Below are 551,265 nucleotides of genomic sequence, written 5' to 3'. Positions count from 1 at the left end.
CTATTTTGACGTGGGCAGGCCAGTCTTCATTTCCTGTTTGTGTGATGCGAGTGCGGACTTGATTTAGGAGGGAGCGATGGCTTCTTTCACAAATGCTGTTGCCTTGTGGCCAGTAGGGGGATGAGTGGGAGATGTGGAATCCGAATATTTTAGCTAATTCCTGCCAGACTTTTCCGGTGAATTCTGGTGCATTGTCGGAATGCAATGCCTGGGGAATGCCAAAATATGGGAACACGTGGCGAGTCAAAGCATCAGCGACAGATACTGCACTGTGATCTTTAGCAGGACAAGCTATGATGAATTTTGAGTAGATGTCGACGAAGGTGATAATATATTTATATCCTGCCTTGGGGGTGAGTGGTCCGACGACGTCAAGGGATAGCAGTTGCCAAGGTTTAGTGGCCATAAGTTTTCCGGATGGGCCTGGTGTGCGGGTGATATCTTTTCCTAGCGCACAGGCTCGGCAGGATTGCACGATGGTTTTGGCGATGGTGGTGGGGTTCGGTGTCCAGTATATGTCGTTGAACACTTGGGTGAGTTTCTTGGTGCCCAAGTGGATTCCGTTGTTGGCATGGAGGTGGAGCATGGTGTCATGGGCGGCTGTGGGGCTTAGGACTATGTGGCCGTTAGGGTCAAACAAGTGTTCGCCATGCAGGTGGAGCTTGCTGAAAATATGAGGCGGAATCCAGGTAGGGCGTTGGTTGTCTTGCCACATCTTAATCAGGTCGGGTTCTGGTGTGATGGCATTAATGGGTAGTCTTGATAGGGCGTCGGCGTTCGTGTGGAGCTTGCCTGGACGGTACGATATTTCAAAATCGTATTCTTCTAAGGTTTCGCACCACCTAGTGAGCTGGGCGTTCGTGGTGTTGGACTGGCGCAACCATTGTAGGGACTGGTGGTCCGTGATGATGATCACATGGGTGCCTGAGATGTATGAGCGGAAGTACTCCAGTGACCATATTATCCCTAGGCATTCACGTTTGGTGGCCGCGTAATTTTTTTCCGCCGAGTTGAGGGTGCGGCTGGCACAGGCGATGATGTGTTCGTGGCCGTCCTGTACTTGTGCAAGGACTGCCCCTATTGCGTGGAGGGAGACGTCCGTGTACAGGCGGAATGGTAGGTTGTAGTCCGGAAAGGCGACGACTGGGGCGGAGGTGAGTTTGGCTTTGAGAGTGGTGAATGCGATGTGTCGGGGTTCAGTCCAGGCGAAAGGTTCTCCCTTCTTTGTCAGATCGTGCAAGGGTTTTGCAATGTTCGCGAAGCCTTTCACGAATCGCCGATAATAGGATGTTAGTCCTAGGAAGGCCCTGGTTTCGTGCACGTCTCGGGGTGGTGGAATGTTGGCGATTGCACGCAGCTTGTCGGGGTCGGGGGAGATGCCTTCTGCGTTGATCAGGTGTCCGAGAAAGGAGACTGATCTTTCAGCTAACACACATTTGCTGGGTTTTAGCTTCAATCCGGCCTGTCGTATGCGGTGGAAAACCTGTTTGAGGCGGTGGAGATGGTCGGCCCAGGTATGGCTGAAGACAATTACGTCATCCAGGTAGGCTAAACAGGTTTCCCAGGTGAGTCCGCTCAGCACTGATTCCATTAGGCGGGAGAAGGTCGCAGGGGCGTTGCAGAGTCCAAAAGGGAGGACGTTGAATTCGTAGTGCTTCCCGTTTGATGTAGAAAAAGCGGTTTTGTGCTTGTCGTCGTGGTGAACTGGAACCTGCCAATAGCCTGACTGGAGGTCTAAGGTAGAGAACCAGGTGCATCCATGTAGTGAATCTAGGGAGTCGTCGATCCTGGGTAGTGGCGTAGCGTCTTTGATGGTAACGTCATTTAATTTTCGGTAATCGACGCAGAACCGCATGGTTCCGTCTTTTTTCCGCACGAGTACTACAGGTGATGACCATGGGCTGGTGGAATTTGATATGACACCGGCATCTAGCATTTCTTGAACCTGCCGGTCTTCTTCAGCCTGTTGTTTAGGATTTTTTCTGCGAGATGGTTGGCGAATGGGAGGTCCTGTAGTGTGAATTTCGTGGCTGAGGTAGGTGGTATGGCCGAGATCAGTGGGGCCGACGGAGAATAAGTCCTGGAAGTCCAGGAGTAGTTGGTGGAGGTTGTTTGACTGGGCAGGGGAGAGATGTGGTGGTATGTTGGGGAGGGTGGGGTGATTGGGGGGTGGTGTTGGGCATGGTTCTGCCTCTTCTGTGTCGCCGATTATGAGGCCTCGGGGCAGGGTTAAAGGTGTTGTGGCGAGATTAGCAATACGTATCTGGTGGGCGTTGGGAGGGAGGAAAGTGGGGGAGACTAGGCAGGATGATAAGGGCCCGTTGGGGATGGATGGTGAAAAAAGGACTGATGTACTTGAGGGTCTGGTGAGTGTCACCCATGCTTCGTGGTGGGGTGGAATGGTAATGGTGGAGGCAATAGTGGCAGGGAATGAGGGGTTTTGTGATGGCAAGGGTGGAGTGGGGGGTGGTGGTGGGAGGGAAGTTACTGAGGTCCTTGGGGAGTGTAAGCTTGGGTTACAGGAACAGGTGGGCTGGAGGTGGAGCGTGTGGTGGTGTGTTGTGTGGGTGGGAGGTGTGGGGGTGGTGATGGTGTTTTTTTCTCTCTTTTTTTTTCTTGTCGGTGAATGCTTGGTTGGGTTGGGCTGGACCGAAGTGGAGGCGACGTTGATAGCAATCAATGGTCGCGTGGAGTTTCTGCAGCAGGTCCAGGCCAAGGTAACCATCATATTGGCTGCAGGAGGAGTCAAAAATGATGAATGGGTGGTTGGTGGAGACTCGTTGGTGGGTGGTAGTTTGTAAGGCCCTGGTTTCCCCACGGATGGGTAGGGGGCCATCCCCGGCGTCTACGAGGTTGGCTGAAGTGGGGAGAAGTGGGCCGAATGCTGCGATGTGGCGGGAGTAGAAGTGGGAGTAGAGACAAGATCTGGCTGCTCCCGTGTCCACCAGTAATCTTGTCTTGACCCCATTCAGCCATATCTTGTTGTAGACTGGGGGTTTGTAGGTATTTGAGGTGGCCCCCGCCACCGTGAGGAGGTGCGGGGGCGGGCCTAAAAATCCATCTGCTGAGGATGGGGGTAGTCGTCGTGCTCGTCTTCTTCCGGTCCTCGGAAGAGCAGTGGTGGTATGTCGTCCTCCTGGGCGTCGTCTTCAAGGGAGGAAACTTTTCTACGGTTTTGTTGAGGGTTCTTTCGCCGATTCGCCTTGAGTTGTTCCCTTATGTCATGAAGGGGGCAGGTGCGGCTGCAAGCCGTGAACTCCCAAGGGTTTATACTGATTAAGTTCCCTTGTTCCCTGGGGTTGTGGCGCTTCCTGTGCGGGTAAGCCCGGGGTACTGTGGGGGGCGGGTCTGCAGGCGTCTGGTGGGGCGTCGGCTTGGCTTTTGGTGGGAGGTTGTGGTTTGTGGGGAACTTTGTCACTGCGTGAAGCGGTTGTGGTGTGGGACGGGCGGCGAGAAGGCGCCTGACGAGCTGCAGGTCTTGGTCCATATTTCCTGAGGGATCATATATGGAGAAATGTTCCCTGACTATGTTCGGGAGGATCCTCAGCAGGGCGTTGAAGGTATGAGTGTCCCGAGTATGTACTTCAGCTTCGGGATAAGCGGCGGTGACGAGGCGCCGAGCCTGGGTGAAAGTATCATCCAGGTTACCGTCATAGGTGAGGGCGTCGAGTTGTGAGAGTGCGACAACTCTGCCCATGGAAGGCATGAAAGCCTGTTTCACTATCTGAGTGAACTGGTCCCATGACAGTTCTGGGACTATTTTGGGTGCGACATTTGTGATGATTTTTCCCAGATTCGGTAGTGTGACTGCAATTTTCTCCTTATCTGATTCAAATCCTATGTCTAAAAGGGGTTTGATCATGTCCAAATAAAAATCTATGTCACATTGGTCCGGGTTGAATTTTGGTAATTGAATGTGCGGTTTAGCTGCCATTGTGCAAGGTTTCCTTTAACGTTCCCCCGTGCGTTACTCGGATCCAGAACCACCGCTTGCCACCAGTGTTATGCTGAGTGTTTTTAGGCCGACTCCTCGTACTAAAGACACTAGCTACTGAACGGGGTCCTTTTTCCGGACCGGAAGTAATGCACTAACAAGGGAACAGGACATAAAAACTAGGCAGTCCACCTTTAACACATCTATTACCTTAATTACAACACCTTAACAATATCACATAGGATGGTATTATAAACAGAGGATACAGACATACAGAGTTACGTTAATGTAATATGGGATATTCACACACTCCTTAATTATGCTTTATAATAGGTTAAGAGTCCGTAAGTGGATGGGATTCACTTGTATCAAAGTCCAAAAGGTCTTAGCGTGTCGGGGCAATGGAGATGTCTGGGCTTGATGAGCCGAGGAGGGATTATTACTATAAGTTAGCAAGGGAGGTAGAGCACTAGAGTTCACTGTTTAGGCTCGGCGCGGCAACTCTCGCCCGTGCGTACACTGACATTGGGGGTTTTACTACTCTAGATTGGACTTTGGGATAGCACTGTTCGGATGAACCCAGAACTTATAGTCTTTGTTAGGGGAAGGTATTTACGGACACTTTTTGGTGTATTCCCGCTGGTTCACTCTGTCACTGGATCAGTACAGGGAAGGGGAAGTCACTATTCTTGCCCGAGTTTCTGGGGCGATATCACTTTGTCACTGTAAGGTGTAGGTCCCCACTCTGGTCACGGTGCAGGGAGACCCTCTTGCCTGGGGTCTCGACCTGTTGTAGGTCCTCCTCTGGTCACGGTGCAGGGAGACCCTCTTGCCTGGGGTCTCGACCTGTTGTAGGCCCTCCTCTGGTCACTGTGAAGGGAGGCCTGTCTGTGTTGGCCCTAGGGACTGGGGCCAAACAGGTGTAGCAGACGGGCCTGACGTCGTAGGGTCTGCGGCAGGGGGAGGTTGGCGTTGACGGGTTGCCGGGCTCGCCTAGGGGTCCGAGGACTGCGGAAGTCTACCGGGGAACGCGCCGTCAGGTGTGGGCTGCGGCCTCGTCTCCCGCTGGTACCTGGGGAAGACAAGAATTTCCCGGGGTAGGAGGTAGGTCCCGACTGGGACCAGGCCTCTGTTCAGGTGACACTTTAGGGGTAACTCCCCCGGGTGGTGTCCGGCTACTCCTGCAGGAGTTAGCTGGCTCTAGAGGACACACGGAGGCCGTGGTCTGTCTTACACTTATGGAGGGTAGCACAGAGGCGACTCTCTCTCTTGTCTTTATAATTGCCGTGGCACCAGGTTGATCGGTACTGGGACCCACTTGTGGCGGTGTGTGAGGGTCTCTTACCCTTAGAGTGGCTAGGGGCGTGAGCCCCGTACAATCCACTATTGGGCGTCCTGCCCTATTTGTTATAGAGGGCTCTCTTCCCTCGTCAAAGGACCTCCTGTCCTGATAGTGGCAGAGGGTATTACGCCCTCATGGCTCACTGTGGCAGAGGAGACAAGCCCCTCGTGGCTCACGTGGGTTACTGCGGCAGAGGAAGGGACTTCCTCGTGGCTCGCGGTGGCAGTAGGTGGAAACACCCCGTGGCTCACCTAGGGACCTCCTGTCCCGTTGGGGTGAAGTTGTGGTCGTCACCACACGACTACGAGGGACTGACGTATCAGTCCCACCCCACTGCTGTCGAGGGTTAACCCGCCGTATAACTTGTTGCGGGTCTGGGCTCACCTGGTGTTGAGGTAGTTGCGGGGAGAAGGGGCCCAAGTCAGAGGTGGTCGGATGACCCTCTTGTCCCGGGTCACTAATCTGACCGTTATCTCCTCCTCGGGTGGTGGGGTGGTGGTGGCCCGGTGGTGGTGTGGGGGGTGGCGGGGCGGAAGGTCCGGTCGCGGGCATTTTAATGGGTATGGAAAAAGTAAAATGCCCGCCGTGCCCGCCGCAGGACCTACCACCAAACCACCCCCCACACCACCACCGAGCCGCCACCCCACCACCACCCCAGGAGGACACACTGGTGAAGTTAGCGACCCCGGGCAAGAGGGTCATCAGGGCATCACGGCCCTGAGCCCCTATTCCCCGCAAGTGCCCCAACCCCAGGTGATCAGGGGAACTGAACTACTGTGCGGGCGGAGCAGTGATCGACAGAATAGGGGTGGGACTGAAATTAAATCAGTCCCAGGTAACACCGTATTGACGGCTTTGTTACACCCTCTAGGGCAGGAGGCCCAAGGCTACGGCCTAACCAAAAGTAAAAAGAGACAGACAAACCTAGGCTACGGCCTAATAGAGTGTGAAAAGGGGAAGGCGACCCCAGGCTCCGGCCTTAACACACCAGGGAGAGAGAGTTGCCTTAGTGCATCCCTCTCCTGCTGTTCTTCGGCTACGGCCAGAATGCGGACCAGGGTAAGGAGCCCCTGCTGCCGTACGTGTAGTACTTCCCTATTACGGAAGCAACACCCCGTGGACGGTACCCAGCCGCAGCGTGCGGGCGAACCAGTTCGCCCGGTAGTTGTCTTCCGTACGGGCAGACACTCGGCTCTGGCCGGGGCACGTACCAGGGTAGAGAATTCCCTGAAGGTAGGATCAGTCCGTATTGGAGAGAGTGCGGCCTCTGTGTCCCTCCCTCCGGCTTGTCTCCTACTACGGGAGGAACACCATGCCGGCGGTACCCTGCCGCGGCGAAAGGGCAACACCGATCACCCTATAGGTGTACCCCGTACGCCGGGCAAGTTCACGGCTGCAGCCAAGGTGTGCAATAGGGGAAAGAGATCCCCGACTCCGGCCTCCAGACACACTCGAGAGACCACGGGCAACGTGAGTCCTCCTCTAGCCTCTTTCCCTTCGGGGAGCCCTTCATCGCCATTCGGGAATATAGCCCCGGATGAGACATTAGAGTGGTGGCAAGGCCCGATATCGGACCTACCGCCCACAACCGGGAGTTCCTTGTTCCTGCCGGAGCCCCGTAGGAGACGCTGCCGCAGTCCAGTCCTGACGGCGCCTCTCCCTCCTGGTACCCGCAGTCCCGGGACGCCCAGGCTCGACTCCACAACCCACGACGAAGGCGATCCAGGCTCCCTCACTCCCCGGAGTCGGAGGAAACAGGCCCGACTGTTCCGGTTGTTCGGCCCCAGTCCTGAGGGCCACCTATCAGGTCGAGGCCCCCAGACCACAGGGCCTCCCTGCACCCCACCGGCGCGGCCCTAAGACGAGGGCCGCCTCTCAGGTCGAGGCCCCAATACGGGAGAGCCTCCCTGTATCCTAAAGTGCAACAGTGATAGTGACTATGTATACCCAGGAAACAAGGGGAAACAGTGACAGTGACAGTAACCAGAAAAACAGTGACAGTGACTACCCAAGAGAATATAGTAAACAGTGGCCCACTAGAATCTAGTGCTATCAGGGCAGAAAGTGCATTTTGTGAATTGTCTTAGTCCCTCCCCATATTAAGGAACCAGGGAGTTTTCTGTGAGTCTAGAGGTAGGAGCGCGGGCGAGTCGAAAGATAAGTGTACGTGTCTCCGTGACCAGGTGACAGTGTCGAGTGTCGCTATCCGCACCCTACCTCTTTTATAGTAATATCCCTAAACCAGACTCTCAATCTCGTGTATTCTTAAAGTGAACAACCCCATTTATATATTACCTCCAAGTGACATAAGAACCCTATTAAAGAATACTCGCAATCTCCCTGTGTGATAATGGTAGTGCATACGATTATTCTGTGAAAGCCAAGTGTTAATTCTGTATCTCTGTGTCTCTGTATCCTAAATATCATTCTATGTGTACTGTTATGAGTAGGACCTATACACTGTATATACACTGTATATGGCTAGTGAGGGAGTGATCGCCCTCTACCTACACAGATCAAAAGCCCTCGGGAGCAGGGGGGTGGCTGCTTTCTCAGGCAGAGGAACTCCTTGAGAGTGAAATGGCTGGGAAGCATGCCGGCACGTGACTGGCTACAGCATAGCTGGGTCTTTTGGGTGTGGGCAATCAGGCAAGTTAGCTGCCTACTGCGACTGCAACACATTGGCGAGGTGTTCAGGAAGTTAGCCAAAGAAACCTTGATGGACTCTGAAAGAACAATAATGGCCCCCAGTCCCGTGCAGCCCTTAAATGGGCAGGGGGTGCTAAGAATCTCACGGTTGCCTCAATTACAATCTAATTCATTTGTTAATGCAAAAAATACAATTAAAATTGGTAACTGGAATGTGAGAACGCTAAATCATGACGGTAAAATCGATGAGTTAGTGAAGGTTTTTCAAAATTACGGACTTGATGTTTGTGCTCTGACAGAAACTAGATTAATTGGAGTTGATAAGTTGGATTTGGAGGATGGTATACGTTTATTGATATCTGGCCGACAGGACGGAATGCATTATCAGGGAGTAGGATTGTTGCTGGGTTGTAAGGCAAATAAGGCTTTATGTGAGTGGGATCCTATAGATGAGCGATTATTATACGCACGGTTTAAATCAAATCATGGCAACATCAGCCTGTTTGTGTGTTATGCACCTACTAATGATGCACTCGATGAAAGGAAAGACACATTTTATGAAAAGTTGCAAGAAGGAGTAGGAAGGGTACCTAGACATGATGTTTTGATCTGCGTTGGAGACTTTAATGCAGTAATGGGCTGTTCAAATGAGGGATTTGAGGCATGTATGGGTAAGATGGGAGTTGGTAGTAGGATGAGTGAAAACGGAGTGAGGTTTGGAAGCTTCTGTCTAGCAAATGACTTAGTCATCGGGGGCACACTCTTTCAGCATTGCAATATACACAAGACAACTTGGGTGTCGCCGTGTGGAAAATATAAAAATCAGATTGATCACATCGCTATCAGTAGGAGGCATAGAAGTTCTCTGCTAGATGTTCATGTTAAACGGGGAGCGGATATTGGTAGTGACCATCAACTCAGCATTGCAAAACTAAGGTTTAAACTTAAAAATCAGAAGAAGGAAAAATCTGGTGTTGGTAGATACGATATTGTTAAGCTTAGAAGGGAAGGAGAAGAAAAGGAGGAATTCAGATTAGAATGCAGAAATAGGTTTTTGGTGTTGGAAACGTTGGAAGAGGGGGAGAGAAGTGTAGATGAGATGTGGGAGGATGTGAACAAAGTTTTGCATGAGACTGCTGAATGTACGATTGGAAGGAGACATAGATTCAGGAGAAAGAAATGGATGTCAGAGGAAACGTGGGATATGATAAAAAAGAGAGGTAAGGCTAAATTGAGGAGTGAGATGCAATGCGTTGATGAACAAGAGATTGAATTAGCAAGAGCTGCGTACTGGAGTTTGAATTCAGAAGTAAGAAGGTTAGCTAGGAGAGATAAAAGAAGATGTGTGGATGAAAAGGTTGCAGAGACTGAAATCTTAATAAACAAAAATGATGGACAGAGTCAAAGAATAGCATATGAATCGATTAGAGAACTGGGGGGTAATGCAGGTAAACGCAAGGAAATACCAGTTAGAGACAGGGAAGGAAATTTATTGACCAAAGATGGAGATATTAAAAATAGATGGAAAGAGCATTTTGAGACAGTTCTTAATAGACCAATACCACCAGAAGAGGATATACCGTCTGCTCAGGAAGATTTAAATATAGAAACAGGAGAGTTGAGGCTTGCAGAAGTGGAGAAAGCAGTAAAACAGTTAAAGAATAATAAGGCACCAGGGGAGGATGGTTTATTTCCGGAAATGTTTAAAGTGGAGGGGGATAGATTAATAATGATCTTGACCAAGCTATTCAATAAGATATGGGTGACGGGGTTACTACCATCAGTTTGGAAGAATGGTGTACTTGTTAAAGTTCCGAAGAAGGGAGACCTAAGTGAATGTGGTAATTGGAGGGGAATCTCTTTGTCACCGATAGCTTTGAAAGTTTTCAGTAGAGTGTTGTTAAATAGGTTGGAGCCGGTGGTTGAGGGTATTCTGAGGGATGAACAGGCTGGTTTTAGAAAGGGACGTGGTTGCAATGATCATATCTTTATAGTTAGGCATTTGATGCAGCAAATTAATGAAATGAGAGTACCGTTAAGTCTTTGTTTTGTTGATTTTGAAAAGGCTTTTGATAGTGTTTCGAGAGAGACTATGGGGAAGATCATGAGACATTATGGAATACCAGAGGAGTTTGTGAGGGTCATTATGAACATGCATGAGGACACATTTTGTAAAGTGATGGTTGATGGTTGTCTGAGTGATTCGTTTGAAGTCAAGTCCGGAGTAATTCAAGGTGGTGTTCTATCGCCTTTACTATTTATATTGGTCATTGATTACATTATGAAACGCGTTGGAACAGAAACCGGTGCAGGTATACTTTGGGGAGAGAACAGGAAACTTTTGGATTTAGATTATGCAGATGATATAGTTTTGATTTGTGATGGGCCAGAAGAGATGCAGAGAGTGTTGGACTGTTTGGTGAGTGAAGGTCGTAAGGTGGGTTTGGTTATTAATTGTGGAAAAACTGAAATAATCAATATGAATATGGAAAATGCGCAGGAATGTGTAATTGGAGGTATGGTTGTAAAGCAAGTTGATAGGTTTAAATATTTAGGTACTTATTTAGCCAAGGATGGTTCTTTGAACTTTGAATTCGAGGAAAGGTTAAAGAAGGCTAATCAGGCAATGGGAATGCTTAAAAATATTTGGAATAATAACAATTTCTCTGTGCATACAAAAATCAAACTTTATAAGGTAATGGTTAGGAGTATCTTAATTTATGGACACGAGTCTTGGTACAGCACAGTGACTATGGAAAATAAATTCTTGGTGTTTGAAAATAAAGCACTTAGAAGAATATTAGGAGTTAAGTGGTGGGAAAGGATACCAAATAGTAGAATTAGAGAAATAACGGGAGTGCAGCCGATCGATGAATATGTTAGATTCTCACGATGGAAGTGGCTAGGACATGTGTATAGGAGACAGGGAATAGTACGAGGTACACCAGGGTGGGTGGCACTTGGTAGGAGAGGTAGAGGAAGGCCAAAAGAGACGTGGGTGAGGACAATGAGACGGGAAGCTGGAGATGAGTGTTGGGGAGATCTTGAGGAGTTAGCACAAGATAGGATGTGGTGGTGTGAGTTCATCGAGGCCCTATGCATCCCCGAGGGTGCCACAGGAAATGATTGAATAGATGTGATACGGTATACTGCCTGGTTTTTATGTCCTGTTCCTTTGTTAGTGCTTTACTTCCGGTCTAGAAAGAGGACCCCGCTTCAGTAGCTAGTGTTTCTACGACGAGAAGTCGCCTTAAAAACACAGCATTACACTGGTGGCAAGCGGTGGTTCTGGATCCGAGTAAAAGCACGGAGGAACGAAGAAAGGAAACTTACACAATGGCAGCCAAACCACACATCCAATTGCCGAGGTTCAACCCGGACCAGTGCGACATAGAGGTATATTTAGACATGGTCAAACCCCTCCTAGACATAGGGTTCGACTCAGACAGAGAAAAGATCGCAGTCACACTACCTAACCTGGGTAAAATAATCACTACTGTCGCACCAAAAATCGTCCCAGAACTGTCATGGGACCAATTCTCGCAAATAGTGAGACAGGCTTTTACGCCATCAATAGGCCGAGTTGTCGCTCTCTCTCAACTCGACGCCCTTACCTACGACGGAAACCTGGATGATACATTCACCCAGGCTCGGCGCCTCGTCAGCGCTGCCTATCCCGAGGCACCTACAAATGCCCGGGATATACATACATTCAATGCTCTATTGAGGATCCTCCCCAGCATAGTCAGGGAGCACTTCACAATCTACGACCCCTCAGGGGACATGGAAAATGACCTGCAACTCGTCCGACGTCTACTCGCCGCCCGCCCCACACCACAGCCACTCCATGCGGTGACACGTTTTCCAACAAAGCAACACCCTCCATCCAAACCTAAGCTGCCGCCTTACCAGCCAACTACTGAGCCGTCTCCCACAGTCCCTAGAGCTTACCCGCAGAAGAAACGCCCAAACCCCAGGGAGCAAGGAAACCTCATCACAATTAATCCCTGGGAATTCACAGCTTGCAGTCGCACCTGCCCTTTGCACGACATTAGGGAACAGCTTAAAGCTAGCAGGCGCAGAACCTTTCACCAATGGCGCAAGAAAGTCTCCTCCTTAGACGACGACGCCCCGGAAGACGACGCACCGCCACAACACTACTCGGGAACGGACGACGACGACCAAGACGACACCACTCCACAACAGATGGATTTTTAGGCCCGCTCCCGCACCTCCCCACGGTGGCGGGGGCCACCTCACAGAACTACAGACCCCCAGTTTACAACAAGATTTGGCTAAACGGGGTCAAGGCACGACTACTAGTGGATACGGGAGCAGCCAGATCGTGCCTCTACTCCCACTTCTACTCCCGCCACATTGCTGCATTCGGCCCTCTTTTCCCCACCTCAGCCAACCTCGTCGACGTGGGGGACAGCCCCCTGCCTATCCGTGGGGAAACACGGGCCCTTCAAACCCACACCCACCAACAAATATCCACTAGCCACCCATTCATCATATTCGACTCGACATGCAATCAGTATGATGGATATCTAGAGCTGGACCTCCTCCAGAAACTACACGCCACCATTGACTGCCATCAACGCCACCTCCACTTCAGTCCAGCCCATCCCAACCAAGCATCAATCAACAAGAAAGAAGAAGAAAAAAAAAAACTCGAAGAAAAATCAGGAACACCACCCCTCACACACTACACAAACACACACTACCATCAAACACTCACCTGTCCCAAATCACCCATACACCTAACCCCAACCCAACCCCTCACACTACCTTACCCCCATCACCACCACCCACCACACATCATCTGCACCCCTCCCCATCTTTTCCTGCCACTATCGCCTCCTCAATCACTATTCCACCCCACCATGAAGCTTGGGTAAAACTAAACAAACCTTCTCATACCTCCGTCCTCTTCTCACCATCCATCCTCACCGGGCCACTCTCTTCCTGTTTAGTAAGTCCCACCTTCCTCCCCCCACATGCCCACGAAATCCGTATCGCCAACCTCGCCACTACCCCACTAACCCTACCAAGAGGACTCATCATCGGCGACACAGAAGAAGCCGAACTATGCCAAACACCACCAAGAGGACTCATCATCGGCGACACAGAAGAAGCCGAACTATGCCAAACACCACCTCCAGACCATCCCACTCTCCCCGACCTACCATCACACCTATCCCCTGCCCAAACCAACAGCCTACGACAACTCCTCCTGGATTTTCAGGACCTATTCTCCTCCAGCCCAACCGACCTTGGCCATACCACCTATCTCAGCCATGAGATACACACGACCGGACCTCCAATTCGCCAACCATCACGACGAAAGAATCCAAAGCAACGGGCAGAAGAAGACCGGCAGGTCCAGGACATGCTAGATGCCGGCGTGATCTCCAACTCTACTAGCCCATGGTCCTTAAGAAAAAAAGATGGGACAATGCGTTTTTGTGTTGACTACCGCTGAGTCAACGACGTCACAGTCAAAGATGCAACTCCCCTACACCGGATTGACGACTCACTGGACTCCTTACATGGCTCGACATGGTTCTCCACCCTAGACCTGCAGTCGGGCTATTGGCAAGTCCCTGTACACCCCGATGACAAACACAAAACCGCCTTCTCCACATCGAATGGCAAACACTATGAATTCAACGTCCTTCCTTTTGGACTCTGTAACGCCCCTGCCACATTCTCCCGTTTGATGGAGTCAGTCCTCAGTGGACTAACCTGGGAGACTTGCTTGGCGTATCTCGACGACGTCATCGTTTTCGTCGTACCTGGACCGACCACCTTCACCGCCTCAAGCAAGTGTTTCACCGCATACGCCAAGCAGGGCTAAAATTGAAACCAACAAAGTGCGTCTTGGCAGAGAGATCAGTGTCTTCCCTGGGACACCTAATTAACGCCGAAGGCATCTCACCAGACCCAGATAAACTTTGAGCCATCGCAGACATCCCCCTGCCCCACAACGTACATGAGACCAGAGCCTTCCTGGGGTTAACATCATACTATAGGCGGTTCGTCAAAGGGTTCGCTGATATCGCCAAACCCCTACACGATCTAACAAAAAAGAGTGAGCCTTTCGTGTGGACCGAAACAAGGAAAACAGCATTTACCACCCTCAAATCCAAGTTAACCACCGCCCCAGTAGTCGCGTTCCCAGACTACAACCTCCCATTCCGCCTGTATACTGACGTGTCGCTCATCGCCATAGGGGCTGTCCTTGCACAAGTACAAAATGGGAGAGAACACATCATCACCTGTGCCAGTCGCACCCTGAATGCGGCAGAACGCAACTACGCGGCCACCAAACGTGAGTGCCTAGGGATCATCTGGTCCCTAGAATACTTTCGGTCCTACATCTCAGGCACCCATGTAATAGTCATTACAGATCACCAATCCCTACAATGGCCACGGCAATCAAACACCACCAATGCCCAACTGATACGCTGGCGAGAGACACTCGAAGAGTATGACTTCGAAATTGCATACCGACCAGGCAAACTCCACACAAACGCCGATGCTCTATCCCGTCTCCCAATCAACGCCATCACGACAGAACCAGACCTGGTCCAAATGTGGCACAACAAACAACGCCCCACCTGGATTCCACCGACCACGTTCACTAAACTCCATCCACACGGCGAACATCTCTTTGACCCAAATGGACACATCGTCCTTAGCCCCGCCACTGCCCACGACACCATGCTCCACCTCCATGCCCACAACGGCATCCACCTGGGAACGAAGAAACTGCTACAAGTCTTTAACGACATGTACTGGACCCCAAACCCATCCACCATCGCAAAGAAGATCATACAATCATGCCGAGCATGCGCCCTTGGAAAGGACATCACCCGAACACCAGGCCCTACAGGAAAGTTAACAGCACAAAAACCGTGGCACCTACTCTCCTTAGACGTCGTCGGCCCTCTCACACCAAAAGCAGGCTACAAGTACATAATTACCTTCGTGGATGTATATTCTAAGTTTATCATCGCCTGCCCCGCCAAGGATCACACCGTACTATCAGTTGCCGATGCCCTCACCCGACATGTCTTCCCTTATTTTGGGATCCCACAGGCTCTACATTCGGATAATGCTCCAGAATTTACGGGAAAAATCTGGGAAGAACTAGCTAGCATATTCGGATACAACATCTCTCACTCATCCCCCTACTGGCCCCAGGGCAACAGCATCTGCGAGAGAAGCCATCGCTCCCTTATGAATCAGGTCCGCACACGCATTATGCAAACGGGGAACGAAGACTGGCCTGCACACGTCAAGATCATACAATGGGGATTAAATACGTGCCCAAGAGAAGATGGAATAACTCTGCATGAAAGAGTCTTCGGAGAATCGCCCCTACTCCTACCACTCCGCCACCACCTACAACCGCCCACCCCACCCTCCACCACCTCAAACGCTGCCTCCACCATCTGCATTCACAACAAGACTTAGCACCTGACGCAACCCACTCCAACCCATACACACCTGGCCAGTCTGTTGTCGTCGCAAACCTGCCTACCCCACCCAAGACCTCCCCCCGATTCAACGGACCTTACAAAATTGTGCGAGTACCCAACCCATACCAAGTCACTGTAGATCAACAAGGACAACACCGGACATACAGAAATCGCCACGTGCGCCCCTTCCACCCACCCGACACCGCCTACCCCCGCACTAAGCCTACCCGCACCCCGGCCCGCACACCTGGCCACCCCGACCTTTCTCAGAATCACCCCCCAGACTCCTACTCCTACTCCTTCTCACCCCCTTCCTCAAACTCACCAGCAACCAGCCCACCCCCCGACACCACCACCACCACAGGCTGAAACCACCACTACCTCACAACCTGAAATTCACCCACCTAACACCCATCCACCCACCACCTCCCAACCCACTTCACCCATGCCACCCACATCACCACAATCGCCCCCCCCCCCGAAAACCACACCACTCGCCACCCCACCACCACCCTTCCTCATGACCACTCCCATTATACACGCCACACCGCACCCCCAACCACTCCCCCCCCTAACCCCTGCACACCCTCACCACCACCACGCACACAACCAGCCTCGCCACCCACACCCACCATAACCACTACCACCACCAGATCAGGACGCCTCTCACGCCCACCCGCAAGATACACACCGACACCTCCACCCATCGCACACCCACCCCAAAACCCACCCTCCCCACATACCCCCCCAAACACCTCCCCCATAACCCTACCCCTCCACCAAGCACGTTGGAACTTTCCCAATTCCCAATTCCCCAAAGGACGACGCTCCTCCCACCAAATTAGCCTCAATAAAACCACCAACCTCCCGTCACTCTCCAGCATTCAAATTTCATCTCTCCACCAGGCACCATTCCCCGAGATGAAGGTGACGAAAGTCCGCTGGCACCCATACAACCGCCCACCAGCCAGAATCAAGGGCACCTACCACCTGCTACGCCTCCTACGCCGGACCAACCATCCATCCTCCCTCCACTTCACGCTCAACCCCCATCAGGAGCCCAACGCGTTCACCACTCACTGGGTCAGCCTCACCCAACACCTGACCCCGGCCTACCAGCCAGCCACCTCCACCACCTACCACCTCCAGTCACGGGGCCGTGACTTCAACAACGCAGAGGGTGGTAAAATGCCCGTCGTGCCCGCCGCAGGACCTCCCACCTCACCACCCCCCACACCACCACCGAGCCGCCACCCCACCACCACCCCAGGAGGACACACTGGTGAGGTTAGTGACCCCGGGCAAGAGGGTCATCAGGGCATCACGGCCCTGAGCCCCTATTCCCCGCAAGTGCCCCAACCCCAGGTGATCAGGGGAACTGAACTACTGTGCGGGCGGAGCAGTGATCGACAGAATAGAGGTGGGACTGAAATTAAATCAGTCCCAGGTAACACCGTATTGACGGCTTTGTTACACCCTCTAGGGCAGGAGGCCCAAGGGCAGGAGGCCCAAGGCTACGGCCTAACCAAAAGTAAAAAGAGACAGACAAACCTAGGCTACGGCCTAATAGAGTGTGAAAAGGGGAAGGCGACCCCAGGCTCCGGCCTTAACACACCAGGGAGAGAGAGTTGGCCTAGTGCATCCCTCTCCTGCTGTTCTTCGGCTACGGCCAGAATGCGGACCAGGGTAAGGAGCCCCTGCTCCGTACGTGTAGTACTTCCCTATTACGGAAGCGACACCCCGTGGATGGTACCCAGCCACAGCGTGCGGGCGAACCAGTTCACCCGGTAGTTGTCTTCCGTACGGGCAGACACTCGGCTCCGGCCGGGGCACGTACCAGGGTAGAGAATTCCCTGAAGGTAGGATCAATCCGTATTGGAGAGAGTGTGGCCTCTGTGTCCCTCCCTCCGGCTTGTCTCCTACTACGGGAGGAACACCATGCTGGCGGTACCCTGCCGCAGCGAAAAGGCGACACTGATCACCCTATAGGTGTACCCCGTACGCCGGGCAAGTTCACAGCTGCAGCCAAGGTGTGCAATAGGGGAAAGAGATCCCCGACTCCGGCCTCCAGACACACTCGAGAGACCACGGGCAACGTGAGTCCTTCTCTAGCCTCTTTCCCTTCGGGGAGCCCTTCGTCGCCATTCGGGAATATAGCCCCGGATGAGACATTAGAGTGGTGGCAAGGCCCGATATCGGACCTACCGCCCACACCCGGGAGTTCCTTGTTCCTGCCGGAGCCCTGTAGGAGACGCTGCCGCAGTCCAGTCCTGACGGCGCCTCTCCCTCCTGGTACCCGCAGTCCCGGGATGCCCAGGCTCGACTCCACAACCCACGACGAAGGCGATCCAGGCTCCCTCACTCCCCAGAGTCGGAGGAAACAGGCCCGACTGTTCCGGTTGTTCGGCCCCAGTCCTGAGGGCCACCTATCAGGTCGAGGCCCCCAGACCACAGGGCCTCCCTGCACCCCACCGGCGCGGCCCTAAGACGAGGGCCGCCTCTCAGGTCGAGGCCCCAATACGGGAGAGCCTCCCTGTATCCTAAAGTGCAACAGTGATAGTGACTATACCCAGGAAACAAGGGGAAACAGTGACAGTGACAGTAACCAGAAAAACAGTGACAGTGACTACCCAAGAGAATATAGTAAACAGTGGCCCACTAGAATCTAGTGCTATCAGGGCAGAAAGTGCATTTTGTGAATTGTCTTAGTCCCTCCCCATATTAAGGAACCAGGGAGTTTTCTGTGAGTCTAGAGGTAGGAGCGCGGGCGAGTCGAAAGATAAGTGTACGTGTCTCCGTGACCAGGTGAGTGTTGAGTGTCGCTATCCGCACCCTACCTCTTTTATAGTAATATCCCTAAACCAGACTCTCAATCTCATGTATTCTTAAAGTGAACAACCCCATTTATATATTACCTCCAAGTGACATAAGAACCCTATTAAAGAATACTCGCAATCTCCCTGTGTGATAATGGTAGTGCATACGATTATTCTGTGAAAGCCAAGTGTTAATTCTGTATCTCTATGTCTCTGTATCCTAAATATCATTCTATGTGTACTGTTATGAGTAGGACCTAGGTAATAGATGTGATACGGTATACTGCCTGGTTTTTATGTCCTGTTCCTTTGTTAGTGCTTTACTTCCGGTCTAGAAAGAGGATCCCGCTTCAGTAGCTAGTGTTTTTACGACGAGAAGTCGCCTTAAAAACACAGCATTGCAAAAAGCATACGACAAAGTAAACAGAGAAGGATTGTGAAAGGTTTTGCTCATGTACCCTGTAGATGGTAAGCTGCTAGGTGTCGTCAAGAGTTTCAGTGGCGGTAATGAGGCATGTATAAGGGTAAATGGGCATCTAAGTGATTGGTTCATGATCAATGTGTGCATGCGACAAGGTTGAGTGATGTCTCTATGGTTGTTCAATATATATATTGTAATGCTAGGTGAAAAAGGCCCGACTTCTCGGTCCTAAAACACCTAACGTGTAGCGGAGTTCCCTTTCAAGACCGGGGCGTGGTGCAATAAAGAGAGGTAGGGCACAAAAACTCCAGGCAATAACCTTTATACATATATAACCACAGACACAGGACAAATTCAGCAGATAGTACAACACAGTATGTGACAAAATAATACCTTAACTAGGATATTAGTATCTCGCAGGATACTGGCTTAACAATATCAGTGCCAACACAATAAGTAATGATCCCGATGTACAAGGGAATACAGGACTGGGGCGCGCGGAGGAGGCAAGTATTGCGGGGGAGAGAGAGAGAGCGGGGGGGGGGGATGACGCGCGTAGAGCTATGATGATAATATCGAGAGGGGGGAGGGTATGATAATATCGAGAGGGGGAGGGTATTGCTGTTGCAGATTTACTACTTTCTGATAGTACAAGGGTTTTGGCGATTGACTATATTTCTTATTCAAGTTATTATATTCACACAGGCTGTCGGGGAGGAGATTCCTGAAGGGAGGCCCGGACAAGGAAGGGGGGTGGGAGTTTACACTCGTTATAGTAATATTTGTACAGGAGTATTCTAAACACTTCCTCTTCACTGTTCCCTCACAATAAATGATATTTACCAGTTTCTCAATGGGACGATTGTAAGGTAACACTCTGGCTGTTTTCTATAAGGGCGTCACTCGTGATTCTACTCTGTATCCGCCCGTAAGTATTTGCCCGTGATCTCACTCGTCCGACATCACTTATTCCCAAGCACTATATCACTTGTCTGAGGGCACTGTCTACTTACCCTAAGTCACTTCACTTATACTGAGGGCAACACATTACACAGTTCACTTATCTGTGGTGGGTGACAAGGCGGTACGCCGGCATGAATTAGGCCGGCGAGAGGGCACCGTCAAGAGAGGGGGTGCCGAGAGGTCATGGGACTGTGCGCAGGGGTGTCCTATCACATCCAGGGCTGCAGGGGGCGGAAGAGTCGGCGGTCTCCGGACTGGGCTCAGGAGTATGGCCCTCAGGACGGGGGCCGAATAACTCCCGGAACCTCTGGTGTAGGTCCCGGCCCGAGGTGGAGGCCTTAGACCGTCTAGGGGGAGTGGAGAGGTCGCGCCCGGGCATCCTGGGGAGGACCTGGAGGGACAGGGGGCTGCGGTCCCTAGTGTCGAAGGGCGCTGTCAGGGGAGGGCTGCGGCACCGGTCCGGACTAGGGTCCGTCAGGTGCGTCTGCTCCAGGGCCAGGACTCTCCATTACCTTCATTATCTGGTCCAGAAGTTTTATGCCTCTATAATTTCCTCTTTCCAGGCCATCATCCTCCCCCATATACACATTTACAATCACACTCTTCAGCCAGCTGCCTGAGACAACACATTCATATATAATGGAATTGATCAAATCAGTGACTAAAATCACTCCCATATCTCCGGAGGCCCTCAGCATCTCATGAGTCAATCCAGACACACCTGCTGCCTTCCCCAATGCATCCTATGTATTGCCCAACTCACAGTAGCATCATCAGTCAAAGGCCAAGCATATTATTACATATGATATAACGAGTAATACATCTGATATTGTTACAGTAAATTAAGGCACTCCAATTGGATTGAGCCAGTGCAGGTTTATATCCAAGGAATGGTTGAGGTTTATCGCTCATGTAATGCCAATAAGGGATGAGAGAGGCTGGTCACTCTCATCTTTAATGTCAGGATCAGCTTGCTTAGCCCCAGGCCCCAATGCTCCTCATGGGGCAACACAGGAATAGATGATGGATGGATTATGCTCTTCATTTCGTATGCATAAATGTCATTGATTTTTCTGGATATGAGGTCTTATATTTAACACTTACAGTGATGTGGTAGTCCAAGATGAAGATCACATATCATCATCATCATGGCCTGTACTTTCACTTTAAGATGAGTTGGTGTGAGGTGAATGGGTGGTTTTAATGAATGGAGACAAAGTGAGGTATTGACAAAGATGGTTGGATGAAGTATGTACTTGACAGGGAAGCACATAAAAAAGGGATTTGGGGCACGTAAGTCAACAAAAGTGTATTCTGATGTGTCTGTGAAACACAAATGTAAAGAAAAAAATTGTGCAAATGATTATGCCTGGTGAGGTGGAGCCTGAAACCCAAGGATTAGAATGATGTGGGAGTGACAATGTGTCCCATTCCACATGTTTATGTTAATGGCTGGTCTCCCACTTTAATGCTTTCTTTGTTTATGTATTCCCCTGTCACACTTGAATGTGCATGCAGGGAGATCAAAAATAGGGCTTTGTGCTGTGAATTGGTGTAGTGCATTAACCCAGTTGCCATCACAGATTCTTAGACACCTGGTATTCTGGTGAGTCAAGATGCTCCAAGTGGATGTGGCCCATGAGGGTCTACTTCTATGAAGTAGTTGGAGTTAATCGCCCACACAGTCCAGATAAAGAGTGAGCAACTGGTTTGTCTCACTTTCTGAGTCTGGAATGAATAGCTTAGCTCTAGGCCCCTTTGTTTCAAGTGGGGCATTAAAGGTTTGGGTGATGAATGAATGTATGTTTCTGCATTGTACCACACACTATCTGTGCATGGGAAAAAGGGTTGGGATGATGATAAAGATAACATGTTTCCCTGCATGCATTTCACTATTTAAGCTTTCTCATCACACACATCTGCAAGAATCTTGAGAAAGGTTTAAATCAACACAGTTTTCAGTGCTGTTCTGCAGACTGCAGCCTCTTTATTGATACAGTAAAGTACAAAGCCCAGCAGCTACTAATATGTACAGCAATGATTATTACTTACTCTTCAGTACATATCTTAATTGTTGACTTCTATATGATGAAACAACTTTTCTAATACATGTTGTGTAGTGTCTTCATATACAAATATCACACATTAAAATGCAGTGACAACTCTGCCAAACACATCCCCCACATTAATTGTAGCTATTTTGGCAATTATATTCATATAACCACAGCCTCAGAAGAAGGAAATTGGATGATGTTCCCATCCTAGTTTTGTAATTTTTATTTTTTGTCTGCAGTGGATCATACTAATTTCACTGAAAATCATGGCAACTTTCACTATGTTTTTGTTGCTGTGGTTCCTGGCTCACCTGCATGTGAACCTGGTGGGCTGCAGGCTGAAGCTGCCTTCTCCTGCAGCTCACCATTCTATTTGCAGGGTATATGGAGATGAATCTTTTTTTTAACTGAGCAGGAGAGTGATCATTCACATCAGTTGTTATTGTGGAAAGGCATCCCCCTCTAGTACTACTGTATGTGACACTTGTTAACTGCTGTACTTTTTTTTTGTGAAGATTCTATTTCCCCCTTGTCCCAGCTCATTTCCCACATTATAAAGCCCTGGTAGAAAATGTAACACAATCTTTTACCTGTATATTCACCACACTCTGGTGACTGGAACTGTATTTTTATCTGAAGGACAGACATCTGACATAACAGCAATTCATTTGAAGTTTAAAGGTTCATACTATCTGCCTCTTTTATTATGTGCCTCCAAGAAATTCAAAAACAATATTAAGGACAGAAGTAGATGAAAATTGGCAATTATATCACTGTCTTCACAAGGACAACTTACACACTAATTTTTGGTGTGTCTGGGTTGACTGCTGAAATGTTGAAAGCCTCAGGAGATGTAGGAGTGAAGTTAGTCACTGACCTGATAAATACAATACTCAATGTAGTGCTGCTTTGGGTGTCTGCCCTTTCCTCTCTTCCTTCTTTCCTCTTCTGTTTTTCTTTCCTTCATTCTTTCCTCATCCTTCTGCCTACAGGTGACTTAACACTTCCTCTCCTGTCTTTCTTTCCTTCACTTTTTCCTCTTCCTTCTGCGTATGGGTGACTCTACACTGAGTGATAGGCCAAATGGTTTCCTGTCTTTCCTTCCTTCGTTCTTTCCTCATCCTTCTGCCTACAGGTGACTTTACACTCCCTCTTCTGTCTTTCCTTCACTCATTCCTCATCCTTCTGCCTACAGGTGACTTTACACTCCCTCTCCTGTCTTTCTTTCCTTCACTCTTTCCTCTTCCTTCTGCCTATGGGTGACTCTACACTGAGTGACAAGCCAATTGGTTTCCTGTACATCAGGAAACCATTTACTATGCTGGGTGGTAACCATAGAACCAAATTATGGCAACAGGTGGTTTAGTGGGTAATTAAGGTGCTCGAATTGGATTGAGCCTGTGTAGGTTTTTATCCATGGGGTGGTTGGGGTTTATTGCCCACATAATGCCACTCAGGGAGGCTGGTCACTCTCATCTTCAATGTCAAGGCCAACTTGCCTAGCCCCAGGCTTCTACACTCCTAATGGGGCAGCATAGGACTGGATGATGGATGGGTGGATATATGTGTTTTGTCCCAGATAACTGGCTGAAGAGTGTATTTGTAAATTTCATAAGGGGAAGGGTGATGCCCTGGAAAGAGGAAATTATAGAGGCATAAAGCTTTTACACAGGATAAAGAAGGTAATGGAGTGAGTTCTACAAAGTATGATTAAAGAAAGAGTGAATATTGATAGCTGAAGTTTGAGTTTATGCCAGGCAAAGGGACCAGTAATGCCATATTCATTGTTTGACAGCTTCAGGAAGGATATATAGGAAAGAAAAGGGAACCGTACTTTGTCTTTGTTGATTTGGAGAAGGCCTTTGACAAAGCCCCTTGAGAGGTGGTGAAGTGGACAATGAGAAAACTTGGGATCAAGGAGTGGCTGGTTAGGGTGGTTATGGCCATGTATGTGGGTGCTAGTACCCAGGTAAGAATGATTGGAGATTTGAGTGATGAGTTTTCCGTGAATGTCAGAGTGCACCAGGGGTCAGTTTTGAACCCCTTGTTGTTTATCGTGGTACTTGAAGCTCTCTCATGTGACTTCAGAAATGGACTCCCGTGGGAGACGTTGTATGCTGATGATTTGGTGTTGATTGCAGAGAATAAAAGGGAGGTGAAGGAAAGATTTAGGTAGTGGAGAGATGGTATGAGGCACAAGGGCTTAAGAGTAAATGCAGAGAAAAAAGTGATGGTATCTAAGGCTGGTGGTGGTACTGTCGAAGAAGAGGGAGAGTGATCATGTGCGATTTTCCACAAGGGCTTGGGGAGCAATTCCATCTCGTGCAGCGTCTGTGATAAGCGGGTGCATAAGAAATGTAGTGGTGTTAATGGCAGACTGCAAAATTATGCTGATTTCATGTGTGCAGTGTGTTGGGGAGGGCAGATGAAGACTGTCAGATGTGAAAGGACTGAACTTACTGGTAAGTCTCTTGAGTGTGTGGAAGAGTTTTGTTATTTGGGAAATGCACTGAAGGTAGATCTGGAGCTTGCTCTGTGGATTGAGTGAGGAGCGGTTGGAGTAAGTTCATGGAGCTGTCGCCTCTCCTGACATAAGAGGGCTCTCCCTCCATCCTAAGGGATCTTTGTATGCAGCATGTGTTAGGAGCATAATGCTGATGATAGTGAGACTTGGGCAGTAGAGGAAGAGGATATTCACAGGCTCAAATGTACAGAAATGACAGTGCTTGGGTGGATGTGCAGTACATCCCTGAGTGTGAGGCCTGGGGGGACAAGGTTTATGATGGAAGAGTTGAGGGATAGGATGGGATTGGAGCGTATTGGTTTTATGATGAGGAAAGGTAGATTGAGATGGTCTGGGCATGTGGTGAGGATGGGGGATGATAACTGGGTACAAAAAGTGAGAAGTGTTAATGTTAGTGGTGGGGTTGCAAGAGGTAGACCAAAAAAGACCTGGGACGAGGTTATTTAGTTTGACCTCAGGGATGAGGGACTGAATATGGAAGCAGCCAGAGATCAAGCAGCATGGAGAGTCGCCATTAGGTGACCAAGGCTGACTCATGCAAGCATATTGGAGCCTTCAAAAACAAACAAACAAACTAACCCCATGACCCTACTGCCCGTTGCATTCCCTTTTACCTCTTGAGCCCATGGATTTAATTTATTTTTATACTTGCTGCCATCAGACAAGTTTCTTCAGTCTGTGAAACTTTAAACAGGAAAGGTCAAATACAAGTAATGCCTTCAGCACGAGAGACGTTTCCAAGTTTAGTAAAATTATATAGAAGTACTGTAAGGGGGGGGGGGGGGATGGAATCATGGAATCAACAACTTACATGGTTTTCTAGCCCACAGCCACTCTAATGTAGACACAGCATTTTCATATACAGTACTCTAACAATGTTCATTTTGATACCATAAGCCATCTGCACTAGGTATAAGCTTTTGTACAAGTGTATTCATGACAGACTGCTCCTTGTAAAGCTTTGGTTATTAATGAATGGGAGTTAGTTTCATGGGGAAATTTGACAAAAAGTATGACTGTGATTTATATGACTGCATGCTACATGAGCACTCCTTGTTTCATGGAGATTACTACAGGCAGTTTCTGTACTAAACTTCTTGTGAGATTCAAAGATACATACAGTACTGTATTTTTTATAACCCATTTGGCAGATATTTGTGTCCCACAGTTGTTTGCAGTTTACATGTAGAGATGCCGAGTGACTAGTGATATAGTGCACAGAGATCTGAACCTGTTAGAATGGGTTCAATGCTTAGTGATGACTAAGCAATTTTCTATCATGTAATGATATCTGAGGATGTACATTAGTCCACACCCTTACATGCTCTGAACTTCTGGCAGCCTAACTTTACATCCTGACACCTCAGAGGGGGTAATATGGGGATGGCCTTTTAGCTGTCCCCGCCCCGGAGGGGTTTGGGGACAGGGGGAGGCGGTGGCTGAATCGGTAGAGAGGTGGCCTGCAGTCCTGATGGACCCAGGTTCGAATCCCGGCTGGGGCAGGGAACACTTTAAGGATTTGAATTTCATAGAAGCTGACTTTCCTGATCTACCAGATGACCCGCCAACATGTCGTAAAAGTACCCCTGCTAATACCAATATACCAGTCCTGTAAGAGACAGCCCTAGCATGTATTCAATACGGACGGTGGGTGTTAGCGCCGAAGTGGTGACATGTGGAGGTGCAGGAGGACTACTGGGCCTTGGGATAGGTTACTGCCCCCGAGATATAGGCCCTGAAGCCTTTGCCCAGAGTCGGACACATTAAAAAAAAAAAAAAAAAAAAAGTATTGTTTTCACTCAGTTTGTCTGTCTGTCTGTCTATTAACAACTTCAAGCGAAAATTACTTGTGCGATTTTGACTAAAACTACAGGGACAATGGGCTATGACCTTTTGATCACCTGATTAAATTTTGGGCCAAGGCCTAGGCTGTAGGCCCAAAAAATGTAAGAAAAAAAATATTTTTTTCGCCAAAACTCCTTTCAATTTCGTCATATCGACATGAAACCAAAATCTAAAGATGCATCTTTAAAATATGCATCCTATAACATGCCTCATTACATCAGGGGGGTCACCCCCCAGTTAGCAGTAGGGGGTCAATGTCAGGTGGGTCGGGCCTAAAATTTCAAATGGGCATAAAATCTTCAATTTTCACCCGATTTACTCAAAATTACACGCGACATCTTTGACTAGATATCCTGTTGTGTTTATATGTCAGCACTAAAATGACTGGAGATGAGTTTACTGTGCACTGGCACTGCTTCTTCTTGTTTATTTATTTTATATTGTGTGCAACAGATGGAAGGAGCATATAAGAGAGTATGGATCTGTTGTCTACAGGATTGTGTGGATAAGACTGAAAGCATGACAGCAAATATGGGCAACTGTGTGTGTGTATGCACCAATGCAAGATGGTGCAAGTGAAGTGAAAGAAGAGTTCTGGGCAAATGTGGAAACGTGCATGAAAATATTTGAAAGGAATGAGTGCTTTTGATTGGAGATATGAATAGAAAAGTAGGGAATGTGAAGGTGGATAGAGTGAGTGGGGTGTGCCTGCAGAAATGGATGAGAATGGCAGTGCTCTGGTGGACATTTATGTAGGGAGGAGGTTGGTAATAGCCAATACCCTCTTCAGACACAAAATGATCCATAGGTATATGTGGTGAGTGATAAGGGTGGATGGTGAACTGCATGAATGGAAGGCAATGATTTTGTATGTGAAAGACAGAATGAGAAGGTGTGTAATGGAAGCATGAGCATACAGAGGTTGAGGAAGTAGACTTTCTGACCACCATGTGGTGGTGGTGAAAGTCAAGGCTCAAATGCAATAGAGGAATAGAAGGAGGAAAGGACAGAAAGAAGCAGTCCATACAAGGTGGGCAGAAAGGTTGCAAAAGGATAGAAAAATGGCAATATGCAAGAGAGAAGTGGAGGAGCAATTGGGTAAATATGATTTTGAGCAGATGTTGGAAGTGGAAGGTGTGTGCAAGATACTGTATTTTTACAGAAGAAATCTGTGCAGTATGTGAGGTGGTGTGTCAGGTAATTAGAAGATGAAAGGGGGTACAAGGAACAGCATGGTGGAATGAAGAGGTGAGACAGGCTATGGCACAAAAGAAGTAAACATATATTGTAGTGAGTGGATGGGAAGCAGGGGTGTGGCAGATGGAAGAGAGAGTTATATGTAGAGAGGAAGAGAGAGGTGAAATGATTAGTAAGAGAGAGTAAGAAGAGAGTGGATGAGGAATTTGGAAAGAACCTTAGTATAAAGTGGAGGGAATGGAAGATGTCAGTCGGGGAGTGAATGATAAAAATGGCAGACTGCTAGTGGCGAAGGGAGAAGTGAGCAGATGGAGAGAACACTTTCAAGAACTGTAAACCCCTTAACCGCGGGGCGTCACTTTCGTGACGCTTGGGAACAAAGGATCATACAGCAGGGCGTCACTTTTGTGATTCTGTGTTATTTTGAATTTGCCCGGGCTTTCAAATGGTGGCTTGTATCATCTATCAGTACTGCCAATGTCCAACACTAGTCAGCACTCCTAATCTCATCTGTACTCCCATCCATTGTTGACAATTTAGCCATTTCTCCCTGTTCTTGACTCCCCTCCCTACCTCCCCTCCATTACCCTCTCCTCTCGCCTGCCCGGCTGTGCTATGCTAAGTAAATTTTCCCTGGAATTTTCCACTGATTTCATGCATTGAAATAAACCCTATGCCCTATTCTTATACCAAATAATATATACAAGAAAGAAATAAGGTAAGTGATAATGCCATACACCTGGAATTGGCTAATTATCACCTGACAACACCTCACGTGCACTCAATCGCTAATTTTCGCTGTTTATTTCCCCTTGAAATATGCCGTATAATCTATTTTTGTAATAAAAATACATATAAGAAAGGAAGGGAGAAGCCTAAGTGGTATTTACATTAACCTGGAACTACCTAATTTATTATGTACAGTATTGTCTAGATTTCCTGCCAATCATTTCATAGCATATATATATTAGCAGCTTTCACCCCGCTGACATTGGCAGCACTGCCTAGGCAGGCCACCATACTGTATTCAGTTTACTGTCATCTTTCAAGGTGAAAGCACGTTGGATTCGTGCCTGCCCAATTCCGCGGCTTTTTAGCCCCATGCAAAGGGTCCTGTGACCTCTACCCCTTACTAAACCTCGTGTGGAAAGAGGTAAAGGGCTAAGTGACTGCTTTAGAACGTGAACTGGCTAATTTGTCAATGAAAATTATAGACAGTGACTACGCTCTATATGGTGAGTAAAACAGTGCAAGTGGAAATGTAAATACAGTAATGTGTAATGTGAAATAATGTGTAAACAGCAAGTGAAAGCAATGAATGTAAATATAAGTGAACACTGGAAAATAATTTTATAAGTTACTGCAAGTGACTGCATAACACAGTGTAAATAAAACAGAAATGTAAATAATGTAAATAAAATAGAGAATGTAAATAGAAACGTAAATGAGTAGTAATATAATAATACGAGTATATATACTAGGAGTAATGAAAGTGAAAGTTTCACTCTAGCATGTATGAATACTATGAGTTATGAAAGTGAAAATGAAAGTGACAGATTCACTCTCAACACTAGTATACAGGACGAGAAAGTGAATGCTATGTATTTTACTGAAAGAGAAATTGAATGCCTACAGTGACAATAAACTACTATTACTGAAGGAAACTTATGGATAAAGACTGTAAATATATATAAGTGTTATATAGTAAATAGAAATATAAACTGTGAGTGTTTTTATGAATAATAAACGACAGAACACTAGCAGCGAATGATCACAAGTGGGAAGGTCATACGCGCTCGTAATTTTCATTGCTTTCACAGTTTTTTTTTTTTTTGGAGTATGGATTCCAAACTATCTGAGAATCATAGAATAGTGTTTCTAGTGATAATATCAGGCTGTGGTAATCATATTACGGGTTGTCGGGAAGTGTAAAGTGGAGACTTCGTTACCCAACTTCAGAGGTCTCCACAAGTCCTACGGTACTCGACGAAGGCTCAACAAACATCCCAGAAGAAAGCTGAAGGTATGTGCCATATGCATATGTAATTATAATATTCTAGGACTAATAACTGATTTTTGGTAAATATTTTTAGAGAGTCTGTCAGAGAGCGAATATGCCCGCGAGACACGCAAGTCAGGCAATAACAACCCCGTGGTTTAGGGGTTAAACATAGAGAATGAAAGTGATGTGAGGAAAAGTTGCTGAGGAATGACTGGGAAAAAGATTGTGGTGAGAAGAGACGAAGAAGTCAGTAAGATGAAAGTAGTGGAAGCAATGAAGAAAGTCAAAATGGGGAAAGCCCCAGGAATTGATGAAGTGTGTGGTGAAATGTTGAAGCATGGGGGAAAGATAGTAGTAGAATGGATATGGAAGATATGCAGATTGGCCTGAGAGGAAGGTAGAATCCCAGAGGATTGGAAGTCGGGGTATAATTATTCCATTGTACAAAGGAAAAGGAGAAAAAGAGGTGTGTGGTAATCATAGGGGCATTTGTCTTCTTAGTGTATTAGGAAATGCGTATGGTTTGACACTTATTAACAGACAGAGTTAGGGAAATAAGAGAGGAATGATTGGTAAAGAATAGGGAGGTTTTAGTAAGGGAAGAGGTTGTGTTGATCAGATATTCACTCTTAGGTCTTTAATGGAAAAGTTTCTAGAGAAGGGAAAGAAGTTGTATGTGGCCTTCATGGATTTGAAGAAAGCATATGACAGGGTGAATAGACAAGGAATGTGGAAAATATTAAGAACATACGGAGTACATGGGAAGTTGTTGAATGCTGTGAAGTGTATGTATGAGGGGGCTAAGGCTGCAGTGCATGTGGATATTGAATTGAGTGAATATTTCTATTTGAATGTTGGATTGAAACAGAGATGTGTCATCTCCCCATGGTTGTTCAGTCTGTATATGGATGGGGTTATAAAAGAGATAGAAGATAGGTCAGTGGATGTTGAAGTGGCTTTAATGAGAGAGGACAATATTTGGAAACTCCCTGTGCTGTTGTTTGCAGATGATACTGTATTGTTAAGTGAAGATGGAAAGGAACTACAAGGCTTGATGAATGAGTTTGGAAGAGCGTGTAAGAAACGGAATCTAAAGATGAATGTACGGAAGAGTAAAGCTATGATCTTCAAGAGATATGAAGTCACTGGATCTACAGGGATACTGGATGATAAGGAAATGGAAAATGTAAGTGCATTTAAGTACTTGGGTAGTGTGATGAGTAAGGGTGGATATTTGGGGGGTGAAGTGTCTGAAAGGATACAAAATGAAAGAAAGGTTGCCGGTTCTTTGAAAGCAGTGATAAGAAACAGGGAAGTAAGCATGGAAGTAAAAAACTCGCTGCATGACAGGATTGTGATACCACCTCTAACGCATGGAAGTGAAGCTTGGACCTTGTTGAAAGGACACAAGTCAAAAGCGAAAGCAGTAGAAATGAGTTATTTGAGTGGAGCATGTGGAGTTACATGAGAGACCGAATGACAAATAAGGAATTGGTGGAGCATTGTGGTGTGGATGTGGATGTGACAGGAAGCGTTAAGAGAAATATTTGAGGTGGTTTGGCCATGCAGAGAGGATGGAGAGTGAGAGACTAACAAGAAGGGTGTATGTGAGTGGGGTGGAGGGAAGGAAGAGGGAGGCCAAGGATGACATGGAGGGATGGAGTGGATATGAGAGAGGGGGGAGTGAGGTGGGAGCAGGAAAGTGAGATGGCGGGGGATCGGGTGACATGGAGGCAATGTTTTTGTGGCCACCCCTTATGGGATTACAGCATCTGGAAATAGACAGATAGATAAACAGATTAACTCGTGGATTGCGAACCACAGCTCAGGCTGGGTAGCATCGTATTGCAAGCCACAGCTCAGGCTGGGTAGCATCGTGTTGCAAGCCACAGCTCAGGCTGTGCTGGTCGTGCATCACTGCTAACTACTCCACTCCTACGCAAACTTACGCGTGGCACTATGCAAAGACGGAGTGAGAGAGATTTTTTCTCTTCACCAGATGATGCCCTGGATGTTTATCTTCAAGTTTATAATAAACAAAAGCAATTTTTTTTCTTTTTTCATTTTTTACTACTCGCCCTTGTAACATTACAAATGGCCCTAGGCGAAGATGGAGAGAGATTTTTTTTTTTTTTCACCAGATGATGCCCTGGATGTTTATCTTCAAGTTAAAAAAAAAAAAAAAAAAATCCGTTCATTTTTTGCACACCACGGGGTGCGTTAAAAATAGGTAATTGCACAATCCACGGATTAATATCTCTGTTAATCACAGTATATATTACTGATGTTATTAACCAGTTATATTAACACCATTCAGTTACTACATAAATTATGTGCTTTAGGTGGATTCACATACCAAACACAGGTATACTACCAAAATGCTGTCAAATTTCCATGGCTGTGTACAGCATTCATGGAACAAATTTGCCATCACGAGCATTCTGTGTCATGGTGAGGAGGGCAATGAAGGGTTGGACTGTGTTAACATCAACGGACAGGGAACGGATCTGTAATGAAGGAAATCAGACATAAGCTGACAGCTTTACAAAATGGATGTAGTGACAGTATTGCTATAGGCTTACTTGTACTGTGTTGTAATTATTGTGACTGTTATTAGTGCTTTTAAAATACTGATGTACTGATGTGCTTTTACAGTTTCAGCCTGGATGGGACACAAAAAATAGGAATACTGTACTAAACCCATACTGTCATAAAAATAACAGGCTTCATATACAAGTACACTATATTACAATAATTAATACAAATACTGTAACTATGAAGACTGAAATTACACTGGATAGCCTATTATATTATGAACTGATATTGATTTTAAGAGATTCTTCCCTTTTTTAGTCTCATCATGTACAGTATTTTCATTTTAGTTTTGTTACCACCAGACAATTTTAACCAACTCAGGAGAGACCTCTAGTAGTGAATGCATTAATGGAGGCTTTATCTAACTCCTCTATTCTGGAATTTCTCCAAAGGTATGTAAAGTGATCTGAAGGTAACAACAATATTATGCAAAATATGTCATCAAAATAAAGTGCTGTAGTTAAAGTGTGTAATTTTTAGTTACTGCTGCAGCTTTACAAATACCCAATTAACAGCAGATACCAAATATAAGGTACCTGGCTAGCACTGATCCTAAGAGGTACCGTAAGAACAATGTGTGGCTACAAGCTTGGTACTGTAGCTAGTTACAAGGACACTAACTCAGAGTCCATGTTGAAACTCTTACTACCACATGTTAATACAGAACTCAGATTTCTTCTGTATGTTTTACAGCAGACTGACACAAGTGGCTGTTAAATGGTCATACAAACTGCTGATGTTGCTTGACACTGACTCAGCCAATCACTAGTAAGGGGTCTGAATCCTAAAGCAGTGACCAAGGGAAGCTCCCCTAACAAGTGTACAGAGCTGTCTTTAGTTAGCAAGGCGGATCCATGCACAGCATGGTTTAATATAACATGCATGCATGAGTATCATGTATAGAGACTGGCTGCTGCTGTTGTTAATCAACCCCAATCTGTCTGGCTTAGCAGAACCACCAACTACAGGCAAGCAATTGTCCCTACAGGGTTGTCCCGTGCAGTGAACCAATGTTCCTCGTAGCTGACAGCACCTTACCACAGTGAGGCATGGGGAACAGTGTGGAGGCTTGGTTTCTGAATGGATGCCGCATTTGCATCTCTTCACCCAGTTAACAGGAGCACCACATTAGGCTCTACTTCACCGATTAATTTGATTATGTGGTTACCATCCAGCACTGTAAATTGTTTCCTGGGAGGTTTGGTTCCTAGAAGGATGCTGCATTTACATCTATCCACCTAGTTAACAGGGGCACCATAGCAGGCTCCATGCCACCCCATTATCTGGCTATATGGTTACTGCCCAGTATTGTAAATGGTTTCTGGAGGTGCAGGAAACCATTTGGCTTGTCACTCAGTGTAGAGCCACCTGAAGTGAAAAGAAGAGTGGTAAACAGTGAATGGAAGTCTGAAAAAAAAAAAAAAAAAAAAGAACATGATGGAAGAAGCAGGCAGCACTACATCAAGTGAGTGGATGGTGGGTGTCCTCACCATCCACCATGTTAGACTGGTAAATATGACTAACAAAAACTGACCTACCTGTTCCCCAAAGTATTCCACATCAAGACTGATCTGGATGCGGATCTTGTCATCATCTGAGAGTCCCCCGCTTGCCTCGCCCCCACCCTGTGTCCCTCGATCTCTTGCACGCTTTAGTCGCTTCAAGCTTTCCTCCATTTTGTGAACTGAACTCAGTACATCATAGGTCAAGGTTTGATATCTGAGGGAAGAATAATACAGTGCAATACCAAAATCCAAATACCAAATCTCCAAAAATACCAGTTTTCCAAAAGAATTTTTAAGTATACACTACTGATTAAAGATAAGAGACCTTTTTTCCATCTCTCTGCATACAGCCAGATCGTGGCCACAGACAAATCATCCCAATGTTGTCTTTTCCCCAATTTACACCCCCGTTTCTCATATACAGTACTGTACCTCTCTACTCTATGTCTCCATCTCATCCCTGGTCTCCCCTCTCACGCACATACACTCTCATAGTTAGTCTCTCTCTCTCTCTCTCTCTCTCTCTCTCTCTCTCTTCATCCTTTCCACAAGGCCAAACCACCTCAATGTATTTTTTCTAACATTAGTCAGTCTGTCTCCAATGAACTCCACATGCTCCTCTCAAATAACTCATTTCCATTGCTCTCACTCTTGACTTGCATCCTTCCAACAAGGTCCAAGCTTTGATACAATAGAGTGGGGATCACAATACTGTGATGCAGTGACTTTTACTTCCATGCTCCATTCCCTATTTCTTATCACTGCTTTCAATGAACCAGCAACCTATCTTCCCTGCTGTACCCTTGTAGGCATTTCATTCACCAAATTTCCATCCATACTCATCATACTATCCAGGTACTTTATTGCACTCATGTTTTCCATTTCCTTACTATCCAGCCTCACTGCGCATTCAGTGGCTTCATTTCTTTCGAAGACCACAACTTTACTCTTCCCTACATTCACCTTTAGATTCCATTTCTTAAAAACTCTTCTAAACTCATTAAACAAGCTGTCTTTAAAAAATCATGTTCTTAATTTCTGCAGTTACTGCCATGTTTATAATGTGTTGTGGTAGTCACAATGACTCACTGTTTAGTGAGGCTTGTGAGCTAGCTTCGGGCAAGCGTGACTTATTCTTTAGAAAAACTCATGAGCTAGCATGTACAGTTGCTTGCCTAAGCCAGTTTAAGAGCTAAAGAATGAGTTACATATGTCCCAAAGCTAGCTCACAAACTTGGCTAGGCTTGCCTTACTTGATCCATGTCACCCACACAGGTGACTTCTTCATTCTTGCTCTGCTACTGGGGACAAAATTGCCATATTTCCATGCTAAACCTGCACTCTGAAATTGTCTTCAAGGAAAAGCGGTAGTGAAGTTGGTGAGTGTGGTAATAAGAACGGAAAACATAAAGTGCTAAATATCAAAGAAGAAATGGAAATTCTAAAGAAGCTGGACATTGGTGTTGCTGCAAGCAAGCTATAAGATGAGTATGGAACTGGAACTACAGTGTGAAAAAATACTGAAATTTTATGCTGCAAGGGAAAATAGTGAATCTGTCCAAACAGAAAAATTCTAAGTGAACCTAAATGTTTCACCGATGATCAAGTGTTATATGAAGTAAGAGCAAAGGAACTGCTATTTTTGGACCTTTACTGATTGAGAAAATCAAGGAATTTTCATAAACAACTTAACCCAACATTACTCAGCCTTGTAAATATTCCACTGGCTGACTAAACAGATTTAAATGTCTTGAAATAAAGTGTGTGAAGACTGTGGGGAAAAAAAAAATGTCTGCTGACAAGGATGCTGCCAAAAAATCTGTGCACCAATTTGCAAAAATCAGTTTCCGGCAAAAATTTCAGCCCTGAAATGCTGAATGGAAAATATCACCTCAACCTTTAACATATCAAGGGGAAAAATATCTTGAAATCTTATTACTTAAAATAACTAAACACAATCTCTGCATGTCCAGTAGTCCTCAAATTGGCTCAGCTGATCCTGGCTACAGCAGGTAGCTGTACAACACAATGGCAACCAGTACATTACCGGCAAGCTCTTTCATAATTTGACAATACTGTACAGCATAATATAGTCGAGAGAACTGCTTTTATTATTACTGTTCACAATTAAGATAAGTTATACATTTCCATCTGGACAAGGGGATGCTGGACATGAAGTGATAAGTTAGCCCTACAGTTTATTTATATCTATCTATCTATCTATCTATCTGTCTATATACAGTACTCGTCAGAAGTATCTAGCGCCCTGCATTCCTCCTACGAAACAAACCTTTCAACATTGAAAAAACATATAAATAATGCATTTTATTTAACTTTAAGTGCTTGAAAGGGTACAGCAGGGAAGAAAGGTTGCTGGTTCTTTGAAAGCAGTGATAAGAAACAGGGAAGTGAGCATGGAAGTGAAAAAGTTACTACATGACAGTATTGTGATACCAACTCTAACGTACGGAAGTGAAGCTTGGACGTTGTTGGAAGGACACAAGTCAAGAGTGAGAGCCATGGAAATGAGTTATTTAAGAGGAGCCTGTGGAGTCACATGGAGAGACAGGCTGACGAATGAGGATATAAAGGAGCATTGTGGTGCTGATGTGGATGTGATAGGAAGCGTTACGAGGAACACACTGAGGTGGTTTGGCCATGTGGAGAGGATGGAGGGTGAAAGACTGACGAAGAGAGTGTATGTGAGTGAGGTGGAGGGGGAAAGAGGGAGGGGGAGGCCGAGGATGAGATGGAGAGGGAAAGAGGGAGGGGGAGGCCGAGGATGAGATGGAGAGATGGGGTGGAGAGGTATATGAGAGAGGGGGGTGTGAGTTGGGAGCAGGGGAGTGAAATGGCGGGGGACAGGGCGACTTGGAGGCGATTTGTTTGTGGCCACCCCAAACGGGATTGAGGCGTCTGGCAATAGATAGATAGATAGACAGATTTACCTTTAGTGCTTCGTAGGGTATCCTTTACGCTTCTTCACGGGCCTGAGACGTCTTGGAAGTGAAAGGGCGAGGCTCCTGAGATGCTGGAGGGGTATTTTCTCCCAAGAGTCACGAATGCCGGCTTCCAGCTCAGGCAGAGAGCTCACGTCCTTCCCTTGGAGACTCTTCTTTACGAGGTACCAGAGGTTTTCAATCGGGCTGAGCTCTGGGCTATTTCCTGGCCAGTCTTTCATGAATGATACTTCGCATTTCACGAAGCCAATTGGTGACCGATTTGGCCTTGTGAGCAGGTGCACCGTCCTGCTGAAACACTCGTGCACCTGTTAGCTCAAAGGAGTCCGGTAAATGATCACACAGAAGCTCCAGGTAAACATCCTGATTCACTCTGATGTTCTTGGGAAGCACAACAAGCTTCCCCAAACCTTGACCAGAAAAACAAGCTCATACCATGAGTGAATCAGGATGTTTAACTGTGCTTTCTACATACCATGGGTCAAGTGGGTCACTACCTTTGCGTCGGTACACATGTGCTCCTCTGTTACAGGTGACACTGAACGTTGCCCCATCAGACCACAACACTGACAACCATTGCTCCTCACCCCAGTTAAGATATTTATTAGCAAAGGCAAGCCTACGAAGTTGCTGGTTTTTTGTGAGAAGAGGCTTCTTCACTGGCCTGTGACTTGTGTAACCAAGTTCATGGACTCAACGAGACACTGTTCTCACAGACACCTCACCAAACACTACCGGGTTGCTCTCCTTTATTTTCCTTGCACTCACACGAGGATTAAACTCCACTGCATGTTTTAAAACATTAACAGACCTTGGGGAAGTTTTCCTAGGCCTACCAGACCACGGTTTCTTTGTGGGAACTTCACCGCTGTTTTCCACTCAAAACCGCACGCACCAACGACGCACTGTCGATCGTGCCACACCAACCAATTCACTAATTTCCTTTGTCTGGTGGCCTGCCTCCTTTAGAGCAATGATCTGGGATATGATTTCACTCGATAATTCACGGGTAGGTGCCATAACAAACTGGTGAAAGCCAAAACACTGCGGGACACTTGGTAAAAAATGGCGCAATAGGAGAGGGAGACGCGGCGAAGTTCCTCTCTCTCAGGCAGCCCGTGGGCAACTGAGACGGGAACCAACCAGCGCGTCGGAAGGCCTCAGGGTAATGTGACGTCATGCTAGCGCTGCAAACTTGTGGCTCAATTTTTACCCCCAGAAATGGGTGATTCTTTTTTGGCCATAAGTATTGCGCGCCTGGCGGTAGGCACTCGATAATTTTGACGAGCACTGTATATATAGATATAGATATAGATATGTATGTATGTATGTGGGTATATATATATACACGAGGTGCTACTCAAAAGTTCCAATAATTTGAACCGAGGAAGCCAACCGTTCGCAGTTTTGCCTTTTGCCGCTAGGCAGAGTCAGCAGCACCCCTTGAGTGTCAGTGTGGCCCCGGACTTGTCTGTGAGCGGATGTGTTGTTGAGCTAAGCTTACTACTGTAACGTGGTGTTTAGGTGGTTTGGCAGTTCTGCAATGACGGACCTAACGAAAAAAAAACCTTTGTCAAGTTCTGCTTCAAGATCAACAAGACGGCTTCAGAAACTCACCGGTTGCTTCAGCAAGCCTTTGGTGACAATGCCATGTCCCAAACCTGAACATTTTTCTGGTACAAGCGGTTCAAGGAAGGACAAACATCCGTCGAAGACAATGACCGTTCTGGACAACCGTCAATGGCAACAACACCAGAAAACATCAGAAATGTTCATCAAGCTATCCTTGCAGATCGCAGATGAACAATCCATGATGTTTGTGATATCGTTGGACTGTTGCGTGGAAGCATGCAAGGCATTTTGTCTGACATGTTAGGCATGAGATGCATCGCTGCAAAATTTGTGCCAAGACTGCTAAGTGATGAGCAGAAGGCACAGCGCGCTGCAGTTTGCAGGGAGCTCAAGAATCAGGTCAGAGATGATGCCACTTTCATCTCCAAGGTCATAACTGGTGATGAATCATGGGTTTATGGTTAAGACCCGGAGACACAGCAGCAGCCATCGCAATGGAAGTCTCCCAATTCACCATGGCCAAAAAAAAGCGCATCAAGTTCGCAACAGTGTCATCAATGTTGATTGTTTTCTTCGATATCCAAGGAACAATTCATCCCACGCGGTCAATCTGTCAGAAAGAAAGTTTTACTGAGAAGTTTTCCAGCTTCTGAGGGAGAACATCCGCCGCAAACGTCCAGAAGTGGAAAAACAAGGACTAGGTCCTGCATCGTAACAACGCCCCCCGCCCACACATCAATTGTTGTCCGGGAGTTCCTGGCTTCCATTAATACGGTAGTCATTCCCCACCCACCCTATTCGCCTGACCCTGCCCCCTGCAACTTTTTCCTCTTTCCCAAGCTGAAATTATGACTGAAAGGGCATCGATTTGACTCAATTGAGGAGATCCAGACAGAACTGCAGGAGGTGCTCAAGATCATCACGCCTGAAGCCTTCTAGCGATGCATGGACTCGTGGAAAAAAACGCTGGGACCACTATATACATGCCCAAGGGGACTACTTCGAAGGCGACAGTGAGAACTAGAGGTAAGGTAACTTATTTTCCTACATCATCATCATCATCATCATCATCCAATCCTACATTGCCCCATGAGGAGCGTACGAGCCTGGGGCTAGGCAGTTGGTCTCGACATTTAAGATGAAAGTGACCAGCCTCACTCATCCCTGAGTGGCATTACATGAGCAATCAACCCCAACCACCCCTTGGATATAAACCTGCACCGGCTCAATCCGACTGGAGCGCAATAATTACCCACCAAACCACCAGGTGCCAAAATTTGGTTATATGGTTACCACCCAGCATAGCAAATGGTTACCTTGTGTACAGGAAACCACTTGGCTTGTCACTCAGTGTAGAGTTACCCACAGGCAGAAGGAAAAGGAAAGAATGAAGGAAATAAAGACAGAAGAGGGAGTGTAAAGTCACCCGTAGGCAGAGGAACAAGGAAAGAAAGACAGAAGAGGATGGACGGAAAGAAGGATGAAGAGAGGAAAGGGCAGACACCCGAAAGCAGTACTACTACAATATTCAAATTACTGGAAATTTTGGTAGCATCTCGTGTGTGTATATGTGTGTGTGTGTGTATATATACCATATTTCGTGGCATGTTAGACGCTGCAGGGTGAAAGACGCACCCTAATTCTGGAAGGGAAGTTCTGAGAATAAAAGTATGTTTTGACCAAGACTACAGAAAGGTTGCTTGATATGAGTATTTTTCACTAAAATACACACTCACCTTTCAGAATCTCTATTCAGTACTGTATATCTGTCTTTGGTTTCTTTATTTTTATTTAAAAGAAGGGTACATGACATGAAAACAAACAACCCCTTCCTTACATAATGTTACTGAATTTCATGATACTATCTTAACACATTAGTCTCTCTTCAGTACTGTATATATATGTTTGGTGTCTTTATTTTTATGTAAAAGAAGGGTACAAGACAAGAAAACAAACAAACAACTTCCCCATAAAATGTTACTCCATACCACGACACCTTCTTAACACTACCGGTTTGTTTATGAAAAATGAAGTCTGAAGTGTCCGATTCCTTTCGTACAATAATCTGAGATGTGATGTTCATCTCTATTAAAGTACACTACATATGTATCAGTATATAGAGATAAGTATTATTTTTCGTGAAATGAACTTAAAAAAACAGAACTCAATAAAACCCTTTCTTTAATTCACTGAAGAAAATACAAAGGCCATTAAGTGAAGGAATACACTCTATCTCCAAAACAAATGCCTGCATGTACTGAATTTTAGAATCACAGACAACACAACCAAGTTTTCAAAAATCAGTTACAAGGAACATTTACACCATTTTATGTACCCTAAAAGTAGCAGAAGTCATCCTAACATGGGGTGATTGAATTTCCATAGAGCTAGGTGCTAAATTGCTAAATTGGTAAACCGCTAATAATGCTGTAATTTCGGGAAGTATTATTTATGGTGCAACTGTTTTCCCATTTTTCACTAACAGTAATATAAGACTGCTTCCTTCTATGATGCTCTTGTATCGAAGGAAACAAAATATCAGTAAGAGATGCCAGCCTAACAAGGGTTTCTGAATTTATATATGAGACAGAAATCTGTTACAATGACTCAACAAAAGTCATGCTAGCCAACATCTCCAATATGATTCCCTTGCTAGTCAGTGATTGGATAGCAAGTGAAGTGATCATTATTGCCTTCCTGAAGGTTAGCAAGGGGTTCAGAAGTGATCATGTTTTGAGAGTTGGGGGAATTCATTCATTCATTCATTGCCAGACGCCATGTATCCCAGACGGGGTGGCCAAGGGCTTAGAGTTAATTGTTTTACGGGGAGAGGCACTAATCCTCCACCAACCCCACTTGACATGTAGGGATGCCAACAGCATCTGGTGTTCCCAGGCAGTCACCCATCCAAATACTAACCAGAATGCTAGGTGCTAAACTGCTAAATTGTTAAACTGCTTAACCCCTACACTGCAGGCATGTTTACCGATGTTTTGCGTGTGCCGCGGGGTTATTCGGGCTCCGACAGACTCTCAAAAAATATTTGCCAAAAATCAGTTATTAGTCCTAGAATATTAAAATTATATATGCTTATGGCACATACCTTCAGCTTTCTCCTGGAATGTTTGTTGAGCCTTCGTCAGTTACCGTAGGACTTGTGGAGACCTCTGAAGTTGGGTAACGAAGTCTCCACTTTACACTTCCCGACAACCCGTAATATGATTACCACAGCCAGATATTAACACTATAAACACTACTCTATGATTTTCAAGTAGTTTGGGATCCATACTCCAAAAAAAAAAAAAAACACTGTGAAAGCAATGAAAATTATGAGCGCGTCTGACCGCCGCACTTGCGCTAGTTCGCTCTTGGTACTCTGTCATTTATTATTCATAAAACCCCTCACACTTTATATTTCTATTACTATATAACACTTATATATATCTACAGTCTTTATCCATAAGTTTCCTTCAGTAGTATTAGTTTATTGTCACTGTAGGGATTCAATTTCTTTCAGTAAAATACGTAGCATTCACTTTCTCGTCCTGTATACTGGCATTGAGAGTGAATGTCACTTTCATCTTCACTCTCATAACTCATAGTATTCAGACATGCTATAGTGAAACTTTCACTTTCATTACTCCTAGGGTATATACTCGTATTCTTATAATACTACTCATTTACATTTCTATTTACGTTCTCTATTTTATTTACGTTATTTACATTTCTATTTTATTTACACTGTGTTATGCACTGTCACTTGAAGTAACTTATAAAACTATTTTCCATTGTTCAAGTATATTTACATTCATTACTTTCACTTGCTGTTTACACATTATTTACACATTATTTACAATTCCACTTGCACTATTTTACTCAATAGAAAGATCGTAGTCACTCTTTTATCAATTGTCAGCCCTTTACCTCTTTCCACACGAGGTTTAGTAAGGGGTAAAGGTCACAGGGCCCTTTGCATGGGGGTGAAAAAAGGCCCTGAAGTCAGCAAGAGGATGAGCCGTACCTCCTCTTTGGAAGATGAGAGAGAACTGATAAAGGAAGGCCGGCCCGGGTTGAGGCCTACTTGGGGGTTATTCAGTGCTACCAACGTAGCTCTTGAAACAGCTATGTATTTCACTGAAATGACTAGCAGGAAATCTAGACAATACATTATAAATTAGGTAGTTCCAGGTGAATGTAAATATCACTTAGGCTTCTCCCTTCCCTCCTTATATGTATATTTATTACGAAAATAGATTATATGGCATATTTCAAGGGGAAAAAAACAGCGAAAATTAGCGAACGAGTGCACTTGAGGTGTTGTCAGGTGATAATTAGCCAATTCCAGGTGTATGGCACTCTCACTTACCTTATTTCTTTCTTGTATATATTATTTGGTATAAGAATAGGGCATAGGGCTTATTTCAATGGATGAAATCAGTGAAAAATTCCAGGGAAGATTTACTTAGCCGTAGCACGGCCGGGCAGGCAAGAGGATAGTGTAATGAAGGGAGGGTAGGAAGGGGAGTCAAGAACGGGGAGAAATGGCTAAATTGTCAACAATGGATGGGAGTACAGATGAGATTAGGAGTGCTGACTAGTGTTGGACATTGGCAGTACTGATAGATGATACAAGCCCCCACTTGGAAGCCCGGGTGAATTCAAAATAACACAGAATCACAAAAGCGACGCCCCGCGGTATGATCCCTTGCTCCCAAGCGTCACGAAAGTGATGCCCCGCGGTTAAGGGGTTAAAAGCTGTAATTTCAGAGAGTACTGTTTAATGTGCCAACGGCCATACCACGCTGAGTACACGGCTTCCCGTCCGATCAGCGAAGTTAAGCAACGTTGGGTCTGGTTAGTACTTGGATGGGTGACCGCCTGGGAACACCAGATGCTGTTGGCATCCCTATGTGTCAAGTGGGGTTGGTGGAGGATTAGTGCCCCTCCCTGTAAAACAATTAACTCTAAGCCCTTGGCCACCCCATTTGGGATACATGGCATCTGGCAATGAATGGATGAATGAATGAACTGTTTAATGTTGCAGTTGTTTTTCCCATTTTTCAGTATTTGTAATATAAAACTGTTTCCCTCTATTATATTATTGTCTCGAATGAAACAAAATATCAGTAAGAGAAGCCAGCCAAACAAGGGTTATTGAATTTCCATATGAGACAGATGTCTGTTACAATGACTCAAATGTCATGCTAGCCATCATCCCTTACTAGTTACTGAGTGGATGGCAAGCAAGTGATCATGACTGCATTTCAGAAGGTTAGCAGGGAGTTCACCATTGATCATGTTAGCCTGCGAAAGCAGGGTGTATGCTAGATGCTAAATTGCTAAACTGCTATGCTGCTAAACCCCCAGACTGTCACATGGCCAGTTGTAAACAAACCCTAAATTTTTTCTTGAGCCCAGGTGTTTCTAATCGTAAAATCTCAATATATACACAAGTGAATGTAACTTTTTACAATAAATCAAAGGTGTTTATACTCAAAAAAATACTTGACTGCCAAACAGTGAGATGATCCTCTGTATAAGTGATTCTTCTGAATGGAATCAAGGTCTTGGTCTCGCCTCCAAGACGCATGGGGATATTTGAAGGTGATTTTGAGACAAAAAAGTGCGTCTTCCACCCCACAAAATACGGCATATATATATATATATATATATATATATATATATATTTTTTATATTTAGAACTGCACTAAACCCCTGGTAGCATTACAGTGATCCCTTAGTTACTGCACATAATTGGTAATAAACCTAGTGCTTGATAAAGAATTTGTGCGATAACAAAAGCAATAAACCTATGGGATTTATTCTAATTCATACTAGGCGCCCCACTCATTAAATAAAATTTTCCCGTTTACAACAATTTAGATCCATTAAATGCACAGCTACATACTGTTATGGTTAAATATCAGAAACACACATAGCCACAGGCATAGTTGACAGAAAACTATGAAATGGGCATAATAAGTAAGAAACACGTACCATATAACGTGGGGACGTGAGATTACCTTGAGGTAAGGGGTTCCGAGGCTAGGGGGCAAAGAGTTAATGGTCTCCACCCTTTCATTTCATTTAGTTTTAAAGGCTCTAACATGCTTGCATGCGTCGGCCTTGGTCACTTAATGGTGGCTCTCCATCCTGCTCAGTCTCTGGCAGCTTTCCTATTCAGTCCCTTATCCCCGAGGTCACGTTCAATGGCTTCATCCCAGGACTTTTTCGGCCTACCTCTCAAGACCCTATCTCTAACATTAACACTTCTCACTTTCTGCACCCAATTATCATCCCCCATCCTCTCCACATTCCCAAACCATCTTAGTCTACCTCTCCTCATTACAACACCAATAAACTCCAGTCCCATCGTACCTCTCCAATCTTCCATCGTAAACCTAGCCCCACAAGGCCTCACACTGCGCATCCACCTAATCACTGTCATTTCTGTACGTCTGAGCCTGCAAATATCTTCTCCCTTTACTGCCCAGATCTCATTACCATATAGCATCACACTCCTAACACATGCTGCATACAAAGACCCCTGGGATTAAATCCTCAAGTAGGTCCTCATCTTTGAATACCTCAAAGTCATCAGAAGCCAAAGATGTTGCACCATCATTTTCAGCAGAAACCAGCTCAGGTGCGCAATAAAGATGGATCTTCGCCAAAAAATGCACAATAATGACAGGAGTGCAGATTTTTATCTAGCAGTAATGATGAAAATGCTATAACCAAGGGATCACTGTATATGATAAAAGAAAAAAAAGTCATGATATGGACATTTCAACTGATGCTTAGACCACTAGGTCACTATGCCACTAGACCAAGTTCATAACAAAAACTTACTGTTCTGAAACTTCAGTGCAAACACGAGTGAGCCACTGGACCATCAACTGTGGGTCAACTCTGCTTCTGTTGTGAGTGGTGAATGTGGTGAGTGTGGCGGCCGCAGTAGCAATGTATGGCTGGTGTGTGGAGGGTGGAGTGCGGTTGGTGCGGCGGTATAGGCGTGGTGTGTCAGCCACCTGCCGTAGTGGCCCACTGGCTCCATTGATAAGAGTTTCCACAATGACATCACCAATGCTCCCCACTTTCTCCAATAACCTCTGGCTCTGCTCACCAAGCTCCTCTGAAGTGATAAGGATGAGCAGTATGATCAATGTTGTTCACTCTCTCCAACAACCTTTGGCTCTTTTCATCATGCTCCTCTGAAGTCATACAGGTAGGCTGCATGTTGTGTTGAAGTGCCTGCCTTGATCTTAGAGAAATTAGATTAAGATCACATGATATGTCTTACTGTATACTATTATTTACTTGTATATAAGTTTGGTCCATAATTCTCCATGGTGATCTTGCAAACAATATTCAAAAGTAGGCTTAGACTACTATAAACATTTTCCTAGAAAGTTCTGGATCCATTTTTTTTTTTTTTTTTTTTTTTTTTTTTTAATGATAATGCTGGATCAAGAAGATCTCTTAGTCAGGCACAAAACTTTACTTGTACAGCAGTGGCTTGAGAAATATAAGATGCACTTAATTAATGACAGTACTAAACATGTATTCTGGTTAATATCAGATGATTTAATTCATCTGGGGGAAATCACTGGTGCAAGAATTTGAAGGAATTCTTAAAAAGTGTGGAAGTTATAAAGTTCATCTTATGATTACTGTATAACATGAAACAAAAGCATTCAGGGGCTGAATGCTAATCGCCTGCCAAGATATGCTGTTGGCTAAGGTACGTACTATCTACAAACCACATGTGAAGAAAATTCGTTAAACTCAACGAAATTCAGACCATGTTTCACAGAAAGCGAATGGACATTAAAAAATGTATGATGGCTGGAATTTGATCATCTTTGATCAACTCCTCACCAAAAGTAATAGACTCCTGCACATCCACACAGTTGCTATTTCCTAAAGTTTGGTGAAAATGAGAACTTTTTTTTTGGGTATTCTGGCACCAGAACACACACAGACACACACTGAAAAACTACTGCTTCGCCTTGCTAAAAGCGGTTGATCTATCCATCCATCCATCCATTATCTGATCCAGTGTACTCAACGAGGAGCACAGGAGCCCAGGGCTGGGCAAGTTGGTCGTGACATTTAAGATGAGAGTGACTAGCGTCACTCATCCCTACGTGGCGTTACATGAGCAACAAACCTCAACCATCCCTTGGACATAAACCTGCACTGGCTTAATTCAACTGGAATGCCTTAATTACCCATTAAACCACCAGGCACCATAATTTGGTTATATGGTTAACACCCAGCATAGTAAATGGTTTCCTGGTGTACAAGAAACCATTTGGCTTGTCACTCTGAGCACAGTCACCTGTAGACAGAAGGAAGAGGAAAGAATGAAGGAAAGAAACACAGAAAGAGGAAAGGGAGAGAAGAAACTGCAGGCATCTGAGAACAGCACTACACTGAGTGAGTAGATGGTGAGCGCCCCCACCTACCACTAAAGGCGGGTGATAAAATTATGTAAAGGTATATATCTTTATGAGTATCATGACAAATGGTTCATATTATTTGATTATTTGGGATTACATTAAGTATACCATTCTATACCTCATACCTATCACATACAGTACATAACTCATTCAAGATTCAAACCAGACAATGATCAAATAACCTGACTCCACTCACCTTCAATAAGTAACAACTTGTCATGTGGCAAATGTGAAACCAGAGGCTGTACCGAATGCGTGTAGAGTGAAGGCAGCTTGTGTGCCATCAGCCTGACATCATGAACAAGACCCACGGCAACATCCCTCTTGTAATTGGAGGTCTGGCTATGTGACTTCTCTCCATGCTTGCTGACTGGTTTATCACCATTCTGGGAACTTGATTCACGTGGTTTAGAGGTAATGAGGCTGTCCTTGCTGACTGGCTGTGTCTCAGGCATCTGCTGAGTGAATTATTCCTTTACACTGACAGCTATTTTAGTGTTACCTTGAAGAGAGGCATCAATTTATATGAAACAAATGCAAAACACTAATATACTTTACATTCAAATGAGTTCAGTATGGGAGATTGAAACCTGGGAATAAATATATTGGTAATATGGCCGTAATCATTACCAAACACTGTCTTCCAATGTCCAGTAAGATCAGAATATCTAGAGCAATGCTTTTTAATCTCTTCATCATCATCATCCAGACCTTGTTTCCCACCCTAGAGCAGGGTGAGTAGCAACATCCAGACTGCCAAAGTTTGCCCAGTTCAATGGGCCATGCTTCCATTCACTCATCATTCAAGTCCTTGAAATCCTGGCTCAATCAGATTGTCCACAAAAAATTTTGCCACGTTCTGTAGCTTTACATATACCTATCTGACAAAGCCAATCCGAACACCGTCACGTTAAAAAAGGGTGCCAAGTCTCTGGTCATGCACTTCTCCGCACAAAATTCATCCAGCCAGCTCTATCTCTTGTCAGTCCCTTAGCCTCCAACTTCCATACTTCTCTTCCTCACACACTCATCCACTACATCCCTCCACCTTCTTCTTGGCCTACCTCACCTCCTCCCTCCTTCAAATTCATTTAGATATACCTTTTTCACCACTCTATTGTCAACCATTCTCTCCACATGACCATACCATCTCAGTACACTCTCTTCAATACTGGTGTCCACAAACTTCCTCACTCTGCATCTTTCACTAATCACATTACTCCGTATCCTATCCATACTCTGTGTTCCACATACGTTCCTCAGCCGCCCCATTTCCATTGCTCTTACTCATGACTTTTCATTTTCATGCCACACCATAGTCTCACATATGCATGTTAAAGTTGGCACTAACACTCCTTCATGTAAGCCTGGCACAGCTGCAACACTCAAGCCTCTGTTTCTTATCAAGACCTTCATAGCACCAGCTACTTTCCTTCCTTGTGTCACTCTATTTTCCACTTCTTTTCCACATTTTCCTCTCTTTTCCATCACTGTACCAGGTATTTGAACTCTCTCACCAATTCCAGTCTCTCTCCATTCACTGTACCATCACACTGGGAGTCACCTTCTCTCTCAAGAACAATTACTTTACTCTTCTCTACACTTACTCTCAAGGCACGACGCTCACTAACATCTACAATACAAAACTCAGCACTAGTCTACCAAGCTCTTGTCCGGTATTTGCAAGTAGCACTGCATCATCAGCATACAACAAATTTGAGATATTCCATCCATCACTATTCATTACTGATGCCATCCTTCTCTCTATTACTCGTGTTTTTACTTCTCTCATCACCCCATCCACATATATATTGAACAACCATGGGAATATCACACAACCTTGTTGCAGGCCCACATTGATTGTGAACCATTCACTTAGATAACCATTTACCCTTTACACATGCTAACTACCATCATAACAACTCTTGACAGCACCTAGCAGCTTACCATCTACATCGTACATTCGCAAAACCTTCCACAATCCTTTGCTATCTACTTTGTCACATGCTTTTTCCAGATCCATAAATGCCATAAACACTCTCCACTATCTGTCTCAATGCAAATATTTGATCCACACATCCTCTGCCACTCCTAAAGCCACTCTGTTCATCACTCACTAGGCCTCCTGATATCTCTCTTACTTTCTCTATAATAATTCTTTCATATACCTTCCCTACAACACTGTATACACTTATGCCACGATAATTCTTGCACTCACTTCGCTGACCTTTATTTTTGTACAGGGGTACAAGCACTGCCTTTTTCCACTCTACTGGCATAGTTTCACTCATCCATGCCTTCGTACATATCTCCAACAAGCACTTCATTCCACTCTCTCCTTTACACTAAATCATCTCTGCATACACCTCATCAGCCCCAGATTCTTTCCCATTTTTCAGCTTCTTCACAGCGTTCTTCACCTCTGTGAGTGTCATGTTTCCTGACACTGTATTCCTTCTCTATTCAACCCCAAAACCAAACATGTTAACAGTCGCTTTGTTCTCTCTGTTCTCATTCATCAGACTTTCAAAATATTGTTACCATCTGGTCCTCACTTCATCCCCATGGATTAATAATCTACCACTTACATCCTTCACACTTTCCCATATCTTTCCATTGTCACTTCTGCATTTCCACACCTCTTTCCAGAATAACTTCCAATTTTGGGAGTAATTTGCATTCATTTTTCTTCCAAGATCATCATTTACCTCCTCCTTTTTCCTCTTCACTAGTCATTTTATGTGCTTCTTCCTCTCAATATATTCAGTTGTTATTTCAACTGAATCCCTGTCCTGTATCCAGTCTAGCCACTTCTTCCGCCTTTCCTCGACTGTTCTTTAACCTCTTCATCCCACCATGCCATACCTTTCTTCTTTGTTGTTACTCTTGCCACAACACTCACCACTTTGGCATTCCTAACTAAGCAATCCTTATATGCATTCCACAAGCTATCCAGATTCATTTAATTCTGATTCACTGATTCTAACTCCTCCCCTACTTTGGCCCTGTATTCATCTGCCATTTCTTTGATCCTCAGCTTCTCAATTTCCCTGACTGCTCCTCTATCTCCTGGTCCACCTCACTCCTCTCATACCACAATCATATGATCTGACAAGCCTCCAAACTGTCCTCTCAATGCCTTCGTATAGGCAACACTTCCCAGCATTGATTTCTCTGTGAGCACGTAATGTATTTGGCCCCTTTCAACACGATATCTTACTGGATATTAATATGTAGAAAAGGAAGTCCTCACTCCACCTCCCCTTCTCACGTAAAAGTAACTAGTAATGATGGGCTGTGGAGCCACCTCATCCCATGCACAAAAACAAGTGGGTTTAGAGAATGTTGCTTTTGCCCCTTTCAGCTGCATTTTACATATTCATGGAATACAGATGCAGAACTGTATCTTTCTCCCCTAGCTCCATGAATGTGCAATAATTGCATAATCATCATTTATACCCATTTCACAAGATGGGTTTGATCCAGGTATAGAAAATTACAAAACCAGGAGACTCATCAGTAGCACTCCCACTGAAATGTGCCCTACATCCAGTCATTCATAGTTCACACTTTCACAATATTCAGCTTCACCCCATAAGCATATGTCATACCTTCATGCCTCGCTCATTAAGTTTCATCTGATTAAGTTGCTCTTGTAACACCTGTGAGATACAGATACAGTAAGACATTAAAACCAAACAGTTACTTTTCTTACCTTAAGAGCATTGCTGGTGGTGGTGACCCAGGTGCGGTAGCGAGACAGAACTAACAAAGTTAATTTCCAGAAGCGGTGAAGGAGGGGCAGCAGGAAAACATCAGGGAAGTAGCAGCGACAAAGACTGTCCCAAACAGTCCTAGAGCATGAGAAGATGAAGTCTGCCTCCACCTGCCCACCATCTCCACCTCCTGCAACCTCACTTTCCAAACTTGCTAGGTCTTGCACCATGCTCCTTTCCACCATCTGACCAATTTCCTGGTATCTGGAAGGACAAACTTTTGTTTACATACCATACAACTGGTAGTGTTCCATGCTCGGATGAGTCTGCCATTTTTAGATGTGGGAGCATCTCTTGGAGTGGCCCTATCTGTCTGTCTTTTACTAATGAAATCTGGGTGCATGGGGTTTGATTTCCACTGAATTTAGCAACTTAGGGAAGTGAAACCACATCACACCACACAATATCATCCTCTCACATCTCACTATTTTACAAAAAAACACCCTTCCACACCACATCACACTAAGGGCATTAACTGAAGGACCCTGAAGCCCCTGTACCTATAGTCACAGCGCGGGACTCTGAGATTGTTATTATCATGCCCTGGCAACCTATCATTCAAAAGTGCATCTGATTTCATGTATGAGTCACATGTTATTCTTGGGGGAGTATTCTTGAAACCCCCCTACCCCCCTGGGGGTAGGGGGGTTTCAAGAATACTCCTCCAGTATCCTTGCTTGTCGTACGAGGCGACTGAAAGGGTTGGTGGTGGGTTAGTGCCCCACCCCGTAAAAAGAACCAACTAAACAAGCAAATAAAGCGCCTCGGACCAGGACAGACCATACATTGACGACTAAGGAACGGACAAAGGACATTCTGAGGGTGGGAACTTGGAATGTGAGAGGAGTGAATGATGAAGTGAAAGAGAGAAATTGTTCAGGTGCTTTGAGGATGCAAAAGTGGATATATGTGGATTGACTGATACTAAAAGGAAAGGTGAAAGGGTGAAAGAATGGGAATATGGTTTAGGTATATGTGTGGGAGTCAATGAGAATGAGAGGGCATGAGAGGGAGTATGTCTGATGATATAAGCAAGAAGTGGAAGGAGAATATAAGAGAGTATGGAACAATGGGTGCAAGGATTGTATGGGTGAGGATGAAAGTAGGTATACAAGCATGGGCAATTGTATGTGTGTATGCTCCGACAGAGGACCGAATGGCAAGAGTGAAAGATGAGTTTTGGGCGAGAGTAGGAGCATGTATGGACAAATATGAGAGGAGCGAGAGAGTGCTTTTGACTGGAGACATGAATGGCAAAGTTGGGAATGTGCGAGTGGATGGAGTGGTTGGTCAGTGGGGTGTGTCAGCTGAAGTAGATGGGAATGGTAGTGCTTTGGTGGACATCTGTGCTGGTAAGGGGTTGGCCATAGCCAACACCTACTTTTGGCATAAGATGATCCACCGGTATACATGGAGAGTAATGAGAAGGATGGATGGTGAACTTGTTGAACGAAAGGCAATGATAGACTATGTGTGTGTGGATGAGCAAATGAGAAGACGAGTGTTGGATGCAAGAGTTTGGAGAGGGTGGGGGAATGGAGTCTCGGACCATCACTAAGTAAAGCTGCAAAGGAAATGACTGAGGAGACGAAGGGGAAGACAGGAGGAAACAGCTCCTGTGAGAAGAGTGGAGAATTTGCAAGATAGTGAGAGAATGGCAGAGTATAAGAGCATAGTGGAAGAAAGATTGGGAAGGTATGAGCTAGAGCAGATGGAAGGGGTGGAAGATGTATGTAAGATATTCACGGAAGAGATAGGCGCAGCGTGTGAGGTGGTTTGTGGAGTGAGGAGGAGATGCAAGGGTGTGCAAGGGACAGCATGGTGGAATGATGAGGTGAAACGAGCTGTAGAACAAAAGAAGAAGGCATATAGAAAGTGGTTAGCAAGTAGATGTAGGGGAGAAGATGAGAGAGAGAAGAGAGAGGTATACGTTAGCAGGAGAAGGGAGGTGAAGAGACTGGTGAAGGGGTGTAAGAAGAAAATGGATGAAGAGCTTGGGAGGAATCTGAGTGTGAAATAGAGGGAGAGTAAGAAATTGGTTTGGAAGGAGGTAAAGAATGTAAGGCAGTGTGAAAGGGGAAATAGTAGGGGAGTGAAAGATAGGAATAATAGATTGTTGGTGGAGAAGAGAGAGAAATTGAGGAAATGGAAGGAACACTTTGAGATTTGTTGAATGTAGTGAGTGAGAGCAGTGCGAGTATAAGTGGTTGGGGAATGGCTGGGAGAAGAAGAGATGAGAGGAGGGAGGAAGAGATCAGTAGGGCAGAAGTAGTGGAAGCAATAAAGAAGATCAAGTTGTGAAAGGCCCCAGGAATTGATGGAGTGTGTGGTGAAATGCTGAGGTATGGGGGTGAGATTGTTGTGGAGTGGATATGGAAGTTGTGTAGATTGGCTTGGGAAGAGAGAAGGGTTCCACGGGACTGGAAATCAGGTATAATTGTTCTATTATACAAAGGAAAGGGGGAGAGAGAAGTATGTGGTAACCATAGGGGTATTTGCCTTCTTAGTGTGACTGGTAAAATATATAGCAGAATACTCATTGATAGGGTTATGCATATGACAGAGGAGCTAGTTGGAGAAGAACAAGGGGGATTTAGGAAGGGAAAAGGGTGTGTAGATCAGATGTTTGTTCTAAGATGTTTAGTGGAGAAGTATCTAGAGAAGGGAAAGAAAGTGTATGCTGCCTTCATGGACTTGGAGAAAGCTTATGACAGAATAGATAGGCAAGGTATGTGGAAGGTATTAAGAATATATGGAGTGGAGGAGAAATTGTTGAGTGCAGTGAAGAGTATGTACGAAGGAGCTAGGGCTACGGTGCGAGTGGATGGCGAGCTGAGTGAGTTCTTTGATCTCAATGTGGGACTGAAACAGGGTTGTGTGATGTCTTCATGGCTGTTTAATATATACATGGATGGGGTTGTAAAGGAGGTGCAAGGTAGGGCAGTGGATGTGGGGGTGGCTCTGATGAATGAGGGTGAGATTTGGAAGATTCCGGTGTTGCTGTTTGCTGATGATACAGTATTGTTGAGTGAAGATGAATGGGAGTTGCAAGGTTTGGTGAATGAATTTGGGGCAGTGTGTAGGAGGAGGAAGCTGAAAGTTAATGTAAATAAAAATAAAGTTATGGTGTTTGAGAGGAATGAAGTCACAGAATGTACAGTGAGGTTGGATGGTGAGGATATGGAGACTGTGAGTGCATTCAAGTACTTGGGTAGTGTGATGAGTAGGGATGGAACTTTGGGGGATGAAGTGTGTGAAAGGGTACAGCAGGGAAGGAAGGTTGTTGGTTCACTGAAAGCAGTGATGAGGAATAGGGAGGTGAGTATGGAAGTTAAGAAGTCACTGCATGATAGTATTGTGATCCTTACCCTGACGTATGGAAGCGAGGCATGGACCCTGCAAGAGGAGAACAAGTCAAGAGTGAGAGCAATGGAAATGAGTTACTTGAGAGGAGCATGTGGAGTGACATGGAGGGACAGGTTGATGAATGAAGAAGTGAAGGAATGTTGTGGGGTGGATGTGGATGTGGTTGAGAAGATTAGGAGAAATACACTGAGGTGGTTTGGACATATGGAGAGAATGGAGAATGAAAGACTGACTAAGAGGGTGTCTGTAGGTGAGGTGGAGGGAGGAAGGGGTAGACCAAGGATGAGGTGGAGGGATGGAGTTGAGAGGTATATGAGGGAGGGGGGGGTGAGTTGGGGGGAGGGTAGTCAAATGGTGGGTGACAGAGCGACTTGGAGGCGTTTTGTCTGCGGCCACCCTTTGCGGGATTAGGGCATCGGGCTATAGATAGATATTATGATACAAAATCAGAAGAACTTTTTTTGCAATGAGTAGACTGTAGCACCAGTCGAGCAGGGCAGTACTCCCAAGGTGGGTGGAAAGCTGATGACTGGGAGAGCTGGAGCTCCCGTTTCATCAGCCCTCGGGGTTAGTTCCTGACCATCCCCCTTTGCTGAACTTTTCCAGTGTTTCAGTAACACAGAGAGTAGACCAGCATGCTCTCTAATACAAGTTTCTCTAACTGTCTACACCAAACTACATGCACAGTACGCACTACACTTTCTTTTCTAAATTAAAACAAAAATGGCGCATTTAGACCTTGCCTCGGAGTCCCCGGGGTAGAAGGGGGACCACAAATGCCCCCACCGTCTGCCCCTCTCCCGGTGACGACTCTATGAGTTGCCTGGAACCACTGTCTGACTCACTTTTTCTTCGTTTCTGCAACATTTGAGTCCTTTCCTCTAACTTTCTCTCTGTTGAACATCAACTCTCCTCTTCTTAACCTCACCTTCTCTTTCTAACCGAGACTCAGCTGTCTGAAGCAACTCACAGCAAACCCTTTTCTGTATCCTGCTACTTTCTCTATACTCATTTCAAAGCCAAAGGTGGCTGTTGTGTATATGTATGCAATGACTTATCTTGCTCTCGTGTTCCTGAACTCGATTCTTCTGAATTCTCTACTCTTTGGCTTCGGCTTTCCTGTCATTCTCTGACTAAATATATCTGTGCTGTTTACTTATCCCCCAATTCTACTGACTATCAAAAATTCTTCGACTATCTTACTTCTACGATGGAACACATTCTATCCATTTCTCCTTTCTCTGAAGTCTCCATTCTAGGAGATTTCAATGTTCACCACCACCTTTGGCTCTCCTCTCCTTTCGCTGATCCACCTGGTGAACAAGCCTACATCTTGTCTATCCTTAATGACCTAGAGCTGCTTGTACAGCACCCTACCCATATCCCTGACCACCTTGGAGAGAGCTCCAACATACATGACCTCTTCCTTACAACTAATCCTTCTGCTTACACTGTTAATTTTTTCTCTCCGTTGGGCTCCGCCGATCACAACCTCATTACCTTAACCTGTCCTATCGCTCCGGTACAGCCTGTGGACCCTCCAAAGAAACGGCGACTGTGGCACTTTGGAGCTGCAGATTGGGAGGCCCTCAGGCAGTACTTCTTTGATTTTCCCTGGAATGATTATTGCTTCCATGGCCGGGAGCCATCAGGGTGTGCCTTGCGCATTACAGAGGTTATTCTCTCAGGCATGGATGCATACATTCCTTTCTCATATCCTTTGACTAATGCAAGAAAGCCTTGGTTTAATCACGCTTGTTCTAATGCTGTCCACAACAAGGAGAGGGCCTATAAAAGGTACCAGCACCAACCCACCCCTGAATCACATCTTTTTTATGTTTCTGCCCGGAATCATGCTAAGTCTGTTCTTTGCTCTGCTAAAAATAATTTCATCCGCACTAAATGCTCTCAACTCTCCCACTCAAATTCTTCCTGTTCCTTTGGGCACCTTCCAAAAACCTTTCTAACAACTTTACCTCATCATCCTTCCCTCCTCTTTTCTATTCTGATGGCTCTGTAGCTATTTCTTCTACTGATAAAGCAGATCTCTTCACTCAGACCTTCTCTTTCAATTCCACCTTAGACGATTCCGGTGCTGTTCCTCCATCACTTCCCCCCTCTGACTTCCTCAAGGCTGACATTATAATTTCTTCAGCTGATGTATTTTCTGCCATCACTGGTCTCAGTACTAACAAGGCATATGGGCCTGATGGAGTCCCTCCTGTTGTCCTCAAGAACTGTGCTTCTGTGCTTACACCCTGCCTAGGTAAACACTTTCGCCTTTGTCTTTCAACTTGTACCTTTCCTTCTTGCTGGAAGTTTGCTCTCATTCAGCCTGTCGCAAAGAAGGGTGACCATTCCCAACCCTCTAAGTATCATCCAACTGCTTTAACATCCTGTGTCTCAAAAGTTTTTGAGTCTATTCTTAACAGAAAAATTTTAAAGCATCTTTCCCATCACAACCTTCTTTCTGATCGTCAGTATAGGTTCCGTCAGGGACGCTCAACTGGCGATCTTCTCACCTACCATTCAGACTCTTGGGCATCCTCCTTTTGGGACTTTGGCGAAAGCTTTGCCATTGCACTTGACATCTCAAAGGCTTTCGATCGAGTCTGACACAAATCTTAATTTCCAAACTGCCCTGTTATGTTTCTATCCTTCCATCTGTGCCTTCATCTACAGCTTCCTTTCTGGTTGTACTATAGCTGCTGTAGTAGATGGCCATTGTTTTTCTCTTAGATCTATTAATAGTGGTGTTCCTCAGGGCTCTGTCCTATCACCAACTCTCTTCTATTTATTCATCAATGCTCTTCTAAGCTGTACATCTAACCCTATCCACTCGTATGCTGATGATTCCACCCTTCACCTTTCCATTCGGTTCCTGCAACGTCCATCCCAGCAGTTACTTCAACAAACAAGGGATGAGGCTATGGCACTCCTAATGTCTGACCTGGCTTGTATCTCTGACTGGGATAAAAATAATCTTATTGTTTTTAATGCATCTAAGACTCAGCTTTTACACCTATCAACCCAACAGAAACTTCCACAGGAGTACCCATTAAAAGTTACTAATATCCAGCTCAATCCAGCATCATCCTTGAACATGCTTGGGGTTTCATTCACTCAGGATTTATCTTGGAAAGATCATATTACATCTGTGGTAAAATCTGCTTCCAAGAGATTAGGTGTGCTAAGCAGACTCATACCTTCTTTACCCCTGCACAGTTGTTGACTTTATACACGGGATTTATTCGTCCCTGTATGGAGTACAACTCTCATGCGTGGGGAGGCTCCCCACATACAGCTCTTCTCAATAGGGTGGAGTCAAAGGCATTTCATCTCATTAACTCTGCTCCTCTTACTGGCTCCCTTCAACCTCTGTCTCATCGTCGCACTGTTGCCTCCTTATCTCTTTTCTATCACTACTTCCATGGTCACTGCTCCTCTGACCTGTCTGCTTGCATTCCTCCACCTCTACGACGGGTGCATAGCATCCATCTAGCAAATAAACTCTCATCCTTTTTCTGTCCAACTCTCTAAGGCAAGAGTTAACCGTTACTTCATTTATGCAACAGACCTACTCTGGAACTGTCTCCCTCTGTCTGTATTTCCTACTTCCTATGATCTCCAGTCTTTCAAACGCAGTGTGTCCAGGCATCTTGAAATGAACAGATCTTGAATTTGGCTCTCTTTTATATTGTTTTTGTTTTTTTTCTTAGAGGGAACTGTTTTGTGGGCTCGTAGCCTTTGGGTTTCTTCCTCGCATTAAAAAAAAAAAAAAAAAAAAAAAAAAAAAAAAAAAAACTTTTGAATGGTAGGTTGCCAGGGTACAATAATGACAACCTCAGAGTTGTGTGCTACAACTATAGTACAGTACTTCTATACTTGTTCACCTATGGCTGCTTCCAGGCTGCATAATCTCCAGCATTCTGGTCAAACCTCCCAGCTCAGACCTTCATCTCATTTTTTACCCTTGATCTGCCATCAGACACTGTCCTTCTATGTCCAGGCCTGTACAGTGCTTCATCTTGTAACTGTCCCACATTGCATGACAATATGAACCCATAAATTATGGCTTAGAGATAATCTGTAATGCCCTGTCATGAATATGGAAAAATATTTCTCAAAACTGTTTTTGGCCACACTGGCTCATAAAGAATGTGGTTTAGTTTATATGTATCAATTTACAGGGTTATTATGTGCAACTGTTTAGCAAATAGTGTCCTAATATTACAAAATTTTCAGGAAAAAAGTATAATATAAAATCTATATACCATAGAGTATATAAAAGGGCCCAAACCAAGGGCCAGAGACCCCCAGACCCATATATATTCTGAATCAGGGTGACCCATGGATGGTTTTAGGGAGGGTTAACATTCAGATCTGGGTCATCTGAGGTCACTGGTACAGTGTTCGCCTTTTCGGCCCAGGCAACGCTGGGTACCCCTGGAGCCCAATTTTTGGAATGGAGACTCACAAGACCCCCAATTTGGACACAGGTTATGTGAGGTTGACCTCTGAGGTCATTTGAGATCACTGGTTACAGGTCATTTGAGGTCACATGTAATACATACTCGAACAAAAGCAACACAATTTTTGGCATGGGGACTCACATGACCTCCAGTTCAGACACAGGCTATGTCAAGTTGACCTCTGAGGTCATTTGAGGTGACTGGTAATAGTAAGCAAGTGTGCAGAAATACTGTGCATTAGTCTGCAAAAGCTGAAATAGAAAGTTTCTTGCCCTCTTATAATCCCTCTTCAGTAGCATAACATGTACATGGTCTTTCTGGAGTAGAAAGAAAGCTTGAACTACAACAAATAGAATCAGAGTGTTCGCCTTTTTGGCCTGGGCAACGCCAGGTACCCCGGCTAATGTGTGTGTGTGTCTGTATTTACCTATTTGTAGTATACAGGAATTGAGCAATGCTCATGTTGTCCTGTCTCCATATCCACATTTATCAAGTCTACCTTTACACACATGAATGTTTTTCTCGTGCACCACCATTTCGTCTAAGTCGTTCCAAATACTTATGTATTTACCTAATATACCTAATTGTGATATACACAGACTGTGCTATGCTCGTGGGTTTCCGTCGCTGTTTCTCAATAAGTCAAATTTAGCTTTAAACTCGTTTAAGTTTTTAGACTGGACGATCTCATTGTCCAGGCTATTCCATAAGTCTATACTTCTGTAAGGAAAGCTATATTTCTTGATATCCTTCAAGCAGCTTGACTTTTTCAATTTCATTCCATGTCCTCTTGTTGCTCTCTTATCCCATACAAACAGATCTTCTTTATCAATTTTATCTACTCCCACCATGGTCCTGAACACTGCAATCATGTCTCCCCTCTTTCTCCTTTCCTCTAAGGAAGGCTAATCCAGCTTTTCCAACCTCTCTCTGTATGACAGGTCTGCCAGACTGGGGACCATCTTGGTTGCTGTTCTTTGTATTCTCTCAATCTTGTTTATATCTTTTTGTGTGGAGACCACACTACCGCTGCATATTCTAACCTGGGGCGGATCATGGCCACTATCAATTTTTTCATCATCTCCTCATCCATATAAGGAAATGCTACTCTTATGTTAGTCAAGAGTTTATAAGTCTCTCCAACTATCTTGTTAATGTGCTTTTCTGGTGACAAACTGTCTTGGACCAGCACTCCCAAATCTTTCTCTTCTCTCATTTTTGTGATTAATTCATTACCCAACAAATAATTCAGTGATGGCCTCCTGGTACTTCTACCCATTTCCAATATTTTACATTTCTTTACATTAAATTTCATTTCCCACGTTCGGCTCCAATCATGTATCCTATCCAGATCCTCCTGCAGCATTTTACAATCCTCCTCAACCTCTACCTTCCTCAAGATCTTTACATCATCAGCAAACAGACTTGGATAACTGTTCACTCCATCCACCATATCATTTACGTAAATCAAGAACATTACTGGTGCCAACACCGAGCCTTGAGGGACTCCACTTGTTACTTCCCTCCATCCAGACATCCTATCCTTTATTACTGTCCTCATTTGTCTGTCTCTCAAAAAGTCTCTCATCCATTCCAGAAGTTTCACCTTCAGTCCTCCTATATATTCTAGTTTCCATATTAGTCTCTTATGAGGTACCTTGTCAAAGGCCTTCTCTAAGTCTAAGTATACACAATCCACCCAACCATCTCTCTCCTGTACCACGTCAATCGCTCTTGAGTAAAAGCCCAACAGGTTAGAAACACATGACCTTCCACTTCTGAATCCAAACTGACATTCAGTCAAAATATTCATCTCTTCTAGATATTTTATCCATCTGTCTTTCAAGATTCTCTCGCACAATTTTGTGACCATGCTGGTTAGAGACACTGGTCTATAATTCAGGGGTTCTTCCCTGTTTCCTCCCTTATAAATTGGTACCACATTTGCCCTCTTCCATTCTTGTGGCACTTTCCCCTCTTCCAGAGAACACACGATTAAACTGTGAATTTTATCCGCCAGTTGTTCTCTGCATTCCTTCAGTACCCAATTAGAAATTCTATTCCATCAGGTCCTGGGGCTTTCCTTACATCTTGAGTTTCCAGTAATTTATACACTTCCTGTACCTCCACTTTTATATCTTTTATCACTGGTACATTTCTAATCATTCCCTCCCCTTCCACAAACTCTTTTTTCATTAGTGAAAACCGATTTTTTTTTTTTTTTTTTTTTTTTTTTTTTAATGTGTCCGACTCTGGGCATAGGCTTCACAGCCTGCTATCAAGGCCCAGCAGTTCTCCTACATACCATACACCTCTACATGTCACCACTTCGGCGCTAACACCCACCGTCCATATTGAATACATGCTAGGGCTGTCTCATACAGGACTGGTGTATTGGTATTAGCAGGGGTATTTTTACAACATGACGGCGGGTCTTCTGGTAGATCAGTAAAGCTTGATTTAATGAAATTCAAATCCTTAAACTGTTCCCTGCCACAGCGGGGATTTGAACCTGGGTCCATTAGAACGGCAGGCCACCTCTCTACTGATTGAGCTTGCATTGCTGCATCTTTATAGACCTCTCCTTTTACTTTCAGTTTGGTGATTCCTTCCTTTTGTTTCAGTTTGCCATTAACAAATCTATAAAACAGTTTGGGTTCATCCTTGCATTTGTCTATTATACCTTTTTCAAAACTCCTTTCTTCTTCTCTAAGTATTCTTGTGTATTTATTTCTAATTCTTTTATATTCTTCCTTTGTTCTGTTGTTACCTCTCTTTCTCCAATTGTTCCACGCCTTATCTCTCTCTTTTTTTGCTATCATACACCTTCTATTAAACCACTCCTTTTTCCTGTTTTCTTTCCCTCTTACTCTTGGTGTGTGTGTGTGTGTGTGTGTGTGTGTGTATAGATAGATAGATAGATATAATATTCGTTTTCGTTTTTGAACGCTGCAACATGCTTGCGTGCGTCAGCCTTGGTCACTTAATGGCAGCTCTCCATGCTGCATGATCTATTCCAGCCTCCCTATTCAGTCCCTTAACCTTGAGGTCGCACTTAATGACCTCGTCCCATGTCTTTCTCGGTCTACCCTTCAAAACCCCACCCCCAATATTAACACTTCTCACCTTCTGCACCCAATTATCATCTCCCATCCTCTCCACATGCCCAAACCATCTCAATCTACCTCTCCTCATCACAACACCAATACACTCCAGTCCCATCCTGCCTCTCAACTCTTCCATCATAAACCCAGCCCCCCCAGACCTTGCACACAGGGATGCACTGCACATCCACCTAATCATTGTCATTTCTGTGCATCCCTCCACTATCTGATGTACAGAGCCAAAGGCATGTCCGGAAAGTGGGTCCATCCGGATAGTAGGCCCCTGCCTCCTGGATTGGTACTTATTGACCCTAACCCAGCCTAACTCAGAAAACCACCTACATAACTCTCTAGCAGACATGCATAGCACCTATTTAAGACCCTATTCACACAGGCAAGGGACAGAAAGTATGAAATAAATGAAATGGAACCAGAGAATGAGGAATTAGAAGTATGGAAAATTTTTAGCAGTGTACACGGTACTTGCAACACGTCCATGGCCGTTTGTTACAAAGGTTAACCCACCTCCTCTAAGGTTCTGGCAGTGGTGAAAATTGCTCTTGAAGCATGTACAGTAATCCAAATCCAATGTTGTGATGCACTTAATCCTTTGCACTATGAGTTATAATTGTTTAACACTTCACATATTGTTCTTGATTGCACCACGCCAGTTAGCACTCTGAATTCTAATTTCTTAACACTGCACAACACTGTAAATTCCCATGTGGTCTAGTGGTGAAGTATTGCAATTTATTCACTGTTTATTCACAAAAAAACAAGCATGTGCAGCATCTACTGAATGAGTGTCTAGTCAGGACGGTAGTTAGGTGGTAACTGAGGAGGGATGGGGGAAGCATGCAGCGAGTGAAAACACAGCTGTTCGGCACTGCGTGCCAATTTCAAAGTGTGATTGAAAAAAATGTTGGATTTTTAATTATTTATTTATTTATTGTTTTTTAAGTTTTTTGGCCATTTTGAGGTTCCAAAGGCCCGGGCCCAAAATGTCCGGTAAATGGGGAGTCTGGATAGTGGGCGTCTGGATAGTACAGGGATTACTATACTGTATACAGTATATATGAAAAAACGAAAGGAAATGAAAGTAAAAACAAAGAAAGATGACATAGTACGAGCAGAATTAAATAAGCTTATCAACAAAAGACAAAGAGATGAAAAAAGAAAGAGAAACATGGATCAGATCAAAGAAACCATCAAAAATGGAAAAAGTCTAAAACAGGTCCGAAGTAAAATGGCACTAGGAAAACAACAAATGATATCACTGAAAGAAAAAAACGGTGAAATCATTAAACGCAGAGATAAGATGGTGACAACAGTTGAAAAATTTTACAAAGAACTGTAAGCATCAAAGACAGCAGTACCAATAGCTAACTTTTTGGTTGACACAAGTGATATACCAGAGGTAACACCAGACAAAGTAAATATTTGTCTTAAAATATGAAAAGAGGGAAGGCTCCAGGACAATATGGAATAGTAACAGATTTACTGTTGGACGCAGGAGCAGAAGTACAAAATAAGCTTGCTCACTTATTTACCCACTGTATAAAACAGAAGAAAATTCCCAAAACATGGTGTAATGCAATAGTTATTTTACTCTACAAAAAAGGTGACTCAAAAGATCTTAGTAACTATTGACCCATTAGCTTATTATCAGTCATTTACAAATTCTTCATTGTGGTAGGTGGGAGGCCTCACCATCCACTCAATCGATGTAGTGCTGCTCTCGGGTGTCTGCCCTTTCCTCTCCTCCATCCCTCTTTCCTTCCATCCTCTTCTGTCTTCCTTTCGTTCATTCTTTCCTTGTCCTTCTGCCTATGGGCAACTTTACACTCCCTCTTCTGTCTTTCTTTCCTTCATTCTTTTCTCTTCCTTCTGCCTGTGGGTGACTCTACACTGAGTGACAAGCCAAATAGTTTCCTGTACACCAGGAAACCATTTACTATGCTGGGTGGTAACCATATAATCAAATTTTGGCACCTGGTGGTTTAGTGGGTAATTATTACACTCCAATTGGATTGGGCCAGTGAAGGTTTATATCCAAGGGATGGTTGGGCTTGATTGCTCATGTAATGCCACTCAGGGATGAGTGAGGCTGGTCACTCTCATCTTAAATGTCAGGACCAACTGCCTAGCCCCGGGCTCCTACGCTCCTCATGAGGCAATGTAGGATTGGATGATAGATAGATAGAAAGATACAAACTCTTCACTAAAGTCCTTACAAACAGAATAACAACTTTGGAGCAAAACCATTCTCGTGAACACGCAGGATTCCGAAGCGGGTATTTGACCACTGATCATCTACATACAATGAATCAACTAATTGAGAAAACAACAGACTATAAGAAACCACTGTGCTTAGGTTTTGTTGATTATGAAAAGGCTTTTGATTCAGTGGAGCGCATAGCAATTATAAATTCATTGTGAGAACAAGGAGTGAATGAGAACATTGTAAAACTGCTCGAAAACACATACAAAGAGGGAACTGCTACGGTTAAATTACATAAGGACTCGGAAAAAATTAGGACTGAGAAGGGCATGCGTCCGGGAGATACAATTTCACCAAAATTATTTACAGCATGCCTAGAAAGTATTTTCAGAAAACAAGACTGGGAAAACAAAGGAGTGAACACAGATGGAGAAAAGTTAAACCATTTAAGATTTGCAGATGACACTGTCCTAATCTCAGAAACAGTGGAGGCATTGCAAGAAATGTTAAATGACCTGAACACAGAAAGTCTGAAAGTAGGACTGAAGATGAACCAAAGTAAAACTAAAGTAAGGTATAATCCACAAACACCAAAGAGCGTCATCAGAATAAGCAAATTCTTGAAGAAGTTGAGGAGTACAACTACTTGGGACAAATACTAAAATTAATGAGAGATCATGATAGCAAAATAAAAAGACGCATTACAATTGGATAGAAAGCTTTTGGTAAACATAGAGACATTATGAAAAGTAGCTTGCCAGTTTGTATGAAACGAAAAGTATATAACAAATGTATAATTCCAGCTATGACATAAAGTTGTAAGACCTGGAAACTGACAAAATCAATGGAAAATAAATTAATCCGTTCTCAGAGAGCAATGGAAAGGTCAATGTTGGGAATATCTTTGAGAGACAGGAAAAGATCAACTTGGGTGAGAGAGCAGACTAAAGTCAAAGATATTATAGAAGTTATAAAAGAACAGAAATGGAGGTGGGGAGGCCATATAGCAAGAATAAGGGATAACCGATGGAGCAAGAGGCTGACTGACTGGACACCAAGAGATTGTAAGCATAGCAGAAGAAGGCCAGACAGGAAATGATGAGATGAGATAGAGAACTTTGCAGGGAAACATGGCAGTATACTGTATATATATATAAGTATACACACACACACACACACACACACACACACATACATAATGTATATATACTGTACCTGTCATCATCATCATCGTTTTTGTTTTCGTTTTTGAAGGCTCCAACATGCTTGCATGAGTCAGCCTTGGTCACCTAATGGCGGCCCTCCATGCTGCTCGATCTCTGGCAGCTTCCCTATTCAGTCCCGTAACCTTGAGGTCACATTCAAAGACCTCGTCCCAGGTCTTTTTCAGTCTACCTGTCACTACCCTACCCCCAACATTAACACTTCTCACTCTCTGCGCCCAGTTATCATCCCCCATCCTCTCAACATTAACTGCTGAAAGACGGAAGAACACTGCCAAAATTAGGAGGGGTACTGTATATTATAGGTACGATATTTGTGGATTACTGATATTTATGCATTGTTTTCTTAATGTCTAGCACTACCCTGGATATTCCCATGTGTGTTTTGACGTCTAAATACAGCAGAAAGATCAGAAAACACTGCCAAAATTAGGAGGGGTACTGTACGTATAAGTTGGGTATAAGTAGCAGGTTGGGTATTGGCAGGGTATGGGTACACGAGAGAATATTGCTCCGTATCTGGATTTTGCCCATGTCTGGACTGCCATTGGCTCTATTACATTCGGTAATCGAGGGATTACTGTATACCACAGTGATAATGACAATGATAATGCCAACGATGATAACAAAAATGATGATAATAACAATAACAAAGACCTTAAACCACCACCTCGACACACCTGATCTGAAAGTACACAGGCAGGTTCCAGTGGTGTATGAATGCCTTGTACTGCTCCATGTCCCTGAACGCCTCCACCCGAGCCTGTGTCCCAAGCAGCTTCTCAAATGAATCCAGGAACTCTAGAGTTTCTAGGTACCGCTGTGGACGAGGGTAGGGTAATGAGGCATGGGGAGCAGAGAGGAGAGAAAGGAACAGCTACAAGAGGAAAAGACGTGGGAAAAAGAGCTGGAAGAGAGAAGAGGAGAATCAAGTGAGAGAGGAGGAAATTGAGAAGGAGAAAGGAAGAGTACAAAAACAAGAGGAGAAAGAGCTGGAAAAAAGAAGAGAACACGAAAAGAAGGTGGTAATGAGAGGAAGAGTTGAAATGTGGGGAAAAGCGAGACTGGAATTGTGGAAGAAATGGATGAAAGAGAAGAATAATGGAAGATAATGAAGAGTAAGGGGGAGGTGGGAAACAGAGGGAAAGTGAGAGAGAGAGAGAGAGAGAGAGAGAGAGAGAGAGAGAGGTGGGGGGAGGATTGTGAAGGAAGAAGAGGTCAAAAGAAGGCGTGGAGGACAGCGTGAGAGGTGGAAGAATGCAGAATAAATTTACAGTACTATTTTGTAGGAAAATTTTTTTTGGAACACTAGATTTGTCTAAATTTTGCTCATGTTACTGCCGGAATATAAGGATTAAGATCAAACCCCTTGTAGTGACTGGGTCAAGATTATCACATCCTCTCACCTGGTGGAATGTTGCTGGGTTGCCTGGGTTGAAGATATGTTGAGTGTTGGTCTCCAATGCCATCACAATCTCTGGCCAGGCAGCCTCCTCCAGGAAACTGTATCCTTTCACTGTGTCGCACCTAATGGCAGTAGAAAGATGGTAGGTGTTTACAAAATTATGGCAGGCAACAGGGCGCCTACAGAGGGTGCAAGATAAGTCTGTTAGGGGTACGAGAATGCTGTCCTCAAATGTGGTTCATTTTGGGGGAGTATAGAATAAAATGAGGTTGGGATGGTTGGGGTTTATTGCTCACGTAATGCCACTCAGGGATGAGTGAGGCTGGTCACTCTCATCTTAAATGCCAGGACCAACTTTCCTAGCCCCGGGCTCCTACGCTCCTCATGGGGCAATGTAGGATTAGATGATGGATGGTTGGATTAATCTTTTATAACCACAGCAGTGCAGCAGACCATAATGATGAATTTTCTGTTCTGAGAGCTCATTTTAATATAATGGACAATACTGTATTCGTTATATATCTGTTGCCAGATGCCTTAATCTCGTAAGGGGTGGCCACAAACAAATCGCCTCCATGTCACCCTGTCCCCTGCCATTTTACTGCCCTCCCCCCAGCTCACACACCCCTCTCTGATACACCTCTCCACTCCACTTCTCCATCTCATCCTCAGTCTCCCCCTCCCTCCACCTCACTCACATAGATTCTTCTTATAGTCTCTCACTCTCCGTCCTCTCCACATGGTCAAACCACCTCAAGGTATTTCTTGTAATGCTTTCTGTCACATCCACATCCACACCATAATGCTCCTTTACTTCCTCATTTGTCAATTTATCTTTCCATTAACTCCACATGCTCCTCTCAATTAACTCATTTTCACTGCTCTCACTCTTGACTTGTGTTATTCCAACAAGGTCCTAGCTTCACTTCCATACATTAGGGGTGGTATCACAATACTGTACTGTACTGTACTGTACTATCATGCAGTGATATTTTTACTTCCATGCTCACTTCCCCAAAGAACCAGCAACCTTTCTTCTATGTTATACACTTTCATGCACTTCATCCTCCAAACTTACATCCTTACTCACCACACTGCCCAAGTACAGCACTTAAATGCAATCGCATTTTCCATTTCCACATCATCCAGATTCACTGAACATTCAGTGACTTCATTTCTCTCAAAGACCATAACTTTACTCTTCCCTATATTCATCTTTAGATTCTGATTCTTACAAACTCTCCCAAACTCATTTGCCAAGCCTTGCAGTTCCCATTTGTCTTCACTTAAGCAATGACAAATTGGAGAAAGAAACACCGATGTGGGACTTAGTGTGTTTTGATGTTTCGCCTCATGGATTCCTCAGAATTGGTGTGTACAGGACAAAGAAGTAGAAGGAAATTTTCTCTTCCATCAGTCATTGAAGAGAATTACACAAGCTATAGATGTGTTCAATAAAGAAATTCTTCACAAAACACCAACTCCATTTCAACATGATTGGCTTGATATGTACTGATGGGGCACCAGCCATGCTGGGCAACCATCCAGGGTTCACTATATTAATCCATCCATCCATCATCCAATCCTGTGTTGCCCCATGAGGAGCTTTGAAGCCCTGGGCTAGGCATGTTGGTGCTGACATTTAAGATGAGAGTGACCAGCCTCATTCATTCCTGATTGGCATTATGTGAGCAATAAGTGAATAAACCCCGACCACCCCTTGAATATAAACCTATACAAGAAGAAATTCCAGACATGAAGACCACCCACTGTTTTTTTCACCAGCAAATGCTTGCAGCAAGATCATTGCCTCCAAACCTGAGGGATTTTGGATGTTTATGTGAAAATTGTCAACATGATTTGTGATTGTGCTTTCAGCCAACTGTTTTAGTTGTTTTGTGAGGAAATAGGTCATGAATACACTGTGCTTTTGTAGCACACAGAGGTGAGGCAGCTGTTGTGTGGTTGTGTGCTATCTTAAGTGTTTGAATTGCAAGATGAACTTCAGCAGTTTCTCCATGGACAGGGACAATACCTGGCTGAATATTCTGATGCCCTTGAGTCTGTTCAAATGCCTGCATATTTGCCTGATTTATTCACATGAGCTCAATTGCATTCTGCAAGGAAGGGGACTCACTACTGCAACTGCATGTGAGAAGCTGGGTGCATTTGAAAACTTGCTTAATTGATTAGATGTGTAGGAGAGGGAAATTTAGTAAATTTTCCATCTCTTGAAGGAATGGTCATGGCAGATGCTTCCTTGGAACCTGGCATTCTTTCAAATACTGCTGACCATCTGCAGATACTGCAAACTTCAATTGCTGGCTGCTTTTCATGTGGAGCTGCAAGTCTATGATAACTGGATCAGGCACCTTTCTGGATAAATTTGCAAGACACTGATCATGATAGTGACATCAAAGGTCACCCCACTGATTGGAGAAGCAACTGTGCAATCCAAAGTTTACTGAGAGCCATCTGGAGCAGTTTTGGGCTTCTCAGCTGGAAACATATCCTGTACAAGCAAGAAAGGCTCTCATTGTGCAGGTGCCATTTGCGACCACTTATCTTTGTGCAAGTGGATTCTTATGCCTGCTTCATATAAAAACTATGTGCAGAAAGCAGTTGGATGGTCAGCACATCATGCGAATCAATGTCAATGCCATAACAGAAAATAAAAAAAGCAACATAATAACTGATTTTGCAGGGCAAGCATTATCTCATGAATAAATAAATGAATGAATCATTGTCTGTAATGAACCATTTAGTTCTCAATTATGCACAGTTATAAAGAAAAATTAAAAACCAGGATGGGTCTGTTAGTGGATACCCATGAAAAGAGTACTGTTCTTTCAGGAAACTGGAGGAGGAGTGCTTGGGGATGCAAACAAGAAAAAATGGTTAAGACCCACTGCTATAGTGCTAAAGATGCACAGACAACCCTAATCTGGCTCTAGTTGTTGAAAAAGTATGATAATATGTTTCCTATTCTTAAATGCCAAATCTTTATTCCTGGCAGTGATACCCCTCCAATCTTTTGTTTTGGCAGGGTGATGTGGTGGCTACAACTCCTTGAATTTGTGTTGCAAGTAATATGCCTTATACCTTTTGTAAGAATAGGAAGAAGACTGCACCCCAAGTTAAGCATTCTTTCTCCTGTGATTCACTGCCCCAAAGGTAATCTGAAAACTTAGCTCCTGATCTTTCCCCACAATCCGAGATTGAGAAACAAGGTTTGGATGTCGATGATGATGATGATTATATGACAGTAAAGTTTACCCTTTACTTCCCCCCCCCCCCATGCATGCCCCAAGTAAAGGAAAGATTAAGAGCAAACGTATGAATCAACAGACGGTAGCAGTTAATGTGTTAGAAAAGACTGTAAGTACAGTACATGTACACATGTACAGATATCAGTGAGGATTTCATTGAGTGTTGAGTGTTGATGGAGGAAACTGACCCCGAGCCTGTGGTGACGGCGAGGAGTGGTTGACAGATGGTGTTGATGGCTGCCAGTGTGTTGGTGTACATGCCAGGCAGGCCTCGGGGGTCACAACGCAGCCCAGAGTCACTGATTACCTGACATTAAAACTGTTAACATCACTGTACTTCTTTGCTAAAATGCCATATCTTCTTATTTGAAAAGATAATATAATATACTACCCGGTGCACAAATAGCATAAAGGTAACAATTAAAATAGTGTATTGTCATCTTAATACACAACTATAGTAGGACTCGTCCACGTTTGCGGCTATGGTGTGGCCCGCACCTGTGTACAGTGTTGCCACGTTTTCTATACCGTTATCTCTCTCTCTCTCTCTCTCTCCTGGCGGGAGATGTGAGCCACCCTGAGTACTTTTGATTCTTTTATAAGTTGTTTATAATTGTGCTTTCATTTGTTATTTTGGTTTTGTTATATTTAGTGATATTTATCATTTTTTGTATACGGCGACAGATGACCCGTTATTGCAGTACCATGATTGATATTCATTCATTCATTCTCTTTCCCCTTCCTCCATCTCTCTCTCCACACCACCCCTGAGGTCAAGGCCACCGACTGGGTGTGGAAGTGTTGCCCCTCGCGAGTGAATAATGTTTTTTTTTTTTTTTTTTTTTTTTACTTCAGTATTGGCATATGCTTACTAGTTTGTCCTACATATTAGCTTATGATTATAAATGTGATTATTCCTCGCCCTTAAAATTACGGTAAAAGCCAGTATATGTGAGCATTTTTCCCTAGCAACACCTGTACAAGCTATGCTTGGGTCTATGGAGGTACGTACTGTACTCTACCTTAGGCCAGACATGGGTGTGTCAGTGCTGCCACTCACAAGAATTATATGAATTATTTCTTTTACTTTGGATATTGGCATATTTCTTCTTTTTTCAGGCTCATTCTCTTATATCCATAACTGTAATATTATTACCCACCCTAAAACTACGCTAAAAAACATTAAAAGTGACTACAATTTCTTTTAGCAACACAGTACAATATGTATGCTATGTTTCTGTGTTACTGTATAAATATTTTAGGCATAATAAGATTACTGTTGATTCATCCATCAAAATACACAAGTGTAAGTTTTATTCATCTGAACTTATCGTATTTGTGTTGCCTTGTACATAAATAGCTTCCGTTTCACATTGCAAGTTGGGGAAACGTGGCACTATTGTACACAGGTGCGGGCCACACCACAGCCGCAAACGTGCGTGAGTCCTACTATAGCTGCATACTAAAAAAATGATAATTATTCAGCAAGTTACATCCATGCCTACTTACTGCACAAATCAGTAAATAAAATATTCCTGCCCTTTCTGCGAATTCTTTATAAGCATTGGGATGGAAAAAAGTTAAAATGAAATATTATTGGCCATTAAAAGGAGTGAAGACCAGATCACCTCAGTTAACTCCTTTCTGATGAGTTGCCTGACAAGGGTGTGGGCATGAGCAGGACTGCCTAGGCTACCATATGTGCGCAATGTCCGTCGCAGCAGATCTAGGTCCTTGTTCAAAACACCCTCCCTCAGTCCTCGCTCCAGCCCCCGCTCCACATACTGACACACTTCTGCCACACGCTGGGTTGAAAAATTAGTTTCTGAGAAATCCAAGCAAAAAATTTAAATCTAAAACTACTGTAGTTATTTATCTTTGAACCTGCATCAACATTACTAAATGCTGTTCATGCTTTACAAATTGCTGTCTCCATATCATCCACTGACTTTGTATACTAATTACTGGTACAGTAGAGTATTACCAAAAAACAATACAAAAATGTGCATTGCTTATAGCTTATAAACTATACTAAGTAAAACTTTTATCTATTTATCTATCTATCGCCAGATGTCTTACTCCCATTAGGGGTGGCCTCAAACAAATCGCCTCCCTGTCACCCTGTCTCCCGAAATTTCACTGCCCTGGTCCCAGCTCATATCTCCCTTTCTCATATATACCTCTCCACTCCATCCCTCCACATCCTTGGCCTTCTCGTCCCTCTTCCCCCACTCCACCTCACTCACATACACTCTCCTCGTTAGTCTCTCGCTCTCCATCCTCTCATGACCAAACCACATCAGTGTGTTTCTCCCAATGCTTTCAATTACATCCACATCCACACCACAATGCTCCTTCACTTCCTCATTTGTCAATCTGTCTCTCCATGCTGTAACTCCACATGTTCCTCTCAAATAACTCATTACATTGCTCTCATTCTTGATTTGTGTCCTTCCAACAGGGTCCAAACTTCACTTCTCTAAGTTAGAGTTGGTATCACAATACTATCATGCAGCAACTTTTTTACATCCATGCTCACTTCCCTGTTTCTTATCAATGCTTTCAAAAAAAATAGTAACCTTTCTTCCTTGTTGTACCCCTTCAAGCACTGCACCCTCCAAACTTTCATCCTTGCTCATCACACTATCTAAGTACTTAAATGTACTCACATTTTCCATTTCCTCATCACCCAACCTCAGTGAACATCCATTGACTTCATTTCTCTCGAAGACCATGACTTTACTCTTCCCTACATTTACCTCTAGATTCCGTTTCTTACATACTCTCCCAAACTCATTCACCAAGCCTTGCAGCTCCACTTCATCTTCACTTAACAATACAGTATCACCTACAACTAACAGTAAAGGAAGTTTCCAAACATTGCCCTCTCTCATTAAAGCCGCTCCAACATCCACTGCCCTACCTTGTATTTCTTTTCTAACCCCATCCGTATACAGACTGAACAACCATGGAGACATGACACATCCCTGTTTCAATCCAACATTCAAATAGAAATATTCGCTCAATACACCATCCACACGCACTGCAACCTTAGGCCCCTCATACACACTCTTCACGGCATTAAACAACTTCCCATTTTCCATATATTCGTAATGTTTTCCACATTCTTTGTCTATCCACCCTCTCATATGCTTTTTCCAAAACAGTGGCAGTTTGCCACAAGGGCGTGGGAAGTAATTCCATCTTATGCGGTGTGTGTGATAAGTGGGTGCATAAGAGATGTAGTGGTATCAGAGGTAGACTGCGAGATAATGCTGATTTTATGTGTACGGCGTGCCGGGGTGAGCAGGTGGAGATCGTCAGACGTGAAAGGATTGAACTTGCTGGTGAATCTCTTGAGTGTGTGGAAGAGTTTTGTTATTTGGGAGACATGTGTGCTGGAGGTGGGGCTGGAGCTAGCTCTGTGGCTAGGGTGAGAAGTGGTTGGAAGAAGTTTAGGGAGCTCTTGCCTCTCCTAACATTGAGAGGGCTCTCCCTACGTGCTAAGGGGTCTTTGTATGCAGCATGTGTTAGGAGTGTAATGCTGTATGGCAGTGAGACCTGGGCAGTGAAGGAGGAAGACATTCGCCGGCTCAGACGTACAGAAATGACAATGATTAGGTGGATGTGCAGTGCGTCCCTGTGTCCAAGGCCTGGAGGGGCTGGGTTTACAATGGAAGAGTTGAGAGGTAGGATGGGACTGGAGTGTATTGGTGTTGTGATGAGGAGAGGTAGATTGAGGTGGTTTGGACATGTGGAGAGGATGGGGGATGATAATTGGGTGAGGAAGGTGAGAAGTGTTAAGATTGGGGGTGGGGCTATGAGGGGTAGACCGAGAAAGACATGGGACGAGGTCATTAAGTGTGACCTTAGGGTTAAGGGACTGAACAGGGAGGTTGCAATGGATCGTGCAGCGTGGAGAGCCGCCATTAGGTGACCAAGGCCGACACATGCAAGCATGTTGGAGCCTTTAAAAACGAAACGAAAACGAAACGAAGGCCACATACAACTTTTTTCCCTTCTCTTGAAACTTTTCCACTAAAGACCTAAGAATGAATGTCTGATCTATGCAACCTCTTCCCTTCCTAAAACCTCCCTGATCTTCACCAGCTAATTCCTCTGTTATTTCCCTAGCTCTGTCAACAAGTATCCTACCATACACTTTTCCTATTACACTAAGAAGACAAATGCCCTTATGTTTACCACACACTTCTTTTTCCCTTTTTCCTTTGTACAGGGGAACAATTATACCTGACTTTCAATCCTCCAGGACTCTACTTTCCTCCCAGACCAATCTGCACATCTTTCATATCCATTCTACTACTGTCTCTCCCCCATGCTTCAGCATTTCACCATACACTCCATCAATTCCTGGGGCTTTCCCTATTACAACTTTCTTCATTGCTTCCATCACTTCCATCCTACTGATTTCTTCCTCTCTTTTCACCTCCCTCCTCCTCCCATCCATTCCCCAGCCACTAATCCTCACATCACTTTTGTTCTCTATATGCAGCAGTTCCTGAAAGTTTTCCCTCCATCTGCTCACTTTTTCTCCCTTCTCCAGTAGCAATCTACCATTTTCATCTTTCACTCCCAGTTTAGTTCTTTATCACCCTGTCTAACTCTCTTTACCTCTTTCCAGAACATTTTCTTACATTCCCTCCACTTTACACTCCAATTCCTTCCAAATTCCTCATCCACTCTCTTCGTACACTCTCTTACTAATCTTTTCACCGCCCTCTTCCTCTCTACACATAACTTTCTCTTCCATTCCTCAACTTCTCCCAGACTCTTGCTTCCCATCCACTCACTACTGTATATGCTTTCTTCTTTTGTGCCACAGCTTGTCTCACCTCTTCATTCCACCATGCTGTTCCTTGCACCCCTTTTCATCTTCATTTCACCTCACACACCACCTCACATGCTGCAAAGTTTCTTCTGTGAATATCTTGCACACACTTTCCACCTCCCCCATCTGCTCAAAATCATATTTACCCAATCACTCCTCCACTTCTCTCTTATATTCTGTCTTTTTTCCATCCTCTTGCAACCCTTCTACCCTCCTTGTATGGACTATTTCTTCCTGTCCTTCCCTCCTCCTATTGCTCCACTGCATTTGAACCTTCACTTTCACCACCACCACATGGTGGTCAGAAAGTACATTCCCCCAACCTCTGCATGCTCTTGCATCCATTAAACACCTTCTCATTCTGTCATCCAAACACATATAATCAATCATTGCCTTCCTTTCATTCAGTTCACCACCTGCCCTTCTCATCATTTGCCACATATACCTGTGGATCATTTTGTGTCTATAGAGGGTATTGACTATCACCAACCCCCTCCCCTCACAAACATCCATTAGAGGACTGCAATTCTCATCCACTTGTGCAGGCACACCCCACTCACGAACTACATCCACCTAAACATTCCCTACTTTTCCATTTATATCTCCAGTTAAAAACACTATCTCATTCCTTTCAAACTTTTCCAGGCATGCTTCCAAATTTGCCCAGAACTCTTCTTTCACTCTACTTGCATGATCTTGCATTGGCACATAAACACGTACAATTGCCCATATTTGTGGTCCTACTTTCAATCTTACCCACACAATCATGATCCATGCTCTCTTATATTTTCCTTCCGTCTCTTGCACACAGCAATACATATTCCTTCTTTTGCTCTCTCATTCTCACCTACTCCCATGCATATACCCCATCCATAGTCCCACTCTCTCACACTCACACCTTTCTATTTATTCTTAGTTATTCCACATATGTCCATTTTTTCACCCTGATGCACCAAGACGATCCCTCCCTCTTTCACCTCATCATTCACAATCCGTGCCACAATCCGTAACATGTCCTTTGTTCGGTCCTTAGTCGTCACCTCTTGGTCAGTCCTGCTCCGAGGCTTCTTGTTTGTATTTTCAGTTCCGGGTAGTTGTTTTCCGGGAAGGAGCACTAACCCTCCGCCAACCCACTTGTTGTCAGGCAGGGAACAAGTGTTGTTTGTAAATGATTTCCTGGTTTACATGAAATCATTTGGCTTGCCACTCAATGTGGAGCAATCTTAAAACAGAGTAGCACCACACTAAGTGGGTGGATGATGGGTGCCCCTATCTGCCAGTAAACTTTTATAAAGTACAGTAATATGTTCCATTTTCATGCACCATCAAGAGGGTGGTTCAGTATTTGAAATAAAAGGTATCCTATGTATGAGACATGCAGAGTAACCAGGACTTGTGTGCGATTCCTCAGGTCTACATTGCAGACTGAAGACCTCCACTCATGAATTGTTTTAGTTATCACAGAAACAGTGCATATGGTACTGAATGCTTAACCCCTTAACTGCGGGGCGTCACTTTCGTGACGCTTGGGAGCAAGGGATCATACCGCGGGGCGTCGCTTTTGTGATTCTGTGTTATTTTGAATTCACCCGGGCTTCCAAGTGGGGGCTTGTATCATCTATCGGTACTGCCAATGTCCAACACTAGTCAGCACTCCTAATCTCATCTGTACTCCCATCCATTGTTGACAATTTAGCCATTTCTCCCCGTTCTTGACTCCCCTCCCTACCCCCCCTCCATTACCCTATCCTCTCGCCTGCCCGGCCGTGCTACGCTAAGTAAATCTTCCCTGGAATTTTTCACTGATTTCATCCATTGAAATAAGCCCTATGTCGTATTCTTATACCAAATAATATATACAAGAAAGAAATAAGGTAAGTGAGAGTGCCATACACCTGGAATTGGCTAATTATCACCTGACAACACCTCACGTGCACTCGTTCGCTAATTTTCGCTGTTTTTTTCCCCTTGAAATATGCCCTATAATCTATTTTCGTAATAAATATACATGTAAGGAGGGAAGGGAGAAGCCTAAGTGATATTTACATTCACCTGGAACTACCTAATTTATAATGTATTGTCTAGATTTCCTGCCAATCATATCAGTGCTAGACAAAGCTGTTTCAAGATATAACATTGGTAGCTCTGAATATATATATCTCCTAAGTAGGCCTCTAATCTATTTTCGTAATAAATATACATGTAAGGAGGGAAGGGAGCAACCTAAGTGATATTTACATTCACCTAGAACTACCAAATTTATAATGTATTGTCTAGATTTCCTGCCAATCATATCAGTGCTAGACTTAGCTGTTTCAATAAGTAATATTGGTAACTCTGAATAACCCCTAGCAGGCCTCTACGCTGGTGGTCCTCCGTTATCACTCAGTTCTCTCTCAACTTCCGAAGCGAGAGTACGTATGTTTCTTCTTGCCGACTTCAAGGCCTTTTTTCACCCCCATGCAAATGGCCCTGTGACCTTTACCCCCTACTAAACCTCGTGTGGAAAGAGGTAAAGGGCTGACAATTGATAAAAGAGTGACTACGATCTTTCTATTGAGTAAAACAGTGCAAGTGGAATTGTAAGTAATATGTAAATAATGTGTAAACAGCAAGTGAAAGTAATGAATGTAAATATACGTGAACAATGGAAAATAGTTTTATAAGTTATTTCAAGTGACAGTGCACAACACAGTGTAAATAAAATAGAAATGTAAATAACGTAAATAAAATAGAGAACGTAAATAGAAATGTAAATGAGTAGTATTATAAGAATACGAGTATATACCCTAGGAGTAATGAAAGTGAAAGTTTCACTCTAGCATGTCTGAATGCTATGAGTTATGAGAGTGAAGATGAAAGTGACATTCACTCTCAATGCCAGTATACAGGACGAGAAAGTGAATGCTACGTATTTTACTGAAAGAAATTGAATCCCTACAGTGACAATAAACTAATACTACTGAAGGAAACTTATGGATAAAGACTATAGATATATATAAGTGTTATATAGTAATAGAAATATAAAGTGTGAGGGGTTTTATGAATAATAAATGACAGACTACCAAGAGCGAACTAGTGCCAGTGCGACGATCAGACGCGCTCGTAATTTCCATTGCTTTCACAGTGGTGTTTTTTTTAGTATGGATCCCAAACTACTTGAAAATTGTAGAATAGTGTTTATAGTGTTTGTATCTGGCTGTGGTAATCATATTACGGGTTGTCGGGAAGTGTAAAGTGGAGACTTCGTTACCCTACTTCAGAGGTCTCCACAAGTCCTACGGTAACCGACGAAGGCTCAACAATCATTCCAGGAGAAAGCTGAAGGTATGTGCCATAAGCATATATAATTTTATTATTCTAGGACTAATAACTGATTTTTGGCAAATATTTTTTGAGAGTCTGTCGGAGCCCAAATAACCCCGCGGCACACGCAAGTTATTGGTAAACAAGCCCGCGGTGTAGGGGTTAAACTGACATTTATTATACAGTAGTGTAATGGATACACAATAACTACTTCTATAACTAATTTATATCACTTCTGTGATGCAGACTGCATATAGTCTTTAAAGAAAATAATTTCCTCTAACTGCTAAGATTCAAAAACTATTTAACCCGCCCCGTCCCAACCGATTTTCCACCACTGACACCCTCCAATCCCGACCAATTTTGGAAAAAAATTTTTTTGGCTCAAACCTCCGCTCTTGGTGAGAAACATCAAAAATTCATAGAGAAAACACTCACCTGAGGTTTAAAATACTGGATACAGGTAGCAGTATCCCTTATCTTATTGGGTTTTCTATCAGGCTGGCTCCAAAGAAAATGAGTTCTATGGGATGGTAACTATTCCACACCACTCATAAACGGTATTTATTTATTTATTTAGTATGAATTTATATGTAGTACGAGAGTATATTGGTTTTCACACAGTAATACAGGCAATATAAGCATTGTTTCACTCACCAAACACATCAACATACCTGACCTTCTTTGGCGACATTACCTGATCATCATTTCTGACTGTTTCTTCCTCTAATGCTATGTAAACTTTGTCCTCCACATTGTCATCGACTGAGGAATCACTCTGGCCCTGAATTTCATATCGTGGTTTACTGGCCAGGTCACTGGTAACAGGTGAATTGCCGAGACAATGGCATCCGAGGGGAGGAGGTCATGCGGGGTAAGGCACTGTCCCTGCCTGGCATCGTGTAGAGGAAGGTGTCCCGTGTATACGTACCAAAAATCACGTGCGAAATTTGAAAAATGTGCAAATGACAGACCTTGCAATTGCAGTGCATTTATATATGCCAACAGGAGTCACAGTGACAAAACGTTCGGACGTATATATACGTCAACAGGACACAGCGGGTTAAACTGATTGAAACACAACTACTGTATACAGTATATATATATATATATATATATATATATATATATATATACAGTAGAACCTCTTTGGTCCCCCTTTAATCCGGATTTCTGTTAATCCGGACAAAATTTAAAAATAATAAGCTCCAAAAATATGTTGAAAGTAATTCTACAGTCATTTTCAGTATTGGCACGGAAAGCGATCGTCATTCGTTTAGTCTCGGATCACGCTAGGTCGCTACATGGGCACCTGTTTAAACACACGCTAGCATTCGTTCCATCAACTAGTTCACCAACCATTTATATTTTTACGCTGTATTTCAAAAGTTAATCCTCCTTACCATTCCCCTTAATGCAAGTGTAGCTTCTGTAATGAATAAAGGTGTTAAAAGGAGGAGTTTGCTCACTGGGTCAGAATATTCTGCAGTGTTTAGCGATTACTGTAGGTTATTTTTTGTACTTAAATGTGCTTTACTTGTACATCAAACATTATCTTCTTGCCCATATGGGTGTTATCAGTATGCCAAAGATGACAATGTATTTTTTGCCTACATAAGTTTTATTTTTACTCCAAATATTACAGTTAATTAATTAATTTATTTTTTTGCCTACACGGGCCTTAGTCACTTACTACAATTTAAAATGTAGACTAGTTTCTTGTCATGGCCTTACCTGTAAATTATGCAATACAAAACTATCTTACATGATTAGTTTTGTTATTTTAGTACTGGTATCCTTTCATCTTTTGCAGTTACGTAGGGTTGACATATGCCACATATGTTAATAATTAACAAACATACCATATGTGGATAGATTTTGGTACGAACTGGAGATTACCCTGATGGTCCGGACAATCTGCTAATTCGGACAACCCTTTCCCCCATATAGTCCGTATATATATATATATATATATATATATATATATATATATATATTTTGTGGTAGGTCGGGGTGCTCACTATCCACTCACTTGATGTAGTGCTGCTCTCGGGTTTCTGCCCTTTCCTCTCCTCCATCCTTCTTTCCATCCATCCTCTTCTGTCTTTCTTGCCTTCATTCTTTCCTCATTCTTCTGCCTGCAGGTGACTTTACACTCCCTTTTGTGTCTTTCTTTTCTTCATTCTGCCTGTGGGTGACTCTCCACTGGGTGACAAGCCAAATGGTTTCCTGTACACCAGGAAACCATTTACTAAGCTGGGTGGTAACCATATAACCAAATTTTGGCTCCTGGTGGTTTAGTGGGTAATAAAGGTACTCCAGTCAGATTCAGCCAGTGAAGGTTTACATCCAAGGGGTGGTTGGGGTTTATTGCTCACGTAATGCCACTCAGGGATGAGTGAGGCTGGTCACTGTCATCTTAAATGCCAGGACCAACTTCCCTAGCCCCGGGCTCCTACGCTCCTCATGGGGCAACGTAGGATTAGATGATGGATGGATGGATGGATATACTGTATATATATCGTTTCGTTTCGTTTCGTTTTTAAAGGCTCCAACATGCTTGCATGTGTCGGCCTTGGTCACCTAATGGCGGCTCTCCACGCTGCACGATCCATTGCAGCCTCCCTGTTCAGTCCCTTAATCCTGAGGTCACACTTAATGACCTCGTCCCATGTCTTTCTCAGTCTACTCCTCATAACCCCACCCCCAGTATTAACACTTCTCACCTTCCTCACCCAATTATCATCCCCCATCCTCTCCACATGTCCAAACCATCTCAATCAACCTCTCCTCATCACAACACCAATACACTCCAGTCCCATCCTACCTCTCAACTCTTCCATTGTAAACCCAGCCCCTCCAAGCCTTGGACGCAGGGACGCACTGCACATCCACCTAATCATTGTCATTTCTGTACGTCTGAGCCGGCGAATATCTTCCTCCTTCACTGCCCAGGTCTCACTACCATACAGCATTACACTCCAAACACATGCTGCATACAAAGACCCCTTAGCATGTAGGGAGAGTCCTCTCAATGTCAGGAGAGGCAAGAGCTCCCTGAACTTCTTCCAACCACTTCTCACCCTAGCCACAGAGCTAGCTCCAGCCCCACCTCCAGCACACATGTCTCCCAAATAACAAAACTCTTCCACACACTCCAGAGATTCACCAGCAAGTTCAATCCTTTCACATCTGTCAATCTCCACCCGCTCACCCCAACACACTGTACACATAAAATCAGCATTATCTCGCAGTCTACCTCTGATACCACTACATCTCTAATGCACGCATTTATCACACACACCGCACAAGATGGAATTACTTCCCACGCCCTTGTGGCAAACTGCACATGGCCAGTCTCCTTCGTCTTTGACAGTACCGCCACCAACCCTAGATATCATCACTCTTGTTTTATCTGCATTTACCCTTAAGCCCTTGTACCCCATACCATCTCTCCACTTCCTAAACCTTTCCTTCACCTCCCTTTCGCTCTCTGCAATCAACACCAAATCATCAGCATACAACAACTCCCACGGGAGTCCATTTCTAAAGTCAAGTGAAAGGGCTTCAAGTACCATTATAAACAACATGGGACTCAACACTGACCCCCGATGCACACCAACATTCATGGAAAACTCATCACTCAAATCTCCATTCACTCTTACCTGGGTGTGAACACCCATATACACAGCCATAACTACCCTAACCAGCCACTCCTCCAAGCCAAGCTTTCTCATTGCCCACTTCACCACCTCTCTAGGGACTCTGTCAAAGGCCTTTTCCAAATCAACAAAAACAAAATAAAGATCCCTTCTCCTACCAATATATTTTTCCTGAAACTGTCGAACAATGAATATGGCATCAGTGGTCCCCCTACCTGGCATAAACCCAAACTGCATCTCATCAATATTCATTCTTTCTTTAATTATACCTTCTAAAACTCTCTCCATTACCTTCATTATCTGATCTAAAAGCTTGGGAGCAAGGGATCATACCGCGGGGTGACACTTTTGTGATTCTGTGTTATTTTGAATTCGCCCGGGCTTTGAAGTGGTGGCTTGTACCATCTATCAGTACTGCCAATTCCAACACTAGTAAGCACTCCTAATCTCATCTGTACTCCCATCCATTGTTGACAATTTAGCCATTTCTCCCCGTTCTCGACTCCCCTCCCTACCTCCCCTCCATTACCTTATCCTCTCGCCTGCCCGGCCATGCTACGCTAAGTAAATCTTCCCTGGAATTTTTCACTGATTTCATCCATTGAAATAAGCCCTATGCCCTATTCTTATACCAAATAATATATACAAGAAAGAAATAAGGTAAGTGAGAGCACCATACACCTAGAATTGGCTAATTATCACCTGACAACACCTCACGTGCACTCATTTGCTAATTTTCGCTGTTTATTTCCCCTTGAAATATGCCGTATAATCTATTTTCGTAATAAAAATATATATAAGAAAGGAAGGGAGAAGCCTAAGTGATATTTACATTCACCTGGAACTACCTAATTATTGCAGGCCACCCACTGTATTCTGTGCTAAGTAAATCTTCCCTGGAATTTTCCACTGATTTCATCCATTGAAATAAGCCCTATGCCTTATTCTTAAACCAAATAATATATACAAAAAAGAAACAAGGTAAGTGATAGTGCCATACACCTGGAATTGGCTAATTATCACTTGACAACACCTCACATGCACTTGTTCGCCAATTTTCGCTGTTTATTTCCCCTTGAAATATGCCGTATAATTTATTTTCGTAATAAATATACATATAAGGAGGGAAGGGAGAAGCCTAAGTGATATTTACATTCACCTGGAACTACCTAATTTATTATGTATTGTCTTGGTTTCCTGCCAATCATTTCATTGCTATATATTAGCAGGTCTCACAGGGTTGAAGTTGGTAGTATTGCACTCACCCTAGCCAGGCGGCAGGAGGCCACTACTATCAGTTCACTGTCGTCTTTGAAAGTGGGAGTATGTCTGATTCGCTCCTGTTAACTTCTGCCGCTTTTTAGCCCCATGCAAAGGGCCCTGTGACCTTTACCCCCTACTAAACCTCGTGTGGAAAGAGGTAAAGGGCTGACAATTGATAAAGAGTGACTATGATCTTTTTATTGAGTAAAACAGTGCAAGTGGAATTGTAAATAAAGTGTAAATAATGTGTAAACAGCAAGTGAAAGCAATGAATAAATATAAGTGAACAGTGGAAAATAGTTTTATAAGTTACTTCAAGTGACAGTGCATAACACAGTGTAAACAAAATAGAAATGTAAATAATGTAAATAAAATAGAGAACGTAAATAGAAATGTAAATGAGTGGTATTATAAGAATACGAGTATATATACTAGGAGTAATGAAAGTGAAAGTTTCACTCTAGCATGTATGAATACTATGAGTTATGAGAGTGAAGGTGAAAGTGACATTCACTCTCAATGCTAGTATACAGGACGAGAAAGTGAATGCTACGTATTTTACTGAAAGAAATTGAATCCCTACAGTGACAATAAACTACTATTACTGAAGGAAACTTATGGATAAAGACTGTAAATATATATAAGTGTTATATAGTAAAAGAAATATAAACTGTGAGTGTTTTTATGAATAACAGACCACACTAGCGGCGAATGATCGGAAGTGGGATGGTCATATGCCCTCGTAATTTTCATTGCTTTCACAGTGTTTTTTTTTGGGAAGTATGGATTCCAAACTATTTGAGAATCACAGATTAGTGTTTCTAGTGATAATATCAGGCTGTGGTAATCATATTACGAGTTGTCGGGAAGTGTAAAGTGGAGACTTCGTTACCCAACTTCAGAGGTCTCCACAAGTCCTATGGTACTCGACGAAGGTTCAACAAACACCCAAGGAGAAAGCTGAAGGTATGTGCCATAAGTATATGTGATTTTAATATTCTAGGACTAATAACTGATTTTTGGCAAATATTTTTAAAGAGTCTATCGGAGCGCGAATATGCCCGCAGGAGCCGCAAGTCAAAGCAAAACAAGCCCGCGGTTTAAGGATTAAGCACCATATCACAAATCAATCGTTTGTGCTGCTGCACACACTCCTCACTTCCTAAAACTTTAAACATCCCTCACTAACCTTCTATTGGCTCTCCTAACCAGAAAATAATCCATCTGACTGCTATTTCCCCCAGACTCATATGAAATTAACCTACTGTCTCTTTTCCTAAAATATGTGTTGCACACAATCATGTCCATTGCCTCCCCAAACTCGAGTATCCTTTCCCCTTCTGCATTCCTTATACCATACGCACATCCCCCATGCACTCCTTCTTAACCCCTTAAACGCGGTTGTGTACTCGTACAGTCGTTCCCCCCCGAGTGGCGGGGTTGTATCGCGGTCTGAGTACCTGTAGGAAAATATTCACCAAAAATCAGAGATTAACCCTAGAACATTATACTTGGTATGGCAGATAGTACTTACATTCAGCTTTCTCCAGAGACAGGTGTTGAGCCTTCGTGGACTACCCAAGGACTTGTGGAGACTTGCAAAGTTGGGTAACCAAATCTTCACTTTCACACCTCCAGCAACTTGGTTTCCCCTCTACCACAGCCTCATTCTGTCACAGTAAACTTTATACTACAACGTAAAGGTAGTTAGGAATCCATATTTGTACAATAAGCACTGAAAATACGGCTAAAATCAATGGAGCGTACGGCCGACATGCACTGTGGCGGCGGTCTTCCTGTCACTCAACAAACATTTCCATTTTCACAGCTAAAAACATGTATACTACATTATTTTCAATCATATTACTTCCCAAAAGATCACCACGGCGAGCTTTTTATTCTGCCTTACGCCCGCCACTTTATTCTCGTTCCTGTCGGCCACTTGCACTGACTGGGAAGAGCTAGAACTCGCCATAATGTCACTTTGAAAGCCTGCAGTAAACTGACGCTAAACAGGGGCAAACCGTGAGAAAAAAAGCTAGTGTTACAACTGGGGAAACAAGCGTTTCCTAGTAGCATAAACTGCTTGTGAGAGGAGAGTCCAGATTTACAGTTCTGAGCGCTCAGAGCGCTGCCATGTATCACAGCCAGGCTGGCCGGGCCGTGGTGGAGGGGGGACGGGGGGAAAACGCGATACTTGGCAACAACTGAGGTCAGTAGTACAAAGGTAAAGTATGCTAGGTGTAGCTAGAGGGTGGTGGTACTGATAGACAATACCAGCTGGAGCCTGCTTGCCCGCGGTTATTCAAAATTTACTAGAATCGCAAACGCGACGACCCGCCATTATGTCCTTTTCGCCGAGCGTCGCAAACGCGACGATCCGCATTTAAGGGGTTAACCTTGTGCTGCTTCACCTACATGACCATTTAAGTCCCCTCCCAAAACCACTATCTCATCATCCCGCATACCACCCACTACACGTATTAACTCATCCCAAACTCTCTCTCTCTCTATATATATATATACATGACTCTCAATTTCCCAGATTAAAAGGGGGGGAGACCAGTCTGGGAATCACAAAAGTCCGGCCCCATATCCCATTCCCTGGACTATTATCATCCTTTGTCCGAATTCTCCAATATTGTCCAGCAATTATTCCGATATTCTAGAGTATTCTGGCATGCAGGCTACATATACCAACATAACTAACATACACAGTACATAAAATAATAACACTGACACAATAACACTGATAATAACTGACACAATAGCAATATTTTGCTGGCTACAACCCTAAGAATGGCTGTTTAGACAGTTGTTGACGAGAATGTGGAGGGTATGATAGAGGAAGATCAGAAAGCTGAGAAAAAAAAAAAAAGAGGAAAATGAACAAGGAATAGAACACCACAAGATGAGCCAACCACTCATCAGCTGACTGAGATACAAACACGCAGTCATCGAATGTGATCTCGATCTTGGACCGAATCGGAAATTTTAATTTGGAAAATATTTTAATCTTTATCAACATAAAGATTTGCACACCTAATTATTTGAAATTCAGTCAAAAGTTTGTGCTTAATGTAATTATTAATAGAAAATCAGGATTCAGAGCAAAAATTGCTTGAAGTTAGCAGAAGTGTTTTGCCTCTAGCCTAACAACTCGCCTTGACGGACTTTTGCTTTGTTTACATATCGATTTACAATGCAGATACATTTTTTTGTACTCAAAATAAATACTTATGCAAAATAGAAGTCTGTCAAGGCATGCTGACGATCTGAAGGGGAAATATCTGCTAACACTGGCCAACCATTCATCAGGTGACTGAGATACAAACACTGACGATCTGAAGGGGAAATATCTGCTAACATTGGCGCATTTTAGCTCTGAAACCTAATTTATTAATTAGGTTATAACCCTCTCAGGCACAGTCACGCGAATCGTGTTGCATGTGGTTTGGTAGAAAGAAGCACAGTCACACAAATTGCATTCCAAAGCAAAAAAAAACGCTGTCATAAGAAAAGTTTTCGGCCGATTTGCGTCAAATTTTGGTGCATTCTAGTGTGTGCAACTCTGTTCCAAGGTAAGCATTTGGCAACAATGTGACTGCTCTGATGATACAGTGCGTAGCAGAAATATCTCAGTATCTCACGACCAGCCGGGCAGGAGAGTAGCACTGGTGTCAGTTGTCCCTTTAAACCCACCATTTTCCCCCTCCCACCCGAGACAGAAGCCATTATTGAAATATTGTGATTATACAATGTTTTTGACAATAATGTGAAGTCATTGTGTCCATGGAACACAGATACAGTATATTGTCTGTAAATCATTGGGGCCTGTTATCAGCTGTTAAGCCTACAGGCAGGAATCTGGTTTGTTATAACGGGGTTTCAACTGTGCTTCACCCTGTCCGTAAATGAGGAGTATTTTACCTTTATATAGTGAAGCCAATACTTATATTTGTGAAACATATAGTGACTGAATTGGTGAAATAACTGACCTACCATAGCAGGCATTATGCACGCCATAGAGATATGCAACAGTCGCTAAGGAAACAGGCGGTCATGTACACCATGGAGTCGGGAATAACAGAGGAGGTTGGGATGGAATCATGTGATAGTGTTTTATATTGCGTATGGTTTAGTGTGAAATATACATATAAAATAGTGCAGCGTGTGTTCACAGAGAAATATTTCATGCACTGACTGACTTAGCTAAAACATAGAGCAAGTGTCAGAGACAAGAAATATGCCACAACCACATATACATATGTATGTCGTGCAGCGAATGTTCATGGAGAAATCTATTGTGTGCATCGCATGTGCTTTAGGCAAATGTATCGCAAGGAGAGAAGAAAATACGTCACAGCCAAACACACATACACACACACACGAACACGCTCACACACTACACAACTCCTCATCTTCAAGCTACTGCCAGCATCTAAACACCTCTGGAGGAAGTGCGTTATCCTTATTTTGTTGCTTTGTATATTGACCTATTTCTATAGTTCAATATTTTTTACACAAATAAGTAATGTTTTTTACATACACACACAGCTTCAGTATCAGTACCTAGCAAAAAGACTAGTGGTCATGTCGAGTTTCTGAGAGCACTATCAAAAACCTTATGATATTTTCCGTGTATACTTTGAGTAAAAAAAGAAAATAATAAAACATAACAAGCAAAAATATGTAGGCATGGGTGAGGTAGGGAAAGAATGTTTTTTATCTCGCGTGCGGGTGAGGAGGAGTATTCTATGTTTGTCGTCCAATTTCTCCAAAACCATTGGACATATCAATTTCCTGTAAGAACCATGATAAAGAGCAGCAAATTCTACTTATGTTTAAAATCAGAATATAAGCCTTTGGGAGCATTTTTTTTGTAGGAAAAGGCAGGGGAACAGACTGTTTTTTTTTCCTCGCTTGAGGTAAAAGTTGAAAGCGTGCCGTGGAATAATCTCACTTGGTCGGCCAATTACTCAAAAACTATTGGATGTATCAATTTCCTGTAAGAACCATGATAAAGAGCAGTAAATTTTACACATGTTTATTACCAGAATATATGTCTTTGGGAGGATTTTTTTGCAGGAAAAGGCAGGGGAACAGACTATGTTTTTTTTTTTCTCGCTTGAGGTAAAAGTTGAAAGCGCTCTGTGGAATAATCTCACTTGGTCGGCCAATTACTCGAAAACTATTGGATGTATCAATTTCCTGTAAGAACCACAATAAAGAGCAGTAAATTCTACCTATATACAAGACATAACAATGTAATATCTATGATAAAAATTTGTTGTTACGAGGCGGGAATATTGCATATGCTGTGCACACATCACGAAAGTGACACACGGACGTGAGTTCCCAGTCGTTTTTGTCGAAAACTATGAGGAGTATCGAAACCATCTGTACTCATTAGAAAGCTCATGAAATTCTGCATAATATTATGCAATAAAAACATAAGGTGTGCAAGAAAAGTTCAGAATGAGAGCTCCTTGAATTTTTTTCAAAAATGGCTTTCAATTTTTGGCTATTTTCTCAAAAACTACGAATCGAATCACAACTGGACTTGTCTTTTTAGAAAGCTGATGACATTCTTTATCAAAACTTCTAATAACATTTTCCTGTATGATGGAAAGCATTCGAATGGTGATGTTGGGAAGTGAAAGAGTCATAGCGAAATGTTTATTCACGGCTGCCTAATGTTGCTTTATTCATGTTTTCCTGTTATTTTGTGGTGCTTATCAGGTAGAACAAACATCGACGAATAAGATGATATAGGTTTCATGGCAGTATATTGATGTTTGGGTGGCGAAAATAAGGAGAGAATACGTGTTATTTGCCGTGTGTGGGCAGACGGGCCGGGCGGCCAGGCGGTTAAAATCGTGTGCCAGAAAACTTACCAAAACTTATCGTGCGCGAGAGGGTTAAGTACATTGTTTTAAAGCAGATTTCAGATAATTAGGTGTGTATGAGCCACTGTGGTGAAAAAAATATATATATATTTTCCAGTGACAAGTGACGATTCGGTATTTAGTAGCACCAAGTCAGATGAGCCAAGTGAGGAGGAATGGATCCCACTGGCTTTGTCCGTAAGAAAATATGTATACTGTATTTTTTATTACTTATGAATTTTATTGTGTCCAAGCCTCCCTTAAATTTTACTGTGTTATACACTGAACTATTTATAGTGGCATTTGAGAAGGGTAAGAGGCAAATGGGATATTGCCACGAGTTAGGAACTGGTGGCGTGAAGCAGGTTGGTGGCCAAGATGCGTTTCATGTAAGAAAATATCTTCTTGTGTGTGTTACAGATTGCCTTTATCAAGTCAAAACCTTGCTAAAATTATACTATGTTGTGAAGCAGACTGTTTATAGTTTTATATAAGAGAATAATGGCCGGATTCTTATGAGAATCCCAGACTTGTACTGGCATTTGCCCGGGATTTGATAATATTGACCAGCCTCAGCCAGTGTTCAGGAAATCCGAAATCTGGGAAAAAGGGGTCCGCCAAATCGAGGGCTTATATATATAAGGGTTGAGTTATATACATATATATATAGATAGACAGACAGACAGATAGATAGACAGATATAGATATATATACCAGGTACATATGTAAAGATAAAGTACCAGTACTCTGATTACATCGTATTTCACACTGCCATGAATACCCACTCGATGACTTATAGCCACATACAAGTTCAGTTAGTGAGTACAGTATACAGCATTTTAATTTCTACTGTATAAACTGACTATCTGGATAAGCTCTATTCCTATTAGGTTCATACAGAGTCACTATGCATGTGCTGCTTATTTCCTTCAGCCAAAGGACATCTTTATTATTTAATTCTTACTGTGTATGAACAATTTTATTCACCTCAAGAAGGAATTATCTGACACCAGGAACTAAAAACAATCTCTAGCTCTTAACCCTTTTACCACTTAATGACTTTCTACATTAAAACAAAGATTGACTTTCTACATTAAAACAGAGATTGCAACTCCGTACTATTTTGTTTAGCTTGGAGAAAACATACAGAGGGTCAAGAAGCTAAAGACAGGGCAAGAATCACAGTACAGTATACCGGTGTGAAGACTTTAAGGAGTGGTGCACCCTCACAATGAGAAACCAGGAAGTTCAGGTGGTTGACTTCAGAGGCAAGACGGTCCACCAGGTCAGTTTCACCCGAGCTGCCATCATCATCAGCCTCAACACCAGTTCCACTGCCATCAACACCACTCTTCAGTAGGGCTTCCAACCTCTCCAGTCTGAAAACATCCATCCATCCATCATCCAATCCTATGATGCCCCAAAAGAAGCGTAGAAGCCCGAGGCTAGGCAAGCTGGTCCTGACATTTAAGATGAGAGTGACCAGTCTCACTCATCCCTGAGTGGTGTTACATGAGCAATAAACCCCAACCAACCCTTGGATATAAACCTACACAGGCTCAGTCAGATTGAAGCACCTTAATTACCCACTAAACAACCAGGTGGCATACTTTGGTTATATGATTACCATCCAGCATAGTAAATGGTTTCCTGGTGTACAGGAAACCATTTGGCTTGTCACTCACTGTAGAGTCACCCATAGGCAGAAGGAAGGGGAAAGAGTGAAAGAAAGACAGAAGAGGGAGTGTAAAGTCATCCATAGGCAGATGGATGAGGAAAGAATGAAGGAAAGAAAGACAGAAGAGGATGGCTGGAAGAGAGGAAAGGGCAGACACCTAAAAGCAGCACTACAGCGAGTGAGTGGATAGTGAGCACCCCCATCTACCACTAAGTCTGAAAACAAAGTATAAAAATTAGTTACTTGTATATGTATTTACCCATCCTATTATTAGTGAGGAAACAGAGATGATGATGATGAGGATGATGGCATGTACAGTACAGTAATCCCTCATTTTTTGTAGCTGTTAAGGAACAGACACACCTGCATATAGCACACAATGAAAATACATGTAACATGACCCTCTCCGCTATAATTCAGCTATGAAATCCCTGAGAGATTAATGAGAAGAGTGTATGAGAGTGAGGTGGAGGGGGGTAGAGGGAGGGGAGAGACTGAGAATGAGATGGAGGAATGGAGTGGAGAGGTATATGAGAGAAGGGGGTGTAAACTGGGGGGAGGGCATCAAAATGGCAGGGGTCAGGGTCAAATGGAGGCCATTTGTTTGTGGTTACCCCTTACAGGATTAGGGCATCTGGCTATAGATAGATAGATAGATAGATAGATAGAAAGATTTCCTAAAAATCTTTTTAGCACCGTAATACACTACTATACATTATAAACTACTTGTTTAAAGAGTATTTCAAGATGTTTTAAAAACAAACCTTTAGAACAACCCAGAATACACCTACAGTAATACTGTACTGTACTCACTTGATGCTGTGCTGCCTACTTCTTCCTTCACTCTTATCATTCTTTTTCTGTGTTTGCCCTCATCTCTTCCTATTTCTCTCATCTTTCCTGTCATTTTTATTACTCTTTACTTGAGTGACAAGTTTAATGGTTTCAAGTAAGCCAGGAAATCATTTACAACACTGGGTGGTAACCACATGACCAACTTATACGTGTTCCCTATACGTCAACAAATGGGTTGGTGGAGGGTTAGTATCCCTCCCTGTAAAACACCCAACTCAGAGTCAAACAGCCACTCCTCATGGGATTATGGCATCTGGCTATAGAGAGATAGACATATAGACTTTGTGAAGATTTACCCATCCATGAATACCTGAAACTGGCAAAGTCAAAACTATGCAAAATGAGGGATGACTGCACTGTATTTATAACTGTGGAGCTAAGTAAATTACGTACTCAGTAAATTTGAAGTTTAGCACAAATCTGTACTTCATGTATTGTACCTACCTAAAAATAATAGTATATATCACCACTATCACCATCATACCTAATTTCCCATTTCAGTATTTCAAAGAGTGGAACAGATCCCCAAAACAGGATATTTCCATGCTAAAGGCTACTTATTATTTACAGCAGTAACTTACCATGAAATAAGATACATATAAATGAAACTGAGTAGCTATGGTTCATTCACTTTAACCTGGCAGAGATTTTCATCCTTTTGAAGCCTACTGGGTATTTCCCATGGCTCATTTTTTAAAATACGAAAATACTAAAGCCCTGCATCTCTTACAGGGCACTTCCTCATGATCATTATCATATTCTGATGTTTATCACTTGTTATAGCTGAGCACTGAAGATAAAGAGATGGCAATTTTATGCCTAGTTAAAGTGAACAGAGAGTATAGTAATGCCTGAATATACAAATGATTTACCTTGTTGATATCTGTCCAAGTCTGTGCAGAAGAGCCTTTTGTTTTGTTAAATTTCTCCTCCGGTCTAAGTCTGTTGATATGGTGGCTATGGCATCATCAAGAAGCTTCTCAACACTCTGGTATATAGATAATGTTTAGAATTACTCTAATAGTAAACTACCAAATTCATTTTGATATGGCTGAAAACTGAACATAATTTGATCTGACCGAAAATTCTTAAGACTGAATGCAATATACCTGTACAGTATGTACTCTGAAAGAACTTCAAGTTACCATATTATTAAGTTGCCTGACTGTATCAAGCTTGCCTCCTGCTCTGCAATGCCTTGGGCATGGGTTCAAAACCCAGTCATGGTGAACACTTTGAGTGAGTACTGTAGTGGTAGTCTGTTCTTATACAACTGAACTTTCCATCAGTGGAGAACACCTTCATGAAAGTAGCACTGAATTCAGAAATGCATGTTTTTTATGTTCATATACAACTTCTCAAGTCTGAACCCATAAGAGCTGCATCGCTAATATTTGTTTCACTTAAAAGTAGTGTTCAATAGGCATACATCCTCAATGTTACATGATGACTGCCTGTAATATGTTACACATTTTCATCTTCGTTACCCTAAACCATACACTTTCCCTACCCTATATCAGTAACTACAGTTTCAGTACATACCATCTTCCTCATCCTGAGCCATTAAACCGATATTCCATATTCATATACAGTGGGCAGATCTGAAGTTCAGTCCTCCTGCTTCAAAAATCAAAGTAAAGAGTACAGCTCCCACTCATAGCACATCATGACACTGAAGTTATCTATTAAAATGAACCCAGTTAACTACTTTAACTACCGGTACTACTTTATCACTGAAGTATGAACATGGACATCATGTCATGAACTCCTGACACCCAATGGAAGAATCATTCTATTAGAGTCAGCTTCAGTTTTCATTATACAATGATCACTTGAGTATCCAGATGCCCCACATCCGATGTGCTCCATATCTAAACGTTAGGCCCTGGCTCTGTTATATCTGTATCCTGAATTTTTTGTCTGTGTCGAACATAAAATTTACGACATTGCCAGTTGGACGGCCTATGAATTCCAAAAATCGGTTTGGCAGCCAGCCAGCTTCTCTGGCCAAGCACAGGTAATAGACCCTAACCCACAAGCTGAGCAAATATGGCCATCCGGCTCCTCATTGAAAAGTCAAAGTCCCCCGTCCCCTCAGATCACTGGGACGCTACTGATCACGTGCAAGTGATACAGACCATAGCCCACAAGCTCAGCAAATATAGCTGTCCAGCTCCTCACTGAACAATCAAAGTCCCTGGCCACCCGGATCATTTGGATGTTACCAGCCACATGCAAATAATACAGACCCTAACCCACAAGCTCAACAAATATGGCTGTCTGGCTCCTCACCAATTGGGCAAAGTACCCCGGGCCTCCCGAATCACTGGACGCTACCAGCAGCACGACAGTAATCCAGACCCTAACTGACATGCCAAGCAAAAATGCCTGTCCATCTCTTTATCGAACAGTCAAAGTCCCCCAGCCGCCCGGATTGCTGGGAACATACCAGCTGCGAGTGAGTAATAGACACTAATCCACCAGCAAAGCAAAAACGCCCATCCACCTCCTCAATGAATGGTCAAAGTCCCCTGGCTGTCCTCGCTTCTCCTCTCCCCCGTCCCTCCTCCATCCCCTCCATGCTCAGCGTCACAAGGCGTGTCTCCCTCTTTGTCCCCTGCCCCCCCTACCCCTGTTAGTGCGTTGCCTGCCCTGCATTGCCATGAGTGACTTTTTTAGTTTTTTTGTGATTTAATCGAATACTGTTGGTCGTATCAGATTCCGAAAACACCACGAGAAACCTTATGAAAGTCTGCATCTAGACAAATGCTTAGCAAGGGCAAAATTTTGTGCTAGGATGATGGGAAGTTATTTGAAGCTACTTTTACTCTAGAACAAATTTATTCTCACTGCATTTCTGTACTTTCACTCATCAGTTTTTTGTGTTTTTATTAGCTTAAGTGGGCCATACACGCATAGCCGAGCCCGTCCGGTGGCCTGAACAGGTCGGTCTCAACGAACAATGCTGTGCCCACACACGATTCAGTCGGCCTGACGTCTCGAGCTCAATTGCAAGCAAAACGTCGTGGCATGAGGGTGGCCATGGATGCTCCGCTGCCCACAAATGACCTGGAGCTGTATGCTATTGGGGCTGTTGTCGCGGCCTATATGGCAAATAATAGAAAGAGGAGGAAAAAACGGACCAAATGGGCAAAAGGTTGGTTGATAAGAAGGAGTAAATTGTCCCATCTGACTGCTGAAAGAACTGCAGTGCGGTCTTTGCTCCCGCACAACTGACACAAGACTGACGCCTGACGGCCTGCAGTACCCCACACATTCTCAGGTTGCCTGAACCTGACCGAAGCCTGACCACGAAAATCTGTCCACAACAGATCCCAGGACGATCGTTGAGGCCACCTACCCAAACGCCCAGGTTTGCCTGAAAGGGCCAGCCTCTTCAGGCCACCAGACTGGCTCGCCTGTGCGTGTATGGCCTGCTTTATCTTATAGTATGAACACCAGCAAAGATGATGGTATATAATTTATACCAATAAAACCAATTTCCGGGAGCAAATTTGGCCATGGAAATGTTTTTTTTGTGAGTGCTATGCAGCCATAGCTGGATTCTTGGCTCTGTTGGTGTCCCAGAAATTTATTGAAAATTTAAGGTTGCCAAGAGGATTAAAATTCTTTTTGCAACCATGATCATCATCATTTTTTTTTTTTTTTTTCTAGCATTATACTGGAAATTCCCATGTGTGTTTTGATGTCTACATAGCTGAAAGACTGAAGAAGACTGCCACAATCAGGAAGGGTACAGGCAGACTCCAAGATACAATACTCCTAGATGCGATACCCCAGCATAGCAATGGGGGTAGAAATACCACCCTACCTCGCTGAACGATGGCCAAACCCCGATATAACGATTTTTTTTTTTAAACCATATTTGACGATATTTTATAATTAAATTCTGTGTTTAGGTTGATTTATAAACTGTTTTTAGACTGAGATTAATGTGTTTTAGTCACAGGTGGAGTGAACATTGTCATTTTGGGGTACAGTTTACAATGTTAGATTTTTTTCCTGATATATATGATGATTTTCAAATTTTATTTTTGGGTTATGGCGAGTTATAAACTGCTTTTAGGCATAGTTTAGCTTGTTTTAAAGCTGTTTAGGGATTTAGATTAACTAGAAACTTGTTTTCGAACTCATTTGGGTGAGTTTAGGACTTGGCTGGGGGAAAACCAAGGCTCAAAAACGCATCCCTATACATTAAACATTAAATCTACCCCAAGATATGATACCCCGCCTAGCGATGGGTTTTTACTTAACCAACTGCATCATTAAACCAAAGTGTGCCTGTACTGTACATATAGGTAGGGTATTTGTGGATTTTTTTTTTTTTATGCACTGTTTTCTTAGTGTTTAGCATTCCGGATATTCCCAATTGTGTTTTGATGTCTAAATACAGCTGGAAGACTAGAGAACACTGCTACAATTAGAAGGGGTACTGTACATATCGGTTGGGTATATGTAGGGCATGGGTACAGTAGAGAATACTGCTCCGAATCCAGATTTCGTCAAATCCAGACATGCCTACACTGGATAATCGAGGAATGACTATATCATACATGTACAGTCGCCCCAAGAAGTGATGGCAGAGTTTCAGATTGGTTTGATCACTCTGCACTGCCATACGTTCAGTGAAAAGTGAGTAAATATAAGATAAAAATTCTGTGCTTCTTCACGTCATATATAAGAAAATATATACTATATCACACTAACAATTATGTCAAATGAATAACATGAGGCAATGATATATTAGAAGTTAACACTTAGATACATTTCCCGTTTTTAATGAATGAGTAATGTATTACTCCGCACGTGGCATGTAGTATAAACTCCATGTTCCTGATGTATTTGCTTCCTAGGATTTCAAATACACTCAATCCTCGTAAATTGCGGCAATTTGGGTCTGGACCACTGCCGCAATTTACAAATTCCGTGGTTTATAAATAATAACTCTTATGTGAATAATGAATTTGGGTCTGGACTTTGGCCAACCACCCCCCACAGCACCCTACCTACACCTATCTAGGCACCATCAAACACAAACATACAAATTTAAGAATATTCAGTGCATGTATTTAATAGAAATAAGCAATGTTAAGGGATCTCCTTAATCCTATGACAAAATTGCTTAAGCGAATGAAGTGGGGTGGTGTTGGGAAGAACTTAGAACCTCTCAGCACTTGTTCTTCCCAAACTCTTTCGCCAGCTTTGAAAACTTCTCTTCCCTCTCAACACGACAAATGAGCTCCAAACGTTGACTGTACAATAACTGCGGCAGCTTCTTGATGCCATACTGCTTAGAGCGCTTCATTGGGGGGTCGAAAGGGGCCATGGGAGGTAGGAGGCAGGGGGAAGTTGCACAAAAAAGGCAGTTAGCTCTCGTACTCCACGGCGACGGTCTGTAGTGTGCGGACTGGCGGGACAAGAACAACAACAACATGGCGGCATTAATATGCACATATGCCACCAGGGACGCTCGATGACTGGTTGTTGGCTCGTGATTTTCAATCTGAATGCCACGGTTTATGATTCTCCACGGAAAAGGCCCACTTCGGTGCCTAGGTCCGCGATTTTCGTGACTTAACAGCGATTTAAGGGTGCTGGCAGTCTGATAGCCACTTAGCCATGATTTACGAATCCGTGTTTTATAAACACGCGATTTATGAGGATTGAGTGCACAAATGCTTTAGTTCTGAAGACCAGTTAAGTAAAATTCTTGTGACTGCAATACACTACCTTATTTTCAAATGCGATGGTGATGATATAGTATCAATAAGGATGTCATCCATCCATCCATCATCCAATCCTACGTTGCCCCATGAGGGGCGTAGGAACCTGGGAATGACTGTATCATTTAACAGATCATTAAACAATGAAATTGAGGAGAGGATTAGACTGGCTTGGTAAGCTGTTGGAATGTTGAAATCTGTTTGGAATAATAATATGCTTTCGGTACATACCAAAGTAAAAATTTACAAGTCCATGGTTAAACCAATTTTAATTTATTGGCATGAGTCATGGTACAGTTCAATTGCAACAGATCAGAAAGTACTAGGATTTGAGAATAAAATACTGAGAAGGATTCTTGGGGTAAAGTGGCAAGACAGAGTTACGGTACAAATGAAAGAGTAAGGGATATTACGAGAGTGGAACCAATTGATGAATATGTGAGACTGTCTTGCTGGAAGTGGCTGGGGCACATATTTAGAAAAGAAAACAGTTTAATACAGGATGTGTCAGAATGGACTGCTAGAGGAAGTAGAGGTAGAGCTAGGCCAAAGGAAGCCTAGTTGAGAACAATGAAAAGAGAAGCAGGAGAGAAGTGTTGGTGGGACATGAAGGAGATGGCACAAGACAAATATTGGAGGAGAGAGTTCATTGAGGCCTTATGCATCCCATGGGGTGCCCAGGAAATGATATATCTATCTATCTATTGCTAGACACCTCAATCCCGTTTGGGGTGGCCACAAACAAATCGCCTCCAAGTCGCCCTGTCCCCCGCCATTTCACTGCCCTGCTCCCAACTCACACCCCCCTCTCTCATATACCTCTCCACCCCATCCCTCCATCTCATCCTTGGCCTCCCCCTCCCTCTTCCCCCCTCCACCTCACTCACATACACTCTCTTCGTCAGTCTTTCACCCTCCATCCTCTCCACATGGCCAAACCACCTCAGTGTGTTCCTCATAACGCTTCCTATCACATCCACATCAACACCACAACGCTCCTTTATATCCTCATTCGTCAGCCTGTCTCTCCATGTGACTCCACAGGCTCCTCTTAAATGACTTATTTCCACTGCTCTCACTCTTGACTTGTGTCCTTCCAACAACGTCCAAGCTTCACTTCCATACGTTAGAGTTGGTATCACAATACTGTCATGTAGTAACTTTTTCACTTCCATGCTCACTTCCCTGTTTCTTATCACTGCTTTCAAAGAACCAGCAACCTTTCTTCCCTGCTGTACCCTTTCAAGCACTTCACCCTCCAAACCTCCATCCTTACTCATCACACTACCCAAGTACAACTTAAACGTACTCACATTTTCCAATTCCTCACCATCCAACCTCGCTGTACATTCACTGACTTCACCTCTCTCAAAGACCATCACTTTACTCTTCCCTACATTCACCTTTAGATTCCGTTTCTTACACACTCTCTCAAATTATATATATATATATATATATATATATATATATATATCTTCATGTACAGTAAATCCTTGTTTTCGCAGCTTGGATGTTCTGCCAAAACCTCGCGAACTGTGAAACGTCGAATTGTGAAGTTAAGAATCAATGGGAAAAACAAAGGAACGTTCCGGTGGGACATGTACCTACCCTATCAGAAAGTACTATAACACCAAACAGGCCCTACCCAAAATTAAATGAAGAGTGTTTGCTACTGCTAAAACAGCATAACACAATAAATTTGTGCCTGAAAAGACATTAAAACTGCTATAAAGAGCTGCAACACCAAAAATCCTTACCAGAAATAAAGTGAAGACTGGCTTGAGTGGCAAGTGAAGTTGTGCTGAGAGTGGATGGGCTAGTTCTCAATGTCACTAACCAAGGAAAAGCTGCCACTTTTCACCAGATTATTTAATTTTCGACATCAAAGTAGGTCAACTAAACCCCAGTCATTTAATGTGCCCTCTCTAGTCACTAAAAGGAAGGGAGAAATTATAACATTATTTTACTCACTGCTACAAGGAAGAAAGGCTGTAATATAGTCAAACAGAATAAAAAATTGGTGGGCTGAGTCTACCATCTCTGTATTGGGACGGTTATTATTCTTTCCCTCCTTAAATATCGAGAAGTTTTATTTTACATCCATTTCAGGTATTTGTCCATCAAAATAAAAAGAAATAGTGTTACAAGAAACATGTAACAAATCTTTGTTAAGAAATAGTAGCACGACACAGCTGAAGATCGTACGTTACGATCACAAACAATTACAAACTCACGTGTGTCTACTGCCCAACTGGTTCTGCTGTGTATTCATGACACAGCTAAAGATCATACGTTACGATCATAATAACAAATTCACATGTGTCTACTGCCCCTCTGGACCTGTTGTATAAAGATCATGGAAAACTGTTACATATCAGGAAATCAACTCACTAAAACCTCCTCTCTCAGCTGCCCCAGTGGTGTCCTCAGTGCCTCAATCAGCCGGTCCAAGCCTGTTAAGTTGGTGGAAAGATTGACAAAGTCTGCATAGTCCCGGTTGATGAGCTCAATCATAGCACTGCGCAGAATTTTAAGGTAAACACCCAAATCATCTCGCAAGCTCTCCAGACCTCCACTCCCAGCTGCCTGGTGGACACGCACAAAATTGTCCACAGAAAAGCCATCCTGTAAACACCAAAATAAGACATGACATGTACAATGCAAAATAAGGTACTATTACAAGATGTATACAGTATATACCATAATACAGTAGACAACTGAGTTCCTCTGTTAATGATGACATCTACATGTTAGGCTTGTGTAATATCAATAAATATGGTTGTGCATATAAAACTTAATACGCACAAAATGTAAGACATCTCTGTCATGATACCAGGACTGGAAACAGCTAAATAAAGAAAAGAAAGAATAATGAATGGATTAGTGAAGAAAAAGAAGGTAAAATTATCATTTCAGCCAAAAACAGAATTAAAACCTGCTATCTGTGAGTGGGAGTAATTTTGTAAAGTCATGCATTAAATTTTAAGCTTTGTCTCTGTAATGTTTTATTTATGTGATTATTATATTGTTGTTTGTATGCTAAATAATTTAGAGTGTTACATAGTGTAAGAAAACTGTGGGGTATTTTGAATGTCTCCAAGTAGTAACAGTTGCTCCTTCGAGAATGTACTAGAACTCTGGAGAAGTAGGGAAGGCTATGCAAGGAGGTGGAAGAGCCTAGGGGAGTCAGTTTCGTTTCAGTTTTAGTTTTAGTGCCAGTACAGCCTAGTGAAGACTGTATAGCTCCGGTACTTGTGAAAACAGTGAAATGTAGTTGGCAAGCATTAAGTGTAATTATCTGGTGAATAAAGACCACGAGCTTGAGAAGCCAGTGTTTATTTACCATGTCTGATCCAATCTTGTTGCACATCAAAAGGCTGATCATAGAAAGAACAATTCACTCGGCAACGTCCTTCCTTTTACTGACCTACTGCTGTTGATGCCTGTGGCAGTGTGGGATGGGGATGTAACACATGTGTCAGGAGTGTGGATCATTAGAAGAGTACTGCAGTGAGTCTAATCTTCGACAAGGAGCAAGGGAATTTGCAGACAAGGAGCCGAACTGGGCAGGAGGAGGAGATGTTCCTGGCTGCAATCATGACACTATTACAAGCACAAGATGAAGAACAGAAAGAGCTCAAGAACAAAATTAAAGAACAGCTAGAGGCACAAAGTGAGCAAATACAGGCACAAAATGATGAACGGAAAGAATGACATGAACGACTTCAGGAGGCATTACAGGTCCAACAGACGGAGTTGCAACTAAGGTTGCCGGGACAGCTTGACGCTTTCATGGGGGAAATGAAAGAAGACCAGCAATAGCTGAAGAGTGAAGTACAGTATACACTGAGCTACAGCAGCAGAAGTGCGAGATAAGCAATAATGTGATGGAGTGCAGACAGCGTGTAGACAACCAGCTGAGGATTAGTGAGGGAATAGTGATGGAGTGCAGACAGCACGTAGATGACCAGCTGAAGCAAGCAGTCGACCATGTAAAGATAAATACTGAGACAATTGAGGCCGTAGAGATATACCAATACTGCAGTGCTAAGCCTCAGGTTAGTGTACAAGGAGCATATAAAAAAATGGACAGTTTATGTTGAATCTTGACAAATCCCAAGCATCTAAAGATAGCATTGCAGGGTTGAGTAATCAGAACGGTGGTTGGTGGGGGCTCTCACCATCCACTTACTCGATGTAGTGCTGCTTTGGGAGTCTGCCCTCTGCCCTTTCCTCTCTTCCTTCCTTCCTCTTCTGTCCTTGTTTCCTTCATTCTTTTCTCTTCCTTCTGCTTACGGGTGACTTTACACTTCCTCTGCTGTCTTTCTTTTCTTCATTCTTTCCTCTTCCTTCTGTCTATGGGTGACTCTACACTGAGTGACAAGCCAAGTGCTTTCCTGTACACTAAGAAGCCATTTACTATGCTGGGTGGTAACCTTATAACAAAATTATGGTGTCTGGTGGTTTAGTGGGTAATTAAGGTGCTCCAATCAGATTAAGCCTGTGTAGGTTTATATTCAAGGGGTGGTTGGGGTTTATTCACTTATTAATCACATAATGCCACTCAGGAATGAGTGAGGCTGGTCACTCTCAGCTTAAATTTCAGGACCAACTTGCCTAGCCCCGAGTTCCTACGCTCCTCATGGGGCAACACAGGATTGGATGATGGATGGATGGATGGTAATCAGAAAGCAGAAGTTTTGAGTCCGGGACTAAATTATGATGCCCCAGTTTTTAGGCCCCAAACCAGTGAAGTGCATGGATATAATGGGGGTCCAGTTAAAAAGAAACCTTAGGAATTTGATGGCAAAGTATCTTGGGAAGCTTACTGTGTGCAGTTTGAGTTACCTGCTGATCAAAATGGTTGGAATGATAGGCAGAGGGCAGTGCAGCTTGCAACTAGCCTTGAGAGTGCCACAATGGAGATTCTCAGACAGATGTTAGTGGAAGAGAGGAACAGTTATCAGTCCCTAGTAGTAGTGCTGGAATTCAGATATGGGACCATGAACCAGACTGAGGTTTACAGGGCAAGATTCCGGACCTGTGTACAGGCTCAAGGTGAATTCCTCCAGCAGCTTGGTCATGACCTAGAGAGTATGGCACACAAGGTGTACCCCGGAGCAGCATCTAACTTGTTGGCTATTCTTCTAAGGGACCAGTCCATCGATGCTCTTGATAGTGCAGAGTTTAAAGTGCAAGTGAGGTAAGCACAACCCAGAAATATACAAGAAGAACTAGCCAGAGCTCTGGAATTTGAGTCCTACGTCAGGTCCAGTATGTCCACTTTTTAGCCAGGTCGTAGTGCAAGATGCAAGGCAAGAAAGGGGCAGGTATGTGAAGCAGAAAAATTTGAATGAAGTTGCTGGTATTGTAAAACGCAAGGACATAAGAAAGGGGACTGCTACAAGTGGAAGAGGGAACATGAGAAGACTGGAAAAGGTTGCTGGTTCTGCGGGAAGCTGGGACACAAGAAGGAGGATTGTTACAAATGGAAGAAGGAGCAAGAACAGAGCAGTGCATGGAAATCTACAATTGTAGCAAAAGCGTGTTAGGCATGCAGTGAAGTGGGACACTTCAGTTCTTAGTGTCCAAAGAAGAAAAAAGAGGATAAAACTGCGACCAACAGCGTGCAGGTAGATGGAAGAATTGACAGCATAAAGTGTTCCCTGGTGATTGATTGAACCTCACAGCAGACTTTTGTGAGGCCTGATGTGTTACATCATCAGTACCTGATTGAGTCATCAGAACAACTGTGTGGTGTAACTGCGCACCACACAAAACTGAGAGGACCCTTGGAAGTCCGGACTGAAGTGGCACGGCAAGAGGCTATGCCTCCAGTCTATGTAACCGAGATGGAAGATCCCTACCTTTTTGGTCTGGACTATCTATGTCCATGGGATGTAAGCCGGACTTCTGCTCCATGAAGCTGAAGGTTCGAGGAAAGTCAGTTCCCATCACGGCAGTGAGAAGTACGAGTTCTGGTGGTGGGGTGAGGGTGCTCTGCACTACTGTGATACCCTCAAGAACAGAACTCTTCCTCCATTCCAAGGTGAGTGACTCTTTTGACAGCTATCTAGGGGGTATTGGAGACTGATGTATGATGCAAGATGAAGGCTGGAGTGATGGTGGGGATAACTTTGGTGGAAACAGGTGCAGGTGAAGTGCCTGTTATAGTGGCCAATTTCTCCCGTGAGCCACAGAAGATCAATGAGGGAGAAATTGTAGGACTGTGCCAGGCGGTGGACCCAGAGTGGCATCAGTGGAAGGCCTGTAAAATGGAATGTAGTCAAAGATGTGGGAATCTGCCAGACCACTTACAAGACCTGTTTTAAAGGAGTTGCCAGTGCCTGGATGACTCACAAGTGTTGCAGTTAAGGCAACTGCTAGTGAAGTTTGCTGACATCTATTCCACCGGAGACCTAGACCTGGGATGCACAGATCTGGTAGAGTGTTGTATCGACATCGCACATCACTAGCCAATTAAACAGCCAGATCAGAGGATGGTGCCAGATCAATGGCAAGAAATGGAGAAGGTGATGGAGAATCTTCAAAGTCAGAGAGTGACAGAAAAGTCCAGCAGTCCCTGGGCATCAGCAGTTGTTCTGGTAAGGAAGAAGAACAGCTCCGTAACATGCTGTGTGGATTATCAGGCATTGACTGAAGTGACAGTGAAGGATGTGTACCCCTTGCCAAGAATTGATGACATGCTGGATGCTCTGACAGGAACCAAGTGGTTCTTCACCCTAGACATGAAAGCAGGATAGCACCGGGTCAAGGCTGCAGAAAAGGACAAGGAGAAAACAGCCTTTTCACAAGTACGGGGTTTATGGTAGTTGAGAGTGATGCCATGTGGCCTATGTGATGCTCTGGCTGCTTTTGAGTGCCTCATGGATTAGGTACTGGAAGGCCTGCACTGGTAGACAGCGCTCATCTATCTTGATGATGTAATCGTGTTTGGACAGACTTTTGACCAGGAACTGGAGAGGCTGTCATATGTGTTCAACAGGATCTGAGCAGCACACCTCAAGCTGAACCCCAAGAAGTGCTACTTGTTGCTGAAGGAAGTGAAGCATGTGGGACATATTGCAGGCAAGGGTGGCATCCATACTGATCCGAAGAAGGTGGCAGCTGTGAAAAACTGGCCGGTTCCAACTTGTGTGAAGGAATACTGCGTTTCCTGAGCTTGTGTACCTACTATTGGCATTCTGTCAAGGTTTTTGCAATGATAACTGCAGCTCTGCACAAGTTGTTATGGAAGTGGCAGAAGTTTATGTGGACTGCAGTGACTCAGAAGGCCTTCAATGAACTCAATCATGCGTTGGCAAGCTCTCCAATGTTGCCGTACCCAGATCAGAGTCAGCCATTCATCCTGGACTGTGACATTAGTGACCCAGGTATTTGGTAGAGTCCTGTCGCAGAAGAAGGATGATAGAGTATGTGGTGGATATTACAGCAAGAAGCTCAGCCCACCAGAGTGGAACTACTGTGTGACCCATAAAGAGCTCTTGGCAGTGATGAGAAGCCTTGACTTCTTCCATCCCTACTTGTATGGGTCCTACCTCATTATCAGTACAGACCATGTGGCACTGAAGTGGCTGAAGACATTTAAAATCCAGAAGGGCAACTAGCACACTGGCTTGAGATGGTGGACCAGCACAACTGTGAGGTACAGCACCGACCTGGGCGGGTCCATGACAATACTGACAGCCTGAGTCATTGGCCTTGTGACCCAGAGTGCAAACAGTGTAGTATGAAAGAAGATCGTAGCAAGAAATGTGGCCATACTGAAGTGACAGGGCCAACATCAGATGAAGAGGACCTGAAAAGGATGAAGATTTACAACCAGTACCAGAGTGGCTGAGGCAGAGTAAGGTGTGACCATCTTGGGAAGAGATTTCCAGGTTCATTCCTGCGACTGAGAGCTACTAGAGTCAATGGGACCTTCTTCGTTTGAACCACAGACTACTGGAGCATCAGTGGGAGACACCTGATGACCTCAGCAGTACTGTAATGGCAACTGGTGGTTCCGAAGAAAATGAGGTCCAAGATCTTGGATGGGTCCCATAACCTGATCAATAGTGGGCACCTGGGAGTGAAGGGAACTCTATGTCGGCTACAAGAGAGGTTCTACTGGACTGGCATGCAACAGGATGTCGAAGAGTAGTGTTGGGCCTGTGATGTATGCTGTGCCAAGAAGGGACCCAAGAAATGTGGTTGCACCCCTCTTCAGCTGTACCAATGGGTTCACTAATGGAAAGAGTTGCACTGGACGCTGTTGGACTTCTGCCACTCACTGAAAGAGGAAACCAGTATATATGCGTCACCATGGATTACTTCACAAAGTGGCCAGAAGCCTATGCCACCCTCAACCAAGAGGCTGCTACTGTTGCTCAGGTGTTGGTTGACCAGTTTTCTGTAATTTTGCGATGCAACAAGAGCTACATTCAGACCAGGGTAATGAGTCTCCTGTGTTTCGTGAGTGCTGCAAGTTTCTGGGGATCAAGAAAGAAGACCAGGAGACTCCACTAAGGCCACAATTGGATGGGATGGTGGAGAAATTCAACTGGACACTGGGACAAGCACTGGCCAAATACTATGTAGAGGGACAGACAAAAGGGGACCAGATATTACCTGTGTTGCTAATGGCATATTGGTCTGCCTCCCCCAAGTATACCAGCCACATCCCTGCAAACTGATGTTGGGTCACAAGTTAAGCTTATCAGTCGACCTGTTAATGGGAAGACCACCTAGTGAGGAGCTGCCTACAGACACCTCCAGCTATGCAAAGCATCTTCAGGAAAGGCTGGCTGAGGTACATCATCAAGTGAAAGGAGCCCTTAAGTTTCAAGGAGAAGTGATGAAGCACAAGTATGATGCCAAGGCAAGTGAGGTGAGCTTCAAGAATGGTGACAAAGTTTGGCTATACAAACCTCAGTGGAAGAAGGGGACAGTCACCAAAGCTGCAGGGCACATGGGATGCACCCTACACTGTGGTGGACTGCCTGTCAGATGTAACGTACTGGATTCAGGGAGGCTGGAAGTCTCGGACAAAAGTGGTGCACATAAATCATCTGTAGCAGTACCTTCACACAAAAGTGGCGCACATAAATCATCTGTAGCAGTACCATGGGCCAGGACAATACAGCTGGGATGTGTCCAAGGAAGCGTGCTCACCCACAGCAGATGATGTTGAGGAGAACCAAGGAGCTGAAGCACAAGAGGATGGTGACAGTTTCCTGAGCGAAGAAGTGGATCTGGAAGCGGACCATGTCATTCCAACAGGAGTGGACTATGAGGAGGAGCATGGACATCGTTGAAAGCGGCACAGGAGAAGATCTGATAAGCTGAAGGATTATTTTATGTATTGTAGTAGGTGAGGACACTCACCATCCACTCACTCGATGTAGTGCTGCTCTCGGGTGTCTGCCCTTCCCTTTCCTCCATCCTCTTCTGTCTTTCCTTCAGTCTTTCCTTGTCCTTCTGCCTACGGGTGACTTTACACTCCCTCTTCTGTCTTTCTTTCATTCATTCTTTCCTCTTCCTTCTGCCTGTGGGTGAATCTACGCTGAGTGACAAGCCAAATGGTTTCCTGTACACCAGGAAACCATTTACTACGCTGGGTGGTAACCATATAACTAAATTTTGGCGCCTGGTGGTTTAGTGGGTAATCATTGAACTCCAATCGGATTGAGCCGATGAAAGTTTATATCCAAGGGATGGTTGGGGTTTATTGCTCACGTAATGCCACTCAGGGATGAGCGAGGCTGGTCACTCTCATCTTAAATGTCAGGACCAACTGCCTAGCCCCAGGCTCCTACACTCCTCATGGGGCAACGTAGGATTGGATGATGGATGGATGGATACAGTAATTAGATGTTTCATTAGGATTAATGATTATGTTTGTAAGCACTGTGTAGTTTTGTTGGGACGACAATATGACTAGGGAGTGGGTATCGTTGAGAAGCTAGATATGAAGTACCGTACTGAAAGCTTCTCAGTACTTCTCGTAGTTTTCAGTTACGAGTCACAGTTGCCAGTTAGCCTGTTATTCGTGAGTGGAGGTATTTTGTAAAGTTATGCATTAGACTTTATGCTCTTTTTCTCTATAATGCTTTATTTATGTGATTTTTAAATTCTGTAATTTTATTTCAGTCTGTATGCTAAATAATTTGGAGTGTTACGTAGTGCATGAAAACTCTGGGATACAGTATTTTGAAAGTCTCTGAGTGGTAACCGTTGCTCCTTGAAGAACGTACTGTACAGTAAAACCTCAATATAACAGACTTCAGTAGACCGGAGTTTGCTTTTATCGGAATCTAGGAGCTACTGAACTGAATTCCTATATATCGGAAAAAGTCCAATAAAGCCAGAAGCAGTCCAGACTACTTTGTTCACCACAATAAGGTAAATAAAAGACATGTTTATCAGTGTCCAGTAGAGTATAATTATATATATTATGCCATTTGGTTAATATAGTGAAGTTATAACACAGTACAGTGCCGCAGTGGTAGTCAAAACAGTTTAAAAACCATTTGTGCGATCCGGACTAATGTCTGATGTATTGGAAAAAGTCCAGGTTACCAGGTGGAAGTCCGGATGTTGTTTTATTGGAATTTCGCATTTTTCGGAATGGCTTGGACCCCAATTAGTCCGTTATAGTGAGGTCGTACTGTACTAGAACTTTGGAGATGTAGGGAAGGCTATGTATGGAGGTGGAAGAGCCTAGGGGAGTCAGCTTCATTTCAGTGCAGCCTAATGAAGATTGTATGGGACCAGTACTTGTGAAAACAGTGACATGTAGTTGGCAATCATTAGTGTAATTATTTGGTGAATAAAGACTGCAAACCTGACAAGCCAGTGTTATTTCCATACATGAACTGATCTTGTTGTTGCACACCAAAATGCTGACCATAGGAAGAACAACCAACTACTATCCATTTCAGAGGCGGAGTTGCGCTGTTTATCGCAAATATCTCCTAAACGAATCGTTGGATCAGTATGGTATTTCAACACACTACTTTTGACATCCGGGCCTAATTTATGACCCTTAAACCATATTGCTATTTATGTTATGTGAGGAGTTTACTCGTGAAAAATAACAGAAAGTCGACTAGTCATGTTGACGCATTCGAAGGAAAGTGTTGCCCCCCCAACACCCTCCCAAACTATTCCTTAACTACCCCTACTTCTCCCCCTTCTCGTCCTCGTTATCTCTCCTATTCTCCCCGAGCTCCTCGCCTCCTTCATCACTCTTGTGTCCCTCCCTCATTATCCCAGCACTGTATTATAATGTAAGAATGTTATGTAGTTGTAGACGTATTGATATGATTATTTGCAATAGATGCAAGTCGTATTTCGCGTAGAAAGTACTGTACATCAGGATGATTACGTACATGTAATAGAAGCTATGCCTATATGTTTGCAGTGTTTATGGTCAACCATTGAAATTCACGAACTACAAATTGTATCACTTGTTGCCTGAACCTTCTCGGAGAAGTTATTACTATTATTACAATACTGTGTATTCATCCTAAAGCATAAATTGCTTATTAAAAATAAAAGATGAACAAATAAAGCAACGATGAACGATTTTATTTGGTTGCCCAAAAACAAAACTGACTTCATATTTTTGGTAACCGTAGATACATCGTTAATGATACGGCCATAACAACATAATTAGCCAATGATTTTATGGTTGTTTGACCCACTCTGGTTTTCATGGCCACACACAACAGTAGGTAACTGTGTTAAATAATATTACTAATATATGATAAGTATATACATACTGTCATATTCAAATATTATGTATGCAATTAGAATGAAAAAAGAAAACGGAAGTGCAAAGATGGGAGAGGGATGGTGTGACTGGGATTGAAGAGGGAAGCGGGGAGAGAGTGAACGCGATATTGGGGGGTAGGGAAGGAATGGTCAGAGGGTTGTTCAGGGTGTTAGTGGAGGAGCTACCCCACACAGTCGCACTCGTCCGATTTTGTATAACACCTTAGATTTGATGACTGGATTAGGCTTAATATCCTTCAGTAAACTCCTAACGTAACATATGTAGCAGTATGGTTTAAGGGTCATAAATTAGGCCCGAATGTCAAAAGTACTGTGTTGAAATATCATACTGATCCAACGATTCGCTTAGGAGATATTTGCGAAAAACAGCGCAACTCCGCCTCTGAAATGGATAGTAGGCAATGTCCTTCCTATACTGAGCTACTGCTGTTGGAGCTTGTGGGAGTGTGAAATGGGGACGTAACAGTATTTTAGAAAATTTTAGGACTTTTTTCGTTCTACTATTGTTCGAACCCCAAATGAAATTCATCATTTTTCTGTTTGCCAATGGATAGTTCTCTCAATGACAAGAATTTTGAGTACCAACACTTACCACTGCAACTCGGTAATAATTGCAATACAGATTTTTTAATTTTCTGAAATTTTGGTCGGAAGATGGTCTTGTTGCGGCCAGATCTGGTGAGTTATGGGTGCATGTGTACATTGGTTTCCACCGAGCTTTACCGGCCCTGAGCGGCAGCCAATAAGCAACCTGAGAATCTGAACTTAATCTGGCTATAGTGGCCAACCAGTGTAGCTGTCAAAGTTGTGACTATAGGTCAGACGAACTGAGTGTAAATTTTTTTTGTGAATGACCATGCTTCTACTAAATTTCTGAATGAAAACATCCACGCATGAGATGGAAAACTTCCATCAGTATTTCTCAAGATATTTATTCCTAAAGGAACATACGACCGCTACACTCCTCCACTTCTTTGTCGCTGCAGCACATCTCTACATGCCACATGGGCAAGCCAACAGCCAGTGACTTAAGGTTAGTTCAGTTAATACAGCAAAGCCTTATACAAGGTTAGGATTGGTTGGCTAGGTTAGGTTAGATTAATGAAAAAAAAAAAAAAAAGCTTTGAAGTTACTTCAGCCTTATGTAAGGTTAGGTTTGACTGGTTAGATTAGGTTAGGTTAGGGTATTGTAAAAAAAAAAAGGAATCAAATATATAATTTTTTTTACCAGTTTTAGTGATTTCTGTACGATTTTTATTGCCGATTATATTGCAAAGTGCCTGTTTGGGGGGGGGTTGAAGTGGGGAAGAGGGGGGAATCAACACTTGAGTATGGGTAATTTGTGGTAAAATCGACAATCAAAATTCTACAGAAAAAACTAAAATCAGTAAGTTTCTGAAAAAATACAGTATAATTAAAACAGGGTTGGGGGCTTAAATGATAATTTTACCTTTTTTTTTTTTTTTTTTTCTTCTATGGCATTTTCATTGAATATTTTTGTTTTACACTTAATGGTAACTTACCTAACCAAATTCAACCTTCAGGAGTACAATAAAAATAATTTGCAACGAAAATGCCATGTAGGAAAAGTGTCTCAGAATTGTCTTAAACACCGAAAAAAACGGGTCAAAATCTCGTAATTTTGTTTTTGGCTGAAACAATAATAGAACCGAAAATATGAGATCAATCTTCCTCTGACCTTCATAAAATCATCCTTGTCGAAGCATAGTGACGATGTTCCATATAAATGAACTGGTAAGGCTTCCTCCGTTTCCATTTCCATGTCCGTAAACAACTATCACATTAATAATTACATACACAATGAGTTTCAGCCCTTTCTGTCAAAAAACTCACAAGGAAGCCACAAAATGAATGGTCTCTGGATGTTGGAAACCCTTTTTGTTATGATTATGAAGTTACTAAAAGGCAAAAGTAAACATAAAATTTAAAAAAATGTTTAAAATTGAATTCTGAATCCAAATACACCTTGATATTAAAAGATCATCTCCAGGCATCAATACAAATGAAAGTCCCTCATCCAAGATTGGATAATTAAAGAATTTTGCCACGGACGCAAAGGGAAACAGGCTTATGAATATTTACATGCTTTTATTGATAACTATGAGGATTTGTAACATTTTCATGACATAAAAATGATATAATATATAACCGTGCTTCCCAGTTGTACTATTCGCTATATAACATTTTGTAAGTATTAAATTTCCTTTTAAGATCGATTGCATATATGTGAAGGTCCTGAAGGATCTCTTTTAGCATTTTAATTGTTTAGAATGAATTTCTTAGTCGATTAAAACCTTTACAATTTTTCTACACCACGTGAAGGTTGTGTTTACATGTTCGGGGTCGGGGGATCTGTCTGGACTGTCTGTTTCAGCGATAATGTAACGAAGGAAGGCAGATACGATAGTATGTTTGAAGGTTTTGTGCAAAGAACAAAGCTATCAACCAATCCAAATAACTCTTTTGGTAAGGCATTCTGTATATTTAAAAGTATGTTATGACTAGTTTCTTCAGCTTTGGAGACTGGAGTGGCTTGGTAGGATTGTAACACGAGGCTACACAGTCCTTCAGCCGACGGCTCTGTGTATTTCCTTATATCCAACTTCCCGTGTTTTTTTCTTTATTTTATAACTGTCTTCTTGTATTTGATTTGCCCTGGTTTTGAAATTCGAAGGCGATTCCCTTATCAATTCATACATCCTCATGGATGATCTCGTACTCTTCTATCATATTCTTGCACTTTACGTGATAATGCAACGAATGTGTTAATGATTTTATTATTCCTGAAAGTTCAGTTTATGTATGTTTTGCCAGACACCTTAATCCCCTAAGGGGTGGCCACAAACAAATTGCCTCTGTGTTGCCTGGTCCCCTGCCATTTCACAACCCTGCTCCAGGCTCATACCCCCTTCTGTCATATGCCTCTCCACTCCGTTGTGTCAGTGTCAACTATTTGGATTGTGAGAAGGCCTTCAACTGCATTCCCCACGTGAGATTGCTGGCCAGGCTTGAAGCACTAGGTATAGGAGGGAGCGTTCTGGATTGGATCAGCAGCTTTCTGTCGGAGAGGTACCATCGAGTGACCATTTGTAGTTCTATGTCGGACTGGTTACCTGTACTGAGTGGGGTTCCTCAGGGGTTGGTGTTGAGGCCAGTGTTATTCCTTGTGCATGTTAACGACCTAGTGATCAACCTTGAGTCGACGGCGAGCTTGTTTGCCGATGATGCCAAGATTTATACCACGATCAAGACAGATGCAGACGTTCGAGCCCTTCAGAGAGATTTGGAGTGACTAAACGAGTGGAGCAACAACTGGCTTCTAAAGTTTAATGTTGACAAATGTGAATCAATGCACATTGGTCATAACAAACCCCAAGCGTACTACCAGCTGAATGGGACAACGTTAAGGAAATCAGCACAGGAATAGGACCTGGGTATCTTGGTGTCAAACAGCTTGAAACTGTCAGCCCAAGTGGCAGCAAAGACTAACAGCTGCCTGGGAATTATCAAGAGGAATTTCACTGTATTAAGCAAGGAAGTACTGGTGCCACTGTACCTCTCCCTTGTGTGTCCAGTCCTGGACTGTGGGGCTGTGTTGGTCCCCATACCTGACGAGGGACATCCAGACTCTCGAAAAGATCAGGAGAAGGGCGAGAAGACTAGTGACAAAGATAAAACACCTGCCCTATGAGTATAGATGCAAGGAACTAGGTTTCCAGACACTCCAAGGAAGAAGAGTCAGGGGGGACATGATAGAGACGTAACAACTGCTGCACGGCTTTTAGGATGTCCCCTACTCCAGATTCTTTAAGAACACCAACAGTCTGCGAGGACACTCCATGAAATTAGCAAAACCAGACCATTGGCGGACGTCCCTGAAAGGAAACTGGTTCGCCATCTGGGTTATAGACAATTGGAATGCACTCCCAGAGAGTGTGGCAAGCGCGCCTACAATAGCTACATTCAAAAGTCGTTATGATAAACATGTCAGTAGTTAGAGATATAGTACTGGCTGACAAGTCTTAAGAGGTGGGGATCAACACAAGAAGTCATCATCTTAATTCCCCACTGTCTGTTCATAGGTAAGCTTCCTTGGCCTTCCCCTCCTTCTCCTCCCCTCCACCTCATTCACACTTTCCTCATTAGTCTCTCACTCTCCATCCTCTCCTCGTGGCCAAACCACCTAAATGTATTTCTCCTAATGCTTTCCATCACATCCACATCCATGCCACAATGCCCCTTCATCTCCACATTTGTCAGTCTGTCTTTCCATGCAACTCCACTTGCTCCTCTCAGATAACTCATTTCCACAGCTCTCACACTTTGTGTCCTTTCAAGAGGGTGACCTTAGAGTTGGTATCACATTGCTGTCATGCAGTGATTTTTTACTTCCATGCTTACTTCCCTGTTTTTTATCACTGCTTTCAATGAACCAGCCACCTTTCTTCCTTGTTGTATCCTTTCAAGCACTTCACCCTCCAAACTTCCTTCCTTATTCATCACATTACCCAAGTAATTAAATGCACTCATTTTCCATTTCCTCCTCATCCAACCTCATTGTACATAGAGTGACTTCATTTCTCTCAAAGACCATAACTTTACTCTTCCCTACATTCACCTCCTCATTCCGTGTCTTACACACTCTTTCAGACTCATTCACCAAGCCCTCTAGTTCCCCTTCATCTCACATAATAATACAGTGTCATATGCAAACAACAGTACAGGGAGTTTCCAAACGTTGCCCTCTCGCATCTCAATTTGGGACTGAAACAGAGATGTGTGATGTCTCCATGGCTGTTTAATATATACACAGATAGTACACTCACTCTTCTGTCTTTCATTCCTTCATTCTTTCCTCTTCCTTCTGCCTGTGGGTGACTCTACACTGAGTGACAAGCCAAGTGGTTTCCTGTACACAGGAAACCATTTACTATGCTGGGTGGTAACCATATAACCAAATTTTGGTGCCTGGTGGTTTAGTGGGTAATTATTGTGCTCCAATCGGATTGAGCCGGTGAAGGTTTATATCCAAGGGGTGATTGGAGTTTATTGCTCATGTAATGCCACACAGGGATGAGTGAGGTTGGTCACTCTCATCTTAAATGTCAGGACCAACTGCCTAGCCCCGGGCTCCTACGCTCCTCATGGGGCAACGTAGGATTGGATGATGAATGGATGGATGGATGGATTGTAAAGGAGGTGCAAGGTAGGGCAGTGGATGAGGGGGTGGCTCTAATGAATGAGGGTGAGATGTGGAAGATTCTGGTGTTGCTGTTTGCTGATGATTCAGTATTGTTGAGTGAAGATGAATGGGAGTTGCAAGGTTTGGTGAATGAATTTGAAACAGTGTGTAGGAAAAGGAATCTGAAAGGGAATGTAAACAAGAGTAAAGTTATGGTGTTTGAGAGGAATGAAATCACAGAATGCACAGGGAGGTTGGATGGTGAGGATATGGCGAATGTGAGTGCATTCAAGTACTTGGGTAGTGTGATGAGTAAGGATGGAACTTTTGGGGATGAAGTGCATAAAAGGGTACAGCAGGGAAGGAAGGTTGTTAGTTCACTGAAAACAGTGATGAGAAATAGGGAGGTGAGTATGGAAGTTAAGAAGTCACTGCATAATAGTATTGTGATCCCTACCCTGACGTATGGAAGCGAGGCATGGGCCTTGCTAGAGGGGAACAAATCAAGAGTGAGAGCAGTGGAAATGAGTTACTTGAGAGGAGCATGTGGAGTGACATGGAGGGACAGGTTGACTAATGAAGTGAAGGAATGTTGTGGGGTGGATGTGGATGTGATTGAGAAAATTAGGAGAAATACAGTGAGGTGGTTTGGAGATATGGAGATAATGGAGAATGAAAGACTGACTAAGAGAGTGTATGTGCATGAAGTGGAGGGAGGGGAAGACTGAGGATGAGGTGGAGGGATGGAGTTGAGAGGTATTTGAGGGAGGGGGGAGTGAGCTGGGGGGAGGGCAGTCAAATGGTGGGTGACAGAGCCACTTGGAGGCGTTTTGTCTGCGGCCACCCTTTGCGGGATTAGGGCGTTGTGCTATAGATAGATAGATAGATTTAAGTACTGTGCTTGGGTAGTGTGATGAGTAAGGATGAAAATTTAGAGAGTGAAGTGCTTGAAAGGGTACAACAAGGAAGAAAATTTGCTGGTTCCTTGAAAGCAGTGATAAGAAACAGGGAAGTGAGCATGGAAGTGAAAAAGCTACTACATGACAGTATTGTGATACCAACTCGAACATATGAAAGTAAAGCTTGTACGTTGTTGGAGGGACAGAAGTCAAGAGTGAGAGCAGTGGAAATGAGTTTTTTGAGAGGAGCCTGTGGAGTCACTTAGAGAGACAGACTGACAAATGAGGAAGTGAAGGAGTGTTGTGGTGTGGATGTGGATGTGATAGGAAGCGTTAGGAGAAACACACTGAGGTGGTTTGGCCATGTGGAGAGGATGGAGAGTGAGAGACTGATGAGGAGAGTGTATGTGAGTGAGGTGGAGGGGGAAAGAGGGAGGGGGACACCAAGGATATTGAGTGATGGAGTGGAGAGGTATATGAGAGAGGGGTGTGTGAGCTGGGAGCAGGACAACGAAATCGCCTGGGACTGGGTAACGTGGAGGCAGTTTGTTTGTGGCCACCCCTTAAGGGATTAAGGTGTCTGGCAATAGATAGATAGAGTTAGGTTAAGCCTGTTTTGATTAAGAAAGTTTAGGTTTGGTTAAGAGAGACAAAGAGAGAGGGGGGTTGGGGAGATTTATTTTGTGTATGATTTTGGGGGTTTATTAAAAAATTTTTGAAATGTTTTTACATATTTTGCCGTGTTTTATGTAAGTTATTGCATAATTCATAATTTTATACAGTATTCAGGTATGGCTAAGCTCAATCCTGAAGCAAAGGTAAAGGATGAGGGGAATATGGACTGGTCACAACTCTGGATAACCTACAAGCCTCGTTCAACTCCGCTCATCCGCACTGGAACTTCTTGGCTGTCACAGGTGAGCTTGGTACAGCTCATAGTAGAATGGGATTGCAAACCTCCTTTGATAATTTCAGTGAAATGTACAGATTTGGTTTACTCTTGCTACCTCCAGATGATTTGACATAAAAAAGACATCTTATATGGAATGAGTTGGTGATGTCATTATGGAACTCGCCCAGTTTGAAAGGTCTTTCCTGAGTGGAATAAAATTGCCCAGTGATAGGAAGAATGCAATAAAACCCCTCTAACTCAGTTGGGAGGGAATGCTGTTCAAGTTATAAGGGTGTCTGCTACAGCAATTGAGTTATATATAGCCTCAAAACATGTTTTACTCACTGTGAATTACAATTCACAGTTATAATTTTTTTTCTAAATCTAAATAGCCACTTGGGTCTTGCCTTGAAACCCTCATATTTCATATGTTTTGCCAGACATTCAGCAGCTGCTTAAATTTCATAGCTTTTAGCTTTGATACCAGCTGAACGATGTTGTAGGTGCACCTTTTATAAACAGCCTCATCTAAATTTTCATATCTTGGTTTTCTGAATTGTTTCACTGTTGATTGTTCACAGCTAACATCAGACTTGGCTACACTACTCAGAAGTTTGTTATTAGCTTTCATTTTATCAGAGACATACTGTTCTGCCACAGTTTAGGATGGATTTGCCCTTTCGTTTAGCTTTTCAAGGATTTTCAGTATTTCTTGGTTAGGCAGACACTTTTGTAAACGTCTGGGGGCAGACTTAGGCCAGAGGCCAAAAGTCTTTGGATGACAATTTTCCTGTTGATCTTTATTGTGCCTGTAAAAAAAAAAATAACAATAATATGCTTTCAACATGTATCTGGAGTCACTAAAGAGAAAATGTAGTTTGAGGAGGTAAAATCACGAGACAAACTTTAACAGGAGCATTATCATCTTGGTCATGCGTTGGTTATTTCATATAGCTTGTACTTGTCCAAGTTGCATTGAATTTGTCTGCCCAGATTTTTTTTGTCTAAGAAGTATGGAGCCCAAGTTAGATAGGGTCTGGTGTATCTAAAAAATATGTCATTGGACAGAAGGGATTAGCTCTTTCAATCTTGTGATGTATTTTCTGTTTTGTTTTTGCTGCCACCAAATCATTTTTTATTATTTTAAGAAAGATTTCAAATGCTGCACTGAAAAGGTTAATTAAAACTACAGTAGTTTAGTGGGTAATTATTGTGCTTGAATCGAATTGAGCCAGTGAAGGTTTATATCCAAGGGGTGGTTGGGGTTTATTGCTCACGTAATGCCACTCAGGGATGAGTAAGGTTGGTCACTCTCATCTTAAATGTCAGGACCAACTGCCTAGCCCCGGGCTCCTGTGCTCCTCATTGGGCAACGTAGGATTGGATGATGGATGGATGGATATCTGATCTCTTCAGTTTTATAAATTACTTGTAATCTAAAGCAAATTTTGCAGAAGTATCGAGTAAAAAGAAAAAAATCAGAAAGTGAAAAATGTTAACATTAGGGGTAGGGTTGTGAGAGGTAGACCTTAAAAGAACAGAGACGAGGTCATTGACTTTGTCCTCAGGAATAAGGGACTGAATAGGGAAGCTGCCAGAGATCATGCAGCATGGAGAGCCACTATTAGGTGACACATGCAAGCATGTTGGAGCCTTTAAAAATGAAAAAAGGAAAGAAACATCACTGTATTGAAGACATTAGAATGGGTAATGTGTGGAATAATATCCATAGAAGTTTGCCCTTGATGGGAATGTTTGATGTAACCTGAAAATTTACTGACATTAAGCTGTAGCAAATTGGCTTTAACAGTTTATAGAAAAGTAGTTGAATTTCAGTGAGTAAGTTTTAGTGCATGTAAACATTCAGTTAAATGGCATGCATCATATTGACCCTTATTATGTACAGTACAGACCCAAAGAAGCTATACTTGTAACAGCAAGAGGTGGTGGAGAAGCCCAGTCCACTCTCTTCAATCTTGAATCCATGTCAATGCTTGGGGGTGGGGTGAGATGTGGCTACATGAGGTTGAGAGTCCATTTGGTGACTAGTGCAGGGGTACTCTCAAAACTTGAAAGACTTCTTCACCTGTCTGCCCCCTCCCCCCCCTCTCTCTCTGTCTCTGTCTGTCAGTCTGTCTGTCTGTCTCTCTCTCTTTCTCTCTCTCTCTTTCTCTTTCACACACACACACACACACACACACACACACACACACACAGGTCATTGACAGAGACGGAGCTCTTCCTGGATCGTGGGGAAATAATCGCTGAATCAGCGACGAAAGAAGACCAGCCTATTTGTGATTATGTTAGTGAGTGCGTGAATGGTGGTCCCATCGGACGGTAGTTAAAAAATCGCAGATTCGGTCATAAAAACAAGATATAGTGAAAATAGAAAGTCTCCATATGGTTGATTCATGGCGGAAAAGGATGGCGCAATGTTTACAAGTGGCGAGAGAGAGTTCGAAGGCTTCTCTGAAGAGGACATGGGAAATGGAAGTACACTGTATTAAGTTGAACCAAACAAAAATAGCAGGTGTAGAGAAAACAGCGGAGAGGAATGTCCAGGAGATAAAAAAGGTATGGGCAGTAATTAAATGGTTACAGGAACAGACCATAGAGCAGGAAAACGACATCAAAAGTCTGCGAAATAAACTGGAAAAAAATTTGTACACATAGTGACGAACAAGAAAGAGAAGTTACTGAATTAATAGTGAGCAATAAATCAGCCTCAAATGAAATAAAACAGCTTAAGAGAGAGAATAAGAGGTTGGAAGAAGAAAGAGACAGGATGAAAAGCAAACTAGATGAGTTTGAATCCAAATCAAGAATACAGGATGAGAACATTAAAGAAATCAAGGAGCAACATAAGGGGTGGAAGAAAATTCAGGAAGAGGGAAATTTAAATTTGAAAGAGATTATAGAACAACAAAACAAGGAAAAGGTGGATAGAGAAGTGGTTAGGGTGCTGAGAAGTAGAGAATTTATAGTTAGGGATGTAGCAGATAAGAAAAAATGTGTAATGATTTCAGGAGTTAAACAAAAACGTATGACAATAAGATCAGAAAGAGAAAGAGAAGAAATGAGTAAGGTTAAAGAAATAATATCAGTAGTCATGGAGGAAAACAACGAAGCTCAAGAAGAGATTGAAGAGGTGTTTAGGTTAGGAAAGTATGAGGAAGGAGGGGCAAGGCCATTGAAGGTAAAGTTTAAGTCTCAGGCAACAGTAAATGAAATTATCAGTAGAACATGGAAATTATCAGACTAGGAAGGGTTCAAAGATGTTTGGATAAGGAGAGATGCAAGTGAGGAAGAACGAGCTAAAATAAAGGAGTTAGTAAAGGAAGCAAAGGTAAAAAATGAACAGAGAACGGAGGAAGAGAAGACAGTGTTTTATTGGAGAGTCATGGATCAGAAATTAAGGAAGTGGTACCGGCGGAGAGAAGGAGAAAAGAGGGTGTAAAAAACATCAAAAATAATTGGAAGGTGGCATATACTAATGTTGATGGTTTAATATCGGCAAGGCTAGATATCAACGATTTTTTGAGGGTACATGAACCTGATGTTATGTGCTTTGTAGAGACCAAATTAAGAGAAAATGTTGATGTCCATTTGGGAGATGGTAAATACAAACTGGAAAAGAGACAGAAAAGAAAAAATGGAAGGAGGAATGATGATAGCAGTAAAGAACAACATAATTGTAGTTACCATGCAAATGGGAGAAGGCAGAGCCAAAGTGATAAATATGAAATTAGAAACTGGAGAGAATAGCAATAGAGATATGGCAGTAGTGTATGTTCTCCCTAAGACAAGAGCATGGAGTGATGATGAATACCAAAAAATGTTGTCAGACATGGCTAGTTATTTACAGAAAATGATTGAGAAAAGCAACAGCACAATTTTAATGGGTGACTTCAGTTGTAAAGAGGTGAACTAGGAGGAATGGGACTCAGGAGGCAGCGAAGATTCGTGGGGCACTATATTCTTAAATACAACAATGAACAGTGTGATGACGCAATGGGTCAAAGAAGAGACACGGTTCCGAGGTGAGGACACACCAGCAAGACTAGACATACTGTTTACCAAAGAACCCAGTGTAATAGAATCATAGGAATATCTGTGTCCTATTGGAAAAAGTGATCATGTGGTCATTGAGTTCCAGATGATAACAGGGAACATTGAGCCACGAGACGAGCTTTATAGGCAGGGAAGATGCAACTTTGGGAAATCAGACTTTACAGGTTTGAGAAAATTTTTTGAAAATGCAGATTGGAGAAAATTAAGAGAATCAAGAGAGATACAGAAGAAGTGGGATATTTTTCTAGGCTTCTATAATTCAGGAGTGGAAAAATTTGTGCCAAGAGTAAGGGGGAAAGAAAACAGGAAAAAGGAGTGGTTTAATAGAAGGTGTATGATAGCAAAAAAAAGAGAGAGATATGGCATGGAACAATTGGAGAAAGAGAGGTAACAACAGAACAAAGGAGAAATATAAAAGAACTAGAAATGAATACACAAGAATACATAGAGAGGAAGAAAGGAATTTTGAAAAAGGTATAATAGACAAATGTAAGGATGAACCCAAACTTTTATAGATTTGTCAATGGCAGATTGAAACAAAAGGAAGGAATCACCAAACTGAAAGTAAAAGGAGAGGCCTATAAAGATGCAGCAATGCAAGCAGAAATAATGAACAAATGTTTCCAATCAGTTTTCACAAATGAAAAGGAGTTTGTGGAAGGGACAGGAGTGTCTAGAAATGTAATGATAAAAGATATAAAAGTGGACGTACAGGAAGTGTATAAATTACTGGAAACTCAAGATGTAAGGAAAACCCCAAGACCAGATGGAATCTCTAATTGGGTACTGAAGGAATGCAGAAAACAACTGGCGGATAAGATTCACAGTTTAATTGTGTGTTCTCTGGAAGAGGGGAAAGTGCCTCAAGAATGGAAGAGGGCAAATGTGGTACCAGTTTATAAGGGAGGAAACAGGGAAGAACCCCTGAATTATAGACCAGTGTCCCTAACCAGCATGGTTGCAAAATTGTGCAAAAGAATTCTGAAAGATAGATGGATAAAATATCTGGAAGAGATGAATATTTTGGCTGATAGTCAATTTGGATTTAGAAGTGGAAGGTCATGTGTTTCCAACTTGTTGAGTTTTTACTCAAGAGCGATTGACGTGCTACAGGAGAGAGATGGTTGGGTGGATTGTGTGTATTTAGATTTGGAGAAGGCATTCGACAAGGTACCTCATAGGAGACTAATGTGGAAACTAGAGCATATAGGAGGACTGAAGGGGAACCTCCTGGAATGGGTGAGAGATTTTTTGAGAGACAGACAAATGAGGACAGTAATAAAGGATAGGATGTCTGGATGGAGGAAAGTAACAAGTGGAGTCCCACAGGGCTCGGTGTTGGTGCCAGTAATGCTCCTGATTTATGTAAATGATATGGTAGATGGAGTGAACAGTTATGCAAGTCTGTTTGCTGATGATGCAAAGATCTTGAGGAAGGTAGAGGTTGAGGAGGATTGTAAAATACTGCAGAAGGATCTGGATAAGATACACGATTGGAGCCGGATGTGGGAAATGAAATTTAATGCAAAGAAAGGTAAAGTATTGGAAATGGGTAAAAGTACCAAGAGGCCATCATTGAATTATTTGATGGGTGATGAACCAGTCACGAAAGTGAGAGAAGAGAAAGATTTGGGAGTGCTGGTCCTGGACAGTTTGTCACCTGAAAAACACATTAACAAGGCAGTTAGAGAGACGTATAAACTCCTGACTAATATAAGAGTAGCCTTTCATTATATGGATGAGGAGATGATGAAAAAATTTATCGTGGCCATGATTCGCCCCAGGTTAGAATATGCAGCAGTAGTGTGGTCCCCACACAAAAAGAAAGATATAAACAAGATTGAGAGAATACAAAGAACAGCAACCAAAATGGTCCCCAGTCTGGCAGACCTGTCATACAGAGAGAGGTTGGAAAAGCCTTCCTTAGAAGAAAGGAGAAAGAGAGGAGACATGATTGCAGTGTTCAGGACCATGGTGGGAGTAGATAAAATTGACAAAGAAGATCTGTTTTTATGGGATAAGAGAGTAACAAGAGGACACGGAATGAAACTGAAGACACCAAGCTGCTTGAAGGATATCAAGAAATATAGTTTTCCTTATAGATGTATAGACCTGTGGAATAGCCTGGACAAAGAGATCGTCCATTGTAAAAACTTAAACGAGTTTAAAGCAAAATTTGACTTATTGAGAAACAGATACGGGACCCCACGAGTGTAGCTCATTTCCTGTATATCACAATTAGGTAAATACACACACACACACACACACACACACACACACACACACACACACACACACACACACAGGTCGCCAACAGTGACGGAGCTCTTTGTGGATCGCTCGGAAATAATAGCACAATCAACGTCAAAAAGGACACCAGCCTAATGTGATTATGTGAATGAATATGGGAGTGGTGGTCCTGTCAGATATTAGTAGAAAACCACAGGTTTCAGTCATAAAAAGAGTACAAGACACAGTGGAAGTACAAAGTATGTTTGCATCATGGTGGAAAGGGATAGTTCATTGTTTACATCTGGTGCCGGTGAATTTGCAGGCTTCTTCGATGAAGATAAGGGTAAAGGAAGTACTGAACTGAACCAAACAAGAGTAGCAGGAGTGGAGAGAATGGTGGGGAGGAATGTCCAGGAGTTAAAAAAGGTACTGGCATGGTCAATAATTCAAGAGTTGTGGGAACGGACCTCAGAATAGGAGAAATAGATCAAAGTAATGCAGAATAAGTTGGAAAACGTCCGTGCACACAGTGCTGAACAAGAAAGAGAAGTTACAGAATTAAAAGTGAGTAACAAATCAGCCTCAGATGAAATAAAACAGCTCGAGAGAAAATAAACGTTTGGAAGAAGAAACAGACAGGATGAAAAGTAAACTAGATGAGCATAAATCAGAATCAAGGATGCAAGATGAATACATTATGGAAATCAAGGAGCAGCACAAGGGGTGGATGAAAATTCAAGAGGAAGGAAATATAAATTTGAAAGAGATTATAGAACAACAGAGCAAGGAAAAGGTGGAGTAGGAAATTATTAGGGTACTAATAAGTAGAGAATCTTTAGTCAGGGACGTAGCAGACAAGAAAAAGTGCATGATAATTTCAGGAGTAAAAGAAAAACTGAGGAGTACAAGAGAAGAACTGAGTAAGGTTAAAGAGATAGTCTCAGTAGTTATGGAGGATAACAATGAAGTGACAAAGAGATTGAAGAAGTGTTTAGGTTAGGAAAGTGCGAGGAAGGAGGGGCGAGGCCAATTGAAGTTTAAGTCTCAGGTAGTGGTAAATGAAATCATCAACAGAACTTGGAATTTAGCAGACAAAGTGGAGTTCCAGCATGTTTGGATATGGAGAGATGCTAATGAGGAAAAAATAGCTAAAATAAAGGAGCCAGTAAAGGAAAAAAGGAAAAAAAAGAGAATGGAGGAAGAGAATACGGTGTTCTATTGGAGTTTTATGGATCAGAAATTGAGGAAGTGGTACTGATGGAGAGAGGGAGAGAAGAGGGAATAAAAAAGAATGAAAAAAGTTTGAAAGTGGCATATACTAATGTTGATGGTTTAATATCGGCAAGGTTAGAAATCAACGATTTCTTGAAGGTACATGAACCAGATGTTATGATTTGTAGAGACCAAGTTAAGAGAGGATATTGATGTCCAGATATGGGAGATGGTAAATACAAACTGTGGAGAAGAGACAGAAAAGAAAAACCAGGAGGAGGAGTGATGATAGCAGTGAAGAACAACATAAGTGTGGATACTGTGGACCTGGGAGAGGTTAGGACTGGTGACAAATATGAAATTAGAAACTGGAGAGAATGGCAAGTGCGACCTGGCAGTAGTATATGTTTCACCTAAGATGAGGGCATGGAATGATGATGAATACCAGATGTTGTCAGACATGGTTAGTTATCTACAGAAAGTGATTGAGAAAAAGAACATAATTCTGATGGGTGATTTTAATTGTAAAGAGGTGAACTGGGAGGAATGGGACTCAGGAGGCAGTGAAGATTCGTGGAGCGCTGTATTATTATATATGGCAATGAATAATGTGATGACCCAGTAGGTCAAAGAAGAGATAAGATTCAGAGGTGATGACACACCAGCAAGACTAGATTTCCTGCTAACCAAAGAACCTGATATAATTGATTCTTTGAAATATCTGTGTTCTATAGGAAAAAGTGATCATGTGGTCATTGAGTTCCAGATGATAAAGGGAACTTAGTGCCAAGAGATGAGCTTTATAGGCAGGGAAGATACAACTTTGGGAAAACAGATTTTACAAGATTGAGGAAATTTTTCAAAAATGCAGATTGGAGAAAATTCAGAGAGACAAAAGATACAGAGGAAGTGGGATATCTTTCTAGACCTCTATAATTCGGGACTGGAAAAATATGTGCCAAAAGTAAGTGGGAAAGAAAACAGGAAAAAGGTTTGGTTTAATAGGTGGTGTATGATAGCAGAAAAAAAAAGTAGAGGGACATTAGGCTACATGGAACAACTGGAGAAAGAGATGTAATAATAGAACAAAGGAAGAATATAGATGAACTACAAATGAATATACAAGAATACGTAGAGAGGAAGAAAGGAACTTTGAAAAAGGTATAATTGATAAATGTAAGGAAGAACCCAAATTGTTTTATAGATTTGTCAATGGGAAATTGAAACAAAAGAGGGGAATCACCAGACTGTAAGTAGAGGGAGAGGTCTATAAAGATGCAGCAATGCAAGCAGAAATAATGAACAAATGTTTCCAATCGGTTTTCACTAAAGAAAGGGATTTTGAGGAGGGGGAGGGAGTGACTAGAAATGTAGTGATAAGAGATTTAAAAGTGGAAGTGCAGGAAGTATATAAATTACTGGAAACTCAAGATGTAACGAGAGCCCCAGGACTGGGTGGAATCTCTAATTGGGTACTGAAGGAATGCAGTGAACAACTGGTGGATAAGATTCACAGTTTAATTGTGTGTTCTCTGGAAAAAGGGAAAGTGCTTCAGGAGTAGAAGAGGGCCAGTGTGATACCAGTTTGTAAGGGAGGAAACAAGGAAGAACCGCATAATTATAGACCAGTGTCCCTGGCCAGCATAGTCGCAAAATTGTGTGAGAGAATCCTGAAAGACAGACGGATAAAATATCTGGGAGATGAACATTTTGGCTGAAAGTCAGTTTGGATTCAGAAGTGGAAGATCATGTGTTTCCAACTTGTTGTGGATTTACTCAAGAGTGATTGACATGCTACAGGAGAGAGATGGTTGGGTGGATTATGTGTATTTAGATTTGGAGAAAGCCTTTGACGACGTACCGCACAAACGACTAATGTGGAAATTGGGGCACATGGGAGGACTGAAAGGAAATGTCCTGGAGTGAATGAGAGACTGTTTGAAAGACAGACAAGTGAGGACAGTAATAAAGGACAGAAAGTATGGATGGAGGGAAGTAAAAATTTGGGTCCCATAGGGCTCGGTGTTAGTGCCAGTATTGTTCCTGGGGGTAGGGGAGTTTCAAGAACACTCCCCCAGTATCCCTGCTTGTTGTACGAGGCGACTAAAAGGGTTGGTGGTGGGTTAGTGCCCCACCCCGTAAAAAGAACTAATTAAACAAGCGAATGAAGCGCCTCGGACCAGGACGGACCATACGTTGACGACTAAGGAACGGACAAAGGACATTCTGAGGGTGGGAACTTGGAATGTGAGAGGAGTGAATGATGAAGTGAAAGAGAGAGAGATTGTTCAGGTGCTTGAGAATGCAAAAGTGGATATATGTGGATTGACTGAAACTAAATGGAAAGGTGAAAGGGTGAGAGAATGGGAATATGGTTTAGGTATATGTGCGGGAGTCATTTAGAATGAGAGGGCAAGAGAGGGAGTATGTCTGATGATAAGCAAGAAGTGGAAGGAGAATATAAGAGAGTATGGAACAGTGGGCGCAAGGATTGTATGGGTGAGGATGAAAGTAGGTATACAAGCATGGGCGATTGTATGTGTGTATGCTTCAACAGAGGACCGAGTGGCAAGAGTGAAAGATGAGTTTTGGGCGAGAGTAAAAGCATATATGGACAAATTTGAGAGGAGCGAGAGAGTGCTTTTGATTGGAGAGATGAATGGCAAAGTTGGGAATGTGCGAGTGGATGGAGTGGTTGGTCAGTGAGGTGTGCCAGCTGAAGTAGATGGGAATGGTAGTGCGTTGGTGGACATTGTGCTGGTAAGGGGTTGGCCATAGCCAGCACCTACTTTCGGCATAAGATGATCCACCGGTATTCATGGAGAGTAATGAGAAGGATGGATGGTGAACTTGTTGAATGAAAGGCAATGATAGACTATGTGTGTGTGGATGAGCGAATGAGAAGAGAAGTGTTGGATGCAAGAGTTTGGAGAGGGTGGGGGAATGGAGTCTCGGACCATCACTTAGTGATGGCCAAGGTAAAGCTGCAAAGGAAATGGTTGAGGAGACGAAGGGGAAGACAGGAGGAAACAGCTCCTGTGAGAAGAGTGGAGAATTTGCAAGATAGTGAGAGAATGGCAGAGTATAAGAGCATAGTGGAAGAAAGATTGGGAAGGTATGAGCTAGAGCAGATGGAAGGGGTGGAAGACGTATGTAAGATATTTACGGAAGAGATAGGCACAGCGTGTGAGGTGGTTTGTGGAGTGAGGAGGAGATGCAAGGGTGTGCAAGGGACAGCATGGTGGAATGATGAGGTGAAACGAGCTGTAGAACAAAAGAAGAAGGCATATAGTGAATGGTTAGCGAGTTGGTGTAGGGGAGAAGATGAGAGAGAGAAGAGAGAGGTATATGTGAGCAGGAGAAGGGAGGTGAAGAGACTGGTGAAGGAGTGTAAGAAGAAAGTGGATGAAGAGTTTGGGAGGAATCTGAGTGTGAAATGGAGGGAGAGTAAGAAATTGTTTTGGAAGGAGGTAAAGAAAGTAAGGCAGTGTGAAAGGGGAAATAGTAGGGGAGTGAAAGATAGGAATAATAGATTGTTGGTGGAGAAGAGAGAGAAATTGAGGAGATGGAAGGAGCACTTTGAGGATTTGTTGAATGTAGAGAGTGACAGCAGTGCGAGTATAAGTGGTTGGGGAATGGCTGGGAGAAGAAGAGATGAGAGGAGGGAGGAAGAGATCAGTAGGACGGAAGAAATTAAATGCTTGTGTTATTGGAAGATTGTTACTTTCCATTGTGGTAAATTATTACTCAAATTGTACAGTATTAAGTATGAGCATTGTCCCAGCTCACTGTGTTGGACTGCCCGTATGTCACTGCACCACTGCTTGGGCTGGCTCAGTGTCATATCAGGGCCTGAGACAATGTGTAGGTGAAAGTTACAGGGGTGCTTTTTTAATTTTCCATACATATGCTTTGTAGCTGATGCTTGGAGTCATGACTGATGCTCATAACATCAGATTTTTGGTACTTGTAAGATTGAAAAGTGTCCTGTATATGTCAACCTCCCAACACTGAAGTCTCATATGATGGATGCTCGTATAATGGGACCTTACTGTACTGCTCTTATTACAGTATCAAGTAGCAGTGTATCCTTCAGGTAGTGTTATGTGTGGATGTGCGTGCTCTTTCTTTTTCGTATTTATGTACAGTCCATTGTTGCAGGACCCCACCTAGGTTAGTGTGTTCAGAGCATCAAGCATACCTATTTGTGGTTCATGTATTAATTTCTGTTTATTGAAATGTGGCCACTGGTATGTGTATATCCAGCATGAATACTTCTTTCAAAGGGTAGTGAAAGTTTTTCAGAAATATTGATGAGGTTGTGTTTGAGATCCATGTATGTAAGATAGGAAGAATGATGATTGATTTTTTGAAGCAGTCTTTCAGTTCCATATAACCTGTTGTTCCAATGAGTGCATGTGTGACTGGAATTGCATTTCTGCGTGATGTATTCTGAAGTACAGTTCAGTCTTGTGTATCTGTTTCTGAGTCATCAGCTTAGAATCATAGGATAGGAATTACTGGTAGCTCCAGAAAGAAAGATGGGTGGGCAAGTCTTGGAGAAAGTTTCAGATTTGTGGGAGAAAGGACAGAACCTTGTAGGATGCCATTGGATTAATGATTTGAATATTTGGTTTTGGTGTATGGGCTTGTGTACCTGAGAAGATATTAACCAGCCAGCTTTTCAAAACAATATTATGTTCAGATTTTTCTTAATGTAGATGTTTCTTGCTACAGTTTCTAGTCATTCATCCATCCTCCCATCCATTATTGCCCCATTAGGGGTGTAGGGACTTTGGGGGCTAGGCTGTCATGTCCAGACATTTAAGAGGAGAGTGTTAAAACTTTATTCATACGGTATCTGTTAGTGGTTTGTGGGAATTTATTCTAGTATCCACGTAGAATAAGTTTTGGTAATTTGATGAATATTTGAAGTGGTTGAAAGCTTTGGGGTAAAACACATTTTAAGGCTGTATCTGTGGTATTTACAGCTGGCAGCAGAGGATGGTAAAGGATGTATCATAGATTACAACACCAAACACAGACTCAAGGAGCTTGCTGAACAGATCCTTAAGAATGATGCTGCCTGTTACAGCAAAAGTAAGTTATGTATTAACTTTGTAACTCATAGATTTTTCATAATAATATTGACAATACAGTACCCTCGCATCCAGTACGCATTTGTCCAGTACTATTTTCGTCCAGTACGGTCGGCAAACAAATGAAATAATTTATTACTCTAGTACAGATTTGTTGGGCTAGCACGGATTGACCACACAAAGTGAGCCAAGTCCGAGGAGCTCTTCTCTAGTATTGAAGTGCTGCGTCCAGTACTACTACTCGCGCACACGCGAGAAGATGGCCAACACCGAGGAATGTTTCCCCAGTAGTGCTGTGCCAGTCCAGTATGCCTTCTTGGTGACTCGTGACGTGTGTCAGTCAAATTGCAGTATTGCACTTCCCGCTGATGACGAAGACGATAATGTGTCAGTGTGTGACTATGAGGGAAGTTGAGGCAGAGAGGCCTCCTCAGGATCCTCCAGAGGGTCAGTAGGACCTCCTACAGCCTCAGAAACCCCTCCCCCTTCCCCCCCAAGCCCATCACGACTCACCTTGAAGGTTGGTAAAATCTTAGTTTGTCAAAATGCAGTTAAGTTGAATTTTGCGGGGATTTTTTCAAGGCTTGTCTGACATTATTCATTTTTCCCATAAGGTTTATCGTTTGTCCATTACGGATTTAGTCCAGTATGGTAGTATTGTCTGACAAAAATACCGTACTGGATGCGAGGGTACTGTATTATGTTCCTCCGACTACCATATATACCACAGTAGAATATTCAGTGTTGATCATTTTGACTTTCAGATTGTAGGTTTTGTATTCAGTAAATAATGGATGAAAAACTATACTGTACTGCAGTAATATTGCCAAACCTCAGACGATGTTTGTTATGTGATCTAACATTAACATCTCATCATCATTCTGATTATCATCATTTTTATCCTGATCCTGATCATCATCTTGGTTTTAATTTCCCATCTAAGGATAGGGTGAGCTAGGATCCAAAAATAAGAAACAGAAAGTATAGAAGTGGGAAAGGTATTGACAGTACAGTATACCCAGTGAAATGGACCAGACAGTCATTCATACATCATTCATGCCCCAAGAATTGTGGTCACACCTCACAGGCCTAACCATCTGCACTTGCGTTAATGTGTGTGTGTGTGTGTGTGTGTGTTTTCCCCATAACTTGTCTGCCTTCCAAACTTAATTTATGGTGTTGAAGAAATAAAAAAGAGCTAATCTTGTGAAATTATTTATAAAGTTTATCTTTACTGTTGTAGATTAATAACAATAATTAAATAGTGAGTGATATCTGGCACATTTCCAGTCATGCCCAAACAGCCCAAGCCCCAAGGAGGCCTTATGTTACCCCCTGGGGGTAGGGGGGTCTGTCAAGAATACTCCCCCAGTATCCCTGCTTGTCGTAAAAGGCGACTAAAAGGGTTGGCGGAGGGTTAGTGCCCCTCCCCGGAAAACAACTAACTAAAAAAAACAAACAATAAGCCTCGGACAAGGACTGACCAAACGTTGACGACCAAGGACCGGACAAAGGACATTGCAATTGGAACGTGGAATGTAAGAGGAGCAGATGATGAGGTGAAAGAGAGAGAGATTGTCCAGGTGCTTGAGGATGCGAAAGTGGATGTATGTGGAATAACTGAAACAAAATGGAGAGGAGAAAGTGTGAGAGAATGGGAGTACGGATGGGGTATATGTGCAGGAGTAGGTGGGAATGAGAGGGCAAAGGAAGGAGTGTGTATAGTTGTGAGTAAAAGATGGAAGAGGAGCATAAGACAGTATGGATCAGTTGGATCAAGGATTGTGTGGGTAAAGTTGAAAGTTGGAATACAAATGTGGGCAATTGTGTGTGTGTATGCGCCAACGCAAGATCGTGCTAGAAGAGTGAGAGAAGAGTTCTGGACAAATGTAGAAGTATGCATGGAAAAGTTTGGAAGGAATGATGGAGTGTTTTTGATTGGTGATATGAATGGTAAAGTTGGGAATGTGAAGGTTGGTGAGTGGGGTGTGCCTGCTGAGATAGATGAGAATGGCAGTGCGTTAGTGGACATTTGTGCTGGGAGGGGGTTGGTGATAGCCAGTACCCTCTTCAGGCATAAAATGATCCACAGGTATACATGGCGAGTGATGAGAAGGATGGGTGGTGAATTGAGTGAAAGGAAGGCAATGATTGATTGTGTGTGTGTGTGGATGAAAGGATGCGAAGATGTATATTGGATGCAAGAGTTTATAGAGGTTGGGGGAGTGGACTTTCTGACCACTACTTGGTGGTGGCCAGAGTTAAAGTTCAAGTAAGATGGAGGAATAGAAGAAGGGAAAGACGAGAGGAAGGAGTAGTTGCAAGGAGAGTGGAAAGGTTACAAGAGGATGAGAAAAAGGCAGAGTATAAGAGAGAAGTGGAGGAACGATTGGGCAAATATGAGTTGGAGCAGATGGGGGACGTGGAAGGTGTGTGTAGAATATTTACAGAAGAAATATGTGCAGCATGTGATGTGGTGTGTGGAAGGAAGAGAAGACGGAGGGGGGTGCAAGGAACAGTGTGGTTGACTGAAGAGGTGAAACGGGCTGTGGCACAAAAGAAGAAAGCATACAATGAATGGATGAGAAATAGGGACGTGGAAGAAGTTGAGAGGCGGAAGAGAGAGTTATATGTAGAAAGGAAGAGAGAGGTGAAAAGATTAGTAAGAGAGAGTAAGAAGAGAGTGGATGAGGAGTTTGGAAGGAATTTGAGTGTAAAGTGGAGGGACTGTAAGAAAATGTTCTGGAAAGAGGTGAAAAGAGTAAGACAGGGTGGAAGTGAAGTTAGCAGGGGAGTGAAAGATAAAAATGGTAGATTACTAGTGGAGAAGGGAGAAAAAGTGAGCAGATGGAGAGAACACTTTAAGGAATTGTTGAACATAGAGGATGGAAGTAATGCGAGTATAAGTGGCTGGGGAATGGCTGGGAGAAGGAGGGAGGTGAGAGGACAGGAAGAAATCAGTAGGATAGAAGTTGTGGAAGCAATGAAGAAAGTTAAATCAGGGAAAGCCCCAAGAATTGATGGAGTGTGTGGTGAAATGTTGAAGCATGGGGGAGAGATAGTAGTAGAATGGATGTGGAAGATGTGCAGATTGGCCTGGGAGGAAGGTAGAGTCCCGGAGGATTGGAAGTCAGGTATAATTATTCCCTTGTACAAAGGAAAAGGGGAAAAAGAAGTGTGTGGTAATCATAGGGGCATTTGTCTTCTTAGTATAATAGGAAAAGTGTATGGTAGGATACTTATTGACAGAGTTAGAGAAAGAACAGAGAAATTAGTTGGAGAAGAACAGGGAGGCTTTAGGAAGGGAAGAGGTTGTGTAGATCAGATATTCATTCTCAGATCTTTAGTGGAAAAGTTTCTAGAGAAGGGAAAGATGTTGTATGTGGCTTTCATGGATTTGGAGAAAGCATATGACAGGGTGGATAGACTAGGATTGTGGAAAGTGTTAAGAATATATGGAATAGATGGGAAGTTGTTGAATGCTGTGAAGAGTATGTACGATGGTGCGAAGGCTGCAGTGCGTGTGGATGGTGAACTAAGTGAATTTTTCTCTTTGAAAGTTGGGTTGAAACAGGGATGTGTCATGTCTCCATGGTTGTTCAATCTGTACATGGATGGGGTAATAAAAGAGGTACAAGGTAGGGTAGTGGATGTTGGAGTGGCCCTGGTGAGAGAGGATAGTGTTTGGAAACTCCCTGTACTGTTGTTTGCAGATGATACCGTGTTGTTGAGTGAAGACGAAGGAGAGCTGCAAGGCTAGGTGGATGAGTTTGAGAGAGTGTGTAGGAAACGGAATCTAAAGGTGAATGTAGGGAAGAGTAAAGTGATGGTCTTTGAGAGAGGTGAAGTCAGTGAATGTACAGCGAGGTTGGATGGTGAGGAATTGGAAAATGTGAGTACTTTTAAGTACTTGGGTAGTGTGATGAGTAAGGATGGAGGTTTGGAGGGTGAAGTGCTTGAAAGGGTACAGCAGGGAAGAAAGGTTGCTGGTTCTTTGAAAGCAGTGATAAGAAACAGGGAAGTGAGCATGGAAATGAAAAAGTTACTACATGACAGTATTGTGATACCAACTCTAACGTACGGAAGTGAAGCGTGGACGTTGTTGGAAGGACACAAGTCAAGAGTGAGAGCTGTGGAAATGAGTTATTTAAGAGGAGCCTGTGGAGTCACATGGAGAGACAGGCTGACGAATGAGGATATAAAGGAGCGTTGTGGTGTTGATGTGGATGTGATAGGAAGCGTTATGAGGAACACACTGAGGTGGTTTGGCCATGTGGAGAGGATGGAGGGTGAAAGACTGACGAAGAGAGTGTATGTGAGTGAGGTGGAGGGGGAAAGAGGGAGGGGGAGGCCGAGGATGAGATGGAGAGATGGGGTGGAGAGGTATATGAGAGAGGGGGGTGTGAGTTGGGAGCAGGGGAGTGAAATGGCGGGGGACAGGGTGACTTGGAGGCGATTTGTTTGTGGCCACCCCAAACGGGATTGAGGCGTCTGGCAATAGATAGATAGATAGATAGACACTGTGAGTGGGGCTGCATCTCTTCTGACCTTCATTGTGACACATACTTTATTTATTACAAATGTAATATTTTGGTTAACCACAAGCTTATTCGTCTTTTGTTCTCATCATTGTCATTCTTGCTTTTGACCATCACCATTCCATCTTTACCTCTGCCTAGGAGGTTATGTTTTACCCGACATTGATTTGTTTGTCTGCTAGTCTGTTTGTGTATCAGTTAGCAGGATTACTCAAAAAGTTATGAATGGATTTTGATGAAATTTTGTGGAAGGATGGGCCATGGCCCAAGGAAGAAATGATTATATTTTGGGCCGAATCCGGAGTATCCCAGACAATATCTCCAAAAGTTCTCAGTGACTTTCAATGACATTTTGTGGAAAGGTGTGCCATGGACCAAGAAAGAATTTATAAAATTTTGAGGGAGATCTGGTTCCTATTTCCACAGATCTGGTTCCAGGCTTACTCAAAAAGATATAAACAGATTTTGATGAAATTTTGAGGAAGGGTGGGCCATGGGCCAAGGAAGAAAAGGTTAAATTTTGGTGCGGATCCAGATCTGGAGTATCCCGCACAATATCTCCAAAAGTTCTCAATGAATTTCAATGGAATTTAGTGGAAAGATGGGCCATGGGCCAAGAATGAATGGATTATATTTTGGGGTGGATCCGGATCCTATATCCATGGATCTGGATCCAGATCCTTTTTAATGGCATTCGCTTTGGCGGAGGTATACACTTTCCGAGCGCATCCTAGTTTCTTTAATATGACTGACTTTTAGATTTTATTACAAATTGAAATTTCATCATTTGTCATTCAAAATGACTACTCTTTTTACCCTGACTTGATCCAAAATTGCCATCCCTCCATCTTGAATGCTGAGTTGTAAAAACAGTTGAACATTAACCTATGATGCTAGTCAGAAAGAAATGCCATGGAAATACTGTGCAGCCGTAGTATTGTTTTTCCCCCCATTGAACTACATAAATTAAGCTGCAAAAAAAGGATGAAAATCTGGGCCAGGTTAAGGTGAGAATGTAGTTGTTCCCCAGTAATTTTACTTTTTCCCTAAATTCAGTGGATAGTCTTCCTTGCTTCCTTTTAGTACTCCATTGCATGCTCACTGCATTCATGACTTTGTTTTCCCATCTGATTATCATCCCGCATAGTGATTTAAATGTGGGTAGAAATATACTTTTAGATGTTTATTTTCATGAAGAAGTAAGAGAGTTTCTCTGCATTTTACCCTTGAAACTGATGAGCAATAGACTGTACCTTTTACATTCTTTCGTACAGCTAAGCTTCCTCTTACATAATTTGAGATATGAACAGTAACAACACACACACACACACACACACACACACACACACAATGTGTGGCATGGTTGATAGAGCACTCGACTCCCAGTCCAAGTGACCCGAGTTCAAGCCCTGCTCAGACTGCGGTAAAATGTGTGGGTGAGGTGAGCTCTCACCTGTCGGGTGTAGCTCAGTGCACACTGTGGCAGAAGACCTTCAAGGATTTGAAACAGCGGGGTAAAGATTAGGCGGTCTGTCTTCTTGTGCCTTTGCTTCACTCCATCCTTGATGATGCTTGGTAGTGTGTCAGCGCTCCTCAGGAGAAGCCAGGGTCAGCATGTTGACCCTTTTAGGTTAGGAAACTAGACTAAGGACCTGTGTATTTTTGACCACTGGCTGCCATGAGTTAATAAACCAGAAATTATTATTAATCCATCCTTCCATCATCCAATCATATTTTGCCCCATGAGGAGTGTAAGAGCCCAGGGCTAGGCAAATTGGTGACATTTAAGATGAGGGTGACCAGCCTCACTCATCCCAGAGTTGCATTATGTGAGCAATAAACCCCAATCACCCCTTGGATATAAACCTGCACAGGCTTAATCCGATTGGAGCGCCTTAAGTACCCACCAAACCATCAGGCGCCTTAACCCTTTCATACACAGGGGCCCGGTGAAGAATCCAACCGCTCACACTCTTTTGATGCAGGATTCGTCCAAGTGAAATCCAACCGCTCGCACTCTTTTGACTCAGGATTCGTCCAAGTGAAATGAACCGCTTGCACTCTTTCGATGTAGGTTGAGTCCAACCATATAATTTGCTGTATTTTTTCCCAGCAAAAAAATATAGTGTGTGAGTACTTTATATATGTCAGTGTGTAAATGAATACATTACTGAATGATAAAGTATGGTGTTTTATATCCTAAATTTTTTCTTCATTCATTACGAAGATCATTTATTCATTTGTAACATATGTCAGTTTCATAACAATACACTTAAAAATCAGGGCAGGGGAATGAAATGATTGTAATCATTTTACGATGCTGCACAAATCACTGAGTGAGGAATGTGTGGTATTGTTATTCTGTATTCCATAAAAAATTTTCTAGTATAGCTAGAAATGTCATTTTTTAATGAAATAGATCGCAGATAAATGTTCTACAATATTCTTCCACACACTTTTGAGTTTGTGGAAAAGTTTTGTTATTTGGGAGACGTTGTGTGCTGGAGGTGGGGCTGGAGCTAGCTCTGTGGCTAGGGTGAGAAGTGGTTGGAAGAAGTTCAGGGAGGTCTTGCCTCTCTTGACATTGAGAGGACTCTCCCTACGTGCTAAGGAGTCTTTGTATGCAGCATGTTTTAGGAGTGTAATGCTGTATGGTAGTGAGACCTGGGCAGTGAAGGAGGAGGATATCCGCCAGCTCAGACGTACAGAAATGACAATGATTAGGTGGATGTGTAGTGCGTCCCTGCGTCCAAGGTCTGGGGGGGCTGGGTTCACGATAGAAGAGTTGAGAGGTAGGATGGGACTGGAGTGTATTGATGTGATGAGGAGAGGTTGATTGAGATGGTTTGGACATGTGGAGAGGATGGGGGATGATAATAGGGTGAGAAGTGTTAATATAGGGGGTGGAGTTGTGAGGGGTAGACCGAGAAAGACATGGGACGAGGTCATTAAGTGTGACCTTAGAGTTAAGGGACTGAATAGGGAGGCTGCAATGGATCGTGCAGCATGGAGAGCCGCCATTAGGCGGCCAGGGCCGACACATGCAAGCATGCTGGAGCCTTTAAAAACGAAACAAAATGATTCTATTATCATTGCCGAAATATAACCAAATTTTGGCGCCTGGTGGTTTAGTTTGTAATTATTGCATTCCAATTGGATTGAGCTGCTGAAGGTTTATATCCATGGGATGGTTGGGGTTGATTGCTCATGTAATGCCACTCAGGGATGAGTGAGGCTGGTCACTCTCATCTTAAATGTCGGGACCAGCTGCCTAGACCCGGGCTCCTACACCCCTTATGGGGCAATATAGGAATGGATGATGGATGGATGGATGGATTGCCAAAATGTTTATATGTCTGTGAGTAAATGAGCATTGAATAAATAAGTGAATGATACAATATGGTAATTTTTTTTTTTTTTAATAATTTTTTTTCATTCATTAGGAAGATTATTAAATTATAACATAAACTAGTGTCAAAGCAATACAGTTATAATAAGGGCGGGAGAATGAAATGATCGAAATCAGTTTCTGATACCGCATGAATCGCTGAGTGAGGAGTTTGAGGTCTGGGCTGGCAAGAGACTGTCACTCAGTAATTGGAACTGGTTGGACTCAGGTGGCATCGGAAGAGTGCAAGAGAGTTAATTACCCATTAAGCCACCAGGTGCCAAAATTTGGTTGTATGATTACCATCCAGCATAGTAGATGGTTTCCTGGTATACAGGAAACCATTTGACTTGTCACCCAGTGTAGCGTCACCCATAGACAGAAGGAAGAGGAAAGAATGAAGGAAAGAGAGACAGAAGATGGAGTGTAAAGTCACCCATAGGCAGAAGGAAGAGGAATGAATGAAGGAAAGAAAGATAGAAGAGGAAGGAAGGAAGAGAGGAATGGACAGACACCCAAAGCAATGCTACATCAAGTGAGTGGATGATTACACACACACACACACACACACACACACACACACACACACACACATATACACATATATATATATATATATATATATATATATATATATATATATATATATATATACAGTACCCTCACGTCCAACACGGTAATATTGTCATGCTTGGGTCCCGTGTTGGACCAAAAACGTGTTGGACAAACAACAGAGCTTATGGGGAAAAATGAATTATGTCATCAACCCTAGGAAAAGTCACCCTAAATACCTACCATATACCTATACATTTATTGGTACTACTGTGATTATAATAAATGATACTGTACTATGAATGATAACTAAACTTTTACGATAATGTTGGTGGGCTTGCTGGGAATGGAAGGTGATATCTGAGACTAGGTAGTCCTAATGGGTCCCTGGAGGATGGCTGCTGGCATCACTAGCAGGTAATGGCTGCTGCTCCTCCTCAACCTCCCTCATAAATCCTTTGAAATTCCTCTCCCCTTTCTTCTGCCTCTCGATGAATTCTAGCTTGGTCGCCTGAGGGAGGTGCCACCGCTTCTTGGGGTTCTTAGAAGGTTTCCTAGGCATCGTGAGCAGGGTAAAATGCAGCAGCAAGGGCAGAAAATGCAGTGAGAAAAAAGCACCGTTCAATGCGAATTATGCAACTGAGTGGCGCTGTGGCGGGAGAAATTTAAACAAAACATCACGTGAGAGCAGAAACGTTTTTCATTGGGCGACATTACAATCTCGTCATGATAGCGGGCGGGGGAGGCTACTTGATCGGAAGTTTTGATTGGCTGTCAGCGTCACGGAAACGTCCAGTATGACCGTGTTGGACCAGGGGTGATCGTGCTAGAGGCGAACTCTGCGGATTTCGCCCACTTCTCGGAACTCCGTCAGTGTTATGCTTACGCACCCGTTTTACAGCACTTAAATCATATTAAATCGTACTCATTTTTTGCTCTCTGTGCTGGACGCGAATCGTGCTGGACAAATGCGTGTTGGATGCGAGGGTACTGTATATGTATATATATATATATACAGTACAGTATATATATATATATATATATATATATATATATATATATATATATATATATATATATATATAAAGTTTATGTGTGTGTATATATATATATATATACAGTATATGTATATATATATATCTATATTTATATCTATCCATCTATCTCTATCTATCCATCTATCTATATATATACATAATAATTATTTAAATATTGTTCTCCCCAGTGTGTAATAAAGGAAATATAACTGTGCCATGACAGCTGCCAGATACCACTTTCTGAGGGAAAGGCACTGAGAATCAGGTCTTCATTTTTTTTTTAGGTACTTATGCATACATTCTCCCCATGTGATCATACCATCTAAGCACACACTCTTGTTCTCTGCTTTACTTACCAGTAATATTGTATTTGAATTACAGAAGAAGAGGCTGGATCAAAAAAGCAAGATGCCATTTTCCGAAAAGCAGTGTTCAGCCATGGAACCTCTCGTGACAAGGTTGCTGCTCATGTATTGCGATGTATGGAGGCACCTGCACACTCTCTCTCCAACCTTAATGCTCTCATATCTATGGTCACTCCTAAGGCTAAGGGAGGTTACCAAGAAGTATTTGGTAAGTATATATATACCATATACAAAATGTATTTATGTATATACTGTATCATCACCATCATCATCATCGTCATCATCCGGACCTCCTTTCCCACCTTAGGGCAGGGTGAGGAGTAGCAATGTCCAGACAGCCCAAATTTGCCCAGTCCAATGGGCTACGCTTCCATTCGCTCACCATTCATGTCCCCGTTATCCTAGCTCTATCTGTCTATCTATCTATCTATTGCCAGACGCCTCAATCCCGTACAGGGTGGCCTCAAACAAATCGCCTCCACGTTGTCCTGTCCCCCGCCATTTCACTGCCCTGCTCCCAATTCACACCCCCCTCTTTCATATACCTCTCCACCCCATCCCTCCATCTCATCCTCAGCCTCCCCCTCCCTTTCCTCCCCTCCACCTCACTCACATACACTCCTTGTCAGTCTCTCACTCTCCATCCTCTCCACATGGCCAAACCACCTCAGTGTGTTCCTCCTAATGCTTTTTATCACATCCACATCCACACCACAATGCACCTTTATATCCTCATTTGTCAGCCTGTCTCTCCATGTGACTCCACAGGCTCTATCTGATATGCCAAAAACATTCACTAGGTTCTGTAGCTTCACATAAACATATCCAATAGAGTCAGTCTGGTCGCTGTTGCATTAAAAAGGGTGCCAAATCCCTGATCATGAACTTCTTCTTACAATACAGTATAGTTGCAAGCCTTTATCATTCTTTTTCTGTGCCTGCCCTCCTCACTTCCTATTTCTCCCATCTTACCTGTCACTAGTGGTGTGCGGTACGTAGGAGGACTACTGGGCCTTGAAAGCAGGCTGTGAAGCCTATGCCCAGAGTCGGACGCATTAAAAAAAAAAAAAAAAAACTAATGATTTTCTTTCCTTTACAGGTGGCTTTACATTGAGTGACAAGCCAAATGGTTTCCTGTAAGCCAAGAAACCATTTACAGTGCTGGGTGGCAACCATATAACCAAACCATACGTGCTCCCTACGTGTCAGCAAGTGGGTTGGTGGAGGGTTAGTGCCCCTCCATGTAAAACAAATAACTCAGAGTCAAATGCCACCCCTTATGGGATTATGGCATCTGGCAATAGATAGATAGATAGAGATGAAACTAGGATCTTACAGTAACAATCAATCAATCAATCATTTCCTGTGGCACCCTCGGGGATGCATAGGGCCTCGATGAACTCACACCACCACATCCTATCTTGTGCTAACTCCTCAAGATCTCCCCAACACTCATCTCCAGCTTCCCGTCTCATTGTCCTCACCCACGTCTCTTTTGGCCTTCCTCTACCTCTCCTACCAAGTGCCACCCACCCTGGTGTACCTCGTACTATTCCCTGTCTCCTATACACATGTCCTAGCCACTTCCATCGTGAGAACCTAACATATTCATCGACCGGCTGCACTCCCGTTATTTCTCTAATTCTACTATTTGGTATCCTTTCCCACCACTTAACTCCTAATATTCTTCTAAGTGCTTTGTTTTCAAACACCAAGAATTTATTTTCCATAGTCACTGTGCTGTACCAAGACTCGTGTCCATAAATTAAGATACTCCTAACCATTACCTTATAAAGTTTGATTTTTGTATGCACAGAAAAATTTTTATTATTCCAAATATTTTTAAGCATTCCCATTGCCTGATTAGCCTTCTTTAACCTTTCCTCGAATTCAAAGTTCAAAGAACCATCCTTGGCTAAATAAGTACCTAAATATTTAAACCTATCAACTTGCTTTATAACCATACCTCCAATTACACATTCCTGCGCATTTTCCATATTCATATTGATTATTTCAGTTTTTCCACAATTAATAACCAAACCCACCTTGCGACCTTCACTCACCAAACAGTCCAACACTCTCTGCATCTCTTCTGGCCCATCACAAATCAAAACTATATCATCTGCATAATCTAAATCCAAAAGTTTCCTGTTCTCTCCCCAAAGTATACCTGCACCGGTTTCTGTTCCAACGCGTTTCATAATGTAATCAATGACCAATATAAATAGCAAAGGCGATAGAACACCACCTTGAATTACTCCAGACTTGACTTCAAACAAATCATTCAGACAACCATCAACCATCACTTTACAAAATGTGTCCTCATGCATGTTCATAATTACCCTCACAAACTCCTCTGGTATTCCATAATGTCTCATGATCTTCCCCATAGTCTCTCTCGAAACACTATCAAAAGCCTTTTCAAAATCAACAAAACAAAGACTTAACGGTACTCTCATTTCATTAACTTGCTGCATCAAATGCCTAACTATAAAGATCTGATCATTGCAACCACGTCCCTTTCTAAAACCAGCCTGTTCATCCCTCAGAATACCCTCAACCACCGGCTCCAACCTATTTAACAACACTCTACTGAAACCTTTCAAAGCTATTGGTGACAAAGAGATTCCCCTCCAATTACCACATTCACTCAGGTCTCCCTTCTTCGGAACTTTAACAATTACACCATTCTTCCAAACTGATGGTAGTAACCCCATCACCCATATCTTATTGAATAGCTTGGTCAAGATCATTATTAATCTATCCCCCTCCACTTTAAACATTTCTGGAAATAAACCATCCTCCCCTGGTGCCTTATTATTCTTTAACTGTTTTACTGCTTTCTCCACTTCTGCAAGCCTCAACTCTCCTGTTTCTATATTTAAATCTTCCTGAGCAGACGGTATATCCTCTTCTGGTGGTATTGGTCTATTAAGAACTGTCTCAAAATGCTCTTTCCATCTATTTTTAATATCTCCATCTTTGGTCAATAAATTTCCTTCCCTGTCTCTAACTGGTATTTCCTTGCGTTTACCTGCATTACCACTCAGTTCTCTAATCGATTCATATGCTATTCTTTGACTCTGTCCATCATTTTTGTTTATTAAGATTTCAGTCTCTGCAACCTTTTCATCCACACATCTTCTTTTATCTCTCCTAGCTAACCTTCTTACTTCTGAATTCAAACTCCAGTACGCAGCTCTTGCTAATTCAATCTCTCGTTCATCAACGCATTGCATCTCACTCCTCAATTTAGCCTCACCTCTCTTTTTTATCATATCCCACGTTTCCTCTGATATCCATTTCTTTCTCCTGAATCTATGTCTCCTTCCAATTGTACATTCAGCAGTCTCATGCAAAACTTTGTTCACATCCTCCCACATCTCATCTACACTTCTCTCCCCCTCTTCCAACGTTTCCACCACCAAAAACCTATTTCTGCATTCTAATCTGAATTCCTCCTTTTCTTCTCCTTCCCTTCTAAGCTTAACAATATCGTATCTACCAACACCAGATTTTTCCTTCTTCTGATTTTTAAGTTTAAACCTTATTTTTGCAATGCTGAGTTGATGGTCACTACCAATATCCACTCCCCGTTTAACATGAACATCTAGCAGAGAACTTCTATGCCTCCTACTGATAGCGATGTGATCAATCTGATTTTTATATTTTCCACACGGCGACACCCAAGTTGTCTTGTGTATATTGCAATGCTGAAAGAGTGTGCCCCCAATGACTAAGTTATTTGCTAGACAGAAGCTTCCAAACCTCACTCCGTTTTCACTCATCCTACTACCAACTCCCATCTTACCCATACATGCCTCAAATCCCTCATTTGAACAGCCCATTACTGCATTAAAGTCTCCAACGCAGATCAAAACATCATGTCTAGGTACCCTTCCTACTCCTTCTTGCAACTTTTCATAAAATGTGTCTTTCCTTTCATCGAGTGCATCATTAGTAGGTGCATAACACACAAACAGACTGATGTTGCCATGATTTGATTTAAACCGTGCGTATAACAATCGCTCATCTATAGGATCCCACTCACATAAAGCCTTATTTGCCTTACAACCCAGCAACAATCCTACTCCCTGATAATGCATTCCGTCCTGTCGGCCAGATATCAATAAACGTACACCATCCTCCAAATCCAACTTATCGACTCCAGTTAATCTAGTTTCTGTCAGAGCACAAATATCAAGTCCGTAATTTTGAAAAACCTTCACTAACTCATCGATTTTACCGTCATGATTTAGCGTTCTCACATTCCAGTTACCAATTTTAATTGTATTTTTTGCATTAACAAAGGAATTAGATTGTAATTGAGGCAACCGTGAGATTCTTAGCACCCCCTGCCCATTTAAGGGCTGCACGGGACTGGGGGCCATTATTGTTCTTTCAGAGTCCATCAAGGTTTCTTTGGCTAACTTCCTGAACACCTCGCCATTGTGTTGCAGTCGCAGTAGGCAGCTAACTTGCCTGATTGCCCACACCCAAAAGACCCAGCTATGCCGTAGCCAGTCACGTGCCGGCATGCTTCCCAGCCATTTCACTCTCAAGGAGTTCCTCTGGCTGAGAAAGCAACCACCCCCCTGCTCCCGAGGGCTTTTGATCTGTGTAGGTAGAGGGCGATCACTCCCTCACTAGCCATATACAGTGTATGTACAGTGTATAGGCAACACTTACAGTAACATGGAGATTTAATTTCCCCCATTATTACTTAATAGCATGGTAATACCACTGAATTGCACGAGGAAAACTGTGGGAAATGGGTGTGTTTAGGTATTGGATTTCCAGATACAACTCGTGTGTTATGCTTTTGTTGGTCACTGATTGGCTTCCTTAACCTGACCCGACCCATGTGACCATGTCTCACACCATCTGTCACAGCCTGCCTCAGTTTTGTGTAGACAGTCGCTGTGATGAGAAGTTTATTTGCTTATTTCCTTACTCCACATTTCCTCTGAGAACTCTGAGCATGCGGTTCCAAAGTAACTTTAATTGTGCCTAAACACCCTGAATGTGCTATGAACACAGGAAAAGCCATCCATTCATCCATCAGCCAATTCTATGTTGCCCCATGAGGAGCGTTGAACTGTTTATTTTGAATGAAAATGTAAAATTGTTGAATGAAGTGGCGTGTGGTGCTGGAGCTTAAATGCAAACAATCAGACAGATATGAGTCAGGTGTGTTTACAGTGTGGATAGTTTTCTTTGTTGGAAAAAGAAGCTAATGATGAAGGAGCAGCAAAATTCATGTTTTTGCCTTTAGTGCAACGAGTGTGAAAAAAAAAAAAAAAAGAGGCTTTGTGCCTTATGTTTATTATGAACCAATGGTCTTTGGTCAAGAAAATTTGGATCTTACAATATGGGAAGACACTACGTGATGACACACACAGTTAGGTAGGAGGTTGTGTAGATCAGATATTCATTCTTAGATCTTTAGTGGAAAAGTTTCTAGAGAAGGGAAAGAAGTTGTATGCGGCTTTTATGGATTTGGAGAAAGCATATGACAGGGTGGATAGACAAGGATTGTGGAAAGTATTAAGAATATATGGAGTAGATGGGAAGTTGCTGATTGCTGTGAAGAGTATGTATGATGGTGCTAAGGCTGCAGTGGTGTGGATGGTGAACTGAGTGAAATTTTCTCTTTGAAGGTTGGGTTGAAAAAGGGATGTGTCATGTCTCCATGGTTATTCGGTCTGTACATGGATGGGGTAATAAAAGAGGTACAAGGTAGGGTAGTGGAAGTTGGAGTGGCCCTGGTGAGAGAGGGTAGTGTTTGGAAACTCCCTGTACTGTTGTTTGCAGATGATACTGTGTTGTTGAGTGAAGACGAAGGAGAGCTGCAAGGCTTGGTGGATGGGTTTGGGAGAGTGTGTAAGAAACGGATTCTAAAGGTGAATGTAGGGAAGAGTAAAGTGATGGTCTTTGAGAGAAGTGAAGTCAGTGAATGTACAGGGAGGTGGATGGTGAGGAATTGGAAAATGTGAGTACGTTTAAGTACTTGGGTAGTGTTGTCATGCTCATGAGGGAATTGTAATGATGATATTAATATTCTGGGTCTTATGACTTACTCTCAGCCATATAATGCATTGTTACCTGGAATGAAATATTGTACCAGAGTTGTCCTGATCATGAGAGAGTTCACTGTACTGTGATACCACTCCCTCAGATGCCCTCAGAGAACTTCTGGAGTCAGCATTCCTGCCTGGAGGCCATGTTGCACGCAGCTTTGAAGCCCACAACTTCCACTGCCTCCACCGCCTCTTGGTGTCAGGCCGGGAGCATTCAGAGAGGCAGTTGGCACTTTGGTATTTTGAGGATCAGCTGGTCTGTGCATATCAGCGATTAATTAGGCAGTTAACACAGGTTAGTTTTCACTCAGTTTTTACCTTTTACCCATCTGTGCTTTTCATCTTAGACTCGCTCCTTTTCCCATAGATTCTTTCAGAGAATTCTATATATGTCTCCATTTTAGTTGTCCTTGTCATGTCAGGCATATTTGGCATCACTATTTTAACCCTGGAACTCAAATTTCACATGGGGTGAAGAAATCCAGAGCAAGGCTGTCTAAATTCTTTTAAGGACATGAATCAAAGGAGAAAGGAAGTTTTCCTTTCCCACTCCCCTCCCCCTCTCATCCTCCATATTCTTTCCTTTAACTGCGGGCATTGTTTTGCCCCGACTGGCCTCTCCCGCGGGGGTTTCAGCCAAAATGTAAACAAACTTTAAACCTTTATAACTCTGCACAGAATAAATCTAGAGCAAAAAATTAGGTACCATTAGAAAGTACTAACCTTCGGCTTTGCAATGATGTAGGTTTCATGATTTCGTTGACTATCACTGGATGGACAGTGCCGTTAAAAGTGAGCGATCTAAAATCACTATTTTTCGCTCACACACCATTACCTTCTCTCACACACCATTACCAAATGCCAACCTCATTCTGATAATAATACTATAAACATATATGAACACTGCACATACAATAAACACCCACTCTGTGTTCACTGAGGCAGGTAAAAGGCACTGTAATTGCCCGCACTTCACTGCCACATCAGCGGTGTTGTAATCACTATTTTTCGTTCACACACCATTACCAAATGCCAACCTCATTCTGATAATAATACTATAAACATATATGAACACTGCACATACGATAAACACCCACTCTGTGTTCACTGAGGCAGGTAAAAGGCACTGTAATTGCCCGCACTTCACTGCCACATCAGCGGTGTTGTAATCACTATTTTTCGCTCACACACCATTACCAAATGCCAACCTCATTCTGATAATAATACTATAAACATATATGAACACTGCACATACCATAAACACCCACTCTGTGTTCACTGAGGCAGGTAAAAGGCACTGTAATTGCCCGCACTTCACTGCCACATCAGCGGTGTTGTCACTCACACAGCTGGACAGATACTGATGCGTGTTGGTCAGGGGTGGGGTGGGGGGCCCGGGAGGTGGGAGATGGGGGCCCGGGGGGTGGGAGGAGGGAGGTGGGGGTCGGCTGGAGTGAAAGAACTTAATAGCTACTCTCCCTTGAAACAATTGGCGCACGGAAAAAACCCTGGGTATTCAAAATATTCACAAACATTCGAGAATGACACCCGCGGTTTGGTCCAGTTTTTGCAATGTCATTCTGAGATGACACCCGCAGTTAAAGGGTTAAGATGTATGGAATTACTTTTGACACAAAGTACTGGCCATTGGGGTTGCCACATTGGGATTTACTTGCAATATCCAAGACTCGGCACCCCTACATATGGTGCAGTTTAAGACTTAGAGTTTTCACCTTTTGTACACACTTTTAATTTACTTTGCTGCTTTTGTTTCAGAAGAGTCTTGGAAACCAGTGTCTGGCTGGTAATGTCATAGATCGTTCCACTTCATTTTCTAATATACTATAGCAGTAGCCGTGTGTGTGTGTGTGTGTGTGTGTGTGTGTGTATGTATTTTGGGCAGCCGAAACTACATGTTCAAATCTCACCAAAATTGGCACAAAAATCGCAAAAAAATCGCTGATGTGAAAAAACTTGGTCCCATCACGATTGAAAAACTTTTTTCTGTATTTAATGAGTGATCACATTTTGACCCCAAAATGCTGCTCCCAGAGCCTGGCATAGGATCTCTGTAGAATTTTTTGCCTAGAAGTAGAACTAAAATAAACTGTAGCAGTAGCCGTGTGTCTGTGTGTCTACTTCGGACCTGTATTCGGACAACTTGGGTTCCACTCCTGAAGCTGCAAATAACACAATCAGTTGGTTAGCTGCAAAAAATCCAAGTGACAACATTACACTAGAACAGCACATAAATGCAAGAGCCCTCCGCAGGAGCAAGTGCAAGGGTCCCGAAGGGCCCACGAGCACTTGTTATCTCAAAAATATTTTTCCATTGTCTTCCATACCAAACATGGTCATCCATTTTCAACCTGACTAATCTTTCCGTCATTCATCATCATCTAATCCAGTATTGCCCGAAGAGTGTAGGGTCCCTGAACTAGGCTGCTTAGTCCAGACACTAAAGCTGTGAGTGACCATTTGCTCTTTCGCAAGCATCATTGCCTGAGTAGTGAGCCCCAGCTGCTTCTCAGAAGTAGACCGTAATGAACCATATTCAGTTGGAGTGCCTTAATTCACTAGATCACCAGGTATCTAAAAATTTTATGAGAGAAACAGGTCTAATATACTTCAGCAGCACACTGCATGACGACCCACCATTGATCTCCCTGCAGCCTTAGAGAATTGTGGAGTCTGCGATTATATCCATACCATCTCAAAATATTTCTATATCAGTTACTTAACACTGATTTATCTCACTCATATACAACACTTTCTTCATTATCTTGGTCCTCATAGGAAATTTTATTGCTTATGCTTGTACAGTGCACCCTCGATATAATGAACTAATTGGTACCAGACCCTTGACATTAAAGCCAAACACCATGCCATTTGATAATTTCCCAGGTGTTGTGGCTTTACCAAGCAAAGATGGTTAAATATGGAGTATTGTTCTGCCATGCAGCCATATACAGTAACATACAGCTAGGTCTAAATGGCTCTTTTTCTCAATAAATGCTCTATTAATGGCTCCTCTCACGATGCTTGTCACCCAGAGACTGATGCAGCATTGTTCAGGATGTGGAGGAGTGTGTGTGTATGTACTTTAGAAGGAATGAGTCAAGCTTGTACTGTCCCTTGTTTTGAACCATTTTTATCGTACATGTCCTGAAATTTATGAATAGTTTTGGCACACACTATTTCATTCAGTAGTGCTTTCCACTGATTAGTTGCTCTATTTGGGAAACTGAATTTATTTACGTGTGTATCACCTCTTTTTTTTTACATTTTTTTGCAGTGTCCTCTTGATGTTGTTTCCCCATAGGTTATATACTCATATATGTCTATGTTCTCTTTTCCTGTGATGCATCTACAGTATATAACATAATCATACCTCGTCTTTGCATTGTCTCGTGTAACGTTGGTAGGTTTAATTTTTTGAGTGTTTCTCCATAGCCTACATCTCTTAAGCTTGTTGCCCATCTTCCTGTGGCCCTTTGTACCTTTTCAGTCATATCTATGTGCTCTTTGAGATGTGAATTCCCGACTGCTGATGCATACTCCTGAGTTGGTCTGATGAATGATGTTATTACCTTTCTCAGCATCTCTTCATTTATATATGTGAATGCTACCCTCATGTTAGCAAACAGTGTGTACTTGTTCCTTACTTTTTCATTTATGTGGTCAGCCAGTGATAGTCTGTTATCGCCAATCACTCTTATCCTCCTCCTTTTCTGATGTGTGTAGTGTTGAACTAACTAACTTATAGTCCCAGTCTGATCTTTTTTCACTTTTACCAAATTAGATTACATGACATTTGTCCTCATTGAATTCCATTTGCCATCTATTGCTCCATTCATGAAGCTTAGGTAATTCCTCGTGTAGCCCTATGCAAGTGTCTGTGTTCGTAATTTTCCCTTGTATTTTTGCATTCGAATAGGATGGATGGACAGTGTGAAGAGAGCGCTGGATGCGAGAGGGATGTCTGTTGAGCAAGGAAGAGTGGCTGTGCGTGACAGAAATAAATGGAGAGAAATTGTGAATGAATATGTGATGACGCAGCCCTGAGGGGATATTCTCCTGCATTTGGTCTGATCAGCTAGTCAGGTCAGGTGCGGTTAAGGGGATGGGTCTATTATGATGTGGCAGGGGTAAACCAGTTCTGCTGTCGGGCCCTGCTGCGGATGTCACTGATTGCATTGCGCAGTTGACCCTTGTGCGGTGTGGTGCAGTGAGGATCTGTCCGTTCTCCCCTTTGGGGCTAAGATGCGAATGAATGTGTTTGAATGGATGAGTAAATGGAGAGTGAGTCGTCCTCTCGGCTACCTCCCTTTCCTTGGGGGAAGCAGCCTAGGTATATAGATAGATAGATAGATTTTTGCATCATCAGCAAACATATTTAGATAGCTTCCATTTCCAGTGTTGTTGTCTGTGTCATTTATATTTACAAAAAACATAAATGCTGCCAGCACAGAGCCCTTTGGAACTCCACTCGTCACTTTTCTACGTGATGAGTAATTTCCCCTTAGCACTGTTTTCATTTCCCTTTTATTGAGTGTGTGTGTGTGTGTTTTTATGCAAGGAAGAAGGAACCAAAGGCCAGGAGCCTGTAAATTATTCCCTCCATGGGAAAAAAAAAAAGGCTAAATTCAAGAACTGTTCATTTCAAGATGGGTGGACACACTGCATTTGAAAGACTGGAGATCATAGGCAGTAGGAAGTATGGACAGAGGGAGACAGTTCCAGAGTTGACTTGTTGCATACATGTAGGACTGGGAGTAATGGATAACTCTTGCATTAGAGCTGGACAGAAAAGGGATTAGAGTTTGTTGTGTGACGGGTGCAACGCACCTGCCGTAGTAAAGGAGGGATGCAAGAAGACAGTTCAGAGGAGTAGTGCCCATTGAAGCAGCGATAGAAAAGAGATAAAGATGCAACAGTACAGTGAAGATACAGAGGTTGAAGAGAGCTAGTAAGAGGAGGAGAGTTGATGAGACGAAAAGCCTTTGACTCCTTGTTGAGAAGAGCTGTATGTAGGGAGCCTCCCCACGCACGAGTTGTACTCTACCCAGGGGCAAATAAAACCCATGTATGAAGTCAACAACTGTACAGAGGTAAAGAAGGCACGGAATCGGCTTAACACACCTAATCTCTTGGAAGCAGATTTTACAAGGCGCTCACCATCCACTCACTCAGTGTGTAGCTCTTGAGTGTGTGTCTTTTCCTCTCCTCCATCCTTCTTTCTTTCCATCTTCTTTTGTCTTTCTTTCATTCATTCTTTCCTCGTCCTTCTGCATACAGGTGACTTTACACTCCCTCTTCTGTCTTTCTTTCCTTCATTCTCTCCTCTTCCTTCTGCCTGAGGATAACTCATCACTGAATGACAAGCCAAATGGTTTCCTGCACACCAGGGAACCATTTACTATGCTGGGTGGTAACCATATAACCAAATTATGGCGCTTGGTGGTTTAGTGGGTAATTACGGTGCTCTGATCGAATTTAGCCGATGAAAGTTTATATCCAAGGGATGGTTGAGGTTTGTTGCTCACGTAATGTCACTCAGGGATGAGTGAGACTGGTCACTCTCATCTTAAATGTCAGGCCCAACATGCCTAGCCCCAGGCTTCTATGCCCCTCATGGGGCAACATTGGATTGGATGATGGGTGGATGGATGGTAATATGTTATTTCCAAGATAAATCCCGAGAGAATGAAGTCCCAAGCATGTTTAACCCCTTAACCGCAGGTGTCATTCCAGAATGACATTGCAAAAACTGGACCAAACCACAGGTGTCATTCTGGAATGTTTGTGAATATTTTGAATACCGCACTTTTTTTCTGCACGACAATTGTTTCAAGGAAGAGTAGCTATTGAGTTCTTTCACTCCAGCCGACCCCCCACCTCCCTTCTCCCACCCCCCCAGGCCCCCCCCACCCCCACCCCTGCCCAAACACGCATGAGTATCTGTCCAGTTTTGTGAGTGACAATGGCGCTGATGTGGCAGTGAAGTGCGGGCAATTACAGTACCTTTTACCTGCCACAGAGTGGGCGTTTATCGTATGTGCAGTGTTCATTTATGTTTATAGTATTATTATCAGAGTGTGGTTGGCATTTGGTAATGGTGTGTGGGACTAAAAATAGTGATTTTAGATTGCTCACTTCTAATGGCACTGCCCATCCAGTGAAAGTCCACAAAGTCATGAAACCTACATCATTGCAAAGCTGAAGGTTAGTACTTTCTAATGGTACCCTATTTTTCGCTCTAGCTTTATTCTGTGCAGAGTTATAAAAGTTTAAAGTTTGTTTACATTTTGGCTGGAACCCCCATGGGGGGGGGGGGCAGTCAGGTCAAAACAATGCCTGCAGTTAAAGGGTTAAAGGTGATGCAGGATTAAGCTGGACATTGTTAAAAAAAAAAATGGAAGATTTTGTTGGGTTGATAGATGTAAGAACTGAGTTTTTGATGCATTAAAAACAACAAGATTACTTTTACCCCAATCAGAGATATGTGCCAAGTCAGACATTAGGTGTGCCATAGCCTCATCCCTTGTTTGTTGAAGTAACTGCTGAGATGGACGCTGTTGGTAGTGAATGTAAAGGTGAGGGGTGGAGTCATCAATGTATGAGTGGATAGGGACAGATGTACAGCTTAGAAGGTCATTGATGAACAAAAGAGAAATGGTGATAGGATAGAAGCCTGAGGAACACCACAATTGATAGCTCTAGGAGAAGAATGGGGCCATCTACAGCAGCAGCTATAGAATGACCAGAAAGGAAGCTAGAGATAAAGGCACAGATAGAAGGGTAGAAAGCATAAGAAGGCAATTTGGAAATTAAAGATTTATGCCAGACTCGATCGAAAGCCTTCGAGTTGTCTAGTGCAGTGGCAAAGCTTTCTCCAGTGTCCCGAAAGGAGGATGACCAGGAGTCTGAAAGGTAGATTAGAAGATCACCAGTAGAGCGTCACTGATGGAGCCAATACTGATGATCGGAAAGAAGGTTGTGATAGGAAAGATGCTTTAAATTTTTTTTTAACCCCTCCCATCCAGGTGGCATGTATACATGATGACTTGGGGACATCCGGGTGACATGTATACATGATCTAGTGTTTTGTAGTAGTAGTGTTATTGTATTATTATTATAATTATTGCATCATATTATAATAGCATTTTATACTATAATTTTATATTAAAGGTTTAGCTGAGAAATTATGGTTTAAATAATGGTGATTTTTAAGAAAACCACCTGCAGGTGGTTTGGGTGGTGAAAACAACCCCCGGACGTGATGGGTTAAAGAATAAACTGAAAAACTTTTGAAATACAGGATGTTAAAGCAGTAGGATGATAGTTAGAAGGTTGTGAATGGTCACCGTTCTTTGGGATAGGCTGAGTGAGAGCTAGCTTCCAGCTAGAAGGAGAGGTGCAAGTTGACAGTCAAATGTGAAATTGTTTACCTAGGCAGGGTGTAAGCACAGAAGCACAGTTCTTGAGGACAACAGGAGGGACCCCATCAGGCCCATATGCCTTCGTAGTATTGAGGCCAGCAATAGTAGAGAATACATCAATTTAAGAAATTTTAATGTCAGCCATGAGGAAGTCAGAGGGGGGAAGTGATGGAGCGACAGGACTGGAATCGTCTAAGGTGGAATTGGAGGAGAAAGTCTGAGCGACTTTTCTTTGGAGGATCCATTGGCCATACTGGAGCAATTGGACAGGTCAAGGTAATAAGGTTGTGATCGAAGGAGCCTAACGGAGAGAAAAGAATAACAACATAAGCAGAAGGATTAGTTGTGAGGAAAAGGTCAAGTGTTTTGGAACTCTCCATGGCAGTCAGGGATACAGTTAGGGTGCTGTACAAGTTGCCCTAAGCCATTAAAGATAGAAAAGATGTAGGCTTGTTCTCCAGGTGGATTGTAGAAACTTTGTAGCTTCTTGTAGTGTGTTTTGTAGATCAGTTGTACATATATTAGACTTGTGGACAAGCGGTTTTTATATGTGAGTAGTTTTGTAAGTAGATAATCTTTGTTCCTTTTGTCACGCAATGACAGGAGAGGTAAAGATTAGTATGAGACTATTTTTATTTGTCTTGGAAATATTAACAGTCTCTCAGACACGAGTGAAGTATAGAGTCCCGCTGCGCTGTTACCTCCCCACTGTCTCACTTTATCTCTTTCTGCCACCCTCTCGCCCCTGTTGCTTGTTGGTTCTGTGGCTAGCCCCTTTCTGATCTCTGATTCCTACATTCTCGTTTAGCAGGGGTCGTGTCATGTGGGCTATACTGTCGTGGAAATGTTCTAGAAGCCTGTGTGTGTGTGTATGGTCACGAGGCACTGTTTGTGGGCTATTGTGCTGGTGTGAGACATTCTGGAGAGGTGTTAACATCACTTCCTTTGGCCCCTAGATTTGACATTGACCTAACCTCTAGACTGTATTATGTATGTTGCTGGTTATTATGTATTAAGATATTTCACAGTCCTGACATCGCTCGGTCATGCCAGCTGGCGGTCCTGTGACAGCAATCATCATTGACATATGCTAATCTATTAATACATAATATTGATTATAATATTGTATAGACATAATATTTGTGATAATATTGTACTGGCCTAATAATATTCTAGAAACAATACATTTTAAATTGTATACATAATTGAACAAATGCACTATACTTATATTGATTATAGAATATTGTATAACATTGTAAAATGTGTATGTAACAGACATACGCATATAATTGTGCAATGGTAATACTGCTAGGTTGTTACATTACATATGGAGTTATCCCTTTAGTAATGTCTAATGTTTCACCTAACTTGTGTGATGATTCTGGTAATACAGAATTGTAGTAACATTGTATGAATTGTTACACAATAATTGTATGGTACATAATTGTATTGTAATTGTTACATATTGTTTGTAGTTACATAACTGTAGCAAGTGTAACACAGTTCTAGTAACACTGCAGTAATATTGTAGTGACATTGTAGTAATACATAACTGTAACATTGTATGAATTGTTACATAATTGTATTGTAATTGTTACATATCGTTTGTAGTTACATAACTGTAGCATGTTTAACATAATTCTAGTAATACTGTAGTAATACATAACTGTAACATTGTATGAATTGTTACATAATTGTATTGTAATTGTTACATATAATTTGTAGTTACATAATTGTAGCAAGTTAACATAATTCTAGTAACATTGCAGTAATATTGTAGTAATACATAAATGTAACATTGTATGAATTGTTACATATCGTTTGTAGTTTCTTAACTGTAGCATGTGTAACATAATTCTAGTAACACTGCAATAATATTGTAGTAACATTGTAGTAATATATAACTGTAACATTGTATGAATTGTTACATAATTGTATTGTAATTGTTATATCATTTGTAGTTATATAATTGTAACAACTGTAATGTAATTGTAGTAATTGCAGTCCTGACATCGCTAATCTGGTCATGCTGCAGTCGATGATAGTGATGATGTGCTTTGCCACTGGCTCGTGGAGAACAATAATTTGCTTTTTGTTTCACTTATAGAAGGAGTTTATGTGGTATTTTGGCATTTGTAGTAACGACTATTTTCATTTGTTTGTTATGGAATCTTACTGTTCTTTTTTTATTTACTTTCTATAGTTTGTTTTTCTTCGTTTGTCTACGCTTTTTTGGTGTTGTCCGAGGTTGCATAATTGCTGGCTAATTCCCTTGGAACCTTTTTTAAGGCCTAGTTTATATTGCACAGATATTATTGAAATTGGTGTTATATAGCCCCATATTTTGTTTTTTATATAAAAAATAGACTGTATATACACTATACACGGTATTAACTATATAAACTGAGTTGTTGTTCATTTGTACCTGTCGTGGGTAATGTATGTGTGAGCACTGTGTGGAAATCTTTGTCTTCATAATTGTGTGGAAGATGTTGTTCATTCTTGCTATAGTCTCACCAATCTAAAACCAAGGTTTGGGTGGGGTCTGGCGCTGGGTGCAGCCATGCCATACTTCCTAAACGAGCGATGAGTAGATTCTATTATATATGTAATAGGCATCACAGATAGGTACACACATACTAATACAATATAAACGTAAGTATTCTAGCATATCAAAGGAAGGTAAACTTGTAATGCAATATGGCTCTTGTACATCAATAAAGAAACGTGGCATACATATTTTACAGTGGTGCTGATAAAAATGTAGTTACTTTTACCGACTTTCACGGTAGTTCTAAGTTGGGTAAGTAATGTAACAATTACGTTTATAATATAATTTGAAGGAATCAGTAGAACATACGCTATTTTCTTAAGAGAAATAAATAGGTTAAAACACTCACGAGCGGCAACATCCAGATCCATTGGAGGGAGATTTAAGCTTCTGTCACGTGCTTCCACTGTTCACTTTCTGTTATATATATAACTTAAATTATATTTATAACTTAAATTAGTTTGTCTTTACACACACACACACACACACACACACACACACACACACAGAAGTGGGTGAAGTCATGTCAGGCCAGGTGGCGAGGTGTGAGCGGACGAACTCTAACAGTGTCAGGTCAGCCACTACCCAATCAGAGTATAGGCAACGCTGTACGCTGGGAAATCCCCGGCTGGACTCCACCCAAACCTTGGTTTTAGATTGGTGAGACTATAACATCATTTGTGTTGGCCATTTTTTTTTTTTTTTTTCTGGTTTTCCATGTAACTTAATTTGTCTGTTTCCAGTAGGTAGCTTTAATTAATAAATGTTTAATACAGTTATTTTAATCACTCACTGAGTAACTGTGATAGTATATTTTCTTTATTGCTTTGTAGATGTAATAATGTATAGCTGTATGTATGAAACACGTATTATTATGTAGGTATAAATGGTAACACTCGTTGGTAGTAAATATATGCTATAATAAATGTATGAATATATATACAGTGTAGAATATTTATTGTTGGTGCAAATATTTAGTGACTGAATTATGTAGATAATTGAAGTAGGTATATGTATGTAGTTGTAACAATAAGGCACATTTTATATGTTTGTGCAAATGGTGTTGTCTATCACTGTGTCTGTTACTATGAATTGTATAAATGAAGTAACTATGTAACTCACTTATTTTTACCATGGTGGGAAAGGTGTGAGTGATGTTGCATGTGGTGATAGCATAGTCCTTCACGGATTGATTGACGAGTTGTGGGGTGCCAGACGCACGTTGATAGGTGTGGCATCGTCTCAGCAAACACATATGGTGACGTTGACTTCCCACGCTGGTAGCTGTGGTGAGTAAATGAGTAGCGATGAGTAACTTGAGTGAAGATGAGTGAGTAAGATGAGTTGTGAATATGGGCTTGGTATTTGCTGTCATCGTTTTGACCTCACACTCCTGCATCAGGGGTGGAGGTTGGGGGGTGATTGGAGAGAGAGGAGAGTGAGGTCAGGTGGTTTTGAGTTGTGAGTCGTGTCTCGCTCTTCGTTTGTTTTTGTTTTTCTTTCTCGATGTATTCTCGGTCCTATTTTTGTGTGTGTGTGATTAACTGAGTGACAAGCCAAATGGTTTCCTGTACATTTGGCTTGTCACTCAGATTGCTTGTGTAATGCCACTCAGGGATGAGTGAGGCTGGTCACACTCATCTTAAATGTCGGGACCAACTGCCTAGCCCCGGACTCCTACGCTCCTCATGGAGCAATGTAGGATTGGATGATAGATAGATAGAATAGATATAGATAGTGATTAACTCATTGTGGGATGAAGAATGTTGTTACTTGTAGATGCATGTAGAAGAAAAATATAGAGACAACCCGTAGACTTGTTACTTATAGTTGATCATAGATGGTTGTAGTTCGTTGGTTCGTCGTAGAAATTGGAAGATTGTTTGTATCAATATTTTGTTAAACTACTGGCAAAGCGTCGTGTGACCTCTTCACCTCCGCATCAGTGTGATGATCGGTGACACGGAGGGGGGGGGTTGGAGAGAATACTGTTAGGAGCTGGTTGTGAGTTGTTGGTTGTAAGAGGTATTGTTTGTTTTCTATCTTGATAATGTAGACTCAACTGTAGACTCGTAGGCTCGTTGACTGATAGGCTTGTAGACTCTTAGACTCGCAGACTTGTAGCTTAAACTCGTAAACTTGTAAACTCCTTCTTCTTGCTGTATACTCACTTGTGGTTACTTGATCGTAGAATTGTAATTTCCTGATAGTGTATAATCAGCTGTAGAACTGAAGCTGATATTGGCTACAGTCTTGCCTGCTTTTGTAGAAATTCACCGTAAACTGATGCTAAGCTTGTTTTGAGTCTCGTCTGCTTTTGTAGAAATTCACTGTTGTTTCGTAGATGAGGTTCGTACTGTTGCTGCCACCATCTTTTGTAGAAACTTCGTAGCTTCTTGTAGTGTGTTTTGTAGATCAGTTATACATATATTAGACCCGTGGACGAGCGATTGTCATACGTGAGTAGTTTTGTAAGTAGATAATCTTCGTTCCCATTGTCATGCAATAACAGGTGAGGTAAAGATTAGTATGAGACTATTTTTATTTGTCTTGGAAATATTAACAAAGTCTCTCACACATGAGTGAAGTATAGAGTCCTGCTGTTACCTCCCCACTGTCTCACTTTATCTCTCTCTGCCACCGTCTCGCCCCTGTTGCTAGCCTCCTTCTCTCCACTACCTGTCGGTTCTATGGCTAGCCCCTTTCTGATCTCTGATTCCTACATTCTCGTTTAGCTGGGGTCGTGTCATGTGGGCTATACTGTCGTAGAAATGTTCTAGAGGCCTGTGTGTGTGTATGGTCATGAGGCGCTGTTTGTGGGCTATTGTGCTGGTGTGAGACATTCGGGAGAGGTGTTAACGTCACTTTCTTTGGCCCCTAGGTTTGACATTGACTTAACCTCTAGACTATATTATGTATGTTGCTGGTTATTATGTATTAAGATATTTTACAGTCCTGACAGGATCACTGAAAGGAGAGGAGAGCCAAAGGTGGTGATGAACATTGAAATCTCCTAGAATCGAAATTTCAGAGAAAGGAGAAATGAATAGAATGTGTTCCATCTTAGAAGTAAGATAGTCGAAGAATTTTTCATGGTCAGTAGAATTAGGGTGATAAGCAGTCAGCACAGATATGTTTTGATAAGTAAACAGCACAGATATATTTAGTCAGAGAATGACAGGAAACTCGAAGCCAGAGAGTAGAGAAATCAGAAGATTCAAGTTCACGATTATGAGAGGATGATATATCATTGTGTACATATGCACAACAGCCACCTTTGGATTTGAAATGGGTATAGAGAAAGTAGGAGGATACAGAGAAGGGTTTGCTATCAGTCACCTCAGACAGCTAAGTCTCATGAAGAGAAGATGAGGTTTAGAGGAGGAGAGGTGGTCCTTAACAGAAAGAAAGTTAGTGGAAAGGCCGCGAATGTTGCAGAAATGAAGTGAGTCAGACAGTGGTTCCAGGCATCTCGCTGTGTTGTCACAGGAGAGGGGCAGATGGTGAGGGCATTTTTGTGTGTGTGTGTGTGTGTGTGTGTGTGTGGACACCATGCTGGTCGGTGTTTCCTACGTGTCATTTACCAAATAAAATTTGTTCATTCAATCATCATCTAATCCATTGTTACCTCATGAGGCGCGTAGGAGCCAGGGGTTAGGTAAGTTGGTCCTGACATTTAAGATGAGAGTGACCAGCCTCACTCATCCCTGAGTGGCATTTCGTGAGCTATAAACTCCAACCATCCCTTGGATATAAACCTGCACGGGCTCGGTCTGATTGGAGTGCCTTACTTGCCCACTAAACCACTAGGCATCATGATTTGGTTATATGGTTGCCACCCAGTGTAGTAAATGGTTTCCTGATATACAGGAAACCATTTGGCATGTCACTCATTGTTGAGTCACCTGTAGACAGATGGAAGAGGAAAGAATGAAGGAGGGAAAGATAGAAAAAGAAGGATGGAAGGAAGAAAGGAAGAGAGTGAAAGACAGGCACCTGAGAGCAGCACTACATTGAGTGAGTGGATGGTGAGCACCCCCACCAACAACTGTCTTTAAATGAACATAATGTTTGACCAGCTCATGGTGGTCGTTGAAACCAAAACTTGTTAAAAGAGGGCTTGATGTATTGAGAGTTTACTGTACCTGTTCAAGCAATGGTTATATTATTGACCATTAACTGTAAAGACTCTCTGTCAATCATTCATGGATGTAAAGTAAAACAGTTAAGGGTTTTAGGTGTTATTCATTTGGCATTAATATGGGTAGCAAGCATGGTAAAAGTATCAATCAGGGCCGTGGCTCACTTTTTTTTTTTCCCCCTACTTTAATTTCTTCGCTGATTGATGTAGAGTGGTAGTAGGAGACATGAACAAATAATAAAGATGGCCTCAAGAGGTGTAATGAATATATTTTTTAACCATTTTTCTGTGGGAGCTTTGTTCTCTTTGGAATAGAATGGAGATATTTTCTAATCCATTTACTACAAGCTTTTTCCTTTGTGCAGTGTACTCCTGTGGAAGGTTGCTAAAACACTTAAACAGATCGTGATACTGAAGTGTTTAATCATGATTTTTATTACAGGTGTGCCAAGATGCAGTGGACAAAACAAAAGTACAGGGTGTACGATGCTTGGTAGAACTTGTGGCCAGCAACCCCAACCAAGACAGTGAAGGCAAAGCACTGGCTGCGGTAGTAAACAAACTTGGTGACCCAAGTCGAAGAGTAGCTGCCATCACTATGTTCCATCTTCGTACACTGCTGCAGAGGCGACCTGTACTCAAACACCAAGTAGTGGAGCAAATTGAAGACTTGTTGTATAGGTGAGGAATGGAAAGAAGAAGAGAGAAGGTAAAAGATGGAGGAAACAGAAAGAGAAATGGGGGCAAAGGATAAAACGGGAGAATCATATAAATCTGAAGGAAGAAGCTTTATGATGGTTGATCTGCTGTAGATAAGATAACAAAGGTAACCATGAAAGATAGATATGGAACAAGAGGGAAGGAATAAGAATGATAAGGAAGAAGATGGAGGAGAAAAAAGGATAAAGAGTTTATTGATGAGAAGGAATATGATGGATAATTTACTGTTGGTGACAAAATAGTTAAGGTAAACTGAGAAAAAAACAGAAATAAGTAATAGTGAGAAGATGGGGGATGATATAGAAGAAGGGAAGGAGGGTGATTAATGTTCATTTTTTTCATTCATTGCCAGACGCCATGTATCCCAAACGGGGTGGCCAAGGGCTTAGAGTTAATTATTTTACAGGGAGGGGCACTAATCCTCCACCAACCCCACTTGACATGTAGGGATGCCAACAGCATCTGGTGTTCCCAGGCGGTCACCCATCCAAGTACTAACCAGACCCAACGTTGCTTAACTTTGCTGATCGGACGGGATTAATGTAATGGAGAAAATATAGTATGGTATATGAATGTAGAAAGAGAAAACAAATGCAAGAAAAGTACTGAGATGTTGAGAATGATGCTGAAGAAGGGAAAGAGAGTAAAGAATAAAAAGATTAATATCAGGTTGCATAGAAAGGGATGAAAAAGTCATACTCATATATGAATGTAGGCATACACCATATGATTTTCCTCAGCTGAAAGAATTTCAATAAGTCAGAGATGTAAGTGAGAATGAAAGATGTACATGGAAGGGAAAGATAAGGAGGTATGGGGCAGAGTTTAGAAGGAATAATTGCATGCATAGTATATGCAGGTAATGCTTTCAGTACTGGGATGTCAGTGTTTCTTCATGCTATTGCCTGTTGATTTTGTGCAGTTCAAGTGAAACCCTTGGCTATGATGGGGTTAGAAATATTTTCCATTAATAAAGCAGGATGTCTTTTAATTTTTTATTTATGCTATTCATATACAGTTTTATTCACTTGAGGAGAAACCTTTGACAGTGCTGGGGTTTCAGTCTGTTGCTATTAACCCCACCAATACGTGAATGTATTTAAGGCATGTTCATGCTTCTGCCAGACATGCAGTATTTAATTAGCATAGGAGAGGCCCTTTTTAGTAAAGGAGAAAGGTAAATGAGAAAGCTTAGATTAGAATTAGCATAGGAGAGGCCTTTTCTAGTGAAGGAGAAAGGTAAATGAGAAAACATAGATTAGAATAATGGCAATGGAGTGGGAGATATATGGTAAGTGAGGCAAAACCAGTAGCACTGTACTTTACAACATAGAGAAAGAAGATGTGGGATGGTAATTGGAATTCATTTAAATAATTTAAAGTTTCTTATATAGCTTGTTTGTTATGAGAGAATTGATGTGTAGCCCATTGTACAGTAAACTCCATTGTTTCTCCTATATAAATTCTTTTTATTTTTTGTTTCTGGGTCCACCCCCACTCCCCCTGGCCCATTTGGTTGTAAACTCTGTGGACTGCTGGTCTAAGCTGCCCTAGTACTGTTCACCATCCTTCCTTCAGGGACTAGAGTGGTGGTTGAGGGCTGTTTGTATAACTGAGCAGCAGAACCACCCAGTTATCTCGACACTACCCAAGGAAAGTGTCCCTCTTCACCTTTCTGGATCTTACCCACACCATGTCTGTGTGTTTTTAGTTAGGATGATAATGATGATGACAATTTTGTTATGCTGTTTTGTTCCTCTTTCAGATCTAATGTGAGTAGTAAGGCTCAGTATTACAGCTTGTGTTTCCTAAAGGACATGATTTTCCGTCGTGATGATCAGAAACTTGCTACCAAACTCCTCAAGCTTTACTTTGGGTTCTTCAAGGCCTGCACCAAAAAGGTATTGTTAACCCTTTGGCTGCAAGTTGGATATCTTTCATTTTATTTTGGTTAACGTTGTTCAAGAGAACTGTAGAGCATTTCATCTACATGTATTTCATTCATTATCTAATCCAGTGTTGCCTCATGAGGAGTGTAGGAGCCCAGGGCTAGGCAAGTTGGTCCTGACATTTAAGATGAGAGTGATCAGTCTCACTCATCCCTGAGTGGCATTATCCATCCATCCATCTTCCAATCCTACATTGCCCCATGAGGAGCGTAGGAGCCCGGGGCTAGGCACTTGGTCCTGACATTTAAGATGAGAGTGACCAGCCTCACTGATCCCTGAGTGGCATTGCGTGAGCAATCAACCCCAACCACCCCTTGGATATAAACCCTCACTGGCTCAATCCGATTGGAGCGCAATAATTACCTACTAAACCACCAGGCGCCAAAATTTGGTTATATGCATTCCACAGGCTGTCCAGATCCATTTCATTCCAATTCACTGACTCTAACTCCTTCCCTTCTTTGGTCCTGTATTTATCTGCCATTTCTTTGATCCTCAGCTTCTCAGCTTTCAGTCTTTCTCCCTGACTACTCTCTCTCTCCTGGTCCACCTCACTCCTCTCAGCTTGATCTTGCATACCTCAATCATATGATCTGACAGACCTCCTCCACATTGTCCTCTCATGGCCCTCATATCAGCAACCATTCCCATCATCGACCTCTCTACGAGCACGTAATCAGTTAGGCTCCTTTCAACACGATCCCTGTTCTCTCTATACAATGTATACTTGTGCATATCTTTGTGCTTGAAATATGAGTTACAAATGCACAGCCTCAAGTCTGGCATAAATCTTTAATTTCCAAACTGCCCTCTTAAGGTTTCTTTCCTATTATCAGTGCCTTTATGTCTAGCTTCCTTTCTGGTTATTCTATAGCTGCTGTTGTAGACAGCCACCATTCTTCTCCTAGAGCTATCAATTGTGGTGTTCCTCAGGGCTGTCTCCTATCACCAACTCTCTTTCTTTTGTTCATCAGTGAGCTAAGCTATGCATCTAACCTTATTCACTCATGCGCTAATGACTCCACCCTTCACCTTTCCATTCGCTTCCCATAGCATCCATCTCAGCAGTTACTTTGACAAACAAGGGATGAGGCTATGGTACATCTAATGTCTGACTTGGCACATATCTCTGATTGGGGTAAAAGTAATCTTGTTGTTTTTAATGCATCGTAAACTCAGTTCTTACATCTAATCAACCAGACAAAATCTCCCACAGGAGTACCCTCTATTTTTTAACAATATCCAGCTTAATCCTGGATCATCTTTAAACATACTTGGTGTTTCATTCTCTCTCGATTTATCTTGGAAAGAACATACAGGTATTACATATCTTGTAAATTCTGCTTCCAAGAAATTAGGTGTGCTAAGCCGACTCCATGCCTTTTTTACCACTTTACAGTCGGTAACTTTATACATGGGTTTTATTCACCCGTGGGTAGCGTACAAATACCGGACAAGAACGTGGTAGACTAGTGCAGAGTTTTGCTGATGTCTGTGAGCATCGTGCCTTGAGAGTAAATGTAGAAAAGAGTAATGTGATGATAATCAAGAGAGAAGGTGACTTCCAGTGTGATGTTACAGTGAATGGAGAGAGACTGGAATCGGTGAGAGTTCATATACCTGGTACAGTGTTAGAAAAGAGTGGAAAATGTGCAAAAGAAGTGGAAAGTAGTGAGACAAGGAAGATAAGTAGCTGGTGCAATGAAGGCCTTGATAAGAAACAGAGGCTTCAGTGTTGCAGCTACACAAGGATTACATGAAGGAGCCTTAGTGCCAACTTTAGCAAATGGATGAGACAATGGTGTGACATGAAAATGAAAAGTCAAGAGTGAGAGCAGTGGAGATAGGACTGCTGAGGAATGTATGTGGAGTACAGAGAGTGGATAGGATACAAAATAATTTGATTCGTGAAAGATGCTGAGTGAGGAAGTCTGTGGACACCAGAATTGAAGATAATGTACTGAGATGGTATGGTCATGTGGAGAGAGGATAACAATAGAGTGGTGAAAAAGGTATATCTGAGCAAATTTGGAGGAGGAAGGAGGCAAGGTAGGCCAAGGAGAAGGTGGAGGGATATGGTGGATGAGTGTGTGAGGAAGAGAGATATGGAAGTCGGTGAGGTTAGGGGACTGACGAGATCGAGCTGGCTGGATGATTATTGTGAGGAGGTGTGCATGATCAGGGACTTGGCACTCCTTTTTAACATGGCAGCGTTTAGATTGACTCTATCGGATACGTTTACGTGAAGCTGCATAATGTGGTGAAAGTTTTTTGGCTTATAAAGCCAGGATTCCAGGGGCTTGAATGATGAATGAATGGAAGCATGGCCCAGTAGATTGGGCAAACTTGGGCTGTCTGGACATGCTACTCCTCACCCTGCCATGCCATGGGAAAGGAGGTCCGGGTGATGATGAATATTCTAGTATACAACAGATTATTTTATTCGGCTCTTTTGTTCCTTGACTGGTCCGGGTGATGATGAATATTCTATTACACAACAGATTATTTTATTCTGCTCATATAAACTTACTGCCACAGAGGATTAAGTCTTTTGTTCCTTGACTGGCCCAAATGTTAATACTGTAGTTATTTTGCAACACACCCAAGGTTCTCCATCAAAAATTGTTTTGACATCTCCCATTGAAGGTGTTAAACTAGTTTCAATTTGTGTGGATCATCCAACCTCGTAATCAAATGAATGTGTTCAGAGGGTCAGTGGCAACTTCATGAAATAGTAAATTATTGTGCAGAGAAGGAAATCCTCTCAGTAACTGCCACCCCAGTATTTCTTGGTGATGGTACCTTCTATCAAATAATATTTGTTTTCATTTTTAAAGGCTCCAACTTGCTTCCATGTGCTGGACTCGGTCAATTAATGGTGGCTTTCCATGCTGTTCAATTTCTAGCAGCCTCCTTATTCAGTCCCTTATCCTTAAGGTCATGCTCAATGACTTTGTCCTAGATCTTTTTCGGTATGCCTCTTGCAATAATTCCCCTAACGTTAACACTTCTCACTTTCTGCACCCAGTTGTCATCCCCCGTCCTCTCCACATGCCCAAACCACCTCAATATACCCCTCCTCATCACAGCACTAATACACTCCAGTCCCATCCTACCTCTTAATTTTTCCATCGTAAACCCAGCCCCCCCAGGCCTCGCACTCAAGGATGCACAGCGCATCCACCTAATCGTAGTCATTTCAGTTTGATTGAACCTTTGAATATCTCCTTCCTTTACTGCCCAGGTCTCACTACCATACAACATTACCCTCATAGCACATGCCGCATACAAAGATCCTGTAGCATGGAGGGAGAGCCCTCGCAGTGTCAGGAGAGGTAACAGGTCGCTGAACTTTTCCAACCATTCCTCACTCTAGCCACAGAGCCAGCTCCAACCCCACCTTCAGCACATAACATGTCTCCCAATTAACAAAATTGTTCCACACACTCAAGAGACTCACCAGCAAGACCTTTCACACCAGACAATCTCCACATTCTCTCCTCAACACACAGCACACATGAAATGAGCATTATCTCGCAGTCTACCTCCAACACCACTACATCTCTTATGCATCCACCTATCACAAACTGCACGAGATGGAATTACTTCCCACACCCTCGTGGCAAACCACACATGGCCATTCTCCCTCTTCTTTGACAGCACCACCAGCAGCCTGCGATACCATCACCTTTGTTTTCTCTGCCATTACTTGCAAGCCCTTGTGTCCCATACCATCTCTCCACTTCCTAAATCTTCCTTTGCCTCCTTTTCATTTTCTGCAGTCACCATCACTGCACTGCAGATCAAATGAAAAGACTTAAATAGGCAAGTATGGTCACTGATCTCTTAACCCTTTAACCGCAGGTGTCATTCCAGAATGACATTGACAAAACTGGACCAAACCGCGGGTGTCATTCTGGAATGATCGTGAATATTTTGAACACCGCGCGTTTTCCCGGCGCTCAAAGTGTCTCACGCAAGAGTAGCTGTCGAGTTCTTTCACGCCAGCCATCCCACACCTCCCTCCTCCAACCCCGAGGGGGCCCCCCCCACCCCTGCCCTGACCCGCATCAGTCAGTATCTGTCCAGCTCTGTGCGTGATAATGGCGCTCCGTCCCGACTCATCGTCGCTCGCTTCCTCCTCTACAATGATTAGTGCTAGTGTTCCCTCTGCCTCTACACCGGTAAAGGAACTGCCGACGGCGAGACAGAAGGGGTTGAGCACTCCTGAAATTAGAACTGTGCTGGACAAAACTGTAAGTACTACTCTTGATTGTGGCAGTGAAAGTGACACACTCACAGCAAGCAGTGATGATTTGGCAGTAATTGGTGGTGAACCATTTTCTATTGATAGTGACAGTGATGAAAGTGATCGTGTTGTTTCCCCCCCACCACCCCCAACTTACTCTGGGAAAGGAAAGGCTCCTATGGGCAAATCTGGTATTGCACGTGGGAAGGGAGTGAAGCGCAGGCTCACGTCTCCCACACCAGGCCCTAGTAAGCATTTCCCATCAATTTCCCGTTCCCCTAGCCCTATTGCCCTCACATCATCATCATCATCTGCCGTGCCCTCTCCTCAGTCTACATCATCTGGGGAGTACGAATTCCCAAAGCCTGCAAAGCGAGGGAAGGCAGGCTGTGCAGGCAGGGCAGGCAGGCCTAGAACAAAGGGGATGCGTGGCAGTTGGAGGGCAAAGCTGGGCGATAAGCGAGGAGATAAGCGAGGTGATAAGTGGGGTAGAAAGGGTCAAGTTTCACCACGCACCAGGTCAGAAACCCCCCCGCCTGCCCCCCGCTCAGCTCCCTCACCCTCGCCACCCCCCCACTCACCGCCCCCGCACTCACCCCCCTCCCCGTTGCCTCCTGCCTCACCCCCCTCCCGCTCGCCTCCTGCCTCACCCATTGCCTCCACCTCAGCTCCTTCTCACGGGGAAACGTATGCAATGCAACCTGCCACTGCCACTGAACCACGCACAGGGAAAGTGGATACATTTGTTTGGTCTGACGGTGCAGATTTTCAGCCACACAATCCACCGTTTGATATGACAAATGCTGGAATACAGCCTGCCTTCCCATGCAACGCAGGAGATGACTTTGTTGACTACTTCCTGGCCTTCATGGATGATGAAATCGTGCAGCATGTCAGCGATGAGACCAATAGGTATGCAGCTCAGTGTGCAGCAGAAGGGCTGGGACCTATTGGCTCACCAAAGCAAGTGTCGTGGTTGCCTGTCGGAATCAGAGAGCTGTATGTTTTTTTTGCCCTAATGTTTCTGATGCCCCATATAAAGAGACATGAGTTGGAGGAGTACTGGCTCGTGGATGACATTACTACTATCCCAATATTCGGGAAGTATATGTCACGGGATCGGTTCCGACAGCTGCTTGGATACCTGCACTTCGCTGACAATGCAAACCCGTCCCAAACTGACCCTTTGTGGAAAGTGAGGGATTTTCTCAACAGGATTAGGGATCGATTTATGCGATTTTTCCGGCCTATGCAGAAAGTCGTCATAGACGAATCCCTGGTATTGTTCAGAGGACGTCTCAAATTCATGCAGTACATCCCCAGCAAATGCCACCGCTTTGGGATAAAGTTCTTTGTGCTGTGTGACTGTGAGACGGGGTATATCCCTGATTTTGTCATCTACTCTGCTAGCACAATGGATGTGAACAGAAAAGACCCCCTTGGCTTCTCTGGCTCCGTTGTAAAAGTGCTGATGGAGAGGTATTTTGGTGGTAATCATGTGCTGTACACAGACAATTACTACACAGCACCGAAACTCTCCAAATACCTTGCTGAACACGGCATTGGCACTGTTGGCACTGTACGGAGCTATAGGAAAGAGTGGCCAAGTTTCCCCGAAGCATCATCATCATCCAAGGGAGATGTTCACCTGAAGAAGTCAGACAAGCTTCTTGCGATCAGGTGGCATGACAAGAAGGTCGTGAATATGATCAGCACCATCCACAAGGGGGAATTGCAGAGAACTGGGAAGGTCAGCTACAGGACGGGAGAGCCAATCATGAAGCCTGATGCCGTCATTGATTACAATGTCAATATGAGACTTGTTGATAAGTCTGATATGATGATTGGCGAAATCGACTGTCTCAGGAGAAACACCCAATGGTACAGGAAGGCTTGCCTGCACATGCTCGATATGTGCATGCTCAACGCCTTCATTCTCTACAAGACACAAGTCGGGGGCTTAAGGCAACCATCACTGAGACAGTTTTCCAAGACTGTCGTGCAGCAGCTACTTGCACGATTTGGTCAGGTGACGGCATTGATCCCGAGGCGACACTCTGACACACAACCTGACCGTCTTGAGTGCCGCAATTACATGAGCCGGCACCAGCTTGTGAAATTGCCTCTTACAGCAGGCGGCAGGTTGTCACAGGGCCGCTGCAGAGTATGTTCTAACACCACACGGAGGCCTAGGACAAGAAAAATGAGCACACACCAGTGCCTGGAATGCCAAGTCGCTCTATGTGTAACTCAGTGCTTTGCTGAGTACCACTCTCTGAGTAAATACTGAAAGTGACAGTGATATATAGTGATGCGACAGTGACGTGCTTTGCCAATAATTGTATAATGGATAATGTAGTAATAAGGGATATTTTGCCTAGAAAAAAATGTAAATATTGGCCAGTATAATAAGTGATATTGTAATAAGAGAATCTGCGGCACTTGTGTAATTCTGCGGCACTTGTGTAATTCTGTGATGCGCCAGTGACGCAATATAGTAATAAGTGCAGTGTAAATATAATGTATATTGCCCAGATTATATGTAAAATAATATTAGAAGTTAGAAAGAATGAAAAGATCGCATGAAACGTCAGTGAGCGGGTGCCGCCGCAGTGAAGTGAGGCGCAGCCGCAGTGAAGAGCGGGCGCAGCCGCAGGGAAGTGCCTTTTACCTACCTCAGTGAACACAGAGTGGGTGTTTATCGTATGTACAGTGTTCATATATGTTTATATTACTATTATGAGAGAGTGGTTGGCATTTGGTACTGGTGTGTGGGGCGTAAAATAGTTATTTCACACCCCTCACTTCTAACGGCTCTCCCCGTCCTGTGAAAGTCAACAAAGTCATGAAACCTACATCAATGGAAAGCTGAAGGTTAGTACTTTCTAATGGTACCTTATTTTTTCTCTAGCTTTATTCTGTGCAGAGTTATTAAGGTTTAAAGGTTTGTTTACATTTGGCTGAAACCCCCGCGGGAGAGGACAGTCAGACCAAAACAATACCCGCGGTTAAAGGGTTAACATAAACCAACAGAATGCTGCCTGCAAGTGATATATCTTGACCTTTATGTCATTTGCAAAGGGAATGTAAGTCAGAAAGATCTGATTCAGAGAGTACAGTACTGGATATTGTTACTCTGTCTCATTGTAATAATATAGTATACAATATTTTTGAGTTACTAAAAGCACTGAGGCTCTGCTGTGTATGTTAGCATAAAATAGTACTGCATATTCTGTACGTTTTTGGCTCTCTGTCGTACTTGATTACTCTCCCCTTTGTAGGACAGTTCTCTGAAGGATGGAGGGAGACAAGAGGTGAGCCCATATTCTATGTACTGATGTTCATTAGCACTGTTGCTCTTGTATAATTTTTTAGATACTTGGTGGTCTAGTGAGTTAAGGTGCTTCAGCCAGTTGTGGCTCATTAGGGTCAAGTTCTGAGAGATATTTAGGTTTATTGCTCACATACTACTTCCGTGGAGTAAGCTAGTGATCACTCTTCCCTTAAATGTTTGGACTGCATAGCCTAGCCCCAGGCTTATGATCCTGCTGAGGCAATACTGAATTGGATGAGGCATGGGTGGTTTAAGATAGTTAAGAATTTTAATTGTGGAACTAAATTTATCTTCAACATGTAGTACTTCAACCAAGTTGGTAATTGTTTTGCTTCTTAGTTTACTACTGTTGTATAATTTCTTCTTCAGCATCACAACATTAAAAATTGTCTGTAGGGTGAGGTGGACACAAGAATGATGGGCGCCTTACTTCGTGGGATTAATCGAGCCTATCCGTACACCAAGCTGACCATGACAGCACTGGAACAAGAGCTCAACACACTCTACAAGCTGTGTCACTTTGTCAACTTTGCCATTGCCACACAAGCTCTGCAGCTCATATATCAAGTTACTGGATCCTCTGACCAAGTTTCTGATAGGTAAGTTTCTTAGCCCCTATGTGGCGGCATTGTTTGAGGCCGGCAGGCTTTCACTTTGGGAAATTTCCCAAAAGTAGCCTGTTTTCAAACCTTCATATCTGGAAAAGTATAGTGGTAAGGGATACAAATTAAAAACCATATTATCCAACAACTCTTCTTCATGCAAATGAAAGCATCTCCAGGTCTGCAAGTGGTCGTGTCAATGTGTAAGGACTTAAGAAGATGATCAACTTAGGGGCTTGAGGTGGGATTTCTCCATGTGTGTGCGTATGGACCCAACTTGTGATAGCACTAAATTTTTAATACTTATGTTCTATAGCTCTTATTCTGTTTGTATTTGATGTCACATTTACAGTTTAAATCACATATTTTTCATACTAATTTCATGGCTGAGAAAAGTACAGAAGTTCAACCCAATACATTTTTTACAGTGCGACTTAGGTTTACTTTTATTGTTGCTAGGGTGACTCAGATATTTACGAACTCAACTTCACTTAACAGCTTTGAACTTTCATTGTCACTTGTGAAATACAGACAAATAAACACATCACTTGCACATCAGTTAGCCTGTCCTTGGATAGAGGCATGGGAGGGGTGATGAAGTAAGTAGCCGCAGGCAGCAAGGACGGAATCAGATGAGGAGGAAGCTGAAGACATTGTCTTACACCTGGCAAAGGTGTGGGACAAACTGACTCATGCTCATGTACAGTTGAGGGAGTCTCATGTGCACCTTTGGTGATGAGATCAAATGGCGGCCAGTTCAAATGATGGGGGAAATACATTTGCGGCTTCTCCCATCACCTGGTGGTCCTCGGCCACCCATTTTGCCGCGGCATATGCCACTTCCCAGCGTGTGGGGGTTAATTCATGAATATTACCAGTAATCTTTCATTTATTACATCCACCAACATTTAGGCTGTATGAGGTTCCAAGCAGATACAGGGTATGGCAGAAACACATGATGGTTTTTAAATATACAATATTATTAATCCAGTTTGTTAGAATACAAAAATATTATAGGCCCAAAAAAATTCAGAATTGTCTGTAATTTTTGATGTGTTAGTTTTAAATCACAACACAGGATCTGATGTAGGCTTGGAGGACTAATCCTAAGTACCAGGGAATGGTGTCGAGCCGAACTTGCTGGGCTTCTGTGATGACGTCTTGGACACGGATCACATTCTCATGTGCACGGACTGATCGACAGTGGCCAGGATGATTTGATTCTCGCACAGAACCATCCTCATGCCATTTCCTTACCCACAATAACAGAGTGTTCCAAGAAGGTGAGATTTTCGTGTGTTGAAATGCCTCCAAAACGCCTGCTGTGTAGCTGTGATTGAGTTTGTTTTGGTGGACGTTTACTGCTACAACACGATTCTGTACAGACCAATGATCCATGATGACTAAATTCCAAGTAGTGAACTGTGAGATTGTCAACATGCCACCAGGAAACCAAACCTGTAATGAAAGCAACAACCTATTAAAAATCATCAGTTGTTTCTGCCCCACCCTGTATAGAACATGTACTGTAGCTTAATAAAACCATTACTTGTTGTCATTTTGGCCTTAGGCTCATATAGACCTCAATCCTGTTGACTGCAGTGTGAAGTTTCCCTTCTGCAATCCACCATCTTCCTTTCAGTAGAGAGGAAAAGAACCGAGAGACATGCAATGATCCCTCGATTATCCATCATAATGACCAGATACGGGCAATGTCCAGATAAGAAGCAATATCCTCTACTGTACCCATACCCAACCTATATGTACAGTACAGTACCCCTCCTAATTTTGACAGTGTTCTGCAGTCTTTTGGCTCTTTTTAGACATCAAAGCACACATTGGAATGTGCAACAGAATCCTAAACACTAAGAAAACAATACATAAATGACAACAACAACAAAAACTATACAAAACCCTACCAGTATGTATAGTACCCCTCCTAATTTTGGCAGTGTTCTGCGGTCATTTGACTGTTTTTAGACATCAAAGCACACATTGCAATATACAGTACTGTACAGGCAGACCTCGAGATACGATACCCCTTGATGTGATACCCCGGCATAGCGATGGGGGTAGAAATACCACCCAACCCCGCCGAATGATGACTAGACCCTGGTATAACGATGGGTTTAGTTTTTTTTTTTAACCAATTTTGATTATATTTTAGACTGAAATTTTGTGTTTAGGTTAATATATAAACTGTTTTCAGACTTAGAGTAATGTGTTTTAGTCATAGGTGGGGTAAACATTGTCATTTAGTCATAGGTGGGGTAAAAATTGTCAGTTTACTAAGTTTGATTTTTTTCAGACTTATTTTTGATGATTTTCAGATTTTGGGTTTAGGTGAGTTATAAACTTTTTTGGCATAGTTTAGCTTGTTTTAACCCGCCCCATCCCGACCACTTTTCCACCACTGACTCCCCCCAATCCCGACCATTTTTGGAAAATTTTTTTTTTTGGCCCAAACCACCTCTTTTGGTGAGAAACATCGAAAAATCATAGAGAAATCGCTTACTTGAGGTTTAAAATACTCGATACAGGTAGTAGTACCTCCTCACCTTACTGTGTTTTCTATCAGGCTGTCTCCAAAGAAAACGAGTTCTATGGGAGTGTGACCATTCCACACCTCTCATAAACGGTATTTATTTATTTATTTGGTACAAATTTATATATAGTACGAGAGAATATTGGTTTTCACACAGTAATATAGGCAATATAAGCATTGTTTCACTCATGAAACACATCAACATTTCTGACCTTTTTTGGCAACATTATATACCTGATTATCATTTCTGACTGTTTCTTCTTCTAATGCTATGTAAAGTTTGTCCTCCACATTGTCATCGATTGGGGAATCACTCTGGCCCTGAATTTTGTACCGTGGCATGACCTGGCTTTACTGGCCAAGTCACTGGTAACAGGTAAATTGCTGAGACAATGGCATGCAGGGTTGGGGGAGGTCATGCTGGGTAAGACATTGTCCTTGCCTGGCATCTTGTAGAGGAAGGTGTCCCGTGTATACGTACCAAAAATCACTCGCGAAAATTGAAAATTGTGCAAATTAGGGACCTTGCAAATTGATTCGTGTTTATGAACGTCAACGGGATTGGCAGTGACAAAATGTGTGGACGTTAATTCACGTCGACAGGTTGCTGCGGGTTAAAGCTATTGGTGGTTTAGGTTAGCTAGAAATTTGTTTTTGGACTCATTTGGGTGGGTTTAGGATTTGACTGGGGGGGAAGAACCAAGGCTCAAAAGCGCATCCCCACACTTTGCAGGTTAAATCTGCCCCGAGATACGATACCTCGCCCAGCGATGGGGTTTTACTTAACGAATTGCATTATTAAACTGGGGTATGCCTATATAATCCTAAACACTAGGAAAACAATGCATAAACAATTAGAAAAAAAAAAAAAACTACCAATATGCACAGTACCCCTTCTAATTTTGGCAGTGTTCTGCGGTCTTTCAGCAGTATTTAGACATCAAAACACACATGGGAATATCCATTGTAATGCTAGACACTAAGACAACAATGCATTAACAACAAAAATCCACAAATATCCTACCGATATTGTACAGTACCCCTCCTAATTTTGGTAGTTCTCTGCTCTTTCAGCTGTATTTAGATGTCAAAACACACATGGGAATATCCAGTGTAATGCTAGACATTAAGAAAGCAATGCATAAACAACAAAAGTCAAAAAAAAAAAATCAATGAAGATGACGGTTGCAGTATTTTTAACCCTCTTGGGAATTCAAAAAATTTCTGAGACAGCAAGAGTAATGGCCAACTCCATGGCACAAAGAAAAACATTTACTGTATTTCAGTTTCAATATACCCCCTGGAAATTGGTTATATTGGTATAAATTGTATACCAACATCTTCGCTGTTGTTTATCCTATAAGATAAGCTATTAAAAACACACAAAACTGATGAGAAAAAGTACAAAAAAACAGTGAGAATGAACTTGTTGGGGAGTAAATAATATCTTCAAAAAACTTCCCAACATCCTAGTGCAAAATTTTGCTCACACCGTAGAAGGGCTAAGCAAATGTCTAGATGCAGAATTTCATGAGCTTTCTCATGGTCATTTCAGAATTTCGATATGACCAATATTATTGGAATAAATCGCAAAAAAATAAAAAAACTCATGCAGGGTATGCGACACACGGATAGGGGAGGATTGAGGGAGAGAGAAGGAGAAAGGCGGGCAGTGGTGAGCATGGGGAGGGATGGAGAAGGGACAGGGGGAAGGGGAGAAGCGTGGGATGCCACGGGACTTTCACTGTTCAGTAAGGAGGCAGACAGGTGCTTTTGCTCTGGTGGTGGGTTAGGCTCTGTTACTCCTCTGAGGGCAGTATGTTCCCATTGATCTGGCCGGCTGGGGAACTTTCACCATTCAGTAAGGACTCGTACAACCATTTTAGCTCAGCTTGTTGGTTATGTTCTGTTTTCCTCGCGCGCTGCTGGAACTTTACTGGTGATCAGGGTGGCAGGGGGATTCCAACCATTTGATAGAGATCCGTACAGCCATTCTTGCTTAACTTGTGGGTTACACTCGGCCTTCCCCACGCGCGGCTGGTATGTTACCAGTGATCAGGGTGGCCAGGTGATTTTGACCATATGGTAGGGATCCGTGAAGCCATTCTCGCTCTGCTTGTGGGTTACGGTCTGTTACCTACATGTGGACGGAGAGACTGGTGAGCCACGGAACGGACTTTTTTTTTATTTTGTAGGCTGGCCAGCCGCCAAAGCTGGAACTTTTATGTTCGGTTATGGACAGATAAATCCGGATACGATTGTAATAGAGCCAAGACCTAATGAACAGATACGGAGCATGACCGGATATGGACCGTCCGGATAATCAAGAGATTACTGTACAAGTATACAGTGCGCCTCGTTATACAACGCTTCATTGTGAGATAAATCACTACAACGATAATTGAAAATTTATATCCCATCTTGGTACAGTATTAAAAAATAAATTGTGATTTTGCAACAGTGATATTTTTGACGGCTGCCTCCAAGAATTTTGTGCAGATGTGGTGACGTTCGTAAGCCAGAATGGCTACCTAATGTTTATATTAGCTGAGGTCATTGCCTTTCATTCTGTTTTGTGCTGGAAAGGCCACTGAAACACCATTGTTTTTGCCAAATGACTCAGCAAGTACTTAACAAGTAGTGCAGTGAAATGATAGCATATCTTTATGTGCGGAGTGGTCGTCCAGACTCTCCAACTGTCCGCCATCCTAGGGGGGTAGGGTCCCTGGTGACAACTCGTACCGACATAGGACAGACTTCAGGTGGGTGGCAGAGGCTTGTTAGGTCATTTTAGGTTTCACGGTCAAGGCCACCCTCTCTTACCCCATTGAACCCATGTTATACTGACCTCATTATACAATAATTTATTACGCAGCAGGTCTTCACTTGATGCAACCCAGTCACATAACAAGACTGCACTTAACACAGAGCTGCCCAGTTATGGTACATGTATATCAGTGCCACGATGTGAAGTCCTCCAACCAACACTGATGTGGCTGGTCATGACTGAATGTGATAATTACCTCTGTCAGTGAAGTTGGGCATAGTTTATGTGATCACCTATATCTGTCGGTATGTCTGTCCACAAAATATCTAAAATAATTACAGTTGAATTTTGATGAAATTTTCTGGAGAGGTAGCCCATTGCCCCCCCCCCCTTTTTTTTTTTATAGGAAAGTCCAGATGCAGATGTGAATTCATGTGAATCCAGGATTTTTTTTTTTTTTTTTTTTTTTTTTTTTTTTCTCTCCTGACTAGTGTTGGCAGAGGTATGCACTATCTGAGTGATTTTTAGTTATGATGGTAGTGATAATGATGAGGGTGTTGCTTATAGTCATACTTACTTTAACCCTGATTATCATTCTTGTATGCAGTTGGACTATGTACAGGAAGGCTGTTTCACAGATGTTACATTTATTAGCAAAAGAGAGTGGGTGCTTAGATTTTATGTACAGTACTTTAGGGAAGGATAGATTTTATACTATGAATGGTACATGAGGGAAGAAGAGTGTATGCATAGCTTTTATATATGGTACATTAGGGAAGGAGAGTGTGTGCAAAGTTTATATATGATTCATTATGAAAGTCATAAGTTGGGAAGATAATGGAGGAGACAGACCACAGAGGTAGACCAAAAAAAGAATTTGGACAAGCTTATAGAGTGTGACCTCAGGTATAAGGGACTGAATAGAAAGGCTGCCAGAGATCAAGCAACATGAGAGCTGCTCTTAGGTGACCAAGGCCGATGCATGCAGGCATGTTGGAGCCTTGATATTTGATACGATGACAGAGAAGGAGAGTGTGTGCTTAGATTTTATGTGCTACATTAAGGAGGAGAGTGTTTTTAGATGGATAGTCAAGCAGTGAAAAGGGACATAGATAGTTGATGACACAGGTACTAGTGGGTAAAGTTGAAGGTTGGAGGAAGCATCATGGACCAGGAAGGTGAATGGATATGGTAAATGAATATCCCATCATCCAGTCCTACATTGCCCCATGAGGAGCGCAGAAGCCCGGGGCTAGGCAGTTGGTCTCGACATTTAAGATGAGAGTAACCAGCCTCACTCATCCCTGAGTGGCATTACATAAACAATCAACCCCAACCATCCCTTGGATATAAACCTTCACCGGCAACAGTATGTGAAAAAGCAAGGTGTGGGTATTCCCAAGGAATTGTCACAGAATCAAAATAGTTGGATGAATTATATACAGAGTACATTACAAAAGATTGGCATCCCTTTTTTTCTAATGTAGTAGTTTACTAAGGTGGTAAATGGGGGCCCTCACCATCCACTCGCTCAATGTAGTGCTGCTTTGGGTGACTGCCCTTTCCTCTCTTCATTCCTTCCTCTTCTGTCTTTCTTTTCTTCATTCTTTCCTCTTCCCTCTGCCTTTGGGTGGCTTTACATTCTCTCTTATATCTTTGTTTCCTTCACTTTTTCCTCTTCCTTCTGTCTATGGGTGACTCTACAGTGAGTAATAAGCCAAATGGTTTCCTGTACACCAGGAAACCATTTACAACACACGGTAGTAACCATATAACCTTATTATGGTGCCTGGTGGTTTAGTGGGTAATTAAGGCACTCCAGTTGGATTGAGCTGGTGCAGGTTTATATCCAAGGGATGGTTGGGTTTATTGCCCACATTATGCCTCTCAGGGATGAGTAAGGCTGGTCACTCTCATCTTAAATGTCAGGACCAACTTGCCTATCTCCAGGCTCCTATGCTGCTCATGGGGCAACATAGGATTGGATGGTGGATGGATGGATGAGCAGTTTACTATGATTGAATGACTACAAAGTAGATTTATATGAAGTGCGTGCATAAAATACCATGTTTGTTTAATATAGCTGATCCCAAATGCTGATATTCAGCTTAGATCTTGGTGACTGAAGGCACATGTCAAAAATTAATCCCCATCCTACAGGTTCTACCAGATAGTGTACCAACAGCTCAATGATTCAGCCTTTGGTGTGTCGTCAGCCACTAGCGCGTTCCTTAACCTGGTGTTTAAGGCTTTGGTGCGGGACACATCAGTTGAGAGGATACAGGCATTTGTCAAGCGCCTCCTTCAGGTAACACTGATTATCTGAGTTAGTCTCTCAGTATCCGTATGTCTACATCTATTTGCATACCTCTTTGTTTGTGTCTGTGTCAGTCTGTCTAGTTACTGTATTTGCTTTTGTTTTTCTGTAGTATATACAGTACTCATATATGTGTGCATGCATGCATATGTGCATATGTACATGTGTGTGTGTGTGTGTGTGTGTGTGTGCAAATAAATCACTGGGTTTTTTAGTCTTATAATCCAGCATCTCTGCCAATGACTACTATTAGATTATATCATAATCATCATCGTCACTTGGTAACACTATCAGTGGGATGGGAAGAATCTAGAGGTGGGATGATGATTAGAATCCAGAAATATGAGGAGAAAACAATAATTTGAAAAACTGAACACATACCAGCAAAAATTTTTCATACATCAGTTGTTGTTGCAGTTGTGACCCCAGGCCTATTTGGATGTGAACCTGGTGAACTGCAGGCTGAAGATGTCTTTCATCTGCAGTAACCATCTTCCTTTTAGTGGAATAGGAAAGAGGTTAAGGGACATTTGCATAACTGGACAGTGGAGCAACTTGGTTGTACTGTACCAGTTCTACCATGAGGAGGTGTCCCTCTCCAACATCTCTTACATTATTCCACTCATCATTCAAACCATTGAAAATCTGCTTGTCATTATCATCATCATCATCAGTCTATACCAGTCAGCTGAGCTTTCAGCCAGTTGATCACCCATTATCCTTCATGTCTTAATATTCAAAAGTTTTGATATTTTACCCACCTTGCTGTTCATGTTCTAGCATTCCTTTCAGAATCCTCATATTATACTAACTCTTCCTCTTGTTTACTATCTTTCTTCTTAAAATTTTTGCCTTTATCTCACTACCAATTCTGTTCTAATTTTCTCCTCAAACATTTTCCCAAAGGTGAGCCTGTACACAGGTCCCAATGTAATGGCAGGCATTGTGTATCTGGTGTCTGAAGTGACCAAAGAGAAGCCTGCAATTGCCACTATGACCCGGCTCCTGATGAACACCAACACTGGGGAAAATGACGATGACAGTGATGGCCTTGAAGTATTCCCTGATGTGGATGATGAGAGCAGTGCGGCACCTAACGAAGATAATGACATTGTTGTTGCCAAGAAGGTGGCTGAAGGAATGGCGCAGAATGTAAATAGTACAACACAAAGGTCTATGATGGAAACAAAAATGCCTTTTTCCAAAGGGCACCCAATCACTTTCTCTAACATATCCTCCACTGATACTTTCCCCTCTCTCACCACCATGACTGACAACACCCTCACTGATACCAAGCCACCACCTGACCTTAAGCCACCAACAACTGCCTCGTCCTGGATGCATCAACTGACTACTGGCAAATGTCGTGTAACCTCATATGACCCTTATCATCGTAATCCTCTTTATGCAGGGGCACAGTATAGTCCACTATGGGAGCTACAGCACTTGAAGGTGAGTCTGTAAAAATGTCACTATCCATTAACAAACAGTTGATTAATTAGTTTGTTGGGTAAGTCTGTGATACTGTGCCTGTCGGAAGAGGACTCAGTAGCAATGATGGATTTTGTTATTGTTGATCAACCCCTGTCTGTCAGGCTGAGCAGACCCATGGCATGAACCACAGACAAGCAGCTGCTTGCAGGGGGTTGTTCCCTGCAGTGAACCAATGTTCCCTTGTGGTTGATAGTGCCCTGCAACTGCAAGACACAGAAAAACTTGTGGAGGTTTGGTTCCTGGATTGATGCCACATTTGCATCTTTCCACCCAGTTAGCAGGGGCACTATACCAGGCTTCACATCACTCTGTTATGTCATTATAATATTACCACCTTGTATTGTAAATGAAGTGATGATGGAAGCTGCAGGTAACCATATATGTTAAAAAGTAGGCAATTATGAAATGTTAAAAATATCAACAGGATGAGAGAAATGATTAGGCTGAAGGTGAATCACATTGTAAATTGATAGTGTATACTTTTGTGTAAACTTAAGCTTTTTTCCAACAGTAGATGATCAATAGTTTCAGCTTAATGGAGGTTACTTTGAAACATTTTAGTGGACTGAAAAATATATATACAGTAACAGCCAGCATGAAGTGGTGGTTGTTTTCCTCCTTTTTCTGAATGTCCTTATTATGTTGACAGGCCCACTACCACCCTTCTGTGGCACTGTTTGCCAGGTGTGTTCTGGCAGAGCAGGATGTGCATTATTCAGGAGACCCTTTGGAAGACTTTACCCTCTCACGCTTCCTTGACAGATTCGTCTACAGGAATCCTAAGAAGATGACTGACAAGCCCAACAGTAAGTCAGTAATGTGGAGATTTAAAGGCTGCTCTTAGGCATAATTTTATGGACTGAGGAGGACTGCTAGCACCTTTTCCTTTCACACATAATACACTGAATTTCTGTGTTATGTTGTTATGCAAATTATATCAGTATTAAAAAAATATGGATTTTATACAAGAGAATATAATTGTGTAATATGCAGAATTCTTCACCAAAGAAGAGGTGTCCTCACCTCATTAGACGTGGGCAAAAGAAGAGAGTTATGAAGAAGAGATGCCAGGGAACTTATGAAACTCATGAAGACAAGATGCTTTGTGTATGTTTTAATAAAAATTCCCAGGTCTGTTGACAGCATTCAAGCAAACACTTTAAAGTAGTGGGAAGGTTGGTTTGATGACAGTATTGCAGTGTATTGTTCATCATCATCATCATCATGTGGACCTCCTTTCCCACCCAAGGGCGGGGTGAGAAGTAGCAGTGTCCAGACAGCCAAAGTTTGCCCAATGCAATGGGCCATGCTTCAATTCACTCATCATTCAAGCCCTCAACTAGGGAAGAAGGTGGTCATTGCTTTCCCTTTCAAAGTGCATTGTATTACCATTATCATTGCTGTTATAGTGCTCAGGTACATATTAAAAAAAAAAAAAAAAAAAAAAGTGTACCCCTAACAGTTGCTGAAATATTGCATTGAAGATCCCATAACCTCATGGCTGTACAGTATATATCCTCTCTCTCTCTCTCTCTCTCTCTCTCATGTGTGTATATACATATATATACTGTATACATATATATATTTATTTATTTATTTATATTTATATATATATATATATATTTATATTTACATATATATATATATATATATATATATATATATATATATATATATATATATATATATATATATATATTAATATATATACTGTGTATAGGAGCCTCTGTGGTACAGTGGTAGAGTGTGCATATCGTACATGAGTGAGCCAGGGTTTGCGCCCTGCCAGGGTAAAAAACTTTGGGAGTGTTCACCCGGGCACGTACACACACACATACACACACAGTGTCCTATAGGAAAAACTGATCATGTGGTCATTGAGTTCCAAATGATTAAAGGGAATTTGGTGCCAAGAGATGAGTTGTATAGACAGGGAAGATACAACTATGGGACAGCAAACTTTACAGGATTGAGGAAATTTTTCGAAAATGTGGATTGGAGAAAATTCAGAGAAACAAGAGAGACGCAGAGGAAGTGGGATATCTTTCTAGATCTCTATAATTCGGGAGTGGAGAAACATGTTCCAAGAGTAAGTGGGAAAGAAAACAGGAAAAAGGATTGGTTTAACAGAAGATGCATGATAGCAAAAAAAAAGACAGGGACATGGCATAGAACAAATGGAGAAAGAGAGGTAATAATAAATCAGAGGAAGAATATAAAAGTACCGTACTAGAAATGAATATACTGTACAAGAATACGCAGAGAGGAAGAAACTTTGAAAAAGGTGTAATTGACAAATGTAAGGAAGAACCCAAATTGTTTTATAGATTTGTTAATGGCAAATTGAAACCAAAGGAAGGAATCACCCATCTGAAAGTAGAAGGAGAGGTCTACAAAGATGCGGCAATGCAAGCTAAAATATTGAACAAATGTTTCCAATAGGTTTTCACTAAAGAAAGGGACTTTGTGGAGGGAGAGGGGGTGACAGGAAACGTACTGATAAAAGACATAAAAGTGGAAGTGCATGAAGTGTATAAATTACTGGAAACTCAGGAAGTAAGGAAAGCCCCGAGACCTGATGGAATCTCTACTTGGGTACTGAAATAATGCAGAGAACAAGTGGCAGATAAGATTCACGATTTAATTGTATGTTCTCTGGAAGAAGGGAAAGTGCCTCGGGAATGGAAGAAGGCCAAAGTGGTACCAATTTATAAGGGAGGAAACAAGGAGGAACACCTGAATTATAGACCAGTGTCCCTGACCAGTGTAGTTGCAAAATTGTGTGAGAGAATCCTGAAAGACATGGATAAAATATCTGGAGGAGACAAACATATTAGCAGAGAGCCAGTTTGGATTCAGAAGTGGAAGATCATGTGTTTCCAACTCGTTGAGCTTTTACTTAAGAATGATTGACGTGTTACAGGAGAGAGATAGCTGGGTGGATTGTGTGTATCTAGATCTGGAGAAATCCTTTGACAAGGTACCCCACAAGCACACATAGGAGGACTGAAGGGAAACGTCCTGGAGTGGATGTGTGACTTCTTGAGAGACAGACAAATGAGGACAGTAATAAAGGACAAGATATCCGGATGGAGGGAAGTAACAAATGGAGTCCCACAGGGCTCCAGTAATGTTCCTGATTTACATAAATGATATGGTAGATGGAGTGAACAGGTACACAAGTCTGTTTGCTGATGATGCAAAGATCTTGAGGAGAGTAGAAGTTGAGGAAGACTGTAAAATGCTGCAGGAAGACCTGAATAGGATCCAAGATTGGAGCCAGATGTGGGAAATGAAATTTAATGAAAAAAAATGTAAGATACTGGAAATGGGTAAGAGTATCAAGAGGCCATCGCTGAATTACATGATGGGTAATGAACCAATAAAAAAAAGTGAGAGAAGAGAAAGATTTGGGAGTGCTGGTCCAGGATAGTTTGTCACCGGAAAAACTCATTAACAAGATAGTTAGAGAGACGTACAATCTCTTGACTAACATACAAGTGGCATTCCATTACATGGATGAGGAAATGATGAAAAAATTGATAGTGGCCATGATCCGCCTCAGGTTGGAATATGCAGCAGTAGTGTGGTCCCCACACAAGAAGAAAGACATAAATAAGATCGAGAGAATACAAAGAACAGCAACCAAGATGGTCCCCAGCCTGGCAGATCTGTCTTACCAAGAGAGGCTGGAAAAGCTGGACCTGCCTACACTAAAAGAAAGGAGAGAGAGGGGCGATATGATTGCAGTGTTCAGGGCCATGATGGGACTAGATAAAATTGATAAAAATGATCTGTTTGTATGGCATGGGAGAGTAACAAGAGGACATGGAATGAAACTGAAAAAGCCAAGTTGTTTGAAGGATATCAAGAAATATGGCTTTCCATATAGATGCATAGACCTGTGGAACAGCCTGGACAATGAGACTGTCCAGTCTAAATTATTAAACAAGTTCAAAACAAAATTTGACTCAAAGAGAAAAAGAGATGGGACCCCATGAGCGTAGCTCATTTTTTGTATATCACAACTAGGTAAATACACACACACACACACACACACACACACACACACACACACACACACACACACACACACACACACACACACACACACACACACACACACACACACAGTGTTTCACACCATACTGTATATATAATGAGCTCTCCCCATTATGCTTGTTTTCTTCTTGCTACAAAAATCATCCTGTGTATTGTATCACAAATTTCATGGTTTGAGGTAGAGCTACAGGTTGAGATGACTGGTACCTACACACCTGTGTTTGCCTGAATGACCTCTAGGTGACCCCAGAATGAAATATATGTAGTAAACCCTCGATATAGTGATTGCTCTTTTAACTAATTTCAGTTTTAACGACCTTGAGTTTGCTGAATGTTATGTTCATTTAACAAATTATGTTTGGTTAAAGAGCAAACACGTGGGAAACACTGACCAGCCTGGCGTCCGTACACGCACACCGACACACCCACACTCCTCCTCATCCCACAGAATGCCATATCAGTCTCTGGGTGACTAGGATCATGAGAGGACCTTCTTCCATTACTCCTCAAATATTAAAGTACAGTATGAGTTTTCTTTTCCCACACTTTCCTTGTAAATACCGAATGATGATTGAACATAGATTTATCCAAGGCTGCCTAGTCTTTATTTGCAGTGCAGTTACTTCCTGAAAGGTAAGAATAAGCACATAAGTTAATAAATAGAGCATTTATCAAAAAAAATGGCCATTTATACCTAGCTGTATGTTATTATATATGAGTGTATGCCCGAATGATGCTTTGTATTTAACAACCATTGTTTGGTAGAAGCCATGATGCCTGGGAAATTATTAACATCAAGAGTCTGGTGCCAATTAGTTCATTATATCAAGCAATTATTGTATGTCCATACAATAAATGATTACATAACAATACCAGGTGAGAAAAACAGTGGAATATGGAAGCCAAGGTCACCAGCAGTCAGAAGCAAATCACTTGGCCTTACTTTGTTTGTTTTTCTATACTGTATCGGTATCTTGCACCAGTAACATTTTCTCCCATACTTCTCGGTATATGTGGGAGGAGTACATTCTCACCTTGCTATAAGGTGAGGTTACCTCAAGTGAAACCCCATCCCATAGCGATTTATCATAGAGCAAGGTCAATATAATGTGGGTTCACTGGGGACAGGAAAGGGGCCTATGATCATGTAACCTAAAAGGTGGAGAGGGGAGCATCCCCTCAGCAGCACCACGCTTTCCACTGGGGTAGCATCCTTACAAATATTAATATTTCTCACACACACACAAAATTCTTTTCTCATAATATTACACACTGCACAATTTGTTTGCCAGAAATTCTACTTTAGATGAAGTCAGTCAGAACATTACTGTACTAGTACTTGACTCTCCTGAAATTGCTCCAGTAATGATACAGACTAGATACATGAAGCCAATCCTAGACAATTTAACAGTCAATAAAGCTCCAAATGGAATTCCTCCAATAGTTTTGAATAAATGTTCCCCCAAACTTGCCCTTGTTCTGACTAAATTATTCAGACTATACTTGTGTAGTTTTTCATTCCCTAATTATTGGAAAGAAGACAACATCCACACAATTCCAAAAAAAGGAAGTTACTCATATCCCTCTGCTTACAGACCAATAGCTACCACATCATTTCTTAGTAAAGTATTTGAGATTCCCATTATTAAGCATGTTGTTAAACTTCTTGTGGCAGTATTATTAAGTGATCTAACATGACAGGTCCAGCTGAAGGTATTATTGAGTAAAATGCTGAGAATTTCAATAGAGACAGGAATATTGATTGGATTGAAGGTAATACCGGAAGCAGGCAATATCTGTCTGTTAATAAATTGGATATACAGTAGACCCTTGTAAAATAGACCCTGGTATAGTGGATATCAGATTTAATGAACACTCTGAAAGCCACTGAATTTCTGTAGGCTGTGATGAACATATGAAGGCCACTGAACTTCTGTCAACTGTAATGAACACACGAAGGCCACTGAGCTTCTGTTGGCTATAATGAATAGTGTCCATGAAATGGGGCACAGTGGGTCACATTGCATGTATTTTCTACCCATTTTACTCCAGCCTGGCCTGAAACTGCCCCCTCTCCATCATGATTGCTGAGTTTTAATAACTGATTGTAGTAATACTGTACTAGTCATGAAGGAATGCTATGACAAAGATGTGAAATAAGTTGCATAATGGCAAAATTATGAGCGAGGTTTGTATAAAATGGGTATAATTTTCATTTTTAGTACTAGGATATGCTATTGTACTCATTTATTTTCAGTAATCCGTTGTGGGGAGGGACCATCGGATATAACAGACTGTTAGCTTTATCAGATCAGGCTTCCCCCCAATTAATCTGTTATAGTGAGGATTTACTGTATTCATAAATGAATGAAGCCCCCTTGGATGATAGGAAATGTTGCTCTGAATAAGAAACACCCCAATATTGTTGGTCTGTCCCCTCATTTGGCGTTGTTGTGGGCATTTATATGACACGCTGAGCTGGCCTACTGTTGTGCCACCTGGCCAGAGGGGATGCCAGATGTATTGACCAGCCATATTTATATTCTGCTTTCTTTTAGTTTTTATGTTGTTCCTTTGCGTATCTGTCAACTCTAACCTCACTGGATGTAATTATTCTATCTCTGCCTGTGTATCTATGTCTCTCTACCTGTCTGTCTGTCTGCCTACCTATCTATCTTTAAAGTAGTTCATTTGACAATGTTTCAGCTTGAGCTGCCCTGAATAAGTATGCAGAAAAAAAAAAAAGCTTTGCTTACATTTACATTGCCAACTGCAGCCTACAATCACATAAGGTTACATCACTTGCTGCGGAGGGATTAATGAATGTTGAAGGCTGGAGTATTTCAAATCTAATGTATGGAGATGATGCTGTGTTGTTTGCCAATAGTTTTACGGACGTGTATGAACATCAGGCTATGAAAATACGGATAAGAGCAAAGAGATGGTTGTTGAGTGTGATGTGATGGTGAATGGAGACTCAGATTGGTGAAGGAGTTTAAGTAGCTGGATGGAATATGATGGAGCAGAGAGGTAAATGTGCAAATGAAATAGAAAGTAGAGTAGTATAGGGAGGGAAAGTGGCAGGTGCAGTGAAGGTCTTATTCAAAACGGAGGGCTGTAGCTACCATTAAAGGCATACGTGAAGGAGTTTTAGTGCCATCATTAATGTGGATGTGAGACTTTAGTGGGGGGGAGGGGAAGGTGACGTAAGAGCAGTGGAAATGGGATTGTTGAGGAATAGGTGTGAAGCACAGAGAGTGTGTAGGATAAGTAATAATGTGATTTGTGAAAGATGTGGAGTAAAAAAGGACAGTACAGTATGTATGTATGTAAGTGAACACTGGGATCAGAGAGAGAGTGCTTAAATGATTTGGACATAAGGAGAAAATGCTTGTGAAAGGGTGTATCTGAGTGAGTTTGAAGGTGGGAGGAGGAACGGTAGGACAAGGTAATGAATAGATTTTGTGTGTGTGTGTGTGTATGTGTGTGTGTGTGTGTGACTGACTGTGGGGAAAGGCTTTAGGGCCTATATATCGATGGCAGTGGTATATCCCAAGGCCCAATAGTCTTCAGCTCCACATGTCATCACTTTGGTGCTAACACCCACTGTCCACATTGAATACATGCTAAGGCAGTCTCTTACAGGACTGGTGTATTGGTATTAGCAAGGGTATTTTTACGACGTGTCGGCGGGTCTTCTGGTAGATCAGTAAAGTCTGCATTATGAAATTCAAGTCTTTAAACTCATCCCTGCCTCTGCTGGAATTTGAACCTGGGTCCGTTAGGACTGCAGGCCACCTCTCTGCTGATTCAGCCACTGCCTCTCCCAAGTGAGTGTGTGGGAAAGTGAGGTATGGAGGTTGATGAGACAAGGGAACCGACAGTGGATCGAGCTGGTTAGAAGAGTTTTGTATGGAGGTGTTTATGACAAGGATTTGGTAACCATGTTTTTTTCCAGTAATGTGATAGCTATCAGATTGACTAGTTGATAGGTAATGCAAAGCCCTCAATGCAGATGTTCGTACATGTAAAATGGAGCCAGGATTCTGGGAACTTAAATGATGAGTGAATATTGTGAATGACTTACACAAGTCAAGAGTGAGAGCAGTGGAAATGAGTTATTTAAGAGGAGCCTGTGGAGTCACATGGAGAGACAGGCTGACAAATGAGGATATAAAGGAGCGTTGTGGTGTGGATGTGGATGTGATAGGAAGTGTTATGAGGAACACACTGAGGTGGTTTGGCCATGTGGAGAGGATGGAGGGTGAAAGACTGACGAAGAGAGTGTATGTGAGTGAGGTGGAGGGGAGAAGAGAGAGGGGGAGGCCGAGGATGAGATGGAGGGATGGGGTAGAGAGGTATATGAGAGAGGGGGGTATGAGTTGGGAGCAGGGCAGTGAAATGGCAGGGGACAGGACGACGTGGAAGCAATTTGTTTGTGGCCACCTCAAATGGGATTGAGGTGTCTGGCAATAGACTTACTTTGCTGACTTTCGTTAACTTTCCTTCCATCAGTTTTTTTCCTTACTCTGTGGACTCTGCTTCACCTCATCCTTAGAGTGGAATAAAAATCATGATGATGATGATGACGACAACAGCGACTGCACTTCTGTATTCATGTCGCCTATATCTCTTTCTGTATGTTGACACACCTTGTGGTTTGCTCATACTGCCTTCAAGTGATTTTATCTGCAGCTCAGGGGAAAGCTTTTGTAGTGAATGGGTTGATGAATGCTGTATCCAATCCCTTCTGTTCAGTTTAGTCTCTCTGTGTGTTGCATTAACCCTTGTAAGGTAATCTTGATTTTGTTACTATATTAGGTAACATGGGGTCTGACAGACCCCACGGAAAACAAATAATAAAAAAAACATCCGTTTGAGATATTTCAAAATGCTTCAATACACAAATAATTCAACCCCTTATCTGTAAATAGGGCCAGAAAAAATAAAGTTTAATTGAAAAAATATATTTTTTTTAAGTTTATACAAAAATGGTTAAATTTTAGGTATAAAAATTTTAAAATTAAATCTTGCAAAATTGAAAAGTAATATCATGATTCCTTGGGTGGTCTGCAGTAGACCGATGTTGGGACCTTCTGTATACAAAAGGAGAAAGACAGCAAATTGAAATAAAAAAATCACAAGAGGGCTCAACTGAGGTTACATTATAGGTAATCTGGGGTCTAACAGACCCCAATGGCTCTATAGAGCAAAATCAGAGCCAGGTACAGCTATGACCCCATCATCCCCATGAAGAGCATCACTAGGCAGGAAGGTAATGAGACGGACAGATCTGTAGACCTTATGCTCATATTTTTTAAAATTAAATTTTGGGGACTGGGGTTTCTGAGACCCCACATTACCTATCTAGGGTTAAAGCATGTGGCAGTAGCAAGAATAATAAAAATGAAATTGTCACAGAGAAGAGGCTGATGACACTGCCTTGTGTAAATTTCAGATGCAGGAAATAATGTGTTTGGCTGCAAGTCACAGTACACACCCCATGGAGTACGAGGCATCCCTGTTAACTCTGCTGAATTTTCTGCCCTCAAGCCAGAGGACGTACCAGAGGACGATGTTTTCTTCCACAGGTGAAGCAGTGTGTTGTCGCTTTTGTGGTCTGTTTCCTAGAGCATAGTGTTGATAGTTCCCTCAATTTCATATTTTTTCTTTCCTTGTTTCTGTATCCTACCTCACCCCATGTTGAGAGTGGAAAAGGTTATGATGATGATGATATTGTTTTGTTGGTGGTGGTGGAAGTGTGATTATTGATTTATTTTTTATGTTGATAAATGAATGTTATTGAATATTATTCATACCAGCATCAAAAAATGCAAATATAAGATGGTGTGCTACCTTTGCTACAGGCTTGAGAACTAGCCACACAATCATCTTTCCTAGAGAGGAAACTCAGTCACAAATAAAGTTAAAATCTAAGCTCAAACCTTGCTTGGTTACAAATCTTGGTACACATTTGAAATTTTTTAATTTTACCAACAGTTTTAAGCACCTGTTTGGATGCAGTTAGCTGGTTTAGGCTCTTGGTTAATCTGACCTCCTCTGTATTGGAATGATGATGATGATGATAATGTTAAACTTCCAGTACATTTAAAGTATCATATATATCTTGGCTAAATCCAGTGTGGGGATTCCCTAACCCTTTCAGTACAGTAATGTCTCAAGACAGTTTATTCTAGTTGCCTCTAGACTCTTATTCAACCTAGGAAAGATCTTTTACTGAACAGATAATTAAGGCTTCAGTCAACCTCTCCAGTTCGAATAATCTTTCCTAATTTGTATAAAATTTTTTAAGGTAGCAAGAATGAAATTAAATTTTTATCATCAGAGTGAAGTTGTTAAGAAGGAGCATGACATCAGTTATTTTCTTTAATAATAATAATAATAATGATGATGGTTGGCTCTATCAGATGGGTATATGTGACACTACAGAATATGGTGACATTTATTGGCCTATCCGATGGAGCCAGGATTTCAAAGGCTTGAATGATGAGTGAATGGAAGCATGAACCATTGAACAGGGCAAACTTTGGTTGTCTGGACGTTGCTACTCCTCACCCTGCCCTGGGGTGGGAAAGGAGATCTGGGTGATGGTGATGATGATGTTAAAAGCTATGATAATTAGATGATGAGGATGATAGAGTAGTGATGCTAATGTTTACTCTTGTTTCAGGTACTTCACTGAGCACATAAAGAAAGTAAAGAAAGAAGAAGATGAAGATGAAGTTGGTAGTGTGAATGATGATGAGTTTGATGCATACTTGCGACAGATGAGTGGCAGTAACGTTGATGATGAGGAGGAGGAGAAGGAGGAGGATTTAGACTTTGCCTCAGGTGCCAAGGCTACCAAACTGGATAAAGATGATGATATGGATGAAGATGATGATTTTAGTGGTGATGATGATGATGATGGTGGTAATGATGAAGATTACTGGGGTGGAGACAACAACAGTGATGGTGACTTTGATGGTGAAGATGACCTCAATTTTGTTGAGGAAGCAGTATCATTCTCAGGTAAGGTTTTTATTTATTTACCTTTTTACCTTTTTATTGTTTCAGGCTTTGGGCATAGATAGTCCATTCTCTGAAGTCCAACAACCCTAGGTGATATATACCGTCATGCATCACCACTGGAGTACAAGTACCAGTTGCCTATACTGAATGCATCCTAAAGCTGTTTCATTCAGAACTAGTGTAATGGTATTGGTCTGGGTATTTTTGACATGTCATTGTATCTTGTGGAAGATCAGTAAAGCCCGTTTTAATGTAATTCAAAATCACAAATTTTTATCTACCCTTGCCTTAGCCTGGGATTGATGTGGAATCCATTCAGTTGGCAGCCCCTTGTTCTCTCTACTTAACTAGCACCTCTCTCAGTTTATTCACTGTGTATTTTAGTATGGTATAGTAAACCCTGTGTATGTAATAAATTCATTGAGGGAAATGGTGGGACATTTAATCTGAAAGTTCATTAAATTCAGTCTTCAGTACCCATTCTTGAACCTAGGTTCCTTATATACATCATTATCATCATCATCCGGACCTCCTTTCCCACCCTAGGGCGGGGTGAGGAGTAGGAACGTCCAGACAGCCCAAGTTTGCCCAGTCCAATAGGCCATTCTTCCATTCACTCATCATTTGAGTCCCTAGAATTGTGGCTCTGTCTGATATGCCAAAAACATTCACCATGTTCTGTAGCTTCACATAAATGTATCTGATGGAGTCAGTCCAGAAGCTATCACATTAAAAAGGGGTGCCAAATCCCTGATCATGCACTTCTTCTCACAACATTCATCCAGCCAGCTCGATCTCTTGTGAGTCCCCTAGCCTCACCAATATCCATACCTTTCTTCCTCACACACTCATCCACCATATCCCTCCACCTTCTCCTTGGCCTACCTCGCCTCCTCCCTCCGTCAGATTTGCACAGATATACCTTTTTCACCACTCTGTTGTTATCCATTCTCTCCACATGACCATACCATCCCAGTACACTCTCTTCGATTCTGGTGTCCACACACTTCCTTATTCCATATCTTTCATGAATCACATTATTTCATATCCTATCCATTCTCTGTACAACACATACATTCATCAGCAGTCCCATCTCCATTGCTCTCACCCTTGACTTTTCATTTTCATGCCACAACGTAGTCTCATATTCATTTGTTAAAGTTGGCACTAACTCCTTCATGTAAGCCTCGTACAGCTGCAATACTTTAGCCTTTGTTTCTCATCAAGGCCTCCATAGCACCAGCAACTTTTCTTCCTTGTGTCACTCTACTTTCCACTTCTTTTGCACATTTTCTTCTCTTTTCTGTCATTGTACCCATGTATTTGAACTCTCTCACCAATTCCAGTCTCTCTCCATTCACTGTAACATCACACTGGGAGTCACCTTCTCTCTCAGAAATAGCACTTTACTCTTTTCTACATTTACTCTCAAGGCACAATGCTCACAGTATTTGCAAGTAGCACTGCCTCATCACCATACAACAAATTTGAGATATTCCATCCATCACCATTCCTTACCAATGCCACCCCTCTCTCCATTACTCGTGTTTTTACTTCTCTCATCTACCCATCCATGTATGGAACAACCAAGGGGACATCACACAACCTTGTCACACACCCGCATTGATCATGAACCATTCACTTAGATGCCCATTTACCCATACAAATGCTTCACTACCATCATAAAAACTCTTGATGGCACGTGGCAGCTTACCATCTACAACGTACATGCGCAAAACCTTCCACAGTCCTTCTCTGTCTGCTTTGTTGTTTGCTTTTCCAGATTCATGAATGCCATAAACACTTACAGTCCTCACAAGCCCTCTCCACTATCTGTCTTACTGCAAATATTTGATCCACACATCCTCTGCCACACCTGAAGCCACCCTGTTCATCACTCACCAGGACTTCTGGCATCTCTCTTACTTTCTCTGCAATTATTCTTCCATATACCTTCCCTACCACGCTCTATAAACTTACTCGTGTGCCATGATAATTCTTGCACTCTCTTCGCTCACCTTTATTTTTGTGCAGGGGTACAATCACTGCCTTTTTTCACTCTGCTGGCACAGTTTCACTCATCCATTGCTTACATATCTCTAACAAGCACTTCATTCTGCTCTCTCCATTACAAAGAATCATCTCTGCATAAACCTCATCATCTCCAGCCACTTTCCCATTTTTCAGCCACTTCACAGTGTTCTTCATTTGTGCTAGTGTCATGTTTCGTGGCACTGCATTCCTTCTCTGCACACCCCCAAAACCAATCAAGTTTATATTGGTTCTGTTTTCTCTATTCCCATTCATCAGGCTTTCAAACTATTCTTTCCGTCTGGTCCTCACTTCATCCCCATGGGTAAATAATCTACCACCTACATCCTTCTCACTTGCACATTTCTTTCCGCTGTACAGCGAGGTTGGATGGTGAGGAATTGGAAAATGTGAGTACATTTAAGTACTTGGGTACTGTGATGAGTAAGGATGGAGGTTTGGAGGGTGAAGTGCTTGAAAGGGTACAGCAGGGAAGAAAGGTTGCTGGTTCCTTGAAAGCAGTGATAAGAAGCAGGGAAGTGAAAAAGTTACTGCATGACATTATTGTGATACCAACTCTAACGTATGGAAGTGAAGCTTGGACATTGCTGGAAGGACACAAGTCAAGAGTGAGAGCAGTGGAAATGAGTTATTTAAAAGGAGCCTGTGGAGTCAAATGGAGAGACAGGCTGACAAATGAGGATATAAAGGAACGTTGTGGTGTGGATGTGGATGTGATAGGAAGTGTTAGGAGGAATACACTGAGGTGGTTTGGCCATGTGGAGAGGATGGAAGGTGAAAGACCGACGAAGAGAGTGTATGTGAGTGAGGTGGAGGGGGGGAAGAGGGAAGGGGAGGCCGAGGATGATGGAGGGATGGGGTGGAGAGGTATATGAGGGAGGGCGGTGTGAGTTGGGAGCAGGGTAGTGAAATGGCAGGGGACAGGGCAACATGGAGGCGATTTGTTTGTGGCCACCCCAAACAGGATTGAGGCGTCTGGCAATAGATAGATAGATAGATAGAAGATTTATGTGGTACGTCTGTGTGAAGCAGCAGAATGTGGTGAATGTTTTTGGCATATCAGATAGAGCCAGGATTCCAGGGGCTTGAATGATGAGTGAATAAAAGTGTGGACCACTGAATTGAGCAAAGTTAGGCTCTCTGGACTTTGCTACTCCTCACCCTGTCCTAGGGTGGGAAAGGAGGTCTGGGTGATGATGATTATGATGTGATGAGTAACAATGCAGTTATTCCTGAGGGGAGGAAGAAAGATTGCAGCTCATTTATTCCTTAAGTGTCAATAGAAGTAACTTGTACAGTGATGCCATTTTTTCACATTATTTAAGCAACCTCAGTATGATTTTACTATGTTTAGTCCAGAAATGAACTCATGGTTAAAGGGTAAGAAACAGTTTATTTAAATTCCATCAGCCTGAGGATATCTTTTTAAAGGTAGGCAAATTTATCAGGTGTTAGAGAAAAGAAAAAAAAGAAAAAAAAAAGCCCTGAAGAGTGTACATAGCTGTCTGTGGCAAGGTTATCTAGTTTGTCATGAAAATGTTATAGGAGACATCTCATCTATACAGGTATACCCAGGTTTAACAATGCAGTTGGTTAAGTAAAAACCCATTGTTAGGCGGGGTATCGCATAGGTAGAATTAACATGTAATAGGGATGCGTTTTTGAGCCTCGGATTTCCCCCCCAACCAAGTCCAGAACCTACCCAATTGAGTCCAAAAACAAGTTTCTACATAACCTAACTGTCCAGATAGCTTTAAAACAAGCTAAACTAAAGCTGAAAGCAGTTTATAACCCACCTAAACCCAAAAATAAAATCTGAAAATCGTCCAATATACAGTAACTCTGGAAAAGATCAAACTAAGGAAGGAAACTGTACCCCAAAATGACAATATTCACCCCACGTATCAGACATGGGGTAATCATAATCCGTAATTGTAATTGATTACAGTCTTTTGTGTAATTGTAATAATAATCGATTACTTAGGCATTTTTTTCATATTAATTGCAATCGTAATCAATTACTATCATATTGCAATTGTAATCATGGTTACTTTTATGATTATAAGGCCCCAGATAAGTTATTCTTCCTCAAATACTCGTCAAGAATAAAATACTGTAGTACAGTGTTAAACAGTCAGATATACACCATAAAAGTCCATAAGTAATATGAAAACAGAAGTGAATTGTAAGTTATCACATAGAAGCTTCCATATAATATCGTATCTAAGCTAGAATAATATCCCCTGGGAAGATCTCAGTTGGTAGAAAAGTTAATAGAATGTAAGGGTCAGGACAAAGTGAAGAAAAGTTTCAATGCTTGAATTATTAAAACATTTGTATTGCAAATTGGCAAAAAAATAAAGGAACAACTTACTGGACATAGTACTGTACTGTACAGTATAATTTTATCCAGAGTAACAGTCGCCATAGGTTCTGTAGAGCTTAACCGTATGTTCTTCCTTATGCAGGCAGTTCTTATTAAAATGATTTGCATATAAGATATATATCCCTAGAAAAAATCATTTTTCTATTACTGGACGATGTTTTTGCTTTTAAAAACTAACTTCAGCTATTTACTTAATCAGTGTCAAGTATAAAAGAAATGTGCTCATAATTATATAGTGCATAACAGTACATGTAATCATGATAGTAATCATGATTACTTCTTACGTAATCGTAATCGATTACTCTTACTTTTACTGGAATCATAATCGTAATCTGAAGTTTGCAAAGTAATCGTAATCATAATCGATTACAATACCCCTGTAATCGCCCCATGCCTGCCACCTATGACTAAAATGCATTAATCAGAGTCTAAAAACAATTTATAAATCAATCTAAATACAAAATTTAAGTCTAAAATATAATCAAAATCAGTAAAAAAAAAAAAAAAAAAATGGTATAACAGGGTTTGGCCATCGTGAGGTGGGGTATGGTGTTTTTTCTACCCCCATCACTAAGTTGGGGTATCGCATCTAGGGGTATCATATCTCGGGGTATACTTTTATAATGATCCGATTTCTGTATGTTTGTTAGCTTTTTACCATAACACAGCAAAAACGGCACATATAGCGCAGATTTTTGTTAGAGCAAAGTACCATAAACCCCTAAAACGCGGGTGTTTACAGTCGATCCCCTCATAGTGGCGGGGTTGTATCGCGGTCTGAGTACCTGTAGGAAAATATTCGCCAAAAATCAGAGATTAACCCTAGAACATTATACTTGGTATGGCAGATAGTACTTACATTCAGCTTTCTCCAGAGACAGGTGTTGAGCCTTCGTGGACTACCCAAGGACTTGTGGAGACTTGCAAAGTTGGGTAACCAAATTTTCACTTTCACACCTCCAGCAACCCGGTTTCCCCTCTACCACAGCCTCATTCTGTCACAGTAAACTTTATCCTACAACGTAAAGGTAGTTAGGAATCCGTATTTGTACAATAAGCACTGAAAATAAGGCTAAAATCAACGGAGCGTACGGCCGACATGCACTGTGGCGGCGGTCTTCCCGTCACTCAACAAACATTTCCATTTTCACAGCTAAAAACATGTATACTACATTATTTTCAATCATATTACTTCCCAAAAGATCACCACGGCGCGCTTTTTATTCTGCCTTACGTCCGCCACTTTATTCTCGTTCCTGTCGGCCGCTTGCACTGACTGGGAAGAGCTAGAACTCGCCATAATCTCACTTTGAAAGCCTGCAGTAAACTGACGCTAAACAGAGGCAAAAGCTAGTGTTACAACTGGGGAAACAAGCGTTTCCTAGTAGCATAAACTGCTTGTGAGAGGAGATCGCAGATTTACAGTTCTGAGCGCTCAGAGCGCTGCCATGTATCACAGCCAGGCTGGCCGGGCCGTGGTGGGGGGGGTACGGGGGAAAAACGCGATATTTGGCAACAACTGAGGTCAGTAGTACAAAGGTAAAGTATGCTAGTTGTAGCTAGAGGGTGGTGGTACTGATAGACAATACCAGCTGGAGCCTGCTTGCCCGCGGTTATTCAAAATTTACTAAAATCGCAAACGCGACGACCCGCCGTCCTGCCCTTATGGCCGAGCGTCGCAAATGCGACGATCCGCGTTTTAGGGGTTAAAATGCTGTAACTTGAAAAATAAAACAATATCCAGTCCAATCGGGCCTCCGGTTCCAGAGTCATGACCCATTTCTGAAGATAGGAAGTGATGACATCGAGTGGAGACTGCCAGAGGTGGTTTTTATGCAAGTTAGATATAGCAAAAATATTCCTGAACTAACTCCTAAAGAAGAATATACAGTAATACCTTGATATATGATACCTCTCGATGTGATATCCCAGCTTAACGATGGGGGTAGAAATACCACCATACCCTGCCCAATGATGGCCGTACCTCAGTTTGACGATGGGTTTTATTTTTTTTTACCAATTTTGATGATAGTTTAGACTAAAATTGTGTGCTTAGGTTGATTTAGACTTAAATTATGTGTTTAACCATAGATGGGATGAACATTGTCATTTTGGGGTACAGGTTACTAAGCTTCATTTTTTTCCAGACTTATATTTGATGATTTTCAGATATTATTAGCTTGTTTTAGGTAGTTATATACAGGCGTTAGGCTTAGTTAGAGTCCTCGACAGCTATTAGGCCATTTAGATTGGCATTAAACTTGTTTTGGGGCTCATTTGGGTGGGTTTCTGGCTTGGTTTGGGAGGAAACTCAAGGCTGGTAACGCTCCATATTACATGTTAAAGATATCCTGATATACGATACCCTGCCTAACAATTGGGTTTTACCTAACCAATTATGTCATTAAACCGGGGTATGCCTGTAGTTATTTCCTAGATTTCTTCTGTCGGAAGAATGTGCATGAAAAAAGAATTTGCATCAACCTTATGGGAGCATTATATGAGGTGAGGTAAAGTTAAAATCCATATGAGACAGAGCATCAGGTGCCGTTGCAAGAGGTGTCAAAGTTCCTTGGCATAGTTGTACTGTTACTGTCCTGTATTTGGTAATGAATACTTAACTTCCCAACACCCCCCAGATAATGATGACTTCAACATGGAGAAGCCAAAGAAGAAGGGAAAAGGCTCATCTGTTTCTGTAAGTGAATTTCATGTTTGTACCTCTTCATGTTTGTACCTCTTCTGTAGGTAGAGTCCCGGAGGATTGGAAGTCAGGTATAATTATTCCCTTGTACAAAGGAAAAGGGGAAAAAGAAGTGTGTGGTAATCATAGGGGCATTTGTCTTCTTAGTATAATAGGAAAAGTCTATGGTAGGATACTTATTGACAGAGTTAGAGAAAGAACAGAGAAAGTAGTTGGAGAAGAACAGGGAGGCTTTAGGAAGGGAAGAGGTTGTGTAGATCAGATATTCATTCTTAAATCTTTAGTGGAAAAGTTTCTAGAGAAGGGACAAAAGTTGTATGCGGCTTTCATGGATTTGGAGAAAGCATATGACAGGGTGGATAGACAAGGATTGTGGAAAGTGTTAAGAATATATGGAGTAGATGGGACGTTGTTGAATGCTGTGAAGAGTATGTACGATGGTGCGAAGGCTGCAGTGCGTGTGGATGGTGAACTAAGTGAATTTTTCTCTTTGAAGGTTGGGTTGAAACAGGGATGTGTCATGTCTCCATGGTTGTTCAATCTGTACATGGATGAGGTAATAAAAGAGGTACAAGGTAGGGTAGTGGATGTTGGAGTGGCCCTGGTGAGAGAGGATAGTGTTTGGAAACTCCCTGTACTGTTGTTTGCAGATGATACTGTACTGTGTTGTTGAGTGAAGACGAAGGGGAGCTGCAAGGCTTGGTGGATGAGTTTGAGAGAGTGTGTAAGAAACGGAATCTAAAGGTGAATGTAGGGAAGAGTAAAGTGATGGTCTTTGAGAGAGGTGAAGTCAGTGAATGTACAGCAAGGTTGGATGGTGAGGAATCGGAAAATGTGAGTACGTTTAAGTACTTGGGTAGTGTGATGAGTGAGGATGGAAGTTTGGAGGGTGAAGTGCTTGAAAGGATACAGCAGGGAAGAAAGGTTGCTGGTTCTTTGAAAGCAGTGATAAGAAACAGGGAAGTGAGCATGGAAGTGAAAAAGTTACTACATGACAGTATTGTGATACCAACTCTAACGTACGGAAGTGAAGCGTGGACGTTGTTGGAAGGACACAAGTCAAGAGTAAGAGCAGTGGAAATGAGTTATTTAAGAGGAGCCTGTGAAGTCACATGGAGAGACAGGCTGACGAATGAGGATATAAAGGAGCGTTGTGGTGTTGATATGGATGTGATAGGAAGCATTATGAGGAACACACTGACGTGGTTTGGCCATGTGGAGAGGATGGAGGGTGAAAGACTGACGAAGAGAGTGTATGTGAGTGAGGTGGAGGGGGAAAGAGGGAGGGGGAGGCTGAGGATGAGATGGAGGAATGGGTGGAGAGATATATGAGAGAGGGGGGTGTGAGTTGGGAGCAGGGCAGTGAAATGGCGGGGGAGAGGGCGACTTGGAGGCGATTTGTTTGTGGCCACCCCAAACGGGATTGAGGCGTCTGGCAATAGATAGATAGATAGACCTCTTCTGTCTTTCTTTCCTTCATTCATTCCTCTTCCTCCTGCCTATGGGTGACTCTACACTGAGTAACAAGCCAAATGGTTTCTTGTACACCAGGAAGCCATTTACTATGCTGGGTGGTAACCATATAACCAGATTATGGCTCTTGGTGGTTTAGTGGGTAATTAAGGCGCTCCAATCGGATTGAGCCTGTATAGGTTTTTATGCAAGGGGTGGTTGGGGTTTATTGCTCACTTAATGCCACCCAGGGATGAGTGAGGCTGGCCACTCTCATCTTAAACATCAGGACCAACTTGCCTAGCCCCAGGTTCCTACGCTCCTTATGGGGCGACATACAGTAGGATTGGATGATGGATGGATGGATTATTGCTGCCATATACTTTGTTTTTCTCATTAACTGCGATACAGTGATTCCTTGGTTATCACACACAGTCTGTACTGAAAATGGTGTGTGATAATGGAATTGCGTGATAACGAATACACAAAACTTTTGGGATTTATCCTAATTGGTACCAGGCACCTCAAGTGCAAGTCCTCATTTTCCCGTTTACAACAATTTAGACCCACTAAATACTTTCATACTGTTATGATAAATACCAGAAACACACCTAGGTATGGTTAGGTTAATAGAAAGTGATGGAAAGGGCACAATAAGGAATAAACATATACCCTAGAGAGACCTGAGATGGGCTTGAATTAAGGGGTTTTGAGGCTATGGGGGTCGAGATTTAGTGGTCTTCAGCACCCGGGATTAACTCCTCGAATAACACCTTTGAATCCCTCAAAGCCATCAGAGACCACAGACTCTGCATCATCATTGCTGGCAGAAATCAACTGAGGTGTGGAACTACAATGTTTTTTAGCCAAAAAATGTGCTACAATGGTAGGAGTACAGATTTTCATCTCGCAGTGATAGTTATAACCACCCTAACCAAGTAGTGTACCCAATAACCGAACAATCATTGTACATAGGCTCAGATTTTCAGACAGAAAAAGTGGTTTCTGTAATATATACACAGATTGATCCCCAAGAGGTACAGTACTGGGGACATTCAACATAATGCTGCTATACTGTGAGTTGTATCATTACAAGCTGTGCAGTAACAGTGAATGTCAAAATAAAGTACAGTAGGCTAGCACAGTGCGCGAGAGATTGGGCAGTCCACGACCTCGCGCACTGGGAATTTGCGTACAAGGAATACATAATCTTGTGGGAATAATTACATATGGGCGGTACACACTCATACCTGGACATTTTTTGGCCCTTAGAGACATAATAAAGGTCATATTTTTCAGACATTGTACTAAAGCTATAGCTACAATAACAAATATATGGGTAGTCACCTTAACAACAGTAGACAACAGGCCTGATGACCATAAATAACGGGTTCCGAGGCGCGGCAACACTTACAGCGCCGCACTCCCCACCGCACCTCCCACCGCACCAACACTTCCCTCCACAGACTCCTCTTGAGCACCATCCCCAGGAGCATCAAAGTCACTCACTTCGGCCATAAACCCTTCAAAGTCCAATGCTGACACTTCTGACATTGCATCCTCTTCATCCTCAACAGGAATAGGAGCTGCGCAGTAGAATGCCTGGGAATTTCTGCACATCAACATGATGACACGTGACGCGCTGTGTGAGGGGTGGTCGCGCACTAATAGAAAATGGCATTTTTGAGCCACTCCTTGCCTCTGCCTCGCATTCTGTGCGGTAAACTCGCGCATTCAAGGGTTTTTGGTTATGATTTTTGGTCACTCGCACACAGTACGAATCGCGCACTGTGTTGACGCGCACTGTGCGAACCTACTGTATATGTATAATTCCAACTGTCCATGAGCCATATATCCCAACCACAAGAGCTCTCCCCTAAAACTAAATATAATCATTAGGTAGCAGAAGGAATGTAATAAAAGTTATGTCCTCATGCTGAAGCTTTTAACCCGACAATTGCTGCATTAGGTTTCCTGGTCTACTTCCCCATGCACCAAAAAAGGTGAAAAAATTGATCAAAAATAAATTTTGCCCATATGAAATGAAACAAGCTAAACAAAGCCTAAAAGCAGTTTATAACTCACCTACACCCAAAAATAAAATCTGAAATTCATCAAATACAAGTCTGGAAAAAATCAAACTTAGTAAACTGTACCCTAAAACGACAGTGTTCACCCCACCTGTGACTAAAACACATTAATATAAGCCTAAAAACAGCTTATAAATCAGCCTGACAAAATTTAAGTCTTAACCCCTCCATGGCCGAGGGTCCGGAATTTTATGTGCACCCCAGGCTGATGCCAGTACCATATTCTGAAGTTTCGAAAATTTATTATTTTTTTTCTTACCATATTGAAAAGAACGTTCAGACACACCTAACAGTGCAAATCCCAGCTTCCTAGACCCATTCAGTGGCTTGCAATGGAGTGCGAAAGTTGCAGTAATATCGGCAACAGATATTCGCTGCCAAGAGGTACTGCCGCATTGCGTCATTGCACGTGTTATTTTTTTTTTTTTACCCCCCCCCCTAAACAATGTGAATGGTGCTGAAATGTTGTGCATATATTAGATATGATGATATCGAATGATTTCAGTACATATTATGTTAGGATTACCCCTTTCAGGTCTCAAATAGGTCCCAATGTCACATTTGAGAGATGCATTTTTTGGAAAAAAGTCAAGGTTTGCAAATAAAGAAAAAATAGCATATTCATGCATAGGGAAGAAATACACATCTGCCTATAAATCATTAGAGCCTTACTCACCATACAAGTGCTGCAAAAATGATGGGAAGTTGCGTAGCAAGTGGTGTGTGGTAGCGTCGTGAGTATTGATGCCTCGGTGGGTAGGTGATTTCTTGGTGCATAGGTGACATGATTGCATTGTTTGTTTCCATGTTTTTCCATAAAAAACAGTGCACTAATATATGTACATTATATCTCACGTGATTTGTGAATGATTCTTGAGATGTTTTCCTTACAAACAACAAACTAAATAGTTACAAGATCCTTATAGAACTATCACTTACTTACTAGTTACTACTAATTTATTTTAATTTGCCTTTATTTTGCTTTAGTACTGTCCAAGGCTGTGGAAGTCCCTCATACAGGCACCAACACACAGAGCAACATCACATTCGGCACACTTCCACTTGCTTCTGACCTGTTTCTTGGCATGTCAAATTGTATTTGCACACACAACACACTGCTGGATTCCCTTTTTACCTGTTCTAGTTGGAGGGATTTCTACAAGGTAATGCCTAGACATATATTCTCGGCATTCCAACCTGTCTGGCCGGTGACCGTTATCAGCAGCAGGGCGGCCACGATATGCAGAAGTAGTTGAACCATACTTTGTCAGCATTTCATACACCAGGTCATGTACAAAATCTTTGAGGGTCGGCTTCTCACCTGTCTTGATGAGATAGAAGTTGTATACATTCATGACACACAGATCTACTAAGTGGAAGAAAAGCTTGCGGTACCACTTCAGTGACTTCCTCAGACATTCCACGTTTCCAATTTGCATGTCTGCTTTGTCTATCAACCGCATGTTTTCGGTGTAGTCCATAACAGTGTCAGGCTTCATGATATGGTTTTGAATCCTGGAGTCCACCTTGCCACTATCAGCCATTTCACCTTTATGGAAAGTGGTAAGGAGATAGACATCCCGCTTATCAGTCCACTTCACTGCAAGCATTTCTTCACTCTTTTTTCTGTCAACTTGGCCACGGACAAGGCGAGGAAACTGTGGCATCCCCTTCCTCTTCTGCCCCACAGTGCCACAAGAGCCAGTCTTATTGTCGTAAAGAAATTTAGAGAGAGCTGGGCTGGTATACCACCTGCCTGTATATAACAAATGGTTCTTACCCAGGTACTTATTCATCATTGTCTTGACAACTGCACCTGACACTCCTAGTGGGTCTCTTGCTGGTATATCTGTTGTTGCTCCAGTATACACTATAAAGTCCAGCACAATACCTGTTTCGCAGTCACACAAGACAAACAATTTTATTCCAAAGTGATGGGCCTTACTAGGAATAAACTGACAAAAGCTCAAACGACCCTTGAAGAGTATCAGGCTTTCATCTATGACCAGCTTTTGGAATGGATGGAAGTATTTCGTGATATTGCTCTTTACTGCCTCCAAAACTGGACAAATCTTGCAGAGTGAATCATTTTGATCTTGTGATGTATTGTCTGCAAAATGAAGGTATTGCAGAAGCAGCATGTATCTGTCTCGTGACAAGTACCTGCCAAAAACAGGTAGATACGTAAGAGAATCCTTCTTCCAATAATCCTTTATTGCATGTTTTCTGACCAGAGGCATAAGCATAGTCAGTGCCAGGAAGACATACAACTCATCTACAGATGTGTCCTTCCATCTATGTGCATGTGAGAATTGGGAGAGCCATGTGAATCCACCTGTGAATGTGAAGTACTTGTTGGTTTCACTAACTATGAGGTCCATTATCGCTGCATCAAAGAACAGTTGGAAATAATCCAGGAATGTAGAATCCTCAGTAATGTTGCATGTGTCATCTAGACCACTTCACTCATGAAAATCATACATATGTGGTAGGAAGTTATCCCCGTCAGTCCAATTATACACAGGTGCAGGATGGCGTGCACGCTGCCTACGTGCACCACGTTGGAATTGAACAGGTGTTGCCTGGCCATCTTCACTGCTACTGGAATCACTACTAGAAGTTTGTCCAAGTGCTTCAATGGCAGACAGACTTCCTGCAAGTCCTACCTCCTCAGTTTCATCTTCCTCTTCTTCCTCTTCTGCCGAATATTCATCAGACGATGCAGTAACCAGTGCTACAGCCTCAGGCATGCTTATTATTCTTGGTGGCTTTCTTTGGGGGGGGGGGCAACTGGTATACTAGGAGGCTTAGGTAACCCCTGTGATGTTGAAGGATGTGCTGGGTCATCAGGGGGCTCTTGTGATTCACGTGAAGTTGAAGAGCGTGCAGCGTCAGGTATCTTTGACCCAGGCGGACAGTGTGACCTCTTCATTACAATAGTAACACAAAGGAACTGACCTAGTGGGCCTAGTGTACTTACCTTGAGGTCTAGTGACAAAGGAGGGGAAACGGGGGATTAAAAGGGGGGTAAGCCTACGAGCTTGTCTTTTCCAAGTACAAGGGATTGTGAGGGGGGGTGAGGACATGGGGGTAAGCCTTCGAGCTTGCCTTTTGTATATACGTATGTTTATTTAATTGTTATGCTCTTTTGTCATGTCGTGTTGCGCGCTTATTGGACACTCAGCTGCCCTTTTGGAGGATTGGAGGGATGGAGAGATTGGAGGGAGAGATGGAGGAGGAGGATTGAATGTGAGGAAAAAATAGAGATTAGAGAAGAGAGGGAGAGGAAAATGTTTCGGAAGAACTGAGGAAGAAAGAGGAGAGAATAGAGATGAGAAAAGAGATGAAGAGAAGAATACTCCTTGAAAAACAGAGAGAGGATGAAAGGTAACAAAAGCAAGGAGAACAGAGAGAGAAAAGGTAACTATATCATCCTGTGTACTTACAGGCAGCAGTAGAGACAGTGATCAAATATTTATTATTTCTCAATATTGACGGTGTTATAAGTATAACCAGGAAATGTGAGAAACTTATGAAATATAAATCAGAAAAAAGTAAGGAGACACTAACAATCATTTGTCAATGAAAAAGGCAACACTTGCAGCACGCGTATGTCCACCTGATAACAAATAAATGAATGGTACATGTATAAAAGGTTACAGAAACAACCTTAGAAACCTAAATCATAAATCTGTATTTATTTTCCCTCAGTCAGACACTCTAACACCCAGGAAATGAATAACTATTGAGACATACAACGCGGAAATCTCTTGCTTGTCTGCGACGCAACAGCTATGTGCGTTGGCGGGAGGCAGGGGTGGGGGATTGGAGGGAGAGTGGAGGGTGGAGGGTGGGAGGTAGAGGGGTGGGGGATCGGTGGGCGGTAGGAGGGTGGAGAAAGTAGGGGTGGAGGATTGGAGGGAGAGTGGAGGGTGGAAGGGTGGATGGTAGAGGGGTGGGGAATCGATGGGAGATAGGAGGGTGGAGGAAGGGGGTTATGAAAGGGAGGAGGGAGGTGAGAGAGAGGGAGGGGGGGGAATTGGGGGTGTGCTATGTATCCTCCAGAGCAGTAAAGATATATTGCAAACAATATTATATAGCTAAATGAACTGTCTGATACCAAAATAGTAAAAAACATTGCCAGATCAACAGTATAATAAAACCAATACGTGCAACCCAACCCCTCACCATGATTAGCTCTTCCCAGACCGTGTAAACTAAAACACTGTAATCTGCGAATGTCTGGTAGAAGCAAAGGGGTCTGGGGAGCAGCTTGTATCCTTATTTCATTCACCAGCCTCATGCAACAGTTTTCATTCATGCCTAAATATGCTGCCACGGGAGTGGCTAGGAGACCCCTGCTGAGAAAGCCATGATAGTGGTCAGGAGACCTGAAAGGGGTAAAAAAATATAAACAGTATATATATTATGAATATTTTTTCACCTTTTTGATATAAAATATGTTTATGGTAGTGTCGAGTTATTTTTTCCATTATCGTTGTGCCCATGCTTGGAAAAGGGAGGGAAAGGGTTGAATTTTCAGTCCTAAATGCAAAAATTGTCCGTCCCCCGAGACTAGGCTTTCCCACGGGAGATGAAAGTGGAGGGTCAGATCCGATTAGCAGTAGGAAGTTGAATCGCAACTTGCCGCTCAAACTCCATGTGAATGGCTAAAAACAGAATCGTAATGCAGTTTCAAAACTACAAATAAGTCTAATTATTATGAATACAGAGTCAAAGCAGAAATAAATGTTTACAGACGGGGGAAAACGTATTTTTTCCATAATAACACGTTCACCTTTCTCTATCATTTTACCTTGTTATTCTCGCCATATATGTTGCTACCTGTCTGTCGTGAGTGTGGGAAAGTATGATATTTTCTGCTTGGGTAAGGAAAAAGGGTACAGCTGGATGTTTCCTAACACTTTACACCGTCAGAATTGCGAGACGACCTGCCATTCGCACCTCGCATGAGCTGATTAGCAGGAAGGGAAGGAAACGAAAGCATCACGTGAACACAGAAAACTATCCAGTTACGCTTGTAAAAGGCAAAGAATATGCAAAATGATCCAAAACAGTGTAACAAAGCTGAGCAAATAGGTAAAGATACCAAACAAAAATGAATTTTTCTTTTATTTTCATGTTTTTTTTTTTTTTATGCCTGTTTATTTATAATCGTAAACAGGGTGGTTGTCTGTGTTTTGCAAAGGAGGAAAAAGATGATAATTTCTGTCTGGGTTGAGATAATGGGTGTAACTATGTATGTTTAGGCATGGCCACGAGCTAAAAAATCGTACATCCACTCGCCACAGCAGCGGGTGGTGAACTGACAGTGACAGATGAGATGTGAGAGTGTGAAGGTCAGTCTCGTGTCTCAGATGTTCGTTCGCTTCCCAGAAGTTTTCACAGTTTTCTACAAGTCACACTGCATCGAACGATCCAAACTAGTACAACAAACCTGAGCAAATAGGTAAAGATACCAAGACAAAAATGTATTTTTCACTTATCATGTCTCTTTTGTTTATGCCTGTATTAATTCATAATAGTAAACAGGTAGTTGTGTGTGTTTTGCAAGAGAGGACAAAGATGGTATTTTGTGCCTGTTTTGAGATAATAGGTGTAGTTGTGCTTGTTTAGGCATGGCCGGGAGCGAAAAAATTGAAAATCCACTCATCACAGCAGCAGGCTCTGAACTGCTGGACGAGGTGTATGGGAGTGTAGTGTAGGTCAGTCTGAAGACATTCTGAACGTTCGTTTACTTCCCAAAAATTTTTGCAGTTTTTTTTATAGGCCGCGCTCAAACAATGCCTGCGGCCATTTATCGGGTAAACGTCATTCGATGCCGCGGACATTGAGGGGTTAAATATCATCAAAATCAGTAAAAAAAATCCAAACTCATCATTAAACTGGGGTTTGGCCATCGTTAGGCAGGGTATGGTGGTATTTCTACCCCCATCGCCAAGCCGGGGTATCACATCTAGGGGCACCACATATCAGGGTACACTAGTATAGGAAAAACATATATGAGTTCAGTATTTACCTTAGTTTAGCTGTGGTGAAGTAATGAAGTTCCGCATCTCCATACTAGTGATAGAGAAATACTGTACTGAGGATGCGTGGGTGGTGGCAGGACACATAGGTGGTGACAGAAATAGCTCATTTGAGATGCCAAATGGCATTAGAATTGTGATCATTTAAAAAATAAACAACTTGCTTATATGATGTATGTAGCAGCTACACATTTTCCATCATATAAAGTACATAACAGCTGTCGGGTTAATGGCGTAATTGACCTGGGAATGGTTATGTGACCATTAGCATTTGACATTCTCTTTCTAGGATCAGCTTTTATGTTTTCATACTTCTGGATTCTGTTCACTCCTTTGGGATAATGGGAAACTGAATTATATTGATAAATATTCCTTTTTTCCCCCCCCAAAGAAGAATTTAATGTATGGTTTATTAGTGGGGGAGTTTAGGTACTTAGATGCAATTATAAAAGAGAGGAAATGGAAGGTAGAGTAGCACAGGGGAAGAATGTTCTGGCTGGTACAATGAAGGCCTTGATATGAAACTGAAGTTGGAGTGTGACAGCTGCAAGAGGATTGCATGAAGGCATTTTAGTACTTATATCAACACTATTCCAGACTGACGATGCACCAACGCGCCATTTGTTGGCCAACCGATTCCAGGGCAATGACGCGCCCATGCATCATTTGTTGGAACAACTTTTCATGGCTCAGATACAAGGCACAACAATTTGGTGAACACGGGCAACAGTCTTCATTTCATTGCAATGGGGTAGAAAAGTTACACAAGGCTGGCCTGGAATAGTGTTAATACTGCATATGGTTGTTAGACTTTGGTATGGAATGAAAATGAAAGTTGAGAGTTAGACCAGTGGAGATGGGTTTTAAGAAAATTGTGTGAATGCAGAGAGTGAAGTGGATAAGAAATAGTGTGATTCCTAATACATGTGGAGTAAGGTCTGTGGAGAGTTGAGTTGATAAGAGTGTTCTTAGTTTGTGTGATCATATGGAAAGACAGGACATAAACAAGGGAGAGAATAGGTTATTTGAGAGTGAATATGAAGGTGGTTAATAAGGTATATGTGAATGAATTTGAAGACGGAAGGAGATGTGGTAGGCCAAGGTAGATAGATACGCTAAACGAGTGTGTGATAAAACAGGATTTGGAGGTTGTTAAGGTAACAAAGAGGAATACTTGGTTGCCAAGCGTAGGACTAGAAAAGAGGTTTACAGAGCTAGAGTGTCTGGGGTGGTATGACGTGATTGGCCCCCTAAGGTGGGGGAGAAGGAACCCCCACCACCACCACCACTGTCACTTTACCTCCCTCAACCCCACTGCATCATCTCCACATTGTCCCCTCCCAACCAACCATACTCCAGCATACCCCCTACAGTGGTGTATGTGCATAGCAACCCTTCTTCCCTCCCCCTGCTCCCCCTCCCTCCCTCTCCTATCCCTCCATCCTCCTCCCCCCTCCAGCTATTCACACTCCACCTCCACTTTTCGCCTGGCTTGTTTTGTTACTGTGGGTGTATGCCACACTGACAGCTTGTCCTGCCAACTCTAGGGAACACTTCACATTGACATTAGTTATGTATATATAATGATTTACCGTAACCAATGCATTTTCTGTACATTTTCTATTTTTGCCCATGGGGATTGGTAACTTTTTTGCATCTTTGATGGGTGATTGTGCAGTAACTACTGTATTTGGTCAATCTGGCTGGAACATACATTTTCAGGTGTGTAAATTCAGTCTCTTGAAATGTGGAAGAAAATTTTTACCTTGGTGAAAGTCAAAAAATCAACCCTGTTTTGCGGCTGGAGAGACAGACCTGCTGAGCAAATTGCATATTTTAGAGGTTAAGATGAGAGTGAATTATTATTATTATTATTATTGTTATCATTATCATTTTGTGGTAGGTGGGGGCACTCACCATCCACTCGCTGAATGTGGTGCTGCTTTGGGTGTCTGCCTTTTCCCCTCTTCCTTCCCCTTCTGTCTTTCTTTCCTTCATGCTTTCCTCTTCCTTCTGCCTACAGGTGACTTTACACTCCCTCTTTTGTCTTTCTTTCCTTCATTCTTTCCTGTTCTTTCTGCCTATGGGTGACTCTGCACGGAGTGACAAGCCGAATGGTTTCCTGTACACCAGGAAATCATTTACTATGCTGGATGGTAACCATATAACCAAATTATTGCGCCTGGTGATTTAGTGGGTAATTGCGGCGCTCCAGTCAGATTGAGCCAGTGAAGGTTTATATCCAAGGGGTAATTGGGGTTATTGCTCATGTAATGCCACTCAGGGATGACTGAGGCTGGTCACTCTCATCTTAAATGTCAGTACCAACTTGCCTATCCCTGGGCTGCTCCTCATGGGGCAACATAGGAATGGATGATGAATGGATGGATGAATATTGTATGGAAGAGCACATGGCAAGAGTTTGGTACCTCCTTTTCAAGTTGTTAGTAATTTGATTGACAGTGTGATAGGCATTTCAAAGAGCATATGTAAGGAAGGTTATGCCTGTTAGGTGGGGTTGGGGCTCCAAGGGCTTGAACGGTGAGTGTATGGCCCTTTTCACTTTGCATACTGTCAGTTAGTTCTTAGTCATGTTTTCTTGTTTTCTTTCCATCTGGACACTATCTTACCCCATCTTTGAGTGGGAAAAGTGGTCAGGATGATGATGGTAATGCATATGTAATTGAATAATAATTTCTGATACTGATATAGTTGTTTAACACAGTATTCCAGGATATCCTCAGTTAGATTTATTTTTGAACATTCACCTGGATATATGTTTGTAATGCCAGTGTATTAGTAATGCTATACTGTACTGGATTTTTTTTTTTTTTTTTTTTTTTTTTTTGTTCTGGGGGAGGGGGGGATTGTTTGCTTTGCTCATGTTTTGTCTTGTGACTAAATATTTCAAGTAGTATACATTTTTTTTTTTTTTTTTATCCCTCACACTCAGAAAGAGGCATAGGATGATTATATAACTGTTTTATAATACTTTCACAGACAAAAAATACCAAGAAGGCAGGAGAGTCATTGAGGTCCATGTTTGCTGATGCTGAGGACTTTGACCACCTTCTTGAGGAGAATGCTGAGGAAGGCATGAACCCAGTCACCATGCAGTCTATGGCTAACAAGGACCAAGCAAGTGAGTTTTTGGTGGGGTCTGGATTGGCACAACTTGAATCATATTTTCATTGGCTAACTCTCTGAATATGGGTAACATCCTTTTAATTTACTCTTCCTGCCGCCAGATGATTATATTCATCTTAAAAAAGGTCTCTTCCACTGAAGGGGTTAATTATAGCTATAATCTAACTCCTCCAGAATGGAGGCCCTTCCTAAGATGAATAAAATCACCTGAAAATAACAAGAATAAATAGAAAATACATCACCAGAATGAATGGGCCTTGGATACATTATAGTACCTCATCCTTTGCAATTTATTTTGTTGTAAGCCTTATTATCTTTTTGTTATTTATGCAATTTTACATTTGACTTGGATTGCATAAATAACATTCTTTATTAACCCTATCAGGTTTTTGGGCAGGGCAGACTACGTCTGTGCTAGAGTCAGCCACTCACGCTGACCCACGTCTTCACGGCCTGATATTTTACTTTCATCGGTCTGTGTAAATACACTCTTCATGACAGAATGTTGGTTGTGGTGTAATTTTAAAGCTGAATAGTTGTACTTTATCGTAGTACAGTGGAGTCTCTTTTATCCGAAATTCTTTTAACCGTAATCTTCCATCAACTGTAAGTTTTACTAGAATGTTCTCATTTCAATTAACCGCAAAAATCTTAAATCTGTCCGAAAATTAAAACATGGCGGGCATGTTTCACGCCACAAGTGTTAGTTTACGGTTGCTCCACTAGTCACTAGAGCGAGCGTTGGTTGTGCCAGCCCCCATCCACCACCTCGGAAGATTTGGATGATGTGGGAGATGATGTGGAAATGATTGAATAAGGGAACAGAAAATATGAAAGAACAATTAGGTTTAAGACTTTATTTGTTCAAATTGCTTACAGTGAATTACGTAATTGTTTTGGTGAAAGTTTGTTTAAGTTTATTTGAGTGAAGATTTATTTAAGTTGATAGTTTCTATTACAAGTTACTACAGTGTATTAAGTGTTTCGGTGATGGTTGAGTGGCTTTTGGGGTGCTGGTGGTGGTGGTGGGCTAGACGTTACCAGGAATGGGTGATGGGTGAGTACAATACTGTTCCCTTGTATCCTACGTATTATTACAGTATCTTTTATCCAAAAAAATCGATTAAACAAAATTTTGAAAGTCCAATTATTTTCGGATAAAAGAGACTTCACTATTTGTTCAAAAAAGGAGAGCAAAGAAAATCAAATGTCAAAATGACGAGTTGAGGTTAGGTTAAAAGCAAAAATTTTATACCTTGACATAAAAAAATATTTGGCAAAAAATAACGAGTAAAGATATGTAAATTTGGTTTAAACCATGCAAAAATACAATAAATTACCTTTACAGTGATATATAGATTATGGTAATACTGTATTTGCATTCCATTGTGCAGTAAAGCAAAAGCAAAGAGATGCACAATTTTATTTTGGTCTCAGCCCCATATTTGCTTCGCAATGTTTTTCTTTTATTGATCATTGTAAATACATTTTTTATGATAGGATACTGGTTGTGGTGTTATTTTGAAGCTGAATAGTTGTACTTTATCGTAGTATGTTCATAAAAGGAAAACAAGGAAAATGAAAAGTCAAACTGATGAGTTGAAGTTAGGCAAAAACCAAAAATTTTATACCTTGCTGTAGAAAAATATTCACCAAGAATAAAGTTATAAAGAAACAAAGCCATGAGTCAGTCCAGCTGTGCAGTACTGCTACACATAGAGCAACCATTCCGTGACATCATGTTCAAGTCTCTTTGTTATGAGGAGCAAACGCGATTTATGGTGAATATATTACAAAAGTTTTGTAAAATGACGATGAAAACCGTCATCGGAATCTCTGAGGTTGGATTTGAAATGATGATCGAAATAGTCATAAGAATCTCAAAGGGTTAATTTGCCAAATACACTAATAAACTGGTTAGGATGAATTTACAGGGCCTCTTTAAGCAACAAGAAAACGGGCATCCTATCTTTCTATCTATTGCCAGACGCCCCAATCCTGCAAGAGGTGGCCACAAACAAATTGCCTCCATGTCGCTTTGTCCCCTGTCATTTCACTGCCTTGCTCCCAGCTCCCAGCTCTCTCATATACCTCTCCACTCTATCCCTCCACCTCATCCTCTCCCTCCCCCCCCTTCACCTCACTCACATACACCCTCCTCGGCAGTCTCTGTCTCTCCATCCACTCTACATGGCCAAACCACCTCAGTGTGTTTCTCCTAACGCTTCCTATCACATCCACATCCACACCACAGCGCTTCTTCACTTCCTCATTTGTCAGTCTGTCTCTCCATGTGACTCCACATTCTCCTCTCGTATAACTCATTTCCACTGCTCTCACTCTTGACGTGTGCCCCTCCAACAAAGCCCAAGCTTCAGTTCCATATTCATTATTTTCAGCTGTGGGTAATTAATCCTTTTACTACTAGAGGTCATCAGTAAGCTGAGTAAATCATCTCACAATATCTGAATTTAATACAATAGGATGCCATCTTACTGAAATGGTTAACAGAGATTGTTTTTAACCAGTCAGTACGAGAAATATCCTCTAAGACTGAATGAAGATAAGAGCAATATTAACTCATTTGCCAAGATGACGCTTGTATGTCATCATAACCCTCCTGAGCGCGTGTTCTCTAATGCCCCTATGTCCCTCCAGAGCACATGTACTCTAATGCCCCTATGTCGTCATATATCAGTGTAACCAAAGAAGATAGCAGAGGGGTTCATTTGTTGTGCAAGGGCCTTTCATATTGGCTAGTAAATGTTACTGAGGATAAAATAAGCTCCATCCACTTTTTTTTTTTTTTTTTTTTTTTTTTTTTTTTTTTTTTTAATGGGAGGTCACTGGGTAGGAACACTGCATGCCCCCATGATCAGACCTAGCAGTGAATCATAGGAGAGTTTTTTGTTGCTCCCACCACAGTGAATTATGGCTGAATCACAGACTATTCTTGAGGAATCAAGCAATTCCTTGAGTGATGAGGAGTATCAGCTGTCAGTGCAAGACTCAGATATCAATGACTCGTCCAGTGAAAAACAAGAGAGTGATGAATTTGATGATATTGGAGAAAAAGAAGTCGATGGTGGCTGGCACCTGATCCATCCATCCATCCATCCATCATTCAGTACATTGCCCTATGAGGAGCATAGGAGCCCAGGGCTAGACAGTTGGTCCTGACATTTAAGATGAGAGTGACCAGCCTCAATTATCCCTGAGTGGCATTACATGAGCAATCAACCCCAACCACCCCTTGGATTTTTTTTTTTTTTTTTTTTTTTTTTTTTTTTATGTGTCCAACTCTGGGAAAAGGCTTCAGGGCCTATATCTTGGGGTCAGTAGCCTATCCCAAGGCCCAGTAGTCCTCCTACACCTCCACATGTCACCACTTCAGCTCTAACACCCACCGTCCATATTGAGTACATGATAGGGCTGTCTCATACAGGACTAGTGTATTGGTACTAGCGGGGGTGTTTTTACGACATGTCGGCGGGTCATCTGGTAGATCAGAAAAGTCTGCATTTTATGAAATTCAAATCCTTAAACTGTTCCCTGCCCCAGCCTGGATTTGAACCTGGGTCCATCAGGACTGCAGGCCGCCTCTCTACCGATTCAGCAGATATGAACCTTCACCGGCTCAATCTGATTGGAGCACAATAATTACCCACTAAACTACCAGGCGCCAAAATTTGGTTATATGGTTACCATCTAGCATAGTAAATGGTTTCCTGGTGTACAGGAAACCATTTGGCCTGTCACTCAGTGTATAGTCACCCACAGGCAGAAGGATGAGGAAAGAATGAAGGAAAGAAAGAAAAAGAGGGAGTGTAAAGTCATCCTCCCTCTTCTGACTTTACAAGTGATTTTTTTCGGGCTGAACCCAGCAATTAGTGAATCTGAAATTGTGTCACCTTGACTCTTTCAAATTAATTTTTGATGATGATGTGGTGAAGAAAATGTCAGTGGCTCAGCCAAGATATACCACAGCCTGGGTCAAGCAGGGGTCAGAAGACCAAGAAAATGTAGGCCAGGATGTAAGTACATTGAATTAATTTGTATTTATATAATCGTTCACTTCACTGTATTATTTATGATAAACCTACTCAGATGTCTTTTTATTTACTGTTATATTATTTTTATTGCAAACACAAGTAGTGGCAGATTCAGCCTTACACACTTACACACATAGGCCTACTGTATACTGTACTCACATACACACATATACAAATGCAACACCATAGCTTTTTTTTTTTTTTTTTTTTTTTCTTTATAAATACAAGAAAGCAGCATTTCCCTGGAAAGGCGGTGTAGGGAAACAAACAGGGGAAGACTCATACAGGGGACTGTGTGAGATCAGTCACCCTTGTGGTGAAGGGGTTAAAGAAATATAATGTTTGCATACTGAAAGAGTTAATGGAGGTTGTTCATAACTCCTTCAGTGTGAGGTATGCCCAAGCCTGAATAAAACTGCCACAAAAGAAGTTTTAATTCATTTACAAAAAAGGCTCCAACAAGCTCACATGCATCGGCCTTGGTCATCTAATGGTGGCTCTCCACATTGTTAGATTTCCAGCAGCATCCCGATTCACTCCCTTATCCCTGGAGTCACACTCTACGATCTCATCCTAGGTCCTTTTTGGTCTGCCTCATGCAACCCTACCCTGGACATTCATACCTCTCACATTCCTCACCCAGTTGTTGTCATCTTCCATCCTGTCATCATTCCCAGACCATCTTAGTCTATCCCTCCACATTATAACACTATTATAATAAATTCAAGTCTGATCCTTATTGTCAACTCTTCGATTGCAGTCCTAACCCCCCCATTTGGCGTGGAAGAAGTTGAGAGGCGAAAGAGAGAGTTATATGTAGAAAGAAAGAGAGAGGTGAAAAGATTAGTAAGAGAGAGTAAGAAGAGAGTGGATGAGGAATTTGGAAGGAATTTGAGTGTAAAGTGGAGGGACTGTAAGAAAATGTTCTGGAAAGAGGTGAAGAGAGTAAGACAGGGTGGATGTGAGGTTAGCAGGGGAGTGAGAGATAAAAATGGTAGATTATTTGTGGAGAAGGGAGAAGAAGTGAGCAGATGGAGAGAACACTTTAAGGAATTGTTGAACATACAGGATGGAAGTAATGAGAGTATAAGTGGCTGGGGAATGGCTGGGAGAAGGAGGGAGGTGAGAAAACAGGAAGAAATCAGTAGGATAGAAGTTGTGGAAGCAATGAAGAAAGTTAAATTGGGGAAAGCCCCAGGAATTGATGGAGTGTGTGGTGAAATGCTGAAGCATGGGGGAGAGATAGTAGTAGAATGGATGTGGAAGATGTGCAGATTGGCCTGGGAGGAAGGTAGAGTCCCGGAGGATTGGAAGTCAGGTGTAGTTATTCCTTTGTACAAAGGAAAAGGGGAAAAAGAAGTGTATGGTAATCATAGGGGCATTTGTCTTCTTAGTATAATAGGAAAAGTGTATGGTAGGATACTTATTGACAGAGTTAGAGAAAGAACAGAGGAATTAGCTGGAGAAGAACAGGGAGGCTTTAGGAAGGGAAGAGGTTGTGTAGATCAGATATTCATTCTTAGATCATTAGTGGAAAAGTTTCTAGAGAAGGGACAAAAGTTGTATGCGGCTTTCATGGATTTGGAGAAAGCATATGACAGGGTGGATGGACAAGGATTGTGGAAAGTATTAAGAATATATGGAGTAGATGGGAAGTTGTTGAATGCTGTGAAGAGTATGTACGATGGTGCAAAGGCTGCAGTGCGTGTGGATGGTGAACTAAGTGAATTTTTCTCTTTGGAGGTTGGGTTGAAACAGGGATGTGTCATGTCTCCATGGTTGTTCAATCTCTTCATGGATGGGGTAATAAAAGAGGTACAAGGTAGGGTAGTGGATGTTGGAGTGGCCCTGGTGAGAGAGGATAGTGTTTGGAAACTCCGTGTGCTGTTGTTTGCAGATGATACTGTGTTGTTGAGTGAAGACGAAGGGAAGCTGCAAGGCTTGGTGGATGAGTTTGGGAGAGTGTGTAAGAAACGGAATCTAAAGGTGAATGTAGGGAAGAGTAAAGTGATGGTCTTTGAGAGAGGTGAAGTAAGTGAATGTACAGCGAGGTTGGATGGTGAGGAATCGGAAAATGTGAGTACGTTTAAGTACTTGGGTAGTGTGATGAGTAAGGATGGAAGTTTGGAGGGTGAAGTGCTTGAAAGGGTACAGCAGGGAAGAAAGGTTGCTGGTTCTTTGATTACTACATGACAGTATTGTGATATCAACTCTAACGTATGGAAGTGAAGCTTGGACGTTGTTGGAAGGACACAAGTCAAGAGTGAGAGCAGTGGAAATGAGTTATCTAAGAGGAGCCTGTGGAATCACATGGAGAGACAGGCTGATGAATGAGGATATAAAGGAGCATTGTGGTGTGGATGTGGATGTGATAGGAAGTGTTATGAGAAACACACTGAGGTGGTTTGGCCATGTGGAGAGGATGGAGGGTGAAAGACTGACGAAGAGAGTGTATGTGAGTGAGGTGGAGGGGGGAAGAGGGAGGGGGAGGCCGAGGATGAGATGGAGGGATGGGGTGGAGAGGTATATGAGAGAGGGGGGTGTGAGTTGTGAGCAGGGCAGTGAAATGGCGGGGGACAGGACGACGTGGAGGCGATTTGTTTGTGGCCACCCCAAACGGGATTGAGGCGTCTGGCAATAGATAGAATAGACATCTGAATAATACTGTTTATGCACTACATACACCTTATATCTAGCATAAAGTATGAAAAAACAACAAAAATGTAAGAAATTTAACACTAAAAGCTGACAAGCACAGGTATAGGTGGAGACACTTTAGCAGTCTGGTGTACTAGCCCTCACTGCCTCCCATATGCTACATTCTGCCTTCTTTATTGTATGAACAGTTGACTCATTCACCCCAAACATACGGCTTCGAGCAACAAATAACAATTCGTGAGTCACGCATGGTTCGACCATCGGATTAAAACTGACTGTGCGGTGCGTGTTAGACTGACCACACACACACACACACACACACACACACACGGCGTGGAACAGCTGGAGAAAGAGAGGTAACAACAGAACAAAGGAAGAACATAAAAGAACTAGAAATGAATACACAAGAATACGTAGAGAAGAAGAAAGGAATTTTGAAAAAGGTATAATAGACAAATGCAAGGATGAACCCAAACTGTTTTATATATTTCTTAATGGCAAACTGAAACAAAAGGAAGGAATCACCAAACTGAAAGTAAAAGAAGAGGTCTATAAAGATGCAGCACTGCAAGCTGAAATACCGAACAAATGTTTCCAATCGGTTTTCAATAATGAAAAAGTTTTTGGAAAGAGAGAGAGTGAGAAATGTACCGGTGATAAAAGATATAAAAGTGGAGGTACAGAAAGTGTATAAATTACTGGAAATTCAAGATGTAAGGAAAGCCCAAGGACCTGATGGAATTTCTAATTGGCTGAAGGAATGCAGAGAACAACTAGCGGATAAAATTCACAGTTTAATTGTGTGTTCTCTGGAAGAGGGGAAAGTGCCACAAGAATGGAAGAGGGCAAATGTGGTACCAATTTATAAGGGAGGAAACAGGGAAGAACCCCTGAATTATAGACCAGTGTCTCTAACCAGCATGGTCGCAAAATTGTGCGAGAGAATCCTGAAAGACAGATGGATAAAATATCTAGAAGAGATGAATATTTTGGCTGATTGTCAGTTTGGATTCAGAAGGGGAAGGTCACGTGTTTCCAACTTGTTGAGCTTTTACTCAAGAGCGATTGACGTGGTACAAGAGAGAAAGATGGTTGGGTAGATCGTGTGTACTTAGACTTAGAGAAGGCCTTTGACAAAGTACCTCATAAGAGACTAATGTGGAAACTAGAATATATAGGAGGACTGAAGGGAAACTCCTGGAATGGATGAGAGACTTATTGAGAGACAGACAAATGAGGACAGTAATAAAGGATAGGATGCCTGGATGGAGGAAAGTAACAAGTGGAGTCCCTCAAGGCTCGGTGTTGGCGCCAGTAATGTTCCTGATTTACGTAAATGATATGGTAAATGCCAACGGCCATACCACGTTGAGTACACCGCTTCCCGTCCGATCAGCGAAGTTAACCCCTACACCGCGGGCTTGTTTACCAATGACTTGCATGTGCCGCAGGGTTATTTGGGCTCCGACAGACTCTCAAAAAATATTTGCCAAAAATCAGTTATTAGTCCTAGAATAATAAAATTACATATGCTTATGGCACATACCTTCAGCTTTCTCCTGGAATGATTGTTGAGCCTTCGTCGGTTACCGTAGGACTTGTGGAGACCTCTGAAGTAGGGTAACGAAGTCTCCACTTTACACTTCCCGACAACCCGTAATATGATTACCACAGCCAGATACAAACACTATAAACACTATTCTACAATTTTCAAGTAGTTTGGGATCCATACTCAAAAAAAAAACACTGTGAAAGCAATGGAAATTACGAGCGCGTCTGATCGTCGCACTGGCACTAGTTCGCTCTTGGTAGTCTGTCATTTATTATTCATAAAACCCCTCACACTTTATATTTCTATTACTATATAACACTTATATATATCTACAGTCTTTATCCATAAGTTTCCTTCAGTAGTATTAGTTTATTGTCACTGTAGGGATTCAATTTCTTTCAGTAAAATACGTAGCATTCACTTTCTCGTCCTGTATACTGGCATTGAGAGTGAATGTCACTTTCATCTTCACTCTCATAACTCATAGCATTCAGACATGCTAGAGTGAAACTTTCACTTTCATTACTCCTAGGGTATATACTCGTATTCTTATAATACTACTCATTTACATTTCTATTTACGTTCTCTATTTTATTTACGTTATTTACATTTCTATTTTATTTACACTGTGTTGTGCACTGTCACTTGAAATAACTTATAAAACTATTTTCCATTGTTCACGTATATTTACATTCATTACTTTCACTTGCTGTTTACACATTATTTACACATTATTTACAATTCCACTTGCACTGTTTTACTCAATAGAAAGATCGTAGTCACTCTTTTATCAATTGTCAGCCCTTTACCTCTTTCCACACGAGGTTTAGTAGGGGGTAAAGGTCACAGAGCCATTTGCATGGGGGTGAAAAAAGGCCTTGAAGTCAGCAAGATGAAACATATGTCCTCTCACTTCGGAAGATGAGAGTACACTGATAACGCAGGGCCAGCCAGCCTGGAGGCCTTTTTAGGGGTTATTCAGAGTTACCAATATTACTTCTTGAAACAGCTAAGTCTAGCACTGATATGATTGGCAGGAAATCTAGACAATACATTATAAATTTGGTAGTTCCAGGTGAATGTAAATATCACTTAGGCTTCTCCCTTCCCTCCTTACATGTATATTTATTACGAAAATAGATTAGAGGCCTACTTAGGAGATATATAATCAGAGCTACCAATGTTAAATCTTGAAACAGCTTTGTGTAGCACTGATATGATTGGCAGGAAATCTAGACAATACATTATAAATTAGGTAGTTCCAGGTGAATGTAAATATCACTTAGGCTTCTCCCTTCCCTCCTTACATGTATATTTATTACGAAAATAGATTATACGGCATATTTCAAGGGGAAAAAAAACAGCGAAAATTAGCGAATGAGTGCACATGAGGTGTTGTCAGGTGATAATTAGCCAATTCCAGGTGTATGGCACTCTCACTTACCTGATTTCTTTCTTGTATATATTATTTGGTATAAGAATACGACATAGGGCTTATTTCAATGGATGAAATCAGTGAAAAATTCCAGGGAAGATTTACTTAGCGTAGCATGGCCGGGCAGGCGAGAGGATAGGGTAATGGAGGGGGGGTAGGGAGGGGAGTCAAGAACGGGGAGAAATGGCTAAATTGTCAACAATGGATGGGAGTACAGATGAGATTAGGAGTGCTGACTAGTGTTGGACATTGTCAGTACTGATAGATGATACAAGCCCCCACTTGGAAGCCCGGGTGAATTCAAAATAACACAGAATCACAAAAGCGACGCCCCGCGGTATGATCCCTTGCTCCCAAGCTTCACGAAAGTGACGCCCCGCGGTTAAGGGGTTAAGCAACGTTGGGTCTGGTTAGTACTTGGATGGGTGACCGCCTGGGAACACCAGATGCTGTTGGCATCCCTACGTGTCAAGTGGGGTTGGTGGAGGATTAGTGCCCCTCCCTGTAAAACAATTAACTCTAAGCCGTTGGCCACCCCGTTTGGGATACATGGCGTCTGGCAGTGAAAGATGATGAAGAATATGGTAAATGGAGTGAACAGTTATGCAAGTCTGTTTGCTGATGATGGAAAGATCTTGAGGAAGGTAGAGGTTGAGGAGGATTGTAAAATACTGCAGGAGGATCTGGATAGGATACATGATTGGAGCCGGACGTGGGAAATGAAATTTAATGTAAAGAAATGTAAAATACTGGAAATGGGGAAAAGTACCAGGAGGCCTTCACTGAATTATTTGTTGGGTAATGAATTAATCACAAAAATGAGAGAAGAAAAAGATTTGGGAGTGCTGGTCCAAGATAGTTTGTCACCTGAAAAACACTTTAACAAGATACTGTAGTTAGAGAGACGTATAAACTCTTGACTAACATAAGAGTAGCATTTCATTATATGGATGAGGAGATGATGAAAAAATTGATAGTGGCCATGATCTGCCCCAGGTTAGAATACGCGGCGGTAGTGTGGTCCCCGCACAAAAAGAAAGTTATAAACAAGATTGAGAGAATACAAAGAACAGCAACCAAGATGGTCCCCAGTCTGGCAGATCTGTCATACAGAGAGAGGCTGGAAAAGTTGGATTTGCCTTCCTTAGAGGAAAGGAGAAAGAGGGGCGACATGATTGCAGTGTTCAGGACTATGGTGGGAGTAGATAAAATTGACAAATAAGATCTGTTTTTATGGGATAAGAGAGCAAGAAGAGGACACAGAATGAAATTGAAAAAGTCAAGCTGCTTGAAGGATATCAAGAAATATAACTTTCCTTACAGAAGTATAGACTTATGGAATAGCCTGGACAGAGAGATCGTCCAGTCTAAAAACTTAAAACGAGTTTAAAGTTAAATTTGACTTACTGAGAAACAGCGACGGGAACCCACGAGCATAGCACATTTCGTGTATATCACAATTAGGTACAAAGTACTAGGTAAATACATAAATATTTGGAATGACTTAGACGAAAGGTGGTGCAGGAGAAATACATTCATGTGTGTAAAAGTGGACTAGATAAATATGGATATGGAGACAGGAGAACACGAGCATTGCTCATTTCCTGTATACTACAAATAGGTAAATACACACACACACACACACACACACACACACAGGCAGCAGGTAGGCACTTTTATATTTTATTTATTTCTCTTGTATATTAAAATTATTTATTTGAATACTATAATTTTATGTTTTAATTATTGTATGAAAAATTCGTGGATAACCGAAATCACGTGAAAAAAGTTTGCGTAAATTAAGGGGTTACCTGTAGTCACTTTATTTGACATGGAGGGCATTGTTCACACGGAATTTGTTCCTCAAGGACAGACCGTCAATGCAAAGTTCCACTGTGACGTTTTGAGATGGCTCAGGGAGGATGTGAGGCGAAAACATCTGGACAGGTGATGCACAAACCAATGGGTGCTGCACCATGACAATACACCCATGCAAACAGCCGTTGTTTTTCAGGATTTTTTGGCATAAAAATATATGCTGGTTGTCCCCATCCCTCCGTATTCACCAGATATGACCTCCCTGTGATTCTTTCCTCTTTCCAAAAATGAAAATCCAACTGAAAAGACTAAGATTTGACACTGTTGAGGAGATCCAGGAGGAATCACAGATCGTCAACAAGCTGATGCCCAAGGACATCCAGAATGCATTCCAATCATGGGAGAAGTGCTAGAATTGATATCTGCACACCCAAGGAGACAACTTTGAAGGTGATGGTGGTGATTAGGATGTGATGTAAGTTTTCTTTCTTCTTTAGTCCAATTTTGGGAACTTTTGGGCAGCACCTCATAGCCTGCACAAACTCCTGTGATTCCAGAGAATTTTCTTATGTTGAATATTATCTTGAATATAATACTGTAATAATGATAGTATATAATCTGTTCTTTTCATTCTCAAAAGTGACAGCTCATCCTAAGGAATTCATTAGTGTTTAACACTCATTTACACTTTTATAATTACAATAATTGTGATGTCAGTTATATACAATACAGATTAAAAAAAAAAAAAAGCAGTTAAATCCTATAATTGCCCATCACAATACCCCTCCACAAATTGTAGCTTTTTGAAAAAAAAAGACTTTGAGCTGTCCATCAAAAGACTCAGCAGAAGTCAGTTGCCTTATGAATAATGGCAATTTATTATATAACCTAGGGGTTGTATAAGAGAAACTCCATCAGAGAAAGATGACTGAAGAACAGCTGCAGGCTCGTTGATGTGCAGGGAGTCATAAGGAACAATGAACTAAAAGTATGTCACTGTTTTTTGCAGATGTTAAGCAAATCAACTGGGAAGTGGATCGTGACCGCAGAATAAAGGGTCAGATGTGGTGCAGCAAGCAGAAGAAAGGCAGACCAGGAACCAGGGTAGATCCAGTGAAGAAGATTAAGAAGAACACTAAATTCAAAGCCAGTAAAAATCCCATAAAGGACAGTAAATTCAAAGTCAGGAAAAGTTCCAAGAAATTCAGAAAAGGAAAGAGCGGTTTCTAGCATATTTTTAGTAGCTAAATATAATGTTTGAGGAATTTTATTGGTGTTTTATTGGATTAAGATTACCACTTAACAGTACTTTAGCTTACAAAGAATATTTTGGGACTGTTCCTTTCACCTGGTCTGTTCATCGCAGTGTTGTATATCTTATTTCTTTGCATTGACACATTAGTAGCCTTTGTTCTTCTGAACTCAACATTTATCTCTCCACCATTACAGTAGGCAAGCACTGCCTTTCTAGGCACAGACATATTGTAAGAGGCCCTTCCTGACTTGGATAAAACCATCTTATGATAGTCTAATTAAAGTGATAAATAATTATCTAAAATGGTAAAGGTGGGGGAAGACATCTTGAAGGACTGAATGGATCTGGGACCCTTAGCCCACCAACCATAACCAGTGGCTGTGGTAGTGGTCTTGGGGCACTCTGCCAGGACAGCTACAGGGACACCCTCCACGTGCACCTTGGCACTGTAACTGCCTCGCCATTATACGCCCATTAATAGGGCAGCCTCCTGGGACGCCACTCCCAGGTCCAAGCCCCTCTCTATTAGGCGAAAGCGGCAGACTGGGAAGTGCAATGGCCTGTACCCTCTCAGGGCACCCTGACAGGTTCGAGCCCCATCTCACCCCGGCCCCATGTTCTCTGTTGGCAGAGCCCTTGTCACACCTACCCTCAAAAGGTCCACCACTAGATATTAGGGACAAAGTTTTCTGGCCACATGCCATCGCTGGCAACAAACCGTGACGTAGTGGGATACGTTGTGTGATATGTAAAGCGCATGTGCTGTAGTGTATGAGACACTTAGAGGAAGTGTTTGGGAAAGTACACTGATCTACTCTTCATGTTGGTGTCACACTGAAAAGGTCAGCAAAGGAGGATGATTAGGTAGCTAGTGAAGCAGCAGCTCCAGCTCTCCCTGTCACCAGCATTCCCATTCCCCGTGGGAGTACCACCCTCATCAGCTGGTGCTACAGCCTCCTCCTCCTCCAAACTGGTTGAAAAATAATAAAGAAAATATTTGTCATTTAATTTCAGTGAAAGGGTTGCTGAAGGATGGCAGGACATACACTGTGTTCCTGTTACTAATGTACTGTACAATATCCTATACTTCACTGGATGATTTATAGTAAAAAAATATTAGGTCATTATATTTTTATATTTTATTTGATACTAGGTCATTCCTGGGAAACTTGATCTCAGGCAGGAAATGTAAAAACAAAGTCGTGACAAACATAACTGTGATATTTAATTCCAAATGTTTCAACATTTCCTTGATGTCATCTACAGTGTTCTAAAATCATCATCATCATCTGGACTTCCTTTCCCACCCTAGGGCAGGGTGAGGAGTAGCAACATCCAGACAGTCTAAGTTTGCCCAATCCAATGGGCCACGCTTCCATTCACTCATCATTCGAGCGCCCGGAATCCTGGCTCTATCTGATACACCAAAAACTTTCACCAAATTCTGTAGCTTCATATAAACATATCTGATAAAGTCAGTTAGGACACTGTCATGTTAAAAAGGGATGCCAGATTTCTGATCATGCACTTCTTCTCACAACATTCGTCCAGCCAGCTCGATCTCTTGTTAGTACTCTAGCCTCACCGACTTCCATACCTCTCTTCTTCACACACTCATTCACCATATTCCTTCACCTTCTCCTTGGCCTACCTCACCTCCTTTCTCCTTCAAATTCGCTCAGATTTACTTTATTCACTACTCTATTGTTATCCATTCTCTCCACATGACCATACCATCTCAGTACATTATCTTCGATTCTGGTGTCCACAGACTTCCTCACTCCACCTTTCATGAATCACATTATTTTGTATCCTCTCCACTCTCTGTACTCCACATACATTCCTCAGCAGTCCCATCTCCACTGCTCTCACTCTTAACTTTTCATTTTCATGCCACACCATAGTCTCATCCATATACTAAAGTCAGCAATAACACTCCTTCATGTAAGCCTTGTGCAGCTGCAACACTCAAGCCTCTGTTTCTTATCAAGGCCTTCATTTCACCAGCTACTTTGCTTCCTTGTGCCACCCTACTTTTCACTTCTTTTACACATTTTCCTCTCTTTTCTATCACTGTATCCAGGTATTTGAACTCTCTCACCAATTCCAGTCTCTCTCTATTCACTGTAACATCACACTGGGAGTCACCTTCTCTCTCAGTAACCATCACTTTACTCTTTTCTCCATTCACTCTCAAGGCATGACGCTCACAGACATCAGCAAAACTCTGCACTAGTCTACCAATTTCTTGTCCAGTAAAGTATTTGCAAGTTGTACTGCATTATCAGCATAGAACAAATTTGAGATATTCCATCCATCACCATTCATTACAAACTCCCTCCCTCCCTCCATTACTCGTGTTTTTACTTCTCTCATCACCCCATCCATATATGTATTGAACAACCACGGGGACATCACACAACCTCGTCGCACACCCACACCGACGCATTCTTCATTATGATAATAAAAACTCTTGACGGTACCTATCAGCTTACCATCTACATCATACATGCGCAAAACCTTCCACAATCCTTCTCTGTCTACTTTGTTGTATGCTTTTTCCAGATCCATGAATGCCATAATCACCTTATGGTCCTTCTCACAAGCCTTCTCCACTATCTGTCTTGCTGCAAATATTTGATCCACACATCCTCTGCCACTCCTAAAGCCACCCTATTCATCATTCACTAGGACTTCTGATATCTCTCTTACTTGCTCCATTTAGCCTCCCTATCACACTCAGTGAGCTTAAGCCATGATAATTCTTGCACACACTTCACTCACCTTTATTTATGTACAGGGGTACAATCACAGCCTTTTTCCATTCTGCTGGCACAGTTTCACTCATCTGAAATTATAGGAATTATTAAAATTACAGTACTAACAAGAAAATATTAAAGTGCATTAAAGATCAAAATAATGAGCATAGCTTAACTCTTACACACCATTAATTTTATCTTTAGTGCACATTAATATTTTCATTTTAGTAATTTTAAAAATTTCTATAATTCAGACCACTGAAGGTGACTTTAAGAAAATGATGAAATGACTGGAATTATCACCATCACGTTTGTCATGACTTTATGTTTTCTTTTTCTATTATATTTCAGTTTAAAAATAATCTTTATTTATAACATGCTGGCCGGTGAGGGGTAAAAAATTATAAAGGTTTGAATGATGATTAAAAGGTGTTGCTCACCTCAAAGGGCACTCTGTTGACAGTTCTGTTTTTATGCTTTCTTACTTATATTTCAGGGCCCTATCTATTCCATGTTTTAGTGGGAAAAAGGGGTGTACGGTGATGGTGATGAAGGATTTATAAAATGAGACAGTAACATATATACTGTGGGGTTATGACAGGAATCTGGATATTTTTATTATCAGCACTGTACTCTAGTGAATGTCATCAACTTATACTGTTGGCTGAAATATGTGCAGGTTATGCTGAAGATTTATTTTCTTTTCTGCTGTGCTTATCTACATATTTATAAAATTGAGACCAGCATCAGGTGGATGTGTCAAGCGATTTAATATATACGGGTCGAGATGTTTGCTGCCGCTTCAAGTTTGCCTTGCCCCAGGCTCGGGTGATGGTGTGAGGAGGCATGTTGACAGGCCGGGGATACGGGGTCTTGTAGTGCAGTGCTGCCAAAGACATGTTTTTGTTAAGAATTGGGAATAAGTGGTTTGAATCACATTGTACAATATGTAACAGCTGGTGATATTTAAACACTTCAGTTAGAGTTGTTAAGAATTCACTGCATGATAGTATTGTGATCCCTACCCTGACGTATGGAAGTGAGGCATGGACCTTGCTTGAGGGGAACAAGTAAAGAGTGACAGCAGTGGAAATGAGTTACTTGAGAGGAGCATGTGGAGTGACATGGAGGGACAGGTTGACAAATGAAGCAGTGAAGGAACGTTGTGGGGTGGATGTGGATGTGGTTGAGAAAATTAGGAGAAATACACTGAGATGGTTTGGACATGTGGAGAGAATGAAGAATGAATGACTGACTAAGAGAGTGTATGTAGGTGAAGTGGAGGGAGGGAGAGGGATGGGGAAGACCGAGGATGAGGTGGAGGGATGGAGCTGAGAGGTATATGAAGGAGGTGGGAGTGAGCTGGGGGGAGGGCAGTCAAATGGTAGGTGACAGAGAGACATGGAGGCATATTGTCTGCGGCCACCCTTTGCGGGATTAGGGTGTCGGGCTATAGATAGATAGACAGACAGTTAGAGTTGTTCAATCTGTATATGGATTGAGTTATAAAAGAGATACAAGGTAGGGCAGTGGATATTGGAGAGGCCCTAGTGAGAGAGGGCAGCATTTGGAAACTTCCTGTACTGTTGTTTGCAGATGATATTGTACTGTTAAGTGACGACAAAGGGGAACCGCAAGGCTTGATGAATGAGTTTGGGAGAGAGTGTATGAAACGGAATCTAAAGGTGAATGCAGGAAGGAGTAAAGTTATGGTCTTTGAGAGAAATGAAGTCAGTGAATGTACAGTGAGGTTGGATAATGGGGAAATGGAAAATGTGAGTGCATTTAAGTACTGTACTTGGGTAGTGTGATGAGTGAGGATGAAGTTTGGAGGGTGAAGTGCTGGAAAGTGCACAGCAAGGAAGAATGGTTGCTGGTTCTTTGAAAGCAGTGATGTGACTGCTTAGTTAGGAATGCTAAAGTGGTGTGTGGTGTGGCGAGAATAACAACAAAGATGAAAGGTACAGCGTGGTGGGATGAAGAGGTTAACAGAGCAATGGAGGAAAAGAGGAAGAAGTGGCTAGAATGGTTACAGGACAGGGGTTCAGTTGAAATAAGAACTGAATATTTTGAGAGCAAGAAGCACATAAAGAGACTAGTGAAGAGGAAAATGAAGGAGGTAAATGATGATCTAGGAAGAAAAATGAATGCAAACTACTGTACTCTGAAAATGGAAAGTTATTCTGGAAAGAGGTGAGGAAATGTAGAAGTGACAGCAGAAAGAAATGTGAAAGTGTGAAGGAAGTAAGTGGTAGTTATTAACCCATGGAGAAGAAGTAAGGACCAGATGGAAAGAATATTTTGAAAGCCTGATGATTGGGAATAAAGAGAGCAGAGCTGCTGTAAATATGACTGGTTTTGGGGGTATGCAGAGAATGAATGCAGTGCCAGGAAACATGACACTAGCACAGATGAAGAAAGCTGTGAAGTGGCTGAAAAATGGGAAAGCAGTTGGGGTTGATGAGGTGTATGCAGAGATGATTAAGTGAAGTGGAGAGAGCGGAATGAAGTGCTTGTTGGAGATATGTAAGAGGGGATGGATGAGTGAAACTTTGCCAGCAGAGTGGAAAAAGGCTGTGATGGTACCCTTTACAAAAATAAAGGTGAGTGAAGTGAGTGCAAGAATTATCATGTCATAAGTTTATTGAGAGTTGCAGGGAAGGTATATGGATGAATGATTATAAAGAAAGCAAGAAAGATATCAGAAGTCCTAGTGAGTGATGAAGAAGGTGGCTTTAGGAGTGGCAGAGGATGTGTGGATCAAATATTTACAGTGAGACAGATAGTAGACAATACATGTGATAAGGGCTATAAGATGTTTATGGCATTTATGGATCTGGAAAAAGCAAATGACAAAGTGGACAGAGAAGGATTGTGGAAGGTTTTGCGCATGTACAGTGTAGATGTTGGGCTGCTAGGTGTCATCAAGAGATTTTATTTATTTTATTTATTTATTTATTTATTTATTTTATTTTTTTTTTAATGCAAAGGAAGAAGGAACCAAAGGCCAGGGGTCTGCAAACTGTTCCTTCCAAGAAAAAAACAAAAACATTACAAAAGTGAGGCATGTGTAAGGGTAAATCGGCATCTAAGCAAATAGTTCACAGACAATGTGGGCGTGCGACATGGTTGTTGATTGTTCAATATATATATCGATGAGGTGATGAGAGGAGTAAAAACACGAGTAATGGAGAGAGGGATGGTGTTGGTAATGAATGGTAATGGATGGAATATCTCAAATATGTTGTATGTTGATGATGCAGTACTACTTGCAAATACCAGACAAGAACTTGGCAGGCTAGTGCAGAGTTTTGCTGATGTCCATGAGTGTCATGCCTTGAGAGTAAAATGTAGAAAAGAGTAAAGTGGTGGTTACTGAGAGAGAAGGTAATTCCTAGTGTGATGTTACAGTGAATGAAGAGAGACTGGAATTCGCGAGAGAGTTCAAATACTGGGGTACAGTGACAGAAAAGAGAGGAAAATGTGCAAAGAAGTGGAAAGTAGGGTGACACAAGGAAGGAAAGTAGCTGGTGCTATGAAGGTCTTGATAAGAAACAGAGGCTTGAGTGTTGCAGCTGCACAAGGCTTACATGATGGAAAGTTAGTGCCAACTTTAACATATGGATGAAAGACTATGGTGTGGCATAAAAAAAAGTCAAGAATGAGAGCAGTGGGGATGAGACTGCTGAGGAATGTATGTGGAGTACAAAGAGTGGACAGGATATGAAATAATGTGATTCGTGAAAGATGCAGAGTGAGGAAGTCTGTGGACACCAGAATCAAAGAGAGTGTACTGAGATGGTATGGTCATGTGGAGAGAATGGATAACAACAGAGTGGTGAAAAAAGTATATCTGAGCGAATCTGAAGGAAGGAAAGGGTAAGGTAGGCCAAGGAGAAGGTAGAGGGATATGGTGGATGAGTGAATGAGGAAGAAAGGTATGGAAGTTGGTGACGCTAGGGTCAAGCTGGCTGGATGAATGTTGTGAAAAGAAGTGCACAATCAGGGATTTAGCAACCCTCTTTAACGTGACAGCATCCGGACTGACTCTATTGGATATGTTTATGTGAAGTTACAGAGTGTCTCGAAAGTTTTTGGCGTATCAGATAGAGCCAGGATTCTGGCGACTTGAATGAGTGAATGGAAGCGTGGCCCATTGGACTGGGCAAACTTGGGCTGTCTGGATGTTGCTACTCCTCACCCTACCTTAGGGTGGGAAAAGGAGGTCCGGATGATGATGATAATAGTGAAATTAGCATGGAAGTAAAAAAGTTGCTGCATGATGCTATTGTGATACCAACTCTTATGTACATATCGAGTTTAAACTTGGACCTTGTTGGAAGGATACAAGTCAAGAGTGGGAGCAATGGAAATAAGTTATCTGTGAGGAGCGTGTGGAGTTAGCCAACCATCCTGACGGAAGAACCAGAAACAACGAGCAGAGGAAGCCCGGCAGGTCCAGGAAATGCTTGATGCCAGCGTTGTTTCACCCTCCACCAGCCCCTGGTCCTCTCAGTTGTCCTTGTTAAGAAGAAAGACAACACCATGCGATCTCTTGTGTTGCCGGAACGGCTCAGTTGGCGTTTTCAGTGTCTATTCTGCCTCGTATATTATATCCCACTCCCATTGTCACTCCCACAGCCACACTAAGAGATCGAGCCGTCCCAGCAACACACATGACGTGGAGGGACAGACTGTCAAATGAGGAAGTGAAGGAGTATTGTGGTGTGGATGTGACAGAAAGTGTAAGGAGGAATACACTGAGGTGGTTCGGCCAAGTGGAGGGGATGGAAAGCTACAGACTAACGAGGAAAGTGTATGTGAGTGAGGTGATGGGGGGGGAGAGGGAGGGGGAGGCCGAGGATGATGTGGAGGGATGGAGTGGAGAGGTATGCGAGAGAGAGGGGGTGTGAGCTCGGAGCAGGGCAGTGAAAGGGCTGCGAACAGGGTGACGTGGAGGCAATTTATTTGGAGTTACCCTTTATGGGATTAAGGGGAGACTTCATTTTTTTGGTTGAAAATGAAATTATGCATCAATTTCATGAAATTTTACTGGATAAAAGCTATATTTGGCAAAACTAATCCCTGAGCTTTATTTGTAAATGATTAACTTAATCACTGATATTTTAAAAATGATTATATGTTTACTCACTTAGGCGCAGTAGTCAGTGAAAGTTAGGTTAAATATATTACGATTTTACTGAATATTTTTTTTTCTTCATGTATCGTCCTGAAACTTCCTACACGCTTAAGTAGGTATCATAGCTATTATCCAGTAAAGTTTCATGTAGATTGATGCATAATTTCATTTTCAACCCAAAAAATGAACTGTCATCCCTTAAAGCATCTGGCAATTGACAGATAGATAGTTAGAAAGGAGTCTCTCAAATGGGTGGGGGGTAAGGGGGTGTCAGTAGTTAGAAAAAATGGGAAACATATCATATTACTGCAAGTATTAATAGGGCGAACATTTTTTATTTTTCAAAGCATCTATCTATCTGTGTCTGTATTTACCTATTTGTAGTATACAGGAATTGAGCAATACTCGTGTTGTCCTGTCTCCATATCCACATTTATCAAGTCTACCTTTACACACATGAATGTTTTTCTCATGCACCACCTCTGTCTAAGTCGTTCCAAATATTTAAGTATTTACCTAATATACCTAATTGTGATATACACGGGATGTGCTGTGCTCGTGGGTTTCTGTCGCTGTTTCTCAATAAGCCAAATTTAGCTTTAAACTCGTTTAAGTTTTTAGACTAGACGATCTCTCTGTCCAGGCTATTCCATAAGTTTATACTTCTATAAGGAAAACTATATTTCTTGATATCCTTCAAGCAGCTTGACTTTTTCAATTTCATTCCGTGTCCTCTTGTTGCTCTCGTATCTCATATAAACAGATTTTCTTTGTCAATTTTATCTACTCCCACCGTGGTCTTGAACACTGCAATCATGTCTCCCCTCTTTCTCCTTTCCTCTAAGGAAGGCAAATCCAGCTTTTCCAACCTCTCTCTGTATGACAGGTCTGCCAGACTGGGGACCATCTTGGTTGCTGTTCTTTGTATTCTCTCAATCTTGTTTATATCTTTCTTTTTGTGTGGGGACCACACTACCGCTGCATATTCTAACCTGGGGCGGATCATGGCCACTATCAATTTCATCATCTCCTCATCCATGTAATGAAATGCTACTCTTATGTTAGTCAAGAGTTTATAAGTCTCTCCAACTATCTTGTTAATGTACTTTTCTGGTGACAAACTATCTTGGACCAGCACTCCCAAATCTTTCTCTTCTCTCATTTTTGTGATTAATTCATTACCCAACAAATAATTCAGTGATGGCCTCCTGGTACTTTTACCCATTTCCAATATTTAACATTTCTTTATATTAAATTTCATTTCTCACGTCCGGCTCCAACCATGTATCCTATCCAAATCCTCCTGCAGCATTTTACAATCCTCCTCAACCTCTACCTTCCTCAAGATCTTTACATCATCAGCAAACAGACTTACATAACTGTTCACTCCATCTACCATATCATTTACGTAAATCAGGAACATTACTGGCGCCAACACCGAGCCTTGAGGAACTCCACTTGTTACTTCCCTCCATTCAGACATCCTATCCTTTATTACTGTCCTCATTTGTCTGTCTCTCAAAAAGTCTCTCATCCATTCCAGAAGTTTCCCCTTCAGTCCTCCTATATATTCTATTTTCCACATTAGTCTCTTATGAGGTACCTTGTCAAAGGCCTTCTCTAAGTCTAAGTACACACAATCCACCCAACCATCTCTCTCCTGTACCACGTCAATTGCTCTTGAGTAAAAGCTCAACAAGTTAGAAACACATGACCTTCCACTTCTGAATCCAAACTGACATTCAGCCAAAATATTCATCTCTTCCAGATATTTTATCCATCTGTCTTTCAGAATTCTCTCGCACAATTTTGCGACCATGCTGGTTAGAGACACTGATCTATAATTCAGGGGTTCTTCCCTGTTTCCTCCCTTATAAATTGGTACCACATTTGCCCTCTTCCATTCTTGTGGCACTTTCCCCTCTTCCAGAGAACACACGATTAAACTGTGAATTTTATCCGCCAGTTGTTCTCTGCATTCCTTCAGTACCCAATTAGAAATTCCATCAGGTCCCGTGGCTTTCCTTACATCTTGAGTTTCCAGTAATTTATACACTTCCTGTACCTCCACTTTTATATCTTTTATCACCGATACATTTCTAATCACTCCCTCCCCTTCCACAAGCTCCTTTTCATTAGTGAAAAGTGACTGGAAACGTTTGTTCATTATTTCTGCTTGCATTGCCGCATCCTTATAGACCTCTCCTTCTACTTTCAATTTGGTGATTCCTTCCTTTTGTTTCAGTTTGCCATTACCAAATCTTTAAAACAGTTTGGGTTCATCCTTGCATTTGTCTATTATACCTTTTTCAAAATTCCTTTCTTCTTCTCTACGTATTCTTGTACATTCATTTCTTGTTCTTTTATATTCTTCCTTTGTTCTGTTGTTACCTCTCTTTTTCCATTTGTTCCACGTCTTATCTCTCTCTTTTTTTGTTATCATACACCTTCTATTAAACCACTCCTTTTTCCTGTTTTCTTTCCCTCTTACTCTTGGTACAAATTTTTTCACTCCCAAATTATAGAGGTCTAGAAAGATATCCCACTTCCTCTGTGTCTCTCGTTTCTCTGAATTTTCTCCAATCCGCATTTTCAAAAAAATTTGAAAAAATGTAAAATGTAAATTTTGCTTTCCCAAAGTTGTATCTTCCCTGTCTATGAAGCTCGTTTCTTGGCTCGACATTCCCTATGAACATCTGGAACTCAGTGACCACATGATCACTTTTTCCTAAAGGACAGCGATATTTCAATGATTCTGTTACATCGGGGTCTTTGGTAAACAGTAAATCTAACCTTGCTGGTGTGTCCTCACCTCGAAACCGTGTCCCTTCTTTGACCCATTGCGTCATCACATTATTCATTATTATATTTAAATACATAGTGCCCCACAAATCCTCGCCGCCTCCCGAGTACCATTCCTCCCAGTTCACCTCTTTACAGTTAAAGTCACCCACTAAAATTATATTATTGCTTTCTCAATTATTTTTTGTAAATAGCTAGTCATATCTGACAACATCTCCTGGTATTCGTCATCCTTCCATGCTCTCGTCTTAGGGGGAACATACACTACCGCCATATCTCTCTTAACATTCTCTCCAGTTTCTAATTTCATATATATCACTTCAGCCCTGCCTTCTCCCATTTCCACGGTATCTACATTTATGTTGTTCTTCACTGCTATTATCACTCCTCCTCCCGTTTTTTCTTTTCTGTCTTTTCTCCACAGTTTGTATTTACCATCTCCCAAATGAACATCAATATCTTCTCTTAATCTGGACTCTACAAAGCACATGACATCAGGTTCATGTTCTGTCATGAAATCGTGAATTTCGAGCCTTGTCGATATGAAACCATCAGCATTAGTATACAGTATATCACCTTCAAATTATTTTTGACGTTTTTTTTTTATACCCTCTTCTCTCCTACTCTCCGTCCGTACCACTTCCTCAACTTCTGATCTTTCACAGCCATCCCCCTTAGTTTCCTTCACTTCTATTTCCTTAACCCGCCCCATCCCTACGTTTTCTGGGCAGTGGTACGCCCCAATCCCGACATTTTTGGACCCTTTTTTTTTTTTTTTTTTTTTTTTTTTTTTTCCCCTCAAACATCCGCTTTTGGTGAGAAACATCGAAAATTCATAGAGAAATTGCTTACCTGAGGTTTAAAATACTCGATTTAGGTACGAGTACTTCCTTACCTGACTGGGTTTTCTAACAGGCTGGCACCAAAGAAAACGAGTTCTTTGGAAGGGTAACTGTTTTATCCACTCATAAACAGTATTTATTTATTTACTTGGTACGAATTTATATGTAGTACAAGAGCATATTGGTTTTCAAACAGTAATATAGGCATTATAAGCATTGTTTCACTCACTAACTCATCACCATTCATGACCTTTTTTTCCCACATTACCTGATCATCATTTCTGACTGTTTCTTCCTCTGATGCTATGTAAACCTTGTCCTCCACATTGTCATCGATTGGGGAATCACTCTGGCTCTGAATGTCTTTATTGGCCAGGGCACTGGTAACAGGTGAATTGCCGAGACAATGGCGTGCAGGGGGGGGGGAGGTTATGCGGTGTAAGGCATTGTCCCTGCTTGGCATCTTGTAGAGGAATAGAGGAAGGTGTCCTGTGTATATGTGCCAAAAATCCCTCGCGAAAATTGAAAATTGTGCAAATTAGGGACCTTGCAATGTTGCCGCGTTAATTCACGTCGCCGGGACGGCACGGGTTAAATACCACTTCCTTACTTTCATATCCATTACTCTCCAAAAAAAAGTATTACATTCTTCCTCTGTCCTCTTATCATTTTTTTCTTTTACTTCTTCCTTCAATGATTTTAAAACTTCTCTTTCTTCTTCATTCAAATCTTTTCTTATTATAATATTTTCCATCCCTGCCTCTTTGCTTAATTTCCAGGTCACTCTAAGTATATCATTTACTACACCTTCTGATGTAAACTTGACTCTCATTGGTCTTGTTTCCCGTTTCTTGTAAGGCCCTATCCTCATTACTTCCTCAATTTCTTTTACCCACTTGTCTCCTTCGGGGTCAGTCTTGCCTAATATTCTTCTCATCAGGCTCGTGTCTCTCTCGAGTCTCACAAACCAAACCTTTTCTTCCTCTTCCCTGTTTCCAAATATTACCACACATCTGTTCCTTTCTACAGTTTCTCTCACTATTTTCTCTTTTTTCTTCAGTATTTTCACTACATTTTCTTCCATTTTTTTCTTGTTCATTTGCCTTTCTTCCTGGATGATTTCTCTTAAGCTGACCACTTCTTTCTGTTCTTCTTCTACGTGTGCCCATTTTGTCTTATGCTCTTCTAATACACTACTCACCTTCTCCGTTTTATTAGTACTCTCTTCTAGTTTCCTCCTCAGTTCGACATTTTCACGCTTCAAATTTCTAATCTCTTCATTCGCTGTCTTATTGGACTGGATCACACTCTGTATGGTAGTCTCCGTATTTTCAGACACATCCTTTATCACTAGATTCTCTACTTTCTTTTCAAGTTCACTAATCCTCATAATCAATGTTTTAACCAGGTCCATGACATTGGTATTTCTATCAAATCCTGGAAATTCGACTCCCTCAGTGTTTACATTTTCAGCCATGTTTGATGTTGGTTAAAGTAGCAAAACAGCTGTTACCGAAAAATACTAAAACATTCATGTATACTCTAGCCAATAAATCTTTACATTTTTGGTAGTCTATTAACTTTCATTATTTTCAATTTAAAACAAGACCTTAGGAGACAGGACAGACAAAATTCCTGAAAACTACTTAAGGTTCGCAGCGATGGCTGGGACGTCTGCTCTCTCTGGTTGTTCGTGTGTGTGTGTGTATGTATACACACACACACACACACACACACACACACACACTATATAGAATAAAATCCTAGTCTTTTGTCATGCTAAGAAAACACAGAAACCAACACCACTAATTCAGGTAACAAAATACCTATACTCAAAATATTTCAGGTACACCATATTGTGTTTACTGGTGACATAACCGCTTACAGATCTTTTCTAGCACCTGTCTATCACCTACAACATATGTCCTTTGGGTATAACTGAAACACCACTATTCTGTACCCAACTTCTAGGAGCTTCTGGTAGTTGGATTGACAGCACATCATTATACTTGTCACTTAGACCTGCATCCAGGTCCTCTCAGGGTGAACACGTGTACCTGAATGAACTTTTGTAATAAGCTCTGTCCCCCAAACAACGGACAATGACTACAGGAAATGGGGAATTTCAGCCTGCAGTCACTGAGTTCACATATAGATGAGCCTTGGACAGTTCACATATAGATGAGCCTTGGACCAAACCAACACCCTGTCTAGATTTATTCCATGATTCTGTATGTACAGTCTCACTCATAAACACTCCCTCAAACAGACCAGCCTTCCTCTTGTACTTCTCATTGTACACTAAATGCTCCGTGTATATATTACACGTGTGAGGTATTGGCCCCAAGTGTGCCACCCCTCCAGTGAGAGTGGTATTCCTTTGTCTTATGGATCAAATGATCTTTAGGACCTTTAAAACATGGCTTGAGCATGTCTAGTACACTGCCCACCCATGTCAGATATGAGAATGGCAGTTGCTATAATGTATTAATTATTTACTCAACTCCCAGCCTTGTCTTAAGATGAACACTATATTTGCCAAGTTATGGAATCCACTAAACTGTATTTAAACAAAAAAAATGTCTACATGAAATTTTATGGCACATAAATAAAAATGTTAACACAGATACACTGTACTGTGATATGAAAATCTTACCTATATGGTACTAGCACATGAAAGGCAAATGTACATGATATATGACAGGCAGACTCTATAGTGTGCAGCGTACATATATAGGCTGTACTGGTTCCTAATTCCTTACCAATTTCTAATCTTGACTCTCCCTCAGTTAGATGTTCTTTTATACTTTTGTCATCAGAAATGCTTCTGTTAGCTCTAAACAGGTATCGAGCTTCACTAATGATGTATTCTTGCTCAGTTCTTGTTTGAGTAGGATCAGTGGCTTCCCAAGTTTGGGCAGCACGTATAATTCTCTTGTATAGGGACAAGACTTGTTGCCTTAAGGTGCCGGCCATCAAGTGAGCTGAACCTGTTGGAAAAAATCATAATTATATAAAAATTACCAACTTCACCAAATATATGACATGAAAAATTGAGTTACTGAGGAATGTGTGTGGAGTGCAGAGTGGATAGGATAAGGAATACCCTAATGCACTTTGTGAGAAATGTATAGAAATCTGATGCCATCAGGGATGAAAAGTGCTTAAGTGGTAGGGTCATTTGGAGAGAATGGATGTGAATTGAGTAGCAAAAAGGGTATAACTGGGCAATCTGGAAGGGGGGAGGAGGTGTGGTAGACCCAGAAGACAGTGAACAGATATGGTAATTGAGTTTGTGAGAAAATGGGGTATAGAGGTTGATAAGACTGGGGAACTTGGTGAACTGAGCTGCCTGAAGAATCATCTCGGTCAGATATGTAGTTATGAAGCACATATCCACAAAGCACATGTCTATGAGATGAAGCCAAGATTCTAGCGGTTTGAATGATGAGTGAATGACAGTGTGGCCCATTTAGGCTAAACAAGCCGACGCAAATGCAATTGCAGATGTGCACACGCACACACTCTCTCTCTCACTGGACCCTGCCTAAACTCATCTAAAGAGTGACTAAAAGAATAAGAGAAACTTTTAACAACAAAGCAGCCTAGAGGCATTTCTGGCTGCCATCCCTTGACAAGGTGCGGAGAAAAACTCTATGTGGTATTACCAGCAAAACTAGCAGTTAATGTTCCTCAGTCCTTCCATATCTCCCAAAAGGAGGATAGTCAACTACAAGAGAAGGTCAGAGTCAGCATGCTGCCCACTAAGTTCACATCAGCATCATCAGCATCATCATCCGGACCTTCTTTCCCACCCTAGGGCAGGGTGAGGAGTAGCAATGACAAAACAGCCCAAATTTGCCCAATCCAATGGGTCACACTTCCATTCACTCATCATTCAAGCCCCTGGAATCCAGGCTCCATAGGATATGCGAAAAACATTCATCACGTTCTGTAACTTCACATAATGTATCTGATGGAGTCAGTCCACACGCTGCCACGTTAAAAAAGGAGTGCCAAATCCCTGATCATGCACTTCTCCCAGCATTCATCCAGCCAGCTCGATCTCTTGTCAGTTCCCTAGCCTAACCGACTTCCAAACCTCTTCCTCATACACTCATCTTCTATATCTCTCCATCCCCTCCCTGGCCCACCTTGCCTCCTCCCTCCTCCAAATTTGCTCAGATATACTTTTTTCACCACTCTGTTGTTATCCATTCTCTCCACATTACCATACCACTTCAGTACACTGTCTTCGATTCTGGTGTCCACAGACTTCCTCACTCTATATCTTTTGTGAATCACATTATTTCGTATCCTGTCCACCCTCTGCACTCCAAATACATTCCACAGCAGTCCCATCTCCACTGCTCTTACTTTTGACTTTTCATGTTCATGCCACACCATAGTCTCACATCCATATACTAAAGTCGGCAATAACACTCCTTCATGTAAGCCTTGTGCAGCTGCAACACTCAAGCCTCTGTTTCTTATCAAGGCCTTCATTGCACCAGCTACTTTTCTTCCTTGTCACTCTACTTTCAACGTCTTTTGCAGATTTTCTTATCTTTTCTATCACTGTACCCAGGTATTTGAACTCTCCCACCAAGTCCGGTCTCTCTTCATTCACTGTAGCATTGCACTGGGAGTCACTTTCAATAACCAACACTTTACTCTTTCCACCATTTACTCTCAAAGCATGACGCTCACAGACATTAGCAAAGCTCTGCACTAGCCTACCAAGTTCTTGTCCCGTATTTGCATGCAGTACTGCATCATCAGCATACAACAAATTTGAGATATTCCATCCATCACCATTCATTACCAACGCCACCCCTCTCTCCATTATTCGTGTTTTGACTTCTCTCATCACCTCATCCATATATATACTGAACAACCATGGGAACGTCACACAACCTTGTCACACACCCACACCAATCGTGAACCATTCACTTAGATTCCCATTAACCCTACACATGCTTCACTACCATCATAAAAGCTCTTGACGGCACCTAGCAGCTTATCATCTACACCGTACATGTGCAAAACTTTCCACAATCCTTCATTCCACTTTGTCATATGCTTTTTCCAGATCCATGAATGCCATAAACACCTAATGGTCCTTCTCACAAGCCTTCTTAGCTATGTGTCTCACTGTAAATATTTGACCCACACATCCCCTGCCACACCTAAAGCCACCCTGTTCATCACTCACTAGGACTTCTGATATCTCTCTTACTTTCTCAATAATGATTCTTCCATATACCATCCCTACCACACTCAGCACTAATTTATGCCATGATAATTCTTGCACTCACTTCGCTCACCTTTATTTTTGTACAAGGATACAATCACAGCCTTTTCCACTCTGCTGGCATAGTTTCACTCATCCACATTTCAGATAAACCTGGGGCCACTGTAACAACCACCTCCTGGTGAGGTCTGTAAGAAGCACTAAGCCACTGATGAGGGTTATAATTACATCTAGTTTACATTTGTTAGGATCTGATGATAAACCCTGCCTTCCATGGGACATCTCCCAAGTTGCATAAAATTACATGCATTACCTACAACAGGATCAGAGAGAGAGAGATTCAGGATAAAGGAGATAACTGGGATTGCTTCTAATGGCTTGGGTCAAACCTGGCCTAGCAATACAAACACTGGTGCTTGAACACTTTATGATCCTCAGAGACCTAAGTGGGAGTGATAAAGATGTGTGGTGCAGCAGGGCAGCAGGGATATGTGGTGGGTGGTACGGGCAGTAGGGATAAGTGGTGGGTGGCAGGGGCAGGGGGATGTGTGGTGGTGGGAGAGTAGTGATGTCTTGTGGGGGGAGAAGGACTCGATGGTGGGGACAGTAAGGATATGTGGTTGGGGAAGTGGGGATGTGTGGTGAGAAAGGAATCGGGATGTGTGATGGGGACAATAACGGTGTCTGCAGGCCCACAGCTGAGGGTGGGGATCTTGTTACCCCACAGTAAACCTCTGAGTTCCACCTGGCTGAAGTAATTAATATTATTTCAAAGGAACTGTTTCAATTAACTTGGAGGTGTGTGGAAGTAGGAGGACTACTGGGTCTTGATAATGGGCTGTGAAGCCTGTGCCCAGAGTTGGAAACACACACAAAAGCAAATTTTTAGACCTTTTTTTCTCTTGGAAGTAATTTACCCTCCAGTTCGTGAATAATTTAGCTTAATAAATGTACATTTAATTTGAGAGCGTGAAAAAATCATCTACAGATTTCATTATTTTTTCTTTTTTTGTCATCCTATTACAGATTTTTTAAAGTTAAGTGGTAACACTGTTTTAAAGTTGTATATTGTATTCAGATTAATGCTTACACAATAACAGAATATTTTTCACACATAACTCTTAATAACAACTATAATTTAGAGAAACAGTTGTATATGGTACTTTACAATACTGCTGCAGATTCTAAGTGAACAAAGAATTTTTACAGGTTTTCATAGAAAGATCTTCATTACATTTCTATCTATCTGTCTATCGCCAGATGCCCTAATCCTGCAAGGGGTGGCCACAAACAAATCGCCTCCACGTCGTCCTGTCCTCTGCCATTTCACTGCCCTGCTCCTGGCTCACATCCCTCTCTCTCATATACCTCTCTACTCCATCCCTCCATCTCATCTTTGGCCTCCCCCTCCCTCTCCCCCCCTCCACCTTGTTCACATACACTCCCCTCATCAGTCTCTCACTCTCCATTCTCTCCATGTAGCCAAACCACCTCAGTGTGTTTCTCCTAATGCTTCCTATCACATCCACATACACACCACAACATCCTCATTTGTCAGTCTGTCTCTCCATGTGACTCCACATGCTCCTCTCAAATAACTCATTTCCATTACACTCACTCTTGACTTCTGTCTCTCTAACAAGGTCCAAGCTTCACTTCCATACGTCAGAGGTGGTATCACAATACTCTCATGTAGTAATTTTTTCACTTCCGTGCTCACTTCCCTGTTTCTTATCACTGCTTTCAAGAAACCAGCATCCTTTCTTCCTTGTTGTACCCTTTCAAGCACTTCACAATCCAAACTTCCATCCTTCCTCATCACACAACCCAAGTACTTAAACGCATTCACATTTCCCATTTCCTCCTCATCCAACCTCACTGTACATTCACTGACTTCACTTCTCACGAAGACCATAACTTTACTCTTCCCTACATTCACCATTAGATTCCATTTCTTACACACTCTCCCAAACTTAAACACCAAGCCTTGCAGCTCTCTTTCATCTTCACTTAACAACACAGTATCATCTGCAAACAACAGTGCAGGGAGTTTCCAAACATTGCCCTCTCGCATTAGGGCCACTCCAACATCCACTGCCCTACCTTGTATCTCTTTTATAACCCCATCCATATACAGATTGAGCAACCATGGATACATAACACATCCCTGTTTCAATCCAACCTTCATGTAGAAAAATTCACTTAGTTCACTATCCACAGGCACTGCAGCTTTAGCACCTTCATACATACTCTTCACAGCATTCAACAACTATCCATGTACTCCATATATTCTTAACTCTGTCAGTAAGTATCCTACCATATACTTTTCCTATTAAACTAAAAAGACAAATGCCCCTATGATTACCATACAATTCTTTTTTCCCTTTGTACAAGGGAATAATTATACCTGACTTGCGACCCTCCGGGACTCTACCTTCCTCCCAGGCCAATCTGCACATCTTCCACATCCATTCTACTACTATCTCTTCCCCATGCTTCAGCATTTCACCACACACTCCATCAATTCCTGGGGCTTTCCCCGTTTTGACTTTCTTCATTGCTTCCACAACTTCCATCATACTGATTTCTTCCTCTCTTTTCACATCTCTCCTTCTACCAGCCATTCCTCAGCCACTTATACTAACATTACTTTCATCTTCTATGTTCAACAATTCCTTAAAGTGTTCTCTTCATCTGCTCACTTTTTCTCCCTTCTCCACAAATAATCTACCATTTTTAACTTTCACTCCCTGCCTAACTTCATTGCCACCCTGTCTAACTCTCTTTACCTCATTCCAGAACATTTTCTTACATTCCCTCCACTTTACACTCAAATTCCTTCCAAATTCCTCATCCACTATCTTCTTACTCTCTCTTACTAATCTTTTCACCTCTCTCTTCCTCTCTGCATATAACACTCTCTTCCGTCTTCCAACTTCTTCCACGCCCGTTTCTCATCCACTCACTATAGATTTTCTTCTTTTGTGCCACAGCCTGTCTCACCTCTTCATTCCACCATGCTGTTCCTTCCACCCCCTTTCATCTTCTCTTCACCCCACACACCACCTCACATGCTGCACATATTTCTTCTGTGAATATCTTGCACACACCTTCCACATCCCCCATCTGCTTCAGTCCATATTTACCCAATTGCTCCTCTTCCATTTTCTCATCCTCTTGTAATCTTTCCACTCTCCTTGCATATACTACTTCCTCTCGTCCTTCACTTCTATTTCTCCATTTCACTTGGACCTTGATTCTCACCACCACCAAGTGATGGTGAGAAAGTCCACTCCTCCAACCTCTGTATGCTCTTGCAACCATTACACACCTTTGCATCCTTTCATCCACACGCACATAATCAGTCATTGCCTTCCATTCATTCAGGTCACCCCCAACCCTTCTCAACACTTGCCATGTATACCTATGGATTATTTTGTGCCTGAAGAGGGTATTGGCTATCACCAACCCCCTCCCGGCACAAATATCCATTAAAGCACTACCATTCTCATCTATCTCAGCAGGCACACCCCACTCACCAACTGCCCCATCCATCTTCACATTCACTACTTTACCATTTATATCTCCAACCAAAAACATTCTCTTATTCCTTTCAGACTTTTCCATGCACGCTTCCACATTTGTCCAGAACTCTTCTCTCACTCTGCCTCCACAATCTTGCGTTGGTGCATACACGCACATAGTCGCCCACTTTTGTAGTCTAACTTTCAATCTTACCCACACAATCCTTGAGCCAACTGATATATACTCTCTTATATTCTCCTTCCATCTGTTACTCACCACAATACACAGTCCTTCTTTTGCCATCTCATCCCCTATAGAAACAACAACACTTTAGTCATCATCAACATCAACACAGACACCGAACTCATCATGGTCTCCAAGAGACGAGACACTGTCACTTTCGCAAGTGAGTCAACGATTGAGCGAAAGTGCCGCACATCCTTACATGCTGTTCATCTTTGTCCTGCGTACATTTTCACGTTTCAGCCTACTGATACGGTCCCTTGTGAAATGGCTATCATCAGCAATAACAATATTCATCATCATTGCAACTTCACTTTTGCTCCAGATAAACTTGTACACCATCAACGCATTGGACACTCGCAGTTTTTTTATTTCCCTCATAACACATCAGTTTACATAGTCTGTCCAGATATACCACCATCTCATACATCAGCCTCAGGATTATACATAGCACCAGACTACTGTGCGGTATTTACACCATCCATGTCTACTTTTTCCACCATCAATCACTACGCCATTATCAACCATACACACAAACATTTCCACCCACTGCCTGATATGGACTTAAACATGAGCACAAGTATTAAGCTGACTTCACCTAAGTTTGTAACTATGCAGCTGATCAATGAAACAATGAAGCCCTGGGAAGATTTGAGTTTGAGTATGTTCAACCCATATTATGTGTATAGCCAAGCACCTTCTGTCTTTATAATTATCTGCATTGTGGTTGCAGTATTGCTGTTGGCCATGCACAGAATGCATGCAAGAATTGCTAATTTGGAGTCATTGTTTAGTGGGGGGAGAGTTAACATCACAGTTAACCACCCTGAATGAAGTGTATATATTTTGTATATAGTATTAATTATATATAAAAAAAAAAAAAAAAATAATAATAATAATAATAATAATAATAATAACACAAAGAAGAATGACCCATATATGACAAACCAGTACCATTATCTTTGAATGAAATATTAATAACTCTTACAATAATCTTAATTTTAAACTATTTTTATTCTTGCATGTATGCAATTCACTATAATAACCCAAGTACATACTGTATTACAGTTAAATAATTTACTTTAATGCATTTATTCCAATATGTATTCAACTTATTTAAAATGTAATATTACTGAATAATCACTATTTACTATGAATAATATATGTATACAATATTCATACAATTATGTTACTTTACAATATTATGTATTTCACTTAATTAGCTTATAAGTTCATTATAATGTGTATGTAGTATGTATTAATATATTATAACTATTAAATGTCGATGGTACGCCATTTTCGCGCGGCCGAGCAAATATAGGACTACATAATAGATAGATAAATAAATAGATAGATAGAGAGACAGATAGAAGCAGGAAGTCAAATGATGAGAAGGTGTTGTGTTTGCGAGAAGCGAGCAGCGCTAAACGCTTACACGGAGGAAAGCTGACGACAGCGGCCAGTAAGGAGATGATGCAGTTAGCTGTCAGCAGTCCTCTCGTGAGAAAGTTCTGTTGCCATGAGGAACATACGTGACACACACACCCTACTACACCAGATTTTAGGAAAGAGAGTTTAGAAGGAGACAAGCGACCCTAGAGAGAGGTCGAGACGGAGATTAGCCTTAGAACAGAGAGAGAGAGAGAGATAGCGAGACAGGGAGGTAGCTACCCAGGACTTATACTATTATACCTGTTTAATATTTCCAAGACAAATAAAAATAGTCCCATACTATTCTTTACCTCTCCCGTCACTACATGACATCTGGTGGGGAAACTACTACAAGATATAAAAGCCGCTCGACCACAAGTCTAAAATATACTTCTCTACAAGTAACTACAAAGTCTTTATGACACAAGTACCATGATAAACAACATGGGACTCAAGACTGACCCCTGATGCACACCAACATTCACGGAAAACTCATCACTCAAATCTCCATTCACTCTTACCTGGGTGTGAGCACCCACATACATAGCCATAACCACCCTAACCAGAAACTCCTCCAAGCCAAGCTTTCTCATTGCCCACTTCACCACCTCTCTAGGGACTCTGTCAAAAGCCTTTTCCAAATCAACAAAAACAAAATAAAGATCCCTTCTCCTACCAATATATTTTTCCTGAAGCTGACGAACAATGAATATAGCATCAGTGGTCCCCCTACCTGGCATAAACCCAAACTGCATCTCATCAATATTCACTTTTTCTCTAATCATACCTTCTAAAACTCTCTCCATTACCTTCATTATCTGATCTAAAAGCTTTATACTATAATTTCCTCTTTCCAGGGCATCACCCTTCCCTTTATACACATTTACAATTACACTCTTCAGCCAATCATCTGGGACAACACACTCATAAATAATCCTATTTATCAGGTCAGTGACTAAACTCACCCCTATATCGCCTGAGGCCTTCAACATTTCGGCAGTCAACCCAGACACACCTGCTGCCTTCCCCACCCTCATCCTGCCTATTGCCTCACTCACAGTAGCAGTATCAATCAAAGGCCATGGGGCAGACACTGGATCTGCTGGCTCCAAACCTTCCCTGTCCCAGTCAAACTCCTCATTCAACAACCGGTTATAATGCTCTCTCCATGGATCTTTAATATCCTCACTGTTCACCACTACCCTTCCTTCATCATTCTTCACACACTGCTCACCTATAATATCTCGATTATCCCTCTTCACTTGACCTGCCACCCTAAATATCATATTTTTCCTTTCCCCATGATTTAGGTTATCAAGTAAAAGTCTCTGTGACTCAGACTTTGCCCTCTATACCTCTCTTCTAGACCTACGCTTGGCAGCCAAATATTCCTCTTTGCTACCACCCTTCTTCCATTCCCGGAAAAGCCTTCTTTTTTCCTTAACTGCAGCTTCTACACCCTCATCCCACCACCAAGTTACTTTATGTCTTGGTGGTCCTCTTGTCCAACTGCATGTTACATCAGAACTCTCAAGAAATTGTTCTTGAGGGCTCTGTACTGTTCATTAACGCCTCTGTCTACAGCTCCCTGTTCAGCCATCACTCTCCTCAACTCGCCATAGAAGGCATCTCTTACTACTTGGTTTTTCAGCCTCCATATTTTCCTCCTAGGTACATAAGTCCTCTTTTTCATCACTTGTTCTTTAAGCACCATATCACAAATCAATAGTTTGTGCTGCTGCACACACTCCTCACTTCCTATAACTTTAACATCCCTCACTAACCTCCTATCGGCCCTCCTAACCAGAAAATAATCTACCTGACTGCTATTTCCCCCAGACTCATATGTAATTAACCTACTGTCTCTTTTCCTAAAATATGTGTTGCACACAATCATGTCCGTTGCCTCCTCAAACTCGAGTATCCTTTCCCCTTCTGCATTCCTTAGACCATACACACATCCCCCATGCACTCCTTCAAAACCTTGTGCTGCTTCACCTACATGACCATTTAAGTCCCCTCCCAAAATCATTCTCTCATCATCCCGCATACCACCCACTACATGTATTAAATCATCCCAAAATCTATCTTTCTCTGCTTCATCCAATCCTGCCTGTGGAGCATATGCCGATATACTTGCAGCTATCTTTCTACCCAACAGAATTTTCACTACCAATATCCTATCGCTTACTCTCAAAACATTCATAACATATTCCACCATTTCTCCGCAACCATCACACCAACACCTCCATTTCCGTCTGTCCCCCCCTGCCAAAACAACTTATAGCAACAGTCCTTCCCAACAATCTTTCTGGCTGATCCACCCCTGTACTGGACTTCCTGCAAACACGCTACATCCACCCACCTCCTACTGAATGCCTCAATGACTTCCCCTGCTGTTCCCCTCAAACTTCCCACATTCCATGAAGCCACCTTCATCACGAGGAAAGAATGAAGGAAAGAAAGACAGAGGAGGATGGAAGGAAAGAAGGATGGAGGAGAGGAAAGGGCAGACACCCGAGAGCAGCACAACCTTGAGTGAGTGGATGGTGAGCGCCCCCATCTACCACATATTTTTTTTCATTATGGATTACATCAAAGCTGTCAAGGATGAAAATCTGTTTAGAATTATTAACCTAAATGCTTAATAGTGCAGAGAGTGAGATAGCTGTAAAGTTAGTACAATTCTGAACAAACAGCTAACAGAAATGCAATGTAAAGGCATTTACAAAGAACAGGTTTGAGCACAGTTTCAGCTCCATGTAGGCTACTGAAGACTGGGCTTCAAAATTTAAATTATGAAAATACCTATCTATCTAATGCCAAATGCCATAATCCCGCAAAGGGTGGCCATTTGACTTTGAGTTTGTAAGATAAAATACTGTACATGCACACACAAAAAAAAATCACAGGATTAATGAAAGAAAAACTTACATGAAAAATTTAAAAAAATGGCAAAAGCAATAGTCTCACCTGGTTTACTCACCTGGTTGGCTACCCCATTACAATTTAACAGTATGGCTTGGTAGGAATCTGCTTTTCAAGAAACAGGTCAGCCCATACCTGCTGGCATGCCAGTCCCATTTCCTATACGCATCATCATCAGAATAGACAATTGAGTAGGGGCTGAATTTTGTGCCATATTGAGGATAGTTACACTGCTAGAAGGACTTCAAATAATGAATCATAGTTATTCAATTTAATCGTACAAGATGTTACCTAGTTGCAAGTGGAGGGACTTTTTAAATGATACAACTGAGTCAGTGCTAACAGCAGCATCTGACAGAGACTACTGGTACTCTATAAATCGGATAAACTTGGAGTGAAAGGAAACGTCTACAGTTGGATAGAAGGATATTTGACTGACAGAAGACAGTGTATCTGTAAATGGAGTGATATCAAAATGGACAAATGTGATAAGTGGAGTTCCACAGGGGTCAGTCCTAGGTCCTATACTTTTTGTTACAGGTATATTTATTAATGATTTGCCAAGTAAAGTGAAGTCTGTTTGTAAAATGAATACTGATGATAATAAAATCTACAGCAGAACATCAAATGAGGAAAACGTAATACATTCAGATCTAAAAAATTTAGAAAAATGGTCGAAAACATGGCACGTGGACTTCAGTGCAGAAGAATGTAAAGTTATGCACTGTGGCCATGGAAATACTAACATGTTATATAGAATGCTAGACAACAAGTTGGAAGTAGTAAATAAGGAAAAGGACCTTGGAATAATAATTGCAAATAATTTTAAAACTGAACATCATATGGCCAGCATTACCACAAAAGCAAATAAAATGGTGGAACTAATAAAATCTTCTTTTGATTACTTATGTCCAGAAACATTTTTAATTTTATATAATGGCTGTGTAAGACCACATTTGGAATTTGCTGTACAAGCATGGTCACTGTATTTGAGAAGAGATATAGACAATGTAGAAAAAATTCAGTGAAGAGCAACAAAACTAGTACCAGCTTTACAGGACATGACATATGAAGATAGAAAATTTAACAATACTGGAAGTAAGAAGGACAAGAGGGGTTCTCATTGAAACTTTCAAGACTCTTAAAGAATTCGAGGGCATTGACAGTCCATATTCTTTCAAAGAAAATATAATGACTTAAGAGGAAATACTCAGAAAATCTTCAAGAAACAAGTCAGAACAATTAGAAGAAAAAACTCTCTCAAACAGTGGTAGACCTGTGGCATAAACTGCCAAATTATGTTGTTAACTCGACCACAGTAAATCAATTTAGGAAAAATTATAAGTTTAGGAAAACCCAATCGGATTAGAAAATAGGTAGATAAGAGACAAGCTTGTGAGGAGAGCATTAAAGCACCAATAGGTGCATACACAGTCTCGCTTATTATACTGGTGAGTTGTACTGATGACGATGTTAAAACTCCGTTGAGTAAACCAGGTGAGCAATAGTCATTAACTTCCCAAATAAACGAACTGCAAAATATTTTACTATCATTAATAAACATTCATCTTCTCACAGAGACTAAATGAAACTTCATGTATATACTATTCAGTAGTTCTTTACCAAACAGGCACTAAGATACAATACTTTCTCGCTCTTCATGCAACTCTTCTTCTTCTTCTTTACAACAGGTATTTATTATTCTCGAAATAAGCATAACAAGTGTAAAAGAATAAGTTAGGAAGTTTAATTTTTTCGTAATGATATGTTCTAATGAAAAGTCGTTAAGGTTTGTAATTTTTGGAAAATTCTCATACAGGCATTGTAATCCAAACATTACTTATAAACATAATCCTTTAAATGACATAAACATGGGTGCTGTTGTGACTTGTGTTTAGTTTTAACTCCCGCTTTGGACTCTTTCATGTTATTTTTGGTGGATTATCGAGTTTGTGAGTGAGCATAGGGAGTTTTGTTGTTGCCTTGGTCCTTGTCCATCTCGTGAGTCGTGATAACTTTGATCAGACTTACAATCACTTGCCGTGAGACGGTGAGCGCCTCGGAGCATTCGCCACCACATATTCAGGTTGGTATCTTATTGCAGCAAACATGAATATATATATATATATATATATATATATATATATATATATATATATATATATATATATATGGTATAACTTTAGAAGTAACCAACGTTACCAATTTTCATTATATTACGTCCCTGAACTATTCTAACTAAGACTTAGCTTTTAAGTCTAGTGTGAGTGGTTTTGGGACAATTCGCCGTCAAGTCAATTCGTAGTCACAACAATAACAAGACAATTCGCCGTCAGGACGATTCCCCGTCATTTATTTACATACTATAATAGTCTTTTAAATATACGAGTTTTAAAAGTGGTGGTGGAGTCAATTCGCAGTCACAACAATAACAAGACAATTCGCCGTCAGGACTTTTCGCTGTCAGGACGATTTCCCATCATTTATTTACATACTATAATGGTCTTTTAAATATACGAGTTTTTAAAAGTGGTGGTGGTTTATTGTTTTTATAATAAATGTAGTGACATCTGTTGAGGCTCAGCCATATCTTTCCCCACGGTTTGCGTCCATTATGGCAGGTCAGAATAACACGTTGGATATTGTCATTTGAGATGAATATATACTTGTACCTCTTCAGAGCCGTTTTAAAATATATCCAGGATGTTGTAGTACCAATGAAAATTAATGAAGACAGCTATGGGTGACGCTAGAATATAATTCAAAGTCGACTACAGCGAAGTAGAAACACGTTAATTATTGGCTAAAAGTGCAACTTATAAATGATATCCAAAGCCTACGCTATTGAATGAACATAGACTTTGATAGATCCCCCGGAAAATTAGTTATTAAAGTATTAATTATTCAGAAATAAGTATATTTATAGAATGACGGGGAATCATCCAGGGTGCGAATTGTCCTGACGGGGAATCGTCCATGTTTTGACGGTGAATTGTCTGACGGTGAATTGACTTGACGGCGAATTATCTCGGAACCATTTGAGTTTGGGGAGCAAATTCTTTACGGGTAGTCATATAGTAACTTAGGCTATCGCTCAGTAGTGGATGAATGTCGCGCCATATTGGCTGGTGCAGGCGTGTGCACTCGGTCTTATGTCAGGCCCTAGGTTAGGTTAGGTTGTTAGTTTGGGTTCGTTTAATGCAAAATAGTGTGTTTTTAATTAATTTTTGATCTTGATTTTGGGGGATAAACCCTCTTTTGGAAATCTTACTCAAAATTCCAAAAGGGGGATTTTCCCCCCAAAATGAAGGTCAAAACTACTGTAATTAAAACACAGTATTTTGCATTGGAAAATATAAAGATAATAATAAAAGAAAACGTTAGTTACCGGTACTTCTAAAAATTTACCATATATATATACAGTATCTATATCTGTATCTGTATCTATCTATCTATCTGTCTATCTATATATTATATATATATATATATATATATGTCATTCATTCATTCATTGCCAGACGCCATGTATCCCAGACGGGGTGGCCAAGGGCTTAGAGTTAATTGTTTTACAGGGAGGGGCACTAATCCTCCACCAACCCCACTTGACGTTGGGATGCCAACAGCATCTGGTGTTCCCAGGCGGTCACCCATCCAAGTACTAACCAGACCCAACGTTGCTTATATATATATATATATATATATATATATATATAAAGTTACAACTTATATTGAAATGAAGAGACATTATTTGTATTTTGTGTCCCTAGTTGTTATCAAGTTCTTTATTATTTTCCAGAAGTGGATACGGAATATATCTATCTGTCTATTGCCAGACACCATAATCCTGTACGGGGTGGCCATTTGACTCTGAGTTATAACTGATAATAAGGTGAGAAAGGAAATAAGGAAAGAGATAAAAAACAAGGAACCCGTTATTGCACGTAACTTGAAAGAGAATCCGAAGGTATTTTGGAGATATGTCCAACAAAAATTAATGAGAAGAGCAGGCATACCAGATCTCTGTAGGAATGATGACAACACATCCATGACAGACACAAAGTGAGGGCATATGTACTAGCAAAATATTTCAGTGACGTATTTATGCTACTGAGGAACCGGCTCAGAGGTACCCAGTCTCCCAGCAAAACAAGTACCTGCATTGTCCGTTGTTGAGTTTTCACTCACAAAGATAAAGGTCATCAAAGCAGTGAAACATAATAAGTTACCAGGACCGGATGGAATGCATCCAAGGATCATCAAGGAAGGAAGGAAACAGCTTGGAGAACCTCTCAAAATATTATTTGAACAATCCTTCGGTAACGGGCAGCTCCCAATGGACTGGAAAATAGCGAACATAACTGCCATTTTCAAGCAAGGAAGGTGCTTTGACCCTGGGAATTACAGACCAGTAAGCCTTACAAGTGTAGTGTGCAGACTGATGGAGTCAGGATTCAGGGAAGGAATTATGGAGCACATGAAATCAAACCTGCTATTTAGCAAGAAACAATATGGATTTTCATCAGGTCATTCAGCAGTGCTTCAGCTTATAAAGGTAATGGATAAATGGACTCGGATACTAGAGGAAGGGGATGCAGAGGATGTGATGTACAGTAATACCTTGATATACGATACCCTTAGATGGGATACCCTGGCTTAACGATGGGGTAGTTATACCACCATACCCCGCCTAACGATGGCTAAACCCTGGCATAATGATGGGTTTGATTTCTTTTTAATTTACGAATTTTGATATTTTAGTCTAAAATTGTGTGTTTAGGTTGATTTATAAGCTGTTTTTAGACTAAGATTAATGTGTGTTAGCCTTACATTGGGTGAACATTGTCATTTTGGGGTACAGTTTACTAAACTTGACTTTTTCCAGACTTATATTTGAAGATTTTCAGATTTTATTTATTGGTTTTAGTGTGTTATTTTATTTTATAATTTTTTTTATGTGTCCAACTCTGGGCATAGGCATCACAGCCTGCTCCCAAGGCCCAGTAGCTAGTCTTCCTACTTACCATACACCTCTACATGTCACCGCTACGGCGCTAACACCCACTGTCCATATTGAATACATGTTAGGGCTGTCTCATACAGGACTGGTGTCTTGATATTAGCGTGGGTATTTTTACGACATGTTGGCGGGTCTTCTGGTAGATCAGTAAATTCTGTTTTTACTAAATTCAAATCCTTAACCCCTACACCGCTGGCTTGTTTACCAATGACTTGCGTGTGCCGCGGGGTTATTTGGGCTCCGACAGACTCTCAAAAAATATTTGCCAAAAATCAGTTATTAGTCCTAGAATAATAAAATTACATATGCTTATGGCACATACCTTCAGCTTTCTCCTGGAATGATTGTTGAGCCTTCGTCGGTTACCGTAGGACTTGTGAAGACCTCTGAAGTAGGGTAACGAAGTCTCCACTTTACACTTCCCGACAACCCGTAATATGATTACCACAGCCAGATACAAACACTATAAACACTATTCTACAATTTTCAAGTAGTTTGGGATCCATACTCAAAAAAAAAAACACTGTGAAAGCAATGGAAATTACGAGCGCGTCTGATCGTCGCACTGGCACTAGTTTGCTCTTGGTAGTCTGTCATTTATTATTCATAAAACCCCTCACACTTTATATTTCTATTACTATATAACACTTATATATATCTACAGTCTTTATCCATAAGTTTCCTTCAGTAGTATTAGTTTATTGTCACTGTAGGGATTCAATTTCTTTCAGTAAAATACGTAGCATTCACTTTCTCGTCCTGTATACTGGCATTGAGAGTGAATGTCACTTTCATCTTCACTCTCATAACTCATAGCATTCAGACATGCTAGAGTGAAACTTTCACTTTCATTACTCCTAGGGTATATACTCGTATTCTTATAATACTACTCATTTACATTTCTATTTACGTTCTCTATTTTATTTACGTTATTTACATTTCTATTTTATTTACACTGTGTTGTGCACTGTCACTTGAAATAACTTATAAAACTATTTTCCATTGTTCACTTATATTTACATTCATTACTTTCACTTGCTGTTTACACATTTTTTACACATTATTTACAATTCCACTTGCACTGTTTTACTCAATAGAAAGATCGTAGTCACTCTTTTATCAATTGTCAGCCCTTTACCTCTTTCCACACGAGGTTTAGTAGGGGGTAAAGGTCACAGGGCCATTTGCATGGGGGTGAAAAAAGGCCTTGAAGTCAGCAAGAAGAAACATACGTACTCTCACTTTGGAAGTTGAGAGTAACCTGATAACGGAGGGCTAGCGTGGAGGCCTGCTAAGGGGTTATTCAGGGTTACCAATATTACTTCTTGAAACAGCTAAGTCTAGCACTGATATGATTGGCAGGAAATCTAGACAATACATTATAAATTTGGTAGTTCCAGGTGAATGTAAATATCACTTAGGCTTCTCCCTTCCATCCTTACATGTATATTTATTTCGAAAATAGATTAGAGGCCTACTTAGGAGATATATTTTCAGAGCTACCAATGTTAGATCTTGAAACATCTTTGTTTAGCACTGATATGATTGGCAGGAAATCTAGACAATACATTATAAATTAGGTAGTTCCAGGTGAATGTAAATATCACTTAGGCTTCTCCCTTCCCTCCTTACATGTATATTTATTACGAAAATAGATTATAGGGCATATTTCAAGGGGAAAAAAACAGCGAAAATTAGCGAACGAGTGCACGTGAGGTGTTGTCAGGTGATAATTAGCCAATTCCAGGTGTTTGGCACTCTCACTTATGGTACCTTATTTCTTTCTTGTATATATTATTTGGTATAAGAATAGGACATAGGGCTTATTTCAATGGATGAAATCAGTGAAAAATTCCAGGGAAGATTTACTTAGCGTAGCACGGCCGGGCAGGCGAGAGGATAGGGTAATGGAGGGGGGATAGGGAGGGGAGTCAAGAACGGGGAGAAATGGCTAAATTGTCAACAATGGATGGAAGTACAGATGAGATTAGGAGTGCTGACTAGTGTTGGACATTGGCAGTACTGATAGATGATACAAGCCCCCACTTGGAAGCCCGGGTGAATTCAAAATAACACAGAATCACAAAAGCGACGCCCCGCGGTATGATCCCTTGCTCCCAAGCGTCACGAAAGTGACGCCTCGCGGTTAAGGGGTTAAACTGTTCCCTGCCCCAGTGGGGATTTGAACCTAGGTCCATTAGGACTGCAGGCCACCTCCCTTCTGACTGAGCTGTTAGGCTTAAGTTAGCTTCCTTGACAGCTTTTAGGCCATTGAGATTGGCTTTAAACTTGTTTTGGGGCTCATTTGGGTGGATTTTGGGCCTGGTTTGGGGGGAAACCCAAGGCTGGTAGACACTCCACATTGCATTACATGTTAAAAGTACCCTGATATATGATACTCTGCCTAATGATGGGGCTTTACCTTAGCAATTACATGGTTAAACCGGGGTATGCCTGTTTTGTGACTTTATGAAGGCCTTTGATAAAGTGCCACATAAAAGTTTGCTAGGAAAAATTAAGAATAATAATATTGGAGAGAAGTGTCTGAAGTGGATAGAGGCCTTTCCAGGCCTCAGAAAGCAATGTGTTATTGTGAATGGCCAGAAGTCTGAGTGATGAGATGTGTAAAGCGAAGTTCCTGAGGGGTCAATGTTGGGACCATTATTGCTTGTCTTAAATACAGTATTAATGATCTTCCTGAAGTCTTAAGAAATGAGAGTGAAGTGAGCCTGTGTGCAGACAACACCAAAGTGTACAGGCAGATCAAGAGCCAGAATGACATGAAATGGCTTTAGGAGGACATTGATCTTGTGAAGGAATGGTCAGAGAAGTGACTGGTGTTATTTCATCTAAAGAATATATGCGAATTGGAAAATGTGATACGGGAAACGTAGGATATAACATGAGTGAAAAAATGGCAGAAATAAACCGAGAAAGATTTAGGCGTTGTAATTGACAATAAGTTAGATTTTCAGACCACCTAGCAGCAAAGATAATTACCGGTAAGGCAAATAGAATGGTGGGACTGATAAGGAGGACATTTTTATCTTTGGATGTGGAATCTTCAGGTCTTTCTGTGTGGCACTAGTCATGCCACATTTGGAGTATGCTAACCAAGTTTGGGCTCCATATTTGATAAAAGATATAGATGCCATAGAAAATGTACAGAGGAGAATGAGCAAGTTGATACCAGCATGGAGGAACTTGAGTTACAAAGAGCAATCAAAGAAGCTAGGACTGCCAACTCTAGCATACAAGAGGGCAAGGGGGGGCATGATAGATGCGTATAAGATACTGGAAGGAGTGTATGATAGGATGTTTGCCAAGATGTTTTTGTGCTACAAGAAGGCAGGAGAGTGAAGGGGCACAACAAGAAAATCTTTAAGGAAAGGTCAAGACTAGACAAGAGGAAGAACTCATTCTGTAATAGAGTGGTAAATCATTGGAATGCACTACCCCAGTATGTACCGTAATTGAGTCAGCGCCTCTGCTGAAGTTTGAGATTAATCTAGACAAGGCATGGAGTAGACAAGATTTATTTTACAATCATATAGCCACAATTCAGTATGATAAAATTATTCAAGCTGGGCCCCCCCCCCCCCAAATACCTCCACCACCGGCAGAACCACATATTCAGGTGAAAGTCCAGAGCTGGATGTACATACAGGCCTAGTGGCCTCTTCCAGAACGTGTACTGTAAGATACAAACTTCAGGAGAACCCCCATTAACAAATGATGAAAATTTTATGACAGGGATTATCTTTCATAATTGTACATTCATTTATGACACCCAGATTCTGTATCATTTATGTTACTGAAGATTGTATAATTCATTCAAGACACCCAGATTATGCAAAAATAGCATGTTACTGAAGAACACAGAATTAGGTTTGTTGCTGTCAGCAGCAATATCGTACAGAGGGCAGTGGGTCAGTTTGAACCCAAAACTCATTAGTCCCCGGATTATTCAGCTTAGGTTAGATCAAATTAAGCTTGTTGGCCGCTTGCCAAAGTTTGCGTGTAAAACTGTTTTGTTAAATAGTTGTTATCATCAAATTTTTCCATTTCCTCAACCTCTTAAAGCTATTACAATGACAGATACATTTTTGTTTATTGAGGAAAAAATACAGTTGTAAATTTTATGCACCGGGGCTTTCCTGTAGTTTCACTGATTATTTTATATATCTTTTATTTATATTATTTTCTCCTGATTACTATGTTCCTGAAAGACAATAATCCCATCATGTTGAGTGAATGTGCCTACGATCTACAACTTTATGTCCTATTATATCTGTTTTTCAGTGCGTTTCACTTGTTGGTGCAGAGGTGTGGGAGTGTTTTCTGAGTCTGGTATAGACCACTGAAGCTCTCAAAAGCTTCACCCACTAACCATTTATGCACGTCTAGGCATGAAGGGGTTAATGAGGAAGAACTGTCTGTTAATCCGCATAGAATTTGTAATTGTTATTTTTCTCAATAAACTAATAATTATCACTGTGATAGCTTTTAAAGTTTGCATAAATGCATAATTTTGAAGATATCAGGAATATAACCTTGAGTTTTACATGCAAACTGTGACAAGCAGCCATCTGCTATGTCAAACTTTTGGATTGATTTGGGTCCAAAGTCAGTCCATCACTTTTCATTTGTCCCTACTAATCTAACCTAATATGACCTGACCAACCCTAACATAACCTAACTTAATTTAGCCTAACCTGCTTCAGCCTAACCTTACTAACTGAAACAATTTTGAGATGTGTGAGTTTTGGGTCCGATTCAATCCATTACCCTCTAGAGGACACCACTGCTGACATCAACACACCTTAATGATCTTGAGTAACATAAATGCTATTTTCATAGAATTTGGATGTCATAAATGAATTTCATAATCTTTAGCAACATAAATGTTTCTTTTCCGTGGAATGTAGGTGCCATAAATACAATTGTGAAAGATAATCCCTATCATAAAATTTTCATCATTTCTTACTGGAAGCTCTCTTGCAGATTGTCTGAACTGTCTTCTGAGATTGTTGTCTTTTATTTGTATTGAAATATATTACCATTTGCCGTGTTTACAACAGAATTTCTGGTGTCATATGCACAAAGTTCTACCATGCAGAAGGTTCTTGTCCATAATGCACGTGTGCAAGACTGTTTCCAGAGCTTTGTTGGCCCCCATGACAGTAGTTCCCACATGTTATTGGCTGTGGCTGTTCAGGCATTCAGAATGGCTGGTATATGCATCAGAAAAATAGTTTAATACCATTTCTTTTGCTGGGTTAGGAATTAAGTACCGGTAGGTTGAAAAAGAGATGCCAATACTGTGCTTGTGCACAGGCCACCTCTTTGTGCCAGCCATAATGTTATACCAAGTGCGTGCACTCATGTTTATGCTACTTAAATTATTTTCAGTACAGTAATATTTTTTTATGGATATTTGGAGGCCACCACTCAGAGATGTTAATTTTTGCTGCAAACTCCTATGTGCAAACATTCTGTGTGTGGGAACTTTATGCATACAACACCAGAGGGATGCTTTTTTTTTTTTTTGCAGTGCCACCAATATACCTGGGTAGCTCTGCTGCCTGGTTGTGCAAGCATCCCTCAGTTTCTCCCTATCCTCTGAAAGAAAGATGAACTGTCAGAGGAAAACGGCTGCTGCTTGTAATCCACAATTACTGCTGTACTGCACTGTAACATTGCTGGAGAGGGATGCCTTCATGCAGTGACAATGACACTGATATAGCTGGACATCACATCTGCATGGTTAGGCTATACAAGTGTCCTTCAGCTCCCTCCCTCTCCACCAAAGAAGGATGGTGACCTGCAGTAAAAGGACAGTTTCAGCCTGTGAAGCACTGGCTACATCTACTAGGCTATTTTAACAATGTTTCTTCCTACCTACAAAATGATGTGCTGTGACCTGTTGTTTCCTCTATATACTTTCAGATTTTAAGTATGTTCTGAGAGTCAAAAAGTGCCTAGGATATTATTTAATTGATGCCTTTGAGAAAAATCCTGTTATTTCCTAAAAATAAATAACGATAAAACTTTAAGTAAATACAGTAAACTCAGTTACTTACCAGCACATTACCCAGCATGCATCACTATCTATCACAGCACATGGCTAAATTTAATAAAATTCCCATGTAAGCCCCCAAATTGAAATCCATGCCATTCACCTCATCACCCAGACACAATTTCCTTTCAGCATTACTGGTAACTTAGAATTCTAGTATACAACAGATGGCTTCATTTTGTTCATGTAACCATATGAACAGAATCAGACAGATGCAAGCAGAATATGTTAGATTGCACATGATTGATTTTACTTCTTTTTTTTTTATGGGTATTCATGTTAATGAGTTCAGCTCATGTATTTTTCAAAACTGCAATCCCTTGGCTATTGCGTATTATTGGTACCGAGCTTAGTGCATGATAACTAACTTGCATTGTAACAAAAGCACAGAACGTATGAGATCCTAATTGGTACCAAGCATCCCAAGTGCAAGCCCAAATTTTCCCTTTTACAGCAATTTAGATCGACAAAATACATACCATAATTTCTGGTACGGTAACAGAAGTGCACATAGTCGTGGTTGGGTTAATAGGAAATGAAAAGGGCACAATAACGAATAAACATGTACCATAGAAAGAACTGAGATGGGTATGAGGTAAGGGGTTCTGAGGCTAGGGGGTGAAGAGTTAGTAGTCCCCACCACCTGGGATTAACTCCTTGAGTAGGGCTTCTTTTTTTAATCCCTCAAAGCTGTCAGAAACCACAGACACTTCACCATCATTATGAGCAGAAATCAGCTCAGGTGCATGATAATGATGTGTTTTAGCAAAAAAATGTACAATAAAGACAGGAGTGCAGATTTTCATCTTGCAGTGCTAACAAACACTGCTATAGCCAAGTGTGTGGTAACCAAGAGTTTACTGTACTACCAAAAAAAAAAAAAAAAAGTATTTGTACACAAGATCAGCATGCTAGAATTCCTCTATATCATCATCATCACTCATATCCTTTAGGATAAATCACAGTGGACCCATATTTACAACAAAATTTCATTCTGCCTGTGCTTCCACCACTGGAGAGAGAGAAAGAGAGAGAGCAAACCTACGTAATGTTTATATCAGCTGCAAGGAGACCAAAAACATAACCTCAGTTATGATAAGGGGATGCAAGTTGCATTTTTCCTCTTTTATTTATTTTCTCTCTGTTGTTTTCTTTTACAGTCTTTGGATGTGATGAGAGAGAGAGAGAGAATTATTGCACCTTATATTAAGTCATTTAAGTTAGCTGGAGAGAGAGAGAGAGAGAGAGAGAGAGAGAGAGAGAGAATTACTATTTCTTATGTTAAGTTAGCTGGAGAGAGAGAGAGAGAGAGAGAGAGAGAGAGAGAGAGAGAGAATTATTACCCCTTACATTTAGTCAGCTGGGGAGAGAGAGAAATATTACCCCTTACATTTAGTCAGCTGGGGAGAGAGAGAAATATTACCCCTTACATTTAGTCAGAGATGGAGGGATGGAGTGGAGAGGTATATGAGAGAGAGGGGTGTGAATTGGGAGCAGGGCAGTGAAATGGCAGGGTGACGTGGAGGCAATTTGTTTGTGGCCACCCTGTATAAGGGATTAAGGCATCTGGCAGTAGATAGATAGACAGATAGACATTTAGTCAGCTGGAGAGAGAGAGAGAGCAAACCTACATAATGCTTATGTCAGCTGCATGGAGGCCAGAATTGCTTGCGTCAGCTTGGGTAAACAGGCTTTGTCACTGATATGGGGATGCAAATTGCATTTATCCTCTTTTATATATTTTCTCTCAGTTGCTTTCTTTTATAGTCTTTGGATGTGATAAGAGAAAGAGAATTATCAAATTATCCCTTTCGTCTAGTTAGAGAGAGAGAGGGAATTGTCAAACTATCCCTTTTGTCTAGTTAGAGGGAAAGAGAAAATTATCAAATTATCCCCTTTTATCCAGAGAGGGAGAGGGAGGGGGTTAACTCTTATGTCAGCTGCATAGAGTCCAAAATTGCCTGTGTCGACTTAAGGAAATGTAGTCTCCGTTACTGATAAGGGGACACAAGTTGTATTTTTAATCTTTCATTTACTTTTCTCTCTGTTGCATTTTTCTGTAACCATTGGATGCAAGTCAAAAATGAATGAGAGAAATGGATGGATGTAACAGGAGGAGGAAAGGAAAGAAAGGAGAAAAGAGAATGAGAACGGAGAGAAAAGAGAAAACCTGGTGTGTTTTCCAAAGCTGGATAAAGTTGTGTAATGTTTGCAAGAATAAAGTAGTATAGTAGACCCTTAATTTGTGTGGGCTTAGTTTGTGCTAAACATGTTTCGTGTGAAAAGATAAGCCCTAATATACGTCAGTATTAAAAAAAAAAAAAAATGCACAGGAAAATCCCATAAGGATCCCCATCCACAGCCATCACCCCCAGAGTTCCACTGTTAGACCAGACCACATAAACGCTTGCTTAGTCACTCACCCCACCAAGAATCATGGCTAAAATGTGAGATTGTGTGTGTACACTCAGGTCAGCTGGCTCCCCTGACACACACACACTTTAACTGTAAAGAAGTGAACTGGGAGGAATGGGACTCAGGAGGGAGCAAAGATTCATGGGGCACTATATTATTAAATATAATAATGAATAATGTGATGACGCAGTGGGTCAAAGAAGAGACACAGTTCCGAGGTGAGGACACACCAGCAGGGTTAGACTTACTGTTTACCAAAGAACCCGATGTAATAGAATCATTGAAATATTTCTGTCTTCTAGGAAAAAGTGATCATGTGGTCATTGAGTTCCAGATGATAATAGGGAATGTTGAGTCAAGAGACGTGCTTCATAGGCAGGAGTAGACTGTAGCACCAGTCGAGCAGGGCAGTACTCCCGAGGTGGATGGAAAGCTGATGACAGGGAGTGCTGGAGCTCCCTTTTCATCAGCCCTCAGGACTAGTTCCTGACCATCCCCCTTTGCTGAACTTTTTCAGTGTCTCAGTTACACAGAGAGTAGGCCAGCATGCTCTCCAGTACAAATTTCTCTATCTATCTTCACCAAACTACATGCACAGTACACACTACACTTCTTATTCAAAATTTACCAAAATGGCGTCAATTCACCCAGCCTCGGAGTCCCCAGGGGGGGGGACCATAAATGCCCCCGCCATCTGCCCCTCTCCCGATGACGACTGGAGGTGCCTGGAACCACTGTCTGACTCTCTTCTTCTTCATTTCTGCAACATTCGCGGCCTTTCATCTAACTTTCGCTCTGTTGAGCACCACCTCTCCTCCTCTAAACCTCACCTTCTTTTTCTAACGGAGACTCAGCTGTCTGAGGCAACTGACAGCAAACCCTTTTCTGTATCCTCCTACTTTCTCTATACTCATTTCAAAGCCAAAGGTGGCTGTTGTGTATACATACGCAACGACTTATCTTGCTCTCGTGTTCCTGAACTTGATTCTTCTGAATTCTCCACTCTCTGGCTTCGGCTTTCCTGTCATTCTCTGACTAAATATATCTGTGCTGTTTACTTATCCCCTAATTCTACTGACTATCAAAAATTCTTCGACTATCTTACTTCTACGATGGAACACATTCTGTCCATTTCTCCTTTCTCTGAAATCTCCATTCTTGGAGATTTCAGTGTTCACCACCACCTTTGGCTCTCCTCTCCTTTCACAGATCCACCTGGTGAACAAGCCTACATCTTTTCTATCCTTAATGACCTAGAGCAGCTTGTACAGCACCCTACCCGTATCCCTGACCGCCTTGGAGAGAGCTCCAACATACTTGACCTCTTCCTCACAACTAATCCTTCTGCTTACTCTGTTAATCTTTTCTCTCCGTTGGGCTCCTCCGATCACAACCTTATTACCTTAACCTGTCCTATCGCTCCAGTACGGCCTGCGGACCCTGCAGGGAAACGTCGTCTCTGGCATTTTGGAGCTGCGGACTGGGAGGCCCTCAGGCAGTACTTCTTTGATTTTCCCTGGAATGATTATTGCTTCCATGGCCGTGAGCCATCTGAGTGTGCCTTGCGCATTACGGAGGTTATTCTCTCGGGCATGGAAGCATACATTCCTTTCTCATATCCTTTGACTAACGCAAGAAAGCCTTGGTTTAATCACGCTTGTTCTAATGCTGTCCGCAACAAGGAGAAGGCCTACAAAAGGTACCGGAGCCAACCCACCCCTGAATCACATAATCTTTACGTTTCTGCCCGGAATCATGCTAAGTCTGTTCTTCGCTCTACTAAAAATAATTTCATCCATACTAAATGCTCTCAACTCTCCAACTCGAATTCTTCCCGCTCCTTCTGGCACCTTGCCAAAAATCTTTCTAACAACTTTACCTCATCATCCTTCCCTCCTCTTTTCTACTCTGATGGTTCTGTAGCTATTTCTTCTACTGATAAAGCAGATCTCTTCGCACAGACTTTCTCCTCCAATTCCACCTTAGACGATTCCGGTGCTGTTCCTCCATCACTTCCCCCCTTTGACTTCCTCATGGCTGACATTAAAATTTCTTCAGTTGATGTATTTTCTGCCATTGCTGGCCTCAGTACTAACAAGGCATATGGGCCTGATGGGGTCCCTCCTGTTGTTCTCAAAAACTGTGCTTCTGTGCTTACACCCTGCCTAGGCAAACTATTTCGCCTTTGTCTGTCAACTTGTACCTTTCCTTCTTGCTGGAAGTTTGCTTTCATTCAGCCAGTCCCAAAGAAGTGTGACCACTCCTAACCCTCCAACTATCGTCCAATTGCTTTAACGTCCTGTATTTCAAAAGTTTTCGAGTCAATTCTTAATAAAAAAATTTTAAGGCATCTTTCCTATCACAACCTTCTTTCCGATCGTCAGTATGGGTTCCGTCAGGGACGCTCCACTGGCGATCTTCTCACCTACCTTTCAGACTCCTGGTCATCCTCCTTTCGGGACTTTGGCGAAAGCTTTGCCATTGCACTTGACATCTCAAAGGCTTTCGATCGAGTCTGGCATAAATCTTTAATTTCCAAACTGCCCTCCTACGGTTTCTATCCTTCTATCTGTACCTTCATCGCTAGCTTCCTTTCTGGTCGTTCTGTAGCTGCTGTCATAGACGGCCATCGTTCTTCTCCTAGATCTATCAACAGTGGTGTTCCTCAGGGCTCTGTCCTATCACCAACTCTCTTCCTTTTATTCATCAATGATCTTTCTAAGCTGTACATCTAACCCTATCCACTCATACGCTGATGACTCCACCCTTCACCTTTCCATTCGGTTCCCGCAACGCCCATCTCAACAGTTACTTCAAGAAACAAGGGATAAGGCTATGGCACACCTAATGTCTGACTTGGCTCATATCTCTGACTGGGGTAAAAATAATATGGTTGTCTTTAATGCTTCTAAGACTCAGTTCTTACACCTATCAACCCGACAAAATCTTCCACAGGTATACCCACTAATGTTTAATAATATTCAGATTAATCCTGCATCATCCTTGAACATGCTTGGGGTTTCATTTACTCGGGACTTATCTTGGAAAGATCATATTACATCTCTTGTAAAATCTGCTTCCAAGAGATTGGGTGTGCTAAGCCGACTCCGCTCTTTCTTTACCCCTGCACAATTGTTGACTCTATACAGGGGTTTTATCCGCCCCTGTGTGGAGTACAACTCTCATGTGTGGGGAGGCTCCCCACATACAGCTCTTCTCAATAGGGTGGAGTCAAAGGCTTTTCGTCTCATTAACTCTCCTCCTCTTACTGACTCCCTTCAACCTCTGTCTCTTCGCCGCACTGTTGCATCTTTATCTCTTTTCTATCGCTACTTTAATGGTCACTGCTCCTCTGAACTGTCTGCTTGCATTCCTCCACCTCTACGACGGGCGCGTAGCACCCGTCTGGCAGCAAACTCTCATCCCTTTTCTGTCCAACTCTCTAATGCAAGAGTTAACCGTTACTCCCAGTCTTTCATTCATGCAACAGGTCAGCTCTGGAACTGTCTCCCTCTGTCTGTATTTCCTCCTGCCTATGATCTCCAGTCTTTCAAACGCAGTGTGTCCAGGCATCTCAAAATGATCGGATCTTGAATTTGGCTCTCTATTGTATTTTGTTTTTCTCTTGGAGGGAACTGTTACTGCGGGCTCATGGCCTTTGGTTCCTTCTTCCTCGCATTTAAAAAAAAAAAAAAAAAAAAAAAACCTTTGGGAAAGCAAATTTTACAGGATTGAGAAAATTTTTTGAAAATGCGGATTGGAGACAATTCAGAGAAATGAGATATACAGAGGAAGTGGGAAATCTTTCTAAACCTCTATAATTTGGGAGTGGAAAAATTTGTACCAAGAGTAAGAGGGAAAGAAAACAGGAAAAAGGAGTGGTTTAATAGAAAGTGTATGATAGCAAAAAAAGAGAGAGAGAAGGCGTGGAACAACTGGAGAAAGAGAGGTAACAACAGAACAAAGGAAGAATATAAAAGAACTAGAAATGAATACACAAGAATAAAGTACAGAAGAAGAAAGGAATTTTGAAAAAGGTATAATAGACAAATGCAAGGATGAACCCAAACTGTTTTATAGATTTCTTAATGGCAAACTGAAACAAAAGGAAGGAATCACCAAACTGAAAGTAAAAGGAGAGGTCTATAAAGATGCAGCAGTGCAAGCTGAAATAATGAACAAATGTTTCACTAATGAAAAAGAGTTTGTGGAAGGGGAGGGAGTGATTAGAAATGTACCAGTGATAGAAGATATAAAAGTGGAGGTACAGGAAATGTATAAATTACTGGAAACTCAAGATGTAAGGAAAGCCCCAGAACCTGATGGAATTTTTAATTGGGTACTTAAGGAATGCATAGAACAATTGGTGGATAAAATTCAGTTTAATTGTATGTTCTCTGGAAGAGGGGGAAGTGCCACAAGAATGGAAGAGGGCAAATGTGGTACCAATTTATAAGGGAGGAAACAGGAAGAACCTCTGAATTATAGACCAGTGTCTCTAACCAGCATGGTCGTAAAATTGTGTGAGAGAATCCTGAAAGACAGATGGATAAAATATCTAGAAGAGATGAATATTTTGGCTGAATGTCAGTTTGGATTTAGAAGTGGAAGGTCTTGTGTTTCCAACTTGTTGAGCTTTTACTCGAGTGATTGACGTGGTACAGGAGAGAGATGGTTGGGTGGATTGTGCGTACTTAGAGAAGCTTTTGACGAGGTACCTCATAAGAGACTAATGTGGAAACTAGAGCATATAGGAGGACTGAAGGGGAAACTCCTGGAATGGATGAGAGACTTTTTGAGAGACAGACAAATGAGGACAGTAATAAAGGACAGGATGTCTGGATGGAGGGAAGTAACAAGTGGAGTCCCTCAAGGCTCGGTGTTGGCGCCTGTAATGTTCCTGATTTACGTAAATGATATGGTAGATGGAGTGAACAGTTATGCAAGTCTGTTTGCTGATGATGTAAAAATCTTGAGGAAGGTAGAGGTTGAGGAGGATTGTAAAATGCTGCTGGAGGATCTGGATAGGATACACGATTGAAGCTGGATGTGGGAAATGAAATTTAATGTAAAGAAATGTAAAATATTGGAAATGGGTAAAATTACCAGGAGGCCATCACTGAATTATTTGTTGGGTTATGAATTAATCACAAAAATGAGAGAAGAGAAAGATTTGGGAGAGCTGGTCCAGGACAGTTTGTCACCTGAAAAACACATTAACAAGATAGTTAGGGAGACGTATAAACTCTTGACTAACATAAGAGCAGCATTTCATTATATGGATGAGGAGATGATGAAAAAATTGATAGTGGCCATGATCCGCCCCAGGTTAGAATATGTAACGGTAGTTACATTATATTAACAAGAGAGAATACAAAGAACAGCAACCAAGATGGTCCCCAGTCTGGCAGATCTGTCGTACAGAGAGAGGCTGGAAAAGCTGGATTTGCCTTCCTTAGAGGAAATGAGAAAGAGGGGAGACATGATTGCAGTGTTCAGGACCATGATAGGAGTAGATAAAATTGACCGAGAAGATCTGTTTGTATGGGATAAGAGAGCAACAAGAGGACATGGAATGAAATTGAAGAAGCCAAGCTGCTTGAAGGATATCAAGAAATTTAGCTTTCCTCATAGAAGTATAGACTTATGGAATAGCCTGGACAAAGAGATCGTCCAGTCTAAAAACTTAAACGAGTTTAAAGCTAAATTTGACTTATTGAGAAACAGCGACGGAAACCCACGAGCATAGCACATTTTGTGTATATCACAGTTAGGTATATTAGATAAATACATAGATATTTGGAATGACTTGGATGAAGAGGTGGTGCAGGAGAAAAATATTCATGTGTGTAAAAGTAAACTAGATAAATGTGGATATGAAGACAGGACAACACGAGCATTGCTCAATTCCTGTATACTACAAATGGGTAAATACACACACACACACACACACACACACACACACACTGCATCTCTGAAGATGCAGCAATGCAAGCAGAAATAATGAACAAATTTTTCCAATCAGTTTTCACTAATGAAAAAGAGTTTGTGAAAGGGGAGGGAATGACCAGAGACGTAGTGATAAAAGATATAAAAGTGGAAGTACAGGAAGTGTATAAATTACTGGAAACTCAAGATGTAAGGAAAGCCCCAGGACCAGATGGAATCTCTAATTGGGTACTAAAGGAATGCAGAAAACAACTGGCGTATAAGATTCACAGTTTAATTATGTGTTCTCTGGAAGAGGGGAAAGTGCCTCAAGAATGGTAGAGGGCAAATGTGGTACCAATTTATAAGGAAGGAAACAAGGAAGAACCCGAATTATAGGCCAGTGTCCCTGACCAGTATGGTCACAAAATTTTGCAAGAAAATTCTGAAAGATAGATGGATAAAATATCTGGAAGAGATGAATGTTTTGGCTGATAGTCAGTTTGGATTTAGAAGTGGAAGGTCATGTGTTTCCAACTTGTTGAGTTTTTACTGAAGAGTGTTTGACGTGCTACAGGAGAGAGATGGTTGGGTGGATTGTATGTATTTAGATTTGAAGAAGGCCTTCGACAAGGAACCCCATAAGAGATTAATGTGGAAACTAGAGCATATAGGAGGACTGAAGGGGAACCTCCTGGAATGGATGTGAGACTTTTTGAGAGATAGACAAATGAGGACAGTAATAAAGGATAGGATGTCTGGATGGAGGGAAGTAACAAATGGAGTCCCACATGGCTCAGTGTTGGCGTCAGTAATGTTCCTGATTTACGTAAATGATATGGTAGATGGAGTGAACAGTTGTGCAAGTCTGTTTGATGATGATGCAAAAATCTTAAGGAAGGTAGAGGTTGAGGAGGATTGTGAAATGCTGCAGGAGGATCTGGATAGGATACACGATTGGAGCCAGATGTGGGAAATGAAATTCAGTGCAAAGAAATGTAAAATATTGGAAATGGGTAAAAGTACCAGGAGGCCATCATTAAATTATTTGATGGGTAATGAAACAGTCACAAAAGTGAAAGAAGAGAAAGATTTGGGAGAGCTGGTCCAGGACAGTTTGTCACCTGAAAAACACATTAACAAGACAGTTAGAGAGACGTATAAACTCCTGACTAATGTAAGAGTAGCTTTTCATTATATGGATGAGATGATGAAAAAATTGATAGTGGCCATGATTCACCCCAGGTTAGAATATGCAGCAGTAGTGTGGTCCCCACACAAAAAGATATAAACAAGATTGAGAGAATACAAAGAACAGCAACCAAAATGGTCCCCAGTCTGGGAGATCTGTCGTACAGAGAGAGGCTGGAAAAGCTGGATTTGCCTTCCTTAGAAGAAAGGAGAAAGAGAGGCGACATGATTGCAGTGTTCAGGACCATGGTGGGAGTAGATAAAATTGACAAAGAAGATCTGTTTTTATGGGATAAGAGAGTAAGAAGAGGACACTAAATGAAACTGAAGAAGCCAAGCTGCTTGAAGGATATCAAGAAGTATAGTTTTCATTATAGATGTATAGACCTGTGGAATAGCCAGGACAAAGAGATCGTCCAGTCTAAAAACTTAAATGAGTTTAAAGCTAAATTTGACTTACTGAGGACAGAGACGGGACCCCACGAGCGTAGCTCATTTCCTGTATATCACAATTAGGTAAATACAGTTAGGTAAATAAAACAGACACACACACACACACACACACACACACACACACACACACACACACACACACACACACACACACACACACACACACACACACACACACACACACGGGGTTAAAAAAGATTTAGGGAGTGCCAAAGGGGGACTTTGGAAAAATTTTGGAATATCACCATACCATTTAGTCTTATAACATGGGTTTCAGTGGTGCATGTTGTGCATTTCATTTTGCTTGGTAGAATTCCTGGATACATTATCTGCTCAAATGGAGGGTCTACTGTACTTTACTGGATTGAAGGAGTTAAGCAGAGTTAGATTATTACCATAATGGAGAGTTTACTGGAGGTAGATTATTTTGCAACACAGACTCAGCCTTATCACTGTATTGATCCACAGGTATCATGGGACGCAAGAAGGGCATTGGCGGTAACCCAAACCCATATTTCACCCAGCTTCACCCTCTCACTCCTGAGCAGCTCTCCAGCATTTTTTGTAAGTGATGGTATTGTGCAGTAGCTATACCATAGTAAGATAATTTAACTGAATTTGAAAAATGCCTTAGTGTATTGGTATGTGATTGTATATGCTTGTCTACATGTTTTTGATTAGGGTGCAGTCTTTTATTTATATAAGAACAGTAACTGCCAGTCCCATATTTCCCCCTTCGGAGCAGTGGGGCCTGAGGCTAGGCTGCTGTGATCCAGAACATATATGGGTATGAGACCGACATATGTCCCTGGTAGCACTGTACATGATAACAAAGCCTCCAATAACCTCTGAGACTTGAACCATGGTGCATGAGTCACAGCTCCTAGTCAGTTCCCTAAGGGCCACTCAGCACTCCTATGTTCCACACACCATTATACGTTACCACTTTGATAGTAATACCCACCTCATACTGAATACATGCTAGGGTTATCTCATTCATGATTGATATAATCGTCTTTGCCGAAGTGTTCTTATGATAAGAACATTGGGTCTTGTGGAGGATCAGGAGAGAGAAAGAGAGAGAGAGTTGCACAGCAAAATATCTATCTGTCTATTGCCAGATGCCTCAATCCCGTAAGTGGTGGCCACAAACCATTTTCCTCCATGTTGCCTTGTCCAGTGCCACTTCACTGCCTTGCACCCAGCTTAAAGTCATAGAGTAGGAAGAGTTTAGCCAACCACTGTACTGGGCGCCATCTTGCATCTAAATGTCACTGACCAGGCATATGAAAACAATACTAAAAGTACAAATATCAACCCCCTAGCCTTTTATTTCGGTACAGGTCTTTTATATATACGAATATACATGTATATATCTACCCATCTGTCTATCTGGGGTGTATATTGATATATATACATACATACATAAATACACACATACATACATAAATGGCTGATGATCTTGTCTATGTGTTTTTTGAGATGAGGACTCCATACTACTGATGCATACTCCAGGGTTGGTCTGATGAATGATGTTATCATATTTCTTAGCATGTCTTCATTTATGTACAGTATGTGAATGCTATTCTCATATTTGCAAGCAGTGTATACATGTTCCGTACCTTCTCACTGATGTGGTCAGCTGGAGATAGTCTGTTATTGATAATCACACTTAGGTCCTTCTCTCTTTCTGATGTGTGTAGGGTTTTATTTCCTAACTTATAATCCCAATCAGGTCTTTTCTCACTTTTACCAAACTTGATTACATGACACTTGTCCACATTGAATTCCATTTGCCATGTATTGTTCCATTCTTAAGTTTATTTAATTCTTCTTGTAGCTCTTTACAAGAGTCTGTGTTAGTAATTCTCCTTTGTATTTTTGCATCATCAGCAAACATATTTAGATAGCTTTCATTTTCAGTGTTACTGTCTATATCATTTATATACACTAAAAACATGATTGGTGTCAGCACTGAGCCCTGTGGAACTCCGCTAGTCACTTCTCTCCATGATGAGTAATTTCCCCTTAGTACTGTTCTCATTTCTCTTTTTTTTTGTGTGTGTGTGAGAAAATCTTGCATCCAACAATACAGTTTGCCTCGGATTCCTCCTTGATGGTACTGTTTCCATAAAAGTCTTTGGTGCGGTATTCTGTCAAATGCTTTCTTGAAATCTTAATAGATACTGTCCATCCATCTTTCTCTTTTCTGTAATGTGTCTGTTACTCTGTCATAGTAGCTCAACAGATTAGTAACACATGATTTTCCTTTTCTGAAACCAACTGTCTTTCTGTTATTGTATTGTGTTCTTCTAGATGATTTACCCAAGCTTTTTTTATCAGCTTTTCTAATACCTTGCTTACAACACTGGTTAGTGACACTGGTCGGTAGATAAGTGGATTTTGTCTACTCCCTTTCATGAATAAGGGAACAATGTTTGCTTTCTTCCAAATATTAGGTAGTTTACCTTGTCTCAAGGATTTCTTGAAAATTAAAGCTAATGGTTTACTTAACTCCTTTGCACATTCATGTAGTACCCAACATGAAATTTCATCAGGACCATTTGCTTTTCCTTTGTCTAATTTACTTAACTCTTCCTGTATTTCTTTTTCTGAGATTTGTATATCTGGTAGTATGTGTGGGCATGAATGTTCCACATAATCCCTCTCAAAATTTTCTTCTGTAAAAACTAACTGGAAATTCTTATTTAGTGCTTCACAAATATCCTTCTCTTGTGTATAGGTGATTCCCTCATCCGTAATAAATTGTATTTTGTCATTTACTTTGGTTTTGCTTCTGATATAGCTGTAAAATAGCTTCGGTTGATCACTACTTTTATTTATATCCTCCTCAAACTGTTTTGGGCTTCCCTCCTTATTCTTGTATAATTGTTTCTTGCCTGTTTAGAGTTGTTATATTCCCTTCCACTATTGTGTCTTCTGTATCTGTTCCACAACAAATCTCTTTTTTCTTTTGATTTTTTACATTCTGTTTCGAACCATTTATTTATTTTCTTTTCTGCATCATTGTGCTGTGGGATGTACTTCTGGACTCCTATTTTATAAAGTTCACAGAATTTTTTATTTATAGCATTTAAATCTTGTCGTCTAAGCTTCTTTTCCCAATCAGTGTCTAAGAAGTACTTCTTTAGGTCATGATAGTTTCCCTTTTTATAGTTTAGGCTCTTTTTGTAACTTTCATTGCTGTTAACTATGTCATTTGCAATCTTGAAGTTGCAATTTAGTACTGCAAGGTCGCTTTTGCCAAGTGGAGGGTGATATATTAAATTCTCAGTATCGTTTTCTGGTGCTTTCCCTTACATGTTGTGTTTGGAAAAACTCCTGCACATGATCCAGGAGCTTTTGATCCCAGCAGCTTTCTTGGCTTATTATATCTAGAGTATTCCAATTTATATTGTATTAAAATCTCCAGTTAGTATAATTCTTTCCAATTTCACTTCCATTTTATGTAGTAATGCTCTTAAACTCTGAATTGTCCTCTCTGCCAGATCCTCATATTCGCCTCTTTCCCATATGTTTGATCTGGGTGGCATGTACAAATTTGCAACAATTACTTTCCCTTCAGATGTATTGATCTCTACTGCAATCAGTTCTGCTTGTGAGGGTATATCAAGTTCTATTTCCTTGACTTTTAGATTTTTCTTTGTTAGGCCCCAGTCACACTGCAGGTACGACTTATCACAAACCACCTGCGACTTGCAAGTCGTGGGTGGTTTTTGTGAGGTTTACGACCGGTCTTCATATGTCTCGGTCTAGCCGCAGGCCACTATGGCGACCAAAAACTCGTCGCGAGGTTATTCATGCTGCACGTAAAACCTCCCAGCGACCACCGATGTCGTGGCATGGAAGCTGCCTGGTGGGCAGCTGGACTGCGTCTGGCTGGCTTATGGACTGTGACTGGTCGGCGACACCTGATTTTTAACCCGCGGCGTCCCGTCGACGTTCTTCCACGTCCTCACGTTTTGTCACTGCCAATCCCGTCGACGTACTTTAACGTCCTGCAATTACAAGGTTCATAATTTTCACAATTTTCAAAATTCGCACGAGATTTTCGATTCGCCCACCTACCCAAGCCTCCCCTACCTGCCGCCAGACGGGCAGCGTCCCAGACCCCGCGTGACCCGCGCTCGCCCTTGTCTCGGTCACTCACCTTAGCAGTGACCCAGGTCAGACATGGCGCGTAAAGGTCTCTCAGACGATGAAATACAATCCGCCCTGGATGCCTTCACTGGAGATAGTGATTCTCCACTTGATGATGATGTGGTGGATCGAGATTACGTGCAGCCTGAGGAGGAAATAACAAGCAGTGATGAGGAGGTCCCTTCGCCCCGGAAAAAGCGGTATGTTACGTATCGTAAGGCAAGGGAAGGGCAGCCTGCACCCAAACCACCTGCACGGACCTCTCTCCATCCCCTAGAGAGAGATTCTGATGAGGACGAGGATGACGATGATGGCGGCTTAGGACGTGATGTTGCCTCGTGGTTGGGGAAGGAAAAAATCTCACCCCGAGGATCAGAAGGTGGGGCGAGAAGGCAAATAAGGTATGGTCCTAGTGTTTTGTCTGGGGAAGACGAAAGTGGTGTGGTGGGAGTGCAGGGTGAAAGGGAAAGTGGTGTGGCGGGAGCGCGGGGTGAAAGGGAAAGTGGTGTGGCGGGAGTGCGGGGTGAAAGGGAAAGTGGTGTGAGGGAGGCAGCACGAGCACTTGGTGCACGTAGGCCTAGGGGAGAGGAGGTGGAGCCACTCCCCAGCACGTGTTTCGCCACACAATATTCCCAAACTTCCTCCCCACAGCCCCAGGATGTGGGGAAAAGAAGGAAAGGGGAGGGAAAGGGTAAAGGAAAAGGGAGAGGGAAGAGAAGTGCAAGTGATGAAAGGCGCCGCTCTCCACCTCCTCAACCTCCCCCACCACCACCAATGTTGCGTTGTGCCTTCAGCCATGTTTCAGAGAGTACCATAACTTCCTACACTACTGAAACTGTGTGGGATGGCGATGTGACGCTCAGTATAATGGTAAGGCCAGTCAGTATGTGCTAAGTCTTATATAAAGTTGAAAAGGGTATAATGTTTGCAGGAAAGTAATGTATAAGTTGAGAAATAGTGTAAGTTGAAAGAAGTGATATCAAAACTACACCCACTGTGTAAATCTGCGAAAATATGACGCTCAATATAACACTCTGGTCAGTAAATATGTGATAGCAAGAATATAAAGTGGAAACAGGTGTAATGTTAGCAGGAAAGTAACGTATAAGTTGAAAAATAGTGTAAGTTGTAACAATTCATGTCACGAGTACACTCACTGTGTAAATCTGCGAAAATATTACGCTCAGTAGAACATTCTGGTCTGTAAGTATGTGATAGGAATGATATAAAGTGGAAAAGGGTGTAATGTTAGTAGGAAAGTAATTTATAAGTTGAATACTAGTGTAAGATGAAACAAATGATATCGCGATAACATTCTCTGTGTAAGTATGCGATAATATGACGCTCAGTAGAATAGTAAGGTCTCCAATTATATGATAGCAATTATATCAAGTGGAAACATGTGTAATGTTAGTGGAGAAGTATTATATAAGTACAAAAATAGGTTGTAAGTTGAAATAATAGTCATAGCGACTTCACCACCTGTGTTATTATGCGCTATTATTACGCTAAATATTTACGTAAGCCCTGAAACTATCTCAAAACAGTTTTCTAAAGTGGAAAAGTGTATCATGTCATTAGGAAAGTATTATGTATGTTGAAAAAACACAATACGAGTTGAAACAACAGTCACAGCGAGTTCACTCACTCCGTAAATAAGCGCTAACATTACGCTAAATGTTATCGAAAGGCCTGTGAATATGTAAAAACAGTTCAATAAAATGTAAAATGGTATAATGTTATTGGAGATGTATTATGTAAGTAGAAAAAATGATATGTATCATGATTCAGCAATGTTAGCGATTCATCGTGAACAGTTTGGCCGATTTCGCTCGGTTTGCCCGATGGTATAATGCTTATTTCACCTCTGTTTTTGTATAAAATCCAATTTACTCTTGTATCACATGTTTTTATGTTTGTAATAAATACATATCTACTTACTTTCATTGGTTTCCCAGACTTATAATACCATAGAAAACGTGAGAGGCTCAGACCACCTACAGAGAACACGGTACCAGGTGTAACGAAGGTATACCTGTTTAGGCCACTTATGGACCCCAGTGAACACGCTCTTGGTGATTGTCCATTGTTTCTGACCAAAAGCGAAAGTTTTAGCAAAAAAAATTTGGGTCCAAAAATGGTCGGGATTGGGGAGTACCAGTGGTGAAAAAGTGGTCTGGACGGGGCGGGTTAAGTGGTGGTTGCCATCCGGACGGAGGCCGGTCGCCGCCTGCTCTGTGTGGTGGCTGTCCGCACTCCATCAAGGCAACGACTGGACTGCGGCGGCCGCTGTCCACAAGCCTCCTGTCCAGGGTGATGGTTGAAGTCTGGCCGCCATCTAGCTGGCGATTGGCCGAGCGACAGGTGGTGGGCTGGACTGAGACCAGCCGCCGGCCAATCCGCGGCCGGTGTCGGTCTAGTGGCAGCCTAGACCACTACATGAGGTCATGGTCTAAACTGCGACGGGACGCGGACCAGCGGCTGTTTGTCTGTGGCTTGCAGACGACCGGCCGGCCACCCATTGGTGTCTTGACCTGTGTGTACCTGGCCATGGTCACCATTCGGCTGCCCACTGGATGGACGCTGGACGAACACTGGACGACCACCGGTAGCCGATCGGTGGCATGACTGCTCAGAGACCTCCATGGTCGGGGACTGGTTTCGCGATTTTCAGGTTTGTGACAAGTCGTACCTGCAGTGTTACTGGGGGATTAATATAATTCCTCCTCCTTTTTTTAAGTTCCTATCTCTTCTCCATATATTGTATTCCTCTAAGTTTAGGATGTCATTTGATATCCTTGGTGTGTGTTCTTACCTAATTGTTCTTACCTAATTGTATCTCTACAGGAATGAGTCAAGCTCGTACTGTCCCGTGTCTTAGACCATATTTATTGTACATATCCTTAAATTTGTGAATTGTTTTGGCACACACTATTTCATTTGGTAGTGCATTCCATTGATCAATTGCTCTGTTTGGGAAACTGAATTTCCTTACGTCTTTATCACCTCTCTTCTTATGCAGTTTTTTGCAGTATCCTCTTGCTGATGCTTCTCCATATGTTAAGTAATCATTTATGTCTATTTTCTCCTTTCCTGATATGCACTTATATAGCATTATCATGTCACCTCTTTTTCTTCTCTCCTGTAGTGTTGGTAGATTCATTTTATTTAGTCTTTCTTCGTAGCTTAGGTCCCTTAAGCTTGGTATCCATCTTGTAGCGGCCCTTTGAACTTTTTCAATCTTGTCTATATGCTTTTTGAGATGAGGACTCCAGACTATTGATGCATATTCCAGGGTTGGTCTAATGAATGATGTTATTATCCTTCTTAGCATGTCTTCATTTATGTATGTGAATGCTATTCTCATATTTGCAAGCAGTGTATACATGTTCCGTACCTTCTCGCTGATGTGGTCAGCCGGAGATAGTCTGTTATTGATAATCACACCTAGGTCTTTCTCTCTTTCTGATGTGTATAGGGTTTTATTTCCTAACTTATAATCCCAATCAGGTCTTTTTCCACTTTTACCAAACTTGATTACATGACACTTGTCCACATTGAATTCCATTTGCCATGTACTACTCCATTCATGAAGTTTATTTAATTCTTCTTGTAGCTCCCTACAAGAGTCTGTGCTAGTAATTCTCCTTTGTATTTTTGCATCATCTGCAAACATATTCAGATAGCTCTCATTTCCAGTGTTACTGTTTATATCATTTATGTACACTAAAAACATGATTGGTGCCAGCACCGAACCCTGTGGTACTCCACTAGTCACTTCTTTCCATGATGAGTAGTTTCCTCTTAGTACTGTCCTCATTTCTCTTTTTATGAGAAAGTCTTGCATCCAACAAAACAGTTTGCCTCGAATTCCTCCTTGATGGTACAGCTTCCATAAAAGTCTTTGGTGTGGTACTGTGTCAAAAGCTTTCTTGAAATCTAAATAGATACTGTCCACCCATCCTTCCCTTTCCTGTATTGTGTTTGTTACTCTGTCATAGTAGCTCAACAGATTAGTAACACATGATTTTCCTTTTCTGAAACCAAACTGTCTTTCTGTTATCATACTGTGTTCTTCTAGATGATTTACCCAAGCTTTTCTTATAAGTTTTTCTAATACCTTGCTTACAACACTGGTCAGTGATACTGGTCGGTAGTTGAGAGGATTTTGTCTATTTCCTTTCTTGAATAAGGGGACTATATTTGCTTTTTCCAAATATCAGGTAGTTTCCCTTGACTCAAGGATTTCTTGAAAATTAAAAATAATGGTTTACTTAACTCCTTTGCACATTCTCGTAACACCCAACATGAAATTTCATCAGGACCACTTGCTTTTCCTCTGTCTAATCTACTTAACTCCTCCTGTATTACTTTTTCTGCTATTTGTATATCTGGTAGTATGTGTGGACATGCGTGTTCCACATAGTCCCTCTCAAAATTTTTTCTTCTGTAAAAACTAACTGGAAATTCTTATTTAGTGCTTCACAAATATCTTTCTCTTGTGTATAAGTGATTCCCTCGTCCGTAATGGATTGTATTATATCTTTTACTTTGGTTTTGCTTCTGATATAGCTGTAAAACAGCTTTGGTTGATCACTACTTTTATTTATTATATCCTCCTCAAACTGTTTTTGGGCTTCCCTCCTTATTCTTGTATAGTCGTTTCTTGCCTGTTTGTAATTATTATACGCCCTATCACTATTGTGTCTTCTGTATCTATTCCACAACAAATCTCTTCTTTCTTTTGATTTTTTACATTCTGTATTGAACCATTTCTGTATTTTCTTATCTGCTTCTTGGTGCTGTGGGATGTACTTCTGGACTCCTATTTCATAAAATTCACAAAAAAAATTTTATACAGCATTTAAATCTTGTCCTCTAAGCTCATTTTCCCAATCAACTTCTAAGAAATACTTCTTTAGGTCTTGATAATTTCCCTTTTTATAGTTTAGTCTGTCATTGCTGTTTGTAACTGTCATTGCTGTTTACTATGTCATATGCTATCCTGAAGTTATAATTTAGTACTGCATGATCGCTTTTGCCGAGTGGAGGGTGATATATTAAACTGTCAATGTCATTTTCTTGCCTAGTAAATATTAGATCTAGCACTGAAGGTACATCAAGTCCTCTTTTTCTAGTGGTTTCCCTCACATGTTGCGTTAAGAAAAACTCTTGTACGAGATCCAGGAGCTTTTGGTCCCAACAGCTTTCTTGGCTATTTATATGTAGAGTATTCCAATTTATATTTGTATTGAAGTCCCCAGTTAGTATAATTCTTTCCGATTTCTCTTCCATTTTATGTAGCAAGGATCTTATACTCTGAATTGTACTCTCTGCCAGGTCCTCATATTCGTCTCTTTCCCATGTGTTTGATCTGGGTGGCATATACAAATTGGCTACAATTACTTTACCTTCAGATGTGTTGATCTCTACTGCAATCAGTTCTACTTGTGATGGTATATCTAGGTTTATTTCCTTGACTTTTAGATTTTTCTTAGTTAATATTATAATTCCTCCTCCATTTTTTAAATTTCTGTCTCTTCTCCATATATTGTATTCCTCTAAGTTTAGTATGTCATTGGATATCCTTGGTGTTAATTTTGTCTCAGTTAGGCATATTATTTGTGGTTCATTTTCTCTGACATAATCATTCATCTCTAGTAATTTAGATACCATTCCATCCACATTTGAGTACATCAACTTTATCATCTTGTTTATATACTTGTCATGACATGGTTCTACTAATTTCCTCCTTTTTCTTCCATCCTGTTTGTGTACCACTTTCGTACCTGCAATCCTATTACTTTGTAAAAAAATTTCTTCTTCTCCTCTTCTGATCTTCCCTCATTTTTTGTTTTTGCTTCCTCCCTTTTCTCTTTTAGTAATTCCAGTTCCTCTTGTGTTAGACATCTTTTTATCCATACATTTTTGAACTCCTCTTTTTCCATAAGATTCTTTGCATTTTTTAGTATCTCTTCCACAGTGTTTACACTCTGGAAAGTCACCTTTAGAGGTCTTGTCTTGCTTTTCTCGTATTTCCCTAACCCTTTGTGTTCCTCTATGTCTTTACTACAGATTTCCTCTGATACTTCTTTCAGTAAGCTCATTACATTTGCCATCTCCTTTTTGTCTCTAGTGATCTTGTTTTTAATTTCTTCCTCTTCTATACCAGTGATTACTATTGATTGATTTATTTCTACTGAATCTCTGACTAACTTTGGATTGTTTTGGATTATTCATTTCACTTCCTTTTTAATGCTTTTTTCCTCCACCCTTGTTTCTAAGTCTTTCTTTACTTTCACCATTTCAGCATTCGTGGTTTCTACATCATTTTTGTAGCTTTGCACAGCTTCATTCACCTGTGTTATCTTCTCCTCAATATCACTGCTCTGGTCCATAAGACTGCTTGCTTGTCTAATTGTCTCTGTGTCATTTTTTAACTCTTCCATAACACTCTCGTGATTGACTACTGTACTTCCCATTTCACTCACTTTCTTCCTAAGCGTATTCAATTCCACTGTTAGTTCACTGATGGTTGTGTCTTTCTTATTGGCCTCCCTTCCTAGTTTTTCTATCTCCTCCTTTTGCAAGTGCATTTGCTTCTTTATTTCATCAATTTCATTTTTGAAAGCCATTTCTAGTTTGTGTACACGTTCAACCAGTCTATTGTGAGTCTCCACTTCAACCATTTCTTGGTAGAAATCATCATTTTGCTTTTTACTTTTATCCCTTTTCTTTTCCAAATTTGTTTTACTGAAGTATGTATCCATTTTGTAATACTAAATGAACAGAGTATGTACTTACAGAGTATGCACGCTTTCCCCGTGTTGCTGTAGTATAAACAAACCCAGCTGGCTCAACGCATCGTGGTTCTTTGTTGTTTGAACCAGTCTTATTTAAACTTATTATTTCTTTACCTTTTAATAATGAAAAATCATTTAGTCTAACCTGGTACAGAGCTTGACTCATTCAAAGATACTAATTTAGGTAATTGCCACTGGCCGTGTTGTTTTGGTACAGAGCGCCGATGTCCGACGTCTGCATCTGATGACTCCCTGTGTGTGTGTGTGTGTGTGTGTGTGTGGGGTGGGTCAGTCATAGCAAGGAAGGATGGGGTCAGGTGACGACAGTGACAAGGAGGTAAGGTGATAATTGCAGACCAGGGAAGGGTCATTGGATAAGTGGAGGAGTGGAGACAATAATGATCTTTAATCTGGGTGTGGGGGGGAGAGAGAGAGAGAGAGAGAGAATAATGGGCTTTAACCAATCACGTCCAGAGGTTGTTTTCACCACCCAAACCACCAGCAGGTGTTTTTCTTTAAAAATCACCATTATTTAAACAATTATTTCTCTAGATAAACCTATAATGTAAAATTATAGTATAATATAATATTATAATATAATGCAGTAATCATAATAATAATACAATAACAATAATACTACAAAACACTAGATCATGTATACATGCCACCCGGACATCCCCAGGTCGTCATGTATACATGCCACCCGGAAAGGGATGGGTTAATCTGGGAGAGAGAGAGAGAGAGAGAGAGAGAGAGGACAGCACAGAAGTAAGTATGGAGTAGAAAGGCGATAGGGGTAGAGGGAAAGAACTTTGTCTCCTCAGTAATTATGGGATTAGGTTGGGTTGGAGAGAGAGAGAGAGAGAGAGAGGATAGCACAGAAGTAGGTATGGAGTAGAAAGGTGTTGGGGTCGAGAAAGAACTTTGTATCCTTAGTAATTATGGGATTAGGGTTGGGTTGGAGAGAGAGAAAGAGAGAGGATAGTACAGAAGTAAGTATGGAGTAGAAACGTGTTGGGGTAGAGAGAAAGAACTTTGTATCCTTAGTAATTATGGGATTAAGATTGGGTTGGAGAGAGAGAGAGGGGGTATATGAATGAGAGATGGACATATGAAAAAGAACGGCTTACGAAAGACCTTCAAGAACCAATAATTTTTTGTAAGTCGGGGACAGCCTGTATATGGAATTGGAGTAGTAAGTTTTTAAGCATTGGATAGTTTTTTCTGGACCCTAAGTTGTGCTGTATTATTATCCTCAGGTAGTGGAAAAGACTTATCAGGAACAACTGTGTCCTTTGTGGCATCCCCTCAGAGTGGTCAGATCTTTTTAATGGACTGTGAGTACCCAGTATTACTTCTGTTTGACAGATGGATTCATTTGACATATTATTTGACTAATGTATTCAGTTGAAGATAAACCTTTTGACTGGAGGAGTAACTTGCAGTTTTCATTAACCTCTTCAGCATACAAGTCTTTCCTAATTTGCACAAAATTGAATGTTTGGTTGTCAGGATAAAAGGAAAGAGGTATCATGGTAGTGAAGGGGTTAATTCAGTCATCACTGAAAATGCCTTGTCAGTTGCTGGGGATATTAATAATTGGCTTGTTTCATGAACAGCGTGATTACTGTAACTGCTTGTTGTTACCAGTATATCCGCTGTGGCACTATTGTCACTGTTCCATATATTGACTAAAAGAGTAAAACATTGGATGCAGTTCAGCTCCTCAAGCTATATGAACATGTAAAGAAATAGATAAATAGATAAGTGAATAAATAATAAGGGAAATGATTTTCAGCACAGTCTTGTGTATATTGTATGTAGCATTGTTTTAGGTGTTAGAATGCCATAAGAAATACTGTACAGCGAAGTTTGCATAACAATAATATTCTGCTTAGGTGTTGTGTTTGGGCGTTATGACTCCCACCGCTGGAGCAACTTCTACTGCCACAATGGTATGGGTCCCCTGGCAGTTGATGGTGCTATGGATCCCTTAGGGGACAAGCTGGAGGTTCGCTACAATAAGAAACTGGGGAAAAATGGCAGTTTATGTGAAGGTGCCGTCAGGCTAGTATACAAGCTGAGAAGCAAGCCAGGTATGCAGAACAAACCAGCTGTTGAGCACCATGCTGTACAGTATCTGGAGAAGTTGCCAGACCAGTTACTAGAGAGCATTAGCGAGGAGCAAGAACAGATGAAGGACAAGATGAAGGAAATGGAAGAGGCATTGAAGAAGGAGAAAGAGACTGAAGCAGCTGATAAGGAAGACATAACCACCTCCAGTAGTTTCGGCCGCAAGCGGAAACCTAACAGCTGGTACTCTGACCTTTATGACATTGAGGACTCCCCCACAAAGGTTCCTCGAGTCCAAGAAACACAAGCTGATACAGAAAATGAGGAAGAGGAGTATATGGAGGAAGATGAATTGTTTGCTGAGGACAGTATGCAAAAGGTGGGGAAAAGAGGAGGAAAACAGAGTAAGGCCAAAGGATCAGGGATGAGGCATGAAAGCAGGGTGTGGATGGCAGGATATGGCCTTGAGAAAACTAAACCCAAGAGCTCCCTGCTGTTCAGGATGTACGAGGGTGAAGATGAAGAAAGTCAGGGTAGTGAGGGTGAAAGTGAACATGCTCAGGCACCTACATGGAGTGAAGGTGATTTAAGTTTTTGCGAAAGTGTGGCAAAGAAAAGTGCCACAGAATATCTCCAAACGCCTCAGGAACCAAACCGACTATTGTGTAAGGATGAGTGTTTGTCTATTTTTGTTTTGTCTTTTTTTGCTGTTATTCAGTAATTCATTAAATTTTTGCAATTGCTGAACTGTGAACTTGTAAGTAACTAACTGAGCAGTCTTTAACTTTGTAGTTGTTCCACAATTCCATTTGCTTGTTTGCTTCATTAGATTGAGATTATAGAAAGGGTGAAGTAATTTAAAGTCCATTAATGAGACAAGTGAGCTTATGGAATCTAGTAGTATTAGCTGTGTATATTTTTATGTAGGAATTATCACAAACTGTTGTTTTGTTATTGAATTTTGTAAATCATTATAAATACTGTAGTACCAATAGGTTGATGATTGTGAAAGCCTGCTTTTTCATCTGTAGTATTGATGGTCCCTGATTTGCAGATTACTCAGTGGCCATTCCCTCTCCTGTATTGGTGGCAGATAAAATGTTGAGTTCAGATGAAATCACTGGCATCATGGGTAAAGTACTTGATCTTTATTTTAAAAAACAAATTGACAGTAATTTTGTTAAAGTATATTGTGATATGTATCCTGTAGTATGGGTTGTTATGAAGATAAAAGATCTAAGAATATCTTGATATGATTTTATATTTCAGTAAGGAGACAGCTAGTGACACATTTTGAGACCATGTTGTACATGTATTGGTAGGCATTATAAAAGGTGTTCTCTCATCAGAAGCACAGCTTATGTTGGTTGCAAATACTTGTCTTGTACAGTATTTATTTGCTTGAAAGTGAAGGTCAGTGCAAGGAAATAAATAGGTCTTTGCCTGTTTGAATATCTTGTAATACAGTTCCTTGCTTAACCCCTTTAATGTGGTGGTGCATTTGTAAATTTTATTCCTCTTACCATTGTACAATTATAATTAACTTAGGACAGACCTCTGGAAGTGAAGGCATTAATGAAATTTGTATCTAACTCCTAGTATAGAAAGTCTTTCCCAAGCTGAGTTAAATCATCTGGTGGTATCAGTATGGTATCATCAGTGGCACCATCAGCAGCAGCATCATGACCTGTTTTTCCCACCTGAAGATGAGGTGAGATGAAGTAAGGTCCAGCAAGTAAGGAAAAAGAAAGCATGATAGAGGGAGAACTGTGAACAGCATGCTTGGTGTAATGGACCACGCACTCATTTGCCCACCATTCAAACCTGCAGAATCCTCTGCTGACTGTTAATTGAAAAAAATGGGTGCCAGACCCTTGTCATGTGCTCCTTCTTACATAATTAATCCAGCTATTCCTCTCTATTCCCCAGCCTTATCAATTGCATACCTCGCTTTTTTACACATTTGTTTAATATACCTTTTTTCTCTCTCTCTCTCTCTCTCTTTCTCAACCATGTTTCCACCAACCTTCAGCTCACTCATCTACACATGGAGAATACTGTATTATATAATTATATTCATTCATCATGTAATCCATTGTTGCCCCATGAGAAGCGTAGAAGGCCAGGGCTAGGCAAATTGGTCCTGACATTTAAGATGAGAGTAACCAGCCTCACTTATCCCTGAGTGGCATTACGTGGGCAATAAACCTCAACCACTCCTTGGATATACTGTAAACCTGCACTGGCTCAATCCAATTGGAATGCCCTAATTACCTACTAAACAACCAGGCACCTTAAGTTGTTATGTGGTTACCACCTAGCATAGTAAATGGTTTCCTGGTGTACAGGAAACCATTTGGCTTTCTAATCAGTGTAGAGTTGCCCGTAGACAGAAGGAAGAGGAAAGACTGAAAGAAAGACAGATGAGGAAGGATGGAAAGAAGGAAGGAAGAGAGGAAAGGGCAGGCACCTGAGAGCAGCACTACATCAAGTGAGTGGATGGTGAGTGTCCCCACCAGCCATGAAGATAATTATATGCAAGTACTGTATAAAATATGTCACTGAAGTGTTAAATCTAGAGGTGTCCCAAGAAACTTGTATGCTAGGCAGAAATTGTTTTGAGTGAAAGTTTTTCAGATAGCAGTTTATTCATGTGTAGACTGCTAGTCCCTGATCCCAGCATTCTAGGTGGAACAGTAAATGATTGAATGATTGAAAGGTGATTGAGGGCTGCAAAAAAATATCAGAATATAACTGGTGCTTTGATGAGATGAATGTTTTTGTGCTAGGTGTTGTGGTCGTTGGGGGCGCCCATCATCCACTCACTCAGTGTAGTGATACAGTATTCTGTTAACTCTACATTGAGTGACAAGCCAAATGATTTCCTATAAACCAGAAGATCGTTCAATACATAAGGTGGTAACCTTATAACCAACCAACATGTGCTCCCTATGTGTCAGCAAGTGGGTTGGCAGAGGGTTTGTCCCCCTCCCCAGAAAACGACTAGCTAAAAATACAAACAAAATGACTCGGACCAGGACCAACAGGTGACAATCAAGTGCTCCCTATGTGTCAGCAAGTGGGTTGGCGGAGGGTTTGTCCTCCTCCCTGGAAAACAACTAGCTAAAAATACAAACAAAATGACTCGGACCAGGACCAACAGATGACAACCAAGGACCGGACAAAGGATATGGTATGGACTGCAACATGGAATGTAAGGGGTGTGAATGATAAGGCGATTGAGGATGCAAAAGTGGACATATGTGGATTAACTGAGACTAAATGGAGAGGTGAGGGTGTGAGAGAGTGGGAGTATGGGATATATGCATGGGGGTAGGTGCAAGAGATGGAAGGAGAATATAAGAGAGTATGGTTCAGTTGGTTCAAAGATTGTGTGGGTAAGAATGAAAGTAGGAATACAAATGTGGGCAGTTGTATTTACCTATATACCTATTTGTAGTATACAGGAATTGAGCAATGCTCGTGTTGTCCTGTCTCCATATCCACATTTATCTAGTCTACTTTTACACACATGAATGTTTTTCGCCTGCACCACCTCTTCGTCTAAGTCGTTCCAAATATTTATGTATTTACCTAATATACCCAACCGTGATACACACGAAACGTGCCTCGCTCATGGGTTCCCACCGATGCTTCTCAACATGTCATACCCATATTCAAACTCGTCTATGTTCCCAGATCAGACAATCTCCCCATCCAGGCCACTCCACAGGTCCATACTTCCACAAGGAAAACCACACTTCCTGACATCCCTCAAGCAGCCTGACCTCCCCAACTCCACCACACGTCCCCCCGCTGCTCTCCCATCTCACACAAACAGATCCTCCCGGTCAACCCCATCCACCCCCATCACAGTCCCGAACGCCGCAACCATGCCTTCCCCCCCTTCCCCTCCCCCAAGGAAGGCAAACCCTGCCCCCCCCAGCCCCCCCCCCCACACACGACATCTGCCAAACCAGGGACCATCCTGGCCACCGCTCCTTGCACCCCCCAACCAAGCCCCCATCCTTCCTTTTGTGTGGGGACCACACCACCACTGCACACTCCAACCTGGGGCGGATCATGTGTGTGGGTGTGTATGCTCCAATGCAAGATCATGCAAGCAGTGTGAAAGAAGAGTTCTGGACAAATGTGGAAGGGTGTGTGGAAAAGTTTGAGAGGAATGAGTGTTTTTGATCAGAGATATGAATGGCGTAGTAGGGAATGTGAAGGTGGATGGAGAAGTTGGTGAGTGGGGTTTGCCTGCAGAAGTGGATGACAATGGCAGTGCTCTAGTGGACATTTGTGTGGGGAGGGGGTTGGCAATATCCAATACCCTCTTTAGTCACAAAATAATCTACAGGTATACCTGGTAAGTGATGAGAAGGGTGGGTGGTGAACTGAATGAACGGAAGGCAATTAGTGAGTGTGTGTGTGTGGATGAGAAAATGAGAAGATATGAAATGGATGCAAGAACATACAGAGGTTGGGGGAGGGGACTTTCTGACCACTTGGTGGTGGTAAAAGTCAAGGTTCAAATGTAATGGGGGAATAGAAGGAGGGAAGGACAGGAAGAAGTAATCCATGCAAGGAGGGTAGAATGGTTCCAAGAGGATGAAAAAAAGGCAGAATACAAGAGAGAAGTGGAGGAGCGATTGGGTAAGTATGATTTAGCCTAGGCGGATGGGGGAGGTGGAAGGTGTGTGCAAGATTTTCACATTAGAAAACTGTGCTACATGTGAGGTAGTGTGTGAGGTGAAGAGAAGACAGAAGGTGGTGCAAAGAACAGCATTATGGAATGAAGAGGTGAGGCAAGCTGTGGCACAAAAGAAGAAAGCATATACTGTAGTGAGTGGATGGGAAGCAGAGGCATGGAGGAAACTGAGAGACAGAAGAGAGAGTTGCATGTATAGAGGAAGAGAGAGGTGAAAAGATTAGTAAGAGAGAGTAAGAAGAGAAAGGATGAGGAATTTGGAAGAAATTTGAGTGTAAAGTGGAGGGAATGTAAGAAAATATTCTGGAAGGAGGTAAAGAAAGTTAGACACAGTGATAAACTAGTAAGGGAGGGAAAGTATAAAATGGTAGACTGATTGTGGAGAGGGGAGAAAAAGTGAGCAGATGGAGATAACACTTTAAAGAACTATTAAACATAGAGAATGAAAGTAATGCAAATATAAGTGGTTTGGGAATGGCTGGGAGAAGGAGGGTGGTGAGGGCTAGGGAACTGACAAGAGATCGAGCTGGCTGGATGAATGTTGTGAGAAAAGTGCTTGATCAGGGATTTGACGCCCCTTTTTAACGCAACAGCATCCAGATTGATTCTATCAGATACGTTAATGTGCAGCCACAGAAAGTGGTGAAGGTTTTTTGGTGTATCAGATAGAGCCAGGATTCCAGGGGCTTGGATGATTAGTGAATGGAAGCATGGCCCATTGGACTGGACAAACTTGGGCTGTCTGGACGTTGCTACTCCTCACCCTGCCCTAGGGTGGGAAAGGAAGTCCAGATGATGATGATGATGATGATAAAATGAAAATAATATGTGTTGATTGAAGAATAACTTTATGGTATGAATGTGTAGAAGAAATAGGTCGGGGTTTCACTATACAGTACTGAATCATGAGGCCCTTGAGATAGATAAAATGATTTTTAACTTTCAACCCAAGGAGATCTGTAAATTATTTTTGCTGTCTCCAGATGATTTTGTTCTGCTTAAGAAAGACTTGAATTGGAGGAGTTACTGATAAATATAGCCTTCTTAATTTCCATTGGTATGAGAGGGATTTTGTTAAATAAATAAAATTGCATGGAATTAATTAAATATTAAACAAATAAAAAAAGATAAGAAACATCTTTTCGTAGTGAATTGTTTAAATCTTACTGTAATAGAATAGATTAATCCACATTACAGAGGCTTCAGTATGGTATACATTTCTTTACTTTTCTTTTTCAGATGCCGTCCTGGAAGGGAGAACATACGTGTGCACCTCACCTGCAGTTTTGCCAAAGCTTGGGGAACTATTTGTCTTGAAAGCAGAGCTTGGTGAGTCTACTAGTATTTTTATATGTCAGAATTTATGAAAATTGTATTTCTCCTTGTTGCAGTAAAGTCTGTTTTAGTTATAATTTTACCATTATTATCATAAGCCAATGCACGCAAGCCTGTTGGAGCCTTTATAAACAATATGAATCATAAACTTAGTTCCCACAGCAAAGGAGGTTGATAGGATCCCAAAGTAGGAAGAGAAAGTGCAAAATTAGAAATCTGCAGAATGCCAAGTGAAATAGGTCATATGTATTGAATTCTAGGGAGTACCTCAGTAGCAGAAAAAAAAGGCACATTATTTTTCTTTTTTGGTATCCATATATATATTTTTAAATTCATAAGTGGTTGAAGATTTCTTTTTTTTTTATGTAGCCCCGTCAGGAGCATAGGCTGTTCATCCACTATTAACCCTTTCAGTCTAATGATAGTCTTTTTCCACATGATTCTGTTCATATTAAGAGAGTGCCACAGTACTAAAGAGGCTGATGAAGGCCATACTTAACCCCACAAGTTAAACAGTTTTGCTTGGGTGAATAAATTTGGTTGGAAGTCTCAAGAATGATATGAAGATGTTCTTGGATTGAAGGGGTTAAATGCTATGGTCCCTGGTAACCTGGCCTTTGTTTCTGACACCTCAGTAGTTGTTGTTTTAGTTTTAGCCCTGGTGGACTGCGGATTGATCTGTTCTCTGATTGTCCACCATCCCCCTTTTGGAGGTAGGGAGTGAGTAAAGGAACGGTTGTAAAACTGGACAGTGACTCTGCCTGGTAATGTCGGTGCCACCTTAGAAGGGTGTCCCTCTCCAGCACCTCCCTATGCCTCAGAGAAAAAATACAGGATTGGATGTCTTATAATGCACACTGAGCTGTTATGAAATTGTGTATTTTCATGTGGGAAATTATTATTATCATCAACATCATCTGGACCTCCTTTCTCACCCTAGGGCAGGGTGAAAAGTAGCAGTGTCTAGACAGCCAAAGTTTGCCCAGTTCAATGGGCCATGCTTCCATTCACTCATCATTCAGGCCCACAGAATCCTGGCTCCATGTGATAGGCCAAAAATGTTTTACTAAGTACCGTAGCTTCACATATACCTGTTCGATGGAGTCAGTCCGAATGCTGTCACGTTAAAATGGGGTGCCAAATCCTTGATCATGCACTTCTCCATACAAAATTCATCCAACCAGCTCGATCTCTTGTCGGCCCCTTAGCCTCACCAACACTCATACCTCTCTTCCTCACACACTCATCCACTATATCTCTCCACCTTCTTCTTGGCCCACGTTGCCTCCTCCCTTCTTCAAATTCGCTTTGATATACCTTTTTCACCACTCTGTTGTCATCCACTCTCTCCACATGACCATACCATCTTAGTACACTCTCTTAGACTCTGGTGTCCACAGACTTTCTTACTCTGCATTTTTCATGAATCACATTATTCCGTATTCTATCCTCTTTCTTCTCCACAGACATTCCTCAATGGTCCCATCTCCACTGCTCTTACTCTCGACTTTTCATTTTCATGCCACACCAGTCTCATACCCATATGTTAAAGTTGACATTAACACTCCTTCATGTGAGCCTCATGCAGCTGCAACACTCAAGCCTCTTTTTCTTATCAAGGCCTTCATAGCACCAGTTACTTTCCTTCCTTGTGTCACCTCTCTCCACTTCGTTTGCACATTTTCCTCTCTTTTCTATCACTGTGCCCAGGTATTTGAACTCTCTCACCAATTCAAGTCTCCCACCATTCACTGTAACATCACACTGGCAGTCACCTTCTCTTTCAACAACCATCACTGTACTCTTTTCACCATTTACTCTCAAGGCACAATGCTCACAGACATCAACAAAACTCTGCACTAGTCTACCAAGTTCTTGTCAGATATTTGCAAGTAGTACTGCATCATCAGCATACATCAAATTTGAGATATTCCATCCATCACCAATCATTACCAATGCCATCCTGCTCTCCATTACTTGTGTTTTTACTTCTCTCATCACCCCATCCATATATATATTGAACAACCATGGGGACATCACACAACCTTGTCGCATGCCCACATTAATCGTGAACCATTCACCTAGATGCCCATGTACCCTTACACATGTCTCACTACCATCATAAAAACTGTTAACAGTGCCTAGCAGCTTACCATCTGTTCCGTACATACACAAAACTTTCCACAGTCCTTCTCAGTGTACTTGTCATATGCTTTTCCAGATCCATAAATGCCATAAACACTTTATAATCCTTCTCACAAGCCTTCTTCACTATCTGTCTCACTGTGAATATTTGATCCACACATCCTCTGCGACTCCTAAAGCCACCCTGTTCGTCACTCACTAGACCTTCTGTTATTTCTCTTACTCTAAAATAATTCTTCCATATACTTTCTCTACGGCAATAGACTTATGCCACGATAATTCTTGCACTCACTTCACTCACCATCATTTTTGTGCAGGGGTACAATCACAGCCTTTTTCCACACTGCCGGCACAGTTTCACACATCCATGCCTTCTTACACATTGCCAACGAGCACATCATCCACATGGGTTAATATTCTACCACTTACATCCTTCACACTTTCACATTTCTTTCCACCGTCACTTCTTCATTTCCGCACCTTTTTCCAGAATAACTCCCTATTTTCAGAGTAATTTGCATTCATTTTTCTTCCTAGATCATCGTTTACCTCCTCCTTTTTCCTCTTGACTAGTCTCTTTACGTGCTTCTTGCTGTCAATATATTCAGTTCTTATTTCAGCTGAACCTCTGTCCTGTATCTAGCCATTTCTTCCTCTTTCCTTCCACTGCTCTGTTAACCTCTTCATCCCACCATACCATACCTTTCTTCTTCATTGTTACTCTTGCCACACAACACACTGCCATAGCATTGCTAACTAAGCAATCCCTATATGCATTCCACAAGTTGTCCAGACCCATTTCATTCCAGTTCATTGCTTCCAACTGCTCTCTTGCTTTATCCCTGTATTCATCTACCCAGTACCATTTCTTTAATCCTCAGCGTTTTGACTTTCAGTCCCTCTCCCTAACTGCTCTTCTCTCTCTTGGTCCACCTCACTCCGCTCAACTTGATCTTGCATAGCACAATCAATCTCTTCACAATTCTTTGTTATCGTTATTATTATTGTATTTATTATTATTATTGTTGTTATTATTATTATTATTATTATTATTATTATTATTATTATTATCATTATTATTATTGTTGGCACTTACCATCCTCTCACTTGATGTAGTGCTGCTCTTTGGTGCCTGCCCTTTCCCCTCTTCCTTTTTTCCATCCTTCCTCTTCCGTTTTTCTTTCCTTCAGTTTTTCCTCTTCCTTCTGCCTACGGGTGACTCTACACTGAATGACAAGCCAGATGGTTTCCTGTGCACCAAGAAACCATTTACTATGCTGGGTGTTAATCATATAACCAAATTATGGCTCCTGGTGGTTTAGTGGGTAATTAAGATACTCAAGTTGGATTGAGCTGGTACACCTTTATATCCATGGGGTGATTTGGGTTTATTGCTCATGTAATGCCACTCAGGGATGAGTGAGGCTGGTCACTCTCATCTTTACCCTCTTGCGCATGATAAGTTTTAGTAAGTTTTCTGGCGCATGATTTTATCTGCCTGGCCCAGCTGCCTGTGCGCGGCAAATAACACGTATTCTCGCCTTATTTTTGCCACCCAAACATCAATATACTGCCATGAAACCTATCTCATCTTTTTCGTTGATGTTTGTTCTAGCTGATAAGCACCACAAAAGAACAGGAAAACACGAATAAAACAACATTAGGCGGCCGTGAATAAACATTTCACTATGTCAATTTCACTTCCCAACATCACCATTCGAATACTTTCCATCATACAGGAAAATGTTATAGAAGTTTTGACAGAGAATTTCATCAGCTTTCTAAAGAGACAAATCCAGTTGTGATATGGTTTGTAGTTTTTGAGAAAGGAGCCAAAAACTGAAAGCCATTTTTGAAAAAAATTCAGGGAGCTTTCCAGAAGAACTTTTCTCACACACATTTTGTTTTTATTGCATAATATTATGCAGAATTTCACGAGCCTTCTAATGAGCACCAGCTGGTTTCAATACACCTCACAGTTTTTGAGTGAATTGCCAAGAACGACTGGGTACTCACAGCTGTGCGTCACTCGTGATGCGCACACAGCATACGCTATAATCCCGCCTACGTAACAACGAATTCTTATCATAGATATTACATTGTTTTGTCTTGTACATACGTAGAATTTACTGCTCTTTATTGTGGTTCTTACAGGAAATCGATACGTCCAATATTTTTGGAGTAATTGGCCAACAAAGTGAGATTACTCGTCCAGGCACTTTCGACTCTTACCACAAGCGAGGAAAAAAACAAAGTCTGTTCCCCCAATTTTTCCAACAAAAAATGCTCCCAAAGGCTTATTTTCTGGGAATGAACATACGTAGAATTTACTGCTCTTTATCATGGTTCTTACAGGAAATCGATATGTCCAATAGTTTTCGAGTAATTGGCCGACAAAATGAGATTATTCCTCCGAGCGCTTTCAACTTTTACTGCAATCGAGGAAAAAAACAAAGTCTGTTTCCCCACCTTTTCCTACCAAAAATGCTCCAAAAGGCTTATATTCTGGTAATGAATATACATAGAATTTACCACTCTTTATCTTGGTTCTTATAGGAAGCTGATACGTCCAATCGTTTTCGAGTAATAGGACGACAAAGCTAGATTACTCTTCCGATCGCTGCCTACTTTTAAAGCAAGCGAAAAAATGAACAGTGTCTTCCCCCCCCCCCTTTGCCTGAAGACTATGCTCTCAAAGCCCCCCCCCCCCTTTTTTTTTTTTTTTTTATGTCCATCCATCCATCCATTGCCAGACGCCATGTATCCCAGACAGGGTGGCCAAGGGCTTAGAGTTAATTGTTTTACAGGGAGGGGCACTAATCCTCCACCAACCCCACTTGACGTAGGGATGCCAACAGCATCTGGTGTTCCCAGGCGGTACAGACTGTAAAATCTTCCAGGGTTGTTTTTTATTGTCATAACCTACTACACATGAACACTACTTTTTTCTAGTTACTGCTAATGAAGCTGTACTTTCTGTCATATGTGTAATATGTAGGAGAAAATGGTTATTTGTCTGAAAATTTAGGGGTATTGATAATAGGTCAATATACTGTACATATCAATAAAATTCGGACAACTCACTTCCTCCAGGAGTGTTGATGGATCTATAGGACCTTCTGGGATTTGAAGATGAGGAGTTATGTGGTGTGTGTGAGTGTGTGGGTGAATGTCTGTGAGTGTGAGTTTGTGTGTGAGTGTCTGTGTTAGTGTGTGTGTGTGTGTGTGTGTGTGTGTGTGTGTGTGTGTGTACGCATCACTAGGGAATACTTAGCTCGGTATGGAACCGTTCAAAGCAATCACCCACGCAAAGTGCCACATCACAAACAGGACGCATGTAAATTGTGTCCCTCCACAGCCTCCTCCGGTTGGGGATCCTCTTCCGTCGATGACCCAGTGTATTATCCAACTGCACTCTGTCGTTGATGAATCGACGATGCTTGGTTGGATGTCCTGGTGTTCCCCGATCCTGTTGTCCTGGAGGTGCAACTGCAGGCCTGGGCATGGCAGCAGTAGCAGGTTCTCTTGACGGATCAGGAACTGATGATGGTTCTCTCAGCACCCGTGCTAGTCCTGCAGGCGATGGTGACGCTGACTCCTGTGCAGGTCCTCCTGGAGATGGTGGTGTTGGTGCAAGAGCTGGTGGTCTTGGCACCTGTGCTCTTGCTGGTGCAGGAGCCGGTGGTCTTGGCATCTGTGCTGGTGCTGCAGCAGGTGCCAGAGGTCGTGCTGGCCGTCAGGTTGGAAGGTCAGGGGCATGGTGGATGACTTGCCCTGATGCAGGCCATTCTGCTTCATCAAAGTGGAGAAGCTTGTCCACTATCTCCCCCACGAAGTCCAACAGACTGACTGACTCGCGTGAGCATTTCTTGCACAGGGTGAATGCGTTGAAAATAGCCATGTGGATGAAATAGAAGGTTATCTTCTTGGTCCATTTCACGGTCCGCCCCCATGTGTCGATTGTAGTCCTCCTCCACAATAGGCTTGTCCACGGTCTGCTGGACATAGATTGTCCTCCCATCAGGACCCCTGGTCTTTCCTCGAACCTGCTTTTGGATGGTGCTTGTGCTGTGGAAGGTGGAGACCATGTTGACGATGTGCTTGTCCTTCCTCAGCAACACCATCACGTTGTCCTTGTGCATCGCTGTCATGCACCTCTCTGGCAGGTTCTTGGTCCTGGCGATGTCCTGCAGCTGCTTTGGTGCTCCTCTTGTCAGGCGTAGGGTCCCACACACATAGGTTCCTGCACTGAAGAGGCGTTCGCACATGGATACAGAGTTATAATAATTGTCCATGTAAACTTTGTATCCCTGATCCTTCAGTGGCTCTACGAGGCTCCAAACTGTGGTCTCCAGGGCCTTCTTCTGCTCCGTATACACCTCGAAATTCCGGATGTAACCCAAGGAAGCCTCAGCCAGGATATAAAGCTTGATGAAATACTTCTAGGGCTTCATGGGGTTGTACATGCGGAAGCTGAGGCGCCCCTTCCACGCCAGTGAGCCCTTGTCCAGGCTGAGGTGCTCCTCAGATAAGTAGGTGTCCTGGAACTGCTGAAGGAGGTACTCCATCACCCTGCAAACCCTGATGAGCCAGTTGTGATTGTCCTGGGGTATAGCATATGAGTTGATGACGTGGAAGTGTTTCAGGATGGTCCTGAAATACCTCCCACTCATCACTTGCGTGAACAGGGGATAGTTTTGGAGACGGGATCTCATCCAGTAATGTCTGATTGTCGTCAGATTCATCACCCCCATGAAGAAGTACAGCCCCAGGAACTTGGCCATCTCCTCTTCATTGCAGATGAACCATATGTCCAACGCATCCCCAGGAATAACGCGTAGCTGTTGGTCTCGCAAGTGAAATACGTCAACAACTCCCTGGTGAAAAACAGCTGGAAGAACTTGTGAGGAGTTGTTAGTGGATCCATCCTCATTCCTGAGGATCCTGTGAAGGGCCCATTAGCTGGTGTGAAAGGGCCACTGCTCCACCCTGGATCCTCTGCGGCAACACCTCCCACAGTGGTGGTAGTGGGTCGGCGTTCTGACAGCCTTCTGCCTCTTCGGTCTTTGTGTGCAGCATGTGTTAGGAGTGTAATGCTGTATGGTAGTGAGGCCTGGGCAGTGAAGGAGAAGGATATTCGCCGGCTCAGATGTACAGAAATGACAATGATTAGGTGGATGTGTAGTGCGTCCCTTCATCGAAGGTCTAGAGGGGACTGGGTTCACGATGGAAGAGTTGAGAGGTAGGATGGGACTGGAGTGTATTGGTGATGAGGAGAGGTAGATTGAGATGGTTTGGACATGTGGAGAGGATGGGGGATGATAATTGGGTGAGGAAGGTGAGAAGTGTTAATATTGGGGGTGGGGTTACGAGGTGTAGACCGAGAAAGACATGGGACGAGGTCATTAAGTGTGACCTCTGGGTTAAGGGACTGAACAGGGAGGCTGCAGTGGATCGTGCAGCATGGAGAGCCGCCATTAGGTGACCAAGGCCGATGCATGCAAGCATGTTGGAGCCTTTAAAAATGAAACATGGAACTAAACACGAAACACTATTACTATTATTATTATTAACTGCTTAGCCCCGGGCTCCTACGCTCCTCATTGGACAATGTAGGATTGGATAATGGATGGATGCATAGATTATTATTATTATTATTATTATTATTATAATTATTATTATTATTGTTATTATTATATATATATTTTTGATATTGCACCTAGGATCACCATATGTCAGAAACAGAACATGGAGAGATTCCTTTCTTCCATTGACAACAAAGTTCTAATTACATTTTACAGTTTAATGGGGTTAGGGGGGATTCATGTCCCTCAGTTTTTTGCAAATGATGTGTGATGAGCACTTTTTTTCATATGATGTGTGATGAGCACTTTTTTTCATATGATTTGTGATGAGCACATACCAGTTCATCTTCAGCTAACTTACCATCAATACCATCTTCCATAATCCAACTTCAGTTGGGTGGGTAAGAGTCACAAACAGGAAAATATAAAAACACACAGTTAACTTAAATCAATTTGTTAGTACAATAATCTATCTGTCTGTCATCAGTTTTTTTTTTAATCACCCGATACCCCATGTACTGAGGCAGTATAGCCAACTTAGCTACCATTGCAAAATGGTTTCAGATACACATCATCACCTTGGAAATGGTATGATATATTTTACCCATGAAATATTTTTATTCAGCTCATCATAGTTTCATAGTTATTGTGGTGGGAAGCGAGAGATCGAGGGATAAGCCCATTGTTTGTTACATAAATGAGACAGGGAGACAGAGAGAGAGATTAGAAAAATGATCTGAGACAAACATCTTCATCCTGTGTCTGTTTCTGTATCGGTCTGCATGGGATCCCCTGCAGCGCTCTTTTCCTTGAAGGGAAATTAATTGTGAGAATTTACTATTCTTTTTGCTGGCTAAGTATAGATCAAGATGTAACTGTATTTCCCAATACAAAATAGGGTAAGTAGGGTCCAGATATAGGAAAACGAAAGCATAAGAAAGTAAGAAAACCCTCCTTCTTTCTCTTGCAGGTGTGGAAGATGGAGAGTCAAAGGAAGAGTGTGGTACATTCCGCAACAATAACGGGTTAACATATACCTATTACCATAGACTGTTATCTTCACATATCTGCAGTGACACTACAACCATAACCCCGGATGTGAAGGTAAGAAGGTTTAGAGGAGAGGGATTGTGTTATTATTTAATATTTATTCAAGATTTTTTTAGATTTTATTTACATTAGATGTCTCACTTTTACTCAGGAAACCCAGCCACAAGTAAACAGAGTCAGAAACCAAACCAAGATGCACATTGTTAAAAATCTTATTACACATCTCAGAGCTCACATTTACCAAGTGTTCAGCAAGTGTTGGGAAGAAATTAACTGGTTTTGTCTCTTAGTTTAGCTTTCAGACCATAGAAAGCATAATCTATACCATGGCTAACCCCAGCTTGGGTATTCCTTAACCTGTCATCTGTGTCATTAGGGTTTGAGGGGACCTCTGTGGTGTGTAAAAAAATGAAATAAATATTTGAAGCCTCTAATACAGTAAGGTCTTGCATTACATCACCATCCACTTATGTCAGTCTCAAGGTTACAACACTGTGCTACATGAATATTTTAAGAAATAAAAAAGTGAAGAAATAAACGTAAGGTGAAGGTTTTAAAGCATTGCTGTCTGCCGTGAGATGTCTCTGGTGTTTTCCTGCTTCACCCTTTAAAGTGTTGCTGTCTGCCATGGGATGTCTCCAGTGTTTTCCTCCCTCACACCTGACTGCCACCAATTGGTCTTAGTCTCGCTGCTGCCACCGTCTGATACGCTGTTACCATGATTATTGTGTTTGTTTTTCACAGTCCCAATTCAGTGATTCATAAGAGAAAGCTTTCTGGTGACAATAATGATTCCAAGAAGTGAAAGACCATCACGTTACATGAAAAAGTGGACATTATTAAGCATAATGAGAAGGGAGAAAAGGCATCAGCGATCAGGCATGGCATTGGGGATGAGTTGGACAACTGTAGCCACTGCCATCAATGACAAGAATCGTATCATGTCTCATGTTAAAGGCGCGACTCCTATGCAATCCACTGTGATTTTCTTATGATAGAGTAACAAAATTGCTTGAATATATTAGTGTTAGGGACTAAAGTGTGTGTTGGTAGTGTGCACAAGTGTGAAGACATTGGAAAAGTGAGGAGGTGACAACCTTACTCAGCTGCCACTGCTGTTGCCACGACAGTGACAACACACACCAGTACCATCACGACTGTGATGCACGAGAGGCTCTTGAGGGGTGATGTGGCAAACCAGGAGTACAACACTTTTTTTTTTCAATAAAAATCATAAGTTCAAAAGTTTGTATTTCATATACTCTCAAACCTCAAGTACCGCAGGCAAAGAGACTGGACAAGGACTTTGGTACTCAAATCTGTGTCACTCAAACAATATGTTTGTATGTATGGTATAATAGTACAGTGTGTTCTGGCAACTTTCCAAAACTCTCACTTTTACCCTTCTTACTTGCTTACCCCATGTAAATTACCCCCACATATACCCACCATTAGGTAAAACACTGAAAGAGATATAATTATTATAATTAAGAACATCAGTGATATTAAATACTGTATAGCATTAACAAAACAGAAGTTGGGCTGGATACCCTTGTGTTGTTGATGTGTAGTTCCCCAGTACTCTCCTCCTGCCCCCCATCCGCAATGTTGTCATCAAAGTTTCACCTTCTCTCTTATCATGTGGCCTTTGGGAGAGACCTTAGGCCGTATGGTTAGACAAAAATTTATGGGTTTGGCAGTTTTAGGGAACGAAATAGAACAAAAATGTGTGCTAACCAGAAAAAAATACTCTTTCATCCGTGTGTTCTCGTGAGTTAGCATTCATTTTCACATTCTTCAGTTGATATCACGCTTCCCAACACATTCTGGATTGACTAATCATATGGCTGAACTGCTCAATCAGTCCGAAATTTGTTGGGAAGCACAACATCGAATGAAGAATGTGAAACAGCGCTAACTCACAAGAACATATGGATGAAAGAGTGCCTTTTTCTCTGGTATACAAACATTTTTTTTCCATTTCGTCCCCTAAAACTGCCAGACCCATAAATTTTCGTCTAACCATACGGCCTAACTTCTTTCCCGAAGGCCACGTGATATGAGAGAAGGTGAAACTTTGACAACAACATTGGGGGTGGGGGGTGGGGGGTGGAGGGTGGGGGAAAAGTACCGGGAAGCTACATATCAACAACACAAGGGTACCCAGCCCAACTCTTGTTTTGGTAATGCTATTTTTAACACCACTGATGTTCTTAACCTGCTCTATGCCAGACCCTTCGCCAGCTGTTTACACCCCTATGCCAAGAGTCTGGGAGGCTGAATGACCCCCCAATGCCAGCGATTTTCAACTTTTATTTTTTTGCCTGAATGGACCTGGAATGGATAAAAAAATAAGCTTAGTGATAATAAAAGTGTTCACCTGGACTGTTTTCAGGCTGAAAACAGGTGTTCCTTGTCACACGACTTCCAGCGAACTTTGGCACATGGTTCCCCTGGACGTCATCAGCCCTGGCATGGCCTGATTGCGTCAGATGACTATTTTCAGGAACCGTCAGTGACTGATAGGGATAGTTAGTCCATTTTGATGTGGACTGGGTGGATACATGGACTAAATGGTGTATGCAAGTGCAACCTGGTTGACATAAAATGACCACAGTCGGAACTATTACGATGTGAAATTGGGGTTTCGTGAAAGTTTGATGTATTTTCACATTCACTTATTTTGTATATTATATTGCTTTAAGGCATCATAATCAGGCGATAAGGAACTGTATACACTATATTTATTCACTGTCACATTATTTACACTAAATCACTGATTACTTATGCTATAAACCTTACATTACATGACATCATGACTTACTTTTATTTACTTATATTACCTATATTATGTTCAGTATATACATTATTTACACCATCACACCCACACTTTTTCAGTACTCCTTGATTCTGTGGTAGTTTCTGAAGCATTGAGGAAAGCACAGCCCAAATTCACTCAGAGACTGACACGTCAAACAGGTGGGACCCCTACCCCCCCACCCCCTGCCACCTATCCCCATCCTGCTCATAGGGAGGGTGGAGGAGGGTGTCTGCTTCCGTTTTCTGTCAAGCAAATAGGGCAGACTGCATAAATTTTGTGTAAATGTCCCAAAACCGACTCCGTACCACATACGGACCTGGCATGGCTGTCAAATTTGGTTGTCCATACCAGGTAAGGACCTGGCATGCCTGGCAGTGTTAGGTTGTCCATACCAGGTACGGAATTGGCACTGAACGGGTTAAATACTATAGTTATATCTCTTTCAGTGTTTTACCTGATGGTGCATATACTGTAAGTCGGGATAATTTACGTGGGGTAAAATTATAAGAAAAGATAAAAGTGAGAGTTTTCTTTCTCTGTTGCTCCACATAGTGCCCTAAAAGCTTCTCAGTCAGCTTCAGGAAAACATATAAAGTTTCACTGCTGTCAGGTTTCCATCACTTCGTAAGCATGATCTTTTTCTTCTCCAGGTCCTTCCAAATTGTTCTGATGGAGCTTTCATTCATGCCATGCTTTTTGCCATTTCAGTAAACGTATGCATTACTTAAAGCAGTAGAAGGACCTTACCAATTCAGTTCATATGCTTCCAGTTTGTTTTCTGTATTTTTCTGCCTATATTCAAGGTGGTAAATTACCTTTTCCTGCTGAAAAATTTCCCACTTTTTATCATCACATTCCTTAAGCCATACCTATGATTGTCTCGACGTACTCAAAGGTAGTTTTCGTTACCCAACTTCCCAGCTGGATGCTAGGATAGGTTAGGTTAGGTTAGGTTAGGTTACATTAAATTAAATTTTAGGTATAGTTAAGCTAGATTAGATGGAGGGATGGAGTGAAGAGGTATATGAGAGAGGGGTGTGTGAGTTGGGAGCAGGGCAGTGAAATGAAATGGGGACAGGGCATCGTGGAGGCGATTTGTTTGTGGCCACCCCGTACGAGATTAAGGCGCCTGGCAATAGATAGATAGATAGGTTTAGTTAAACGTCTACGGATAGGTTAGGACACTCCCTTTCATGGTAACCCTGACTAGTCAAACAAGTTGACACAGTGGAACAGTTAAAAACAATGGGGAAACAGATTTCGCATGTAACGTTTATTTACCACCCAGAAGTAATCCGGAAAATGTAAGACTAGCAGGAAGAAGAAGAGGGAAGAATGTGGAACTGAACGCAAACTTATGAGAACACACGGACAGGAGTAATTTTTTTTTCTGATTAGCAAACATTTTCATTCAGTATCGTCCCCTAAAACTGCGAAAACCATATGATTTTGGGGTAAAGTCAGTGAGACACGAGAAAGGACTTGATAGCCGTATGCTCAGTCGTTCCAAAACGTGTTGGGAAGCACAAAATTGAATGAAAAATGTGGAACTGAACACTAACTTACGAGAACACATGGATGAAGTTTTTTTTTTTTTCTAATTAGTAGAATATTTGTTCCATTTTCATCCCCTAAAACTGCAAACCCATTATGAATGTGGGGTAGATCTAGGTGAGTCGCGAGAAAGGATTGATAACCGTGTGCTCAGGCAGTTGGAAATGTGTTGGGAAACACAAATTCGAACAAAGAATGTGGAACTGAACGCTATCTTAGGAGAACACATGGATGAAAAAGTAATTTTTTTCCTCTGATTAGCAAACATTTTTGTTCCATTTTGTCCCTTTAGCTGCAAAATCCATTATAAGTGTGGGTAAGAACTAGGTGAGGCACAAAAAAGGACTGATAACCATATGCCCAGTTGGTCCAAAATGTGTTGGGAAGCATGAAATAGAACAAAGAATATGGAACAGAACCCTAACTTATGGGAGCACTTGGATGAAAGTTTTTTTTTTTTTCTGATTAACATACATTTTCATTCCATTTTATCCCCAGAAATTGCTAAACCCATGAATTTTCATCTAATCATTTGGCCTTGAGTGTGCCGAGGAAGCATATTTCCATTCTTTATGCGTAATCATCTCACCACCGGGAACCCTCAGCGAGGAACGACACTCGCCCAGTCAGTTCAAAATAACCATGTTTTTCTCGAGAATATGCTCAGTGTGTTTCCCAGGCAAAATTTTCTCAACGACCTAATCTAACCTAACCAAACTTATCTCACTAGGGTTGCTTGGCTGAGGTGGCTGGCTGTGTCACTAAGACAGATACCCATACAGAACAGAAATATGCACCCAGCAAAGGTCTAGAGGGTGACGTTATCGTGCGCAACTTTTAAATTTAGCCATCAGCCCAGCTGCCTTCCTGCCTGAGCTCGAGTTTTTCCGCGTGTTGATATGACTTGTCTCATTATGCTGAGCATGTTAGAACAAAAACTTGTTACTCAACCACGTGTTACTCTAGGACTGAGTGTACATAGCTGTTATCAGAAGAGTATATTGTATGTACAGTATGCAGTATATGGTTGAAAAGTCCACATATGCATTGACATAACCCATGCATTGACGTAAGGTATAAATGTACGATTTACGGTCTAAAACTCGAGTTACATACAAAATCAACTTATGTCACATCTCAGAACAGAACTCTGACAACCTGGGACCTTACTGTATTCCAGTTCTGTTCTTACAGATTGATAGGGAAAATGTTGAAGTTTCTGTTCCTTAAGTTTTAGATCATTGTGAGTTGTAGTTTGGCGCTACAGATATCTAAATTTACAGTGCCATGGTACCAACCATGGCACTAAGCTGAAAAAAATCAGCATTGTCAGTTTATTGCGGTTGTGCTCATCATCCACTCACTCGATGTTGTGCTGCTCTCAGGTGACTGCCCTTTTGTCCCTTCCTTCTTTCCTTCCTTCCTTATCTGTCTTTCTTTCCTTCTTTTTTTCTTTCCTCTTCTGTCTGCGGGTGACTCTACACTTAGTGACAAGCCAAATTATTTCCTGTAAACCAGGAAACCATTTACTATGGTGGGTTATAACCATATAACCAGTCAATGGCACTTGGTGGTTTAGTGGGTAATTAAAGTGCTTCAGCCAGATTGAGCCTGTGTAGGTCTATATGCAAGGGATGCTTGGGTATTGTTGCTTACATAATGCCACTCAGGGATGAGTGAGGCTGGTCATTCTCATCTAAAATGCCAGGACCAACCTGCCTAGCCCCAGGCTACTACTTTCCTCATAGGGCAACACGGGATTATATGATGATGATGATGATGATGATGATGTCATTTTATTGAAATCTGATGATATTGTATTGCTAAGTGAAGACAAAATGGAATTGCAAGGATTGGTGGATGAGTTTGGGAGAGTTTGTAAGAAACGGAATCTAAAGGTGAATGTAGGGAAGAGTAAAGTTATGGTCTCCAAGAGAAAAGAAATGGAGAGTGAAGCTGGAGAGTGAGGAGATGGAAAATGTGCATGCATTTAAGTACTGTACTTGGGTAGTGTGATGAGTAAGGATGGAAGTTTAAAAGATGAAGTGCTTGAAAGGATACAGTAGGGGAGAAAGGTTGCTGGTTCATTGAAAGCGTTGATAAGAAATAGGGAAGTGAGCATGGAAGTAAAAAAGTCACTGCATGATAGTATTGTGATACCCACTCCAATGTATGGAAGCGAAGCTTGGACCTAAGACCTTGCTGGAAGGACACAAGTCAAGGGTGCGAGCAATGGATATGAGTTACATGAGAGAAGATTGTGGAGTTGCATGGAGGGACAGATTGATGGATAAGGAAGTGAAGGAGCTTTGTTGTGTGGATGTGGATGTGATAGAAAGCATTAGGAGAAATACATTGAGGTGGTTTGGCTATGTGGAGAGTGAGAGACTAATGAGAAGAGTGTATGTGAGTGAGAATGAAGGGGGAGAAAGGGAGGGGGACGACTGAGGATGAGATAAAAGGATAGAAAGGAAAAGTATATGAAAGAAGAGTGTGTGAATTGATGAGAGAGCAGCGAAATGGCAAGGGATGGGGTGATGTGTAGGTGATTTTTTTGTGCCCTCCCATCACAGAATTAAGGCGTCTAACCATAGATAGATAGAGACAGTAGTCGAAACTGGACTTCTTCCTCCCCCTCCCCCCACATAGCTAGACAGTGTATAAAGTGAGGTGTCTTTTTTCAGTTTCCCTTAGTGTTGTATATAGTATTTTTGCCTTCTCTTTCCACTCCCTCAGGTGGTTTATCGAACCAGTATGCATCCTCAGTTCTGCCTGGTTCACTACCTATCCCCAGGGCTGCCAAGAAATGAACAGTGGAAGGTTCAAGAGACAGGAGGTAGAGATGAACAGACAGATAACAGCCTCCCTGTAGATCAAAACACAGACACTCCTGTCGAGGCATCCTCGGAGAACCAGAATCAAATGGGACCAAATGTGACTGAGGAATTGCTGGGTGTTAAAAAAAGTAAGGAAGACAATGAACTGAATATAGAAGAGAGGCAGAGAAATAAAGATGTTGAAGTACCGAAAGAGGAAGTAGGAAGTGCAGAATGTGGAGACCTTAAACACAATAGTAATGGAAAAAAGGAAGAGGGATCAGAAATCAAGGGTGATGAGGGGGACAATGAGAAAATACAGGTATTCAAGGAAGGGGAGAAAAGAGGGAAGCAGCCAGGTCGACCACGGTACAGAGGACTGGATGACCTTGAAGAGAATACGGAGGAAGAAGAGGAGGGTAGGAGAAAGGATTTTGAGGAGGGTAAGTACTTTCTGTATTTTATCAACATCATTCCATAGCCCCTCAGTGGGCATGAATTGTAGAAGAATGGAAGCATTAAGTACAGTTTTCCTCCCTAATGTACTATAGTAGATACAAGACTTTAGCTTCAGAGGTGTGTGGTGATAGAGTCATCACATCCATATACCAGCAGAAAGAGAAGAGATTGTTCATTTTGTATTGTTTGTAAAGGCTCCAACATGCTTGCATGCAGCAGCCCTGGTCACCAAATGGCGGCCCTCCGCACTGCATGATCACTGGCAGCCTCCTTATTCTGTCCCTTATCCCTGAGGTCACACTTTATGACCTTGTCCCAAGTCTTTTTCAGTCTGCCTTCCACAACTCTACCCCAGATGTTCACACCTCTCACCCTCCACACCCATTTGTCATCCTCCATCCACTCCAAATGCTGATACTATATCAGTCTGCCCCTCCTGATCACAGCACCAACACACTTCAGTCTCATCCATGCTCTCAACTCTTCAGTCGTAAACCAAGTCCCCCAGACCTCACATTCAGTTACTCACTTCTGCTGCTATTGCACATTTTTTGGCCAAAAAACATTGTTATTGCACACCTGAACTGGTTTCTGCCAACAACCGTGGTGCAAAATCTGTGGTTTCTAATGACTTTGAGGGATTCATAGATGAGGCAGTACTTAAGGAGTTAATCCCAGCTGATGGAGACAACTAACTCTCCACCCTCAACCTTCAGAACCCCTTACCTCAGACCTATCTCAGTTCTTTGTATAGTATGTGTTTCTTCTGTATTATGCCTTTTTCATCATTTTCTGTTAACCATGCATATATGTGTTTCTGATACTTAACATAAAAGTTTGTATATACAGTATATATTTAATGAATCTAAATTGTTGTAAAAAGGAAAATTGGGTTTTGTGTGTTGGGTGCCAAGTACTAATTAGAATAAGTTCCATAGGTTCTGTGTTTTCGTTATCATGCAATTTTGTTATCTCATACTAGTTGCGGTACCAATTATGCTTGATAACCAAGGGATCACTGTCTTTATATGTCAGTAGTTATATCCATGTCTTTCTGTCTGTCTGTCTCTGTCTACCTCTTTATCTGCATGTTTATCTATTACAAGTAATGAATGCCTGACAGCAAATAGGGGGCTATAAGGATTTGACACACTGAAAAGGTGGAGGGCCTTCAAATGTGCAGCACATGCATAGGAACATGTTGAACCCATATAAGCACAGTGGAGCTCCATTCTAGTGGCTACTGGGAAACATGGATAAAGCATGGGACACCTTAATTGATAGTCATGCTTGAACCTTCATGAACAGTTAGGCTTTCTGTGGAGTACAGTAATCCCTTGGTTATTGCTTTCTGTGGAGTACAGTAATCCCTTGGTTATTGCACACTTCACTGTAGTTGTTTTTGTTATCACTACTGGATGAAAATCTGCACTTGCTTTTATCATGCATTTTTCAGCTAAAAAAAAAAAACATTATCATGCACCTGAGCAGGTTTCTGCTGACAATGATGTTCCAAAATCTGTGGTTGCTGATGGCTTTTAGATATTTAAAATTGAAGCCCTACTCGAGGAGTTAGTGGTAATCCATGGTGATTGAGACCACCGACTCTCCATCCCCAAGCCTCAGAACCCCTTACCTCAAGCCCATCTCGAGTCTCTATGTGGTACATATTTCTTCTTTATTTTGCCCTTTTCATAATTTTAACTAACCTAACTATGCCTGTGTGTTTTTGATACTTACCATAATAATATGTACCTATGTATTTAGTGAGTCTAAATTGTTGAAAATGGGAAAATTTAGGTTTATAAGTGGGGTGGCTGGTAACTGTTAGGATAAATCCCATAGGTTTTGTGCTTTTGTTATTACAGTTTTGTACTCATGCACTAATTGAGGTACCAGTTATGCACAGTAACAAAGAGATCACTGTAGTTCAAAAGTTTTTTTTTATTATTATTATTATGTGTTCTCAGGTGACCACCCTTTCCTCTCTCCCTTCTTTTTTTCCTTACCTCCTCTTCTGTCTTTCTCTCCTTCGTTCTGTCCTCTTCCTTATGCCTACAGGTGACTGTACTCTCCCTCCTTCTTTTTATCCCTCATTCTTTCCTCGTCTCTTCTGCCTATGGGTGACTCTACACTGAGTTACAAGCCAAATGGTTTCCTGTACACCAGGAAACCATTTACTATGCAGGGTGGAGTATCCAAATAATGGCAGATGGTGGTTTAGTGGGTAATTAAGGTGCTTCAGTCAGATTGAGCCTTTACAGGTGTATATCCAAGGGGTGGTTAGGGTTTATCATCATCATCATCCGGACCCCCTTTCCCACCCTAGGACAAGGTGAGGAGTAGCAATGTCCAGATATCCCAAATTTGCCCACTTCATTGGGCCATGCTTCCATTCACTCATCATTCAAGCCCCCAGAATCCTGGCTGTATCGGATATCCCAAAAACGTGCACCACGTTCTGTAGCTTCACATAAATGTACCCGATAAAGTCAATCCAGACACTGCCATGTTAAAAGGGGGTGCCAGATCCCTGATCATGCACTTCTCCTCACAACATTAATCCAGCCAGCACGATCTCTTGTCAGTTCCCTAGCCTCACTGACTTCCAAACTTCTCTTCCTCACTCACACACTCATCCACCATATTTCTCCACCTTCTCTGTGGCCTACCTCACATCCTCCCTCCTTCAAATATGCTCATATATAACTTTTTCACCACTCTACTGTTATCCATTCTCTTCACGTGACCGTGCCATCTCAGTACACTCTTCGATTCGGGTGTCCACCGACTTCCTCACTCCACATCTTTCACGAATCACATTATTTCGCATCCTATCCACCCTCAGTACTCCACATACATTCCTCAGCAGTCCCATCTCCACTGCCCTTACTCTTGACTTTTCATTTTCATGCCAAACCATAGCCTTACATCCATATGTTAAAGTTGGCACTAACACTCCATCATGTAATCCTCGTGCAACTGCAACACTCAAGCCTCTGTTTCATATCAAGACCTTCATTGCACCAGCTGTTTTTCTTCCTTGTGTCACTCTACTTTCAACTTCTTTTGCACATTTTCCTCTTTTTTCTATCACTATACCCAGGTATTTGAACTCTCTCACCAATTCCAGTCTCTCTCCATTCACTGTAACATCGCACTGGGAGTCACTTTCTCTCTCAGTAATTATCACTTTACTCTTTTCTGCATAAACTCTCAAGGCACGACACTTACAGACTTCAACAAAACTCTGCACTAGTCTATCAAGTTCTTATTCGGTATTTGCAAGTACAGTAGTACTGCATCATTAGCATACAACAAATTTGAGATATTCTATCCATCACCATTCATTACCAGCGCCATCCCTCTCTCCATTGCTGGTGTTTTTACTTCTCTCATTACCCCTTCCATATATGTATTGAACAATCATGGGGACATCACACCACTTTGTCTCATGCCCACACCGATAGTGAACCATTCACTTAGATGCCCATTAACCCTTGCACATGCTTCACTACCATCATAAAAACTCTTGATTCAACAAGAGTTGGGGTTTATTGCTCGCATAATGCCACTCAGGGATGAGTGAGGCTGGTCACTTTCATCTTAAATGTCAGGATCAACGTCCCTTGACATGGGCTACTACACTCCTCGTGGGACAGTGCAGGATTAGATGATGATGATGATGATGGTGATGAATCATTTTATAGATGCCTTAAATGAGATACAAAGTAGGGCAGTGGAGTATTCATAGTGATAGAAGGTAGGGTTTGGAACTACCTATACTAGGGTGTGCTGATTGATAGAAAAGATGAATGAGTGGAGTTGGAAGGCATGATGAATGAGATTGGGAGTGTATGAAAGAAGTGAAATCTGAAAGTGAAGGTAACTAAGAGGAAAATTCTGGTCTTTGATGTGAAGAAATGTACTTTTTTTTTTTTAACAACAAAGGAAAAACAAATGAATTAAAAAAATCCATACACCAGATTACTGGTATCCTCCATTCATAAAAAATCTGTAACAGTTGGACTCGAACAGTTTTAGGTTGAAGTTAAAGGGGAAACAACTTTGGGGAGACGAGTTCCAAAGAGATGCAGTTCGTTAAATAAAAAATTAATGGCAGGCGGAAGTTCTGCAACATGGCAGTGTGGCAGTCCAGTCATGAGTGTTGATGCCCATGTAGGACAAGGGAAGGCATTGAGAGGTGGGACAATGGATGCAATATTGTCTGAGCATTTGTCATAAAAGTATCTGTAAAATAATGCAAGGGAGGCAACATTCCTTCTTACTTGCAGGGGAGGTAGTTTATTTGTAATACAGTAGCAGGGTTCTTAATAATTCTAACAGCATTGTTCTGAATTTTGTGTAGTTGCTGGATTGGATGATGGATGGATGGATGAATGGATGCTTTAGCGCAGCCTCCCTACATCCACTCCGCAAGGATGAGCAACATTCCAGCTGAGGGCACACACGACTCTTATAATCTATAGCCAACTGCTAATCAGTGAAGACGCTGTGAACTCTATACAATAATCTAAGTTTCTTTGAGGCAGTTTTAGCAAGCGATCTTACATGGGGGGTCCAGCTGTTGTCATTGTCAAGTGAAACACTGATAATTTCAACACTTTTGGTGAAATAAGAATATTAGTAGCATTGACGGTAATATAGGAATGTGGCAATATCTGTCTATTAGTGAATTGTATATATTTGGTTTTTCCACTCACTCGATGTAGTGCTGCTTTGGGTGTCTGCTCTTTCCCTTTCCTCCCTTCCTTTTCTGTCTTTCTTTTCTTCGTTCTTTCTTCTTCCTTCTGCCTATGGGTGACTTTACATTCCCTCTTCTGCCTTTCTTTCCCTCATTTTTGCCTCTTCCTTCTCCCTATGGGTAACTCGACACTGAGTGACAAGCCAAAGGGTTTCCTGTACACCAGGAAACCATTTACTATGCTGGGTGGCAACCATATAGCCAAATCATGGTGCCTGGTGGTTTAGTGAGTAATTAAGGTGCTCCAGTCAGATTGAGCCTGTGTACATTAGGTTTATATCCAAGGGATGGTTGGGGTTTATTGCTCGTGTAATGCCACTCAGGGATGAGTGAGGCTGGTCACTCTCATCTTAACTCTCTCGCACATGATAAGTTTCAGTAAGTTTTCCGGCGCATGACCTTTTTCTGCGAAGCCGCCCAGCCCGGCTGCCCATGCGCGGCAAATAACATGTATTCTCTCCTTATTCTCGCCACCCTAATATCAATATACTGCCATGAAACCTACATCATCTTATTCATCTATGTTTGTTCTAGCTGATAAGCACCACAAAAAAACACAAAAACATGAATAAAACAACATTAGGCAGCCGTGAATAAACATTTTGCTACGTCACTTTCACTTCCCAAAATCACCATTCGATGTTTTCCATCATACAGGAAAATGTTATTAGAAGGTTTGATAGAGACTTTCATCAGCTTTCTAAAGAGACAAATCCGCTTGTGATACAATTTGTAGTTTTCGAGAAAATAGGCAAAAACTGAAAGCCATTTTTGAAAAAAATTCAAGGAGCTCTAATTCTGAACTTTTCTCACACGTTATGTTTTTATTTCATAATATTATGCAGAATTTCACCAGCTTTCTAATTACCTAAAATTGGTTTCGATACGCCTAATAGTTTTCGAGTAAATCGCCAAAAACAACTGGGAACTCATGTCCGTACATCACTTTCATGATGTGCGCACAGCATACGCGATATCCCCGCCTACATAACAACGAATTCTTATTATAGATATTACATTGTTATGTGTTGTACATATATAGAATTTACTGCTCTTTATCGTGGTTCTTACAGGAAATCGATACATCCAATAGTTTTTGAGTAATTGGCCGACAAAGTGAGATTACTCCTCCAAGCGCTTCCGACTTTACCGCTAGCGAGGAAAAAAACAAAGTCTGTTCCCCCAACTTTTCCAACAGAAAATGCTCCCAAAGGTGTATATTCTGCCAATGAACATATGTAGAATTTACTGCTCTTTATCATGGTTCTTACAGGAAGTCGATACGCCCAATAGTTTTCGAGTAATAGGACGACAAAGGTAGATTGCTCTTCCAGTCGGTACCTACTTTTACCGCAAGCGAAAAAAAAACTGTTTTCTCCCCCTTTGGCTAAAGACTATGCTCCCAAAGCCTTTTTTTTTTTTTTTTTTTTTTTTTTTTTAATGTACAGACTGTAAAATCTTCCAAAGTTGTTTTTTTATGGTTGTAACCTACTTCACATGAACATTACTTTTTCCAGGTTACTGCTAATGAAGCTTTACTTTCTGTCATATGTGTAATACGTAGGAGAAGACGGTTATTTGCCTGAAAATTATAGGGGTAATGGTAATAGGTCAATATACATATCAACAAAATTTGGAGAACTCACTTCCTCCAGGGATGTTGATGGAGTTGTAGGACCTTCTGGGATTGGAAGATGAGGAGGTATGTAGTGTGTTTGAGTGTGTGTGTGTGTGTGTGTGTGTGTGTGTGTGTGTGTGTGTGTGTGTGTCTGTGTTAGTGTGTGTGTGTGTGTGTGTGTGTGTGTCTGTGTTAGTGTGTGTGTAACTGTGGTAGTGTGTGTGTGAGTGTCTGTGTTAATGTGTTAGTGTGTTAGTGTGTGTGTGTGTGTGTGTGTGTGTGTGTGTCTGTGTGTGTGTGTGTATTTACCTATTTGTAGTGTACAGGAATTGAGCAGTGCTCATGTTGTCCTGTCTCTAAATCCACATTTATCAAGTCTACCTTTACACACATGAATATTTTTCTTATGCACCACCTATTCGTCTAAGTCGTTCCAAATACTTATGTATTTACCTAATATACCTAACTGTGATATAAACGGAATGTGCTATGCACGTGGGTTCCCGTTGCTGTTTCTCAATAAGTCAAATTTAGCTTTAAACTCGTTTAAGTTTTTAGCCTGGACGATCTCTTTGTCCAGGCTATTCCATAAGTCTATACTTCTGTAAGGAAAGCTATATTTCTTGATATCCTTCAAGCAGCTTGACTTTTTCAATTTCATTCCGTGTCCTCTTGATACTCTCTTATCGCATACAAACAGATCTTCTTTGTCAATTTTATCTACTCCCACCATGGTCCTGAACACTGCAATCATGTCTCCCCTCTTTCTCCTTTCCTTTAAGGAAGGCAAATCCAGCTTTTCCAGCTCTGTATGACAGGTCTGCCAGACTGGGGACCATCTTGGTTGCTGTTCTTTGTATTCTCTCAATCTTGTTTATATCTTTTTGTGTGGGGACCACACTACCGCTGCATATTCTAACCTGGGGCGGATCATGGCCACTATCAATTTTTTCATCATCTCCTCATCCATATAATGAAATGCTACTCTTATGTTAGTCAAGAGTTTATAAGTCTCTCCAACTATCTTGTTAATGTGCTTTTCTGGTGACAAACTACCTTGGACCAGCACTCCCAAATCTTTCTCTTCTCTCATTTTTGTGATTAATTCATTACCCAGCAAATAAGTCAGTGATGGCCTCCTGGTACTTTTACCCATTTCCAATATTTTATATTTCTTTACATTAAATTTCATTTCCCACATCCGGCTCCAATCATGTATCCTATCCAAATCCTCCTGCAGCATTTTACAATCCTCCTCAACCTCTACCTTCCTCAAGATCTTTACATCATCAGCAAACAGACTTGCATAACTGTTCACTCCATCTACCATATCATTTATGTAAATCAGGAACATTGCTGGCGCCAACACCGAGCCTTGATGGACTCCACTTGTTACTTCCCTCCATCCAGACATCCTGTCCTTTACTACTGTCCTCATTTGTCTGTCTCTCAAAAAGTCTCTCATCCATTCCAGAAGTTTCCCCTTCAGTCCTCCTATATATTCTAGTTTCCACATTAGTCTCTTATGAGGTACCTTGTCAAAGGCCTTCTCTAAGTCTAAGTACACACATTCCACCCAACCATCTCTCTCCTGTACCACGTCAGAGGAACAATAGACTTTAGTCCATAGCAAGGGAGTTTAGATAGCAGGGAACGGTGCCACATTCTGTCAAAAGCTTTAGAAATATCAAGGCCTACTGCATGAGTTTCCCCATGTTGGTCAACTGATTGATGGATGGTGTGAGTCAGGAGATTAAGTATATCAGTGGTGGATCTTTCATGGTAAAAACCGTAGTCTATCACTAATTAAGTGCTGGACTTAAGATGGTTAACTATGTGTTTATTCGTTACGAATTCAAATACTTTACAGGAGAAGATGATATAGCTACTGGTCTGTAATCAGAGGGGTCAGAGGACCCTCCTTTCTTCGGAATTGGGTGGATATTGGCTTCTTTCCATGAATTAGGGAATGAAGAAGTATGTATGCATAATCTGAATAATTTGGTTAGAACAGAAGCAAGTGCTGGGGAGCATTTTTTCAAACAATTGGAGGAATTCCATCTTGGCCTGGAGCTTTGTTGGTTGGGAAATTGTCTAGGATGGATTTTACATATCTAGTCTGTATTTTAAGTGGATAAGTTTTGGGAGAGTCAAGTTCTAGTACTGGGACATTCAAGCTTACTTCCTTGAATGTAGAATTTCTGGCAGATGTACTGGCAAGAATATTTGCTTTACCACGCAGGTCATTTGTAATGTTACCATCTGAAGATTTTAGTGGGGGAATGGGTGATGACTTGTTAAAGTTATTATTAAAAGAATTGAGAGTTGACCAGAATATTCTATTGTCATTAGGATTGTTTAGTAGTTTGGATGCTTTGTTGTGAGGAAAGTTTGATTTAGCGAGATTTATTACTGCTTTTGCATGGTTTCTAGTAATTTTAAATTGATTGAGTTATTCAGATTTTTTTATTTTAAGTAAGAGTTATTTGCCACTGACTTTTGGACCATTGGTCTGGCACAATTGCTATCAAACCATTTTGGAGAGTACAATCTTTTAGTGAACTGTTGACTTGGTATGAAAAATTCCATACCAGCTTATGTCATTAATATGGGACTGGACAAAATTGATGTTAGTAGAGAAGAAAGACTGCCATGGAATGTCAGCAAGATAATTTCTGAATCCATCCCAGTCTGCCCTGTCAAAGTGCCATCGGGTCACCCTGACAGATTCAGAACAGGAGGGTTTGGGGAACTGATTAATGAGGCTTTGATGAGATTGTGGTTGGAGGATCCAAGTGGTGATAGTACTTCTATCCTGTACTGATCTGGATTTTTTATCAAATAGATTCAAGAGTTAGGCATTATGGTCAGGATTATCTGGTATTCTGGTTGGTTGCTTTACCAACTGCGTGAGATTAAATGATTCTCCAAACAGCTCGCATTCTAGACCAGTATCATCAGTCCTGGCAGAATGGGATAACCATTCTACATATTATGTATGTTAAAAGCACATAAAATGGTAATTTCAGTGCTAAGGGCAAGGTTAAGGTTAGTCAGCTCTGTGGATATGGAGTCCGATACACTGGGTTCTGAAACATTGGGGGAGCAGTAGACTACACAGATACATTTGGTAATATTTAGATAATTTAGTTTATACAATGAATATTCAAAATTAGTTGAAGTTCAAAACAGCGTCAACTGCTTATTTGGATTTGATATAACAGCAGATGCCACCCTTGTTACGGAAGTTTGTTAGGATTTGGTAACCAGGAAAAGAATATGGAGATATTTCAGTAGAGGGTGAGATTTGGGATTCTGGGAGGAACAGATCTAGAGTGGATAGTGACTGAAGAAAAAATTAACTGAATTCTGATTGGTACTAAGACCATGGATATTGGTGGAATATAGGGCCAAACCTTCATTTCTTCTCTTGCAGTAGTCGCTGTTGGCACAGTCACAGTTGCTTGATAGCAACCAGGAGGACCCTGTGCCGCCGGCCTTACCTTGCCGGTGGTGGCAATATGAGATACATTGTGGCTGGATGGCCTGGAAAAAGAGAATATCTTCAAGTACAGTATATATGTACAGTATTGTGATGAGTAAGGGTAAAAGTGTAAAGGATGAAGTGTGTGAAAAAGTACAGCAGATGAGAAAGTTTGCTAGGTCAGAGAAAGCATTGATAAGGAAGAGGAAGGTGAGTATGAAAAAAAATAAAAATAAAAAATGCTTCTGTACCAGTATTACGATACAGTATTGTCATCCCTACTCTAGTGTATGGAGGTGAAACTTGGATCCTATTGGAAGGACACAAGTCAAGCAGATATGAGTTGTTTGAGGGGATAATGTTTAGTAATGAAGCTTTGTGGAGTGACAAACAGGCAAGAAATGTAATCAAGGAGCATTGTGATGATGTGGATGTGACTGAAAATGTTAGAAGAAGCTACTCCAAGATGGTTTGACTGTGTGGAGAGGATGGAGAATGGATAGCTGACTATAAGTTTACGTGTCAGTGAGGTGGAGGGGGGAGGGATAGATGCAGGATGAGATGGAGGGATGTGGTGGAGAGATATAATGAGAGGGAATAAGTTGGAGGGAGGCCACCCAAATGGCAGAGGACAGAGTGATATGAAGGCAATTGGTCAGTGCTTGCGGGATGAAAGCATCTGTCTATACAAGTAGATAGGTAGATAGATGGACATTGTACATCAAAAGAATCTTTGTGCACCGTAAAAATAGCTTTTAAAGTCTCAGTGTGTTCGTAATTTTTAGTAGTTTTGAGAACACTACTTGTAGTTTTATTAGTGAAGCTGTCAGACTCACCTTTAGGGAAAAGGTAGATTCCAGTGTCTTATGGTTTAAGAGATTAAGGAGATGTAGATGGAAGGTTGGAAAAGCCAGTGTCCACTTCAGTGATGGTAGTAAGTGTTTGCAATGTTGATGCAGTTACTGATATATAGTTCCCTATATTTCTGTAGAATATGTACTTATTTAAAAAAAAAAAAGTACTTTGGAAATGTGGAGAGGATGGAGGATAACAGTTGGGTGTGGAAAGTGAGAAGTGTGAACGTCGGGGGTAAAGTTGGGAGAGGCAGACCAAAATAGACCCAAGACAAAGTCATAGAGCGCAACCTCACTAAGGGACTGAGTAGGGAGGCTTCCAGAGATCGAGCAGCATGGAGAACTCCCATTACGTGACCAAGGCCAACACATACAAAGATGCTAGAGGCTTTATAAATGATACAAATGATATGATCGGCTGTTTTGTTAAATAAACTCAGTCTTCCTTGCCTTGTAGTTTGATTAAAAGATATATACATATTCATGTTAAGAAAATGCTATAAGGCAGCAATTTCTAGCTTTTAAAACAAGTCTTTTTCATATAATGAAGGATGAGCATGACAGTTTTGTCTGTTATATGTGAAGTGAATGAAAGCTTGAAAACATCATGAATTTATATCATGTGTACAACACTTGGAGCAAGAAGAATGTAGCAAGAAGTTCTTTTGATAGAAAATAATTCAGGTTTTCTAGGATTAAATCACTTATACCCTCGTTATTGACCACTTCCTTATTTGCAGTCCCACAGCCTTGTAGAAGAAATGAGTTTCCACTTCTTCAGCTCTCTTACACTTCATCTTTTTTTACCTCCTTGAGCCTTTCATATAATACGTCCCTGTCTTTCCTGCTCAGAGTTCTTCTTATCACCACATATTTAAACTCTTCAGTATCCCTTAGCTCTTTTGCTGTGCACCAAATTTCATCCACATTTTGTGTACAGTACTACAGAAAGTCACTTTGAGGGGTCTGAATTTATCTTTTTCGTACTTTCCAATTGCTGCTGAATTCTACTACATGTACTTGTACTGTATATCCTTGCTTATTAGGTTCTTAATAAAATGTGATAGGAAGCGTTATGAGGAACACACTGAGGTGGTTTGGCCATGTGGAGAGGATGGAGGGTGAAAGACTGACGAAGAGAGTGTATGTGAGTGAGGTGGAGGGGGGAAGAGGGAGGGGGAGGCTGAGGATGAGATGGAGGGATGAGGTGGAGAGGTATATGAGAGAGGGAGGTGTGAGTTGGGAGCAGGGCAGTGAAATGGCGGGGGACAGGGCGACTTGGAGGCGATTTGTTTATGGCCACCCCAAACGGGATTGAGGCGTCTGGCAATAGATAGATAGATAGAATAAATTTCCTCTCCTCTCTTTCCCTCTCAGTTCTTAATCTTTTTTTCCATCTTTCCAAATATTATCTCTGACCTATTTCTTCCTACTGTGTTAAAAGATTTTTTTTTAAATCTTTTTTAATTACTTCACTTACTCCAGATAGTTTCCTTACTTCCTATTCTCTTGCTCTTGATTTTTACTTGAATGCTTAGGTCTTCTGGCATATTATCTTTATTTCTTGTTATTTCAGCATATGTTTTGCCGACCTCTTCCCAACATTTGTTGGATATTTCCTCATCTGTTCACCTCGACTTTCAATAATTTTTCCCTTCTCCATCAGACTTTTAGCTTTTTTTTTTGACTGAATACTGGTAGTTTAGTGGTATGAATGGTATTAGCATAGGATGGAGCTAAGATTTTTGAGAATTTAAATATAAGTGAATGGATGTATGTCCCATTTCATGAATACTGTGGTGATTCACTTTGTTGGTAGTTGTACTTTTGCATGTCCATGTTTCTAGATTCTGGTTATCCTGGTTATGAATTTGAGAAATAATTGTGATGGTGACCATCATCCACTCACTTGATGTAGTGCTGCCTACTTCTTCCTTAGCCTTTATCATTCTTTTTCTATGGCTGCCCTCCTCTCTTCCAATTTCTCCCATCTTTCCTGTCACTTCTTATTGTTTTTCTTTCCTGTTCAGGTGGTTGAGTGAAAAGCCAAATGGTTTCCTGTAAGCCAAGAAACCATTTACAACATTGGATGGTAACCATATAACCAAACCATACGTGCTTCCTACGTGTCAACAAGTGGGTTGGTGGAGGGTTAGTGCCCCTCCCCGTAAAACAAATAACTCAAGTCAAATGGCCACCCCTTACGGGATTATGGCATCTGGCAATAGATAGATAGATAGATAGATGATGATGATAATAGTGATGGTGATGATGCTGATCTGTACATGGATGGTCTGTACATGGATGGGGTAATAAAAGAGGTACAAGGTAGGGTAGTGGATGTTGGAGTGGCCCTGGTGAGAGAGGATAGTGTTTGGAAACTCCCTGTACTGTTGTTTGCAGATGATACTGTGTTGTTGAGTGAAGACGAAGGGGAGCTGCAAGGCTTGGTGGATGAGTTTGGGAGAGTGTGTAAGAAACGGAATCTAAAGGTGAATGTAGGGAAGAGTAAAGTGATGGTCTTTGAGAGAGGTGAAGTCAGTGAATGTACAGCGAGGTTGGATGGTGAGGAATTGGAAAATGTGAGTACGTTTAAGTACTTGGGTAGTGTGATGAGTAAGGATGGAGGTTTGGAGGGTGAAGTGCTTGAAATGGTACAGCAGGGAAGAAAGGTTGCTGGTTCTTTGAAAGCAGTGATAAGAAACAGGGAAGTGAGCATGGAAGTGAAAAAGTTACTACATGAGAGAGAGAGAGCATTATAATCGGTTGTTGAATGAGGAGTTTGACTGGGACAGGGAAGGTTTGGAGCCAGCAGATCCAGTGTCTGGCCCTTGGCCTTTGATTGATACTGCCACTGTGAGTGAGGCAATAGGCAGGATGAGGGTGGGGAAGGCAGCAGGTGTGTCTGGGTTGACTGCCGAAATGTTGAAGGCCTCAGGCGATATAGGGGTGAGTTTAGTCACTGACCTGATAAATAGGATTATTTATGAGCGTGTTGTCCCAGATGATTGGCTGAAGAGTGTAATTGTAAATGTGTATAAAGGAAAGGGTGATGCCCTGGAAAGAGGAAATTATAGAGGTATAAAGCTCTTAGATCAGATAATGAAGGTAATGGAGAGAGTTTTAGAAGGTATGATTAGAGAAAGAGTGAATATTGATGAGATGCAGTTTGGATTTATGCCAGGTAGGGGGACCACTGATGCCATATTCATTGCTCGACAGCTTCAGGAAAAATATATTGGTAGGAGAAGGGATCTTTATTTTGTTTTTGTTGATTTGGAAAAGGCTTTTGACAGAGTCCCTAGAGAGGTGGTGAAGTGGGCAATGAGAAAGCTTGGCTTGGAGGAGTGGCTGGTTAGGGTGGTTATGGCTATGTATGTGGGTGCTCACACCCAGGTGAGAGTGAATGGAGATTTGAGTGATGAGTTTTCCGTGAATGTTGGTGTGCATCAGGGGTCAGTCTTGAGTCCCATGTTGTTTATCATGGTACTTGAAGCCCTTTCACGTGACTTTAGAATCGGACTCCCGTGGGAGTTGTTGTATGCTGATGATTTGGTGTTGATTGCAGAGAATGAAAGGGAGGCGGAGGAAAGGTTTAGGAAGTGGAGAGATGATATGGGGCAAAAGGGTTTAAGGGTAAATGCAGATAAAACAAAAGTGATGATATCTAGGGTTGGTGGCAGTACTGTCAAAGACGAGGGAGAGTGGCCATGTGCAGTTTGCCACAAGGGCATGGGAAGTAATTCCATCTTGTGCGGTGTGTGTGATAAATGGGTGCATAAGAGATGTAGTGGTATCAGAGGTAGACTGCGAGATAATGCTGATTTTATGTGTACGGCGTGCCGGGGTGAGCAGGTGGAGATTGTCAGACGTGAAAGGATTGAACCTGCTGGTGAATCTCTTGAGTGTGTGGAAGAGTTTTGTTATTTTGGAGACATGATGTGTGCTGGAGGTGGGGCTGGAGCTAGCTCTGTGGCTAGGGTGAGAAGTGGTTGGAAGAAGTTCAGGGAGCTCTTGCCTCTCCTGACATTGAGAGGGCTCTCCCTACGTGCTAAGGGGTCTTTGTATGCAGCATGTGTTAGGAGTGTAATGCTGTATGGCAGTGAGACCTGGGCAGCGAAGGAGGAAGATATTCGCTGGCTCAGACGTACAGAAACGACAATGATTAGGTGGATGTGCAGTGCGTCCCTGCATCCAAGGCCTGGAGGGGCTGGGTTTACAATGGAAGAGTTGAAAGGTAGGATGGGACTGGAGTGTATTGGTGTTGTGATGAGGAGAGGTAGATTGAGGTGGTTTGGACATGTGGAGAGGATGGGGGATGATAATTGGGTGAAGAAGGTGAGAAGTGTTAATATTGGGGGTGGGGTTATGAGGGGTAGACCGAGAAAGACATGGGACGAGGTCATTAAGTGTGACCTTAGGGTTAAGGGACTGAACAGGGAGGCTGCAATGGATCGTGCAGCGTGGAGAGCCGCCATTAGGTGACCAAGGCCGACACATGCTAGCATGTTGGAGCCTTTAAAAACGAAAACGAAAACGAAATGACAGTATTGTGATACCAACTCTAACATATGGAAGTGAAGCTTGGACGTTGTTGGAAGGACACAAGTCAAGAGTGAGAGGAGTGGAAATGAGTTATTTAAGAGGAGCCTGTGGAGTCACATGGAGAGACAGGCTGACGAATAAGGATATAAAGGAGCATTGTGGTGTGGATGTAGATGTGACAGGAAGCGTTATGAGGAACACACTGAGGTGGTTTGGCCATGTGGAGAGGATGGAGGGTGAAAGACTGATGAAGAGAGTTTATGTGAGTGAGGTGGAGGGGGGAAGAGGGAGGGGGAGGCTGAGGATGAGATGGAGGTATGGGGTGGAGCGGTATATGAGAGAGGGGGGTGTGAGTTGGGAGCAGAGCAGTGAAATGGCGGGGGACAGGGCGACTTGGAAGCGATTTGTTTGTGGCCACCCCAAACGGGATTGAGGCGTCTGGCAATAGATAGATAGATAGATGATGCTGATGATCCACCCGATGTCATGCACAATACACCTGATATTGTACTTAGCTTCTGTTGGTGCCTAAGCCCTTGAGTATGATAACATATATATATTTTATTCTTGGTACTTCCATGTTATTTTATTCAGCTAGGAGGGACCTGTCTGAAACAGTCAAAGATCCTCAGGACGATAGCAACTTCTTTAGTTTATTCGTACTTCCACCATCATAATTCTAATCAGCTCATGTGACAGCTGTTAGAGTGAAAGGGTCTTTGAGTGAATAAACTGGCCGTCTTTTCCTTCCAGATGAACCTCGTCCCTTCAAGGTGTACAACCGAGGGAAGCTTTACCACGCTGATGCAGAGGAGCTGTTCAGTAAGTCACCACAAAAGTTTTTACATTTATTTACCTTCCCTTGCAGTGAATTTATTCATTTGTCCATCTGTTTATTTTTCCTTATAGCTCTGTCTGTATATCTGTCCAATTGTATACAACATGTCCATCTCTCTGTTTGTCTGTCTCTGTTGCTGGACACTGCATCCTTTGAGGGGTGTCCTTAGCAAAAACACTTCCAGGTAGAGTTGCAAAGGTGGGGAAAGTTTCTGGGAATTTTGGAAAATTTCCAGGAATATTTCTGGAAATTTATTAAGGGTGGGAATTTGGGAAATATTCAGAAATTTTCTTATATTTCTCTTTACTTCTTTATTTTAAGTAAATTGACCTCACTGAAGTTATTTTTTAATGGGAAAAAAGTTTTGCATGAAATTAACAATAGCTACATGAATACCTATCTATCTATCTATTTACAGCACCAAGGCTGTTTCCCCTCCAATGGAGGTTATGAATATCAGTACAGGTAATATAAATTCTTGTACCAGTAGCAACCACTCAGGGAACTTATAATTATGGTTGAAAAGCAATGGTCAGATTAGTATAGCCCACTATGTTTGTTTTTTTTACAAAACTGATCAGGTCCAGTATGTGTTCAGTACAGTAAAACCTCAATATACAGTAATGGACTTCATTAGACCGGAATTCGCTTTTATTGGAATCGAGGAGCAGCAGGAGTGAAATCTTATATATCAGATAAACTCTAATAAAGCCAGAAGCAGTACAGACCGCCTGACCAGTTCAGCTATGTTCACCACAAAAAGGTAAATAAAAGACATGTTTATCATTGTACAGTACAGTATTATTATACATATTCATTCATCATCATTCGTCATCCAATCCTACGTTGCCCCATAGGAAGTGTAGGAGTCTTGGGCTAGGCAAGTTGGTCATCACATTTAAGATAAGAGGGACCAGCCTCACTCATCCGTGAGTGGCATTACTTGAGCAATAAACCCCAACCACTCTTTGGATATAAACCTTCACCGGCTCAATCCGACTGGAGTTCTGTAATTACCCACTATACCACCAAGTGCCATAGTTTGGTTATATGGTTATCACCCATCGTAGTAAATGGTTTCCTGTCATACATGAAACTATTCGGCATGTCACTCAGTGGAGAGTCGCCCACAGGCAGAAAGAAGAGGAAAAAATGAAGGAAAGAAAGACAGAAGCAGGAGTGTAAAGTCACCTGTAGGCAGGAGGACAAGGAAAGAATGAAGGAAAGAAAGACAGAAGAGGATGGAAGGAAAGAAGGATGGAGGAGAGGTAAGGGCAGACACCTGAAAGCAGCATCTTTCCAGAGCATCACCCTTCCTCGTGTACACATTTACAGGTCTCCTTTGTTTTACGATCGGTATGCGTTCCTAGAAAGGCAATCGTATACTGAAGTATCGTATAGCAAACTTAAGGTTTAATGGGAAAAATAGGTATGTGTTCCTGGACTCGTATATAAGAAACTCAACACTTATACAAGTGATCTAATATGCAATAATAATGATGCTTTATGTATTGTAGTGCATGTTAATCACATATGAATGTACATTTGCAAACATCTATTTTATTCTATTGCCAGATGCCTCAATCCCGTTTAGGGTGGCCACAAACAAATCGCCTCCACGTCGCCCTGTTCCTTCACCATTTCACTGCCCTGCTCCCAACTCACACCCCCCTCTCTCATATACCTCTCCACCCCATCCCTCCATCTCATCCTCGGCCTCTCCCTCCCTCTCCCCCCCTCCACCTTACTCACATACACTCTCCTCGTCAGTCTTTCACCTTCCATCCTCTCCATGTGGCCAAACCACCTCAGTGTATTCCTCCTAACGCTTCCTATCACATTCACATCCACACCACAACGCTCCTTTATATCCCCATTTGTCAGCCTGTCTCTCCATGTGACTCCACAGGCTCCTCTTAAATAACTCATTTCCACTGCTCTCACTCTTGACTTGTGTCCTTCCAACAAAGTTCAAGCTTCACTTCCATACGTTAGAGTTGGTATCACAATACTGTCATGTAGTAACTTTTTCACTTCCATGCTCACTTCCCTGTTTCTTATCACTGCTTTCAAGGAACCAGCAACCTTTCTTCCCTGCTGTACCCTTTCAAGCACTTCACCCTCCAAACCTCCATCCTTACTCATCACACTACCCAAGTACTTAAACGTACTCACATTTTCCAATTCCTCACCATCCAACCTCGCTGTGCATTCACTGACTTCACCTCTCTCAAAGACCATCACTTTATTCTTCCCTACATTCACCTTTAGATTCCATTTCTTACACACTCTCCCAGACTCATCCACCAAGCCTTGCAGCTCACCTTCATCTTCATTCAACAACACAGTATCATCTGCAAACAACAGTACAGGGAGTTTCCAAATGCTACCCTCTCTCACCAGGGCCACTCCAACATCCACTACCCTCCCTTGTACCTCTTTTATTACCCCATCCATGTACAGATTGAACAACCATGGAGACATGACACATCCCTGTTTCAACCCAACCTTCAAAGAGAAAAATTCACCCAGTTCACCATCCACATGCACCGCAACCTTAACACCATCATACATACGCTTCTCAGCATTCAACAACTTCCCATCTACTCCATATTTTCTTAATACTATTCACAATCTTTGTCTATCCACCCTGTCATGTGCTTTCTCCAAATCCATGAAAGCCGCATACAACTTCTTTCCCTTCTCTAGAAACTTTTCCACTAAAGATCTAAGAATGATTATCTGATCTACACAACCTCTTCCCTTCCTAAAGCCACCCTGTTCTTTTCCAACTAATTCCTCTGTTCTTTCTCTAACTCTGTCAATAAGTATCCTACCATACACTTTTCCTATTATACTAAGACGACAGATGCCCCTATGATTACCACACACTTCATTTTCCCCTTTTCCTTTGTCCCATCCATCCATTGCCAGACGCCATGTATCCCAGACGGGGTGGTCAAGGGCTTAGAGTTAATTGTTTTACAGGGAGGGGCACTAATCCTCCACCAACCCCACTTGATATGTAGGGATGCCAACAGCATCTGGTGTTCCCAGGCGGTCACCCATCCAAGTACTAACCAGACCCAACGTTGCTTACAAGGGAATAATTATACCTGACTTCCAATCCTCCGGGACTCTACCTTCCTCCCAGGCCAATCTGCACATCTTCCACATCCATTCTACTACTTTCTCTCCCCCATGCTTCATCATTTCACCACACACTCCATCAATTCCTGGAGCTTTCCCCAATTTTACTTTCTTCATTGCTTCCACAATTTCTATCCCACTGATTTCTTCCTGTCTTCTCACCTCCCTTCTTCTCCCAGCCATTCCCTAGCCACTTATACTCGCATTACTTCCATCCTGTATGTTCAACAATTCCTTAAAGTGTTCTCTCCTTCTGCTCACTTTTTCTCCCTTCTCCACAAACATAAAGACATGAAATAGCATAGACAATGACATGAAGTACTGTACAGTATGAAGAACAGGAAAAATAATATCCTGGGCACTGATGCACACAGACACACAGATGTTGTAAGCTGAACAAGCGTGCGGGTGAGACTGGGCAATAATGCAGTTTCAGGACAATTCGCTGTCAAGTCAATTCGCCGTCACAAAAATAACAAGATAATTCACCATCATTAATGAAGACAGCTATGGGTGATGCTAGAATATAATTCAAAGGAGACTACAGTGAGGAAGAAACAAGTTAATTATTGACTAAAGGTGCAACTAATAAATAATATCTAAAGCCTATGCTATTGAACATAGACTTTGATGGATCCCCCTGAAATATAGCTGTTAAAGTATTGATTAATTAATAATAAATATATTTATAGAATAAAGGAGTACAAAGGGTACAAAGGAAAGCAAACAGCAACAGACCTTATGGTCCTTTTGAGGCTGTTTGTTACGTAGTAGACTATGACTACGAGATCTAACTCTACATGCTGAAGGATAAGGTTAGTAAGGCAAGAAGGCTTCCACTGCGTCCAAAACCTCCAGTTAAAATTGGCAGGAAAAAGTGAGAAAAACCACCATGTAGCATGGAAAAACTGACATGGAAATTTCACAGGAAAGACTGAAAAGGAAAAGCTACATTCTGTAATACATTACAGTATCTATAAGCTACTAGTATGAATAACCTGGAAGAGAAAGTAGTAAAGTAGAATGAATAATCGAATAAATAAATAACTAATGCATGTCAGTACGGGTACTTTGAGTTGATGGAGAGTCTATGGACTCAGTGTGGAAATTGCACAGTGCACAGTGTGGATGTTCAAGGGTGATGTGGCAGCCTTGCCTGGCGCTATTAAGGTAGGCAGCAGTCAATCAGGCCCCAGCTCCGTTCATTCAACTGAGACTAGGAACTTTCCTATGTGAGACAAACACAGAAGTCACCCCCTGAAGCAGTGACCCCTGGGTATATTTAAAAACTCCCGATGGTGGCCACTTAACTAACAGGGACCCTCAGTGATCCACAGCCCATCACAGGCCGAAAGTATGAGTAGTGACCGTTAACTCAGGGCTATCTGTGCATATCCTAGTCTGTCCATATACTATAATTGCATTTAATAAATTGATCCAGGCTCTAAAAAAAAAAAAAAAAAAAAAAGTAAAAAATTACACATACGCAAGTGTTTTTTTCAGGAGTAAACATATTAAGCTGGGGGTTAGACGACAAATACTTATCCAGGCGACCTTTACAGGTTTGTACTGTATTACAATTTACTACGTCGGAAGGCAATTTATTCCATATATTTACAACTCAATTGAAGAAGAATACTTAGCTTCATGCGACTGGAATTGTTTGCCAATTATTTTATGCCCATTGCCTCTAGTATAATTCAAGTAATCAACTGTAAAGTATTTATCGACAGTCATGTTATCATGTCCTTCCAATATTTTGAATTCTTGAATTAACTCTCCTCATATCCTCCATTTTGTTAGGGTAAAGAGATTCAGGGCTTCTAAACGTTCCTTGTACGGTTTATTTCTCAATCTTTGTATCATCTTTGTCATCCTTCGCTGCACTCTTTCAAGCTTTTCCATTTCCTTTTTATAATATGGTAACCAAAACTGAACACAATACTCCAAGTGCGGGCGTACTATGGAATTATAGAAAGTGAGGACGGTATTATCTTATTTATATTCAGATGCACTGCCTATGAATTCAATCAATTTATTGTTTTTTTTTCACCGCTTCTGTACATTGTTTGCTTGGGTTCAAATCGTTTGTTATTATAACTCAGTCTTTTTCATGGTTTACCCTATTTGGGCCCAGTTAAACAGTTGATCAAGATCTCTGAATTTCCTGCCTTTGCAGTGATGTATCTGCTCTGTTACCTATTTTAGTATCATCAGCAAATTGTGAAATTTTATAACACAATCCTTTGTCAATATCATGTACATATATTTAGAAAAGAACGGGACCTAACACTAAACCCTGTGGCACTCCACTTGTAACGGTTATCCAGTCTGACTCTTCTCCATTCATTACAACTCTTTGCTTTCGTCCAATGAGCCAAGCTTCTACCCACCCGAGAACACTGCCACTGAAATCATGTGCCTTTAGATTTTGAAAGGGTCTTTTGTGTGGAACTTTGTCAAAAGCCTTTTGTAAATTGAAGTAGACCACATCAACAGATTTAGTCTTGTCATACATGTTCAGTATATCATTGAAAAAGTCCAGCAGATTCGTGAGGCAAGAACAATTATTACGACAACCATGTTACGAATCTTTTATGAGATTGTTTGTTTCTAAATGTTTCACAAACTTGTCTCTGATAATAGTGTAAGCAATTTGCAAACCTCTGATGTTAAACTAATTGGGCGGTAGGTTTCTGGTTGCCTTCTGTTGCTCTTTTTGAATATTGAGGTTATGTTACCAAGCTCCCATTCGTGTGGCATCTTACTGCTCTTAAGTGATAAGTTAAAATGTTCAGATAAAGGCTTTGGTATTTCATTCTGTAGTTCCTTCAATACACGTGGCGATATTTTGTCCGGTCCTGGTGGTTTATTCTCTTTTAATGTGTTTATTGCAAGCAGTATGTCACGATTGCTAACTGTAATGTTAGTGATTATGTTGCCCTTTCTTCTCATAAACATTCTCCCAATCTCCTCCCTTTTAGCCTCAATCGTACTACATCCACGCACATTCATAGACCCAATCTTCAGGGTACGAGGATTACGGTACTCAGTCCCCCATCCCTTTCTCTGGCCTGTCTCTTTTTAGGAGCTTAAAAAAAAAACAGAGGAAGGGGTCCCTAGTCCCCTTACCCCGCCTCTTTTAGTTGCCTAAAAAAAGTTAGGCTGCGTACTGGTATGATGATGTTGTGTATCTCCCTGGCACTCTCCCCTAACCCCCCACCACTGATGTTGTCGCGACATGGCCAAGGGTCTGTGACCTCTCTCAAGAGTCACAGACACAAAAAACATACCACAGTAACGCGGCTAGACCTTGGTGAGATGTATGGGGTGAAGTGGGAGTGGGACTGGGGAGTTGAGTTGAGCTGACTGTGTACAACAGGAGCTGAGTGGAGTGGACTGTCACAGCGGACTGGGCATGTGACGTCACTATGCAGGAATGAACTACATAACTTTGAAACAAGCCCTGAGTTACGTGAGGGTTGTCGCAGAGTAGGTGAACGTGTAACATCAAAAGTGAGTCATTCTGTTTTTGAGCATGCTGAAGGCTGTCTCATTTTATCCCATTCAGCCATGGGATGTTTTTTGAACTTTATTTTTGCCATGTCCTGATGATTTTACTTAGCTTTAGAGAGACTTTCAGTTGGAGGGGTTAGATTTAGCCATAGTACACCTCTTCAGTACAATAAACCTTTCTTAATTTGAAGAAAAACATTGCCCAGTTCAAAAGATCAAAGAAAATTAAATGTATATTATATTACATGTGGAATGTAGCATAGAATACAATATGAGGTTCTTGTAATGAGTAAATGGATAATGTTCAGTATATGTCCCATTTCAGTGGGTAGTCTGTTAACCACTGCTATGATTGCATTATTTATTTTTAGCATAATCTAGCTGTTTCCAGATAATTTGATTGAGCCTGTGAGAATTTTGAGGTTGTCAGGATTAGATGTCACCTTCATTAATCCCCTCATTACCAAATGTCTCTCTTAGACAGAAAAATAATTGACACTTGATAGCATTGTTAAAATATGAAAGATGGCCTTGGGGTGAAAGCATTAATAGTTTCTTGAAGTGGTTTTCCATTTCCAGTTTCTGGATCATACCCACCCCACTGTAGTATTGAAATGCTGATGTCTTTCCTATTTTATGTTTGGTACTTTCTTGTGTTTTTATTTGGCTTCGGAGAGCATTACTCCTGGAGTTAAATATAGCCCCCATTAACCACTTACTCCTGTTGCATGTAAGTACTGTACTTTACTTCCTCTTTATGGGACTATTCTCTGATGTTCAGAGGGAAATCAGTGGTGGGCCTTCAGCTTGTGTACTGATAAGTCCAGTAGGCCCATTACCTTCATGCACATTTTTAGTTGCCTGATGTTCTAGTGAATGAAAGTACTCTAACTGGATTTGGTCCAGGTGGGTCGTTCTGAGGAATGGTTGAGGTTTATTGCTCACATAATGCCACTCAAGGAAGAGCAGTTGGCCACTTACCGTTGATGTCTGGATTGAACCTTTGTGTTCCTGATGGGGTAGTACCCAGCTGAATGATGGATGGATGGATGTTATCTCAAACATATAAGAGGAAATTTTCAAGTTGAATAACTTTTGTAAGTAACAGGAATTATCTGAAAAGGGCATCACTGGAATAAAGGGGTTAAGACATTGGAGACTGAGAGATTCACCAATAAAGGTTGATGTGGAGTGCTTCCTTGAATTACTTGCCTCTGAAATACCGTACAGGTAAGTTCTGTTATATGACCACTTGATATACGAGAAACCGATGATACAACCTGGGTAAATTAGGGACTGTTTTCGATATATGATCTAAAAAATCCAATGATAAGACATTCAGTCTGGGACGAGGTGTGAGGATTCTAACTCAGTCATCCCAGCAAACGCAGTCACCGCCATTTTCTGTCAACCTTGGAGAGAAATAATGGGACTGCTCAGCTGCAGCGTTGCCAGACGTGCGATAATTATTGCAAAATGCAATATTTTGGCACACTGCTATATGCGATAGCATGCATGCAATAATGCGATAACTTTCATAATTTCATAATCTGAAAAATAAAGTGGGGATTGCAAAATTAACAAGTCTGCTGTAAAAGTAGTACAACAGTAGGATTTAGTAAGTCTTACGATAACCAGTATTCTAATCTGGAAGGGACTTAACAGTTAAACAAATTCAGTAATGTTAATTAATCACTTCACATATAAATATATTAATTCCACAGTAATTACTGATTTATGTGAAGAAATGCCTTTGTTTATGAGTGCAATAATTTTTATCAATAAGCAATCATTTTAACGTGCCAGGTACGATAATATGGGTTTGGGAATCTGGCAGTGCTGCTCAGCTGGCGACCACCAGGCCAGCTTCCCACCTCCCATGCAGCATTGCCACCTATAGATGAGTTTGATGCATGTTTTGTACAGTATGTTTAATTAATGTGTAGTCATGTTATTTGCATACTACAGTATTTGCTCTTTCAGGTTGCTTTCTCTGCAGTTCAGTAATAGAGATATGTTTGTTGCATTTGGTATTGTATATTTTATCTTGAAAACTTACCTTCGATGGGGTCCTTGAACACAGCCAATATTTTTCCATTAGTTACGTGTCTCGTCATACGAGAATTCATTATATGACTACGCCAAATGGAACCTAACTGCTTGTATCTTCGGGACCTCCCTGTATTTGCTCATCCCAGGGCCTAAGACGCTCATTATTAGGTAATAAAAGATTGGATGATAGTTTTAGATAGATAGATAGATGTATTTCTGTGGTTCCCAACAGGTAGAGCAAAGAGAGAGGGCCTGACTGTGTACAAGACTGAGGTGAGGAAACCACAGTATGGAGACATCTACCTCCTTGACAAACACTTTGGTGAGTACTGTACAACTCTTCTTACTTATGAACACTTCTGTCCAAGAATATAGTTTGCTTTATTTGCTGTACTTCCTGACTATCTCATTTAGCTTTGGAGAAGCCTCTTATAGTGGAGTTTAATGATGATTGTTCTAACGCCTTCATTCTGAGTCCCCAGAGCTAAATAAAATTATCTGTAGTTGGCAAGACTTATATAATACAGTAATACAGTAACACCTAATGCCCTGCTTTGCTAGTCTGAATTTGCATGTACAAATATTGAGTGTAGCAATTTAAAGTTGGGACAATTTACTTCAGATTATAAACCCCTTGACTGCAGCTAAGACGGTGAAAATGATGCCCCTGGTGCGGCAGTGCAACCAAAAGTCACCCATTGTAAACTCAGTAATTTTCATATTAATACACAAGAAAAAATAATAATACATGCACAAGAAAACTAAATTTTTCTACTTACCATACCTATTAGCACATCAGTGAATGTCTATATGCTCATACATTGCCATAGAGATAAGTGGAAGAAACATAATTTTTGGTGTTTTTGTGTGTCGCTGTAGCAAACTAGCCTCATTTGTGTGAGCAGTGCTGTTAGCAGGAAGCAAATAAGTATGGGCAGATGAATATGCAAAGTACTAATGGCAGAATACAGGGTGCATCTTTTGAAACAGAATTGTGGATTTTAAAAGGAACGTTGCAGTCTGATGATAGGTCCATTTAAAAGGAACATCGCAGTTGAGGGGCTAAAATGTATGGAGCTAAAGAGACTAAGAACTATTAAGGCTTTGGCTGCTCTGAATACATTTAGATATTGTATTTCATTTATTCTACAACTATATAGCTTTGTTTAACTGAGGGAATTAAGCTGAGACTGAATTCAAATTTCTATCTATCTATCTATCTATAGCCCGACGCCCTAATCCCGCAAAGGGTGGCCGCAGACAAAACGCCTCCAAGTCACTCTGTCACCCACCATTTGACTCCCCTCCCCCCAACTCACCCCCCCCTCCCTCATATACCTCTCAACTCCATCCCTCCACCTCATCCTCGGTCTACCCCTCCCTCTCCCTCCCTCCACCTCACCTACATACACCCTCTTAGTCAGTCTTTCATTCTCCATCTTGGGAAGAGGGAAGGGTTCCAGAGGACTGGAAATCAGGTATAATTGTTCCTCTGTACAAAGGAAAAGGGGAGAGAGAAGTATGTGGTAACCATAGGGGTATTTGCCTTCTTAGTGTGACTGGTAAAATATATGGTAGAATACTCATTGATAGGGTTAGGCATATGACAGAGGAGCTAGTTGGAGAAGAACAAGGGGGATTTAGGAAGGGAAAAGGGTGTGTAGATCAGATATTTGTTCTAAGATGTTTAGTGGAGAAGTATCTAGAGAAGGGAAGGAAAGTGTACGCTGCCTTCATGGACTTGGAGAAAGCTTATGACAGAATAGATAGGAAAGGTATGTGGAAGGTATTAAGAATATATGGAGTGGAGGGGAAATTGTTGAGTGCTGTGAAGAGTATGTACGAGGGAGCTAGGGCTACGGTGCGAGTGGATGGTGAGCTGAGTGAGTTCTTTGATCTCAATGTGGGACTGAAACAGGGGTGTGTAATGTCTCCTTGGCTGTTTAATATATATATGGATGGGGTCGTAAAGGAGGTACAAGGTAGGGCAGTGGATGTGGGGGTGGCCTTAATGAATGAGGGTGAGATTTGGAAGCTTCCGGTGTTGCTGTTTGCTGATGATACAGTATTGTTGGAGTGAAGATGAATGGGAGTTGCAAGGTTTGGTGAATGAATTTGGGACAGTGTGTAGGAGGAGGAAGCTGAAAGTTAATGTAAACAAAAGTAAAGTTATGGTGTTTGAGAGGAATGAAGTCACAGAGTGTGCAGTGAGGTTGGATGGTGAGGATATGGAGAATGTGAGTGCATTCAAGTACTTGGGTAGTGTGATGAGTAAGGATGGAACTTTGGGGGATGAAGTACGTGAAAGGGTACAGCAGGGAAGGAAGGTTGTTGGCACACTGAAAGCAGTGATGAGAAATAGGGAGGTGAGTATGGAAGTTAAGAAGTCACTGCATGATGGTATTGTGATCCCTACCCTGACATATGGAAGCGAGGCGTGGACCTTGCAAGAGGGGAACAAGTCAAGAGTGAGAGCAGTGGAAATGAGTTACTTGAGAGGAGCATGTGGAGTGACATGGAGGGACAGGTTGACGAATGAAGAAGTGAAGGAACGTTGTGGGGTAGATGTGGATGTGGTTGAAAAGATTAGGAGAAATACACTGAGGTGGTTTGGACATGTGGAGAGGATGGAGGATGGAGAATTCAAATTTGCTTTTAATTAAACATTTTGCTGCCATTACTATATGAATACATTTAAATATCGTACTTCATTTATTCTACAACTATATAGCTTTGTTTAGCTGAGGGAATTAAGCTGACACTGAATTCAAATTTGCTTTTAATTAAGCATTTTGCTGCCATTGCTAAACTGAAGTATTCAGGTGAATATCAGAAGACTTTGTTCATGTGAGAAATTGTACCAAAGAGTTAAGCACAGATACTACATAAACGTGTAGTGTATCATCTGATTTACAAGTTATTAATTGGATATAATAAGAGCTGTATTGTTGTGATAAGGAAATTGCAAAATTTAACCAGTTACGATTGTTCCATAAGCAATGGAGATGCTGTTGGGAATGTGGCTGTTGAGCGTGTGTTTTAACTTTGCATCTTTTTGGTTATGATTTGTGTGGTGAACAGTGTAACAGTTAGCTCAGTTTCAAGAGTGATAAGCAGTTGGAGGAAGTCTAGAGAAATATTACTGAAGTTGACAGTGAAGGTACTCTGGATATGAAATTGAAAATGTACACATTACAATACTCTGGCAAGGAAACATGGGCTGTAAAGGAAAAAGGTGTCTGAGGATTTTAGCTTACTGAAAGGGGAATGATGAGATGGATGTGTAGTGGCGTGCTGAGGGACAGAACAATGTGTGTGCAGATTGTAGAGGATTCTTGGGCATTCGTGAGGCGATGTGTACTGTATAAGTAAGCTGAGGTGGTTTTGACACTTGAAGAGAATGTGTGAAAGTAACTGGATGACAGATTGTATGACCTAAGTGGAACAGAGTCCCTGTGGGTAGACTGAGGAAAACATGGGATGAATCCTGAGAAGGAACCTCAAAGTTAGGAGACTGGACCAGAATATTGCAGGAGACTGTGCAGGTTGGAGAGCATCTGTCAGGTGTAAAACTCTGACCCTTGCATGCATGGAACATTCTCTGAATTAATTTATATGTATTTATGCATTATTCATATTAATTATCATATGAACATTTTCAGTGCTTTCATTTACACAGAGTTGGGCCAGCATACTCTCTTAATACCTCTACCATCAGCTGTCTACACCACACTACATGCACATATCACACCTTCTATTCCCACTCTCTTTAATAGTGGCCGCTGCAATATTACTTTCAAACGAGGTGGTACCTCGGATTACCACCACTGACAGGGTAGGGCTGGTGACACAGGGTCCTCCCGGTCGCCATCAAGCAACTGTTCTGGCAGCGACTACTGCAATTTCCAGTCATGCTCGTCTGTGGAGAAGTGATAGTGCTCCCTTATTCTTCACCAACATCTGTGGTCGTAGTACCAATTTAAATTCAGTTCATTTTTTCCAACAGTCCATATCCCCTCTGGCCCCATTCCTCACAGAACTACAAATCTCACTCTCTGCTGAAATATCCCATTTTGTTTTCCCGGTTACCATCTCCTCACAAACTTCTGTAACCTGTTGTTATATCAGATCGCAATATGCAGTTGACACCATTTTTAACATCACTTCATCCAGTTTTGATTACTCATTGTATAAACTAAATTGTCAAAATATTACCAAAAATATCTGTATAGTCTATCGTTCCCCCAATGCTTCTTCGGAACTCAGTGTATTTGATTCCATATCCACACATTTGAGTAACTTTAGCCTTGCCCTTAGCTCTGAAATTACCATTTTGGGTGATTTTAACATACAACATATTTTAACATACATAATGTTTAATGATTATTGCATTCTGCCAGGACTGATGATGTTGGTCTAGAGTGTGAGCTGTTTGCAGAATCAATTAATCTCATGCAGCTGGTAAAGCAGCCAACCAGAATACCATATAATCCTGACCATAATGCCCATCTCTTGGATCTATTCCTGACAAATATTCCAGATCAGTACGGGATAGAGGTATTGTCTCCACTTGGATCCTCTAACCACAATCTCATCAAAGCCTCATCATTAAACCCCCCAAACCTCCCCGTTCTGAACCTGTCAGGGTGACCCGATGGCACTTTGCTAAGGCAAACTGGGATGGATTTAGAAATTATCTTGCCGACATTCCGTGGCAGTCTTTCTTCTCTAGTGATGCCAGTTCTACCCAGTCCCACATTTGCGACTTAATACTAGCTGGTATGGATTTATTCATACCAAGTCAGCAGTTCACTAAAAGATCAAACTCTCCAAAATGGTTTGATAGCAGCTATGCCGGAGCAACAGCCCAAAAGTCTTTAGCATATCACTCTTACTTGAAATAAAAAACATATGAATCACCGTCTCAATTTAAAATTGCTAGAAACCATGCAAAAGCTGTAATAAATCTCACTAAATCAAATTTTCTTCAAAATCAAGCATTAAAACTGCTTAGCAGCCCTAATGACAATAGAATATTCGGTCAACTCTCAATTCTTTCAATAATAACTTTAACAAGTCATCATCCATTCCCCCACTAAAATCTTCAGATGACAGCATTATAAATGACCCGCGTGGGAAAACAGATATCTTTGCCAGTACATTTGCCAGAAATTTTACCATAGAGGAAGCCAGCCAGAATGTCCCGGTACTAGAACTTGGCTCTCCCGAAATTGTTCCACTTAAAATACGGACAAGATACGTAAAATCCATCCTAGACAATTTACCTGCCAACAAAGCTCCAGGCCCAGATGGAATTCTGCCAATTGTTTTGAAAAAGTGTTCCCCAGAACTTGCCTCTGTTCTTGCAAAATTATTCAGACTATGCATATGTACTTCTTCATTCCCTGCTTCATGGAAAGAAGCCAATAGAGGATGGCGGTGATGATTCGGATATTTAAAAAAAAAATATTGATAAAATTTCAGGTTTAAGCGGGAGTGTAATCTGGTTTATGTTAAAATGTTGCCATATCATTTGGGTCTTTAGGCTGATAATATGAAATTCTTAGCTCTTTTCAGCTTTAAGCTATAGTTAACGAAACACGAGTGACTAAATCGTCTGAACCATCCCTACCAGCAGTGATGGTTCGGACAGCAGGGTTGGATGGTTCGGCTATATGTATTACTCAGCATATTCTTAAAATTATGTGATTTATATTGGATGAAAACAAACATTTATTAATTCAAAGATGTTTCATTTTCCTGAAGTACAATATTAAACTTCAGAATCCAAATGAACTACTTGATGTCTGTTAAAAATATATATATATATATATATATATATATATATATATATATATATATATATATATATAACTGAAATAACCTTCACCAGATTTAATAATAGATGACTTAACCTCTTACTTTCTGCTACATTCTCTCTCTCTCTCTCTCTCTCTCTCTGGAATATTCACTTCACTTTTCACTTTCTAGGCCTTATTTCAGACGGACTAACTTAGACTTTTAATGCATATTGTAGTCTGCAAAACTGAAATAGAAGTTGTAATACCCCTTCCTTCTTTTAACACTTTGAGGAATAGGTTAAACAAAAAAAACTGTTAATATATATTCCCTGGTAACTATTAAGAATGGTGTTTCACTATGTGTTCAAATATAAATGATCAAAAGTAGTGTTATCATTTGATAAGGTCGTGACTTGGTAGTAGTGGAGGGATAGTTAGGACGGTCCGAACCATCCCCTTCCTCAACTGTCGGAATCATCCCGAACCTATGTAATTAATTGACAGGTACTCTCAAGTTTCACCCGAGAGAGTTTAACATTCGTTTTTCATAGCAATATGTTCTACATGCAACACAGAGTCACCCTGATAATGCACAGTTCGATGCTTGGCATATCCATAAAGGTAGAGGTTACGATATACACCCAAATTATTTCATAGGAGATGCAAAAAAACATAAAATCTGACCTGCTTCAAAAAGTGAGGGCTTTCTAGCTTGGAGGTTCTGTGTGGTTGAATAAAACAAACTCTCCCACTTCACACAAGATCACACTGCCCTAGGTCCCATACGTTTCTCAGGGAATGCACTGTCTGAACCATCACCGCACTCCCCTATCCACCCAGTTCCAAAGAAAGGAAGTTCCTCTGACCCCTCTGATCACAGACCAATAGCTATCTCATCTTCTTCCGGTAAAGTATTAGAATTCGTAATGAATAATCACATAATTAAACATCTTGAATCCAACAAGTTAATTAGGGATAAACAATATTGTTTTCACCACAAAAGATCCACCATTGACATACTTAATGTCCTGACTCACACCATCCATCAATCAATCGACCTATGTGGAGAAACTCATGCAGTAGCCCTTGATATTTCTAAAGCTTTTGACAGAGTATGGCGCCGTTCCCTGTTGTTCGAACTCCCTTGCTTTGGACTAAAGTCTTTTGTTCCTTTGATTTCCTCATATCTCAGCAACAGGAAAATAAGAGTAAAAGTAGATGATGTATATTCCAATTTCCATTCAGTTAATGCCAGCATGCCGCAGGGATCAGATCTGGTGCCAACCCTGTTCCTGGTTCATATTAATGATCTCTTATCTGTTACCCACAATGCCATCCATTCATATTCAGATGACACAAGACTTCATAGTTCATTCACACTCAGACACCCATTTACGAAGTCTGATATCTCTAACTCTTAACTCAGTACAGCCATCTCCATACATCAAGACTTATCTGCGATCAGTGAATGGGGACAAAACAACCTTGTCTCATTTAATGCTAATAAAACTAAATATATACAGTTACTAATAGACAGGTATTGCCAGATTCGTATATTACCTTCAGTGCTACAAATATTCCCATATCCAAAAGTATTGAAATTCTCGGCGTCTCACTTAACAATGCCCTCAGCTGGACCTCTCATGTCAGATCACTTGCTAAAACCTCCTCAAAGAAACTTGGATTATTGTACAGAGTCCGTAACCTCTTCACTGACAAGCAGTTAGCTATAATTTATAAGAGTCGTGTGCACTCTCACCTTGAATACTTCTCACCCTTGTGGAATGGATGTGGTGAGGGTACATTAAGGCAACTAGACAAAATTCAGAACAAAGCTGTTAGAATTATTAATAACCCTGCTATTACTAATAAACTACCTCCCCAACAAGTAAGAAGGAATGTTGCCTCCCTTGCATTATTTTACAGATATTTTTATAACAAATGCTCAGACAAAGTTGCGTCCATTGTGCCACCTCTCCATGCCTTCCCTCATGCTACATGGGCATCTGGTAGCGCTCATGACTGGAATGTCTCTCAGCCACATTGCAGAACCTCTGCCTATCAGAATTCTTTCATTCTCCGAACTGCATCTCTCTGGTGCTCACTTCCCCAGAGTTTTTTCCCTCCAAATTTCAACCTACAGCTGTTCAAGTATAACTGTTACAGATATTTTATGAACAGAGGACACCAGTAATCTGTAGTATGGATTAGTTTTTATTATTTGTTTTTCCTTCCTCTGTTCTGATTTTTAAAAAATGAAATGACCTTTCTGTTCTTTCAGTTCCATACAGTGATTCCTTGGCATGGGTGCGTGAGTACTACTACAAGTCTCCCCTTGTACTGTTGGAGCGCTTCACCCTGAGGGATCCAGCAACCACCTGCCACTACCCTCTCTCCCCCACTGTCAAGTCTGTTTTCACCCTAAATGAGAGTGATGATGGTGACTCACTTCTATGTATTGTTCATTATCAGAGGAACCCAGGGAAGAGGAGCTCTGAGGAGGGGAAGGTGGGAGGCAAGGTTGGTCTTCTCAATGTGCGTTACCAGTAATCTTTTCTTTGCAAGAATTTTTCATAGCTGAATAAAATTATCTGATGTTAAGCTCAATAAAATCTATACCTGTACAGCAGACCTTTGTTATATGATGAACCGGGTATGCAGTGAATTGTTTATACGATGCCTAAGAAGGTAGAACCGTTTGTTGATGTACAGTTGGATTTTAGCATACTGTATATGATCATTATGCTCCCATGCTAAGCCTGTCTGGTTGATGTACAGTTGGTGTTTTTACTTATGTGATTGACAACATGGACTCTCACATCATTTGTATGTTCCAAGATGGCCTTTGAACTCGGTCACTATCAGGTGCGTTAATGTCAGCGATGGAACAACAATGTAGTGTTGGAATTCAAGCAGGAAGTGAAATACAGTACTGTTAAATGAAACAGCTACCAGGTTAGGTGAGTTGGAAGCTAATTTTTATTTATGGCAGTAAGCAACAAGTGAAGTGCAGTGAAGTGATAGTTCAGATGATTGGGATTTTTTTTTTTTTTTTTTTTTTTTTTTTTTTTTTTTTTGCCAAAAACAAATCCTCATTGAGCACTTCATAATTGACTCATTATACAATAAATTGTTATGTGATGGATTTTATAATACTGATCATCATCATTGTCATCATCATCATCATCATTATCATCATCATCATTATCATCATCATCATCATCATCAATGTCCTCCTCCTCCTCCTCCTCATCATCATCATCATCATCATCATCATCATCATCATCATCATCATCATCATCATCCTTTTGTAAAAAGAGGGTGTGCAGTACCGAGGTTCACTTGTAGAAGCAGAAGCATCAGTTGAAGACTGATAGATTGTTTTCAACTGAATGAAAGCATTTGGGATTGGCTTCAGCAAATTACCAAAGAACACATTCATAGCAGAGACAGGAGTCATTGGTGAATCATAATTACAATAATTTTAGTGCTTTGTAACTAGCCTGATGGGGCACTATTAAGCATGAAAAGCATTATGGGAAGTGGAAACTGTTGCTGGCTGGACTTTGGTAATGGTGACTGTGCTGTGTCTACAGTGTGCAAGAACTTGCCAACTAAGTATTATAAGGAGTGTACAGTACTTTATATGGACCACCCTGCATACTGTATATGGATTACTCTGGTTGTCTGTTGGTAGCAAAAATGCCATAAAAGAGCTGTTTTTATAGGCCTACTAAAGAGGGTAACATTGTTTCTTTTCACAGGCTAGGAAGAGGGAGGGTGGTGAGGAACAGCCAGGAGTGTACACCGAGTCCAATTCCAACCTGAACCTTTCCCTTGTGGAGTCCATGTTGACTAATCCTGATCAGAAGAGGATTGTGTCTGCTCCCATCCTTAGCCCACAGCCCTTCCAAGTCTACCTCGTACAGCTGCCCCCAGATAAAGATTCCAGTCAGTACATCATATTACAGTGCAATAAGCTGAAAGAGCACTATGTGTAGTTTAGTTCCATTGTTATTTGATGAATCCATCAGTTCATATGATATGAAATTGGCTGTTCAATGTATGATGCACAACTTAGGATTAACAATATACTCGTATCGTTTATAAAGCATTCAATATGCTTTCATGCGTCGGCCTTGGTCACCTAATAAAGGCTCTCCACACTGCTCAGTCTCTGGCAGCCTCCCTATTCAGTCCCATATCCCTGTGTTTACACACAGTGACCTTGTCCTTCATCTTTCTCGGTCTTCCTCTTGCAGCCCTACCCCTGACATTCACACTTCTCACCTTCCACACCCAAGTGTCATTTTCCGTCCTCACAACATGCCCAAAACATCTCAATCTACCCCTCCTTATCGCAACAACAATACATTCCAGTCCTGTCCTTCCTCTCAACTCTTCAGTCACAATCCTAGCTCCCCCAGGGCTCGCATTCAAGAACACACTACACATCCATCTAATCATTGTCATTTCTGCACATTTGAGCCTATGAATATCTTCTTCTTTTACTGCCCAGGTTTGACTATCGTACAGCATTACACTCCTAACTCATTCTGCATACAAAGATCCCTTAGCATGAAGGGAGAGCCCTGTTAGTATTAGGAGAGGCAGTAGCTCCCTGAACTTTCTCAAACCACTCCTTACCCTAGCCACTGAGTTAGCTCAAGTCCCACCTCTAGCACATATCATATTCCCAAAATAACAAAACTCCTTCATGCACTCAAGAAACTTTCTTACAAGATCAGCCCTTTCATGCCTGACAGTCTCTGCTGTACATACGCACATATGAAATCAGCATAAATTTGCGGTCTGCTTTTAATACCACTACATCTGTTATCCACCCATTTATCACAAAGACTGCACAAGGTGGAGTTACTTCCCACACCCTTGTGGCAAACTGCACATGCCTACACTCCCTTTGCTTTGACAGTATGACCATCAGCCCTAGATATAATCACTTTTGTTTTATCCACATTTACTCCACATTTAAGAGAGCAGTGGAGGAAAAGAGATAGAAGTGGCTAGAGTGGTTACAGGACAGGGGCTCAATTGAAATAAGCACTGAATATATTGAGAGCAAGAAGCATGTAAAGAGACAAGTGGAGAGGAAAAAAAGGAGGTAAATGATGATCTAGGAAGAAAACAGTTTACTCTGAAAATAGGAAATTATTCTGGAAAGAGGTGAAGAAATGTAGAAGTGACAGAGGAAGAAAATGTGAAAGTGTGAAAGATGTAAGTGGTAGATTATTAACCCACGAGGATGAAGTCAGGACCCGAAGGAAAGAATATTTTGAAAGCCTGATGAATGGGAATAGAGAGAGCAGAGCGGCTGTAAACATGATTGGTTTTGGGGATGTGCAGAGAAGAAATGCAGTGCCAGGAAATGTGACACTCACACAGGTGAAGAGCACTGTGAAGCAGCAGAAAAATGGGAAAGCAGCTGGAGTTGATGAGGTGTATATAGAGATGATTAAGGCTAGTGGAGAGAGTGGAATGAAGTGCTTGTTGGAGATATGTATAAGGCATGAATGAGTGAAACTGCCAGCAGAGTGGAAAAAGGCTGTGATTGTACCCCTGCACAAAAAATAAAAATGAGAGAAGTGAATGCAAGAATTATCATGGCATAGGTCTGTTGAGTGTGGTACGGAAGGTATATGGAAAAATTATTACAGAGAAAGTGAGGGAGATATCAGAAGTCCTAGTGAGTGATGAAGAGGGTGGCTTCAGGAGTGGTAGAGGATGTGTGGATCAAATATTTGCAGTAAGACAGATAGTGAGAAGGACCATAAGGTGTTTATGGCATTCATGGATCTGGCAAAAGCTTATGACAAAGTAGACAGAGAAGGATTGTAGAAGGTTTTGCACATGTACGGTGTAGATGGTAAGCTGCTAGGTGCCATCAAGAGTTTTTATAATGGTAGAGATGCATGTGTAAGGGTAAATGGGCTTCTAAGTGAATGGTTCACAGTCGGTTAGGGCGTACAAGAAGGGTACATGATGTCCCCATGATTGTTCAATATATATATGGATGGGGTGATCACAGAAGTAAAAGCATGAGTAATGGGGAGAGGGATGGCACTGGTAATGAATGGTGATGAATGGAATATCTCAAATTTGTTGTATGTTGATGATGCAGTACTACTTGCAAATACTGCACTAGAACTTGGTAGACTAGTGCAGAGATTTGCTAATGTCTGTTAGTGTCATGCCTTGAGAGTAAATGTAGAAAAGAGTAAAGTGATGGTTATTGAGAGAGAAGGTGAATCACAGTGTGATGTTACCATGAATGGAGAGAGACTGGATTGGTGAGAGAGTTAAAATACCTGGGTACGGTGATAGAAAAGAGAGGAAAATGTGCAAAAGAAGTGGAAAGTAGAGTGACACAAGGAAGGAAAGTAGCTGGTGCCATGAAGGCCTTGATAAGAAACAGAGGCTTGAGTGTTGCAGCTGCACGAAGTAGTATTAGTGCCAACTTTAACATACGGATGTGAGACTATGGTGTGGCATGAAAATGAGAAGTCAAGAGTAAGAACAGTGGAGATGGGATGGCTGAGGAATGTATGTGGAGTACAGAGCGTGGATAAGAAATGAAATAATGTGATCTGTGAAAGATGTGGAGTAGGGTAGTCTATAGACACCAGAATCAAAGAGAGTGTACTGAGATGGTATTGTCATGTGGAGAGAATGGATAACAACAGAGTGGTGAAAAAAGTATATCTGAGTGAATTCGAATGAGGGAGAAGGCGATGTAGGCCAGGGAAAAAGTGGAAGGATGTGGTGGATGAGTGTGTGAGGAAGAGAGGTATGGAAGTCGGTGAGGCTGGCTGGATGAATGTTGTGAGAAGAAGTGCATGATTAGGGATTTGGCACCCCTTTTTAACTGACAGCATCCGGATTGACCCTATCGGATACTTTTATGTGAAGCTGCAGAATGTGGTGAATGTTTTTGACTTATCAAATAGAACCAGAATTCGGGGGGCTTGAATGATGAGTGAATGGAAGCGTGGTCTATTAGACTGGGCAAACCTAGGCTGTCTGGACGTGCTACTCCTCACCCTGCCCTATGGTGGGAGAGGAGGTCTGGATGATGATGATGATGATGATACTCTCAAACCCTTGTGCCCCACTCCATTCCTAAATCTTTCCTCTGTCTTCCATTCATTCTCAGCAGTCAACAACAAGCCATCAGCTTACATCTTCCATTGGAGTCCATTTCTAGAGTCATATAAGAGAGCTTCAGGCACCATGACAAACAATAAGGGACTCAAGAGTGACCCCTGATCCATGCTAATATTCACAAAAAACTCATCACTCAAATTTCTGTTCTTTCTCACCTAGGTTTGAGCACCAACATATATAGCCATAACCACTCTAACCAGCTACTCCTCCATCTCAAGTTTTCTCATACAGTAATATGATACACGCAAATCTCGGTTTAACGATGCAGTTGGTTAGTAAAAACTCATCGCTAGGCGGGGTATCGCATCTCGGGGTAGATGTTACATGTAAAGCATAGGGATGCGTTTTTGAGCCTCGGGTTTCCCCCCCAACCAGGTCCTAAACTCACCCCAAATGAGTCCAAAAAATGTTTAAAGCCAATCTAAATGGTCTAATAGCTGTAAAAGAAACGAACTCAACCCTAAACCCAGTGCCCGTCTCGCTTGTACCCAGTCAGGGTTGCTGAAGAATGCGATCTCTGACTCGTATTCAAACTCTGTAGAGAAGTAGCAGCAGCATTGTATACAGTCCCACCATCAGACAGTCCCAGGACAATTAAATAAACATCTTTTATGCATGATAATAATGTATGAATGATGCAGAATCGTCGAAGGTGCAACTTGTTGTGACAGAGAATTGTTGGTGTTTTGATGGGGAATTATCATGACGGGGAATGCGATTGATGGTGCAACTGGGATAGCCTTTTCAACGGCCCCTCTTTATGTTGTTTTAGTCACTGTTCTGGTTGCTGAACTCCTTTATTTTCTTCTCTCCTATTTTCCAATATTTATTTAGAAATTCTTTATTTTCTTCTCTCCTATTTTCCAATATTTATTTAGAAATTCCTTTGTGTTTCCAAAGCATTTTCCCTTGAACAGCCTAAATGTAAACACATGATTTATCGATCAGTGATGCGACCAGGATAGCCTTTTCAATGGCCCCTCTTTATATTGTTTTAGTTAGTGCTATGGTTGCTGAGCTCCTTTATTTTTTCTTTCATATTTTCCAACATTTACTTAGAAATTCCTTTGTATTTTTGAATCGTTTTTCCTTGAACAGCCCGAATGTAAACACATGATTTATTGATGTCTCAGTTTTCATCAGTGCATGAAATATTTACTCTTTAAGGCTTTCATAATTATTAATATTAGAATTATTATTATGTATTCCATGATAGATTAGATGTTCAATGGTCAGACACAAAATATTCTTTGTTGAGTTGCCTATTTGTCCACACTGTTTTGTACCTTGTCTGATGGGGGAGAATCCATACCCCAAATGATAGTGTTCACTCCACTTATGACTGAAACACATTAATCTAAGTCTAAAAACAATTTATAAATCAACCTGAACACAAAATGTAAGTCTAAAATATCATCAAATTGGTAAAAAAATAAAATATAAATAAAAACCCATCACAAAACTAGGGGTAGGCCAACAATAGGCGGGGTAGGGTGGTATTTCTACCCCCATCACTACTCCGGGGTATTGCATCTAAGGGTATTGTAAATTAGGGTTTGCCTGTAATGCAATATTCAGTCAGTATTACATTTTGGTAAATTAAGTCAACAACACCAGGTATCTGGTAGTTTAGCAGTTAAAGATGTCAGTTAGATGCCAGTTTTGTGCATGAGTTTGAAATTTCAGGAGGCGACTGAAGATTTTCAGTATCCCTGACTACTCTACTGTATAGAGAGTTCCAACATACTTGACCTCTTCCATACAACTACTCCATCTACTTACACTGTTAATTTTTTCTCCCTGTTGGGCTTCTTGGATTACAACCTTATCACCCTAACCTCTCTTATTGTTCCAGTAAGGCCTGTGAACCCTCCCAAGAAATGGCTGCTGTGGCACTTTGGAGCTACAGTGGGCTCGCATAGTGAGCAAGAGATTGGGCGGTGCACGAGCTCATGCACTGGGAATTCTCGTACTAGGAATACATAATCTTATGGGAATAATTACAAATGGGCGGTATCCCCTCATACCTGGACATTTTTTGGCCCTTAGAGACATAATAAAGGTCATATGTTTCAGACATTGTACTAAAGCTATAGCTACAATAACAAAAATATGGGTAGTCACCTTAACAACAGTTGACAACAGGCCTGATGACCTTAAATAACAGGGGTTCCGAGGTGCGGCAACACTTACAGCGCCGCACTCCCCACCGCACCTCCCACCGCACCAACACTTCCCTCTGCAGACTCCTCTTGATCACCTTCCCCAGGAGCATCAAAGTCACTCACTTCAGCCATAAACCCTTCAAAGTCCAATGTGACACTTCTGACATTGCATCCTCTTCATCCTCAACAGGATCAGGAGCAGACGATGTTGATGGTTCCGCTATTTCACTAACTTGAGCCCGCTGTGTGTAGCTTGTTATGAGGGTCTGTCTTCTCCTGTTTATTTTTCCCTGTGCCTGTCTGTGTAGAAATGAAAGAGTTTGTCGATACCAGCCAGAAGTTCCTCCATTCTTAGGTTGCTCACTTCCTGTGCCTTCACCTCTTCCTTGAGCTTATCCATGGCAGCAAGGATCTTGACGTACACAGCTCAGTCCTGCCTTCCATCACACTAGGCTGCTGAACTTGACTCTGTCTGGCGTCGGGCTCTGCATCAGCCTCGTCTATCCGTTGCAACACTTCCTCGGGAGGCTGTTCCTCAGTAGCAGTGTGCACTTCTTGTATGTCCGCCAATGTAACGTCCTCGAAACCTGGTACAGCTTGTGCTGCTGTCTATGTTGCTGCCTCAGCATCGGCCAGTGGTTGAATGGGCGTCTCCTGGGTGATGCGCAGGTGAGGCATGAGCATTCGCCACGCATGGTTCACCGTTGCAGGTGTAATCTGGTGCCAGGCTTGAAGGAGAAATTCAACTGCATCCTTCACTGTAAAGTTACGCCAAAATGCCTCAACAGTCTTGGCATCTGTGGTAGGTCGGGATAGAGGTGCTGGTGGAGATGGAACGGGAGCAGATGCCTCATCAAGGTCTTCGTCGTGATCTTCTTGTAGAGCATGAAGCTCCTCTTGTGTGTCGGTCTTCCTGCGTAGCTAGTCGTACACTTCCTTGTGGTAGAAATACTTCACTGTGGCGATTAGTTCTTGATCGAGTGGCTGCATTAGTGACATTGTGCGGGGCGGCAGAAACACAACACGACAATCCTTGTGAAGATCTTCCAGGTATGGAGGGTGACTTGGTGTGTTATCAAGCACAAGGAGCATCTTAAATGGAATGCCCAGTTCCCGACACTTGGCTCTCGCATCAGGGACACACCGCCTCGTTAACCAGTCTGTCATAATGTTCCCGGTCATCCGACCATTTACAGACTTATACCAATACACGCCACTTGCATCCATGTTCGTGAGGTTTTTGTAGCACCTTGGATGTGAAGCTGTGTATACAACAACTGGCCTCATCTTGTGGCTTCCAGACAGGTTTACAGCGAACATTACTGTCATCTTACACTTCTGGAGCTTGCGACGAGGGGCTTGTTTCTGTCTTTTAGCAATGTAAGTTGATTTTGGCATGGCCTTGTAATATAAGGACGTTTCATCGATGTTGTAGATCTGGTCCTTGGTGTACTGTCCCTCTTCAATAATCGTTTTAAATATTGCAGGATAGTCTCTCGCGGCCAGCTTATTGGCAGAGGCACGTTCACCAGACAATTTCACGTAACGGAGTTCCTTGCGCTTGAGAAAACGGTCCAGCCATCCAACCGATGCCCTGAACGGTTTTTCCACTTTTAACCTTCGAGATGCAGCCTTGTAAAAGAGCTGGGCTTGGTTCCGAATAAATCTTCCATTGAGTGGAACACCTTCCTTTTCTTTCCGCATTATGAAGGTGGCAAGATAGCGCTCCATTAATATCATAGCACGATTTCCCACCCACGAACGGCCGTCTAGGTCAGAGGCACCGTACGTCTTCACCACAGCCTTTATGGCTTCATGGTTCTTCCACACAGTTCTCACTGTAGATTCAGCCAGTCCCAGGGTTCTCCCAGTAGCTGTGTTTCCTTGACCCTCCTGCTTCATCTTAATTATCTTTAACTTGGTGGCGTGCGTCAGAAGTTTCTTTACTCTTGGGGTTGGAGCCATGGTGCAGTAAAGTAAAGGCAGCACAAAAAACACCACACGTTGTACACGACAGGTTAGCTGTAGAGAGCGGATCCGCACAGTGCACGAGCCGGGACTGTTATGGCGCGCCCGCTCCCTTGTACCCCAAGCTGCGCAGTAGAATGCCTGGGAATTTCTGCGCATCAGCATGACGACACGTGACGCGCTCTGTGAGGGGTGGTTGCGCACTAGTAGAAAATGGCATTTTTGAGCCACTCCTTGCCTCTGCTTCGCGTTCTGTGCGGTAAACTCGCACATTAAAGGGTTTTTGGTTATGATTTTTGGTCACTCGTGCACAAGGCGAATCGCGCACTGCGGCGACGCGCACTGTGCGAGCCCACTGTACTTGTTGGGAGGCTCTCAAGCAGGCAGTCTATACTAGTTTGATTTTCCTTGGAATGATTATTGCTTCCATGGCCAAGAACCATCTGAGTGTGCCTTGTGCACTACAGATGTTATTCTCTCAGGCATGGAAGCATACATTCCTTTGTCTTATCCAGTGACTGAAGCAAAAACCATGCTTTAATCGTGCTTGTTTTAATGCTGTCCACAAGAAGTTCTACAAAAGGTACTGGAACCAACCCACCTCTGAATCTTATCTCTTATATATTTCTGCCTGAAATCATGCAAAGTCTGTTCTTTGCTCTGCTAAAAATAATTTCATTCATATTAAATGCTCTGAACTCTCCAACTCGAATTCTTCCTGTTCCATTTGGCACCTTGCTAGAAACCGTTCAAACAACATTACATCATCATCCTACCTTCCTCTTTACTGCTCTGATGGCTCTGTAGCTGTTTCTTCTACTGATAAAACAGAAATCTTTGCTCAAACTTTTCCCAGCAGTTCCACCTTAGATGATTCTGGTGTTGTTCCTCCACCACTACAGTGGGCGTGTAGCACCCGGCTAGCAACAAACTCTCATCCCTTTTCTGTATAGCTCTCAAATGCAAGAGTTAACCACTACTTCCAATCCTTCATGTATGCTACAGGCCAGCTCTGGAACTGTCTTCCTATGTGTGTATTTCATACTGCCTATGATTGCCAGTACATCAAATCCAGTGTGCCCAGGCATCTTGAAACTAATGGATCTTGAATTTCTCTCTCTGTTGTCTTGTTTTTGTTTTTTCTTGGAGGAAACAATTTGCAGTCTCCTGGCCTTTGCTTCCTTCTTCCATGCATTCATTCATTCATTCTTCATCTAATTCTGTGTTGCCTCATGAGGAGCATAGGAGCTCAGGGCTCAATTTAATGAACACCGATTTAACGGAAGCCCAGGATAACGGAATAATTTTTTTCCAGTATTTTTTGCCCTATGTAAGGAAAAATTAATTGTAAAACTAGCATGATTCCGTCAAAGAAATTCTTTACAGTAATGCATTTGTGAGGGTATTAATTATGGGTTCAGACTGTTGTATGTAGCACTGAGAGTTAGCATTGTTTGCTAGGTTTGGGTTTCCTTTAAGGATTTAGTGGAAAGTACCTCGAAATACTGGAAAATTTTCCCCTTTATTGAGTCTTGGTTCTGGAGCTTGATTTAGCGGAAAATTCGAGATAACGAAATGGGGGTTGGCTGAATTAGTATGTTAAATCGATCATCTGCTGTATAATTTTCTTCCCATGCTAAGATGGTATTGATTTTTCAGTCGTGTTATTGTGGAATTTTGGCCTAGAATTGATGGTTGGGGTCAGAGGCAATTGAAATTGACAAGAAAAGTTCTATTATCCACTTGCATGGCTTATTTGGTAAGATGCTATTATCTGTAACAGCAGTTTATCTCTGGAGTCAGTTGAGAATTAGCTGAAAACTTTCTTTTTCTTTAAAACTTATGATCATGTTGATGGTACTTTTACGAATATTTACAGGGTTTAATAGAGGCCACTATTTTGATACCCTGCTACTGTGCTTGTGAATTGATAGTAATGTTATTTTGGTGTTGTACTGCAAGTGAATTGTTTTGAAACACTTACACTTTTGAGAAACAAAACATTAACCACTATTATTGTATTCAGTCTCATTATTTTAAATCACTTGCCATGTAGAGGAGACATGTGTTTGGAAAATTGTTTTTCAGGTATTTACCGTATGCTCAGTCATATGTGATGAAAGTGTAGAGAATAGGAGATAAATTCAGTATGAACACATGTATATAATGGTGAATGCATATCAGTTATAGTTTTCTTTATAATGTGCAGTTTCTTTTATTTACAGATGTTACTGAAGTTATGCAAATGTTCTACCTTTATGATATTAAAAAAAAAAAATCTATTCAGTACATTTATGATATAAAAAAATTTTTCTATTCATTACAAGATGGTTTGAAAAGAATTGTAGCCTACTAACATTCTGTCAGTGAAAAGTTTATACAGTACCATATATGTATATTGGAAGAGATATACCAAAAAAGAAACATGTCATTAAATAGTAATCATCGTCATCATCATCAACATCGTCATTATCACCACCAGCATTGTCATCATCATCATCATCACCACCACCACCACCACCACCACCACCACCACCACCACCACCACCACCACCACCACCACCACCACCACCACCAGCTTTGTCATCATCATCATCATCATCACCACCAGCATTGTCATCATCATCATAGTTGTCATCGTTGTCGTCGTCCAGATCTCTTTTCCCACCTAAGGATGTGGTGAAGTAGTGTTCATTGAACAAGAAATATCTGATACTGTAGTGGGAGAGCTAACAAAAGTTTACGCAATTATGTGGGCCACACTCTTCATTCAAGTCCCTGCATTCTTGACTTCGCCTGCCACACTCTTCATTCACGTCCCTGCAATCTTGACTCCTCTTCACGGGCATAAATATTCATACTTATGTTACTTTTATGCTTCACACAGAAAAAAGGGTCATGCCATTGTCTCAGGTAGTGATGTACTGAGGTGGGAAGTGTCAGACTGCATGGATGCTTGAGCACCCATATGACGTGCCAAATGGGAGAAATTTCACCGCAGTTCATCATGCATTTTGATGTTGCCTGCTAGATTAATTTCGCCCGGCATTTTTGGCCTGGTGAATTGTATGGCATTGACAGATGTCTCTGTCAGTGAAGAAGTTATATGTTCTAACCTGTAGTCTCTACATCTCACAAGGGTAATGTGCAATTGGCACTTAGCCATTTAGTACTTGTTGAATGAGTTTGTTAAGTCCACCACTAACTGAAATCTCTGGCCAAAACAGAGGTGCTGGACAATTATCGATGGACTGACAAAGGGTTCAAGCGATGGCCACCAGGTGTTCCCATTGACGAGACACGCCTTCTCTGCCACCACAGCCCCATGAAGGTGGGTCACACAAGGTTCTTACATCTTTTTGTCTGTCTGTCTGTCTGTCTGTCTGTCTCTGTCTTTCTGTGGCCTGACATTGTACAGTATCATGGCATCTCTTTTGATATTATCATCACAACAGAAAGACTTCTGTGCTTGTGTTTTGTGACTCACTTATTGTTGTGACAATGAAATGCTTGGCTACTGCCCAAGCTTTACTCAACTTAATTCACGAGTACAGTTTGAAAGCAAGACACAAACTTCGTAGCTACAGTACAAAACAGTATCCCTTACAAGTCTATCTATCTATCTATTGCCAGACGCCTCAATCCCGTTTGGGGTGGCCACAAACAAATCGCCTCCAAGTCGCCCTCTCCCCCGCCATTTCACTCCCCTGCTCCCAACTCACACCCCCCTCTCTCATATACCTCTCCACCCCATCTCTCCATCTCATCCTCGGCCTCCCCCTCCCTCTTTCCCTTACAAGTCATTTGTATAAAGGAGTTTAAGCATTATAACTGCACACAATCACTCAACAGTATGAAAATACATTATTTCCTCACTGCCCAGTGTAAGTAACATAATATAACTTGTCTGTCTTAACCTAATTAGGGCAAAGATAGCTCACATTGATATAACATGATATTGCCCTGGCCAGTCCACTTCCAATGTAAACAGGAGAGTATGATAGACAGGAGAGTATGAAAAACACCAATAACAAAAGCAAAGTATGAAATGCACATCCTTATCTACCAAGGATAGAGACTCATTAATATCACACTTATATTTATTTATGTCTTTCCACTCAACTCATTCCAACCTTATCCTTCCACTTGTGTCATGGATTTTCCCTCACACAGTCACTTCGCAACAGCACAGTACACTGTACTCATTTCCTTGTGGCAGTTTATGGTTATACAGTATCTTGTGCTTGACTAATGGTTGTTGCGATGGGTAGAGTGAGATATTTTTGTATCGTGCATAGTATGGGGGGGCCTAGACTACTGGAGGTCTAGTGGTAGAGGACTCGGCAAGAGATAGAAGTAGTAGTGGTTGTTCCCTAGGCAGTCTGGCCAAACAGTCTCGAGTCCCTAAAGAAGGCCACGACTGAGACCAGGCTTTCCCACAGAGCTCTCAAGGAGTGTATGTTGTGTTGTTGGCATAGGTGATTGTGTGCAGTGCAGTCTTCCATAATTTCATTCATTCATTGCCAGACGCCATGTATCCCAAACGGGGTGGCCAAGGGCTTAGAGTTAATTGTTTTACAGGGAGGGGCACTAATCCTCCACCAACCCCACTTGACACGTAGGGGTGCCAACAGCATCTGGTGTTCCCAGGCGGTCACCCATCCAAGTACTAACCAGACCCAACGTTGCTTAACTTCGCTGATCGGACGGGAAGCGGTGTACTCAATGTGGTCTTCCACAATGTGCTTAATAATATGGGGTGCTGTGTTGTGTCCTGGACAGGCATCAGTGACAGAGTCATCTGTCCTCTTCTGATAACTTAAGAGGGCTGGATGATGCCCACATCTCAGCCTGGCCAGGTGGACCCTGTCCTCATGAGGGAGATAGGATTCGGGAGGGTGGATATCGGGAGGCCGTGCATGTAGCTGTGTGTTGTCTTTAAGTGACTGAATGGAGTGGTGAGTGATTTGAGTATGGATATGCTTCTGGAAGCTGGTCTGAGGCAGGTGAGGAGGGATAGATGACAGTATTTGTGTATGATATCGTGTGCTGGATGTTGTTTTGACGTTCCTTGGTGTGTGTGGATGTGCTGCCATGTACATGTAGTGTATTGGATGTTGTGGGTTTGTGGAGGCTGCAGCGAGAATTTAGGTACCTCTCATTTCCAGATGATCCTTAACTTTGAGGACTTTGGTTTCTTGATGTAGGTGGTCTGTGGGTGTAGTAGCTGTGTAGCTTGTGACTATTTTTAGGGCCTTGTTCTGTATGGTCTGTACTGTAGAGTGTTGTAGTGTGTTTTAGTGAGGTTAGTAGCCCAAGGAGGGCTTGCATAATTCATCACTGAACGTATATATTGTTTGTATACTCTGGTGATGGTTTCTTTGTTGTGTCCAAGTGTTGTATGGGCAAGTGACCTCAAAGCATTGAGTCTTGAGATGAAGTAAGGTGGAGCGGCCCGAGTTCTCACCTTCGCCCATCGTTCGTGAAGTCGTCTTCGCCGTGGATCTACCCCCTAGAGGCTGTCGAAGCATAGGAGGAGAACAGCATGGGGGTCAAACCACTGCAAACCCTCCCAGCCTCTCACGAGGCCCGAGAACCTGGGAGTGGCTTTGGTAACCCGGGCAAGTACCACATCTCTCACCACAACACACACAACTACACCGTTTTTTCTACACCTAGAAATAACTACCTGTTGGTCATTTCTCGATGACTTCTTCTAGCCGGGGACATTGAGAGCAATCAAGGACCCACCAACAAATACACATGTCCAACATGCTAAAAACCTATCAGTTCGAGCTGACAGACAAAGGGTTCAGTTCAGTGCAGTTCCTGCAAGAACTGGACCCATTACACTTGCACAACACTTGCATCCAGAAAACATTACACAGACACCTGGACCTGCTCCTTATGCTCCTACCCCCCACCCACTAACCCCCTCCACCAGCCCTACTCCTACTTCCTCCACACCTCAGCCTAACCCACCGATCCTTCCCACACCATCCAATCCCCCAACCCCTTCCATTCCACCCCAGCCTAATCCACCCCAACCTTTACTTCCATCACAACCTTCTCCTACCCCTTCCCCTCCGCCGACACCCACCCCCCACCTCCCATCTGTGCTGCAGCACCCAACACACATTGCACACAGAACATAAGCATCCTTCAGTTAAACATAGATAACATAAACACCAAAAAACAAGAACTCACACAATTCATCAAGCAACAAAACATGCACAGTGCCATCTTACAAGAAACAAAACTACACAAAACACAAAAAACACCTACATTTCAAAATTTCACCACCATTATACAAGACTGGGCCGATGGCGGTGGCGGTTGGAGATGGTTGTGCATTACGTGTAACAGTTTAAATGTCAGAGATGACTGGAGGTTTTTCTTATATTAAGTGCTAAGGTTGGTCTCCCACAATTCAAACATTCTGGATTACAGTATGCTACCCTAGCTCCAGGCCCCATACACCCAGTAGTGGATAATGTGGGATTAATATTATTACATGTAGTTGTAGGTGGGGGTGCTCACCATCCACTCACTCGATATAGTGCTACTTTGGGTGTCTGCCCTTTCCTTTCTTCCTTCCCTTCCTTTTCTGTATTTCTTTCCTTCAGTCTTTCCTCATCTTTCTGCCTACAGGTGACTTTACACTCCCCCTTCTGTCTTACTTTCCTTCATTCTTTCCTTTCCCTTCTTCCTATGGGTGACTCTATGCTGAATGACAAACCAAATGGGTTCCTGTACACCAGGAAACCATTTACCACGCTGGATGGTAACCTCATAACCAAATTATGGCACCCAGTGGTTTAGTGAGCAATTAAGGCACTCCAATCGGATTGAGTTGGTGCAGGTTTATATCCAAGTGATGGTTTGGTTTTCATGCTCATGTAAAGCATCTCGGGGATGAGTGAGGCTGGTCACTCTCATCTTAAATGCCAGGACCAACTTGCCTAACCCCAGGCTCCTACACTTCTTGTGGGGCAACACGTGACTGGATGGTGGATGAAATATTATTTTTTTTCCATATATAGTAAACTCCCAGTTATTCATTGTCACAATATCTGTCTCAGTATCCAGCTCTGCTGGGTTGACATTATTAAGTAATATCTGATGAAATTATGCAACACCTGGCGCTGAAACGGGACAGCCGGCGGTTCTATGCAATATCTGGTGTCGAGGTGTATCGACCAGCTCATAAGCTGTAGCCAACTGGCACCTGGTAAATCCCCAAAATGCACCAGCCAGTGAGAACTCCTGCTACGTGCCAGCCAATCAGAATCCATCGCGAGAGCAGCTCACCTGGTGCACTGAGCATACCACCATGCTCTCATTCTCACCTGTGGATCTCATGGATGTCTGTTCTCTTCGCTCTGCTGATTATGCAGTCACGAAACCCTAGTGCTGTGATTACCTCTTTGGCGTCCAGTGCTCATTGTTGTTGCACGGCTTATGGCCTTTCAGTGCTCATGTCCTAGTGCTCTATTGTGATCTTGAAATTATGACTGCATGTGGTTCAGTACAGTGCTGTACTGCATGTTGTACAACTCTAACCTCCATCGATGCCAGCAGTTGGTGAGTACATTATTTACTGTATTACTGTAGTGTATCAATACTGTATTGTATTTTATGCTTAGTTTTCATCTTTTACTCATAGGAATGTTTTTAGGATAGAGGGTCAAGACAGATGATAATGCAATATCCAGCACAGTGCTGAATGTTGAGCCAATGGGAGGGTACTATGCAATGTCCAGCGTTTCACTTCATTCAGCGTAGGGTTTGGCTGAAATACAATGGATAATTGAGAGTTTACTGTAGTGCAGGAAATTAAATCCACATCAAAAGTGCCTTGCCAGGTTGCAAAGCCTGGATAGCACTCACTCATACAGTATGCTCACCGGCCAGGCAGGCTGTTTGTCACTTTATGCATATTTCTTACAGTGGCAAGGTTGAAGGGACACACATAATCCTTGGTACACCCTTGTGGTGAGTTTTGCCACTTTAAGCTGCTTTCTCACATACTCCACAAAATCATATCCATGCTTATAGAATCAGTATGTGATGCAAAATGTATTATTGATATAGCAGCTGAAGAATGAGTGTGTTTGAGGTGTTGGAACACAACGTTAGGTGATTGTAATATAGAACATTTAAGTGTAGATAGTTGATTGATGTACGTGCCATTTGGTTTTTCACCTACGTACTGTAATATCACTTGGGGCATAGACCAGTCCACTACCTTTACTTCCTGGACAGTGGTAACCAAGCTTTAGGCCCCTTTACCCCACTAGAGTTTTCTGGGATTGGCTGATATTGTTTGCTGTTTTCAGGTGACCCGAGGAGCTATGTGTCCAGTGTTGATGAGACATGAGTTCCGGCACACCTCAGCTTCACCTCAGCTCCGAGTGGTTCACTACATGCCCACCAGGGAGTTTAGGGAGTACATTGTCATAGCTAATGCTGCTGCTCAGGTCAGTTCTTTCTTATCCTCTTGCTCTCATTTTTCACTCCATTTGTCTCACTCCATGTTTACCAACTTTCTCATTCTAATTTTTTCCCACTGTAGGCCATATCTGGCTGATCATTACAGTTACTTCAGCTGTCTCTCTTCATTTTGTTTCTGGTTTCCTTTTTTTTTTTTTTCAGATTTATATCCCTTTTATTCAGTTGAAATGTGTTTTTCCTGGAAATTTTGTGGAAGGCATTTAATTGGAAGGAATGTGAGTGTAAAGTGGAGGTAATGTAAGAATATGTTCTGGAAGGAGGTAAAGAGAGTTAGACAGGGTGATAAAGAAGTTGAAGGGGAGTGAAAGATGAAAATGGTAGATTTATAGTGAAGAAGGGAGACAAAGTAAGCAGATGGAGAGAACACTTTAAGTAACTGGTAAACATAGAGAATGAAAGTCATCATCATCATCATCCGGACCTCCTTTCCACCATAGGGCAGGGTGAGGAGTAGCAACGTCAAGACAGCCCAAGTTTGCCCAGTCCAATTGGCCACGCCTCCATTCACTCACCATTTAAACCCCCGGAATCCCGGCTCTACCTGATACACCAAAATCTTTCACCACATTCTGTAGCTTCACATAAACCAATCCGATAGAGTCAGTCTGGACGCTGACACTTTAAAAAAGGGTTGCCAAATCCCTGATCATGCACTTCTTCTCACAACATTCATCCAGCCAGCTCAGTCTCTTGTCAGTTCCCTAGACTCATGGACTTCCAGACCTCTCTTCCTCACACACTCATCCACCATATCCCTTCACTTTCTCTTTGGCCTACCTTGCCTCCTCCCTCCTTCAGATTCGCTCAGATATAATTTTTTCACCACTCTATTGTTATCCATTCTTTCCACACGACAATACCATCTCAGTACACTCTTTTCGATTCTGGTGTCCACAGACTTCCTTACTCTGCATCTTTCACATATCACATTATTTCGTATCCTATCCACTCTCTGTACTCCACATGCATTCCTCAGCAGTCCCATGTCCACTGATCTCACCCTTGGCTTTTAATTTTCATGCCACACCATCATCTCACATCCATATGTTGAAGTTGGCACTAACACTCCTTCATGTAAGCCTCGTGCAGCTGTAACACGTAGGCCGCCGTTTCTTATCAAGGACTTCGTAGCACCAGCTACTTTCCTTCCTTGCGTCATGCTCCTTTCCACTTCTTTTGCACATTTTCCTCTCTTTTCTATCACAGTACCCAGGTTTTTGAACTCTCTCACCAATTCTAGTCTCTTCATTCGCTGTAACATCACACTGGGAGTCACCTTCTGTCTCGATTACCACCACTTTGCTCCTTTCTGCATTTACTCTCAAGGCATGATGCTCACAGACACCAGCAAAACTCTGCACTAGTCCACCAAGTTCTTGTCCAGTATTTGCAAGTAGCACTGCATCATGAAATTAATGCAAGAATAAGTTGCTGGGGAATGGCTGGGAGAAGGAGGATGGTGAGAAGGGAGGAAGAGATCAGTAAGATGGAAATAGTGGAAACAGTGAAGAAAGTCAAAATGGGGAAAGTCCCAGGAATTGATGGAGTGTGTGGTGAAATGATGAATCATGGGGGAGAGATAGTTGTGGAATGGATTTGGAAGATGTCCAAATTGGCCTGGGAGGAAGGTAGAGTCTTGGAGAATTGGAAGTCAGGTATAATTATTCCCCTTTACAAAGGAAAAGGGGAAAAAGGAGTGTCTGGTTATCACTGGGGCATGTCTTCTTAGGGTAATTGGAAAAATATGATAGAATATATATTGACAGAGTTAGGGAAATAACAAAGGAATTAGTTGGAGAAGAATAGGGACGTTTTAGGAAGGGAAGTGGTTGTGTAGATCAGATATTCATCCTTAGGTCTGTAGTGGAAAAGTTTCTAGAGAAGTAAGAGAAGTTGTATGCAGTCTTCATGGATGTGGAGAAAGCATACGACATAGTGGATAGACAAGGAACGTGGAAAATACTAAGAATATATGGTGTAAATGGAAGTTGTTGAATGCCGTGAAGAGTATGTATGAGGGTGCTAATGCTGCAGTGCATGTAGATTGCGAACTGACTGAATTTTCCTGTCTGAATATTGCACTGAAACAGGGATGTCTCATGTTTCCATGGTTGTTCAGTCTGTATATGGATGGGGTTATAAAAGAGATACAAGGTAGGGCAGTGGATGTTGGAGTGGCGCTAATGAGAGAGGGCAGCGTTTGGAACTTCCTGTAATGTTGTTTGCAGATGATACTGTACTGTTAAGTGAAGATGAAAGGGAACTGCATGGGTTGGTGAATGAGTTTGGGAGAATGTGTAGGAAATGGAATCTAAAGATGAATGTGGAGAAGAGTAAAGTAATGGTCTTTGAGAGAAGTGAAGTCACTGAATGTGCAGTGAGGCTGGATGAGGAGGAAATGGAAAATGTGAGTGCGTTTAACCCCTAACCGCCGGCTGACGTGTATAGCCGTCACGATTTTGGGCAAGAAGCAACGCTGGTTGATGTGTATAGTGTCTTTTTGCCACCCTTCCAACTTTAACTTATCCTTACTCATCGATTGGACCACTTGGAGACGTGGGGATACTTTCATTTGAAAGAGGAAGAGTTGTTGAGTCTCTTGTATCTTTAATTTTTTCTCTAGCTGTTATAGTTTGCATGATATTAGGGTTTGAAGTAAGGGTATTTTTTTCCGTCATGGATATCCTCCGTAGGGAGGAGCGTGTGACTTCGGGAAACCTCCGGCATGTAGGGGTTAAGTACATGGCTATTGTGATGAGTAAGGATGAAAGATTGAAAGATGAAGTGCTTGAAAGGGTACAACAAGGAAGAAAGGTGGCTGGTTCTTTGAAAGCAGTGATAAGAAATAGGAAATTGAACGTGAAAGTAAAAAAAAGTTGATGCATGATAAAACAGTAAACCCTCATTAATTCGTTCTTCAATAAATCGTAATTCGAAATCATAGAGGCTATCATGGAAAAATTTTTAAAAATTCAGCTTGTAAAAATTTCCATTAATTCATGGAAACACGAAGTAATGAGGTTAAAGTTGTAGTCATGACGCAAGAGGCTCCACATGGTAACGTGTTTTGGAGAGAATAGTTTGTATTAAACTGTTTACTCGCAGGAAAAGTGCGTGTTAGGCTTGTAAACAAACACTTAACTCGCACCCATGCCTCTGCGACGCTCAGTTTGTCGTCATTCTTTGCTTGCGATGCGTCTCTCTCTGCTCGCTAGTGCTTTTGCTTGTGTTACACTTTGTTTATTGTGCTAAAAGACCTACATACCCTGCCATCATGTCTTCTGACAAGGAAAACAGCAGTGATGAGCAGGAAGAGGCCCCCACTTACGAGCTTTCAGATTTTTGTTATTTCCTTGACAAGACTATGGAATTTATGGTGCAGTACAGTAGTTTTGAAAACTTTTATTCAGTGGTGAGAGATACGAGGGTATTGTGATGAAGAGGCAGCAGATGGCTCTCAAACAAAAAAAAAAATCAGTGAATTTTTTAAGCCACCAGTTGCACCTAGGGAGCCTCAGCCATCCTGCAGCAGTGAGTCTTCAGGCAGCATTCTGGACTGCCTAGTTTCCTCAGACTTACCAGAGGAAATTTTCCAGGCTGACAGTGACAGTGATTAAATGATAAGTCCATAGTGTGTAAGTGCACAGTGCTGACAGTGACAGTGAATAAAGTAGTATGAGTGTACAGTACTGTAAGTTTGTCTAAATCAGGGGTGGCAAACGTCTGGCCTCCGTTCCGTATAAGGCCCACAAGACCATTTGATCAGGCCCGCGAGGCAATTCATAAATGCAATTTCATAAACTCATGAATAATGATATATAACGAAAGTGAGTAAGCACTGTGTTGACAAGATACAGACTGGGATATTAAACACTCTTAAATCAATGAAGATCTATGCGTACAATGTAAGAAGCCTCGCTGAAGATTACAAACTTGATAACTTAATGGCTGAACTGGAAAACATTAGTTGGGATATTGTAGGTTTGAGTGAGACCCACAGAAAAAAAGAAAAAGTAATTCAGCTTAATGACAGTGGCCACCTATTTTACCACAGAGGAAGGGAAAATGAAAGAGTTAGTGCTGTAGGATTTCTAATTAACAGAAATCTTGCAGAAAACATTGTTAAATTCAGCAGTGCATCTGACAGAGCAGCAGTGGTTGTAATTAGACTGTGCAAAAAATATACCCTGAAAGTGATACAAGTATATGCACCAACTTCTCAGAGCTCAGATGAAGAAATTGAAACATTCTATGATGACATCTCCCAAATTATGGAAGAGAAAAAGACCACCTATACTATACTCATGGGAGACTTCAATGCAAAAGTTGGAAAATCAAAAAATGGAGAAGCATGTATGGGCAAATTTGGAGTCGGAGAAAGGAACGAAAGAGGAGAAATGTTGGTAAACTTTGCAGAAATGTTTAACATGAGAATAATGAACACATTCTTTCACAAAAGAACAGGGAGAAAGTGGACCTGGAGAAGCCCAAATGGAGAAACAAAGAATGAAATCAACTTCATTATAGCAAATAAGAATAACACAATCACAAACCTCACAGTTATCAACAAAGTAAATATTGGAAGTGACCATAGAATGGTGGGTTGCACAGCAAGATTCAATTTCAAAAGTGAAAGAAAGAAGATGATAAAGACAAAAAGATATGCCCAATAAAAGTCAGTGAAAACAAAGCAGCTTTTCAGTTGGAAATAAGGAACAGATTTCAGGCTCTCAGTTATGCTGAATGTGACATTGATGAGTTGAATGACAGACTAACAAAAGTCCTAAAAGAATCAGCGGAGGTAGTAGGAAAACCTAATACAACCAAAGCCGGGAAGTATTCAGAGAAGACACTTGACCTTATGAAAAAAAGAAAGGTAATGAAAGTAAAAACAAAGAAAGATGAAATAGAACGAGTGGAATTAAATAAGATTATCAACAAAAGACAAAGAGAATTAAAAAGAAAGAGAAACATGGATCAAATCAAAGAAACCATCAAAAAAGGCTGAAACAGGTCCGAAATGAAATGGCATTTGGAAAGCAACAAATTACATCACTAAAAGACAAAAACGGTGAAGCCATTAAATGCAGAGATGTGATGCTGAAGCGAGTTGAAGAATTTTACAAAGAACTGTATGCATCAAAGACAGTAGTACCAATAGCTAACTTTTCTGTTGACACAAGTGAAATACTTGAGATAACACCAGATGAAATATATATTTCTCTTAAAAACATGAAAAGAGGGAAGGCTCCGGCAGAAGATGGAATAGTAGCAGATTTACTGTTAGATGCAGGAGCAGAAGTACAAAATAGGCTTGCTCACTTATTTACCCAATGTATAAAACAGAAGAAAATTCCCAAAGCATAGTGTAATGCAATTGTTATTCTACTTTATAAAAAAGGCGACTCAAAAAACCTTAGTAACTATCGACCCATTAGCTTGCTATCAGTCATTTACAAACTTTTCACTAAAGTCCTTGCAAACAGAATAGCTACAAATTTGGAGGAAAACCAACCTCGTGAACAGGCAGGATTCCGATGCGGGTATTTGACCACTGATCATCTGCACACAATGAATCAGTTACTTGAGAAAACTACAGAATATAATAAACCACTGTGCTTAGGTTTTGTTGATTACGAAAAGCCTTTCGACTCAGTGGAGCACATAGCAATTATAAATTCATTGCGAGAACAAGGAGTGAATGTGAACATTGTAAAACTGCTCGAAAACATATATAAAGAGGGAACTGCTACAGTTAAATTACATAAGGACTCGAAAAAAATTAAGATTGAGAAGGGCATGCATCAGGGAGATACAATTTCACCAAAGTTATTTACAGCATGCCTAGAAAGTATTTTCAGAAAGCTAGACTGGGAAAAACAAAGGAGTGAACATAGATGGAGAAAAGCTAAACCATTTAAGATTTGCAGATGACATTGTCCTAATCTCAGAAACAGCAGAGACATTGCAAGAAGTGTTAAATGACCTGAACAGAGAAAGTCTCAAAGTAGGGCTAAAGATGAACCGGAGTAAAACTAAAGTAATGTTTAATCCTCAAACACCAAAGAGCGTCATAAGAATAAGTGGAGAAATTCTTGAAGAAGTTGAGGAGTACAATTACCTTGGGCAAATACTAAAATTAACGAAAGATAATGATAGCGAAATAAAAAGACGCATTACAATTGGATGGAAAGCTTTCGGTAAACATAGAGACGTTATGAAAAGTAGCTTGCCAGTTTGTATGAAACGAAAAGTATATAACGAATGTATAATTCCAGCCATGACGTATGGTTGTGAGACTTGGGAACTGACAAAATCGATGGAAAATAGATTAATTCATTCTCAGAGAGCAATGGAAAGATTAATGTTGGGAATATCTTTAAGAGACAGGAAAAGATCAACCTGAGTGAGAGAGCAGACTAAAGTCAAAGATATTATAGAAGTTATAAAAGAACAGAATGGAGGTGGGCAGGCCATATAGCAAGAACAAGGGATAATCAATGGAGCAAGATTTTGATTGACTGGACACCAAGAGATGGTAAGCGTAGCAGAAAAAGGCCAGACAGGAGGTGGAGAGATGAGATAGAGAAATTTGCAGGGAAAACGTGGCAAAGATTGGCTCAGCCAAGGAATTCGTGGAGAAGGTTGGGGGAGGCCTTTGTTCAGCAGTGGACTTATAATGGTTGCTGCTGCTGCTGCTGCTGATATATATATATATATATATATATATATATATATATATATATAATGTACTGGGCTAAGTTGATAAATTTGTATGGCCCGCGAATGATGTTAAAAATATCCTAATGGCCCTTAATAGGAGAAAGGTTCCCCACCCCATGTCCAAATAATGTTCTGTAGGTTAAGTGATGTAAGTGATAAAGTACTGTAATGGCCTTTACAGTGTATAGTATAGTAATCTAAGTGTGTGTACTCAAAGTGCAGAAAGTGCTAAGTGTTTTTAATAGAAAAGTGTTCAGAAAAGTGACCTAGAGCCCCCTAATCCATCTCTTCACCCTGCCAAAGCCAAAGACCTCATCCAAGCTTGAATACTTCCCTGCAGTACCAGAACAAGGTAAGGTTCTATTAGTTTTATTTTATTTTATTTTATTTTTTTTTTAATGTACTGTACTGTATAATGTGTTTTTGGAGGGAGTGGGGGGAGACCTTCCCAATAACTCGTAAAAAATATTAACTCGTAGAGGGTTGGAACCCAATTATCACGAGTTAATGAGGGTTTACTGTATTGTGATAATAACTTATAGAAGTGAAGCTTGGACCTTGTTGGAAGGACATGAGTCAAGAGTGCGAGCAGTGGAAATGAGTTATTTGAGAGGAGCATGTGGAGTTACGTGGAGAGACAGACTGACAAGTGAGGAAGTGATGGAGCATTGTGGTGTGAATGTGGATGTGACAGAAAGCATTAGGAGAAATAAATTTGGCCATGTGGAGAGGATAGAGAGTGAGACTAACAAGGAGAGTGTATGTGAGTGAAGTAGAGGGGGGGGAGAGGGAGAGGGAGGCTGAGGATGAGATTGAAGGATGGAGTGGAGAGGTATATGAGAGAGGGGGATATGAGCTGGGAGGAGGACAGTGAAATGGCAAGGGACAGGGTGGCAGTTTTTTTGTGGCCACCCCTTACGGGATTGAGGCATCTGACAATAGATAGATAAATAGATAGTTATTTAATTGGTGATGGAATCCATGGGTATGGAAGTAGATTTATTTCACTGATGCCATGCCACATCCTACAAGTTATCCCAGTATGGATGACCAGTAATAAAAATCTCTAGGCTGTTTTGTCCTTAGCCATATCTGTTGGCCTTTTAACCATTTGGAGTGGAGAGGTATATGAGAGAAGGGGGTGTGGGCTGGGTGGAGGGCAGAAAAATGGCAGGGGACAGGCAACATGGAGGCTCTTTGTGTGTGGCTACCCCATACGGGATTAAGGCGTGTGGCAGTAGATAAATAGATAGCTAGATAGTCTTCCAAAAGATTTCAGTGTCCTATTTTCTCACAGACTGAAGCTACATAGTCATAATTTTTGCGGCCAGGTTATTTACTCACTCATAAAATATATGCACTCGTAAAATAACCAATATATGCTCTGCACTCCCCTGGTCAATACAGATGGAGGCTACCACAGAAAGTAGTCGTGAAGGGTGGGAAAACATGGAAGTTGATACAGAGACACCCATTCATGTGTCGTGCAGCCGCCTCAAACCAGGGATTGCATGGGACCTGCTGTCTCGGGAGGCTACCAGTTCCACCCGGCAGGTCCTGACCAATGTCACACCCAGCCCTACCTCAGCTGTCACTGCAATGGAGATCATCACACCCCAGCCAGGCGGAGTCTACCTCAGCAGCAAGTGTGAGACTTGGCTGTTGCTTTAACTACTTTCTGATAGTGTTCACTGTGTAGCATCATTATCAGCATTGTCACTGTAATTAAAACAATGCCATGCATTCCAGAGCACATAGAAGGGACTTTTCTGGTTGCCTAGAAACCCTCCTGCCCATCAAATGATATAATATGCAACATACCTTTATATTTCATAGCAGTTTAGTTAAAGTGTTAGCAACATTTTAGGTAGTTCCCTCCAAGAGTTCCTAGTAAAATCATCCCCCACTCATAAATGCCATGGGAATCCCATACAATGCAAAGTTTGCCTCTACCTCCGCATAAAATCTCAGTACAGTCGACCCTCTGTCATCGCGGGGGATAGGGGCCTGAGACCCCCGCGAAGATCGAAAATCCGTGTAAAATTGGTGCCCCCCTAAAAACACCCCTAGCCCCCCATTTCCTTCTTTAATGAAAGAAAACCCCTGTGTACATGTCAATAAACACTTTATTTATAATTAAAGTATGAAAAATATAGTTTAATTTCGTAGGTGGATGGCAGCTCACACTGCTTGTCACAGCTACACTCTCACCCACCACCACTGTTACCAGGATTTTCCCTCATGTAACTTGTCCAGCAATTCTACCTTCTCCAGCAGGTTCAATACCTTCTTCTGGCGCTTTGGGGTGCCTACAGGAGATGTCTTGGCTGCTCTCTTAGGGCCCATGGTAAATAAAATGATGGTGTCATGGAGAGATCAGCGAGTACAAGCACACACAAGCATGGTCACAGTGAGAATGGGTTTCAGGACAATTCGCCATCAAGTCCATTCGCAGTCACAACACTCTATCTATCTATCTATCTATTGCCAGACGCCTCAATCCCGTTTGGGGTGGCCACAAACAAATCGCCTCCAAGTCGCCCTGTCCCCTGCCATTTCACTGCCCTGCTCCCAACTCACACCCCCCTCTCTCATATACCTCTCCACCCCATCCCTCCATCTCATCCTCAGCCTCCCCTTCCCTCTTCCCCCCTCCACCTCACTCACATACAGTACACACTCTTCGTCAGTCTTTCACCCTCCATCCTCTCCACATGGCCAAACCACCTCAGTGTGTTCCTCATAACGCTTCCTATCACATCCACATCCACACCACAATGCTTCTTTATATCCTCATTCGTCAGCCTGTCTCGTCATGTGACTCCACAGGCTCCTCTTAAATAACTCATTTCCACTGCTCTCACTCTTGACTTGTGTCCTTCCAACAACGTCCAAGCTTCACTTCCATACGTTAGAGTTGGTATCACAATACTGTCATGTAGTAACTTTTTCACTTCCATGCACACTTCCCTGTTTCTTATCACTGCTTTCAAAGAACCAGCAACCTTTCTTCCCTGCTGTACCCTTTCAAGCACTTCACCCTCCAAACCTCCATCCTTACTCATCACACTACCCAAGTACTTAAACGTACTCACATTTTCCAATTCCTCACCATCCAACCTCGCTGTACATTCACTGACTTCACCTCTCTCAAAGACAATCACTTTACTCTTCCCTACATTCACATTTAGATTCCGTTTCTCACACACTCTCCCACACTCATCCACCAAACCTTGCAGCTCCCCTTCGTCTTCACTCAACAACACAGTATCATCTGCAAACAACAGTACAGGGAGTTTCCAAACACTATCCTCTCTCACCAGGGCCACTCCAACATCCACTACCCTACCTTTTACCTCTTTTATTACCCCATCCATGTACAGATTGAACAACCATGGAGACATGACACATTCCTGTTTCAACCCAACTTTCAAAGAGAAAAATTCACTTAGTTCACCATCCACACGCGCTGCAGCCTTCACACCATTGTACATACTCTTCACAGCATTCAACAACTTCCCATCTACTCCATATATTCTTAACACTTTCCACAATCCTTGTCTATCCACCGTGTCATATGCTTTCTCCAAATCCATGAAAGCTGCATACAACTTCTTTCCCTTCTCTAGAAACTTTTCCACTAAAGATCTAAGAATCAATATCTGATCTACACAACCTCTTCCCTTCCTAAAGCCTCACTGTGCTTCTCCAACTAATTTTGTCCTGTTCTTTCTCTAACTCTGTCAATAAGTATCCTACCATACACTTTTCCTATTATACTAAGAAGACAAATACCCCTATGATTACCACATACTTCTTTTTCCCCTTTTCCTTTGTACAAGGGAATAATTATACCTGACTTCCAATCCTCCGGGACTCTACCTTCCTCCCAGGCCAATCTGCACATCTTCCACATCCATTCTATTACTATCTTTCCCCCATGCTTCATCATTTCACCACACACTCCATCAATTCCTGGGGCTTTCCCCGATTTAACTTTCTTCATTGCTTCCACAACTTCTATCCTACTGATTTCTTCCTGTCTTCTCACCTCCCTCCTTCTCTCAGCCATTCCCTAGCCACTTATACTCGCATTACTTCCATCCTCTATGTTCAACAATTCCTTAAAGTGTTCTCTCCATCTGCTCACTTTTTCTCCCTTCTCCACTAGTAATCTACCATTTTTATCTTTCACTCCCCTGCTAACTTCACTTCCACCTTGTCTTACTCTTTTCACCTCTTTCCGGAACATTTTCTTACAGTCCCTCCACTTTACACTTAAATTCCTTCCAAATTCCTCATCCACTCTTTTCTTACTCTCTCTTACTAATCTTTTCACCTCTCTCTTTCTTTCTACATATAACTCTCTCTTCCCCCTCTCAACTTCTTCCACGCCCCTATTTCTCATCCATTCATTGTATGCTTTCTTCTTTTGTGTCACAGCCTGTCTCACCTCTTCAGTCCACCACGCTGTTCCTTGCACTCCCCTCCGTCTTCTCTTCCTTCCACACACCACATCACAACAATAATAAAACAATTCGCCGTCAGGACTTTTCGCTGTCAGGACAATTCCTCATCATTTATTCACATACTATAATAGTCTTTTAAATATACGAGTTTTTAAAAGTGGTGGTGGTTTATTGTTTTTATAATAAATGTAGTGACATCTGTTGAGGCTCAGCCATATCTTTCCCCACGGTTTGCGTCCACTATGGCAGATCAGAATAACACGTTGGATATTGTCATTTGAGATTAATATATACTTGTACCTCTTCAGAGTCGTTTTAAAATATACCCAGGATGCTGTAGTACCAATGAAAATTAATGAAGACAGCTACGGGTGACGCTAGAATATAATTCAAAGTCGACTACAGCGAAGTAGAAACACGTTAATTATTGGCTAAAAGTGCAACTTATAAATGATATCCAAAGCCTGTGCTATTGAATGAACATAGACTTTGATAGATCCCCCTGAAAATTAGTTATTAAAATATTAATTATTCAAAAATAAGCATATTTATAGAATGACTGGGAATCGTCCAGGGTGCGAATTGTCTTGACGGGGAATCGTCCATGTTTTGACGGTGAATTGTCTGACGGTGAATTGACTTGACAGCAAATTAGCTCGGAACCTGAGAATGAGAGAGCCTGCCGCGAGAGATTCAAAACAATGCGGGGGTGGTGCGGGTGGCGCTGCGGGTGGTATGCAGCGTGTGGTGCGCAGTTTGAATGTGTTTCCATTTTTCTCTGGACTTCAAAAAAGGTGATTTGGTTTCACTGGTGACAAACCGCGAACAATCGAAACCGCAAACAGCGGAACCGCGAGGACAGAGGGTCGACTGCACTGTATTTGGGTTGTGGTACAGATTTACCCTTCTGGGCTGGACACCCACAGCAATTGCTGGAAACATTACAGACAGAAATCAGTGATGTAGAAAGACTTTTAATGGCGGAGTGTTTGCTTTGGGTTTGACTCTTTTATACTAGTGACTGAATCCTGTGCCCAAGAGTGATGATTGGTGGCCATACTTTGTGTCAGCTAACATGTCTCTTGATTTGCAACTTCTCCAAAAAGTTGCCTCTCATTGGCATAGGTAATTTTCTTCATGATAAATAGTGATTTGTGTGACAGAGTACAGTATTGTATGTATGGAATTTCATTCATAAATTGCACACTGGCCTTTCATGAGTCATGGTTGTTAGTGTGAGGGTGAGGACTTCTGTGAGGCCTTAGATCACTGTGAGTGGGGAGCATAGGCTAGTTCTTTTTATTTTATTTTTATTTTTTAATATAAATTACACTCCCTCTTCTGTCTTTCTTTCCTTCCTTCTTTCCTCTTCCTTCTCCCTGTGAGTGACTCTACACTGAGTGACAAGCCAAATGGTACGTTGGGTGGTAACCACATAGCCAAATTTTGGCACTTGGTGGTTTAATGGGTAATTATTGTGCCCCAGTCGGATTGAGCTGGTGAAGATTTATATCCAAGGGGTGGTTGGGGTTGATTGCTCATGTAATGCCACTCAGGGATGAGTGAGGCTGGTCACTTTCATCTTAAATGTCGGGACCTACTGCCTAGCCCCGGGCTCCTATGCTTCTCATGGGTCAATGTAGGATTGGATGATGGATGGATGGATGGATAAATTTTTTTTATGTAAATCGGATATGTTTATGTGAAGCTACAGAACGTGGTGAATGTTTTTGGCATATCCAAATGAGCCAGGATTCCGGGGGCTTGAATGATGAGTGAATGGAACCGTAGCCCATTGAATTGGGCAAATCTGGGCTGTCTGGACATTTTTACTCTTCACCCTGCCCTAGGGTGGGAAAGGAAGTCTGGATGATGATGATGATGATGCAAAATATTTGCATATTGTTATCGCAGAGTTTTCCTTTGCTGTTGTACAGATGAGGCTCCAGATCTTCTTAAGTGGGAGGAGCTGGGCAAGCTTCAGGTGCAGCCTCGCATGTACCAGCTGGTAGAGGTGTGTGAGAGGGTGCGGAAGGAGGAGGACCTACCTTCATATCTGGTTCGCCTCACTTACACTTCACCTAAGGTCCCTCACCGGATCTTGGTTCACTATCTGGGAGATACTCGCCCTTACCTGGTACAGGAGTGTCAGGTGGTCATAGATGGGTATACAGGGGAGCCCTGTTACAGGGCAAAAGGTCAGTGGTACATACCACTACTTGAATTTAGGACGATGTAGTTTTGTATGGGTCTGTAGTGTTATTAAATTGTCATTGCTTTTATCAGCAGTATAATATGCATACATCATTTATTAATCAGAAAATTGAAGAAGAGAGTGAAGCAGTGTATCGATGAGAGAGAAGGAAGAGGAAGAAGACTGTTTGCAGGAGTAGGAGAGGTGTTAGGATAAATTAGTCTGGAGGTGATTCTGTCATGGCCGTCTCTCGTCTGGGTGTTCCCAGGAAGTAGTAAGGCATCAGAGATGATGATGATGATGATGATATGATGACTCATACTTCACACAGCTCTGTGTTTCTGAATATTCTTACTTACTCGCCACAAATAATGGCATATATCATTTATTCAAAGCAAGGCATCAGAGATGATGAGGATGACATCAAATCATACTTCACACAGCTCTGTGTTTCTGCATGTTCTCAGTAGCTCATTGCATCTGATGGAGTATATCATGCATTTAAAGCAAGACAGCAGAAATGATGATACAGCTACTGCAAATTGACTTAGGACTTCCCCCCACAAGGTATTTAAAAACACAGAAATCATAGTATATCGCAATGTTTGTTCATGAAATGCAAATATGAAATCATGTTTCCCTTGTTTTTCAGGGCCAGTTGGATGTGTTTTGGCACGGAATCACTTAGATCTGTAAAGTAATCTAAGGACATTTCTTTGCACCAGACATTTGTCAGTTCATTCTTGAGGTTGTCCAGATTGGGTGTCTTCTCTTCCATGATTTTCTTCATCTTTGCCTAGCAGTTTTTTATCGAAATTAGATCGGGACTGTTGCCATGCCAGTCAAGGACCTCAGTCCGGTTATCCTGAAGCCATTTTGTCACCTTTCTTGACTTGTGACATGGAGCTGAATCGTGCATGAAAAAGTCGCACCCATAAATAGCAAAAAAGTATTTAACAAATGATCTTTCAGAACTAGAATGTACTAGCCACCATTCATCATCAAGTTCTTAGGAAGAAAGTAGAGGCCTCCCCTTCCCATTTCACCTGAGAAACACCCCCATACCATTACTGATTGTGGGTGCTTATCAGTTGGCACCGTGTAAGCAGGGTCATATCAACTACAGGAGGCAGGGTGACGAACCTTGGCAGAACGCATCTGGAACACTTGAAATGTGTATTCATTGGAAAACATAACTTTTCTCCACTCAGCTGATGTCCAGTGTGCATACATCTTGGCAAACTGAATGCTCTGCTTCTTCATGCAGTCAGTGAGAAGCGGTTTCTTGGCTGTGGTGCAGCTTAGCAAACTCAGCTCCTTCTGCAAGCAATGTTGGATAGTTCGAATTGAAACATCTTGTAACAGCTGGGGATGCATTCCCTTCAATTGACGAGTTTCTGGTCAAAATTTTTTTTTATGTAAGATACTTGTATGAGTAAAAAATATTCAGAAAATAACTATGTCAACCATTTTTTCCAAAAAAAATTGTGCAGGAACATGAAAAAATAATAGATAAAGTAGCTGAAAAATCACATGACTCTGAAACAGCCTCTGATTGGTCCTGACATCACTGCTCACACTGAGGCAGCATACTGTACTTTGTTTACGTTTTACCTGCATACACTGTGCTTATTTTGGACTTCCAAGAATGCCCAGTGACAAGAGGAATAATTGCTAATGTTTTGTCCCAGTGTGTAAGAGCACAGACAAAAGCATACCAGGGAAATTATTCCTCTGTGTACCAACCAATAACCAAAGCAGTGGTGGCTGGCTGCTCGTCGGAAGTTCCCACTGCTGGACTGCAGGCTTTACTGTTGTGAAAATACTATATTCTTCACCATATACTGTACATTCATACACCTAATTATCTGGAATTCGGTAAAAAAACTATGATTAGTTTAACTGTTAATAGAATATTAGGATTCAGAACGAAAACGTGCTGAGGTTAGCGGCTGTTTCTACTTTAGATTGCCAACATGCCTAGACAGACTTCTATTTTGCACAAATATTGATTTAAAGTGCAAATAAATGCATTTGTATGTTAAAGGAGTGTTGTGGTGTTGATGTGGATGTGATAGGAAGCATTATGAGGAACACACTGAGGTGGTTTGGCCATGTGGAGAGGATGGAGGGTGAAAGACTGACGAAGAGAGTGTATGTGAGTGAGGTGGAGGGGGGAAGAGGGAGGGGGAGGCCGAGGATTGAGATGGAGGGATGGGGTGGAGAGGTATATGAGAGAGGGGGGTGTGAGTTGGGAGCAGGGCAGTGAAATGGCGGGGGACAGGGCGACTTGGAGGCGATTTGTTTGTGGCCACCCCAAATGGGATTGAGGCGTCTGGCAATAGATAGATAGATAGATGTTAAATTAATATCTATACAAAGCAGAAGTCTGCCAAGGCAAGCTGTTGAGCTAAAGGAGAAACACTACCACTAATTTTAGTGCATTTTAGCTGTGAATCTGGATTTTTTTTTTTTTTTTTTTTTTTTTTTAAGTAAAATTAAGTACAAAACTCTGACCGGATTTCCGATAATTAGGTGAGTATGACCCTATATGGTGATCAGATCTATAACACTTACCAATTTAAAAGTGCCGATTCAGTGTTGATTCAGTAAATCACCGCTGATTCGGTATTTCATTGCGTTCTCCTGATGGTACTTTACAATCAAGTTCAGAGTCACTCACTGAAGCTGTTCTTTCAGAAAACTAATAATGAAGAGGCCAGATATTACATATTCATGAGCATCATACCATTATAAACTCATACGACTGATACTGTATGCTGTACATTAAACCCTTTCCACCTCATGAGGTATGAGCACCACTTGGGAATTGTGTAGCTGTAAGCTACTTCTGGTTGATTTCACGACAATTTATGTACCTAACAGGTACCACCCATTTACACCATGAAAAGTATTCCTTCACAACATACCTGAAGGGGGTAGTTTGGATCTACAGTGGCCATGTAGGTACAGCTATTATCTCAGTTACTGGTAAAGTATTGTGTGATGGATTGCAGCGTTGTCTGCAGTATGAATACTGACGTCATCGCCAACATGGCAGCTGCTTCCCTCCAGCCGTAAAGAATTAAAGTTATTATGTCTTGATCAGTGCAACCGATAAATTAAATTAAAAGATACATATACCGTAAGCTTCTGAGTACATGGCAGAGTGCACTTGCCATGTTTACCCAGAACTGGCAACACATTTATTCTGCTGCTGTCAGTCGAGGATTCTTGATTACCTCCCTCTTCAGAAGTGTATCTGAACCTCTGGAAGTCGTCCTCTTCTTTCCACCACCATGCTTGTGCTCTGGTACGATGTCAGGTGGCAGGCCGCGCTCTGCAGCAAGAATCTTCATGACAGTCGACTTTGCGCGTCCAGTACGTTTACAAATTGTGTTGATAGGGACATTATCCTGCCTTCATGGAATGGTACAGACCCTCTCATCCCTTGAGCAGTACTTTCCAGGCATGACAACTCGACTCTAGGAAAATAACAGGACAAACAGTAATGCATACGAAAAAAAAGGGAGGTGCAAGCTTGGAGTGATGGGAACATATACTCCCACTCTCACTTCTGGGCAAGCACTGACGTGCTGAGTGTTTCATCACCTCCTGCCAACACCAGAAGAGTTGCCAGTTACTTCTTGCCCCCAAAATTCACATGGTAAAGGTGGAAACACAAAGCAAAGACAGACAACTCTCCCATAGCAATTCTGTGTGTAGGTCCTAAGTCAATTTGCGTTGGGTGTAGCTCATACTTCACGCAGCTCTGTGTTTTTGCATATTCCCACTTACTGATTGTAGCTGATAGAGTATATCATGCATTTACAGTACTGTACAGTACAACAACTTCTTTATATGTCACATTTTTTTTAATGTATTTTTGCTGTTAATTCTTATGCAAGTTACAAAAGTATTGCCAGTTAAAAGGTTTACTGTTTACTTGTTCACACATTATACAATACAGCACAGATTTGGGGGGAAAATTGGGATATTTGTAAATTCATCACTAGTATACAGTGAGGACCACCTGTACGGTATACTACATATCTACTCTTTCTTTTGTTTTTCATTTCAAACAACCTTCTTGTAGTCAGCCAGCCTTCATTTGTTACTGTGGTAATCATTCTGTCACAAAATGAAGCCAAATTTCTTACGTCTGAAGTGGTACATCTTAATCCATCTTAAAAATTATGCATCTTTATAATTTCTTGGGAAAGCCCCAGGAATTGATGGAGTATGTGGTGAAATGCTGAAGCATGGGGGAGAGATAATAGTAGAATGGATGTGGAAGATGTGCAGATTTGCCTGGGAGGAAGGTAAAGTCCCGGTTGATTGGAAGTCAGGTATAATTATTCCCTTGTACAAAGGGAGAGGGGAAAAAAGAGGTGTGTGGTAATCATAGGGGCATTTGTCTTCTTAGTGTAATAGGAAAAGTATATGGTAGGATACTTATTGATGGAGTTAGGGAAATAACAGAGGAATTAGTTGGAGAAGAACAGTGAGGCTTTAGGAAGGGAAGAGGTTGTGTAGATCAGATATTCTTTCTTAGATCTTTAGTGGAAAAGTTTCTAGAGAAGGGAAAGAAGTTGTACATTGCCTTCATGGATTTGGAGAAAGCATATGACAGGGTGGATAGACAAGGATTGTAGAAAGTATTAAGAATATATGGAGTAGATGGGAAGTTGAATGCTGTGAAGAGTATGTATGATGGTGCTAAGGCTGCAGTGCATGTGGGTAGTGAACTGAGTGAGTTTTTCTATTTGAAGGTTGGGTTGAAACAGGGATGTGTCATTTCTCCATGGTTGTTCAATCTGTATATGGATGGGGTTATGAAAGAGATACAAGATAAGGCAGTGGATGTTGGAGTGGCCCTAAAGAGTGTCACGAATCAATTCGCGACATTTCCCTTTTGTGAGAAGCCACGAACTATTAGTGGAAAACTCACTGTGTATCGCTCAGCTAACCGTTTCTCCCTCCATTTCGGAGTACACTTTTCAAAACATTCGTCACTGTTTTCAAAAGTGACCGATTTAATGCACGTCACTAAGTGCTGTACTGAGCGATACTATTGTTTTCTTTATTGTTCGCCCCTGCTTGCACTTGACCGTTAAAAATGCGGCCTAGTGCTCCGCTTTTGTTCCCACGACTTACTCAGTCTAGTGTTTGTTGTGACGGAGGAAGGTCCTGTGCTCCAAGAAGTGTGAGAGGTCGCTAGCACCCAAGCTCCACTGAGACAGTTAATCCAGTCCTCCCACCCCCCGGGTGATACATAGCATTCATCGACTGGTATTTCCTTTTTGTATAATCCTAGTTTTAAGAGTTTAGTTAAGGTGTTTTTCCTAGGCGTAAGTATTTAGCTATTGCGTGAGTGAGTGCGTCTCATTAATTTGATTTGAATTGTAACGTTAAATTTATTTTTTTGTAATCAATAAATTTAACAGTTCTTTTTTTGAGCTCAATGTAAAGTAAAATCTTGTTTCATTTAATCCAAATTAAGCTTATTTTCCATATAGCTCCTAGCTTGCATAAACGTTTGCTTTCATAACTGGTACTTAGACCAGTCTTGTTGTATTAACTTAAAATCCGTTGTGCCAGGAGTTAATGCATCAGCAAGAACCTGATGTTATTATTATTAGTATTAGTTATTTATTGTCAGGGGTGAAGTAACTTTCTCCAGAGGCTAACAGTACAGTAATTCAGCAATTGTGAGTAATTAGTCTCTGCTGTGTACTGTTGAGAAAGTTTATAAATTCTCGTTCTTAGAGAATCTTAGCAAGTCAACGTAAAGTAATCGTTGCTTGATGTAGCAAGACAATCATTGTCTCTGCTCTTCAATATTATTGAATATTAATATCAATTAAATAATATTTAAGCATATATTTTAAAAATACCGTGATATTATAAAAACCCCGTGACAAAGAGAGAGGACAGTATTTGGAAACTCCCTGTACTGTTGTTTGCAGATGATACTGTGTTGTTAAGTGAAAATGAAGGGGAGCTGCAAGGCTTGGTGGATGAGTTTGGGAGAGTGTGTAAGAAACGGAATTTAAAGGTGAATGTAGGGAAGAGTAAAGTTATGGTCTTCGAGAGAGGTGAAGTCAGTGAACGTACAGTGAGACTGGATGATGAGGAAATGGAAAATGTGAGTACGTTTAAGTACTTGGGTTGTGTGATGAGTAAGGATGGACATTTAGAGGGTGAAGTGCTTGAAAGGGTACAACAAGGAAGAAAGGTTGCTGGTTCGTTGAAGGCAGTGATAAGAAACAGGGAGGTGAGCATGGATGTGAAAAAGTTATTACGTGACAGTATTGTGATACCAACTCTGACATATGTAAGTGAAGCTTGGATGTTGTTGGAGGGACACAAGTCAAGAGAGAGAGTAGTGGAAATGAGTTACTTAGGAGGAGCCTGTGGAGTCACATGGAGAGACAGACTGACAAATGAGGAGGTGAGGGAGCATTGTGGTATGGATGTGGATGTGGGTGTGATAGGAAGCATTAGGAGAAACACACTGAGGTGGTTTGGCCATGTGGAGAGGATGGAGAGTGAGAGACTGATGAGGAGAGTGTATGTGAGTGAGGTAGAGGGGGAGAGAGGGAGGGGAAGGCCAAGGATGAGATAGAGGGATGGAGTGGAGAGGTATAAGACAGAGGGGGTGTGTGAATTGGGAGCAGGGCAGTGAAGTGGTGGGGGACAGGGTGACATGGAGGTGATTTGTTTGTGGCCACCCCAAATAAGGGATTAAGGCATCTGGCAATAGATAGATAGATAATTTCTCATACTTTATATTGTAAAGTTCATGTTGTGTGAAGTGATTTTGGTAGCCATGTTTCATATGTGATTTCTGTCATTTTTAGCTGTTGATGCTTGAACTCCTAAAGTTTCTTGTTGAAGTTGTTGGTTTTGCAAACTGTTTTTGACCTTCACTTCCCTTGCTGTTATTTACAGATAAGTTTTTATGTACCATTGTGTCTGGCACACAGATGAACCCATTAACCTTATTTTGTTTGCACAGGAAGGAAGGTCAAATGTAAGGCATCCTTACCACTTCGATACAGCTTGAAGGAGAAGAAACTGTATCACATCAGCACTGCTCTGTTGCGTGAGGCTGGCTGCTGTCCCCTCAAACTAGAAGATTTAGACCTTGATGTAGAAGTGGAATCTAAAATTTTACAGCAGCAGCAAGTGGATAATCAACTGATCTCACCTGGTTAGTCACTGGAGCTTATGTTTATAATACACATGCTCAGTTGTGCAAGTGAGGATATTGTTTTGATCGGCTTGAACAATATGTGTGTGCGTGTCTGTGAACAGAGCAACACAAAAAGTCTTGATCTGATTTGGACCAAACATGGTAAATGAATTCATGATCAACCAAGGGTTTTATGTTTTTAAGAACAATAGGTCAAAGGTAAAGGTCACAACAGAAAGATTATCTTAAACAGTTTGTTCCAGTGTAGATCAAGCTTGAAGGAGGATAAGACAAAGATGAAGTGATCTGATTTTGAAAACAGTTAGTTAAAGATCAAGATCACAGGTCAGGGTCAAATGTTTTTGCCTTACAGCTCAAACAGTTTAACTTTATTTGGACCAGATTTGCTAGTGTTGAGAGTCAGGCAAGGGTGAAGAGTTTTTATTTTGAGAACAATAGGTGAGACATCAGAACTACAGGGCAAGGTCAGCTTAAACAGTTTTTGATCTAATTCATACCAAACAGTGAATGGATTGAGTGAAAGGCAGGGATGAAGTAAATCAGCTTTAAAAACTATTTATCTATCTAAATACCTAGGCTGCTTCCCCCACGGAAAGGGAGGTAGCCGAGACAGGACGACACACTCCCCAGTTACTCATCCATTCAAACACATTCATTCGCATCTTAGCCCCAAAAGGGAGAAGGGACAGATCCTCACCGCGCCACACCGCACAAGGGTCAACTGTGCAGTGCAATCTGTGACATCCGCAGCAGGGCCTTACAGCAGAGCTGGTTTCAACTACCAGTTGAAAGGTTTTCTTTGTCCGGGCGACTGAAGCCACTCCCAGTTTCTCGGGGCTGGGGGGGGGTTTCTGGTGGTTTGGCACCCATGCTGCCTTTCTCTTCTGCTTCTACAGTCTCTTGGGGGGGTAGACCCACTGCGAAGATGCCACTGCTTCCAGTCCAGAAAACAAGAACTCACACAGTTCATCAAACAACAAAACATACACATTGCCATCTTACAAGAAACGAAACTACACAGAACACAAAAAATACCTACATTTCATAATTTCACCACCATTGGACAAGACTGGGCCGATGGTGGTGGACTCATCACCCTGGTACACTAGTCCATCAACTTCTCAGATACTAGTGCATACACAAAGTCCTTCTCCCCCCACATGACACCACAACAGATATACAGTCAGTTAAAATATGCATTGGTAACACATAACACATAACAATTGTCAATACATACATTCCCCCCTAATCATCCCCCACAGTACCACACAATTACTTTCCTCGAATACACCACATCACAAACATACCCAACATCATCCTGGGTGGTGATTTCAACACCAGGGTGTTGGTCTGGCGTGTCAACAACACTGACGCAGACAGAGGGCTGGTACCACAATCGCAAACAGATAATTTTTTCATCCTCAACAATCTCCATCAGCATACGCATATACCACACCAAGCCATCTTCCTCCCATCATCCCTAGACATCACCATTTGCTCCCCTAGCCTCACACCCACAACATCCTGGAGAGTGGTCAAAACCCTTGGCTCTGACCTCCTCCCAATCATCATCACAACCAAAACCAGAATCACCCCAGCTGGCCGCAGACACACATACACTATAGTCGTTCTATTTTATGAAGGCAGTTTGGGTGGGGTGCTCTGGGACCTCACTCTGTTAGCTCTGTCGCCACATTGTCGCCACACACGTGCTCTCTCTCTCACTCTCTCACTCTCTCTCTCTCTCTCATTTATATTAACTACTACTAATTGTATTTTCTTTACTTTTTTCTCTTGTTTTCGACTTTTTTTTTCCACACCACCCCTGAGATAAAAGTCTATAGGTGCGTTTTTTTTTTTATAGCTTCCATGTCGGGAGACTGACCGAGTATGACCCACTCACGCAGGGCTGTCCCTCGTTTCAACACCTGACAACGTCGCAAAAGCAATGCTGACAAGCCTTACGAGATTTATACTGTACTATAGTTTTTTTATTGAATTACATCTATACAGTGTGTTTAAAATTCATTTACAAGTAGTTACTAGCTTAAAATAGGAGAGTGAGAGAGAGAAAGAGAGAGGTGAGCACAAATAATTACACGTGTATCGGCGGCGATGTGACAACAGAGCTAACAATGTGAGGTCCCAGATCGCCCCACCCAAACTGCCTTCATAAAATAGAATGACTGTAATTATAAGAGAGCCAACTGGGAGGCCTTCACAACTGAAACAGAACAACACTTTGAAACATTAAACAATACATCCTCACAAACATCAGCACCACTGTGCACACTTTCAATACAGTTATTCAAAATGCTGACAAAAAACATCCCTAGAGGCAACAGAGAGAGACACAACCCCAACTCCACACCAGAAATTCAAAGCCTCATCAGTCAGCACAACACATTTTGACACTCCCCAACACCCCATGCACAAGACTGTTTCACTGCCCTCTTGTTCCCCAATTAGGTTAATTCCAAAGATCTGGGACGATGTATAACGGAGGTATATTTACAGGAGAGACACTACAGATGTGTTCTGAATGCTGGCTAACCCCCAACTGACTATGAGCAAGAAGCGGGCCTGGGAACCTTAGCTTAGCGCGGCAGTTCAAGGAATTTGCTGATAAACACAAACTGTACTGGTTATATACATAGGTTTAGGTATTAAAAGTATGGTTATATGATTACAGTAATATAGTATGGGTACAATACTCCCCCGGTTAATTAAATTGGTGTTTCCTGACACAATGAGGCAAGTAACACAGTAGGTCTATTATATGACTACTGAGTTGGGGGGGTTTACTAGGTATATAAGTATATGGTTTGATAATTATTGTAAGATAGAATTACCCACCCTTGTGAGTCCTACCTCCCTCGTGAGGACAGGGTCCACCTTTCTAGGCTGAGATGTGGGCATCATCTAGCCCTCATGAGTTATCAGAAGAGACAGGATGACTCTGTTGCTGATGCCTGTCCAGGATGCAGCACAACACCCCATACTATTAAGCACATTATGGAAGACTGCACTGCACATGACACACACTCCTTGAGAGCTCTGTGGGAAAGCCCGGTCTCGGCCATGGCCTTCTTGAGAGCTCTGTGGGAAATCCCAGTCTCGGCCGTGGCCCTCCTTAGGGACTCGAGGCTGTTCAGCCAGATTGCCTAGGGAGCAACTATTAATACTACTATGACTACCAGTTAAAGTTAAGAGGAGAGAGCAAAATCAAATGTCTGGCCCTAGGCCATCTTTAGATGTTGCACTCTCTGATGCTTCATCTTGTTTTTCATATTATTGACATAATGCATTGTGGTAGGTGGGGGTGCTCACCATCCACTCATTCAATGTAGTGCTGCTCTCAGGTGTCTGCCCTTTCCTCTCCTCCATCCTTCTTTCCTTCCATCCTCTTCTGTCTTTCTTTCCTTCATTTTTTCCTCTTCCTTCTGCCTTTGGGTGACTCTTCACTGAGTGACAAGCCAAATGGTTTCCTGAACACCAGGAAACCATTTACTATGCTGGGTGGTAACCATATAACCAAATTTTGGCATCTGGTGGTTTAGTGGATAATTACATTGCTCCAGTTGGATTGAGCCGGTGAAGGTTTATATCCAAGATGTGGTTGGGGTTTATTGTTCACGTAATGCTCCTCAGGGATGAGTGAGGTCAGTCACTTTCATCTTAAATGTGCAGACCAGCTTGCCTAGCCCCTGGCTTCTACGCTCCTTATGGGGCAATGTAGGATTGGATGATGAATGAAAAAAATGAATGACAGAAAGGTTTCTTAGAAGGAATCAAATTTCTTTAGATTGTTATTCTGTGTTTTTTTGTGTGTGCTTCATTGATTTTTAAAGTTGTATTATGTATATATATATATATATATATATATATATATATATATATATATATATATATATATATATATATATATATATATATATATATATATATATATATATATATATATATCTATCTATCTATCATCATCAGCCGTTTGAATATCCACTGCAGGACCAGCCTATCCCGACCGAAGTCGGGATGGTACAGGCAGTGTATCTCTGCCAAGTGGCTTAGGCTGTCTGGTAGAGATTGTATGTAGGGTGAGAAGTGCTTGTAAGTGTAATTGTAGTGTTGGAGTGGCATTGGATGTGTGTGTAGTCTTTGAACCAAGTGTAATCGGCCCGCACAAGCCGATTGGGTGCAAGCATACTTTACAGTAAGCAACACTGGTTCAACCACAGCACCCCTTGCGTCCACCAATGCAGTACGTGGCCGGGTGAACACTCCAAAGTTTATTACCCTGGCGGGGCACGAACCCTGGCCCACCCGTGTACGAAACACACACTCTACCATTGTACCACAGAGGCTCCATATATATGTATATATATATATATATATATATATATATATATATAAATATTTTTTTTAAAATCCAACACTGGTCATAGACTAGGCAGTAAAGATAAGAGTGATGTTTTTATGAAATAATAGTGAGTAACCTGACACTAACTTAAGTGGTTGGTGGGGACACTCACCATCCACTCATTTGATGTAGTTCAGCTCTAGGGTGCCTGCCCATTTCTGTCTTCCTTCCTTGTCATCCTTCTTCTGTCTTTCTTTCCCTCATTCTTTCCTCCTTATGTCTGTGGGTGGCTACAGTGAGTGACGAGCTAAATGGTTTCCCTCTACACCAGGAAACCATTTACTATGCTGGGTGGTAACAAGAGTTGGACCGATGAGCAATTTTGCCGATTACTGATTACCGATTAAGCGGTAGTCAATAATTGGCTGATACTGATTAATTGGCCATTTATTAAGAAATAATAAATGTAATTAATCACCATGAAATTATTGGTAGGACAAAGTTAAAGACATAGCCCTAATGTTAGTTTAGACATTGTTTACTGCCCAACTGTCATTTCCTGATTGGAGAGCAGATAGTTTTAGTCATTTGCCACTCTTCTATATCTAGTTTTGCTTTGTTGCGACATCTTGTTCTGCACATCCTGGCCGTAATTTGTTAAAATTTGCCATTTTTTTTTATTGTGGTGATCCTAGATGCTACTAGACATGGTAGTGTACAGAAAATGTATCGATCTCTCAATCCCTCTATTTCTTAGTCTGGGATCTTAATATAGTGTGCATTTGCATCAAATATCACTCTTGATTTTTACTTCCAATAAAAAACTCATTTTTTTATTTTTTTATTTTATTTATTTATTTTTTGTGTGTGTGTGTGTGTGTGCAAAAATATATGAGTTTTCCTGAACATACACTTCCAAGGAAACAGGACACACCATGTATCTCCATGACACATGCATCAGTAAAAGTTCTGAAATGAAGAGTTTTCTTTCATTCTTTTTTGTTAATCTTTATGAAGAACTATAACAAGATGAAAAACTCAGTTCTTTTATATTCATTATATGTCTATCTGTTCTGTAATATGGGAAATAGTATAAATAAACAGAAGGAGCACATAAAACTACTATAGATAATGTACAGTAACTAATATACATTTTTATAGGAACTTGCTTGAAATAAATGCTTTGGAGAGGGTATCAGAGTTTTGGTAACAGTACCATACTCATACACTGACATTAAGTCGTTGTGCAGGTTAGTATAAAAGACAGAAATAAGAGTTTTCAACTAATCGGCCCCGATTAATTGATCAAAAGGCCGACTACCGATTAACCAGCAAAGTGGCTGATTAGGCTGATTACCGATTAGCTGCTGATTAATTGGCCCAACCCAAATCATAAAGCCAAATTATGGTGACTGGTGGTTTAGCGTGCAATTAAGGTGCTCCAGTCAGATTGAGCCAGTGCGAGTTTATATGCAAGGGGTCATTGGAGTTTATTGCTCATGTAATGCAACTCAGGGATGAGTGAGGTTGGTCACTCTGATCTTAAATATCAGGAGCCTTGGGCTCCTACACTCCTCATGGGGCAACACTGGATTTGATGATGATGATGAATAGAGGATCACTTAAGAGTGTGAAAATGAAACTCAGATCCCAAAGCTGTTCATTTCCCCAGAGATTGAACTTGCATCTTTATAGGTGGTTGTCCATCACCCTCCATATTGACCATCATTGTTACATAAAAAGTTCATTCCATCTTAACTGTTTACCATCACATGATGTATTCAGCATATAATCATTAAGCAACTGTCCAGACTCTTGTATTGCAGTTTTCCTAGGCATATTACACACTGCACTTCCTATTCAAAATTCAACCAAAATGGCATCGTGTAACCAAGCCTCGGAGACCCCAGGGTGGGTGGGGGGCCATAAATACCCCCACCATCCTCCCCTTGCATGGTGACGACCCAGTAAGATGTCTGGAACCACTGTCTGACTCACTTCTTCATTTCTGCAACATTTGCAGCCTTTCCTCTAACTTTCTGGTGAGCATCACCTCTCCCTCCCTAAACCTCAGCTTCTCTTCCTAACTGAGACTCAGCTGTCTCAGGCAACTGATAGAAAACCCTTCTCTGTATCCTCCTACTTTCTCTACACTCATGTTAAAGCCAAAGGTGGCTGTTGAATATATGTACACAATGACATACTGTATCTTTCTCTTGTGTTCCTGAACTTGTGTCTTCTGAATTCTCAACTCTCTGGCTTTGGCTTTCCTGTCGTTCTCTAACTAAATATATCTGTGCTGTTTACGTATCCTCTGATTCTACTGACTATGAAAAATTCTTCAACTGTCTTACATCTACGATGGAACACATCCTGTCCATTTCTCCTTTTTCCGAAATCTCCATTCTAGGAGATTTCAGTGTTCACCACCACCTTTGGCTCTCCTCTCCTTTCCCTGATCCACCTGGTGAACAAGCCTACATCTTTTCTGTCCTTAATGACCTAGAGCAGATTGTACAACATCCTACCTGTATCCGTGACTGCCTTGGAGAGAGTTCCAACATACCTGACCTCCTCCTTACAATTAATCCTTCTGCTTACGCTGTAAGTCTTTCCTCTCCGTTGGACTCCTCAGATCACAACCTTATTACCTTAACCTGTCCAATTGCTCCAGTACACACTGTGGACCCTCTAAAGAAACATCGGTTGTAGCACTTTGGAGTTGCTGATTGGGAGGCCCTCACGCAGTACTTCTTTGATTTTCCCTGGAATGATTATTGCTTCCATGGCCAAGAGCCATCTGAGTGTGCCATATGCATTTCGGAGGTTATTTTCTTGGGCATGGAAGCATACATTCCTTTCTCATATCCTGTGACTAATGCATAAAAACCATTGTTTAATCATGCTTGGTCTAATGCTGTCAGCAACGAGAAGGCCTATAAAAGGTACCGGAGCCAACCCACCCTTGAATCACATCTTTTTTTATGTTTCTGCCTGGAATCGTGTTGTCTGTTCTTTGCTACGCTAAAAATAATTTCATCTGTACTTAATGCTCTGAACTCTGCAACTCGAATTCTTCCTGCTTCTTCTGGCACTTGCCAGAAACCCTTCTGATAGCTTTGTCTTATCATCCTTCCCTCCTCTTTTCCACTCTGATGGCTGTGCAGTTATTTCTTCTGCTGATAAAGCAGACCTCTTCACTCAGACTTTCCCCTCCAATTCCGCCTTAGACAGTTCCATTACTTCCCTCCATCTCTTCCCCCTCTGACTTCCTCATGGCTGACAAAATTTCTTCAGCTGATGCATTTTCTTACATCACTGGCCTCAATACTAACAAGGCATATGGGCCCGATGGGGTCCCTCATGTTGTCCTCAACAACTGTGCTTTTGTATTTACGCCCTGTCTAGGTAAACTCTTTCGTCTTTGTCTTTCAACTTGCACCTTTCCTTCTTTGCTGAAAGTTTGCCCTCATTCAGCCTGTCTCAATGACGGGTGACCATTCCCTGCCCGCTTACTATTGCCCAATTGCTGTAACATCCTGCATTTCAAAAGTTTTCGAGTCTGTTCTTAACAAAAAAAGTGTAAAGCATCTTTCCTATCACAACCTTCTTTCTGATCGTCAGTATGGGTTTTGCCAGGGACACCCACTGACGATCTTCTCACCTACCTTTCAGACTCCTGGTCTCCTTTGACGAAAACTTTGCCATTGCACATGACATCTCAAAGGCTTTTGATTGAGTCTGGCATAAATCTTTAATTTCCAAACTCCCTCTTATGGTTTCTATCCTTCTACCTGTGCCTTCATCTTTAGCTTCCTTTCAGGTTGTTCTGCAGCTGCCTTTGTAGATGGCCTCTGTTCTTCTCCTAGAGGTATCAATAGTGGTATTCCTCAGGGCTCCGTCCTGTCGCCAACTCTCTTCCTTTTATTCGTCAGTGACCTTCTGAGCTGTACATGTAACCCTGTCCACTTATATGCTGATGACTCCACCCTTCACCTTTCCATTCGCTTCCCGCAGTGTCCATCTCAGCAGTTACTTCAACAAACAAGGGACGAAGCTATGGCACACCTAATCTCTGACTTGGCTTATATCTCTGATGTGGGTAAAAAACAACTTGTTATTTTTAATGTGTCAGAAACTCTGTTCTTACATCCATCAACCTGACAAAATCTTCCACCGGAGCACCCTCTTATTTTTAACAATATCCAGCTCAACTTTGGGTTTCATTATCTCAGGATTTTTCTTGAACTGATCGTATTACATCTCTTGTAAAATCTGCTTCCAAGAAATGGGTGTGCTAAGCCAACTCCATACCTTCCTTATCCCTGCACAGTTATCAACTTTATACACGGGTTTATTCGCCCCTGTGTAGAGTACAACTCTTATACGTGGGGAGGCTTCCCACATTCAGCTCTTCTCAACAGGATGGCGTCAGAGGTTTTTTTGTGTCATTAACTCTCCTCTTACTGGTTCCCTTCAACCACTGTCTCTTCACCACTCTGTTGCTTCTTCATCAGTTTTTTATCGCTACCTCAATGGTCAGTGCTCCTTTGAACTGTGCTTGCATCCCTCCACCACTACAGTGGACACGTAGCACCTGTCTAGCAACAGACTCTCATCCCTTTTCTGTCCAACTCTCTAATGCAAGAGTTAACTGCTACTCCCAGTCCTTCATGTATGCAACAGGTCAACTCTGGAACTGTCTATCTTTGTCTCTTTCCTACTGCCTACGATCTCCAGTCTTTCAAACAGTGCGTCCAGGCTTCTCAAAATGAATGGATCTTGAATTTGGCTCTCTGTTATTTTGTTTTTGTTTTTTTCTTGGAGGGAGCAATTTGCAGGCCCCTGGCCTTTGGTTCCTTCTTCCTTGCATAAAAAAAAAACTAAAGTTGTCACATAGTGAAAAGGTTAATGGAGACTGTTGCTAATCCTGTTACTATGAGAGATTTATCTTGTGTGTGTGTGTGTGTGTGTGTGTGTGCGTGTGTGTGTGTGTGTGTGTGAGTGTGTTTGTGTATGTTCCAAGGATTTAGTCATTATATTTGTCCATGTGCCATATATGAAAATTATATATGTATATATGTATGTATTAGTGGTAGGTGGTGGCGACCATCATCCACTCACTTGATGTTGTGCTTCCTACTTCTTCCTTAACCTTTATTTTTTTCTTTTTCTGTGCCTGCCCTCCTCTCTTCCAATATCTCCCATCTTTCCTGTCACTTCTTATTGCTCTTCTTTCCTTTACAGGTGGCTTTACATTGAGTGACAAGCCAAATGGTTTCCTGTAAGCCAAGAAACCATTTACAGTGCTGGTTAGTAACCATATAACCAACCCATACATGCTCCCTATGTGTCAACAAGTGGGTTGGTGGAGGGTTAGTGCCCCTCCCTGTAAAACCAGTAACTCAAAGTCAAATGGCCACCCTTTACAGGATTATGGCATCTGGCAATAGATAGATAGATAGATATATAAATAAAATCATCTTGCAGTGGTCAGAGCAAAGTAAGATATGCATACTGTAGTGAAAGATTTAAGTGGCTGATTTTTTATTCACTGTCAAGTAATATCAACTCCAACCATTCACAGACAAACCAGGACTGTACCTCTACGGCTACAGGATGATGAATAAACGAGTCATCCGTCTGCTGGGTATTGTATTGTATCGTTTGTAAAGGCTCCAACATGCATTTTTCAGCTTTGGTCACCTAATGGTGGCTTTCCACGCTGCTTGATCTCTGGCAGCCTCCCTATTCAGTCTTGTATCCCTGAGACCACAGTCTATGGCCTCATCTTAGGTCGTTTTCAGTCGGTTTTTTGAAACTCTTCCGCTGACATTTACACTTCTCACCTTCTGCAGCCATTTGTCATTCTTCATCCCTTGAACCTGCCCAAACCATCTCAATCTATCCCTCCTCATCTTAACACCAGTACATTCCAGTCCCATCCTTCCCCTCAACTGCTCGTAATCCCAGCCCCTCCCGGCCTCACATTCAAGGACGTACTACTCATCCAACTAATCATTGTCATTTCTTAAATGTTTGAGCCTACGAATATCCTCTTTCTTTACTGTCCAGGTCTCACTGTTGTATAGCATTACACTCCTAGCACATATCCCATAGAAAGATCTCTTAGCATGGAGAAAAAGCCCTCCCAGTGTCAGGAGAGGCAACAGCTGCCTGAACTTCCTCCAACCACTCTTTACCCTAGCCATGGAGCTAGTTTGAGCCTCACTTCCAGCACATAACATGTCCCCAAATGACAAAACTCTTCCACACACTCGAGACTCGCCAGCAAGATCAATCCTTTCACACTTGACATTCTTCTCCTGCTCTCCATGACACATCACACACATGAAATCAGCATTGTTTTGCAGTCTGCCTCAAATACTACTACATCCCTTATGCACCATCTTATCACAAATGCTGCAAAATATAGAGTTACTTCCCACACCTTTATAGTAAACTGCACATGGCCACACTCCTGCCTTGACAGTACTGCCACCAGCCCTAGATATTGTCAGTTTTTTGTATCTGCTTTTACTCTCAGACCCTTATGCCCCACTCTGTCTCACATTTCCTAAATCTTTCTTCTGCCTCCTTTTCATTCTCTGCTATTAACACCAAGGCATCAGTATACATCATCTCCGATGGGAGTCCATTTCTGAAGTCATGTGAGAAAGCTTCAGGCACCATGACAAACAATAAAGGGCTCAAGACTGACCCCTGATGCACACCAACATCACAGTAAACTCCTTACTCAGATCTCCATTCACTTTTGCCTGGTTGCAAGCGCCCACTAAAATAGTTATAACCATGCTAATCAGACACTCCTCAATCCCATGTTTTCTCATTGCCCATTCACCAACTTCCGAGGGACTCTGTCAGAGGCCTTTTCCAAATCAACAGAAATAAAGTAAGGATACAAATGTTTACTTATTGGTTTTAGCTGATTCCCTTTTTTAGTACTTTGAAAACCTAATTGAATTTAGAAAAATACTGGTGCAGTTTTCTTGAACATTTTACTTATCTGACAATATAATTTACCAGTAGTCAGTTTTGTTATATATTTATTGAAGACCAAGATACTGCATTTGATTTTTTTGTCTTCTTTTTTTAAATAGAAGGTTCTCCCTTTTTCAGAGAACATTGACAGAAGCCGGAAAACACATTTACCCATCAAGAACCCTGAAGCTGGAGAGGCTTATCTGGTCACTAAACCTTCCAGTAGTAAGTAAAAATTTTACTCTTAATACCCCTCATGCCCACTTACTCTAGCATGCTCACATCCTCACTCCCATATTTTGTATTTTCGATTCACTCAGTGTCTCTCCTTTCCTTCAGGGGGCACGGTGGCTCAAAGGTAGAGCATCAAGCTGGTAATCGGGGGATTGTAAGTTCAAACCTCGCCCGGGACTGCCGTGCCAGGAGTGGTAGCGTGCTCCTGTAACCTAGCGGGACCATATGGTCATAGTTGCCTAGCTCGGGAATTAAATCTCCTTCCCTTCACTTTCTTCTTCTTTCCACGTCTGTCTTTTCTCTTTCAGAGTTTTGTTTTGCCTCCTTCCTGCATGTGTTTTGTATTTTTTATTTGTATTCTACACATCCAAGAACCTGGATGCAGTAGTTGACAGGTGCTAAGGCTTCTTCTGTTGAGGCAAAAAATAGATGTAGGCCTATAGATAGTGTAATAATCTTGTATGGAAGTACTTGATTGCTATTTTTAGTAATGCTATTCCAGTGACTGAAGAAGTGGTCGTATATTAGATATACAGTAATTTGATTCGTTATTCCCATTCCAAAAGATGTATGTCAATAGAGTAGAGCTGAGAATGTTATGGCCTGAATGATAAATGAATGGATGCAGTCTGTGGTTCATTCCACTGGGTGTTTGTTTATCCTAGTTTTGTACTTTTCTTTGTCCATTTTTGCATTCTACCCACCCCAATTATCAGTGGGAAATGGAGGTATACTATTGATGATAGATAGTGATGAGTGAATTGATGTACTGTTTAGCCCATATCTTTGGGTACTGTATTCTGATGATAGTCCTCGTAAAATTGAACTGTACTCTCTTTACCTCCTTTCCTATTATTGTCTGCCTCATTTAGCCTATGGGAGATGATGATGGTGATGATGATAATGATGATGATGACAGTGACACTGGCAGTGGCAATGACTGTGAGCTGTGTTATTTATACTGAGTTCACATAGGTGTAGGCAGATCCCTAGTTTTTGATGGTCATTCATGAGCCACCTGTAATTGCTACATGTAATCAGCCTGTATTCCACATTCCAGAGTGTAGTCAGCAGCCATGCAAAAATGTTAAACGCATTCTGTCATCATTACATGCTTCAGAAATTATCATAAAAGATATGGTCTTGTCCACACCATGTACTTTCAGATTTAATAATGCAGCCAAGTACACGGAGTCCATGTGTAAGGGATTTGTTCTCAGATATGAAAATATTTTCATGTAGTTGTTACTGAGGGGAAATGCCAGATCAACTAGTTAGCAGTGGCAATTCTTGTATAACTTATTGTGGACATAATAGCATAAAGGTACAGAAATCCTTGTTCTAGTCATTTTTTATTTATCTATTTAAACTGGTAGGAGGGGGTGCTCACCATCCACTCCCTCAATGTAACGCTGCTTTGGGTGTCTGCCCTTTCCTGTCTTCCTTCCTCCCTCTTCTGTCTTTCTTTCCTTCATTCTTTGAAAAAGTTACTACATGTCAGTATTGTGATACCAACTCTAACGTATGGGAGTGAAGCTTGGACGTTGTTGGAAGGACACAAGTCAAGAATGAGAGCAGTGGAAATGATTTATTTAAGAGGAGGGTCATTCCATGAAGCTGTCAAGCTTTTGTGTCAAAATCAGAATTGCTTAAAAGTATATAAATTATACATCATTTTAAAGCTTAATAATTGAATTTAATGAATCTGAAGAGAAAAAGAGCCTAAATTGTCAACTAAGGGAGTTGCATAAAAAAATCGTCATATTATGTCACCAAAGAAAAATCAATGCTGAATTTAGCAATTTACATATCATTGACCAGAGTATGTTATTGTTTGGAATGCTGATATTGTGTTTTACTGAAAATGCGTCTATTTGAGTTGTGATTGACACTACAGTTGTTTACATTATATGTTGTGGTCAGTATGCAGCATGACCTTTAAATGGAAGTACAGTACCCTCACGTCCAACACAGTAATATTGTCATGCTTGGGTCCTGTGTTGGACCAAAAATGTGTTGTACAAACAACAGAGCTTATGGGGAAAAATGAATTATGTCAGCAACCCTAGGAAAAGTCACCCTAAATACCTACCATATACCAATACATATATTGGTACTACTGTAATTATAATAAATGGTACTGTACTATGAATGATAACTAACCTTTTAGGATAATGTTGGTGGGCTTGCTGGGAATGGAAGGTGATATCCGAGACTGTAGGTAGTCCTACTGGATCCCTTTAGGATGGCTTCTGGCGTCACTAGCGGGTAATGGCTGCTGCTCCTCCTCAACCTCCCTCATAAATCCTTTGACATTCCTCTCCCCTTTCTTCTGCCTCTCGATGAATTCTAGCTTGGTGGCCTGAGGGAGGTGCCGCCGCTTCTTGGGGTTCTCAGAAGGCTTCCTAGGCATCGTGAGCAGGGTAAAATGCAGTAGCAAGGGCAGAAAATGCAGTGAGAAAAAAGCACCGTTCAATGCAAATTATGCAACTGAGTGGCACTGTGACGGGAGAAATTTAAACAAAACATCACATGAGAGCAGAAACGTTTTTCATTGGGCGACATCATGATCTCGTCACGATAGCGAGTGGGGGAGGCTACTTGATCGGAAGTTTTGATTGGCTGTCAGCGTCACGGGAACGTCCAGTATGACCGTGTTGGACCAGGGGTGATCGTGCTAGAGGCAAACTCTGCGGATTTCGCCCATTTCTTGGAGCTCTGTCATTGTTATGCTTACGCACCCGTTTTACAGTACTTAAATTGTACTAATTTTTTGCTCTCCGTGCTGGACGCTAATCGTGCTGGACAAACGCGTGTTGGACGCGAGGGTACTGTATTTCAGGAGTAACGTGTCTCACGTTTTTTCCCCATTTTTCCCATGCACAGCTAACAGAGTGGAGAATACCAACATAACTTTATATTATAAATAGGCATCCCAAGGCCTTAATAATGTAACATTGGGATACTTTGAAACAAACCTTGGTAAGCCATATGGTCCGCCACACACGTTACATGCCCACTGTGAGGAATGTTACCGGAAAATGATGTAACGTTTCTCACGCACACCTTTGAACAAAAAATCAAAGTAGCTGCACTGAAGGCCAATGATAAAACCCCTGTGTTTGTAGTTTAGTACTGTATGTTACCTTTAAGTTTTTATTCTTTCCAGACAGTAAATTAATTTTGCCTGGTACCTGGTGAGCATACTTTACCATCATGTCTCCAGTGACTCCAACCACTGGGTCATCTGTGACTATTTACACTGCGGTTGTTCATTATGTCAAAGACAGAGAGATTGCTATAAAGCCATTAGCAGTAATTTCAATACAGCCTCACACTTTAGCCCTGAAGTTCAGGTGTTTAATAGTGCTATTTTTGATTATTTGAATTCTGCTGGTATTCATTTTACACATGTATCATTGTGGACTGATGGGGCAACAGCCCACTTCAAGACAAGATATTGTATGGCAGCTCTAACCTTTTACAAAGACCTTCACAACTGCACTGCTGAATGGAACTTTCAAGAAAGTTATCATGGCAAGGGCCCTCATAATGGGATTGGGGCTTTACTAAAATGGAATGTCTACTGGCAAGTTTTGCATGGTTGCTGTACAGTAAGTCTGCTGTAGAATTTTATGAGGAGGCTGAACAAATAACAGATAAAACTGAACTAATGTATGTGTATACTGAACATATAAACACTGAGAAGTCAAAATATGTAGAAATCTGGAAAAACTGTAAGGCAGCAAAATCCATTCAGCAGTGCAGGTTAGTAAAACCTCTTGGCCACTATAATGTAGCATTGTATCATTTGACTGCAGACCAATCACCTTTTAAGCAGTGCTGTCATCAGGAGACTGGCTATGACCCACAGTCTGACTCCAGTATTAGCAGTGATAGGGAAAGTACACCATTTCTTGCAGAAATGTCAGAGTCATTCATGTCCCAGCTTGAGTCACAGAGTACTACTGATATTGAGGCAATACAAAAACCATCCCCAGGTAACTATGTACTAGTTCATTACACTACCAAGAAGTTGTCGAAGCATTATGTTGCAGTGGTGGAATTAGTTCCGGAGCCAGGCATTTTCAAAGTTAATTAGTTAAGAGAGGCACTGACGGAATGGGTGATAGCCAGTTTCATTTTTTGACAACCCGGACAGAGACGAGATCTCAGAGGATATGGTTGTGCAGGTATTGCCAACTCCTCATGTGTCAAGAATGACATATAAATTCAAATGGGTGAACTTTCCTTCCTGAATCTTTTTTTTTTTTTTTCCCTGACACTGGGCAAAGACTCCAGGGCCTATTTCTCGCGGGCAGTTGCCTTCCCAAGGCCCAGTAGTCCTCCTACACTTCCAAGTGTCACCACTTCGGCGCTGACACCCACCGTCCATATTGAATACATGCTAGGGCTGTCTCATACAGGACTGGTGTACTGGTATTAGTCGGGATACTTTTATGACATGTTGGTGGGTCTTGTGGTAGATCAGGAAAGTCTGCTTTTATGAAATTCAAATCCTTAAACTGTTCCCTGCCCCAGTCGGGATTCGAACCTGGGTCCACTGGGACTGCAGGCCGCCTTTCAACCAATTCAGCCACCGCCTCCCCCAGTTTAAAAGGATGAATTTTCCATCTTCACTGAGCAAGTAGTTGATCTTTAATTTTTGTGTTGTGTATATCACTGGTATGATATACAGGTAAGCTTATCATGTAACTTTCACATCAATTACTGGCTGTAGGGTTACCTACATATTATAAGGTAATTTATGTTCATAATAATCAAAGTTACATTTTTCTTTTTCACGGCATCACCCCCAACCTTGCTTTACAAGAATCATGTTTTGGTTAATTTATCATGTGTTTCACATTAATACATGATTTACATTGTTTTATGATACTTACAATTACTGTAACCTTCATAAGAGATGATTTTGTAATTATGTGAAAAACAAAATTCGTGCAAGTAACGTTTCTCACTTTTCCCGTAACGTGTCTCACGGTCACATTTTCCTCAACAGTAGCAAAATTCTTAGGAGAAACAGAATTTGCTGGGTATGGTTATGATCCTCATACATTGACATATTACTGATATAAAGCACTTTTTGATTGACCCAGTAAAATCACAGAGTTATTGAAAATACTCATGCAAAGTAAAAGATGGGGTAGCATTGCCGTAACGTTTCTCACATCACTTTTAAAAATCTATATAAAATCAGAATAAAAACATATGAATAATCTGATTATGGCATAATGTAGTGTGAGGTGTTGGTAGTATACCTTGCAAATGGCATTTATTTATATTGCCTACATAAGAAAATACAAGGGAGAGTAGATCAGCAACTTGTCTCTGAATGTAATGTTTCTCACGATGGAATGACCCAGGAGCTTGTGGAGTCACATGGAGAGACAGGCTGACAAATGAGGATATAAAAGAGCATTGTGGTGTGGCTGTGGATGTGATAGGAAGCATTAGGAGGAACACACTGAGGTGGTTTGGCCCTGTGGAGAGGATGGAGGGTGAGAGACTGATGAGGAGAGTGTATGTGAGGGAGATGGAGGGGGAGGAGAGGGAGGGGGAGCCCGAGGATGAGATGGAGGGATGGAGTGGAGAAGTATATGAGAGAAGGGGGTGTGAGTTGGGAGCAGGGCAGTGAAATGGCGGGGGACAGGGCGACGTGGAGGCGATTTGTTTGTGGCCACCCCATACGGGATTAAGGCGTCTGGCAATAGATAGATAGATTCTTTCCTCTTCCTTCTGCCTAGGAGTGACTTTATACTCCATGTTCTATCTCTCTTTCCTTCATTCTTTTCTCTTCCTTCTGCCCATGGGTGACATTACACTGAGTGACAAGCCAAATGGTTTCCTGTACACCAGAAAACTATTTACTTGGTGGTAACCATATTACCAAATTATGGTGCATGGTGGTGTAGTGGGTCATTAAGGCGCAGCAATCAGATTGAGCCTGTGTAAGTTTATATCCAAGAGGTGGTTGGGGTTAATTACATGATGCCACTCAGGGATGAGTGAGGCTGTTCACTCTCATCTTAAATGTCAGGACCATCTTGCCTAGCCCTGGGCTCCTGCACTCCTCATGGGGTGACATAGAATTGGATGATGGATGTATGGATGGATTTTTATTTAAGTAATTAATAAATTCATGTGGTAGATGGGGATGCTCACCATCCACTCACTCAATGTAGTGCTGCTCTCGGGTGTCTGCCCTTTTCTTTCCTCCATCTTTCTTTCCTTCCATCCTCTTCTGTCTTTCTCTCCTTCATTTTTTCCCCGTCCTTCTGTCTAGGGGTGACTTTACACTCCCTCTTCTGTCTTTCTTTCCTTCATTCTTTCTTCTTCCTTCTGCCTACTGGTGACTTTACACTCCCTCTTCTGTCTTTCTTTCCTTCATTCTTTCCTCTTCCTTCTGCCTGTGGGTGACTCTACACTGAGTGACAATCGAAACGATTTCTTGTACATCAGGAAATCATATACTATGCTGGGTGGTAACCATATAACCAAATTATGGCTCCTGGTGGTTTAGTGGGTAATTATCGTGCTCCAGTCGGATTGAGCCGGTGAATGTTTATATCCAAGGGGTGGTTGGGGTTTATTGCTCACGTATTGTCACTCAGGGATGAGTGAGGCTGGTCACTTTCATCTTAAATGTCCAGACCAACTTGCCCAGCCCGGGCTCCTACGCTTCTCATGGGACAACGTAGGATTGGATGATGAATGGATGTAATATATTTATGGTATCTAGTATACAGCAAATTGAAAAAGAAAATGGCCTATTAAAGTTTCATTGCAACCTGTAAACCAGACTGGATGTTTTTTTTTCCCATTTTATGGTACCAGTTGTAACAGAAAGGTTGAGATTGTTTGAAACACATCATTAACTTAATGCAAGTACTGTCTGCTTGCAAAAAATGGTGACTTATAATGAGGAAGCTACATCTCCATTTGCCTTGGCAGGTAAGGTTGCTGTTGACCCATACAAATGGACACAGAAGGGGTGGCAGTCCATCCCACGCAAGGGTCCCATCATTCTCTGGCGTTGGGGACTGATGCGACACAGAAAGCAGACATGGGCACCGCCTCTGATCAGGATTGATTATGTTCATGTTGCCATAAATACAGACCTGATGTTTGTACACTACCTTCCCACAAAGGACAACCAGAACATGTTGGAGATTAAAAGTGCTCTTGTCCCAGTGAGTGTATGATGTTTGTATTATGCTTTACCCTACACTACTGTAAGGACCCCCCCCCCCCATTTTTTTTTTTTAAGTACATGATCATTACCTTTCATAGTGATTTGACCCATTATTTCAGTATTTGTGTACAATTTTTGTTAATTTGTGGAAGGAACTTGAGAGCACTGAGAGAAGCCAAGATTAAAAAAAAATGATGGTCTGCTGTAGTGGTCTGGGGTACCGATGGATATAAAATTCAGGTGATCCATATGTATAATGCCACTAGGGGTGTAGGCCAAGCATGCCAGCTGTAAATGATTGGAACTTTGATAGCCTAACCTTATGCCTTTATTCCTTGCAAGGGATAGTATGGAACTAGCTGTTACTGTTTTATATTTTAATTCTTCTTAAAAAAAAAAAAAAAAAAAATGTGTAACTGTATGTCAACTGCTCATGTTATTTGTATTCCCTATGTCTGAAGAGGGAGTTATCAGATGTACTTCTTGTGTGTCACAGATGAGGACACAGACACACACTCTACTGTCTATGGGGGATGTAAACTTTGGGCAGCACTCACAGCTCCTGACCAACAGCCCACTTCCCCCGAGCCACATCTGGGAATTACTCAATGCTGGTGGTGGCCTCACACTCCCTCTGTCTCAGCCACAGCCAGGGGGAGTATATGTCATTAACCTGGATGAAAAAGGTAAGTGAAGTGAAGTATCAGGAAGTTCTTGTCTTTTCTGTGTAGGAATTAATCAGTACTGTAATAGTTTTTAAGATATTATAAGGATATATTATAAAGATGATAGATACAAGTGTGTAGGCTTGGACCAGTCATCCTTACTGTGTAGCAGTGTTTGCTTATAGAATTGTTTGTATTGTAGAGTTTGATGATGATGTTAGTGATGATGGTGATGATGATGATGATGATACAGTACAGTGCATATACAGAAATACTGAAAAGGATACTTTGTTTTAAAAGTATATTCTTGCTATACCACAGAGACGCTGGACTGGTTGCGTTGGCGAAATCTGGGATCGCTACGCCTCTCCTCAGCAGACTATTGCTTGATGGAAACAGCAAGTATAATAGATTGGGACCCCCCAGGTATGTTGGCTCGACTCACATACCACTCCCCACTTGTCAAGAGCAGAACTGTCTTACACTATCTTGGGGACTCACGACCTTACCTTGACAAAGCCAAGGTAATTTACAGTTGGGTATTACAGTTCACTTGCAAAGTATCAAACCTTTGATTAAGCTATGCAGCACAGTATACTGATTTTTATATTTATTGTCTAGAATTTATCAGCAGCCATTTTTTCTTTAAGGTGGCACAGCACCTAATGAAATTATCTTACTCTGTACTGTATAAATGCAGTTTGAGTAACTTATTTAAGAAATCAGGTTTTTGAAGAAACACTAATATTCAAGTGCCACAATAGTAGGCCAACACTGTCTCACAAGTCTTATACAGGACATTGCTGTTTTCCATTACCTATAAAGTCCTGAAGCATTGTTCTTTGCATGCAAGGCAGAAGAAGTCAAGCACCAACGAAAACTTGAGACCATTCGGAGGAAAGCCAGCACAAATGAAGGCATAGAGATGGAGTGTTTGGAGATAGAGGACACCCAGCTCTCCCTGCCAGACATATCGTGCTCACGTGATACAGCAACAGAGGCAGTGGGAACCATCTTGACTGGTCTGGCACCTGATTCAGTGGATACAGACACACTTAATCACACCTTCGCAGAGCTGGGTACTTGTGCACTCCTTAATTTGCAACTTGAATTAGTTGGAATAGTACCAATATGTGCTGTTAGCTACAGAATTTAAATGTGCATGAAAACTTTCAAATGTGCAACAAGTGCTATATAAATTCAGCTGAAATTTGAGTGTATGACCAAATTGTGCCAGCTTTTCCTTTCAGATAATTCACATTAAAGTAAATGAAGTTGATGTAGTTATATTGATCTACACATACATATTGATTTGAAAATGAGACAGAGGACAATTTTGTTGCCATTGTAGTTCAAGGTTTATCTGAATGTGAACCTGATGGACTGCAGGCTGAAGTTGCTTCTTTAAAGCATTCTACCAACTTCCTTTCAGAGGATAGGGTGGGAGTTTAGGAATGTGAACTGCCCACTTATGCTGGTGACATTGTGTAAAGGTGTCCCTCTCCAGCACCAAGGGCATGGTTAGATGAGGAAGGTACCTAAGTGGTATGGAAAAAGAGAGTAGAAGAGAGTAGAACAGCACATTTTTGAGAGAGAGAAGGAACAGAAGAGTGAGAGTAAAAGATGTATCGTATATGAGGGAACGAAGCCTAGAGATGGTTAGTTAAAGCTCCTCCCTTGTAAGGATATTCTTAAGAGGATCCAAGATATCTTTGGTGGTGATGATGATGATGGTAATAATGACATTTAATGATTATTTAACTACAGGTGGAGAGGTAGAAGGTCTGTGTGAGAGTGACATGGGGCAGGTGGCATGGCGGGAGGAGGATGACCACCTCAGAGATGCTAATCTGCCAACTATACAGGTTCCATTTGGCTCTGTCTCCACTGCCAGCCTTGTCAAGCAGCTCTTCCCCCAGGGCCTCCCAAAGATTGTCATGCACAAGGTGACATTTTGAGTGACTGGATGCTGTTGTGCATGTTAGTGATAGATCTCATCTGGTATAAGGAGATACAGCAGATTCATTGAATGACCTATAAAAAGAGACCAGGGAACATAACAACAAAGGTCACTGCTAGTGAATACTAATATGTAAGTTAAACACAAAAAACAAAGACAAATATACTAATAACTCAGCCCTACGAAGAAATCATGTACAGAAACTAGAGAGTTCCCATCTGTAATTCTTATTTCCATAATGTGGATTTGTTATAACATGTAGAACATCGCAGCCACACTCATTAGTGCAGTCTATCACTCCCTTAGTGGGAACAAAGCATGGCTGTTACATGTATTACGTGTCCAGCTAAGATGTTGAATACAGTTACCTTGTTGCAGTTTGGTTACTTGATATGACTCATCCTGGTCTAAGTGTGTTTCATGAATATTTTCCTAATTAAAAGTGTCAGACCACAAACTGCTGTAAATTTGAACATAAATGTGTGTATTTACCTATTTGTATTTACCTATTTGTAGTATACAGGAATTGAGCAATGCTCGTGTTGTCCTGTCTCCATATCCACATTTATCAAGTCTACCTTTACACACATGAATGTTTTTCTCATGCACCACCTCTATGTCTAAGTCGTTTCAAATATTTAAGAATATACCTAATTGTGATATACACGGAATGTACTATGCTCGTGGGTTTCCGTCGCTGTTTCTCAATAAGTCGAATTTAACTTTAAACTCGTTTAAGTTTTTAGACTGGACGATCTCTTTGTCCAGGCTATTCCATAAGTCTATACTTCTGTAAGGAAAGCTATATTTCTTGATATCCTTCAAGCAGCTTGACTTTTTCAATTTCATTCCATGTCCTCTTGTTGCTCTCTTATCCCATACAAACAGATCTTCTTTGTCAATTTTATCTACTCCCACCATGGTCCTGAACACTGCAATCATGTCTCCCCTCTTTCTCCTTTCCTCTAACGAAGGCAAATCCAGTTTTTCCAGCCTCTCTCTGTATGACAGGTCTGTCAGACTGGGGACCATCTTGGTTGCTGTTCTTTGTATTCTCTCAATCTTGTTTATATCTTTCTTTTTGTGTGGGCACCACACTACCGCTGCATATTCTAACCTCGGGCGGATCATGGCCACTATCAATTTTTTCATCATTTCCTCATCCATATAATGAAATGCTACTCTTATGTTAGTCAAGAGCTTATAAGTCTCTCCAACTATCTTGTTAATGTGCTTTTCTGGTGACAAACTATCTTGGACCAGCACTCCCAAATCTTTCTCTTCTCTCCTTTTTGTGATTAATTCATTACCCAAAAAATAATTCAGTGATGGTCTCCTGGTACTTTTTACCCATTTCCAATATTTTACATTTCTTTACATTAAATTTCATTTCCCACGTCCGGCTCCAACTGTGTATCCTATCCAAATCCTCCTGCAGTATTTTACAATCCTCCTCAACCTCTATCTTCCTCAAGATCTTTACATCATCAGCAAACAGACTCGCATAACTGTTCACTCCATCTACCATATCATTTACGTAAATCAGGAACATTACTGGCGCCAACACTGAGCCTTGAGGGACTCCACTTGTTACTTCCCTCCATCCAGACATCTTTTCCTTTATTACTGTCCTCATTTGTCTGTCTCTCAAAAAGTCCCTCATCCATTCCAGAAGTTTCCCCTTTAGTCCTCCTATATATTCTAGTTTCCACATTAGTCTCTTATGAGGTACCTTGTCAAAGGCCTTCTCTAAGTCTAAGTACACACAATCCACCCAACCATCTCTCTCCTGTACCACATCAATCGCTCTTGAGTAAAAGCTCAACAAGTTTGAAACACATGACCTTCCACTTCTGAATCCAAACTGACATTCAGCCAAAATATTCATCTCTTCCAGATATCTTATCCATCTGTCTTTCAGGATTCTCTCACACAATTTTGCGACCATGCTGGTTAGAGACACTGGTCTATAATTCAGGGGTTCTTCCCTGTTTCCTCCCTTGTAAATTGGTACCACATTTGCCCTCTTCCATTCTTTTGGCACTTCCCCTCTTCCAGTGAGCATACAATTAAGCCGTGAATTTTATCCGCCAGTTGTTCTCTGCATTCCTTCAGTACCCAATTAGAAATTCCATCAGGTCCTGGGGCTTTCCTTACATCTTGAGTTTCCAGTAATTTATACACTTCCTGCACCTCCACTTTTATATCTTTCATCACCGGAACATTTCTAATCACTCCCTCCCCTTCCACAAGCTCCTTTTCTTTAGTGAAAACTGACTGGAAACGTTTGTTCATTATTTCTGCTTGCATTGCCGCATCCTTAAAGACCTCTCCATCTACTTTCAGCTTGGTGATTCCTTCCTTTTGTTTCAGTTTGCCATTAACAAATCTATAAAACAGTTTGGGTTCATCCTTGCATTTGTCAATTATACCTTTTTCAAAATTCCTTTCTTCTTCCCTACGTATTCTTGTGTATTCGTTTCTTGTTCTTTTATATTCTTCCTTTGTTCTGTCATTACCTCTCTTTCTCCAATTGTTCCACGCCTTATCTCTCTCTTTTTTGGCTATCATACACCTTCTATTAAACCACTCCTTTTTCCTGTTTTCTTTCCCTCTTACTCTTGGTACAAATTTTTCCACTCCCAAATTATAGAGGTCTAGAAAGATATCCCACTTCCTCTGTATCTCTCTTGTTTCTCTGAATTTTCTCCAGTCCGCATTTTCAAAAAAGTTTCTCAATCCTGTAAAATTTGCTTTGCCAAAGTTGTATCTTCCCTGTCTATGAAGCTCGTCTCTTGGCTCGACGTTTCCTATTAACATCTGGAACTCAATGACCACGTGATCACTTTGTGTGTGTGTGTGTGTGTGTGTGTGTGAAACATCTAAAGCCTGACACCATAGTCCCATATGTGGTGGCCATTTGACTTTGAGTTAGTTGTTTTATGGGGAGGGGCACTAACCCTACGCCATCCTATTTGTTGACACGTAGGGAACATGTATGAGTTGTTTATATGGTTACCATCCAGCACTGTATATGGTTTCCTGGCCTACAGGAAACAGTTAGGCATATCACACAATGTGAAGTCACCTGAAAAGAAAGGAAAAGTAATAAAAAGTGGCAGGAAATATGAGAGAAATTGGAAGAGAGAAGTTCAGACACAGAAATAGAATGATAAAGGTGAAGAAAGAAACAAGCATTACATCAAGTGAGTGGATGATGGTCACCACCCCCTACCACGTATTGCATTTCTCACAATAACAAAATAAACAAACCTGACAGATACCTCAGGATGGCTAGTGTAGTAGTAGTAGCAGAGTGACCCCAATCTATCTGACCCAGCAAACCCATGACCTGCAGGCAAGCAATAGCCCCTGTAGGGCTATCTCATGCAGTAAAATGATGTTCCTGTGCAGCAGACAGTGCCTCACCATAGTAAGATGTTGGGAAAAGTGTGGGAGTTTGGCTCTTGGATGGATGCCACATTCTGTTTGCATCTCTCCACCCACTTAACAAGGATACCATAGTTGGCTCCACATCACCCCATTGTTTGGTTATAAAGGTTACCACCCAGTGTTGTAGTGATTTCCTATACTACAGGACCAGTGGCTTACCGAGGGGGGGGGGGGCATGCAGCCATGGTCGCCCCTTTTGCAATATATACATATATATATATATATATATATATATATATATATATATATATATATAGATATATCCAACCAACATTGCCCCATGAGGAGCGTAGGAGCCCAGGGCTAGGCAGTTGGTCCCGACATTTAAGATGAGAGTGACCAGCCTCACTCATCCCTGAGTGGCATTACATGAGCAATCAACCCCAACCATCCCTTGGATATAAACCTTCACAGGCTCAATCTGATTGGAGCGCAAAAATTACCCACTAAACCACCAGGCGCCAAAATTTGGTTATATGGTTACCACCCAGCATAGTAAATGGTTTCCTGGTGCACAGGAAGCCATTTGACTTGTCACTTAGTGTAGAGTCACCCATAGGCTGAAGGAAGTGGAAAGAATGAAGGAAAGAAAGACAGAAGAGGGAGTGTAAAGTCACCCATAGGCAGAAGGACAAGGAAAGAATGAAGGAAAGAAAGACCGGAGAGAATGGAAGGAAAGAAGGATGGAGAGGAAAGGGCGGAGACCTGAGAGCTGCACTACATCGAGTGAGTGGATGGTGAGCGCCCCCACCTACCATATATATATATATATATATATATATATATATATCCATCCATCCATCCATCCATCATCTAATCCTATGTTGCCCCATGAGGAGCGTAGGAGCCCGGGGCTAGGCAAGTTGGTCCTGGCATTTAAGATGAGAGTGACCAGCCTCACTCATCCCTGAGTGGCATTACGTGAGCAATCAACCCCAATCACCCCTTGGATATAAACTTTCACTGGCTCAATCCGATTGGAGCACCGTCATTACCCACTAAACCACCAGGCCCCAAAATTTAGTTATATGGTTACCACCCAGCGTAGTAAATGGTTTCCTGGTGTACAGGAAACCATTTGGCTTGTCACTCATATATATATATATATATATATATATATATATATATATATATATATCATATACTGTATATATATATATACTGTATATATATATATATATATATATATATACTGTGGTAGGTGGGGCGCTCACCATCCACTCACTCAATGTAGTGCTGCTCTCGGGTGTCTGCCCTGTCCTCTCCTCCGTCCTTCTTTCCTTCCATCTTCTTCTGTCTTTCTTTCCATCATTCTTTCCTCGTCTTTCTGCCTACGGGTGACTTTACACTCCCTCTTTTGTCTTTCTTTCCTTCATTCTTCACTCTTCCTTCTGCCTGTGGGTGACTCTACACTGCGTGACAAGCCTAATGGTTTCCTGTACACCAGGAAACCATTTACTTTGCTGGGTGGTAACCGTATAGCCAAATTATGGCACCTGGTGGTTTAGTGGGTAATTACAGCTCTCCAATTGGGTTGAGCCTGTGAAGGTTTATATCCAAGGGGTGGTTGGGGTTATTGCTCATGTAATGCCACTCAGGGATGAGTGAGGCTGGTCACTCTCATCTTAAATGTCAGGACCAAATTGCCTAGCCCTGGGCTTCAACACTCCTCAAGGGGCAACTTAGAATTGGATGATGGATGGATAGATGGATATATATACACACACACACACACACACATATATATATATATATATATATATATATATATATATATATATGTGTGTGTGTGTGTGTGTGTGTGTGTGTGTGTGTGTGTGTGTGTGTGTATGTATGTATATGAAGCTCATCAGCTTCATCTGTTTCAACTGAATTATCAGCAAGAAATTTATGTTGGATATGTCTTGTCTTTAACTGTTTGTAATTGGGACTATTACATTGATTAAATTATCATAATTTTTTAATGTTATTGTTAATAGTTTGTTACACTTGTAAAGTTGTTTGATCAAAATATGAGTGTTTGAATTTTAGTAGTATAAGGTTATTGGAGAGACTGAATCATAACTCAGTGGCACAGAGTACTTAAAAATAGCCTTAGAATATGCCATATTTGTGTCATACACCCATTCCATATGGCCTCAGAATGATCATAAAATTGACCAAAATGCAAAATTTTCTGAGGGGGGGTTTACAGCGCCCCCCGAACCCCCCACCTATATGGGCTCACTGCGCTCGCCGAAGTCATGGGCTGTACAGTTAAAAAGATTAACCCTATAACGCCTGAATTATGATATGATTAGAAAAAAAATTATTCTTGCTTTTTTCTTTTTCTCAGTGCTGAAATTAAGCTGTAATATCATTCAGTTTTGAGAAATATATGTTATACAAAATTTTATTCAAACGTAACAAAATCGTCACGGTCGTCTTTTACGATATAAAATACCTGTATATATATAGATTCTAATGTTTGTCCTGTACTGTGCTAGGCATAATAAATTGCAGAAAAATACCAAAACAAGTAACACAATGTTTTTTTCCACAAAAAATACAATACAAAATCAAGTTACCAACTGGTTATCTGAGTATGTATCAAACATGACATTCAAGAACTTGCTTCATAAAATACAAAATAAAATAGTTTTCTTTATTGCAAAAGTATTTTTTGTGTGGTTGAGCAAACATTCAGTATAATGGAAATGTATACTGAAGTTCTCTCTCTCTCTCTCTCTCTCTCTCTCTCTCTCTCTCTCTCAGGAGTTTTTATTGTTTTTTCCTCTCCTGCAGTCATTTACTCATATTTACCTTCTTGTCTTTCAAATTCTCTCTCTCTCTCTCTCTCTCTCTCTCACACACGCACACGCACACACACACACATACACACACACCGCTCGCTGGCGCAGTGGTAACGTTCTCGCTTGCCATCTGGTAGACGGGAGTTCGCACCTCGCTCAGGTTGCGAAAAGTTTCACTGAAGAAGTGGGTGGTTACTGTCCCCCTTGAGCAAGGGGACGGGTGTGTGGGTGTGTGAAGGTCACAGCCTTGCCCTTAGATCGGACTATATGAGCTCTCAGCTCCCTTCCGGGAGGGTAAAATGCTGACGATCACGACCATCAAGTGATCCTGACCGACCTGGTGAATTACACACACACACACACACACACACACACACACACACACACACACACACACACACACACTCCTGCCCGGCTTTAACTGGCTCTATTGGATGTGGTGCTGCCCAAGTGATGCTGCTTATTTGCCTTGCTTAGATTTACCTGTTCTCTCTCCCTCTATCTGTCTGTCTGTCTGTCTGTCTCTCTCTCTCTCTCTCTCTCTCTCTCTCTCTCTCCTGCCTGGCTCTAACTGGCTCTGTTGGAGGTGGCACTGCCCAACTGATGCGGCTTGCTTGCCTTGCTTAGATTTGCTTGTTCTCTCTTTCTCTCTCTCTCTCTCTCTCGGAAGGTTTTATTGTTTTTTCCTCTCTTCTGCAGTCATTTACTCGAATTTACCTTCTCGTCTTTCAAATTTTCTCTCTCTCTCTCTCTCTCTCTCTCTCTCCTGCCTGGCTCTAACTGGCTCTATTGGATGTGGTGCTGCCAAACTGATGCTGCTTTCCTTGCTTAGATTTGCGTGTTCTCTCTCTCTCTCTCTCAATCTATCTATTCATCTATATTTATCTATCTCCCTATCAATTTATCTGTCAGATGAAAAAAAAACTCCCAAAATACTCGACAGGATGACTGACTTGTGGCAGGTTCAATGTTGCCTCGCCGTTCGGGTGTGTCCAAAGCACTATTTGTACCATCCACAAGAAGGACGAAGTGTACAAAATTGTTACATACGAATAATGACTGTGAAATGTGTGTATTTCATGTCTATTATGCCTGCTTTTCACACCTATACAATCAGCAGTGACTTATCTACAAGTTCTAATTTTACTAAGCATAGAACTCACCTGTGAAAATACGTAAACAGGTGAAAAAACAGAGTAAAGTTGCTCCACCCCACACCAGCTAACTCTCTGTAAACACTGAGGCAAATATGCCAGATACTGCCAACGAGTGGTGTTGCCAACCCGTCCCCTGTGCTCAGTAGAACATGAAGTAATCGTCACACTCGCCAGCCACTTCATCTGGTTGGTAATTTCTGCCTAGCCACCATTTATTCGTTACAGTCGGCGATGTAGGGTTTAACCCCCCCCCCCATTTCAACTTTCTGGGTATGCCACAGTACAGGACACCATAAGGCTTGACACTCAGTGTAGAGTCACATAAGGAAGTAATAGGCAGGACTGCATTAAGTTAGTGGTTGATGATTGCCACCATTTATCACTTGGATGGGTAGTGTTACTTGGTTAAATGGCTTTGAAATAAGCCATCAGCAGTAACAGGAATCCACAGAAATAGGATATGTGGATAAATTAGAAATAAAAAATAAACAGGAAGTCAGGACATAATTAAGAGTCAGTTCTTATTTGACTTGCTGCCTTTGGCATCAATTAAAGATTGGAGCCTAGTAAAACTTGGAGCCCTTTGTGCTTTGTTGACTTGCCACCAGGTGAAGCATGGTTTCCTGAGTAATTCAAATGCATCCCTACCAGTCAGCATTGTACCCCCTCCACAGTATTGCAAGTTACAGCATGTCGAAGATAAATGTCACTTATTGTAACAGTATTTTTCATATCCATATGCAGTTTCCAGTAGTAGGTTAGCACTGACTGTATGAGAGTATTTAAAAATTTTGAATGTGGTAGATGGGGGCGCTGACCATCCACTCACTCGATATGGTGCTGCTTTAGGTGTCTGTCCTTTCCTCTTTTTCTTCTTTCCTCTTCTTTCTTTCTTTCTTTCATTCTTTCCTCGTCCATCTGGCTACAGGTGACTTTACACTTCCTCTTTTGTTTTTCTTTCCGTTATTCTTTCCTCTTCCTTCTGCCTATGGGTAATTCTACACTGAGTGACAAGCCAAATGGTTTTCGGTACACCGGGAAACCATTTACTAAGTTGGGTGGTAACCGTATAACCAGATTATGGCGCCTGGTGATATAGTGGATAATTAAAGCACTCCAATTGGATTGGGCCGGTGCAGGTTTATATCCAAGGGATGGTTGGGAATTATTGCTCATGTAATGCCACTCAGAGATGAGTGAGGCTGGTCACTTCCATCTTAAATGTCAGAACTAACTTGCCTAGCCCTGAGGTCCTACTTTCCTCATGGGGCAACATAGGATTGGATGATGGATGGATGGATGAATGTATTTTTTGGACAAAGTAGTGAATTACTGTAAGTGAAAACATCAGTTGAGCTGTTTGTTGAATAAAACTTGGTTATTTTGACACAGTTTCCTACTTAGCAGAACTTGAGCACAATAATATAGATAGAATGGTTTGTAAGATATTAGAAAACTTTGAGGTGGAAAAGGAAGTTAGAGGTACAGGTGTTAAATGAACTTGACAGGGCCAAGTTATTCAGTTGTAATAATTTTGTCATTTCCTGGAAGTGTTTGAGACAGAGGTGAATGTCCTTAGATGATGTTAAACTCTCATTTTTATCAAGAGTGCCAGCAGAGAATAAGACTTAACATTCTAACCATGATTCCTCCTCTTGTCAATTCAGGTCGTTGAGGTAGAAACAGGAGAGAGTGATGATAAAAGGCAGCAGTTGGAGACATTACTGGACCTGCCAGATATGAAGTGTGAGCCTAAAGCAGAAGAAAAAACACCCTGGGACCCACACAGAGCTGTCCCTCGCACCATGATAGACTGGACTGTGAGTTATAAGTTGTACAGGATTGTTTCTCTCGGTAGATAGGTGGATATTGTAGATATATAGATAGATAGACAGACCTGTCTGTCAGTATTCATATCTAGCTACAGTATGTATTTATGTGATTGTCAGCTTTTGCTTATAAGAAGGAACTGAGACCTTTGAAAGTTATGAATGATGACTGACTGACCACATGAATGAGTGAATGAATGGTCAATTCAAGTGAGCACTGACTTACAGTGGCTTATAACTAATTTCTAATTAAACTTGGTATTAATTCAAGAGCAACCTGACAGTGAAATAGTTTTAACCCATTGATTGTGGAAAGTTTCTCTGCTTGGGGTAAAAATCATTTAATATTACTTGGAAAAAATTCTATCTATCTATTGCCAGATGCCTTAATCCCTTATTCAGGGTGGCCACAAACAAATCACCTCCACGTCAACCTGTCCCCCGCCATTTCACTGCCCTGCCCCCAAGTTGCACCCCCCTTTCCCATATCCTATTGGATCCCAGGGGTGCTGGGTGAGGCATCGCACTGGGAGGGTACTAAGCGTACCGCCCTCCGCCTATCGGCTCGTATTCGCGAAGCTCGTAGGTCCCCACCCGGGGGTTCCCTACTTTATAAGGACCTGAAAAATCCCAGTTCTGTCCGGTATTCAGGACACTGGGCTCCAGTGGGTTAAAGAGACTGATAGGTTTGCCAGTCTTTAACCCATTGGATCCCAGGGGTGCTGGGCGAGGCATCGCACTGGGAGGGTACTAAGCGTACCGCCCTCCGCCTATCGGCTCATAGTCACGAAGCTCGAAGGTCCCCACCAGGGGGTTCCCTACTTTATAAGGACCTGAAAAATCCCAGTTCTGTCCAATACTCGGGACACTGGGCTCCAATGGGATATACAGTACTCATCAAAATTATTCAGCGTTGTCCGCCGGGCATGCAATACTGATGGCCAAAAAAGAATCACCCATTTTTGGGAGTAAAAATTGAGCCACAAGTTTGCACCGTGAGCATGACGTCACGGTAGTCTGAGGCCTTCCGACGTGCTGGTTGGTTCCCGCCTCAGTCGCCCACGGGCTGCCTGAGAGAGAGGAACTCCGCTGCGTGTCCCTCTCAAATTGCACCATTTTTTAACAAGTGTCCCGCAGTGTTTTGGGGTTCACCACTTTGTTATGGCATCTACCCATGAACTATCAAGTGAAATCATATCCCAGATCATTGCTCTAAAGGAGGCAGGCCACCAGACAAAGGAAATTAGTGAATTGGTTGGTGTGGCACGATCGACAGTGCGTCGTTGGTTTGCGCGGTTTCGGTTGGAAAACACTGGTGAAGTTCCCACAAAGAAACTGAGGTCTGGTAGGCTTAAGAAAACTTCCCCAAGGTCTGTTAATGTTTTAAAACGTGCAGTGGAGTTTAATCCTCGTGTGAGTGCAAGGAAAATTAAGGAGAGCAGCCCGGAAGTGTTTGGTGAGGTGTCTGTGAGAACAGTGTCTCGTAGGGTTTATGAGCTTGGTTACACAAGTCATAGGCCTGTGAAAAAGCCTCTTCTCACCAAGAGCCAGAGAATTCGTAGGCTTGCCTTTGCTAATAAATATCTAAACTGGGGTGAGGAGCAATGGTTGTCAGTGTTGTGGTCTGATGAGGCAACGTTTAGTGTTACCTGTAACAGAGGAGCGTGTGTGTATCGACGCAAAGGTAGTGACCCACTTGACCCACGGTATTTAGAAAGCACAGTTAAACATCCTGATTCACTCATGGTGTGGGCTTGTTTCTCGGGTCAAGGTTTGGGGAAGCTTGTTGTGCTTCCCAAGAATGTTAGAGTGAATCAGGATGTTTACCTGGAGCTTCTGTGTGATCATTTACCAGACTCATTCGAGCTAACAGGTGCATGAGTGTTTCAGCATGACGGTGCACCTGCTCACAAGGCCAAATCGGTCACCAATTGGCTTCGTGACTGCGAGGTATCATTCATGACAGACTGGCCTGGAAATAGCCCAGACCTCAACCCGATTGAAAACCTCAGGTACCTCGTAAAGAAGAGTCTCCAAGGGAAGGACGTTAGCTCTTTGCCTCAGCTGGAAGCTGCCATTCGTGACTCCTGGGAGAAAATATCCCCCCCAGCACCTCAGGAGCCTCGCCCTTTCACTTCCAAGACGTCTCAGGTCCATGAAGAAACGTAAAGGCTACCCTACGAAGCACTAAAGGTAAATAAAATGCATTATTTATATGTTTTTTCAATGTTGAAAGGTTTGTTTCGTAGGAGGGACGCAGGGCGCTCAATAATTCTGACGAGCACTGTACCTCTCCACTCCATCCCTCCATCTCATCCTTGGTCTTCCCCTCCCTCTCTCCCCCTCTACCTTAATCACATACACTCTTCTTGTCATTGTCACGGGGGGAAGTGAATTTAAGAATAAGATGCTAATACAGTATATGTATATAATCAGTTGACACAAGGTGAATCGACTTGAGAAATCTAGTAGTAAGTTTTACTTACTTCTTTAGTGGTCAGAAAGTCCACTCCCCCAACCTCTATAAGCTCTTGCATCCATTACACATCGTCACATCCATTCATCCACACACATATAATCAATCATTGCCTTCCTTTCATTCAGTTCACCACCCACCCTTCTCATCACTCGCCATGTATACCTGTGGATCATTTTATGCCTGAAGAGGGTATTGGCTATCACCAACCCCCTCCCTGCACAAATGTCCACTAACGCACTGCCATTATCATCTATCTCAGCAGGTACGCCCCACTCATCAACTATTCCATCCACCTTCACATTCCCTACTTTACCATTCATATCACTGATCAAAATCACTCTCATTCCTTCCAAACTTTTCCATGCACACTTCCACATTTGTCCAGAACTCTTCTCTCACTCTCGATCTTGCGTTGGCACATACACACACACAATCGCCCACATTTATATTCCAACTTTCAACCTTACCCACACAATCCTTGACCCAAGTGATCCATACTGTCTTATGCTCTTCTTCCATCTTTTACTCACAACTATACATACTCCTTCCTTTGCCCTCTCATTCTTACCTACTCTTGCACATATACCCCATCCATACTCCCATTCTCTCACACTTTCTCCTCTCCATTTTGTTTCAGTTATTCCACATTCATCCACTTTCGCACCCTCAAGCACCTGGACAATCTCTCTCTTTTTCACCTCATCATTCACTCCTCTTACATTCCATGTTGCCAATACCAAGTCCTTTGTCCGGTCCTGGGTCGTCATCGTTTGGTCAGTCCTTGTCCGAGGCTTCTTGTTTGTCTGTTTAGTTAGCTGTTTTCTGGGGAGAGGCACTAACCCTCCGCCAACCCTTTTAGTCACCTTTTACGACAAGCAGGGATACTGGGGGAGTATTCTTGAAAAACCCCCCTACCCATTTACGATTTACAATTTCCCACATACCTGCTCAGTCACTGAGCCCTTTACCCGGTGGTAAGGGCATTTTCGCGGGGGTCGATGATGCAATTGGCACCGCTCATGGAGGGGCGGAATCGGATGAGGAGAATAAGAAAGACATCACTCTACACTCTACCAGTGCCGTGTACAGACTGAGCTGTGTGTCAATGGAGCACCTTGGGTACCTACCTACCTGTGGTTGTCATAGAAAATGGCCGCGAGTTCAAAGGGTGGCGGGAAGGTGCTTGTGGTATATCCTTTCAGCCGAAGGCTCTCCTCGCCCTGAATCGTGACGATTGTACACGTCAGCCGGCGCGTAGGGGTTAATATAATCCGTTATTTCAACTCATCAGTCACAATGGGAAAAGGGCAATATCAGGCTAGACTGGAGTAAAAAGGCTGGGAAAGACATGTATTGCATCCCATTTAATGGACATTGTTCATTGTAACCGACAAAAATCTGGTGGGCTTTGTGATGTCTGTTCAATCCGATATTGGTGGAGTGTATTGATGTTGTGATGAGGAGGGGTAGATTGAGATGGTTTGGACTTATGAAGAGGATGGGGGATGATAATTAAGTGCAGAAAGTGAGAAGTGATTATGTTGGGGGTAGGATAGTAAGAGGTGGACCGAAAAAGACCTGGGCCGAGGTCATTGAGTGTGACCTCAGGGAAAAGTGACTAAACAGGGAAGCTGCCAGAGATTGAGCAGCATGGAGGGCCGCCATTAGATGACCAAGCCGACACATGCAAGCATGTTGGAGCATTCAAAAACAAAACAAAATGAAACAAAACAATCTGGTCTGTCAAGGTCAGTTAAAGCGAGGGTCTTCTGCAGTCTGTTAGCAACAAAAATAAGCTAAAAGCAGTGTCACTTGGATTCATCATCATCATCATTATCCTAAACTCTTTTTTTTTCCACCCAAATATGGGGTAAGGCAGCATCATGAAAGCAAGAAAACACATGATAGGAAGAACACAGCATCATCTCGCTCAGTGGCTTGAGTCACAGACTCATAGTTTCGTCATTCATACTCCCAGAATCCTCACTTCACCTCACTTCACAAATGTTCATGTTAACAGGAAGATGGTGATGAGAATGATGACTTGGTTGAGGATGGGATAGTAGGGGACCAGCCTCGGGCCAGACTGCAAATCACCACCGCTGAGCCTCGCACCATTGTTTACCTCAAGCAGCACGACCCTCTTACTGAGAAACAGATTGATCATATGTTGTGTAAGTTTATAGCAGATTGCTGTACTGTACTTTGTGTCATAGAAATTATCAAATAAAAACAATAATAGCCAGTTCCATATTGTCCCTTGCAAGGAAAAATCTAAGACTGGGTTATCAAAATTGAGAAGTTACCTCTATATGAAATTATGAGGGTGTGCTCTTTTTGGGTGTGCACCATAAATGTGATCTGGGCAGCCCCTAAGCTAGTTTTCTCATTAGGAAAGGCAGTATTTAGTCATGAATTTTTTTTGTCAACATTATGTTTTTGTTAGGGCAAAAAGTATACTGTATTTACACACATTTGTACTAGTCTCTGTATTTCAGAGTTGTTAGTTTGTCTTACATTTACATAGCCACATTTTCCATTGTCCATCAGACTCATTGTAACTCAGCTTTTTTCAGCTTATTCCATTGGTTTATCTTGTGTAGAATATGCCCCACCTCTGCTGTCAACCGTAGAAGCTGGGGAGAAGTGGTCCTGACGACATTTTAGTTCAATTTTTGGGATTGATTATGGAGGCAAAATCCAGTTTTGGTCAGATAGTTATGTATTAGTATACTCTGATACATGGTAACAGGTAAATAAATTGAAAGTATAATAGATGCTAACATGGAACTCTGTTTTTGGCGCTTTTTTTTTATTTTTTTAACTTATGGAATACTTTCTTTGTATGTATTGTTTGGAAGGTGATTTTGCTTTTAAACAAAGCAAAATATGGTTTTCAATGCAACAGTCATATTTCAAAGGTAATTTTGATAATACTGTATTAGTGAAGTGTTGAATTCTCTCAGTTACCGTAAAGGCTTGAGGCCAGCAGAACTTTACCTTCAAAAGGATCTGTCGTTTACCAGTTTACTGCTCTCTACTAACCCTTTCGTCTGTTTTTCCTTGTGGAGTGATCCATCATTCCATGGCCCTATTTGACCGTTTTGGCCCATAGTAAAATATCCATCCATCCATCATCTAATTCTACATTGCCCCATGAGAAGCGTAGAAGCCCGGGGCTAGGCAAACTGGTCCTGACATTTAAGATGAAAGAGACCAGCCTCACTCATCCCTGAGTGGCATTACATGAGCAATAACTCCAACCACCCCTTGGATATAAACCTTCACCGGCTCAATCCGATTGGAGTGCTGTAATTACCCACTAAACCACCAGGTGCCATAATTTGGTTATATGGTTACCACCCAGCATAGTAAATGGTTTCCTGGTTTACAGGAAACCATTAGGCTTGTCACTCAGTGTAGAGTCACCCATAGACAGAAGGAAGAGGAAAGAATGAAAGGAAGACAAAAGAGGGAGTGTAAAGTCACCCCTAGGCAGAAGGACGAGGGAAGAATGAAGTATAGAAAGACATAAGAGGAAGGAAGGAATGGAGAGAGGAGAGGAAAGGGCAGACACCCGAGAGCAGCTCTACATCGAGTGAGTGGATGGTGAGTGCCCTCACCTACCACAAAAGTAAAATATACCCACCACAAATTGACTTAGGACCTACACACAGAATTGCTATGGGAGAGTTGTCTGTCTTTGCTTTGTATTTCCACGTCTACCAAGTGAATTTTTTTGTCAAGAAGTAATTGGCAACCCCTCTGGTGTTGGCAGGAGGTGGTGAAACACTCAGCACGTCAGTGCTTGCCCAGAAGCGAGAGTGGGAGTATATGTTCCCGTCACTCTGAGCTTGCACCTTCCTCTTTTTTCGTATGCATTACTGTTTGCCCTGTTATTTTCCTAGAGTCGAGTTGTCATGCCAGGAAAGTACTGCTCATGGGATGAGAGGGTCCATATCATTGCATGGGGGCAGGATAATGTCCCTATCAACACGATTTGTGAACGTGCTGGATGTGCAAAGTCAGCCGTCATGAAGATTCTTGCTGCAATGCGTGTCATGCCACCTGATGTCATACCAGAGCACAAGCATGGCTGTGGGAAGAAAAGGACGGCTTCCAGAAGCATAGATACGCTTCTGAAAAGGGAAGTAATCAAGAATCCTCAACTGACAGCAGCAGAATTTAGGAGAATGCATCCCCAGCTATTACAAGACGTCTCAATTCGAACTATCCAACACTGCTTGCAGGAGCTGGGTTTGCCAAGCCACACCGCAGCCAAGCAACCGCTTCTCACTGACTGCAAGAAGCAACACATTCAGTTTGCCAAGACGTATGCATACTGGACATTGGATGAGTGGAGAAATGTTATGTTTTCCGATGAAAGCACATTTCAAGCGTTCCAGGTGTGCAACTGCCAAGGTTCTTCGCCCTGCCTCCCGTAGTTTATATGATCCTGCTTACACGGTGCTGACTGTTAAGCACCCACAATCAGTAATGGTATGGGGGTGTTTCTCAGGTGAAATGGGAAGGGGAGGCCTCTACTTTCTTCCTAAGAACTTGATCATGAATGGTGGCTGTACATCCAAGTTCTGAAAGATCATTTGTTAAAACTTTTTTGCTATTCATGGGTGCGACGTTTTCGTACACGATTCAGCTCCATGTCACAAGTGAAGAAAGGTGACAAAATGGCTTCAGGATAATTGGATTGAGGTCCTCGACTGGCCTGGCAACTGTCCAGATCTAATTCCGATAGAAAACTGCTGGGCAAAGATGAAGAAAATCATGGCAGAGAAGAAGACACCCAATCTGGACAACCTCAAGACTTAACTGACAAATGTTTGGTGCAAAGAAATGTCCTTAGATTACTTTAGAGATCTAAGTGATTCTATGCCAAAATGCATCCAACTAGTCCTGAAAAACAAAGGAAACATAATTTCATATTAATGAATGACATTTCATGAACAAACATTGCGATATGCAATGATTTCTTTGTTTTTTAATACCTCGTGGGGGGAGGTCCTAACTTGACACACACATATTCTTTATCAGCACACAAGTAAAGATCTTCAGTGATGATATAGAAAAATCAATACAGCAGGGTAATCACACCAGGTACTGCATTTTTTTTTCATTAATAACTGATGTCATGGAAATTTTAATTAATTTCCTTCAGTTTATTACCTCAAGTTATAGATACTGTATATGTCTGTTTATCTGTCTGTTGCCCGTCACCTTAACCCCTTAACCACGGGGCGTCACTTTCGTGACGCTTGGGAGCAAGGGATCATACTGCGGGGCGTCACTTTTGTGATTCTGTGTTATTTTTAATTCGCCCGGGCTTTCAAGTGGTGGCATGTATCATCTATCAGTACTGCCAATGTCCAACACTAGTCAGCACTCCTAATCTCATCTGTACTCCCATCCATTGTTGATAATTTAGCCATTTCTCCCAGTTCTTGACTCCCCTCCCTACCTCCCCTCCCTTACCCTCTCCTCTCGCCTGCCTGGTCGTGCTACTCTAAGTAAATCTTCCCTGGAATTTTCCACTGATTTCATCCATTGAAATAAGCCTTATGCCCTATTCTTATACCAAATAATATATACAAGAAAGAAACAAGGTAAGTGATAGTGCCATACACCTGGAATTGGCTAATTATCACCTGACAACACCTCACATGCACTCGTTCGCTAATTTTCGCTGTTTATTTCCCCTTGAAATATGCCGTATAATCTATTCTTGTAATAAAAATATATATAAGAAAGGAAGGGAGAAGCCTAAGTGATATTTACATTCACCTGGAACTACCTAATTTATTATGTATTGTCTAGATTTCCTGCCAATCATTTCATAGCGTATATATTAGCAGCTTTCACCCCGCTGACATTGGTAGCATTGCACTTCCCCTAGGCAGGCAGGCCACCACACTGTATTCAGTTTACTTTCGTCTTTTAAGGTGAAAGCACGTCAGATTCATGCCTGCCCAATTACGCTGCTTTTTAGCCCCATGCAAAGGGCCCTGTGACCTCTACCCCCTACTAAACCTCGTGTGGAAAGAGGTAAAGGGGTAAGTGACTGTGGAACATGAACTGGCTAATTTGTCAGTGAAAATGGTAGACAGTGACTACGATCCTATCTGGTGAGTAAAACAGTGGAAGTGGAAATGTAAATAATGTGTAAACAGCAAGTGAAAGCAATGAATGTAAATATAAGTGAACAGTGGAAAATAGTTTTATAAGTTACTGCAAGTGACTGCATAACACAGTGTAATTAAAATAGAAATGTAAATAATGTAAATAAAATAGAGAATGTAAATAGACATGTAAATGAGTAGTAATATGAGAATACGAGTATATATACTAGGAGTAATGAAAGTGAAAGTTTCACTCTAGCATGTATGAATACTATGAGTTATGAAAGTGAAAATGAAAGTGATAGATTCACTCTCAACGCTAGTATACAGGACGAGAAAGTGAATGCTACGTATTTTACTGAAAGAGAAATTGAATGCCTACAGTGACAATAAACTACTATTACTGAAGGAAACTTATGGATAAAGACTGTAGATATATATAAGTGTTATATAAGTAATAGAAATATAAACTGTGAGTGTTTTTATGAATAATAAATGACAGAACACCAGGAGCGAACGATGTCAAGTGGGAAGGTCATACGCACTCATAATTTTCATTGCTTTCACAGTGTTTTTTTTTTTGGAGTATGGATTCCAAACTATTTGAGAATCATAGAACAGTGTTTCTAGTGATAATATCAGGCTGTGGTAATCATATTACAGGTTGTCGGGAAGTGTAAAGTGGAGACTTTGTTACCCAACTTCAGAGGTCTCCACAAGTCCTACGGTACTCGACGAAGGCTCAACAAACATCCCAGGAGAAAGCTGAAGGTATGTTTTTTTTTTTTTTTTTTTTATGTGAGGAAGAAGGAACCAAAGGCAATGAGCCCGCAAAACTGTTCCTTCCAAGAGAAAAACAAAATACAAGAGAAAGCCAAATTCAAGATCCATTCATTTCGAGATGCCTGGACACACGCGTTTGAAAGACTGGAGATCATAGGAAGCAGGAAATACAGACAGAAGGCGACAGTTCCAGAGTTGACCTGTTGCATAAATGAAGGACTGGGAGTAACGGTTAACTCTTGCATTAGAGAGTTGGACAGAAAAGGGGTGAGAGTTTGCTGCTAGACGGGTGCTACGCGCCCGTTGTAGAAGTAGAGGAATGCATGCAGACAGTTCAGAGAAACAGTGACCATTGAAGTAGCGATAGAAAAGAGATGTAGATGCAACATTGCGGTGAAGAGACAGAGGTTGAAGGGAGTCAGTAAGAGGGCGAGAGTTAATGAGATGAAAAGCCTTTGACTCAACCCTATTGAGATAAGCTGTATGTGGGGAGCCTCCCCACACATGAGAGTTGTACTCCACACAGGGGCAGATAAAACCCCTGTATAGAGTCAACAATTGTGCAGGGGCAAAGAAGGAACGGAGTCGGCTTAGCACACCCAATCGCTTGGAAGCAGATTTTACGAGAGATGTAATATGATCTTTTCAAGACAAGTCCCGAGCAAGTGAAACCCCAGGCATGTTCAACGATGATGCAGGATTAAGTTGAGTATTATTAAACGTAAGTGGGTATACCTGTGGAAGATTTTGTTGGGTTGATAGGTGCAAAAACTGAGTCTTTGGTGCATATGTAATTATAATAATCTAGGACTAATAACTGATTTTTGGCAAATATTTTTAGAGAGTCTGTCGGAGTGCGAATGTGCCCGTGAGACACGCAAGTCAGGCAAAAACAACCCCGTGGTTTAGGGGTTAATAATGGCTGCAAACAAGTCGCCTCCATGTTGCACTGTCCTCCACCATTTCACTGGCCTGCTCCAGCTTACACCCCCCTCTCTCATATACCTCTCCACTCCATCCCTCCATCTCATCCTTGACCTCCCCCTTCCTCTCCCCCCCTCCACCTCATTCACGTACACTCTCCTCGTTAGTCTCTCACTCTCCATCCTCTCCACATGGCCAAACCACCTCAGTGTATTTCTCCTGACACTTTCTGTCACATCCACATCCACACCACAATGCACCTTCACTTCCTCATTGTCAGTCTGTCTCTCCGTGTAACTCCACATGCTCCTGTCAGATAACTCGTTTCCACTGCTCTCACTCTTGACTTGTGTCCTTCCAACATGGTCCCAGCTTTACTTCCATACATTAAATCTGGTATCACAATGCTGTCATGCAGTGACTTTTTTTTTTTTACTTCCATGCTCACTCCATATTTCTTATCACTGCTTTCAAGGAACCAACAACCTTTCTTCTTTTCAACCACTTCACCCTCCAAACTTCCATCTTTACTCATCACACTACCCAAGCATTTAAATGCACTCACATTTTCCATTTCCTCATCATCCAGCCTCATTGTACATTCAGTGACATTTCTCCCTAAGACCATAACTTTACTCTTCTCTGTTTCACCTTTAGATTCTGTTTCTTACATACTCTCCCAAACTCATTCACCAAGCCTTGCAGTTATCCTTCTTCACCTAACAGTACAGTATCATCTGCAAATAACAGTACTGGAAGTTTCCAAATGCTGCCCTCTCTCATTAGGGCTGCTTCAGCATCCAGTGCCCTACCTTGTATCTCATTTACTACCCCATCCATATACAGATTGAACAGCCATGGAGACATGACACAACCCTTTTTCAATCCAACATTCAGATAGAAAAATTCTCTCAGTTCACTATCCACACACACTGCAGCCTTAGCACCCACAACCCCATCCATTTACAGATTGAACAGCCATGGAGACATGACACATCCCTTTTTCAATCCAACATTCAAATAGAAAAATTCACTCAGTTCACTATCCACACACACTGCAGCCTTAGCACCCTCATACATGCTTTTCACAGCATTCAACAATTCCCACTTACACCATATATCCTTAATATTTTCCACATTCCTTGTCAATCCGCCCTGTCACACTCTTTCTCCAAATCCACGAAGTTTGCACAACTTCTTTCCCTTCTCTGGGAACTTTTCCACTAAAAACCTAAGAATGATTGTCTGATCTACATTACCTCTTCCCTTCCTAAATGCTCCCTCTTCTTCTGCAACTAATTCTTCTGCTATTTCCCTGACTTTTTCAGTAAGTATCTTACCATATACTTTTCTTAGTACACTCAGAAGACAAATGCCCCTATGACTCCCACACACTTTTTTTTCTCCTTTTCCTTTGTACAGGAGAATAATTATACCTTACTTGCAATCCTTCGGAACCATACCCTCCTCCCAGGCCAATCTGCATATCTTCCACGTCCATTCCACTACTGTCTCTCCTCTGTGCTTCAGCATTTCACCACACGCTCCATGAATTCTTGGGCTTTCTCCATTTGGACTTTCTTCATTCCTTCCACTACTTCCGTCCTACTGATCTCTTCCTCCCTTCTCACCTTCCTCCTTTTCCCAGGCATTCCCCAGCCACTTATACCTGCATTAGTTTCATTCTCTGTGCTTAACTGTTCCTGAAAATGTTCTCCCCACCTGTTCACATTTTCTCTCTTCTCCACTAGCAATATACCATTTTTATCTTTCACTCGCCTACTAATTTCTTTCTCACCATGTCTAACTCTCTTTGCCTCTTTCCAGAACATTTTCTTACATTTCCTCCACTTCACACTCAAATTCCTTCCAAATTCCTCATCCACTCTCTTCTTACTCTCTTGTTAATCTTTTAACCTTTCTCTTCCTCTTAACATATAACTTTCTCTTCCATCTCTCAGCCTCGTCCATGCCCCTGCTTTCCATCCACTCACTATATGCCTTCTTCTTTTGTGCCATAGCTTGTCTCACCTCTTCATTCCACCATTCTGTTCCTTGCACCCCTTTTTTCCTCCCTTCACCCTACAGACCACCGCACATGCTACACAAATTTCTTCTGTGATTTTGATATCTTTCATACATATTCCACCACCCCTATCTGCTCCAAATCGTATTTACCGAATCGCTGCTCAACTTCTCTCTTATATTCTGCCTTTTTTTCCATCCCTTGCAATGTTTCTACTCTTTGTGTATGGACTACTTCCTCCTGTCCTTCCCTCTTTCTGTTATCTCCATTGCACTTGAACCCTGACTTTCACCACCAAGTGGTGATCAGAAAGGCCATTCCTCCAACCTCTGTATGCTCTTGTATCTGTTACATATCTTCTCATTCTGTCATCCACGCACACATAATCAGTCACTGCCTTCCATTCATTCAGTTCACCATCCACCATTCTCATCACATGCCATGTATACCTGTGGATCATTTTGTGCCTAAAGAGGATATTGGCTCTCACCAACTCCCTCCCTGCACAAGTGTCCATTAGAGCACTGCCATTCTCATCCACTTCTGCAGGCACGCCCCACTCACCAACTACTCCATCCACCGTTACGTTCACTGTATATGTATGAGGAAATCATACTGTGTAAACAGAGTTGCTGATATATGGGAAAACATATGGCATAGTTGTGCCACGCTTTGGTACAATTGTACTGATCTGTATAAAATAGTATTAAACCTTCAAACAGTCATTAAGGTCTACTGATAACCAAACATTGTGGGATAATAGAAAATCATGCAGAACTTAGAATAGAACATTGTGAATTATTTGAAAATCTTGTAGGAATCACAGAATCATTGTTAAATCAAATGAAAATGTATTGACAACATCAGAGTGCACAAATTTAGCATGAAATTAGACCCTTGGCACCAAAAATTTCTTTAAATGTGAGTCTCCCCTTCACAGACTCAGGATTATCTAATTTCAAACAATTTTCTCTGTAGATGTGCCAGCAATGTCTGGGACCTCAGGGTCCTTGAAAGTCAGAAACCCAGGCTGCACTTTCTGTGATCTTGTATTACAAAAAATGCTAACATCCTCTGCAATATTTTCTGGCTCAGTCAACTTGTGCCACGTACCCATATAATGATTGTCTTTGCCAAGGTCCCTGCTTGGATAACGCATGACAACTTAACCACCCATTTCCAGCCTGCAGTCAGGGCTTGCAAGTCCACATTATCTTTCTGGTTACTGCTTTAGCTTACCTCTAAATAAAGAAAGCACAGTCTGTGAAATGTTCACAACAGTTATTTACCACCATTACATGCATTAATATCATGGTCGCAGTTACCTTGTACAACCTTGGCTCACTAGCCTCATTGGTGCATAGAAGGAGCTACAATCCAATGCACACAATATGCCCTAAGCCATAAATTCACATGATTGCCAAAACCTACTTTTACTATCTACACTTACTGACGGCATTTTGAAGTATGCATGCAACTTTATCCATTTAGCACCAAACTTTAGCATTTACAGAAAATTTGTTAAAAAAATATTATAATAAACATTTTCCTGTAAAGTCATGTAACATAATGAAAAGTAAGGATTACGTACAGCACCGAGTAGTGAATAAATTCCAGATGGCTGTATTTACCTCTGCCAACGAAGCTGGAGGAGGTTATGTGTTCACCTATGTTTGTCCATGTGCTATCTCCAGAAGGTCTCAATGAAATTTTGTGGAAGGGTGGGCCATGGGCCAAGAAAGGATTGACTGCTGATCCTGCAGTGACATTGGTGGAAGTATGTGCTATCTGAGTGCTTTTTCGTTCAATAAGTACTGCATACATATTGGTAACCTCTTGTAGAATGGACATTTTCAGGCAGTTGGCACAGTTACCCTGGACTTGGTGCGATTAAACTGGTGTATGGTAAATGGAAGTATCTGAAAGGTCAGCAGTGATGCAGAGGGACACTCATACAGCAGATCCCTGTTATCCAGTGAAATGATGTGCAATGCATTGCTTCTTTGAAGACAGAAAGTTTGGATTTCTTTTCAATACGCAAGAAAATTTTCACTTGCATGATATGTATGATCCCGTATGACACCTCACTGGTCAGTATCTATCTATCTATCTATCTATTGCCAGATGCCTTAATCCCGTAGGGGGTGGCCACAAACAAATCGTCTCCACGACGCCCTGACCTCCGCCATTTCACTGCCTTGCTCCCAACTCACACACCCCTCTCTCATATACCTTTCCACTCCACTGGTCAATATACGATTGCTATTTTTGCTTATACAATTACCCTCGTGCAAGTCTACAGTCATTTGTTTGTTCCAAGATGGCGTTTGCACTTGTCAGTATCAGGTGTGATGGTGTCAATGATGGAACAATGGTTTGGTGTTGGAGTTCAAGCAGTAAGTGAAGTGCAGTGAAGTGAAATAACTACCAGATAAAGTGAGTTGGAAACTTCGTTTAGACTTATTTTTGTTGGTAAGCAGCAAGTGAAGTGTTCTGAAAAGAAATAACAACCAGTTTGGGTGAGTTGAAAAACTTGTTTTTCAACTTTCTTGGCTGGATGACCCTTGGCCAAAAAATATCTTCATTGAACCCATGTAATTAATTTAACTTATGACAAATTGTTATGCAGTGGATTTTTTCAAACACATCCTCATCATAAAGTGAGGGCATGCTGTATTTGATATTACTTTTTGGTAATAGAAGTACAGTGAGTCCTTGAAATATGAAAACTCGAAGTACGAATTTCCGATGGTACGAAAGCGATGAATGTAGGACAAATTCCACAATACGAAAGTATCTGTCTCGATGGTACGAGAAGCGATACGAGAGGAAATACGAAAAATTCAAAATGGGTGTGCTGCACAGCGCCGCGCTCGCTTGCGGCGAGAAAACGAACTAACCCCTCTCTAGTAAACACATTTTCGTGGGCTTCCCAGTCGAGTCACGTCCGTCCTCTCCTCTCAGCTTCGCTGTACGTTATGCACTTTTTTTGCTGTTCTTCTTGTTTTCTTACTTTTGCCATGCCTCCCAAGCTCCCTGCATCATCTTCAGCATCCGGAGAACCAGCTGCCAAGAAGAAACAACACCTTACTCTGACTCTGGAGGGAAATTGGAAATTATTAGGATCCCACCATGTGAGTTAGCACCATATCAATGACAAGAATCTCCAGCCACAGCACAGGTCTATATTTAACTGTACAGTGTACTAATACTACAGGAATTAGTTGTATGTTTTATTTTTTAATGTCTGTACAATAGTATAGTACTGTATACATGTATTGCATACTTATAAATCTATCTATCTATATACCTAGCTGCTTCCCCCAAGGAAAGGGAGGTAGCCGAGACAGGACGACTCACTCTCCATTTACTCATCCATTCAAACATATTCATTCGCATCTTAGCCCCAAAGGGGAGAACGGACAGATCCTCACCGCATCACACCGCACAAGGGTCAACTGCGCAATGCAAGCAGTGACATCCACAGCAGGGCCCGACAGCAGAACTGGTTTACCCCTGCCACATCATAACAGACCCATCCCCTTATAAATAGGAGGGGTAAAGTTTAAGTGGGGGGTCCAGTGGGATCCTGGAATGCATCCCCCCCTTTATATGTATATTTCAATGGGGAAAATCGTTCCGATATACGATATTTCGGATTACGAAAGTTTTTTTTGGTCCCTATCCCTTCCGTATATCGAGGACTCACTGTATTATGAACTTGCCTTTATATTTTTGTATCTGTCATTCCAGCTTATTTTCATTAATAATGTATGCTGTATTTCTTGATGCAGTATTGTCATTCTCCAGCATAAAGTGAAAGCCTGATTCATAAGCAAGACTGCTTATGACTGGTTAAAATGCCCTTTGCTGGAATAACCAGTATATTTTAAACCTGTTCCATAGGATGCTTGAGTCCTTCATGTGGAGAAGATGGAGAGTGTGAGACTGAAGAGAAGAGTGTATGTGAGTGAGGTGGATGGGGGAAGAAGAAGGGGAAGGCCAAGGATGAGATGGAGGGATGGAGTGGAGAGGTATATGAGAGAGGGGTTTGTGAGATGGGAGCAGGGCAGTGAAATGGCGGGGGACAGGGCGACATGGAGGCTATTTTTGTGGCCACCTCTTATGGGATTAAGGCATCTGGCAATAGATAGATAGATAATATAACCAGATTATGGCGCCTGGTGGTTTAGTGGATAATTAAGGTGCTCCAGTCGGATTGAGCCTGGGCAGGTGTATATCCAAGGGGTGGTTGGGGTTTATTGCTTACATACTACCACTCAGGGATGAGTGAGGCTGGTCACTCTCATCTTAAATGTTGGGTCCAACTTACCTAGCCCCGGGCTCCTACGCTTCTTATGTGGCAACACAGGTTTGGATGATGGATGGATGGATGCATAATATGCTATAATTCCATTTTAGATAGTTGAGATTGGACAGTGGAAAATGCAGCTATAGATTTACACAATATTTTTTGTGACAACTCAGAAAGTGCATAATGCACACAAAATTTGCAGGCATATTATGGTCTAAAAACAGTATACAGCTATGGGCAGGTATTAATGTTGATTATTTTAAGATTTACAGTAAAAGTCAGTGTTTATTTTTGATGTAGGAATATGTTTCACTTAGCTACCTTGTATCATATGGTATAGGATTGGATGCTTTACCTAAGACTTCCTTTGAATCGTGTTCCCAAAGGTTTCTGAAATGTTTACCTCTGGTTTCTGTACCTCGTATGGAGATGGGAAATTTGGGTTTGGGTGATGATTGTGAAGATGTTTAGTGGGGACATTAATCTGTACCTCCCTTAGAATGAGTTGAAACTCAAATGAACATGAAACAGAAGCAGCGATTGACAGGTTTACAGTGTCTTCATATCACTGGTTTAGTTTTAAGTATCCTTATTCTGTTTCAGGTAACCCTGATGTGAACCGTATCTCTTTCCTCCCGCTCATTGACCCACAAGCTGGTGAGGTGTATGTGGTTGCCGTGCCATACCGAAAGGGAGGTATGTTGAGTCTTGTTTCTGGTGTTACTAATATCTTTTATCGAGAACTGTATCAGGTACTTTGATAAATGCTGTGTACTTGTATGGCCTGTTATAATTACTCTATGAAAAAATCAGTGTTACTGAAGAGTTTCGTTAACCCCATCTTTACTGAGCACCATGTCCCGTGTCAGCAGCCACCACCATCCTCACACCGAGTTGTCACGCAACATTTTTGGTGCGTCGGGGGTTGGGGGGATATTCATCATAACTAATAACGTTTGCATTTTTTTTTTTTTTTTAACGTCAGTGATCAGATAAACCCCAAAAGATTGTGCCAAAAAAAATATTACTTATTTTTGTTTTTTTCATAAGACATAAATAACTAAGAAATATTTAGGCTTGAAAACAGTAACATGCACAGTTTATACGCGTATTTCCTTACCTTGTAATATACAGTAGGCCCGCACAGTGCGTGTCATCGCAGTGCATGATTCGCCTTGTGCACGGGTGACCAAAAATCATAACCAAAAACCCTTCAATGCGCGAGTTTACCGCACAGAACGCGAGGCGGAGGCAAGCGGTGGCTCAAAAATGCCATTTTCTACTAGTGCGCGACCACCTCTCACGCAGCGCGTTACGTGTCGTCATGTTGACGCACAGAAATTCCCGGGCATTCTACTGCGCAGCTTGGGGTACAAGGGAGCGGGCGCGCCATAACAGTCCTGGCTCATGCACTGTGCGGATCCGCTCTCTACAGCTAACCTGTCGTGTACAACATGTGGTGTTTTTTGTGCTGCCTGTACTTTGCCGCACCATGGCTCCAACCCCAAGAGTTAAGAAACTTCATCAGAGAAATTACCAAAAATACAGGTTCTCTCTTCATTCTTCAGTTAAGAAACTTCTGACGCACGCCACCAAGTTAAAGATCATTAAGATGAAGGAGGAGGGTCAAGGAAACACGGCTATCGGGAGAACCCTGGGACTGGCTGAATCTACAGTGAGAACTGTGTGGAAGAACCGTGAAGCCATAAAGGCTGTTGTGAAGACGTATGGTGCCTCTGACCTAGATGGCCGTTCACAGGTGGGAAATCGTGCTATGATACTAATGGAGCGCTATCTTGCCACCTTCATAATGCGGAAAGAAAAGGAAGGTGTTCCACTCAATGGATGATTTATTCGGGACCAAGCCCAGATGTTTTACAAGGCTGCATCTCGAAGGATAAAAGTGGAGAAACCTTTCAGGGCATTGGTTGGATGGCTGGACCGTTTTCTCAAGTGCAAGGAACTCCGTTACGTGAAAGTGTCTGGTGAACGTGCCTCTGCCGATGAGCTGGCCGCGAGAGACTATCCTGCGATATTTCAAGTGATTATTGAAGAGGGACAGTACACCAAGGACCAGATCTACAACATCGATGAAACATCGTTATATTACAAGGCCATGCCAAAATCAACTTACATTGCTAAAAGACAGAAACAAGCCCCTGGTCGCAAGCTCCAGAAGTGTAAGATGATGGTAATGTTCGCTGTAAACCTGTCTGGAAGCCACAAGATGAGGCTAGTTGTTGTACACACAGCTTCACATCCAAGGTGCTACAAAAACCTCACGAACATGGATGTAAGTGGCGTGTATTGGTACAAGTCCGCAAATGGTTGGATGACCGGGAACATTATGGCAGACTGGTTAACGAGGCGGTGTGTCCCTGATGCCAGGGCCAAGTGTCGGGAACTGGGCATTCCATTTAAGATGCTCCTTGTGCTTGATAACGCACCAAGTCACCCTCCATACCTGGAAGATCTTCACAAGGATTGTCGTGTTGTGTTTCTGCCGCCCTGCACGACGTCACTAGTGCAGCCACTGGATCAAGAACTAATTGCCACAGTGAAGCATTTCTACCATAAGCAAGTGTACGACTACCTACACAGGAAGACCGACACACAAGAGGAGCTTCATGCCCTACAGGAAGATCACGACGAAGACCTTGATGAGGCATCTGCTCCCGTTCCATCTCCACCAGCACCTGTATCCCGACCTGCCACAGATGCCATGACTGTTGAGGCATTTTGGCGTAACTTTACGGTGAAGGACGCAGTTGAATTTCTCCTTCAAGCCTGGCACCAGATTACACCTGCAACGGTGAACCATGCGTGGCGAATGCTCATGCCTCACCTATGCATCACCCAGGAGATGGCCATTCAACCACTGGCCGATGCTGAGGCAGCAACATTAACAGCAGCACAAGCTGTACCAGGTTTCGAGGACGTTACATTGGCGAACATACAAGAAAGTGCACACTGCTACTGAGGAACAGCCTCCCGAGGAAGTGTTGCAACGGATAGACGAGGCCGATGCAGAGCCCGACGCCCAGACAGAGTCAAATTGAGCAGCCTAGTGTGATGGAAGGCAGGACTGAGCTGTGTATGTCAAACATTAGCAAGATCCTTGCTGCCGTGGATAAGCTCAAGGAAGAGGTGAAGGAACAGGAAGTGAGCAACCTAAGAACGGAGGAACTTCTGGTTGGTATCAACAAACTCTTCCGTTTCTACACAGACAGGCACAGGGAAGAAATAAACAAAAGAAGACAGACGCTCATAACAAACTACATACAGCGGGCTCAAGTTGGTGAAATTGCAGAACCATCAACATCGTCTGCTCCTGTTCCTGTTGAGGATGAAGAGGATGCAATGTCAGAAGTGTCAGCATTTGGACTTTGAAGGGTTTATGGCCGAAGTGAGTGACTTTGATGTTTCTGGGGAAGGTGATCAAGAGAAGTCTGTGGAGGGAAGTGTTGATGCGGTGGGAGGTGCGGTGGGGAGTGCGGCGCTGTAAGTATTGCCGTGCCTCGGAACCCCTGTTATTTAAGGTCATCAGGCCTGTTGTCTACTGTTGTTCAGGTGACTACCCATATATTTGTTATTGTAGCTATAGCTTTAGTGCAGTGTCTGAAACATGTGACCTTTATTATGTCTCTAAGGGCCAAAAAATGTCCAGGTATGAGGGGGTACCGCCCATATGTAATTATTCCCATAAGATTATGTATTCCTAGTACGCGAATTCCTAGTGTGCGAGGTCGTGGACCGCCCAATCTCTCGTGCACTGTGCGAGCCCACTGTATGTTTATTTCTTGCAGTAAATAATAGGTTTTCTGTGGGTGAGAAGGTGATCTATATACAGGAGCACTCTGAGGCAGACACAACCAGGCAAGGCAAGGCCATACACGATAAAGAAGTATGAAAAAAGTGAAGCAAAAATGAAGGAAGAGGGGGAAAATGAAAAGAATATGGGTGTAGGAAGTATAAAAATAAAGAAAAATAAAAAGAAAAAAAAGAAGGGATAGTAAGAGAAAGATGAGAAAGAGGAGTGCTTGTGGTTGACACAACTTTCACTGTCGTCTGTGTTCCCACTCTCACCCTCTTCTGGCTTGTACAGTGGATCGTCATCACCTTCCTCAGACAACCATTCATTATCAGATTCATCCAGATCACTGTCTAAATGGAGGGTAAAATCCTCCTCCTCATCACTTGATGACGTGTTTCCATATAACGGGAGTCGGTGGCAGGGTTTAGCGCAGAGTACACATTCCTTCCAAGGCCACTGGCACACTAAGTCATCATTCACAAATTTACTTGAAAAATAGTCACAGACTCGCAGGGGAGGCGTGGGTGGTGGGGAGGCTGATAATCTGATTGGTACTTGAGAAATTACGTCATATGTGCAGTCTACAATTCATCGAAACTAATGAGGTTTCATGATGTGTGTATGACATAATAATGTTACCATTGGTCGAGAAAAAAGGAGTGTCCAGTTTTTTCTGCAGCTGAAAACCACGTGGAAGGATTACAAGAGCCATACCGAGGTAGCAAAGCTGTGCAGACAACCCTGATGTTTGGAAGTACATGTGTACTTTCAAAATTTTCTCGGTACCTCAGTGGCTTTAAGAATGTAAGTACACATGTACTGCCAAATGCATTTTAGTAAAGAAAGGGTTAATGCAGAATCTTAGCTAGTAATTCAAATCTTTTAAGAATACATTTGCATCAGCAGTGTTGTAAAATAAGAATGAAGCAGAAATTTTATAGATAGGTGAAGTCATTGATCATCATCATCATCATCATCATCATCATCATCATCATCATCATCATCATCCAGACCTCCTTTCCCACCCTAGGGCAGGGTGAGGAGTAGCAATGTCCGGCATTCCAAATTTGGTGGATGGGGGTGCCCATCATCCACTTACTCAATGTAGAGATGCCATATGATCTCTATACTGAGTGACAAGCAAAATGGTTTTCTGTGCCCAGGAAACCATTTACTATGCTGGGTGGTAACCATATAACTGGGGTTTTTGGCAGGGTTAAGTGTCCCCCAGATTCCTCTATCTAAAATCACTTAATCATGGCAGTTGTTTCAGAGAGCCTCAGAGGGCCCAATACCTGCCAAGGGCCCCAATCAAATCGGCAGATTCGCCTGGCCATATGGAATGTGAGAGGTGTGAATGAGGGGACCAGGAGGGTGGAAGTGGTGAATGTGTTCAAGAGTGCAAGGTATGCAGTGATTTCACTGTTTGAAACAAAGATGAAAGGGTGTGAAGTGGAGGAGTGGGAGGGTGTGAAATGTGTAAAATTGGGTATGAATGGGCGAGGAAGATGCAAGGAAAGAGTTGCATTGTTGATGAATGAGGTGTGGCAGAGTGGAATGAGAGACTACAAATGTGTCAGTTCGAGGTGTATGTATGTCAAGTTCAAGTTTGAGAAGGTGAAAGTGGCGGTGATTTTAGCGTATGCACCGTGTGAAGATGGGAGTGAGAAAAACAGGTTTTGGGATGAGCTGGATGAAGTACTGGGAGAAATGCCCAGGAGCTATAAAGTGATTGTAATGGGTGATATGAATGGAAAAGTAGACACTGATCCTGAGGATAACATAATTGGTTGTAATGGAGTACCAGGAGAAAATGATAATGGGAAGTGACTGAAGGATATGTGTCAGGAGAGGAGGTTGTGCATTTGTAACTCGTATTTCAAACACAAAGTTGCACATAAATATACATGGTATAGACAGAATGGGGATCATGTTGAAAGAAGCCTGATTGATTACGTGCTCGTAGAGAGGTCAATGATGGGAAAGGTTGCTGATACGAGGGCCGTGAGAGGACGATGTGGAGGGCTGTCTGATCATGTGATTGTGGTATGCAAAATCAAGCTGAGAGGAGTTAGGTGGATCAGGAGAGAGAGGAGCAGTCAAGGAGAAAGACTAAAGTAGAGAAGCTGAGGATCAAAGGAATGGCAGGTGATTACAAGACCAAAGTAGAGGAGGAGTTAGAATCAGTGAATTGAATGAAATGGATCTGGACGGTCTGTGGAATGCATATAGGGATTGCTTAGTAAGGAATGCTAAAGTGCTGTGTGTTGTGGTAAGAGTAACAACAAAAAAAGAAAGGTATGACATGGTGGGATGATGAGGTTAAGAAAGCAGTGGAGTAAAAGAGGAAGAAGTGGCTAAGGTGGTTACAGGACAGGGGTTCAGTTGAAATAAGAACTGAATGTATTGAGAGCAAGAAGCATGTAAAGAGACTAGTGAAGAGGAAAACGAAGGAGGTAAATGATCTAGGAAGAAAAATGAATGCAAACTACTCTGAAAATAGGAAGTTATTCTGGAAAGTGGTGCAGAAATGTAGAAGTGAAAGCGGAAAGAAATGTGATGGTGTGAAGGATGTAAGTGGTAGATTATAAACCGATGGAGATGAAGTAAGGACCAGATGGGAAGAATATTTTGAAAGCCTAATGAATGGGAATAGAGAGACCAGAGCCACTGTAATCATGACTGGTTTAGGGGGTGTGCAGAGAAGGAATGTAGGACCAGGAGACATGACACTTGGACAGGTGAAGAGTGCTGTGAAGTGGCTGAAAAATGGGAAAGCAGCTGGGGTTGATGAGGTGTGTGCAGAGATGACTGAGTGTAGTGAAGAGAGTGGAATGAAGTGCTTGTTGGAGATATGTAAGAAGGCATGGATGAATGAAACTGTGACAGCAGGGTGGAAAAAGGCTGTGATTGTACCCCTGTACAAAAATAAAGTTGAGCAAAGTGAAGGCAAGAATTATCGTATCATAAGTTTATTTAGTGTGGTAGGGAAGGTATATGGAAGAATTGTTACAGAGAAAGTGAGATATCAGAAGTCCTGTAGTCGTGGCGCATGACTTGGAGGTTGTCATTATCGTACCCCTGCAACCTACCATTCAAAAGTGCGTCCGATTTTGTGTCACATTGTACACAAATCATAGTATCATGCACGCATATATTATGCACAAATATTATTATATACGAACATATTATACACTAATCACATGTATCTCACATTATACACGAAATCATACGCACTTTTGAATGGTAGTGAGTGATGAACAGGGTGGCTTTAGGAGTGGCAGAGGATGTGTGGATCATATATTTGCAGTGAGACAGATAGCAGAGAAGGCTTGTGAGAAGGACCATAAGGAGTTTATGGCATTCATGGATCTGGAAAAAACATACAACAAAGTGGGCAGAGAAAGATTGTGGAACGTTTCGCACATGTACGGTGTAGGTGGTAAGCTGCTTGATGCCGTCAAGAGTTTTTATGATGGTAGTGAAGCATGTGTAAGGATTAATGGGCATCTAAGTGAATGCCTCACAATCGGTATGGGCGTGTGACATGGTTGTGTGATGTCTCCATGGTTGTTCAGTATATACACGGATGGGGTGATGAGAGAAGTAAGAACACAAGTAGTGGAGGGGGGGATGGCGTTGTTAATGAATGGTGATGGATGGAATATCTCAGATTTGTTGTTTGCTGATGATGCAGTATTACTGTACTTGCAAATGCCAGACAAGTACCTTTTAGGCTAGTGCAGAGTTTTGCTGATGTCTGTGAGCACCGTACCTTGAGAGTAAATGTAGAAAAGAGTAAAGTGATGGTTATTGAGAGAGAAGATGACTCCCAGTGTGATGTTACAGTGAATGGAGAGAGATTGGAATTGGTGAGTGAGTTCAAATACCTGGTACAATGATAGAAGAGAAAGGAAAATGTGCAAAAGAAGTGGAAAGTAGAGTGACACAAGGAAGGAAAGTAGCTGGTGCTATGAAGGCCTTGATAAGAAACAGAGGCCTGACTGTTGCAGCTGCATGAGGCTTACATGAAGGAGTGATAGTGCCAGCTTGTAACATATGGATGTGAGAGTGTGGTGTGGCATGAAAATGAAGTCATGAGTAAGAGCAGTGGAGATGGGACTGCTGAGGAACGTACTGTATGAGGAGTACAGAGGGTGGATAGGATACGAAATAATGGCATTTGTGAACGATGTGGAGTGAGGAAGTCGGTGGACACCAGAATCGAAGAGAGTGTACTGAGATGGTATGGTTATGTAGAGAGAATGGATAACAATAGAGTGGTGAAAAAGGAATATTTGAGCGAATTTGAAGGAGCGAGGAGGTGAGGTCGACCAAGGAGAAGGTGGAGAGATGTGGTGGATGAGTGTGTGAAGAAGAGAGGTTTGGAAGTCAGTAAGGCTAGGGTACGGACAAGAGATTGAGCTGGCTGGATGAATGTTGTGAGAAGTGCATGATCAGGGATTTGGCACCCCTTAACGTGGCAGCATCCGGATTGACTCTATTTGATTTGTTCATATGAAGCTACAGAACGTTTTGGTTGTATCCAACAGAGCCAGGATTCCAGGGGCTTGAATGATGAGTGAATAGAAGCATGGCCCATTGGATTGGGCAGACAAAATTTACCATGTTACAGACACTACTTGTAGAAAGCAGTGTCAGATAGGCCATGTACACTAACGTACTTGGATTCTACAATATGATTATCATCATCATCATCCTAGGCATTTTACCCACTTATAAAATGGAGTGGGTAGAATCTAGGAATAGTAGTAAGAAAGCTTTCATTATTCTGAGCTGTAGCTCACAGGCATATGTCTTCCAGACTCTTTCCTAAAGTTAATAACATTGCTTTCACAAAATTTGTGGGGTAGAGATCATTCTTTTAACTGCCGAGTTATAAAGGGGTGCAGCCCTTTTCATTTGCATCTTCATGCATACCTAACAGGTCCTGGAGTTATCTGTTATTTATATTCCTGAAGCCATGCCCCATAGTCAGTTGCCCTGACGGAAGAATATTTATGCTGCTTTATCCTTATAAATCTCAGTTGTTCATCTTATCCAATTCTTACCTGTAAATTGCTCATTTCTTTTTTTCCCCCTCATTATTTTTAGTTACATAATTTTCTAGAGACCCGCCGCTTGGACTGCTACAACTGGTATGTCACTGGTCACAAGAAGGGCAAATACCGGCGCACATACAGCTACATCAGGGAAAAGGATGGCAACACGAGTCACCGTCTGATGCGCTACAGTTACGACTATGCATGGGAGGCTCATCCTGGCCTGAGGGTGGTGCATTATATACAGGGCAACCCAAGGCACCAAGTACAGTGTAGTGGCAAAAAACCTAACTTTGAGGTAATATATTTTATATTTATTGGAGAGTATTATATAGTGTACAGTAGTACTATTTGTGGACTGTATTTGTTTTTAGATTACATTCAACCCTCCATTTCCTGTACCCCAATTTCCCAGGTTTCGGATTTCATGGACATGGGCTGAGGCCAGTCAATATTATCAAATGCCAGACATATGCCGTACAAGTCCGGGATTCTCACAAAAGTGCAGCCATTATTCTCTCATGTAAAACTATAAGCAGTCTGCTGCACAACACAGTATAATTTTAACAAGGTTGAGACTTGATAATGGCCATATGTAACACACACAAGAAGATATGAGGCGCTTCGAGCCAGAGGGGCGACCGTGCATTTTGCTTATTTGCTTTGACATCTACTGTAATTACCAAACAGTAATATACTTTAAACATGTCATCTTTACCACCATTTTAATTGTGTTGGCTAGCACTTTCAAGCTAAACAATAAAATGCATATAAGTATAATTTTACCACTGTATAATTATCCATGTCAAAGTTTAACAACTAATTATTGAAAATAAGCTAAATGCATGGTCGCCCCTCTGGCTCGGAGCACCTCATATTTTCATACATGTTGTGGTAGGTGGGGGTGCTCACCATCCACTCACTCGATGTAGTGCTGCTGTCGGGTGTCTGCCCTTTCCTCTCTTCCATCCTTCCTTCCTTCCATCCTCTTCTGTCTTTTTTTTCTTCATTCTTTCCTTGTCCTTCTGTCTACGGGCAACTTTATACTCCTTCTTCTGTCTTTCTTTCCTTCATTCTTTCCTCTTCCTTCTGCCTGTGGGTGACTCTACACTGAGTGACAAGCCAAATGATTTCCTGATCACCAGGAAACCATTTACAATGCTGGGTGGTAACCATATAACCAAATATTGGCGCCTGGTGGTTTAGTGGGTTATTATTGCGCTCCAATCAGATTGAGGCATTGAAGGTTTATATCCAAGGGATGGTTGGGGTTTATTGCTCATGTAATGCCACTCAGGGATGAGTGAGGCTGGTCACTCTCATCTTAAATGTCAGGACCAACTGCCTAGCCGCGGGCTCCTACGCTCCTCATGGGGCAGTGTAGGATTGGATGATGGATGGATAGATGAAAAGCATCATGGCCACCATCCTGCTTCACCCCACCAGTTTCTTCTAACTCATGGCAGTATCTCATTTACCTCTTACCTTTCTCAAATGCCACTATAAATAATTGCATAACACAGTAATATTTAAGTTAGTAATAAAAAATATATATATTTTCCTACAGACAAAGTCAGTGGTATCCATTCCAACTCACTTAGCTCACCCGACTCGGTGCGACTGAATACCGAATCGGCACTTTTAATTGGAAAATATTTTAATTTTTTTGCCACGGAGGTTTATACACACCTAATTATCTGAAATCTGGTAAAAAATTGTGCCTAATATAACTTAATCTAAAAATTCAGGGCTAAAATGCTCCAGTGTTAGCAGATATTTCTCCTTCAGATTGTCAGCATGCCTTGGCAGACTTCTGTTTTGCATAATTACTTTGAGTACAGATAAATGTATCTGCATTCTAAATCGATATTTATATAAAACAAAAGTCTGTCAAGGCGAGCTGTTAGGGTAGAGACAAAACACTTCTGCTAACTTTTAAGAAATTTTTGCTCTGAATTCTGGCTTTCTAATAATAATTCATTTAATCACAAATTTTTGTCTGGATTTCAGATACAGTAATTAGGTGTGCAAACCTATATGGTGATAAGAATTAAAATATTTTCAATTAAAATTGCCAATTCGGTCCAAGATTGAAATCACATGTGCGTGTTTGTATCTCAGTCAGCTGATGAGTGGTTGGCTCACCTCCTGGTGTTCCATTCCCTGTTCATTCTCCTCATTTTCCTCAGCTTTCTGATCTTCTATCATATTCACATTCTCGTCTACTACTGTCTGACCAACCATTCTTAAGGTTGAAGCTAGCAAAATACCGCTGAACACGAGGAGTGTCCACTAATGATGAGAGGGGGATGTTTTAGCTGTCTCCTCTAAACTTGTGAATCGCTAGACCCACAGTGCTCTGAACTCAGGTACCCACTTTTGTACTTTCCATTTTTGCTGTATTTATATTTATATTTATGTTGTGCTGCATTATATTTATGTTATTGTGTCAGTGTTATTATTTTATGTACAGTGTGTGTTAGTTATGTTGGTATAGGTTGCCTGCATTCCAGAATGCTCTAGAATATTAGAATAATGGGAGCGTTCGCGCTGAGTGGAAAATCTGCCAGACACCACCAGAAACTCTGTCTCATTTTCATTTTGACGGGTTAAGGGGGTATTAGTTAAACTTCAGTGTTCTTTTTCTGATCGATATATACAATATTGGCTAAGCAAATACCTTTAAAAAATGTAAATCACTCTTACTTGTGCTATTTCACCCAAAATATCGCCGAAAAATTCGTATATTTATATATTCTTCCCTAAGAAGTTTAGGACAGTATCTGCCAATAAGATGGTTTTTGGACTGCAAGTAGCAAAAAAGGCGTATGATTATTGACATCTGTATATAATCTGACTTGTACAAAAAGTGGCACAAATGGTCTATCCATAGTTTAATATTTATTTGACTCTAAAATGTTATATACCGCATATCGAAGCCTAGCACTGCCAGACATATGAAGCAAGCCAGTTGATGGAGCCGATCACAGTGCGAATAAAGGCACGGGTGTTTTGGTTTGCTTGGAAGATTTGTTGTACCGGAGGCAGCAACTAAATATCGACATGCTTTCTTGAAGTGAATTAAGTTTTATTCTTAATCACAGGGAGTTTAATGTGTTAGTATGAATTATAACTAACTTTTATATTTGGTTAAAGATATACATATATATTTCTATGCATGCATAAGCTAGGCTGCAACTGCTGTGAAATATTTTTTATATTACTATATTTTTTCATGCTGCATTGACAAAGCACTGTTTTATAGAGAAGAAATAGAATATTTACATATTTTTATAGTATATATATTGCATGAAAAAGGCCATTCAATCATTGCCCGACATCTGAAAAATTAAAATATCAGCGATATGTGGCATTTCTCCAGTCGCGCTAACGCTCTCATTGCCAGACGGTATTGGAGAATTCGGACAAGGTATGGTAAAAGTCTGGGGATTGGTATGTGGGATGGACTTTTGCAATTCTCAGACTTTTGCAGTTCCCAGACTGGTCTCCCTCTCCCTTTAGTCCAGGACGAGTGTATTTTGTGATGCACTGTATACAGAGTGACACAAGGCACCTGACAAGAAATCTAGCTTTAAGAAGAGACATTTTATTTTTGCTTGGCTGTATAAGTACTGTATTTTTTCTCGTTATAGTATTTTCATGTTTGTTGGTCCTGCTAACATCACTGATGTAGCAAGAAATTGAGTTAGGTTGGTGATTATGCTGTTGAGCACCCTTTGTCTACCTTGGCACAAACATAAATTACAACTCACAGGCAGTTCACTTTGCTGTCACTGTAATGCAGCTCTTCACATCATAACAGATACATCAAGCATGTCACTCTCACAACACAGGCAAACCTTCATCATAACCTCAGGAAAAATTTATGGGTGAGTTCAGTTGAAGTGGCCAGATTCCTGCTGCTCATCAGGATCATAGCAACATTTTTATTTCTGAAGATACCAGTGTTATTTAAGTAGTAGGAAATAAAGTTAAAATGACAATGAGGTGACTCTTGTTTAAACCCATGATGGCAACAGAGGTAATGATAAATGTAGTATTTGTTACCTAAATATCTGTTTTATGTGTTTTGTTGGTAGCTGTTATTGTTATTGATCAACTCCAGTCCATTTGGCTGAGCAGACCCAGCAACTGCAGGGAAGCAGCTGCCCTACCAGGTTCATCCTTTGCAGTGGACTGATGTTTCCATGTGGTTCACAGCGAGGCGCATGGGAAATTGTGGTTCTGTTCCTGGATGAATGCCTCATTTGAATTTGTCCACCCAGTTAACAGGGGTACCATAGGCAGCTCCACATCGCCTTGTTATTTGGTTATATGGTTACTACCCAGCATTATAAATGGTTTCCTGGGTTAAAAGAAGCCATTTGGCTTGTTGCTAGTACAGAACTACCTGAAGTGGAAAGAAGAATAAAAGTGGCAGCAAGTAAAGGGAGAAGGTGGAAGAAAGGAGGGCTGACATTGAGATAGAATGAAGAAGGTCAAGGAAGATGTAGGCAGCACTGCATCCAGTGAGTGGATGATGGTTACCACCACCTACCACCATGTTGGTAGCTGTATTTTCATGATAATTTCCTTTATGGTATGGGGTACTAATGCAAGGATAGATATTAACTTAATATATTATGATAAAAAAAAGCAAGACAGCAAGCAGTGACTCTGTTCTTTGAAGCTGAACAAACTTTTCAGAATGTTACATTTACTTAAAAGTGGATCAATGTCCATCTGCAGTTGTACTTTGTCCAGTGTACTGTACAGTGGTAAGATTGCTGGCTGATATCAACAAATACCTAATTGTTGCTGTATGTGTGGAAAATTGATTAACTTCACATTAACATTTGTGTTTTTCCTGTATACTAATTTATTTTTCTGTCAACTCCATCAGGAAGAGTGTGAAAACCAGGGTGACGGTCCAATGTACAGAGCCTACACTGCCCCCATGACACACAGAGATGTCTTACTTATTCTTAGTAAGTCATGCCATGATGTCAGTTTGGTAGATGTGGTTGAACGCATAGTCAAAGATGTAAACAGTTCATCTAGACAGAATGTAAGAATATATGTATATAGTTATTTTGAACAGAATGAGAAAAATGTATATAAATATAATAAGTTGATGCAGGCTGTGTATAAATTATTTTAGGATAGTTGGCGACCATCAACCCAAGGGGTTACTACCATAAGTTGTAAATGGCTATAAGTTTGCCAACCAGCCATATACTAATCTGTCTTAGAGAACTCAGCTACATTATCATGTTAATGCCCATAAACTTATTACTCATCACATGTTTCTTGTTCTCAGGAGCTTCCACCAATTATTATAAAGTTATTAGCAGGTTTTACAAACTGGTCAGAAATCCAGCCTGTAGAAAAGCTTTAACAGTATTATGGCCAACCTTGGTATAAAGGTTTCTTAAGAGGAAGCTTTGGTGTAATTTTTATATTTCATTTAATTTTGTAGTAATATTGACATCATTTACAGTTTTGGGAAGTTCCTGATCCCCGTACTTAATTTCAGATGATCCACCTCATTATCATCTCTGTGAGCTGCCATTACAGGACCCAAGAGCTGGCGATGTTTATATTGTTAAGGCTCCTTCAGTTCCACTAGGTTTGAAGAGCTTATCTCTTTTCTTTCTTTCTTCTTTTTTATTTATTTGAATGCATTCATACAGCCATAGTCTTAAACTGTGGGCAGGCATTCGCTTTGCCCTATCTGTATCTTTTCGTAATTGTAATGCACGAAAAGGAGAGTGTTCCCCGTTGCATGGGAGACGATTACCACAGCATAGGACTGGAATCCATGGGTAGCCTCTTAGCACACCTTCGCATGCCTGTTCATTAAGTTATAACAGCTTTGTGCAAAGAAAACAATGTAGAATTTGAAGGATCATATGGTGTGTGTGATGGGAATTTTATCTTCGTCATCATCATAATTTCCATTCTCTTGTCATTGAAGCCCCAGGAATCCTGGCTCTGTCTGGTACGCCAAAAACATCCACCACATTCTGTAGCTTCAATAAACGTATCCGACAGAGTCAGTCCTGATGCTGTCACATTAAATAGGGGTGCCAAATCCTTGATCATGCACTTCTAACAACATTCATCTGGCCAGAGCGATCTCATGTCAGTCCCCTAGCCTCACCAACTTTCATACCTCTCATCCTCACACAGTCATCCACCCTATCCCTCCACCTTCTCCTTGGCTTACCTTATCTCCTCCCTCCTACAAATTCACTCAGCTATACCTTTTTCACCGCTCTATTGTCATTCGTTCTCTCCACATGACCATACAATCTCAGTACACTCTCTTTGATTCTGGTGTCCTCGGACTTCCTCACCCTACACCTTTCACGAATCACATTATTTCGTATCCTATCCACTCTCCACATACATACATTCCCCAGCAGTCCCATCTCCATTGCTCTCACTCTTCACTTTTCATTTTCATGCCACACCATACTCTCACATCCACATGTTAAAGTTGACACTAACACTTTTTCATGTAAGCCTCGTGCAGCTGCAACACTCAAGCCACTGTTTCCTGTCAAGGCCTTCCTGGCACCAGCTACTTTCCTTCCATGTGCCATTCTGCTTTCCACTTCTTTTGCACATTTTCTTCTCTTTTCTGTGACTATACTCAGGTATTTGAACTCTCTCACCATTTCCAGTCTCTCTCCATTCACTGTAACATCACACTGGGAGTCACCTTCTCTCTCAATAACCATCACTTTACTCTTTTCTGCATTTACTCTCAAGGCACGACACTCACAGTCACCAACAAAACTCTGCACTAGTCTACCAAGTTCTTGCCTGGCATGTGCAAGTAATATTGCATTATCAACATAAAACGAATTTGAGATATTCCATCCAACACCATTCATTACCAGTGCCATCTCTCTCTCCATTACAGTACTTGGATTTATACTTCTCTTATCACCCTATCCATATATATATTGAACAACCATGGAGACATCATAATACCTTGTCGCATTCCCACACTAAGTGTGAACCATTCACTTAGATGCCCATTTACCCTTACACATGCTTCACTACCATCATAAAAACTTTTGGCGGCACCTAGCTGCTTACCATCTACACCGTACATACACAAAATCTTCAGTAATCCTTCTCTGTCTACTTTGTCATATGCTTTTCCAGATCTGTGAATGCCATAAACATCTTATATTCCTTCTCACAAGGCTTCTCCACTATCTGTTTTATTGCAAATATTTGATCCATACATCTTATGCCAATCCTAAAGTCACCCTGTTCATCACTCAACAGGACTTCAGCTATCTTTCTTACTTTCTTTATAATAATTCTTCCATATACCTTCCCTACCACATTCAATCAACTTATGCCATGATAATTCTTGCGCTCAGTTCGCTCACCTTTATTTTTGTACAGGGTTACGATCACAGCCTTCTTCCATTCTGTTGGTGCAGTTTCATTCATCCATGCCTTCTTACATATCTCCAGCAAGCACTTCAGTCCGCTCTCTCCACTACACTTAATCATCTCAGCATACACCTCATCAACCCCTGTTTCTTTCCCATTTTTCAGCCACTTCACAGCATTCTTCACCTGTGTGAGTGTCACGTTTTGTGGCCCTCCATTCCTTCTCTGCACACCCCCAAAACCAATCATGATTACAGTGGCACTGCTTTTTCTATTCTCATTCATCAGGCTTTCAAAATATTCTTCCCATCTGGTCTGTACTTCATCCCCATGGGTTAATAATCTACCACTTACATCCTTCACACTTTCACATTTCTTTCTGCCATCACTTCTACATTTCTGCACCTCTTTCCAGAATAACTTATTATTTTTAGAGTCATTTGCATTCATTTTTCTTCACAGATCATCATTTACCTCTTTCTTTTTCCTCGTCACCAGTCTCTTCATGTGCTTCTTGCTCTCAGTCTATTAATTTCTTATTTCTATTGAACCCCTGTCCAGTAACCACTCTAGCCACTTCTTCCTCCTTTCCTCCACTGCATTCTTTACCTCTTTATCCCACCATGCCATACCTTTCATCATTGTTGTTACCCTTGCCACACCACACAGCGCTTTAGCATTCCTAACTAAGCAATCCCTATATGCATTCCACAGGCTGTCCAGATCCATTTCATTCCACTTCACTGATTCTAACTCCTCCCCCACTTTGGTCCTGTATTCATCTGCCATTTCTTTAATCTTCAGCTTCTCTACTTTTAGTCTTTATTAACTGCTCCTCTCTCTCCTGGTCCACCTCACTTCTCTCAGCTTGATCTTGCATGCCACAATCATATGACCAGACAGACCTCCACATCGTCTTCTGACGGCCCTCGTATCAGCAGCCATTCCCAGCGTTGACCTCTCTGCGAGTACGTAATCAATCAGGCTCCTATCATCACGATCCCTGTTTCCTCTATACCATGTATATTTATGTGCATCTTTGTGTTTGAAATGCAAGTTACAAATGCACAACCTTCTTTCCTGACACATGTCCTTCAATCACTTCCCATTATCATTTCTCCTGGTACTGCATTACAACCCATATTTCATCCTCATGGCCAGTGCCTACTCTTCCATTCATGTAGCCCATTACGATCACTGTATAGCTCCTGGGCATTTCTCCTACTGCTTCATCCAGCTCATCCCAAAACCTGTCTTTCTCTCTTTCACTCCTGTCACTACACAGAGCATTTTAATTTAATAGTAAAAACATAGTGTAAAGGAAAGAAATAAGCATTTAATATTTTTATCTTTTTAAACGACTTTGCATCTTCTCCTGCAACGGTTAATATACGACGAGATGAAAACAAAGATGAGATACTGTCCACTTCCATTTTATTTTTCACTGTTTCTACAAAGCTGTTTATCAGATATGGTGCATGATACTTTTATAATTAGTTTGATTAGTTCATGAAATGATTCCTACTACAGTATTAAGAATGGCTGAGTACTACTTAAACAAATGAATCATGCACAGCCAGTTAGTTTGAATTATGAAGTCTCGTGTTTGCGTTTGGTAAACTTTTACATGTCCTCACTATATTGTTTTGGCTTGGCAGTATACTTTTCTGTTGTCTTTTGGTGGAATTTGAATGAATGTTACCTTTATTTTTGGTGCTCATGATTGGTTTTCAAATTAACCCCGCCTCCTAAGTGTCTTGGTGGACTGGTGGGAATTCAAGGTTCTGGATGGGAAAAATGGCAAAAACAAACATCTGGGGCAGAAATGTAGTCAGAATTGGTATGACCATCCGAGGCATATTCATAGAGTTATTACTGACCGTATGAACTCCTTTGAAGCCATGTCTGACACCAAATTTTTCCTACAGTACATGTCCTCCAATGAAGGTATGCATTCTCTGATACAGAGTATTGAAGAACAAATTCCAGTCTTTAATAATAAAAGCGGTATGAATTGCTAACGTTAAAAGATTATATTGTTTGTCAATCTTAGAAACTGTCATACACCCTTTTTTTTTTTTTTTTTTTTTTTTTTTTTTCAGTGTTACCAACTGTTTGCCGCACCTACCCACACAAAAGGGTGCGCTCTCGCTCTTTCGAGATTGCCACTTGCACTGAAGGTGTGAACTTCCACTTCAAGTGCGATGCAGAAAGGGTAACCCATGCCCTCAGTTTCAAGACTATGGGCAATAGAGTTCATTGAAAGTTTTATTAAATCTTCTGTCTTTTAGTTATTTATCTTCTATCTCATGCATTGAATTGAATCGTCTACTGTTGAGTGTAAGTCAGATTAAATTCAGGTGAGTGCAATAATTATTATTTTTTCTTCTTATTTTTTTTAATGGGTAATAGATTGAGAATAGTATAAGGACAGTGATGAGCTTGAGAACAAAAGTAATTATCTGATGCCTGATATGACGTTGCCAGACATCATTGTAAGGCCACCTTTTTTTTTTTTTTTTTTTTCACCGTTAATGGTAGGTGGGGGCACTTGTCATCTACTCCGCCGATATAGTGCTGCTCTCGGGTGACTGCCCTTTCCTCTCATCCTTCCTTCTTTCCATCCATCCTCTTCTGTCTTCATCTCTATCTTTCTGTCCTCCTCCTTCTGTCTAAGGGTGACTGGACACTGAATGACTATCAAAATGGTTTCCTCTACACAAGGAAACCACTTACTGCATTGGATGGTAACCATGTATCTTAACTGTGGTGCCTGGTGGTCTAGTGGGTAATTAAGATGCTCCAGCCGGATTGAGCCTGTGTAGGCATATATCCAAGGGGTGGTTGGGGTTTATTGCTCACATAATGCCACTCAGGGATGTGTGAGGTTGGTCATTCTCATCTTAAATGTCAGGACTAACTTGCCTAGCCCTGAGCTTCTACATTCCTCATGGGGCATCATAGGATTAGTTGATGTATGTATGTACGATGTTGTGATGAATGTATGTATTTCACTGTTAGAGTTGATCTTCGTTATTTTTTCCCTGACATTCAAGAGTACCATAAATGATATTGACTCATCATAGCAGAATCAATAAAATGTTTATAAGACATGAAATATGTGTCTTCAGATGTATTACAGCAAGTACATCAAAGTATGTGTGATGAAATTGTCCATCCATCCATCCATCATCCAATCCTACATTGCCCCAAGAGAAGCATAGGAGCCCGGGGCTAGGCAGTTGGTCTCGACATTTAAGATGAGAGTGACCAGCCTCACTCATCCCTGAGTGGCATTACATGAGCAATTAACCCCAACCATCCCTTGGATATAAACCTTCACTGGCTCAATCCGACTGGAGCGACTAATTACCCACTAAACCACCAGGTGCCCAAATTTGGTTATATGGTTACCACCCAGCGTAGTAAATGGTTTCCTGGTGTACAGGAAACCATTTGGCTTGTCACTCAGTGTAGGGTCACCCACAGGCAGAAGGAAAAGGAAAGAATGAAGGAAAGAAAGACAGAAGAGGGAGTGTACAGTCACCTGTAGGCAGAAGGACAAGGAAAGAATGAAGGATAGAAAGACAGAAGAGGATGGAAGGAAAGAAGGATGGAAGAGAGGAAAGGGCAGACAACCGAGAGCAGCAATACATTGAGTGAGTGGATGGTGAGCGCGTGTGATGAAATTGTTAAGGAATTTAATGAGAGGACTAATTGAAGAATATAATGATCTCACCAACAGACTAGAAGAATATGCTCTTTCACCAAGAGATGTTTGGTAAATACTTTGAATATATTGATTGTATTGATATTTTGATTATTGACAAGGATTGTGGAAAGTATTAAGAATATAATGCAGTAAATGGGATAGTGTTGAATGCTGTGAATAGTATGTATGAGAGTGCTAAGGCTGCAGTGCATGTGGAGGGAGAACTGAGTGAATTTTTTTATTTGAAGGTTGGACTGAAACAGGGATGTGTCATGTCTCCATGGTTGTTCAGTTTGTACATGGATGGGGTTATAAAAGAGATACAAGGTAGGGCAGTGGATGTTGGAGTGGTGCTAATGAGAGAGGACAGTGTTTGGAAACTCCCAGTACTGTTGTTTGCAGATGATACTGTGCTGTTAAGTGATGATAAAGGGGAGCTGCAAGGCTTGGTAGATGAGTTTGGGAGTGTGTGTAAGAAATGGAATCTAAAGGTGAATGTAAGGAAGAGTAAAGTTATGATCTTCGAGAAAAATGAAGTCAGTGAATGTACAGTGAGGTTGGATGAGGAGAAAATGGAAAATGTGAGTGCATTTAAATGCTTGGGTAGTGTGATGAGTAAGGATGGAAGTTTAGAGAATGAAGTGCTTGAAAGGGTACAACAAGGAAGAAAGGTTGCTGGTTCCCTGAAAGCAGTGATAAGAAACAGGGAAGTGAGCATGGAAGTGAAAGAGTTACTGCATGACAGTATGTAATACCAACTCTAACATGGAAGTGAAGCTTGGACCTTGTTGGAGGGACACAAGTCAAGAGTGAGAGCTGTGGAAATGAGTTATTTGAGAGGAGCATGTGAAGTCACATGGAGAGACGAACTGACAAATGAGAAAGTGAAGGAGTGTTGTGGTGTGGATGTGGATGTGATAGAAAGTGTTAGGAGGAACACATTGAGGTGGTTTGGCCATGTGGAGAGGATGGAGAGTGAGAGACTGATGAGGAGAGTGTATGTGAGTGAGGTGGAGGGGGAGGCCATGGATGAGATGGGGGGATGGAGTGGAGAGGTATATGAGAGAGGGGGTATGTGAACTGGGAGCAGGGCAGTGAAATGGCGGGGAACAGGGTGACATGGAGGCAACTTGTTTGTGGCCACCCCTTACGGGATTGAGGCATCTGTTAATAGATAGATTTTGATTATATGACAATACCTATTTGAAATGTAACTTTTATATTAGTGAGCCTTTAAACAACTCCTTTTAACAATACAATACATGTACATTGCAAATTTTGTATTATATACGTATGTTTTGTGTGTGAGATGGATTTTTTTTTCTTTTGTACATCTATAGCAAGAAGAGAGATGCTGTATGACAGTCTGACCTGGGGAGAGGGACAAGTGAAGCACGTTGGAGGGAAGCGACCAGTTGTACGTAAGGTGTGTTAAAAGGACATGACACTAGCTTCAGTCAGGATTATAGTGATCATTGTCTTTAAGGTTTTGCACTCTCCCAAAATCTCTGCCCATGGTTATTAGTGAAATTGCAGACTGATATTTGATTACATGATTAATTAATGCTTTGCCTGTAGAGTGTCCATAGACTGATACAGGTATATAAAAAAATTTACTGGTATAGTTAATGGAAAAAGGTATTCCAGTTATAGATGTTGAATTCAGAAGAGGAAACGATTGAATTATTTTTAATGTATAATGTATAATATAATTGATGCTGGGAAGTGTTGCTGATATGAGGGCAGTGAGAGGACAGTGTAGAGGTTTGTCAGATCATATGATTAAAGTATGTAAGATCAAGCTGAACAGATGGAGGTGGACCAAGAGAGAATGTAGTCAGGGAGAGAAACTGAAAGTCGAGAAGCTGAGGATTAACGAAATGCCAGAAGAAGATAGGGCCAAAGTAGGGGAGGAGTTGGAAGCAGTGAATTAGAATGAAATGGATCTGGACAACTTGTGGAGTGCATATAGGGATTGCTTAGTTAACAATGCTAAAGCGGTGTGTGGTGTGGCAAGAGTAACAATGAAGAAGAAAGGTGCAGCATGGTGGGATGAAGAGGTTATGAGAGCAGTGGAGGAAAAGAGAAAGCAGTGGCTAGAGTGGATACAGGACAGGGTTTCAGTCAAAATAAGACCTGAAATTTTGAGAGCAAGAAGCACATGAAGAGACTAGTGAAGAGGAAAAAGGAGGAGGTAAATGATAATCTAGGAAGAAAAATGAATGCAAATTACTGTGAAAATAGGAAGTTATTCTAGAATGAGGTTTGGAAATATAGACGTGACAGTGGATAGAAATGTGAAAGTGTGAAGGATGTAAGTGGTAGATTATTAACCCATGGGGAGGAAGTAAGGACTAGATGGAAAGAATATTTTGAAAGTCTGATAAAGGAAATGGAGAAAGCAGACCGGCTGTAAAAATGATTGTCTTCGGGAGTGTGCTGAGAAGGAAGTGCCAGGAAACGTGACTCTCGCAGAAGTGAAGAACTCTGTGAAACAGTTGGAAAATGGGAAAGCAGCTGGGGATAATGAGGTGTATGCCAAGATGATTAAGTGTAGTGGAGAGAGTGGAATGAAGTGCTTGTTGGAGATATGGATGACTGAAACTGTGGCAGCAAAGTGGAAAAAGGCTGTGATTGTACCCCTATACAAAAGTAAAGGTGAGTGAAGTGAGTGCAAGAATTATCATGGCATAAGTCTTTTCAGTGTTGTAAGGAAGGTATATGGATCAATTGTGAAAGGGAAAGTAAGAGAGATACAAGAAGTCCTAGTGAATGATGAGCAAGGTGGCTTTAGGAGTGGCAGAGGATGTGTGGATCAAATATTTGCAGTGAGACAGATAGTGGAGAAGGCATGTGAGAAGGACTATAAGGTGTTTATGGCATTTATGGATCTGGAAAAAACATATGACAAAGTAGACTGAGAAAGATTGTGGAAGGTTTTGCATATGTATGGTGTAGATTGTAAGCTGGTAGGTGCTGTTAAGAGTTTTTATGATGGTAGTCAAGCATGTGTAAGGGTAAATGATCATCTTAGTGAATGGTTCGACATGTTTGTGTGATGCCCCCATGGTTGTTCAATATATTTATGGATAGGATGATGAGAGAAGTAAAAACACGAGTAATGGAGAGAGGGATGGCATTGGTAATGAATGGTGATGGATGGAATATCTCAAATTTGTTTTATGCTTATAATGCAATATTACTTGCAAATACCAGACAAGAATTTGGTAGACTAGTGCAGAGTTTTGCTGATGTCTGTGAGCGACGTGCCTTGAGAGTAAATGTAGAAAAGAGTAAAGTGATGGTTATTGAGAGAGAACGTGACTCCCAGTGTGATGTTACAGTGAATGGAGAGAGATTGGAATTGGTGAGTGAGTTCAAATACCTGGTACAATGATAGAAGAGAAAGGAAAATGTGCAAAAGAAGTAGAAAGTAGAGTCACACAAGGAAGGAAATTAGCTGGTGATATGAAGGTCTTGATAAGAAACGGAGGCTTGAGTGTTGCAGCTGCTTAAGGCTTACATGAAGGAGCGTTAGTGCCAACTTTACCATACTGGTGTGTGACTATGGTGTGGCATGAAAATGAAAAGTCAAGAGTAAGAGCAGTGGAAATGGGACTGCTGAGGAATGTATGTGGAGTACAGAGAGTGGATAGGATATGGAATAATGTGATCCGTGAAAGATGCTGATGGATGAAGTCTGTGGACACCAGAATTGAAAATAGCATACTTAGATGTTATGGTTCTATACCTTATTGTGAGTAGTAGTAGTAGTAGTAGTTATTCTCTAGGCAGTCTGGCCGAACAGCCCCGAGTCCCTTAAGAGGGCCTTGGCCGAGACCGGGCTTTCCCACAGAGCTCTCAAAGAGTGTATGTTGTGTTGTTGGCGTAGGTGATTGTGTGCAATGCAGTCTTCCATAATGTGCTTAATAGTATGGGGTGCTGTGTTGCAACCTGGACAGGCATCAGTGACGGAGTCATCCAGTCTCTTCTGGTAGCTTAAGAGGGCTGGATGGTGAGTAATACCTTATTGTGAGTAATGTATTAACTGCATTGTTTTGCTTTCTTCAGTTAACAGAGCCATTGACTAATGAACCAGTACTTAATCTTAGACTCTTTTCAAAATTTATAACAGATCAAATACCTGTCAGTGGACCCTGAGGATGGTACCAAGTCAGATGCATTTGTAAGGGTAACATGGGAGAGACTGGTGGACGTGACGGCAACACAGCCGGACCTTCCTTCCCCCACACCCAAGAAACAACCTTACCTCATCATCCACTATCTAGGGGATGAAACTTTGGTAGGTAGAGAGAGTTTGTGTATTTGTGTGTATGTGCATGTGTATTTACATAATTGTAGTGTGCAGGATTTGAGGTAAGTTTGTGTTCTTCTGGCTCCATAAACACTTTCATCCAATCTGTTCTTGAACACAAGAATGTTCTTTGTTTGCACCACTTCCCCTTCCAAATTGTTTAAAATATCTGTACTTCTGTTTAGGAACTAAGCCTTTATATTTGATGCCTTTCAGACATCTACTATTTTTCAGTTTATCTTTATGTCCTCTTGTCCTTCCATCATCTTTCACAAAATGACCCTCTCTCTTCTCTTTTTTAATCCCCTAAAGACGGGTGTCACACATGCTGTGACAGACGCTGAAGACGGGCATAATTGGCCAAATGTAAAACTTTTAAACCTTTGTAAATACAAAATGAGTAATCTATCTATCTATCTATTGCCAGACGGCTCAATCCCATTTGGGGTGGCCACAAACAAATCGCCTCCAAGTCGCCCTGTCCCCCGCCATTTCACTGCCCTGCTCCCAACTCACACACCCCTCTCTCATATACCTCTCCACCCCATCCCTCCATCTCATCCTCGGCCTCCCCCTCCCTCTTCCCCCCTCCACCTCACTCACATACACTCTCTTCGTCAGTCTTTCACCCTCCATCCTCTCCACATGGCCAAACCACCTCAGTGTGTTCCTCATAACGCTGCCTATCACATCCACATCAACACCACAACGCTCCTTTATATCCTCATTCGTCAGCCTGTCTCTCCACATGACTCCACAGGCTCCTCTTAAATAACTCATTTCCACTGCTCTCACTCTTGACTTGTGTCCTTCCAACAATGTCCAAGCTTCACTTCCGTACGTTAGAATTGGTATCACAATACTGTCATGTAGTAACTTATTCACTTCCATGCTCACTTCCCTGTTTCTTATCACTGCTTTCAAAGAACCAGCAACCCTTCTTCCCTGCTGTACCCTTTCAAGCACTTCACCCTCCAAACCTCCATCCTTACTCATCACACTACCCAAGTACTTAAACGTACTCACATTTTCCAATTCCTCACCATCCAACCTCGCTGAACATTCACTAACTTCACCTCTCTCAAAGACCATCACTTTACCCTTCCCTACATTCACCTTTAGATTCCGTTTCTTACACACTCTCTCAAACTTATCCACCAAGCCTTGCAGCTCCCCTTCGTCTTCACTCAACAACACAGTATCATCTGCAATCAACAGTACAGGGAGTTTCCAAACACTATCCTCTCTTACCAGGGCCACTCCAACATCCACTACCCTACCTTGTACCTCTTTTAATACCCCATCCATGTACAGATTGAACAACCATGGAGACATGACACAGCCCTGTTTCAAACCAACTTTCAAAGAGAAAAATTCACTTAGTTCACCATCCACACGCACTGCAGCCTTCGCACCATCGTACATACTCTTCACAGCATTCAACAACTTCCCATCTACTCCATATATTCTTAACACTTTCCACAATCCTTGTCTATCCACCCTGTCATATGCTTTCTCCAAATCCATGAAAGCCGCATACAACTTCTTTCCCTTCTCTAGAAACTTTTCCACTAAAGATCTAAGAAAGAATATCTGATCTACACAACCTCTTCCCTTCCTAAACCCTCCCTGTTCTTCTCCAACTAATTTCTCTGTTCTTTCTCTAACTCTGTCTATAAGTATCCTACCATACACTTTTCCTGTTATACTAAGAAGACAAATGCCCCTATGATTACCACACACTTCTTTTTCCCCTTTTCCTTTGTACAAGGGAATAATTATACCTGACTTCCAATCCTCCGGGACTCTACCTTCCTCCCAGGCCAATCTGCACATCTTCCACATCCATTCTACTACTATCTCTCCCCCATGCTTCAGCATTTCACCACACACTCCATCAATTCCTGGGGCTTTCCCCGATTTAACTTTCTTCATTGCTTCCACAACTTCTATCCTACTGATTTCTTCCTGTCTTCTCACCTCCCTCCTTCTCCCAGCCATTCCCCAGCCACTTATACTCGCATTACTTCCATCCTCTACGTTCAACAATTCCTTAAAGTGTTCTCTCCATCCGCTCACTTTTTCTCCCTTCCCCACTAGTAATCTACCATTTTTATCTTTCACTCCCCTGCTAACTTCACTTCCACCCTGTCTTACTCTTTTCACCTCTCTCCAGAACATTTTCTTACAGTCCCTCCACTTTACACTCAAATTCCTTCCAAATTCCTCATCCACTCTCTTCTTACTCTCTCTTACTAATCTTTTCACCTCTCTCTTTCTTTCTACATATAACTCTCTCTTCTGCTAGAGTAAAAAATGAGGTACCACTGGAAACCACATACCTTCAGGTCTTCCATGAGGTGGCACTGCAGACTATGTGAACTTTCAATGGACGGGCAGTGATTTTAGAAGGATGTGTACAAGAATCATGTTTTTTCACTCCCATGACCACTACCTGGAACTTACCACACTCTGATTTTCATATTATAATTACTCTTCAACATTGCACATACTATAAACATTCATTGTGTGTTCACTGCAGTAGTTATATTTTCCTGCATTGGCACTGTAATACTCATACCACACACTTGCAATGAAATACATTTTCACCATTAAACTGGGCACTCCATATTATAATAATAATGATGATAATATCACAGATCACATCACTGTCGCATCACTGTTACTGCAATGTATTTATTACAAAGAGAATAATATGCTCCCCTGCACTACACGGGCATCTGATAGCGCTCATGATTGGAATGTCACACAGCCATATTGCAGAGCTTCTCCCTATCAGAATTCTTTTATTCCCTGAGCTCCTTCTCTTTGTAACTTGCTTCCCCAGAGCTGTTTCCCCATAAACTTTAACCTACAGCTGTTGAAATCCAACTGTTACAAATTTTTTGTAAATGGAGGACACCAGTGATCTGGTTTATGGATTTTCTTTTTGTTTTGTTTTTCCTACCTCCATTCTGTTACTTATATACTGTATATAGCATATCTATCTATCTATCTATCTATCTATATATATATATATATATATATATATATATATATATATACACATACAGTTATACCCCGGTTTAACGTTGCAATAGGTTAGGTGAAAACCCATCGTTAGGCGGGGTATCGTATATCGGGGTAGATTTAACATGTAAAGTAATGGCATGTGTTTTTCAGCCTTGGATATCCCCCCCAACCAAGTCCGAAACCTAACCAAATGAGTCAAAAACAAGTTTAAAGGCAATCTAAATGGGGTAACAGCTGTAAAAGAAGCTAACCTAAGTCAAACACCTGTATATAACACACTAGAACCAACAAATAAAATCTGAAAATCATCAAATATAAGACTGGAAAAAATCAAGCTTAGTAAACTCTACCCCAAACTGACAATATTCACCCCACCAGTGGTTAAAACACGTCATTCTAAGTCTAAAAACAGTTTATAAATCAACCAAAACACACAATTTTGTCTAAAATATCATCAAAATTGGTAAAGAAAAATCAAACCTCCATCATTAAACTGGAGTTTGGCCATTGTTAGGCGGTGTATGATGGTACTGCATTTCTACCCCTATCGTTAAGTCTGGGTATTGCATCTAGGGGTATCATATATCAAGGCATACCTGTGTGTGTATATATATATATATATATATATATATATATATATATATATTTATATATATATATACACAGTAGGCTCGCACAGTGCGCGAGAGATTGGGCGTTCCACGGCCTAGCGCACTGGGAATTCGTGCACTGAGAATACATAATCTTATGGGAAAAATTACATATGGGCAGTACCCTCTAATACCTGGACATTTTTTGGCCCTTAGAGACATAAAAAAGGTCAAATTTTTCAGACATTGTACTACAGATATAGCTGCAATAACAAATATATGGGCAGTCACCTTAACAACAGTAGACAACAGGCCTGATGAATTTAAACAACAAGAGTTATGAGGCGCGGCAACGCACTTACAGTGCCCCCGCCACCACCCCGGCCGCACCACGCTTGTTAAACGGTTGCCAGTGTTGTATTATTCCAGGCTTTGACGAATAAATTTACGGCCTGTTGAAGTTACAACTCTTCCAGAATGCAGCAACAGTCATTATAGTGGGGGTTGCAGGTATGCCAGGTGAAGCAGGTGAGTCAGGTGGGGCTGTGAAGGTGGAGAGGGAGGCGGCTGGTGAGTCAGGTGGGGCAGTGGAGGACGGAGGTAGGCGAGTCAGGGGTGGTGGTGAGGGGAGGATCCGCCCTTTCCTCCTTGCTACTGCTCACATTTTCGGCAATTTCCTTCATCTCTTCTTGCTTGTTTGTTTCATTCCTCATCTTGTTTTGGACGTATTGGCAGTATAACAACTTGGTATTCACGAAATAAACATCATTATTATAGAAACTGGGTATCTATTCTAACTTACTGTTATTGCCGAAAACTTTATTATTGAAGCTGTTATTGGTGATATCTTATTGTAGACTCCTCTTGAGCACCTTCCCCATGAGCCTCTAGGTCACTATTGGCACGTTGTGTGGGGGGGGGGGGTCGCGTACTGATGGAAAATGGCGTTTTTAAGCCACTTCTTGCCTCTACCTTGTGTTTTGTGGGGTAAACTCGCACATTCAAGGTTTTTCGTTATGATTTTTGGTTACTCACACACAATGCGATTCACGCACTGGGCGAGCCTACTGTATATATATATATATATGTATGTATATTTATATGTATACCCAAGTTGAATGATGTAATTGGTTAGGTAAAACCCCATTGTTAGGCCTGTTATTGTATATCAGGGTATGTTTAATATGTAAAGTAATATGGAGCATTTACCAGCCTTGGGTTTCCCCCTAAACCAAGCCCAAAACCTACCCAAATGAGCCCCAAAACAAGTTTAAAGCCAATCTAAATGGCCTAACAACTGTCGAGGAAGCTAACCTGAGCCTAACACCTGTAAATAACACACTAAAACCAACAGATAAAGTCTGAAGATCGTCAGATATTAGTCCGGAAATAATCAAGCTTAGTTAACTGTACCCCAGAATGACAATGTTCACCCCACCTATGGCTAAAACACATTAACCTAGGTCTAAAAACAGTTTATAAATCAACCTAAACACACAATTTTAGTCTAAAATATCAAAAAAAAAAAAAAATAAAAAAATAAAATAAACTGGGGTTTGGCCATTGTTAGGCGGGGTATGGTGGTATTTCTACCCCCATTGTTAAGTCAGGGTATTGCATCTAGGGTTATCTTATATCGAGGTATTACTGTGTGTATATACTATCTATCTATCTATTGCCAGACACCATAATCTCATAAAGGGTGGCCATTTGACACCGAGTTAGTTGTTTTACAGGGAGGGGCACCAACCCTCCACCAACCCACTTGCTGACATACGCTATATATATATATATATATATATATATATATAAATATATAATATATATATATATATATATATTCAGTATATTGTATACACAATAGTCCCTTGCTTATCCGGACGCTTAGTATCCAGACATGTTCATGATCCGAATGCTGGACATTGGCTCTGTTAAACCATTATCTGAATTTACTTTCTATTATCCGGACATGAAAGTCCCCAAGAACTTCGGCCGGCTGGCCGACATGTTCAAACATTCGGTATTGTGGCTACTGGGCTCGAGCCATGAGCGGGAAGTAGTCTGTAACCCACAACCTGAGCTAAAATGTCCGTCTGCCCCTGTACTGAATGATCAAAGTCACACGCTCGTCCTGTCGCTCCCAGCAAACCTCCAGCACCCAAGTAATACGGCGTAACCCACAAGCGGTGTAAAAACTTCCGTACGCATTCCTCACCAGATGTTTAATATTGCACGGTCACTGTGGCTAAGTCTTTCCTAACCACCATCTCCATTGAACACACACCACAAGTCTCGAGTACATGTTTGCCGACAGCGACTGTCTGCCTCTTTACTGAAGGCTGAGAGTCCCCCAGTCACGGTGAGTTGTGCTTCCGCATGGGCACTTGCCATCTAACAGATCGAAAGCCACAAGTACTGTATATGTACGGCAAAAGTGCCCATCCGATGTTGACATAAGGCGGAGAATCCTGCCCACAGCCTCGCTTCTCCCCCATTCCCATCCCTCCTCCATACCCTTCCGGCTCCCCCTTCACTCCCTCAGTCCTCGCCCTCCTGTGTGGTGATAACACTGACTCGTGAGTTTTCAAAGTTTTTCGCGATTTATTCGACTACTGTTGGTCATGTTGAAATTCTGCAGTAACCATGAGGAAGTTCATGAAATTCAGCATCTAGACATATGCTTAACTCTTGGAAGGTGCTGGCAAAATTTTGCACTATGATGGTGGGAAGTTGTATGAAAGTAAGTTTTACTCCTGAACTCTATTCTTGCAGAATTTGTGTACTTTTACTTGTCAGTTTTATGTGTTTTTATTAGTCTATCTTTAGTATAAACACCAGCAAAGATGATGGTATACTATTTATACCATTATAACTAATGTCTGGTGGCATATGTGGCTGTGGAATTTTCTTTTGAGCACTAGGAGCAATCACTCGTCACACACAACAGATTTTCAAATCGTCATCAGTTTTTTGTGTGGATTTTTGTTGTTTATGCATTGTTTTCATGATGTTTAGCAATAATGTCAATAATCCCGTGTGTTTTGATGTCTAAATATGGCATAATGACCGAAAAACTGCCAAAAATGGGCGGGGTACTGTACATACAGTAGTGTATAGGTCGAGTGTTTTTTGTTTTCAGTATTTTTTTTCATGGTTATCTTGGTGTTTAGCATTACTTTTTATATTCTTAAGTGTGTTTTGATGTCTAAATGTGGCAGATTGACCGGAAAACAGTGCCAGAATTAGGAGGGGTACTGTACATACAGTCATGTATAGGTTGGGTGTTTTTTGGTCTTCAGTGTTTATTTATTTTTTTTTAATGGTTTTCTTGGTGTTAAGCATTACTTTGGATATGCATATGTATGTTTTAATGCCTAAATTTGGCAGATTGACCTGAAAACAGTGCCAAAATGAGGAGAGGTACTGTACATATAGTCGTGTATAGGTTGTGTGATTTTTGGTTTTCAGTGGCTTTTTTCATGGGTTTCTTGGTGTTTAGCATTACTTTGGATATTCTGAAGTGGATATTCAGCTACTCATATTCTACACACAATGTATCACCTAACTGAGAAAACTGCATGTACTGTATACAAGGTTTATTGAGAAAGTATCTGACCTTAGGCTCAAATTGCAATCCTGTTGAGCTAGGACACTAATCCCTCTCAAAATAGGCCCCTTCTGAGTTGACACACATAGCCCTGCATTCGTTCCACTGCCTGAAACATTTTTCAAATACGATTTTCAGTATCTCCTGCAGGTGCTTTGTCGCATTCGTCGTGATCTCTTCTCTTGGATGAATTTTACTCATGATGTGTTGGAGTGTGAAAATTGTAGTCCAGATTATCTGAAGACTGTTGTCACTGGATATGAGACTTTGAGTGTGCAAGTACGACCCAGAAACTAAAGCACAGTCATCCCAGTGGAAACATGTAGGGTCGCCTCAGCCAAAAAAAGCACGAAAGGTCCACAGCAAGGTGAAATGCACTCACATGTTGACAGTTTTTTTCGACTGCTGTGGTGTTGTGCATCACGAATATACACGAGAAGGTCAGACTGTCTGCAAACATTACAACCTCAATGTTAGGACCTGCGGCAGTGGCATCTTCACCGTGGGACATCCCCCCAGAGGCTGTCGAAGCAGAAGAGGAGGACAGCATGGGGGCCGAACCACCACAAACCTGCCCGGCTCCTCATAGAGCCTGAGAACCTGGGAGTGGCTTCGATCACCCAGGCAAGTACCACATCTCAACACAACACACACAACAACACTTACACTGAGAAATGACTCCCCGGTGGTCATTTCTCGACGACTTCTAGCCGGGGACATTGAGAACATTCCAGGACCCACCAACAAATACATGTGCCCAACATGCTGGAAACCTATCACTTCAGGCCGACAGACAAAGGGTTCAGTTCAATGCAGTTCCTGCAAGAACTGGACCTATTATACCTGCACAACACTTGCAAACACCTGGACCTGCTCGTTATGCTCCTTCCCCCCACCCACTAACCCCCCCACCAACCCTACTCTTACTTCCTCCACACCTCCTCAGCCTAACCCACCGATCCTTCCCACACCATCCAATTCCCCAACCTCTCCCATTCCACCCCAACCTAATCCACCCCAACGCTTACCTTCATCACATCCTTCTACTCCTTCCCCTCCACCCATACCCCCACCTCCCCTTTGTGCTGCAGCACCCAACACACATTGCACACACAACATAAACATCCTTCAGTTAAACATAGATGGCATAAACACCAAAAAACAAAAACTCACACAATTCATCAAACAACAAGACATACACATTGCCATCTTACATGAAAAAAACTACACAAAACACAAAAAACACCTACATCTCATAATTTCACCACCATTATACAAGACCGGGTCGACGGCGGAGACGTTGGACTCGTCACCCTGGTACACTAGTCCATCAGCTTTTCAGATACCAGTGCACACACAAAGTCACTTTTCCCCCCCACATGATACCACAACAGAAATACAATCAATTAAAATACGCACTGGTAACAAATCACATATAACAATCGCCAACATGTACATTTCCCCCCAGTCGTCCCACACAGTACCTCACAGTTACTCTCCACAAATACACCACATCACTAACATACCCAACATCATCCTGGGTGGTGATTTCAGTGCCAAGGTGTCTACCTGGCATGTCAACAACCTGACACAGACAGAGGGCAGGTACTACAATCCCAAACAGATAATCTTTTCATACTGAATGATCTCCATCAACATACCCATATCCCATACCAAGCCCTCTTCCTCCCATCGTCCCCAGACATCATCTTTTGTTCCCCAAACCTCACCCCTACAACATCCTGGAGAGTGGTCAAAACCTTTGGCTCTGACCACCTCCCAGTCATCATCACTACCAAAACCAGAATCACCCCAGCTGGCCACAGACACACATACACTAATAATAAGAGAGCCAACTGGGGGGCCTTTACAACTGAAACAGAACAACACTTTGAAACATTAAACAGTACATCCATCACAAACATCAACACCACTGTGCACACTTTCAGTACAATTATACAAAATGCAGACAAAAGACACATCCTTAGAGGTAACGGAAAGAGATGCAACCCCAACTTCACAACCGAAATTCAAGGCCTCATCAGTCAACGGAACACACTACGACACTCCCCAACACCCCATACACAAGTCACCATACAACAAATACAAGAACTTAACACTCAAATAAACAATAAAATATCAGAACAGCAAACACCAAACTGGAATAATCATCTCCAAACATTTGACCACAAAAAAAACATCAGCAAACTCTACAAAACACTCAACGGCATCACACTCTCCAACAGCAACACTACACAATCACATGCTGCCATCACAACAACAGATGCCATACCTTCAAACAAACAACAGGCAAACACTCTCATCAATCACTTCTCACATGTCAGCCATCTAAACCCCCATCGCAACGACCGACGTATCATCCGACATAAGAGACAGTTCCCCACAGACCCAGACTTCACACCTTTCACATACAACCAGACAAAGCACATCATTAGCAACCTTAAGCACTCATCTGTCTGTGACCAGACAACATAAGCAACATACACCATAAACACCTTGGACCACAAGGCATACAAGGACTCAGCAACATATCAATCTACAGCCACTCAACATAATACCCAATATCTGGAAGCATGGCATTATCATCACTATCCCCAAACCCAACAAAGACCCCACGTTACCTTCCTCACACTGCCCCATCACACTCCTCTGCACCCCTTCCAAAGTCACTGGACAACTGGTACTACATCTACATCTCACATCCCCCTAGCCCCATCACAACGTGATTTTAGGCCACTACACTCCACAAACAGTCTTCTTACAGACCTTACACAGAGAGTTTTTGATGGCATGAATTTGGCTAGGCCACCACACACAACACTCCTAGTTACATTAGACATTAGCAAAGCTTTTGATGCCATCCAACTCTCTAATGCAAGAGTTAACTGTTACTCCCAGTCCTTCATTTGTGCAACAGGTCAACTCAGGAACTGTTTCCCTCTGTCTGTATTTCCTGCTTCCTACAATCTCCAGTCTTTCAAACGCAGTGTGTCCAGGCATCTCGAAATGATCGGATCTTGAATTTGACTCTCTCGTGTATTTTGTTTTTCTCTTGGAAGGAACAGTTATTGCAGGCTTGTGGCCTTTGGTTCCTTCTTCCTCACAAAAAAAAAAAAAAAAAAAAAATCCTCCGCCACAACCTCACAAACAAAGTATTCAACACAAACATGCACAATGACACAAAAAGATGGCTGGCAAACTACTTAGCAGGCAGATGTGCACATGCAACATTTGCCGGTCAGTCTTCGAACATCAGAAACATCACAAATGGCGTCCCCCAAGGATCTGTTTTGTCCCCTACACTCTTTAATGTATACACTCAATCCTCATAAATTGCGGCAATTTGGGTCTGGACCACTGCCGCGATTTACAAATTCTGTGGTTTATAGATAATAACTCTTATGTGAAAAATGAATTTGGGTCTGGACTTTGGCCAACCACCCCCCACAGCACCCTACTTACACCTATCTAGGCACCATCAGACACAAACATACAAATTTAGGAATATTCAGTGCATGTATTTAATAGAAGTAAGCAATGTTAATGGATCTCACCTTAATCCTATGACGATATTGCTTAAGTGAATGGAGTGGGGTGGTGTTGGGAAGAACTTAAAACCTCTCAGCATGAGGTGGGGGTGCTCCCTTCTCAGCACGACAAATGAGCTCCAAACGTTGACTGTACAACAACGGCGGCTGCTTCTTGATGCCATACTGCTTAGAGCGCTTCATCGTGGGTTTGGGAAGGGCCATGGAAGGTAGGAGGTGGGGGAGGGGGGAAGATGCACAAAAAAAGGCAGGTAGCTCTCGTACTCCACGGCGATGGTCTGTAGTGTGCGTACTGGCAGGAAGAACAACAACAACGTGGCGGCATTAGTATGCACACTTGCCACCAGGGACGGGTGGTGATTGGTTGTTGGGTCGCGATTTTCAAATTGAATGCCGCAGTTTATGATTCTCCTTGAAAAAGGCCCACTTCGGTGCCTAGGTCCGCGATTTTCGTGACTTAACAGCGATTTAAGGGTGCGAGCAGTCTGACAGCCACTTAGCCGTGATTTACGAATCCGTGATTTATAAACACGCGATTTACGAGGATTGAGTGTACTGTACATGCACAACGTACCCACACCCCACACACCACAGGTACACATAACTTCCTATGCAGACGACATAACACTTACATGTACACACCAAAATGCAAACACAGCCACACACATCCTCCAACTTTACCTCAGCACACTACACAAATGGTTCACCACAAACAGGCTCAAAATAGCCCCAGCCTAATCTACAGTGACCCTTCACACAAACTGGACAGCAGAACGCAGTCACATTCCACACCTCACCATAAACAACACTCCCCTACCACTCACACGCACTGAAAATCCTTGGTGTAACATACAATACATCAATGTCATTTAAACAACACGTCACAAACATTAAAGATAAATTAACACCAAGACTCAATGCCTTGAGGTCACTTGCCCATACAACATTTGGACACAACAAAGAAACCACCACAACAGTATACAAACAATATATACGTTCAGTGATGAATTATACAACCCTGCTTGGGCTACTGACCTCACTAAAACACATTACAACACCCTACAGATCATACAGGACAAGACCCTAAAAATAATCACAGGCTGCACAGCAAATGCACCCACAGACCACCTACATCAAGAAACCATAGTCCTCAAAGTCAAGGATCATCTAGACATGAGAGGCACCCAGATTCTCACTGCAGCCTCCACAAACCCACAACATCCACTACACTACATGGCAGCACATCCACACACACCAAGGAACATCAAAACAACACCCGGCACTTGATATCATACACAAATACTGTCATCTCTTCCCCCTCGCCCACCTCAGACCAGCTTCCAGAAGCATATCCATACTCAAGTCACTTGCCGCTTCATTCAGTCACTTAAAGGCAACACACAGCTGCATGCACGGCCTCCCGATATGCACCCTTCTGAATCCTATCTCCCTTGGGATAGGATCCACCTGGCCAGGCTGAGATGTGGGGATCATCCAACCCCTTTAAGTTATAAGAAGAGGCTGGGTGACTCCGTCACTGATGTCTGCCCAGGATGTAACACAGCACCCCATACTATTAAGTGCATTATGGAAGACTTCATTGCACACAATCGCCTACGCCAACAACACAACATACACTGCTTGAGAGCTCTGTGGGAAAGCCCGGTCTCGGCTGTGGCCTTCTTTAGGGACTTGGGGCTGTTCAGCCAGACTGCCTAGGGAACAACTACTACTACTAACTTAATATTGTCTTCGTGACGCATTGGCAGAAGAGACCAGACCTTTGGAAAGTGGCAAGTTGGAAGCTTCACCATGACAATGCCCCTACCCGTTCTTCTCGACTGCTTCAGGAATTTTTGGCCAAGCACAACATCCTGCAGGTCCAACAGGCTCCCTGTTCACCAGCCATGACTCCGTGCAACATTCAGTTGTTCTCCTAGCTCAAAACTCCGCTGAAGGGTCCCTGATTTGAGACGAGAGAAGAGATCATGATGAATGTGATGAAGCACCTGCAGGAGATGCCGAAAACCAACTTTAGAAAATGTTTCAGGGAGTGGAAAGAATGCTGAGCTATGTGTGTCAAGTCAGAAGAGGCCTACTTTGAGGGGGATTAGTGTCCTAGCTCAACAGGTTAGCTATTTATTTTTTAGAGTCTAAGGTCAGATACTTTCTGAACAGACCTTTTAATAAACCCTCATGATTACTGGTGCTGACGAGGAGCCTAGACATAGTGATGCTGTGCATCAGGTATGGAGTCCACTTGGAAGCCAAACCTCCTTGTATTTCCCTACACCTTGCTGTAGGAAGAACCCTGGTCTAACCCAGCTGAGGTGTTATCTACCTTGAAGGGGCACAAGATCCATATGTGATGTATGTACAGCCCTGTACTCTACGTGTTGGATGGCTCCACAGAAGCATTTGGTTACCTGCCGTCAGTTGGTCTACTTGAACAGACAGACCGGAAATTAAGAAACAACAATAGCAACTACCCTCTGACTACTGAAAGAAAACTTTTTTAACCATGATTGATATGATGCCATACTTAATGTGAACGACTTGTTGTATAGGTACCATTGTCAATCGGCCTTTCAATCTTGTGTTTCAGCACTGTATCAAGTTTGGTTATTTTTATTGTTGCTCAGATGTATTTTCCTCATTCACATTAGACTGGGATATCAGGATCATGACCCTTGGATCTCACAGGGCACACGACGTACGTGTGGAAGGAGGGTTTCCCAGGTACATTTTTTCTTTCTAATGTGGAGTGAGGAGGAGATACAAGGGTGTGCAGGGGACAGCATGGTGGAATGATGAGGTGAAATGAGCTGTGAAACAAAAGAAGAAGGCATATAGTGAATGGCTAGCAAGTAGAGGTAGGGGAGAAGATGAGAGAGAGAAGAGAGAGGTACAGTATACTGTATGTGAGCAGGAGAATGGAGGTGAAGAGAGTGGTGAAGGAGAGTAAGAAGATAGAGGATGAAGAGTTTGGGAGGAATCTGAGTGTAAAATGGAGGGAGAGTAAGAAATTGTTTTGGAAGGAGGTAAAGAAAGTAAGACAGTGTGAAAGGGGAAATAGTAGGAGAGTGAAAGATGGGAATAATAGATTGTTGGTGGAGAAGAAAGAGAAACTGAGGAGATGGAAGGAGCACTTTGAGGATTTGTTGGATGTAGAGAGTGAGAGCAGTGTGAATATAAGTGGTTGGGGAATGGCTGGGAGAAGAAGACATGAGAGGAGGGAGGAAAAGATCAGTAAGGCAGAAGTAGTGGAAGCAATGAAGATCAAGATGGGAAAGGCCCCAGGTATTGATGGAGTGGTGGTGAAATGCTGAAGTATGGGGGTGAGATTTTTGTGGAGTGGATATGAAAGTTATGTAGATTGGCTTGGGAAGAGGGAAGGGTTCCAGAGGACTGGAAATCAGGTATAATTATTCCTTTATACAAAGGAAAAGGGGAGAGAGAAGTATGTGGTAACCATAGGGGTATTTGCCTTCTTAGTGTGACTGGAAAAATATATGGTAGAATACTCATTGATAGGGTTAGGCATATAACAGAGGAGCTAGTTGGAGAAGAACAAAGGGGATTTAGGAAGGGAAAAGGGTGTGTAGGTCAGATATTTGTTCTAAGATGTTTAGTGGAGAAGTATCTAGAGAAGGGAAAGAAAGTGTACTCTGCCTTCACGAACTTGGAGAAAGCTTATGACAGAATAGATAGGCAAGGTGTGTGGGAGGTATTAAGAATATATGGAGTGGAGGGAAAATTGTTGAGTGCTGGGAAGAGCATGTACGAAGGAGCTAGGGCTATGGTGCGGGTGGATGGTGAGCTGAGTGAGATCTTTGATCGAAATGTGGGACTGAAACAAGAATGTGTGATGTCTCCATGGCTGTTTAATATATACATGGATAGGATTGTAAAGGAGGTGCAAGGTAGGGCAGTGGATGTGGGGGTGGCTTTGGTGAATGAGGGTGAGATGTGGAAGATTCCTGTGTTGCTGTTTGCTGATGATACAGTATTGTTGAGTGAAGATGAATGGGAGTTGCAAGGTTTGGTGAATGAATTTGGGAGAGTGTGTAGGAAGAGGAATCTGAAATATAATGTAAACAAGAGTAAAGTTATGGTGTTTGAGAGGAATGAAGTCACAGAATGCACAGTGAGGTTGGATGGTGAGGATATGGAGAATGTGAGTGCATTCAAATAGTTGGGTAGTGTGATGAGTAAGGGTGGAAGTTTTGGGGATAAAATGCTTGAAAGGGTACAGCAGGGAAGGAAGGTTGTTGGTTCACTGAAAGCAGTGATGAGAAACGGGGTGGTGAGTATGGAAGTTAAGAAGTCACTGCATGATAATATGGTGATCCCTACCCTCACGTATGGAAGTGAGGCATGGACCTTGCTAGAAGGGAATGAGTCAGGAGTGAGAGCAGTAAAAATGAGTTACTTGAGAGGAGCATGTGGAGTGATGTGGAGGAACAGGTTGACAAATGAAGAAGTGAAGGAACGTTGTGGGCTGGATGTGGATGTGGTTGAGAAAATTAGGAGACATACACTGAGGTGGTTTGGACATGTGGAGAGAATGGAGAATGAAAGACTGACTAAGAGGGTGTATGTAAGTGAAGTAGAGGGAGGGGAAGACCGAGGATGATGTGGAGGGATGGAGTGGAGAGGTATATGAGGGAGGAGGGAGTGAGTTGGGGGGAGGGTAGTCAAATGGTGGGTGACAGAGCGACTTGGAGGCATTTTGTCTGCGGCCACCCTTTGAAGGATTAGGGCTTCGGGCTACAGATAGATAGTAAAAGGTATGTACTTGGCTACTTGCAACATGGATGTCGAACAATAGGTTTGCCTGTGTATGCAACTTCAAAGAGAGATTTCCAGTCTCCTGTTCTGCCCCTGCTATTGTTGTTGTGGCCCCAGGCTTATTTGAACATAAATCTGGTAGACTGCAGGCTAAAGTTGCCCTTTTCCTGAAGTCCACCATGTTCCTCTTGGAGGATAGGGAAGGAGTTTTAATTATCATGTACAGCATACAGGCATCACACAGGGAAATGTGTGTAGTACTCACTCTCTCCTTTTTACAGTGATCTTTTCTTAATGCTTTAAAGTCTACCCACACACTTTTTGTACAATTTCTCCTCTTCCCTTTTCATTTATGTGGCATTTGTTTTCTTCTTCTGATAAAGCTGAAGTTAGCACTCAGACTTCTCTCCTGTGACTCTCATTTGAGTAATTGCTAAGTCTGTGTGATAAATGTGCATCCTGCTGTGTTTGACATTAATGCTTGATATAGGCAGTACAATGAGTATATTAGCCTCTTTGTGAAGTACTGTATGATAATGAGATGTGTATAGTTGGCTGACATGACAGCTTTCTGCAAGAAGGTGGATTTTAAGTTAAAGGCCTTGGAGTACTCTGTCTTTGCGAGCTCTAAGAAGAAGAAAAATGTCAGTAAAATAAGACAAAAGACACTTGGAATATTAATACCCCGTATTAACATCATTAACCTGTTGACTGATTGGATTTCTCTCAGATGCACAAAATTGTCGAATGTTAATTTGAGTAGAATACTAACATGCATCCAGAGCAGATTAAGAGCTAATCTCTGCTTGGAAATAAATTTAAAGCTTGTATCCAAAAGCCTACTCTCAAAACAGAGATGGCAGACATTAGTCAAGCCTCCGGCTTTAAAAGAGTCATTAGCAAGAGCCATGAAGGAAGTATAGTATTTTTGGGTTCTCTACCATTCTGGTGACTTCACTCTGAAACTCAGCATGCAAGCTAACCACATTTAATCCTCTTAACTGTTCCTTAAACATTCAGCAGATATCAGTGGCTTGCCCTCACCTTAATGCCTCTTATCTATATGAATATAATCCCAGGTGCTTATCCTGGCCGTGCCATACAGTTTATCTTCGCCATATAGTATTATGAAGTCAGGAAGGAATGTGAGAAAAGATTTTAGCCATGAAACGATCTCCAAACCCACATCACCGTTATAACAGAGATTTCTCACACCTCCTTTCTTATCTTTATGTACTATCACACCTCAGTACACCCTGCACATACATATACAGGATACACCCACACATTATCCTTACACTCCCGCACCATTATGCGCCATATACATTTCCTTATAGTGGCACACCTTTGTACAGTTCATGCTTTCACAAATTTCTGATATTCCCCCACACCTTTATAAACCCCACATTCCCGCACCTTCATACACTTAACTCATCCTTACCTTATACACCCTCCTTTCCCACACTCTCCACTCCACACTCTTCACCCCACATTCCTTCCCCAAACCTCTCCACCCCACACTCATTCCCCCACCCTCTCCATCCCACACTCTACCTTATACTCCTTCCCATGCACTCTCCACACCATTTTTCTTCCCACATGCTCTTTCCCATGCACTCTCCACCCCATTTTTCTTCCCACACACTCTTTCCCCACTTTCTTTCTCTCACACTCTTTCCCCACACACTCCATCCCACACTGCCTCCTCCATACTTTTCATTGCACACTTTTCACCTCACTCTCAACCTCCACACTATTCACCTCACTCTCAACCTCCTCACTATTCACCCCATACTTCTTCTCCACACTCTGTCTTGCACTCCTTCTCCATGCTTTTCCCCCCACACTCCTCCAACACATTCTTCATCCCACACCCTCCACCCCACACTCTTCACCCCACACTTTTTCACCCCACTCTCTCTGTCCATACACTCTCCACCCTTATGCTCCACACCCACACTCATTCACACTCTCCACCATTCCATTCTACACCCCACACTCACCATGCCACACTCTCCACCCTCACACTCTCCATGCCCACATTTCTTCTCACATTTGTCATCCCTGGATCTTCCTCACACTGTTCACCCTACACTTTCCACCCCAAACTCTTCATCCTACACTCTCCACCCCCACACTTTTCACCCTTTGTTCTTCACCCTCTACACTCTTCACCCTCTACACTCTTCACCCTACACTCTCTGCCTCTACACTCCTTCTCCACACTCACCACCTCGTACTTTCCTTACCCACATTCTCCTCCCCCCACTCCATCAGCACTCTATTCACTCCCATCTGCCTCCACACTTTTTGCCTTACACTCTCCTCTCTGACATTCTCTACCCCAACACTCTCCTCTCCATGCTCTTTGTCCTCAGACTCCACCCTACTTCCACCCCCATATTAACCCCTGCTTCTCTTACCACCCCACACTCTCCATCCAACACTCCTTTCCTGCATTCTCCACCCCACATTTCTTCTATTTGTCTGTCCATAGCCAGACGCCTTAATCCTGTAAGGGGTGGCACTAACCCTCCACCAGCTCGCATGTTGACACATAGGGAACATGTATGGGTTGGGTATATGGTTACCACCCAGTGTTGTAAATGGTTTCCTGTCTTACAGGAAACCTTTAGGCTTGTCATCCACTGTAAAGCTACTGGAAAGGAAAGAAGAGTAATAAAAAGTGGCAGGAAATATGGGAGAAATAGGAAAAAAGAAATGCAGACACAGAAAAAGTATGATAAAGGTGAAGGAAGAAATAGGCAGCACTACATCAGGTGAGTGGATGATGGTCTTCATCACCTACCACCACATTTCTTCACCACCCTATATTTCCTCCCCACCTCACGTATCTGTGTGTGTGTGTGTGTGTGTGTGTGTGTGTGTGTGTGTGTGTGTGTGTGTGTGTGTGTGTGTGTGTGTGTCTGTCTGTCTGTCTGTCTCTCTGTCTATCTGTCTATCTATTGCCAGATGCCTCAATCCCATTTGGGGTGGCCACAAACAAATCGCCTCCACGTCGCCCTGTCCCCCGCCATTTCACTGCCCTGCTCCCAACTCACACCCCCTCTCTCATATACCTCTCCACCCCATCCCTCCATCTCATCCTCGGCCTCCCCCTCCCTCTTCCCCCCTCCACCTCACTCACATACACTCTCCTCATCAGTCTCTCACCCTCCATACTCTCCGCATGGCCAAACCACCTCAGTGTATTCCTCCTAATGCTTCCTATCACATCCACATCCACATCCACACCACAACGCTTCTCTATATCCTCATTTGTCAGCCTGTCTCTCCATGTGACTCCACAGGCTCCTCTTAAATAACTCATTTCCACTGCTCTCACTCTTAACTTGTGTCCTTCCAACAATGTCCAAGCTTCACTTCCATACGTTAGAGTTGGTATCACAATACTGTCATGTAGTAACTTTTTCACTTCCATGCTCACTTCTCTGTTTCTTATCACTGCTTTCAAGGAACCAGCAACCTTTCTTCCCTGCTGTACCCTTTCAAGCACTTCACCCTCCAAACCTCCATCCTTACTCATCACATTACCCAGGTACTTAAACGTACTCACATTTTCCAATTCCTCACCATCCAACCTCGCTGTACATTCACTGACTTCACCTCTCTCAAAGACCATCACTTTACTCTTCCCTACATTCACCTTTAGATTCTGTTTCTTACACACTCTCCCAAACTCATCCACCAAGCCTTGCAGGTCCCCTTTGTCTTCACTCAACAACATGGTATCATCTGCAAACAACAGTACAGGGAGTTTCCAAACACTACCCTCTCTCACCAGGGCCACTCCAACATCCACTACCCTACCTTGTACCTCTTTTATTACCCCATCCATGTACAGATTGAACAGCCATGGAGACATGACACATCCGTGTTTCAACCCAACCTTTAAATTAAAGAGAAAAGTTCACACAGTTCACCATCCACATGCACTGCAGCCTTAGCACCATCATACATACTCTTCACAGCATTCAGCAATTTCCCATCTACTCCATATATTCCTAATACTTTCCACAATCCTTGTCTATCCACCCTGTCATATGCTTTCTCCAAATCCATGAAAGCCGCATACAACTTCTTTCCCTTCTCTAGAAACTTTTCCACTAAAGATCTAAGAATGAATATCTGATCTACACAACCTCTTCTCTTCCTAAAGCCTCCCTGTTCTTCTCCAACTAATTCCTCTGTTCTTTCTCTAACTCTGTCAATGAGTATCCTGCCATACACTTTTCGTATTATACTAAGAAGACAAATACCCCTATGATCACCACACACTTCTTTTTCCCCTTTTTCTTTGTACAAGGGAATAATTATACCTGACTTCCAATCCTCCGGGACTCTGCCTTCCTCCCAGGCCAATCTGCACGTCTTCCATATCCATTCTACTACTATCTCTCCCCCATGCTTCAGCATTTCACCACACACTTCATCAATTCCTGGTGCTTTCCCCGATTTAACTTTCTTCATTGCTTCCACAACTTCTATCCTACTGATTTCTTCCTGTCTTCTCACCTCCCTCCTTCTCCAGGCCATTCCCCAGCCACTTATACTCGCATTACTTCCATCCTCTATGTTCAACAATTCCTTAAAGTGTTCTCTCCATCTGCTCACTTTTTCTCTCTTCTCCTCTAGTAATCTACCATTCTTATCTTTCGCTCCCCTACTAACTTCACTTCTACCCTGTCTTACTCTCTTCACCTCTTTCCAGAATATTTTCGTACAGTCCCTCCACTTTACACTCAAATTCCTTCCAAATTCCTCATCCACTCTCTTCTTACTAATCTTTTCACCTCTCTCTTTCTTTCTACATATAACTCTCTCTTCCGCCTCTCAACTTCTTCCACGCCCCTATTTCTCATCCATTCATTGTTTGCTTTCTTCTTTTGTCCCACAGCCTGTCTCACCTCTTCATTCCACCACGCTGTTCCTTGCACCCCCCTCCGTCTTCTCTTCATCCCACACACCACATCACATGCTGCACATATTTCTTCTGTGAATATCTGGCAGACACCTTCCACGTCCCCCATCTGCTTCATTTCATATTTACCCAATCATTCCTCCACTTCTCTCTTATATTCTGTCTTTTTCTCATCCTCTTGTAACCTTTCCACTCTCCTTGCAAATGCTCCTTCCTCCCATCCTTCCCTTCTTCTATTTCTCATTCTTATTTGGATCTTAATTCTGGCCACCACCAAGTAGTGGTCAGAAAGTCCACTCCCCCAACCTCTATAAGCTCTTGCATCCATTACACATCTTCGCATCCTTTCATCCACACACACATAATCAATCATTGCCTTCCTTTCATTCAGTTCACTACCCACCCTTTTCATCACTCGCCATGTATGCCTGTGGATCATATTGTGTCTGAAGAGGGTATTGGCTATCACCAACCCCCTCCCAGCACAAATGTCCGCTAACGCACTGCCATTCTCATCTATCTCAGCAGGTACACCCCACTTACCAACTATTCCATGCACCTTCACATTCCCTACTTTACCATTCATATCACCGATCAGAAACACTCTCTCATTCCTTCCAAACTTTTCCATGCACACTTCCACATTTGTCCAGAACTCTTCTCTCACTCAGCTTGTACGATCTTGCGTTGGCGCATACACACACACAATCGCCCACATTTGTATTCCAACTTTCAATCTTACCCACACAATCCTTGACCCAACTGATCCATACTCTTTTATGCTCTTCTTCCATCTCTTACTCACAACTATACACACTCCTTCTTTTGCCCTCTCATTCACACCTACTCCTGCACATATACCCCATTCATACTCCCATTCTCTCACACTCTCACCTCTCCATTTAGTTTCAGTTATTCCACATACATCCACTTTCGCACTCTCTCTCTCTCTCTCTCTCTCTCTCTCTCCAATAAATTGCCAAGCTGCACTTCAGATTATTTTATTTTAATGTAAGTTATGGTGTTTATCTACTTAATTGCCGTTTCTTTAGCGGACAATCTTACCATACCCAGTGGATTTGTGCTATCATATAGTGTATGCCTATATGTGTTTTAATGTGTGCAAATGAATTTTTCTATTTTTATGAATATTTTTAATTCGAGTTCTCACCTGACCGACGCCACTAAGCCTGGCAATCACAGGGCGATATTCAATTTTGAAATCGCGCTTCGACTCTACGGCCACCACCAAAATGTCGTGTGCAGGCTGCTCGTTTAATTATTACGAAATTGGGAAAAATTTCTTTGAAAATAACGAGGCGAGCCTTAAATTTTTTGCAGATCATGGCATTCTGCCCAGAGAAGTTGAGATATCTTAGGTTGAAATAGTTTAGCTCAGCTTGTCAGATGAACCAAAAAGGACCATCAGCGTAAGTTTGGTTACTTTAGTTAGGTTTGGTTAGGTTAGGTTACGTTAGACTTCATTACTATTGTTAGGTTAGGTTAGGTGGCAATCTCAAGCTCCTGCAGGGTTAGAAGGTAACTAAGATTGTCATAGTCATATAGTTATTTATTCATTTGCACAACAGATGAGGCCTCAAAACGCTCAAATGAACTAAAAATCAAATGGAACAAAAAAAAAAAAGAATCAGCAATAAAGTAAATATATACGTAAGTTACTTAACAAATATATTTTATTCCTAGTGTATTACTCGTGTTTGAGATAATGCAGTTACAACGCAAATGAAAGCGGTACTGTTCAGGAAACTTTAGATGATGTATGTAAACAAACCAGAGTGTGCGTTAACCGCAAGGTACATATTGTTCTTGTTGCCGAACTACACTTATAATTATTATTTAAACTTATGTTACTTCACAGTTATATCTTATTCAAAATGCATTACTTGTAACAGAGCATATTTTTTGGAAGATCAATGCAGTGAAATTGCAAATAAAATCGGTACTATATGGGAAACTTGCTTACTTCAGAATGTAAACAAACCAGAGTTCGCAGAAGAATACACATTGCCCTGAGGATTCCGGTGCTGCCTGTTGTACCGAGCAGACGTGCTTCTCTCCTAGGTGCCCGGAGTGATTGTCAGTGAAGTGTATAGCTCTTCCTCGGCAGCTAGTGCTTCCTCTTGCTGCGAGGTGGAGTATGACACAGCCCATTTCTATGGATACTGTGGTGTCGGCCATGGATGTAGCGGAGGCAGACCCTTTCAGGACACCGGGAAAGCGCCCCATAGGCGAGGCTGCCCCGGAAGAGGATAAGGTGACCTCTGGCAAGTCCCTTAGGGTGTCGTCACCACCCACAGCTGCATCGCAGATTGTCCTGGGTGAGGATGCGGCTGCACGACAGAGTGCCGAAGGTGCCGGTGAGTCAGTGCCAGCAGCAGCTGTTACCAGAGTGGTCCCTAGTAGGGGTGAACCAACACCATCCACAGCTGTCAATATGGGTGTCCAGGATGCGGGTGAGTCTGGATTGGCCTGCTTTATCATTAGGTCTGTGCAGGGGTCCAGGATTTTTAACAATCCCCGGCGGCTGTCTGACGCCATCAACTCATCCCCCTTTGCCAAGTATTGTGTAGAGGGTGGTACTAAACCACTGGGTGATGGGTCTTCCCTATCTCTTCATCTCCGCCACTGTGATCTGGCAAAGCTGACCAGCCCAATGGAGACCATGACTACCTTCGGTGAGTGGGAGGTCACGTGCCGCAGGGCCCGGTCCTCTGGTGATGCAGCAGCCCTCAGCTATGGGAAGATTGGGCCAATCTCCCTGGATGTTGATATAGAGGATTTGGTAGACGGCCTCCGGCATTTAGACAACGAGTCGTCTGTCTTATTAGAGGCTTCTAGGATCCCTGTACGTTTTCCTGCCCCAGATGCTCCTCGGTTTTCCCAGTGGGTGCGCCTTGTGTATCGGGGCCCTCTCCCATCCAAGGTGCTGTATGGATACATCTACTACAATGTAGGTATGTATACTCCTACTTTGTTGCGTTGCTATAACTGCCTTCAGTATGGACACACACGGATCACCTGCCGCAACAAGACCAGGTGCTCGATGTGCAGTGGATACCACCCTTTCAGACCCAGTGAGGGGCAGCCCTGTGACCGCAGCCCCAGGTGCTACATGTGTGGTGGAGATCACAGGGTGGTGTCTAAGCTTTGCCCTGTATATCAGAAGGCCTTCAAGATCCATGAAGAACTCCGCCAGGGTGTGACGCCGGCCCAGGAGGTCAATAGACGGTTGCGTGCTCTCCAGCCCTTGGTTCGTCCCCCTTCAGCATTGCCCAAGTCGTCTCCCAAGGTCTCTCAGGTGAGGAAGGGTGTGAGTTTTGCAGACAGTGTTGTTGGCCGCAACCGCTTTGCTGTGCTGGAGGACTTGAGTGATGACTGTTCCCGCCAGGATGTATCGTCAGTGGAGGTGTCGACCAACCCTGCCTCCCCTGCTGCTGTTATAATCCATGAGGCCCGTCCTTCACGTCCGGGCCGCCTCCACCCCCCGGCCCCACACCCCCCCCCACCAAGTGCTCCTTCTGGACTGGATGAGGTCCTTGCTGAGGATGTCGGGGATGTTCCTGCCCTGCCTAGCTCTCCTGACCCACGTCTACGACAGTGTGATCGACCTACAGCCCCTTCAGTGCGTGCCCATCCAGTGCGAGTATCTGACCCCACCTACAGCAATTGTTCACCCTCCTCGGACTGCCCTCCTCCCTCAGGACCTGGTCAAGGCTTTTTTGATCTTGTCTCTGAGGCCCTGCAACTTTATCGTCACGGACTACCATTCCTTGACATCTGTTCCCGCCTCTGGCCCAAGGTATTGTCCATACTCTTGTCCTATTCATGCCAGGCCTGAAACATCTCAGCATTATGTTTTGGAATGCGAGATCCCTTGTTCGGAAGTCACAGGATTTTAAAGTACTCTTACATGATTCGAAGCCTTGTGTTGTGGGGGTATGTGAGACCTGGCTGCACCCTCACCTGCGGCTCCAACTGGGGGGTTTTTTGACATTCAGGTGTGACCGTCCTCAGGGAAGGGGCGGGGGCCTGTTGTTGGCAGTGCGGGAGGACACCCAGAGTGTGCGTCTCGCCCTCACCTCGTATCCTGGGGGACGATTGGAGGTCCTGGCTGTCAGGGTGGCCCTCACGGATGGCTGGGCTTCAACCCTCCTTTGTTACAACCCCTGCCAGGATGTGTCCAGAGAGGAGCTCCTCCACTACTTTGACCAGTTGCCAGCCCCTGCCTTCATCATGGGGGATTTCAACGCCCGTCACCACCACTGGGACCCCGCCTTGGCTGGAGCCCCCAATACCACAGGTTCCTCTCTCTTCCAGGTGCTCCTTGAGTCTCACAGGTTCAGCCTTCTTACGCCTCCAGGTCTCCATACCCGGTTTGCTCCTCACAGTGGACAGGCATCTGTACTGGATCTCGGTTTGGGTGACGCAGTATTCCATCATCCGATGGTCCATGTGGGACCGTACATGGGCAGTGACCATCTTCCCGTCTTTTGTGACTACCTGACATTGACTCCAAGAATATCACGAGCGAGTCGTCCCTCGCTGGCAGCTTCATGACGATAGATGGACGGCCTTCCAGGAGGCAGTGTCTGCTAGCTTCCTGGTCACTGGGGCCTCTCGGCTGAGGATTTTTCACAGATGCTGGTGCAGGCTGGACATAGGGTGTTCGGTCAGTCAGCCCGCCGCAGCATAGGCCGATCAGGGGTGCCATGGTGGTCGGCTGCTTGTGCCTCGGCTGTGCAAGCCCGCCGCCAGGCCTGGCGTGCCTGGAGTCGTTACCCCACACGGGCCCTTGGGGATCATTACCGACGCCTGGATGCAGTATGTAAGCGCACCATCAAGGTAGCCAAGCAGAAGGCATGGTCCTCTTTTTGTTCCAGCCTCTCCTTTTCCACCACATGCTCCCGCACCTGGAGGTTTTTGAAGGCCATGAAGGGTGGCCCGACAACATATTCATATCCCCTGTGTCGTGATGGAGCGGATCTCCTGGATGACCTCTCCAAGGCCGAACTCTTGGCGTCCTTCTTTGCGTCACAGCTGGGTGTTCCACCAACTTTACATACAGCTCCCGAGTTTATTTCTGCCATCCACAAGGGCATCTCAACTCCCCCTGCCAGTGACCTCCATTGCCCGTTCACGGCCATTGAACTCCGGGATGCCGTTGCTTCTCTACACCCGAGGAGGGCGGTTGGCCCTGACATGGTGGCTAATGACTTCCTCCTTCATCTGCCGCCCAGCCTACACAGTCACTTGCTGTCAATTTACAACAACAGCTGGCAGACCGGCACATTCCCTGAGGTATGGAAGGAGTCAGTGCTGCTGCCTTTCCCAAAGCCAGGCAGAGACCCCACCATCGCGTCGTCTTATCGGCCTATCGTTCTTCTGTCCTGTGTGGGGAAGCTGCTAGAAAAACTGGTGGCTCGTCGGCTCTCTTGGTGGCTGGAGTCCCGTGGCCTGCTCTCCAGGGTTCAGTGTGGTTTCCGGCCGGGCCAGGGAGCTTTGGACGTCCTATGTCAACTGGAACACATGGTACATGACACCTATAGACAGCGGCTCTACATGCTTGCCCTCTTTATAGATCTGAAGGGGGCCTTCGATTCAGCCCCACACGATGGCATTCTATACCGCCTGTCGTGCCTGGGAGTCTTGGGCCCACCCCTGGCTTGGATGTCGAATTATCTTGCTGGCCGCAGCTTTGTGGTGTCAGTGGGTGGGGCCTTGTCGGATCCCCATCCTGTTCATCGGGGGGTTCCGCAAGGGTCTGTGCTCAGCCCACTCTTATTCAACGTCTTGCTGTCCAGCCTGCCTCAGATACGTAATGCTACTCTCCTGGTGTACGCAGATGACATCACCATCGTGTCCCAGAGCCCTTCCTTTGTGGAGGCGCAGCAGTTTCTGCAGTCAGCGGCATCCACTTTTTTGGCTTGGGCCCGGAACTGGGGCCTTGCCATCAATGCTGACAAGAGCGCAGTGATGCCCTTCACTCTACGCCGTTTACCATCATCTCCAGCAATTTCTCTGGACTCAACCTCAGTCCCTGTTGTTCGGGAGCATGTGCTGCTTGGTCTCCGGTTGGATGGGCCCATCCTCACTTGGCGCAGTCACATAGAATACTTACGGTCATCTTGTGCAAAACGACTTGACATCATGAAGAGTATTGCTGGATCCCGCTGGGGGGCAAGCAGGGACCTTTTGTTGACGTACTATCGATCCGCCATCTTGGGGAAGATCAACTATGGGTGTTCGGTATATGGCTCAGCATCTCCTACACAACTACAACGGCTGGACACCATTCAGACGACCGCTCCGGATTGCGCTGGGTGCTTTCTGCTCCTCACCCACATTGTCTCTACAGGCTGAGGCAGGTGTTCCCCCCCTCCATCATACCAGGATGAAGTTGACTTGTCGCCGCTACTTTACTATCCAGCGCTTGCCCGATGACCACCCACTCCCGGAGCTCTTTACGACGGCAGGGGTCTCGACATCTCATCCATCGTGGCCCATCAGGTCTCGACGGCCCCTCTTGGTGCGTGCTCTCCACGCTTACCACACTCTGGGACTTCCTCCACCAGCTCGCCACCCTGTCCGATCAGTATCTCCTGTGCCCCCGTGGAGGGACCTGTCCTCGCCTGTGTCCTTAGACCTCCCAGAGCCCTTTTGTAAATCACAGGATGGCCACCTGGCCCTCGCATTTTCCTGCAGATGGCTGGCTCCACCTATCTAGGGTTCATGGCTATCTTTACCGACGGCTCCGCCTCCTCCACCCCTGCAGCAACTGCAGCTGCCATCTTCGTAGAGGACTACTCCATCTGCCAGACATGGCGCTTAGGGGATGCCCATGATGTAGTCACTGCTGAACTCTTCACAGTCTTGAGGGCCCTGCGTTTTGATGTCTCATTCCTCTCCTCGGCCGGTGGTCATATACACTGACTGCAGAGCGGCCCTTCATCTCATCGCTTCTTCTAAACCCTGCTCCATACGTCATCTGGTTTATGAAATCCAAGATGACCTTGCTCAGCTGCTGCAGGGAGGCTGGAAGGTACGTCTGCAATGGATTCCCTCCCCCATGTGGGCATCAGGGGCAATGATGTGGTGGATGCAGCAGCTCGGATGGCCTTGACTTTTCCTGATGTGGAGCCCCTACCCCTTGCCAGCCTTTACTCACCGTCGCCTCTTAGCCACGAGGTGTAGTCAGGCATGGAATGCTGATCTGTACGCCTCCCTCCCCACAACAGCGCTGGGCTTATATCGCTCCGACTCATCGGACCAACCTTGGGTACGCTGTGTCTCCCGGATCCTGGACGTCGCTATCACCCGCCTGCGTATTGGACATGTTGGACTGGCATCACATCTGCATCGGCTGCGACTGCACCCAGACCCCTACTGCCAGTGGTGTGTGAATCAAGAGGAAACTGTGGCCCACTTTCTGCTGCATTGCCCACGCTTCTACTCCATCCGCACCACCCTGAGGGAGCGCCTTGCAACCCTTGGTATCCTGGACTTCACCCTCCCCATCCTTCTTGGTGGGGTGGGCCTAGATCGGCACCTACGTCACTCAGTTATACGCCATGTTTGTGTCTTCCTTCGCAGATCGGGGCAACTTCGCCGCCTGTGATTAAAGAGTTCTGCTACACCTGAACCACCGTTAGGGCTACATCTGACTACACGTCGGGTCCAGCCCTTCAATCAACACCAAGACCAAGACCACATTGCCCTTATTTTAGCATTAAATTTTTAACTGACCAGTAAGTAAACCACATTTGGATAATATCGGTTTTTAGCCCATAATCATTCCCGTGAATTTTATTATGTTCTACACACTCATCTCAAGTTCAACATTTTCCTTATACACTTCCGTCGCAAATTGGTTTTAAGGAAGATATAATAATATTTGGGTGTCCCCATCCCACCCTCCCCCTTCCAACCCAGCTAGGATGACTTGCTGGCTCAACGAAATTCGGTTCAAACTGAGCTCTTGATGCCGGCGAGAAGCGAGCCAATCACAGCTGTCACCAGATCACCTACAGCCAATCAGCGCTTGCACTGCATCCCCCACTACCTCCCGCTTTCATTTCAAAATCAGAGTAGATATGGCAGTCCAGTGCAGCAGGTGTCCCTCAGTTCCCGGCCGCATTTTTCAAAGGTGCTTTGAAAATGATTCAAGCATTGATTTTCTTAGGGCCCACGGTGTTTTGCCCCTGTATGTTCAGTGTCCCTATTTGACGAGTAAGGTAAGGTAAGAAGATGTAAGGTTTGAATAGCAGGTTACTTTCAGTTTAGGTTAGGTTGGGTTGGATTAGGTTGTTAGGTTAGGTTAGGTTAGGTTAGGTTAGGTTAAGTTAGGTTCAGTTCAGTTAGGTTTGGGGTTAGGATAAGTTTGAGCTTTGTATTTTACCCCCGAAACTTAGGTTTTTCTGGCAGATTTTGGTATGATTCATTCCATTTTCAGCTACATTTCAGTCGGAAATGACCATTTTCTGTGTTTCTCCCCTCCCTAAAACCCCCAATTCCCCCCAAATCCCCCATTATTGCAAGGGGACGGGAGGGGATCATATCTCAAAATCTGGTCATTTCTGACGGAAATGATGCTCAAAATTGAATGAATCACATCAAAATCCATCAGAAAAGCCTAAGTTTCTTGGGAAAAGGCAGTATGGGCAGAAAACCGATATTTACCTAGTCTTCCCTAAATTTGCTCAGTACAACCTAATGCTCCTATTGTGAAAAGTGGATAAAACTGAATTGACCTTGTGTGTACTTTTCCATATCCTCATCTTGGATGTGGTGTAGCAGTCAGTTACTGCTGTGATTGGTTTGTTCCTCATGCAGAATTATATGAAGGAAGTAAATCACGTACAAAATATAGGAGAGCTCCCATTAACAAATTATGGAAGTTTGGTGATGGCTTGCTTCATAATTGAAATTCATTCATGACACCCAAATTCCACGAAAGTATCGTGATTAAAACAAGTACTTTTACCACATGGGTGCAGGTCTTCCAAGTATCCTATTATCATGATTAAAACAGGTACTTTTACCACAGCGGTGCAAGTCTTCCAAGTATCCTGTTGAAATGGACCATTCACAGGTTGATTAGGTAAGGTTAGGTTAGAGGTTGGTAAAGTAATTTCTTAACAAATAGGTGTTGCATTTTTATATTTTCTGCTGAAATGAGTCTTTCACAGGGTAATTGGCACCCCTCCTGGATTACCACACCTACTGGGGATTTTTTAAAACTTTCCTCTGAAGGCTGCTATTTAGGATTTTGAATTCAAAAATATTCCACCGACATCTCCATATCCATTGCTGGATGTCAAATGCTGAGAATGCATGTTTTACTTTTGGTACAATTTCCAAATGCCGTGTCCAGGATGTACGATTACTTTGGTGGAATTGTGTATTATTTGCAGTGGTTTACATCAACTGCTGTCTTTAATATGTAGCCATTTGCTTATCAAGGACACAACAAACTGAAAGAAGTGGCATTCCACGAGTTGCTTCTGGCAACTAAGGACCGAACAAAGGACATGATACGGATGGCGACGTGGAATGTAAGGGATGCAAATGATGAGGTGGTAAGAGAGAGAGATTGTCCAGGTGCTTGAGGGTGCAAAAGTGGATGTATGTGGATTAGCTGAAACTAAATGGAGAGGTGAGAGTGTGAGAGAATGTGAGTATGGATGGGGTATATGTGCAGGAGTAGGTGAGAATGAGAGGGCAAATGAAGGAATGTGTATTGTTGTGAGTAACAGATGGAAGGAGAATATAAGAGATTATGGATCAGTTGGCTCAAGGATTGTGTGGGTAAAACTGGAAGTTGGACTACAGATGTGGGCGATTGTGTGCATGTATGAACCAACGCAAGATCATGCAAGCAGAGTGAGAGAAGAGTTCTGGACAAATGTGGAAGTGTCCATGGAAAAGTTTGGAAGGAATGAGAGAGTGTTTTTGATCGGTGATATGAATTGTAAAGTAGGGAATGTGAAGGTGGATGGAGTAGTTGGTGAGTAGGGTGTGCCTGCTGAGATAGATGAGAATGGTAGTGCTTTAATGGACATTTGTGCCAGGAGGGGGTTGGTGATTGCCAATACCCTCTTCAGGCACAAATTGATCCTCAGGTATAGGCTACATGGCGAGTAATGAGAAGGGTGGATGGTGAACTGAAGGAAAGGAAGGCAATGATTGAATATGTGTGTGTGGATGAAAGGATGCGAAGATGTGTAATGGATGCAATAGGATATAGAGGTTGGGGGAGTAGACTTTCTGACCACCACTTGGTGGTCAGAATCAAGGTCCAAGTAAAATGGAGAAATAGAAGAAGGGAAGGACGGAAGGAAGGAGTAGATGCAAGGAGAGTGGAAAGGTTACAACAGGATGAGAAAAAGGCAGAATATAAGAGAGAAGTAGAGGAACAATTGGGTAAATATGAATTGGAGCAGATGGGGGACGTGGAAGGTGTGTGCAAGATATTCACAGAAGAAATCTGTGCAGCATGTGAGTTGACGTGTGGGGTGAAGAGAAGACGAAAGGGGGTGCAAGGAACAGCATGATGGAATGAAGAGGTGAGACAGGCTGTGGCGCAAACGAAAAAAGCATGTAATGAATGGATGAGAAACGGGCGTGGAAGAAGTTGAGAGACGGAAGAGAGACAGACATGTACAAAGGAAGAGAGAGGTGAAAAGATTAGTAAGAGAGAGTAAGAAGAGAGTGGATGAGGAATTTGAATGTCAAATGGAGGGAATGTAAGAATATGTTCTGGAAAGAGATAAAGAGAGTCAGACAGGGTGGTAATAAAGTTAGTAGGGTAGTGAAGGATAAAAATGATAGATTACTAGTTGTGAAGGGAGAAAAAGTGAGCAGATGAAGAGAACAAGTTAATGAATTGTTGAACATAGAGAATGAAAGCAGTGCGAGTATAAGTGGCTGGGGAATGGCTTGGAGAAGGAGGGAGGTGAGAAGACAGGAAGAAATCAGTAGGATGGAAGTTGTGGAAGCAATGAAGAAAGTCAAAATTGGGAAAGCCACAGCAATTGATGGAGTGTGTGGTGAAATGCTGAAGCATGGGGGAGAAATAGTAGTAAAATGGATGTGGAAGGTGTGCAGATTGTCCTGGGAGGAAGGTAAAGTCCTGGAGAATTGGACCTCAGGTATAATTATTCCCTTGTACAAAGGGAAAGGGGAAAAAAAAGTGTGTGGTAATCATAGGGGCATTTGTCTTCTTATTGTAATAGGAAAATTATACGTTAGGATATTTATTGACAGAGTTAGGGAAATAATAGAGGTATTAGTTGGAGAAGAACAGGGAGGCTTTAGGAAGGGAAGGGGTTGTGTAGATCAGATATTCATTCTTAGATCTTTAGTGGAAAAGTTTCTAGAGAAGGGAAAGATGTTGTATGCGGCCTTCATGGATTTGGAGAAAGCATATGACAGGGTGGATAGACCAGGATTGTGGAAAATATTAAGGATATATGGAGTAGATGGGAAGTTGTTGAATGCTGTGAAGAGTATGTATGATGGTGCTAAGGCTGCAGTGCGTGTGGATGGTGAACTGAGTGAATTTTTCACTTTGAAGGTTGAGTTGAAACAGGGATGTGTCATGTCTCCATGGTTGTTCAGTCTGTATATGGATGGAGTTATAAAAGAGATACAAGGGCAGAAGATGTTGGAGTGGCCCTAGTGAGAGAGGGCAGTGTTTGGAAACTCCCTGTACTGTTGTTTGCAGATGATACTGTGTTGTTAAGTGAAGACGAAGGGTAGCTGCAAGGCTTGGTGGATGAGTTTGAGAGAGAGTGTAAGAAACGGAATCTAAAGGTGAATGTAGGGAAGCGTAAAGTTATGGTCTTTGAGAGAGGTGAAGTCAGTGAATGTACAGTACAGTGAGGTTGGATGAGGAGGAAATGGAAAATGTGAGTACATTTAAGTACTTGGGTAGTGTGATGAGTAAGGATGGAAGTTTGGAGGGTGACGTGCTTGAAAGGATACAACAAGGAAGAAAGGTTGCTGGTTCCTTGAAGGCAGTGATAGGAAACAGGGAAGTGAGCATGGAAGTGAAAAAGTTATTACATGACGGTATTGTGATACCAACTCTGACATATGGAAGTGAAGCTTGGACGTTGTTAGAGGGACGCAAGTCAAGAGTGAGAGTGGTGGAACTGAGTTATTTGCGTGGAGTCACATGGAGAGACAGACTGACAAATGAGGATGTGAAGGTTCATTGTGGTGTGGCTGTTGATGCGATAGGAAGGGTTAGGAGAAACACATTGAGATGGTTTTGCCATGTGGAGAGGATGGAGAGTGAGAGACTGATGAGGAGTTTGTGGGCTCTGGCTTTGAATTCCCTCTTCCTTGCATAAAAATAGCCTAACGGGGGTTGGGGTTTGCCCTCCTGACCTCCCCCACTCCCTCTGTGATATTAACAATCCAGACTACTACAAGACAATCTTGAAAACTCCTCAAAACTAGGCCAACCATCTACCTTAGGGAGCCACTGTTGCTTCAGCATGCATTCCCAACTTGACTGCACCTAGTTCAGCAGGAATAGGGAAGCTGCTCACAACCTGGCAAACACCTGGTTCAGGCTGTGGCAGAGTGTTGTTGCACCGCAGTAGCACTTGTCTTCATTGTCCCAACACTGTTACTCTGAACACTTGATTTCGCTGGTTATAACCTACAACACTGGGTGGTAACCATATAACTAAACCATACATGTTCCCTACCTGTCAGCAAGTGAGTTGACGGAGGATTAGTGTCCTTGTCTGTAAAACAAGTAACTCAAAGTCAAATGGTCACCCCTTATGAGATTGTGGCATCTGGCTATAGATAGATGAATGGAACTATGGAATATCCTACGGCTTTCTGCATTATTTTGATAACAGTGCTGAACTATTTCCCATGACACAGGAGCACAGCCTTCACACAGCACCTACATATTTGAAAAGATGCATTTATTCTTGTGGCCAAGACGAGTTGCCCTCAACGCGCTAAGGGTGTGGTTCATCTAGGAAGATCGATAAGGGGGGGCACAGTAGGAAGTAATGACCAAGAAGGTTGACAGAGGGCAAAAATCGCTTAAAAGTAGCTCACGTAAGACCCACATCCTCATAAAACCCCTTAAAATTGCTTTTCTGAAGAAAGTGCCATAGAGAGGACCCCCACCCCTCCATTTTTATGAGAAAGTGTCATAGAACACACTAGAAAAATCATCAGGTGTTGATGAGCCCAAACGAAAAAAATACCATGGAATTTTTGTGATGTGTATGATCTGTAGAAAATTTGTTGATTGCAGCAGTAAGCCTTTTCATAATTACCATATCCTGATTCTTAATTTAATTTTTGCCCTGAATTTATGACCACAGGGTATATACACTATCATATTTTTTCCCCCCTAAATATCAGACATCATTATCCTCTCTTAAGTAGTGGCAGCCATCATTCACTCATTCAAGTTCTATCCTCCTGTAACTGTTGACAGACCCAATGGTATCCTACAACCCAGGAAACCATTTACCTTGCACTACATTGGGTTGTAACTATATATAGAACAAATTGGTGCCTAGTGGTCTAATAGGTTTAAGCATGCATCCAGTCATATTTGGCCCTAAAGTATTTAACTCCAAGGGATAGGTGAGTTTATCGTTCACATAGCATAATGTCACTCAGCAACAAGCAACTGGACTTTCTTTACTTGAATGTCTGTGTTGAGTAGCCTGGCCACAGACCCCAGTGCTCCTGATGGGGCATTACAGATGTACAGCGAAAGAAAAAATATATCGTGTCGTTTCGTTTTTAAAGGCTCCAACATGCTTGCATGCGTCGGCCTTGGTCACCTAATTGCGGCTCTCCATGCTGCACGATCCATTGCAGCCTCCCTGTTCAGTCCTTTTTTTTTTTTTTTTTTTTTTTTTTTTTTTTAAATGCAAGGAAGAAGGAACCAATGGCCATGAGCCCGCAATAAGAGTTCCCTCTAATAGAAAAACAAAATACAAGAGAGAGCCAAATTCAAGATCCATTCATTTCAAGATGCCTGGACACACTGCATTTGAAAGACTGGAGATGATAGGCAGCAGGAAATATAGACAGAGGGAGACAGTTCCAGAGTTGACCTGTTGCATAAATGAAGGACTGAGAGTGATGGTTAACTCTTGCATTTGAGAGTTGGACAGAAAAGGGATGAGAGTTTGCTGCTAGGCGGGTGCTATGCACCCGTCGTAGAGGTGGAGGAATGCATGCAGACAGTTCAGAGGAGCAGTGACCATTAAAGTAGCGATAGAAAAGAGATAAAGATGCAACAGTGCGGCGAAGAGACAGAGGCTGAAGGGAGTCAGTAAGAGGAGGAGAGTTAATGAGACGAAAAGCCTTTGACTCCACCCTATTGAGAAGAGTTGTATGTGGGGAGCCTCCCCACACATGAGAGTTGTACTCCACACAGGGGCAGATAAAACCCCTGTATAGAGTTAACAGTTGTGCAGGGGTAAAGAAAGAATGGAGTTGGCTTAGCACACCCAGTCTCTTGGAGGCAGATTTTACAAGAGATGTAATATGATCTTTCCAAGATAAGTCCCGAGTAAATGAAACCCCAAGCATGTTCAAGGATGATGCAGGATTAAGCTGAATATTATTAAACATTAGTGGGTATACCTGTGGAAGATTTTGACGGGTTGATAGGTGTAAGAACTGAGTCTTAGATGCATTAAAAACAACAAGATTATTTTTACCCCAGTCAGAGATACGAGCCAAGTCAGACATTAGGTGTGCCATAGCCTCATCCCATGTTTGTTAAAGTAACTGCTGAGATGGGTGTTGCAGGAACCGAACGGAAAGGTGAGGGGTGGAGTCATCAGCGTATGAGTGGATAGGGTTAGATGTATAGCTTAGAAGGTCATTGATAAATAAAAGGAAGAGAGTTGGTGATAGGACAGAGCCCTGAGGAACACCACTATTGATAGATCTAAGAGAAGAACGATGGCCGTCTACAACAGCGGCTATAGAACGACCAGAAAGGAAGCTAGTGATGAAGGCACGGATAGAAGGATAGAAACCGTAAGAGGGCAGTTTGGAAATTAAAGATTTATGCCAGACTCGATCGAAAGCCTTTGAGATGTCGAGTGCAATTGCAAAGCTTTCGCCAAAGTCCCAATAGGAGGATGACCAGGAGTCTGAAAGGTAGGTAAGAAGATCGCCAGTGGAACATCCCTGATGGAACCCGTAATGTCGATCAGAAAGAAGGTTGTGATAGGAAAGATTCCTTAAAATTTTTCTATTGAGAATTGACGTGAAAACTTCCGAAATACAGGACCTTAAAGCAATTGGACGATAGTTGGAGGGTTGGGAGTGGTCACCTTTCTTTGGGACTGGCTGAATGAGAGCAAACTTCCAGCAAGAAGGAAAGGTACAAGTTGACAGACAAAGGCGAAAGAGTTTGCCTAGGCAGGGTGTAAGCACAGAAGCACAGTTCTTGAGAACAACAGGAGGGACTCCATCAGGCCCATATGCCTTGTTAGTATTGAGGCCATTTATGGCAGAAAATACATCAGCTGATGAAATTTTAATGTCAGCCATGAAGAAGATAGAGGCAGGAAGTGATGGAGGAACAGCACCAGAATCATCTAAGGTGGAATTGGAGGAGAAAGACTGTGCAAAGAGATCTGCTTTATCAGTAGAAGAAATAGCTACAGAACCATCAGAGTAGAAAAGAGGAGGGAAGGATGATGAGGTAAAGTTGTTAGAAAGGTTTTTGGCGAGGTGCCAGAAGGAGCGGGAAGAATTCGAGTTGGAGAGTTGAGAGCATTTAGTACAGATGAAATTATTTTTAGCAGAGCGAAGAACAGACTTAGCACAATTCCGGGCAGAAATGTAAAGATGATGTGATTCAGTGGTGGGTTGGCTCCGGTACCTTTTGTAGGCCCTCTCCTTGTTGCAGACAGCATTAGAACAAGCGTGATTAAACCAAGGCTTTCTTGCGTTAGTCAAAGGATATGAGAAAGGAATGTATGCTTCCATGCCCGAGAGAATAACCTCCGTAATGCGCAAGGCACACTCAGATGGCTCCCGGCCATGGAAGCAATAATCATTCCAGGGAAAATCAAAGAAGTACTGCCTGAGGGCCTCCCAGTCCGCGGCTCCAAAATGCCACAGACGACGTTTCCCTGGAGGGTCCACAGGCCGTACCGGAGTGATAGGACAGGTTAAGGTAATAAGGTCGTGCTCGACTGGTGCTACAGCCTGGTACAAATATCCAGGAATGGCAGACCACTTTGGTATAGAGAGGGTGCATCCATCAGGATGTGGAGAAAAGAATAAGCTATTGGTGTTCGTTGGCAGCTAGAGGGTGGCAAAGAGTCGTCCAGATGAGGAGGCAATGCAGATGGGTGAGGAGCAGGGTGGTGTGCAGTGGCAGAGCGAGGAATGGAAGGGGAGGGTCGTGGCTGAGAGGGACTGGCTGGGGGAACCACAGGAGGGTTGTCTGGATTAGCAGATTGAGGAATGGTTGGATCAGAGACTGGCCTCACGCTGGTAGTAGCCCGGGAACGATTATGTTGGGGCTTCAGAACTTAAGTGGGATGGGTCACTATCATGGGGAAGGGAAAGGTGGATGGTCGTGTCTGCTTCCCTGTCAGTGATGTCTTCCTCTGATGGTTGCAGACCCTGTAGGGCAGAGAAGTGATTGGAGGTGACCACCCTGCTGCATGGATCGGCTAGGTGGGCGAGAGGAGATGGATAGTGTTGACTGAGTGGGGCGAGGGGGTGGGGCAGTGCGTGGTGCCGGGTTGAGGGAACGCAGCTTGGTGTTCACGGACTGGAGGGAGGATGGGTCATCGCGAGCTGTCGCATGGATGGCAAGGACTTGCCGATATGCTGGGCAGGATTGCGATGTGACGGTGTGGGCGTCACCACAGAAAAAGCAATAAGGGTCCTCTGTGTAAGGCATCCAGTGGTGGAGTGGTAGGGGTGAAAATGGCTGCAGTGTGTACATCATACCTTGTTCTGGCAGGAGAGGGATCCATGCCCAAACTGGTGGCAAGTAAAGCAGCATAATGGAGGGAAGATATAGGCATCTAACGTGTAACGTGAATATCCCAGTAAGACCTTCTCCAGCAGGGGCCCTCAAACTTGAGACGGATGACTTGAGACTGAACCTGTACAGTAGGCCGTCCCATCCAGATCGGGAAGTGAGGTGTATGACCTCCACATGGCGGCCTCCTGACCTCAGACAGTTAAGCTGAGAGAGAATATCTTAAGTGGACAGGCCAAGTGACATGGGGCTGATTTTCCCAAAGGAGTAGGCACTATCAGCAGGGGAGGTGGCCTTCTAGCACTTGACCTTCCATTCTCCCAGGGAAGTGAGGGATTCAAGAGGAGCAGGCAGCTTGTCTATATTTGCCTTTGCTATGCAAAAGTGAAAGGCAGTCCCTTGTCTCAGTACTCGAAGCTTGCCCTCCACACTATATTTGCTCCAGGAGCATGCATTGATGGCATTGGTCAGTGCCCTGGTGTTGGAAAAAAACACACTGTCATCCAAAGTACACACTAAGAAAGTAATCAAGTGCTCACCTGTGGTGTTTTCGGTAGGTGTTTTGTGCTTATAATACTTCCCTGAGTGGGATGTGTCATCTAGTCCACCATCCTCCTCTACATCCTGAGGTGGCTGTCGTCCATGCTTGCCATGGGGAGGCCTGGGCTCCAGCATAGCATCATCATCCATGAGCACAACTTGAACTGGCTGTGTGGCCGGTGGCGCCATCACCATGGCGTCACTTACCTTGACCGTGCCTAAACACAGCTGAAAAGTGGCAGCAGCAACACCAGTGGAAGCTACAAATAAACACACAACAAGGGAAAGGACAAATCAAAGAGCACTGGATGGGAAGGGGACTGAAAAAGATGCAGGAAGGGATAGAGGGAAGGCAGGAGAGAGAGAGAGAGAGAGCGCATCCGGCCCGAACCAAGCATGCGAAGGAAGTCTCTGAAGTTTGTCCTTGCTACTATGAGACAAAAGTTTTGTTGTGTTCTGTGTGGCAGAGTGCTACTATTTCGATCAAATAAAGTACACCATGGAGTACACAGTGCAGTACAATAGTGAAGCATGGTTCATTTTATTCTGTTTTTTGATGTTTTGAATGTTATTTTGGGTGTTATTGTATAGTATTGTCCAATAATGTCTACATCACCCCCACCATCGTCATCATCACCACCATCAACACGAAAAGTGTTTCTGTACATAAGGTTTGAATGTTATTTTGGGTGTTATTGTATAGTATTGTCCAATAATGTCTATATCACCCCCACCATCGTCATCATCACCACCATCAACACGAAAAGTGTTTCTGTACTTAAGGTTACAGTTTACTTCACAGTTCATACAGTATTTCAATATTAGGAACATCTTTTAGCTGATTGTTGACGATTTATGATGTTTACAATGTTCGTTATACAGTACATGTACTCCCGGGTGAAAGAAAACGGGTCTCCCAGGAGGGGGGATTTTGATATTATCCCCATCATCAACATGAAATTGCTTCTGTTCATAAAATTACAGTGCATTTAACAGTACATTACAGTATTTTATTTTCAGGAATGTCTATTAGTTTCTTTTTGACATTATAAAGCATTTTGTAGGGGTTAGAGAGTGGATAAGTGTTAAAGGGTTGGGGGTTAAGAGCCCCAAGGGGGGGACTTTTGCATAACCCGGCATTTCGACTGTATACTTCAGGCCTTTGGCTTTAATACACCAGATAACTGGTAGTTTACTGTACAGCAAAATTAGGAGGGGTACTATACATTGTAGGTAGGATATTTGTGGTTTGTTGTTGTTCGGGCATTGGTTTCTTAGTGAATAGTATGTAACATTACACTGGATCTTCCCATGTTTGTTTTGATGTCTAAATACAGCTGAAAGACTGGAGAACTCTGCAGAAATTAGGAGGGGTACAGTATATATAGGTTGGGTATAGGTAGTAGGTTGGGTATAGGCAGGGTATGGGTACAGTAGAGGATATAGCTCTGTATGCGGACTTTGCTCGGATCCAGACTTGCCTTTGGCTCTGTTATGTTGGATAATCTAGGGATTACTGTACTTATATTTAAAAATACAGTAGCTAACACTTTCTTGATCCATTAGGAGCATGTAAGCTCGGTGCTAGGCTACTCAGTCCCAACATTTACTTTTAGGGAAACCAACCTCACTCACCTCTGAGTGACATTATGGGAGCGACAGACCCAAACATCCCTCAAATGGAAATCCTTATTGACCCTATAGGGTTAGAGTAGCTTATCCAATAAACCATCAGGTGTCCACTTGGTTATACAATCATGACCCAGTGAAGTAAATGGTTTTCTGGAGTACAGGAAAGGATTTGACTTGTCAGCCAGTGTAGAGTCTCCTGAAGATTGCACAACATCAGGTGATAATAATCACCATCATCATCTAATCCTGTGTTGCCCCATGAGGAGCGTAGGAGCCCGGGGCCAGGCAAGTTGGTCCTGACATTTAAGATGAGATTGACCAGCCTCACACATCCCTGAATGGCATCAACTGTACAATAAACCCCAACCACCCCCTGGATATAAACCTACACAGGCTCAGTCCAGTTGGAGCGCCTTAATTACACACTAAACCACCAGGTGCCATAATTTGGTTATATGGTTACCACCCAGCATAATAAATGGTTTCCTTGTGTACAGAAAACCATTTGGCCTGTCACTCAGTGTAGAGTCACCCATAGACAGAAGGAAGAGGAAAGAATGAAGGAAAGAAAGACAGAGGAGGAAGGAAGAGAGGAAAGGGCAGTCAACCGAGAGCAGCACCACAAGGAGTGAGTGGATGGTGAGCGCCCTCACCTACCACTAAGTATAGTAAATAATTAAGTAACTTTAATTCTCCTTTATAGGCTATGCTTACTGTCTCTGATTAATCAGGAATTCTTAGATCTCTCTTACATTGTTCTAGCATACTGTATTATCAGCTTACAGTAGTACAGTACCCGGGGGGTAAAAAAAACAAAAGTTATACCTCGCAAGTTTTGACAAGTGTCTGTCACACTACCAGTGTCATCACTGTCACAGACAGCCCTACCACTATCACACCTACCACCATTTGTGTGACTGTCTATATCTGTGTATAGCCAGATGCCATATTTCTGTGAGGAGTGGCTGTTTGACTTTTGAGTTTGTGTTTTTACGGGGAGGGGCACTAACCCTCCACCAACCCACTTGTTGACATCTAGGGAACACATATGGGTTGATTATATGGTTACCACCTAATTTTGCAAATGATTTCCTGGCTTACAGGAAACCATTAGGCTTGTCACTCAGAGTAAAGCCACCAGAAATGGAAAGAAGAATAATATAAGTAGCAGGAAAGATTTAGGAAGATAGGAGGGCAGACACAGTAAAAGATTGATAAAAATGAAGGAAGAAGTAGGCAGTACTACGTCAAGTAAGTGGATGATGGTTGTCACCACCTACTGCCTACCGTACTGTTATCATTACCAGTCTAGCACTCTTGCCTCATGCAGTTGGATCACTGCTGATAACTTTACTACAGTTACACAGTCACAACTGCCACAGTGATTATTACCATTGCCGTCACTACCACTGTGTGGTATGATTACTGCCAGTATTTATAGCACTTTCTTCACTACCCCTGTGACCAGTACCATTGTTGTCCCAGTTATCATAGCCACCACTACACTTATCAGTGCCATTGTCATTATTACAAGTCATTTACTGCTGTGTTGCTATCATCACTGTCTCTGTTATCACTCACTGTCACTTTCAACACAGCTGCTGTCATTGCTGTCACTGTTGTCAATATCATACCGTATCTGCTTCTGTCATCTTGCTGCTGTCACTACTACCACTGCCTGCTGTTATCATTGTTTATGGTTACCCTGTAAGTCACGTACAGTAACATTGCTCTGTGAATTCATTTTGTATGACATCCTATAACACTTTTCTGTATTATACAGAGAGTATACTCTGTGTACAGGGTGACGACCAGTTCTGTGTGGTATATTTAGGCTAATTTTTTTTATGTATTGCCAGGCTGGAGAGATGGTACGTAAGGGTAAAGATGGGGCGCTACACCTGAGACAGATTAGGCATTATATGGAGATGGGTTCATACCTTCCCTCTGTACATATTACAGAGAAAAATGGCATCAGGAAATCTGCCAAGAAATTTATGATGGAAGGTAAGTTGACATCAGTACCATATTTCATTGAAGCTTGGAAATGTATAGCCATTGATAAAAATAAGTGTTAGAACACTCTTCCTGTTAACAGATATATGCTGGTATAAAATCATGGAGTAATACAAGGTCTGTTCAGAAAGTATCCAACCCTAGGCCCTTAAATAATAAGTAGCTACCCTGTTGAGTTAGAACACTAAGCCCCCTCAAAGCAGGTCCCTTCTGACTTGACACACATAGCCAAGTATTCTTTCCACTCCCTGAAACGTTTTTCAAAGTTAGTTTTCGATATACCCCGCAGCTGCCTCGTTCCATTCATCATGATCTCTTCTCACGGATGAATGTTGTCTAAGACATGTTGGAGTGTGTAAGTCGTGATCCAGACTTTCTGAAGACTTATCACTGGAGATGTGACTTTGGTGTACGGGTACGACCCAGAAACCAAAGCACAGGCATCCCATTGGAAGTATGCAGGGTCGCCTTGGCCCAAAAAAAAGCATGATAAGTCCGCAGCAAGGTGAAATGCACTTGCACGTTAACAGTTTTTTCAACTACCATGCTGTTGTGCATCACAAATACACACCAGAAGGTCAGACTGTCAGCAGACGTTACTACCTCGATGCTATCTGTCGTCTTTATGACAGTTTTGTGGAAGAGCCCAGACCTTTGGAGAGCGGCAAGTTGGAAACTGCACCATGACAATGCCTCTGCCCATTCATCATAATTGATTCAGGAATTTTTGTCCAAGCACAACATCCCCCAGGTCCGGCAGGCTCCCTACTTGCCAGGCATGGCTCCATATGTCTTTTGTTTATTCCCCAAGCTCAAAACTCTGCTGATGGGTTCCCAGTGTTAGACTAGAGAAGAGATCATGACAAATGCAATAAAGCTCCTGTAGGAGGTACGGAAAACTGACAATGAATAATGTTTCAGGCAGTGGAAAGAATGGTGGGCTATGTGTGTAATGTCAGAAGGGGTCTACTTTAAGGGAGTTATTGTCCTAGCTCAACAGGTTAGCTGACAATGAATAATGTTTCAGGCAGTGGAAAGAATGCTGGGTTATGTGTGTCATGTCAGAAGGGGCCTACTTTAAGTGGGTTATTGTCCTAGCTCAACAGGTTAGCTATTTATTTTTTTAGAGCCTAAGGCCGGATACTTTCTGAACAGACCTTGTATATAGTCACGAGTGAGACATCGTATATTGCAGAGCTGGGCACTGCAAACGAAAATTCCTTTCCCGCCACTCAAATCCACAAACTCAAACCATCACCATCCGCAACTGCAAATCCACATACTTCTTGAAATTTGTGGTTCTGCAAATGCAAATGCAATCCATTTGTATCCCTTTCAGTACCATGGCATCAGTATCATATTATTCTGGATACCTTTGGTGGATTTTATTAAGTTTAGGATGATATTTTTCATAATCAAGGGGTTAAAAATCATCTCTAGTTACTCAACCACTACAATTATATCTTTATTTACTCTATTCTGACTAACAGTAGGTGACTCTGTGAAGTTTGGAAATTGTCTGTTGTACTTAATGGGATACATAAAATTATATTTATAGTAAAACTAAAATATATATTTTAAATATTATTAGTATGTTAGACTCTTTTTACTACAAAAAATGGGTAAATTATTCACTGTTGTAGATAAATGAATTAAATTATTACACTTCACAGCTCACACTTGACAAGTTGACACACCAGTCCACCTCTGTTCCTCGTCTCTAACCTGCTCAGTCACAGTCAGACTCCTCGAGCAACTGAGACAACTCCATCTTGAGCAGGTCCTTGTTGCCCTTCGTAAAAACAAACTGCTCAGAGTTCTCAGAGGTCAAGCTGGCTTTGCGGGCAGGTTTGCATTTGTGGAAGTACTGCACTTCCTCAAATGCAAAACAGCAAATTTGCATAAAATTTTTCACAAACACAAATCCGCAAAGGAACTCACACTTCCGCCATTGCGGAATTTGATGTTTGCAAAAGTGATTGCAGAAGTGCCCACCTTTGCTGTATTGTATTTTAGTTTGGTAACTAGCATCTCCTGCTTATGTTTTGCTCCCTTCTGGAACTCCCCAGTACAATGTGACCATAACAAAATGGAAGAGCCTCCAGACAGCTGTATATATAAGATACTAACTGCATTGATTCCATGGTTATAGCACATAATTGCTACTGCGCCTAGTGCTTGATGACAAAATTTTGCAATTACGAAAACACAATGCATAATGGAATTACCCTAATTGGTACTGGGCACCCTGCTTGTAAATCCAAATTTTCACTTTTACAACAGCTTAGACCCACTAAATACACGTACATACTGTTATGGTAAGTATCAGAAACACTCCTAAGCATGGTTAGGTTAATAGAAAATGATGAAAAGGGCACAGTATGGACAAAACATGTTCCAGATAGAGATCTGAAATGGGCTTGAAGTGAGAGGTTCTGAGGCAAGGGGTAGAGAGTTGGTGGTCTCCACTACCTGGGATTAAATCCTTGAGTAGGGCCGCATTTTTGAATCCCTTAAAGCCACTTGTCGCCCTGTCCCCCTCCATTTCACTGCCCTGCTCCCAACTCATCCCCCACTCTCTCATATACCTCTCTACCCATCCCTCCGTCTCATCCTCGGCCCCCCCCTCCCTCTTCCGCCCTCCACCTCACTCACATACACTCTTTTCATCAGTCTCTCACCCTCCATCCTCTCCACATGGGCAAACCACCTCAGTGTGTTCCTCATAACTCGTCCTGTCACATCCGCATCCACACCACAATGCTCCTTTGTATCCTCATTCGTCAGCCTGTCTCTTCATGTGACTCCACAGGCTCCTCTTAATTAACTCATTTCCACTGCTTTCACTCTAGACTTGTGTCCTTGCAACAACGTCCAAGCTTCACTTCCATACGTTAGAGTTGGTATCACAATACTGTCATGTAGTAACTTTTTCACTTCCATGCTCACTTCCCTGTTTCTTATCACTGCTTTCAAAGAACCAGCAACCTTTCTTCCCTGCTGTACCCTTTCAAGCACTTCACCCTCCAGACCTCCATCCTTACTCATCACACTATGCAAATACTTAAACGTACTCACATTTTCCAATTCCTCACCATCCAACCTCGCTGTACATTCACTGACTTCACCTCTCTCAAAGACCATCACTTTACTTTTCCCTACATTCATCTTTAGATTCCATTTCTTACACACTCTCCCAAACTCATCCACCAAGCCTTGAAGCTCCCCTTCGTCTTTACTCAACAACACAGTATCATCTGCAAACAACAGAACAGGGAGTTTCCAAACACTATCCTCTCTCACCAGGGCCACTCCAACATCCACTACCCTACCTTGTACCTCTTTTATTACCCCATCCATGTACAGATTGAACAACTATGGAGACATGACACATCCCTGTTTCAACCCAACCTTCAAAGAGAAATATTCACTTAGTTCACCATCCACACACACTGCAGCTTTAGCACCATCATATTTACTCTTCACAGCATTCAACAACTTCCCATCTACTCCATATATTCTTAATACTTTCCACAATCCTTGCCTATCCACCCTGTCATATGCTTTCTCCAAATCCATTAAAGCCGCATACAACTTCTTTCCCTTCTCTAGAAACTTTTCTGCTAAAGATCTAAGAATGAATATCTGATCTACACAACCTCTTCCCTTCCTAAAGCCTCCATGTTCTTCTCCAACTAATTTCTCTGTTCTTTCTCTAACACTGTCAATAAGTATCCTACCATACACTTTTCCTATTATACTAAGAAGACAAATGCCCCTATGATGATGATGTATATAATAATATAATTAATTGTACGGTCTCCAGCAAAAATAGAGCAACTGACTCGATGACCAGGTTGGTATATGTGGCACCACCGCATTCCCAGTTCCAACCCCTCCCCCCCTCTCTCGTTCTTATTCATTCGTCTACCCTTCACCCTTCTGACATCCAACGGGAAGAGAGTAAGATCTGCTTGCATTGTCTCAACCACTCTTCCATCATCCTGTTGTCCTGGGAATTAGTGGTTTTGTTATGATAATGAAAAAAAAAAAAAACATATTGTCACTCCATAGTATAGTTATTTCTACACCATGATCTGAATGCAGGGTGAAAATAGTAATATATTCGTATGATAGGAAGGTCTGTAATCATACAAATTATCATTCTGACAGTTGTATTCAGTCAGTGTGTAACGTTAAACAGTCGGAAGCTATAAGTAGACGTTTGTTGTGGACGGTGGTGTGCTCGTTCTTTTACCCGACGTAATCACTGTTACTTTACAAACCTCGTTATCAGTCAGTACCATTAGTTACTACTGATGCCTCATGTGTAATAATAGCAAAGTGTTGCTGATACATAAAACACATGATCAGTAATATCTTGCTTAATACATGTTATTGGATAACGTTGGGCAACAGGGACTGGATAACAGCTTGTCTGGTGGTTAAACTGCCTAAGCTGGTCAAGCTGAGGCCAAGACGTGGTTGCTGGCATTACCAAAGGTCAGTCAGTATTTTTAAACACCATTCATTATTGCTGATGGTAGTATAAGTATCAAGGTCAATTTCATACACGGGACAGCCAACAGTAGAGTGAGCCGCGTGGTGTGCTGACCCGATGCACACCATACAACCAGGGCAACTGCCTACCAGGCCATGGCCTCTCGCAGGCCCTCCAGACTTCCAGAGGGGAATAAATATATGCTTTGGGCGTCCAAATAACTGCCATCACCCATCAGGCCAAAATTTCACTGGAAAATAACAGAAAAAAGAGATCTATATGTTGCAGACCAACAGTCTGCATTGCCTACCAGGCCACAGCATGGTTAATCCGGCAATGCATATAACCAATGTCCTCCACCCCCTGCCTCAGCCACTTATCGCCACTCACTGAACCAAGAGACCTACCACCACCTGATAACAATATCAGGAATATAACCTTGCCTTATATAATTATAACTGTAATAGGGTGTAATTTGCGATTCACACGTTTATAACACGACGTATTTCGAAAAAGGTAACCAGTAACTAAATTGGCCAGACGGATGAACATAGTAGCCAAACAAACTTGTCTCGATTGCTGCTTCAGCTAAGCAACATTATCATGCCATACAACAGATAATTCAGTTTATTCGTTTTCAACGAGATCGTTTTCAACAAAGGTTTGACAAGTTACAGTTCACACCGGTCAGTGTTACTTGTAGCAACATAATGGGCGTAGCGGTCTGTTATTTGCTCTTCAACTTGTGTCCCATGTCTGTTACTACTTTTCTCTGTCCCTGTGTGGCCATGGTTTTTCCCATTAACTGTCGTCAGCCGAAATGTCAATTGCCTCAGAGAGGGAAGGCTGTTAAAATGGACAAGCGGTTTTGGTTATGCAAATATTTAATAAGGAAGACTAACTGAGTACCGGTATTTATGAACACATTTTAAAATGATATGAAACAATGGTGTCAGACATTGGATTTATATGATAATGGAATGTTGTTGGTAACTGGGGGAGTGATAAAGTGACCCTGTCAACATTGAGTAGGACCACCTACCATCTTTGCTATTGCCCTGTTCCAGTTGCCCTACAATAACTTCTTGTATGGTGACAACATTGAATGTTTTACTAGAGATCTGGTGTTTTAGCCTGACTTACCCTGCAGAGTTAAAGGCTACGTTCAAACTAATGTACTGTATTATAATCCGCAATTGCACTGCATATCTGATTGAATTACATTTAGAAAATAAGGTCTTACTGTGTACTGATCATTAAATGCTTGTTTGCCATATTGTTAAACTATAAATATCACCATTATATGGCGCAGTCGACAATATTGTAATGCACACTTCATGGTTAAAATACGTGCCTCCACCGCCGGACCTGCCACCCCCCACCCCGCTGCAGAGCCGCAGCCTTATCCCTGCCCCAGGAGGACACCACGGCGGGCCAGGTCAATGCGAGACTGGCCCAGAGCGAGAAGGGCGCCGGGGCGCCCCTACCTTGAGTTCCCCTTCCCCTCAACCTACCCAACTGCGACAATGCAGGAATGAGAGACGACCTCACGGACGGAGCAGCCCTCACCAGGATCGGGGTGGGACTGCTCGAGATACAGTCCCAAGCAACACCGCAGTAACGGCCATCGTATGTACCGGTGAGAGAGTGGCCACCGTACACCCCTCAGTTGCTTCCCCCTGTAGCTCCGCGGTAACGGCCACTGTACGTACCGGGGAGGGAGCGGCCACCGTACGCCTCACAGCTACGGCCACATCTGAAGACCGCCTTGATGTGCTAGCTATTGAGCACACACCAACAGGCGAAGGCAGGAGAAGTGGAACCGCGACAACAGCCACCGTACATGTCAGGGAGGGATCAGCCACCGTATGTCCCTCATCCACCTCCTCCTCCTCCTACAGGAGTAGCTCCGCGGTAACGGCCACTGTATGTACCGGAGAGGGAGCGGCCACCGTACACCCCTCAGCTACTTCCCGTTGGGCAGGCAGAGCTGCGACAACGGCCACCGTATGTTTCAGGGAGGGAATGGCCACCATACGTCCCTCATCTGCCTCTTCCTCCTTCGGGAGCAGCACCGCGGTAACAGCCACTGTACGTCCTTCTGCTGCTGCCCTTAGAGACTGTGGAACCGCAACAATGGCCACCGTACGTGTTGGGGAAGGAGCGGCCACCGTACGCCCTGCGTCTGCAGTCTCGAGGGTTCTCCCGGAGGGGAAGGTCCCTTGCGCAGCTGGCTCACTACCTCTCAGCTGCGTGGGACGCCCTCTGTTCTCTCCCTCCACGTGTGGTTCCCCGGAGGTGCTTCTGTTCCAGGAGTGGTGGCGAGGTCCTGTTCCTGCCCTGCAGCCGGCCCCTGATGGACGCCCGGCAGAAGAGGTGCCGCAGTCTGCTACGATCGCCTACAGAGTGGGGCGTGTGACGGCGCCCCACTCTGTAGGCGACCGCAGCACCCAGCCTCCCAGGGCCAGCCAGCGGACCCCAAGGTGGGACCGCTCAGGCCCCACTCCCCGTCGGCCCTCTGCCTGGAGTAAAAGGCGGCAGGCCCGCCTCCTGAAGCTGTTGGCCCCAGTTCCAAGGGCCACCTATCGGGTTGAGACCGTCAGACAGAAGGGCCTCCCTGCACCCCAGCTACGAAACAGGCCCAGGCAGTGACGCCCCAGAGAGCTGTGCATTGTCTCCTGCAGGAGAGCTCTCCCAAGGGGCCCCCTCCCACGCCCGGGCACCACCTCCGCTAACCCCAGGCACATGTGGCCTAGTGATGACATCCCCCCACCTCTCAAGTCGTGTCAGAAACTAAGTGAATGTGACAGTAGTGAAAGTGACAGTAAAACAGCAACAATATAATAGAAAGTGATGATCAGTGCATATAAACACAAGGGCAGAAACCAATGGTCAGTGAACACAGATAGTGAGGCGAATGTGATATGCCAAAGTACTGTGTCTGTACCCAAGCCCTACGGAACCAGGGAAACGTATCAGTGTCGCCCTGAGATTAACTAAGACCAGTCAGTAAAGACAGAACCAGTAAACAGTGTCGCCACGGCTAAGTGATGTTCCCGTGTGCCGCAACTCAGGTACAGCCATTGCTCCCATGTAATGTGTACGAGTATGGTAATACTGACCAACCTGACACTTCACTCCATCCACGTATAGTATATCCTGTCGAGTATATTAAATGACAATTGTGCCTTAGCTCCAACACCTACTGTACACTGTGCCCTAGTAACCTGTAATATCTGTGTGTGTTGATGTAGTTGTATTTTGCCCCTGACATCATTACTGTGCTTGTGGGCACATTATACCTGTAATAACAACTCTGTCACCCTGTCCATTCTATATCCAGTGTATCTTTGTTCTTGTATTGTAAGGAGTTCGAATTAAGACAGTAGATGTGATAAGGTATACTGCTGAGTTTTTATGTCCTGTTCCTTTGTGAGTGCTTTACTTCCTGTCTAGAAAGAGGACCCCGCTCAGTTGCGGGCATTTTTAGGACGAGAGGTTGGACTAAAAACACCCAGCATAACAATGGTGAAAATAAAGACGTTTTTATGATCATTGGTGGAAAACACACACACACACACAGACACACTATCCACCCCGGGCAGAGCCATCTCCCTCTCCTCATGCCCCCACTACAATGTGTGACGGCCAGCTACCCACCCACCCACCACCACACACACAGCACCGACCACTACTAACATCTACATATACAGTAGCTTCCTACTGTTTAATGTTACACACTGATTGGATATAACCATCAACATGATAAATTATATGTTTACATACCTCACTATCATACGAATACATTACTGTTTTATATCACCCTGCATTCAGATCGTGGTTTATAAATATACTGTGGAGTAAAACACTGTGTAATGTGTTTTTAATCGTTATTGTAACAAAACCATCACTTCCCAAGACAGATGGATAATGGAAGAGTGGTTTTGACAATGCGAGTAGACCTTACTCTCTTGCCATTGGATGTGGGGAGGGTGAAGGGTAGACGAATGAATGGAAACGAGGGAGAGGGCGGGAGGGGTTGAAATTGGGGGTGAGGCGGTGCCACATATACCAACCTGCTCATCGAGCCGGTCGCTCTATTTTTGCTGGAGACTGTACCTGTATATATCATTGCACCATATTTTGAGACAGGATTTCCAGTTGCTTAATACAATATTATGTATTATTATTTCCAGGTAAAACCATGTACTATATTGGGAAAACAGGGAAGGAGAAACGCTTGGTCTTGTACACAAATGATGAGAAGAATAAAGTGTTTGAAGAATGTCATATTATGAGCAAAACAGGGGAGCACTGTGGTAAGTTCATGTGTAGGGCAGCTCTAATGTTACAATGTGCATCATTACATTCAGAAGAAATGTTATATACTTGCATGATTTATATTCATGTTTCAAAAAATTTGGTACAGTCAGAATGCCCCATTTGGACTGATTGTCTGACTGTGCACCTATCATGATCCCCAAGAAATTGATCCTTAAGAGAGGACTGGAGGTTTACTGATTATTTGATGCCATCAAGGAAAGTAGGCTGGTCTTCTCACTCTGAATGTACTGAATTATGTTATCCTTGACTTGAGGTCGCTGCACCTGGAAGGGGTATGTGGGGTTGACTTTTTTTCTCCATTAAATTAATTATGCCTGAGTCTGAAATTTTTGCTGCTTTTAGAAATGCTAGATGTACCAAGCTTTGGAGATACATTATCACTTTAATGAATATATCCATTTGTTTTGTAATTTTCTTTAATTACCATTATCAGCTGAAACAATTTTTGTTATATATATATGTATATATATATATTAATTAGCAGCTCAGTGAATTTTGCTACTGTACATTATGTAATAATAAAACTAGTTCTTCTTGAAATCATAGTAGCTGGTCTCTTCCTTTTTTATCAATCTGTCCACTGATCAGTGTCTGTTTGTTGTAACTGCCTACCATTGTGAATACTGTATCTGAAACAAGTTCTCCACTCCTTGTACTCTTTTATAGCTAATGATGATGTCCATACCATTGCAGGTCGGACTAAGACATTGCGACGTCTCACAGAGAAGTACTATTGGACCAGCATGGTTGAGGATATTGTTGCCTTGGTGCGTCATTTGAGATACTGTACTAGATCTTGTTTCACTCAGCTCCATCTCATTCATCAACAAGAGTTCAATTTTCAGGACTGTAATATGAATGCAGTATTTCTTTTCACTGGAACCAACACAAAATTCAACTCATGCATAGCCCACTCTGCTTATTCTTATACCAGACCTCACACTATGCATATGCTCAACTTTTAAGCCATATTCTCTTCCATATACCTCAGGAGATATAGGGGTGAGGTTAGTCACTGACTTGATAAATATGATTGTATATGAGTGTGTTGTCTCAGATGATTGGTTGAAGAGTGTAATTGTAAATGTGTATAAAGAGAAGGGTGATGCCCTGGAAAGAGGAAATTATGGAGGTATAAAGCTCTTACGGCCGTATGCTTAAAGCTAATGTAGGGCCTTTCCTAAGGGCCCTATATCAAAACGGTATGCTAAAAGTTTAAGTAGGGAAAGACTTCCCTCAATATGTAGGGGTTGTTCCAACTTTTTTTAAGGGGAGGAATGCTTGGCTTTTGCAAACCCTACATTTAACTTCGTAACAAAGTAACTCTGTACCTCCAGAAGGCATAGAATAATGTAAATACTTTATGTAAAAAATATTTTAACTTGCTAAAAGTGCAATGCAAACATACACGGGAACTGAACCGTTGGTTATTAAAACACACGGGCTATACCTTACCGAGTAGTAGGTCAAACTCAGGCCTGTCTTTGCCCTGGCGGTGACACGCACTGTCATTTTTATTTTTTAAAGAGTAGTTAACAGTACGCGAGAACCTAAAAGTGACATGTGTAAACCAGTTTTATACGTTACCCATGTGTTTTAACTGAATAAAGAACTTTCAGTCAATGCTAAAGGTAATAATATACGTTAATATATGTAACGAGAAAGGTACTGTTCGTCGCTCATAGGCCAAACTATGAAGCGTCGTGCCAGCATTGATCATCTTCGCATTTTAATCTCAGGCACTGCAAACTGTTTTTCATTTTCTTATAATACCATTTTTAGTTATTTATCAGCAGCATTCTATTCATAATTCTTGGTAATCGTTAAGGTGACATAGGACCACCATATTTTGCATTTTTTTCTTTGCTTTAGCCTTTCATTGAATTCTTCAAGTACTCTTGAATTGTGTTTTCAAGTTACAGTGTTTTTCTTTTTTTTTAAATGTAAAAAGTGCTTTAAAAAGCGGTGTTTGTTCATGGACAGTCACTATATTGCGGTGCACGAAGACAGATGGACGCCATCTTAGAGTGCCAAATATGATCGAAATTACCCTTGCAGGCCTACTTGAACAAACCTAACCTAAACTTTTGTAACAACCCAACCTTATTTCTCCTAACGTTACCTAACCTATTTGAGACTAATCTAACCAATTTTATGCTAACCTAACCAAACTTATCCTAACCTGTGCGCGAAGACTGACAAACGCCATCTTAGAACGCTCTTTGTCAGCGAAATTGCCCTTTATCAGTGCTCATTTACCCAAACCTAACATAAATTTTCGTAATTCAACCCAGCCTTATATATCCTAACTTGTTTTAAGCTAACCTAACAAGTTTTTAGGTAACGTAACCAAATTTATCCTAACCTAATCTGACCTATCTCCAGCGCTAACTATCATATTTACAACATAAGTATTGATTGAAAAGTTTATTACTATAATAGTATATAAAGTATACATACAAATAAGTGCTGATATATAAAAAAATGACGGGAAATTATTTTGTTATGGTGCTGATTGACATCGTCTGGACAAAGAATAGTCACAGGGACTCCCACGGGAGCACTTCCGATGTACCAACTGGTCACGCAGGGCTACCAACTGCCCCCTTTCCCTAAATGTTCTCTTAGCATACCGTGTAAAAATTGAGGGCTTGCTTTTGCTTTCCTTAGTGTGTAAAGTAGGGACCAATGTAGGGCCTCTCCATATGTGTTTAAGCATACGGCTGTTAGACCAGATAATGAAGGTAATGGAGAGAGTTCTAGGAGGTATGATTAGAGAAAGAGTGAATATTGATGAGATGCAGTTTGGGTTTATGCCAGGCAGGGGGACCACTGATGCCATATTCATTGTTCGACAGCTTCAGGAAAAATATACTGGGAAGAAAAGGGATCTGTATTTTGTTTTTGTTGATTTGGAAAAGGCCTTTGACAGAGTCCCTAGAGAGGTGGTGAAGTGGCCAATGAGAAAGCTTGGCTTGGAGGAGTGGCTGGTTAGGGTGGTTATGGCTATGTGTGTGGGTGCTCACACCCAGGTAAGAGTGAATGGAGATTTGAGTGATGAGTTTTCCGTGAATATTGGTGTGCATCAGGGGTCAGTTTTGAGCCCCTTGTTGTTTATCATGGTACTTGAAGCCCTCTCACAGGACATCAGAAACGGACTCCCGTGGGAGATGTTTTATGCTGATGATTTGGTGTCGAGTGCAGAGAACGAAAGGGAGGCGGAGGAAAGATTTAGGAAGTGGAGAGATGGTATGGGGCACAAGCGCTCAAGGGTAATTGCAGATAAAACAAAAGTGATGATATCTAGGGTTGGTGGCGGTACTGTCAAAGACGAGGGAGAGTGGCCATGCACAGTTTGCCACAAGCGCATGGGAAGTAATTCCATCTTGTGTAGTGTTTGTGCTAAATGGGTGCACAAGAGATGTAGTGGTATCAGAGGTAGATTGCAAGATAATGCTGATTTCATGTGTGTGGTGTGTCTTGGAAAGCAGGTGAAGATTGTCAGGCATGAAAGGATTGAACTTGCTGGTGAGTCTCTTTGAGTGTGTGGAAGAGTTTTGTTATTTGGGAGACATGTTGTGTGCTGTAGGTGGGGCTGGAGCTAGCTCTGTTGCTAGGGTGAGAAATGGTTGGAAGAAGTTCAGGAAGCTGTTGCCTCTCCTGACATTGAGAGGACTCTCCCTACATGCTAAGGGGTCTTTGTATGCAGCATGTGTTAGAAGTGTAATGCTGTATGGTAGTGAAACCTGGGCAGTAAAGGAGGAGGATATTCGCAGGCTCAGATATACAGAAATGACAATAATTAGGTGGATGTGCAGTGCGTCCCAGTGTGCAAGGCGTGGGGAGGCTGGGTTTACGATCGAAGAGTTGAGAGGTAGGATGGGACTGGAGTGTATTGGTGTTGTGATGAGGAGAGGTAGATTGAGATGGTTTGGGCATGTGGAGAGGATGGGGGATGATAATTGGGTGCAGAAGGTGAGAAGTGTTAATATTGGGGGTGGGGTTGTGAGGGGTAGACTGAGAAAGATGTGGGACGAGGCCATTAAGTGTGCCCTCAGGGTTAAGGGACTGAACAGGGAGACTGCAATAGATTATGCAACTTGGAGAGCCGCCATTAGGTGACCAAGGCGGATGCATGCAAGCATGTTGGAGCCTGCAAAAACGAAAACGAAAACAAAACGATTCTCTTCCATAGACCATTCCGTAAAATTAAAAAATAAATAAATAAAAATGCATGGTTAGGCAGAGGAATTCTGAAATTCATCCAGTTTCATATACCAATGTAAATGATTCAGTGGCCAGAATAACTACTGTATATTGCTGTCTTATGTATTTTATTATGTGTTACATTGTTAAATCCACTGTACCTCCTCTTGGTTCCCCAGTTTCCCTCCATTTTTACTATTTTTCCTTATGAGAGTTCTTCAACCTCATTAACTTAGTTGTAATTTGTGTTGTGTGAAATATTTGCTGTAAAATTTTAGTCGTAATTTTATTATATCCAGTACCGTATTTTTAAATATATACCCATGTTAAATGATGCTTTTAATATTTTATGTAGGTCTGTGCATAGGTTAATGAAATGTAAATTTTTAGATTGTTCGTTGCAAGACATGTGAGTTCAGCAAGATGAATCGATCAAACCAGCGTTTTGTTCGAGTAACAGAGCCATGGGAGGTTAGTTGTATTTGGTTTATTGTTACGTAAACTTATGTAGTGCTGCTTTAGGTGTCTGTCCTTTCCTGTCTTCCATCCTTCCTCTTCTGTTCTTCTTCTGCCAACGGGTGACTACACTCCCTCTTCTTTCAGTCTGTCCTTCATTCTATCCTCTTCCTTCTGCCAGTGGGTGACTCTACACTGAGTGACAAGCCAAATGGTTTCCTGTACACTAGTAAACCATTTACTATGCTGGGTGGTTACCATATAACCTAGTCATGGCACCTGGTGGTTTAGTGGGTAAATAAGGTGCTCCAATTGGATTGAGCTTGTGTAGGTTTATATCCAAGGGGTGGTTGGGATTTATTGCTCATGTAATGCCACTCAGGGATGTGTGAGGCTGGTTACTCTCATCTTAAATGTCAGGACCAACTTACCCTACCCCTGGGTTCCTACGCTCCTCTGTGGGGCAACATAGGATTGGATGATGGGTGGATGGATGGTTATGTGATCTTCATGGTAATAACAAGTTTTTCCTCTAGGGATTGAGGTGAAACAGAGTAACCTACATGCTCTCCATTATTTATTTAAGGTGGCTGAGAGGAGCAGGAGTTGGGGTACTGCTCTCCCCTCCCCCCCCCTCCCCATTTACACTGGCATAAGAATGTGGCAGCGTCACAGCCCACCACTTGTATTCCAAGCAGCCAGTTACCTTTAGTGACACTAAAGGGGAGAAATTGTTCTAATCTCTAGGAGCTTCCTCACCCCAGAGAGATCAAATCCCCAAACCATGTGAAAATGGGAAGTTGTTTTTTGGCGATGATAATATGTCAGGAAGGCTGGACCATCACACCACCATCACTGCTACCACTGCCACCACCACCAGAGGACGGAGTAAGATTGGATATAGAAGCAAAAGAGAAAGTACGAGTGTGAGAGAGCAGTTAATTTAAGCATCGTGCAAGCCTTCAGAATCGTGGACTGTATCACAGACGTAACCATTCACTGTAGTCTTAATAGTAGATTGGGTGACGGATGGATGTTGGATCAGCCCCAGTCTGTCTGGTTGAGCAGACCTATCAACTGCTGGCAAACAGTTGACCCTGTAGTGCTGGCCTGTGCGGTGAACTGATGTTCCCTTGTGGTGAACAGTTCCTTGACATGGGGAAGTGCATGAAGGTTTGGTTCCTGGATGGATTCCTTATTTGTCTTCAGCCAGTTAACAGGGGCACAGTAGCAGGTTCCACATCACCCCTTTATGTGGTTTTATGGTTACCACTCAACATTATAAATGGTTTCCTAGGTTACAGGATACCATCTGCTGGAAATTGGTAATTGTGTTACTACCTGAATGAAGAAGCAATCATTAGCAGACTTGGTTATTGAAGATCCTTTTATGTAACTTGGAAAAGGTCTTAAACCATTCAGTGGTAGTGGATACTAGCCTCACTATATGGTAGCAGAGTCATTTAAGTGATGTGTCCTCTTCTAATGGACGTGGGTTCAAATCCCAGCTGAGGAATAGAACAATTGAAGGATTTGAAATTCATTAACAGGCTTTAATGATCTACCATAAAAACACCTCAGCTAATACTAATACAGTACACCAGTCTTGTATGAGACACCCTAGCATGTATTCAGTATTGATTAGCACTAAATTGATGACATGAAGAGGTGTATGGTACATTCAAGGACTGCTGGGCCTTGGGAGCAGGCTATTAAGCCTATGTCAAGAGTCAGACACATAAAAAAAGAATACTAGGTAACTTATCTATTAACCCTCATTACCAATCAAAGCAGGCTGCATCCAACTGCGAGCGAATACTAGGCACATAGTCCTGGGCATCCAAGACCACTTACTGAGAGACTCCCCTTGTCACTGCGCTGTTCCCGTGCAGTCGATAGTACATAAACAATTTATTCTCACACCCTTATGCTTTTATAATCATAATTTTTTTTCTCTTAGAAATGTGGTTAATGTTACTGAGAAAAAGTTATAAGGAATTTATTTGGCTACATTTTGGTGTATAAAGAATTACTTTTGGTCAGTTAGGGCCGATTTTACGGAGTGTGAAGGGAAATACCTTATGCTCAGACAAGGCTTGTAGCACACTGACTGTGGCACACTGGGTGCGGAGTGGGTTGAGCATAGCAGATGAATACATGGGGACACAAGTAGTGCTTTGTTCTTGCCCAGAAATGGATGCAAAATCATTCCATAACCAAAAAAACAGGGGCCATTTCGTTCGACGTAACCAACGTCGAATAGTAACGAGTGGTTGAAATGTGCGCAGACACAGCCTGCGTCAGCTGGTAACGAGTGCATGAAATTTGCACCGCACCCATAAACGCCCAGGGGTTAATGCTTACTTATGTGCATGACAGGATTAGGTTGTAGAATCATTCCATTGGAAGATCATCAGTGAATTGGAATGAAATGGATCTGGACAGCCTGTGGAATGCATATAGGGATTGCTTAGTTAGAAATGCTAAAGCAGTGTGTGATGTGGCAAGAGTAACAACAATGAAGGAAGGTACGGCATGGTGGGATGAAGAGGTTAAGAGAGCAGAGGAAGAAAAGAGGAAGAAGTGGCTAGATTGGTTACAGGACAAGGTTTCAATTGAAATAACTGAATATATTGAGAGCAAGAAGCATGTAAAGAGACAAGTAAAGAGGAAAAAGAAGGAGGTAAATGATCATCTAGGAAGAAAAATAAATGCAAACCATTCTGAAAATAGGAAGTTATTCTGGAAAGAGGTGCAGAAATATAGAAGTGAAATTGGAAAGAAATGTGAAGATGTGAAGGATGTAGGTGGTAGATTATTAACCCATGGGGATGAAGTAAGGACCAGATGGAAAAATTATTTTGAAAGCCTGATGAATGGGAACAGAGAGTGAAGAGCAGCTGTAAATATGATTGGTTTTGGGGGTGTGCAGAGAAAGAATGCAGTGTCAGAAAACATGACACTCACACAGGTGAAGAGTGCTGTGAAGCGGCTGAAAAATGGGAAAGAAGCTGCGGTTGATGAGGTGTATGCAGAGATGATTAAGTGTAGTGGAGAGAGCGGAATGAAGTGCTTGTTGGGGATGTGTAAGAAAGCATGGATGAATGAAACTGTGCCAGCAGTGATTGTACTCCTGTGCAAAAATAAAGGTGTGGGAAGTGCGTGCAAGAATTATCGTGGCATAAATTTATTGAGTGTGATAGGGAAGGTATATGGAAGAATTATTATAGAGTAAGTAAGGGAGATATCAGAAGTCCTAGTGAGTGATGAATAGGGTGGCTTTTAGGAGTGGCAGAGGATGTGTGGATCAAATATTTGCAGTGAGACAGATAGTGGAGAAGGCTTGTGAGACGGACTATAAGGCGTATGTGGCATTCATGGATCTGGAAAAAGCATATGACAGAGTAGACAGAGAAGGATTGCGGAAGGTTTTGTGCATGTACGGTGTAGATGGTAAGCTACTAGGTTCCATCAAGAGTTTTTATGATAGTAGTGCAGCATGTGTCAGGGTTAATGGGCATCTAAGTAAATGGTTCACAGTCGGTGTGGGCATGTGACAAGGTTGTGTGATGTCCCCATGGTTGTTCTATATATATATATGGATGGGGTGATGAGAGCAGTAAAAACACGAGTAATTGAGAGAGGGATGGCGTTGGTAATGAATGGTGATGGATGGAATATCTCAAATATGTTGTATGCTGATGATGCAGTACTACTTGCAGATACCGGACAAGAACTTGGTAGACTAGTGCAGAGTTCTGCTGATGTCTGTGAGTGTCGTGCCTTGAGAGTAAACTTAGAAAAGAGTAAAGTGATGGTTATTGAGAGAGAAGGTGACTCCCAGTGCAAGATGACAGTGAATGGAGAGAGACTGGAAATGGTGAGGGAGTTCAAATACCTGGATACAGTGATAGAAAATAGAGGAAAATGTGCAAAAGAAGTGGAAAGTAGAGTGACACAAGGAAGGAAAGTAGCTGGTGCATTGAAGGCCTTGATAAGAAGCAGAGACTTGAGTGTTGCAGCTGCACGAGACTTACATGAGGGTGTGTTAATGCCAACTTTAACATATGGATGTGAGACTATGGTGTGCCATGAAAATGAAAAGTCAGGAGTGAGAGCAGTGGAGATGGGACTGCTGGTGAATGTATGTGGAGTACAGAGAGTGGATAGGATACAAAATAATGTGATTTGTGAAAGATGTGGAGTGAGGAAGTCTGTGGACACCAGAATCGAAGAGAGTGTACTGAGATGGTATGGTCTTGTGGAGAGAATGGATGACAATAGAGTGGTGAGAAAGGTATATCTGAGTGAATTTGAAGGAGGGTGGGGGTGAGATAGGCCAAGGAGAAGGTGCAGGATAGGGTGGATGAGTGTGTGGGGAAGAGAGGTTTGGAAGTTGGTGAGGCTAGGGGACTGACAAGAGATCGAGCTGACTGGATGAATATTGTGAGAAGTGCATGATCAGGGATTTGGCACCCCTTTTTAACATGATAGCACCCGGATTGACTCTTATTGGATATGTTTATGTGAAGCTACAGAACGTGGTAAAAGTTTTTGGCGTATCAGATAGAGCCAGGATTCCAGGGGCTTGAATGATGAGTGAATGGAAGCGTGGCTGATTGTACTGGGCAAATTTGGGCTGTCTGGACATTGCTACTCCTCACTTTGCCCTAGGGTGAGAAAGGAAGTCTGGGTGATGATGATGATGGAAGATCATCACCATCTTTATCCCAACATCATTTTCTGTGAAGCTGCTCTCTTAGGATGTTGTTTAAGGAGTATTCATCTGATGTACCAAATATAATTTTCTGTGTCCATATTCTCAGAAATATTTTTAAAAATTGGTTATAGCACAGGTGTTGGGAGATGACTTTGTCATGTCTCTACACTGATTCAAGCAAAAGAGTTCCTCTCATCCTTTCCTGCCCATTTTACTTACCTGTTGCAACATGCAGGGTCTGGGTATAATAATTATGTTCTTTCTCCCTGTCATCAGTGTAAAACATAACTAAAAATTTCTCAGACATAGCAAGCAGTTAGCTGCAGTTGTTAGTATATTTGATTCTTGCCAGAATCAGAATGTACAAGCTGCATTCAGTGACTGTTTCAGTTGATTATATCAGTGTAAAATATGAATTTCCCTTTGTATGGTGCATTAAATATTAACCTTTTGGTGATATTGACAGGTTGTGAGTATTGACATCATTGGCCAGTTTGTAAGCTCGGAGCGTGGACATGTATTCCTGGCCATTATCATAGACATGCTGACCAAGTACACTATAGCTGTACCCTTGAGAGACACCACAGCAGTAGATATAACCAAAGCCATACAAACAGCTGTGTTCCAGCAAGGACCTCCTAGGAAGTTTGTGTCAGATCAGCATGAGGAGTTTATCAAGGAGGTATGTGTTTGATTCCTTACTGAGCTGTATGTCCTGATAATATGTTACAGATTGAAAAGGGGGTTGTAGGAGAATGAGGTGGCTGGGTATTAAAAAGAGAGAGAGAGAGAGAATCCTGTGGAAAGACAGAGCAGTAACTACATGCAATCTGAAGTTGACAAGGGGGTTATAACAGAGTGAGTTGGATGGGAAAGAAAGTAGTTGGTTGAGAATCAGACTGAAAGACAGAAGGGTAGATGTATGTAAAAGATAGAAAGACGGAATGGTAGATGTATGTAAAAGATAGAAAGACAGAATGGTAGATGTATGTAAAAGATAGACAGTGAGGTTATAATATGAGAGTGGGTTGGCTGGGAAAAGGGGGTAGGTTAAGAAGCAGGTGGAAGGACAGAGTTGTTGTTGATCATCCCCAGTCTGTCTGGGTGAGGAGACCCATCAGCTGCATGCAAGCAGCTGCCCCTGCAGGGCCATCCTGTGCAGTGAACTAATGTTTCCTTGTGGTTGACAATGCCTTACCATGGTGAGGCAAAGGGAATAGTGTGGGGGTTTGAATCCTGGATGACACCACTTTACATCCCTCCACTCTGTTAACAAAGGCTACTTTTCACCCTGTAATTTGGTTACATGGTTACCACCCAGCTCTGTAAATGGTTTCCTGGGTCACAGAAAACCATTAGGTTTGTCACTTGGTGTAGAGCACAGGTAGGTTGGGAAGCATGTGGAAGGACAGGGTAATAAATACATGTGAGAGATTGACAAAGAGGTTATCTGCCTGTGGACCAGACAACATAAGCAACATTCACCTTAAACACCTAGGACCACAAGGCATACAAGCACTCACCAACATATCAAACTACAGCTACTCACACAACATAATACCCAGCATCTGGAAGCATGGCAATATCATCACTATCCCTAAACCCAACAAAGACCCCACGTTACCCTCCTCACACCGCCCCATCACACTCCTCTGCGCCCCCTCTAAAGCCACTAAACGACTGTTACAACATCTAGTCACACCTCACATTCCCCTAGCCCAATCACAATATGGCTTTAGGCCACTACACTTCACAAACACCCTTCTTACAGACCTTACACAGAGAGTTTTTGATGGCATGAATTCAGCTAGGCCACCACACAGAATGCTCCTAGTCACACTAGACATTAGTAAAGCTTTTGATGCCATCCCCTGCCACAACCTCACAAACAAAATACTCAACACAAACATGCACAATAACACAAAAAGATGGCTGGCAAACTACTTAGCGGGCAGATGTGCACATGTAACATTTGCCGGTCAGTCTTCTAACATCAGAAACTTCACAAACGGCATCCCCCAAGGATCTGTTTTGTCCCCTACACTCTTTAACCTCTACATGCACGACATACCCACACCCCACACACCACAGATACACATGGCTTCCTATGCAGATGATATAACACTTACATGTATGCACCAAAACGCAAACACAGCTGCACACATCATTCAACCTTACCTCAACACACTACACGAATGGTTCACCACAAACAGGCTCAAAATAGCCCCAGCCAAACCTACAGTGACTCTTCTCACAAACTGGACAGCAGAACACAGTCACATCCCACACCTCACCATAAACAACACCCCCCTACCCAACACACACACACACACACGAAATCCTTTGTGTAACATACAATACATCAATGTCATTTAAACAACACATCACAAACATTAAAAATAAAATAACACCAAGACTCAGTGCTTTGAGATCACCTGCCTATACAACATTCGGACACAACAAAGAAATCACCACCACAGTATACAAACAATACATACTTTCAGTGATGAATTATGCAAGCCCTGCCTGGGCTTCTAACCTCACCAAAACACACTACAACACTCTACAGACCATACGGAACAAGGCCCTAAAAATAATCACAGGCTGCACAGTTACTACACCCGCAGACCACCTACAGCAAGAAACCAAAGTCCCCAAAGTCAAGGATCACCTAGACATGAGAGGCACCCAGTTTCTTGCTGCAACCTCCACAAACCCACAACATCCACTACAGTACATGGCAGCACATCCACCCACACCAAGGAACATCAGAACAACACCCAGCAAACGATACCATACACAAATACTTTCATCTCTCCCCCCTTGCCCACCTCAGACTAGCTTCCAGAAGCATATCCACACTCAGATCACTCGCCTCTCCATTCAGTCACTTAAAGACAACACACAGCTGCATGCACGGCCTCCTGACATCCACCCTTCTGAATCCTATCTTCCTCGTGAGGACAGGGTCCACCTGGCCAGGCTGAGATGTGTGCACCATCCAGCCCTCTTAAGCTACCAGAAGAGGCTGGATGACTCCGTTGCTGATGCCTGTCCAGAATGCAGCACAGCACCCCACACTATTAAGCACATTATGGAAGACTGCATTGCACACAATCACCTACGCCAACAACGCAACATACACTCTGTGAGAGCTCTGTGGGAAAGCCCGGTCTCGGCCATGGCCTTCCTAAAGGACTCAGGGCTGTTCGGCCAGGCTGCCTAGGGAACAACTACTACTGGCATCTGAGCCCCAGCCCCCCCACCACCACCCAGCCCCCTTCCCCCACCACCACCCCTCCACCTCGATACATCTATTACTCCCCATACATGAATTATCTCCCCACACCTGCTTGCATGGTTGATATGCTAAATCACATAGATTTTGTTTGTTTCAACTAGCCAAATTGGTTGTTACCGTAAATGATCTCCCAAGGTTCAGTGTACTTGTTGTGGGCCTTCTCCCCGATTAAAAAAATCTCCCCACACATACATTCACATATGTTTTCATAGTAGTTGGTCAAGAACAAACTAAAGTGCTCTACCTTGATGAGAAAAGATGGTTTTATCCAACCTCCATACCTACAAACCTTCTCCCAACAGGGTACTTTATCTCCCCAAAAGCAAGTAATCTCCCCACACCCCAAAACACTTGTTCTTGGGCTTGGTGTGACATATGATATTGCAATGACCTATTTCATTAGCAGAAATAGTTAGTTATCAAAGCTATGGGGGCTTTCGAAAATTATGGAGGGTAACGTTTTTTTTTTTTTTCAACCTTGTCCCTCAGTTGTGTGGTAACCATTAGGCCTAGGGGGGTGCCGATTGCACTGTCGGGTGTGTAAATTCTCCTTCTTTAGCCAGAACATATTGATTTTCCCCCTGGTAAAAATTGAAAAAACTCCCTTGAATTGCGGCTCCAGTGGCAGACAAGCCAGATCGAATTGCGGTATTTAGGGGTTAAGCAAAAACCCTAGAATTTAAATGCTTTCAGAGATTGGGATATTGGTTGCGTTGAAGGTAAAATAGGAATTAGGCAATATCTGTCCATTAGTTAACTGGATATATTTGGTTTTCCTAGCATTATATGAGACAAAGTTAGTTTGTCCCCATTCAATGATCATTGATAAGTCTTGATTCATGGAGATTCTTGTGCTGACTTGGGAGTTAAAGATACCTGATATCATTAATATGAATGAAGAACACAATTGAACCCAGGACTGATCCTTTTGGAACACTGCCATTAATTGAGTGGCAGTTGGACTGTACATCATCTGCCTCTACTCTTATCTTTCTTTTGTTGAGATTTCAAGAGATCAGTGGAACAAAAGATGATAGGCCATAGCAAGGGAGCTTGGATAGCAGGGAATGGTACCATGATTTGTCAGAGGTTTTAGAAGTATAAAGGGCTACTGCATGAATTTTTCCATGTTGGTCAGTTGACTGATGGATTGTATGAAAAGGAGTGAGAATGAGTATATCAACAGTGGATATTTCATAGCAAAAACCATACTATTTGTCGCAAATTAAGTTGTTGGATTCAGGATGTTTAAGAGTGTGCTTATTAACCCTGGATAGGCATAAGTCTTTTTTAGTAACGCCACAGGCATACCCGGGTATTATTCACCCGGCCCTGGAAGAAAAAAAAAAAATTGTTCTCCATCCATTCATCCATCATCTAATCCTGTGTTGTCCCATGAGGAGCGTAGTAGCCTCGGGCTACGCAAGTTGGTCCTGGCATTTAACCCATAGACATACCAATGATGACTTGGGTCATCATGCGTTTGTCAACCTCTGATGTCAGTATGATGACTCTGCCCGTCATCTGATGTAATCTCTAAAGAAATATTTAGGGAGTCGTCATTTTTGTTGGATGATGGGCTATAGTGGGCAGAGCTAAGCCTGCGGCAGCTGGTACGTGTGTGCTCACTTGGTTTGCTCGGCTCAGTGTGGCATGAGGTTCCTCACAGGTAGGATGTGCACCTCTTGACCTCCTGGCGAACACTTATGCTCCTTTTTCTCGCATATATATGCGGTGTTATTATTTAAGAAAATACAACATATAATACATTATTGGAAAGGAAATTTATTCTGCCACGTATTGAAGCAAAAAATATTATTATTTCTTGAATAGTTTTTTTTTGGTGAATATTTTTTTAAAGGACAGTGTAAAACTTTAGCATGTCAGCTAACTTCTACTCACTTTTTTTGCATTTTATTTTGTATACAGTAATATCTCGATATACTATACCTCTAGATGCGATACCCCAGCTTAACAATGGGGGTAGAAATTGCACCATACCCCTCCTAACGATGGCCAAACCCCGGTTTAACAATGGGTTTTGATTTTTCTAATCGATTTTGATGATATTTTAGAATAAAATTGTGTGTTTAGGTTGATTTATAAACTGCTTTTAGACTTAGATTAATGTGTTTTAGTCATAGGTGGGATGAACATTGTCATTTTGGGGTACAGTTTACTAAGCTTGGTTTTTTCCAGACGTATATTTGACAATATTCAGATTATGTTTGTTGGTTTAGATGAGTTATTTACAGGTGTTAGGCTTAGTTTTATTTTTAAATAAAATCACTTAGTGATGGCCAAGGTAGAGCTGCAAAGAAAGTGGTTGAGGAGGCGAAGGGGAAGACAGGAGGAAACAGCTCCTGTGAGAAGAGTGGAGAAATTGCAAGATACTGAGAAGAGGACAGAGTATAAGAGCATAGTGGAAGAAAGATTGGGAAGGTATGAGCTAGAGCAGATGGAAGGGGTGGAAGACGTATGTAAGATATTCACGGAAGAGATAAGCGCAGCGTGTGAGGTGGTTTGTGGAGTGAGGAGGAGATGCAAGGGTGTGCAAGGGACAGCATGGTGGAATGATGAGGTGAAACGAGCTGTGGAACAAAAGAAGAAGGCATATGGTGAATGGTTGGCGAGTAGAGGTAGGGGAGAAGATGAGAGAGAGAAGAGAGAGGTATATGTGAGCAGGAGAAGGGAGGTTAAGAGACTAGTGAAGGAGAGTAAGAAGAAAGTGGATGAAGAGTTTGGGAGGAATCTGAGTGTGAAATGGAGGGAGAGTAAGAAATTGTTTTGGAAGGAGGTAAAGAAAGTAAGGCAGTGTGAAAGGGGAAATAGTAGGGGAGTGAAAGATAGGAATAATAGATTGTTGGTGGAGAAGAGAGAGAAATTGAGGAGATGGAAGGAGCACTTTGAGGATTTGTTGAATGTAGAGAGTGAGAGCAGTGTGAGTATAAGTGGTTGGGGAATGGCTGGGAGAAGAAGAGATGAGAGGAGGGAGGAAGAGATCAGTAGGTCGGAAGTAGTGGAAGCGATGAAGAAGATTAAGCTGGGAAAGGCCCCAGGAATTGATGGAGTGTGTGGTGAAATGCTTAGGTATGGGGGTGAGATTGTTGTGGAGTGGATATGGAAGTTGTGTAGATTGGCTTGGGAAGAGGGAAAGGTTCCAGAGGACTGGAAATCAGGTATAATTGTTCCTCTGTACAAAGGAAAATGGGAGAGAGAAGTATGTGGTAACCATAGGGGTATTTGCCTTCTTAGTGTGACTGGTAAAATATATGGTAGAATACTCATTGATAGGGTTAGGCATATGACAGAGGAGCTAGTTGGAGAAGAACAAGGGGGATTTAGGAAGGGAAAAGGGTGTGTAGATCAGATATTTGTTCTAAGATGTTTAGTGGAGAAGTATCTAGAGAAGGGAAGGAAAGTGTACGCTGCCTTCATGGACTTGGAAAAAGCTTATGACAGAATAGATAGGAAAGGTATGTGGAAGGTATTAAGAATATATGGAGTGGAGGGGAAATTGTTGAGTGCTGTGAAGAGTATGTACGAGGGAGCTAGGGCTACGGTGCGAGTGGATGGTGAGCTGAGTGAGTTCTTTGATCTCAATGTGGGACTGAAACAGGGGTGTGTAATGTCTCCATGGCTGTTTAATATATATATGGATGGGGTCGTAAAGGAGGTACAAGGTAGGGCAGTGGATGTGGGGGTGGCCCTAATGATTGAGGGTGAGATTTGGAAGATTCCGGTGTTGCTGTTTGCTGATGATACAGTATTGTTGAGTGAAGATGAATGGGAGTTGCAAGGTTTGGTGAATGAATTTGGGACAGTGTGTAGGAGGAGGAAGCTGAAAGTTAATGTAAACAAAAGTAAAGTTATGGTGTTTGAGAGGAATGAAGTCACAGAGTGTGCAGTGAGGTTGGATGGTGATGATATGGAGAATGTGAGTGCATTCAAGTACTTGGGTAGTGTGATGAGTAAGGATGGAACTTTGGGGGATGAAGTACGTGAAAGGGTACAGCAGGGAAGGAAGGTTGTTGGCACACTGAAAGCAGTGATGAGAAATAGGGAGGTGAGTATGGAAGTTAAGAAGTCTCTGCATGATGGTATTGTGATCCCTACCCTGACGTATGGAAGCGAGGCGTGGACCTTGCAAGAGGGGAAGAAGTCAAGAGTGAGAGCAGTGGAAATGAGTTACTTGAGAGGAGCATGTGGAGTGACATGGAGGGACAGGTTGACGAATGAAGAAGTGAAGGAACGTTGTGGGGTAGATGTGGATGTGGTTGAAAAGATTAGGAGAAATACACTGAGGTGGTTTGGACATGTGGAGAGGATGGAGAGTGAAAGACTGACTAAGAGGGTGTATGTGGGTGAGGTGGAGGGAGGGAGAGGGAGGGGTAGACCGAGGATGAGGTGGAGGGATGGAGTTGAGAGGTATATGAGGGAGGGGGGGGTGAGTTGGGGGGAGGGGAGTCAAATGGTGGGTGACAGAGTGACTTGGAGGCGTTTTGTCTGCGGCCACCCTTTGCGGGATTAGGGCGTCGGGCTATAGATAGATAGATAGATAGGCTTAGTTTAGCTTCCCTGACAGCTGTTAGGCCATTTTGATTGCCTTTAAACCTGTTTTTGGGCTCATTTGGGTGGGTTTTGGACTTGGTTTGGGGGGGAAACCCAACTCTGGTAAATGGTCCACATTGAAATACATGTTAAAAGTAACCTGATATACGATACCCCGCCTAATGATGGGCATTTTACCTAACCATTTAGATCATTAAACCGGGGTATGCCTGTATATTGTCTTTTTGGGGCAATGTATGACAAAGCAAAATTCTTCATCTTCAAAATGAGGCCAAGTGGCCTATCTATGATGAATAGTAACTTTCCTATGAGTGTTAGAAGTGAAATATCTCTACGCGACTGTCCTGAAAGCTTTTGAGTGAGAGTTACTCGCACAGCCAGAATTTACACTCCTCCCTTTACGAGATAGAGTTAAGATGAGAGTGACCAGCCTCACTCAACCCTGAATGGCATTATGTGAGCAGTAATCCCCAACCATCCCTTGGATAGAAACCTGCACAGGGTCAATCAGATTGGGGTGCCTTAATTGCCCATTAAACCACCAGGCACCATAATCTGGTTTTATGGTTACCACCCAGCATAGTAAATGGTTTCTTGGTGTACAGGAAACCATTTGGTTTGTCACTCAGTGTAGAGTCATTCGTAGGCAGAAAGAAGAGGAAAGAAAGACAGAAGAGGAAGTGTAGAGTCACCCATTGGCAGAAGGAAGAGGAAAGAACGAAGGAAATAATGACAGAAAAAATTGTTCTAATAATATTTATTCATGAAACTTGGTATGAGTGTGGAAGAACCTCTCTTGTACACACTGATGTAAGTATTAAAGTAAATTTAATGAGAGGTAGCAACATGGAAGAAAAATCCTGAGATCATTTTTGGAAAGAAGCAATCATGTTAGAGAGCTGATGAGTAAAAAAATTCAGGAGTAGGGGCGCTCACCATCCACTCACTCGATGTAGTGCTGCTGTTGGGTGTCTGCCCTTTCCTTTCCTCCATCCTTCTTTCCTTCCATCTTCTTTTGTCTTCCTTTCCTTCATTCTTTTCTTGTCCTTCTGCCTGCGGGTAACTTTACACTCCCTCTTCTGTCTTTCCTTCATTCTTTCCTCTTCCTTCTTCCTGTACACCAGGAAACCATTTACTATGCTGGGTGGTAACCATATAACCAAATTTTGGCGCCTGGTGGTTTAATGGGTAATTATTGCGCTCCAGTCAGATTGAGCCGGTGAAGGTTTATATCCAGGGGGTGGTTGGGGTTGATTGCTCATGTAATGCCATTCAGGGATGAGTGAGGCTGGTCACTCTCATCTTAAATGTCGGAACTAACTTGCCTAGCCCCGGGCTTCTACACTCCTCGTGGGGCAATGTAGGATTGGATTATGGATGGATGGATGGAAAAAAATTTTTGTGTTTGCTTATTTTATAGTCATTGCTTGCATCCTCAAAACTTCCCAAACACAGGCTGCTAGCTCCTCTTTTATCTGGAAAACCGCAAGTGAAAGACACTACTCACACAATAGGCATAACTGGGTGAAAATGACCAGACCACTGTAAACAATATATGAAGACCGAGGTGTTGAGCGTCACCCAACCATGTATCACTGAGTCTCAACACACAGTGCAGCTGCTGAGAGAGAGTGAATGTTCTGGAGATAAACAAACCATGTTTCTAATACAGTGTTGCCAAATACTTCACCAAGTAAAGATGTGATAGGTATGGGTTTGTAATCAGAAGGATCAGAGGAACTTCCTTCTTTGGAATTGGGTGGATGTTGGCTCCTTTCCAAGAGTTAGGGAACGAAAAAGTATGTATGCTTTGTCTGAATAGTTTAGCTAGAACAGGAGCAAGTTATGGGGAATACTTTTTCAAAACTACTGGAAGAATTCCATCAGGACTTGAAGCTTTTTTGGTTAGTAAATTGTCTAGGTTAGATTTTATGTATCTGGTCTGTTTCTTTGTTTCTTTAGTAAAGCAGTTTTTAAAGGGCCAAGTTCTAGTCCACGAATGTTTTGATTGACCTCATCTAAAGTAGAATTTCTGGCAGCCGTACTGGCAAGAATGTTAACTCTTCCACAAGGGTCATTTACAGTGTTTCCATCAGAGGATTTGGGTAGGGGAATGGGTCATGACTTGTTAAAGTTACTATCGAGAGAACTGAGAGTTGCCCAAAATATTCTGTCGCCATTTGGATTTTTTAATATTGTGGATGCATGGTTGTGAAGAAAGCTTAATGTGGCAAGATTTATTACTGTTTTTGCCAGGTTTTTATAAACTAAGTAATGAAAATCAGTCATAAGTAGTAATAAAACTTCAGTAGGAAATCTGTACTTAATTTACTGTATGTGGACTTTGGAGCAAGAAATTATGTAAAAGCTTGCAAGGAGCAAGATTACTGTAAGAAAGGCCAGCTTATAATGATGACTTACAAGCTTATTATTGACACTTAGCAAATGAAAAGATAAGGAAGCCGTTATTTTTTAAATGGTCATTTTAGCATACCTGTCATTTTTAGTTTTGGTCAATGTGCACCCCATACACTTTTGCATTTTGTAGTCAGCAGTGATGCAGGAGTCAGACATGTTCCATCATCAGGCAGTGCTTAAGAAATTACTGGAAAAAATAAGGACATCACCACACATTCACACTCCCAGTTTCAGCAACATAACTCCTAGTCTGTACTTTATATTCATTACATGTACTCAGCTGAACATTGCCCTGGAGCTGGACTCTGGTCTTGTGGGTAATGTAATAGCGGTGAACAAGACTCAGATCAACCGGCCAGATGAAGCCACCATCAAGACCTCCCTTCTCCAGCACTGCCTCGAGTCAGGCAGTGTCTGGGATGACGTGCTGCAGAGAAAGGTAAGATGACATCATGGTCAGTTTGTCAGCCTTTTACCCCTTCAGTACAACGATATCTTTTGCAGCTGTCACACTGTTGTCTCCAGCTTTGTTTAGACCTTGTAGTGAAAGGGTCAGAGACCATCAGTTTGCCAGTTTTTAAAAGTACTTTTGCTTTATGATGAATGTGCAACTACTTGCTTGCACTTAGAGATTACAGTTATCTCCTCATTTAGTTTTGACATGCATTGTTGAAAAACTTTTGTTATGTAGACTGTCATTATACAAAAATTACTGATATGCACTTGAAAAATGTATTGTTTTGTAGAGTGTCATTATACACATTCATTATAGTACTGGTTCATTGGGAATATGTTTCTTGTGACTGCATTTGTTGGCCCTGGTGGCAGTCTTTTTTTTTTTTTTTTTCCCCCATCAAATGAGGAGTCTCGTGGACAAGGGGCGAATGCGCCACCACCATCAAAAATGAGTTATGCATGTTTTCCGATAGATGGAAGCACTGAAAATCTCGTGGTGAAGAGCGTTTTCCGATTCCGACCCATGTGGGTTCAGATTTCTAGGTTCAATCTCCCTTGTTTTGCACACGTGGAGGGGAGGAGGAGGAGGGTGGGAGGGTCTGTGATTTCAGAGCTGTAGGGGCGAATGTCGGCACGCGCCCAGCCAATGGGCGAGCGGCTCCCTCTGTCAGAGTTAAAGGGCCGCCTCTCAGCCAATCAGACGCGTGCTAGCACCCCCGCTAGTCATCCCGCCAAGCACGTGAATGAAGCCTAGCTTTGTTTACACTCCGATGACGTCCTCAACTACTAACCATTAGGTCCCCCCCCCCTCTTCATATTGGTGTGCGGTTGGAGTTGTAAATAGTTGGTGAGTATTATAACTTCATTGTGTCAGTCATTAACAATATAATGGTTATCATACACACAATAAAACAACCTGTTGCCGATAAGGAGATGAAAATATTTAATTAATAATTATAGGAAAAATATTAATTACGGGAATTTTTGGCTGAAAATTTCACAGTATCTTAGTTTCATTTACATCTAATACAGGAATGAATTTCAAGATGATTGAACAATAATTACTATATGCTGAAAAAACACCATCGCATGTTTTACTGTGTGTGTGTGCGTGTGTGTGTGTGTGTGTTTTCATTTTTTCCTGCAGTATAAATTTGCCTCGTCCAGAGGATTCTAATGATATATAATAACATGCTATTCTATAATATCCTATGTCTGCCACCTATTCCTGAACTTTAAACGCTCATAACAAAAAAAAAAGAAAATGGCGCATTCGCCCCTTGTCCACGAGACGCCTCAAATGCTGTACAGTGAAAATCAAGGCATAAAACACCATTACATTACATTTACAGTTCTTTTAGACATGCAAATTCACAGGGTTGTTTAATTTAAATTCATCATCATCATCATCCGGACCTCCCCTCCCACCCAAGGGCAGGGTGACTCATATTTTAAATTATTTAAATGGTTTAAATCAAAGAAAAAAAAAAAAAAAATTTAAATCAGTGATTTTTTTTTTTTTTACAAATGTTATTTGGTTTCTTATTCTGTACAGTTAAACAGATTTACAGTATAGAAGCTACTTTAAATTTTAAAATGTATATATTATTCATTAGGCTATGTATATGCATATATTCTGTTCCTGCAACTATTAATTTAGCAACTGCTGTACTATGTGGTTGCTATATGTTTTAATTTTGCAGTGCATGGGTATTATTTTGGTTATTTCAATCATATGTTTATTTTAGAAGTACTGTATAAGGTAATAGTATTCTTAATATAGTATTGTATATTTTGCAATCAAGATGTGCATAGTCTTTCCTCTACTGATTCTGACTGCATCACGGTCACCCAGGAGCCTGGTTACCAAGTAGCAAAATTTAATCATTAGTGTAGTTTCTTTGTAACTGGTACAGTAATGACTTACTTCTTTTGTTTAATTATTATTAATGATTTGAATGTTATGTAATTGAAGATTACCTGGTAACAGGATGTACACCAGGCTTTCCACATTGGCAGGGGTTAGGGGATACAGACCCTCGCGAAAATGGATTTTCCGCGAATGTTTGGCTCACCTCCCTCAAAATGCCTCTACAGCCGCAAATCCCCCCTTGTGAGCAAATGTGCATATACTGTACCTAATAAACCATGTCTGGGACCTGAAATCAGCATAAAATATCACAAATAGTAACAGACCAACTGTAAAAAAACAAATGTGGGACAAAGCTATCACAAGTAAATCGCACAGTTGGGAAGTAATTCACTCACAGATTAGCACAGCAATGCACTTTTTACCTTTGAACATGTGAGAGCACAATTATTGGGGACTATACCGAGATCAGGGGAGGTTTGATGTGGCAACGCATAGGCAACGAAACAACCGCGACAGTGGCAGGACGCAGACTGAGAGGTAGATAGAGGAGCGCAGTGGTTTGGTGCAGGCTTGTTTTGATGCAAAATGACCCATGAGCGTCCGCGCAGCGACACTTTGCGGGCGCAAATGAAATCTTGGCTCCGCAGAGGGACAATCCGCAAATGTGCGAGGGGCACAAAAGTAGAATCCACGAATGTGGAGGGCCTGGTGTATTTTTGCTGCAGCTATTAATGATAATAAGAAAAATTCACAGGTTATCATACTATAGCAGAGGCTTTTACTTGAGCTCACTCTTGAGCATGTCAGCTCAGTATTGCACTATACCTCAGTATGAGTTGCACTAGTGTCACCTTTATTTCATACACACTTGTGTACTGAGCAGTTTGTTTTAAAAATCATGCTGTTCATCATCATCATCTAATCCTGTGTTGCCCCATGGGGAACGTAGGAGTTGATTTTTAAATATCGTTTCGTTTTGTTTCATTTCATTTTTTAAAGGCTCCAATATGCTTGCATGCGTCAGCCTTGGTCACCTAATGGCAGCTTTCCACGCTGCACAATCCATCGCAGCCTCCCTGTTCAGTCCCTTAACCCTGAGGTCACACTTAATGACCTCGTCCCGTGTCTTTCTCGGTTTACCCCTTGTAACCCCACCCCCAATATTAACACGTCTCACCTTCCTCACCCAATTATCATCCCCCATCCTCTCCACATGTCCAAACCATCTCAATCTACCTCTCCTCATCACAACACCAATACACTCCAGTCCCATCCTACCTCTCAACTCTTCCTTCGTAAACCCAGCCCCCCCGGACCTTACACGCAGGGACGCACTAAACATCCACCTAATCATTGTCATTTCTGTACGTCTGAGCTGGCGAATATCCTCCTCCTTCACTGCCCAGGTCTCACTACCTTACTGCATTACACTCCTAACACATGTAGCATACAAAGAGTAGGGAGAGCCCTCTCAATGTCAGAAGAGGCAACAGCTCCCTGAACTTCTTGCAACCACTTCTCATCCTACCCACAGAGCCAGTTTCAGCCCCACCTCCAGCACACAACATGTCTCCCAAATAACAAAACTCTTCCACACACTCAAGAGATTCACCAGCAAGTTCAATCCTTTCACGCCTGACAATCTTCACCTGATCTCCCCGACACGCCGTACTCATAAAATCAGCATTATCTCGCGGTCTACCTCTGATACCACTACATCTCTTGTGCACCCATTTATCACAAACACTGCACAAGATAGAATTACTTCCCTCGCCCTTGTGGCAAACTGCACATGGCCACTCTCCCTTGTCTTTGACAGTACCGCCACCAACCCTAGATATCATCACTTTTGTTTTATCTGCATTTACCCTTAAGCCCTTGTGCCCCATGCCATCTCTCCACTTCCTAAACCTTTCCTCCGCCTCCCTTTCATTCTCTGCAATCAACACCAAATCATCAGCATACAATATCTCCCACGGGAGTCCGTTTCTAAAGTCCTGACTGTGACTTTAAAATCCAGTTTACACGGTTACCTCTCAACTAACACAAGTTTAAAAAACACGTTTTCGTTTTAACACGAGCAAATATTTAAGGAGATATGTTTTATTAACAAGGGTTTCTTGATTTAACGCGACTTTACACATACGTGATGGTTTCAAATTAGCCGCATGCGTCTTGGACAGTCCCGATAAACTGTGTGTGGCAGTTTATGCATAAATAAAATTTTTTATTTGTCTGTTGCTTAAACTGGTTTTATTCGAACTATAATATTCAAAAATGAAGTTTGGCCTCATTCTGAGCAATTTGGCTCATTTTCGGACAAAATTTGGCTAGGAAAGTGATGGTTGATCTAAATTGTTACAACTTGATGCAGCAGAACAGAAAGAAGAAAACCACTCAGACCAAGATAGAGCAGTTCTTTATGAAGAAGACAGAAAACTTAAGGGAGTTATCTTCATCATCATTAGCACGGGAGTAAGAGGAAGAGGAAGGACAGCAGAGTGAGGAGGGACAACAAATTTAGGGTGGGGAGCGGCGGGAGGTGGGGTAGAGGGGTAAGGAGGGACAGCAGCAGACGACGAGTGATGCATAGATGAAGTGAGACTGTGTGTGTTATTGTTTGTGAGCTACTTACTGTAATGAAAATGTTGCTTTTACTGTAGTGTTTTTATGACCTACTAATGCATTAATAATCTTGAGGAACTTTCACAATGCCATGAATGAAGCAGAATTGAAAGAGAATCCACATAAAAAACGAAAACAGTATGTATCTGGGGAGAAGTAAACAATGTTTCGGCCCAACTAGAGCTCAAATGTTGTTTATTTCTCCCCAAATATACTGTTTTTGTTTTTTACGTGGATTTTCCTTCAAATTAATATTATTGCTTTTAAGTTTAGAGTAGCACAACTCCCGAAATGGGTAGACTTTCCCAGAGTCCAGGAACGTAACCCCCAATATTACCATTGTTTCTTATGGGAAAATTATTTTTTAAAAAATGCGTTTTTAACTAACGCGACCTCTCCAGGAACCTAACCCTCGCGTTATTTGAGAGGTTACTGTATATATATTTTTTCTTTATAATTTTTTTTTTTCTCAACCCCACATGCATTTTATATAGGTACCAGTATGGTAGTAGAGGATTCAAGCTTTCTCTTGCTATCCATTTCAGTTTGTATAACGAAAAAATTCACAAAAATGCATTGAAGTGATCAGGGAACACTCAGAATCTTTGACCTTCCTTAGGTGAAGATTAGGGTCAGGATGATGATGATGATGATGATGATGACTCATTCAAGCAACTCATTCATAAAGAAGGAAAAGGTGCGGATTAATTATGGCTGTAGATGGCAAGGATATGAAGAATGTGAGTGCATTCAAGTACTTGGGTAGTGTGATGAGTAAGGATGGAACTTTGGGGGATGAAGTGCATGAAAGGGTACAGCAGGGAAGGAAAGTTGTAGGTTCACTGAAAGCAGTGATGAGAAATAGGGAGGTTAGTATGGAAGTTAAGAAGTCACTGCATGATAGTATTGTGATCCCTACCCTGACATATGGAAGCAAGGCATGGACCTTGCAAGAGGGGAACAAGTCAAGAATGAGAGCAGTGGAAATGAGCTACTTGAGAGGAGCATGTGGAGTGACATGGGGGGACAGGTTGATGATTGAAGAAGTGAAAGAACGTTGTGGGGTGGATGTGGATGAGAATATTAGGAGAAATACACTGAGGTGGTTTAGACATGTGGAGAGAATGGAGAATGAAAGACTGACTAAGAGGGTGTATGTAGGTGAGGTGGAGCGAGGGAGAGGGAGGGGAGGACCGAGGATGAGGTGGAGGGATGGAGTTGAGAGGTATATGAGGGAGGGGGGAGTGAGTTGGGGGGAGAGTAGTCAAATGGTGGGTGACAGAGCGACTTGGATGCGTTTTGTCTGCGTCCACCCTTTGCGGGATTAGGGCGTCGGGTCATAGATAGATAGATAGAACTAACTCACAGGTTGATCAGACATATAGTGTTTTCTGCATATTGCACAGTGGCTAGAAGGGGGTTGGAATCTCCACCTCATCCTCTACTGATTTAGGGGTGTGGTAGCCTTATAGCCCAGCACTCATGCTGCAACCAGCCACATACCATTAATGATCCAGGAGGGAGAGGTTCAGAGTCCATGCTTTGATTCTCTTCCTTCCTTTTACAGATATACGAGATTAACACCAGTTTTGTGACTTCAAGTGGGCACACTCCCTTCTACCTCATGTTTCACCGTCAACCTCGACCAATGGATGTCATTTTTAGCCTCCAGGTGCGTTGTAGCTTATTTATATCATATATCCCTCGTAGGGGCATTTGTCTTCTTAGTATAATAGGAAAAGTGTATGGTAGGATACTTATTGACAGAGTTAGAGAAAGAACAGAGGAATTAGTTGGAGAAGAACAGGGAGGCTTTAGGAAGGGAAGAGGTTGTGTAGATCAGATATTCATTCTTAGATCTTTAGTGGAAAAGTTTCTAGAGAAGGGAAAGAAGTTGTATGCGGCTTTCATGGATTTGGAGAAAGCATATGACAGGGTGGATAGACAAGGATTGTGAAAAGTATTAAGAATATATTGAGTACATGGGAAGTTGTTGAATGCTGTGAAGAGTATGTATGATGGTGCTAAGGCTGCAGTGCGTGTGGATGGTGAACTAAGTGAATTTTTCTCTTTGAAGGTTGGGTTGAAACAGGGATGTGTCATGTCTCCATAGTTGTTCAATCTGTACATGGATGGGGTGATAAAAGTGGTACAAGGTAGGGTAGTGGATGTTGGAGTGGCCCTGGTGAGAGAGGATAGTGTTTGGATACTCCCTGTACTGTTGTTTGCAGATGATACTGTGTTGTTGAGTGAAGACGAAGGGGAGCTTCAAGGCTTGGTGGATGAATTTGGGAGAGTGTGTAAGAAATGGAATCTAAAGGTGAATGTAGGGAAGAGTAAAGTGATGGTCTTTGAGAGAGGTGAAGTCAGTGAATGTAAAGAGAGGTTGGATGGTGAGGAATTGGAAAATGTGAGTACGTTTAAGTACTTGGGTAGTGTGATGAGTAAGGATGGAGGTTTGGAGGGTGAAGTGCTTGAAAGGGTACAGCAGGGAAGAAAGGTTGCTGGTTCTTTGAAAGCAGTGATAAGAAACAGGGAAGTGAGCATGGAAGTGAAAAAGTTACTACATGACAGTATTGTGATACCAACTCTAACGTATGGAAGTGAAGCTTGGACGTTGTTGGAAGGACACAAGTCAAGAGTGAGAGCAGTGGAAATGAGTTATTTAAGAGGAGCCTGTGGAGTCACATGGAGAGACTGGCTGACGAATGAGGATATAAAGGAGCGTTGTGGTGTGGACGTGGATGTGATAGGCAGCGTTATAAGGAACACACTGAGGTGGTTTGGCCATGTGGAGAGGATGGAGGGTGAAAGACTGACGAAGAGAGTGTATGTGAGTGAGGTGGAGGGGGGAAGAGGGAGGGGGAGGCCAAGGATGAGATGGAGGGATGGGGTGGAGAGGTATATGAGAGAGGAGGGTGTGAGTTGGGAGCAGGGTAGTGAAATGGCGGGGGACAGGGCGACGTGGAGGCGATTTGTTTGTGGCCACCCCAAACGGGATTGAGGCGTCTGGCAATAGATAGATAGATAGATCCCTCGTGTTATTAATATCTTTAAATTTATGGTATTTTCTGAGGCTAATTTAATTTTATCTCTTTCAGGAAAGATATGTTTTTAGCTTGGTTTGTCTGTCTGTCTGGCTCTGTCTCTCTGTTTGTTAGCAACTTTATAGGATGGAATTGCATTAGGAATTATAACTGAGGACCATATGAGAACAGTTGATTGAGTTTTGGTTGAAATAGGTAAAAAGAGAGGACGATAGTGCCTTGGCTGAGTCTCCAAGTGTTCTGATTTAGTTATGAAATTGTATAATAATAATTTGCAGCAAATGTGTCAGAGGCACAAAAGGGAATGAATACAGTAGAAATACAGAAGTAAGATTGGAGTATATTTCTTGATCCCACTGACCCTATTAATGATACAGGAAAATTTGGTTGTATTGTTTATGAAGGCTCTAACATGCTTGCATGTGTCAGCCTTGGTCACCTACTGACGGCTCTCCCTGCATCTCGATCTTTGGCAACCTTCCTATTCAATCCCTTATCCCTGAATAAGACCCAGAGGCTGTAAGATGATAATAATTTTACCTTTTGTAACTTCAGGTGAGCAGTAATGCCAAGCCAAATTTTGTGGTGCGTGACATTGAGAGATACATGGAGGAAAGGGAACGCAAAGCCAGTGACATTCTCACACAGGTAAGATTGTATAATTATGTTGCTGTGAAAGCTATTTATAATGATAACTTTTGACCTCAGTATGGTATGAGTCTTGAAGTCAAGAGTGAGAGCAGTAGATATCAGATGTTAGGAAATAATAAGTATCTATCTATCTATCTATTGCCAGACGCCTCAATCCCGTTTGGGGTGGCCACAAACAAATCGCCTCCAAGATGCCCTGTCCCCCGCCATTTCACTCCCCTGCTCCCAACTCACACCCCCCTCTCTCATATACCTTTCCACCCCATCCCTTCATCTCATCCTCGGCCTCCCCCTCCCTCTTTCCCCCTCCACCTCGCTCACATACACTCTCTTCGTCAGTCTTTCACCCTCCATCCTCTCCACATGGCCAAACCACCTCAGTGTGTTCCTCATAACGCTTCCTATCACATCCACATCAACACCACAACGCACCTTCACATCCTCATTTGTCAGCCTGTCTCTCCATGTGACTCCACAGGCTCCTCTTAAATAACTCATTTCCACTGCTCTCACTCTTGACTTGTGTCCTTCCAACAACGTCCAAGCTTCACTTCCGTACGTTAGAGTTGGTATCACAATACTTTCATGTAGTAACTTTTTCACTTCCATGCTTACTTCCCTGTTTCTTATCACTGCTTTCAAAGAACCAGCAACCTTTCTTCCTTGTTGCACCCTTTCAAGCACTTCACCCTCCAAACCCCCATCCTTACTCATCACACTACCCAAGTACTTAAACGTACTCACATTTTCCAATTCCTCACCATCCAACCTCGCTGTACATTCACTGACTTCACCTCTCTCAAGGACCATCACTTTACTCTTCCCTACATTCACCTTTAGATTCCGTTTCTTACACACTCTCTCAAACTCATCCACCAAGCCTTGCAGCTCCCCTTCGTCTTCACTCAACAACACAGTATCATCTGCAAACAACAGTAGAGGGAGTTTCCAAACACTATCCTCTCTCACCAGGGCCACTCCAACATCCACTACCCTACCTTGTACCTCTTTTATTACCCCATCCATGTACAGATTGAACAACCATGGAGACATGACACATCCCTGTTTCAACCCAACTTTCAAAGAGAAAAATTCACTTAGTTCATCATCCACACGCACTACAGCCTTCGCACCATCGTACATACTCTTCACAGCATTCAACAACTTCCCATCTACTCCATATATTCTTAACACTTTCCACAATCCTTGTCTATCCACCCTGTCATATGCTTTCTCCAAATCCATGAAAGCCGCATACAACTTCTTTCCCTTCTCTAGAAACTTGTCCAATAAAGATCTGAGAATGAATATCTGATCCACACAACCTCTTCCCTTCCTAAAGCCTCCCTGTTCTTCTCCAACTAATTTCTCTGTTCTTTCTCTAACTCTGTCAATAAGTATCCTACCATACACTTTTCCTATTATACTAAGAAGACAAATGCCCCTATGATTACCACACACTTCTTTTTCCCCTTTTCCTTTGTACAAGGGAATAATAAGTACATGACTGCATAAGTTGGACAGGATAAGAAATGTAGAAACTGGAGAGTTATGAAAGATGTGGATTATAGACATCTCTTGGCCTGAAGATAAAAGTTTATTCATCATCATCATCCAATCCTATGTTGCCCATAGGAGCCCAGGGCTAGGCAAGTTGGTCCTGACATTTAAGATGAGAGTGACCAGCCTCACTCATCCCTGAGTGGCATCATGTGAACAATAAACCCCAACCACCCCTTGGATATAAAGCTTCACCAGCTCAATCTGACTGGAGCGCCATAATTACCCACTAAACCGCCAGGCGCAAAAAGATATTTATTCACTGAGTGAATTTTTCTCTTTGAAGGTTGGGTTGAAACAGGGATGTGTCATGTCTCCATGGTTGGTCAATCTGTACATGGATGAGGTAATAAAAGAGGTACAAGGTAGGGCAGTGGATGTTGGAGTCGCCTTGATGAGAGAGGGTAGTGTTTGGAAACTCCCTGTACTGTTGTTTGCAGATGATACTGTGAAGATGAAGGGGAGCTACAAGGTTTGGTTGATGAGTTTGAGAGAGAGTGTAAGAAACGGAATCTAAAGGTGAATGCAGGGAAGAGTAGTGTTGGTCTTTGAGAGAGGTGAAGTCAGTGAATGTACAGTGAGGTTGGATGGTGAGGAATTGGAAAATGTGAAAGTGTTTAAGTACTTGGGTAGTGTGATAAGTAAGGATGGAAGTTTGGAGGGTGAAGTGCTTGAAAGGGTGCAACAAGGAAGAAAGGTTGCTGATTCCCTGAAAGCAGTGATAAGAAACATGGAAGTGAGTATGGAAGTGAAAGAGGTACTACATGACAGTATTGTGATACCAACTCTAATGTATGGAAATGAAGCTTGGATGTTGTTGGAAGGACACAAGTCAAGAGTGAGAGCAGTGGAAATGAGTTATTTAAGAGGAGCCTGTGGAGTCACATGGAGAGACAGGCTGACAAATGAGGATATAAAGGAGTGTTGTGGTGTGGATGTGGATGTGATAGGAAGCATTAGGAGGAACACACTGAGGTGGTTTGGCCATGTTTAGAGGATGGAGGGTGAGAGACTGACGAGGAGAGTGTATGTGAGTGAGGTAGAGGGAGGAGAGGGAGGGGGAGGCCGAGGATGAGATGGAGAGATGGAGTGGAGAGGTATATGAGAGAGGGGGGTGTGAGCTGGGAGCAGGGCAGTGAAATGGCGGGGGACAGGGCGACGTGGAGGCAATTTGTTTGTGTCCACCCCGTATGGGATTGAGGCATATGGCAATAGATGGATAGATTGATAGATATTATGGTTATGTTGTATAGAGAGAATGAGTAAGTAGCATTGAGAAAAGCATCCATCAGTCATTCAATCCAGTAATGCCCACCAAGAGCCTGGGGGCCTGAGTGTAGTGAAAAGCACCCATCAGTCATCCAATCCAGTATTGCCTTGATAAGAGCATATGGGCCTGAATGTTGTGAAAAGCACTAATCAGTCATCCAATCCAGGATTGCCCCGTGAAGAGCATAGGGGCCGGGAGCAAGGCTACTCAATCCAGACTTTGAAGGCAAGTAACCCATCGTTCACCCTTCAGCAGCATTATGTCAGCAATAACCTCAAAACACCCCACAGAATTAAATCCATGTGTATCATGTCTGGTTGGGAGCACCATAACTCTTTAGACCACCAGGTGTCATATGATATTTGTGAACTTGGTGGAGGGAGAAGACATGAATTTCAAGATGTCTGGAACTGGTTTGTGAATTTGTGAGAAGATCAGGTATGGAAAGTGAGAAAGCAAAAAAATTGATGAAGGAATAGTGATGGTGGAACTTGAGATGTATGCAACAGAGGTTGAACCTCCCTTTAAGAATTTCATTCAATGCCAGCAATATCCTGTATATTCGCAGAAGGACAACAATTCCAGAACACACTACTGGTTAGATGAAGGAATTTGGATTCAGCATTTATAACACATACCTCAGGTTTTGCCTGCACAGTGTTATCAACTCAGGCAAACCTCAAAACAGCTTGAAAATCAGAGTTCCAGGTCTCCATGTACTGTACTGTGAATTTTGCCCTTCATGCAGACAAAAAAATCCTCTCGCAAGTGTTTACGAGACTGAAAGTGTTAACAGAATGGGCTCTGTCCCACAAAAGTTATGAGAGATGTTAAGCTTATAAATGTCTATAGGGTTGTAGAAGATTGATGTTGTTTAGGTAGAGTCAGTAATTTCAGAGGCTTGAAAAGATGAGGGATTGGATGTACAATATGATTCTTCTGGCACTCATGATACTTCTGCTTTATTTTCCCATTTTTTAATTTCTGGATCATACCCACTTGATTTATTAATGGACAGTAGGGTTAGAATGATGATGATGAAGGTGAAGAAAATATTTAAAGTTGGCATTGTTGTTAGAGACTTTATAAGTTTCTTCAGCTAGAAAACTTTGATGTTTTTTAAAAATTTGCTTGTAACAGGCACTTGGTGGGCAGACAACACATGAGCCATCAGACCCAGCCGAGAGTGAATCCGGGGAGTGTGTGGATGGAGTCAGTGCTAGTGTTCTTCTTGATGCTGTTGCAGGGGCTGGACAAGGCAGTGTTCACGTTGTGTCTGATATGGAGGTACAGTAGTCATGTACACCTCACAATTTACACAGTTACAGATTACGTTACATTTACTCCAACATTTATCTCTTGCTTTCACTACAGTAAGTTACGTCCTTTCAATATTCGCCCACCTCAGATTATCTGCTGATACAGTTCTTTGTCAAATAGTGCATTTTCAGTCAACACATCTTCATAACATTTTGCCCACCTCTGAAGGGACTATTTCATTGTACCTTTGTTAGAAGATATGGGAGATCATTAAATGTTTGGTTGCTAATTGGAATGAGGTAGAGTATTATGATAGCCTTTCTTTTAATTACAGAATTCTCTCACTTTTCAGAATACTTTATCAGACACCTTACACCCACCCAGCTTTCTTTTGTAGTTACAATGCAGCCTCAAAAATTCAAAGTGTGTGTGACCACGAACAGCTTGAACTTCGAAATTTTTTAGAAGTAGTAGTTAGTGGCCATCCATGTCTTATCTCAAAGGTTAGACATAACTTGTGGTAGCTTAGTAGCATAAATTACCACACTTATCCCTGTCTTTTATATGTAATATTTAACAGCCTCTCCATATCATATCTCAGTATGTAGACATAGCATTGGCAGGCCAAGGCTTAAGTTTGTGCAGTTATTCATATATCATACCCATAGTGGTATTTAACTGGCTATCCTTGTCTTATTATTCAGTTTAGACCACCTCAGCAGACCAAGCAGTCTACTGAGGTATTATTATCATAGTAATAACAACTGGCTAATTTTGTTGTATCTTGAAGTCGACGCATCAGTTCCATTGACAGGCCAGATGTGTTGGGTTGGGAAACTGAAATAAAAGTTATTTCAGATGGGAGTATGGGAGTATGGATGGGGTATATGTGCAGGAGTAGATGAGAATGAGAGGGCAAAGGAAGGAGTGTGTATAGTTGTGAGTAAAAGATGGAAGAAGAGTATAAGACAGTATGGATCAGTTGGGTCAAGGATTGTGTGGGTAAAGTTGAAAGTTGGAATACAAATGTGGGCGATTGTGTGTGTGTATGCGCCAACGCAAGATCGTGCTAGAAGAGTGAGAGAAGAGTTCTGGACAAATGTGGAAGTGTGCATGGAAAAGTTTGGAAGGAATGAGAGAGTGTTTTTGATCGGTGATATGAATGGTAAAGTTGGTAATGTGAAGGTGGATGGAATAGTTGGTGAGTGGGGTGTGCCTGCTGAGATAGATGAGAATGGGAGTGCGTTAGTGGACATCTGTGCTGGGAGGGGGTTGGTAATAGCCAATACCCTCTTCAGGCATAAAATGATCCACAGGTATACATGGCGAGTGATGAGAAGGGTGGGTGGTGAACTGAATGAAAGGAAGGCAATGATTGATTATGTGTGTGTGGATGAAAGGATGCGAAGATGTATATTAGATGCAAGAGTTTATAGAGGTTGGGGGAGTGGCCTTTCTGACCACTACTTGGTGGTGGCCAGAATTAGGATGCAAGTAAGATGGAGGAATAGAAGAAGGGAAAGACGAGAGGAAGGAGTAGTTGCAAGGAGAGTGGAAAGGTTACAAGAGGATGAGAAAAAGGCAGAGTATAAGAGAGAAGTGGAGGAACGATTGGGCAAATATGAATTGGAGCAGATGGGAGACGTGGAAGGTGTGTGTAAGATATTTACAGAAGAAATATGTGCAGCATGTGATGTGGTGTGTGGAAGGAAGAGAAGACGGAGGGGGGTGCAAGGAACAGCGTGGTGGACTGAAGAGGTGAAACAGGCTGTGGCACAAAAGAAGAAAGCATACAATGAATGGATGAGAAATAGGGGCGTGGAAGAAGTTGAGAGGCAGAAGAGAGAGTTATATGTGGAAAGGAAGAGAGAGGTGAAAAGATTAGTAAGAGAGAGTAAGAAGAGAGTGGATGAGGAATTTGGAAGGAATTTGAGTGTAAAGTGGAGGGACTGTAAGAAAATGTTCTGGAGAGAAGTGAAAAGAGTAAGACAGGGTGGAAGTGAAGTTAGCAGGGGAGTGAAAGATAAACATGGTAGATTACTAGTGGAGAAGGGAGAAAAAGTGAGCAGATGGAGAGAACACTTTAAGGAATTGTTGAACGTAGAGGATGGAAGTAATGCGAGTATAAGTGGCTGGGGAATGGCTGGGAGAAGGAGGGAGGTGAGAAGACAGGTAGAAATCAGTAGGATAGAGGTTGTGGAAGCAATGAAGAAAGTTAAATCGGGGAAAGGCCCAGGAATTGATGGAGTGTGTGGTGAGATGCTGAAGCATGGGGGAGAGATAGTAGTAGAATGGATGTGGAAGATGTGCAGATTGGCCTGGGAGGAAGGTAGAGTCCCGGAGGATTGGAAGTCAGGTATAATTATTCCCTTGTACAAAGGAAAAGGGGAAAAAGAAGTGTGTGGTAATCATAGGGGCATTTGTCTTCTTAGTATAATAGGAAAAGTGTATGGTAGGATACTTATAGACAGAGTTAGAGAAAGAACAGAGAAATTAGTTGGAGAAGAACAGGGAGGCTTTAGGAAGGGAAGAGGTTGTGTAGATCAGATATTCATTCTTAGATCTTTAGTGGAAAAGTTTCTAGAGAAGGGAAAGAAGTTGTATGCGGCTTTCATGGATTTGGAGAAAGCATATGACAGGGTGGATAGACAAGGATTGTGGAAAGTGTTAAGAATATATGGAGTAGATGGGAAGTTGTTGAATGCTGTGAAGAGTATGTATGATGGTGCTAAGGCTGCAGTGCGTGTGGATGGTGAACTAAGTGAATTTTTCTCTTTGAAAGTTGGTTTGAAACAGGGATGTGTCATGTCTCCATGGTTGTTCAATCTGTACATGGATGGGGTAATAAAAGAGGTACAAGGTAGGGTAGTGGATGTTGGAGTGGCCCTGGTGAGAGAGGATAGTGTTTGGAAACTCCCTCTACTGTTGTTTGCAGATGATACTGTGTTGTTGAGTGAAGATGAAGGGGAGCTGCAAGGCTTGGTGGATGAGTTTGAGAGAGTGTGTAAGAAACGGAACCTAAAGGTGAATGTAGGGAAGAGTAAAGTGATGGTCTTTGAGAGAGGTGAAGTCAGTGAATGTATAGCGAGGTTGGATGGTGAGGAATTGGAAAATGTGAGTACGTTTAAGTATTTGGGTAGTGTGATGAGTAAGGATGGAGGTTTGGAGGGTGAAGTGCTTGAAAGGGTACAGCAGGGAAGAAAGGTTGCTGGTTCCTTGAAAGCAGTGATAAGAAACAGGGAAGTGAGCATGGAAGTAAAAAAGTTACTACATGACAGTATTGTGATACCAACTCTAACGTACGGAAGTGAAGCTTGGACGTTGTTGGAAGGACACAAGTCAAGAGTGAGAGCAGTGGAAATGAGTTATTTAAGAGGAGCTTGTGGAGTCACGTGGAGAGACAGGCTGACGAATGAGGATATAAAGGAGCGTTGTGGTGTTGATGTGGATGTGATAGGAAGCGTTGTGAGGAACACACTGAGGTGGTTTGGCCATGTGGAGAGGATGGAGGGTGAAAGACTGACGAAGAGAGTGTATGTGAGTGAGGTGGAGGGTGGAAGAGGGAGGGGGAGACCGAGGATGAGATGGAGGGATGGGGTGGAGAGGTATATGAGAGAGGGGGGTGTGAGTTGGGAGCAGGGTAGTGAAATGGCGGGGGACAGGGCGACTTGGAGGCGATTTGTTTGTGGCCACCCCAAACGGGATTGAGGCGTCTGGCAATAGATAGATAGATAGATAGATCATTTGAGCTTTAGGTGTTTATGAACTTAAGAGTTCGTATTTTTGAGGTTGCAATTGTCACTTAATGTGAAGCCACCAGAAAAGGAAAGAAGAGTAATTTTTTATTACTCTTCTCTCCATTTCAGGTGACTTTATATTGAGTGACAAGCCTAATGATGTCCTGTAAGCCAGGAAACCATTTACAGTACAGTGCTGGGTGGTAATCGTATGACCAACCTGTATGTGTTTCTTACATGTGAACAAGCGGGTCGGTGGGGGGTTAGTTCCCCTCCCCGTAAAACAGCTAACTGAAAGACACATGGCCACCCCTTAAGGGATTGTGGCATCTGGGTGTAGACAGATTGAGTAGAGACTTTCAATCAGTTCATTAAAAAAAAAATAATAATAATAATGATAATCATTAGTGGTCATCTCTTAAATGTGGTCATCTCATAGGCTCAGATTTACAGAAATGGCAGTGATTAGATGGATGTGCAGTGCATCCTTGAGTGCAAGACCTGGGGGAGCTAGGTTTATAAATGGATAAGTTGAGAGGTAGGATGGGACTGGAGTGTATTGAAGCTGTGATGAGGAGAGGTAGATTGAGATGGTTTGGGCATGTGGAGAGGGTGGGGGATGATAATTGGGTGCACAAAGTGAGAAGTGTTAATGTTGGGGGTAGGTAGTGAGAGGTAGACCAAAAAAAAGACCTGGAATGAGGTCATTGAGTGGGACCTCAGGGTTAAGGGACTAAATAGGGAAGCTGCCAGATCGAGCAGTATGGAGAGCCTCTATTAGGTGACTAAGGCTGACACATGCAGACATGTTGGAGCCTTAAAAAATGAAAATGACCTCTTAAATGTTTTGCTATTACAGTATCAAACTGGGTTGTTGCCCCAGTCAGTCCAATACAGGTTTTACTGTGTGGTAGACTAAGTCATTCACCATAGCACCCCCCCCTATCCCCCACTTTTTTTTTTTTTAAATATATATAGTTAATGAACTGTTTTCTGTGTGTAAAGGTGGATGGAGGGGGTCATACAGGAGTTCAGGTGGTGTCTAATATGGAGGTAGTAGGTGTGGACCAAGACCATGCTCACTACACACATGTCACACACCTCCCAAACCCACAGGTATGTACATTCAAGGTACTGTCACCAACAAAAGTTTGATGATACTTCCCTGGTGGCTGTGGCAGTGGAAGGTAGTAATGGAATATTTTTGTTTGATAGCAGTATGAAGCATACAACAGTGGGAATGAGAATTACAGAAAGCAAGACACAGGAATTCATCTGTCAACTTCTGCTTGTACTGTAATAGTACAGGTAAAGGCAGTCCATGTTATATGTCAGGGATGTGTTCCAGAATACCACAACTGTATACTCATTCCTGATAAACATGCTTTACAGGTAGCAATTAAATGTAAATGAATGAAGTTTATTTAATTTACTGGTAGTTGTATGTCAGAAAGACTATTAAAGAAAGGTGACTTACAACAAAGACTTACTGGAGTGAGATTAACCTTTTGATTGCATAGATTTTTCTCAGCTGACCAAATCGTGTGGTGTTAAGTTGAAGCATATCAGGATAATACCAGATGATTTCATGCAGCTAAGAAAGATTGTAGCTGTCAGAGCTTTAAATCCCTGCTGTTATGGACTTCTCTAAGTGTTATATTCAGTTAAGGGTAATAGTATATAAGGAAAAGAGTATTGATAACTTGATGGTAAGGATATGGCTAAAAATTTCTTTATTTCTCGGCACTTTTTCCAACCCCAGACTTTTTTAGAACCTCTGTGGCAAATATTCCTCCAAGTCCTTCTTGCACTACATCCCACTCTAAGCCTCCCTCCTTCATGTGCTTCTCCACCCTTATAAGGTTGAACTACTTGCTGGGCAGTAATGAAAGATTATGTTGTTCAGGAACTGCAGGAGGCAGAGTATAATGGAGTGAAGGAATATATTAAAGCGAGGAGAATGTTGGATGAGGAGGAAATGGAAAATGTGAGTGCATTTAAGTACGTAGGTAGTGTCATGAGTAAGGATGGAAGTCTAGAGGGTGAAGTGCTTGAAAGGGTACAACAAGGAAGAAAGGTTGATGGTTCCTTGAAAATTGTGATAAGAAACAGGGAAGTGAACATGGAAGTGAAAAAGTTACTCATTCATCATTCATTCATTCATCATCCAATCCTACATTGCCCCATGAGGAGCATAGGAGCCCAGTGCTAGGCAAGTTGGTCCTGACATTTAAGATGAGAGTGACCAGCATCACTCATCCTTGAGTGGCATTACATGAGCAGTAAACCCCAACCTCCCCTTGGATATAAACCTACACAGGCTTAATCTGACTGGAGCACTGTAATTACCCACTAAACCACCAGGCGCCAAAATTTGGTTATATATATGGTTACCACCCAGTGTAGTAAATGGTTTCCTGGTGTACAGGAAACCATTTGGCTTGTCACTCTTGTAGAGTCACCCACAGGCAGAAGGAAGAGGAAAGAATGAAGGAAACAAAGACAGAAGGGGTAGTGTAATGTCACCTGTAGGCAGAAGGACAATGAAAGAATGAAGGAAAGAAAGACAGAAGAGGATGGATAGAAAGAAGGATGGAGGAGAGGAAAGGGCAGACATCTGAGAGCAGCACTACATCGAGTGTGTGGATGGTGAGTGTCCCCATCTACCACCACAATAAAAAGTTACTACATGACAGTATTATAATACCAACTCTGATGTATGGAAGCGATGCTTGGACCTTGTTGGAGGGACACATGTCAAGAGTGAGAGCAGTGGAAATGAGCAATTTGAGAGGAACATGTGGAGTCACATGGCGAGACAGACTGACAAATGAGGAAATGAAGGAGCATTGTGGTGTGGATGTGGATGTGATAGGAAGTGTTAGGAGAAACACACTGAGATTTTTTGGCCATGGGGAGTGAGAGACTGATGAGGAGAGTGTATGTGAGTAAGGTGGAAGGGGGGGAGAGGGAGGGGGAGGCCAAGGATGAGATGAAGGGATGGAGAGGAGAGGTATATGAGAGAGGGGGGTGTCAGCTGGGAGCAGGGCAGTGAAATGGCGGGGGATAGGGCGACATGGAGGCAATTTAGAGGTGTGCGGTACATAGGAGGACTACTGGGCCCTGAAAGCAGGCTGTGAAGCCTATGCCCAGAGTCGGTCACATAAAAAAAAAAAAAAAAAAAAAAAAAAAAAATGTTTGTGACCACCCCTTACAGGATTAAGGCATCTGGCAATAGATAAATATATAGAGGAGAATGTTTCACAGTTTTTTGGTGTGGCCAATGGCGTCAGGTAATAGATAAGTGGAAGTGGATGAGAAGCTGACTGAAACTAGATGGACTCATAAAGCAGAAATATCTTTCCAGTATTATTTGGAGATTATTTACTGCTAGTAAAACATAAATGAGAGTCGTGTGTCATGGATGGTTCAGCATTTAAATGCATTCACTAAAGCTTGGAAGGATACTTCTTGTACTTTTTAAAAATTAAATTAGAAGTAATTAGTAATGTTACTGTTTTGTGCAATGAAGACCTTTCCATTGCTGCTATACATTTTAAGCCTTCACCTTGCGACTATAAAAGAAACTTCCAAAGGCAAGCAGAATTACAGTACATGAGGGTAACCAGACTGAAATAAATAGTTATTTTTTGTGCTCACAGAGTCAGTGAGTTGCTGATGCACATAGAATGTTATACTGTACATTTATGTAGAAGAGTCTTACTTTGGATCATTCCTCCCCTTATGAATGTGTAATAATGGGATGATGACAACAGCAAGGCTAATGAAGATAATAATAAGTATGAAGACATTATACAGTACTACAGTATATTCCTCTTTCCAGGTCATAGATGAGGGTGGTGGATCTGTGTACGAGATGGGTGACGGGGAAGGCCAAGTGGTGGTGGTTGCAAATGGGCTACCGGGACTGGATGATGGAGGAGGGGGTGGAGGGGAGGTGATGGTGGTTCAGCCCAGTGGGGGAGGGGAACAGGGGGTAATCATGCTGGCAGAGAATCAGGTCATAATGGAGACAGTGGATGGGCGCCAGTTCACATATGTGCCACAGACCTGTCCTTCGTAAAACCTTCAGCACTTGACCTGACCTTCTTGACTCCTTGAACACTTTTTTGTAAAGCCTTCAACACGCCCTGAATTTTGTAACTCCTTTAACAATTATCCTGTCTTTTGTATATCCAACCTTTATAAAGTGTTCAATACCTATTCTGGCATTTTTAAAGCCTTCATCTCTTATCCTGAACTTTGTAAAGCCTTCAGCACTTACACTGACCATTGTAATTTCATCTTGAGCTTTGTAAAGCCATGAATGTTTATCATGACCTTCATATTTGTCATTTTAGCCAAGCTACCACCAGACAGTTTTGTTCAAGGATGCAAGAACCTCCAGTAATAATAAAGGTCATATCAAACCCCTCCAGGTTAAAGCATTTTCCTTAAGCTGAGGTTTGCGGGAATAATGAAAAAAGTACCACACATCATTGGATTGAATGGAATAACCACTTGAACTCACTGATTTCCCCCCCCCCTACCCCCACATTGTTGTATGAGAAAAAGATCTTATTTTGGAGAGGTTAATGAAGACGTTTAGCTCCAGTTTAGAAATGTCTCCCAAGTTTAATCAAATCATTTGTGCATAGCAAAATTGAGCCAGTGTAGGTTTATATCCAAGGGGTGGCTGTGGTTTATTGCTCACGTAATGCCGCTCAGGGATGTTTGAGGCTGGTCACTCTCATCTTAAATTTCAGGACCAACTTGCCTAGCCCTGGGCTTCTATGCTCCTCATGGGGCAACATAGGATTAGATGATGTATGTATGTATGCATATATCATCATCATCATCATCATCCGGACCTCCTTTCCCACTCAAGGGCAGGGTGAGGAGTAGCAATGTCCAGACAGCCCAAAAGTGCCCAGTCCAATGGGCCACGCTTCCATTCACTCATCATACAAGCCCCCGGAATCCTGGCTCTATCGGATACGCCAAAAACATTCACCACGTTCTGTAGCTTCACACAATCGTATCCGATAGAGTCGGTAAAAATAAAAAGTACACCAATGTAATATAGCAATACACATGATGTACTTCTGACTTGTAAGAAAAGAGCATATAAGATTTGTCTTCAGAACAATAATGGAGGGAACTGCAAGCAGTGTTGGGGAATGATATTCATCAATGATATTTGAGAGAAGCACAATAAAGTAATATTTAGTTGAGGGAGTTTGGACAAGTGCTGTACTTGCAGTTACTAATCCATGAGCCATTCCTATCTGTCTATTGCCAGACATCCAGTCCCAGAGGTCACCTTGAGTGACTTTACAAAAGTTTCCCCCATACCCCCCTCTCCACCATTTACCTCCACCTATCACCCACTCTGTTTTTATCCTTCAAACATTTGTAGCGAATTTCTTACAGTCTACTGGGTTCATGTCCAGATAAGCATGGAGCCACAACAGCAACTAACACTTGTCATTAATAATCTCCATGTCATACCTTTTTAACCCCCCAAAGGGCAGCTGGACACTTAAGAAGTTTCATTTTGACAATTCTGTATCTCTTGCCAGACGCATCAATCCTGAAAGGAGTGGCACTGACAAATCGCCTCCATGTCGCCCTGTGCAATGCCACTTCACTGCCTTGCTCCCAGCTCACACCTCCCTCTCTCATATACCTCTCCACTCCATCCCTCCATCTCATCCTTGGCCTCCCCTCCCTCTTCCCCCCTCCACCTCTCTCGCATACATTCACCATTAATCTCTCATTCTCCATCCTCTCCACATGGCCAAACCACCTCAGTGTATTTCTGCTAACACTTTCTATCACATCCACATCTCAGCACTCCTTCACTTCCTCATGTGTCAGTCTGTCTCTCCATGTAACTCCACATGCGCCTCACAGATAACTCATTTCCACTGGTCTCACTCTTGACTTGTGTCCTTTCAACAAGGTCCAAGCTTCACTTCCATCTGTTAAAGTTGTAATCACACTCCTGTCATGCAGTGACTTTTTTACATCCATGCTCACTTCCCTGTTCCCTGTCACTGCTTTCAAAGAACCAGCAACCTTTCTACCGTGTTGTATCCTCTCAAGCACTTCATCCACTAAACTTCCATCCCAACTCATCACACTACCCAAGTACCGTACTTAAATGCACTCACATCTTCCATTTCCTCCTCATCCAGTCTCACTGTACACTTAGTGACTTCATTTCTCTCAAAGACCATAGCTTTACTCTTCCCTACATTCACCTTTAGATTCCATTCTACACACTCTCCCAGACTCATTCACCAAGCCTTGCAGTTCCCCTTCGTCTTCACCTAACAATACAACATCATCTGCAAACAACAGTACAGAAAATTTTCAAACACTGCCCTCTCTTATTAGGGTCGTTCCAACATCCACTGCCCTGCCTTGTACTATATCACTTTTATAACCCCTTCCATGTACAGATTGAACAACCATGGGGACATGACACATCCCTGTTTCAATCCAACATTCAGATAAAAAAATTCCATCTGTTCACTGTCCACATGCACTGCAGCGTTAGCACCCTCATGCATACTTTTTACGGCATTCAACAACTTCCCATTTTCTCCATATATCCATAATACTTTCCACAATCCTTGTCTATCTACCCTGTCATATGCTTTCTCCAAGTATATGAAGGCCACATACGACTTCTTTCTCTTCTCTAGAAACTTTTCCACTAAAGACATAAGAAGTCATATCTGATCTACACAACTTCTCTTCCTAAAACCTCTCTGTTCTCCAACTAATTCCTCTGTTATTTCCCTAACTCTGTCAATAAGTAACTTACCATATACCTTTCCCATTACACAAATGCCCCTATGATTACCACACACTTCTTTATCACGCTTTCCTTTGTACAGGGGAATAATTATACCAGACTTCCAGTCCTCTGGGACTCTACCTTCCTCCCAGATGATATTGTTCAAATGAGAAAAGTGCCTCACCCTATAAATGTTTTATTCATAACTCATGTGACTTTTACTTTCATGTTCAGATGAGCTTAAGGCTGCAGTAACAGTAATTCCAAACTACCACATTTGTCCTCTCAAACTCATCCAAACCTGTAAGGTGTATCAGAGCGGCTTCAGTTTGTCATGCTGTTTTAAGTGCTGTATAGTTTAGTCATGAAGAGATATACAGTACAGCACACCCTCGGTAGGTGCTGTACATGATGTTTGTTAAAGATTTCATAATCCATTGTATATATTCTGTAAATTGTATTTGTGTGTGAATGTGAATAATTTGTACTTTTTTGGTATTTAAATATATTTTATACAATTTTATGGTATCTTCTTCATTAAGAAGGATTTAAGGTATGAAATTTATTTCAGCTTTTAATTATGGTGAACCAGTACAGGTATGTGTAATTATTTTCAAACTTTTCCTTACGTGTGATAACAGAAAATGATGTCCCTCAATCTTTCAGGTCAGGTACTCTTCAGTTACTGTCAAATATGGCTTAAGCAATTGTAGTAGAGCTGCCCACCCATGAAATCCAGGTGTGTGAAGCAGTGGTAGGTGGGGGCGCTCACCATCCACTCACTCTATTTAGCATTTCTCTCTGGTGCCTGCCCTTTTCTCTCTTCATTCCTTCCATCCTCTTCTGTCTTTGTTTCCTTCATTCTTTCTTCTCCCTTCTGTCCATGGGTGACTACACTGAGTACAAGCCAAATGGTTTCCTATACACCAGGAAACCATTTACTGCACTGGGTGGTAACCATATAATAAAAATTATGGCACCTGGTGGTTTAGTGGGTAATGAAGGCACTCAAGCCAGATTGAACCAGTACATGTTTATATCCAAGGGGTGGTTGGGATTTATTGCTCACGTAATGCCACTCAGGGAGTGAGGCTGGTCACTCTCATTTTAAATGGTAGGACCAACTTGCCTATTCCCGGTCTCCTATGCTCCTCAGGGGGAAACACTGGATTATATGATGAATGAATGAATGAAAATGAAAGCCAGCTTCTATAATAAGTGAACAGGTACAAAAAGCACTAGATGTAAGAACTTCAGGGCCTCTCAATTAATGCCCTGGGTGTGCATTTATGTCAGAGGATGATTTTGTGTGAGGGTGGTATCGTTTGTTTAATAAGGTGTGGCTTTGTTAGAGTCACCTAAGTCTATGAGAGTTAAGCACCCTACATTCAGAAATTGATGCAGGCAGACAGAGATGCTTCTGTCTCTAAATATTAGCATCCTAACTTAAGTGAAGACAAAGGGGAATTGCAAAGCTTGGTGAATGAGTTTGGGAAAGTATATAAGAAATGGAATTTAAATGTGATTGTAAGGAAGAGTAAAGTTGTGGTCTTCGAGAGAAATGAAGTCACTGAATGCACAGCAAGGCTAGATAATGAGGAAATGGAAAACGTGAGTACATATAAGTACTTTGGTAGTGTGATGAGTAAGGGTGAAAGTTTGGAAGATGAAGTACTTGAAAGGGTACAACAGGAAAGAAAGGTTGCCGGTTCATTGAAAGCAGTGATAAGATATAAGGAAGTTAAAAAGTCGCTACAACACAGTATTATGATCCCCATTCTGCTGTATGGAAGCGAAGCTTGGACCTTGTTGGAAGGACACACATGAAGAGTGCGAGCAGTGGAAATAAGTTATTTGAGTGGAGCCTGTGGAGTTACGTGGGAAGAGAGACTGACAAATGAGGAAGTGAAAGTGTGAATTTGGATGTGACAGATAGCATTAGAAAAACCTTGAGGAGGTTTGGCCATGTGGAGAGGACAGAGAGTGAGAGCTTAACTAGAAGAGTGTATGTGAGTGAGATGGAGGGAGGGAGAGGGATGGGGAGGCTGAGGATGCGATGGAGGGATGGGGTAGAAGAGTATATGAGAGAGGGGGGTGTAAGTTGGAGGGCAGTGAAATTGCAGGGGACAGAGCGACATGGAGGAGATTTGTTTGTGTCCATCCTTTACACCATTAAAATGGTGAACTGAGATGCTTTGGTACTGGGGACTTTGTAGCACTGAAAAGATTTTTTGCACTGAAAACTGTCAGGTGAACAGTTAAGGCTGGCACCTGTAGGAATTAGGAAGAAGTACTGATAATGTTGCATGAAGTATGAACTTGATTAGTAGTTTTGAAGGCTGATGAAAGATAGATATTTCTCTACACAAGAAAGAGGCAGGATGATGATGTGTAGTTTGATCCTAACTAGAGGAGAATTAGATTTAGTGTTATATATTTCTCTAATAAGAAGAGAAAAACATGGGAGACAAAGATACTAAACTACAACAAAACTGCCATAAACTCTTCCACTACGATGTCATCGTTGTTATTCTTAGTGAAGAAAATGAGTATTGTGTGCAGGAAAAGAAATCTAGAGGTGATGCCATGTTGTAGATTGAGCTGGTTTGGACATGTTGACAGGAGGGAGGATGATGAATGGCTGAGGAAGGTGGCAGGAGATAATATGGAGAAGACAATGTCCAGAGGCAGACCAAGGAAGAATTAGAACGAAGTTCTGTATGTGTGCAAACCTCTGGGCTAGGGAAAATTATTGTTAGATAGACACAAGCCATGAGTGAGAGCAGTGGAAATGAGTTATTTGAGAGGAGCATGTGGGTTCACATGGAGAGACAGACTGACAAATGAGGAAGTGAAGGAGCATTGTGGTGTGGATGTGGATGTGATAGGATGCGTTAGAAGAAACACACTGAGGTGGTTTGGCCATGTGGAGTGGATGGAGAGTGAGAGACTGATGAGGAGAGTGTATGTGAGTGCACTGGAGGGGGGGAAAGGGAGGGGGAGGCCAAGGATGAGATGGAGCGATGAAGTGGAGAGGTATATGACAGAGAGGGGTGTGAGCTGGGGGGAGGGCAGTGGAATGGCGGAGGACAGGGCGACATGGAGGCTATTTGTTGGTAGCCACCCCTTATGGGATTAAGGTGTCTGGGAATAGACAGATAGATAGAGAGAGAGATCTATCTATCTATCTATCTATTGCCAGATGCCTTAATCCCATACGGGGTGGCCACAAACATATCACCTCCATGCCCCCCTGTCCTCTGCCATTTGGATGTCTTCCCTCCAACTCACATCCTCTCTCTCATATCCTTCTGCACTACATCCCTCTGTCTCATCTTTAGTCTCCTCCCCCCCTCCAATTCACACCCTCTCTCTCAAATATTTCTGCACTCCATCCCTCCATCTCATTTTAGGTCTCCTCCCCCCTCCACCTCACTCATATACATTCTCAGCCCTGTGGAGTGGGTGGAGCATTGAGGAGCATTCATACTCACTATAAACTCCCTCATGGTCAAGACAACTCTAAATTGTCCCAGTTAATGCCTAGGTAAGTGTTAAACTGGCTAATATATCAAACAGCAAAATGGTTATCAAATACAGACGATATACACTGCACCAACAACTTATAACTACACTGCATCACATCAAAAGCTTAAAAACAAACACGACACACGACCCCCTGGGGGTAGGGGGGTTTCAAGAATACTCCCCCAGTATCCCTGCTTGTCGTACGAGGCGACTAAAAGGGTTGGTGGTGGGTTAGTGCCCCACCCCGTAAAAAGAACTAACTAAAAAAGCGAATAAAGAGAGAGAGAGAATTTTATTATTATTGTTATTGGTGGTACGTGGGGGCGCTCACCATCCACTCACTCGATGTAGTGCTGCTTTGGGCTTCTGCCCTTTCCTTTCTTCCTTCCTCTGTCTTTCTTTCCTTCACTCTTTCCTCCTCCTCCTGCCTATGGGTGACTCTGGGTGACAAGTCAAATGGTTTCCTGTACACCAGGAAACCATTTACTACACTCTGTGGTAACCATATAACCAAATTATGGCGTCTGGTGGTTTAGTACAGTAGGCAATTAAGGTGCTCCGATCGGATTGAGCCAGTGCAGGTCTATATCCAAGGGGTGGTTGGGGTTTACTGCTCACGTAATGCCACTCAGGGATGAGTGAAGCTGGTCAATCTCATCCTAAATGTCAGGACCAACTTGCCTAACCCCGGGCTCTTACGCACTTCATGGGGCAGCACTGGACTAGATGATGAATGAATGAATGAATTATTTTTTTTATGATGGAGTGTGGCATGTGTATGGGTAAATTTGAATCCGAGTGAATGGTTCACAATCAATGTGGGTGTATGAAAAGGTTGTGTGATGTCCCCATGGTTGTTCACTATATATATGGATGAGGTGGTGAGAGAAGCAAATTCACGAGTAATGGAGAGGGATGGCGTTGGTGATGGATGGAATATCTCAGATTCGTTGTATGCTGATGATGCAGTGTTACTTGCAAATACCGGACAAGAGCTTGGTAGACTAGTGCAGAGATTTGTTGATGTCTGTGGTCACCGTGCCTTGAGAGTAAATTTAATGTAGAAGAGAAAAGTGATGGTACTTGAGAGAGACGGTGACTCCCGTATGTTACAGTGAATGGAGAGAGATTGGAATTGGTGGGAGAGTTCAAATACCTGGGCACAGTGATAGAAAAGAGAGGAAAATGTGCAAAAGAAGTGGAAAGTAGAGTGATACAAGGAAGAAAAGTAGCTGGTGCTATGAAGGTCTTGATAAGAGAGGCTTGCGTGTTGCGCTGCACGAGACTTACGTGAAGTTTTAGTGCCAACTTTAACATATGGATGTGAGACTACGGTGTGGCATGAATATGAAAAGTCAAGAGTGAGAGCAGTGGAGATGGGACTGCTGAGGAATATATGTGGAGTATAGAGAGTGGATTGGATATGGAATTATGTGATTCGGGAAAGATCCACAGTGAGGAGGTCTGTGGACACCAGAATCGAAGAGAGTGTACCGAGGTGGTATGGTCATGTGGAGTGAATGGATGACAATAGAGTGGTGAAAAAGGTATATCTGAGCAAATCTGAAGGAGGTAGGGGGCAAAGTAGGCCAAAGAGAAGGTGGAGGGATATGGTGGATGAGTGTATGAGGAAGAGAGGTATGGAAGTTGGTGAGCCAAAGGGACTGAAGAGATCGAGCTGGCTGGATGAATTTTGTGCGAAGTGCATGACCGGGGATTTGGCACCCCTTTTTACATGACAGTGTTCGGATTGGCTTTATCAGGTAGGTATATGTGAAACTACAGAACGGTGAAATTTTCTGTGGCCCATCTGATGGATCTAGGATTTTGAGGGCTTGAATGATGAGTGAATAGAGGCGTGGCCCATTGAATTGGGCAAACTTTGGCTGTCTGGACATTGCTACTCCTCACCCTGCCCTAGGGTGGAAAAGAAGGTCCGGATGATGATTATTATTATTAGTCGTAGTAGCAGTAGTACGGGTAGAAGTAGTAGTAGTAGTGTAGCGGTAGCTACAACTGGAGGCTCAGTTGAACGTGAACCTGGTGGATTGCAGACTAAGTGTTCTCCTACAGTCCACCATTCTCGTTTTGGGAGACAAGGTAGGTGTGGACTGGTATGGGTGGGTGAAGACGGGTGTGGGTGGTTGTAGACAGGTGTGGGTGGGCGTTGACAGTTGAGTAGGTGCGAACAGGGTGGGTGCATGTAGACAGGTGTGGGTGGGTGTGAACAGGCGTTGGGGGGTGGGGTGTAGACAGGTACGGGTGGCTATAGACTGATGTGGATGGGTGTGGACATGTGGGTGGGGGTACACAAATGTCGGTAGGTTTGGGCAGGTGTAGCTGGGTGTAAACAAAGGTGGCTGCATGTGGACAGGTGTGGGTGGGCATAGACGGCTGTGGATGGATAAAAGCAGGTGTGAAAGTGTGGGTGGGTGTTGAGAAAGTGTGGTCAGGTATGGGTGGGTGTGGACAGGTGTGAGTGTGGAACTCCGGAGTAAGTAGTAGCGCAGTATAAAAAAAAACATTTTTCACTATGCTTTATGTAGTCTGTTATATTTAATCTAATGATGGGGAAATAGAATCCCTGTTTCTGTCAGCTGCGAAAGAAGTTAATCGCTCAACCTTCGCGATGTGTCAAAATTCCTGTGTGAAATTTTGGTAATAGTACAGTGACGGATGGAAGGATGCTGCATGGTTGCATGGATGTTGCTCTAGCAATCTTGATTAACGCAGCCAGGGGGCGACTAAATCAACTCAGAAGATAAGAACATCAATAATTATTTGGTTTGTTACATTTCCTTGGCCAAGTAGGTGGAATACTGCAGTGTACAAGCAAGAAGATAAAATTAGGTATGATGGCGGGTCACCATACTGCCAGAGCATCACAGCTGACCAGTATGTTCTCACCTCTGAGTCGGCGTCTTGAGAACTTTTTGACGTAGAATGATTGTGATAATTTTTATTTCTTTCAATCAAGAGGTATCATTTTTATTTTTATGCAGCTACCAGATAATATTTTTCAGCCTTGGAAAGACGTTGAAGTGGAATGATTAGATACAACCTTCATTGGCGGTACCTAAGCTCCTTTGATAAATAAATAAATAAATTGTCAGGAAGAAGAAAGAGCATACTGCATAGTGGAACAGCTTGATCATAGCGGTGCCACCATCTGAAGGCGTCCCTCCAGCACTGAGCTCTTAAAGCACCAAGCCCAAGCACACAAGTGTAACAAATTACGACTTATTTCTTCATCCCATGAGCAGGAAAAGGAGATATAGGAATATTTTGCACTCTTTTCCTTGTCCTTATTGCAGAAAAAACAAGTCATGAAATATTTCCTCAGCTAAAATTTATTAGTACTGAAAAAAACAAGTTACATGAGAGGATTCTACACTTTTTAACCTTTACAAAATAGTAATAATAGTTATGACGGGAAATGTTCGTGAATTCTTCCCTATGTAGTGGTGGATATATAATAATATTTTTTTGTTGTATTTTAGCATATATGGAAAAGGCAGGGATGAGTTTTTCTTGATTGGCCTGGTTGACTAGTTTGAAAAATCGCGCCTGTACTCAAATAATAGCATAATACATTCATAAATTAACCACATTCTCATGCGTTACTTTGTACCTGTATATATAAATATATATATTACTACATATAAAATCGATGTACAAGTTTAATATTTGGATTTTTAGATTCTAAAACATTTTTGATCTCATATTGACATCTGCGCATGTGCAGATTGACCGACTGACGTCACTTAGAGAGAGGCAGAGGAAAACAATATGGCGTCAGGGATTTGTTTTCACTTGTACGATTTTCTTAAATTTTACCACCTTACAGAAGATCACGGCTAACGTTGACTTTCCTGGCGGCTCACAAGGAATTACTGAAGAACGCGAATGCCTAATCTGCCAAAGTACCGACAGAGTTTATTCTGGAAGACGTTTCAAAATGGCAATGAGACGCCATGACCAGCTGGTGTTGGGTAAACTCGACCTCTGTACTACCAGGTATACTTACTCCTCACTAGAACAGGTCTCGGTAAATATTTCCTTCATTGCTGTGCCCAATTTTTTGGTGTGCTTTTCTTCCATTTGATAGTTTTTAAGTTCATTTGTTTGTAGGCCTCATTTGATGTGTAAGTGAATAATAACCATAATAATTATGGCTGACAATCTTGGGCCTAATCTAAGTGTTTAACTAAACCTAACCTAACCTAGCTTAACTGTGCCTAGTAATTTAACCTAGCCTAACCTAACCCAACCCAGCTTTGCCTAACCTAACCCAACCCAACCCAGCATCCAGTTAGGAAGTTGGGAAACGAAATTCACCTTTCAGTATATTGAGCAAGATTTGGTAATGTTCATTTGCACACAGAAAAACACATACAGGCATACCCGGTACACTGTATGATAGCACAAATCCACTGGGTATGGTAAGATTGCCCGCAAAAGAAAAGGCTATAAAGGAAATAAATACCCAGGTCTCTGATAAGGATTTACCTGCAGTTAATTGAGAGTTGTGCATATTTACTTACTGACATTGTTATAAGGTACAGCAACATGGAATGTAAGGGGTGCAAATGATGAGGTGAGAGAGAGAGTGTCCAGGTGCTTGAGGGTGCAAAAGTGGATGTATGTGGATTAACTGGTAACTGAATGGAGAGGCGAGAGTGTGAGAGAATAGGAGTGTCGATGGGGTATATGCACGGGAGTGGGTGAGAATGAGAGGACAAAAGGATGAGTGTGTATTGTTGTGTGCAAGAGATGGAAGGAGAATATAAGAGAATACTGATATGGAGAGAGTGTCCAGGTGCTTGAGGGTGCAAAAGTGGATGTATGTGGATTAACTGATAACTAAATGGAGAGGCGAGAGTGTGGGAGCATAGGAGTATGGATGGGGTATATGCACGGGAGTGGGTGAGAATGAGAGGACAAAAGGATGAGTGTGTATTGCTGTGTGCAAGAGATGGAAGGAGAATATAAGAGAATACTGGTATGGATTAGTTGGCTGAAGAATTGTGTCGGTAAGATTGAAAGTTGGACTACAAATGTGGGCGATTGTGTTTGCGTATGCGCCAATGCAAGATCGTGCAAGCAGAGTGAAAGAAGAGTTCTGGACAAACGTGGAAGCGTGCATCGAAAAGTTTGAAAGGAGTGGGAGTGTTTTTGATTGGAGATATGAATGGAAAAGTGGGGAGTGTGAAGGTGGACAGAGTGGGGTGTGTCTGTAGAAGTGGATGAGATTGGCAGTGCTCTAATGGACATTTGGGTTGGTGATGGGCAATACCCTCTTCAGACACAAAGTGATCCACAGGTATATGTGGCGAGCGATGAGAAGAGTGGGTGGTGAACTGATTGAACGGAAGGCAATGATTGATTGATTGTGTGTGTGTGTGTGGATGATGGAATGAGAAGGTGTGTAATGGATCCAAGAGCATACCATACAGAGGTTGGGAGAGTGGACTTTCTGACCACCACTTGGTGGTGGTGAAAGTCATGGTTGAAGTGAAGTGGAGGAATAGAAGAAGGGAAGGACAGGAGGAGATAGTTCTTACAAGGAGGGTGAAAAGGTTACAAGAGGATGGAAAAAAGGCAGAATATTAGAAGTAGAGGAGCGGTTTGGTAAATATGATTTGGAGCAGATGGGGGACATGGAAGGTAAGTGCAAGATATTCACAGAAGAAAACTGTGCAGCATGTGAGGTGGTGTGTGGGATGAAGAGAAGACAAAAGAGGGTGCAAGGAACAGCATGATGGAATGAAGAGGTGAGGCAGGCTGCAGCACAAAAGAAGAAAGCATTTAGTGAGTGGATGAGAAATGGGGGTGTGGAGGAAGTTCAGAGATAGAAGAGAGAGTTATACATAGAGAGGAAGAGGGAGGTGAAAAGATCAGTAAGAGAGAGTAAGAAGAGAATGGTTAGGAATTTGAGTGTAAGGTGGAGGGAATGTAAGAAAATGTTCTGGAAAGAGGTAAAGAGAGTTAGAAAAGGTGTTAAAGAAGCTAGTAGGAGAGTGAAAGATAAAAATGGGAGCTTACTAATGGAGAAGGGAGAAAAAGTGAGCAGATGGAGAGAACACTTAAAGGAATTGTTATAGAGAATGAAAGTAATGCGAGTATAAGTGACTGGGTGGAGGAGGGATGTGAGAAGAGGAAGAAATCAGTAGGGTGGAAGTTGTGGAAGCAATGAAGAAAGTCAAAATGGGGAAAGCCCAAGGAGTTGATGGTGTGTGTGGCGAAATGCTGAAGCATGGGGAAGAGGTAATACCAGGTAGTAGAATGGATGTGGAAGATGTGCAGATTGGCCTGGGAGAAAGATAAAATCCCAGAGATTTGGAAGTCAGGTATAATTATTCCCCTGTACAAAGGAATAGGGGGAAAAAGAAGTGTGTGGGAATTATAGGGGCATTTGTCTTCTCAGTGTAATAGGGAAAGTATATGGTAGGATACTGATTGACAGAGTTGGGAAAATAACAAAGGAAGTACCGCTAGTTGGAGAAGAACAGGGAAGTATTAGGAAGGGTGGAGGTTGTGTAGATCAGATATTCATTTGTAGGTCCTTAGTGGAAAAGTTGCAAGAGAAGGGAAAGAAGTTGTAGCTATGCGTCCTTCATGGACTTGGAGAAAGCATATGACAGGGTTGGTAGACAAGGATTGTGGGAAGTATTAAGAATATGTGGAGTAACCGAGAAGTTGAATGCCGTGAAGAGTATGTATGATGGTGCTAAGGTTGCAGTGCATGTGTACAGTGAACTGAGTGAATTTTCAATTTGAAGGTTGGATTGAAACAGGGATGTGTCATATCTCCATGGTTGTACAGTCTGTAAAAGGATGGGGTTATAAAAGAGATACAAGGTAGGGCAGTGGATGTTGGAGCAGCCCTAATGAGAGAGGGCAGTACGTGGAACTCCCTGAACTGTTGTTTGCAGATGATACTGTGTTGTTAAGTGAAGACGAAGGGAAGCTGCAAGGCTTGGTGAATAAGTTTGGGAGAGTGTGTAAGAAATGGAGTCTAAAGGTGAATGTAGGGAAGAGTAAATTTATGATCATCGAGAGAAATAAGTCACCGAATGTACAGTCGCTCAAAAAAGTATCCTCCCATAGGTGCAGTGAGTCAGTCTGACACAATGAACGAAGAAATATGGAAAATATTAAGTGAGCGTGAGATTTGTTAATAGCCCCGGTTTACACACGGCGCAGCGGTGTACGAGTTAAAGTGTCGTATGGAAACATTATGCCCTTGTGAAATACAGTAAGGGAATTATCTCAGATATATGAAATGGGATTATTCATGTATTTCCGATGCGTAGCCTGTATGAGTAGAACAGAACAATATAGACTTTGTATCGGATATCTGAAATCCTCGACTCAAACTTCGGATATAGATATAAGGTACCGAATCTATCGTGATATTTGAGAGAGCCAAGCTTCCTAACAATACTGACACTGCTTCAATCGCCCGACACGTAATGGATTGTATTTTATTTTTTACTTTGTGTGTGTGTGTGTGTGTGTGTGTGTGTGTGTCTAATGAGAGAGGAGAGGGAGGAAAGGGGGGGATGGAGGGGAGAGAGGAGGTAAGGAGGGATGGAGGGGAGAGAGGAGGTAAGGGGGGATGGAGGAAAAGTGTTTTTCAAGGAGGAGGAAGAGGGAAGGAAGATTGATGACAAGAGATGGAGAGAGAAGGAGGAGAGAGGAAGGAAAGAAAAAAAGAAAGGAGAGAGAGGTGGAGGAAAGATGGGGGGGGAGGGAAGGGAGGATGTAAGGAGGGAGAGGGGCAGGAGGAAGAATGCTTTTCAAGGAGGAGGAAGAGGTCGAAGGAAGAAGGAAGACAAAGGAGAAGAAAGGAGAGAGAGAGTTGGAGGAAGGAGGGGGGGGGAGAACTAGTGGGGGTGGAGGGAAGGGAGGATGTCAGGAGGGAGGAGACTTGGAGGAAGAGTGCTTTTCAGCGAGAAGGAAGAGGTGGAAGGAAAAAGGAAAACAAGAAGGAGAAGGAAGGAAGGAAGGAAGGAGAGAGAGAGAGAGGGAGGAAAGAGGGGCTGTGAAGGGAGGGAGGAGGTGTTGGAGGGGGGGGAGGAAACTAGTGGGGGGGAGGGAGGGAGGGAAGGAATGTGGGGGTGGATGGAATGTGCCGGCTTTTGGCCAGTCAGTCAGGCTCCAGCAGGCACAGGGGATGGGTCTGTAATTTTGGTAAGATATTTTTCCTTTCTTTTTCCAGTAATTACCTTTCTCTCTCCATTAATTGCTTCTGTGGTGGTGATGTTGATTTTAATGTGTATTGTAAACAGGCCTGAGTGTTTCTAAAGC

General features: G+C 42.2%; 4 protein-coding genes, 1 non-coding gene and 1 pseudogene across 7 annotated transcripts; 3 read left to right on the top strand and 3 right to left on the bottom strand.

The window, feature by feature from the left end:
- Window positions 1–31,436: 31,436 nt before the first annotated feature.
- Cog2 (conserved oligomeric Golgi complex subunit 2) lies at window positions 31,437–110,043 on the bottom strand. Of its 2 annotated transcripts, none has more exons than XM_080275649.1 (13): window positions 109,911–110,043; window positions 98,804–99,037; window positions 91,541–91,656; window positions 89,331–89,514; window positions 70,796–70,972; window positions 69,356–69,474; window positions 65,900–66,020; window positions 65,174–65,313; window positions 50,047–50,311; window positions 46,528–46,789; window positions 44,719–45,001; window positions 33,368–33,548; window positions 31,437–31,741 (listed from the first exon to the last, which is right to left on the bottom strand). In XM_080275649.1, exons 1-13 carry the CDS (start codon window positions 109,992–109,994, stop codon window positions 31,646–31,648), a joined length of 2,262 nt encoding a protein of 753 aa, XP_080131775.1. In that variant the 5' UTR covers window positions 109,995–110,043; the 3' UTR covers window positions 31,437–31,645. The 2 variants fall into 2 exon arrangements, with proteins under 2 accessions (XP_080131775.1, XP_080132333.1); XM_080276207.1 differs by having other exon boundaries at window positions 46,528–46,786.
- Window positions 42,651–42,769, top strand: LOC145390355 (5S ribosomal RNA). The gene has a single exon (XR_013895611.1). It is a non-coding gene; the product is annotated as a 5S ribosomal RNA (ribosomal RNA).
- Window positions 110,044–115,100: 5,057 nt separating the features above from the next.
- Window positions 115,101–221,621, top strand: LOC145405854 (CCAAT/enhancer-binding protein zeta-like). Its single transcript, XM_080277131.1, has 15 exons — window positions 115,101–115,230; window positions 127,715–127,823; window positions 137,719–137,910; window positions 143,881–144,077; window positions 158,359–158,597; window positions 160,402–160,537; window positions 168,565–168,767; window positions 176,243–176,390; window positions 177,306–177,851; window positions 178,543–178,699; window positions 187,414–187,546; window positions 188,647–188,987; window positions 196,065–196,123; window positions 208,722–208,863; window positions 221,393–221,621. Exons 1-15 carry the CDS (start codon window positions 115,105–115,107, stop codon window positions 221,611–221,613), a joined length of 2,949 nt encoding a protein of 982 aa, XP_080133257.1. The 5' UTR covers window positions 115,101–115,104; the 3' UTR covers window positions 221,614–221,621.
- Window positions 221,622–224,050: 2,429 nt separating this feature from the next.
- Window positions 224,051–248,242, bottom strand: LOC145405679 (LYR motif-containing protein 1-like). Of its 2 annotated transcripts, none has more exons than XM_080276974.1 (3): window positions 248,186–248,242; window positions 235,944–236,171; window positions 224,051–225,283 (listed from the first exon to the last, which is right to left on the bottom strand). In XM_080276974.1, the coding sequence occupies exons 2-3, from the start codon at window positions 236,155–236,157 to the stop codon at window positions 225,144–225,146; spliced, it is 354 nt and encodes a 117-aa protein (XP_080133100.1). In that variant the 5' UTR covers window positions 236,158–236,171; window positions 248,186–248,242; the 3' UTR covers window positions 224,051–225,143. The 2 variants fall into 2 exon arrangements, with proteins under 2 accessions (XP_080133100.1, XP_080133163.1); XM_080277037.1 differs by having other exon boundaries at window positions 248,210–248,229.
- A 31,679-nt stretch (window positions 248,243–279,921) lies between these two features.
- On the top strand, window positions 279,922–536,965 carry LOC145399543 (uncharacterized). Its single transcript, XM_080272155.1, has 42 exons — window positions 279,922–279,946; window positions 280,508–281,347; window positions 281,737–281,814; window positions 286,636–286,725; window positions 295,432–295,565; window positions 302,623–303,145; window positions 319,181–319,253; window positions 328,220–328,305; window positions 336,066–336,292; window positions 337,564–337,735; window positions 348,327–348,430; window positions 353,439–353,579; window positions 361,744–361,984; window positions 366,743–367,007; window positions 370,332–370,373; window positions 374,064–374,215; window positions 384,166–384,228; window positions 385,719–385,805; window positions 392,787–393,025; window positions 393,524–393,713; window positions 394,014–394,216; window positions 394,546–394,771; window positions 395,460–395,638; window positions 404,722–404,874; window positions 409,383–409,536; window positions 422,148–422,240; window positions 430,490–430,719; window positions 435,325–435,409; window positions 435,958–436,050; window positions 442,893–442,978; window positions 445,688–445,855; window positions 487,463–487,610; window positions 496,317–496,439; window positions 497,158–497,231; window positions 501,061–501,141; window positions 506,313–506,528; window positions 516,418–516,576; window positions 522,659–522,763; window positions 524,694–524,786; window positions 528,760–528,906; window positions 533,622–533,732; window positions 536,461–536,965. The coding sequence occupies exons 1-42, from the start codon at window positions 279,940–279,942 to the stop codon at window positions 536,698–536,700; spliced, it is 6,921 nt and encodes a 2,306-aa protein (XP_080128281.1). The 5' UTR covers window positions 279,922–279,939; the 3' UTR covers window positions 536,701–536,965.
- On the bottom strand, window positions 349,725–349,845 carry LOC145416715 (5S ribosomal RNA; annotated as a pseudogene).
- Window positions 536,966–551,265: the final 14,300 nt, after the last annotated feature.

The sequence above is a fragment of the Coenobita brevimanus genome, chromosome 1 (genome assembly GCF_032717465.1).
Source record: "Coenobita brevimanus isolate Jiangsu-jjx chromosome 1, ASM3271746v2, whole genome shotgun sequence".
In the NCBI taxonomy this organism is placed as follows: domain Eukaryota; kingdom Metazoa; phylum Arthropoda; class Malacostraca; order Decapoda; family Coenobitidae; genus Coenobita; species Coenobita brevimanus.
Note: the sequence above shows the minus strand (reverse complement) of the source record. Positions and strands in the feature narration are given on the sequence as shown.

Excerpts from the sequence above, each read along its gene's own strand:
- Cog2 (XM_080275649.1), bottom strand. The coding sequence starts at position 109,994 with ATGGAAATGGAAACGGAGGAAGCCTTACCAGTTCATTTATATGGAACA. Across the intron at positions 99,038-109,910 it reads ACAAGGATGATTTTATGAAG|GATGGCTTTTCTGTGGACAA; the intron begins GTCAGAGGAAGA and ends TGGTGTTTACAG. Across the intron at positions 31,742-33,367 it reads TGGAATACTTTGGGGAACAG|ATCCGTTCCCTGTCCGTTGA; the intron begins GTAGGTCAGTTT and ends CCTTCATTACAG.
- LOC145405679 (XM_080276974.1), bottom strand. The coding sequence starts at position 236,157 with ATGGCCGGCACCTTAAGGCAACAAGTCTTGTCCCTATACAAGAGAATT. Across the intron at positions 225,284-235,943 it reads AGAGTCAAGATTAGAAATTG|CACTGCACTACAAGACCCCG; the intron begins GTAAGGAATTAG and ends TGTCTTTGGCAG.
- LOC145399543 (XM_080272155.1), top strand. Across the intron at positions 281,348-281,736 it reads GGAACCAAACCGACTATTGT|ATTACTCAGTGGCCATTCCC; the intron begins GTAAGGATGAGT and ends CCTGATTTGCAG. Across the intron at positions 442,979-445,687 it reads AGCGACCAGTTGTACGTAAG|ATCAAATACCTGTCAGTGGA; the intron begins GTGTGTTAAAAG and ends AATTTATAACAG.
- LOC145405854 (XM_080277131.1), top strand. The coding sequence starts at position 115,105 with ATGGCTAAGCTCAATCCTGAAGCAAAGGTAAAGGATGAGGGGAATATG. Across the intron at positions 137,911-143,880 it reads AGGTTACCAAGAAGTATTTG|ATGCCCTCAGAGAACTTCTG; the intron begins GTAAGTATATAT and ends CCACTCCCTCAG. Across the intron at positions 176,391-177,305 it reads TTGTCAAGCGCCTCCTTCAG|GTGAGCCTGTACACAGGTCC; the intron begins GTAACACTGATT and ends ATTTTCCCAAAG.